The sequence below is a fragment of the Schistocerca americana genome, chromosome 11, assembly GCF_021461395.2.
Source record: "Schistocerca americana isolate TAMUIC-IGC-003095 chromosome 11, iqSchAmer2.1, whole genome shotgun sequence".
Classification (NCBI taxonomy): Eukaryota; Metazoa; Arthropoda; class Insecta; order Orthoptera; family Acrididae; genus Schistocerca; species Schistocerca americana.
The window spans coordinates 149,394,749-149,863,403 of NC_060129.1; the positions used below are offsets into that span (position 1 = coordinate 149,394,749).

The 468,655-nt window shown below is 42.1% G+C and overlaps 3 protein-coding genes across 5 annotated transcripts; 2 read left to right on the forward strand and 1 right to left on the reverse strand.

Annotated features, from left to right (window-relative positions):
- Positions 1 to 2,594: 2,594 nt before the first annotated feature.
- Positions 2,595 to 49,475, reverse strand: LOC124554074 (triosephosphate isomerase B). The gene is made up of 5 exons (XM_047128123.1): positions 49,206 to 49,475; positions 38,620 to 38,733; positions 18,363 to 18,457; positions 14,439 to 14,657; positions 2,595 to 3,008 (listed from the first exon to the last, which is right to left on the reverse strand). Exons 1-5 carry the CDS (start codon positions 49,312 to 49,314, stop codon positions 2,799 to 2,801), a joined length of 747 nt encoding a protein of 248 aa, XP_046984079.1. The 5' UTR covers positions 49,315 to 49,475; the 3' UTR covers positions 2,595 to 2,798.
- A 1,583-nt stretch (positions 49,476 to 51,058) lies between these two features.
- Positions 51,059 to 136,647, forward strand: LOC124553408. Its single transcript, XM_047127273.1, has 4 exons — positions 51,059 to 51,731; positions 79,486 to 79,896; positions 107,133 to 107,777; positions 136,125 to 136,647. The coding sequence occupies exons 2-4, from the start codon at positions 79,496 to 79,498 to the stop codon at positions 136,645 to 136,647; spliced, it is 1,569 nt and encodes a 522-aa protein (XP_046983229.1). The 5' UTR covers positions 51,059 to 51,731; positions 79,486 to 79,495.
- A 26,205-nt stretch (positions 136,648 to 162,852) lies between these two features.
- On the forward strand, positions 162,853 to 431,136 carry LOC124553665 (zinc finger protein 2 homolog). Of its 3 annotated transcripts, XM_047127547.1 has the most exons (7): positions 162,853 to 162,993; positions 241,412 to 241,477; positions 261,242 to 261,301; positions 379,892 to 379,936; positions 390,753 to 390,817; positions 411,472 to 412,069; positions 429,819 to 431,136. In XM_047127547.1, exons 1-7 carry the CDS (start codon positions 162,937 to 162,939, stop codon positions 431,079 to 431,081), a joined length of 2,154 nt encoding a protein of 717 aa, XP_046983503.1. In that variant the 5' UTR covers positions 162,853 to 162,936; the 3' UTR covers positions 431,082 to 431,136. The 3 variants fall into 3 exon arrangements, with proteins under 3 accessions (XP_046983503.1, XP_046983504.1, XP_046983505.1); XM_047127548.1 differs by lacking the exon at positions 379,892 to 379,936; XM_047127549.1 differs by lacking the exons at positions 162,853 to 162,993; positions 390,753 to 390,817 and having other exon boundaries at positions 241,416 to 241,477.
- Positions 431,137 to 468,655: the final 37,519 nt, after the last annotated feature.

A 468,655-nucleotide genomic window follows, 5' to 3' on the forward strand; every position in this document is an offset into this window, starting at 1 on the left:
ATTAGATTTAAAATTGCTTTGCTGCTTGTCTAACATTTTATGTTTTTGGCCAATGATCAAAAATGTTTGCTGTATATTCAACTCCTTTTGGACCCACTCAAAACTTTAATAATGGGTAATACTATTAAATGTCAGTTTTCTTTCAGTGTTTTAGGCACAGACATCATATGTAGATGAAGATGAAATGGGAGATATGATACTGTGAGAAGAGTTTGACAGAGCACTGAAAGACCTAAGTCGAAACAAGGCCCCCGGAGTAGACTACATTCCATTAGAACTGACAACCTTGGGAGAGCCAGTCCTGACAAAACTCTACCATTTGGTGAGCAAGATGTATGAGACAGGCGAAATACCCTCAGACTTCAAGAAGAATATAATAATTCCAATCCCATAGAAAGCAGGTGTTGACAGATGTGAAAATTACCGAACTATCAGTTTAATAAGTCACAGCTGCAAAATACTAACGCGAATTCTTTACAGACGAATGGAAAAACTGGTAGAAGCTGACCTTGAGGAAGATCAGTTTGGATTCCGTAGAAACGTTGGAACACGTGAGGCAATACTGACCCTACGACTTATCTTAGAAGAAAGATTAAGGAAAGTCAAACGTACGTTTCTTAGAGAAAGCTTTTGACAATGTTGATTGGAATACTCTCTTTCAAATTCTGAAGGTGGCAGGGGTCAAATACAGGGAGCGAAAGGCTATTTACAATTTGCACAGAAACCAGATGGCAGTTATAAGAGTCGAGGGGTATGAAACGGAAGCAGTGGTTGGGAAGGGAGTGAGACAGGGTTGTAGCCTCTCCCCGATGTTATTCGATCTGTATATTGAGCAAGCAGTAAAGGAAACAAAAGAAAAATTCGGAGTAGGTATTAAAATCCATGGATAAGAAATAAAAACGTTGAGGTTCGCCGATGACATTGTAATTCTGTCAGAGACAGCAAAGGACTTGGAAGAGCAGTTGAACGGAATGGACAGTGTCTTGAAGAAAGGAGGATATAAGATTAACATCAACAAAATCAAAACGAGGATAATGGAATGTAGTCGAATTAAGTCGGATGATGCTGAGGGAATTAGATTAGGAAATGAGACACTTAAAGTAGTAAAGGAGTTTTGCTATTTGGGGAGCAAAATAACTGATGATGGACGAAGTAGAGAGGATATAAAATGTAGACTGGCAATGGCAAGGAAAGCGTTTCTGAAGAAGAAACATTTGTTAACATCGAGTGTGGATTTAAATGTCAGGAAGTCGTTTCTGAAAGTATTTGTATGGAGTGTAGCCATGTATGGAAGTGAAATGTGGACAATAAATAGTTTAGAAAAGAGGAGAATAGAAGCTTTCGCAATGTGGTGCTACAGAAGAATGCTGAAGATTAGATGGATAGATCACATAGCTAATGAGGAGGTACTGAATAGGATTGGGGAGAAAAGGAGTTTGTGGCACAACTTGACCAGAAGAAGGGATCGGTTTGTAGTACATGTTCTGAGACATCGAGGGATCACCAATTTAGTATTGGAGGGCAGCGTGGAGGGTAAGAATCGTAGAGGGAGACCAAGAGATGAATACACTAAGCAGATTCAGAAGGATGTAGGCTGCAGTAGGTACTGGGAGAAGAAGCTTGCACAGGATAGAGTAGCATGGAGAGCTGCATCAAACCAGTCTCAGGACTGAAGACCACAACAACAACAACAACAACAACAACATCATATTCTTCTCAAAATTTGGTGGATTACTTAGGATGAATTTCATTCGTCAACCTATACATTCCGATGGTGCAGTTAAAAAGCTTAACTCCTTGAAGAGGTACCTACATATGATGACAATGGGTGAACACCACATTATTATTGCTTCTCATTTTTGGGCAATCAATACTTTTTTCTAAGTGGTGAGTTACTCCAGAAAATTATTCCATATGACATTGTGTGGAAATGTGAATATACGTCGGAAAGTTCATTCGTTTGTTCCCAAGACTAGCAATTATATAAAGAAAAAAGTAGATGAACTTAACTGTTTGAGCAGCTCAGTAATACAATTCTTCCAGTTCAAATGTCCAACAATATGTGCACCCAAAAATTTGGTCTATTCTACTCTGTCTAACCACTTTTATTCACGTGCTACATTGGTTGTTGGTATGACTATTTGTTGTACATAACTGAACATAGTGCATTTTCTCAAAAATTTGGGACAGTCAATTTTCAGCGAAAAGCTTGATTATTTGAAAAACATCACTAACAATCTCTTCTGTTGCTAATGGGATTTACTGTACTGCTGATCCCTTGTCCTTTGCTGATTCCAACAATTACAATGTCACTGCCAGGCTAAGATTTATTTATACTTCCATTTTATACTGCTCACTGTGTACAGAATGAGTAACATAGGTGACTGGTTAAAAATCTGTCTGCCTGTCTTCCTCTCATGTTGCTCAACTCAATTTCGGTATGGTTTCTGTACAATGGTAAGACAACCTTTTGCTCGCTGCATTTTCTGTCTGATAACTTCAAGATTCCAAAAAGAATCTAAGACTAGACACAACAAAACAGTGAATACACTACACCACTTGCTGTTGAACGAGAGGAAGAAAATAACCTCATATTTTGTCCGATAAATACTTTTTTTAATATTTCAGCAAGATTTATACATGCAAATGGCATAGCCACTGAATAACATTCTCTGATGGTATGCACAGGAAGTCAACTCAACAACGAAACCTTTGTGTGGGTACGAAGGTAACGTAAGAATGGGAAAGGAATAACAGGTTAACTGGCAGTAGTGTAGCACACCCGTCGATTCGGCCGATCAACAGACACGGGCATTGACGATGTTGACGAACTCCGGCTTGAGCGAGGCGCCACCCACCAGGAAGCCGTCGATGTCTGCTTCCTGCGCCAGCTCCTTGCAGTTGGCACCTGTGACGGAGCCACCGTACATTATGCGTGTCTGCTCCGCCACCTGCGGGGACACGTTCGTCGACAGCCACGACCGCAACTGCTGGTGCACCTCTTGAGCCTGCACATTACAGCAATTGCACTCAGTCTCCAGAAAAAACACAGACAAAAAAGAGTGACAAACTTTGAACAGTACTATAACAGGGTGTATACGTGGACAAGAAGAAAAAAATTCCCGGATTTCCCGGTTAAAATTACACTTTTTCCCAGGTGAAAATACACTTTTTCCGTGTTAAGTGACAGTATACTTTTCCTCGGAACTGTAAAACTTATCAATCCTTTGAATGGTTATGGTTTTATACACTGTCACAGAACTTCCCGAACCTTTAGAAAACCAAACTCACTAAATATTTTTAAAAAAGATCTTTGATGTGCAGCAACATTTACACTGCATATTTTGTATTACGTAAGTGTAAATTTAAATTCCACCAAACGCCACATGTTACTTTCTGAAGCATTGAAATCAAGATTGCAATGCGCTTTTGTAGCCAGTCATAGCTCGTCACGTGATCTTGCCAGCCGATGACAGTGGATCTCCTAGCATAGGATATGTGGTGTAGTCAGCCAATAGCAACATCACTGTTAAGTAGCGCGTACACACAAACAGGGAAAGTTAATGGTTTACATTAACATACACAGTGTTTAAGACTAATAAACTGCAAGAGAAGCTAAGTTTTCACATATAATGTTGATTTTTATATGCTTGTTACACTTTAAGGTACATCACACAAATGTGTCAGTAAAATTTTTAATAAAGATATAAATGTCTGATCTTGTGAGCTTGAAATTTTTCTAAAGGTACGTCCTCAGAGACGTGATTTTTAAATGAGAGTCAAACGCTCTGTGATTTATGAAATTCATCATACATTCTCGCAGATAATTCATCTTGCATTTACTTTGAAAGTAACGCTTTTCAAACAACCATTCGCAATATTTTCCCATGACCTGTTAGAAATAGGTTCGTTTCAGTAGTTGCCAAAGAGCGCCAGAAACCTGTGTCACCACGCTTGCGCAGCTATGATGATGCAGGAAGCCCGTATGTTCGTAGGTGTACAACATTAGATCTTGCACTATGCCATAAAAGAAACAAGACATCAGAGGATACTCCAAGAACATCGGAATTTTGTGAACCATATTAGAATGCATAATTCGGCTTAAAGTGTACATTTGTACGTCCAGATTATGTAAATTTTCTTGAGTACCAGTACTGTATTATCTGATCTTTGGTTCTTTATTATAGCATAATGCCATAGGTGCTAGAAGATGAAAACATGATCTTTTGAAATGCAGCGAACAGTTGAAACTAGCCCATAGTATGGAATTAAACACATTGTTTCAAATAAATTGACTGGTCCAGCGGAAAAGATTAATAAGAGCCAAATTTCTTTAGCAAACTGACAAAAATAACTTCATTGTTCTGCAAGGCGATTAATGCTTGACTGTCACAAAGGTGGAGATAAAACCTGAAACTAACAACATATTTTAGCCTTCCGTAATTATGCAAACTTATTTTAATTCATTTTATAGCTCATGGCCATAGATATCCGTTTTGTTTTCATTTAATGTGACAGCAACGAATGAAGTGGAAACAGCAAAATCACTACACGTAAACACGGGTCATGTGGGGACTCCCCACTACAACTCAAGACTGCTCTGTGGATCAGCCCCGGATCTCTGATATTTCCGAACTGGGGCAGTCTTAGATAATCGCACCCAACCACATGTCTGTAGCCAGAAGCGGGAGAAGGTACTTCTCATACGCAACTCAACTGCACATGCACAAAAGCCCGCACGCAACTGCTCAAACAAATCTAAAGTAAACAGTTGTGACGTCACACTCATCGGAGACAATCTGTTGTTAGGAAGCATTGTATAGTCTTCCCAAAGCCTTTTACACACTTTGCAGTTGGCAAGCGCTTTTATGAGCACTGTGTTTTATTGTTGTATATGATGTATTTACTTTGTGACTTAAGTTTTACTTTTTCTTTTTTTTTTCTCCTATTTCATGTTTTGTTGCTGCAGTATTATTCTACAGAAGCGGTATACGGTAATATCCTTTGTTAGGGTATTGGTTCTTACCCGTCAAAATCACAAAAATTTAACTGAAAACTAAAACAATGAAAAATTCCCGGATCTCCCAGTTGTCCCAGGTCATATACACCCTGTATAATGTGTAATATTTTTAAACTCTCAAGGCCAGAAAGATTAAAATTATTAGAATACCCCAGGATATTGTGATGTGATTTTTCAGGATCTGTTAGATAGCCCTATGTTTAATTCCTGTCCACAGACGAAACCTTCAGATGGAGTTGTGATTTGAATGTGAACTGTTGTGTGCACTGGACTGACCCTCCTGGAGAAGTTCTCTGCGGGTGGGTACGATACATTGAAGATATTTGATCTTTTAACAGACTGGCTGGGCCTCCCCCTCTCTGATGGATTTTGTTTTAAAAATATCCACAAGTGTATGCTACTTATGAATAAGCTACTCATTGTAGCTCTCAGTTAATGTTCCTAGAGGCTACTACTTGTTTCATCACATCACTTTGTTTGCCAGTTGATTGTTGATGATGAAAGAAAGTTCTGTGTCAAAGGGGGGCGTTACAACCTGGCCGTTTACATTAGCTCCTTCTGGTTTTCCCATTTTCTTGTTCTACAGGCTGTGTACAGTAAAGATTCTTAAAAAGGGCTTGTCAGCATCCACTAAGTAAGAAAGAAATTGAAAAATTCTCATTAAAAAAAATGGCAGTGATGATTCAAATGTGTAACCCAGTTTTGTTCCTGAAAGTGGTAAAGTCCAGTGAGTGACCAACAGCTCGACACTAAAAGTAATGTCGTCATTCCTCCCAGAAATGTGAGTACACTTACCAACACTAATTCAGATTCTCTATCTACTAGTGTGATTAGCTGCGATCCCTCTTCCAGTGAAGCACCACCTAACTATTTGTCAAGAGATGAACAAATAAAATGGCTGAAACACGTTCCCAAACAAAACGTTAGCACCAGGTCTCACAACACAGTTATGGGTTTGCCTTGTGCCAGTGGTGAAGCCAGAAATGCTAACACCATTGCCAAGGCCTCGAAACTATTTATCAACAATTTTGATATTCGAGTGCCTCAGGTAAAACCTATTTATAAGAAGTAGTCCAAACATTGCAAGAAACTTGAAAAAAAAAAAAAAGAGGAGTTTAAGGTTTTTTTTTTTTTTTTTTTTTTTTTTTTTTTTTTTTACATTCCCGGCTTTCTTTATGGAGGCAAAATGAATATGTGGCACAGGGACAGAAATCTTCCCTCCAAGCATGTCGCTGTGAATATTTTGCTTTCTTTTGAGATGTGTTATGTTAGATAATATTAACAAGAGAAAATGTAGGAAAAAAAAAGTGATAAGTTGGCCCCCATATATGAGAAGTGGGGGGAGTTTTGTTTTATGAGCAAATTCGAAGTTATTTTTTGCCAAATTGGGAGTTTTTGTCAGATTCATCATTTTTTTTATATTGTGCTACTTTCTGCCAAATTCTGTGGTTTTTGTGCCACATTCTGTGCCTTATATATTCTGCATAATTTTTGCCAAAATCTATAATATTTTTTCCCCCAAATTTGATATTAGTTTCTGCCAAATTTGATAACTTTTCTTGCATATTGCTCAATTTCCATTCTCAGATTTATAAGGTTTTTATACTGGTGTGGCAAAATTTTGTGATATGTTGTAGAAATTGCCGATTTCTTGTTATGCCACATTTTTTGTGTTACTGTTTTTGTGAATTTTTCCTGTTCCTATCTATGCACACTGATCAGCCACAACATTATGACCACGTACTCAATAGCCAGTAAGTCCACCTTTGGCTCAGAACGGTGGCAATGCATCGTGGCATGCAATGCTCAGTCACTGCGCCAGCGTCCAGTCCCGATGCGATGTCAGATCACCATTTCAGATTCTCACGAAACTTGGCAAAAAGGCAGCAAACGTATAGATTAAGAAAAATTTTATTAAAACCAGGCAATGTAAAATTATCAAAAAATTACACTACACCACCATAATTTCAAATAGCTGTAGCAACTCTTCTAGTTAAGCAAAAATGGTGGGAGAGGTGTCATTTTGCAGCATTTTCCATAAGCTTTCCTATGATGTACAACACAATTGGGTCCGAGATGATTCTTTTTTATATAAAGGAAAATTTTAAGTTCTCGATTTCTCGAAAAGTGCATCTTCAAAAATAATATGTATAATGCTTCACATTATTGTTAATTAATTCCCTAAGTATGAAAGTGAGACTGTCACAGGTTCACACCTTTATAAAATTTCAAAAATTCACATTTCATTAAAAATGACATTTTTGTAAAATTTATAGATTTAAGCAAAAATAACATAATTCAATCCTTAATATATCTATGAAACAATGGAAAATCCAGGATGGAATGTAACAATATTATGAAAAGGAAAGTTGCTACTCACCATGTAGTGGAGACTCAGCATCTCTGTTATATGGTGGGTAGCAAATTTCCTTTTCATAATATTGTTAATATATCTATGTGCACATTCAAATCTGATGCTGACACACACATTCCAAATGTCACGAGCAAAACCCGATTTAAACAGTGTGTTTTACGATTGAAATTCTTGTTAAATACTTCTTTTGTTTCTAATGTTTCATTCCCAGGAATCTGATATATTCTTCCTGTTGGTGTTACTAGGTTTACCTTACAAAGAACATCATTTATGGATAAACACAAAATATCTGAATTTATAGGATATGTGTAAGACAGTGATGGGCCACCTGGGCAAAGGAAGGTACCTTCAATTTCTTTTTTGCCTTAGACAGCAGCAACATATCCATGAATGTCTTTCAAATAAGTCTTTCTGGAGATTTTGTACCTGTTTCAACAGTAGATTCTGTTACGTCTGAACAAGTCTTTACCCACATATTAGATGTACTTGATGCATTCGGTATGGAAGCGTGTAAGTTTTATGTGCCTTTTACGGAAACAGATTGACTTTTTGCGCTCTTCTAGAAATCTCTCAGATGTAATGTTTTTAATTGCCCAATCAAAAAGTTGTTGGGGAGTAAGAATTTAGTTGTCACACGGCATCTTCAGAGTTGCTAATTGCTTCACAGTGCCACCAACACCATCACGAGGTCCTTTTCCACAAGCAGAGGCAAAAAAATGCCATTCTGTTTCTTTGGCAAAATCATCTTTGTAGAACCATAAGTTTACAAAATTCTTTTTATTTTTATGCTGGGTTGCACTGCCATCCGGAAAACTTCTGAACATCAATCTGAAATTTCATTTAAAAAAAAAAGCTAAGGTAGACAGCTTTGGTATTATGCTCTAGACAGTCTGAAATTATGACAACTCGTGAGCTCTTTTGTTTTCTGCTTTGTAATACACTGGTGCTTGATCAATGATAACCCTGGGCCTCATCTTGGATCAAAAAACTGTAATTCTCAGAGAGAAGTCACATAACACATTTGCCCTCATTGAAGTTTTCCCCAATTTTATTTAGAAAACAGCTTTGCTGCTTCACTAGAAAATCATGGAGTATTAATGTAGTCAGTTTTTCAGAAAATAATTGAATGAACCGATGAGGTCTTCTGCATTACTTCCAAAGTTCCATTTGTCTACTGAAACCGCCTGTCAAAAAGTGATATTCTCAATTACATTATCATCAAATGCACTTTGTAGTGTTCATTTTATTCGGTCACTTCGAAGCAAGAACTACAGTTTCCCAGAATGCAGTGGAACGATGCTGGATTGCACAGCACTTTTGCCAAACAGTGTTTATAAATAGACCAATTCTCCGCCAATTAAGATACTGAGCTTAGTGATTGCTATCATTAGTTTGACATTTTGATGTCTAGTGCAAAAACATACTGTGTGTGTTCCACTACAACCAGCTAGAAAGCAGTGTTTAGGGCGCAGGTCTGCTGATTTAGAAAACCTGATTTTAACGGGCAGAAATTTAGCTTTCAAACTTTTATATGCGTCTTTTAAATTGCACAAAATAAGTCTTTTAGATATTACTGTTCTATCTCCATCTCCCCCTTTCACAGCAAGCCGCACGAATTCTGGATGTGGTTTCACCACGTGTTGAGGACACTCACCATAGCACTATTCGAACAGCCGACAAGTTGTGCCGTTTCAAAAATGCTAATGCTGAGCCTCCGGACCATCCCAACTGTCCAACTTAGACAGATGGCATGCCTTCCCCATTCTACACACGGACAGCACACTCACCGATACTACATTCACAGCGCGTGTGTGATGAAATATAACCTGGATGAGTTTATATCGATAGGAGGTCAGTGGTCAAAACATTTTGAATGATCAGTGTGTGTTGTTATGGAGGTATTCCTGAAAAACTGGAGAAGACATTCCACAACAAGTTAATTCCTTACAGTGGATGAAATGTTACTACATTTGTGAGACGCATTGTGGCATCTGGCCTTTGTGCTGCATACCACACTCGCAGCTGATGCTGCAGACATGAGGACCTGTAGCCCTAGTTGGTCTTTGACCGAGTCAAATCTATTCTCGATTTTAACTGGCGAGTGGAAAATGGTTTTTATGTTGTGCTTCTCTGTTATTCTGGCAATCTTCGCTGTGAGCAGCCCTGCAGAGCCACATGGCTTCTTCAGGAGTTTTCTCTTTCTTCTTCTTCTTCTTGCTCAACTGGAGAGTACATCTTATTTGTGCTTATAACTAGCAGCACTTGCAAAAGGTTTCCTGCAGACACTGGAACTCATTAGGCAATTTCCTTGTTGCATACAGCCCTCTCATTTTTTTACCAGGCTGGTGAGCAAAGATTTGCATTACACTGGATGATAGCACACACTGGTGTTTGGGTAATGTCCCAGCATGCCATCAGGGTTCTTCTTTATCAAAATATCCTGGAAAAGCAGGCTTCTGTTTTCTTTCACCTCCATAGTAAAGCTGAAGTAACTGCATATGCTCTGAAGGTGGTGGTTTCTTTGCCATGCACCCAAACCACAAATGTTGTCATCCATATATCAGTAGAACACATCTGTTTTCAGATGTACAGTTTTGAGAGCTGTTTGCTCAAACTGTCCTGTGCATAGGTTAGCAATGCCTGGTGCTACACAGGAACTGATGAATACGTCTACCTGTTCATAGAGTTTTCCAGAATACTAATGATGGAGAACTAATGCTACAACAGTTTCATAAAGTTGCTCCTGTCCAAGTGTCTATAAGTATAACAGAATCTTCCAGTGATACTTGCATGAAGAGATATGTGATGTCTAAGATGTCTGGATCACCCTTGTCCAGACAAATTACTTTAAGCATTTTCACAAACTCTGTCAAGTTATCAACATGGTGTGGATAGTGATCCACAAGTGGTTTCAGTCGCTATGCCGTGTCTCTGGCTTTGCAACACATTTGCAAAATTTCTAGAGCTCGCTATTTGGATGTAGTGGAACTCTCTCTGAATATTTTTGGAAAGTCGTAAAGCCATTGTGGTACTGATGCTATGGGGCACTGCATTCAGACCATATCCTTGCCTCGTCCTGAGTTGTTGATCCGTACTACAGGTATGTAGGTGACACATTCCTTGAAACTTCCTGGCAGATTAAAACTATGTGCCCGACCGAGACTCGAACTCGGGACCTTTGCCTTTCGCGGGCAAGTGCTCTACCATCTGAGCTACCGAAGCACGACTCACGCCCGGTACTCACAGCTTTACTTCTGCCAGTATCTCGTCTCCTACCTACCTCTGACACATTCCTTGTTTGACCACATGGTAGAGATAACAGAAGGAATTCCTGTGCTGTCTTAACAGCATACACAGAATGTCAGACTCACCATGGAGGTTGAAGAGAACAGGCACCCACCATTCCTAGATGTTCTGACGAAGAATCCCAATGGCACGCAGGGAAAATCAATCTACAGGAAGAAAATGGTACCCAGAAACCAATAGCTGCCTTCATCGACCACAGCGTAAATCCAAGCTCACCATCCTGATACACAGAATATGAGCCCTATGCAACAACGAAAGTCTGCCTATCAAGTTACTGTATCTATACAAATCTTTGACAAGAATGGCTACTCAGAGACACAAATAAGATATGCTCTCCAGCCGAGCAAGAGGAAGAAAGGAAGAAAACAATACAGAAGACGAAAGAAACCACCTGGTGTCCCTCTTGTGTGAAAGGCCTCCAATAGCCAAGATTGCCAGAATAATGGAGAAGTGTAACATAAAAACCATTTTCCACTCAATGGTTAAAACTGATACAATAATGCACCTTTGAGCGCTGTTTGCTGCACATGAGGAAGCTGCAACTCTGCCAAATGGATGTCTGCAGTGACAGAGCAAAGCATCAATAAAAACACACATTTGTTTTTGAACAGACAAAGGTACTGCACCGCACCCACGGGTTCTGGGATTCAATCATAAAGAGGAAGTGGATTTACAAATACATGATTTTGTTAACTGTGATAGTGATTTCCATACGAGTTCCGCATGGGATGTGGAGTTAGCAAAAGTATGTCCGGAACAACATGACGTGGAAGCAGTGGAATGGACAGACAAAAGTAGGACTTGATACCCAGAACCTGTGGACCCCACCCTCCCCCCTCTACATGGATAATTATTGTAACAGTGTAGAACTTGCAGTGAAGTTACTTGAAAAGAAAATTTGAGTTTGTGGAATGATATGGCAAAATAGAGGATTTCTGGAAAAATTGAAGCACGCAAAAGTCGATGTGTTTGAAGCTTGTCATCAACAGAAAGGTGAAGTACTCACGCAGATACAGAGAACTCCAAAAACTAAAACAATACAAATGATATCTTCAATACATAATGCCATTTTGACCGACACTAAGAAAAAGTAGAAAAACCAATTAAACAATTAAAAAAAAAAAAAAAAAGAAAAAAGAAACTCGAAAGTGTATTAGACTATAACAAACACATGAAAGGAGTTGAACGGGCAGACTAATATTTAATTGTTATCCTATATAAAGAAAAACTATAAATGGGTCAAAAAAGGTTTGCATGTACCTTTTTAATTATACATTATTTAATGCATTCCATACATGGCAATATTTCAGTACAGAACACAATAATCTCCAATTTCACGATTTTTTATTGAAAGTGTTTGATTCGAGGATAAAAAGATCATGTAGCTGCTTCTGAGCAAAACTTGGGGGTTGCCACTACAGCGCGCATGTCTCATCATGATCCGGTTGACAGACTTTCTGGTCACATAAAGCAACACCAAATAATACATTTCCAAAACGAAGAAACTGCCATGTATGACAAAAAAAAAAAAAAAAAAAAAAATTGCAAGCCTTGTGGAGTTACGTTACATCTTGGAGACTTTTCTGTAGCATATCACATGAAAGAGAATTACTGAGTACCAACGACAATTTAAATAAACAAATATACAAAACAAACAAATTTTGTATTTATATAATATAGGGAAACATTCCATGTGGGAAAAATATATCTAAAAACAAAGATGATGTGACTTACCAAACGAAAGTGCTGGCAGGTTGATAGACACACAAACATACACACAAAATTCAAGCTTTCGCAACCAACAGTTGCTTCATCAGGAAAGAGGGAAGGAGAGGGAAAGACGAAAGGATGAGGGTTTTAAGGGAGAGGGTAAGGAGTCACTCCAATCCCGGGAGCGGAAGGACTTACCTTAGGGAGGAAAAGGGACAGGTATACACTCTCGCGCGCGACACACACACACACACACACACACACACACACACACACACACACACACACACACACACACACAAGCAGACATTTGTAAAGGCAAAGAGTTTGGGCAGAGATGTCAGTCGAGGCGGAAGTACAGAGGCAAAGATGATGTTGAAAGACAGGTGAGGTATGAGCGGCGGCAAATTGAAATTAGCAGAGGTTGAGGCCTGGTGGATAACGAGAAGAGAGGATATACTGAAGAGCAAGTTCCCATCTCCGGAGTTCTGACAGGTTGGTGTTAGTGGGAAGTATCCAGGTAGCCCGGACGGTGTAACACTGTGCCAAGATGTGCTGGCCGTGCACCGAGGCATGTTTAGCCACAGGGTGATCCTCATTACCAACAAACACTGTCTGCCTGTGTCCATTCATGCGAATGGACAGTTTGTTGCTGGTCATTCCCACATAGAAAGCTTCACAGTGTAGGCAGGTCAGTTGGTAAATCACGTGGGTGCTTTCACACGTGGCTCTGCCTTTGATCGTGTACACCTTCCGGGTTACAGGACTGGAGTAGGTGGTGGTGGGAGGGTGTGTGGGACAGGTTTACTCCAGTCCTGTAACCCGGAAGGTGTACACGATCAGAGGCAGAGCCACGTGTGAAAGCACCCACGTGATTTACCAACTGACCTGCCTACACTGTGAAGCTTTCTATGTGGGACTGACCAGCAGCAAACTGTCCATTCGCATGAATGGACACAGGCAGACAGTGTTTGTTGGAAATGAGGATCACCCTGTGGCTAAACATGCCTTGGTGCACGGCCAGCACATCTTGGCACAGTGTTACACCATCCGGGTTATCTGGATACTTCCCACTAACACCAACCTGTCAGAACTCCGGAGATGGGAAGTGCCCTTCAGTATATCCTCTCTTCTCGTTAACCGCCAGACCTCAACCTCCGCCAATTTCAAGTTGCCGCCGCTCATACCTCCCCTGTCTTTCAACAACATCTTTGCCTCTGTACTTCCGCCTCGACTGACATCTCTGCCCAAACTCTTTGCCTTTACAAATGTCTGCTTGTGTCTGTGTATGTGCGGATGGATGTGTGTGTGTGTGTGTGTGTGTGTGTGTGTGTGTGTGTGTGTGTGTGTGTGTGTGTGTGTGTGTGTCTATATATATATATATACACCTGTCCTTTTTCCCCCCTAAGGTAAGTCTTTCCGCTCCCGAGATTGGAATGACTCCTTATCCTCTCCCTTAAAACCCACATTCTTTCGTCTTTCCCTCTACTTCCCTCTTTCCTGATGAAGCAACCGTTGGTTGCGAAAGCTTGAATTTCGTGTGTATGTTTGTGTTTGTTTGTGTGTCTATCAACCTGCCAGCACTTTCGTTTGGTAAGTCAAATTTTGTATTTATTTACATATGTATATCTTCAAAATTTTATGAAAGTAAGGAACAGGGTTGTGAACTTATGAAAACTAACAGTGAGATTAGTAAAACTTAACGTTTTATAATCTCCCGATAATGCCAAGAAAGGCCAGCAACAAGCCAAGTGTCCGAATTAGCGCTGCCGGTGCCAAGCGAAGCAATTTGTACGAGTTGTGCGAACGGTATTAACGCAAAGTTCAGGGTACAAAATCAACAAGTGCTTGTTGTAGGAAAAAGAGCCTGTGCTAACTAGCTGGTGACAAATGAGGTGGGCAGACAAACCAAGGAAGCAGGATAGAATATTTTATGAACTTAACTACCTGTTTTAGTTGACACAGAAATTTAAACACACACACACACACACACACACACACACACACACACACACACACACAGTTTACCTGCTGAGGGGTTGCAGTCTTGCCAGTGCCGATTGCCCATACAGGTTCATATGCCAGCACGACGCGGCTCCAGTCGGTTATCTTATCAGCGATTGCCTTCGTCTGCGCAAACACGACATCCGTGGTACGTCCTGCTTCGCGTTCCTCCAGCTTCTCCCCTATGCACGCAATAATCGAAAGGCCCGACTCCAGAGCGTGCGCACATTTTTCTGCAATCAGCTGCAAACCACATAATTTAATTACTCATACGATAATGTAGGACCATGCAAGGCAGTGCTGATGTTAAGACATGTTAGAAGATAGTTTGAAGGAAGAAAAACTTACATCCATAACATTTATAAATATAGATAACCACTATGACTATGCTGACTGATACACACCCTTTGAAATTATCATGGACAAAAACAGAAAGCAAAAGGTAGTCCACAAGCTTTACAGTGACCAGACTGCAGTTATAAGACACTAAGAATATGGAAAGAAAGCAGTGCTTCAGAAGGGATTGAGATAGGTTGGAAACCTACCCCCATGTTATTCAGTCCATACACAGAGCAATCAGTAAAGGAACCCAAAGCAAGATTTGGGAAGTACATCAAAAATCATGGGCAAGAAATTAAAATTCTTCGAAATTTATTCACTGACTGAATTCCTTGACATCAGCTGTGTTAGGTACAGTTGCATATCCCAATGACACAGTACTAAACCCAGATTCCCCACTTGTCATGTGGTCCCCTAACTTCGGCTATCTGTGCATGTTCCCTGGACAAACCCAAACTTCCATATGCCACACTATCTACATCCTTATATTGTGGTCTACTATACCTAATACAACTGATGCACTGGAATTTGCAGTAAGCAAATACATTTTGTAAGTGTTTCATACAGTTGTGGATTGTCACTAGGGTCCGTTCTTTTACCCATGCACATAAGAAAGAAATTAAAAGTTCCAGGTTTTTCAATGACAGAGTAATTCTCACATACTCAGGACGACTTGGAACCACCGGTTGAATGCAATGTGTAATATCTTAAAAAGGGGTTACACGATTAACATCAAGGAAATGAGACACTGAAAGATGAAAACAAGTTCTGCTGCACGGACAGTAAAATAACTGACAATAGCCGAAGTAGAGAAAATATAAAATGCAGACTGCCAATAACAAGAAAAGTATTCTAGAAAATGAGAAAGCTGTTAACAATGAATATAAATTTAAGTGGTAGAAAGTATTTCCTGAATGTATTTGGTTGGAGCATAGCCATATACAGGGTGGTTCATTGATTGTGACCGGGCCAAATATCTCACGAAATAAATGTCAAATGAAAAAACTACAAAGAACAAAACTTGTCTCACTTGAAGGGGGAAACCAGATGGTGCTGTGGTTGGCCCGCTATGGCGCTGCCATAGGTCAAACAGATATCAACTGCGTGTTTTTTTTTTACATAGGAACCCCCATTTTTTATTACATATTTGTGTAGTACGTAAAGAAATATGAATGTTTTAGTTGGACCACTTTTTTTGCTTTGTTATAGATGGCGCTGTAATAGTCACAAACATATGGCTCACAATTTTAGACCAACATTTGGTAACCGGTAGGTTTTTTAAATTAAAATACAGAACATAGGTACGTTTGAACATTTCGGATGTTCCAATATGATACATGTACCTTTGTGAACTTATTTCTGAGAACGCATGCTTTTACAGCGTGATTACCTGTAAATACCACATTAATGCAATAAATGCTCAAAATGATGTCCATCAACCTCAATGCATTTGGCAATACGTGTAACGATATTCCTCTCAATAGTGAGTAGTTCGCCTTCCGTAATGTTCGCACATGCATTGACAATGTGCTGACGCATCTTGTCAGGCGTTGTCGGTGGATCACAATAGCAAATATCTTTCAACTTTCCCCACAGAAAGAGATCCGGGGACGTCAGATCCGGTGAACGTGTGGGCCATGGTATGGTACTTCGATGACCTATCCACCTGTCATGAAATATGACATTCAATACTGCTTCAACTGCACGCGAGCTATGTGCTGGACATCCATCATGTTAGAAGTACATCGCCATTCTGTCATGCAGTGAAACATCTTGTAGTAACATCGGCGCAACATTACATAGAAAATCAGCACACATTGCACCATTTAGATTGCCATCGATAAAATGGGGGCAAATTATCCTTCCTCCCCATAATGCCGCACCATACATTAACCCGCCAAGGTCGCTCATGTCCCACTTGTCACAGCCATTGTGGATTTTCCGTTGCCCAATAGTGCATACTATGCTGGTTTACGTTACCGCTGTTGGTGAATGACACTTCATTGCTGAATAGAACACGTGCAAAAAATCTGTCATTGTCTCGTAATTACTCTTGTTGCCAGTGGCAGAACTGTACACAATGTTCAAAGTTGTCACCATGCAATTCCTGGTGCATATAAATATGGTACATGTACAATCGATGTTGAGGTAGCATTCTCAACGCCGACGTTCTTGAGATTCCCGATTCTCATGCAATTTGTCTGCTACTGATTTTCAGATTAGCCACGACAGCAGCTAAAACCAACTACTTGGGCATCATGATTTGTTGCAGGTCGTGGTTGACGTTCCACATGTGGCTGAACACTTCATGTTTCCTTAAATAACGAAACTATCCGGCGAAAGGTCCGGACACTTAGATGATGATGTCCAGGATACCGAGCAGAATACATAGCATGTGCTCATTGGGCATTTTGATCACAATAGCCATACATAAACACGATATCGACCTTTTCCGCAATTGGTAAACAGTCCATTTTAACACGGGTTATGTATCAAGAAGCAAATACCGTTCGCACTGGCGGAATGTTATGTGATACCACGTACCTATACGTTTGTGACTATTACAGCGCCATCTATCACAAAGCGAAAAAAGTGGTCCAACTAAAACATTCATATTTCTTTACATACTACTCGAATATGTAAGAAAAAATGGGGTTCCTATTAAAAAACGCTGTTGATATTCGTTTGGCCTATGGTAGCGCCATCTAGAGGGCCAACCCATAGCGCCATCTGGTTTCCCCCTTCAAGCTAGATGAGTTTCGTTTTTTGTAGTTTTTTCGTTTGACGCTTATTTTGTGAGATATTTGGCCCGGTCACTATCCATGGACCACCCTGTATAATAGTGAAGCGTGTATGATACAAAGTTTAGACAAGGAATGAAAAGAAGCTTTCAAGATGTGGTTCTATAGAAGAATATGGGTAGATGAGAAACTAATGACTCATTACTGAATGAAATTGAGGGAAAAAATTGCTGGCACAACTTGATCAAAAGATGGGACCAGTCAATAGGACACGTCCTGAGGCATCAATGGTGGTCAATTTAGTAACAGAGAGAAATGTGAGGGGGAGAAAATTGTAGAGGCAGACCTACACATGAATACAGCAAAAAGGCTCAAATGGGTGTAAGTTGCAGTAGCCACACAGAGATGAAGACCACAGAACAGGTTAATGCCTCTTTATGCTTTATGCCGGTAAACTTTCTCACACTGTACTCACAACATGTGTGTGTTACAGTCTGCACCACGTTAAAGGTTGTACCCTGGTGAGGTTTATTGTCAACAGTCAATGACAGGTAAGAAAAATAATTTTACATAAATACAATATTCTGCTATGGGGCAGAAATCTGGCAGCCAGGGGAGCAAGTACGGAAGGTGGGCTCCAAATAGCACACTGCAATTAAGATGTTACATTCACAAGTGATCAACCAATTCTGTTAAAAAAAATTATTCTGGCTGCAGAACTATGTGCTGAAAAAAGAATTTGAAAATAATATAGTGAAAAAACATTAGTCTATGGGAGGGAGGGGGGAAGGGGGAGGGAAGGGGGAGGGAAGAGGGGGGGAGAGGGGGAGGAGAGAGGGGGAAGATACAAGTAATTAATAGTACTCACTTCATCTGTTTCACCAAAAACATTTCTTCGCTCAGAGTGGCCAATAATAACCCATTTAACGCCAATATCCAGGATCATTGCAGGGCTTATTTCACCTGAAACAATAAACAATAATCATTAGAGGACAATGAAACCTGCAATTTAAAGATCAAGGAAGTAGAAACCCAGAAGCACAAGTAAGCAGGATTCCAGGGACTGTGTGATCCTAGATAAAATCCTTCAGGGCAAAGCACAAAAACACTCTGCTGAAAATGTGTGTCCATGCCAATAGACGCAATCGTAGTTGGCTTGCTGAGATTTTCCAACTGGCACCACAGGCAGCGCTAAATTCACTGCCGACCACAACTGCAGCCCAATTGGCAATCTCTGCACTGCTGGCAATGAGATGGACTTCCGCGTTGTGATAAGCGGCACCACAGGCAGCAACAGACGATTCACATTCAGCTCTGGTGTACAACAATTTTAATACAGAGTTCCAGGGTTGCTGTTCGTAGTTACAGTTCACAGTGGAAGCCTGTGAGATAGTCTTCTGGTAGAGTCATCTATAGAAAGCCTTTGCATAGGGACAAATGTTTACTACAGTGATTGACAGTGTGGCTTCTGGAGAGACACAGTCTTGTTGACATTGTATTCAGTAACGCACACTTGACAGGCCACTGCTTAGTTGTATCTTTCCGCAAGCATATCCAACAAGTTGCTGCGCAACTTTAGTTAAGTATCACAGCACAAACAGCACAATAAAGTTTATATGTGTGTGTGTGTGTGTGTGTGTGTGTGTGTGTGTGTGTGTGTGTGTGTGTGTAAGCTGTTCTATCCATATGACCTGTACACATCAAAACAAGTAAAGAGCACACAGTTTGATAATATCCCAATGAATTCCCAGGCAGAGCCATCAAAGAAGACTGTCAAAATACCAGCTTTTATTTTACCTTGCAGTATCGTGAAAGTTACACTAACAGATCTTTTTACAGGTGCGTCTATACCGAAAGTCATGTTGACGACACCAAGGAAAGTAAGCACACACAAAGGGGTACAAAAACTAGGCAAGCAAAACTCACATTTATGGATTACAGGTTTCTTAGAAAACTTGCCTGAACAGTAACAAACAAGCGACTTGACAAACAGGTGAGTGTTTCAAAATCACGAGTGGTATTTGATATGCAATGCGACACATTTACTTTCTGAAGGCAGTTTGGTTTTCATTCATGGATCCAGTACACCACATTATTTCCCACTCTTTTGGCTACAAAACCCTATTTTCAACATAAACGCCATTGAATGCAACAGCCTTACAGCACTTTACTGGGAAGGTCTGTATGCTTGCATGGTACCATACTGCTGATCGACATCTGAGCCAACTTCTTCCTGCATAAATAACCTCTATCATCCATGTACCACTTCCCACAGACCACATTCTTCATTGGGCCATCCAGATGAAAGTCTGAAGGCGCGAGATTCGGGCTGTAGGATGGATGTGTGCAGACTTGTGTGAGGTTGGTTGGTTGGTTTTGGGGAAGGAGACCAGACAGCGTGGTCATCGGTCTCATCGGATTAGGGAAGGATGGGGAAGGAAGTTGGCCGTGCCCTTTCAGAGGAACCATCCCGGCATTTGCCTAGAGTGATTTAGGGAAATCACGGAAAACCTGAATCAGGATGGCCGGACGCGGGATTGAACCGTCGTCCTCCCGAATGCGAGTCCAGTGTCTTACCACTGCGCCACCTCGCTCGGTACTTGTGTGAGGCCTTGCATTATTACAGAGGAGAAGTTTGTTTGAATTTTTGTGGCGACGAATGCATTAAGTCATTTCTTTAATTTCCGGTGGGTAGCACACCTGTATGCAACCGGCCGGCACGGTGGAGATCGGACCGGTTTGCGAGACATTGTTGTGACAATGACCGATGAGTCATCAAACGACTCATCACGCTTTAGTTCACTACCAGGTCTCTGCGATGCTCTGATTTTCTGCCAAAAGAAACTCAATGGCAGTTTTCTACTCAGAACACATCTCCGTTACAGACACAATTTTGAAGGTTATGTATAGCGTCACCACCTACTGAAACTTCATGAAACTGTAGGGGCTGAAGCAAGAATGTTCGACAATGTCCCACAGCAAATTCTGTGTTTTTTAACTGAAATTGGCTGATTGAAAAAAAAGTGTGCACTACTTATTGAAAGCTCGTCCCATTTGAGGATGAGTATGGTCATTACAACTGGACTTTATGCAACAGATGCACGACACTGATGACAAAAGCAATTATGAGGGTCAGCCATTAAGTCCTTAGAAAGTACAAGAGATGGCAGTCTTAGCGTCAAAACAGTTTGCTAGTAGTAAGCACAATCTGTTGCTAGAGGGGAGGTTACATTATAGCTGTATCCATCACCTAGCTTCATTGTTCCAGTCGATTTAAGCAAGAAGCATACGATTATTTTAAAACATGGGAAAAAATGAGTCAAGTGGTGATTAAACACATCTATTTAAAAGGCTTAACAGTGAAACTGATCAGAAGTTGAGTTGGATGAAGTTCACGACATCTGCTCCTGTGTTGCAACTGTTTACAAATGGGTAAATCAATTTAAATGTGGCTGTACATCCACACGAGATGAATTCCATTTGGGACATCCAACAGACGTGACCACCACCAAAATAACTGACAAAATCAACAACATGATTTTGAGTGATTGACAGATGGAAGTGCGTAAAATAATTGAAGCCACATGCACCTCACAAGGTACAGTGTTTTCAACTTTGCATGAATAATTGGCTGTGAAAAAGATCACAGCAAGATTGGTGCCATGTTTGCTCACAGTGGAGAATAAACGCTTCTGTGCAGTCAACACTGAGACTATTTTGGAACTTTGCCATCACAATCCTGCCAGGTTTCTGTTTGAATACCTAACTGTGGAAAAAACATGGGTATACAACTATACTCCAGAGATTAAATAACAATCAAAATAGTGTGTTTTTTAAGATTAATGGACCCCAAAGATGGAAAAGAATGTGAAATTGGCTGGCAAGATGATGGCCATGGTCTTTGGGATGCATGCAGAATCATCCGCATTGACTACTTACAAAGGGACGAATAATAACTGGAGAGTATTATGCATCATTACTGGACCAGTTAAGTGAAGAATCAGGGAAAAAGTCCGTATCTGAAAAAGATCTTTTCCCATCATGAAAATGCAGAATTCTCCGATTGCGCACAGTATAGCAGCAGCTAGCGATAATTGGGGGGTATCTGTCTCTTACTGTGTATTAACATATTCCTTGGCAGAATGCACACTGAATGGAAATGTCATTTCAAGATTTTGTTAAAAACAGAAGCTAATATCACTTTCTTGAAGTACTTTCTTTCAATTTCTGGTAAAAATTTGAACTCCTGTCACTGTAACATTACTCTGGAATCCAAAAACGTTAATGTCACCACAGTGGTGATTAGGAATCCTGTGAATTTTTTGCTGCTCAATATGATGATACAGCATACACCAAGAGAAGCCATCAACATAAAATGCATGAAGATTGTGTTACGCAAAATGGTGGTTAAACTTACAAAAATATTTAACCCTTCGGTGGGCATAGTTTTTGTAAGAACTCAGCGAATTTTTTCTGTTTTTGTATCTTATTAGGATAATGATCAATTGAATATATTTAATTTCTGATCATTTTATTTTGGATATTTATTAAAACTACAGTGGGCAGTCCTTCAGTGTGCTGTTGGAGGATGCCATTACACAAACTTTGAATTGACACTAAACACATCTGGGGAAGACGACTTGATATGTACCAGATTAAAAAACCTGGCAACTTCTGCTTGAGCCCACCAGTGCGGGATACTGTAGAAACGAACCAATTGTGTTCCGAGTTCACAAGTGACAAAGGTAGTGATCTCTCAACAAAGAAAAACTCATTGCTATAGTCATTTTGACGCACCTGGTACAATGTATTACCAAAAGATGCCGGCCACATCTTGAATTAGTAAGACATATTCCCAAAAGCATAGTAACACAATAAAGTTGGTGGTAAGTATATCTCCTACAGTCCAAAAAGGGAAGTATTAGTTTTGTGGTAAGTATATTTCCCATGGCCCACAAAAGACATACGAGACGTTTCATGACAAATGCTGTATTTCACAACAAACAGAAACTACAGCTTGTGCTGAGGACTACCACTACTAGCCAGGAAGAGGGTAATGAAACACAGTTAGTGATAAGCGTACTGGCTGTGGCCTGCAAAATGGTTAAATAGTATAGACAGACAGTCAGAAACAACGAAATACTCTTTGTTATAGACCACAAACCCACTGGTGGCAAAAAAATAAATATAGTTATATTCCTGAAGAATCTTATCTCCAAAAGAAAAGCCAGAAGTTAAAACGCCTCAGTACACAAGATAATGCGGTGGTTACAGGATGAAGTAAAATGGTTGTTACAGATGCAAACAACAAAATCATTGGTTTCAGAGAATCTTGGATGTACACTGTAGATAAGTTCAACTTTGAAAATGGAATGCAATGTAAAAGAACGCTGTCTTTCAAAATTACAGCGGTGACCCTGGAGTCCCACTCCGCATCTACGCACTGATCCACAATACTGTCAATGATCATTCTGGATGGTTGGTTACTTTCAAGAACCCACCAAAAACTTTGCACCACAAGTGAAAATAGTAATGTTCTGCACAGAAAGTCGTCTGGTAGACACATCGCATTCTGGAAAATTGTGAAAAGAAAAGGCATCACAATTTTTCTTCATTGTGTGAAAACAAATCCTATCTCCTAGTTTCTTACTAAGGCCGTACACTTTTAATCATCATAAGCCACACTTCAAACTCTCACTGACAAAGATGTACTGCTATTTCAGATTCCTTCTGATCTGACAAACTTATGTCAACTGTTAGACTTAGTATTTTACAAAACATACCATAAGCATAGGAAACTACTATGGAGAGATTCCTGCAGTTTTCGGTCTACCACCGTGGCAATATTCTTACGCTGACATCAGTAGTACACTAATTTTTCCTCCCCTCTGTTTGCCCAATTAAATATGTACAGCAGGCCTCAAAATACAGTGATATTAAGCAGGCCTCATCCTAACTACGGCCGTTTTCTCTACAAACAAAGGCAGACAGCTACTTAATCTAATAACAAAGGCAGACAGCTACTTAATCTAATAACAAAGGCAGACTGCTACTTAATCTAATAACAAAGGCAGACTGCTACTTAATCTAATAACAAAGGCAGACTGCTACTTAATCTAATAACAAAGGCAGACTGCTACTTAATCTAATAACAAAGGCAGACTGCTACTTAATCTAATAACAAAGGCAGACTGCTACTTAGAGCTGTCAATAAATATATTTGATTTATGTTTGTGATACACAAAAACTGCATGTTTGGAATATTATACCAATATTTCATACAATATTTGCAAGAGTTAGAAGAAAGAAAATTAATGTAGAAGTGTTGGAAATTCTGAGTTATGTGCATATGCTCCACAAAATTTGGAACTGATGTTACAGGCAAAATATAGGTGATTTTCTCTATGAATATATAGTTAACTTTCAACTGCCTTCAACTGGCGATCCACCACTCTCATCAGAAAAACAATGGTGACAGTGACAAGTTATCAGTTATCGGTGTGTGAGATTGAGGGCTGTACATTAGGCAGTTGCAAGCACAGAAATCTTACGGAAAATGATATTTAATTACTCTGTGAAAACAGTAAATTAAAAATGACTAGCTTTTATGTGCAGTGACTATGTACATGTACAAAACTTCACATTGTGTGTGAGTCAGAATTGGAGAGTGTAATGTTCCCAACTTTTACACAAAATTTATCCAAGGTAATGTAACTATGCCAGACATCTCTGGATAATAAATTGATAACCATACAAAAATCATAGGGTGTAATTAGTATAAACAAGGGCACCACACTGTTTTCTCTTTTTTGCACTGCTCTTCTCTTTTTTCCACTGTGCTTGTGCTTGTCTGTCGGTTAGCTCGATTCACGTTACGCAATTAATTCTGTGGATTTGATGAAATAATCTTAGGAGATCATTCTTCGACTTTTACTTGATTATCTGCAACTGGAGCTGTTATTAGAAATCAGAAAAGCAAGTGTGTGCACTTGAATATTGCACATTTCATGTAGAGCATTTTTTGTTTTAAATGGTGGGCTGTGTGGAATTGTGTAAATTGACTTATTTCTATAAAATATACTGTTAAAGTTCATTTACAGCCCTGTCCTCCCTTTACAGATTCATAATTTTGTGTGTTTTCATAAATATAAAAGCATTTCTTTTGGTTATTATACAGGCCGTTTGAAAAAGAACTCCCTCATTTCAAGTATAAATTTAATGGGAAAATAAATGAAAAATTACATCAGTGAGTACATATCATGAAAAAGAATTCCGTCAAGTTTTGTTTAATGTTAGTAGACTTCAACTTGGGATCCATTTGTTGCCCTGCACATGGTGAGACGATATTCCACTTATTACCATGTATTCACCAATGTTTCAGCATTTCTTATGTGGCCCCAAGTCCAGTGGGGTTAAGTCTGGGCTTTGTGGTGGCCAAGGTATTGGGCCAGCCCTTTCTACCCACCTTCTTGGAAAGCGAGTCTCAAGAGCTGCACACACGTGGTTACTATAATGAGGTGGGGTGCCATCTTGTTGGAAAAACACAAGCCCCTTTTCTGCCTCAACATCATCCATTTAGGGAAAGACGTACTCTCAACATGCCACAGCAAATGTCCCTGTTTATTGTTTTTTCTACAAAAGTGAAAGGACCAATCACACGATCTTCCATCAAACTGCACCAGTTTATGCTGAATAATGTCATTTCGAGTGAAAATTTCATTTATTTCGACCTTGTCATTAAACCAGATTATAACAAGGAACCAGACGCTGAGAAGCAGCAGTAATATCACTGAGGAAAAACCCAGTTAGTCACTTTCCCAAGTCTGACTATTTCCTTATGACTAATGCAAAGCATATCATTAGGAAGTGACAAGAAGGGCAGAACATACAAACAGAATGAAATAACACATTTAACATCCGGCAGATAGTGTAAACTGAGTATGGGCCTGGCCACCTATCGAAATGGAAAGAGCTCTAGTACTGGCAGGCAGAGGGCACATGACATGGTATACAAATCCCAGCTGTTCTGCTCACAGCAAAAAGGAAGATTAGGGCTTAACCGTGACGGTCGATGACGCCGACGTCAGCTGATGTTCACTGGTGCTACCTGTCTCCACATCCGCTCTCCTATGCAACGCGAATTCTACGACAAGTGAGTGTGAAACAAAACCAGATTACTTTAGTATGAAGCGATAAAATATACTGTTGAGTGAACTTTTATTGTTTAATTATCATAATTAAAGTTAGTTTTAAATGCTTAAAAGAGCTAAGGCATATAGAAGTATGGAAAATATACAACAGTTTGGGGAAACTCAAATTACCAAAGAAGTGCCTGACCAGGCTGAGTTGATAAACTTAATCACAGCTCAGAAACTTAAGTTAAACTCATTAAGTTCTCAAATGCTAAGACTGCAACTAAGTAAAGAACTAGACTTAGTAAATTCTCAATTACATGCTCAGAGCTCTAAATATTCAAACGACAAATTTAGGTTTGTTAAATACCAAAGCAAAGAATTTAGTAATCTATGCTAAGGCATGGGTACTTTGAAGACCGAGTTGATGCAATAAGTCATAAAGTAGAGAATTTAAAAGTAGATTTAAAGAACAAGCTGACAAATTTTTTTGACCACTCATATAAATCATATGTTTACTGTCATTAGTCAGAAACAGAATGACACTTTTCAAGATTTATTGAAAAGGTTAGAATTTAACACTGAGAGCAAATGTAATAATGCAGAATACAAACTAATTGAAAAGTTTGGATCTTTTGAAAACATGTGCAATATTAAGTACAATGATTTAAGGCAGGGGTTGAATACTTTGAAAGAGAGTGTAGGTAAGCAGAATAAATGAATGCCAGTCATTCAATCGCAAATTACAGGTGTCAATAGACAGGTAGATAATGTAGAAAGAAATTTCAATCAGAAAATAGCCAACTCTGATATAAATTAATTAGTTTGGAGGAACAACTTGGAGAAATTATAGATCAAAAGGTTACTGAGAGAATAACAGCCGGAATTGCCTATTCCTTTTTCGGACTCAATGATACCAGGAAGGGTATGGACGACCTATGGAGAGAAATAAAGCTTATCCAAGATAAAGTAGAAAAAGGGGTAACTTCGCCTAATGTTGTATTAACTAGTGACGAGGTGATTGATTTGCAATGGGGAGCTAATTCAGGGTTATCTAGACAATTCCCTAAATTTATGCCAGATGGAGAGGTACATCCGATCCATTTCTTAAAAAGAATTACCCAAGCTTTACCAAAAAATTGAGAAGATTCCAAGAAGATTGAATTTGCTGTGGGGTATCTACTAGGGCAGGGATTCACAACATACGTGCTCGCGGAGCAAGCTGTGAGCAGCAAGGCGCGAGCACGGAGCAGCGCGAGCACGCTACCCCCACTATCGGACCAGAGCGGAGAGTGGGGAAAGTCACGTGGGGCACACAACAGCTGCCGCTGGTCAATGTAAATCTGCGGCCACCTGCAGGAATATCACTCACGAATTATTACTGCGACAAATGAAACAAATAAAGGAGAATGTGCACATGCCACATAATTTTATTAGCTTAGTGTATGCCTCTACATTCGCATTAATTTGTGAACTGTTACACAATAAAAGGTGTTACTGAAGTGTGGGATTCTCGGTTATCTTGTACATTTTGCCCTTTACAATTGCGTCTATGTTCGGAGTAATTGTTCTTGTGCATTTTAGGCGCAGCGTGCAGTTTAAATTTCGATCAGACAATGCGTTTCTCAGGCGCGTCTTGTTACATTTCATTGCAGAGAACAGTTGTTCTCAAACATACGTGGAACCGAACATTGATATTATTGTAGCCGCCAGTTTGTGCAAACGAGGAAATCTATCCTGAGGGAAGTGTCTGTAGAATTCAAAAATGTTTTTCTTGTTCTGAAATTTGTCTCTATTCTCTGTCACACTGCAGGTCAATAATTTCTTGCTGCAGCTTAGGACGAATCTCTTAAATATTCGCTGAATATGAAGAGAACAGATCAAAATCACTGTCTAGTGCTGTCAGATCTTGAAAGCGCTGATCAACTAAACTATGTGAATAACGTTCACAGTCTTTGTGAAAATCTTGCATGGATGATAATTTAGGAAAATGAGCTAGGTTTCCTGTTTCCAGCTGACTCACCCAAAGTGTCAATTTCATTTTAAAAGCTCATATTCGATCTATGAAATGAGTAATTAGCAGATCTTTACCTTGTAGTAAAATGTTCAAAGCATTCAGATGGCTAGTTAAATTTGCTAAGAACGCGGGATCACATTCAAACGCGCGCGCGCATTTCCCCTCCCTCCCTACTCCGCGACCTTGCACCTGCTCGCGAGCACGTGCCTGAGCAGACGCGAGTACTCGCGCTCAAAACTGGCCAGTTGTTAAGCCCTGTACTAGGGGAAGGCTCAGAATAGGGAACAGTAAATACTGAGAATTTTTCCTCTTGGGGAGACTTTCAAAAGAAATTTAAAGAGAAGTACTAGTCTGCCAGTGCTAAAGAAAAGTTAATATCAGATCCATGGGACCCAAAATGTTATATTAATACTTGGGGTACTGTGAGGAAATATTTCGATTGGTATTTAACACGAGCAAAGTATTTAGGTAAGCCAATGGAAGAAGAAGGGTTAGTACGTATTTTAATTAAAATGCTTGCCAATCTATGTGAGAAAAAGACATCTTGTGTAGTGGCTGGAAAATTTTAGAGGAGTTATTTCTTTTGTTGACACACTTTTAAGGACTGCAACGAAACTTTACACTAAAGTGAAAGTTTGAACTATAAAAGAAATAGTGGAAATAATTTTAAAAAGCACGAGGCAAACTTAGCAAAAATACACCAGTACAGTAAGAAAAGTTGTAATGACAATTATCAAAAGAAGCATTCACCTTCAAATTTAGATACGGTAGCTTCTCAAGAATTTGTACTGAGTAACCATAAAACACAGAATGGGAATGTAGTGTTTCATTTCGGTAACCAATCCCACAAAGGAATAGTTGCTGCTTGAAGAACCAAGCTAATAATAACACAAAACCTATAATAGCAGGGACAGTGGAAACTTCTGATGCTAACATACTTATAGATTCAGGGAGTGAGGTATCACTCATCTCAAATGCAATTTTTAAGTAGATACAGAATAAACAGCATTTACCATTATTGCCAGTGACTGGAGTATACATAATGGGGATAACGGGAACAAAAACTAAACTCGTAAAATATGAAACTCAAGTGAACAGCAGTATTGGAAATATCTTATTGCGTCAAACACTGTTAATAGTAGAGAATATTAATAGAGATGTAGTGTTTGGTTTAGATTGGTTGGAGTTTAAAGTCATCTTAAACTTTGATGAACATCATCTTTGTTTTTGTAGAGGGGACAGTAGATGCTGGACACCATTTGTGACAAACAGCCGCATTGAGGAACAAACAACTGAGTATCAGTGTCTACGATTAACAGCTACAGCACAATTATCACCAAAAATCGATGGATCAAGCAACACATTGAACTAATATACAAGACAAAGCTAATAAATCCCTATTATTAATTGACCAACAAAGACGAGATGTCTGTAAAACTTTAATGGATTATGAAATGGTGTTTTTCGGTTGTCCAGGTTAACATCAGTGATTATATCTGTAAGTTCAAAACGTAAGATGACACTCCATTCTTTCGCAAACCGTATCCAATACCAGTGTGTTTGAAGGAAGCAGTTCGGGACAAGAGTAACAAAATGATTGATGATAATATTATAGTACGAAGTTCCAGTGTAATGAATAATCTTCTGGTTGTAGTGAAGAAAGCTGCAAGAGGGGTACGATTAGTCTTAGACGGTCGTACATTGAATTGACGTACACAGACGGAGACAGATCGACTATTAATATCGATGAATTGTTATCCAAGTTTGAAAAGGCAAAATTCTTTAGCACAATGGACTTGACCTCAGGATATTGGCAGATAAAAATACATCCAGATTCAAAAAAATATAATCTTTTGGTTTGATGGAAAACCCTATCATTTCAATGTATTGCCATTTGGACTTAATATCTCTGTGTCTGTATTTATACGTGCATTAAATGAAGCAACAGGGAGGGACTTCTTGAAGGATTTGATAATATATGTAGACGATATCGTAATAATATCAGCTAATTGGGAGGAACATTGTCTAACTTTGTGAAAGACACTAAAAAATTTAAAGAAAAAGGTATTAAGGTGAAGCTGTCTAAATCATTTTTCGCATGCCAAGAACTTAAGTTCTTAGGTCATATTGTAGGGGTAAAGGGAATTAGACTGGACCCCGAACGCAAAAAAGCTATCAAAGAATGACTGCGCCTCAGACATGTAAGACAATTAAAAGGATTTACAAGTATGGCCGGATACTATTGACAGTATGTACAAGGGCAAGAGTTAAATGACCCGAGAATTTTACCTCCAATAATAAAGGGAGTACCATGGACTTGGGATCAAGGTGCAAATGGTGCATTTGAAAATGTTAAAAAGAGTGCCTGCTGAGTCACCCATATTACATCATCCAGTTATGGACCAACCGTTTAAATTTTCAACAAATGCATCTGATTATGGTGTTGCCTTCCACCCTTTCCAAGGAGAATGGGATCCAAGTAATTTAGAACACAGAACCATAGATTTGCTAGCTGTAGCCTAAGTAAGCATGAACTAAATTACACAGCTACTGAAAAGGAACTATTGGCGAATGTGTGGAGTATTCAAAAGTTTCAAACACTAGTATGGGTATCAGAAATCCATATTTATACAGATCATCAAAGCTTTATCCTCTCTAATGAGTAGTCGATTACTACACAGTATGCTGACACGATGGATGCTTTTTCTACAGGAATACAGTATTAAGATACAATAGGCCTACGGAAAATGTTCTGAAAATATTATACCTGATGCTTTATCAAGGCTACCCGTAGGAATGGAAGAATTGAAATGTACAGAAGGGCCCGGCATGGTTTTTGCCATTAATTTTATGTCAGCAGAATATCCGAACACCATGGTAAAGGAAATGGCTCAAAGAATAACAGGAAATGTCCATTACGATCATTATTTCACATTATTTTCTATGTGTATCCAGAACTCGTTACTTCCTGGTCAATTAGGAAAATTGAAAATTATAATCATAACTTGTCTTGGAGAGACAGCGTAACATCACAGCGATGGCTCTTACGTATACCGAAGGCAATGGAAGACAAACTTGTGTGGTATGTTCACACAGGATATGGACACTTCGGAATCAAAAAATGTATATCCTATATGAATAAATTTTATTATTTCAAGAAACTAGGTCATAAACTAGCATGTTTGATTAGAACCTGTGAAACTTGCCAGAAAGTAAAAGAGAATAATACTCACGTGAAATACAAAATGTATCCTACCATTTCCAAGTCATTACATGACCTCACAGCGGCAGATTTTTTTTGGATCAATTCCACAAAGAAAGGGGAGGAGTATCATATTTTGGTTATAATAGAATGCTAATCAAAATATGTTAAACTATATCCTATTAAACAGAGCAAATACACATATGGTTATACACTGTTTACAACAATACTTTCTAGAAGTAGGTAAACCAAAACAGTTTCTTATGGATAACGGACCACAATTTGTGAGTAATGAATTTAGAGAATTCCTAGTGTGGGAAAATATTCAACAAGTGTTAATATCCAATTATAACCTGTGATCAAATCTGTGTGAATGAGTGATCAAGGAAATTGGAAAATTATGTCATACATACTGCCATGAAAAATATACTTTGTGGGCAACAAAAATTAAGGACTTTGAACTTATCCTAAATGAATTACCCCATCTACCAAGCGGGTTGACACCTTCAGAAGTTATAGGCAAACCTTTCATAGGAGAACTCCTAATTAAGTGTTTTAATTGGCTCGAACAATCTAGTGTCAATTACGAAGTAAATCGTGAAATAGTTTCTAAGAATTTAATTGAAAAGGCGCTACAAAGAGTAAGTAAACATAACGAACAGGCTATGGAACCTCAGTACCAAGTCGACGACCTCGTTCTTATAAAACATCTTCACAGCTCTACTCTGAAGAAAGAGACTGATAAGCTTTTCCAAAAATACGAGGGACCGTACCGGCTACAAACCGTGGTCCGTCCCAAGACGTTATTTTTAGTAGATACCACAACTGGATTAAAGAAGGGGAAATACAATGTAAAGGATGTAAAATTGTATATCCCCCCCCCCCCCCCCCGGACATTAACAATCTGAGTTAATGGGCGGAGTAACGACCGACGGATCCCGAGTTGTTTTCGCTGTTTTTTCGAAAATAGTTTTCCTGCACTGAATTCCTTTAGAATCTAGAACTATTCTGTAATCTTATTGCTTAGAAAATCAGATATGATTATAAAATAGAGAACAACTTAACAGAATCACAGAAAAAGTGATATCTAGACGAAATAAACTGAATAGAGTATTATATTTGTGGAAAATATAATATGATGTGACTAGCTGAACAACTGTTATACCCTTAGTGTATAGATTTTCTATTTTGTATAGAGTATTTTATACCTTTTATGAGATGTGATATAGATGGGAGGGTTTGTATAAATTTTGAAAGGGGTGGGTACTGTAGCTAAAAGCATGATTTATAAGAACAGGTAAATGATGACTAACACAAAACACACATCACACCTTTCAAACAACCCTCACAAACAAGTGTGCCTGATTTTTCATCACTTTCCATTTCCATAGGGTTGCTAGGATTTCCTTTGGGGACCTCAAAGGGTGAAAGTGGGACAAGTACATTCTGTAGGGGATGATTTAATACCAGACCACCTCCGGTGTCTCAATTACCTGAGGGGTAGGGATCCTAGGAAAGGGAGGTTGGAAGGGTCTCCTGTCATTGGGGCTATCTTATTTTTCTTCTTCGATTGTAGCATCCACATCCATTTTTTCTTTTCTTACTTCTCATTTGAGGGCCTGTCTATTTTTTCCCCTTCTTTTCATATCCACGAACTTCTATTGCTGAAGTCCTTCCTTATTTCCGTGTTCCTTCCTTATTTCCGTGTTTACTAGAGACCTAAATCTTATCTTTAGATAAGAAGGCCGAAAAATCAGACTACACAAACACACATCCGCATATACACAAATATACATTTCTACATGAACATTAAATTGCATAAAACAAAGCCTGTCACGATGTGAGAACCACCAGGTGCTGTAGGGGAAAATGTGTACATATGGAGATATGCACCTATATATAGGAAGCTATGACGGTTCTACATTGAATGTACATTACAAGATGTACACAAAAACAAAGAACAGTAGCAGTTCTAAATTTTTATTACAATAGGCACAATGAACTCATGCGCAAGGAGAGAAAAAGCATATATAAAGTAGTAATGAGTAATGGATAAATAAGAAAGAGGCGTGAGCAAAGAAAGAAAACAAAAGTAAGGAAGGAATTAGTCATGTTGATCACTGAGAAACGACAGTGCAATAAGTACTATAATGAATTGAAGGATTGTGTGACGTAAATAGTATATGTAGACATAGTATCTTTTGAAAATATAGAAGTTGATAACTAGAGGAGGGCTCTTGGAAGTAAATAACACATTAAAGAATGAATGTGATGTTTAAGATATAAATCTGTCTTTACCAGAAGATAATTATGGTATACATAGAAATGTATACTAGGGTAATGAACTGTGAGGCCTACTCAAAGGATAAGGGGAGCGTACCCGGCATTCACTAAGTATAAAGGGCAGGCGTACCTACGTGGAGATAGGACGATCTGTGGCCTCAAAAATAGGGGTGTTTTGTAAGGGGCGTACCCTACCAGAATGGAGAGGAAGTGCTCTCGTAAGGTCAACCCACAAGCAAGGAATAGGTGCTGATCCTAGGAGAAGGAGACAGCATCGTGACAAAAGTCACAAATTTTATAGGAATTATTCTGGGAAGTGTGAATTCTATGAACGACTAGCATTATTAGGTTTAGTGGAAACAAATGTGTGTCAAAAGAACACTTTCATATTAAAAAAAATTAATCACAATTTCTAAATATTAGTAATGCTGACTAAAACCACGAGTAAATGCTCATGTCTTAATACCAAACTAAAATAAGAAAAAGAGTAGAAAAACAATAAGTGAAAGATTGTTCAAGAGAGGACAGAATTGTTATTGGAAGGAAAGATACGTATATAAACATATATAAGACGTGTGTACTGTTAAGATATGAAATGGTGTTATGAGTGATACTCTTTGCATAATGATTATGTATAAAATATCACATGTTCGAGAATTTCTGTGTACATTCTAGAACCACTAAGCCTTCTACCAACTCGAACACACGATATTCTGGATATGAGTGTGAGATGGTAGAATCCTACCTACTGCGCCTCACATGTCTGTGTGCAAGTTTAAAATCAGCCACGGGAAGAAAGTAGATGTGGCGGACGAACAGCACTGACAAGTACCTGTCGGGCAATCCATAGATGTTTTAGTGGGTGTGTAAGGAAGAACCGTGGAGTTTATATGCAGCTCTGAACTTTTCACATCATTGACTATTGTCATTAAAACAAAGACTGTTGAAATAGAACTCTTAAAAACTCTTAATGTAACCTTGCTAAAGGCAAGACTTATGTTCTGATTCATGTTAAGAAAAGTTATGGTATCTAAGCCAACTTTCTTTTAACTGTAACTCAATTTGTTTCTGACGTTCGGCTGTACGAGATACTTACAGGAAGTTACATATTTATCTGAAAGGTGAGAGTTTTATTGTGTATGGAGGTTAAATACATCATTAATTGACGAAAAGTAAAGTTTGTATGTCTACTTATTTCATAAGTAGAAAGAGTCTAAAAATTCCTGTACCTAGTGTTATTCTACGGAGAATAAGTCAAGAGGGTTTCCAGCAGCTGGCTATCCAGTAGAGAAGAGTGGCTGCAAATTCCAAGTAAGTCACCTTCTAAAGAAGTGGAAGGCGGTTTGGGGGAATAAACCGAAATAACCTAGATTCACACACACACACACACACACACAATGTGACACACAGTCAACATGAGTTTAGAAAACATCGTTCCTGTGAAACACAACTAGCTCTTTATTTTCATGAAATGCCGAGTGCTACTGACAAGGGATTTCAGATCGATTCCATATTCCTGGATTTCCGGAAGGCTTTTGACACTGTACCACACAATCAGCTCATAGTGAAATTGCGTGCTTATGGAATATCGTCTCGGTTATGTAACTGGATTTGCAATTTCCTGTCAGAGAGGTCACTGTTAGTAGTAACTGACGGAAAGTCATCGAGTGAAACAGAAGTGATTTCAGGCGTTCCCCAAGGTAGTGTTATAGGCCCTTTGCTGTTCCTTATCTATATAAACGATTTTGGAGACAATCTGGGCAGCCGTCTTCGGTTGTTTGCAGATGACACTGTTGTTTATTGACAAAGTCATCAGACTATCAAAACAAACTGCAAAACAATTTAGAAAAAATATCTGAATGATGCGAAAAATGGCAGTTGACCCTAAATAACGAAAGTGCGAGGTCATCCACATGAGTGCTAAAAGGAACTCAAACTTCGGTTGCACGATAATTCAGTCTAATCTAAAAGCCGTAAATTCAACTAAATACGAGGGCCGTTCAGAAAGTAACCTCCGGTTGATTTAAAAAAATACACCAAGTTAAATAAAAATATTTTAATATATACATCTTACAACTACATCTTTGCACTATTTTTCTACATAGTCTCCATAGCGATTGAGGCACTTATCGTATCTCTTCACAAGCTTTGAAATTCCTTCTGCATAAAAATCACCCACTTGTGCCTGGAGCCAGCCTGTGACCGCATCTTTGAGCTCTTCGTCGTCATCAAACCGCTGTGACCCGAGCCATTTCTTCAAATGCAGGAAGAGGTGATAATCACTTGGCGCCAGGTCTGGGCTGTAAGGTGGATGGTTGATAACGTCCCACTTGAAGGACTCAAGAAGGGCCGTCGTTCTGCGAGCAGAGTGAGGACGGGCGTTATCGTGCAAAAAAACGATACCGGAAATCAGCATACCACGGCGTTTGTTCTGTATTGCCCGTCGTAACTTTTTATTGTTTCACAGTACACGTTTTGATTAATGGTCGTACCATGTTCCATGAATTCAACCAACAACACCCCTTTGGCATCCCAAAACACCGTTGCCATCAGTTTTCTGGCAGAAAAATCTTGCGAGGCTTTTCTTGGTTTGGTAGGCGAATTTGAATGTGCCCACATCTTTAATTGTTCTTTTGTCTCAGGTTTCACGTACTTAATCCAGGTTTCGTCACCGGTCACGATTCTGTTTAACAATGGTTCTCCTTCGTCCTCATAACGTGACAGAAAGTCTAATGCAGACGCCATTCTTTGAGTTTTGTGGTGGTCGGTAAGAATTTCGGGCACCCATCGTGCACAGAACTTACGGTAACCCAATCTTGCTGTCACTATCTCGTACAAGAGAGTCTTAGAAAAACCAGTAGACAACTCCGACATTGAGAAACGTCGATTTTCACGAACTTTTGCATCAACTGTCTGAACGAGTTCGTCAGTCACCAATGATGGTCTACCACTCCTCTCTTCATCATGAACGTTTTCTTGTCCACTTTTAAATAAACGTACCCATTCACGGACAACTCCTTCACTCATAACTCTTGGTCCGTACACGGCACAAAGCTCACGATGAATAGCTGCTGCAGAATATCCTTTGGCTGTAAAAAAACCTTATGACAGCACGCACTTCACATTTGGCGGGGTTTTCTATTGCAGCACACATTTCAAACTGCCACAAAAACTAAACTAGCGCAGGTACGACGTTCACTCGACCACGGCTTGATGCCGACTGACCTGTTGAGTGCGTGAATGCACAGATGGCGTCGCTACTCCCCCCACAACCCGCACTGTGACCAATCAGAGGTTACTTTCTGAACCGCCCTCGTAGATAGGTATTACAATTACGAACAGCTTAAATTGGAATAAGCACACAGAAAATGTTGTGGGGAAGGCTAACCAAAGACTGCGTTTCATTGGCATGACACTTAGAAAATGTAACAAACCTAAGTAGACTGCCTACAATACGCCTGTCCGTCCTCTTTTAGAATACCGCTGTGTGGTGTGTTATCCTTACCAGATAGGACTGACGGAGTACATCGAAAAAGTTCAAAGAAAGGCAGCACGTTTTGTATTATCGCGAAATATGGGAGGGAGCGTCACAGAAATGATACAGGATTTTGGCTGGAAATCATTAAAAGAAAGGCGTTTTTCGTTGCGACGGATTCTTCTCACGAAATTCCAATCACTAACTTTCTCCTCCGAACGCGAAAATACTTTGTTGGCACCGACCTACATAGAACGGAACGATCACTACGATAACATAAGGGAAATCACAGCTCATACGGAAAGATATAGGCATTCATTCTTTCCGCGTGCTATACATGATTGGGATAATAGAGAATTGTGAAGGTGGTTCGATGAACCCTCTGCCAGGCACTTGAATGTAATTTGCAGGGAATCCGCGTATATGTAGATGTAGAATTAGAACGTTAGAATAGAGTGTCTTTACTTGCTATGGAGAAGTAGTCGCGCTTTGGGATGTTGTGGACTCCAGAGAAGGAGTCTGATGAAAGTGGTCAAACCCCAGAAAGAAGTTACGTCACGTGATCTCTTACTATCCGTCATTCGGCGCGTTATGTCTCGACGGCTACGACCGAGTTTTAAATGAGCAATATGTTCACTTGAGTTCATGAGAAATGTTAAGGAGCCACAGATAGGCACAACAAAAAGACTTTCACGAATTGTTGTGCCTATCTGCGACTCAGCATCTCCACTATTTGGCGAGTAGAAACTTTACTTTTCATAATTGTTACACAGAGAAGAGTTGTTTAAAGAGTGGTTATACGATTTCTTAACTAAGTGCTATAGAATATGAGCTTCCTTACTGCACTTGAGCCCCCACAGATGGAGACGAAGTTTCACAGTACAATTAGTGGCACTACATACCAGGACCACTGCATCGAAAATTGAAGAAAGGACGACTGTAAGAAGATATTCGAGATAACCGGTATTACGAAGAGCATCAAGGTGACAGGTCAGTTCATGAAGTAGGTACACTCAACATCGCAAATACAAACCTGAGCCTCAGCAACAACAACTTCAAGAGTTAGAAATCTTTGAACACGGTTTAAGTACGGAACCACAAACTATGGAATATTCGGCAACATTCCCGAAACAAGAATATCTAAGAATTGTGTTGTTAAGTGTCAAGTGTGAATGGATATGAATATTAGATGCACAAGTACTCTGAATGTGAATGAGGCCAAACAAGAACAGTGAAGTGGTACTCTCACCATTACAAACACAACACACACTAAGGACTACAAAGTGCCCCACAGGAAACTAATGTTTTTAGATTGCCCAGTACACCATTGTCAGTAGTGAGGACGAAGACATCATGTACACAGAGGCTATCTGCCACTTCAGTTGTTGCAGTGGACAACCGCATCATAGTGAATAATACATTAAACCTAATTGCCTTGTCAGTTGTTGCAATGTGACAGACATCGACATTATTTTAATTGTAAAGCTGTGAGTCACAATACTGTCCTACAACAGGGTACAGCTTTCAGAATAACAAGTAATATTTTAAGGAAAAAGTGGCCAGGTCCTAATAAATTTAAGACACCTGAAAACATGGCCACTGTGAGGGCAAACGCCATAAACATGAGACGATCCACACATCAATGTGCACACCGTCTACCAATGAGGCATTATTTGTCATTTCACATACGAAATGTGACATGGAGTCTTAAGTGACCACATAAATCCAATATAAGGTGTTATGTTGAATTTCGTTTATTTTACTCAGAGCTGTAATTTTCAGCAACTGTAGTATATACTTCAAAATCTTGGATTTTGTATAAATAGAAGTTTTCTCTTAAATATCAACATACTACTGAACATATGAAATGTGTGCGAATTCCACATGCCAGCCTGCACCGACATCTATACATAAGGCACAAGTCATTCGGACAAAACAAACAAAAAATTAAATGTCATACTAAAATGTGAACTACTAATAAATTAGTAACACAGCTGGCAATTTCATTCAGCCTACCTGTGAAAGCACCTTTTGGGACCTTGTAGCAATTCTGTGCCGCAGCCACGACATTTCCAGGCAGCTTCTGGTTCACGTAGTCCAGATATATAGCTGGCACGCCAACTATTATCTCTGCAACAGTAAATTAATGGGTGTCAGCAACACAGGATGGATGTGGTACTGAAGTATGTCAAATAGAATGACCTCATTCCAAAAAATCTATCGTGCGAAATCCAACTTGCATTTTTTCTCACATGACATTAAGAACGCCTCGGCTCAAGGCACCTTAAGGTAGATGAAGTATTCTTTTACTTCATAAAAGCATTTCACTGATTACCACACCTAAACATATTACTAAGTGTAAAATCATATGGGTATCAAGTGAAATTTGTGACAGGATTGAGGATTTCTTGGTAGTGGTTATGTTGCATGTTATCTCAGATAGAGGGTCACCAACTGATGGAGAAGTAACTTTAGGTGTGCCCCAGGGAAGTATGTTAGGGCACGTGCTGTTCATGTAGTACAATATTAATGGTAACTTCAGATTATTCATAAATGATGCAGTTACCTATAATGACGTACTGTCTGACAAATGCTACACAACAATATAGCCACATCTCGCTAAGATATCAAACTGGTTCAAGGATCGGAAATTTGCTTTAACTGCTGACTAATATAAAGTTTTGTAATTTACAAAACTGTGCATACAATATCAATGATTCACAATTGGTATCAGCCAACCGATTCAAATACCTGGGTGGTGTAAAAATCTGTAGGAATATGAAATGGAATTATCACTTAGGCTCGGACGTACGTATAGCAGGTGGCAGACTTTGGTTCATTGGTAGAATGCTGGGGAAATGCAATGAGTCTACAAATCAGATCGCTTCCAATACACTTGAGCGACTGATCCTACAACACTGACTGAGTGTGCTGGAACTTACACCGAATAACTAACAGGAGATATAAAATGTCTGCAGAGATGGGCAGCACAAATAGTCACAGGCTTGTCTGACCTGAGGGAGAGTGTCACAGAAATGCTGAAGAAACTTAACTGCTAGACAGGATGATAGACACAAAATCTGAAGAAAGCCTACTCACAAAAGTTTCATTTCAAGAAGCAACTTTGCACAATGACTCTAGAAATCCACTATGTATCATTCTTGTAGGGTACCCAACGAGAAGAGTAATTACAGTGTACACAGAAGCATTTAAACAGTCATTCCTCCCACACTCCATACATGAATGGAACGGAAAGAAGCTCTAATAACTGATAAAATGGGAAGTACCCTCTGCCAATCACCCCATAGTGGTTTTCCCAGTGTGAATGTAGATGCAGGTGTGAAGTCCCATGCACCATCAAGTGTACGTTTCCTACACTGAAGAATTTCCCACTGTTTACCACAATGTATGCAAATAATACTAATTTTTCATCATTACTTTGGAGTAACAGTGTATATTATCAACTTATGGAAAGTTCACCTAAATTTGTGTAGGGGAAGGAAAGATAGGTATCATACACTGGTCATGTACATAATTCTTAATAATCAAACAGACACACTGTACAAATAACTTCCCAACTTAATCTTCGTACAACTGAAAAGATGAATGAAATAAGTTTTAGTGTTGAAATAGGTAGTAATGTCAGTGGTGTTGAGAAACTGCTGAAACTGTTAAAACCAAACAAAGCTCCAAGGACCCAATGTAATCCTTGTCAGATTCTATATTGAATTAGCATTGAACTAGCCCCTTTTCTAACTGTAATCTCTCTAGATCTCTTGAACAAAAAATCGTGCTCAATTCTTGGAAAAAAGCACACGTCACACCCGTCTACAAGAAGGGTAGTAGAAGTTATCCACAAAACTACTATCCAATATCCTTGACATCGTTTCATTGTAACCTTAGAACATATTCTGAGCTCAAACACAATGATATATCTCAAACAGAATGAACTCCTAAAAGGCTTCCAACGTGGATTCTGAAAACACTGATCATGTGAAACCCAACTTGCAATTTTCAACACGACTTACTGAAAGCTTTGGATCAAGGCAACCAGTTGGATGCAGTATTTCTAGATTTCCTAATGGCATTTGACTTAGTACCACACCTATACTTACTGTCAAGTTTGATAAAAGGATGTATGAGACAGGTCTTGCATCTAGGTCTATTACAGGGATATGAGCCATTAGGTAAGGGGTTGGGAGCATGGGTTATATAGGGATGGATGAGTATATTGTGGAGGTTCGGTGGACGGCAGAATACCACTGCGGGAGGGGTTGGAAGGATAGTGGGTAGGACAATTCTCATTTCAGGGCACATTGGGCATGCGTGCAACACACGTACACACACGAGCACAGTCTCTGGCAGCTGAAGCCACACTACGAGCAGCAGCAGCAGCAGTGCATGATGGGACAGACAACTGGGTGGGGCTAAGGAGGAGGCTGTGTCAGGGAGGGGGAGGGATAGTAGGGTAGGGGTGGGGGATGATGAGTGCTACTGGGGAGTGTGCAGGGACAAGATGGGGAGAGGGTAGAACAGCTAGGTGCAGTCGGGAGCTTAGATGGAGAGTGGGGGAAGGCGAAAAAAGGAAAGAACTAAAAAGTGCATAGGTGGAATAGAGGGCTGTGTAGTGCTGGAATGGGAACAGGGATGAGGTTGATGGGTAAGGTTGAGGACAGGATGTTTATGGGAACATAGGATATATTGCAGGGAGAGTTCCCGCATGTGCAATTCAGAAAAGCTGGTGTTGGTGGGAAGGATCCATATGCAGGGTGTATACATGGACAAGGAAAAAAAATTTCTCGATTTTTCCCAGTTGAAAATACACTTTCTCCCGGGTGAAAATACATTTTTCACGTGTTAAGTGACAGTATACTTTTCCTTGGCACTGTAAAAGTTATCAATCCTTAGAATGTTTATGGTTTTCTACACAGACATAGAATTTGCTGACACTTTAGAAAACGAAACCCAGGGGGGAAAAAACATGTTTTGGAAAGATCTTTGATGTGCAGCAACATGTACGCTGCATTTTTTCGTGTTACGGAGGTATAAATTCAAATACCACCAAACACTGCATGTTACTTTCAGAAGCGATGAAATCGAGATCGCGACGCGCTTTTGTAAGCCAGTCGTAGCTCACGTCATGTGATCTCGCTAGCTGATGACAGCATAGGACACGTGATGTAGTCAACCAATAGCAAGAAAATTCTTAAGTAGTGCAAACATACAAAAAAGAAAAGTTAATGGTTTAGAATTAATATACATAGTGTTGCTACAAGAAAAACAAAGCTTTCACAAATAATATTGTGTCTCCAAGATTGATAAGTTGCAAGAGAAGCTAAGCTTCCACATATAATGCTGATCTTTTTGCGCGTGTTACACTTTAAGATATATCGTACAAATGTGCCAGTAAAATTTTGAATAACGACGTAAATGTCTGATCTTCTGGGCTGGAAATTCTTCTAGATGATCGTCCTAAAAGAGTTGATTTTTAAATGAGAGTTGAACACTCTGTGATTTAAGAAATTCATCGTACATTCTTGCAGATAATTCGTCTTGCGTAAAAGGAAATTTACTTTGAAAGTAACACTTTTCAAACCACCATTCGCAATATTTTCCCGTGACCTGTTAGAAATTGGTTCGTTTCAGCAGTTGCCAGAGAGCACAAGATAATAGGTATCACTGTGCCTGCACACCTACGATGACGCAGGAAGCCCACATGTTCGTACGTGTAAAACATTAAAAGATCTTGCATTATGTAATAAAAAGAAACAAGACATCAAAGGATACTTCAAGAGCATCGGAATTTCGTGAACCATACTAAAATGCATAAATCGGCTTAAAGTGCAGAATCGTATGTCCAGATTTGGATGTAAATTTTCTTGACTACTGGTACTGTATTATCTCACGTTTGGTTCTTTATGAATGGCGCAATGGCAATGGCACAATGCCATATAAGCTAGAAGATGGAAAACTTGCACTTGAAACGCAGCGAACAGTTGAAACTAACCAAAGTGTGAAATTAAACACTTCGTTTCAAATAAACTTACTGCCTCAGTGCAAAAGATTAATAAAAGCCAAATCTCTTTAGCAAACCGACAAAAATAGCTTCATTGTTCTGCAAGGCGATTAATGCTTGACTGTCAGAAAGATGGAAATAAAACCTGAAACTAACAACATATTTTAGCCTTCCTTAGTTATGCGAACGTATTTTAATTCATTTGGTAGCTCCCGGCCACAGAAATCCGTTTTGTTTTCATTTAATGTGAGAGCAATAAACGAAGAGGAAACTGCAAAATCACTAAACATTAACACAGGTCACATGGAGACTAACCACCTCCCCGCTACAACTCGGACTGCCCTGTGCATCAGCCCCAGATCTACGATATTTCTGTACCGGAGCAATTTAGATAGTGGCGCCCAGCCACACATCTGTAGGCAGAAGTGGAAGAAGGTACCACTCATACGCGACTCAACTGTGCATGCGCAAGAGCCCGTCCGCAACTGCTCAAATGAATCTAAAACAGCTGTCACATCACGCTCATCGGAGGCAATTTGTTGTTGGGAAGCACTGCATATTCTACCTAAAGCCTTTGGCACACTTTGGTTGGCAGACGCTTGCAGGAGCACTCTGTTTTGTTGTTGTATACGGCGCATTTCCTTGGCGACTTAAGTTTTGTTTTAGCGGTTTAAGTTTTATTTTAGCGGCTTAAGTTTTATTTTAGTATTTTTTTCTCTCGTGCATGTTTTGTTGCTGCAGTATTATTCTGTAGAAGCGGGATACAGTAATATCCTTCGTTAGAGTACCGATTCTTAACTGTCAAAATCGCAAAAATTTAACTGGTAACTAAAACAATGAAAAATTCCCGGAATTCTAAAAAATTCACGGGATTTTCCTGGTTTTCTCCCAGATGAAAAAATTTCCGGGTTTTTCCCGGATCTCCCAGGTCATACACACCCTGATATGGCACAGGCTATCAAGCAGTCATTGAAATGAAGAATGCCGTGTTTGGCGGCGTGCTCGGCAACAGGGTGGTCCAGTTGTCTCTTGGCCACAATTTGTCCATGGCCATTCATGCGGACAGGCAGCTTGTTGGTTGTCATGCCCACATAAAATGCACCACAGTGGTTGCAGCTTAGCTTGTACATCACATGACTGGTTTCACAGGTAGCCCTGCCTTTGATGTATGGGACAGGTCTTGCATCTACATCTATTACAGGGATATGAGCCATTAGGTAAGGGGTTGGGAGCATGGTTTGTATAGGGGTATAATCGCTATGGTTCCTGTAATATCCCTTAAAGCCATGGAGGGCAGGCGCATTGCTGGGAACCAGGTTTCCTGGAGGTCAATGCAGATAGCAGGTGTAAAGCTTAACAGTTGCCATAGTTCAGCCAGGCGGTGGAAAAAGCTGCCTCAATTCCACTGGACGATGACACAGACTGGGAAGGCATGGAACATTCAATGAGGTAGTTTACGCCTCAGAGTCACCTGCTGCCACCGATTTATTGCCTGAGCAGTCTATATCCATTGTGTCTGAGGGTCTGGCGAGATCTAAGTCCTCAGTGGACGCCAAAATCTCCACCCCATCCTCAGCCACAGAACTTGTAGGTAGCGGTGGTGTGGGTGCCACCGCAATTTCCTCGGTCTTAAGGGTTTTCTTTTCGGATCTCTCTCGCTGCTCCTTGGGTTTCCCTGGCTGGGAGGACTTGACTGGCTCAGTCTCCAGGACTGAGGATGAGAGAGAACCCCCACGACCACCTACTTTTGGGCTCTTCAGCGACTGGCGGGTGTCTTCTTTCCCACTAGAAGAAACCTGAGAAATGAGTGACCCAATGGAACATTCCTAGCGAGAGAAGCTGTAGAAAACTTGCGCTTCTCTGGCTTGGAAGTGGGGATGGATGTCCCCGATGGTTGGGGGGAAGGGGGGGTGTTGCTCCCGAAGTAGGTGGTGCAAGAGCTACAGGCAGGGAAATGCCCCCCACCGAGATGGCAGGTGGAGTCTTCCAGCTCTGAGAGGAGACCTGGGTTGGTGGAGCTGATGCTGCCAGAACTGTTGTAGTGGCGGCGTAAGACGATGTCAGACGCACAGGATGCAGGCGTTCGAATTTTCTCTTAGCCTCTGTGTAGGTCAGTCAGTCCAGGGTCTTGTACTCCATGGTTTTCCTTTCTTTCTGGAGAATCCTGCAGTCAGGCGAGCAAGGTGAATGATGCTCTCCACAGTTGACACAGATGGGAGGCGGGGTACATGCAGTATTGGGATGTGATGGGTGTCCGCAATCTCGGCATGTGACACTGGAAGTACAGTGTGAAGACGTATGGCCGAACTTCCAGCACTTAAAGCACTGCATTGGGGGAGGGATATAGGACTTTACATCACTCCAGTAGACCATCACCTCGACCTACTCGGGCAATTATCACCCTCAAAGGCCAAGATGAAGGCACCGGTGGCAACCTGATTATCCTTCAGACCCCAGTGGACACTAATGTAATTAACTGTCGGGGATAAAGTTTATCTCATGCGAAAAGTACGATGCCCACAGTAAAGAGTTAAGGTAATTTCATTATGTTGCCAGAAAATATGTTTAATTTATTTAATTATGAATATTTTCTTTTATGATAAATAATGGATTCGTTTGAGATGTTAAATGCTGTATATTTATATGTATTTATTTATATGGATCTTTGGAGTTAGTTAAGGTCAGTAGACCAAAGAATCTAGAATGCAGGAATGTCTGCAACTTCCGGGCACACGTTGGCTTGCCCGCCACTTCTTTGTCTGTATTGGAGGGAGGTGGACGTGTTTATGTGACAAGTGTGGTATAATGCATTTAGAGTATCAATGTTCATAGTGAAAATGGTGTAGTTACTAACAAAAAGTACAGCTAAACATAATTTTTAGCTGAAAGCATTTCACATCTGGTAGTGTTTATTTCAAACAGGAAGAAAACCCAGGCCACTCTTGTTGGAATGATTATCTTGCAGACAAAACTTCGAGAACCCCTAGACAAACGAGATCTGCAGTGTGTAATCTTTCAGCAACTACTAATAAAATAAGTCTTGCTGAAACTGTGCTGGAACTACTCGTATTATTCTCATTCAAAAAACACGTGGCGAGAGTGAGGTCCTACCACAATATACCACGTAAGATTCCACAATTTTTCAGTTATCTAAGAAACGAGATAGGTAACAACCAGTACAACACGCCGGACGAAATATACGTCTCGCCGCTCAAAATTGGCACGCAGCTCATCGTCGGACTGCAAAAGAAGGTCTCTGCAAAATATGATACCCTGGACCATATCTAAGCTCTTATGGGGCGTGATGGTTACAGAAACACCCCCCAGCTTATCACAAGCGAGTAACTCACGTGACTGGGCAGAAGATGGTGTTTTGATCAAGACAGACCCAGATCTCAATTTGGACAAGACCTCCACCTCCCCGAACTTGTCCTCTAAGTTATCAACAAAAAACTGAGGCTTCATCATCATGAAAGATTTCCCATCAGCTCTCTAAGCATACAAAGTACCGGGGCGAATAAGATCCGCTGCCATCCTTAGCCTGATGTTCCTCCCACGGTGTGGCCAGGGAGGGGAACAATCTGGGGTCGTACTTCTGTGCACTGAATTGAGCTTGTGATCGCTTAGAGACTACTGGTGTTTCACCACCAGCAAGAGATGATGGACTATGCATCATCGCGTGTCACCCGCCCTGATGCCACCCACTCCGGTCAGGGGCCCTCCCCACGGGCGCTACCCAGCCGCAGCAAAGGCCACCTGGCAGGATGGCCATTGCCGGGAGTCCCGATGCCCCAGGGGGATGGGCATCTACCTCTCAGCATATGTGTGGAGTTAATGGCGCAGGCTTAAGCAGAGCAATCCCTGTGTGGCCAGGGGGCTACAACCAACAGGGTACATGGCGGCCCCACCACAACGGACTGGCTGCCGTTTTGGATGCAGAAATCGACACTGCATGAGAATGGGCAGGACTGCAATGTGATGATGAGAAAGTGGGCTAAAGTATCAATGCACAATGGACACGATGCACCTTGTAAGACGCCCTTCTCTAATTGGCTCGCTCTTCGGGAAAATTTTGAAGAATGAAGGTCAAACCCTACAGGGTTCACACCGAAATGTGTGAAATTTTTTTAGTCTCCTCGTACGGCAGGCAGGAATACCTCGGGCCTATTCTAACCCCCGGACCCGCAAGGGGTCTGTTGAGGTTCTGGAGGAATGTGGATAGGATGTCCTCACCCCCAATCCAGATCGCAAAGATGTCATCAATGAATCAAAGCTGGAGACAGGTTGAGGATTCTGGGTGTTTAGGACGGATTCCTCTAGATGGCCCATCAATAGGTTGGCCATGGGTGGAATGATCACACAGTGAAGAATAAAGTGGGCATTACTCTCGTCAATGGTTATAACTGTGAATTAACAGAACAAGCCAATATTTAAGCAAGACACACAGGATACACCATTGACATCTGCATTGCCGTACAGATATTTTAGTCCAATACCGACACACAATTAATGGACAGTAGTGTTGGGTGTGTATTGCAGCTGTTAGTTGTGTATTATCTGTAAGCTGAGTGCAGTAAGAATGCAGAGCATTCTTAGTGGAAGAGGTTTTCTGTACAGAAGGAAATTCTATGGAGCATGTGAGGTGGCAATTTAGATTGAGTTTTCCTGCTTTCAGGGGTTCACAGTGTGACACTGTACATAATTTAATTCACAAATTCTAAGCAACAGGTTCAGTTTATGATTTAGCACAAACTGGTAGGCCCACAATTTTAACAGAAGCAAGGCGACGTTTTAGGCCTTGTGTCGTAGATGCCAACAAAATCGTGACGAGATTGTCGCAAGAGGCTATAGTCTCCCATACAGCAGCGCATAAGGCCATAACCAAATAACTGGAGATGTACCCATATAATATTACTGCTGTGCAACAGTTACATTGTACGGCTATCCAAGGTGAATAGCGTATTGTGAATGGTTTCAGCAATTTGTGAACTGAAAAGGACTTGCAATGTTTGAGATTAAACCTTTTTCACTAATGAGGCTTTGTTTCACCTATCTAGCTTCATAAAATACCCAAAATTCACGAATTTTGTCATCAGAAACTCCACATGCCTTAAGAGAAGCACTGTTGCATGCAGAGAAAATCAGTAAGTCCTCCATTCTGTCAGCCTCTCCCAAATGACATCCCCACCAGCTCCGACTACCGGGGATCGACACGCTTAGCCCTTTTATATGCCACCCCTCTCTACCGCATTCGTAGCTGGAGAACCAGCCGCTTCCTCTGAGCCACTAGCCATCCACCCCTAATCCCTCAACGTGCCTCCCGCATCTCTCTCCCTCTAATCCCCCTCACTCAATACCCCCACCATAAACCTAGGCAGTTACAGTTGCTAATTTATGATCCACTTAGTAAATACCAACTTGCAGAAGTACATGACAACTGTGAAGAAAGTTACAGCCAGCTAAGTTTGGAAATTGTGTTAAATTCACACACGTCCATCTTCACTTGAGTTCATTTAAATCACTGAAAAGCTGGTGTGTACAGCTTTACATTACTGTGCAACGGGTAGGTTTATAAGAATTTCCACATGCAATGTCGCTGGGTTTGACTTTGACCTTTAACACCTCCCAGAAAATGCCACCTTCCATTTTTAAAGAAATGCATTGCATTATTCCAGTATGTTACTATAAACTTTATAAACATCAAGATAGTATATCAAAGGCATTACGCCACACAATTTATTTTGTCTACATCACTAGATTATCAAAATACAGTAAGTAGCACATAAATATAAAACTCAGTCTGTCGCCACAATCTACATTTCAGCGTGTCCAACATCACACTCGAGCCCTTATTTGTGCAAAATTTGTCAAGTTATCACATGATCCCTGGATGAATGAATCGGTAAAATATTCAGATCAGCAGTAGTCTCAGTGGTATGGTACAAAACCATACTTGTTTTTGGTCTGAAAACAAATATTTTGGGTCATTGACCACAGAAATAACTGTAATGTAATATTATTTGCTGGCCTAGAGGGATTACGAGTAAGTGGTCATAACAGTAGGCCTACTTTTCGAAGAGTTTGTTAATAAGGCAACACCAAAATAATACATCAAACAAAACAAGTTGGCCAGTATCTGCCCCCCCTCTCCCCAATAACATGGCATTTTAATTCGGTTATTTGCGTTGGAAGGCTGATCTATTGCATGTCCACAGATGTAAACGTAGATGAAAAGCCACAAGCTCATTGTGATTTGACAAAGCCAACACCAAGTCACTAACAAAATCTAGTGCACATATTGAGGCTCTTCCCTGCTCACAGACTGTTGGTGTGTGTGACATAACGTAGTAGCAACTGACTCATATTACTACATTGCGTTTTGAAGATTATTGAAACTTTCTCCAATCAGTGGGTGTATAGGGTTCATAATGCCGAAAAGTGGGTTGAAAGGGGGTTGGTTTTATGGGTGGAATTTAGGAGAAAGCACCAAGGGAAAAATAAGATTTTCTTGTGTACCTTTTTACAAACATTTGTTATGGTGAAGATCTAAACAAAGAGGCTGAATGTAATTAAGTTATCAACTTACCGACACTTTCGTCCAACGGGCCCTGCCTCAGAAATCCCAGGATTTCTTCGATACTCTTCTTATCTCCATTCATCTTCCAATTTCCACCTACAATAAATCTTCGACCCATCTCGCCTGGAACGCCACCAACACACGGACAAGGACCCGACTGAGGGCGCCGTTTACAATCACAGCAAACTGTAAAGAATAACAGGCAAGCTCTCAAGCAACCCGCTGCTGCCCTTCGTGCACCTGCAAACTACAGGATCTGACCTTCGCAAGGACAGACACGTATCGATGGGATTACAAATCGACTTGTGCAACGTTATATCGATCTTCTCCATTTTATTTAATTTTGAATATAACAATTAATTAGTCTGACATAACTGATCAGTGGCAAATCGATATGGTTCAGAAAATGAAAAGTATAAACATTCTGGAACTCACTGTGAATTAATCTGACAGCAAACCAAAATATCAACATGCACACTGTGCACAGGGTAATGTCACGCTTGGTACCTAAACGAACCGTCTAAAGGTCAATGTCATTTCACTTCCAATTTTAGCCTACAACCAGCTATCAGTTTGAGACTTCTTGCTAACTTTCAGATCTTACCATTTCTCAGAATTAAGTTATTCCATTTCAGAGGACTGATAAATCTTCGGTTTATCGGTGCGTTGTACGTCCATTCTAACACTACGTATGAGACAGAACATCTCATTCGAAGATAACACGATTTGAGCATTTCACACAACATCCAACCCGAACACCGATGTCCTTGTTAGCTGGCACTGTACTGGTACTTGGCATTGTTGTTTGAAATAATCGCCCCTCTCTAATGGCTTTGTCGTCGACGGGATGTTAAGCACCAATCTCCTCCTCCGTGAAATATACGCTGTATGATTCGCGTTGGGTAAGTCCTAGAATGCACCTGATGGCTTTCATTTGTCATTTAAAAACATATTTTGAGCCAACATAATTACATCATAGTATTCCGTAACTCGGATCAGACTGCACCAAATTAACGTGCCTTGCGTATAAGAACTTTTTTTACGAAAATTATATTACTGTACTTTCTAAACTAGCCGCTCAACATGTATAAAACACTGGATATGTCCCATCATAAACATTTGCGAAATACCAAGAACGAACGGCAAAGCAAGACGAACTAATCACACTACAATGTTTATAACAATGGAAAATCTCTTACCAGCCATAGTGGTATATTAAAGATGCACGTTTCACAAAATTCTTAGTATTCAGATCTAGATTAAAACTAACAATTTTGAGCCAAACAGGTTTTCTTTTCTATCTTTTTATGGCCATGTGTAAATAAATGGTGCGCCTGCAGAGATATTAACATAACGTGCAGTTTTGTTTCCTCTGGTAAAACGAACTTTCACTGCAATACACTGAAATCAAACCAGCAAAAAGGTCAAATGCTGTTCGACAGAAGTTTTTGAAGCCTTAGGTCTGTTAAAACTAAGGGCTGGCCCAAGCAAGAGTACTATCAAGTACTTTGATTACGCACAGAAATAACGAAAATCCATTGCGTTAGCTGTTTTGTGAGCTGCTATTTTGAAGCTTTACTTTTTTAGATTGGCTGTAAATTGCTTTTCGTAAATACTTGATTTTTTTTGGGAAGTAAACTACATCATAAATCTGAAACCAGACAACATTTTTACAAAACACCAAATATTTTTACATCTCGGTAGTAGACAGTCTCGAAAATTACTTTAGCGATCATATTCGCAATAATTCGTGCCGCATTGTTTTGTCTTCATCTTAAGCTATATTAAAAATGGGTGCTACCCAGTCATAAAAGTCACGCCACCCATCTCTTTTATTTGCAACCTGACATAAGCTTCCGATTTCATGGCTAACATTTCATAAAATTTCCTTGGGTCACTTCTGTCCATCGTTTGAACGCCCGCTTTTAATTGAATTAGATGCTGTTCCAATGTTGGTATCATGGTAAATGCTGCTGATTTTGATTGCAAGTGAGAATAGGCTGTTTAAATTTCGTCTGCTGTTGATTCAGAGATTTGCGCCATCCGCCATGGATTTTCATGGCATGTACAATAAATTTAAGCGACTCGTGTGGTTTGATGCTTGCATTGTACGAAAGTAATGTATTCCAGACGCGGCGTTTCCAAATTGCGCAGTACTGTACCAGACATTTAATCTTGCGCAAAAATATTATACAAACGAATTAAATTTGTTATTTAGTGTTTACGTAACTTGCATACGTCAGTTGATTAAATTAAATGAACTATTTGGTTAGCAAAGTTTCACAACAGCAAGATGGAATACTAGATCAGGGCCTCTTATGCAAATTATTTAACGCTATTACCTGCAACATGTATGTGAGTTAAAAGTGGGAACGGGCGACTTAATTTACAGCGTTAATGTCATGTGAATTGAACATTTTATGATGATGGGTAATGTAAATTTTGCGCAAGACGTTCGTTAGGAGGAAAGTACAGTCTCTTCTCCAGCAGTATTGTGTCCTCAGCTAAATCCTTCATAACTGGATGTAGAACTGTGTAAGTATCGTATTACAGTTTAGTCCCATTCAATATTTGTATCAGTGATTTAGTATTGGTGCTAAAGCTCGAAAAGGTGCATAGCCTACATCTATGCATGGTATTAGGGCAAATGTTTAATCGCATACTTCTGTGCACACCGCTCAGGAGCGGCGTTTATTTTAGATAAAGGGCTGGAATTTTTTTTGTTTTTTTACATATTATTACTCGTCAGAATATGACAGCGATCTGAACTGTGTTTTCCCAAACTGGAAACATTCTTCAAAGCATGAATAAATTGTGTCCATCAGGCAGATGTACCACAGAATTACGGTATGTTTCTTCCATACTGATATCTCTCGGACCTGACTGAATGACAGATACTTATAAATTAATTATAAATTATCAGCAGCTCTCGTCTATAATGAAATAGGAGAGATGAAAGATGTCATTTCTAAGACTAGAAGGTTTTAAAGTTCAAATAATTTCGTATCATTGGATTATGCAGCTGTTATGAAGTCATATGTCAATCTTTTTTTTAAAAATGTCTCTTAGACAAATTATCTAAGAATTGAAAATTTCTGGTACCTACATAGCAAGTGGCAGTGTTCATTATATGCTGCATGCTAAAAAGTAAGGTATTGTAAATTGGACTCAGTTTTTACAGATATCAATACCAATGTAATCAAATAAGTACTAAGTGACCAACAGAAGATAAACAACAGATGTTCTGTATAACTCATGAAGTAGTGGGTTTACTATTTATTTATTATTGTACAAACTATGTTACTGATAGAAATATGTTTGTAATAACTCATTTTTGAATCCTCTTGCACTGTCATCACGGTAGAAGTAATCTTTTGAGAAGAGCTTGCTTTTACAGTCACGATCTGATGGGAATGGTGGTCAATGACAGTTTCAGAAGAAGTGAGTGTAAGGACTGAGGTTTATCTTGTAGTTGGTACTTTAGCTGCTGCTCAGGGTAGCAGAAAAGTATCTGCTTAAAATGTCTTGCTGTTTAGTCAGTTCTTGTTTAATATTTCTGTGAGTACATTGATGATCAGTTAACAAAACTTATGTGCAAGGCAGAAGAATGTGATCTGAGCTCCTCCTTCATTCACTATGGTCCAGGGATTTCATCATCCTTGAGAATGTTCAAGACTGTGGAATGAGCCAGTTTTACAGTAAGAAAGGAAAACCATCAAATTGCCATAATCACTACATGCTTTTTGTAGTTTTGGTTTTCAGTCTGTTTGATGCAGCTGCGTGCTATAGTCTGTCCTATGCAAGCCTGTTCATCTCTGCATAGTTACTGGAACCTACACTCATTTGAATCTACATACTGTATTCAAGCCTCTGTTTCCTCCTATGATTTTAAACCCATGCAGCAAAAATTACCTATTGGACCCCCCTTGCATATTTTCAATATAGTGCATATATAAGCATTAGGCTTTACTACCAGTCAATTTTTTACCACAACCAGATTTTTTTCTGCTTTCACATTCATTAACTTCGCCAACTCACAATCAAATTTTGACGTTTCAACCTAATATAGACCTCGGACTGTAGTACAGATCAGTTTGTCACTGCAACCAAGATGTCAGGGGAGACTAGTACACAATTTTACCCACCCACGCACTTCTTTCCATTACCAAACTGATAATTTCTTGATGTCTCTGAATGCGTCCTAGCTTCTGACCCCTTCTGTTCATCAAGTTGTACCATGAATTTCTTCTTCCACTGTTCAATTCAGTACACACTCATTAGTTATTTGATCTGCACATCTAATCTTCAACATTCTTCTGTAGCACTACATTTCAAAAGATAATATTATCTTCTTGTCTGAATTGTTTATTGAGCACATTTCATTTCCATGCAAAGGTACACTCCAGGCAAATACCTTTAAAAACGACATTGAAACGTTTAAATTATACACATTGTTCATGTGTAGATAATATTTTGAATGGGAACTCTTGTCTGGAAATGTACTTTTTCTGTGCTACAATCATTTGGAAACATGTTGGTAATATGACTACTTTTACAAGTAATTGATTAGGTGTTACCCAGTACATCACTTGTTTTACAGCTCCACTCATTAATGTCTAAAGAAATTGCTCATATACTCATTGACAGGTGTTCTTCAATGTGATGCAGTATGGCCTCTCTCAATTCAGATGTGCGGCATCTCCTTGGAGTGCGCCTGCTGATGGTGAAGCTACCCTTTCTCAAAGTTGATGCATAATTGTGGCAAAAAGGGTACATGATAGTCAGATGTTGTGGAGAACGGTTTTGACAGAGGCGATAATCTGCTCTTACATCACTGTGAGCTTCACCATTCAGAATGATCATGTCGGTGTATTCTGCAATGTGTACTCTAACACTCATAATCACATGACTGAGGCTTGAACCAGGTCACAGAGGTAGGATGGATGCCAAATGGCATTGGCTAACCCTACGCAGCTGTCCCCCACCATGACTACCCTGTTGCATACCTAGCTAGCAAAAGTGTTTTCAGACGGCTGTAGCACAGAAATGGTAAGTTTCGAAACCTAGGTTCCTGTTCAGAATGTCGTGTACTTACTTTCCTCTACAGGTCCTAGAAGTTGTGAATTTCCGAACACCCTTTGTATGTATGGTGTCCACCTAACTCTGCAATACAACATATTTGCAAAATGGAACAAAATGTGAAAAATGCAATTGGCGAGTGGTGCATGTATGTCAGGGGCTTGTTCGTTGGTACAGAAATGCACAGTCCATAAAAGTAGACAAATATCGGGTGTCTTTTTCTTCAGGTAACTGTCAGCAATATTATATGTTTCAGGAAATTCCTTACACTTGGTCACATTAGCATAGTTTATTAATTTGCTGCCAATTTTAGTCAACAACTATCATCTGACACAAAAAAATTGGTTACTTCGGGTCATTTTTCAATTGTATTATATCATACAATCCCATTAAGTGTCAGCTTCAGGAATAATAATACAGAAAATTTTCGCAAATCAGCAACCTTCTTCATTCACACTATTTCTACATGTACATCTGCACCCATACTCTGCAAACCACCGTGTGTGTGTATGACAAAGGTTGCTGATGTTTGAAAATTGTTGTTCTTTTGTATTATTACTCATGAAATTGACAATTAATGTGATTGTACAATGTGGTTCTAGATTATTGACATGTGACTTGGCAATAGCTAATTTTTTATGTCAGATGATGGTTGCTTATTGAAATTGGTAGCAAATTAATAAATTGTTCTAATGCAGCCAAGTTGTATGGTTCTACAGTATTGACATGTGACTTGCAGTAGTCAATTTTTCATGCCAGATGATGGCCGTTTACTGAAACTGGTAGCAAATTAATAAATTGTTCTAATGAAGTAAGAATCATAGAGTTTCGTAAACAAATATCACTTTCAACACAAAGTTACGTATATTTAAATGACACATATTTGGTTTTTTTTTACCCCTATCAAAATGAAAACAGGAGGTACAGTTAGTGATGGCAGACTCGGTTTCACTGTTGTATAATTCATTCCTACTGAAATACTTAACTGTAAAGGATGACAACAGCTCCACAATTTGTGCCATGATGCTGCAATGCAGGCTGCTTGCACTGTCCTGCCCATTGTGTGAGCCCATGAGATTCGTATATCCCTGGCCGATTGTATTTTTCACATTTTGTTTCATTTTGGAAATATGAAGTTGCGGTGTTAGGTGGGACACCCTGTGTGTGTGTGTGTGTGTGTGTGTGTGTGTGTGTGTGTGTGTGTGTGTGTGTTTGGAGGGGGAGATTAGTGTTTAACGTACCGTCGACAACGAGGTCATTAGAGACGGAGCGCAAGCTCGGTTGAGGGAAGGGTGGGGAAGGAAATCGGCCGTGCCCTTTCAAAGGAACCATCCCAGCATTTGCCTGAAGCGATTTAGGGAAATCACGGAAAACCTAAATCAGGATGGCCGGAGACGGGATTGAACAGTTGTCCTCCTGAATGCGAGTCCAGTGTGCTAACCGCCGCGCCACCTCGCTCGGTGTGTGTGTGTGTGTGTGTGTGTGTGTGTGTGTGTGTGTGTGAGAGAGAGAGAGAGAGAGAGAGAGAGAGAGAGAGAGAGAGAGAGAGAGAGAGAGAGAGAGAGAGAGAGAGTGAGAGTGAGAGAGAGTGAGAGTAAGTCAGTAAGTAAGTTTCTTATTTATTTATTTTATTTTTTTGTTTTGGCCATCGTTCATCCCTTGGTCTCCTCACCTACCGACACAATTTTGAATGTCATTTTTTCCACCTCTTCAGTGATGAATATGGGAGTTTTCATTTGCTTCCTGATTTCTTTATTTTGGATCTTGTCTCTCCTTGAAACTATGTAGCTTCATCTCAGAAAATCAACTTGCACAGCCTCAAATCTTCTCTTGAGTTTTTTTGTTGTTCCCCAGGAATCTGCTCCATATAAATAAATGCTTTCAAAAAACAATGGAAAATCCAGGAAGGAATGTAACAATATTAGAAAAGGAAAGTTGCCAGTCACCATATAGTGGAGATGCTGTGTCGTGATAGGCACAGCAAAAAGATTCACACAATTATAGCTTTCGGCCATTAAGGCCTTTGTCAGCAACAGACACAGATACACACACGCACGTGCAACTTGCACACACGCCTGCAGTCTCAGACAACTGAAACCACACTGGCCACAATGACAGTGTGGTTTCAGTTGTCTGAGACTGCAGGCGTGTGTGCAAGTTGCACGTGCGTGTGTGTATCTGTGTCTGTTGCTGACAAAGGCCTTAATGGCCGAAAGCTATAATTGTGTGGATCTTTTTGCTGTGCCTATCACGACTCAGCATCTCCACTATATGGTGAGTAAACAAATGCTTTGTATTACCGATTCATACAACTTTCTTTTTGTGTTGTTTTTTTGTTCTTAATTTTGTCTGACCAAATGATGAAATTCAGCTTATTGATTGCTTTGCCTTATTTCCTGTTTGCTAGAACCCTGACCTCAGATTGCAACTCATAGATATTTTTACTTTTTACTTTTCTCATTAGTATTTTATCTATGTAATGTCTTGTAGTTTACTTCTTATTGAGAGATATATTATGTTTAAATTTATATTTTATGTTAAAAATTTATATATTATTAACAAAGAATTTTTTTACTATTGCCGATCTCTGTTTTATATTCTCTCTACTTCAACCATTATCAGTAATTTTGCTACTCCAAAAACACAATACACTTGATTCCCTCAGCATCGCCTGATTTAACTCGACTATACCCCATTACCCCTGTTTTACTTGTGTTGATGTTCATCTCATAATCTCTTTTCAAGGCACTATCGTTTCCATTCAGCTGCTCTTTTAAGTCCCTTTGCCACCTCTGACAGAATTATGACGAACTCTCCTTCGTGGCTCGCTTGGTGTACAGATTGAATAACATCAGGAATAGGCTACAACCCTGTCCCTCTCTTTTTGTAACTACTGCTTTCCTGTCACATCCCTTGACACTTAGAACTTCAATCTGATTTCTGTATAATGTGGAGATAATCTTCTGCTCCAGGTATTTTGTCCATGCTGCCATCAGAATATTAAAGAAAGTATACCCATCGGCAGCTGTCTCTAAATTTACAAATGCTATTTTTGTTGGTATAGCTTTTTCCAACCTATATTCTGATTTGTAGGTTAGCTTATTGTTACTTAGTGTCTAAGTAACAGCATTATCTTTCATGCTATTTTGTCAAAAACTGACATTCTGAGCCATTCGTTGTGTACAAAATACAGGTTGGCTCTGACAGATTGCTGTTCTCTTCTCTGTAAGAGTCAGTCTGCATTATCTTTCATAATGACAATGGAGAATCCTGGATGGAATAATACGTAAAATAAATGGAAGGCAACTGCTCACCTGTAGCTGGCTAATGTGTGGCACATAGAAACGCGCAACAGACAACAGTATTTGCAGTAGCTTTTGAGCTCCTGCTCTTTCTTTAGAAAAAGTACACACATCAATACACACAACCACACAGACACCCAAATGCTCACACCTGAGGTTGCCTTTGCCTTATTTTATGTACTTTCTCATAATTCAAGAATTTCTCTACTGTCTAATAGCACCTTTGGACTAGCATGCAGTATAATTTTCACTTCAGCAAAGTACTGTCGATCGTATCTGTATTTTTGCCATTTGATGTTGTTGTTGTTTTCAGTCCAGAGACTGGTTTGATGCAGCTCTCCATGCTATTCTATTCTGTGCAAGCCTTTTCATCTCCGACTAACTACTGCAACCTACATCTTTCTGAATCTGCTTAGTGTATTCATCCCTTGGTCTCCCTCTATTATTTTTACCCTCCACACTTTCCTCCAGTACTAAATTGGCGATCCCTTGATGCCTCAGACAGTGTTCTACCAACCGATCCCTTCTTCTTGTCAAGTTGTGCCAAAAATTCCTTGTCTCCCCAATTCTGTTCAGTACCTCCTCATTAGTTATGTGATCTACCCATCTGATCTTCAAAATTCTTTGTAGCACCACATTTCGAAAGCTCTATTCTCTTCTTGTCTAAACTATTTATCGTCCATGTTTCACTTCCATACATGACTACACTCCATACAAATACTTTTCAAAAGGCTTCCTGACACTTAAATCTATGCTCGATGTTAACAGATTTCTCTTCTTCAGAAACACTTTGCTTGCCATTGCCAGTCTACATTTTATATCCTCTCTGCTTCGACTATCATCAGTTATTTTGCTCCCCAAATAGCAAAACTCATGTACTATTTTAAGTGTCTCATTTCCTGATCTAATTCCCTCAGCATCACCTGATTTAATATGATTACATTCCATATCATCTTTTTGATTGTGTTGATGTTCATCTTATATCCTCCTTTAAAGACACTGTCCATTCCGTTCAACTGCTCTTCCAGATCCTTTGCTGTCTCTGCCAGAATTACAATGTCATTGGCACACCTCAAAGTTTTTATTTCTTCTCCATGGATTTTAATTCCTACTCCAAATTTTTCTTTTGTTTCCTTTACTACGTGCTCAGTATACAGCTTGAATAACATTGGGGATAGGCTTCAACCCTGTCTCACTCCCTTCCAAACAACTGCTTCCCTTTTATGCCCCTCGACACTTACAAATGCCGTCTGGTAGCTGTACAAATTGTAAACAGCCTTTCGCTCCCTGTATTTGATCCCTGCTACCTTCAGAATTTGAAAGAGTATTCCAGTCAACATATACACACATTCTAGCAAACCTAGCAGTACTTTGCAGTTGCTCTTCCTCCTCTTCCTCCCTCTCTTTGTACATCGCTTCCTTCTCCTTCTCTCTGTCTATTCCCCCACTCCCCTCTTCTCCCCCTCCTATCTGTTCCCTCTTCCCCCCCCCCCCTCTCTCTCTGACTTTAAGTTTGTTTATTGTTGTTGCAAACAAAACCTTGATTAAAATGAGTGGGTAAATCATTGGGATCATTGGTGTACAGGATATGAGAAAGACCTCTCCGCCTGTTGGATCTGTGAGGATAGTAGTGTCAGTGACAGTATTTCTTTTAATTTTAATCTGTAAATGGGTAAGATTACAAAGTTTCAGATGATTCAGGTTCCATAATAGTATTCTTTTCAATGAGCCATAAATACAGAGTTCCTCTGTTTTGTTAAAACTAATGCCAAGGAAGAAAACAAAACAGCTCATTGCTGTGTATACAAGTTTTGTTTAAAATTGTATACAAGGAGAGAGAGAATATATATGAGAGAAACAGTTTGTGTAATTGTTTGAATGCCCCTCTGTCATAGTTAAAGCTGACTGCAAGAAAGAAAAACCACATTTTTACAGCAGCACATTTATTTTTTCTCTCTTGCAGTCTATTTGAACAGAAAACCTGTACATTATTATTTAAAAAATATACAGCCTGTGCCCATCTGAATGTTTATTAGTGTGCGGTGTAAAAATTTGAAGTAAATCAGGCAAGAGCTTTTCAAGGTTTCTGCTAATAACATGTCCCCTTAAAATGTATATAAGCTCCCTGGACAAAAAATTAGTCACCACTTGAGAAAGTATTACAAGCTTCATTTAATGAAGTATAATTCTTCCCGTGGGTTTGGTAATTCCCTGGGTTAGTTAGGAAGTAAGTTCACAAGTTTGTGCAGTTATGTCAATCCAGGTCAAGCCATTCGCTGAGGATTTGATCGTGCAATTCCAACAAATTGTGTAGATGCTGATGTTACTTGTTGTTCCAATGTGTCCCACAGATTTTCTATAGGGTTCAAGTCGGGTGATTTTGCAGGCCAGTGGGGGGGCAACAAAAACAGCGATGTAAGGTCTGGAGATTGGGCAGGCCAACTAAGTGACCCACCTACCAGGGTATTTATTTATGGTCTGGAATTCATCGTGCTCGTAAGGCGTTATGTGCAGGGCATCCATAATGCTGATAACACAGGAGCATCCTCTGATTTAAAGGTACATTGTGTAAGAGAACAGGAAGATTGTGTGTTAAATTGGGACTATTGTCGGTCATTTTGGTTGCCATTTACAAAGAAAGGCTGCAATAATTCTGCAGTAAACATTAACACAAATGTTAATGCTCTACCTTTCTGAGCCACTGTGTATTATGGAGGGACTAAAAATGCATATTCATCTTATTGACAATTGCTTTAATGGATAATGACACCTCATTGGTAAAAAGAATATCTGAAAAGAAATTAGGATAAGTCAGGTCTTGGTGCTGAGCTAACTGACAAAATTGAACCCTATTGTTGAAGTCATTTCCATGAAGTTCTTGGTTTAAATGAAGGGTGGAAATTATGATGTTGCAGAATTTTATCTATACTTGTTTTCGGGGCACCAACTTCTTGTTAAATTCCGTTGTGTGCTGACTTGGGGATTCACAGCTATGGCAGCAAGCACAGCGACCTCAGCAGCTTCTTCTCTTCTTGTTCTACAACAGTTTCTAGGTCTTGCATTTCAACTTACCGTTTCATGTAGGTGAGAAATGAGATGACCAAACATCCTGCGAGAATGTGGTGGCTTGTCAAGGGATCATCTGCTGTATAGTAGTTGTGCCTAAACACAATTTCGCCCACCTGCAGCAAATACCATACAGGTATTTACAGTAGAGTGCAAGATAGGCATAGTAAAATAATAATCATAAAAACATAACATAATAACTATAAAAATGCAAGTTACTAAATTATTTCTTGTCCACATACTTTCTCCATAGATGAGCAGTATTTCAACAACAACAAAAAATTGTATTCACAGTCTGCACTGCCACCATGCAGTTAGTAAGTTACTGTGATGCATGACTACACTAGGATGCAGTGTATTTGTATGCTAAAGCAACAACAGATGAGGTGCGCGGATGGTAGAGGAGTACGTATGTTATACCAGTTGGAAATCATAAACAAAAACTCAAGCCTTTACTACAGCTCCACATTGTGTACACAATGTGTACAAACAAGGCAGTAAACAGCCCAGTTTCTTGACAACCTGTGTACTCTGTACCATTTGAACATCTATGATTTGTTGACAAAAATGGTACATTGTGACACATTTTTGAATAGCTCTTGGAGATGGTAAGTGCGTTTCTGAATAAAGTGTATATGGTTCCACTTAGCAAGAACTACCCAATGATGTTAAAGAACACTAGCTGAAACAATTTTTCATATAACGCATCAGAAATAAGTTGTTTTGGGTGAGCAAGATAAATGGGTCACCATTTTGCCACAAAGTATCATATTGCGAAATGTTGTTGTTGTTGTGTGAGTCTGTCAAGGAATGAATTGTGTAACAAGTGTGTTTAAACAAAAATGTCTGTATAATCTGCTTTTGTGTGCTCTTGTTACTTCTGTCTCTTATTTATACCGCAGCTGCTGATCGGTACAAGACAAGTGCATATGTGGGTTGCCAGTACTGACAGAGAAACAAGTAAACATTCCCCCTCTCACAACTCTTCTAGATACATGGGCTTTGTTATTACTGAAAAAAAGACTACGTTCAGAATAGTATTGATTATTATACAAAATCCTTTAGAGATCTGCAAGAGAGGGAATTTTAACTTTCAATAGTACTTTATGGGATTAATATTTATTCCAGTGATCACTGATGAAATATAGAGGAGAAAGAGGCTGTCAGTAAGGAAATCTGGATGTTTAAAGAAACATTGACATAATGTGGGAGATCCCAGGAAATACGGGAGAGGTGGCCAACTTGCTGCATACCTAAGTTCCGGTGAATAGCGTTTCAACAACATACGAGGGTTGGAACTGTAATAGTGGCAACTATTTATTTACAGGTCGCACAAAATACGAGGGCAGTTCAATAAGTAATGCAACACTTTTTTTTCTGAAACAGGGGTTGTTTTATTCAGCATTGAAATACACCAGGTTATTCCCCAATCTTTTAGCTACACAACACTATTTTTCAACGTAATCTCCATTCAATGCTACGGCCTTACGCCACCTTGAAATGAGGGCCTGTATGCCTGCACGGTACCATTCCACTGGTCGATGTCGGAGCCAACGTCGTACTGCATCAATAACTTCTTCATCATCCGCGTAGTGCCTCCCACGGATTGCGTCCTTCATTGGGCCAAACATATGGAAATCCGACGGTGCGAGACCGGGGCTGTAGGGTGCATAAGGAAGAACAGTCCACTGAAGTTTTGTGAGCTCCTCTCGGCTGCGAAGACTTGTGTGAGGTCTTGCGTTGTCATGAAGAAGGAGGAGTTCGTTCAGATTTTTGTGCCTACGAACACGCTGAAGTCGTTTCTTCAATTTCTGAAGAGTAGCACAATACACTTCAGAATTGATCGTTTGACCATGGGGAAGGACATCGAACAGAATAACCCCTTCAGCGTCCCAGAAGACTGTAACCATGACTTTACCGGCTGAGGGTATGGCTTTAAACTTTTTCTCGGTAGGGGAGTGGGTGTGGCACCACTACATTGATTGCCGTTTTGTTTCAGGTTCGAAGTGATGAACCCATGTTTCATCGCCTGTAACAATCTTTGACAAGAAATTGTCACCCTCAGCCACATGACGAGCAAGCAATTCCGCACAGATGGTTCTCCTTTGCTCTTTATGGTGTTCGGTTAGACAACGAGGGACCCAGCGGGAACAAACCTTTGAATATCCCAACTGGTGAACAATTGTGACAGCACTACCAACAGAGATGTCAAGTTGAGCACTGAGTTGTTTGATGGTGATCCGTCGATCATCTCGAACGAGTGTGTTCGCACGCTCCGCCATTGCAGGAGTCACAGCTGTGCACAGCCGGCCCGCACGCGGGAGATCAGACAGTCTTGCTTGACCTTGCGGCGATGATGACACACGCTTTGCCCAACGACTCACCGTGCTTTTGTCCACTGCCAGATCACCGTAGACATTCTGCAAGCGCCTATGAATATCTGAGATGCCCTGGTTTTCCGCCAAAAGAAACTCGATCACTGCCCGTTGTTTGCAACGCCCATCCGTTACAGACGCCATTTTAACAGCTCTGTACAGCGCTGCCACCTGTCGGAAGTCAATGAAACTATAAGAGATGAAGCGGGAATGTTTGAAAATATTCCACAAGAAATTTCCGGTTTTTTCAACCAAAATTGGCCGAGAAAAAAAATGTGTTGCATTACTTATTAAACTGCCCTCGTAGATACGTGTTTCAAAGTTTTACTGACCTTCAGTGTAGTCACCAGCATTGTGTATAACCCGTTGCCAGTGATGTGGAAGTCGTAGGATACTCTTAGCAGTGCCAGTTGTGTTGACAGTTCAAGTGGTGCAGTCTATTACCTGATGAATTTGTAGGAGCTCTGAAGCGAATGCTGTGAAGTGTTTCCTTCAGTTTAGAAATCGAGTTGAACTCACAAAGGCTTAAGTCAGGGGAGTGCAGTAGGTGGTGTAGCACTTAGCAGCACCATCAATGAAACAAATCAGTAACAGCTTGCACTGTACATGCTTGAGCATTGTCCTGCAAAATGATGGTCAGGTCCTGCAAAAGGTGTCATCACTTCTGTCTCTATGCTGTTCATTTTTGGAACACAACCTACAACCAGCTTAGAGACAGAAGCGATGACACTTTCTGCAGGACCTGACCATCATTTTGCAGGAAAATGCTCAAGCACGTACAGTACTATCTGTTACTGATTTGTTTGACTGATGGGGCTGCTAAGTGCTATACCACATACTGCCCTCCCCTGACTTAAGCCCCCGTGAGTTCAACTCGATTTCTAAACTGAAGGAAACACTTCACAGCATTCGCTTCAGAGCTCCTACAAATTCATCAGGTAATAGACTGCACCACTTGAACTGTCAACACAACTGGCACTGCTAAGAGTATCCTACGACTTCCACATCACTGGCAATGGGTTGTACACAACACTGGTAACTACTTTGAAGGTCAGTAAAACTTTGAAACACGTATCTATTTTGTACGAGCTGTAAATAAATCGTTGCCACTATTAAAGCTCCAACACTCGTATTTATCTACTGTGGCTTGCCAATACTGTGGTCTCCCAGTGTGTGTGTGTGTGTGTGTGTGTGTGTGTGTGTGTGTGTGTGTGTGTGTATGTGTGTGTGTGAGAGAGATCCATTCTGCCTGAGATTTTGCCCACCACACCTAGAATAGCTTTTCAATGCTGTCCCGATCTCCACAATATCCTTCTCGGACCCTATGCTCCTTCTGCACCCATCTGCGTACCCTGTAGCTCCTACTACTGTGACCATACCCACTGCAATACTTGCCCTGCGCAATCTCCTGTCACTACCTATACTAGCCATGTAAGTGGGAAAACATATATTATCAAAAGTCGAGCCACATGTGAAACGACATGTCATATACCAGCTGTTATGTAAACAGTGTTCGGCCTTTTACATCGGCATGACTACCGCCAAGTTATCAGTCAGGATGAATGGGTGTAGGCTAAGACTGTATGCTAGCAACACAAACTATCCTGTTGCAGAGCATGCCCTACAACATGACAATCGTGACCACAGTGCCTGTTTCACCACACGTGCCATCTGGATTCTTCTCCCAGACACCAGTTTCTTGGAACACCACAGGTGCTACAACATGTTCTTCATTCTCACCACCTACCAGGCCTTAAATTAATTTCTTCAGTCCCAGCATTTCTTCACTATAACTGTTCCTTTATTACTCCCTTTTAGTTTTCTACATCTTTTGTTATCTGACTTGCCTTTCTTTCGCTGTCCCCCTCCCTCCACTGTCTCGTACAATGAACATAGTGTTTCACTCTTATTAACTTGCGCATGATGTTTTAGCAGTAATCTCTGTCTCACATATTACACTATCTTCCATCTTTAAGATCTTAGGTTTTTAAACCTCGTTCGGTGCAGCCCCAACAGTGCCTTTCCTTCTCATACCATCCAGTAAATCTCCTCTGACCCGGGGTTCTAGATGACTTTTCTGAACTCTGTCCCTTTGCTAAACCCCTCCATGTCTTTTCCTTCCCTATCAACCCTTCTGCCAGGAGGAAGAGCCTCTGGCTCCGAAAGCTTGCATACATAAAACCTTTTGTTATATGTATGGTCTCCTGCCACCGCTTCGTGAGAGTAGATTTCATATCTATCCAATTACATTAAGAATATAATAGAGAGAAACATTCCACATGGGAAAAATATATCTAAAAACACAGATGATGTGACTTACCGAACGAAAGTGCTGGCAGGTCGATAGACACACAAACACACACAAACATACACACGAAATTCAAGCTTTCGCAACAAACTGTTGCCTCATCAGGAAAGAGGGAAGGAGAGGGAAAGACAAAAGGATGTGGGTTTTAAGGAAGAGGATAAGGAGTCATTTCAATCCCGGGAGCGGAAAGACTTACCTTAGGGGGAAAAAAGGACAGGTATACACTCGCGCGCACACACACACACACACACACACACACACACACACACACACACACACACACACATATCCATCCGCACATACACAGACACAAGCAGACATATTTAAAGACAAAGAGTTTGGGCAGAGACGTCAGTCGAGGCGGAAGTGCAGAGGCAAAGATGTTGTTGAAAGACAGGTGAGGTATGAGCAGCGGCAAATTGAAATTAGCGGAGATTGAGGCCTGGCGGATAACGAGAAGAGAGGATATACTGAAGGGCAAGATCCCATCTCCGGAGTTCTGACAGGTTGGTGTTAGCGGGAAGTATCCAGATAATCCGGACGGTGTAACACTGTGCCAAGATGTGCTGGCCATGCACCAAGGCATGTTTAGCCACAGGGTGATCCTCATTACCAACAAACACTGTCTGCCTGTGTCCATTCATGTGAATGGACAGTTTGTTGCTGGTCATTTCCACATAGAAAGCTTCACAGTGTAGGCAGGTCAGTTGGTAAATCACGTGGGTGCTTTCACACATGGCTCTGCCTTTGATCGTGTACACCTTCCGGGTTACAGGACTGGAGTAGGTGGTGGTGGGAGGGTGCATGGGACAGGTTTTACATCGGGGGCGGTTACAAGGATAGGAGCCAGAGGGTAGGGAAGGTGGTTTGGGAATTTCATAGGGATGAACTAACAGGTTACGAAGGTTAGGTGGACGGCGGAAAGACACTCCTGGTGGAGTGGGGAGGATTTCATGAAGGATGGATCTCATTTCAGGGCAGGATTTGAGGAAGTCGTATCCCTGCTGGAGAGCCACATTCAGAGTCTGATCCAGTCCCGGAAAGTATCCTGTCACAAGTGGGGCACTTTTGGGGTTCTTCTGTGGGAGGTTCTGGGTTTGAGGAGATGAGGAAGTGGCTCTGGTTATTTGCTTCTGTACCAGGTCGGGAGGGTAGTTGCGGGATGCGAAAGCTGTTTTCAGGTTGTTGGTGTAATGGTTCAGGGATTCCGGACTGGAGCAGATTCGTTTCCCACGAAGACCTAGGCTGTAGGGAAGGGACCGTGCGTGCGAGTGTATACCTGTCCTTTTTCCCCCCTAAGGTAAGTCTTTCCGCTCCCGGGATTGGAATGACTACTTACCCTCTCCCTTAAAACCCACATCCTTTCGTCTTTCCCTCTCCTTCCCTCTTTCCTGATGAGGCAACAGTTTGTTGCGAAAGCTTGAATTTCGTGTGTGTTTGTGTTTGTTTGTGTGTCTATCGACCTGCCAGCACTTTCGTTCGGCATGTCACATCATCTGTGTTTTTAATATAATGGAAGGAAACATTCCACGTGGGAAAAATTATATATAAAAACAAAGATGAGGTGACTTACCGAACAAAAGCGCTGGCAGGTCGATAGACACACAAACAAACACGAACATACACACAAAATTCAAGCTTTCGCAACAAACTGTTGCCTCATCAGGAAAGAGGGAAGGAGAGGGGAAGACGAAAGGAAGTGGGTTTTAAGGGAGAGGGTAAGGAGTCATTCCAATCCCGGGAGCGGAAAGACTTACCTTAGGGGGAAAAAAGGACAGGTATACACTCGCACACACGCACATATCCATCCACACATACAGACAAAAGACAAGTTTTTAGATATACAATTACATTAAGAGGTGGAATCCAAAATTTTCGGGTCTGGTGCTGCCTCCTGGAAAGTAGAAGCAGTAGATCTTCGCACCATTAGATGGTGAGAGCTGCATATCTGATGAGTAGAGATGGATCGAACTCGTTCATTCCCGTGAACTACTTCATTCATATCACTCTTTGCCGTGAAGCGTTCAAATGAAGTAGTTCGTTGATGAAGTATGGAAGCCTGGTGAAGTTGCCCAGTTCGCCGCTCAGCCGCGGCTACGCTCGCTTCGCCTCGCTCGTACAATAAAGCTTCGTAATACTTCATAATTTTACCAACAGATGGCCGAACTATGCAGTAGCGTGCACACAACGTTTTACGCTCTTACAGCGTCTGAGTTAAATAGAGCATGGTCGAAGGGGACAAAGGAAAGATAAACAGAGAAGCCTGTCACATATAAAGAAGGTATTACATTTAATCTTGCTCGACATTTTCTCGTGAAGTGCCCAAAAAAGTCTCTATCTGCCAAATTAAACATTATTTGTTATATTCATGGACTGAAAACTAGGGCTACCAATGAAATGCAGTCCAATTTTATGCTCCTTTTAAAATTTAATCCAAAATAGAATGAGTATGTTTAGCACTGTTACAAAGTCTATATACCTACGTTAAGTAATTATTCAGAAGTTTTCTCATAGATTTTATTTTTGTTGAGAATAATAACCCTCCAGATTCAAAACGTAAACTGTCACCTGTAGTCATTGGTACGATTTCAAGTAAAATCCCTCTTTAAGTGTTATTAACAAACCTTTTATTTTCATGTTGGCTGTGCATCCTCACACAGCCAGCCTCTTCGTTTGTATCTTTAATATTCATTTGTTTGCAAGTGCTGCCAACTGTAGGCTACCCGAGACGCGAACTGCACAAGTAGTCATGGGTAATGATGTCAGCGCTGCCTTCCCCTCGCCTCCTCACTTCCCCAACCCCTCGTAAACCTATCGTTCCCCACAAACACCGCGCGATTCGTCGACAGGCAGTAGAGGGAGGGCTGAAGTGAAGGGAGAATGAGTTATGTAGCGCTGATGTAGTGGGAGAGGGAAAGAGAGTGAGTGAACTAGAAAAAAGTGTGGAGTGTGCTATCTGTGGAGAGTTTGAAGTACCAGTTCATTGAAATTGAGTGGTTAGTTCACACTTCACACTGGAGTGAAGCGTTCATTTGAACGACTCATTCACGAGCTCCCCATCACTACTGATGAGTTTGTGTGTGCAGTGTCATTCAGTTGGGAGGACGTGTTTCGTGTCCACAGTGTTTTCCGTAATACTGTGGTGTTTGGTGTGTGGCGATTTTACGATGAATCCCTGAACAGAACAGTGCGTGTGTATCAAATTCTGTGTGAATCTCGGAAAAAGTGCTACGAAGACCCTTACAATGATTCAGCAAGTGTTTGGGGGACAGAGCATGAGCCGTACGCGTGTGTTTGAGTGGCATGCTCGGTTCAGGACCGGCTGTACAGACATCGAAGATGATGCTTACACTGGAAGGGCCGTTAGCCACACAGTGCCAGACATTGTTGCCAAACTTCAACAATCGGTTTGTGTGGATTGACGTTGAACCATTCGATACCTTGTGGATGAAGTGGGTATTGGTTATGGGACATGTCACCGCAAAATTGGTGCCGAGGATCTTGACTGCACAATGTGTTGAAGCGTGCACGGACCTTTGTCTGACCGCATCTCATGATCCAATCTTCTTGTCACGGGTTATCACTGGCAAGGAGAGCTGGGTTTATGGTCGTTACAGAGACAAAGCAACAAACGTCATAGTGGAAGAGCACGGGATCTCCAAGACCCAAAAAAGCGAGACAGGTGAAGAGCAAAGTGAAGAGCATGATCATCGTTTTCTTTGCTATCAAGTGAATTCTGCACAAAGAATTTGGCCCACCCAACCAAACAGTGAATTGTGCGTACTACTGTGACTTTTGCGACAGCTCCGTGAAAACGTGCGGCAACAACGGCCCGAACTTTGGCATCGAGGGAACTGGCTACTGCACCGTGGCAACACGCCCTGTCACACGTCCTTGCTCACCGGGACCTTTTTGGCAAAAAACAGCATAGCGGTTGTACCCCACCCACCTTACTCACCAGATTTGGCACCTTCTGACTTCACGCTATTCCCAAAACTGAAACTCTAGTTGGAAAGGCCATAGGTTCGACGCTCTAGAGAGGATTCGAGAAGCATCGCTGGTGGTGATAAACACCCTCAAAGAACAGGACTTCCAGATAACGTTTGACCAGTGGCAGAAGTGCTGGGACCAGTGTGTATGTGCGGATGAGAACTACTTCGAGTGTGAAGTAAGGTTTTCAACAGTCCCAAAAATTTTGGACCTCATATATTCTCAAAAATTGATTATTTACGTGTCGTAATGCATTTGTCCTCAAATGTGTATCTACAGTTTGGTTCATGTGGGTGATGCATAACGCGACAGTCTCTGCTTCTCAGGTATTCCTTTTTTGAGATATGTGTTTTTCTTTGAAACAAATGGACCCATCAAACTTTGAACTGTTCCTGTCTCGCTTCTGGTGTAGAATAAGTCTAGGTTTAGTCTTCTCATCTATGCAATGGAAGTAAGTAAAAATCATTTGCCTCTGTCTTGTAATGCTTCTCTTTCAGACTAGCTAATCTGTTCCGAATTGGTTTGTTGCATCAGACTACCACTACTGCCAGTTTAGGCTGCACTCTAAAGCTTAAAGAGAAAGGCTTTTATCTTATGCAACCAACTATTGGTATATCTTATTCATTATTAATAACAGGTTGGCATTCCATGGCCATAGCATCTCTCTGGGCTGCAAGTTTTGAGGTTAGATGGCTCCCCCTTCAGTAAGTGGTGCCACCCCATTCGTCATTCTGCCCAGCTGATATGGTGCACCCATGAAATCCACGACATCTGCACATAACAGCATACCATTTCCCACACAGTGGGCTGTTCTTGCCTTACTTCTAAAATATAATGACAACTTTAACTTCATGATCACCTTTCCACATCTAGGATGATATAGATGTGACCTATCATTTTCCCTGAAATGATATCACACCTCAGTTCATTAAACTTTTAAAATCAGGAACTGAAATTATAGTGAAGTTAAAAGAAGGAACGCTTTCTTCTACATTTAGATCACATGGTATGTCATTTATGCCAGCTTTGTTCTAGTCTGTTTTGTCCAACACAATTTGTCTTTGTCCAGATGTATTGTCAAATATTAATAATAAACCAACACATATTATTAATTCATCCTCTCCACTGGTCATAGCATAGCATAGAATGTGAATACAGGGACAAGTCTTTCATGGTGGCATGGTTCAATAAAATCATTTCATTTTATAAGGTGTCTAACTTCGAATAAAACACTTGAGCTTTCGATTGCTGTCTGTTGCCATTGTCGTCAAGAGTTAAAATCACTAACTGCCCGTGCTGGCAAGGTGTTTCATTTATATTAGTGCAGTAGCAGCATCTTGAACGTTTCAGATAGAGCTGAAGTGATGAATGCACAGAAGGTAATTTGAACAGTTCTGGATTGCTGCAGGAATGAGTGACGTCACAAGATGTGAGTGGACGGCACCACATACGAAACTGCTGCTGCTGCCTTCCTACAAGTGTCAAGTGTAATGTAGCTATTTCTTGTTTTCACAGACAAAGTCCTGGACTTTAATAACTTTACATACGTCACCTGGAGCAGGTCGTATTTTAAAATAAATTATGATAAATACATTGTGTTATTTCTCCATTTATTGATAAACTTCATCGTGACCAACATTTCATTCTACAACAGACTAACTCATAATAGCCCATTAAATCAGTGACTGCATCTGACTCTTTGGCCAGCTCCATCCATTATATAAACGTTTCTTACAATTGATGATTCTTACTACACTGTTACATTTCTAATTTATCATGATTTACAATGAAAAAACATTTATTTAAAAAGTATTTGGTATAACAACATATTCTGCACAAGTGACTGACAAATTTGAAATGCATACTTCTGATTTAAGTGCAACAATTTACTGTACTGAATTTCATAAAATGTGAAATTTTAACAATTACTGTGAAGCTATGTAAATGTCATCAAAATAATTCAAGTAATTTACACTGATTAGCCAAAGTGTGTTGACCACCTGGTTAATAGCTTACCGTTCCACTTTTCAAACACAATACAACAGAGAGACTGCTCGGTACGGATTCCAGAAGTCCTCGACAGGATTGCAGAAGTATGTGGCACCAGATGTTTGTGCGCAAGTCAAGCAATTCCTGCAAATTATGGGATGGCGGTTTACGGGCACACAGCTAGTTCCCGAAATGTATTCCAAATTGGTACAGATGAGCCACATGGCCAAGACATCAATGCGTGTTCACTGTAATGCCCGACAGGTCACTGTGTCACGAATCTGACCTTGTGACACAGACAGGTATCCTGCTGGAAGATGTCATCGCCACAGGGGGGCAACTTCAAGCATGAAGCAATGCACATGATCTGCAATAATGTTCATGTAGTTAACTGCTGTTGTGATGCCTTCAATTACCACCACAGATCCCACAGAAGCCCAACTCAGTATACCCCATAGCATAATTCTGCCTTGACCAGTACGCACATGTGATGGCGTGTAAGGACCCAACCGTTGACGTGATGTAGCAAGAAATGTGACTCCATCGACAGGCGACACATTTCTGTCGATCCACAGTGAAAACTCAGTGATGCTGTGCCCATTCCAATCGTAACTGATGATGTTGTTGGGGCAACATAGGAACACACAGGGGTCACGTGATGTGGAGCTTCATGTTCAACAATGGCCGCTGAGCAGTGTGCCTCGAAACACTGCCCTGTCGTCAGATTTGCTGCAGATCACTGCCTATCCTGGATTACATAGTAGGGGATCCTCCGACTTATACGTTTTGTGATGAAACGTAGTCATCCTGAACCGTACGGCCAACTTGTTATTTCATCATCCTTCAACCACTTTTTACAGGTGCTCACAACAGTATTCTGCAAACAGGCAGTCAGCTTCCCTGTTTGAGAGATTATTTTTCCCACCTGTGGTGCCACAAAAATGTGTCCTTTGACAAAACCACTTATATGAGTGGATTTCCGAATTTGTGGCCCACACCTTTGCTATAATGATTGCCCATTTGTCTCTCTTCTGCTTACATTCGTTCCTTACTGCGTTACGTACCTGCGACACCACCAGAAGGCATTCAACCCTCGAGGTGTGGAGTGGCCATAATGTTTTGGCTCGTAAGTGTAGTTCTATTCAAGAACTTTCAACGTCGCAGCACGTCAGCAATCGTTGGTTAATATATTAAAAAACTAAAAACCCGTCTCGATTGCGAAAAAAGCACCTAGTGTCAAGTGTTAACCCAGGTTTCGGCGTAGATAACTACACCTTCTTCAGAACGACAATAAAACTCACAAGTGCCTAAGAAGACCTTAGTCAGTGATTAAAAGAACACCATAGCTATACATTTATAAATGAAAAAGAAAAGGAAAACACAAACAGTACATATGTACAAAGTCGAAACCACTACTTAACTTAATGGTGTACGCTCCACCTCGCACCGGCCTATGTTCGATGGGCCGTGACCCGCCATAAACTGCAAGTTTATCGAACATAGGCCGGTGTGAGGTGGAGCGTACACCATTAAGTTAAGTAGTGGTTTTGACCTTGTACATCTGTACTGTTTGTGTTTTCCTTTTCTTTTACTTTTGTAAATGTATAGCTATGGTGTTCTTTTATTCACTGACAAAGGTCTTCTTAGGCACTTGTGAGTTTTATTGTTGTTCTGAAGAAGGTGTAGTTATTTACGCCGAAACCTGGGTTAACACTTGACACTAGGTGCTTTTTTCGCAATCGGGGCGCGTTTTTAGTTTTTTGATAAAGTAGTTATATTCAACAGTAGCAATGTCAGTATTAAAATTATACTATTTTATACCAAGAACAGTGTTTTATAGTTGTCCGTCAAGTTGATAATATACTAAATGTTTTTGTTTTGAACATTTAACTATGTCTTTTATAGTACCAACTTGTAAATTCCACCAAGCTGTTCTATGTATTGTGTACAAAATTTGCATTTCATGGATAGTTATTTATCTTCCTGGATTTTAAAATTAGTCAGATGGTTGGTGCCCCAAATGCAGTTAAACAGTCATTAATATATGTTACCCATATATGACTAATACATCTGGCTGTGTTTTACAGTTGCTAAATACATATGGGAATTGGATATACATTCTAGTATCCTTCTCCATGCTGCTGCTGGCCACCACTTCTTTCGTCCTCAATCTGCCCATCTCCTCCTCCTCCTCCTCATCCTTCTTCTCCTTCTTTCTGTCCATTCCTCCTTTCCCCTCTCTATGCCAATTTCCTACCCCCCCCCCCCCTCCCCTACACACACACACCTACCCACCCACCCACCCCCACTCCTTTCTTGTCCATCTGCTCTTTCCCCCCTGGTTCTGACCTTGAGCCTATTTATGTTGCTGCACATGGAATCTTGATTTTTGAATTGAAGTCTCTTAAAATGAACGGATAAATACGAGGGCTATCCACAAAGTACATTACGTTTTGGAATTAAAAATAAATAAAGTATTGGAATTTTTTTTTATTATATACAGATGAAAGCCACACTTAAATACTACTTTTCTACATGGTTGCCATTTAAATTAAGGCACTTATCGTAGCGATGGATGAGCTCGGAAATTCCTCGTTGTAAAATTCAGCCGCCTGCGCCTTCAACCACGTGGTTACCTCTTCTTGAAGCCGTGCGTCGTCATCAAAACGCTGCATAGCCAACCACTTCTTCATTGCTGGGAATAAGTGGAAGTCGCTCGGTGCCAGGTCGGGACTGTACGGTGGATGAGGAAACAACTCCCACTTAAAAGATTCGAGAACTTCACGAGTGGCATTTGCCGTGTGGGCCCGGGCGTTGTCGTGAATCGGCAAGATCTTTGAGCCCAACTTTCCCCTGCGCTTGTTTTGTATTGCTCTTCTGAGGTTGTGCAGAGTTTGGCAATACCTTTGAGAGTTTATTGTAGTGCCTCTTTCCAGGAAATCCACAAAAATCACTCCTTTTCTGTCCCAAAAGAGGTAACCATGTAGTTGAAGGCGCAGGCAGCCGAATTTTATGACGAAGGAATTTGCGAGCTCGTCCATCGCTAAGATAAGTGCCTTAATTTAAATTGCAACTATGTAGAAAAGTAGTATTTAAGTGTGGCTTTCATCTGTATATAATAAAAGAAATTTCCAATGTTTTATTTATTTTTAATTCCAAAACGTAATGTACTTTGTGGATAGCCCTCATATGTTGGAATCATTGGTGTACAATGTACGAGAGACCTCTCCCGATGTTGGATCTGACTTTATTGAGTTGGCGCAGTGGTCATAACTACGGCTCAAATCCCTTTTCTTCCATCCAGATCTAGGTTTTACATAATTTCCCTAAATAGCTCCAGGCCAATGCTGGGATGATTTCTTTGAAACAGCGTGGCCGATTTTGTTGCCCATCCTTGATACATTCTAACCTTGTGCTCTGTCTCCAGTGCCCTCAACGCCGATGGTACAGTAAATGCTGATCTTGCTTGTCTGCTTCGATCTGTGAGAATGGTAGCTTCAATGTCAGTATTTTGCATAGTTTTAATCTGCAGACAGCTAGGATTACAAAATTTCAAAGGATTGAAGATTCTGTATTGGTGCTCTAATGAGAAGCCTATAAGCCATAAATACAACTTTCCTGGTTTCTGTTAAAACTGAATGTGAGGAAGAAAACAAATCAGCGCATAGTCATGTACACGAATTTTGTTTAAAACCGTGTATAAGGAGAAAGAATATGCTTGGAAGAAACAAGTTGTCTAATTGTTTAAATGTCCCGCCATCATAGTAAAAACCACCTGTGAGAATAAATATAAAATAGCTCATTTTCGCAGCACAGCATTTTCTCACAATCAATTTTAGCCTGTGTCCATTTGAATGTTTATTAGAACATTGCGTAAACATTTGAAATAAATCGGTCAGGAACTTTTCGAGATTTTTTCTAACAACCTTAAATGACGACTTGTCATTATATAGTAGTACAGATTACAAATACACAGCAATATCATAAAACAATGGAAAATCGAGGATAGAATAATGACAATATTATGGAAAGGATAGATTGATACTCACTCTGTAGCAGCGATGTTCTACATCCACATCTACATCCATACTCCGCTAGCCACCTGACGGTGTGTGGCAGAGGGTACCCTGAGTACCTCTATCGGTTCTCCCTTCTATTCCAGTCTCGTATTGCTCGTGGAAAGAAGGATTGTCTGTATGCTTCTGTGTGGGCTCTAATCTCTCTGATTTTATCCTCACGGTCTCTTTGCGAGATATGAGTAGGAGGGAGCAATATACTGCTTGACTCTTCGGTGAAGGTATGTTCTCGAAACTTTAACAAAAGCCCGTACCGAGCTACTGAGCGTCTCTCCTGCAGAGTCTTCCACTGGAGTTTATCTATCATCTCCGTAACGCTTTCGCGATTACTAAATGATCCTGTAACGAAGCGCGCTGCTCTCCGTTGGATCTTCTCTATCTCTTCTATCAACCCTATCTGGTACGGATCCCACACTGCTGAGTAGTATTCAAGCAGTGGGCGAACAAGCGTACTGTAACCTACTTCCTTTGTTTTCGGATTGCATTTCCTTAGGATTCTTCCAATGAATCTCAGTCTGGCATCTGGTTTACCGACGATCAACTTTATATGATCATTCCATTTTAAATCAATCCTAATGCGTACTCCCAGATAATTTATGGAATTAACTGCTTCCAGTTGCTGACCTGCTATTTTGTAGCTAAATGATAAGGGATCTATCTTTCTATGTATTCGCAGCACATTACACTTGTCTACATTGAGATTCAATTGCCATTCCCTGCACCATGCGTCAATTCGCTGCAGATCCTCCAGCATTTCAGTACAATTTTCCATTGTTACAACCTTTCGATACACCACAGCATCATCTGCAAAAAGCCTCAGTGAACTTCCGATGTCATCCAGCAAGTCATTTATGTATATTGTGAATAGCAATGGTCCTATGACACTCCCCTGCGGCACACCTGAAATCACTCTTACTTTGGAAGACCTCTCTCCATTGAGAATGACATGCTGCATTCTGTTATCTAGGAACTCCTCAATCCAATCGCACAATTGGTCTGATAGTCCATATGCTCTTACTTTGTTCATTAAACGACTGTGAGGAACTGTATCGAACGCCTTGCGGAAGTCAAGAAACACGGCGTCTACCTGGGAACCCGTGTCTATGGCCCTCTGAGTCTCGTGGACGAATAGCGCGAGCTGGGCTTCACACGATCGCCTTTTTCGAAACCCATGCTGATTTCTACAGAGTAGATTTCTAGTCTCCAAAAAAGTCATTATACTCGAACATAATACGTGTTCCAAAATTCTACAACTGATCGACGTTAGGGATATAGGTCTATAGTTCTGCACATCTGTTCGACGTCCCTTCTTGAGCCGCAAACGGGCACAACAAGAAGACTACAAAATATGTAAGCTTTTTGGACAGAAGGCCTTCTTCCAAAAAACACACACACACACACACACACACACACACACACACACACACACACACGACCATTCTGGCTGCCTAGGCCAGACTGGCAGGCAGAGGTGGTGCTCATACGTGCGCAAGTTGTGTTCACGTAAGTGTGTGTGTGTGTGTGTGTGTGTGTGTGTGTGTGTGTGTTTTGGAAGAAGGCCTTCTGTCCAAAAGCATACGTATTTGGTAGTCTTTTTGTTGTACCTGTCTTCAGCTGAAAATCTCTGCTATGACGAGTAGCATAATATTGTCAACAATGTAATAAAATGCTGAAATGAAATTAAATAATTTCTCGCTCAGCTGGGACTTGAACCCAGATTTCCTACTTATGAATGGTTGCCTTTCATGTCTCGGCTATGTGGACACTGTCCATTGTTCTCACTATTGCTGGTTTACACCAGAGTCATGCAAGAGTTCAGGAGGGGGGAGGAGGAGGGAGAGGGAGGGGGAGAGGGAGGGAGAGAGAGAGAGAGAGAGAGAAACATTCACATCACATTATCAAATACGTATGTAATTTGACAGCCTTATTATCTCTTCAGCGTGAGTACACTCTCTCTTATGAACTCTTGCAGTACTCCAGTGACTGCTGGTGAACTAAGAGTATGACGGACGTGGTGCTTCATCAGTAGCGTGCGAGAAGATGGGAATTTGGGCAGGATGGGAGTTGGGTCTGAATAACCACGGCAGTCCCGGCAACTGCTCGCGAATGTGGAAAATCGGGTTTCCAGTCCTGACCCGACACAAATTTTCACTTTTTACCATTGTAATTATATCGGTGCATAATTGCAACTGTCAGAACTTTTGATGTGTATGTATGGCTGCAGAATCAGGAACGGTGTCTGTTCTTCTGGACATGTATGAAAGAATAGACAGCTTACGTGTATAAAAATAACGAAAGTTATAATGTATCGACTCCTTCGCTACAAAGATGAATCACCTACTCCTATATGAGGATCTAGGTATGTTACATTACAAGCAATTTCTCACTAATGTGGACAGGGAGACAAATAACAAATGTCGTTGAAAATGTATTGTAGATTCCGTCAGAAACAAGGTTGCAAACGGAAATGTCACAAAGGAATTATAGAGATTGGCTGCAAGTGGTCATTGATTGAAATCAATGGGTAAAGTTGAAAATTTGTGCCGGACTGGGGTTCAAACGTGGGTCTCCTGCATACTAGGCAGCTGCTCCGATCACTGAGCCGTCCGGACACAGAAGTCATTGCAACTACACTACTGGCCATTAAAATTGCTACACCAAGAAGAAATGCAGAAGATAAACGGGTATTCATTGGACAAATATATTATACTAGAACTGACGTGATTACATTTTCAAGCAATTTGGGTGCATAGATCCTGAGAAATTACTACCCAGAACAACCACCTCTGGCCATAATAACGGCCTTGATATGCCTGGGCATGGAGTCAAACAGAGCTTGGAGGGCGTGTACAGGTACAGCTGCCCATGCAGCTTCAACAAAATACCACAGTTCAAGAGCAGTCACTGGCTTATTGTGACGAGCCAGTTGCTTGGCCACCATTGACCAGACGTTTTCAGTTGATGAGAGATCTGGAGAATGCGCTGGCCAGGGCAGCAGTCGAACATTTTCTGTATCCAGAAAGGCCCGTACAGGACCTACAACATGCGGTCGTGCATTATCCTGTTGAAATGTAGAGTTACGCAGGGATCGAATCAAGGGTCGAGCCACAGGTCGTAACACATCTGAAATGTAATGTCCACTGTTCAAAGTGCCGTCAATGTGAACAAGAGATGACCGAGATGTGTAACCAATGGCACCCCCATACCATCACGTCGGGTGATACGCCAGTATAGCGATGACGAATACACGCTTCCAATGTGCGTTCACCGGACACGGATGCGACCATCGTGATGCTGTAAACAGAAACTGGATTCTTCCGAAAAAATGACGTTTTGCCATTCGCGCACCCAAGTTCGTCGTTGAGTACACCAGCACTGTGATGCAGCGTCAAGGATAACCGCAGCCATGGTCTCCAAGCTGATAGTCCGTGCTGCTGCAAATGTCGTCGAACTGTTCGTGCAGATGGTTGTTGTCTAGCAAACATCCCCATCTATTGCCTCAGGGATTGAGACATGGCTGCACGATCCGTTACAGTGATGCGGATAAGATGCCTATCATCTCGACTGCTAGTGATACGACGCAGTTGGGATCCAGCACAGCGTTCTGTATTACCCTCCTGAACCCACCGATTCCATATTCTGCTAACAGTCATTAGATCTCGACCAACGCAAGCAGCAATGTCGCGATACGATAAACCGCAATCGCGATAGGCTACAATCTGACCTTTATCAGTCAGTACGTTGTAGGTGCTGCCACTGGCGCCAAGCTAGTGTGAATGCTCTGAAAAGCTAATCATTTGCATATCGCAGCATCTTCTCCCTGTCGGTTAAATTTCGCGTCTGTAGCACGTCATCTTCGTGGTGTAGCAATTTTAATGGCCAGTAGTGTACATTGATTTCAATTAATGCCTGCTTGCAGTCAGTGTCTGTAATTCCTTTGTGTCTTAATTCGTAATGGCTGTTGGGTCAAAATGTAGTCTGTTATTTTGGATGTCTGAAAGAACAGACTAAACAGAAATGTGTTTTTAGATCTGGTGTAAATGAGACTCTACCCAGCACCCGCAATTGAGAAAATGTCCTCACAGGCCGTTTGCCCACCCGCAGCATCCCCACGATGGGGGACACGGTTCTGGCCGACCTGCCGGACGAGGTCCTGCTCGAGGTGTTCTCGCGGCTGCCGCTCGCCGACGCGGTAACGTGCGCACTGCACGTGTGCGCGCACTGGCGCCGGCTGTTCCGGTTCCGGGCCCCGTGGCGGGGCCGCACCTACGAGGCGCCGGACGAGGCGCAGGCGGAAGAGGCGTACCTGGTGGCCCGCATGTTGTCGACCGGGCGCGACCTCACCCTCGAGGCGGGCAACCGCTTCTGCCTGCGGGCCACAGAGGACTCGGTGACGGTGCGCTGGGACATCTTCCAGCAGGAGAAGTTCGAGCTTCTCACCGCCGGGAGCCGCGTCCAGAGCCTCAGCATCCCGGGCGACTTCCTCGTCTGGTCCAACGTCACCAGCCTGGCCAGGTGAGAGGATTTCATTCTGTTTGCAAGTGGAAGGCAATAGCTGAGTGGCACCGGTGGCCCTGCAGCCACTTCTTTGCATCAGACAGTCACTGCTGGAAGGCATTTGGTACAGCTCATCGCTGCCACCTAATGAACAAAGTGAGAGTGTGTGGCATCAGGCTGACTGTGTAATTGGATTACAGAGTTTCTACCAAACGGAACGCAGTACGTTGTTCTCAACAGAGAGACATTTTCAGATGTAAAAGTAACAGACAGACTTGGTTGCAAAACTAATTTTTTTTTTTAATTTTATTAATCCTTCAGTGACACTTTTTGCCTTACACCATGCACCTTCAGATTGGGCTAAGAGAAAAATAATCTTTGATTTAAATGGTGTAACTCCAATTTAGCAAAATTAGGCTAGCAAGGAAAGAAAAAAAACAAATTGTGCGCACATAGGATGTACGAGGGTCTCTCCAAAAGAAATGAGCACTATTTTTTTTTAAATCCATCTTTTATTCTACATGTTTGGAAGTTTTACAGTGTGTAGATACATCCTTTAGGAACAGTGTTTCCATTTCTCCACATAATTTCCATCCCTCTCAACTGCCTTACGCCATCTTGGAACCGGCGCCTGTATACCCACACAGTAAAATTCGGGACCAACCTGTTGGAGCCACTGCTTGGCAGCGTGCACAAGGGAGTCGTCATCTTCATACCTTGTTCCACGAAGAGAGTCTTTCAATTTCCCAAAGAGATGATAGTCACATGGAGCCAGGTCAGGACTGTAAGGCAGGTGTTTCAGTGTTGTCCATCAAATTTTTGTTATCACTTCCACGATTTTTGACTGATATTTGGCCGTGCATTGTCGTGCAACAGCAAAACATTCTGCTTTTGTCAATGTGGTCGAACACGACTCAGTCGAGCTTGAAGTTTCTTCAGTTTTGTCACATATGTGTCAGAATTTATGGTGGTTCCACTTGGCATGATGTCCACAAGCAAGAGTCTTTCGGAATCGAAATACACCGTAGCCATAACTTTTCCAGCAGAAGGTGTAGTTTTCAATTTTTTTTTTCTTGGGTGAATTTGCATGATGCCACTCCATCGATTGCCTCTTCGTCTGTGGTGAAAAATGGTGGAGCCATGTTTCATCACCTATCACAATTCTTCCAAGAAATTCATCTCCATGATTCTCGTACTGCTCCAAAAGTTCGGTGCATACTGTTTGTCTTGTTTTTTTGTGAGCCACTGTCAACATCCTGGGAACCTACCAGGCACGAACCTTTTTTAACGCCAACACTTTCAGTATTCTGCAAACACTTCCTTCCCCTATCCCAACGTAGCGTGACAATCTGTTCACTGTGATGCGTCCGTCAGCAGTCACCAATTCGTTAATTCTCCACACATTGTCTGGAGTGTGTGCAGTATGAGGCCTGCCACTGCGAGGCAAACCTCAATATTGTGGTGCCTGCTTTCATCACGTAACCTGCTTGCCCACCAACTAACTGTACTGCGATCGACAGTAGCATCTCCGTACACCTTTTTCGACCTCTTGTGGATGTTTCCCCCTGTCTCGTTTTCACAGCACAGGAATTCTATGACAGCACGTTGCTTCTGACGAACGTCAAGTGTAGCAGCCATTTTGAAGACATGCTGTGATGGCACCACTCACGGGAACAGGTTGAACTAAGTTTGAAAAAAAAGCAGGAAGGATGTATCTACACACTGTAAAACTTTCATACATGCAGAATGAAAACTGTATTTTTACAAAAATAGTGTGCATTTATTTTTGAGTGACCCTCGTGTGAGATAAGAGGACAATATATCAGAAAAATCAATAAAATGTTAAAAAGCCAGTAAACAGTGTAATGCAGGAAAACATTTCAACAAAATTTTAAAAACATATAAGAAACATCGTATACACTGTCCAGTCACATTAATGTGACCAGCTGTCACAAGCCTGAATAACCACCTTTTGTACTGTAGATCGCTGTGAGGTGTGCAGGAAGAGTGTTGATTAGTTTCTGGGAGGTACCGACAGGGATGTGGAGGTCTACCGACTCCAGTACCGTGGCAAGCTGTCCTAAGTTTCTCAATTGAGGATCTGTGGCACAAACAGCCCAGTTGAGGTGGTCCCACAGGTACTAGATCAGTTTTAAATCTGGAGAGATTGGTGGCCAAGGATGTATCTTAAAATCATCTTTCTGCTCTTCAAATCATACACATACACAGTGAGTTGTCCGACATATCTCGTTGTCCTGCTGGGAGATGCCACCATGCTAAAGGAAAATAAACTACATGTATGCGTGGATATGATTCCCGAGGATAGATGCATTCTTGTTGACCCGTTGTGCCTTCCAGAATGACGAGATCACTCGAGGTATGCCTTTGGCCCGGCTACTTGTGACAATTATTGCAGGGTGTTTACTTTCAGATTTTCACATCACACACGGTAACAGCTGTGTGTCCCACGGAACATAAAATGTGACTCATCTGAAAAGGCCACCTTCTGACACTCGGTGGACATCTAGTTGTGCAAATTCCAGCCTTGTTTGTCAGTGAACAGCAGTCGCACGGGTGCACGAACTAGTCACCTGCTCGGGAGGCCCGTATGTAGCAATGTTCGCAGAATGGTCATTCAGGAAACTCTGTTAGTAGTCTGGGTGGTCAGTTGCTCAACAGTTGCATCTCCACAGCTGTCATTCACCCCTGTCATCCGTGCCCTGTGGTGCACCAAGCTACCTCAGTGCTGGATTTGGATTGCACCATTTTGTCATTCACAGTATAATTTAACCCTTTCGGGACGCGAGCCCCGTATACGTGGCCCAATGCGGCACTTGCATTGGGACACGAGGCCCGTATATGTGGCCCGATTGTCACGTCAGAAGCCATCAATTATTTGTGACTACATGGCAGATATGGGAGCCGTAGGCAGAGCTGATCACTACTGCGCATCATTCCATTTTGCCAGAAAATCCTTCAAATGGTGGAGGAAAATTTTCTTATGGTTATTCGAGGTACAATATTCACTTTTCTGATAGGCCTTGGCCTATGTAGTAAATTTTTATTTTGACAAAAGGGTAATTGTTCTGGCTAATTTCAGGTGGGGATCGTCAACACTTACTTGCTATACGTCATCGTAGCAAAGAAAAGACAAGAGACACCAAAGAGTCATTTGCAATTTCGGAAGAGTTTCGTCAAGGAGTTTGTGGGTGACGTCAGGGCTCAACCGACCCCATTGACCTACACAGGATGGATGGCCTGTGCCATGATACCGCAAGAATGGACACCGGAAAACGAGGTGACTGTGTCATTTGCAGTGATCGCTCCAAACCAGGACGAGGAGAACAGTCCGCCCCTTTTTTTTGCAAAACTTGTCCTTCCGACCCTTCTCATCATGTGCCCGAGTGCTTCAACAGGTATCACAAAGTAGCAAATTTTACCGAAAGGACTTGTAAAACATGGTTGCCTATCAAAAAATTGATATGCCAAAGTTGTGTAAATTTTGTTATAAGCAAATTTTATGAAATTTTGTAGTTTATTGACATAAATCAAATTTTTCACCCCTCAAAATGGACTTTTTATTTTTCTTCCCACGGACATCCCATAAGAGATAAAATTGTATTTTATATGTCGTTTTAAAGCTAAAAATGTAAAGAATAAAATACAAATAATTTTAATATGTCTAATTCAATGCATCACCTCTCAACTAAAAAAAGTAAAAAAAATCAAATTTATCATTTTCTTTTTTTTTCCCCCCCTATTTTAACACCACTGCCAAGTCAAAAAGTGTGCGATATGGAATAATGAAAATAATATGCCAGTAAAGAGCACGTTTTAAGCTTCATTTACAAAAAAAATTACACCGATAAGTCAAAAACTGTAGATTTTATAAGAGGCGAAAGAAACCTAAGGGATATGGAACCCGCACAGCGCCACCGAATTGCTCCGCTTTGGGGAAATGCACTGCGTCCCGAAAGAGTTAACCATGGTGGCATGCAAATAGTTTACAAATGTAGGCATTTCGAAAATGCTTCCACACTTGGCCCAAAAGCCATTTATCGTGCTGATTTTGGATGTCAGATAAATTGCTCCGTTTCTGCATTACGACAACAACTGCACTCTTTTCCGTGTCCCTCTCTGACACACTTTATGTACTCTCCACTGCTAGTGCTGCCACAGGTCATCTGTGAGTGGTGGTTATACGTTGACATCAAACATAGGTGGTGACCACGGTAATGTGACTGGACTGTGTATAAATGACCTGATGAGTTTTTTATTCTTATTCCAGACTCTTATTGGCACAAAGTCATCATTTGAAGCACAATTCATGGAATTGTCAGTTATTTCCTACTTCTTCTGCTGTTTCCACAGTTTCTAACAAAATGGTGACATTGTTCAAATAAATGTCCAAGATATTAACAAGCATATCAGGTGTTCAGGAGAAGAAAACACAATGAATACCAACAGTTAACACTTCCCATTGCTGTAAAAGCAACTGGAAATAATAATGTAAATCAATTGAGTTGCACACATTACTGAGTAGAAAGTGTAAGCAATTGTGTCAGGGAAACTATCAGTGAAAAAAATATCTGCTTTACAAATTACAATCATATTGTGTCGTGTTACTTTTTTATTGATGCACTGTCAACCAAGGATATACATCTGTTGTGTTGCATGTCCACAGTCTGCTACAGCGATGGTAGCAGTGTACCTTTCTTTAGACACCTGTTGGGCTATGAATTTGACAATTTTCTGCTTTTTTTAATAAGTGTTTGCAGTGCATCTTTGCAGCTAAAATCTAGAAAAAGTATTTCTTTCTGTGTATTCATTCTGCATAAAAACTTTCAGAGCAGGTTTGAATATGTGAAATTGATCCATTTGCTTGTGAAATTCATCGGAAGTACTATTAGGAAATGTAGTATACACATGAAGGAAGTTGTTTGCAAAACCCTTGTTCCACCAATACTTGACTGTTGCTTGTTTGTAGCAGATAGGAAGGATAGAGGAAGTAGACAAGATACAGAAGACCAGTGAGTTTCGTTACAGGTTCATTTAGTAAACATGAAAGTGTCACGAAGATACTGAGCTTACTTCAGCGACAGACACTGCAAGAGAGGCATTCTGCACAAATGTGTGATTTACTATCAAAATCTGTAGACTCTGTTGCATCCTGGCACAGTTTCTGTACACTTTTTTTTTTTTTTGTGTTAGCTATCATGTTTGTCAATCTTTATAGTGGAGACAAGAGGATGGAAATCTCCTTAGTCAGAATGGGTGTTCGGCTACAACAGGTTGGTCACATACATGGAATTGGCAGGATTGATCTGCTGAAGTAGCAAGTTATTACTTTGCCTGGGTTCGTGTATTGTTCTCGCAACACAGTTGTTTACTGAGGTGTCAAACCAGAACCCCTTAAAAGTATGTCAGATGCTTTTGATAATCATTAGTTAGACCATTCTCAGAGATGAGTGCTTTCGCTTCCATTCGGTCTGCTAACTACTGGCCACTTTGCCTAAATCATAAATTGTCAACACTTTGAAATAATGCTCTATGAATCAAGGGCCACTTCCCCTCTAGTACAAGAGACAAGCACCAGTCATTAACTTGTCCCTGCTATTCGCTGAAATTCCTCTTAGTTCTTTGATACAGAGATTGGCAGTCTCTCTTCAAAGCTATTCCCGTAAATACTGAAAATTGCTACTTAGCTTGAGGTCGCCGTATGTCCACCGTCTTCTCATAGATGAAGTGTCTGTTGCTCCATCAGATGTTGCTGTTTAGAATCATTTCACTCCAGCTGCTCGGGCTGCTCGACAAATCTCCTCTCGATCGATCCTGTGCACACACGCTCCTCTGCAATATCTGTTGAGAACATTATCTCAGAAGCTTTACTTGATATGTGAGGGACTTGATGTTTGACTGTCATTCTAAGTTGTTCATGTGGTTCCTCCGTTATGTGCATTGGGAAGTTCCCTATCGTTAACGTTGACTTTGACCTCGATACTGCTTGCGAGTTGTCAGTGTACTGCTTGCAGGTATGTGTGAACGACCTCAAAGGAGCAAATAGTGTGCAACTGCTCCGAGTTGCATTATCTGCCCCCGATAACCCGTACAACTTCCCTCTGTTACACACATGGGCCATCTTGTGTATGAAACCTGGCTCACTTCTTACGTTATGATCTGATATATGATTAAAACTATTAACATTTTCTGCGGCCGTGACACTTCCTAGACGAGTCAGCCAATATACGGTATTGCTTCATCCTACATTTATCTCACAAAAAGATTATGAAGGCAAAATTAGACAGATTCGAGCTCATGTGGAGGCTTACCAACAGTGATTCTTCCTGTAAACCATTCACAACTGCAACAGGAAATGGGGGAAGTGACAGTAGTACACAAAGCACCCAGTGCCACACACTGTGAAGTGGCTTGTGGAGTATAGACATACATGTAGATGAAACATCTCTTCCGTCTTTGCCCTGGAGCTCCCATGACATCAAGCAAAATTGAACTCGTGACTGCAGTGTAATGTATCCCGCCTCAAACAGTTGTGACATAACTCTTTCCATTTATTATTAATGTGTTACTAGCTGTTGATGTGGACTTGCTTCTTGATTAAAATTATCATACACAGCTATTATTGTGATAAACTTTTTACTTGCTGTGGTAGGTTTAAGGGGCTCCGGAACACTCTATACTTGCAATGTTAAAATAACACTTATAAATTACATCTTTCCTCACAAAGTATTTGAGTTAGCAAGTTGAACTTTTTACAGATTATGTATTGGAATATGGGCTACAACTTAACACAGGGATTTTACAAAATTTTAGTTCAGTTATTAAAGATGATTTTTTTTCAATTGTAATGAAAATTCACAACATCTTTTTGCAATTTTTTATTTATATATTCAAAAATATACAGTTTTTTGGAAAAAGGCTGTGTTAAATTATGCAGAAGGTACTGTGTAACATTTACTGAAAGTGTGAAACAAATATGTTTGGAAGATCCTTAGAAAACATGTAATTAGTATGAGAAAATAAAAGTTTTTGGAATGAGCGACAAAGATTGGATTAACTTTTTAGTGCATTCCAGGTCCATGGGATGGATTATCTTCATCCTCTGCAAACTCCTCCTCCAGCTTCCTCTTGTTCCTCCTCCTGTTTACTCTTGCTTGTATTTCTAGACTCTTTACAGCCCTGTCTGCAGCCCGAAGGTGTTCCTTGTCTAAAGCAAGCATCGCTCGTTGTTGTGTTCGTAGATTTTGCTACCATTTTCTTCAGTTGCAGTTACTGCAACACTGTTCCAAAAGGTGGTCATGTATGAACACTTATCACATTTCAGTTGTATTTCACTAGCAAGTCCTACGTGCTTTATTATGGAGAGTTCCAGACCAACTTCACTACAATGAATACATCTTACACAGTTTGAAAAAATTCCTTTGAGAACCGACATATCAAATATTTCATTCACATCCGATTCGCCCATAAAACATTCATAGTTTTCACTCATTGAACCAAGCTTCTTCTGTGAAGTATTTTCTTTCCCACTTTGACTGCTATGAGCAGGTGTACTTGAGAGGTTAGGTTCACTCACTTGGTTATCGTCTTTATTGTTTACAGTAATATCACATACCTTTGGCTTTCCAACATTTCTCCTTTTCTTAAAAGCCTTCAGAGGATTTCTAATAACTTTACTTTTACTCATTATTATACTTCAACAAAACAGAGACTCAAGAAACAGAATTAATTACGAATATTTTCGAGATAACGACAGAGTAAATAAACATGAAACAATCGACAATCACACCAGCGATATATATTGAACCATCACAGGTTAGCCACAACACATACTTTATCTCACATCACTAAAATGTACCTGATGAACACGGACGTTAATAATAACACCATTTGACAGCAGTTTAACAGCGCCACAGTGGGTCACGCCCATGTAGAACACATTTCAAAAAAAATTTAAAAATAGTTGTAGTCTTCGGAATTGAATAAATTATATATCTATTAAAAGGTAATAGTCTGCAGATTCAGAAAACGTAAAAGAGTAAAAATTGAACTTTTCATGATTTTGAGCCTTTCCGGAGCCCCTTAAAAGAACAAATTACTTTTGTTCAAATTATGGTATAACTTTCCTGTCGTTTATGCCAGCTAAGCTTGATGACTATCATTGATCGAAACTAGTAGCGAATTATGCAAAATAAATGGAAGCTGAAGATTTCACCATGAATTTTAACAATTATTGGGCAGCTGAATACCCCACCTGCAAACATACATAAATCTTTCTATTTAATTTTGTGGTTTTATGTAGCATTCTCATCTTTGTTTTTCTTGTCGGGTATCCTTTGCTATTAATTAGGTGCTCACTTGAGCAGTCTTATCCCTAATTTTTCAGTTGTCTTAAAATAAATCAAAAGTGCAGAGAAAGATGTAATTTGTCTTATCTTGATGGATGTTGAAATGAGCTGACACAAATACCGTTGTGCGTACATTTTTGTGACAAATGGCGAGTTTCAAAATTGTTTGATTTGTGCCATGGTAATTTACTGTTTTGGTATATTCCTAGTGGACAATCTAATTTACAGTTGATATACACATCCTAAAAGTTTTTTAAGGTACTGAGCATAGCGTATTTTGTAGTCGACATTCTCTTCTACAAGTCTGCATCGCTGTGCCGCCTGTTGACTGATGTTTGAACTTCTCACAATGCCAGAGTCATTAATTAAAAGTCCCTTTGCTATATACCTGCTCTTGGGAAACATTGCGATCTGATCACTGGACTTGAATGCATATGCCACTAACAGTTCTGACAGCACCTTAAAACAGGCCAGCTCTTGCACTAAGCACATTTTTTTAGGATATGAATTTCAAACTTGAGCACTTTATGGCTATAATAAAGCCCTTGCTAGAGTAGTGCTTTTACTTACTCACAGACTGGCCCATTTAAAAACACAAAAAAAGATACTGCTTGCTTTAAATAGCTGTCAAGGAATGATTTGGATCCTCAACACTTCTTGCACCAATGAAGATGTAAATTCAATTCTTTTTCATATTACTTCAAAATTTTATTACATCTTATATATTTTTGTAACATTCTATCAAAGCATTGGTCTCAAAACATAATCAGTCCAAAACTGAGACTTCAGTTACATGTGTGTGAACTTCTCATAATGTTCTTAATAACACCAGAGCATGCATCATTGTTAACTTTTCAAGTTAATTCGGAACTATTGATTTACAAAGCATTACAGACTTTTTCTGTTGCATCTGTGTTACTTAATTTCAGTCTTACTGTTTGAAAGTACAACTTTTTGTAAATATCCATCAATAAATAATAATGGAAAATTGCTACTTACCATATAGTGGAAATACTGAGTCGCAGATAGGTACAACAAAAAGACTCACAATATAAGCTTTCAGCCAACAAGGCCTTTGTCGAAAATACACCGCCCTAGGCTGTATGGAAACGACTTCTTGGTATGAATGTAGCCATCTTTGAGGTGGAGGTCAACATCTAGAAAGGTGGTTTGCTGGACAGAGTAGGTCCAGGTGAATCAAATGGGGAGAAGCTTTTGAGGTTCTGGAGGAATGTGGATAAGATGTTACATTCCATCCTGGATTTTCCATTGCTTCATAAATAAATAATGAATTACATAAAGGCTTGTAAATTTACCAGTACAGTTTTCTTGTTGATAATAATAATTTATATACAACCCAATTCAAATTCATTTGTAACATTTTACAGGGATTATACAATATTATTTACATGTGTGGATACATGATTTTCCCCCTTCTGTTTCTTATTGTTCCTAAAGGCTTAATTAAAAACTATTAAAATCGTATGTGTTTTCTATTTACAAGTGACTAATAACGATATGTAATATAATATAAAAACTGAAATTGACTCAAACTAAGTATGACATGTACGGAATACATTTAAGTACAACCCAGCATAGTGGAATAAAATGATGTAAGTATGAAAAAATGCCCCCAGTATCTGGTGGTTTACTAGCAGGGAATCTTAGTGTTCAGTCACTACTTTGTATTGGCTGTTAAGAGGGTAATTTAAAAAGTTCTCGCAACGGAACAGAAAAAATGTACTTACATCACTGAAACTTTTGTTTCATTTTTCAATATAGCCTCCTTGTAGATTAGTGCACTTGGTCCAACAATGTTCTAGTGCCTTGATCCCATCTCAAAAATGAGTTTCCTCCAGTCTTGCATAGTAGTTGTCAACTCCGGCTATCAATTCTTTGTTTTAAGTGAATCTTCGTCCACAAAGAAAAATTTTCTGTTTTGGGAAGAGATGGAAGTCTGATGGAACCATATCAGGTGAATGTGTGTGCGGGCGCACATTGTCTTGATGGAATATGATTTTCTTCCTTGCTAAACCTGGCCTTTTTTCGTGTATCTTTTGTTTCAATATGTCCAGGAAGTTAGCGTAGGATTCTCTGGTAATTGTTTGCCCAGTGGGGAGATAATCTACAAACAGAATCCCCTTTGCACCCCAGAACATTGATGCCATGATCTTCCCCACTGAAGGAATTGTCTTTGCTTTCTTTGGTGGCGGAGAATCAGCATGTTTCCACTGCTTAGACTGTTGTTTTGTCTTTCGAGTATAGTAGTGCATCCAAGTTTCATCTGTGGTCACAAACTGGCACAAGAAAATCTTGTTCATTTCTCCTAAAACAGGCCAAACATTGTTCCGATACGTCCATTCTCAGGCGTTTTTGGTCCACCGTCAAGTCGTGGCACTCATCTTGCAGATAATTTATTCATTTCTAATTCTTCAGTTAAAATTTAATATACCCTTTAATATGACATCTGGCGAGCATGAGCAATTTCACACACTTTCAATTGGCGATCGTCTGTGACCATTTTGTGCACTTTTGCAATGATTTCTGGAGTAGTGACACATCTCAGCCAACCACTGTGTGGCTAATCATCTAAGCTCTCCTGACCAAATTTAAATTCATTTGTCCACTTGGCAACAGTTGAATATGAAGGAGCAGAGTTCCCAGTGTATTCTGGAAATCGGCACGAAGGTCCTCTGCTTTCATAGCTTTCTTTACGAAGTAATTAATCACTGCTCGAATCTCTATTCCCCCCCCCCCCCCCCCCCCCCACATCTTCGCAAATCTCTACGTGGGAACAACAACACCACCACAGCTCTCTTCCAAGAGCATTGATGTGGCACGTGTTTACAGGCAATAGTCCAATGAATATCACGTGAACAACTCATTGCGCTAGTGCTGGCCTCTCGTGTTGATTCCAAGAACTTTTCAAACCACCCTCGTACATCACAGCCCCCAACTAGCTCCAAGCAATCTCTCCGTGATAGTTTCCATGGTAACAATACAGAAATACAGCTTAATGTCAGTAGGGAAAAAGACACATGCAAACACTAGACTCAAATTTGCACAGAAAGAAATGGCATGAGTAATGCTAGGTAAGCCCATCTACATCTACATCTGCATCTACATCCATACTCCGCAAGCTACCTGACGGTGTGTGGCGGAGGGTACTTTGAGTACCGCTATCGGTTCTCCCTTCTACTCCAGTCTCGGTATTGTTCGTGGAAAGAAAGATTATCGGTACGCCTCTGTGTGGGCTCTAATCTCTCTGATTTTATCCTCATGGTCTCTTCGCGATTTATACATAGGAGGGTGCAATATACTGCTTGACTCCTCAGTGAAGGTATGTTCTCGAAACTTCAACAAAAGCTTGTACCGAGCTACTGAGCATTTCTCCTGCAGAGTCTTCCACTGGAGTTTATATATCATCTCTGTAACACTTTCGCGATTACTAAATGATCATGTAATGAAGCGCGCTGCTCTCCGTTGGATCTTCTCTATCTCTTCTATCAACCCTATCTGGTACGGATCCCACACCGGTGAGCAGTATTCAAGCAGTGGGCGAACAAATGTACTGTAACCTACTTCCTGTGTTTTCAGATTGCATTTCCTTAGGATTCTTCCAATGAATCTCAGTCTGGCATCTGTCTTACCGATGATTAATTTTATATGGTTATTCCATTTTAAATCACTCCTAATGCCTACTCCCAGATAATTTATGGAATTAACTGCTTCCAGTTGCTAACCTGCTATATTGTAGCTAAATGATAAAGGATTTTTCTTTCTATGTATTAGCAGCACATTACACTTGTCTACACTGAGATTCAATTGCCATTCCCTGCACCATGCGTCAATTCGTTGCAGATCCTCCAGCATTTCAGTACAAGTTTCCACTGTTACAACCTCTCGATATACTACAGGTGTCGTCCGCAAAAAGCCTCAGTGAACTTCCGATGTCATCCACAAGGTCATTTATGTATATTGTGAATAGCAACGGTCCCACGACACTCCCCTGCTGCACACCTGAAATCACTCTTATTTCGGAAGACATCTCTCCATTGAGAATGACATGCTGCGTTCTGTTATCTAGGAACTCTTCAATCCAATCACACAATTGGTCTGATAGTCCATATGATCTTACTTTTTCATTAAACAACTGTGGGGGAACTGTATCGAACGTGTTGCGGAAGTCAAGAAACACGGCATCTACCTGGGAACCCATGTCTATGGCCCTCTGAGTCTCGTGGACGAATAGCACAAGCCGGGTTTCACACGATCGTGTTTTTTGAAACCCATGCTGATTCCTACAGAGTAGATTTCTAGTCTCCAGAAAAGTCATTATACTCGAACATAATACGTGTTCCAAAATTCTACAACAGATCGACGTTAGAGATATAGGTCTATAGTTCTGCACATCTGTTCGACGTCCCTTCTTCAAAACGGGGATGACCTGTGCCCTTTTCCAATCCTTTGGAATGCTACGCTCTTCTAGAGACTTACGGTACACCACTGCTGCAACATCATCTCCAGCCAGCTAATTACTCTGCGCTTTGCTCTGAGATCTCTTTATATCAAACCAGTCCGTGCCCACCAATTCGCGACATTCGATGAGAATATCCGCCAAGTGCCCAAGCAGAATTCCAGGGCCACACATGGGAACACACTTTTGAATACTCCGTAGGTTTTCTGTACCAAAACAGCAGCCTCGTGAACCGTGAAGGCATTCCAAAATCTACATCTATACCTATTTACCCTACAACCCACCATGTGATGCGTGGTGGAAGGTACCACATACTGGTACTAGTCATTTTTTCTGTTCCACTTGCAAACAGAGCAAGGGAAAAATGACTGTCTATAAGCCCTCATACAAGTCCTTAATTCTCTCATATTATCTTTGAGGTCTGCACGCGAAATGTACATCGGCAGCAGTAGGGCCATTCTACAGTCGGCCCCAATTGTCAGTGCTTAAAATTTTTTAATAGTGCTTCGAGAAAAGAATGTCGTCTTTCCTCCAACGATTCCCATTTGAGTTCACGAAGCATCTGTGTAATTCTTGCTGCTGATAAAACCTACCACTGACAAATCTAGCATCATGCGTCTGCATTGCTTCAGTATCTTTTGTTAATCGTACCTGATGAGGTTCTCAAACTCTTGAGTAATATTGAAGAGTGGATAGCACTAGTGTTCTATATGCTGTCTCCTTTATAAATAAGCTACACTTTCATGAAATTCTTCAATAAAATAAAGTGGACCATTCACCTTTCCTGTTAATAACCTGGGTTGCTCTTTCGATTTCATGTTAGAAAGTAACATTACACCTAGGTATTTATTTGATGTGGCTGTATCAAGCAGCAAACTACTATTGCTGCATTTAAATGTTGCAGTGTTGTTTTTCCTACTGATGCGCATTAACTTACATTTTTCTACTTTTACAGCAGGCTGCCATTCATCACACCTACTAGAAATTCTGCCTAAAGCATCCTATAGCCTCATACAGTCACTCAATGATGACTCTTTACTGCACACCATGGCATCATCAGCAAAGAGCTGTAAATTGCTGCTTGGCCTATCCATTAGGTCATTTATGCATATAAAATATCTCCAGACATCTGAAACGATAAATGCCTGACAACATAAACTCCAACCCAGTGGGTCCACAGCCCTCTATCTCAGTCCCATGAGGACTGCCGGCCAACACCCTCATTTTGTGGACTCGAAACTGCTCCACGAAGTTGTTTAACACTTAGGTCTTCCAGCCAATCATAAAGAGAAGCATAATCTAGGCATTTTATTATTGGTTGTACCCTGCTCCTACTTACAGCACTTCTGTAGGGTGCTGCTTCCTGTCATTTTCTCTGGAATGGACGTAGGGAAAAACAATCATCGTGGGAAAATCACTCACTTTGAAATCAGGCTAGGTGGCTCTGACCACCACCCATTCAGAAGGACTAAAGTAAGACCAGATGATCATCTTCAGGCCAGACGAACACCTGCTTTCTCCTTCAGCTGGAAACTGGTTGCGGTGACCACAGTATGAAACAGGACTAACATGCAGGCATATGCAGCAAATGATTTGTTACAACAGTACAAGAATAAGCTGCTCTCTCTTTCACTGACTGCTCTAAAGGACAACTGTAGTACTCCTATGGTCTCATCCTATTCTGAATGGTACTGTATTCAGTCATAATCACCCATTGCATCAAGCAGTTTTGATCATAAAACTGCTATAAAATGACTGAATTATTTACTGCTAGTCATTAAAATTGCAAACCTGTGAGGACAGCTGACAACAAAAGGCAAATTGGCAGGATGTGCACTACATTCTTGGATGTGCAAAAGACATGCATTTCTGCATAACCACTCCAAATACACTACTGGCCATTAAAATTGCTACACAAAGAAGAAATGCAGATGATAAACGGGTATTCATTGGACATATATATTATACTAGAACTGACATGTGATTACATTTTCACGCAATTCGGGTGCATAGATCCTGAGAAATCAGTACCCAGAACAACCATCTCTGGCCATAATAATGGCCTTGATACGCCTGGGCATTGAGTCAAACAGAGCTTGTATGGCGTGTACAGGTACAGCTGCCCATTCAGCTTCAACACAATACCACAGCTCATCAAGAGTAGTGACTGGCATATTGTGAGGAGCCAGTAGCTCGGCCATCATTGACGAGACGTTTTCAATTGGTGAGAGATCTCGAGAATGTGCTGGCCAGGGCAGCAGTCAAACATTTTCTGTATCCAGAAAGGCCCGTACAGGACCTGCAACATGTGGTCGTGCATTATCCTGCTGAAATGTAGGGTCTTGCAGGGATCGAATGAAGGGTAGAGCCATGGGTCGTAACACATCTGAAATGTAACGTCCACTGTTCAAAGTGCCGTCAATGCTAATAAGAGGTGACCGAGATGTGTAACCAATGGCACCCCACCATACCATCACGCCGGGTGATACACCAGTATGGGGATGACGAATACACGCTTTCAATGTGCGTTCACCGCGATGTTGCCAAACACGGATGCGACCATCACGATGCTGTAAACAGAACCTGGATTCATCCGAAAAAATGACGTTTTGCCATTTGTGCACCCAGGTTCGTCGTCGAGTACACCATTGCAGGCGCTCCTGTCTGTGATGCAGCGTCAAGGGTAACCCACAGCCACGGTCTCGGAGCTGATAGTCCGTGCCACTGCAAATGTCATCAAACTGTTTGTGCAGATGGTTATTGTCTCGCAAATGTCCCCATCTGTTGGCTCAGGGATCAAGACGTGGCTGCACGATCCGTTACAGCCATGCAGATAAGATGCCTGTCATCTCGACTGCTAGTGATACGGCATTCTGTATTACCCTCCTGAACCCACCGATTCCATATTCTGCTAACAGTCATGGGATCTCGACCAACGTGAGCAGCAATGTCACAATACGATAAACCGCAATCGCGATAGGCTACAATCCGACCTTTATCAAAGTCGGAAACGTGATGGTACGAATTTCTCCTCCTTTCATGAGGCATCACGACGACGTTTCACTAGGCAACACCGGTCAACTGCTGTTTGTGTATGAGAAATTGGTTGGAAACTTTCCTCATGTCAGCATGTTGTAGGTGTCGCCACCAGCGCCAACCTTGTGTGAATGCTCTGAAAAGCTAATCATTTGCATATCACAGCATCTTCTTCCTGTCGGTTAAATTTCGTGTCTGCAGCACATCATCTTCATGGTGTAGCAATTTTAGTGGCCAGTAGTGTAGATAGGAGCAGTGCTCGATTTGTGATAGTATGCACCAAGATGAGAAAAAAATCAGAACTGCAAATTTTGAGATTTGGTATGATATAACTTTATTTTTTACTAGTACAAATGGTATATTTGCACTTTTAAAATGCATAGAATAGTTAAAATAACAAATTTCAGCCCTCCCCCCTTCCCGTTGCCCCACCCCTCCCCTCTGCACTGCAGGAGGTCACACTACTGGGTATTTATCAAGCACTGGGTAGGAGAAACACAATGTGTTTACAAGGAAAGATTACACTGAAGTGACAAGTCATGCGTTAGTAATATGCACATATACAGGTGGCAGTAGTGTTGTGGGCACAAGGTATTAAAGTAGTGTTGTGGACACAAGGTATTAAAGGGCAGTGCATGGTAGAGCTGTCATCCTTACTCGTGTGATTCATGTGAAAAGGTTTCCGATGGGATTAAGGCCACACAATGGGAATTAACAGACTTTGATTGCGGTGTGGTAGTTGGAGCTAGACACTTGGGACATTTCATTTTGGAAATCATTAGGGAATTCAATATTTCAAGATCCACAGTGCCAAGAATACAAAATTTCTGGCATTTCCTTTCATCGTGGGAAATGCAGTGACCAGTGGCCTTCATTTACTGACAGAGCAGCAGCGTTTGCATAGAGTTGCCGGTGCTAACAGACAAGCGTGACTGCATGAAATAACCACAGAAATCAGTGTGGGGCATATGACGAATATATGTGTTGGGACAGTGTGGCAAAATTTGGCGTTAACAGGCTAGGGCAGCAGATGAGTGACGTTGGCTGCAGCATAATGTTGGCTGCAGCGCCTCTTATGGGCTCGTGACCATATTGGTTGAACCCTAGGTGACTGGAAAACCATGGCCTGGTTAGATGGATCCCAGTAATAGCTGATTGTATGGTTAGAGTGTGGTGCAGCCCCCATGAAGCTAAGAGTCCAAGATGTCGACAAGGCACTGTGAAAGCTGCTGGTGGTGCTGTAATAGCATAGGCTGTGTTTACACGGAATGGACTTGGTACTCCGAACTGATCATTGACTGGAAATGCTTATTTCTGGCTACTTGGAGACTATATGCATGCATGGATTTCATGGTGCCAAACAACAATGGAATTTTTATGAATGACAGTGTGCCCTGATACTGGACCACAGTTGCTCATAGTTGGTTAGGAGAGCATTCTGGACAGAGCGAATTATTTGGGCGCCCACTGAACATTTATGGGACGTAATAGAGAGATCAGTTTGAGCATAAAATCCTGCACCAGCAACACTTTTGCAGTTATGGAGGGCTGTAGAGGCAGGGGACTTCCAACGAGTTGTTGAGTCCATGTGATGCTGAATTGCTTTACTGTGCTGGGCAAAAGTATGTATTCCATGACTTTGGTCAACCCAGTGTATGCAGTGAGTTTCACATTCATAAATTGAGTATGAATTTATACAAGATCTGTTCTAAAAATTCCAGAACTTTGTCCACAAAATTTTTCTACGTGTACCTTTTACTTATAACAGTATTATGAAAAGGAAAGTTGCCACTTACCATGTAGTGGAGACGCTGGATGCTGAGTTGCAGATAGGCACAACAGAAAGATTGTCACAATTAAAGCTTTTGGCCCTAGACACACACACACACACACACACACACACACACACACACGCACACACTAATGGGGGACACACACACACAACTGCAGTCTCGAGCAACTATAGCCACTGTGTGTGTGTGTGTGTGTGTGTGTGTGTGTGTGTGTGTGTGTGTGTGTGTGTGTGTGTGTCTCTCTCTCTCTCTCTCTCTCTCTCTCTCTCTGTGTGTGTGTGTGTGTGTGTGTGTGTGTGTGTTTATGACGAAGGTCTCCGGAGCCAAAAGCTTTATTTGTGACAGTCTCTTTGTTGTGCCAACCAGTGACTCAGCATCTCTGCCATATGCTGAGTGGCAACTTTCCTTTTCATAATGTTGTTACATTCCATCCTGGATTTTCAGTTGTTTGATTTTTTATCTTTCACTTATTATATATGGTCTGCTTTGATATCCTCCACAATTGACACACTACTCCCAATGCTGTTTCCACTTTGGAAGCGGTCTTGGTACGTCTCTTGCTGGATTGCATGAAGTGTCATCTGCGAAGTTTCTTTTATCTCATCTGTCATTAATTCTTTGTCCTTTCAATGGGGTTCTTGCCCACGGTGCTCCATGCATAACTTCTGTTCAGCCATTTTTTAACTGTGCGAACCATTTGTAGCATCGAGTATGGCTTAATCACGCATCACCATCACCAGTTTTCAACTTTGAAAATATAAGAAAGTCCGCAAGGGCCAAGTCTGGAGACTACGGAGGATGACTGCAGAGGGGAATGGTGAGGTGACTGTCTTTCTGGTCTCGAGTCATGATCTGTGGGACCTTGGCAACTATACGTTGCATTCCGAGATGCTGTGTCTGGATTTCATGACATGACCCCACTGAAATGTTATATTGTTCTGCAATCTCTTAGACAGTCTGTCTTCGATTGGCAATCACAATTTTGTTGACGTTCCTGAAACGGGTGTCGGCAGTAGATATTGAAGAGAGTCCTGAACAAGAGTTGTCTTCTATATGCGGATATCAATAGCCCCGGAGGGCTGCCGACCGTGAGCCACGGCACTTTCCAAAAACGGCTCTTGCCCACGTTGTTCCATGCGTAACTTCCGTTCGGCCATTTTTAAATTGTGTGAACCATTTGTAACATCGAGTATGGCTTAATCACTCATCACCATAGGCCTCCTGCATCATTTGATGTGTCGCTGTAAAGGTTTTCTTGAGTTTTACACAAAATGTAATGCAGACACATTGCTCCTTTAACTCTGCCATCTCGAAATCTGCAAACTATATGACACTATGTTCTACTCAACATAGCAGTGAACAATAACTAATAGACATACAATAATGAAACTTCCGGCATTTGCACATTAAACACAGACGTGTGCAGGGATGCCAAATGCATTTCTCTCCAAGACACCATTGGCACGAAATTGTGGCTGGCCGGTGTGGCCAAGCGGTTCTAGGCGCTTCACTCCAGAGCCGCGTGACCGCTATGACCGCAGGTTCGAACCCTGCCTCGGGCATGGATGTGTGTGATGTCCTTAGGTTAGTTAGGTTTAATCTAAGTTCTAGGGGGCTGATGACCTCATATATGAAGTCCATAGAGCTCAGAGCCATTTGAGCACGAAATTATGAATGTTCCGGAACTTTTTGAACATACCTCGTACGTCTGTGACGACAAGGGGGAATCACTGATTGATGTGCCACTGGTAATGAAGAACAACAGTTTATTTAGTCAGTAAACATGAAGCCTTAGTAATAGGAAAATAAAATCACTTCTAGACAACTAGAAATAAAGTTCCATTGTATCCACCAGTACGAAGGTTCAGTCAGAGTCTCGGCTTAACCACCAAAGAGGGATTATCTCTTAGAAGTTGTAACTGCCAAGTCCGATGAGGCACGGGTCTGTGGTGTGCGACAGCAGTGCCCGGCGACAGTTGAGGCCGTGAGGCAGATAGTGTCCGGCAAGGTCGCGGTAGGCGGGTTAACGGAAGCTGCGCGGTGACGGCATAGTGGTTCGTGAAGTGTGAGGCACTGCGAATGGCGGTCCTGCCCCCTTGGCTGCTCATGGAAATGGCCGGTTTCAAAGCTCGCAGACTGACTCGTGTTACAATAGATGCTACTTCTTTGTATGTGAGGCATAAGACAATCTTCTCAGAAACAAAACACTGAAATGCAATTTCCGAATGAACAACCTGCTCTGTAATCTTTCTTTTTCATACAGAATGACGGTGTCCAGTAAATGAGTACCTCATTTCAAAATTAACTATCTCATAGACTTAGATTGGTAGACAACTGCCACAAATGGTATGTTTACTGTGAAAGCTATAAAAATTTTATAAAGAATTTGTACAGAAGTTGAGAGATAGTTTGGAAACCCCCTAACAGACGGCACTATGACTACAATACATAGTGCCTGTAAATTGTGTGCCGCAGTTCAGAGCAATCAGTTCCGTCATTGAAATCTGAAAGGAGGTTAGCGTACCAAAAGGAGGAGTTGAGATCCTGTATTCCATTTATCAACATGGTGCTTCTGAAATACCATAGGTTAGAACACAGTCTTAGAGTAACAAGGTGCAGTTCAAAAGAACCCAACACAAAAATTGTACACAAGCTCTTCGCCAAATTCCAATGGACGAGCAGTGCTGCTGATGATACATCTACATCTACATACATACTCTGCAAGCCACCTGACGGTATGTGGCGGAGGGTACTTTGAGTACCTCTATCGGTTCTCCCTTCTATTCCAGTCTCGTATTGTTCGTGGAAAGAAAGATTGCCAGTATGCCTCTGTGCGGGCTCTAATCTCTCTGATTTTACCCTCTTGGTCTCTTCGCGAGATATACGTAGGATGGAGCAATATACTGCTCGACTCCTCGGTGAAGGTATGTTCTCGAAACTTCAACAAAAGCCCGTACCGAGCCACTGAGCGTCTCTCCTGCAGAGTCTTCCACTGGAGTTTATCTGTCATCTCTGTAACGCTTTCGCAATTACTAAATGATCCTGTAATGAAGCGCGCTGCTCTCCGTTGGATCTTCTCTATCTCTTCTATCAACCCTATCTGGTAGGGATCCCACACTGGTGAGCAATATTCAAGCGGTGGGCGAAAAAGTGTACTGTAACCTACTTCCTTTGTTTTCGGATTGCATTTCCTTAGGATTCTAACAATGAGTCTCAGTCTGGCATCCACTTTACCAACGATCAACTTTATATGACCATTCCATTTTAAATAACTCCTAATACCTAGTCCCAGATAATTCACAGAATTAACTGCTTCCAGTTGCTGACCTGCTATATTGTAGATAAATGATAAAGGATCTTTCTTTCTATGTATTCGCAGCACATTACACTTGTCTACATTGAGATTCAATTGCCATTCCCTGCACCATTCGTCAATATGTTGCAGATCCTCCTGCATTTCAGCACAATTTTCCACTGTTACAACCTCTCGATATACTACAGCATCATCCGCAAAAAGCCTCAGTGAAATTCCGATGTTATCCACAAGGTCATTTATGTATATTGTGAATAGCGACGGTCCCACGACACTCTCCTGCTGCACACTTGAAATCACTCTTACTTCGGAAGACTTCTCTCCATTGAGAATGACATGCTGCGTTCTGTTATCTAGGAACTCTTCAATCCACACAATTGGTCTTATAGTCCACATGCTCTTACTTTGTTCATTAAACGACTGTGGGGAACTGTATTGAACGCCTTGAGGAAGTGAAGAAACACGGCGTCTACCTGGGAACCCATGTCTATGGCCCTCTGAGTCTCATGGACGAATAGCTCAAAATGTTCAAATGTGTGTGAAATCTTATGGGACTTAACTGCTATGGTCATCAGTCCCTAAGCTTACACACTACTTAACCTAAATTATCCTAAGGACAAACACACACCCATGCCCGAGGGAGGACTCGAACGCTACGCTCTTCTAGAGACCTACGGTACACCGCTGCAAGAAGGGGGGCAAGTTCCTTCGCTTACTCAGGGAATAATTCCACTTGAAAATGTCACTGAGGTTTCTGGAATTATACGGTGAAATCCGAGGAAATCCATCTGATGAATTGCAACACAGACTGGTTTGAAGTGTTTTAGAATGCAGAAAATACTCAGAACTTACATGTGTTTCCATTCAGAATGGAAAGCCCCCATTCTGTACCTGTATGAGCTGTGGGACAGAGGTCTGACTAAGAGAAACAGATTCTCACACTGATGGATAGTGGAGGATTTGATGCTGGCTGCATCTGGTTTGCAGATGAAGCACACTTCCACTTGAACCGAGTGGTGAATAAACAGAACTGGCGATTTTGAAGTTTTGTAAACCCCGTTTGTGTGAAAACAAACCATTGTATTCTCTCAAACTTAAAATTTGTGCTGCAGAAGCATTACTTACCCTTTTTCAATGTGAGAAATGATCACTAGTGAACATTACATTGCAATTTTGGCTAGCATTGGAGGATTGCCCAGGCACAGAGTTCTTCTTGCGAGATGAGACCGGACAAGTGTTTTGCTTTCTTGATGAATACGAGGCTTGTTTTTTTAACTGAGTACCATGTTGCCACACCGTAGCCGCAGCGCTGCACTCGGAATTCTGTGCATACACACTGGGTACCTACATCTGTTGTCTATGCACTGACGCCATTACAGTCTGATTCTTCCTTGTTTACGTTGTGTACTGAGTGTTTAAGATGCCTCTGATAATCGTGAGTCTTGCCGACTGTGAAGTACGGTCTGTTATAAGATTTCTTAGTGCTGAAGGCCTAAAAGCAATCAATATTCATCGTGAGATCTGTGCAGTTTACGGAGAAAACATTATGAGTGATGAGTGATGGAATGGTAAGAAAGCGGGTGAGAGTATTTAAAGATGGCTGCACAAATGTGCACGATGAACAACGGAGTGGATGTCCTTTGGTCATTAATGAAAGTTTGGTACAGGAAGTGTACAATAAGGTGAGAGAAACAGATGCTTTATGATTTCCTCCTTGCAGAATGACTTTCCTAATTTTCTCATAGTGTTTTGTATGGCATTGTGACCGAGCACTTGAATTACCGAAAATTGTGCGCACATTGGGTACCGAAAATGTTAACGGATGTGCACAAAACGAACATTTAGACAGTGCACTGACTTTCCTCGAGCGGTACCACGACGACGGTGATGATTTCTTAAGCCAGATTGTTACAGGTGATGAAACACGCGTGGCCTACGTCACACCAGAATCAAAGCAACAGTCCACGGAATGGCGGCATTCAGATTCACCCAGAAAAGTGAAGTTTAAGCAAATAATTTCTGCCCAGAAAATAACGTGCAGTTTTTTGGGACAGAAAAGGCGTATTGCTTGTGTAATTTCTGCCTCATAATGAGACAATCAATGCAGCAGATTACTGTAAGACATTGCATAATCTGCGCCGTTCAGTTCAGAACAAAAGACGTGGCAAGTTGAGAAAGGGCATCGTTTTGCTAAAAGACGATGCCCATCCGCATGTGGCGAATCAGACCAAAAATCTCATCATGTCTTTTCAGTGGAAACTCTAGATCATCCTCTGTACAGCCCCGATCTAGTGCCCAGTGCCTACCATCTGTTCCTGCACTTGAAGAAACACCTGGGCGGTCAGCGTCTTCAAGATGATGACGGAGTCAAAACAGTGGTGATGCAATGGTTAACAAGTCAGGCGGCAGACTTGTATGAGGAGGGTATTCAAAAACTGGTACAAAGTTATGAAAAGTGCCTCAATATTGATGGACATTATGCAGTAAAGTAGATTAAGTTATAGGCTTTGATGTAAAAATAAAATTATTGACATATCTTAGCACATCATTTTTAAATTTCAGAATGGTACTTACTTAAAAAACACACCTCATACTTCAGGAAGAAAGTCGTTACATTGCTCTCTTGCAAATTTATTGGTGCACTGATGAATTGGCCTCCTCATTTGCCTGATCTGACTCCTTTTGTGGGGCACATGGGAAGGCGCTGTCTGCCAGAATCGTCCCGTCACTGTGGGTGAACTTCAGTCCGGCTTTGTGGTTTCTGAATCTATTTGCATTGAGACATGCAGCACCATCTGTTAGTATCTGTTTCGAAACTTCTGTATAAAATTTATATAGCTTTCACAATAAACATATGTTAATTGCAGTTGTATGTCAGTCTTAGTTTTCAAGATATTCAATTTTTAAATCGGGGTCTTCTTCGTTGGATATCCTGTGGATGGCATTATTCTTACATAATATATGCAGTTGTGCTGGAATGCAAATAATAGCATGTTCAAGCATGTACTACATGGACTTCGTCAATTTGACATTCACTTGTAATGGCAAGCACTTCAGATATAATTCCTCCTGCTTCCAGTCACACCATGGTGCAGATTAACCAAAGTAATCGTATTATGTCCTTTACATTACAACAAGGGGAGTATGTTGAATTAAAGAAAAAAAAAACAGACTTATTCGAGGAAACTGGCCCAATGCTTTTTTTTTTAAGTGAGTTGATAATGTCGTATTTTAAAACTATGGAACAAAACACTGATTTTTTAGCTCACGTCGTCTTGTAATGTGCTGTCTTCAAACATGTATTCATACACATAATTTGAGACTGGTTAAATAACTTGTACATTTTTTTGTATCAATCTTTTACAACAACTGAGCAAACAACTCCAACCTGAACAACAGTAAAAAGAACTCATAGCACTCACTTGTCATTGCACTGGCCTTTATATGTAACAGCCCATTGAGAAGTTCATTGCTACTATTAATAGTTTTGCAAAATTATAGTGGGAAAATTATATATTCATGTAAACTTTAAGTGTAACATTAAGTTTTACAATAATGAGAAAAAGTAACTGAGTTTTCCATTGGTGCTTGCAGAACATGATGATGATGATGATGATGATGATGATGACTGAAAAGAAAACACTTCCTAATGTTCGGCAAAATTATATTTATTTGACTGCGAACCAGCTTTCGGTTTCTCAAGCCATCTTCAGGTGACAGCTGAATGTCGCAAAAGCAGACAAACATGATGTGCAACTTAGGCAGATTTTATTTGTTTGGAATAAACAAAAATGATAAGAGTGTTTACATAAGAGAACATTACACTGTGTTTGCTCACTTAAAAATAATTCCAATAATTAAAAAAGGGGGGTGTGAACAAAGTGAGATACATTTAACAACACATGAGAAATAGCTGAATTTACAGTTTGAATCTGTAAAACCCTTGGCATGGAGTGGTGTATATAAAATCTCTTGCAAGCAGTATATAATAGTGTCTATTGGTCAGTCAGGTGCAGCTGTGGCAATTAGGTTATGTGAACATTAGAGAAGCCGGAAACTGGGAAAGAATGATTCAACGTTTGTGATCATATTTTAGCTGTAAACCATGCATATGAGGCAGAATGTGAAGTTTTAAGTTCCTAAAAATAAAAAAAAAGAGAGAGCAAAGATGAGCCTACTAGAAATATTGAGAATCAGCAAACACATCACACAGACTACCAACCTAGTATTGAAGGTTCACACTCTGTTCCTGTTTTCCCCTTTGTTAAATTAAGTTTTCATTACAAATACTAGAGTCAAACTGTAAATTCAACTTGTTTCTCATCTGTTGTTAAATGTACCTCCACATAAAAACTTTGCTTCCTACCCATTCCTCCTTTTTAAGTTACTATAATTATTTCTGTATGCCAAAAAGTAATGTTTACCTATGTAAACACTCTGTCATTTTTGTACCTTCTATACAGATAATATCATGTTTATCTGTGTTTGTGACCTTCAGTTGTCACCTGAAGATGGCCTAAGAAGCGGGAAGCTGTTTTGTGACCAAATGGATATAATTTTGCAGAACATTACGAAGTGCTATCCTATGAATAATGAGGAAAATGTTTGACACCATTTGTTTTCTAATACAATTTCTTCCACAAAAGTTCTTAAGGTATGAATGTTAAACAATTGCTTTTGAAATGTGCAAGTATGGACCTATGAACAATTTTAATAATTGGTCTCAATTTCTTTCTAGAAATTTTATTTGACAGTTTTCCATTTTTCATGCAAAAGCTGGATTACATGACTGAATTATCATCTTTCTAGATTGCAGATTTTTATTTCAATGGAGTGTGTATACACAAAATCCAGATTATCGAGTTTTGTAATCCTGGAAATGAAATAATGTATCCAACTTCGATACACAGAGCACATTCAGTTTCCTCAAACATGGTACCAATTAAATAGCGCCCATCCCCAGATCTAAAGAAAGCGACATAAAAATTGCCTTTTATTTAATGTCAAAACCTCCTAAGAATATTTTCACAACATACATTTTTGTAGAAGTATTAAAACGTTAATAGTAACATGCCATGCTTAAGTTATAATTGCTATCAAACTATGGAGTTAACCACAGTTAGTGTTATAACCAAATAACATGTAAAATATGTTAAAGATTATTAAGTATGGACCTACTTACAATTTTAATAACTTGTCTCAATTAACCACACTAATCATAACTTGGCAATGGCCAGAGGCTGGTCAAAGCATGACCGTTAGCATAAAAAAACAAGTAGGAGATGAATCGCTACACACAGTTGCTCGCAACCACCGCAGTTTACTATTTATAACTGATAGGCAGGACAGGAAGGCACACAGCTACAATCTCGAAACACACGTATAAAAAAGACTAACATTATGATAACACTTAAAAAATATGGAGACAAGAACAAAAATATATAATTTTATTAGTATCATTAGTATTCCTGTAGTGTTTCAAAATTTGAACTGTGTGCCTTTGTGCACCACCTGTCAGTTATAATTACTAAATTGTGGTTGTCATGGGCAAGCACACACAGCAATTCTCACATACTCCTACATGAATCTGAGCTAGTTACTTGACATGTTGCAAAAATAAGTGTATCCTTCCAGAATTAGATTTTCACTCTGCAGTGGAGTGTGCACTGATATGAAACTTCCTGGCAGATTAAAACTGTGTGCCCGACCGAGACTCAAACTCAGGACCTTTGCCTTTCACGGGCAAGTGCTCTACCATCTGAGCTACTGAAGCACGACTCACGCCCGGTACTCACAGCTTTACTTCTGCCAGTATCTCGTCTCCTACCTTCCAAACTTTACAGAAGCTCTCCTGCGAACCTTGCAGAACTAGCACTCCTGAAAGAAGAATTAATCTGCCAGGAAGTTTCATATCAGCGCACACTTCGCTGCAGAGTGAAAATCTCATTCTGGAAACATCCCCCAGGCTGTGGCCAAGCCATGTCTCCGCTATATCCCTTCTTTCAGGAGTGCTAGTTCTGCAAGGTTCGCAGGAGAGCTTCTGTAAAGTTTGGAAGGTAGGAGACGAGATACTGGCAGAAGTAAAGCTGTGAGTACCGGGCGTGAGTCGTGCTTCGGTAGCTCAGATGGTAGAGCACTTGCCCGCGAAAGGCAAAGGTCCCGAGTTCGATTCTCGGTCAGGAACACAGTTTTAATCTGCCAGGAAGTTTCAAGTGTATCCTTGTAGTATCAAAGCTGGGCTGTAACGGTTCACCTTTAACGTCCGGAAGGTGTACGCCCCAGCTGAGGTCCCTGACTGTCGACAACGGCGTGACAGACTGGCCGTCCGCGGAACTGTCGGACGCCTTGGCGCGGCTGCTGGGTTCCGGACTGCTGGCGGAGCTGCGCTCGCTGACGGTGGAGGGCGCGAGCAGTCGGGGCGTCGAGATGGACGGTCCCCTGCTGGCGGCGTGCCGCGGCTGCCCGCACCTGGAGCGGCTGCACCTGCAGTGGACGGAGAGGCTGGGCGCGCGTGGCCTCGCGGGGCTGGTCGACCTGGGCGACCTCCGCCGCCTGCGCGTCAGCTCCGTCGCGACACTGCCCGCCGTCGACTTCCTCCCGGCCGGCCTCGAGGAGCTCGAGCTGTCCCGCTGTCACGGCGTGCGACTGGACGGCCTCGCCGCGGGACCCGCCCTGCGCAGGCTGGTGCTGGACGGCTGCGCCCTGGAGGGGGAGCGCCTGGCTGGGGCGGCGTGCCGGCTCGCCTCGCTGGAGGAAGCGAACCTCGCGGGCAATCGGCGCCTCCGCGACCTCTCCTTCCTCCGTCCCTGGGTGCGCCTCCGCACTCTCAATCTCGCGGACTGTGACAGCTTCGACGGGGATACCTTCGGCACCCTCGGGTTCCTCGGGCAGCTCCGGTCTCTGAATCTTTGCAGGTACCTCTTTCCACACCTCGTTTGTCTAAATTTTGGAAAAATCACAAAGTGTGTGTGTGTGGACATTAAGTGATTTATCAAGTGTGTTCACATACAGGGTTATTTGTAAGTACCCCCAGATTTCAGATGACGGCTGCGTGCAAAGTACGAGACGTACAGAAAACAGACATATATCATTAGATACATTATGCCTCCAAGTTTTTACCGCACATTACAGGTGTTCAAGATGGAACCATTTTGTGACATGGCAAATGTCACCTGCTGCTACCCTGGGAGTTGCAACAGCAGCAGCCCACTTTGGAAAGGTGTTCATTGAGTTGCCTGTCTGCAGGTGCAAAGTTATTTGGTGTGACCGTACAGAGCAGATGATTCGTGTACATGTTCTGACACACCTGCTCCCTAGTGGTGTGCTCTCCACAGTGTCCATTATGAATTGAAACTTGGAAAGAAGCTTTAGCTGCCAACGTCATTTTTCTGTATGCCTTGTACTGGGTGATTGAAAAGTTGTCCACATAAAAAGAAATAAAGTAATTTATGTATATTATTTCAGAACTTCACACAAATTTTTATTACATGTACTCGAAATTTGTTGCCCTGTTCAGTATCACATGCACAAACCCACTTTCCTGTGCTTGAAGCCTTTTTGCGCAGCACATTATTACTGATGTTGTTAATCTTCATTGCCATGTTGCTTTTTCAATTCTGCCAATATGTGCAGCTCTCTGTATAGACCAGGGATTCCCAACAAAATTTTCTCGAGGACCCCCTCATCGGGCACAATTGGTACCTTGTCATATCACAGTATCAAGTACCTAAAAAAGCCAAATTAAGAGTCTTTTTATACGTTTTCTATTTTTTGTACTTAGAAAAAAACATTGACATATTCGTTATTGAAAAAATATTGAACTTAAAACTTTTTCAATTTAGCCATCATAGTTATTGTTAAATTTTTGATTATTGCTCAAAATCTTTGTCTTCAAATCTGGGTGTTTAGTATAACAAACCCCTTGAAAAAATAAAAATTGAGTATGAACTGAAAATGACAGGAAAAAAATTAAAACTGAGTGTATTGGTGTTTCAAGTGTACTACACTTGAGATTGCATTGAGTAGACATGTGTGAAAAATAAGAAAACACTAATTTCATACAAGGTATTATTTATTTGAAAAAATGCAGTTACAACAGAGTACTCCATCAGTACACAGTTAGTTTTAATTTTCAGTTCTTAATGAGATGAGTTCAGTCTGACCTTTGAGTCCTTTGTTTCTGTGGGCCTTTCTCGTTTTTACGAGTCACTTTTTAACCAACGGTCCATTTTTAATTACGCGAACTATAGCTTCCGCGAAAAACAACACTTTACAAACACTACTGTTTTAATACAGAATATTAAATATGTAAACAACATGGTCTGTGAAAGCACTGGCAATAAATTAACAATGGCCGATTGTCATCTGAAATTGGAGTTTCTGTGTAAAGTGACTGTCAGTTGTCAGCTGCAAAAAGGCAGCGCACGCTGTCTAACGGCATACAGCAGAACTATTTGCCTCTATTAAATTCTAGTTTTGCACTAGAGTGTGTTAGTGTCAGTTGGCTCTAGGAAGATGCTAGACGCAGAAGATAGCATTCGCTAAAGCTCTGCACGTGCAGGAAGCGACCATAACAAAAAATCTGTTATCATATGAAATATATTTAATAATTTTTATTCTAATAGCATCTTGCAGACCCCTCTGGCATAGCTCACAGACCCCTGGGGGTCTGTGGACCACCTCTTGGGAACCACTGGTATAGACCCATCCTTTAAGGTAGCCTCCACAGGAAGAAGCTTTGAGGTGTTAAATCAGGAGAACGTGGGGTCCGTAATCCGTTGGAGATTATTCGATCACCAAAATTTTCACGTAACAAATGTGTTGTTTCATTAGAAAAGTGACAGCTGCCACTGCAGTGCAGTAACTGACAATCCTGTTCATCTGCCTTAAGAAACAAAGTGAACTGTTTAGTGATGTATTGATACACAACAACCATGCGCCATCAATTCATGTACACCATGAACATTCATGAAGTTTTAACTTCTTTTTGAGCATCAATATCTGAGACTGGGCAGATACTGTCTTCAACATTTTGAATGTGAATGCATCCTCCATCTCGGCCTATTTAGCATCTTTCAGAGTGGCTAGCCTTCCGGTTCTCTCCTCGTATGTAACTGATCTGCAGTCACAGAAATAGATGATTAATTTTGTAACTGTTGAATTGTCGGTCACTGTGGCATATGGGTATTTACCAGAAAACGTGTTTATGACAAAACTTGTTGTTCCTCTGAAAATGTCATCTATACTGAGCAGTGAACTGTGAAATACTGCTTACTCTACATCATTTGTATCCATTACAATGGCATCTTCATTTGTTGTTGGTAATGCTTGTAATACTGTGTTGTGGTAGCTGATGGAACTAATGGGGTGCATCTCCTCTTTACAGATTTGTTCATTTTCATGTGCATGACACACAGTAGTTTTTGTGCAGCTGTCTTCACAAATCCCAGAGATGTGTTGTTGTGGTCTTCAGTCCTGAGACTGGTTTGATGCAGCTCTCCATGCTACTCTATCCAGTGCAAGCTTCTTCATCTCCCAGTACCTACATCCTTCTGAATCTGCTTAGTGTATTCATCTCTTGGTCTCCCTCTACGATTGTTACCCTCCACGCTGCGCTCCAATAATAAATTGGTGATCCTTTGATGCCTTAGAACATGTCCTGCCAACTGATCCCTTCTTCTAGTCAAGTTGTGCCACAAATTTCTCTTCTCCCCAATTCTATTCAATACCTCCTCATTCGTTGTGTTATCTAGTCATTTAATCTTCAGCATTCTTCCGTAGCACCACATTTTGAAAGCTTCTGTTCTCTTCTTGTCCAAACTATTTATCGTCCACGTTTCACTTTCATACATGGCCACATTCCATACAAATACTTTCAGAAATGATATAAAATGTAGACTGGCAATGGCAAGGAAAGCGTTTCTGACGAAGAGAAATTTGTTAACATTGAGTATAGATTTAAGTGTCAGGAAGTCATTTCTGAAAGTATTTGTATGGAGTGTAGCCATGTATGGAAGTGAAACGTGGACGATAAATAGTTTGGACAAGAAGAGAATAGAAGCTTTCGAAATGTGGTGCTACAGAAGAAAGCTGAAGATTAGACGGGTAAATCACATAACTAATGAGGAAGTATTGAATAGGATTGGGGACAAGAGAAGTTTGTGGCACAACTTGACCAGAAGAAGGGATCAGTTGGTAGGACATGTTCTGAGGCATCAAGGGATCACCAATTTAGTATTGGAGGGCAGCATGGAGGGTAAAAATCGTAGAGGGAGACCAAGAGATGAATACACTAAGTAGATTCAGAAGGATGTAGGTTGCAGTAGGTACTGGGAGATGAAAAAGCTTGCACAGGATAGAGTAGCATGGAGAGCTGCATCAAACCAGTCTCAGGACTGAACACAACAACAACAACAACTTTCAGAAACGACTTCCTGACACTTAAATCTATACTCAATGTTAACAAATTTCTCTTCTTCAGAAACTCTTTCCTTGCCATTGCCAGTCTACATTTTAATCCTCTCTACTTCGACCATCGTCAGTTATTTTGCTCCCCAAACATCAAAACTCCTTTACTACTTTAAGTGTCTCATTTCCTAATGTAATTCCCCCAGCATCGCCCAATTTAATTCGACTACATTCCATTATCCTCGTTTTGCTTTTGTTGATGTTCATCTTATACCCTCCTTTCAAGACATTGTCCATTCCGTTCAACTGCTCTTCCAGGTCCTTTGCTGCCTCTGAGAGAATTACAATGTCATCGGCGAAACTCAAAGTTTTTATTTCTTCTCACTCCCTGCATTTTACCCCTGCCACCTTGAGTATTTGAAAGAGAGTATTCCAGTCAACATTGTCAAAAGCTTTCTCCAAGTCTACAAATGCTAGAAGCGTAGGTTTGCCTTTCCTTAATTTATCTTCTAAGATAAGTCGTAGGATCAGTATTGCCTCATGTGTTCCAACGTTTCTATGGATTCCAAACTGATCTTCCCCGAGGTCGGCTTCTACCAGTTTTTCCATTTGTCTGTAAAGAATTCGTGTTAGTATTTTGCAGCCGTGACTTATTAAACTAATAGTTCGGTAATTTTCACATCTTTCAACACCTGCTTTCTTTGGGATTGGAAATATTATATTCTTCTTGAAGTCTGAAGGTATTTCGCCTGTTTCATGCATCTTGCTCACCAGATGGTAGAGTTTTGTCAGGACTGGCTCTCCCAAGGCCATCAGTAGTTCTAATGGAATGTTGTCTACTTCCGGGGGCCTTGTTTCGACTCAGGTCTTTCAGTGCTCTGTCAAACTCTTCACGCAGTATCTTGTCTCCCATTTCATCTTCATCTACCTCCTCTTCCATTTCCATAATATTGTCCTCAAGTACATCGCCCTTGTATAGACCCTCTATGTACTCCTTCCACCTTTCTGCTTTCCCTTCTTTGCTTAGAACTGGGTTTCCATCAAAGCTCTTGATATTCATGCAAGTGGTTCTCCTTTCTCCAATGGTGTCTCTGATTTTCCTGTAGGCAGTATCTGTCTTATCCCTAGTGGTATGTGCCTCTACATCCTTACATTTGTCCTCTAGCCATCCCTGCTTAGCCATTTTGCACTTCCTGTCGATCTCATTTTTAAGACGTTTGTATTCCTTTCTGCCTGCTTCATTTACTGCATTTTTATATTTTCTCTTTCATCAACTAAATTCAGTATTTCTTCTGTTACCCAAGGGTTTCTACTAGCACTTGTCTTTTTACCTATTTGATCCTCTGCTGCCTTCACTATTTCATCCCTCAAAGCTACCTATTCTTCTTCTACTGTGTTTCTTTCTCCCATTCCTGTCAGTTGTTCCCTTATGCTCTCCCTGAAACTCTGTACAACCTCTGGTTCTTTCAGTTTATCCAGGTCCCATGTCCTTAAATTCTCACCTTTTTGCAGTTTCTTCGGTTTTAATCTACAGTTCATAACCAATAGATTGTGGTCAGAGTCCACATCTGCTCCTGGAAATGTCTTACAATTTAAAACCTGGTTCCTAAATCCCTGTCTTACCATTATATAATCTATCTGATACCTTTTAGTATCTCCAGGGTTCTTCCATGTATCATGTTAGTATAGTGCTATTTAATTTTTCATGAGATGCTTTATCCAGCTAAGCAGTAAGGAAACTTTGCCAGTAAAAACTTCATGCTACTTTTAGAATTTTCATTTTGCCACAAATGTGCTGTATGGAAAAGCCTTGGTTTTTTTCCCTTGTGCATTTTTGGCAATGTCAGTGAAGAGAGGAAAAAAATCAGTGCACTGTACGATGATAAGTCTTCACAGTAGTCTAACTTGTCATGAAATAATATTACTGCAAATAAAACTCAAAGTTAATTTCTACTCAGTTTGCAGACTCTGATAATATGCCAACAGTAACTACCTGGATTATTTTCTATTTAATAGAAAACAGCAGTGTTGAATAAATTTTTGTATTTTTTTAGTCAAGGTGCAAGAGTCACAAATTTCAGTACAGTTGACATACCATTCCTTTTTCTGTACAGAGAATGCCAGAGACAAAACAATACATTTGTATCTTTCATATTTAACACTAAATTACACTTTATACATTGACAAAATGGCCGAGCATCTCAAGTTACATTTTTTTTTTTTTTTTTTTCAAGTATAAAGTATTGTCTTTTCTATCTCACCAAAGAGAGATTATTCTTTTTAACACAGTTTATGCCTTTTAATGTCTGTTGGTATCACTGCCTGATGCTACCAGTCCACTAGTGCCATCTGTCGGCCAATGGCTCCATTCTGTCAATCCATCATACTCTTCCAGTTGTCATTGCTGCCCACATGAGGCACCACCACATCGTTGGTCCGGCATTAACTATGTATTGTCATGAAATACAAAATTATAAAATATGAATCAAATATGGTCTTGCAGGCAGGAAGAGAAAACCATAGCTTATTAGTATGAAAAAGAAGACGTAAAATAAAAATTTTGTGAGTGAACACTAATGTTCCTTCACAGTGTCTTTAGTCTAAACATGATCACTTGCTGGTTGAAACCATTTATGGCATTGCAAAATGCTCTTATGATAGAATAAGGAAAAATAAAAGAACTGGTTGTTTGAATTTGTCATTACTGACACTAAGTACAGTATCCATGATATATCATAACTAGAACCTGTATTCTTACAGATGGTAAAGTCTTAAAATGTGCTTGCATTCAAGCAGTATTTCATATTTAAGCATGCACATTGTAGCAGCAAAACAATAAAAATATTTGGTATGAAAATAACTTTCTTTATTTGTTTTTATTTTCTTCTAAAATAGGATACAACAGCCATTTCTCCAAATTTTTGCCGCGTAGTCTCTTGCATTTCTCAGACAGAACATTTTTGTACATGGAAAATGACCTTTCTATATCACAAGAACTGACAGATGTGTATTGAAATGAAGAAATTTTGGACAAGTCATATCATTTTCACTGTGGTAGGGTCTGCACCTGTGATGAATTTTTTGAAAAATTTCATGATGCCCTCAGCTGCGGTTCTTTTTATTTCAGATACAATGTGTCTTGAAAGGAGGATATAAGATGAACATCAACAAAAACAAAACGAGGATAATGGAATGTAGTCAAATTAAATCGGGGGATGCTGAGGGGATTAGATTAGGAAATGAGACACTTAAAGTAGTAAAGGAGTTTTGCTATTTAGGGAGTAAAATAACTGATGATGGTCGAAGTAGAGAGGATATAAAATGTAGACTGGCAATGGCAAGGAAATCGTTTCTGAAGAAGAGAAATTTGTTAACATCGAGTATAGATTTAAGTGTCAGGAAGTCGTTTCTGAAAGTATTTGTGTGGAGTGTAGCCATGTATGGAAGTGAAACATGGGCGATAACCAGTTTGGACAAGAAGAGAATAGAAGCTTTCGAAATGTGGTGCTACAGAAGAATGCTGAAGATTAGATGGGTAGATCACATAACTAATGAGGAGGTATTGAATAGGATTGGGGAGAAGAGAAGTTTGTGGCACAACTTGACTAGAAGAAGGGATTGGTTGGTAGGACATGTTTTGAGGCATCAAGGGATCACAAATTTAGCATTGGAGGGCAGCGTGGAGGGTAAAAATCGTAGAGGGAGACCAAGAGATCAATACACTAAGCAGATTCAGAAGGATGTAGGTTGCAGTAGGTACTGGGAGATGAAGAAGCTTGCACAGGATAGAGTAGCATGGAGAGCTGCATCAAACCAGTCTCAGGACTGAAGACCACAACAACAACAACAACAACAATTGTACACTTTCAGCTTTAGGCCATTTTCAAGTATTTTATGGACTATTTTTTATGTCGTGTATGTCATTGCTCGTATGACTCCATGTTATGCTCATAAAATAAATCCAAGATGTTTTACACTATTTTAGGAGCGCTTATATTTTTTTGTTAACTTCAAAAATTCAGAATCAGGATTTGATGTAATAACTTTTATTTTTTATGATTTGCTGCAACACTCACTTTTCCACGGAATGATTGCAAAGATTTTTCAACCTCTTCGATACTTGTCGGGATTCCACCAATTACCTGTGGCTTCCAACGTATTGCTGCTGACAAATGCACAAAATCTGATTTGATGTAAGTTGGGTCATTATTCAAACGTGTTTTCTTGAATGCCACTTCCACAAACTGCATTAGTAACTTTGAAAGTGCCTATGAGCCAAAAGTGGAAAAAACAATCAGCAGACATTAAGTTAATGTTTTTCAGTAGAATGAAGCAAACAGGTGTTAACTTCAATAAATTTGTGGGAATTTACGGTTTCTTACCAACTTATCTTCATCAAAATTATCATAGTAAAAGATGGTGGGATTCATTCAGGTACTCCATCTGGTTAAAATAGGATGCGGTGGCGCAGGTGCTTTCAAGGATACCTTCAGTAGGAAAAAAGTCAGCGTGTGACTTTAATTAATGCTGTCTGACTTATCAAACCTTTGTTTTTGTGGGTCTATTTACCTTGTTTGTCGAGGATATCAGCTTATTCACATTGTCATGTGTTAGAGTCAATGTGTCAGCTAAACAGTGTATCATGTGGGCTAAACATGTAATATGCTTTAGTGTATTAGGATAAAATAATTATGTTATTTACCGTAACAATATATGAGACAGCATCACTTAATTACAGTATGACCCTACTTTCATTTACATTTTTTGACACAAAATGTATTGTTTTCCATTGACATCCACCCAGCTGAACCTGGGGCGCTCAAGCTCATTACGAGTTAACAGACTGCAACAAAAATTTGTAGAATTACTGATGTTTCGCACTTTCAGCATAATTCATATAGCAAAAATGTTAATAATCTTGCTGTCATGCAAGTTATTGCAGTGTATGTTCTGAGGCCAGATAAATGATACTGTATGCAATATAACTGTCTAACTTTATGCAGGTGTGTCGCCAAAATTGTCAGAATATGCATTTACTCCCCAAATGGCAAAATTGTGCAAACGTGGCTGCATCACACATTTGCATGTAAATCTGGGCATTAATCACATCTGATAGTATAAACTGACTAGTGTGAAAGAAGCAAAATTGTCCCAGTAGATATGGGTCTACAAATGAGCTGTCTTCAGTATCAAATATTGTCCAAGCTGGTACAAATGTATTTCAGATGTAAGCTTTTCAATTTTGCTATAGAAATGTATCATCTATCAAACCTCTGAGAAGGCTTGGCAAAATTGATTTGACCCTTTCTGCAGTTTCCATCTGTTTGTCAGCAACACTGTCGGCATCTGAAGCCTTTCAAGATTGTAAGAGAGCAACAGATTTCACATGAACATCATTCTGGCAGAATGGACACAGTTATTGTGAGCTTTCTTCATTTGGATGCTTTTTCTTTATCAAGAGTTCATTCCTTTAACCTTTATCTGGAGGGTCTCCAAAACAATCAAAAACCTTTTCTAGTGCAAAAACATGTGGTTTGTATTGAAACAAAAATGATGTTGTTGCTGCAGTCTTCAGTCTGAAGACTGCTTTGATGAAACTCTCTATGGTAGTCTATCTTCTGCCAGCCTCTTCATCGCTGAATGAACCGTTGCAACATAACCCCATTTGTACCTACCTCCTGTAGTCCAGCCGAGGTCTCCCTTTACAGCTTTTATCCCCCCACCATTAACAAGCTGATGATGCCTCAAGATGTTTTGTGTCAACTGATCTCTTCTTTTAGTCAAATTGTGCCATAAATTTCTTTTCTCACTGATTCAGTTTAATACATCCTCACTAGCTATGCCATCTGCCCATGTAACCTTCAGCAGTCTTGTGTAGCACTGCACTTTGAAGGCTTCTGTTCTCTCCTTGTGTGAATTGCATATCGTCAACATTTTCCTTCCGTACAAAGCTACACTCCAGACAAATGCCTTCAGAAAAATTACTTCCTAATTCTTAAACATATATTCAGCATTCAGAACTTCATCTTTTTCAGGAACACTTTTCTTACTATTGCCAGTTTGCATTTTATATCCTCTCTATTTCAGCTAGCATTAGTTATTTTGCTGCCCAAAATGTCTTAACTCATCTACTAGTTTTAGTGTCTCATTTTCTCACTGCATGACCTGATTCAAAGTGACCATACATTCCACACCCTCATTTACTTTTCTTGCTGTTCATCTTATAATATCTTTTCAAGACACTAACCATTCCATGTAGATTAAAATTGAAGAAACTGCAAAAATGTGGGAATTTAAGGAGATGGGACCTGAATAAACTGACTAAACCAGAGGTTGCACAGGGTTTCAGGGAGAACATGAAGGAACAATTGACAGGAATGGGGGAAGGAAATACAGTAGAAGAAGAATGGGTAGCTTTGAGGGATGAAGTAGTGAAGGCAGCAGAGGATCAAGTAGGTAAAAAGACGAGGGCTAGTAGAAACCCTTGGGTAACAGACGAAATATTGAATTTAATTGATGAAAGGAGAAAATACAAAAATGCAGTAAATGAAGCAGGCAAAAAGGAATACAAACGTCTCAAAAATGAGATCGACAGGAAGTGCAAAATGGCTAAGCAGGGCTGGCTAGAGGACAAATGTAAGGATATAGAGGTTTATCTCACTAGGGGTAAGATACATACTGCCTACAGGAAAATTAAAGAGACCTTTGGAGAAAAGAGAACCACTTGCATGAATATCAAGAGCTGAGATGGAAACCCAGTTCTAAGCAAAGCAGGGAAAGCAGGAAGGTGGAAGGAGTATATAGGGGGTTTATACAAGGGCGATGTACTTGAGGGCAATGTTATAGAAAGGCAAGATAATGTAGATGAAGATGAAATGGGAGATCGATACTGCGTGAAGAGTTTGGCAGAGCACTGAAAGACCTGAGTCGAAACAAGGCCCCCAGAGTAGACAACATTCCATTAGAACTACTGGCGGACTTGGGAGAGCCAGTCCTAACAAAACTCTACCATCTGGTGAGCAAAATGTATGAGACAGGCGAAATACCCTCAGACTTCAAGAAGAAAATAACAATTCCAATCCCAAAGAAAGCAGGCGTTGACAGATGTCAAAATTACTGAACTATCAGTTTAATAAGTCACGGCTGCAAAATACTAATGCAAATTCTTTACAGACGAATGGAAAAACTGGTAGGAGCCGACCTTGGGGAAGATCAGTTTGGATTCTGTAGAAATATGGGAACACGTGAGGCAATACTGACCCTACGACTTATCTTAGAAGCTAGACTAAGTAAAGGCAAACCTACGTTTCTAGCATTTGTAGACGTGGAGAAAGCTTTTGACAATGTTGACTGGAATACTCTTTCAAATTCTGAAGGTGGCAGGGGTAAAATACAGGGAGCGAATGGCTAATTACAATTTGTACAGAAACCAGATGGCAGTTATAAGAGTCGAGGGACATGAAAGGGAAGCTGTGGTTGGGAAGGAAGTGAGACAGGGTCGTAGTCTCTCCCCGATGTTATTCAATCTGTATATTGAGCAAGCAGTAAAGGAAACAAAAGAAAAATTCGGAGTAGGTATTAAAATCCACGGAGAAGAAATAAAAACTTTGAGGTTCGCCGATGACTTTGTAATTCTGTCAGAGACAGCAAAGGACTTGGAAGAGCAGTTGAACGGAATGGACGGTGTCTTGAAAGGAGGGTATAAGATGAACATCAACAAAAGCAAAACGAGGATAATGGAATGTAGTCGAATTAAGTCGGGTGATGCTGAGGGAATTAGATTGGGAAATGAGACACTTAAAGTAGTAAAGGAGTTTTGCTATTTGGGTAGCAAAATAACTGTTTCCAGAATGAAATTTTCACTCTGCAGCGGAGTGTGTGCTGATATGAAACTTCCTGGCAGATTAAAACTGTGTGCCCGGCTGAGACTCGAACTCGGGACCTTTGCCTTTCACGGGCAAGTGCTCTACCAACTGAGCTACCAAAGCACGACTCACGTCCGGTACTCACAGCTTTACTTCTGCCAGTATCTCGTCTCCTACCTTCCAAACTTTACAGAAGCTCTCCTGCGAACCTTACAGAACTAGCACTCCTGAAAGAAAAGATATTGAAAGTTTCATATCAGCGCACACTCCACTGCAGAGTGAAAATTTCATTCTGAAAACATCCCCCAGGCTGTGGCTAAGCCATGTCTCCGCAATATCCTTTCTTTCAGGAGTGCTAGTTCTGTAAGGTTCGCAGGAGAGCTTCTGTAAATTTGGAAGGTAGAAGACGAGATACTGGCAGAAGTAAAGCTGTGTGTACCGGACATGAGTCGTGCTTCAGTAGCTCAGTTGGTACAGCACTTGCCCGCGAAAGGCAAAGGTCCCGAGTTCGAGTCTCGGTCGGGCACACAGTTTTAATCTGCCAGGAAGTTTCAAAATAACTGTTGATGGTCGAAGTAGGGAGGATATAAAATGTAGACTGGCAATAGCAAGGAAAGTGTTTCTGAAGAAGAGAAATTTGTTAACATCGAGTATAGATTTAAGTGTCAGGAAGTCGTTTCTGAAAGTATTTGTATGGAGTGTAGCCATGTACGGAAGTGAAACATGGACGATAAATAGTTTGGACAAGAAGAGAGTAGAAGCTTTCGAAATGTGGTGCTACAGAAGAATGCTGAAGATTAGATGGGTAGATCACATAACTAATGAGGAGGTATTGAATAGAACTGGGGAGAAGAGGAGTTTGTGGTACAACTTGACTAGAAGAAGGGATCGGTGGGTAGGACACATTCTGAGGCATCGAGGGATCACCAATTTACTATTTGAGGGCAGGGTGGAGGGTAAAAATCGTAGAGGGAGACCAAGAGATGAATACACTAATCAGATTCAGAAGGATGTAGGCTGCAGTAGGCACTGGGAGGTGAAGAAGCTTGCACAGAATAGAGTAGCATGGAGAGCTGCATCAAACCAGTCTCAGGAGTGAAGACAACAACAACAACAACAACAACAACAACAATCATTCCATTAATCCACTCTGCCGAGTCCTTTGATATCTGTGACACAATAACAGTGGCATCAGTTAGTCTCAAAGTTTTTTTTTTATTATCTTTTCTGCTGGAACTTTAATTCTCTCTTTATGTACATGGTTTCCAACAAGGAATTGTCAGTGTTCAGGGAGATGATAAGATGCTCGTTCAGAGCAAAAAAATGTAGTAAACATTGACTCTAAAGTGCATAAGTCAGGAGCTATGAGTACTTGTTCATCTTCATGATTGTGAAACAAATCCCTTGTACTGAACAAGTGCCCATGGCTACTAGCCTTTTTTGTTTCTAATCGCTATTCCTGTCAAACCCTGAATATTGACCATTCCGCCTGGGACACTCTGTATTTTGTTGGTTCCTTGACTCCTTGCCTAGTGTACCAGTTGAATAGCATTGGGGATAGGCTACAGCCCTGTCATACTCCCTTTTCAATCACTGCTGTCCTTAAATAGGACATGATAATATTTAACAATGTGACCTTACAGTATGTACAGATTTGCTGAAGAAAACCATGAGTACACATTAATATCTTCCAGAATACTTACAAGACTGTATCACTTTGGTAGAATTGATTACAAGTAAATTCTCTGCATAATTTCTAAAGGGCACTCATAAGTTGTTTGTCAAAAAATTACTAGTCATAAAATGGTTGAAAAATTGCCACAATTTATTTTTACCCTGTTTTCACCTCACATAGCACACACAGTCTTGAAATTTTAACATTGTGTGGAGCACAAAACATTGTGCATCTGATCCGTGTACCTTATTTGTGTTACTACTAGTTTAAATTTTAAGTCACTTTAAATTTGTCCCAATTGCGCTAGAGCTCACATAATATTTTAGAGCCATCCACAGAATGCCATGTGAAACCACAAGTTCTGTGTATCCTGAGGGAAAATTATGCAAAGTTCAATTTTATTGTATACAGAACATATGTGCAAAATTTCATCAGTTTGCAAATGGTTAGCTGTAGACCACTGACCCACTTGATGTGGAACAACTCTCTAACAAACAAATAATTTCACTTAATCTGAAATTGTGACATTGCAATTCTGGGGGCACTATATGATCAGAGACCATAGCCATGAGAGAGCACTGTAAAGTTACAGAATTGGAAAATACTTAGAAAAATATGAGGATCCTCACAAGGAAATGGAAGTTGGATGAAGAGAAGAACATCTGACTAGCGAATAGAGAAGCTAACTAACACTGTACAAAAGAGGTTCTGAAAATTCTATGACTACATTTATAGAATCGACAAAAATACATCTATCACAATAATATTCAACATTATTATCCCTAAGAAAGTGAAAATCAACTGGCGAGTTGAAACTAGGGGAGATTTGGAAGACAGGATCATCACAGTAAAAACAGTTATAAATCATCTAGCCTCTGGAGCACTTGATAATGAAAGACATATTTATGGAGAAGCTTTAAAATAAGAGTCAGAGGAATGGAATGAAAAAGTGTTATGAATTTATGAAGAGGTCTTGGGAGGGTAAGAAGGCAGAACCCATCAAGCCGAGTGCCAGATTAAAAGCACTCCTTAAGCAGACAAATGGAAGAAAGGGGAAGGCAGAGGGTACTTTGTGAGTCGGTGGAAGAGGTCAGGCCACCAGTATTTCTTCCTTACTGCAACACAACTACCAGCAAGGCACGATGTGTTCTGCAGAGGTATGGCTTCAAATGTTGTTTTGATGCTGTGTCATAGATCTGAGAGTTTTCAGTGAAGCTAGTCCTCTTTCATCATCATGAGTTGGTTAGTTTCAGTTAAAATCAAACAATGAAAAATTGAGGATGGAATGTAATAATATTGTTGGTTTCACTTAATTTTTACAAATGACCTACTTCAACAAATAGCAGACAAAATGAACAGGTATGCTACAGTAAAAGTAACAATAGTGACCCTGCTTCCACAGTGTTCAGTATGGTGGGACTGGAGAAATGTACTGCAGAAGAAATGAAATGCTTCCACGGTGTGCTACTGAATATGGCATTACAAAAGTGTAAAAACATGTAGGACAGTTTTTAACTGAAGAACCATTGAAACAGAATGTGTAACTCACAGGAATGATGCAGGCCAATAACAAGAATCTTCCAGCTATGATCAAGAAAGGAGTTGTACATATAAAGAAACATGAGATAAAATGCCTCTGTTATTACAAAATGATGACTCTGGCAAACTGTTGCCATGCTTTCTACAAAAGCAGATAACTCACTGTTCACTTATAGAAAGGGGAAAAGGAAGGAAAGGGGAGAACTAATTAAACCAAATGTGATTATTAATTTTACTTTGAAGATGGGTAGAGATGATTGATCTGACCATTCTTTTCCCAGTTATGATTTTGTAATGAGTGAGAAGTCTCCTGTGGTGGTGAAAACAGTATTTTTAGTTGTTGGAGGTAGGACCCACACAATAACCACTGTGGAAAGAGAAGTCTTGACAACACTGTCTCACAATGCAGTCTGTAAAAGTGTTGTAAGAGACTTGGTTGTTGAAGAAAGAGTGAAAAGAATACAAGGACAGAAATGAGGACATTGTTCAACCTCTGGTGACATGACGTGCTTAAACGTAAAGTTGTCTGCCTTTGGAATGAATGCATCACTGATTCTGCATGTCAGGGATCCGATAGTTTATTTGTGGAGGTATGTGGCATCAGATGTCTGCACACAGGTCATGTAATTCGTGTAAATAATGGGCCATTGATTTTCATACATGGTGATGGCCACCCAGATGGGTTCCGTAGGATTTACATTATATCTGAGCCAGTAAAACATTGCACTTGACAGTTCACATTATGTCAAGTTAGGTTGGCTATACTGCAATAGCGATGTTGCAACAGCAGCCTCTACATACATAGCAGATGATACGGATTACCGCTCTACCTCGTAAATGTACGCTACTGGGCAATAACAATTTGTTTTTGAGTTGCTACCACAAGACAGAAAATAAACAACTGCATTGTACTGTAGATACAAGTATAACATTGCACACGCCTTCGATAATGGAGCAAAGAAATACAGGAAATAAGCGTTTGATGATGACCGATATCCTGAAAACAGTATGGTACATAGTTTACAAAATAAATAATAACCGAGGTTGTAGCTTCTCACCCTACATTTTATTATGACATTGATGCAATAAATAACTAATGTTCATAGCTTTTCACTCATCAATTTATGGTGACAATGACACAATTGCATCCAGCTCCCCATCATCACTGTTGTTGGAATCAGAGGTGAAACCATCTTCATCGTTGTCATCACCAAGATAAATCATTAGCTGTTCACGGTCACCAGTGATACCTTCCAATGTCTGTGCTGCTCGAATAAGTTTTCAATGTGCTCGACCTTTTTTCTGCATCAGGCTGCATCCTCAGTCACAAGAGCTTCAAGCAACAGCCTTTCCACCTCTCATATTGTAAAGGACTTATTATTGTTTTTTATATATGTCTTCACATCACTCCATACTAACTCAGTGCGATTGAAATGGCAGTGATATTGTGGCATCCTTATTACAGTATGATGCTGCTCCTTGGCGATTTCGTCCACTATGTAAGTAGGCATCATTGGCTTATTTTCATTAACAAGCAAATATAACAAAAACTTCGTCATGCTGATATCTGCACCACTCTTTTGTGCCTGTAACCACTACACCATAACTTCTTTGTGGTCATTTGTTGTTGGGGCCTTGTTCAGTATCACTGAATGATATGGAGCATTGTCCATTACAATTGTCGTAGGAACTGAAAACTATTTTAAAAGGTGTTCCATAAAATTTCGAGCTTCTTCTAATATCCGACTGCATGCCTGAAATTTTATGGAACAGTCTTTGTGCCACAATAATAGGAAGATGTTTTAAAAGGTTCCTGAACCACTCAACAAATCATGTGTGACCCATGTCCTCATGGTAACTACCTGTCTTTTTCGACCAAAAAGCTAAAAGTGTGTCGGGAACAAAACCACTGGAAAAAACTGCATGGACCACAATTAATCTAGCTCCTCTTACCATTGTGTGATGACCACTACTGCTTGGAGTGTCATGCATCCATCATTTACTGACAGCTTCCCTGGCATTAACCCATGTTTTGTCTAACCATATTATGGAATTAATGTCCGTGCCCACAATTTTGTGCAAGAATATGCTTTGAACTGTTACAGTATGCATCTTTTCTAACAGGACTTTCCATCCATCTAGCACTTTGTAATGGAAACCCATACTTTTCAGCACAATTTTCAATGAAGTTTTCCCACCCCTGAAAAGTTCACTTTCTTTTAACGATAATTGCAACTTTGCTACGGTAGGCTACTCTTTCCTGCTGCAGTAAGCATAAAGATGACTGCAAATACCATCACTCTGAAAGGAATCCAAGTCCGTTGGGGGGGGGGGGGGGGGGGGGTGAGGCTGCCTTTTCTTCTTTCCAGGAGTTAGTAAAATTACATTATCCAATCCAGACGCCTCTGAATCATTACGGCCCGCATCTCCATCTCTCAACTTTTGCCCGCATCTCCATCTCTCAACTTTTGCAGTATCACCCCCTTACCTGTTACTGTTCTTCCAATAAGTCTAAGAGTTTTTCCTGTGTGTTTTACTACTTTATTGGCAGGAACCGATGGCCGTCCGTGAATACTTACGTATTCTCTCCCTGCTCATAAAACTCAATAGTTCTCTGTATAAACCACAGTGCCTGGCTGTTTAGCGGCACACCTTGACGCAACATATTGTACGAATGATCTCTTTTCTGTGACTTTTTTCTCATGTCAGAATTTCCTGAAGTATAGAACAATGCAATCACACAGGAGAAACCAACCACAATACATGTTGCTTATGTACACACAAAACAAAGCCAGCAACGCGGGAGCTTTGACGTCATGACAGGAAGTGATTACTGCACTGGGACTGATTCATGCCACACACCTGGCACCACATGCTTCTCAACCTTCACTCGGTAAACTGTTATCCTGCCAACCTGAAACACACACATCAAGGGCAAAGTTTCACCGGCCTCAGTACAGACAAATTTGGTCGCCGAGATATCAACCTGAGTTCACTATAATGCTCCTTAAATGACTGTACACGTTTCTGGCTCCAAGACATGGACAATCATACTGCTGGAAGATGACATCGCTGTTGGGGAAGACACTGAGCATGAAGGGAAGCAGGTGGTTTGCAGCTGTCAGCATGTCTCTGATTACTACCACAGGTCCCGAGCAAGCTCAGGAGAATATCTCCCACAGCATAACACTGCTCTCATCAGACTGCATCCGTGGCATGCTGCACGTTTCGAGCCGCAATTCGCCTCAGTGGTGGCATTTGTCGAGACGACCGTCAACCTAATGTAGCAAAACTGTGATTCACTCTGACATGTTTCCGTTGACCGATGGTCGAATCCTGATGGTCATGTACCCACTGCAATTCACTGCAGCTGTGATTGATGATGTCGTTAGGTCAACATGTGAACATGTAGGGGTGGTCTACTGCAGAGTTCCATGTTCAACAGTGTACGATGAACAGTGTGCTCCGAAACAATTGTGTGTGCATCACCATTGTGCTCTTTTGGCAGAGATGCCACAGATCACCAGCTATCCTACTTTACTGGCAGACAGGCCTTCGAAACCCACATTCTGTGAAGAGTTGTTGACATCCCACCATTTAGCACCTAGTGGTAGGTTCACTGTCCTCCTGCCTCTTTCCACAGGTGCTCATTACAGTAGCTCGTGAACATTCGACCAGTTTCACCATTTTTGAGATACTCTTTGGCAGTCTCTGCATAATGATAATAACCTGCCTTTTGTCAAAGACACTTATCTCAATGGATTTCCCTGTTTGTAGCCCGTATCTCCACTCGGCTGATTCTGCGTCCACATTTGCTCCACTTACATACCTTTCTTACCGCATTATGTTCCCGCAATGACACCAGGTCACATCCAACATCGTGGTGGGCAGTGGTTACAATGTTTTGAATGATCAGTGTACTCGCAGTATATATTTTATCGTAATAGGTGCTGGAAATGTCCTTCATGTCCTGGAACACACATCTCAACACGTTTCTTCATGTTAGCTGCTACTTTTTGGATGGTCACTACACTTATGCGGTATATTACACCTTTTCCATTGTGCTTCAGTTGGTCAGTTGTGTGAAAGCTGTTATTATAGACAGTATCCTTGACTTTTCCCCAAAGAAAAAAGGTTGTAGAGAGATAAATCTGGGGATCTAGGCAGCCACAGATCATGTAAAATAATGTCCCCCCCAAAGAACTTGCACAACATTATCGTGCTGCTATTCACCTTGTGCACTGTTGCAGTATTTAGCTGCAGCCAACAATATCATTCATTGTCCACTAACATAGCAGTAAACTGCATGATCATGTCATGGTAAAGTTCAGCTGCTATTATTTCCAGGAAAAAAGTTGGGCCTACAATTCTTTTGGATGAAATTGCACACCAAACTCCAACATTCTGTGAATGTAGTGGGGTATCTTGGAAAACATGAGGACTTCCTGAACTCCAATATCTGTCCTTGTGATGGATTACATAGCCACATAGATGAAACCATGCTTCATCAGAGTAGAAAACAGAATCCATCACCAAAACACTGTTGTGAGTAAAGTGCAAGAATCATTGACAGTTATGTAGACTTTCTCCGCTTATCAGGTTCTGGAAGTTCATGCAAAATGTGAAAGCGATAAGGCGGAGTTTCGGCTTCTTTGTGAGTTTCAGCTTCTTTGTCGCTTTGCGAACACTCCTGTAAGACATTCCAGTTTGCTGAAACAGTCTTCGTATTGACTTCCTTGGTGAAAGTAACAATGAAGCTCATTATTTTCCAATGAGGCATCTCTAAAGACTGAAGTCCGGCCAGAACATTCACATTCATACACACTTCCAATTGTCAGTCATTCTGAAACAAGCTACTGTGTGCGAAATCATTGATTTGTTAGGCAGCCTTGTTTTAGGAAAAGCTACACTAAAGTTTTCCTGACGTTTTGAGAAAGATTTTGATTTGAAGTAACTTTGAAGAATGAACACATGTTCAATGTGGGAAAAACTCGTGTTCATTTGCACACAGCTAACTCAGCACTGCGATCAAAAGGGCAGGAAATTACTTGGATATCATTTGTTGTGCATCTCCCATAAAGTCATCCGATGCCAACACAATCATTCCTGCCAGTAAGAAATTATATTTTCCACCACACTTCTTTTTTTTTTTTAATTTAGCCGTATGTAATTTCTGTATAATGAAACATTATTTTAAGTGAACAGGCCAATTGAATAAATAAAAAATTGCTGAAAATTTCACTAGTAGTTTTTAATGACAACACATTTCTTTGTTCTGCTAACAAGGTAATACAGATTAGATGTGTAGCATTATATATATTCTATATAATAGAGGGAAACATTCCACACGGGAAAAATATATTTAAAAACAAAGATGATGTGACTTACCATACGAAAGCGCTGGCAGGTCGATAGAAACACAAACAGACACATACATACACACAAAATTCAAGCTTTCGCAACAAACTGTTGCCTCATCAGGAAAGAGGGAAGGAGAGGGAAAGACGAAAGGAAGTGGGTTTTAAGGGAGAGGGTAAGGAGTCATTCCAATCCCGGGAGCGGAAAGACTTACCTTAGGGGGAAAAAAGGACGGGTATACACTCGCGCACACACACACATATCCATCCACACATATACAGACACAAGCAGACATATTTAAAGACAAAGAGTTTGGGCAGAGATGTCAGTCAAGGCGGAAGTGCAGAGGCAAAGATGATGTTGAATGACGGGTGAGGTGTGAGTGGCGGCAACTTGAAATTAGCGGAGATTGAGGCCTGGTGGATAACGGGAAGAGAGGATATATTGAAGAGCAAGTTCCCATCTCCGGAGTTCGGATAGGTTGGTGTTAGTGAGAAGTATCCAGATAACCCGGACGGTGTAACACTGTGCCAAGATGTGCCGACCGTGCACCAAGGCATGTTTAGCTACAGGGTGATCCTCATTACCAACAAACATTGTCTGCCTGTGTCCATTCATGCGAATGGACAGTTTGTTGCTGGTCATTCCCACATAGAATGCATCACAGTGTAGGCAGGTCAGTTGGTAAATCACGTGGGTGCTTTCACATGTGGCTCTGACTACCTCCGCTATAAAATCCACCATTTCTAGTTCACAAACAGTTCCTTTCACCTTTTAAACAACCATTTCGGCTAGTTCTAATAACTTTCGCTTTGTTTCCATTTCCGTTTTTCCCACATCACTGATAATTTTTAGCCGCTTCCCACAGGTTTTAACGTCATTATTTCTTCGTCAGACAATTGTTAGCCTCATTTTCATAATCTGCCACCACAAAACCACTCCCTTTAATAGACTACACGCAGTTTTTTCGAAATTTTCCTGAATTTCTCCGTCCTCTAACGTGTTTTGGCGGCAACACAACCACCTAACCTTTGTGCACATCGTTGTCTACCAATCCAAGTCCAACATAGCCCAGCTGTAACCAACACCTTTTCGCCTTTTTTCACACCAGATCTCCAGTTACTTTCCAGTCCACCTTTATCCCTCCCCATATATTTTTATTTTCATTTTCATTTCAGCCTCATGCTACACTTTCCACCTTCTAATACCATGTCACCCTCACAACACCCCCACAACGACCCCATTAAGTTTTATTTACATTCCCTCCGCAAACATGCCTTCGCCCTAGCCAGATTACGCTCCCATATTCTATTTTCTCAGGTTTGTCTGACATTTGGCATTACCCCCAAAGGCCTCACACTTAAAGTTCCCATCTCTGGCTGCAACCCTTCTTTCCATCAGTCCCTATACCAGTTCCAAACTGAACAATCCATTGTCCTCACCCACCTAATCCTTCACCTACACATCAACTCAGCCAATGAACACACCCGTCAACTCCTATCCTTAATAAAAGTCCTTAATCTTTCCTCTCCCACATCCACACCGGCTGTTCAGAGCATCCTCCTACAGGCCAACCGTAAATTAGAACAGCATGCCACCCTCCACCTCAAAAAACTATCCAATCTCCTGGTTTCCCAGCTCCAGAAAGGCAACTCACTCACCCTTCACAACCTTACCAGCAAACCTCAACCTCCTCTCATTGCACACAAACCCAGTCTCTCCCATCTACTCAATCTCCCACTTCCAGCTCCACTCCCTCCAAAACCTCAAAATTCCGATCAACACAATCTGGAACCACAACACCCTAATTCAGTAGTTAACCTTTCCTCCAAACCTCTCTCCCAGTCCGAAACCTCTGTCCTATCCAAAGGCCTCACCTTCAGCCCCACTCCCAGATTCAACCAAACAGCCCTCGTCTAAGATTTACTGTCCTACACTCGTTCTCTCGGCTGGAAATATCATTTTGCCATGAAGAAAAATGATCCTAATCCTACTCCTAATGATCCAACTCCCCAAGACACCATCCAAATTGAACCCTGCCTGGAACAGTTCCGTCCTCCATCGCAGCGGGACCCACCTCCTCTTCCTCAAAATCACCCTCTCCAAACCTTTCAGGAATTTCTGACTTCCAGCCTTGCTTCTCAATCCTTCTTAAAAAACCTTAATCCTACTCCCAACATCACAACTGCTGAAGCCCAGGCTATCCGTGATCTGAAGGCTGACCGATCCATCGTCATTCTTCCAGCGGACAAGGGTTCCACGACCGTGGTACTTGATTGTCGGGAGTATGTGGCTGAGGGACTGCGTCAGCTTTCAGACAACACCACATACAAAGTTTGCCAAGGTAACCCGATTCCCGATGTCCAGGCGGAGCTTCAAGGAATCCTCAGAACCTTAGGCCCCCTGCAAAACCTTTCACCTGACTCCATCAACCTCCTGACCCCACCGACACCCCGCACCCCTACCTTCTACCTTCTTCCTAAAAGCCACAAACCCAATCATTCCGGCCGCCCCATTGGAGCTGGTTACCAAGCCCCCACAGAACGTATCTCTGCCTACGTAGATCAACACCTTCAACCCATTAAATGCAGTCTCCCATCCTTCATCAAAGACACCAACCACTTTCTCGAACGCCTGGAATCCTTACCCAATGTGTTACCCCCGGAAACCATCCTTGTAACCATTGATGCCACTTCCTTATACACAAATATTCCGCACGTCCAGGGCCTCGCTGCGATGGAGCATTTCCTTTCACGCCGATCACCTGCCACCCTACCTAAAACCTCTTTCCTCATCACCTTAGCCAGCTTCATCCTCACCCACAACTTCTTCACTTTTGAAGGCCAGACATACCAACAATTAAAGGGAACAGCCATGGGTACCAGGATGGCCCCCTCGTACGCCAACCTATTCATGGGTCGCTTAGAGGAAGCCTTCGTGGTTACCCAGGCCTGCCAACCCAAAGTTTGGTACAGATTTATTGATGACATCTTCATGATCTGGACTCACAGTGAAGAAGAACTCCAGAATTTCCTCTCCAACCTCAACTCCTTTGGTTCCATCAGATTCACCTGGTCCTACTCCAAATCCCATGCCACTTTCCTTGACGTTGACCTCCACCTGTCCAATGGCCAACTTCACACGTCCGTCCACATCAAACCCACCAACAAGCAACAGTACCTCCATTACGACAGCTGCCACCCATTCCACATCAAACGGTCCCTTCCCTACAGCCTAGGTCTTCGTGGCAAACGAATCTGCTCCAGTCCGGAATCCCTGAATCATTACACCAACAACCTGACAACAGCTTTTGCATCCCGCAACTACCCTCCCGACCTGGTACAGAAGCAAATAACCAGAGCCACTTCCTCATCCCCTCAAACCCAGAATCCCCCACAGAAGAACCACAAAAGTGCCCCACTTGTGACAGGATACTTTCCGGGACTTGACCAGATTCTGAATGTGGCTCTCCAGCAGGGATACGACTTCCTCAAATCCTGCCCTGAAATGAGACCCATCCTTCATGAAATCCTCCCCACTCCGCCAAGAGTGTCTTTCTGCCGTCCACCTAACCTTCGTAACCTGTTAGTTCATCCCTATGAAATCCCCAAACCACCTTCCCTACCCTCTGGCTCCTATCCTTGTAATCACCCCCGGTGCAAAACCTGTCCCATGCACCCTCCCACCACCACCTACTCCAGTCCTGTAACCCGGAAGGTGTACACGATCAAAGGCAGAGCCACGTGTGAAAGCACCCACGTGATTTACCAACTGACCTGCCTACACTGCGAAGCTTTCTGTGTGGGAATGACCAGCAATAAACTGTCCATTCGCATGAATGGACACAGGCAGACAGTGTTTGTTGGTAATGAGGATCACCCTGTGGCTAAACATGCCTTGGTGCACGGCCAGCACATCTTGGCACAGTGTTACACCGTCCGGGTTATCTGGATACCTCCCACCAACACCAACCTATCCTAACTCCGGAGATGGGAACTTGCTCTTCAATATATCCTCTCTTCCCGTTATCCACCAGGCCTCAATCTCCCCTAATTTCAAGTTGCCGCCACTCACACCTCACCTGTCATTCAACATCATCTTTGCCTCTGCACTTCCGCCTTGACTGACATCTCTGCCCAAACTCTTTGTCTTTAAATATGTCTGCTTGTGTCTGTATATGTGTGGATGGATATGTGTGTGTGTGTGCGAGTGTATACCCGTCCTTTTTTCCCCCTAAGGTAAGTCTTTCCGTTCCCGGGATTGGAATGACTCCTTACCCTCTCCCTTAAAACCCACTTCCTTTCGTCTTTCCCTCTCCTTCCCTCTTTCCTGATGAGGCAACAGTTTGTTGCGAAAGCTTGAATTTTGTGTGTATGTATGTGTCTGTTTGTGTTTCTATCGACCTGCCAGCGCTTTCGTATGGTAAGTCACATCATCTTTGTTTTTAAATATATTATATATATTCTGTGATACATAGCAATTTTTGCATGTGCAGCAATTGCCTATGTAAATTGTGTATATTGCATACCTTACGCTGATTGCATACACATACACATACACATACACATACACATATTCCTCCTTCAGGAAAAGGCAGCAAGGGACAGAAAAGGACACCAGATGCACTTGGTGTGTATGGCTGGGGGGTCTCATTCAACATGTTGAAGAGGTTATTTCAGCAGCCACTGAGGGAACAGGGTGCATCCAGCTGCAGATTGTGCTGCAGGTTAGAACAAATGATACCTCTCGTCTGGGCTCCGAAGTCATTTTTGGGTCATTCCAGTGATTGGCAGAGATGGTTGAAAATACTAGCCCTGTGTGTGGAGTTGCAATGAAGCTCATAATTTGCAGCATTTTTCTTCCCAGGACTGATCGTGGCCCTTTGCTTCTGAGTCGAGCGGAAGGACTGAACCAGAGACTTCAAAAGTTCTGTAACAAGCTAGGCTACTACTTCCTGGACTTGCGCCATAGGGTTGAAAACTGCAGGCTCCCCCTAAATGGGTCAGTGTGCACTACACATCAAATCAGAGGCTGAGCATGCGAAACCTGCTTGCACTTTTCTCACTTTACATACTGAAAGCTTTGAATAAAGGCAGCCAGATAGATGCAGTATTTCTTGATTTCTGAAAAGCATTTCACTCAGTATCACTCCTATGCTTATTGTCAAAAGTATGATCATATGGGGTATCAAGCAGAATTTGTGACTGGAGTGAGGACTTTTTGGTAGGGAGGACACAGCATGTTATCTTGGAGTCATCATCAGACGTGTGCCCCAGGAAAGGGTGTTGGGACCCGTGCTCTTCATCTTATATATTAATGACACTGCGGAAAATAGTAAAATCAGGCTTTTTGCAGATGATGTACTTATCTATAATGAAAGAAGCTGCATAAATGTTCAGTCAGATCGTGATATGAGTTCAACATGGTGCAAAGACTGGCAACTTGCCCTAAATGTTCAGAAATGTAAAATCTTGCACTTCACAAAACGAGAAAAGATAGCATTCTATGACTAAACTAGCAGTGACTCACTGTTGGTATCAGCAAACTTATACAAATACCTGGGAGTAATACTTTGTAGGAATATGAAATGGAATGATCACATACATTCAGTTGTGGATAAAGCAGATGGTAGACTTCGGTTTACACTGGGGAAGTGTAATCATTCTACAAAAGAGACTGCTTACAAATCACTTGTGTGACCCATCCTAAAATACTGCTCAAGTGTGTGGGACCCATACCAGATAAAAGGGGATATTGAACATATACAGAGAAGGGCAGCACGAATAGTCACAGGTTTGTTTAGTCATGGTAGAGTGTTACAGAGATACTGAAGGAACTGAAATGGCAGACTCTTGAAGATGGAGGTAAACTATCCTGAGAAAGTCCATTAACAAAGTTTCAAGAACCAGCTTTAAATGGCTACTTGAGGGATATACTACAACCTCCTATGTATCGCTCGCACAGGAAATGTGAGGAAAGATTAGAATGATTACTGCATGCACAGAGGCATTCAAACAATCAGTCTTCCTCTGCTCCATATATGAATGGAACAGGAAGAAACCCAAATAACTGGTACAGTGGGATGTACCACCTCAAGGTGGTTTGCAGAGTATAGATGTAGATGTAGATTTAGATTGATCCTATAGTCATATTCTGCATGATTATTATGAAATATCTTCATTTGCATATGCTAAAAGGCATTATATGTAAGGCAGGTGGCAGTATAATGATATGAAATTCGCATATGCATAAACACCACAGCTAATGTCTGAAACTAGTCTGTAAAATAAACTACTACCAAGAGCAAAATTCTTAAGGCAAATACCAAGAAACAGCTTACATCAAACAATTATTTACTAATATGGCACATTTTCAATGAAAATTGTGGTTCACAAAAGTTCTTTCAGTTAACAAAGCTCACAGAAATCTGAGAGTTTGTTTACATCAAATTTTGTCAAAGATTAGCAACAAATAGTGCTTCAACAGTTTTCAGCCCCAGGCTGCGTCTCTTTGGAACATAAGCCTCGCCATCTAGTTCTGTTTTTCCACCATCTTTTTGTGTTCACTCTAGTCCAGTACTCACCTCTTTTTTGAGCACACTCCTCTACACCTTTCAGCCATCTGATATCTATTCCTTTTTCTTCCTCTTAGTCGTTTCCTTCACACCTCCATTTCATGTATCTTCTTCTTTCCATCTTCTTTAAGTGCCTGTACATACATACATGACATGGAAAGAAATAGAAATGGCACTGGACGAGATGAAAGGTGGAAAGGCACCAGATGCAGAAAAAACAAATGTCGAAATGTTGAAGGCAGCAGGGGAAGTTGCAAAACAGTGGTTGTATCATGCGGTTTGGTGGAATAAGAAGACTCCAGAAGGTTGGAAGAGGGCACTAACTGCCCCTGTGTTCAAGAAGGGAAATAGGAAGGATAGTAGAAATTACAGAGGAATCATTCTGATACCATAATGTGCCAAGGTATATGAGAAAATCCTGGAGAGCAAAATCCGAACAAGCATTGAGAACAAATTGATAGAGGAACAGCATGGCTTCAGACTTGGGAGGTCAACTATTGGCTTCACATTTGCAGTGAGGCAGCTCAAGGAGCACAACTATGAATTTGGGGAAGACCTCGTGATGGTCTTTTTCGTTAAGGCATTCGACAGAGTGTGTAGAAGAAATGTCTGGAAAGCACTACAAGAAAAAAAGGAGTGGAGAAAAGACAATAAGCAGAGTGGAGGAGATGTGCTGTGGAAGTCTGAGTTGTGCGAAAGTGGGAAATAAAAGGATGGATTGGTTTAGCAAACAAATTCTGTTAAACATTGCAGTGCATTGTCATGTCTCCTCTTCATTGCAGTCATGGATGAGATAATGGCTAAGGTGGCAAAAATAAATAAATAAAAAAACTGGCAAAGACAAGATGAAAGCAGTGGTGCTTGTGGATGACTTGATGATCTGGGGAAACAGGAAGGAGGAGATTAAAGAACAGCTGGATGCTTGAGAAGAAACTGTGAGAAAGTAAGGAATGAAATTTAATGTAAACAGTTGTGAGATCCTCCTGGTTACAACTAGAAAGAAACAGACTGACTAGCAGAATAAGAATTGCAGGTGAACAATTGAAATGGAGAGTATCAAGTACTTGTGAAGTGTGGTAGAAGAAGATGGAAGAAATGAGAGAGATCAGTGAATGTGGCAGACAGGCAGAAGCATTCCTGCGAAGTGTTTGGAGCCTATTTGGAACAAAGACATAGTACAAAAAACAAAGTAACACACACATACACACGACTGCAGTCTTGGGCAACTGAAACCACACACACAAAAAAGAAAGTAGAAGTTACTGCATCCCAATACTGATCTCTGCGTCTGAAACACGGGAAATAAAGAAAAGAGATGTAAGCATATTACAGATTACACGCATGTGAAATGAAGTTCCTTTGAAGTAGGATTGGAGTAACAAGAAGACGCAGGATGAGGAGTGAAAAGGGCAAGGGAAATAGTGAAAGAGGAACCCTTGCAGGGTGGGATGGAAACAGTTTTTAGTCTAATAGAATGATATTCGTACTTGCAAATTTGTTTTTGGGTTTTAGGACTCTTTACGTGTGTCATTTAAAGGAAATGCTTCAGGCTTTGATTCAACCTTTCCATTGTTCTCACAGTATGAGCAGTTTTTATGAGGTCTAACGTACTAGTTGACACACACACACACACACACACACACACACACACACACACACACAAACACACAAACACAAACACAAACACAAACACATGTGGCATGACACATCTTCGTGCGAACAGCCTGACTTAAAAGATAATGCACTATAAAGTTATTCCATGCTTTCAATGTTAACATTTTAACAGAAAATATTTTCAGTTATAACTCTTTTTTAATAAAACTAAATAATTGTTAATTACGAGGTGCGACCTGCGCAACGTCTCGCTGGACGCCGTGCTGGGGTCACTGCCGCAGTTGGAGGAGCTCGTCCTGTCGGGGACGTCGGTCGTGGGGGGCCAGTCGTGTGCCGCCAGCCTGCCGCCCGGCCTGGCCGAGCTGCACCTGTCATGGTGCGCGTGGGTGGACGCGGCAGTCGTGCGGGAGCTGCGGCACCTGGGGCGGCTGCGTGCCCTGCGCCTCTCACGTTGCGGCGGTGTAGTCGGCTGGCAGCAGCTGGCCGCGGACCTGCTGCCGCACCTCCTCGCTCTCGAGCGACTCGACGTGTCGGGCTTGGGCGGCAGTACGGGGGACGGGGGACGGCGTGCGCGACCTGTCGTTCCTGCGGCACTGCCCGCAGCTGCGCACCCTGGACGTGGGCGAGAATGCCGGCCTGCCGCCCGCCGCCTACTCCGACCTGCGGCACGCGTCCGGCCTCCGGCACCTCGACCTGCACGGGTCCAACTTGGAGGGTGTGCCGCTGCAGGAGACGGTGGGACGGCTGTCTGAACTCGAGACACTCACCGTTTACGGGTGCCGGGGTGTCGGACAGGAGGAACTGCAACGGCTCACCACATTCCTGCCGAAACTTATAATAAAGGGCAAGGTGCGGCCGTGATATGTGCCTTCGCGTCGAGTGTCGTGTGCACTCGCGTGGCCGAAGAAAATTTGCTCCTTTACATCCTGTATGCATTTGTGTCAAAATGTCACGTTATGTAATTGATGTAATATCACGGATGCAAAGGTATTGGGAACAATACTGAAATACTATTTATTCTTATCGTAAGGCGAATTTCAAAGCTATCTTCAGACTATACGCAGATAGCAAACATTTAAAGATATTACACAACAAATAAAAGCAAACAAACTAAACCCAACAGAATATTTGTTGCCCAGTAAGAAACTGATAAGAAAAGAAGTTCTTTTCCCTTTGTGAAAAAGTACCTTCTACATAATAAAAAGGAGGTATCTTCTGGTTGCTGTTGTGAAATGGAAATGCTTCATGTACTGTGACAGTTATTTACGAACTGTGAGTATAGCATGCAAAACTCTTTCAGAGTAGTTTAATTAGCACAGTAACACTGTTTAAAACATTTTGGAACAGCACGGTTATGATATGTCGTAAAATTTATTTGGAGTGCACTCACAGCACCTTGCTTCTGGTAAGCCAGAATTAAAATAAAGTCGCAGCTTACATCTTTGCCTTCATCAAATCTGCAGCAGTTCTACTCGGATGATTTAGTTTGTAAACCAGAAATAATAAAAAAAGGTTTTACTCAAGGTGATAAAGGATCGTGCTCCAGTGCTCTTCACCATCATTGCAATAATTTGTTTTGCTTCAATTTGCTTCTTAGTAAATCATCTAAATTGGTTTCATCTTCCAGTACAGCTATAAAAAAAGGACAGAATTATACTCATTTTGTTTAGCCAAACTGCTGGTTCACTAATTTCACTGCTTGAAAATACTTTCGCTAATCCCAAAATAATTACTGCTGCTCTTGCATCAAAAATGTATTATGTGAAAATGGTGAACACCCAGTAATAAACTTGTGACAAAAGATATTCAAAGCCAAATTTTTTATCATACTGAAAGAATAATTCCTTCACTGGGAGGGGAGAGAAATGATTTTGGGGAGCTTAAAAAGGCAGGACAAGTTGCTCAAACCCCAGGAAGATAGAAAGCCACCTGTAGTGAGGATGAGAGATGGAATGTATGAAGGGGGCCAGGGGGGTGAGGGCACAACAGAGAAAACAGGCAGTGAGCATAATTTGAGTTCAAAAGAAATGGGATATCATGAATGGAATGCTGACCACCATTGAATTTGAAAAGATTGATTTTGTGAAACCTGGCTTATGCTTTTCTCGACATAACATCCTGAAAGCCATTGATAAATTCGGAAGTAAAGTTCTATGTTCTGACTTGGCAGAAAATCCTAAGAAATTTTATCAAAACAAAATGTCCAGACACTCTGTGACCAAAATCGTACTTAACAGAGGATGACAGACTAAAGGCCGAAATACTAAATGTCTTTTTTTCAAAAGCTGTTTCACAGAGGAAGACTGCAATGTAGTTCCTTCTCTAGATTGCTGCACAGGTGACAGAATGGTAGATATCGAAGTAGATGACAGAGGGATAGAAAAACAATTAAAATCGCGTAGCGTTCCAAAAGATTGGAAAAGGGCACAGGTCATCCCCGTTTTCAAGAAGGGACATCGAACAGATGTGCAGAACTATAGACCTATATCTGTAACGTTGATCAGTTGTAGAATTTTGGAACACGTGTTGTGTTCGAGTATAATGACTTTTCTCCAGACTAGAAATTTACACTATAGGAATCAGAGCATGGGTTTCGAAAAAGATGATCGTGTGAAACCCAACTCACACTATTCGTCCACGAGACTCAGAGGGCCATAAACACGGGTTCCCAGGTAGATGCCGTGTTTCTCGACTTCCGCAAGGCATTTGATACAATTCCCCACTGTCGTTTAATGAACAAAGTAAGAGCATATGGACTATCAGACCAATTGTGTGATTGGATTGAAGGGTTCCTAGATAACAGAACGCAGCATGTCATTCTCATTGGAGAGAAGTCTCCCAAAAGTAAGAGTGATTTCAGGTGTGCCACAGGGGAGTGTCGTAGGACTATTGCTACTCACAATTTATATAAATTACCTTGTGGATGACATCGGAAGTTCACTGAGGCTTTTTGCGGATGATGCTGTAGTGTATAGAGAGGTTGTAACAATGGAAAATTGTACTGAAATGCAGGAGGATCTGCAACGTATTGGCATGGTGCAGGGAATGGCAATTGAATGTCAATGTAGACAAGTGTAATGTGCTGTGAATACATAGAAAGAAAGATCCTTTATCATTTAGCTACAATATAGCAGGTCAGCAACTGGAAGCAGTTAATTCCATAAATTACCTGGGAGTAGGCATTAGGAGTGATTTAAAATGGAATGACCATATAAAATTAATTGTCGGTAAAGCAGATGCCAGAATGAGATTCATTGGAAGAATCCTAAGGAAATGCAATCCGAAAACAAAGGAAGTAGGTCACAGTACACTTGTTCGCCCACTGCTTGAATATTGCTCACCGGTGTGGGATCCGTACCAGATAGGGTTGATAGAAGAGATAGAGAAGATCCAACGGTGAACAGCACTCTTCGTTACAGGATCATTTAATAATCGTGAAAGACACCGACAATCTTTCTTTCCACGAACAATACGAGACTGGAATAGAAGGGAGACCCGATAGATGTACTCAAAGTACCCTCCGCCACATACTGTCAGGTGGCTTGCGGAGAATGGATGTAGATGTAGATCAAGGGAGTCAGGTAGGTGCATAACTTCCAAAAGACATTTGACTCAGTACCATAGATGTGCTTATTAAAGACAGTACAATCATACGGGGATAGAATGAATTTTGTGACTGGGTTGATAATTTCATGGTGGAGAGTACACTGCATGTTATTTTTGATGGATAATTATCAACAAATGTGAAAGAAACTTTAGGTGTGCCCAAGGGAAGTGTATTGGGATCCTTTCTGTTTGTGTTGTTCAAGTTTTGTAGCTTAATAATGGCAACTATTTATGTACAACTTATACATAATAGATATATGTTTCAAAGTTTTACTGTCCTTCAATGTTGTCACTAGCATTGTGTATAATGCATTGCCAGTCATGTGAAAGTCATAGGATACACTTAGCAGTGCATGTTGTGTCGGTAATTTGAATGGAACCGTCTACCTCTGCTCGAAGTATCTCTGTGGCACTTCTACAGCAAATCCTGTGAAGTGCTTCCATCAGTTTAGGAATCGAGGTGAAGTTCTGAGGGCTGAAGTATCGGGAGTTTGGTGGATTGTACATCACTCCACAGCCCTATTGATCGAAAAAATCTGTCACATCTTGAGCCACATGTGACAGAGCACTGTCCTGCAAAATGATGGGTGGGTCCTGCAGAAACTGTCACCACTAATTCTTCTAAACTGTTCATTTTTCGAACACAGTCTGCAATCAGCTGAGAGAAAGAAGCATACATTATCTGAGTTCAGGAAAACTAGTATGGGGTGGGAAGATCAAAATACAGTGTGTGGTGTAACAGGCTCTGAAACACCTCGAGTCGAGCTGTAGAGCGTGCTCGACAATTGGGTACTCAGTGTCCCCAAGGCAGATAGTTGTTTTATGTCTGTTAATGTACTCAGCCAGTTTAATGGTGGTCACGACTATACAGGGTGATTTTTTTCCACCGTGTTCGAACTCTAGAAATTGATCCATGTGAGGATATGGAATAAAAATGGTCTAATGAACGTATGTCTGGAAATGCATGGTTTCAATGCCAGAGACTATTTATTTAATCATACTCTGTTCATGAGACTACAGCCTAATACGCACTGTACAAGGTTCATTCAAGTTCTAAGGCCTCTGATTTTTTTTCTAATTAACTACTCACCCGAAATCGATGAAACTGGCTTTACTTCTCGACGTATTCGCCCTGCAGACGTACACATTTTTCACAATGCTGACGCCATGATTCTATGGCAGTGGCGAAGGCTTCTTTAGAAGTCTGTTTTGACCACTGGAAAATCGCTGAGGCAATAGCAGCACGGCTGGTGAATGTGCGGCCACGGAGAGTGTCTTTCATTGCTGGAAAAAGCCAAAAATCACTAGGAGCCAAGTCAGGTGAGTAGGGAGCATGAGGAATCACTTCAAAGTTCTTATCACGAAGAAACTGTTGCGTAACGTTAGCTCGATGTGCGGTTGCGTTGTCTCGGTGAAACAGCACACGGGCAGCCCTTCCCGGACGTTTTTGTTGCAGTGCAGGAAGGAATTTGTTCTTCAAAACATTTTCATAGGATGCACCTGTTACCGTAGTGCCCTTTGGAACGCAATGGGTAAGGATTACGCCCTCGCTGTCCCAGAACATGGACACCATCATTTTTTCAGCACTGGCGGTTACCCGAAACTTTTTTGGTGGCGGTGAATCTGTGTGCTTCCATTGAGCTGACTGGCGCTTTGTTTCTGGATTGAAAAATGGCATCCACGTCTCGTCCATTGTCACAACTGACGAAAAGAAAGTCCCATTCATGCTGTCGTTGCGCGTCAACATTGCTCGGCAACATGCCACACGGGCAGCCGTGTGGTCATCCGTCAGCATTCGTGGCGCCCACCTGGATGACACTTTTCGCATTTTCAGGTCGTCATGCAGGATTGTGTGCACAGAACCCACAGAAATGCCAACTCTGGAGGCGATCTGTTCAACAGTCATTCGGCGATCCCCCAAAACAATTCTCTCCACTTTCTCGATCGTGTCGTCTGACCGGCTTGTGCGAGCCCGAGGTTGTTTCGGTTTGTCGTCACACGATGTTCTGCCTTCATTAAACTGTCGCACCCACGAACGCACTTTCGACACATCCATAACTCCATCACCACATGTCTCCTTCAACTGTCGATGAATTTCAATTGGTTTCACACCACGCAAATTCAGAAAACGAATGATTGCACACTGTTCAAGTAAGGAAAACGTCGCCATTTTAAGTATTTAAAACAGTTCTCATTCTCGCCACTGGCGGTAAAATTCCATCTGCCGTACGGTGCTGCCATCTTTGGGACGTATTGACAATGGACGCGGCCTCATTTTAAAACAATGCGCATGTTTCTATCTCTTTCCAGTCTGGAGAAAAAAAATCGGAGGCCTTAGAACTTGAATGCACCTCGTACCATGCAGCCATAGCCACAGTTACAGTATGCATGGTTTCCTCCTGGAGGGTGTTACTGTTTCACATATGTCATGCCCTAGTCCCTCTCTTGCCATAGTAATTGATAATTTTGTGTCCAGTTCACTTCTCTTGTTGACTCACCTTGTGGTGGATGTGATACAGCTTTGTATACAAAGGTTCCATATTCGAATTGAGAGCTTGAAAACATGGTGTTCACTTACAGAAAGGCAAATGGCAATGGGCAGCAGGCAGCAAGGTTGCGTCAGGAGACCTATCCTTGCCGATAACAATCACAGCATTCAGTATTTGTACCAGTGTTTCACCGTTTGTCTGAGACAGCGTCATTTGAGGAAGCAGGGAATCGTAAAGAACGTACCTGAAATGTTCAGACATGAGACTTGCGAGTAAAATGTGATTAACACTGTGCAAGGTGACCACTGTGTCAGTACCTGGCAGTCGGCCCACCTGTACAGGGTAAGCCAGACGACTGTGTGCAACATTCTCCTTGACAGTTGTTCCATCCTTATCACCTACAATATGTGCAGGGCTTACTAGTGACAGACTTCCCACAATGGGATCAGTTCTGTTTGTCGCTGGTTTCTTCGCCAGACAACCACAATTCCAGACTCTGTGTCGTCCGTCGTGTTCACAGACGACGCCAGCTTTACACGGAGTGGTATCTTGAAGTTTCATAACAGTCATCTGCGGGTTAATATGCAGAACCCCTATGGTACGGTGACAGTGAATCTTCAGCATCAGTGCAGCTGGAATGGGTGGGCCGGGACAACTGGCAACCGTATTTTGGGACCAGTCTTCCTTCCACATTGCCTAACAGCCTGGAACTGTAGGCATTTCTTGTGGATGACTTTGCCTCCCTTGCTGGAAGAAGTGCCTTTGATGATTCGTAGGTTATGTGGCTGCTTTGAGGGTCACTCCAAAAGAAATGCACACTATTTTTGTAAAAGTACAGTTTTCATTCTGCACGTGTGAAAGTTTTACAGTTTGTAGATACATCCTTCCCACTTGTTTTCAAACTTAGTTCAACCTGTCCCTGTGAGTGGAGCCATCAAGATGGCTGTTACACTTGATGTTCGCAGAAGCAACATGTTGTCATAGAATTCCTGTGCTGTGAAAACGAGACAGTGGGAAACATCCACAAGGGGTTGAAAAATGTGTACGGAGATGCTGCTGTCGATTGCAGTACAGTTAGTTGGTGGGCGAGCAGGTTATGTGATGAAAGCGGGCACGGCAATATTGAGGATTGTCCTCGCAGCGGCAGGCCACGTACTGCACACACTCTAGACAATGTGCAGAGAGTTAACGAATTGGTGGCTGCTGATGGATGCATCACAGCGAACGAATTGTCATGCTAAGTTGGGATAGGGGAAAAAAGTGTTTGCAGATTACTGAAAGTGTTGGCGTTAAAAAAGATTTGTGTCAGGTGGGTTCCCAGGATGTTGACAGTGGCTCACAAAGAAACAAGAAAAACGGTATGCAGTGAACTTTTGGAACAGTACGAGAATGGTGGAGATGAATTTCTTGGAAGAATTGTGACAGGTGATGAAACATGACTCCATCAATTTTCACCAGAGACGAAGAGGCAATCAATGGAGTGACATCATGCAAATTCACTCAAGAGAAAAAATTTCAAAACCACACCTTCTGCTGGAAAAGTTATGGCTACGGTGTTTTTCAGTTCCAAAGGGGACTTGCTTGCGGGCATCGTGCCAAGTGGAACCACCATAAATTCTGATGCATATGTGACGACACTGAAGAAACTTCGAGCTCGACTGAGTCGTGTTCGACCTCATCGGCAAAAGCAGGATGTTTTGCTGTTGCATGACACTGCACGGCTACATGTCAGTCAAAAAACCATGGAAGCGATCACAAAACTTGGATGGACAACACTGAAACACCCACCTTACAGTCCTGACCTGGCTCCATGTGACGATCATCTCTTTGGGAAACTGAAAGACTCTCTTCGTGGAACAAGGTTTGAAGATGACGACTCCCTTGTGCACGCTGCCAAACAGCGGCTCCAACAGGTCGGTCCAGAATTTTACCGTGCGGGTATACAGGCGCCGGTTCCAAGATGGCGTAAGGCAGTTGAGAGGGATGGAAATTATGTGGAGAAATGAAAATATTGTTCCTAAAGGATGTATCTACACACTGTAAAACTTTCAAACATGTAGAATAAAAGATGGATTTAAAAAAAAAATAGTGTGCATTTCTTTTGGAGTGACCCTCGTGTATGATCGTGCTCCGGCGCCCTTCACCATTAATGTCCCGATGCATCTCAATCGTGTCTTCCCTTGTCGATGGATTGGAGGAGGGGGTCCGGTTGCATGGCCTGATCATTCAACGGATCTCAACCCATTTGATTTCTGGTTTTGGGGCCATCCCTAAAGTATCATGTATGCGGAGCCAATTCCAGATGTGTAGACACTGGAGCAGCGTATTCATTCTGCCTTTCACACCATTCGGCTGCAGCCTGGCTGATGTGAGCGTGAGAGACAGAACACGCTGCAGTGCGTACACGCGTGTGTTGAGGCACGTGGAAACCATTTTTAACACGTACTGTAACTGTGGCTGCGTGGTACAGCACCTAGTAATCCACAGTCTCTGTAACAATGTATGATTGAATAAATGGTTCTAACATGGAAACCATGCATTTGTGAACATAAGTTCATTACATCTTTTTGTTCTCTATTGTCTCATTGATCAATCCCTGGAGTTTGTACACAGTGGAAAAAATCACCCTGTATAAAATACTGTGCAGAGGACACAAGTTAATCAGTATAACAACATGCGTTGTCTCGCAAGTTATTTTGCCATTGTACAATTTTTCCAGTAAAGATATTACTCTTGCATACCAGAGTAGAAGAAGTAGTTGTGTAAAGCAGAAAAAAGAGAACAACAAAGATATATCGGGGGGAGGATCTCATTTCAGGAATCGACTCGAGAAAGTTGTTGTCTTTGTGGAGTAAACTATAGAGGGACTCAGTGCTTGGGTAATAGTGTGTAACGATGGGTGTCCTTGTGAGATTTTGGAAATGGGAGCTGTACTAATCAGAAGGTGAGAGAGGGATTCTGTCTGAGAGATTTGTTTGTGAGTAACGTTTCTAGGGAAGTGACAAAAGGAGGAAAGCCTGGGGCAGATTGTAGGTGTTAAGGGGTTTGGTGCTGATACTGATATATTTGCCTCAGATGCATAGGCTTTTGGAAAGGGAGCATTTGATGAGAAAGTAGTGAATGCTATAACAATGTGGGTATTATTGTTTATTGGGAAGGGAGTGAGACAGGGTTGTAGCCTCTCCCAGATGTTATTCAATAAGTATATTGAGCAAGCAATAAAGGGAACAAAAGAAAAATTCGGAGTGGGTATTAAAATCCATGGAGAAGAAATAAAAACTTTGAGGTTAGCCGATGAGATTCTAATTCTGTCAGAGACAGCAAAGGACTTGGACAGTGTCTTGAAAGGAGGATATAAGATGATTTCAACAAAAGCAAAATGAGGATCATGGAATGTAGTCGAATTAAGTTGGGTGATGCCGGGGGAATTAGATTAGGAAATGAGACACTTAAAGTAGTAAATGAGTTTTGCTATTTGGGGAGCAAAATAACTGATGATGGTCGAAGTAGAGAGGATATAAAATGTAGACTGGCAATGGCAAGGAAAGTGTTTCTGAAGAAGAGAAATTTGTTAACATCGAGTATAGATTTAAGTGTCAGGAAGTCGTTTCTGAAAGTATTTGTATAGAGTGTAGCCATGTATGGAAGTGAAACATGGACGATAAATAGTTTGGACAAGAAGAGAATAGAAGCTTTTGAAATGTGGTGCTACAGAAGAATGCTGAAGATTAGATGGGTAGATCACATAACTAATGAGGAGGTATTGAATAGAATTGGGGAGAAGAGGAGTTTGTGGCACAACTTGACTAAAAGAAGGGATTGGTTGGTAGGACATGTTCTGAGGCATCGAGGGATCACCAATTTAGTATTGGAGGGCAGTGTGGAGGGTAAAAATCGTAGAGGGATGAGTACACTAAGCAGATTCAGAAGGATGTAGGCCGCAGTACGTACTGGGAGATGAAGGAGCTTGCACAGGGTAGAGTAGCATGGAGAGCAGTATCAAACCAGTCTCAGGACTGAAGACAACAACAACAACAACAACATCATTGTTTATTGGTTGGTTTTGTATGAACAGGATTTGAATGTGGGTTCCAGTGAGGTGAAGACGTACACTGTGGCACACACAAGGTGTCACCATTTTGATTCTAAATAAACATTTTACAGTTAAGACAAACTCTAAGGAATATATATATACTACCATGGAAAATGCTCTGTGGAGAATTGTTCTAACTTAGTACGCCCTCAATACATCCACCATTTTGATTCCTAACTCCCTTCACAGAAATACTGATGTTAGAGACAACCCTGCAACATGTCTGATGTGATTTCACTGCAAGTTTAAGAATAAGGTGTCTGGGCTCCATTAAATTATGTGGACATTTTGGGAAAATTATTTCCTTTAGATTCCCCCGAAGAAAGAAGAAAAGTGGGCTGAGATCTGGACTACTGCGGAGGCCAAAATTGGCTTTCATAGAAATGACATGAAAATCTGAGTGAAATGACCTTCGTGTTGAACACATTTTTCCAGTATGTGGCCTTGCTCCATTTTGCATAAATTGGTGTGTGTTGGAAAGCAACACAGTAGCAAGAAACTGTGGAATGAAGTTATTGTGGAGCTGCTCAAATAACACACACTTTTTCAGTTTCTTCAAAGAAAAAAGATCCAGTCAGTTTGTGACCGGAAATTGTGACCCACACTGTAATACTCAAGAGTGTGCTGATGTCGTTCATGAAGCACATCTGGACTTGCAGTAACCCGAAAGCGTACAGTTTGTTTGTTAACCACACCGTCCAAATGAAAATGCACCCCACCTGAAAACCAAATATTGTTGAAAGATGTACCCTGTCCTCCACCCAGCAAGCAAACAGTATGCTCTGTCACTCGTGTTCGGCAGTGAGCTTCTAAGCAGAGGTCATCTTGTATGGGTACCACCAGAGGTCACTTTAAAGAATAAGTTGAGTGGAGCATCTCATTATAACCAATTGCATGCTGCCTTTCTGGGCGATTTGCCGGTGCTTCTCTGTATAGCAACTCACTGCTTCAGTATTCTCTGGTGAACAAATGGAATTCACCCGAGGGTGCTTCACTTCCAATATTGATCCTTTCTGCACAAATTTATATTACAGCCTCTGAATGGTTCTATTGCAAGGGGCCCAGTGCATCCTAAACTGTTATCGAAACTGCCTCTGAATTGCAACAGAACTTTTTGTTTTGTAAAATATTGACACAGCTCTTGATCACTGCTACATTGTTAGTCATCCATTATTGGCCGTGTTGCAAACATTAGTGTCCTAGCAAATGTATCATGAGTTATGTGTCATGTCATAACTTTATAAGATTTACTGCTACTGCTGTTGAATCCTTAATGGGGTATCCAGTGTGACCCATAAATTGTGTGCCGGCCGCGGTGGTCTAGCGGTTCTAGGCGCTCAGTCCGGAACCGCGCAACTGCTAAGGTCGCAGGTTCGAATACTGCCTCAGGCATGGCTGTGTGTGATGTCCTTAGGTTAGTTAGGTTTAAGTAGTTCTAAGTTCTAGGCGACTGATGTCCTCAGAAGTTAAGTCGCATAGTGCTCAGAGCCATTTGAACCATAAATTGTGTACAAAAGAAGTGGTGGCACATTTCATGCATCACCCTGTACCTCAACAGAGGTGGCTGTAGATTTGGAAAAGGATCAGGTGAATTTGAGTTGGGAAAAGAAGTTACAATGATTCAGGAAGTGGAGTAGTTCTTCTTCACCATGAGTCGAGACAAGGCCTGTTCAGGAGGTGGCAAGGCAAGCACAAGCATTAGCAACTCACACTCACATTCACACTTGTCTACCGTGTCTTCCTTCGTTGTCAGTGTTGGCGTTGTTGCCGTTAGGCACCGTTATACCAAGTGGAAAGGCGCGTCGATCTTAGAGTATGAGATATGGTAACCGTAAGTCATTGACAACACACAATGGTCACGGTAGCACCTGACTCCAGAATAGCTGCAGTAGTTAGGATCTAAGAACTACCCCCTCTTGACCGGGTCCCCAAAACTTACCTCATAACGAGATCCCTTTGAAACAAATTGTCATAAAGATCGTCTATAAAGGCTTCGTACAACGATAAGAAATGTTACAGTTTATGGAATAATAACAGATACGACCAAACTCTCTTGTTTCTTCTGTTTTATTTAACGTAACTTTGTTTACAGTTTTATTTCGCACTCACCACTCATTCACAAACAGATGTGGAGTATATGCGAGTGTCTGAACCCTAACTCACAAGTTCCATCGAAACCCTTTGATGAACAGTTTTGGTTGCTCGACACCAAGTCAATGATAATGATACAGTATTTTTTAATTGACTCTTCTAGTTTAGTGACTGCCCTCCATGAATGTTTGTTAGGCGTAAGACAATTACACACTTTTCTTTCCGGTCGACTATTATTAAGAGTTCATGTAAAAGTTAACGTTTTTCTCCTTTTCATAAATTGGAGCCAGCTCTCTGTGATATAATAAAACAAAAAAAAAAAACGGTCTCAATACCGCGTCCCTCGTGAGATGCGTATAGATTTATCCCGGAATTGACTGCCCTGTAGGTGTACTCAATTTAATGACCACACTTCGCTATCCGTGATTGCATGTAACTAAATGTCCTTTTGTTACTCTGTTCGTATACCATAGTTATTTAAAACTCGCCCCTATATTTTTTTCACAACGCACAATTAGCACTTCTTTACTTGATTATTTCTAAGAGTAAGTGAAAAAATGACGCTGTATCATTGGCTTCATCGATATAAAGCAAAACACCTCACTGTGCCCAATTTTACCTCTTCTTATAGGATCGGCTACCTCACTCATTAATTTACTACATATTATTTCCAATAACACTAAACAGATATCGCCGTTATTTTAATTGTATTCAAAAACATGTTACTATTATTATGATCGACCAAATCATAACAAATCACGCGGCGTGCGTTTTTAATGATAGCTTTACAATCGCCCAGTCTTTATTCATGCAATATTATATATAAATATACAGACAGGACCGAAAGATCGATCTCTCTACCATAACCAATAGAGGCAAATACGCTATTCAAGTTCCGTTACATGTATCTTGACTCGTATTGTTACACTTGCACTCCCTCACCTCCTGGGAGGTGAGTGCCCAGATGTCAGTACGTAGCACAGGTGAAGTGCAAATGGTAGTGTTAGGAAATTCAAAACAAAACTCAGACACACGGACATCAATTTCCAACAAGTCAGCGCAGAATGCCTGGATATTTATGATACACAATGGTGGCATGAGGTGGTTAGAGTGCTTCAAACCTTTCAGTGTCTGAATAATTTTCCCCAACATTTCCACTGTGAAAATACGGAGTAACCATAAAAGAATGTCACAGCTATAAATTTTAATATATCAGTTGTGAGGATTGTAGAGTTCTGATTCAGGGTCACAATTACCAACTGGAACAGTTTTAGATAAGAGTATGTGTTAGTACTTCTTTGTTGTTTCCCTTAATGCAATGCCACATTTGCAATATGGCAACTCCCGAGTGTAAATCTTTTTGTGCTCTGCAGTTTAATAAGAGTTTCTGTTCAACATGTGTTTTGTTTAACGTTTAACTGTGATCCTCATGTGGCAAAAAACACTTGCCAATAATATGATCAGTTCAAAACTGAAAGGGAAAAGAGTGGGATGACCAAAAGTATCTGAAGAGGATGTCGATTGTGTTAGACCATGTTACCTTCGTAGTCTTAAGAAGTCTCTTTGGATAGCAACTCTTGCACTTCAGTTGACATAGATGACTGTGTGGAAGGTTTTAAGAAAATGTGTACACATGCATCCATAACGGTTACAATTGATACATGCAGCAAAACTAGATGACATTACAACTTTGCAAGTGAAGTGTTGCAGCAGGAAGCTGACTTTCTGTATCGAGGGCTGTTCAGTGATGAAGCATCTGACAAGTAACACTACCCAAGTGGCACTTTCCGATTTGGATACACTTCAAATACAATATGTTGTAGTCTAGGTCAAAATATGAGACATACATTTTTTTTATGTGCACCCATACGGTCACTGAAGTAGTGAAAACACTCCCAAACATAACGCAGTTGTTAGTTTTTGAGCACATATTGTTGAAACAGTAGGAGATACCACAAAAATGTTGAAACATGTAATAAACAAATACAATGAATTTTGTTGTTTGATGAATGGGAAACTCAAAAAGTTTTTTTTTCCTTCATATCTTTTCATAGGTGTTCAATGTGCCCCCCTTGAGATGGATGCATATGACGATGTGGTATTCAAATTGTTCCCACACTGCAGCGAGCATATCTTGAGTTGCAGCTTCCGCAGCTGCTGTTATGCAATGTCTCTGTTCATTCATTGTTATTGGTAACGGACACACATAAACAGTCTTTTACAAACCCCAACAAGAAATAACCACATACAAGCAGGTCTGGTGACCTTGAAGACCAGTAATGTAAGGCTGAATAATTTGGTCCAGTGCGACTAACCGATCATACAGTAATCCTCCGATTTAAAAATTGTCGCACTTCCAGATGTCAGTGCGGCAGTGCCCCATTATGTTGAGAGTCCCTCTCGTGTTGTACAACTTCATGTGATTGTTCTGTACCCCAGATTCTCACATTATGATGATTCACCTTTCCATTTAAGTGGAATATTGCCTTGTCACTAGACACTAAGCATGGAAGAAAACTGTCATCCTCCATCTTGCCCCAAGAATGAAATTACAGAACGCTACACATTGTTTGTCACCTTCACAAAGAACTTGCAGTAGCTGAACTTTGTATGGTTTAATGTGTAAATGTCAGTGCAAAACACACACCAGATGGACATAGGGGGCATGTTGAGCTGTCGAGCTGCACAACGAACGGATTTCTGCGGACTCCATGTGAAACTATGGTGGATGCGTTCAAAGTCTGTGTCAGGCACTTGGTAGCGGACCAGCGATATGCCTTTACATAAACAACCTGTTTCTCAGAATTGTTCATGCCATCGTCTAATGCTGTGTGCTGTAGGAGGATCCGCACCATACCTAGTCACGCTGAACAGTTACTACTGACCCGCACTGCGCAAAATGTAGAACAAAAAATGCTTTTCTGTTGTCCAGACACCATTTTTAATAGAACTGAAGTGGGTGCTCACTGCTGCTACCTAGTGGGAACCATGTAAAACTTGAGAGTTCACTCATCCAACAGTACATTGTACACACACACATATCTCAAATAAGATAATAGTTATGATTTCTTTAAATCAGATGATTCTTTTTGATACACAGTGTATTCTGAAATCCTCTCCTCACCTCATAGTTTTTGAAATGGTAAAATGTTTGTGTAGTAAATCTAATAGTATATTTAACAACAATTTCAACCACATATGATGAAAGTGCATCCCAGAGTCGCAGTAGTCAGATATAAGTGAGAAGTATACCTATATACCGCTATACGCGTGCTCTGTACGCAGTATGACACTTTTCATACACAGCGATGGTGTTGTTTGCAACCATAAAAGAAGGGCTCCTGGAGGATTGAATTGAAACAATAAGGTGTCACCCTCTGTGGATTATGATGATAACCATCGTGGGGATGGCGAGAGATATACCTGTTTTGTTTTTTCATGGTCTTTGTTTTGTTTTGTTTCTTTGGTTGGTTGGTTTTGGATATTACATTTGACATCTACTATTTTACAGTGTTTAGCTTGTATTGCATTACCTTTGATAGTCAGAGCAATAATGAGGGGAAATTATATTATTCATTGCAAAGAAGTGCTGCATACACGTATGCATTGCGCACCATGCACATCTGATTACTGCAATATTATTGCACAATTTAAAAGCGTGTATCATGATTTTTAAAACAATAATTAACAGGAGGTACACATTTATCAGGTTTTTCTGTGATGCATCCGCCCTTGAACCATGCATACCTAAACGTGTTCACAAATTGAGGGGATCAGAACTGATTATGAATCGAAGATTGAATTTTCAGGATATAATTCCTCAGGTGCAAATTTAGTAGGATTACATCAGAGAACTGCTTTAGAAAGTTCTTCTACAGTCTGTATGTGTAAACATCAAGAGACTGGACTATGCCAGTTGTTCCAGCAGGAACAGTCATATAGCCTTTATGTCCTTAATACCTTTGTCTATGTTGTTAAATTTATTTTTCATTTGTCCTATCCAGGAATCTCAACACAGGACAGATCATTCACTGACAGTAGGTAAAGAAACATTTGCAAACCATTCCATAGTGAGAATTGATGTTAATTTACCAGATGTTGAAGCAAATGCAACAATATTATCAGCTTTGTACATAGTTCGTTGGACAATGGGTCCAAACTGGCCCCCTGTTTCCTGCAGGACTATGAGCAAGTGTATTGTAGAACACCACTTGCAGATAGGGCTGGCTGTCTTGTGTAGCTATGGTTTAATGAATTCAATTTTTAGAGTTCCTTTAAAGGAAATTAAATCCAGATTGGTCCAAGTTGTAAATATTTTCATCTCCTAATGATGCAATATTAGATTTTACATTTGCCACAAATGCATTTTCTGGAAATAATTCTGTGCCTTACTTTAAAATGGTGAGCCCATTTTATAGATGTCGTGAATAGATGGCACAACGAATTACCTTCATCTCTCGCCCTCAGAGCCCATCGTTTCAGGTCCTAGTCATGAGTAGGTTAGTGATTTACTGCATGCCTTCTGGAATTGTTCCAATACATATTTAGAAATTTGTAGCTTTGTGTCCCTCCTTAGTGACTTGTGTTGTTCATCTATACAGTGATTTTGTATCCTTAGCCTTTCTGAACTTATGTTGGACTGTTTTTAAACTCTTATTCTTCTTCTTTCCGTGCCAAAATGTAACTGCCTTTTTTTATATTCCAATACTACCATTTGACTCTTCTTAATGTCTTCCACAACATCCTCGTACTCCTATTCGAACACCTCTTCCATTGTGACAGCCTCAGAAAATACATTTTCGTCATCATAGGTCAAAGTACTATAACTGCCTACAAATATGTTGATGTTGACGGACTAAATGTTATGTGAATGATGGTTTTTTATCAGTAATGATAGAGTCAATATCGAATTGCAGATGATCAAAGCTTTCATGTAATAGGTTTAATACATTCTTTGGATTCATCGTGCTGTATTTTGAATGACATATGCAGTCGAAATGCATGCATACATTAATGCATGTCTATCCTATTATCTGGCCATCCAACACAGCTTCATCATTGTGTTTCCCCCAAGCAATTCAATGTCCATACCAACCCTGCCGCATGACGTGTATTGGTATAAATATGAGGCGGCCATGTGCGCATGTGCGGTGGTTTTGGGTAGACCGTGGGCGTCGTGCTCTTGTTACTACCCCTCCCCCCCCCCCCCCCCCTTCCAGAGTACAGGGTCACAGTATATCGCAATATACATGTAGTCACTATAAGTCCATATTAATGACCGAGCGAGGTGGTGCAATGGTCAGCACACTGCACTCGGGGGGAACAACGGTTCATATCCATATCCAGTCATCCTGATTTAGGTTTTCCGTGATTTCCCTAAAATTGCTTCAGGCAAATGCCGGGATGGTTCCTTTGAAAGGGCATGGCTAACTTCCTTCCCCAGTCAATCTGTTGGGACCGATGACCTCGCTGTTTGGTCCCTTCCCCAAATCAACCTTATTAATGGTTCCTACATGCTCATAGTTACTGTAGCCATTGTAATAATTTATAGTGTAGATTAGTCTTTCTGTAATGCTTTCTTCTGGTGATCTATTGCAAATATGTCTAATAAGGAAACAAGAACATACAATGTATGATGATTTCTGCTGGAACAACCAGCATAATCCAGCCACTTGATGTTTACCCATACAGACTGTGGAACAATTTTCTAACACAGTTCTCTGATGTAATCCTACTATACAGCTCTGATGTAAATTTGCACCTGATGAATAATGTCCTGAAATTCAATCTATGATTCATAATCTCTTTCGATCCTCTCAATATGTGAAGAAGTTTAGGTATGCATGGTTCAAGAGCGGATACATGACCAAAAAACCTGATAAATGTTAACCTCCTATTAATTATTGTTTTAAAAACTGTGATACATGCTGTAAATTGTGCAATAATATTACAGTAATCAGATGTGGGTAGTGCACAATGTGTATGTGCATGCAACACTTCTTTGCAATGGATAATACAATGTCTCCTCATTATTGCACTGACTATCAAAGATAATGCAGCACAACCTAAATACTGTAAAGTAACAAAGTAGATGTCAAACTTAATATCCAACACCAAAGAAATGAAACAAAACAAATGAAACAAAGATCACGAAAAAACAAAACGGGAATAGCCTCTCGCCACCTCCACGTTGGTTATTCTCGTAATTGACAGAGAACCTTATTGTTTTAATAAATTCCTTCAGGAGCCCTTCTTTTCTGGTTGCACTGTGAAATTGCAAACAACACTATCGCCATGTATGACCAGCATCATATGCCACACAGTGTGCATATAGCAGTAGATAAGGGTACTCCCAACTTATATCTGACTACTGCGACTTTGGAGTGTACCTCTATCACAAATGGTTGAAATTGATGTTAAATATACTATTAGATTTACTACACGTAAACTTTCCACCATTACAAAAACTGTGAGGTGCGGAGAGGATTTCAGAATATATCAAAATGTTAAAATATGTGACTGCACAGTTGTAAAGTACAGTAGCAACCATGGAAATTATGTTTCAACAATTCGATGATATGTACTCAGAAAGATAACAACGCATTTTCTGTGGGCTGGTTTTCACCACTTCAATGGCCATTTGGACATGTATAAAAAGTACATGTGTCATATTTTGACCTAGACTACAACACATTTGAAGTGTTTCAGAATCAGCAAGTGGCACTTGGGTAGTGTCACTTGAAAGTAGGAAGGTAAATACCAGTAATGTTGGTATTGGGGGGTCAAAATATCCTGAAGCACTTTTATGTATCCAACAGATTCCCCAAAATTAAACATTTTCTTTGCTGTGTCCCAACACCAACATCAAGTGCACAATTCCCCCCCCACCCCACCCCCCCCCCCCACCCCTCTACTGAAGCTATCATATCAGCGGTGGCTTATGTGGATATGTTGCAAGAATGTCTCTTTCCCTAGTTAGAAAGTGAACCTAGAAACTATTTGGCAACAAGATGGAGACCTTGGCATCTCTTTGTATGAGAGTGGTTGAATATTGATGTTCCTGGCGGTTGGATTGGTTGCAATGGTTAATACGGCAGAGCTTTTTTTTTTTTTTTTTCTTCCCCCCCTCTACATTCACTTGACATCCCAGTGAGTTTTTTCCTTTGGGGCATTATGAAAGGTTGTGTTTACATTACACAACTACCTAATGACTTGCCAGAGTTAAGAGACAGAATTGAAGAAGCTATTGCATCCAATCCTCTGGATTTGTTAACCAAAGTGAGGGAAGAATTAAATTTTAGGTTGGGTGTGTACTGTAACATTTGTAAGAAAAAATAGTTTAGTTTTACCTTCAAATGATGTATGATTTGTTGTAAATTATCTAAATTAAACTGTTTATATTATACCATTGAAACTGGGGCATTCTTTTATGGGCACTTGTATATTTTTCCTGGAAAAACACTCAACAAATGCACTTGCAGGTCAAGCAAGTTATCATGTTGCTTTTCAAACTGCTAAAACATTGAAGCTGTACTAAAGGAAGATTTAAAAAGACATGTTTACAGCTGTATCTGCAGCTGAACATATAGCTTCTGACAGACCTAAGGATTTAGGGTCGCTAGTGCCTCTAGCTTTTAACTGTTTGTCACAGAATTTAAGAATATCCAGTACTGTTTCATATAATGTAACAGCTCTTGCAATAATAATAATAATAATAATAATAATAATAATAATAATAATATTGCTGCTGCAGTTCCCTTGGCACTGGATGAATGCACAGATGTTTCTGATGCTGCTCAGTTGGCAATCTACATTCCCATAGCACATAATAATTGAGAGAGAGAGAGGCAGGCAAGCAAGCATATTGACAATCTGGGTCTGCAGTGGAGTAATCTGTCTTTTGTGGCTACAGGTGGTGCAGTGGCCATAGTTGGCTGAAATGTTGGTTTCCTGCTACTTTTACAAGAGACACTACGATCTTTAACCATTTCAAATAAAATTTTTACATTACATTGCCTTCTTCAGCAAGAGAATTTGGTTGTAAATAGTGTGAATGTGAGAGAGGTGATAAGTGTGGTGACTTGTAGAACAAATTTCATCTGCTGTCTTGCTCTCAAACATCGTCAGATCAAAGCCTTCTTGGAAGATCTGAAAAGCAGGTATGGTGATGTGCCTTGCCAGTGATATATGCTGGCCAAGTCAACTTAGTCTTTGAGATATTTCTTGAACTTAGGAATGAAATAGATACACTGTCTGACAAAGAAAATGAAAACTGTGAAGAGTTGGGAGGCAGGGGGTGAAGGAGGAGGAGGAAATAAAACTTCACGGTATGAGAAGGTGTATGATATATCAGTGATTACAAAATCAAGAGATTTAAAAAAGTAGAAGTATGAATCTACTTATCAGCACAACGCTGCACCCCCACTGGACAATACAGCATGCAGTGTTTCAGTTGGAAAGGATGTTATGAAACTTTTGTACCTCCTACTGAGACAAGCTGGCCCACAACTGGTCCTTGACATCCTGGATACTGGCACAGGGATGGAGTTTTTGTCTGAGCTGGTCCCACACACATTCTATTGGGGACAAATCTGAAGTTCATAGACACACATACTTTGTCCAGGCATTCAAAGAGATACGTACCACATCTAATATTGTCCCGTCGAAATTCATAGGCACATGTGTCATGTATGAGCATTATCCTGTTGAAAAATGGCACTTACTGTAATGTACGAGACAACACATACGGACGCAGGACGTCCCTGACGTATGGTTGTGCCATCAGAGTTGTCTCAATCACTACCAGCTGTGACGTAAAGTCATAGCCGATGGTTACCCACACCGTGATGGCAGTAGTAACACTGCCATGCCGAAGAATGGGACCTCTTCCAAAGTTGCTGCCATACTTGTTGACAATGGTCATCTTTCATAATGCAGAACCGCAGTTCATCGCTGAACTTTGTGTTGGGATGTTGCCACGAGACAGTAATTCCCTGGTCTGGCTGGCGGTAGTCTATGACAAGGTGGAATGTCCTCAGATGGCAAGTGCAGATGTGGAAGGATGATAACACTGTCTCACACGAGTATGTGGTATCTCCATTTCCTTCACGAGTGTTTGTTCAATATCTGACCCTGTTCACACTCATTACATATGGTACCAGTGTGGTAACAACACTAAACACGAACAACGCTAATGCACTCTAGTGGCTGTTCTACTTGTGACAGAGAGTTATGCCTCTAAGATATACATACCCATTAACAGTCTGTACATATGTGAAGCATTGACATTCACCAATATCTTCTGGGTGCTTCACTATTTTTTTTTTTCAGGCATTGTATGTACAGGGTGTAAATGGTATAATCTGCCAAAATTATGCAGAAAGCACAGCCTGGTGTGCTTCACTAAACAGTCTAATGAAATGTTGTATCACATTCTTTATTTTTGTATTCCTAAAATACATATGTTTATAGTATTGATAGTGGGTACATATCTGTTTACATTGTCAACTGACAGTACACAACCTTGCTTGTGTATTACCAACATCAACGCAACGCTCTGAGAAACGGACGAACCAGAACAACATAAACATTGGATGTGTACGACGACATGGTGCGGCAGTCAGGTGCCACCAAAACAAGCAAAGTAAACAGTTACTGGGTTGTCAAGAAGTGTAATTCATTTTATGTAAACAATTAATTAAGTGCAACTAGAGGTTTTCTCTTTTACAACATTACCACAATGAAGGTCGTCCTAGTAAAGACTCCCGACCACGGTATCCTTAACTGCGACACCTATACAAACTTAACAAAGAAACAATATAAGTGATCAAAAATTTTTGTTTCAGCATTGTGCACCCTTTTCTGTGCTAAAGACAACCATAATGTGTAGTAATGAATAACATTTTTCTTTCTGGTGTTGTAATTATGTATACCACCGTTCCTTTTGAACTGAAGTGGAGTATTTACAACTAAGTTCATGAGCAGCTCGGGGAATAGTTGGTAGACTCTTTGGCTTGTTCCAGTTTTATCCCAGTAATTCTGCTATGTGCCCACTTTCCAGTTCAGTATTTGGAGCTTGGCTGTTACTCTTTAGTCTAAAATTTCACGGGCTTTCATTGAGTCCCCTTTATGTAACCAGTAGGAGGCTGCACCACATCGTACCATGATGTCTACTGAGTAGATTCTGAGGATCACCAGTAAAGCATCATTTGGCCTAGTGCTAAAGGCCCTGTGAGTCTGAGGAGCGCACTCCTCTAAGCACATCACAGTATTTGACTGTTCCACGTGCATCGAAACATTTGCTTCATAGCTTGTGACTGATGTGAAAACTGCATCACGACAGGTTATCACTGCTTGCAGGAGTAGCTTGTAATTTGCTGTTGAGGCATGGGCAATTTTTTGCATAATGTTCTTGCTTTGTTTATGACTGACTGAACCTGTTGTGTGAAGCTACACTTTGCGTCCAGTTGAAATCCAGGGTATTTCATGGCTGTCTGATCATAGAGATGCTTTCTAATTTAACTGTAGAATTTCTACATAATGAAACTTGATCTTTAAGGAGAATGTATATGGTTTTCTGTGGGGCTATTGCAAGTCTGTTGTTTACGCACCATCACTGCATCTGGGAGAGGACCCCATTAGCCACCTCCTCCAGCTGAGCTCTCACTTCTCACACCACAGCCAAGACGCCAGCAGCATATGCCACCACCCAATCCACTTGGTCATCTTCCACAAGAGTGGTTCAGTTACCAGGCCCCAAAATACTGGCCCACAAATTGAGCCCTGTGGGCACCCTTTGGTAGTCCTTTTTATTAGTTTGTGTCCTGGCTGACCAGTCCACAACTTTACCCCTGTAATAATCTATGAAGCTGTGATTTAGACACTGGAGAACCCATCCGGGCAAAAATAGCAGGCCATCATCAAGCATGAAATGCTCCTGCGATTTCAATTAATATTGCTACTGCATATTTTTTGTTACATGTGTCTATTATTTCGATTACTATATTACGTGGATCTTCAATCCATTTCCATTTTCTTAAACCAGATTGGCAATGATTAAGTCTGTCAAGCTCTCCACCTAGGGGTAATGTGTCACAGAGGAGCCTTTCCAGAACCTTTGCAAGTGTGTTAGTCAAACATATTGCTCTATAGCTTTTATGATTAGCCAGATTTTTAGCCTTGGACTTTTTTATTGTAACAGCTTTTGCTAATTTCCAGCTAGCAGGGACTTGATCCAGAGTTAAGGACTCATTTAGTGGTCTGGTCAGGAATGGAACAATTTGTACTTTTATTTGTTTCAGAACTTTGACATGATTATTATCTGGTCCTGGAGCTTTTCTGTTTTTCAATTTCATTATGGCTTGGGCTATTTCTTCTTCAGTTCAGCAAACTATATGGTTATTAAAGAATTATTGTATTTATTACTTAGTGCACATCTGTGTTGCCTGTTGATTTTGTTATCTTCTTGATTGTTAATTGGGAGGAGTTTGCCAAGCAGATATTCTGCTGACTGTCTCCGTCCATAGGTCATCGAGCCATTTTCATCTTTGATTTGGAAAATTGGTCTTCAGGTGGTTTCTCAGGTAGCTTTCGCATTGCATCTGTTTGTGTTGATTAAACAATTCTTGGTATTGGGTCTTATGATTTCTGTAATGTGCCAGTCAAGCTGCCTCAATGGCTGTGGAGAGGACCTCTGATAACTTCTTCCAGCTTGCCTCATACATTTTCTGCGAAAATTAGGTTTCGACCAGTGTTATTTATATTGTTTACTGTGAATGTAAGTAAGTTGTGATCACTGCTGATCAACCCAGACTGGACTGACCACTTGAAAATATTACTTACAACTTAATGTCTATGTTATAGCTGTGCCAGCTCTGTCACTGATGGTTCACGGCTAACAGATCAAGTTCTTGAATGATGTCTAAAACCTTATTGGCCTCTACCATCTATGTGTCTGCTAAACCAGAGCACTTATCAGATTTATATCTGCTGTTGTCAATAAGTTTTTACCATGAGTGTAGTTATCCACACCAATCAGAGAAACAAAATGTTAAAAATATTGTCTGCCTGAACGTTCTGTTCTAGGTCCAATCTTGTTCCTGCTATATTAATGATTTAGACACAGCAACCCCATTCAGGACATGTATAAAATTTACACATAACACCAACATACTGATGAGGACTTCTATACATGAACTTTTGTCCAATATTAATGTAGCGTGATTTACTGGACCAGATAAATAATAGTAATGAAACTTGTATTTCACCCATGGCTAAGTAAGGAACTTAAAGGGTACTAACTGAATAACACACTTCCGTGAAAGGCAATTAGCTCACTTCTCGACCAGCTAATGATAGTTACTCCTATCCCAGATGCAGTGATGGTGCATAAACTTCAAGCGTGGAAATGCCTTCACAAGTGTCGGCCAAGGGTGAGAATTGCGAAGGGGTTCATTTGAATTAGTAAACGCTTTCCCACGTATTCGCGATGATTGGGAATGGCACCACCTTGGAGAATTTTTGGTAAAACATTCGCGTTGTTCGGTTATTCATAACGAACTACAAGCTTACGGCAAGTTGCACATTGGATACTATATGTTTTGGATGAATTTAATATCAGTGCCATAGATCAAAACGTAACAATATTTCATTGAGACAGTAGCAATTCATTAAGATAAAGTGTATAACTCTTTGTTATTCCCAAGAACTTTTTCCGTGCTTCCGGTTAACCATTCATATGTAATACAGGGTGGTCCCGAATTCATGGTACAAACTTTAATGGTAGGTGCAGGACATTGTAACAAGGATATATTGTATAGGAATGTATAGTCCCAGGTGACGCGGTGAGGCGTAAACAGGGGAAATAACGGCCGAAAGGAAAACGAAAGATTTTATTGAAATCGTTGTTGACAAGCGTCATGTTTACAGTAAGTGTTCAAAATTGCGTCCACCATGAGCGATACATGCTTGACAGCGTCGGTGCAGCGATTGGCGTACACGTTCAAAGATGCCTGGTATTTCACGCACACCTGCAGCAGCTACAGATATGCGAGCAACGAGATCCTCATCTGAGTCAACTGGAATCTCATAAACAAGACTCTTAAGATGTCCCCATAAAAAGTAATCGAGGCAAGAGAAATCAGGAGATCGGGGTGGCCAAGGGACTGGTCCACCACGCCCAATCCATCTAGCACCAAACGTGGCATTCAGGTAATTCCGTACAGCAGTGCTGAAGTGTGCTGGCGCTCCATCGTGCTGAAACCACATGCGGTTACGAATGGCGAGCGGAACATCTTGCAGCAGTTCTGGTAACACTTCTTGCAGAAAAATAAGATAGCTTTCGCCACAGAGTCGCGTGGGTAGTAAGTATGGCCCAATCAAAAAGTCGTTCACAATACCAGCCCACACATTAATACCGAAACGTTGTTGATACGCATGTGGACGCGTTGCATGTGGATTATCTGTTGCCCACACATGGGAATTGTGCGCATTAAAGACACCCTCGCGTGAAAATGTCGCTTCATCTGTAAATAGCACATGACCTACGAAATCCGGCTGCAACGCACATTGCTGCAACAACCACTGGCAGAAGTTCACGCGAAGAGGATAATCTGCCGGATTCAATGCTTGTACTTTTTGAAAATGGACGGGGTGTAAGCGATTTTCATTTAACACTCTGCATACAGTCTGATGACTCACATGTACGTCACGCGCAACAGTTCTTGTGCTTGACTCGGGTCTATCAGCCACTATGTTCAAGATGCGTTCTTCCAGTCTTGGAGTGCGTACAGCTCTTAATCGACCAGCGTCATGTCTGTTGACGTCGAACGTACCTGTTTCACAAAGTTGACGATGTAACCGTTGAAAAATTCTATGATCCGGCATTCGTCGATTAGGATACTCCGCGCGATACATTCGTAACGCAGCTCTGGCGTTACCATTTGCACGGCCGTACATGTAATGCATGTCTGCTTTTTCTGCATACGTAAAGTCACCCATCGTCTACGGCAGCACAATTGTGAATGGCGCTTGTCGCTACTGCGATACATCATGTTCATCTACTGCCCTCTACCGGCAGTGACACCAACCGATCACTCCATTTCTCTTTCCCCTGTTTACGCCTCACCGCGTCACCTGCGACTATACATTCCTATACAATAAATCCTTGTTACAATGTCCTGTACCTACCATTAAAGTTTGTACCATGAATTCGGGACCACCCTGTATAATAACAGTGCCAGAGTCTTAAAGCTTAGTCTGCTCGCCTTTAGACATACATTTCTTCAGTACAAGTTTTTGTGATAGATCTATCTGCCTTAGATTAATGACCAGTCACATAACTGCCCTGTTGCTTTACTTAAAAAAAAAAAAAATCCTGTAACGCCAATGACATTGCCTGCTTTTTAACGTCATACAACTTAAATATCCACGGACACCTGCAATAGTTGAAGAAGGCCGTGGCATGAAAAAAGCCTATAATGTGCCTTTGAGGGAATGCATTCGTTGTACAAACTGAAATAAATTCACGGAACTGAAATTTATAGTCCTGTATCTGGAACTGGTTTCCACACACTTCAAATCTGATTCTGTTTGCGGTTACTTCAAGAATGGTTTACTTGTGTCACGTTGGCATTGGAAGACTCTGCATTCGTTTGTTTTTTATTTTTTGTAGTGTTTTGTACGTGGTGTGTCATCTGGACAGAGCGTTTAATCGGAAGATTTGTTGAAGTTAATACATTCGTTGAAAAGTTTTAAGACACATTATGACTTTCGACCCCGTTTACGTCAAGACAGAAATTTTGTCACCTAATGCTGAAGAGGTAAATCTTACTTTCATTTGCCCACAGTATGTGGGCGTAACTTTTAAATAGGCTTGTAAACAACCAAGCGTCAAATGAATTTTCGTGCTAACCTCATTTAGCCGTTGATTTACAGTACCTCTTTTCTGGCGGATTGGATGCATCAAATAAATTAGGTCAAGAATTCGATAGTTTGCAGTCGAAGTCGAATTGTTTTTTAGTATTTTCTACGTTAATTCCAGAGTTCCTTTGTCGCACCATAGTGGTACAGTGACTCAGACGCCTAGTAAATTATCTTAAACTAACTTATGTTTAAACATTTGTGCATCCAAAACTGCTAAGAAATAAGTTTGATTTCAGCCACGTCTTGCGATAAATCAGGATGATGAAAAAATGTCATTAAAATTTCAGATACTATTAGTCATTAGGAAAATGAATATCAAATAACGATTGGAAGTTGTGACGTTTGCTTGCATTTAGAATTTGTTGCACACTTAAGGTAGTGCAGGGGTCAGTAGCACACTGGATATTGGATTTAATGACATTGTGTGATTGAATGATTCCCCATTCAAATACTGGACATTCTGTATTTTGTATCAGCACTTAAATCTTTTAGTAACATTAAAAACAAAAAACACTGCTTATCAGGAACTTCATTTTATACATACAATGAGAGAAAGGGAATTCCATGAACTCGTGCTTAATACTGATTGAACAATTACTACCAGCAATGTGAATGCAATAGACTTTTTTTTCGAGTTGCACTTGAAGTTTTTGAGTTCTTGAAGCACAGTTGTTTAGGTCCTAAATGATTTTCTGAAAATCCACAAGCACAAATAGTTAGTAATTTCGACAAATCGTTACTAACTTTTCCCCATACGGGGATCGATGTTGGGTCAGTCCTTGGCCTTGTTATATGTAAATGATATTGTATCATATATCGAAGAAGCAGAAATAGTTCTGTTTGCTGATGATACGACCACTATAGTGAAATCTAATGGAGTAAGTTCCACACTTGAAAAATTAACAATATTTTTTGGAAATTAAACATTGGTTCTCTTCAACTGGACTGTCACTGAATTTGGAATAAAGACAATACATGCTCTTCAGTACTGCACAAGTCCTGATGACACCATTAGAAATAATGTATGAGGATCAATCAATAAATAAAACAGATGTTTATATTGATAAGAACCTGAACTGGGAATCACATGTTACTGGTCTTAAATGTCTAAGTTTCGCAGTTTTTGCATTATGGGTAATACTAGATTTTTGAACTGAAAAATGTCCAAAATTTGTTTTACTTTTTCTATTTTCATCCACCAACATTTATAGCATTATATTCTGGGGAAACTGATGGCTGAGGAAGAAAGAGTGGTGTTGCAGAGAAGTTTGTAGGCAGCTCTTTGACCACCTATCCTCCATCTTGTGTGTGTGTGTGTGTGTGTGTGTGTGTGTGTGACGTAAGTTTGGGTGTGCCCAGGAAAGTGTGTTGGGACCCTTGCTGTCCATTTTGTATGTCAGTGACCTTGCAGACAATATTAATAGTAATCTCAGACTGCAGGTTATGCAGTTATCTGTGAGGAAGTACTGTCTGAAAGAAGCTGTGTCAAAATTCAGTCCGATCTGGAAAAGATTTCAAAGTGGTGCTGTGACTGACAACCTGCTTTAAATGTTCAAAAATAAAAAAATAGAGTACTTCACTAAGCGAAAAAATATAGTATCATGTAACTATGATATCAGTAAGTCACAGTTGGAATCGGCCAACAATTACTTGGGTGCAACAGTTTGTAGGGATGTGAAATGGAAGAATGGTCACATAGGCAGAGTTGTGGGTAATGCAGGTGGTTGACTCTGCACTTCCCCAGTATTCTATCAATAAACCAATCTCTCTACAAAGGAGATTGCTTACAAATCACTCGTATGACTGATTTTAGACTATTGCTCAAGTGTGTGGGACCCACAACTGATAGGATTAACAGGGCATATTGAACATACACAGAGAAGGGCAGCATGAATGGCCACAGGTTTGTTTGCTTAGTGGGAGAGTGTCATAGAGATACTGAAGGAACTTAACTGGAAGACTCTTGAAGATAGACATAAACTATCCCGGGAAATTATATTAACAAAGTTTCAAGAACTGCCTTTAAATGTTTACTCTAGGGATATACTACAACCTCCTACATATCGTTCACACATCGATTGTGATGATAAGATTAGAATGATTACTGCACACACAGAGGCATTCAAACAATCATGCTTCCTGTGCTACATATATGGATGGAATAAGAAGAAACCCTAATAACTCTTCAGGCAAATGCCGGGATGGTTCCTTTGAAAGGGCACGGCCGATTTCCTTCCCCATCCTTCTCTAACCCGAGCTTGCTCTCCGTCTCTAGTGACCTCATTGTCGACGGGACGTTAAACACTAATCTCTTCCTCCTCCTCCTAATAATTGGTACAATGGGGTGTACCCTCTGCAATGCACTTCATGATGGTTTGCAGAGCACAGAGCATAGATTTGGGTGGTGGGTGATGGGAGAGAGGGAGGGGAGGGGGGGGGGGGGGGAGAGAGAGAGAGAGAGAGAGAGAGAGAGAGAGAGAGAGAGAGAGAGAGAGAACCTGAACTACACCTTTTGAGTATTTTGGTATAATAGTATAAGAGACCTGTGGCCTCTGGTAACTCATTACAGAGTAATTACAGTTTGTTTGATTTTTTACACCTTAAATACACGGTGTGTCTTGTTTGGAAACAGACTTGTTGCATTCACTTACAGTACTTGCTGTTGACAGAAGTAATAGCTACTTTAATTTTAGTTTTCGAGATTGCATTCAGTACTTCTCGGTTCTGTCTCGGGTTTGTTTTTGTGTCAGTGATACTTTTTGGTTAACACTGATACACAGTAGCATGGAAATGATTGATGAGGAGTTGACCTATATGCACCTTATGTACGGGTTCAGTAAATGCAATGGAAAAGGAGCATATCGATGCTATACTCAGCAGTTCTAGCAGTGACTGTAACCACCTCATAGTAGTTTTACATCTGTATCTAAGCTCCCATCAATAACTGGATTCCTTTGTCTTGTTACATTTTGGTGATTGTGTATTGCAAACTTTTTCACTGTTGCGAATAATATTTTCGGAAACTGAGATATTTCTGGTAAAGAAACTAAATAACCCATAATTATATTTATTGAAAAAAAATCAGCAACCATTTGTTCAAAATAAATTTGTTGAATTTCAGTGAAGTGAGATAACTGGACATTCACACACAGTGCTGCATACATGTCCATCAAGTACCGCAGCAACCACCAGTGTTCACATACAGTGGTAGTTGATGGGTGTGCATACAGTACTGCGGATGAATGTCAGTTATGTGGGAGTTACTTATGACCACAGCAGTTGAGTTCCATAGTGCTCAGAGCCATTTGAACCATTTATGTGGGAGTTGTTACTGGTATCCTTACGTCGGGTCCATTGCACTGTTCTTCGAGACATTTTCTGTGCGGCCTAGGAGTATATCAGCTGGATGTTCTGCTGACATGCTATGTACCAAAGAATCACTGTATGAATCCCTTGAAGATGGAACTGCTGTCCTGGAACCTGATTGTGCTCTCCATTTATCAGAAAATATGTAACTGTAGTGGCTGTTATCAGTCAAGATTACTTGACTGTGTATCTTTAAAAATTTCTGCAAGAAACTGTAGTGGCATTAAAAATTCTACAGTTTATTTTAATTTACTAATTTTGTGAGTTGATTAATTGAATTTTAACAGTGGAAGTTATGTTACATTATTCTGGTAATGTTTCCTTTCAGGATTTACAATTATTAACAAATTTCTTGAACTAAATGTTTCTAGAATATATGTTATGTTGTGGTCTTCAGTACAGAGACTGGTTTGATGCAGCTCTCCATGCTACTCTATCCTGTACAAGATTCTTCATCTCCCAGTACCTACTACAACCTACATCCTTCTGAATCTGTTTAGTGTATTCATCTTTTGGTCTCCCTCTATGATTTTTACCCTTCACGCTGCCCTCCAATAATAAATTGGTGATCCCTTGATGCCTCAGAACATGTCCTACCAACCGATCCCTTCTTCTAGTCAAGTTGTGCCACAAATTTCTCTTCTCTCCAATTCTATTCAATACCTCATCATTAGTTACGTGATCTACCCATCTAATCTTCAGCATTCTACTGTAGCACCACATTTCGAAATCTTCTATTCTCTTCTTGTCTAAACTATTTGTCATCCACATTTCACTTCGATACATGGCTACATTCCACACAAATACTTTCAGAAACGACTTCCTGACACGTAAATCTATACTCAATGTTAACAAATTTCTCTTCTTCAGAAATGCTTTCCTTGCCATTGCCAGTCTACATTTTATATCCTCTCTACTTTGACCATCATCAGTTATTTAGCTCCCCAAATAGCAAATACATTTACTACTTTAAGTGTCTCATTTTCTAATCTAATTCCTGTAGCATCACATGATTTAGTTCAACTACATTACATTATCCTCGTTTTGCTTTTGTTGATGTTCATCTTATACCCTCCTTTCAAGACATTGTCCATTCCGCTCAACTGCTCTTCCAAGTCCTTTGCTGTCTCTGACAGAATTACAATGTCATCAGCGAACCTCAAAGTTTTTATTTCTTCTCCATGGATTTTAATTCCTACTCTGAATTTTTCTTTTGTTTCCTTTACTGCTTGCTCAGTATACAGATTGCATAACATCGGGGATAGGCTACAGCCTTGTCTCACTTCCTTCCCAACCACTGCTTCCCTTTCATGCCCCTCGACTCTTATAACTGCCATTAGGTTTCTGTACAAATTGTAAATAGCTTTTCGCTCCCTGTATTTTACCCCTTACACCTTCAGAATTTGAAAGAGAGTATTCCAGTCAACATTGTCAAATCTTTCTCTAAGTCTACAAATGCTAGAAACGTAGGTTTACCTTTCCTTAATCTTTATTCTAAGATAAGTTGTAGGGTCAGTTTTGCCTCACGTGTTCCAACATTTCTACAGAATGCAAACTGATCTTCCCCAAGGTCGGCTTCTACTAGTTTTTCCATTCGTCTGTAGAGAATTTGCGTTAGTATTTTGCAGCTGTGGCTTATTAAACTGATTGTTTGGTAATTTTCACATCTGTCAACACGTGCTTTCTTTGGGATTGGAATTATTATATTCTTCTTGAAGTCTGAGGGTATTTCGCCTGTCTCATACATCGTGCTCACCATATGGTAGAGTTTTGTCATGACTGGCTCTCCCAAGGCCATCAGTAGTTCTAATGGAATGTTGTCTACTCCCGGGGCCTTGTTTCGACTCAGGTCTTTCAGTGCTCTGTCAAACTCTTCACGCAGTATCGTATCTCCCATTTCATCTTGATCTACATCCCCTTCCATTTCCATAATATTGTCCTCTAGTACATCGCCCTTGTATAGACCCTCTATATACTCCTTCCACCTTTCTGCTTTTCCTTCTTTGCTTGGAACTGGGTTTCCATCTGAGCTCTTGATATTCATACAAGTGGTTCTCTTTTCTCCAGAGGTCTCTGATCCGTAGAACGCCAGTTTTCTTTCGCCTGATAACAACGTCCTCCTGAGTAGTCCCCGCTCGGAGATCCGAATGAGGGGACTATTTTACCTCTGGAATATTTTACCCAAGAGGACGCCATCATCATTTAACCATACAGTAAAGCTGCATGCCCTGGGGAAAAATAACAGTTGTAGTTTCCCCTTGCTTTCAGCCGTTCGCTGTACCAGCACAGCAAGGCCATTTTGGTTAATGCTACAAGGCCAGATCAGTCAATCATCCAGACTGTTGCCCCTGCAACTACTGAAAAAACTGCTGCCTCTCTTCAGAAACCACACGTTTGTCTGGCCTCTCAACAGATACCCCTCCGTTATAGTTGCACCTACGGTACGGCTATCTGTATTGCTGAGGCACGCAAGCATCCCAACCAAAGGCAAGGTCCATGGTTCAAGGGGGGGGGGGGGGGGGTAGAATATATATTACTAATTAAATAAATGATATGAATATAATAGAGGGAAACATTCCACATGGGAAAAATGTATCTAAAAACAAAGACGATGTTACTTACCAAACGAAAGTGCTGGCATGTTGATAGACACACAAACAAACACAAACATACACACAAAATTCAAGCTTTCACAACCAACGGTTGCTTCATCAGGAAAGAGGGAAGGAGAGGGAAAGACGAAAGGATGTGGGTTTTAAGGGAGAGAGTAAGGAGTCATTCCAATCCCGGGAGTGGAAAGACTTACCTTAGGGGGAAAAAAGGACAGGTATACACCCGCGCGCGCGCCCACACACACACACACACACAGATATATATATATATATATATATATATATATATATATATATATATATATATATACATCCCGTTTCCATTTGTGTTTGTTTGTGTGTCTATCAACATGCTAGCGCTTTCATTTGGTAAGTCACATCATCTTTGTTTTTAAATATAATTAAATAAATGTGTAGATCGGTGGTATAAGACAGGGCATGTATTATTGAGGTAGAGCTAAGTATTTCTTTTACTGTCTGTTTTTCATCATATTATGTCATACACACACACACACACACACACACACACACACACAGAGAATATCTATATTTAAGTAATTTACAAGTGTCCAGTGACAATTGGTTGTTCTGTCTTGTCTAAATGGGACTTTACTTTCTGGTATTCCGGTTGTGAAGTGGTGAGTTCATCCTAAATTCAGTCTTACTGTTAACCAGAAATACCACCTGGGTGTGTATGCATTGAAATGAAAGTGCGAGAATCCCTAGGTCACTGAAGATGCTGTCACAAGATGTTCCATTTGCAAAATACTCTTATTGCACACTTCTATAGAATAAATAGTTTTTCACCTTAGATGCTATGCACAGAAGATTGTGCTGTAGGACAAGTCTTCTTCTTCGTTTTCCAGTGGTGTTCTGTTGTTTGTTCCAAATGCTTTTGTGGGAGTTTAAGGATGCCATTGTTTTTTACATTGATGGCTCTAAATCCGCCAGTCACATGGCATATGCTTTCACGCCTTCTGTTGGCATGGAGCACCATCTCTTTCCTGCCCTATGTTGAGTATTCACTGCAGAATTGTTGGCCATCTATTGGGCTCTCTACTTCATTATGTTATGTACAGACGCAGTGAATGGCCTTCAGTCAATCGCTTGGTGTTTTTCCCGCCACCCCTCGGTCTATGCCATCCGTGACCTTCTTTCTGATTTTGGAGATGCTGACTCTTTTGGTTGATTTCCTTTGAGCTCCCTACCATGCAGATATCCTGGCTAATGAACTTCGTGATCGTCTGGCTGGCGGGGGTGCAGGGGAGGGAGGGGGGCGGCTACCTATTCCCTGTTCTCTGTGACGCCTCTGGGCACAGATTTGCAGCTTTACATCAAATCCCTTTTCGCTCAATTGTGGGCCAACTCTTTGGAGGCTACCCCTCTGTCAAATGAACTTCACACCCAAGTGACATTCTTTCCTCATCCTCTCCCAGTGGGACTCTCCCGTCCTCTGCCATCTTCATAGTGGCCACACTAGACCCATGGTGTTTTACTATGCAGTGGGCTCCCCCCCCCCCCCCCCCACCCCTTTTGTAGTTGTGGGGCTCCCTTCACAGTGATCCATATTTGTTGGACTGCCCCCACCTTCTGGCCCTTGACATTAAATATGTGCTCCCACCTTCCTCGCCTTGTGTGTTAGTCGATGACCGTCACACGATTACGACTGTCCTCAGTTTTCTTCGTGAAAGTTGTTTGTCCTCTCAGGTTTAAGTCCTTTAATTTTACTCTGAAATTTGAGTTCCTCAGTTAGTGTAGGTGTCGGTTATGGAGACCTCGACTTTGTCTCCACACTGGCCAGGTTCCCTCTTCCTTTGCCCCTACATTTTGTTTGGTCTGTTGTGCAGTTTTGTTTCCCCTTTTCTTGTGTCTTCTTCTCCTGGTGGTGTTCGCATTCTATTGTGATAATGGTACGGTTTGGATGTCAGGACAGGTTGGATGAGGTGCTGGTACCACACTGCATGTAGTGTTTCTGGGGCACCGCAGCCCTCCCTGTTTCCAACCCCCCCCCCCCCCCCCCGCCCCCGCCCCTCTGTTCTTACCTCTTCCTGCTGCCCGTACATCCCTTTTCTCTCTTTGTTTGCCCATCATCCATTCGCCTTGGCTGAACTGTGCTGTTTGTGTTCATCCTCCCTTGATTTCTGCCATCTTAGATGATGGGACCTATGACCTCGCTGTTTGGTCCCCTCCTACCTACCTACCAACCAACCAACAAACCATCTTCTTCCTTTTCTTGTGCCTTTGTCCTGCATTGATGCAAGGTTGGAGTAGTTGATAACACCACACCCAGTCTTTTTATTTATTTATTTACTATTTTTTATTTATTTCTCTCCTCTTTTGCTACTTCCCCCCCCCCCCCCACCTCCCCCTCTCCCCACCTCTCCCCTGCCCTCTGCCTAACCTGCAGCACTTCACTGTCCATCATCCCCACCATACTATCCCTCCCCCTCCCCCTCCCCACCCCAGCCTCCTCCTTACCCCCCCCCCCCCCCCCCTCCCCTTGTCGCCGCTCCCATCATGCACTGGTACTGCTGCTCGCAGCGTGGTTTCAGATGCCTGAGATTGCAGTCGTGTGTGTGTGTGTGTGTGTGTGTGTGTGTGTGTGGTGTCTATTGTTGATGAAGGCCATCGGCCAAAAGCTTTAAGTGTGGAAGTCTTTTTGTTGTGCCTATCTGGGACTCACCATCTCCACTATATGGTGAGTAGCAACTTTCCTTCTCATAATATTGTTATAACAACAGATGTGCCACAGTTAATTTAACAAGGGGCCGGATGCCTTTTCTGTAGCCACCCTGTCACTTCTCCCATGCCCCACTCACCTCCCCTGGTTTGGGATGGAATAAGTGTACCCCAACTGTCTGCGTTTAGCATCTGTATGGATCATCTGAATGTGAGAAAAAGTTTTCTAAATGTTTGCAAATCATAAACTGAGTGAAGTGTGCTACAAGCACAGTATTCACCAAGTGGAGTGTGAGAAATTTCCCAAAAACCTCATCCAGGCTGGCTGGCAAACCATCTCTCATTGTGAATCTGCTAGGCGGATTTGTTTGGGGACGGTGCATCTCCCTGTCCTGGAAGCAGTCCTCCAACATGCACAGCTGTCTGAGTGGTTCGTTATGCCATAGGACGTAATTTAGTGAAAATATACAAAGTATGCTTGAAATTCTGCCTGTCAACGCAGCAAAAGAGATTTCAGAGTGCAAATGAGGTATTTTGGTTAACTTATCCACATGCTGGTATCGCCTCAGTCAGTTATTCGTCTGAATGCCCAGGGACTTCACTTACAGATCCTCATCCAGTGTGTGCCCATGGATCTCTTATTACTGATGCCTAAAAGTCATTCATCTACATCTACATCTATACTCCGCGAGCCACCTTACGGTGTGTGGCGGAGGGTACTTATTGTACCACTTTCTGATCCCCCCTTCCCTGTTCCATTCACGAATTGTGCGTGGGAAGAACGACTGCTTGTAAGTCTCCGTATTTGCTCTAATTTCTCGGATCTTTTCGTTGTGATCATTATGCGAGATATATGTGGGCGGTAGTAATATGTTGCCCATCTCTTCCCGGAATGTGCTCTCTCGTAATTTCGATAATAAACCTCTCCGTATTGCGTAACGCCTTTCTTGAAGTGTCCGCCACTGGAGCTTGTTCAGCATCTCCGTAACGCTCTCGCGCTGACTAAATGTCCCCATGACGAATCGCGCTGCTTTTCGCTGGATCATGTCTATCTCTTCTATTAATCCAACCTGGTAAGGGTCCCATACTGATGAGCAATACTCAAGAATCGGACGAACAAGCGTTTTGTAAGCTACTTCTTTCGTCGATGAGTCACATTTTCTTAGAATTCTTCTTATGAATCTCAACCTGGCGCCTGATTTTCCCACTATTTGTTTTATGTGATCATTCCACTTCAGATCGCTCCGGATAGTAACTCCTAAGTATTTTACGGTCGTTACCGCTTCCAATGATTTACCACCTATGGCATAATCGTACTGGAATGGATTTCTGCCCCTATGTATGCGCATTATATTACATTTATCTACGTTTAGGGAAAGCTGCCAGCTGTCGCACCATGCATTAATCCTCTGCAGGTCCTCCTGGAGTACGTACGAGTCTTCTGATGTTGCTACTTTCTTGTAGACAACCGTGTCATCTGCAAATAGCCTCACGGAGCTACCGATGTTGTCAACTAAGTCATTTATGTATATTGTAAACAATAAAGGTCCTATCACGCTTCCCTGCGGTACTCCCGAAATTACCTCTACATCTGCAGATTTTGAACCGTTAAGAATGACATGTTGTGTTCTTTCTTCTAGGAAATCCTGAATCCAATCACAAACCTGGTCCGATATTCCGTAAGCTCGTATTTTTTTCACTAAACGTAAGTGCGGAACCGTATCAAATGCCTTCCTGAAGTCCAGGAATACGGCATCAATCTGCTCGCCAGTGTCTACGGCACTGTGAATTTCTTGGGCAAATAGGGCGAGCTGAGTTTCACATGATCTCTGTTTGCGGAATCCATGTTGGTTATGATGAAGGAGATTTGTATTATCTAAGAACGTCATAATACGAGAACACAAAACATGTTCCATTATTCTACAACAGATTGACGTAAGCGAAATAGGCCTATAATTATTCGCATCTGATTTATGACCCTTCTTGAAAATGGGAACGACCTGCGCTTTCTTCCAGTCGCTAGGTACTTGACGTTCTTCCAGCGATCTACGATAAATTGCTGATAGAAAGGGGGCAAGTTCTTTAGCATAATCACTGTAGAATCTTAAGGGTATCTCGTCTGGTCCGGATGCTTTTCCGCTACTAAGTGATAGCAGTTGTTTTTCAATTCCGATATCGTTTATTTCAATATTTTCCATTTTGGCGTCCGTGCGACGGCTGAAGTCAGGGACCGTGTTACGATTTTCCGCAGTGAAACAGTTTCGGAACACTGAATTCAGTATTTCTGCCTTTCTTCGGTCGTCCTCTGTTTCGGTGCCATCGTGGTCAACGAGTGACTGAATAGGGGATTTAGATCCGCTTACCGATTTTACATATGACCAAAACTTTTTAGGGTTCTTGTTTAGATTGTTTGCCAATGTTTTATGTTCGAATTCGTTGAATGCTTCTCTCATTGCTCTCTTTACGCTCTTTTTCGCTTCGTTCAGCTTTTCCTTATCAGCTATGATTCGACTACTCTTAAACCTATGATGAAGCTTTCTTTGTTTCCGTAGTACCTTTCGTACATGATTGTTATACCACGGTGGATCTTTCCCCTCGCTTTGGACCTTAGTCGGTACGAACTTATCTAAGGCGTACTGGACGATGTTTCTGAATTTTTTCCATTTTTGTTCCACATCCTCTTCCTCAGAAATGAACGTTTGATGGTGGTCACTCAGATATTCTGCGATTTGTGCCCTATCACTCTTGTTAAGCAAATATATTTTCCTTCCTTTCTTGGCATTTCTTATTACACTTGTAGTCATTGATGCAACCACTGACTTATGATCACTGATACCCTCTTCTACATTCACGGAGTCGAAAAGTTCCAGTCTATTTGTTGCTATGAGGTCTAAAACGTTAGCTTCACGAGTTGGTTCTCTAACTATCTGCTCGAAGTAATTCTCGGACAAGGCAGTCAGGATAATGTCACAAGAGTCTCTGTCCCTGGCTCCAGTTCTGATTGTGTGACTATCCCATTCTATACCTGGTAGATTGAAGTCTCCTCCTATTACAATAGTATGATCACGAAACTTCTTCACGACGTTCTGCAGGTTCTCTCTGAGGCGCTCAACTACTACGGTTGCTGGTGCAGGTGGTCTATAGAAGCATCCGACTATCATATCTGACCCACCTTTGATACTTAACTTAACCCAGATTATTTCACATTCGCATTCGCTAATAACTTCACTGGATATTATTGAATTCTTTACTGCTATAAATACTCCTCCACCATTGGCGTCTATCCTATCCTTGCGGTATATATTCCATTCTGTGTCTAGGATTTCGTTACTGTTCACTTCTGGTTTTAACCAACTTTCCGTTCCTAATACTATATGCGCACTATTTCCTTCAATAAGAGATACTAATTCAGGAACCTTGCCCTGGATACTCCTGCAGTTTACCAATATTATGTTAACTTTTCCTGTTTTTGGTCTCTGAGGACGGACGTTCTTTATCAACGATGATAATGTCCTCTCTGGTAAGCCGTCAGGTATTTTATCGTTTCGCCCAAGGGGGGGTCCCTCTAACCTAAAAAACCCCCGTGTGCACGCCACACGTACTCTGCTACCCTAGTAGCTGCTTCCGGTTTTTGAAGAGTACTTCAGTGTCCTGGCTAAATCTTTTGTGTAAACCAAGAGCAGGAGGTGGGCAAATATTGTACTCTGCTAGTCTGCGTATTGAATGTTTCCCCCTTCTGTCCTTATATTTATTCCTCTCTTAATGTGGCCATCTGCATTCAAACATTGCCAAAGCAGTATGTTGTTGTTATTGTTATATTGAGTCCAAAGACTGGTTCAATGGAGCTTATCAAGCTAGTCTCTCCTTTGCAAGTTTCTTAATCTCCGAGTAACTATTCCAGCCTATATCAATTTGAAATTTCTTACTGCACTCAAGTCTTGGTTTTTCTCCTATGAGTTTTACTCTTCTACACTTTCTCTATTACCACACTTGTCATTCCTTAATTTCTGACATTATGTTCTGTCCACAGATCTCTTGGTGTAGTCAGGTTGTGTCTTAAATCTCTTATCTTACTAATTTGGTCTAGTACTTCTTCATTAGTTATTCAGTGTAGCCACCCAATCTTCAGTATTATTCTGTTGCACCATATTTCAGAAGCATGTATTCTTTCCTTTTGTTAACTGTTTCATTGTCCATGTTTCACTTCCGTATGAGGCTGCATTACAGACAAAAACCCCCAGAAAAGGCTTCCTGACACTTAGATTTACATCTGATGTTAACAAATTTATCTTTTTCAGAAGTGCTTTTCTGGTTATTGTCAGTCTGCATTTTATATCCTCTCTACTTTGGCCATCATAAGTGATTTTGCTGTACAAATGGCAAAAATTATTTACAATTTCTAATGTCTCATTTCCTAATATATTTGTCTTGGCATTGCCTGATTTAATCTGAGTACTTTCTGTTACCCTTGTACCAAGCAAGATTGCGCAGTGATTAGCACACTGGACTCTCATTCGGGAGGACAGTGGTTCAAACCTGTGTCCAGCCACCCAGTTCTAGGTTTTCTGTGTTTTCCTAAATCACTTGAGGAAAATGCTGGCATGGTTTCTTTGAAAGGTCACAGCCAGTTTCCTTCCCCATGATTGCCATAATCAGAGCTAGTGTTCAGTCTCTAATGACCTCAATGTCAACTGAATGTTAAACCCAGTCTTCGTTCCTTTGCTTCTATTACCCTTGTTTTACTTCTGTGGATGTTTAGGTTAACTGCTCTTCTAAGTACTTTGCCATCTCTTACAGAATTACATTATCATCAGGAAATCTCAAAAGTTTTTCTTTCTGCTCCTTGAACTGTAGTTGCCTTTCCAAATTTATGTCCTTTACAACTTGCTCAAAATGCGGATTGAACAACATTGGGGACAGGCCGCAACTTCGCCTCACTTCCTTCTCAACTACAGCTTCCATTTGATGCCCTTTGACATTTCTACCGATAGTTTGGTTTGCCTGCAAGTTGTAGATAACCTGTAGCTCCTTGTATTTTATCCCTGATACTTCAGAATTTCAAATAGTGTATTCAGTCAAAACTGTCAAAAGCTTTCTACAAATCTACAAATGCTGTAAATATAGGTTCATCTTGAAATATGTGTGTATTTACAGGCAAAGCACTAATTTTAGGCAAATTTAAAGCAGAGATTATCATTGATTCCTACAGAAAAGTCTTGAAACTTATTAAAAGAGTTACATCACGGAAAAACCATGATACCACAACATGCACATTTCAGTGCTGTCCGCACCCGGTAGCTGAGTGGTCAGCATGACAGAATGTCAATCCTCAGGGCTCGGGTTCGGTTCCCAGCTGGGTCAGAGAGTTTCTCCGCTCAGGGACTGGGTGTTGTGGTGTCCTAATCATCATAATTTCATCTCCATCAGTGCGCAAGTCGCCAAAGTGGCGTCAAATTGAAAGACCTGCACCCGTCAAACAGCGTACCCTACAGGAGGCCCTAGTCACACGACATTTACCTTTTCAGTACTAAAAGAAACATATGCTAACTTAATGGCAGGTTCATGCACCCATCTGCTGCACTAGTCAGCAGGATTCAGAGCTGTTTATCATTCTCAACTTGACTGTGTGACATATTTTTTCCTCCCACTTGCTATCTCCATGGAGAAGGATCCTTTTTCTCCCCACCATCTGGTGGAAATGCAGTTCTGGCACAAATCCATTTGGTGGATCAGGTCCAGTACCAACATCTCATTAGCAACAACCTTTGTTTGAAGTCTACAAAATAATAATGACTTGCATGTACCAGAAATAGAGATCAGCGTGTATACACTAATGAAACTTTGTTTGTGAACTTGTAAGGGTTACTGGCATATAACAGACTGAGGTGGCACCAGCACTTAGGTAGCTCAAAGCGGAAACCTCAGTTCTGTCTGCTTTGCACTCAGAAATCTCTCCTATCGGTACTGTGTTTGTTTATTTTTATTTATTGATTTATTTATCGTGGCAAGATTAGGGCAGTCAGGCTCTCTTTTAAATCTAACAAGGCATTGTGCATACACTATCCGATCAGATGTTTCCAAACACCTCTATGTAATGTGTAATTGGCCACTAGATATCATAAGAGATGAGCCCTCTCAGTAAAAAAGGAGGCGGGGAGTACTGTGCTGTCAAGTAAAAGCAGCACCAGCAGACTGGGTTGGTCAGGAGAGTTATCTATATTTTTCTTTATTGCGTATTTAAAGACACATTATCTGATATTTTAAAACAGCTCATACTTATTACATTTTTTGTTTGCCATCTTTTTTGTAATTTTTTGTTTTGTTTCTATCTGCAACATTTGACGTGGAATAAATACTTTTAAAAAATAATAAACAATTTGAGGTTGAAACATAAATAAATTTTTGTTACTTTAGGGAAAATGTAAAAAGACGATACGGCTGGCGGTGAATACGTAGGAATGATTCCTTCGAGCCATTGACTGCCAAGCACAGCAAAATTGTTTATAGTTAGGATTAGGTATGCCATTTATCTACTACTTTGTATTAACTTTAGATACTCATCCACGTACAACATTGGGTGCTTTCTTGGCTAGTATTCACTATCCTTAACTCTTATTTGACTGATATGTACAATTCTCCCCCCTCCATGATCCGTGGACTTGCATGTCTCAGTGATACAGATAGCTGTAGTGTAGGTACAACCGAAATGGACAGGTATCTGGTGAGAGGCCAGACAAACTTGTGGTTCCTGGGGAGGGGCAGCAGCCTTTTCAGTAGTTGTTGGAGCAACAGTCCGGATGATTGACTGATCTGGCCTTATGACATCAATCAAAACAGCCTTGCTATGCTGGTACTGTAAACGGCTGAAAGCAATGGGAAACTACAGCCGTAAATTTTCCTGAGAGCATGCAGCTCTACTGTATGGTTCAATGGTGATGGCGTCCTCTTGGGTAAAATACTTGGAGGTAAAATAGTGCCCTATTCAGATCTCCGTGCGGGGACTCCTCAGGAGGATCTCGTCATCAGGAGAAACAAATCTTGCATTCTACAAATTGGAGTGTGGAATCATGGATCCCTTAATCAGGCAGGTAGAAAATTTAAAAATGGAAATGGATGGGTTGAAGGTAGTGAAGGTCAGTGACAGCAGGAACAGGATGTCTGGTCAGCTGAATTCAGGGTTATAAATAAAAAATCAAGTAGAGGTAATGCAGGAGTAGGTTTAATAAGGGATAAGAAAATAGGAATGCGAGTAAGCTACTATGAAAAGATAGTGAATGTATTATCATAGCTAAGATAAACACAAAACTCACACCTACCACTGTAGTGCAAGTTCATATGCCAACTACCTTCACAGATGATGAAGAGAATGAAGAAATGCTGGTAAGATAAAAGAAATTGTTTAGGTAGTTAAGGGAGATGAAAATTTAATTGTGATGGGGGACGGGAATTTGAAACTAGGAAAATAAAGAAAAGGAAAAACAGTAGGTGAATATGGACTGGGGGAAGGGAATGAAACGGAAAGTCACCTGGTAGAATTTTACACAGAACATAATTTAATCATCGCTAACCCTTGGTTTAAGAATCATGAAAGAAGATTATATATGTGGAAGAGACACTGGAAGGCTTCAGATTGAATATACACACTTCAAAAAAAGTTTTGCATTACCTCAGTTCTGAGAATTCCGGAACCTGTACAGAAAATTGGAATAGAGATCAACCTAAACATCATTTCCGCCCCTTTTTATTGCTCATGAAAACCACACATTGCATGTTGTATCACCATACAGCGAGACCTTCAGAGCTGGTGATCGAGATTCCTGTACACACCGGTGCCTCTAATACCCAGAAGCACGTCCTCTTGGACTGGTTGTAATGTCTCTTGCAGCGGTCTCTCTGCGATATTTTCAGAAATTTTATAAATTATATAACTCAGTACATATCTCGAAATATCTCTTCTTATCTTACTGATTATCAGTGCAAAGTAGTTTCAAGCCCAATTATTCCTTGGAGCGTCCATTTACTCCATGGAATAGCTTCTCTGCTATCTATGCTTTCTCTTATGAAAAGAATGAATGAATTCTTGCCAATTAGTCGTGAAAGGAGGAGGATGTATATGTATGTATTGTTGAGCTAGTCGCCATCTTGATGAGATTCTGTATGAGAAGGACTTTAATACATGAACTAAACTAAAGTAAGTGTGTTTGCGTATTATTTAACTGATTATTGTTGACAGTGTCTGCTTACTACGCTGTGTTGCACGGGATCAGTGGGGAACGTCTGATCTACACTGGATGAACCTGCCGTTTTGTATGCTCAAGATATCCAGTTACTTCAAATAAATAGGCTAACACGGTCTTACCAGCAGATCTCCGGTCTTCCCCATGTGATCACCGAAAGTTAATAATTATTACAAATGTTTTCAGGAGATCGACTGACAATTTTCATCGCACCGGGACTTCGAAATTGCTTCACTGCCTTATGGAATTTAAGTTAAGCTCAATTTAATCAGGATAGAACAGTATTGAAATGTGTGAATGTGATAAGCCTGCTTTGTGAATGAAAATTCCCTTAACATACGCATGTTTTTACTATCCTGATCAGTGAAGCTAAATCAGGCCGGTGTGAGAGAGGTTTTTAAATTTTAGATTCCACAAAAAAAATATTAAATGGTGCATGCCTGTATTCGTCATAGCTTACTATCCGCAAGTTCGTCAAGGCACTGTCGGTCCAGATTGTCCCACTTTTCAATGATAATTTGGTGTGGATCCCTCAGAGTGGTTAGTGGGTCACATTGTCCATAAACAGCCCTTTTCGATCTATCCCAGGCATGTTCGATAGGGTTCATGTCTGGAGAACATGCCGGCCACTCTACTTGAGTGACGTCTTTATCTTGAAGGAAGTCATTCACAAGTTGCAGACGATGGGAATGCGAATTGTCATCCATGAAGATGAATGCCTCGCCAATATGCTGCCGATATGGTTGCACTATCGGTCGGAGGATGCCATTCACATATCGTACAGCCATTATGGTGTCTTCCTTGACCACCATCAGCGTACGTCAGCCCCACATTATGCCACCCCAAAACAGCAGGGAACCTCCATCTTGCTGCACTTGCTGGACAGTGTGTCTAAAGCATTCAGCCTGACCGGGTTGCCTCCAAACATCTCCGACGATTGTCTGTTTGACGGCATATACGACACTTATTGGTGAAGAGAGCGTGATGCCAATCCTTAGCGGTCCATTCAGCATGTTGTTGTGAATGTCATTTGGCTAGGCCCTCCCATCGAGTACACCACTCACCAGGTGCAAGTCTTTCGATTTGACACCACTTTGGCGGCTTGCGCATCAACGGGGATGAAATGATGATAATTAGGACAACACAACACCCAGTTCCTGAGCGGAGAAAATCTCCGACCCAGCCGGAAATCGAACCCGGGCTCTAAAGATTGACATTCTATCGCGCTGACCACTCAGCTACCGGGGGCGGACAGCATGTTGTTGGGCCCATTTGTACTGCACTGTATGGTGTTGGGGTCACAAAGATGGACCTCACCATGGGTGCCCAGAGTGAATTTGCGCATCATGCACAGTTTGAGTCATAACACGACGTCCTGTGGCTGCACGAAAAGCTTTATTCAACATGGTGGCATTGCTGTCAGTGTTCCTCTGAGCCATAATCTGTAGGTAGTAGTCATCCTTTGCAGTAGTAGCTCTTGGGCGGCCTGAGTGAGGCGTGTCATTGACAGTTCCTGTCCCTCTGTCTCTCCTCCATGTCCAGACAACATCGCTTTGGTTCTCTCCAAGACACCTGGATGCTTCCCTTGTTGAGAACCCTTCCTGGCACAAAGTAACAATGCGGGCACGATCAAACCGCAGTATTGACTGTCTAGGCATGGTTGAACTAAAGACAACAGGAGCCATGTACCTCCTTCCTGGTGGAATGAATGGAACTGATTGGCTGTCGGACCCCCTCCGTCTAATAGGCGCTGCTAGTGCATGGTTGTTTACATCTTTGGACGGGTTTAGTGACATCTCTGAACCGTCAAAGGGACTGTGTCTGTGATACAGTATCCACAGCCAACGTCTATCCTCAGGAGTTCTGGGTTTTTTGATGTGTGTGTAATGGTAAGGCAGAGATTTAGGAACCAGATTTTAAATCGTAAAATGTAGACTCTGACCACAATTTCTTTCATGAACTGTAGATTAATACTGAAGAAATTGCAAAAAGGTAGGAAATTAAGGAGACAGGACCTGGATAAGTTGAAAGAACCAGAGGTTGCTGAGAGATTTAGTGGGGACATTAGGCAATGGTTGACTAGAATGGCAGAAAGTATGAATGTGTAGCTTGAAGAGGTGAAATAGTGAAGGCAGGAGAGGATCAAATAGGTAAAAAGACAAAGCCTAGTAGTAATGCTTGAGTAACACAAGAAATATTGTTTTTAACGAATGAAAGGAGAAAATATTATAAAAGCACAGCAAATGTAGCAGGCAAAAGGAAATATAAACATTTAAAAAATGAGACTAATAGGGACTGCAAAATGGTTAAACAGGAGTGGCTAGAGGACAGAGGTAAGGATTTAAAAGCATATTTCATCAGAGGCAAAATAGATACCACCTACATGAAAATGAAAGAGGCCTTTGGTGAAAAGAGAAGTAGCTGTAAGAATGTCTAGATCTCAGATGGAAAACCAGTTCTAAGGAAAGAAGGAAAAGCTGAAAGATGGAAGGTCTGTATAAGGAAGATGAACTTTAAGGCAATATTATAGAAACGTGAGGTGAGAGACGAATGTGAGATGGAAGACGTTCTGTGGGAATAATGTGACAAAGCACAGAAAGACCTAAGTCGATAAAGCCCAGGGAGCAGACAACATTCCGTCAGACTTACAGATAGCTTGGGAGAGCCAGCCATGGCAAAACTGCAACTGGTGTGCAAGATACAAGGGGAAACACTCTCGGACTTCAAGAAGAGTGTAATAACTCCAATTTCAAAGAAAGTGGGGATAGTTCTGAAAATTACCGAACGATCAGTATATTAAGTCATGCTTGCAGAATTTTAAGATAAAAATTTTACAGAAGGGTGGAAAAAACTGGTAGAAACTGACCTTGGGGAAGAGCAGTTTGGGTTTCAGAGAAATGTAGGAACACACAAGGCAATACTGACCCTATGACCTATCTTAGAAGATAGGTTAAGGAAAGGTAAATCTACATTTATAGCATTTTCAGACATAGAGGTAGCTTTTGACAATGTCGACTGGAGAATTCTCTTTGAAATTCTGGAGGTAGCAGGAGTAAAATACAGTAAGCGGAAGGCTGTTTGCAATGTGTACAGAAATTAGATGACAGTTATATCTTTTTCTCATTTTGCTTGAATTTTGTTTAATTTATAAACCCTTTTTCCACTTGAATCTTAATCTGTGTTATTTTGTCCATAGTGCAAAAGCTATTTAGGTTATGTTTTATATGTTTGTATGAATGTTACTGTGCAAAAAAAAAAAATGTATATCTGGTAATGAATATACATTTTTCACATTATTGCACAGTCAGTATAAATTGATTATTTCATCTTTTATTTTTTAATTGAGTGATCAGAATTTTCAAGTAATTGAATATTACAGTAGATAAATATAATTAAATCCATATTCACAAAAATTCCAAGAAAAAATGAAACAAATGAAAAGTTAACATGGTGATTAAAATGATGTGACAAAGGAATAAAAATAAAAAACTATATTTTGGCAATAAATTTAGTAAAAAATGATGATCAAAGTAGTTTTGGTAAAGATTTATAAATAAAAAGCTTACTGTACGTGACAAGATTTGTACCCACTACCATCTGTGTGTAATGCTATTTTCACGTCAACTACGCCACGCAACCAGTCTACGTGAGATGACTTAGGGGGCTATCTAACGTTACTGAGCATCATGCAAAATTCAGAAATTTTTTTTGTTTATTATTCACAAACAAGGGCCCACCTAGGTGAATGGCTGCAGTACGCGATACCTCTGATCTTAACCTACATCACCATATATTTGGTTTAAAAAACTGGATATCACCACTGGGGATCTCTCCTTGTGAGATGGCACCAGCTTGTGGATAAGCTAACCAAAAGGTCACTGCTGTCATCTTTGCAATTGGAAATGTTTCTCAAGTGTGTCAACATCCAGAAACTCAACACAGTGTACTTTGCACACTTTTACTCACAAGGGAACCTCCCCATCACACCCCCCTCAGATTTATTTATAAGTTGGAACAGTGGATAGGCCTTGAAAAACTGAACACAGATCAATCGAGAAAACAGGAAGTTGTGTGGAACTACGAAAAAATAAGCAAAATGTACAGACTGAGTAGTCCTTGCGCAACATAGGCAACAACATGGACGACGGAAGTTCAGGAGCGCCGTGGTCCCGCGGTTAGTGTGAGCAGCTGCGGAACCAGAGGTCCTTGGTTCAAGTCCCCCCTCGAGTGAAAAATTTACTTCCTTTATTTTCGCAAAGTTATGATCTGTCCGTTTGTTCATTGACGTCTCTGTTCACTGTAATAAGTGTAGTGTCTGTGTTTTGCGACCGCACCGCAAAACCGTGCGATTAGTAGACGAAAGGACGTACCTCTCCAATCGGAACCGAAAACATTTGATCGCAAGGTCATAGGTCAACCGATTCCTCCACAGGAAAACACATCTGATATATTCTATACGACACTGGTGACGGCATGTGCATCACATGACAGGAATATGTTGTCGACCCACCTAACTTGTACGCTTGGCGAATGGGTAAAAAGATTCTTCTACCTTGCCCGATTTAGGTTTTCTTGTGGATGTGATTATCACTCCCAAAAAAGTGATCGCATCGGATGGACAGATGGACAGATATAATTGTCTGAAAACAAAAAATTAAAATTTTCACTCGAGAGAAGACTTGAACCAAGGCCCTCTCGATTCACAGCTGCTCACGCTAACCACGGGACCACGGCGCTCCTTCGCTCAGATTCTCCTTTATGTTGCTTATCTCACATGGACTACTCAGTTTGTGTATTTTGCTTATTTTTTTCATAGTTCCACATAACTTCTTCCTGTTTTCTCGATTGATCTGTGTTCAGTTTTTCAAGGCCTGTCCACTCTGCCAACTTATAACTAAATCTGAGGGGGGTGCGATGGGGAGGTTCCCTTGTCAGTGCTGTCCTATGGCTTAAGCTCTGTGGTGTTGCAGCTGAGATCAAAAAAGTGTTTATTTTATAGAAGTGTGCAAAACAATATTGTGTAGATTTATAATTGAACTTCTTGCAGAATGCACTTCAAGGACCAGGGGATTCTCACACTTTCATGCCAATACTTCATTGTCATCAACTTAATAATCTTCCTTTCGAGGATTAGGTTATTGCCTGTTGCAAACTTATGACCAAAATAGTTCCCATCTTTTCCAAGGCCTCCCAATATCTTGATTCTCATTTGGCTTTTAGTTCAGGATCTTCTGGGGAATTGTGTGATTTGGCATTCTTAAATTTTCACAGTACTTTTGAAATTAATATTACATTGACTTCATTCTTGTGCTTCTGTTCACGTACCAATACATATACTATTTAATGGTGTTTGTGGTTAATACTGAGAGTGACCTTATGATGAAATCAGCAATGCACAGCCACAATACCAGAAGTGGAAATAATTTCCATACAGACTGTGCATCACTGTTTACGATTCACAATACAGCTTCATATTTGGTCCAAAAGTTTGTAACAGACTGCATGTAGACATCAGGCAGAAAATTCAAAATATTCAGACCTTTAAAAGAAACACATGGTAAAAGAATACATCATTAGCCAGTCTCTCTTGCATTCATAAGAATAAATGGACTGAAGGATGTAAATTACAGTTAACAGTATTTCTAACCTTAAACAGGGCTTAACTTCAGCAGTACATAGTGTTATGTATAAAGCTACGTACAGTATACACTTAGTGCAATGTATTACATAAACACAGCATCTGATGAATGTAAGTTATTTGTTTGCGTATTCTGTGCCTCACAACTGCGACCTGTCACTATCGTATAGATGGAATCAGTTTTTCAACTATAGTACATCTTCACAGAAGACCCACTTGGCGTTAAAGCACCACTTCCGGGACTAAGAGGTGCACCACCCCTAGATTGAATCCACCCAGCAGATTAATGACGACGGTTGGCGTGCTGGCCAGACTGGATGTGGTTTTTAAGTCCTTTCTCACACCCGAATAGGTGAATACTTAGCTGGAAACTAAGTCGCACCTGAGCTACACGATTTGCAAACTTTCAGAAAACTCTCGCTCACTTTCATAGTAATAACACTGCACACAGATAGTTGGGATACACACATTCCGTCCCAGGGAGCGAGGGTGCCAACACCTGGGGACAAGTAGGGGCAGGTCCATCCTGCCATCCCCCCCCTCTCCCCACTTGGTCCCCTCTGCTAGCTATCAGGGGAAGGAAAAAATATAGTGTACTAAACTGTTTTTCTTTTAAGAAAATGAATTAAAGGTCAGTATTACGCAGATGTTTAACAGGGTTGGAACTGGAAGTTTTTTTATAGCTAACTATAAGTAGCCATTTGTCTGCCAGAATATTAAAAATACTCCGTACCCTCAGGTGTACACGCCCCCTACAAATTAGCGCGTGGTTGCCCTTGCCGTGGAGTAATGGGATGGTGATACAGAGGGCATCTGACCACCCCTTAAATTAACAATGCCAAATCCATTAATAACCATGCCAGCCCTGCACAGATGCAGGACAAAGGCACAAGAAAAATAAGAAAAAGACTGTCTTCACAGAGGAATATATGGCAGCATGCATGCTTACATCTATGTGATTTTTTAAAGTTATATCTGTTTCTGTCTCCCCCGTCCCCCTCCTCTCTCTCTCTCTCTCTCTCTCTCTCTCTCTCTCTCTCTCTCTCTGTATGTCTCTATATGTATGTATGTAGATTCTACTACAAGCTTAGAAATTGTGCTGTGTCAATCAGCTATGATTATATTTTGTGTTTGAAGTTAATTTTATTATCAATTAAATTCGTGACATATCTTGGTAGGTGCTCAGAGAGTTTTTAGGCTGAGTAGCTCTGTAGTGTTCCCTTTTGGTAGATTCAAGTACTTCTCATCACACGGTAGATGAGGGTTATATTTTGACTTCACTTTACGGCATGAATGACGGTGAGGCGAATGGCCGCACCACAAAAATGACATAAATTCTCATTTTTCTATCTTTCAAAAGTGTTACTTAAATATTTCGAGTTTTAAAATTATTTTGTTCCAGGTTCTTCAACTCTGATAAGATGAATACAGAAAGAATCTTCATAATTTATTGTCATAACTTGTATGACTTAAAAACCAAGTCACTTAGTAAATCTCAATGAACATAGGTATTTCACTGTCAGCAGATAATACGTCATTATACTGATTCCTAATATTGTGTCACGTTATTCATTTTAGTTTTCCTTGAAGATATTTCAATGCGTTTCCAATTTTTAGTGTTGAAAAATTTTTATCCTGTTGTAGATTAAAATGATTTATTGATAAAACAGGTACGAGCTGTGATAAAACAATAATGGGAATTTTTGTTTTTCTTAAAGAATCTTTGTTTGTTCATCATCGACATCAGCTTTGTCCCCTGCAGAGTAATCTCCTTAAGATATAATACACTTGTGCCAGCACTTTTTCCAACACTGAAAGCACTTCTGGAACTCACTTTTCGTTACAGTGTTCAGTTCCTTAACCAATTCTGTTCTTACCTCATCAGTGGTAGCAAGACGACAACTTTCCACAGTTCTCTTCAACCTAGGGAATAGAAAAAGGTTGCAAGGGGCCATGTCTAGTGAATACAGTGACTGAGGTGACATAAAGGTTTTGTTTTTTGCCAAAAAATCATGAACAAGCATTGAGGTGTGAATGAGAACATTATTGTGCTGCAATTTCCATGAGTGGTTTTGCCACAATTCCTGTCATTTTATTCGGACAGCTTCATCCAAATGGCATATAACTCGCAAGTAATATTCCTTATTGACTGTAGACCACATGGCAGGAACTCACTGTGCACTATCCCATTGCAACCAAAGAAAACAGTGAGAAGAACCTTCAAATGTGATCGAACTTGTCGATTTCTTTTTTTCGGTTTTGGCTCTTCAGGCAGTTTCCAGTGGAATGATTTGGCCTTGGTTTCGATGACATACCCATATACCCATGTTTTGTCACCTGATATAACCTTCTTTAGAAGTTCTCGATTGTTGTCAGCTTCATTTGGTAGTTCCTGAGCAATGTCTACGCGCATTGTTTTTGGACGAAATTCAACAATTTCAGAACAAACTTTGCTGCTACATGTTTAATGCTGAAAACGTCTGAAAAAACTGTTTGATGTGAGCCAAAGGATATGCCAGCATCATCAGCAAAGTCTCTGATTGTGATTCAGTGATTTTCCAGAAACAGTTTCCTCACTTCTTTCACATTGTCATCTGTAATTGATATGCTAAAGTGTCTAGAATGGGCATCATCTTCAACATCTTAAAGACCTTCTCTGAAACGAATCTTCCTGGCAGATTAAAACTGTGTGCCCGACCGAGACTCAAACTTGGGACCTTTGCCTTTCGCGGGCATGTGCTCTACCATCTGAGCTACCGAAGTACGACTCACGCTCGATCCTCACAGCTTTACTTCTGCCAGTATCTCGTCTCCTACCTTCCAAACTTTACAGAAGCTCTCCTGTGAACCTTGCAGAACTAGCACTCCTGAAAGAAAGGATACTGCGGAGACATGGCTTAGCCACTGCCTGGGGGCTGTTTCCAGTTTGGAAGGTAGGAGACGAGATACTGCCAGAAGTAAAGCTGTGAGGACCGGGCGTGAGTTGTGCTTCGGTAGCTCAGATGGCAAAGGTCCCGAGTTCGAGTCTCGGTCGGGCACACAGTTTTAATCTGCCAGGAAGTTTCATATCAGTGCACACTCCGCTGCAGAGTGGAATTCTCATTCTGGACCCATCCCCCAGGCTGTGGCTAAGCCATGTCTCCGCAGTGTCCTTTCTTTCAGGAGTGTTAGTTCTGCAAGGTTCACAGGAGAGCTTCCGTAAAGTTTGGAAGGTAGGAGATGAGATACTGGCAGAAGTAAAGCTGTGAGTACCGGGCGTGAGTCGTGCTTCGGCAGCTCAGTTGGTAGAGCACTTGCCCGCGAAAGGCAAAGGTCCCGAGTTCGAGTCTCGGTCGGGCACACAGTTTTAATCTGCCAGGAAGTTTCATATCAGCACACACTCCGCTGCAGAGTGAAAATCTCTTTCTCAACCTTCTCTGAAACGTTTATACCATTGGAAACTCTTGGCTTACTCATAGCAGATTTGCCAAAAGCCACAGTCAACATTTTGAATGCAGTGTCCCATTTTATTCCATTGTACAAGTAAAATTTAATGCAAATTCTTTGATCCATCTTTTTCAAAAGCAAAAATTTGCTGAGTGTATGTAAATGGATATAAAATTTTTGTGTAATAACAATAAACTGAATATTAAAAACAACTGAAAATTCTAACACACAACAGGAATGTGTGTAGGAACAAGATGAAAATTTTTTTTGAAACCGGTGTATAAAGCCTGTGAAATTAGAAAATTTCCATTACTTTAGATCACACTTTGCACTCCACTTGAATTAAATTCCAATAATTCTTCATACTGACATTGCTTTTATTGGAGCACATAACAGTCACACCAACACACAATATCATATTGTGTCTGCGATAGTTACACTCAGCAAGAACATTTTACTGCATAATTAAAACTCTTAAAGCATGTTTTGTTTCATATTTTCACACATATTCGTTGTAATAATGTGCAACAAGGCTCTTGACACTGTAGTCAGCATCCTCTCCCAGGTACCGGCCATCGGCAGAGGTGTAGTATCAACCTGTACTGTTGTGCCCACAAAAAGGTGCCAGCCTGCATTATGATGAACTCCTGCACTCAACTTGAAACAGAAAAACATACTGATTCTTTTAATATGAACATATATTTAATAAAAGAAATGAAAATGTCCTTTTAAATATTCACCTGATGTCACTCAGGCAGTAAGAAGTTGATGTTACAGGGAATATTGTGTAACACAATACCTCACTCTTTTCTATGCTACACTAAGGCTGTGTGATGGGTAGCATAAATGGTGGCCAAAGTAGAAAAGATACAGCAGTAGCTAAAAAAGCATTTCTGTAAAAGAGAAATTTATTAACATGTAATATAGATTCATCTGTTTGGAAGTCTTTTCTGATTCTGTGCTGGGAAGCTGCATGACATCAGTCTTTGGACTGAATATCACCACAACAGTAGCGAAAGTCAGTGACCTTTTTGAAATTTTCATCTCCAAAGTCTGATTTTACCTCTAATGTAAAAGTTGCAGAACATATGTGTTTAAGAAGATCTGTAGCGTATGACTTCTAGTTAAGATTCTTATGACTTGAATATTGTATTGCGAAGTCTGTGATTGGACTGAGGATTTTGTGGTATGGGTGACACAGCATGTTATCTCAGATAGTCAGTCATTGATACATGTAGAAATAAGTTCAAGTATGCCCCAGGGAAGTGTGTTGGAATCTTTGTTATTCATGTTGATTACTAAAAACCTTGCAGACAATATTAATAGTAACCTCAGACTTTTGCAGATGTTGCAGTTATCTATAATGTAACACTATATGAAAAAAAAAAAAATGCGCAAATGTTCAGTCAGATCGTGATAAGCTTTCAAACTGGTGCAGATATAAGCAACTTATTTTATTGTTCAGAAATGTAAAATTATGCACTTCAGAAAATGGAAAAAAAAGAAATGCTGTCCTATGACTAAAGTATTAATGAGTCACAAGTGGGATCAATAAATTCATATGTGTACCAGAGTATAACAATTTTTAGCGATATGAAATGGAACGATCACATAGGCTTAGCCATCGGTAAAGTGGTGCTAGATTTATGTTCATTGGTAGAATAGTAGGGAAATGCAATCAGCCTATAAAGGAGATGGCTTACAAATCACTTGTGTGACTGGTTCTAGAATATTACTCAAGTGGGTGGGTCCCGTACCAAGTAGGACTAATGGGCAATATTGAACTTGTACAGAGAACGGCAGTGTGAATGAACTGAACTGGCCTGTGCTTGACGATAGATGCAATCCATCCTATGAAAGCCTACTTACAAAGTTTTGGGGACCAGCTTTGAGTGAAAAATCCAGGGATATATTGGAACTGTCTGTTTATCGCTTCTGTTGGGATCACAAAGACAAGCTTAGACTAATTACAGAGTTCACAGAGACATTTAAGCAGTCATTCTTTTCAATCCCGTGTCCGGCCATCCTGATTTAGGTTTTCCGTGATTTCCCTAAATCGCTCCAGGCCCGGGATGGTTCCTTCGAAAGGGCACGGCCGACTTCCTTTCCTAATCGTTGAGATCGATGACCTCACTGTCTGGTCTCCTCCCCCCAAAACAACCCCAAGCAGTCATTCTCCCTGCTATCGATACTTGTGTGGAATGGGAACGAGAAGAATGCCTAGTAACTGGTAGAATGGAAAGTGCACTCTGCTGTGCACTCCACAATTGTTTACAGATTATGGATTTGGATGTAGAATATAAACACTTACAAATTTAGAATGTTACCTTTCTTTCAGTGCTACACCTTTGTGATATGTTTCTAATGGTGTCGTCGGGCCGTGTGAAATACTGAATCTCATGTATTGTGTTTTATCTAAATTCAGTGATAGTCCATTTGCAGAAAACCAGTTTTTGAACTGTTGCATTTTTCAGAGAGCACCCCACCCCCTTCCCCCAGCCTCCCCCCTCCACACACACACGCACACACACACACACACACACACACACACAAAACTAGCTATAGTAACCGATGAAAAACGATCCTGGACAGCTGCATCAGAATTAATTCGGTGACTCTACAATAGTTGGCCACATGAGTAGAAAGTGGATCAGTGAACCTTCCTTTTACCTCCTCCACCGTCTTCATTGTCTCATAATCTCCAGCACATCCAGACTTTTAGATTGCCTCAGCTTTGACAAAACCTTCCATGTTAGAAGTCTCTTCGAATAAAACACTCGAGCTTTCGATCAGCACTTAAAATCACCGGCTGTCCGGGTTGGCACAGTGTTCTGCTTATACAGACGAAATAGCAGCATCTGGAACCAATTGGGCCAAAATTAAGCATCTGTCAATGGCAAATCGGGCAGGTCGTAACAGCACCAGATGACGTGAGAGGCTGGCGCCACATTCAAACTGTCACTCCCACCTCCCTACAAGCGTCATGTCTCCGTCTTTGCTTTTGATTGATGACCAAAGCCACCACCACACCCTAATAAATGGGTACCTCTGATCTCTGTTGAAACTGTCACTGTTTACTTTAATTTCAGCTGCTTCTTTTATAGCATAATCTCAATTTGATGATGTTTGAGCCAAAACTCACAGCTTCCCAAATTGTATTTTATGTCCCTATTCTACACTGTATTCAGCTAGGGAGAAATTACAAAAGCTGTCAGGTGCTACCGACAAAAGACGCCTCGTAAATCAGTGGAAGAGGCCAAACTGCCTCTATTCCACAAAACTCACATCTTTCCAAATTGTATTTTATGTTCCTTTTCTAGACCTTATTCAGCTAGGGAGAAATTACGAAAGCTGTCAGGTGCCACCGACAAAAGACACCTCATAAATCAGCAGAACAGCCCAAACTGCCTCCATTCCTTCCATACTGTGGAACAACAGCTAGAAAGTAGAATGCATGTTGAAGAGACATGGGCTGAGAGCAGTGTTCTGACCTGCCTCCAAGATATGACATATGCTATGCCCTGTTAAAGACAACACTGATCTTTGAGTTCCTGGCGTGGATGGTGTCCCCTTTGAATGTGGTAGGCTTTATACAGAACAAGCAAGTTGTACGGTTGATAAGTATTTAGCAGAGCACTTGCGATATGTTAAACAAAGGGAACTTGAGAAGTCAGCCGTGCCTGAACATTGCCTAGAAAATGGTCATAAAATACATTTTGTAAGAGAGAGAGAGAGAGAGAGAGAGAGAGAGAGAGAGAGAGAGAGAGAGAGAGAGAATGTCTTGGCTCAAGCACTGGGAGTCCGTAATAAAAGAAGTGGCTGAAATTAGAACAAACAGCGACAAATCCAACCGAGACTGGGGGTAAACATTTAGTAAGGTTCAGTGGCGAGCTTTGGACATTGAGCGAAAGCAGAGATGTAGGATTGGTGCTTGTAGGGAGGCAGGAATGGCAGTGTCAAATGTAGTGCTGGCCTCTCATGCCACCCAATGTCACTCAGTTCCTCATCAGGTTGGGGCCTCTATGAGCTTCCCAACTTGCCTTCTGTGCCGCCTTCTGCTCAGTCCTGTCTGGAAGGTGTTAAAAGCTGCTATTGCACCTACACTACTGGCCATTAAAATTGCTGCACCACAAAGATGACGTGCTACAGACGCGAAATTTAACCGACAGGAAGAAGATGCTGTGATATGCAAATGATTAGCGTTTCAGAGCATAAACACAAGGTTGGCGCCGGTGGTGACACCCACAATGTGCTGACAGAGGAAAGTTTCCAACCGATTTCTCATACACAAACAGCAGTTCACCATTGTTGCCTGGTGAAATGTTGTTGTGATGTCTCGTGTAAGGAGGAGAAATGCGCACCATCACATTACCGACTTTGATAAAGGTCGGATTGTAGCCTATCGTGTGTCATATCGCAACATTACTGCTCGCATTGGTCGAGATCCAAATACTGTTAGCAGAATATGGAACCGGTGGGTTCAGGAGGGTAATACGAACGCCGTGCTGGATCCCGACGGCCTCGTATCACTAGCAGTCGAGATGACAGGCATCTTATCCTCATGGCTGTAATGGATCGTGCAGCCACGTCTTGATCCCTGAGTCAACAGATGGGGATGTTTGCAAGACAATAACCATCTGCACGAACAGTTCGACGACGTTTGCACCAGCACAGACTATCAGCTCGGAGACCGTGGCTGCGGTTACCCTTGACGCTGCATCACAGACAGGAGCACCTGCGATGGTGTACTCGACGACGAACCTGGATGCACGAACGGCAAAACGTCATTTTTTCGGATGAATCCAGGTTCTATTTACAACATCGCGTTGGTCGCATCCATGTTTGGCGACATCGCGGTGAATGCACATTGGAAGCATGTATTCGTCATTGCCATACTGGCGTATCACCGAGCGTGATGGTATGGGGTGCCATTGGTTACACGTTTCAGTCAACTCTTGTTCGCATTGACGGCACTTTGAACAGTGGATGTTACATTTCAGATGTGTTACAATCCGTGGCTCTACCCTTCATTCGATACCTACTAAACCCTACATTTCAGCAGGATAATGCACGACCGCATGTTGCAGGTCCTGTACGGGCCTGAGAAATATTAAGTTTGAAGAACTGGCTTTAAATGGTTACTGTAGGAATGTACTAGAACCCTGTGCATATCGCTCATGTAGAGATCGTGAAGATAAGATTAGAATAATTACTGCAAGCACAGTGGCATTCCGGCAGTCATTCTTCCTGCACTCTGTAGTTGAATGGAACAGGAAGAAACCTTGATAAATGGTACAGTGGACATGCACCTCACGATGGTTTGCAGACGGTAGATGTAGATGTAGAACAGCATTATGTGATACCTTAAGGTATCACATGATGCTATTGCAACATTTCTACAGATCGTATCTAATTCATTCATAGAACTAATGTATGATTATAGAAATTGTGCCATTGGGGTTCATTTGTTTCATTAAGATAGGGGAAGAAGGGGATGAAACAACTGAAAAATTGAATATATAATTTGGAGTGTATTTGAATGAGATGTCAGTTAAACAACAATGTAGGAAAAGGTAGATTGTTACTTATCGTAAAGATGACAAGTTGAGTTGCAGGGGAAGAAGGGGATGGAACAACTGAAAAATTAAATATATCATTTGGAATGTATTTAAATGAGATGTCAGTTAAACAACAATGTAGGAAAAGGTAGATTGTTACTTACAGTAAAGATGACAAGTTGAGTTGCAGACAGGCACAATCAAAAGACACTTACATATAATCTTTTGGCTACATTCTTTGTCAGAAAAAAAAGAGAAGCACACACCATTCATCCACACAAGCAAGCACACACACGGCATTCTGTTCTGAGCTGCTGGAGATGGCAGTCATGTTGCATGAGGTGTGTTTGCTTGTGCGATGAATGGTGCGTGTTTCTCTTTCATTTTATGAGAAATACTGTGACCTAAAGTTTATGTGTAAATGTCTATTGATTTTGCCTGTCTGCAACTTTACGGTAAGTAGCAATTTGTCCATTTCCTACATTGTTGATATTCTAGCCAGGAGGTTTCCTTGTTGGATGTCAATTAAATTCATATATGGATAGCTTTTTAATTTCATCTTTAATAACAAACGTACTATGAGTGTGATGATGAAGGAAAATTTCTTTTTGTCATGTACTTGAAGTTAAGACGTTAGGAGCTGTCTGACTCTATCTTGTGGTACTCTGCAACGGTAACACCAACCAACAAAATACATAAACTGGTAAGCCAAACCACTATGACCACTGCCCACAGTGATATTGGATACCACCTGGTGGTGTTGTGGGCACGTCACGTGATAGCAAAAGTATGTAAGCAGAGCAGACACGGACTGTAGATCACCCTAGCAAAGATATGTGCTGCAAGTGGGGAAATCCATAGATAGGCAACTTTGACAAAGGACAGATTATTATTACGCACGGCCTGTGAATGAGGAGAAGGAAGTGAAACAACCACTAGATGCTAAATGGTCGGACATCCACAACTCTTCACAGAATGTGGGCACCAGAGCCTCGTCTGCTCTGTAAGGCAGTATAGATGGTAATCTGTGCCGAAAGAGCACAGTGCTGGCGCATGTACAAGTGTTTTTGAACACACTGTTCTTCATACACTATTGAACATGGAGCTCTGTAGCAGACCACCTTTACATCTTCACACGTTGACCCGACAACATCGTCAATTACGATTGCAGTGGGCACGCGACTACGGGGATTCAACCGACGACCAATGGAAATGTTGTGGCTCTTCGGGTGAATCACATTTTTGCTACACTAGGGCGATTGTCATCTTCACAAATGCCGGCATCGAGGTGAACGGCAGCTTGAAACGTGCGTCACACCTGGGGAGAGCAGAATTATGCTACAGAAGAGATTCTCCTGTGCTTGCATGGGACCTGTGCTAGTAATCGGAGACATGCTGAGAGCTGTGGACCACCTGCATACCTTCACGCTTGATATCATCTCCGATGGCGGTGTCATCTTTCATCGGTATAACTGTCCGTGTCTCTGAGCCAGAACTGTGATACAGTGTTTTGAGGAGCATTATAGTGAACTCAAATTGATAGTCTCGGCAACGAAATTTGCCTGATGTAAATCCCGTGGAACCCATGTGGGTCGCTATTGGATGCCATCACTGTGTACACAAATCAGCAGCCTGTTATTTACACGAATGACATGACCTGTGCGTAGACATCTAATGCCACATACCTCCACATACCTAACAACAAGCTGTCAGACCCCTGATACGCACACTGGACTCACATTTGGGAGGACGACAGTTCAATCCCGCGTCCGGCCGTGCCGATTTAGGTTTTCCATGATTTCCCTAAATCACTCCAGGCAAATTCCGGGATGGTTCCTTTGAAAGGGCACGGCCGACTTCCTTCCGTGTCCTTCCCTCATCCCTGTCTGGTCACCTCCCCCAAACAACCCCAACCCCTGATATACAGAATCAGTGACGTATTTCATTCCAAAGATGGACAAACAAGCTATTAAGCAGATGGTTGTAATGTTTTGGCTCATCAACGTATGTTGTTGGCTTGTGGTTCATTGGTAAAGAGCGATAGTATGAATCTGAAGGTTTTGAGTTCAGTCCCTTGTTAGTCTTAGAATTTTTATCTGTAAGTTATGACTTCTATCACCTTGGAAACTATATACTGCTGGGGAAAAAAATTGGTACAGCTGGAAAGATAACATCGATTTTGATCCAATGAGAGCATGTGCCAGATGGGGGATAGTATATGTACTAATAATGGTCCGCCAACAGATAGCAAAATAGCGTATCTACCAGGACACCGTCTGTGTCTAGTGAATGCTCACAGCTAGAAGGCTGAGGTGTGGTGCAAATGTGCGAAGCAAGCAGGCAACAATGCCACAGAGATGCACTAGTGTTTCCTACAGCCAACTGAGGGGCCAAATTGTGGCCTTCTGAGTAGCAGGATGATCCTTTCAGTTGGAAGTGTTGCGTCAGCTGTGCAACGAAGCCGGTATCAGTAGTCACGTGAACATTCTCGTATGTGTAGACCAGGTTCTGGACATTCATGCAGCACAGACGCCTGCCAGGATCGTTGTATTGTAAAAGTAGAAGTGGCAGATTCTTCAGCTACCACAGCACAGATAAGAGGAATGAACTTGTTGTAGTTGGGATTCACAGACATAAAAAATTTTTTGAAGGACATCATCATTACACCAGTGACTGTTACTGCCATAAAGATGATGTCCTTCAAAAAACAGATAAGAGGGTTTGCAAACCCAGACCTGTCAACATGAACTGTTGTCTGTGGTCTCGAGTCACGAAAGCAGATTTGCACGTACGATGTAGACTCGGTGAATGCTGTCTTGTAGAGCACATTCATCCAGGCCTTGTGGTCTGAGGTGTGATAAGCTACAACTCTCGTTTGCCTTTGTTGTTTCTGGAGCAGACACTAACCAACACTCAGCATGTGCAGAATGTTGTTACACCAGTCTTTTTGCTGTTTGAAGCCGTTTTAACTATTTTTCAACCGTGACTGTCTCAAGAAATATGTAAAGGTTTTTACACACTTTTTGCTGCTGTTGCAACAGGAAAGGTGATGGGTCAGGATAATACTCGCCCACGCACTGCCCGTGAAACTCGGCGTGCTCCGCAAGACGTGCAGCAACTTCCCTGGCCAGTATGATCTCTGGACTTATCTTCAGTTGAGCATGTGTGGGACATGATGGGATGAGAAGTGACGTGTGCAACTCCTCAAACAACGATTACAGAACTACACGAACAGGTCGAGCAGATGTTGCGTAACATATCCCAGGACAGTATTTGCCATCTGTGCGATTGATTGTACGCCAGAGGCAGTGCCTGCATTGCCGCTTGTGGAGGCTACACAATGTACTATTGTGGGTGTTTCAGCTTGGTTCGATACCTGATACCTCAAAAGCACTTGAGCTATTGATCTGTAAATGTAATCCTTTCATGTACTCCATATGCACTATTGGAACAATAATTTGGAGTCAATTGGAAACCTTTAAAAGGGTGTACTAACATTTTTTTTTTTTTCTGGCAGTGTATGTTGCTGTTAAAAATACTGAGTTGCAGTGTGGTTTGGAGTCCATGTTAAACCGTTGGTCCCCCTATAACTGGCAGTGGAAGTCAGTCGAGAGGTGGTAGGGAGGCAACAGCGTACTACCTCTAGTAAGACCGTGTCTAGTCAAGCTCAGTGGAGCTGGTGAAAGCTTTACCTTAAATTTCTATAAGCCATGTTTAACTTTCTTAGATGTATTTTCCCATAATATGTAAGTATCACTTTCTATCTTTACCATGATGGAATTCATGCTTTCTTAAGGGCTTTCCACCTCTGATATTGCCAACATATTTCTGATCTGAGAATTGCTAACTCAACCTTTGGAGAGGAACATCCACTTGCAATAATGTACCAACTAATACGAATTCCAGAAACGTCAGTCATGTGAAACCAAACACACTTTTCTCACATTACATCTGGAAAGTCATGGATTGAGGCGTTGGGCAGATGCAGTATTTATTGACTTACAAAAAGCATTAGACTTGGTACCACACCATGGTTATTGGCAAAACTAAGATCATATGGGACAGCTGTTGTTGTTGTTGTTGTTGTTGTTGTTGTTGTTGTGGTTGTGGTGGTGGTGGTGGTGGTCGTCGTCGTCGTCGTCGTCTTCAGTCCCAAGGCTGGTTTGATGCAGCTAGTGTGTGGCTTGCAAGTCTCTTCATCTCCAAAAAACTACAAGGGGTGTTGAGTAAATAATGCAACATTTTTTCCTCACCCAATTTCAGTTTAAAAATGCGAAATTTGTAATGGGACATTGCAGAACATTCCCGCTTCAACTCCTATATTTTGATGAAGTTCCAGTAGGTGACAGCACTATACGTAACCTTCAAAATGGCGTCTGTGGTGGAGGTGCATTCAAGCACAGAGTCGTCATTGAGTTACATTCGGCTGAAAAACCAGAGCTTTGCAGATATTCATAGGTGCTTGGTGAATATCTGTGGAGTCATTGCCGTGAACAAAACGTCGCAGTGAACAAATGCACGGCGAGTCGTCGAGCGAGGTGTCTGTCACCGTTGCAACGAGGTCACGCAAGCCTGGCAGATTTCTCGTGTGCCGGTCGGCCACACACAGCTTTGACTCTTGTAGTGTTGGAAAGTGCAGCCACTTTCATTTGAGGTGACCAATGGATCACTATCAAACACCTCGCTGCTGAACTGGACCTCTCTGTTGGTAATGCTGACACACTCGGCCACCATTTGGGGTACTCAAAGGTGTGTGCCTTCTCGGTTCCTCATTGCCTAACAGAAGACTGTAAAGAGCAATTTCCATCTGTTTGGGCTAGTGAAGGATGCACTCTGTGGCAAGCAGTGCACTGATGATGGAGAGGTTATTGATGCAACAAAACGGTGGGTCTGACGCCGAGTAGTAGAGTGGTACCACGTGGGCATATAGAAAATGCCCCTCGTACCACATACCCACATCCATTTGAACCTGATTACTATATTTAAGTCTTGGTCTCCCCCTACAATTTTTACTCCCCACATTTTTGTCCCTTACCAAATTGGCAATTCATTGATGACCTAGGATGTGTCCTATCACCTAATCTCTTTCTTTTCTTAAGTTCTATCATCACAATCTTTTCTCTCCAGCTCATTTCAGTACCTCTTCGTTGAGTATCCTATTTACCCATCTTATCTTCAGCATCCTTCTAGTGAACCAGATTTAAGAAGCTTGTATTCTATTCTTGTCATTACTACTTGTCATCTGTGTTTCACTTCAATGTAGCATTACAGTCCAGAGTTTAGAAAAGTTGCCCTGACACTTAAATTTATATTCCATGTTAATCAGTTTCTCTTCTTCAGAAATGCTTTTCTTGCTATTGCCAATTTGCATTTTGTATCCTCTCTATTTCAGCCATCATCAGTTATTCTGTTGCCCAAATAGCAAAACTCATCTACAACTTGTAGTGTCTAATTTCCTAATCTAATTCCCTCTGCAACATCTCATTCAATTTGGCTACATTCCATCACCCTTGTTTTACTATCTCTGTTATTCACCTTATGACTTGTTTTCAAGATGCTGTCCATTCCATTCAACTAATTTCCAACCTCGCTTCCATATCAGCTATTGCTCCCCTTTCATGCACTTCAGCACTCGTATTTGCAGTTGGGTTTCTGAATATATAACATTTTGCTTGCTGTGTTTTATTGTTGCTGCCTTCAGAATTTGAGAGTGTTTATCCCAGTCAACATTGTCAAAAGCTTTCTCCAAGTCAACGAATCACATAAACGTAGATTTTATTTTCTAAGATAAGTCACAGGGTCAGTATTGCCTTGTGTGTTCCCACATTTCATTGGAGCCCAAACTGATCTTCCCCAAGATAGGCTTCTATCAGTTTTTCCATTCTGCTGTAAATAATTTGTGTCAGTATTTTGCAAACATGATTTATCAAACAGGTTGTACAGCAATATTCACTTCTGTTAACACTCAACTTAATTGGAATTATTTCGTTCCTCTTGATGTCTCAGGGTATTTTACCTGTCTCATGTATCTTGCATACCAAATGGAATAGTTTTGTCCTGGATAGCTCTCCAAAGGATCTCATTGATTCTGAGGGACTAGCACCTTTCTCCAGGTGCCTCATTTTATCTTACCATCGCTATTCTTCTTCTTCTTTTTCTTGTGTCTTTGCCCCACATCTGCGCAGGGTTTGCATGGTTAGTAATGGATTTGGCATAGTTAATTTAAGGGGTGGCCGGAAGGCCTTCCTGTTGCCATCCCCATTACCCCACCAGCACAGGATGCGTGTACTGCAATTGTCTGTATGTAGTGTTCATGTGAAAGTGTGGAAATTGTGTAACTGAAACGGGAAATGGAAATTAGCCCAGTATTCGCCTGTCAAGATGTGGGAAATTGCCTAATAGCCACATCCAGGTTGCCTGTCACAACACCCCTTGTCGTTAATCCACCGTGTGGATTCGGTTTGGGACTGATGCATGTCCCCATCCCGGAAGCAGCAAAAATGCATGGCTGTCTGGGTGTATTATTATTATTTCTTTCCTTTCTCAGACATTGTCTGGTTAAAAATGGAAAGTGACATTGACCTTGATCAAGCGTGACTTCCTTTTAACTGTACGGTATATGTTACATTGCATTTAGGAACTTTCGGGTAATTTAACATGTATCAATAATTACAGATTTCTGTAGTTGTATACATACGTTTGGATGTAGCTGTATTGCGTTGATATACTGGTGGATATTGTGTGGTATGACTCCTGTAGTTGATAGTATAATTGGTATAATGTCAACTTTATCCTGTTGCCACATGTATTTTTCAGTTTTTTCTCCTGTTTTCTTCTGTATATTTGTTGTATTGGGTATGGATATTTTGATTAGTTGTGTTAATTTCTTCTTTTTATTGGTGAGTATGATGTCAGGTTTGTTATGTGTTGTTGTTTTATCTGTTATAATGGTTCTGTTCCAGTATAATTTGTATTCATCATTCTCCAGTACATTTTGTGGTGCATACTTGTATGTGGAAACGTGTTGTTTTATTAGTTTATGTTGTACGGCAAGTTGTTGTTGTATTATTTTTGCTACATTGTCATGTCTTGTGGTGTATTCTGTATTTGCTAGTATTGTACATCTGCTTGTGATGTGATCTACTGTTTCTGTTTGTTGTTTTCAAAGTCTGCATTTATCTGTTGTGGTATTGGGATCTTTAATAATTTGCTTGCTGTAATATCTGGTGTTTGTTTGATCCTGTATTGCAATCATGAATCCTTCTGCCTCACTGTATATATTGCCTTTTCTTAGCCATGTGTTGGATGCGTCTTTATCGACGTGTGACTGTGTTAGATGATACGGGTGCTTGCCATGTAGTGTTTTCTTCTTCCAATTTTTATGTCGATAAATCCCCTTCCTCCTTCCTTTCTGCTTAATGTGAATCTTTCTGTTGCTGAATGTATGTGATGTATTCTATATTTGTGGCATTGTGATCGTGTAAGTGTATTGAGTGCTTCTAGGTCTGTGTTACTCCATTTCAGTACGCCAAATGAGTAGGTCAATATTGGTATAGCATAAGTATTTATAGCTTTTGTCTTGTTTCTTGCTGTCAATTCTGTTTTCAGTATTTTTGTTAGTCTTTGTTTATATTTTTCTTTTAGTTCTTCTTTAATATTCGTATCATCTATATTTATAGGCATCTGTTTTTTCCATCATTTCTATGCAGTCGATGTGGTTATCCAATAAGTAATCTTCATGTTTAGTGTGTTTTCCCTTGACTATGCTATTTTTCTTAAATTTGTCTGTTCCAAAAGCCATATTTATATCATTGCTGAATACTTCTGTTATCTTTAGTAATTGGTTGAGTTGTTGATTTGGTGCTGCCAGTAGTTTTAGATCATCCGTCTATAGCAAATGTGTGATTTTGTGTTGGTATGTTCCAGTAATATTATATCCATAATTTGTATTATTTAGCATGTTGGATTGTGGGTTCAGAGCAAGGCAGAACCAGAAAGGACTTAATGAGTCTCCTTGGTATATTCCACGCTTAATCTGTATTGGCTGTGATGTGATATTAATTGAATTTGTTAGGATATTAAGTGTGGTTTTCCAATTTTTCTTTACTATGTTTAGGAACTGTATCAATTTAGGATCTACTTTGTATATTTCCAGTCTCTGTAGTAACCATGAGTGGGGTACACAATCGAAAGCTTTTTGGTAATCAATGTATGCGTAGTGTAGCGACCTTTGTTTTGTTTTAGCTTGATGTCATCTCTGCATCTATTATCAGTTGCTCTTTACATCCTCCTGCTCCTTTGCAGCAGCCTTTTTGTTCTTCATTTATAATTCTGTTCTGTGTTGTATGTGTCATTAATTTCTGTGTAGTGACTGCAGTTAATATTTTGTACATTGTTGGTAGGCATGTTATGGGGCGATATTTAGCTGGGTTTGCTGTGTCTGCTTGATCTTTAGGTTTCAGATAAGTTATTCCTTGTGTAAGTGCTTCAGGAACTGTGTGTGGGTCTGCAATGTAACTGTTAAATAATTTAGTTAGATGTGGATGTGTTCAGGTGAACTTCTTTAGCCAGAAATTTGCTATTTTATCTTTTCCAGGGGCTTTCCGATTGTGCGTAGAATTAGGGGCTTTCCAATTGTGCGTAGAATTAATTGCTCGGGTGACTTCATGTTGCAAAATTATCACTTCACGCATTTGTGGTATCATCTTGTATGTGTGTGTTTCTGCTTGTATCCACCGTGTATGTCTGTTATGTTGTACCGGGTTTGACCATATGTTGCTCCAGAAGTGTTCCATATCTGTTATGTTTGGTGGATTGTCTATTTTAATGTGTGTGTTATCTATTGTCTGATAAAATTTCTTTTGGTTTGTGTTGAATGTTTGGTTTTGTTTCCTTCTATTTTCATTTTTTTTGTATCTTCTAAGTCGTTTGGCCAATGCTTGTAATTTCTGCTTCTTTTCATCTAATTGCCCTATTGCTTCTTGTTGTGAGATTTTACCTAACCTTTTTTGTTTTTTGTCTGATATTTCATTTCTTATAAATTGTGTTTGCTGCCCGATGTCTTTTCTCAGTTTTTCTATTCTGATCTGTAGCCTGTGTTGCCATGCTGGTTTTGTGGGTTTCTTCTGTGTGTTGGTTGGTTCTGATCTCTGCCTAGTATATTTAGTATAGTGAGTGCTTCTATATAAACCAGTAGTTGTAACTCTTCCATAGTTGTATTTTCATTTATTTTGTTGTGTATGATTGTGTTGATAGTTGTTATTGTTGTTTCGACTTGTGGGTTCTTTGGTGGTCTACGCAAGAATGGTCTAATGTCTGTATTTGTGTCTTTGTATTCTATATATGTCAGCTGAAATTTTTCGTCTATATCTAACATATGTGTCACTTCGTGTTCTATTTGTGCTTGTTCTGGTGGCTGCCTTAAGATTTCATTTTCCTCTGATTGTTTAATTGACGTGTGTTGTTCTTTGTTTGTTTGCTCTGGGATGTTTGAGTCCATTACTGTATTTTCTTGTTCTTCTTCTTCTGATTGCACATTAGTTTGTTCCAGTATTTGTTGTACTTGTTGTTTGATGTTTTCTAATTCTGACTGGGGTATCCTGTTATTTTTGATTATTACACGGATCTGATCAGCTAGTCATTGTTCTGTTAAAAATTTTAATCCTGGGTATCTGGTAATAAATGTTGTGTATACTTGTGATCTGTATCCAGTTGTGTTGGTTCCTAAGTTTGTTGCTTGGTAATAACAGAACATGAGGGGTCGGTTAACTTCATCTGACCATCTCATCCTCTGTCTTTGTTTTCCTTCTAGAGTGGTTGCAGGAAGCATATCCTTCAAAACACCTCTATTTGGATTTAAATCATTTTCCGTGTGGCTAGCAGTGTCATTACCATTGTGGACGGGCATAGGGTTCAAGCATCGTCCTCGACCATGACAGCGCTTGTCCGAGGCTTCATTAGTTCTGTACTGAACCAACTAATCACACTAAAAGGGGGGTTAGCCCTATTAGTGGTTTGTTCTTTTCGTCACCTTTTACGACTGGCAGAACATGTTGTTGTTGTTGTTGTTGTTGTGGTCTTCAGTCCTGAGACTGGTTTGATGCAGCTCTCCATGCTACTCTATCCTGTGCAAGCTTCTTCATCTCCCAGTACCTACCACAACCTACATCCTTCTGAATCTGCTTAGTGTATTCATCTCTTGGTCTCCCTCTACGATTTTTACCCCCCACGGTGCCCTCCAATGCTAAATTTGTGATCCCTTGATGCCTCAGAACATGTCCTACCAACCTATCCCTTCTTCTAGTCAAGTTGTGCCACAAACTTCTCTTCTCCCCAATCCTATTCAATACCTCCTCATAAGTTACGTGATCTACCTACCATATCTTCAGCATTCTTCTGTAGCACCACACTTCGAAAGCTTCTATTCTCTTCTTGTCCAAACTAGTTATCGTCCACGTTTCACTTCCATACATGGCTACACTCCATACAAACACTTTCAGAAACGACTTCCTGACACTTAAATCTATACTCGATGTTAACAAATTTCTCTTCTTCAGAAACGCTTTCCTTGCCATTGCCAGTCTACATTTTATATCCTCTCTACTTCGACCATCATCAGTTATTTTACTCCCTAAATAGCAAAACTCCTTTGCTACTTTAAGTGTCTCATTTCCTAATCTAATTCCCTCAGCATCACCCAACTTAATTTGACTACATTCTATTATCCTTGTTTTGCTTTTGTTGATGTTCATCTTATATCCTCCTTTCAAGACACTGTCCATTCCGTTCAACTGCTCTTCCAAGTCCTTTGCTGTCTCTGACAGAATTACAATGTCATCGGCGAACCTCAAAGTTTTTACTTCTTCTCCATGAATTTTAATACCTACTCCGAATTTTTCTTTTGTTTCCTTTACTGCTTGCTCAATATACAGATTTAATAACATCGGGGAGAGGCTACAACCCTGTCTCACTCCTTTACCAACCACTGCTTCCCTTTCATGCCCCTCGACTCTTATAACTGCCATCTGGTTTCTGCACAAATTGTAAATAGCCTTTCGCTCCCTGTATTTTACCTCTGCCACCTTCAGAATTTGAAAGAGAGTATTCCAGTTAACATTGTCAAAAGCTTTCTCTAAGTCTACAAATGCTAGAAACGTAGGTTTGCCTTTTCTTAATCTTTCTTCTAAGATAAGTCATAAGGTTAGTATTGCCTCACGTGTTCCAACATTTCTACGGAATCCAAACTGATCTTCCCCGAGGTCGGCTTCTACCAGTTTTTCCATTCGTCTGTAAAGAATTCACGTTAGTATTTTGCAGCTGTGACTTATTAAACTGATAGTTCGGTAATTTTCACATCTGTCAACACCTGCTTTCTTTGGGATTGGAATTATTATATTTTTCTTGAAGTCTGAGGGAATTTCGCCTGTCTCATACATCGTGCTCACCAGATGGCAGATTTTTGTCATGACTGGCTCTCCCGAGACCATCAGTAGTTCTAATGGAATGTTGTCTACTCCCGGGGCCTTGTTTCGACTCAGGTCTTTCAGTGCTCTGTCAAACTCTTCACGCAGTATAAACCCTCTATATACTCTTTCCACCTTTCTGCCTTCCCTTCTTTGCTTAGAACTGGGTTGCCATCTGAGCTCTTGATATTCATACAAGTGGTTCTCTTCTCTCCAAAGGTCTCTTTAATTTTCCTGTAGGCAGCATCTATCTTACCCCTAGTGAGACAAGCCTCTAAATCCTTACATTTGTCCTCTAGCCATCCCTGCTTAGCCATTTTGCACTTCCTGTCGATCTCATTTTTGAGACGTTTGTATTCCTTTTTGCCTGCTTCACTTACTGCATTTTTATATTTTCTCCTTTCATCAATTAAATTCAATATTTCTTTTGTTACCCAAGGATTTCTATTAGCCCTCGTCTTTTTACCTACTTGATCATCTGCTGCCTTCACTACTTCATCCCTCAGAGCTACCCATTCTTCTTCTACTGTACTTCTTTCCCCCACTGCTGTCAATTGTTCTCTTATGCTCTCCCTGAAACTCTGTACAACCTCTGGTTCTTTCAGTTTATCCAGGTCCCATCTCCTTAAATTCCCACCTTTTTGCAGTTTCTTCAGTTTCAATCTGCAGTTCATAACCAATAGATTGTGGTCAGAATCCACATCTGCCCCAGGAAATGTCTTACAATTTAAAACCTGGTTCCTAAATCTCTGTCTTACCATTATATAATCTATCTGATACCTTATAGTATCTCCAGGATTCTTCCAGGTATACAACCTTCTTTTATGATTCTTGAAGCAAGTGTTAGCTATGATTAAGTTATGCTCTGTGCAAAATTCTACAAGGTGGCTTCCTCTTTCATTCCTTCCCCCCAATCCATATTCACCTACTATGTTTCCTTCTCTCCCTTTTCCTACTGACGAATTCCAGTCACCCATGACTATTAAATTTTCGTCTCTCTTCACTACCTGAATAATAACAATAATAATAATAACATACCGGAGGCATATTCTTTCATTATTATTATTATTGTTATTATTTCTTTAGTTTCTCAGACGTTAAGTCTGGTTAAAAATGGAAAGTGATGACGCGGACCTTGATGAAGCGTCACTTCCTTTTAACTTATTATTATCATCATCATCATCATCATTATTGAATGGCTTACTCATTTTGCACTTTATTGATATGATAACAGTTTAAACAACCAGATGCACTAAATTAACTGTATTTTTTGCTAGGAACATTTACATCGGTGTTTAACTGTATTCGCTCACAGTGTTTTCTTTCACTATTGAGTCCAGCAAATTTTGGTGTTGTACATCTGTTTTGGAGGGCTGCAGTGATGTTTCTGTAGCATATGAATGATACAGTTGTTAGTTCTGTGAGAAAAAGCAAATGAGATGAGATGAAATAACTTAAGATTTGTTTCTTTTCACCTGTCCTCCTTTCCAGTAGCTTTTTGTAATTTCCTTATGTTGTTCTCTCCTTTATGCTATCCATATTGTGCCTGTCTTTATCTTTGTTTTCTTCTGGAAGCCCTGGAAACTTTTAACTTTTGTTCTGGACTTTTCTGTTTTTCATATTTTTTCATCTGTCATTTCCATTTCCGCCAGGTCTCCTTCAATGTCCTTGATCCATGTCTCTGAAGTTTTTGAGTTTCTTTAAAAAGTTAAAATTTCTTTTTGTTATTTTTTTCTCATTTAGCCAGTTTAGGTGCCCACAGAATACAACTATTCTCATCCTCATTGTGTCTGATATTCATTCTATACTTTCATAAACTTCTTTATTACTTCCTAATTTCCATTTCCTGTTGTCATATTTTGGTCCCAAAATTTTCCTGATTATATTCCTTTCCTTCATTTCTGTTTCACCTAATTATTTGGTTGTATTTAAAGGAGGTCATTCTGGAGCATAAAGGCATTCTGGTCTGATGACAGCGTTTTAGTGCCAGGGTTTTGCATTTATGGATAAAGATGCCTTGTTATACAAGTTTTCTGCTAGTTGGAAAGCTGCTTCTAATTTCTTTGCTGTTTGTCCAAAACACTCACTTGTATTATTTCACCCAGGTATTTAAATTAAGTAACCTTTTTTATTCTTGCCCAGTCATTTTCCATGTATTTTGGTGCCTCTTTTGCGTTGGTCATATACTCTGTTTTTTCAAAAGTTACTTACAGGCCTGTTTTCAAAGTTGTCTGTTGCAGGAGATTTATCTGTATTGTTGCCTCGTCCATAGATTCAGCTAAGATGGCAAGATCATCTGCAAAAGCCAAACAATCAGTTCTCAAATTATTCCTCCTCCTTCCCAATTATTATTTATTACATTCCTTTTTCTTGTGTCATATTTATTTTAATTTGTGTAAACGAATGAAATAAAAATGCAGGGGAGCTGCAATAAAATATTTTTTGTTTTGTTATTACTTTGTTGCATACATTCCATAAGATTTTGATTCTTTATTGGCATTGTGTGTGTCTCAAGTTACTCATCACATTACATCCAGTGTTATGTTTGGTATATATACATTTGAGTTTGAAACCATTCTCCGTTCAAAGATAATAAATTTCCTTGACATGAAAAAGCAACTGTACATAAGATTGTGCAAATTTAGAAAGCATCACTCGTGCAAAACTCAACTTACACTTTTCTCGCACAATATCCTGTGCCTTGTGGATGAAGGGCGGCATGCAGAATTCATGTTCCCAGATCTCCAGAAAGGGTTTGACTCAGTGGCACACTGCAAACTGAGAACAAAACTCTTAGCGTATGGAGTAGGTTATGAGATATTTGACTGGCTTGTTATGTAGAACCCAATATGTTGTCTTTGATCAAAAGTGTTCATCAGAGACAAGGGTATAGTCTGGAGTGCCCCAGGGAAGTGTTACAGGGCCACTCTTATTCTCTATATACAAGGGCAATTCAATAAGTAATGCAACACATTTTTTTTTCTGAAACAGGGGTTGTTTTATTCAGCATTGAAATACACCAGGTTATTCCCCAATCTTTTAGCTACACAACACTATTTTTCAACGTAATCTCCATTCAATGCTACGGCCTTACGCCAACTTGAAATGAGGGCCTGTATGCCTGCACGGTACCATTCCACTGGTCGATGTCGGAGCCAACGTCGTACTGCATCAATAACTTCTTCATCATCCGCGTAGTGCCTCCCACGGATTGCGTGCTTCATTGGGCCAAACATATGGAAATCTGACAGTGCGAGATCGGGGCTGTAGGGTGCATGAGGAAGAACAGTCCACTGAAGTTTTGTGAGCTCCTCTCGGGTGCGAAGACTTGTGTGAGGTCTTGCGTTGTCATGAAGAAGGAGAAATTCGTTCAGATTTTTGTGCCTACGAACACACTGAAGTCGTTTCTTCAATTTCTGAAGAGTAGCACAATACACTTCAGAGTTGATCGTTTGACCATGGGGAAGGACATCGAACAGAATAACCCCTTCAGCGTCCCAGAAGACTGTAACCATGACTTTACCGGCTGAGGGTATGGCTTTAAACTTTTTCTTGGTAGGGGAGTGGGTGTGGCGCCACTCCATTGATTGCCGTTTTGTTTCAGGTTCGAAGTGATGAACCCATGTTTCATCGCCTGTAACAATCTTTGACAAGAAATTGTCACCCTCAGCCACATGACGAGCAAGCAATTCCGCACAGATGGTTCTACTTTGCTCTTTATGGTGTTCGGTTAGACAACAAGGGACCCAGCGGGAACAAACCTTTGAATATCCCAACTGGTGAACAATTGTGACAGCACTACCAACAGAGATGTCAAGTTGAGCACTGAGTTGTTTGATGGTGATCCGTCGATCATCTCGAACGAGTGTGTTCACACGCTCCGCCATTGCAGGAGTCACAGCTGTGCACGGCCGGCCCGCACGTGGGAGATCAGACAGTCTTGCTTGACCTTGCGGCGATGATGACACACGCTTTGCCCAACGACTCACCGTGCTTTTGTCCACTGCCAGATCACCGTAGACATTCTGCAAGCGCCTATGAATATCTGAGATGCCCTGGTTTTCCGCCAAAAGAAACTCGATCACTGCCCGTTGTTTGCAACGCACATCCGTTACAGATGCCATTTTAACAGCTCCGTACAGTGCTGCCACCTGTCGGAAGTCAGTGAAACTATACGAGACGAAGCGGGAATGTTTGAAGATATTCCACAAGAAATTTCCGGTTTTTTTCAACCAAAATTGGCCGAGAAAAAAAATGTGTTGCATTACTTATTGAACTGCCCTCGTACATAAATCATCTGACGCTGTTGTGTACAGTAAGGTGCTGTTGAGTGATTGTAGGATACAATATTTCTAGTTCTAAATGTAGAAAAATGTAAGTTATTGCAGATGAGTAGGAAAAACAATCCCCTAACGTTCAAATTCAGCATTAGTAGCATGATGTTTGATCCAGTCAGATCAATTCAGATATGTGGGTGTAATGTTGCAAAATGATATGAAATGGAATGAGCACATAAGGATTGTCGCAGGGAAGGCAAATTGTTGACTTCAGTTTAGCAGGAGAATTTTGGCAAAATTTGGTTCATCTGTAAAGGAGATCGCATATAGGACACCAGTGCGACCCATTCTCGAGTACTGCTCAAGTGTTTGGGATCCAAACTAGGTCATACTGAAGGAAGATGTGGAAGCAATACAGAGATGGTGGGCTGCCAGCTTTATTACCAGTAGGTTCAAATGACATGCAAATATTACAGAGATGCTTTGTGGACTCAAATGGGAATTTCTTGAGAGAAGGTGATGTACTTTTCAAGGAACACTATTGACAAAATTCAGAGAACTAGCATTTGAAGCTGACTGCATAATGATTATACTGCCACCAATGTACATTTTGTGTAAGGACCACGAAGATGAGATACGAGAGATTAGAGCTCTTACAGAGGCATATAGACACTCATTTTTCCCTCGATATATTTGTGAGTGGAACAGAAAAGGAAATGACGAGTAGTGGTACAGGGTACTATCTGCCCCACACCATATTGTGGCTTGCTGATGTAGAAATAGGTGGTAGATAGATGGACATCCTATTAATACTGTGTAGCACCACTTGTAGCCTCAACACTGATACATTTGGGAGGATGATGGTTCGAACCCGTGTTCGGCTATCCTCATTTAGGTTTTCCGCGGTTTCCCTAAATCGCTTCAGGCAAATGCCTGGATGGTTCCTTTGAAGGGGCACAGGCAATTTCCTTTTGCATCCTTCCCTGATCCGAACTTGTGCTCCGAATCTTAATGATTTTGATGTTGATGGAATGTTAAAACACAATCACCTGCTGCTCCTTGACAATGGTCTCAGTTACGCGGTGCCCCACAGAAGCTACTGATTAATAATTAGATTGTATAGACCTTTCAAGTTTGACAGATCTATACGGAATGGTGATTTTTGCGTTTCACATGCTGTTACAAGTAGTGCAAACATTTTCTACAGGATTAAGATTGAGTTATTCGGGAGGCCATTTGTAGTGCAGTAGGGTGCCAAAGTGTCACTTAAATCGAGAACATGTTATAGTGTTGTGAATGTGGCTCTCATCATCATTGGTGACAGGAGGATGTACAATATACTCGTTGGGAAGAGGCAGAGAAAATTCAACACGTGATCACTGAGAATCGTCGAAAACAGGGATCGTCGATTCGTGTTCACGATAGCCTTGATGAATGTGCCTGAGTATTGGCATGGATAGCACTCCAAAAATATCACAGCACCGCGTGCTGCCTGGCTTAAATCCTCCACTCACATAAGATTAAAGGCCTCACTGGGCCATCAGTGCACTTGACACTTTGCATCATCCCAAAAAGAAGCAAAATCGTGACAGCTCTTACCACACCACATACCCCCTCCAGCTACTGACCAGTTTGTGTGTCGCTCAGACTTTGAAGATTTGCAGGTTCATGTTCCGCAGTGAGCAGTGCCTTTTGCAAGGCACCTGACTCCAAACGCTCATTGCTCACAGTTACCTGTGCAGTGGTTGCTCAGAAGCTGGTTTAGGTCCGAAGCTGATTTAGGTGGACCTAAACCAGCAGTAGCAATTTGTGCTAGGAGTGAAACTCATTGACATTGCAAGGGATGCCACTCATGTCTAGTTGTGGTCAGTTAGGATAACCTGACAACCACTGTTCTTGGTTGCAAATGGTACACCATTCCTTGTAGACTTTTTGGGCAGTCTGTTTCGATAAATCAACAATTGGGCAACACCGTTCATCTACATCTACATACATATTCCGCAAGCCACCGTATGGTGCCTTGAGGAGGGTACCCCGTCCCACTACTGGTCCTGTTCTGTTCCACTCAAAAATAGAATGAGGAAAAAAGGACTGTCTATATACCTCTATACGAACCCTAATCTCTCTAATCTTATCTTTATGGTCCTTATGTGAAATGTACTCTGGTGACAGTAGAATCAATGTGCATTCAGCCTCAAATGCCGGTTCTCTAAATTTTCTCAATAGTACTCCCCAAAAATAATGTTGTCTTTCTTCTGGTGATTCCCATTTGAGTTCCTGAGGCTTCCCTGTAACACTTGCATTTTGTTCAAACTTACTGGTAACAAGACGAGCAGCCTGCCTGTGAACTGCTTCAATGTCTTCCTTTAATCTGACCTGCTGCAAATCCCAAACACTGGAACAGTACTCGACAATGGGCTGCTCTACTGTCCTACATGCGATTTCCTTTACAGATGAACCACACTTCCCTAAAATTTTCCCAATAAAGCAAAGTCAACCATTTGCCTTCCCTACCTCAATCCTACCAATACTGTATTCAAACATTACAAGGTTATTTTTAATGCTCATCTGAGCTATCTTCAATTCATCACAACAACCAGAAACTTTTTCCAAGTCATCCTGTATCCTCCTACAGTTGCTCAACGACAACCCCTTTCCATACACCACAGCATCATCAGCTAACAGCCACAGACTGCTGCTTACCCTGTCTGCCAGATCATTTACATATATAGAAAGTAACAGCAGTCCTATCACACAGCGTCCATTCACAGAGTGGTCATGGGCACATCCAAACACAGATGCTTCTTTCTGCCATTCTGTCATGTGTTCACATTGAATCATGTTACTACACTGCTCGCATACAATCAACTGGGGAATACCACTTCACTGCTGACTTATATCACATTGCTCAGTACCAGTTTTATGCTGTCTACAGCTCTCGAAAGAGAGCAGCATGCCCTTTTAATAGTAGCCTAATATTTTGTCTGACAAGCTTCTGATTAAAAACCACAGGCCCCTAACAATGAACGTGACCAAAAGACGGGAGCACCTTCTTCCCCTACTGCGAACTTCGACTCGGGGATGTGTCCCTTTCTTGCAACTCCTGAAGCCACCAGTTGTGGTCCAAATCGTTTAAGGTGCAGGGAAATCACAAATGTGTATACTCAAAATTTGTTTGAGTGATGCAGTTTCTGGTCAATGCGATTTCCTTCCCACCTGAGAGCCTACAAGACTCATACTGAAACTATTGAGCAATAGTTTTTAAATCTTTAATATTAACTTTTTAGACACACCGAGTACAGGGTCTCTCAAAAGAAAGTTTATATTTAAAGTGTCAAAATAAAATAGAGGTTGAAGTCTATCAACAAAATCTTTCTTTATTGTTGAAATATACAATTTAGGAATTTACTTCTTAAAAAATGTCATTTAAATGCAATCCAGCATGCATACTGCACTTATTTAAGTGATGAACAAAGTTTTGCATGACAGTTCAGCATGCAGACACAGGGTGAGCTGTCACTTCGCTATGGATATTTTCTTTCAGTTGCTTCAGAGGCGTCAGATTATTGACAAATTCTTAAGATTTGATATAACTCTATAAGAAAAAATCCAGGGACTCAAATCTGGACTGTGTGAGGGCCAATTTGTGTCACCCCTCCTGGATATCAATTTACCAGGGAAAATTTCTTGAACTTGCAGTATAGGTGCATTGGAAGTGTGTGCTGTGGCTCTGTCATACTGAAACCATGTTTGATTATAACCACGGAAGTTTTGCAATTCAGTCGCCAAAAAATCATTTAACATTACCAGATAACATTCTGAATTCGCTGTAATAGCACGACCACTGTCATCCTCGTAAAAGTATGGGCTAATTATTCCTAGAGCCGACATGGCTGGCAGTATAGTAACTTTTGGCATATGAAACGGTTTCTCATCCTTCTGTTTAGGATTCATTGCGTGCCAATTTTGCTTTTTGATGTGAGCGTTCAGGTGAAAACGAGCCTTGTCAGAAAACAAGATGTTGTCCAATGAAGGGCAGTCAGTCACGTGATTAATGAACTGCAGCCTATGTCTGGTATCTTGGGGCTTTAATTCTTGCTCCAATTTGATTTTGTAAGGGTGCAGTTTAAGCTCTTTTTACAGAATTCAGTGCAGTGATGATCTATGCACATTTAAGGAACACACTTACAAAGGGAGGGGAAAGGATCATAACAAACAGACTAATCTATACTCTCCATGGCTTTGCCCATACTTGATGACCTCAGCCGGCAGGATTTCGGTTTGGACAGTTTTAGACTGGCCTCTTCAAATGGGTGACAGGAACACTTATAGCATCATTTACATTATGTGGTCCATCATGGCTATCATAATTTACATTGTACAATCCATGTTCACTTCAAAATTTACTGCATGGTACAGTCACCAAATGACCATTTTTATAAAATTCTCACACACAGAACATGCAGTCTGCTCCCTGCTGAATTCGCAAAGGACAAGCAAACAGTTAATGCAACCCCCTCCAATTTTTTGTGCATGGACGGAAAGATCTTCAAACATAAACTTTCTTTTGAGACACCCTGGACATAATTGCAATCTACAGAGTTTTCAACATACTCTCCATTCGTTTGCACCAGTTTTTCCCATTGTTCTGCAACTTGTAAAATACACTTGCAATCGAACTCCTCTCCATCTGCATGAAGACTCTGTCACACTGCTTTCTGAATATCCACCATCTCTTGCTGTTCATCACCTGTCACAATACTTGTCAAAAAGTCATCAGCTTCATTTTGCAATCTCTGAAGGAGGTTTTGGTTGATGGTTCTTCTTTGAAGTTTGTGGTCTTCGGTCAATAAATGTAGGACCCTACGGACACAAACTTTTTGATTACCTAAGCTTTGAATCATTTCTTGCACTGCACTTTGCCCTATTGTGAGCTTAGCTCCAATTTAATTCACTGTGACAAGCCAGTCTTCTCTGATGAGCTCACCAACTCTTTTGTTTTTGCATTCCATGGAGGCAGTTCGTGGGTTACTGCTATGAGGCGTGTCTTAGATACTTGTTTTCCCATCTTCAAAATGCTTCAGCCATCTCCTGATACTGTTAGCACCCATGCGGACATCTTCATAGCACTTTCAAGTCTGAGGTGAATTTCAGCAGCAGATTTTCTCTCTCTAATAAGGAATTCAATGATGGCACCTGTCGAAACGAAACATCGCTGTCTGCCATTTTGGAAGTTCTGCCTGTGGTCATGTGATACACTAATGATATCACAATGTGGCAACATATGGTAGGAGATCTGTAGATTACAATCCTGTAATTGTTTTAGTTAAATTGCTGGAATTTGAATTTTAACTATGGGTTGCTCACAACTTTCAGTATGGTCCTTGTAGTTTCAAATGTTGGCAATTAAATTTTCTGAAAAAGAAACAGACCATAACAAACTTTTTTTTTAAAAATTGGATCTCCTCAGAAATACTGATACTAAAGATAGTTAACCTATAATTGTAAATTATGATTGGAGAAAAATCATTCTCTGTAGAGACAAAAAGAATTTTTGTGAGTTTTAAAAGTATGTTGGACATCATTTTTAGTATGTTTTCAAATCTTTTAAGGGTGAGCCAATTCACAAATTAATAATTAATGGCAGTATTATGGAAGAATTTTTAATAATTTAATTTTTTAATAAAAAGCAATCCAGGCTGCAATAAACTTACCAGTTATGGCATAGAAGACTCCTCAGACCTAGATTCTTCAAGATGATGCGAGGAGACAGTACTGTGAGCTGGTGTGTAGTACCCATTGATATATGTCACAAACTGCCAACAGTACTGGGTAGCAGGCAGTACTACATAGCAACTGCTCACATCACCTGGAACCTTGGTCTGAGGACGGTCTTGTAGACCGAAACTGGTAACCACAATTAAAAATAAAAGTTTATTGCAGTCTGAATTGCTTGTTATTGAAAACTTTTTTGACTTTGTTAATCTATTGTCAGTATATAAATTTTCACCACTTTTGAACATGCTTCCTTTGAGACAACATAAGACACTAAACAAGCTTTTGAAAACATTAAAGTTTCCATTTTCAAAATAATGTTTTTAATTTAGAGGAAGTGTTTTCCTTCTGATTTCTGTATTGATGTGTTTTAGTATAATTAATCAACCATTTAAAATAAATGACATTGTTAAGGCAATGTTTTTAAGGTTTAAACATATCTTTTAACACAACTTCCCTGTACACCAACACTGACTGATCTCTTACAAAACAAAGATTAATAATAATAATAATAATAATAATAATATAGCTGAAATGCTGTTTTGATAGTGTCTTATTCTTCACCAGTGTATATTTCTAAACACAGCTTCATCATTGTCAGGGTTTTACTTGTTCATCAAAGGTTATTCACTGCAGTGTCAACACACCAGAAATCCTTACCACAATATTCCCAATTTCTGTCGTCAGGGCATCTACATCTGCATCTGTGCATGTATATTTACACTCTGCAAACCATCGTGAAGTGCATGGCAGAGTGTATGTCCCATTGTACCAGTTATTAGGGTTTCTTCCCATTCCATTCACGTATGCAGTGTGGCAAGAATGATTGTTTGAATGCCTCTGTGCTTAAAGTAATTATTCCAATTTTATGCTCGCAATCCTTATGTGAGCGATACATAGGGGATTGTAGTATGTTCCTAGAGTCATCATTCTTGAAACTTTGGTTTTCAGGGTAATGTACTTCTATCTTCAAGAGTCTTTTAGTTCAGTTCCTTCAGTATCTGTGACACTCTCCCACATATCAAACAAACCTGTGACTATTTGTGGTGCTCATCCCTGTATACATTCAATATCGCCTGTCAATCCTATTTGGTATGGGTCTCGCACACTTGGTTAGTACCGGTACTGTAGAATCGGGCATATGAATAATTTGTAAGCAATCTCCTTTGTAGACTGGTTGCAGTTCCCCAGTATTCTACCAGCTAACCTAAGTCTACCACCTGCTTTATCCACAACTAAACCTATATGATCATTCCATTTCATAACCCAGGTATTGGTATGAGTTGGCTGATTCCAACAGTGACTCTCTGATATTACAGTCATAGGATGCTACGATTTTTCGTTTTGTGACGTGCAAAATTTTACACACTTAACCCTTTGGTGGGTGCGACTTCTGATTTCACATGAGTGGACACACCACAGCATTTACACCGCAATTTTGTCTTCACATTGTTATTGTTTGTAGACAAACCATTGGGTAAAAAGTGAAATAAAACAGCATGTCATTGCATTAATTATTTATTTCACGTAAAAGTAAAAGAAAAAAAATCAGTGAACTCTATTAAAATAGGTTACATAAATAAACATCTTCAGTCAAAACGAATTTCCATCCGCTGGTCATTAGTGTCACAAGAGAAATGCATAATGTTCTGACAAGAATGCTTCTTGCAGGCATTGTTTCCACAATTGTTGCACGATGTCTTTGTCCTGACATTTTTCTGTCGTCCACATATGTGACATATTCCAGGTTTAGGTTTGTCATGAACTGGTCCTCCTTTTCCAAATTTTTCAAGAAATAGTTGTATATCTTTCATAAGGTATGCTAATTTCGCTCTTTGTTCTAGATGAGCGTTCATAAGGCTATACAAAAGGTTTTTTTTAGAAAAAGCCGTCGTCTGTCTTTATTGTCTGGGTTGTTGTGGCTAAAGATGATGATCAAATTTATTCGTCCAATATCAAGATGTCAATAGAATAATGACAGCGGCCATCTCCTGGTTATTCTGGCTGTTGTGTATGATGCACACATCTGATCCACAGTATCCACTCCTCCCTTGGTTCTGTTATAGTCCAAATTTGCTGCTGATTTCCCACTTTCGACATAAATTTCATTTGTATCATGCATCGTAGAGAGGAGGATCAACTTTATCCTTTTTTTAAAAGTTGCGGTTGAAGATGAGCAGAAATCGTACTGAAAACTGCTGAGTGTCACTTTGCTTTCCTTTGTGTTACTAGCCTGAAATTCAGGTGGAATTTCCCTCTAATTTTTTCTTTTCTTTTCTTTTTTTTCCCCAATGTGCTGATGGTAATCAACTTTTTATCTAGAAGATTCGTAGCTAGACTATAACTGGTGTAACAGTTATCAGTCATAACATTCCTGTTCATGCCGTCTGTGGGAGTTACCAGTCTTTCGACAACATCTTCAGGTTTATTTGATTTTAGATATGGCCCAGCGAACTGTTTGCCACAATACACTTGGAAATTGAGGGCATAAAATGTTTTTGCTTCACTAAGAGTGTATATTTTAATACCATACTTGGCAGGCTTATTTGGCATGTACTTTACAAACCCACAATGGCCTCTAAAAGCCTGCAGAATTTCATCAATTTTTACAAATTCACTGACATTATAATGAGCAATTCAGTTATTCACAAATTCTTGGTGAAACTCACAAAGAGGTGCCGGTTTATCTGTAGACCTGTGCTCAGTCCTTGTCTCTATATTGTCAAACGTAATTGCACTGAGAAGAAAATAGAAACATGCCCATAGTCCACTGCAGTTGGCATGATGTTCTTTCTTTATGCCAATTAAAAAAAGTTCACCAGAAAGAGCATGAATTTCTTCTGCTGAAGTGTCTTTGAAATTATGAGCTCTAGAATAGTTGGTATCTGTACGTTTTTTCCCAATCCATCTGTTGGTATGAGCTACAATGTCTTCTATCATGTTTTTTGTGATAAAAAGAGAAAATGCTTCTAAAGGTGCATTTTTGGCAGTCCCTTTTGGGTCTGATAAAGTTCTGATAATGTTTTTAGCACTTGTTTTCCATGCAGTTAGGGGCTGACTAATCCAAAAAGTTTCACTGTCTTTTCCAATATAAAACGTGTAGTTACCTTCCGTAACATCATGTGCTGCTGTTTCCTGACTGTCATCTTCTTTATGTGACTGTTTGGATTGACTACTGTGGTTGTCAGCTTCAATAATTTCCTCATCCATATCAAAATAGTCAACTCATCTTCCGAAATTTCCACTAGAATTCGTAGGATCTCTTCAGGACCCCTTACAATATCACTTTCCCTGGAAATAAATATAGTGTATCCATGAAACAACAAATTAACATTCTAAACAAGAATAAATGATGAAAACGTGTGTAACAAATCATAAGCATATAATGTTGAACAAATTCTTACATGACAAGGCGCCTGGTGGCAATCACACTGCAGAGGGAGAACTGAAGTTAACAATGCTGTTTCAACAGAACAGTGGCCAGGTTTGGTTTCAAATGAGGTTACACACACTCCCATCTGTGATGAAGGTTGCATACTAGATTCCATGGAAACCGACAACTAGCACCAGCCAGTGGACACTCAGAAAACTAAAATTTGTGGTGTATATGCTGCGGTGTGCCCACCGGAGGGTCAAAGCAAGTTGCCAATCTTTGCACCACTTGGAAACCTTATCAAGGCTGACTGAATATTTATGTAGCTTCTTTCTGACAGTACTTCAGTATAGCTAACAGCATCGTCTACAAAAAGTTTGTGGTTACTATTAATATCTCTCCTGGCAGATAAATCCGCATGTCTCTTGCATCTGCCACCGGATCAATGTGAATGTATTCCACAATACACCAACTGAATTATCAGGACATGTTTTGGTGAACATTAATATGGGGTGTGTCCACCCTGTGCCTTAACGACTGCTCGAGCTCTGCTGGGGAGACTTTCATGTAGGTGTGTGAATTGATTGCCCATTTTTCTTGAAAACATGAAACCAGAGAAGGTGGTGCTGTCAGATGCTACAGCCTGCGGCAAATTTGACATTCTGGCTCGTCCCAGAGGTGTTCCATTGGTTTCAGAGCAGGACTCTGGCAAGACAGTCCATTTCAGGAGTCTTTATTGTCCTCAAACCATTCCCTCACATGTGTTGCTTTACATTAGGGTGCATTGTAACTCTCATATAAATAATCCTGGTGTCTGAAATGTTCCTCTACTGTACACAGTACACAATGCTTTAAAATGTATGCATATCCTTCTGCATTTAACATTTGTTTAACTGCAGTAACAGGACCACACTGTACAAAAAAAAAAAAAAAAAAAAAACTCCTCATACTGTAACCCCACCTCCTCCATATTTTACTATTGACACTACACATGACATCCAATGTTCTCCAGGCATTCGCCAAACACATGGCCCTTGCAGTCATCCATGCTCCAGTAACATCAAGGACGCTGGGACAGCAGGAGCTCCGTGGTCTCGTGGTAACGTGAGCAGCTGTGGAACGAAAGGTCCTTGGTTCAAATCTTCAATCGAGTGAAAATTTTAATTTTTTATTTCCAGTTTATGTGACAAACTCTTATGTTTTCATCACTTTTTTGGGAGTAATTATCACATCCACAAGAAAACCTAAACCGGGCAAGGTAGAAGAGTCTTTTTACCCATTCGCCAAGTGTACAAGTTAGGTCGGTCGACAACATATTCCTGTTATGTGACGCACATGCCGTCACCAGTGTCGTATAGAATATATCAGATGTGTTTTCCTGTGGAGGAATCGGTTGACCTATGACCTTGCGATCAAATGTTTTCCGTTCCCATTGGAGAGGCACGTCCTTTCGTCTACTAATCGCACGGTTTTGCGATGCGGTCGCAAAACACAGACACTAAACTTATTACAGTGAACAGAGAAGTCAATGAACGAACGGACAGATAATAACTACGCAAAAATAAAGAAAGTAAAATTTTCACTTGTGGGAAGACTTGAACCAAGGACCTCTGACCTCTTCATCTGCAGCTGCTCACGCTACCACGAGACCACGGCGCTCCTGAACCCACGAACTCTGTAATGTTGCATATGTGACCCATGGACTACTCAGTTCGTATATTTTGCTTATTTTTTCACAGTTCCACACAACTTCTTCCTGTTTTCTCAATTGATCTGTGTTCGGTTTATCAAGGCCTATCCACTGTGCCAAGTTATAACTAAATCTGAGGGGGATGCGATGGGGAGGTTCCCTTGTTAGTATTGACTACAGAAACGTGTGGCTTATGAGGATCTGCTCAACTATTGTACCTCATTCCTTTTAACTGCCTACACACAGTCACAGTGGTAACCGGACAGCTGGTAACACTTATGAATTCTTAAGTGGTTGATTCTGCTGATTTTGTGCCATATTTTTACAACTACCCTCAACAGTTCTCTGTGCTCCCTGTCTGTCAATATATGAAAATTGCTGGAGCTCAGTTTAGCTTTAGTTGTTCCTTCACATTTCCACTTCCTAATCCTATCACCAGCAGTCAACTTGGGCAGATTTAGAAGCGTTGAAATGTCCCTGATGGAGTTGTTACTCAGGTGACATTCAATGACTAATGCATGTTAAAAGTCACTGACCTTTCCTGACCAACCCATTCCTCTGTTTCTGCTTCTCACTGACAACGCAGCACTCCCTCCCTTATTTTATAATGGTGGATCCACATCTTGTGACATCTAGCAGTTCCAAACTACACGGGGGTGTTTGGATACTTCTGATCAAATAGCGTATATCCTCAAGGCAGTTCCTGGGCAATGTCAGGCAGAGGCTGCCAGTACTGCCCGGGTCCCCACTGCGACAGTCTCGTTGCAAAGTCTTCGTTTGTAAGTCGTACACGTGCAATCGAGCTGCTTGCAGACAGATAACATTAGTGTGTTCATTGCCCCCTGATGGCAGCTGAGCTGAGCCCTCGGCATGCACCAAGTGTTGCTATGGTGAGGAGCCGAACCAGAATTCTTGTTAGAGGGCCCTCCGATGTGTTTTAGTGTAACTGCCATTGGAAATTCCTGTTTTTATTTGTATCTGATTCTGTATATTCCCTTTGTCAGGAAAGTTGCAGGACAGGTTTAGTTTAAAAAAATTAAAAAATATAGGAAATTCCACTTACCAAGCAATGATCCAAGCTCAAATTGAAGTAGCCCCTTGGCTCTCTATACACAGTTGCCAACATTTCTGATGGTCTTGTATGCAATTGGGAAAATTTTCGACTGCGATGCTTGTAAGCTCATTCATCACAGTCCGTTTGGCGTCTGTGACATCTCGATGATCTTTCCTTTCAGTCACTTCCCTTTCGTTTCAGTCACAGAAACAAGAAAAAATTGCAAGGTGAGAGGTTGGGTGAGTATGGCAAATGTGGTAGGCAATAATAGAATGTCTCGTAAGATACTTGGTAAAAAAGTTTAAACAGTACGGGGTCTTGCATTGTCGTGCAGTGAGAACAAGTCCTCAGAATGCCACAAATCAGGGGGAGCACATCAAGTTGCTTGTCACACACATTTCAGAACTTCAGTGCAAAGAATTTGGTTCACTGTTTGACCTGGAGGCACATACTCGTGGTGAACTAATTTTTTACTGTCAAAGAATATGATCAATGTTGTCTTTGTTCTCAAAGTTTGTTATTTGACTTTTTTCAAGGCTGGCGATCCAGGACTCCAAAATTTGGCACTTCGACACTTTGTGTGAGGGTCGTGTTGGTAGGACTAACTTCAACCCCCATGTCATGATTCAAATTAAGTTCTTTTGATATCACATGCACAGTTATGTGATGGTCTTCTTGCAATAATTGCCTTATTCACTCCACATTTGCGTTGATATGTGCTGTAGATGGGCCGACCAGGTCTGGAATATTCTTGCACTGAATCTGTGCCTTCTTGAAACCTTTTGTGCCACTCGAAAACACAAGTTCTTCACAATGTCTTGCCTGCATATGCTTACTTAATCATTGTCCACATTTCACTAGGGATATTCCTGAGCTTAATGCAGAACTTAATGTTCATTCCTTGCTCACAATCAGCATCCACTGTGTCACCATAACTAATGCGACAAGAACCCAAACAGTACGTTGCTAAACACAATCCTGCCGCCTAGTGAGTTTGCACAGAAACAGGTGATTTTAAGTTTGCACACATACCCAGTAACATAAAAGCAACATTTGTTCCTTTTTTAGTAGGGCATACTGAGAAATTAAAAAAAAAAGAAAAAGAAAAAAAACTCTCCTGGAACTTTCCTGATAAAGAAAGTGTAATTGCTGATTCCTGTTGTATGAGGGTGACCTGAAAGGAAGTGCCTCTGAATTTTTTATTCTGTTCTCAATTTTGGTTGAGGTATTACATGTCATGCATATTACTTGGTTGACTTTTCCACTTTACTGATGCAAATTGCAACTGTCTACCAGTAGAGGTGCCCAAATTATAGCTTGTAATATCGGTGGTAGGGGGGGGGGGGGGGGAGGGTGATGAAATTATGTTGGTACTTGAGAAACAATGTGCTGTAATCGAGTTTCTGATCACATAAAATGTGCCTTCCATTGAAATTGATAGAAGGATGAAAAATTGTGTATCGTGGTGATTGTGTGAGTATCAGTAATGCGCAGCAGGAGTTGGTCATGCTCGTAATGAAGGAAATGTTGGTGCTAACCCCATCACAGATGACAAAGCTCAGAGTGGATGACTGCGAAAGGCAACCAGCAGTGCTCATTGCAACTGGCTTACAACTTATGTACCACACGAGTGAAGTAAGTGTTATTGTCAGCAGTGTTGAGAAACAGCTGAAATCATTAAAACTGAACAAAGCTCCAGAACCCGATAGGATCCCTATCAGATTGTATACTGAATTTGCAGCTGAGTTAGCCCCTCTTCTAGCTATAATCTGTTGTATATCCCTCAAACAAAAAACTGAGCCCAGTCCTTGCAAAAAAGCACAGTTCACATCTGCCTAAAAGACGGGTAGTAAAAGTGATCCACAAAACTCTGTCCAATATCCTTGACATTGATGTCTTGTAGAACATATTCTGAGCTCAAACATAATGAGGTATATCAGAGCGAATGACCACCTCAGTGGCTATCAGCATGGATTCTGAAAACATCTATCATATGAACCCAACTTGCACTGCCGAGAATTCTTCCGGGTTGTATGGCCGTGGTCCATATCACCCTTCTATCCCTGACGTTTTGTCCAAAGCTACGTTGGACATTTTTGGAGGTGCTCCCGGTCGTTCTGAATCTTGACGAGTGACGAGTTGGACGTCGAAGAATGGCCTAAATACCGTGGAAAGTGGGCATGGTCTGGATTTCACGTGATAGCAGAGATAAACCTTGTCAATGATAAAATATAACTATCGATCGTAATACGTAAAAGATAAAAACTTCTCATCGATTCTGTAGCGCCACTGTCCATATATTGCTGAGCTTCGTGGCTTCTTTTTTTCTGTTAAAATTATCCCCACATTTATATATTTTGATGGCTTCTCTATATAGCCGTGGATAATAGTTTGTCATAGTACATAAAACTTCAGTTTCCAAAAATTTCACGACGTGATCACCCGACTGAAGAGAATGTTCTGCGACAGCTGACTTGTCTGTTTTCCCTAGTTGGCAAAGACTTTTATGTTCCTTCAACCGTGTATTCACACTTCTCTTTGTAGTTCCAATGTAGACCCTACCAAATGTACACAGAAACTTGTATACACCACTTTCAGATAGAGGGGGACGTTTATCCTTAACAGAACGAAGTGCTTGGCCTATTTTCTTAGTTGGTCTGAAAATCGGTCGAACGTTCTTTGACGCGCAACTCATCAGTCGGCAAGACTCAGTGCAGCCAGGAGCACCTCCGAAGATATCTGACGTAGCTTTGGACGAAACGTCAGGGATTGAAGAGTCCCATAGACTGCGGCCATTCAACACAGAAGAATTCTTTGCAGCTGGAACATCCTGTCGTGAAAGCCTTCATTGTATGATTAGCCAACTTACGCTTTTCTCACATGACATACTGAATGCTTTGGACCGAGGCAGACAAGTATGTGCAGTATTTCTTGATTTCTGGAAAGCATTTGACTCAGTATTGCACCTATGCTTATTGTGAAAAGTCCGATGATACAGGGTATTGAGTGAAATTTGTGATTGTATTAAGTACTTTTTGGTAGAGAGGATGCAGTGTGTTATTTTGGGTGGAGAGTCATGTCAGATGTAGAAGTAGCTTCAGGTGAGCTGCAGGGAAGTGTCTTGGGACCCTTACTGTTCATGTAGTGTATTAATGACCTTGCAGACTTTGTGCTGATGATGCAGTTACCTGTGTCCTATAATATCAATGAGGCACTGTTGAAATTGGCCAGCTCATACAAATGCTTGGGTATAACAGTTTATAGGGATATGAAATAGAATGATCACATAGACTTAGTCATGGGGAAAGCAGAATTGGTAGAATACTGGGGCAGTGCGATCAGTCTACAAAGGAGATAGCTTATGAATCACTCGTGCGATTGGTTCCAGAATATTGCTAAAGTGTGTGGAATCTGTACCAGATAAGACTAACAGGAGTTATTGAAGGTACACAGAGATACTAAAGGAACTGAACTGGAAGTCTCTTGAAGATAAGCGTAAACTATCCCGAGAAAGTCTATTAACACAGTCTCAAGAACCAGCTTTACATGATGACTCTGGGAAAATACTATAATGCCCTATGCATTGCTCATGTAGGGATTGTGAGGACAAGATTAGAATAATTACTGCATGCACCCACGGATATTGAGGAGATACAACTAACTGACATTGATAGCAGAGAACTACTCCAAATGGCAGATACAGAAATACGTATCCACTTTCTCACACTATTTAATTTGAGGAGTTTGTAAAATAAAGGGCGAAAAAGATATTCGGGCATGCTGAGACCCCTACTATGGGCATCCATCGCAATATGATATGCTTAATGTTGCTCTGAAATATTACCTAAGCGATGACAAAGATTGCAGCAGGCAAATTCCTAATCAGGCTGACATTATCTTGGTGAAAATGGTGAAAAAGTTAAAAAAGTAAAAAGCTGTATGACAAGACCAGTAAGACAATAAGAGAAGCACATCTCCTAATGAAAAAGAACAACCAAATTTAAAAATTGGTTTCACAAAATCCTACTCTTTACAACCAAAATGTGTAAAATACCAGCCAGTGAAGGAAGTATGCACATTTATTTACATCACAAAATTGAAACTTATTTGTTTCACCATAAGTAGTGTCACAGGGAAGAAGTACACAGAGGTGGACCTGATGCTTCTCTGTATGTGTCAAGAGCTGCAAGGTATATGTTGGATGCAGGAGTGGGCATTGTGTCCTGGTGCTGAAGGGATGGCTGTTGAAGCATTACAGCTACATCTACATCATACTCCGCAAGCCACCTAATGGCGTGTGGTGGAGGGTACATTCGGTACCTGATCCCTCCACCCCTGTTCCAGTCGCGAATAGTGTGTAGGAAGAATGATTGTCAGTAGGCCTATGTATTGGCACTAATTTCTCAAATTTTCTCCTCGTGGTCAATACACAAGATGTATGTGGGAGGAAGTAATATGTTGTCCAGTTCCTCCTGAATAGTGTTGTTTCGAAATTTCAATAGTAAATCTCTCCATGATGCACAACGCCACTCTTGTAACATCTGCCAGTGGAGTTCGTTTAGCATCTCCATAACGCTCTCTTACCAGTTAAACGATACCGTGACAGTGCACCACTCTTTGTTGGACCTTCTCTATCTCCTCTATCGGTCCTACCTGATAGGGATCCCAGATAGATGAACAGTGCTCAAGAATCGGGCAAACAAGTGCCTTATAAGCCACTTCTTTCATGGATGAGTTACATTTCCTAAGATTCTTCCGATGAATCTGAAGTCTGGTGTCTGCTTTTCCCACTATCTCTTTTATGTGGTCATTCCACTTCACGTCGCTCTGGATAGTTTTGCCTCGATATTTTATGGCAGATGCTGTCTACAGCTGTTTGTCGTCAATAGTGTAGCTGTACAGTAGTGGATTTCTTTTCCCATGTTTGCGCAATACGTTACATTTATTTACGTTCAGAGTCAACTGCCAGAGCCAGCACCATTCATCAATTCTCTGCAGGACTTTCTCCAAATTCTTACTATCATCTGGCACTGCTACTTTGGTATAGACAACTGCATCATCTGCGAATAGCCTGGAAGAGCATTCGACGCTTTCTACTAGATAATTTATATATATTGTAAATAGCAATGGTCCTATTGCACTTCCCTTTGGTACTCCAGATATGACCTTTACATCTGTCAATTTAGTTCCGTTAAGAGCGACGTGTTGAGTTGTGTCTGCAAGAAAGTCTTGAATCCAATCACAAATCTGCTCCGATACTCTGTAAGCTCATATTTTTTTCATTAAATGGCAATGCGGGACGGTGTCAAATGCCTTACTGAAGTCTAGGAACACGGTATCAACTGAGCGCCATTGTCCCCTACGCTGTGGATCTCATGGATGAACAGAGCAAGTTGAGTTTCGCAGAATCTCTGATGCGAAATCCATGTTGATTTTTATAGAGGATATGTTCATTTTCCTAAAACGTCATAATTCTTGAGAATAAAACATGTTTCCATAATTCTACAACAGATTGACGTCAATGATATAGGTCTATAATTGTGTGGATCTGTCTTATGGCCTTTCTTAAAAACTGGAACGACCTGCGCTTTTTTGAGTCGTTAGGTACCTTTCGTTGATCAAGTGATCTACGACAAATTACTGCTAGAAGGGGAGCAAGTTCTTTCGCATAATCTTTATAGAATATTATAGATATCTCATCTGGTCCTGACACCTTTCCAGTACTAAGTGATTGTAGCTGCTTTCCAATTCCACGATCAGTTATCTCAATATCTGCCATTTCAACATTCGTAAAACAATTGAAAGGAGGGACAGTGTTATGATCTCCTGCGGTGAAACAACTTCGGAAGACCAAATTCAGTATTTTGAACTTCTCTCTGTTATCTTTCGTTTCGGTGCTGGTGTGGTCACTGAGAGAATAAATAGATGATTTTGACCCACTTACTACTTTTACATATGACCAAAATCTCTTAGGGTTTTTACTCAGGTCGGTTGACCACATCTTACTTTCAAAATCATTGAATGCTTGTCTCATTGCTCTCCTTACGCTCATTTTCACTTCAGCTTTTGTTTGTCGGCTAGGTCATTACTTCCCTTGAATCTGAAATAAAGTGCTCTTTGTTTACATAGTGCTCTTCTAACACGGCTGTTAAACCATGGACAATCTTCCCCATCCCTTAAAACCTTACTCAGAACATACTTCCTAGTGGCATATTGAATGATGCCTTTGAATTTTTTTTTCATTTGTTCTCCACATCTTTGTCTCATCACCAAATATTTGATGCTGACTACTGAGATATTCTGAAATTTGTATCCTGTCTCCCTTGCTGAGCAAATATATCTTCCTACCTTTCTTAACGTGCCTTGTGCTCACTCATACCTTCCACTACGTTAACTGATTCTATAAGTTCAGGCCTTTTTATTGCCCTGAGGTCTAAGACATTACCCTCATGACTTGCTTCTCTAACTATCTGCTCAAGGTAATTTTTGGACAAGACATCCAGAACAATGCTACATGAATCCCTGTCTCTGGCACCAGTTTTGATGGCAAAATACTCCAAATCTATACCTGGCAAGCTGAAGTGGCCCCCTATTACAACAGCATGATCAGGAAAATTACCAATGATTTTCTGCAGGTTCTGTCTGTAAGGCTCTACAACTACAGATCCAGCAACAGGTGGTCTATAAAAACACCCAATCACCATTTTTGACCTTTCTTTCATACCCAGTTTCACCTAGATTAGTTCACATTTGGAATGTGTGATAACCACGCTTGATTTTGTCGAATTTTTTACTGCAATAAACACGCCGCCACCATTGGTGGCTAACCCATCCGTACGATAAACATTCCAATCTGAACTTAAGATTTCATTGTCATTGACGTCTGGTTTCAACCAGCTTTCTGTTCCCAATACTATCTCCGCATTATAACCTTCAGTAAGCAATGCTAATTCTGAGACCTTTCCTTGGATGCTCCTGCAGTTTACTAAAATCATATTAGTCTTTTCTATCTCTGATCTGCAAGGACAAAGTTTCTCTGAGGCCACTGTGGCTGATTTAACAGGCAAAATGTCTTTGATTCCAAGGGAGGGGTCCTTCAACCTAAAAATGCCCCTTGTGCATGCCACACGTACTCTGCTACCGTAGTAGCTGCTTTCTGCATGTAGTGCATGCCTGACCTATTAAGGGGAACCCTACAATTCTGCACGTGGTAGCGGAGATTGAGAAATTTGCATCCGATACTGCCGTAGAGTCATCGCCTCTGGTTTAGACCTTTCACTCTGCTCCAAACTAGAGGGTTGCGATCAATCCTGGGTACGATACTACAAATAGACACAGCTTAGCCTGCACCACAGATGCATTGCTATTTGCCTTCACCAAATCAGCCAGCTGCCGAAAATAGCCGAGGCATCATTCGTGCCGACATATGCCACTACATGTGCACTCACTAGCCGCCGGCAGGGCCTCCTCCATATCATAGATGAGACCTCCCGCCAAACATACCAAATTCACACTGGACTTCTTTCCTGCCTCGCCTGCTATCTCCCTGAGGGGCTCCATCACCCGCCTAACATTGGAGCTCCCAATAACTAGCATACCCACGCTCTGTACTTGTCTGTACTGGGCAGGAAAATCGACTGCTGGCCCAACAGTAGAGGCATCCTGTGCTGGCTCAGAGTTATCATCAACACTGGGTAGCACCTCGTACTTGTTGCTAAGACGTAAGGAGCCAGTCACATGGCGTGCTCCCTCTTTCACCTTCTGCCCAGTGACACGTGAACCCACCACTGTCTGTCACCCACTCTGGAGTGAGGACAGACCGGTCAGATGTTGTGTATCAGAAGCCGCAGAGGCGTCCGGTTCCCCAGGAGATTCCAGTGGCACCGAAGGTGTCACAGGTCTCATTACTGGCACCTCGACATCACCACAACTTTTAACATTAGTTAGAAGCTTTCAGCTCTTTACGGACAGTAGCCAACTCTCCTTGTGTCTGGTCACAACAAGCACAGTCCCTAGCAATATTGTACCGTGTATAAAATACACTCCTGGAAATTGAAATAAGAACACCGTGAATTCATTGTCCCAGGAAGGGGAAACTTTATTGACACATTCCTGGGGTCAGATACATCACATGATCACACTGACAGAACCACAGGCACATAGACACAGGCAACAGAGCATGCACAATGTCGCCACTAGTACAGTGTATATCCACCTTTCGCAGCAATGCAGGCTGCTATTCTCCCATGGAGACGATCGTAGAGATGCTGGATGTAGTCCTGTGGAACGGCTTGCCATGCCATTTCCACCTGGCGCCTCAGTTGGACCAGCGTTCGTGCTGGACGTGCAGACCGCGTGAGACGACGCTTCATCCAGTCCCAAACATGCTCAATGGGGGACAGATCCGGAGATCTTGCTGGCCAGGGTAGTTGACTTACACCTTCTAGAGCACGTTGGGTGGCACGGGATACATGCGGACGTGCATTGTCCTGTTGGAACAGCAAGTTCCCTTGCCAGTCTAGGAATGGTAGAACGATGGGTTCGATGACGGTTTGGATGTACCGTGCACTATTCAGTGTCCCCTCGACGATCACCAGTGGTGTACGGCCAGTGTAGGAGATCGCTCCCCACTCCATGATGCCGGGTGTTGGCCCTGTGTGCCTCGGTCGTATGCAGTCATGATTGTGGCGCTCACCTGCACGGCGCCAAACACGCATACGACCATCATTGGCACCAAGGCAGAAGCGACTCTCATCGCTGAAGACGACACGTCTCCATTCGTCCCTCCATTCACGCCTGTCACGACACCACTGGAGGCTGGCTGCACGATGTTGGGGCGTGAGCGGAAGACGGCCTAACGGTGTGCGGGACCGTGGCCCAGCTTCATGTGGAGGCGGTTGCGAATGGTCCTCGCCGATACCCCAGGAGCAACAGTGTCCCTAATTTGCTGGGAAGTGGCGGTGCGGTCCCCTACAGCACTGCGTAGGATCCTACGGTCTTGGCGTGCATCCGTGCGTCGCTGCGGTCCGGTCCCAGGTCGACGGGCACGTGCACCTTCCGCCGACCACTGGCGACAACATCGATGTACTGTGGAGACCTCACGCCCCACGTGTTGAGCAATTCGGCAGTACGTCCACCCGGCCTCCCGCATGCCCACTATACGCCCTCGCTCAAAGTCCGTCAACTGCACATACGGTTCACGTCCACGCTGTCGCGGCATGCTACCAGTGTTAAAGACTGCGGTGGAGCTCCGTATGCCACGGCAAACTGGCTGACACTGACGGCGGCGGTGCACAAATGCTGCGCAGCTAGCGCCATTCGACGGCCAACACCGCGGTTCCTGGTGTGTCCGCTGTGCCGTGCGTGTGATCATTGCTTGTACAGCCCTCTCGCAGTGTCCGGAGCAAGTATTGTGGGTCTGACACACCGGTGTCAATGTGTTCTTTTTTCCATTTCCAGGAGTGTAGATATAAGATGTCAAATGGCACTACTGAGTTTGAAATGTATACAAAATGTACCAAAGGAGAATAAAGTAACACTAAAAGTTTTTATGCAGATTTCTGACTGTACTCTGAGACCACAAGCTATTAAACAGAAATAAATTTCTCTACTGGCTCTGAGCTCTATGCGACTTAACATCTGAGATCATCAGTCCCCTAGAACTTGGAACTACTTAAACCTAACTAACATAAGGACATCACACACATCCATGCCCGAGGCAGGATTCGAACCTGCGACCGTAGCAGGTGCGCAGTTCCGGACTGAAGCGCCTAGAACTGCTCGGCCACACTGGCTGGCATTTCTCTATTGAAGTTGATGTATTTACAGAAACTGATTAGAAATCTTGTTTACCGAAAAGTTACTGGACAAGATAAATACTCAAACTATAATGCACTGATCTAAACTGTATGCTGTCTACTAGTACGCAATTAAAATTTAGTGGTGTCATGGACTTCTGGCGACGGGACAGTTTACACCAGAAAGCTGACCTACACAAGGATATTCACAAGACTTATGCAAAAACAAAACCTGTGATTAATTTTCTAGCCAATAGTCTACAGAGTAAAATACACACGTATAGTTCACCTTCAGGATATTGACAATTACTTGACATATGCATTGTGGGATGGAGGAGAGTTGGTGCAGAAGACAGTGGACTTAGGGAAGTTTGTTATGGAGGTGAGACTTTGGATCATGAAAGGAATAGCTCACCATATCCTCAGGATTCAGAGACAGACCACAGCAGGAGTAGAATCACCCACATACCAGAATACTGATACACTAATTCTTCATTTTGACTTCGCTGAGAACTGACCTGTTGCTTTGCAGTTTGAAGGTACCACCGGCACACATCACAAATGTCAATATTCGCATATGTTACTCTGTCTTGGAACATCACACTGTTTTGCTGTTGTCAGTGATGATCTCATTCATTATAGTGTACATGCATGCTATGCTGTCCATGACATAGCATCTAGAGGCCATACATCTCCTAAATGTGTGTGTAACTGATGCGCAGCATCTCATTTTACAAACCGCTTTCAGCTTTATGAGATTGGAAAACACTGTACAGGAATAAAGATAAAAAGTGGATATTTTCATCAACAGGTCACAGGAAAATGCATGCGAAGGGGTAGCAGGTCTCTGCAAGCATCTTGCAAGAAGATTTATCTCCAGTATAAAGCTGTTGATTCTATAAGAGATGCTATTGCATTTGTACGGACCATATCAAAATTACTACAAAACACCAAACTCTTACCTCTAAATGAAAGTACATGAGGGGAATTCCATTTAACAAGAGAGAAGAGTGATTTGCTATGAAGCTAGTGGTAGGAATTCAGTCAAGTGACTGCCAGGTTGTATCCTGGAGTGGCATATACATTGCAAGAACAGTTCTCCACAAAATGCCATCTGTTACTGTGTGTGAAATGTAGGGACCTCAGTGTATATTAGAAGACTTTGTTTTGAGCAACTTCATTTCTGGTGTAATAATGAAAGCAATCATATATCTAAAAACAAAGATGATGTGACTTACCAAACGAAAGCACTGGCAGGTTGATAGACACACAAACAAACACAAACATACACACAAAATTCAAGCTTTTGCAACCCAAGGTTGCTTCGTCAGGAAAGAGGGAAGGAGAGGGAAAGATGAAAGGATGTGGGTTTTAAGGGAGAGGGTAAGGAGTCATTCCAATCCCGGGAGCGGAAAGACTTACATTAGGGGGAAAAAAGGACAGGTACACACTCGCACACGCACACATATCCATCCGCACATACACAGACACAAGCAGACATTTGTAAAGGCAAAGAGTTTGGGCAGAGATGTCAGTCGGGGCAGAAGTACAGAGGCAAAGATGTTGTTGAATGACAGGTGAGGTATGAGCGGCAGCAACTTGAAATTAGCGGAGGTTGAGGCCTGGTGGATAATGAGAAAAGAGGATATACTGAAGGGCAAGTTCCCATCTCCGGAGTTCTGACAGGTCGGTGTTAGTGGGAAGTATCCAGATAACCCGGACGGTGTAACACTGTGCCAAGATGTGCTGGCCGTGCACCGAGGCATGTTTAGCCACAGGGTGATCCTCATTACCAACAAACACTGTCTGCCTGTGTCCATTCATGCGAATGGACAGTTTGTTGCTGGTCATTCCCACATAGAAAGCTTCACAGTATAGGCAGGTCAGTTGGTAAATCACGTGGGTGCTTACACACGTGGCTCTGCCTTTGATCGTGTACACCTTCCGGGTTACAGGACTGGAGTAGGTGGTGGTGGGAGGGTGCATGGGACAGATTTTACACCGGGGGCGGTTAGAAGGGTAGGAGCCAGAGGGTAGGGAAGGTGGTTTGAGGATTTCATAGTGATGAACTAAGAGGTTACGAAGGTTAGGTGGACGGCGGAAAGACACTCTTGGAGGAGTGGGGAGGATTTCATGAAGGATGGATCTCATTTCAGGGCAGGATTTGAGGAAGTCGTATCCCTGCTGGAGAGCCACATTCAGAGTCTGATCCAGTCCTGGAAAGTATCCTGTCACAAGTGGGGCACTTTTGGGGTTCTTCTGTGGGAGGTTCTGGGTTTGAGGGGATGAGGAAGTGGCTCTGGTTATTTGCTTCTGTACCAGGTCGGGAGGGTAGTTGCGGGATGCGAAAGCTGTTTTCAGGTTGTTGGTGTAATGGTTCAGGGATTCCGGACTGGAGCAGATTCGTTTGCCACGAAGACCTAGGCTGTAGGGAAGGGACCGTTTGATGTGGAATGTGTGGCAGCTGTCATAATGGAGGTACTGTTGCTTGTTGGTGAGTTTGATGTGGACGGACGTGTGAAGCTGGCCATTGGACAGATGGAGGTCAACGTCAAGGAAAGTGGCATGGGATTTGGAGTAGGACCAGGTGAATCTGATGGAACCAAAGGAGTTGAGGTTGGAGAGGAAATTCTGGAGTTCTTCTTCACTGTGAGTCCAGATCATGAAGATGTCATCAATAAATCTGTACCAAACTTTGGGTTGGCAGGCCTGGGTAACCAAGAAGGCTTCCTCTAAGCGACCCATAAATAGGTTGGCGTATGAGGGGGGCCATCCTGGTACGGCATGGCTGTTCCCTTTAATTGTTGGTATGTCTGGTCTTCGAAAGTGAAGAAGTTGTGGGTCAGGATGAAGCTGGCTAAGGTAATGAGGAAAGAGGTTTTAGGTAGGGTGGCAGGTGATCGGCGTGAAAGGAAGTGCTCCATCGCAGCGAGGCCCTGGACGTGTGGAATATTTGTGTATAAGGAAGTGGCATCAATGTTTACAAGGATGGTTTCCAGGGGTAACAGATTGGGTAAGGATTCCAGGCGTTCGAGAAAGTGGTTGGCGTCTTTGATGAAGGATGGGAGACTGGTTGAAGGTGTTGATCTACGTAGGCAGAGATATGTTCTGTGGGGGCTTGGTAACCAGCTACAATGGGGCAGCCGGGATGATTGGGTTTGTGAATTTTAGGAAGAAGGTAGCAGGTAGCAGGTAGGGGTGCGGGGTGTCGGTGGGGTCATGAGGTTGATGGAGTCAGGTGAAAGGTTTTGTAGGGGGCCTAAGATTCTGAGGATTCCTTGAAGCTCCACCTGGACATCTGGAATGGGATTACCTTGGCAAACTTTGTATGTGGTGTTGTCTGAAAGCTGACGCAGTCCCTCAGCCACATACTCCCGGCGATCAAGTACCACTGTCTTGGAACCCTTGTCCGCCGGAAGAATGATGATGGATCAGTCAGCCTTCAGATCACGGATAGCCTCGGCTTCAGCAGTGGTGATGTTGGGAGTAGGATTAAGGTTTTTTAAGAAGGATTGAGAGGCAAGGCTGGAAGTCAGAAATTCCTGGAAGGTTTGGAGAAGGTGATTTTGAGGAAGAGGAGGTGGGTCCCGCTGTGATGGAGGACGGAACTGTTCCAGGCAGGGTTCAATTTGGATAGTGTCTTGGATAGATAATATTGCCCACCACACCTAGAATAGCTTTCTGTTGCCCTCCTAACCTCCGCAATATTCTTGTCGAAGCCTATGCTCCTTCTGCACCCATCTCCCTACCTTATGCCTCCTACCCCTGTGACTGTCCCCACTGCAAGACTTGCCCAATGCACCCTCCTACCACCACCTGTAATAGCCCCATAACTGGCAAAACATATACTATCGAAGGGAGAGCCACCTGTGATACGACACGTCATATACCAGCTATTATGTAAACACTGTTCAGCCTTCTACATCGGCATGACTACTACCAAATTATCAATTAGGATGAATGGGCATAGGCGGAGGGTATATACTGGCAACTCGCAATATCCTGTTGCAGAGCATGCTCTACAACATGACATTCATGACCTCGGCACCTGTTTCACCACATGCGCCATCTGGATTCTTCCCCCAGATACCAGTTTCTCAGAACTCCGCAGGTGGGAACTAGCACTACATGTCCTTGGTTCCACCACCCACCTGGCCGTAATTTATTGTAATTTGTTCCACCCCAGCTATTCTTCACTGTAACTACCCTTTGCTTCACTCCATTTTAGTTTTCTACATCTTCCATTGTCTTTCCCATCTATTTGCACCTCCCCCCCCCCCCCCCCCCCCGGCCCACTTCCGTTATGTACAATGCACTCAGCTTACTCACTCTTATTAACTTGTGCATGATGTTTTAGTAGTAATCTCTGTCTCGCATATTACCCTGTCTTCCACCTTTAAGCTCTCAGGTTTTCAAATCTCGTCCGATGCAATCCCCAACAATCAGTCTTTCCTTCTCATTCCGTACGGTAAGTCTCCTCTGACCCGCGGTTCTGGGTGACTAGAATACCCATTTTCCTAGACCTCTCCAGTCCTTTTCCTTCACCCCTCTTGCTTCCCCTTCAACCCTTCTGCCTGAAGAAGGAGCCACTGGCTCCGAAAGTTTGCCAGTCACAACAGTCTTTTGTGTGTGTGTTCTGCTGCCACTTATCTATTCATTTCTTGTGTGTATGCCAGTGGTGGGTGGGACAAATAATTAATGTGTCTCAAGAGCTATTAGATGTGACCATATCCATTATGACACCTCATGGTATGGCAATTTTTTTCAAATGCCCATCATCAACATATCACTGTGCAGTTCCCATTTCCCAAATACTGCTGTTTTTGGATCATCATTAAAACAAAAAATAAATAAATAATTTTTAAAAAATTAAAAAATGAGCTCTTTTTCAAGAGTGCACTGTTGATTGTTACAGTGCAGGTAGTTTTAATTCGTGGAATGCCATAAAGAAGTAAAATCATGACAGAAAACAAGAAAAATTGTGAATAATATCAGAAACAGAAAAATTTGTTTATAAAGCTATTTTATATATATGTAATTTTTTATGCAATACTTGAACAAAGTGAACAATTGTTTTCCCACTCACTTATGAGGATATAAAGTAATTGCTCTGACTAAGATATAACAGTTTTGCAGAACATTTACTCAAAATCAGCAATCAGTTTAAATTTTTAACTGACAAGATTTTTTCTACCTTGAGAGTACCTAGGCGTAATATAAAATTTTGTCAAATCTTCCACCACAAAATATTGCCCACTCTGATCGCACATTCCATAAGTACAATGACCAATTAACAAACAGTTCAATTTTTAGAACATTCAGGACAGGGTTTTTTTTAGAGAAAATAGGCCCCTAAATCATAAAGAATGCAAAAATGTCAGATCCTCTCATCTTTATATAAAAATATTTTGACAGTTTAAGAATTTCAGGTATTAACGTCATATCTCAAGACAGTTAACATCCTGTGACTATTCATATTTTCAAAACATAATTTTTAAATTTGCAAAATTTTGTAGTTTATTTTTCCAAATTAAAGAAGAAAAGAAGTTCAGAAATGTCTATATATTAATCATGTCTGATAGTATTGTGAACAAGGTTTATATTAAAAATAATTTCAGATTTCTATCATGTGTAGTTTTTTATCACAATTATATTTATTTTCCCTTGCATTATGACCCCCCCCCCCCCCCCCCTATGAACCATGGACCTTGCCGTTGGTGGGGAGGCTTGCGTGCCTCAGCGATTCAGATGGCCGTACCGTAGGTGCAGCCACAACGGAGGGGTATCTGTTGAGAGGCCAGACAAACATGTGGTTCCTGAAGAGGGGCAGCAGCCTTTTCAGTAGTTGCAGGGGCAACAGTCTGGATGATTGACTGATCTGGCCTTGTAACATTAACCAAAACGGCCTTGCTGTGCTGGTACTGCGAACGGCTGAAAGCAAGGGGAAACTACAGCCGTAATTTTTCCCGAGGACATGCAGCTTTACTGTATGATTAAATGATGATGGCGTCCTCTTGGGTAAAATATTCCGGAGGTAAAATAGTCCCCCATTCAGATCTCCGGGCAGGGACTACTCAGGAGGACGTCGTTATCAGGAGAAAGAAAACTGGTGTTCTACGGATCGGAGCGTGGAATGTCAGATTCCTTAATCGGGCAGGTAGGTTAGAAAATTTAAAAAGGGAAATGGATAGGTTAAAGTTAGATATAGTGGGAATTAGTGAAGTTCGGTGGCAGGAGGAACAAGACTTTTGGTCAGGTGATTACAGGGTTATAAATACAAAATCAAATAGGGGTAATGCAGGAGTAGGTTTAATAATGAATAAAAAATTAGGAGTGCGGGTTAGCTACTACAAACAGCATAGTGAACGCATTATTGTGGCCAAGATAGACACAAAGCCCATGCCTACTACAGTAGTACAAGTTTATATGCCAACTAGCTCTGCAGATGATGAAGAAATAGATGAAATGTATGACGAGATAAAAGAAATTATTCAGGTAGTGAAGGGGGACGAAAATTTAATAGTCATGGGTGACTGGAATTCGTCAGTAGGAAAAGGGAGAGAAGGAAACATAGTAGGTGAATATGGATTGGGGGGAAGGAATGAAAGAGGAAGCCGCCTTGTAGAATTTTGCACAGAGCACAACTTAATCATAGCTAACACTTGGTTCAAGAATTATAAAAGAAGGTTGTATACCTGGAAGAATCCTGGAGATACTAAAAGGTATCAGATAGATTATATAATGGTAAGACAGAGATTTAGGAACCAGGTTTTAAATTGTAAGACATTTCCTGGGGCAGATGTGGATTCTGACCACAATCTATTGGTTATGAACTGCAGATTGAAACTGAAGAAACTGCAAAAAGGTAGGAATTTAAGGAGATGGGACCTGGATAAACTGAAAGAACCAGAGGTTGTAGAGAGTTTCAGGGAGAGCATAAGGGAACAATTGACAGGAATGGGGAAAAGAAATACTGTAGAAGAAGAATGGGTAGCTCTGAGGGATGAAGTGGTGAAGGCAGCAGACGATCAGATAGGTAAAAAGACGAGGGCTAATAGAAATCCTTGGGTAACAGAAGAAATATTGAATTTAATTGATGAAAGGAGAAAATATAAAAAATGCACTAAATGAAGTAGGCAAAAAGGAATACAAACGTCTCAAAAATGAGATTGACAGGAAGTGCAAAATGGCTAAGCAGGGATGGCTAGAGGACAAATGTAAGGATTTAGAGGCTTGTCTCACTAGGGGTAAGATAGATACTGCCTACAGGAAAATTAAAGAGACTTTTGGAGAGAAGAGAACCACTTTTATCAATATCAAGAGCTCAGATGGCAACCCAGTTCTAAGCAAAGAAGGGAAGGCAGAAAGGTGGAAGGAGTATATAGAGGGTTTATACAAGGGCGATGTACTTGAGGACAATATTATGGAAATGGAAGAGGAGGTAGATGAAGATGAAATGGGAGATAAGATACTGCGTGAAGAGTTTGACAGAGCACTGAAAGACCTGAGTCGAAACAAGGCCCCAGGAGTAGACAACATTCCATTAGAACTACTGATGGCCTCGGGAGAGCCAGTCATGACAAAACTCTACCATCTGGTGAGCAAGATGTATGAGACAGGCGAAATACCCTCAGACTTCAAGAAGAATATAATAATTCCAATCCCAAAGAAAGCAGGTGTTGACAGATGTGATAATTACCGAACTATCAGTTTAATAAGTCACAGCTGTAAAATACTAACGCGAATTCTTTACAGGCGAATGAAAAAACTGGTAGAAGCCGACCTCGGGGAAGATCAGTTTGGATTCCGTAGAAATGTTGGAACACGTGAGGCAATACTAACCTTAAGACTTATCTTAAAAGAAAGATTAAGAAAAGGCAAATCTATGTTTCTAGCATTTGTAGACTTAGAGAAAGCTTTTGACAATGTTAACTAGAATACTCTTTCAAATTCTGAAGGTGGCAGGGGTAAAATACAGGGAGCGAAAGGCTATTTACAATTTGTACAGAAACCAGATGGCAGTTATAAGAGTCGAGGGGCATGAAAGGGAAGCAGTGGTTGGGAAAGGAGTGAGACAGGGTTGTAGCCTCTCCCCGATGTTATTCAATCTGTATATTGAGCAAGCAGTAAAGGAAACAAAAGAAAAATTCGGAGTAGGTATTAAAATTCATGGAGAAGAAGTAAAAACTTTGAGGTTCGCCGATGACATTGTAATTCTGTCAGAGACAGCAAAGGACTTGGAAGAGCAGTTGAACGGAATGGACAGTGTCTTGAAAGGAGGATATAAGATGAACATCAACAAAAGCAAAACGAGGATAATGGAATGTAGTCTAATTAAGTCGGGTGATGCTGAGGGAATTAGATTAGGAAATGAGACACTTAAAGTAGTAAAGGAGTTTTGCTATTTGGGGAGCAAAATAACTGATGATGGTCAAAGTAGAGAGGATATAAAATGTAGACTGGTAATGGCAAGGAAAGTGTTTCTGAAGAAGAGAAATTTGTTAATGTCAAGTATAGATTTAAGTGTCAGGAAGTCGTTTCTGAAAATATTTGTATGGAGTGTAGCCATGTATGGAAGTGAAACATGGACGATAACTAGTTTGGACAAGAAGAGAATAGAAGCTTTCGAAGTGTGGTGCTAAAGAAGAATGCTGAAGATACAGTGGGTAGATCACGTAACTAATGAGGAGGTATTGAATAGGATTGGGGAGAAGAGAAGTTTGTGGCACAACTTGACTAGAAGAAGGGATCGGTTGGTAGGACATGTTTTGAGGCATCGAGGGATCACAAATTTAGCATTGGAGGGCAGCGTGGAGGGTAAAAATCGTAGAGGGAGACCAAGAGATGAATACACTAAGCAGATTCAGAAGGATGTAGGTTGCAGTAGGTATTGGGAGATAAAGAAGCTTGCACAGGATAGAGTAGCATGGAGAGCTGCATCAAACCAGTCTCAGGAATGAAGACCACAACAACAACAACATGACATTTTCACGAATAGTCTCGTTTAGAGAGGTCTAAAACATTTTAACAGAAAATCGAGATATTTTAGTGTTTGAAAGGTGCCTTGTTGAACTTCAGTACATATTATTTTCAGAAAACTTTGAAATAATGATGAGACACATTCGCTCTTGACCTGTATGATTTGAGATGAAATCGGTCAAAGATGGTGCATCAAAGATGTCAATATTTTCAGTATATCATTACAAAAACTGTTACACAGCTCATTTATTGACAAGTCGTTGTGTTGATACTACAGAAAATTTTCCGTCTCTAGACTGAGATGAGATAAAATGTCCGTTAAAAACAGTTTTGCAGAAGTTGTGGTGTCCAGTGAAGGCTGTGGAGTAACTATGTTTGTTTTGCTGTTGCAGATTTCTCCTGTGCCCAGCAGCAGCGGCAGTGCTGCTGATGACTCCGTCAGGGTCAAGCAGGAGATGGTGAGAATGCGTGCTCCTCACTTTTATGGACCTCATTTGAAACAATTTGCCTTCTTTCCAGCAATCATAAAAAGCATTATAAAAGTCTGTAAAGTTTGCTGATGCAAAAATTACCAGCTGCTAAAACTGTTTTACGGGACCCAGCAGTGGTATGAGGGAGAGTTTGAAAACAAATGAAATTTCATTGTATTCAACAGCTGCGCTCTAATGTTTTGTAAGTTGATTACTGGGTAGTTTCTTGGATTTACTCAATTTCTTTGTTAATTAACATCATCTAAAGATTTAATTTACGCCAAAATATGTGTTTGATTAGAGAACATTTCCGGGCTATGCTTTTGCACGATTAAAATCATCATTAATGCCTAAACTGTGTTAAGATCAGCTTAGAAATGCGCTCGTTGAAGAAGCAACTAATTATACGAAGGTAATCCCAAAAGTAAGGTCTCATATTTTTATAAGTGCATAGACCTGTTTATTTCTTCAATGGTTTTCATTAGTTTACAGCTTGAACATTTAGCTATTTTTCGAAATAATCACCATTTATGTCGATGCATTTTTGTAGATGCTGTGGCAGTTTTTGTATGTCCATGTCATACCAGCTTGCCGCCATGGTGTTCAGGAAGTTATGAACCTCTTTCTTCACCTCGTCATCGGAGCTGAATCACTGGGACCACAATTAACGCTGACAGGTACTGTGAGACTCTGAAAAAACTCAAACAGGCAATTCAGAACCGGAGAAGAGGAATGTTGAGCAAAGGCGTACACATTCTCCACGACAACGCTCGCCCACACATTGCTCGGCAAACCTTTGCTCTCCTGCAACAGTTCCAGTGGAACAAAATCACCCACCCACCCTATAGTCCTGACTTGGGGCCCAGTCACTGTCACCTGTTCCCTAGGTTAAAAGGACATTTGGCCGGAAAGCGATTCAGCTCCGACGACGAGGTGAAAGAAGAGGTTCATAACTTTCTGAACAGTATGGCGCAGAGCTGGTACGACATGGGCATACAAAAACTGCCACAGTGTCTACAAAAAAGTATCGACAGAAATGGTGATTATGTCAAAAAAATAGCTAAATGTTCAAGCTGTCAACTGATGTAAACCATTGTAGAAATAAACAGGCCTATGTACTTATAAAGAAATAGGAGATCTTACTTTTGGGATTATCCTCATAATTGGTGCTAGGAATTCAAGAGAAATCTGTTTTTTCTCTGAGGTGAATTTCATGATGGCTATCCTAGAACTGCTGTTACTAGTGAAAATATTGCCACTGTTTGAGCAGCGCTCGAAGAAGATTGACAGATGTCTTACATATGCATTTGAGTGACATTGGGCATTGGTATAATTCTAATCTAAAACATTTGACATCAAAGATGTTGTAGATGTCTTCCACATGGACTGACTCCTGATCATGGAACAACAGTGCATTGATTGCTGTAGAAAAATTCAGAGGTGGAACTTCTTGGTTGGAATACCATTACTGGTGATGGATCTTGGATTCTTCTTCTTCTTCTTCTTCTTCTTCTTCTACTTCATTAGGACCCTTTCGGATCACGTGTGGCTTGTTTTGCACATCTTCTTTCTTCCCAATACCTCTTCATTCTCTTGCTTTATCTGTTTCTTTCTTCTTCTGTCAAGACAACTTTGATTTTGGTGTCCGACCACCTGTGATGATCAACCAACCCTTTATATTTCTCCCTGTCCTGTACTACTGCCTGCAGATTTCTTTCTCTTATTCCTACAGCCTTCCAGTCATCACTGACTTCCTTCACCCAGTTGTTTCCCGTATGACATGCATTCCATATCTTCTTAGTCAACATCTCATCCATCCTCATGATATGCCCAATGAATTGTAACCTCCTGTTCCGTATCTTGCTCAACATGGGTTCAATATTTTCATACAGTTCCTGTCGTGTTTTGTGTATCCTGTATCCCCATGTTTTTTGGTGCCTCATATGTCTCTCAAAATTTTCCGCTCCTCCTCCTCCAACTGTATACAAGCTCTCTTGCCAAGTGTGACCATTTCTGATGCATACAGAGCAGCACTTCTTACAGTTGCTGTGTAATGTCGCAATCTGGCATTCCGTGCCAGATTTTTCTTGCCATATGTGCTTTTCACCGCATACCGAAGGTTCTGCAAAAGCTGTGCTCTGTCTACTGTGCTACCGTTGCTCTGTATGCCTCTAGTTATCTTCTCCCCCAAATAATGAAAACTGTTGACTTTCTCAACCACTTGGTCATCTATCTTCCAGTCAGACTCAGTGTTCAATGTCTTGGTCGTCTTATATGCAATCTTCAGCGTGACCTTTGCTGCTGTTTCGGCTAGATTTTTTTAGTGCCGTCTTCGCTTCTTGTTCTGTTTCATTTAAGAGTGCCATGTCATCTGCAAATGCCAGGCAGTCCACTGTTGCATTGTTTGACATTGTACCATATTTGGACACCTTTGATCTTCATATTACTAAATTACTGGCCATGCTACAGATGCAAAATTTAACTGACAGGAAGAAGATGCTGTGATATGCGAATGATTAGCTTTTCAGAGCATTCACACAAGGTTGGCGCTGGTGGTGACACAACGTGCTGACGTGAGGAAAGTTTCCAACCGATTTCTCATACACAAACAGCAGTTGACCGGCTTTGCTCGGTGAAATGTTGTTGTCATGCCTCGCGTAAGGAGGAGAAATGCGTACCATCACGTTTCCGACTTTGATAAAGGTCGGATTGTAGCCTATCGCGATTGCGGTTTATCGTATTGCGACATTGCTGCTCGCGTTGGTCGAGATCCAATGACTGTTAGCAGATTATGGAATCGGTGGGTTCAGGATGGTAATATGGAACGCTGTACTGGATCACAACGGCCTCGTATCACTAGCAGTCAAGGTGACAGCCATCTTAACCGCATGGCTGTAACAGATCATGCAGCCACATCTCGATCCCTGAGTCAACAGATGGGGACGTTTGCAAGACAACAACCATCTGCACAAACAGTTCGATAACGTTTTGCAGCAGCACAGACTATCGGGTCTGAGACCGTGGCTGCGGTTACCCTTGACGCTGCATCACAGACAGGAGTGCCTGCGATGGTGTACTCAACGACGAACCTGGGTGCATGAATGGCAAAACGTCATTTTTTCGGATGAATCCAGGTTCTGTTTACAGCATCATGATGGCCGCATCCGTGTTTGGCGACATCGTGGTGAACGCACATTGGAAGCATGTATTCGTCATCGCCATACTGGCGTATCACCCGACGTGATCGTATGGGGTGCCGTTGGTTACACGTCTCGGTCATCTCTTGTTCGCATTGACGGCACTTTGAACAGTGGACGTTACATTTCAGATGTGTTACAACCCATAGCTCTACTCCTCATTCGATCCCTGCGAAACCCTACATTTCAGCAGGATAATGCACGCCCGCATGTTGCAGGTCCTGTACGGGCCTTTCTGGACACAGAAAATGTTCGACTGCTGCCCTGGCCAGCACATTCTCTAGATCTCTCACCAATTGAAAACGTCTGGTCAATGGTGGCCAAGCAATTGGCTCGTCGCAATATGCCAGTCACTACTCTCGATGAACTGTGGTATTGTTGAAGCTGCATAGGCAGCTTTACCTGTACACGCCATCCAAGCTCTGTCTGACTCAATGCTCAGGCGTATCAAGGCCGTTATTACGGCCAGAGGTGGTTGTTCTGGGTGCTGATTTTTCAGGATCTATGCACCCAAATTGCGTGAAAATGTAATCACATGTCAGTTCTAGTATAATTTATTTGTCCAATGAATACCTGTTTATCATCTGCATTTCTTCTTGGTGTAGGAATTTTAATGGCCAGTAGTGTATTTAGTTTTCTCCACTGTCTCACTACTTCATCCTAAACCAGGTTAAATAAAATTGGTGACTGTTCATCCCCTTGCCAGACTCCTGTTTTTATTTCGAAGCTGTCTGACAGCGTACTGCGATGCCTAATCCTGGCAGTAGAGTCGCTTAATGTTTCCTTTACTATTGCATGTGTTGTAGCATCCAGTCCTCTATTTTCTAACACATCAAGCAGAGTACTTCTGTCAGCTGAATTGTAGGCCTTTTGGAAGTCCACAAATGTTGCTGTTGTCTTTTTTCCTTTCCTGTTTCTGTGTTCTATTATCCTTTTTATTCCAAAAATCTGTTCTGTACAGTTCCTCCCTTTTTTAAAGCCACACTGGTACTCTCCTATTGACGGCCAGAGTTGCTCTTCAACTCTGTTCAACAAGATTCTTCACAAAACCTTGTACCCTATGTTTAAGAGAGAGATGCTCCTGTAGTTATCCAGTACTTTCTTGTCCCCTTTCTTGTATAGTAGTATTGTAATGGCTTCTTTCCTGTCTGTGGGTATTTTTGTATTTCTCCGTTCTCTTGGATTCATTGTTATGATCATGAAAAGAAAAGTCAGTCGGTTCCACATAGGTCTTTCAAATACAATCTAAGACTACAGAATGGTTCAAGTGGCTCTGAGCACTATGGGACTTAACATCTATGGTCATCAGTCCCCTAGAACTTAGAACTACTTAAACCTAACTAACCTAAGGACGTCACATAACACCCAGTCATCACGAGGCAGAGAAAATCCCTGACCCCGCCGGGAATCGAACCCGGGAACCTGGGCGCAGGAAGCGAGAACGCCACCGCACGAATCTAAGACTACAACAGTCCAATGAATTTGCAGTGATTGTAACAAGTTAGTTGCAAGCTTTTTTTTCTAAAATGGGCAATACTGATAGTTACACAAATAACTGTTTACCACAGATTTTTGAAAAAGTCCATGAAAAAAAACTTCCATCATAACACATCATCATGAACTGCAAAGCTGATAACTTAGTATCTGGATGTCCTAAAGGTCTCCACCATACGGATCTGACCTAGTACCTTGTGATTTCTTTTCATCCCAAAAAATTAAAGATAAAATGCATGGAGCCACTTTTTTGTCATAAAATGAAGTAACAGAGTATTATAAAAACCTGGGTTGTCAAGTGCCTCAGAAAAAGTGGCATCATTGCTTTGAGGACTGGTTTCTTTGAATGCAAAAATGTATTGATATTGAAGGGGAATATTTCAAAAGCAATAAAATGATTTGACTTTTTTAAAGACAAATTGTTGTTTGATTTTCTGAGAATGTTGAGTGTTGCTCTCATATTGTTGGCCACTCTTTAGAAATTGTAATGTTTGCTAATGGCAGAAGTATGCTGATAAAGGGGCCAATCACATTCATAGCAGACACAGACACTACCACTAGAATAATGGAACAGGCTCAACCAGTTCATACTTGACATCTTAGTGCTTAATATTGCAAAAACTTGCATTATGGAATTTCAAAGAAATAAAAATGACTTACAGGTTCCAGAAATAAAGATCAGGGTACGCACACTGGATGGGGCTCCTTATGTGAAGTGCCATGATATTCAGATGGATAGTGAGGTGGCCCTAGGGCGAATTTAACTACGAGGCGCGACAATAGAGTAATGAGACTTATGTGAAAAAAAAAATGTTGCTTACAGTTTTATTCAAGTTTAGTGTTGTCTCCTTCAAAGAAGTTCCCTTCTGATTGCACACACTTTTTCCAGCGCTTCTGCCATTGATGGTAACATTTCTGGAACTCATCTTCTGTAATATCCTCCATGACCCTCGTCACAGCTTTTTGGACATCTTGTGCTGTTTGAAAATGGTGTCCCTTGACCGCCATTTTGACTCTTGGAAATAGGAAAAAGTTGCATGGAGCAATATCTGGTGAATAAGGTGGATGTGTTAGTACTGAAATTTGTTTTGAGGTTAAAAATTGCCATACTGACCGAGCAGTATGGGATGGCACATTATCGTGATGCAGAATCCAATTATCAGCAATTCTTTGCAGTAATGTTGGTTAACTGTTTGTCCAGAAGGCACTCACTCTTTATGAACAATGCCCTTGGAATCAAAGAAGCATACAAGCATGCATTTCACTTTTGGCTTTGATATGCGAGCGTTTTTTGGTCTGGGTGATCCCTTTGAGCACCACTGCGAACTTTGGTTTTTTGTCTCTGGATCGCACTGAAAAAACCAACTTTCATGGTTCAACAATTCTGGATTGATTTCTGTTTGCTCTAACAGATCGGCTGCCACATTTTTCTGTGTTTCTCGCTGTTGTGGTGTGAGATTTGTGGGGACCATTTTTGCTCAGATCTTTCTCATACCAAGATATTCAGTTATTATTAGGCAAACCATTTCTCGATTGTGTTCAGTTCTTCTGCAATCATTTTCACGGATAATCATATGAGGTCACGCACCCTGGCCAAGTTGACATCGGTCTGTGAGGTTGATGGTCATCCAATGCTGTCTTCATTTTCAACATTCGTTCTGACTTCACTAAACATGCCAACGAAAAACTGGAGCTCTTGATATAACCTCCTCTCCAAAAGCTTTTTGAAGCTTACCGTAAGTTGTCATCGCATTTTCACCCAATTTAAAAAGAAATGGCATACTGTTGCGCAATATTATGTGGTTCCATCTCCGTGACGAGAGACACAAACACATGTTAACTTATTACAGCACAGCTCACGACTGAGCAGTTTCATTGATGTGCCGCTTGGACTAGAAGCAGCTTATAGACCGAGGTCAAAGATGTTGTGCCTACACAAGCCTGCAGGGTTGACACATCTTGCAAAAAAAATCAGTCTCATTACTTTATTGTCGAACCTCGTATTTGCCATCCATAGGTAGAAATAAACTCGTCTGCCCCTCAATTCGACACCAGTATACCACCTAGTAACTCACACCTGTATCTAACTGAATACTGCATCTGTGCTGCTGCTGTTAATAAATAATAATAATAATAATATTACTAATAATAGTTATAATCATAATCATAAGTATGTGCATATTGAATTCATTCCATTAAAGAAAGGCAGAACTGTTGACAGCATGCTTGCTTTATAGAAATTCCATCGGTCAAATCTTTATAGTCTAGTGCGATGTAGCGTAGAATTCGTAGAGAGGATGACAAGACTGTTGACTCAGTCATGTGACATCGATGTCCACAATAATTGTTGAGTCTTTTGAAGAGTGAGAAAGAACGCTAGGCTGAGCAATTTGTTGCAGCGGTTGGCAAAAATATTTGTAGGGCAATCTCCAAATTAGGAAAAAATTCTGGTTTTTGTGCACCACTCTATACAAAGTACTTTGTGTTGTTGCAGTTTTCTAGCACACTTCAATAGTATAGTGTTGTCTTGCCCAGGAAAATTACTTGTGAATGAAAAATTGCTACAAAACTCTTCTAATGATTTTTTTCCTTCCTGCAGTAGGGTATTTGACTGTTTTCTGGAAATTGCCTTAATGATTAATTATGTCACTTTATGATCATAACATGATTTTTTCCTTTTGAATTTCAGTATTCTTTTATAAAAAATAATTAGTATTCTTTTATAAAAAAATTATTTGGGAGCCTGCTAAAATGTTCCATTCATCATGTGATGTCAGTGACTTCACTGCCTAGCTCACTGCTCCTATTGTCCTAATGCTAATTCACAGTGATGTCTTGTTTTGGAATTTACATTTCGGAAGATGGGTTACAGGTGGTGTATTGTACCATACTGTACAAATACAAGGGGGAATCAAATATAAACATGAGTTTATTTTTTATTTAAATTCATTTATTGAAAAACTCAAGGCAGTTATAATTTATTTTTTTACGTAGCCTCATGCTTTGGAAGTGCATTTGTCCCAGCCTGTGGGCAGCGTTTTGATGCCCTCATCATAGAAAGAACTGGGTCATGTCACCAGCCAGTTGCACACAAAGTCTTCCACACTCTCGTTGTCTTCAAATCGTCGCCCTCCTAGAGCTTTTTAAGCTGTCCGAATAAATGGAAATCACAGGGTGATAAGTCTGGGCTGTAAGGAGGGTGATCAAGTGTAGTCCAGTGCATTTTCTGTAGCTTGGAGGCAGTTAGAGCTGCAGCATGGGGTCGCGCATTGTCGTGGAGGAGGATGACCTGTCAAATCGATTGGTCTCATCTTTTGCGGCGATATGGAACTCTCACCTTGATCGACAGTTCGCAGTAGTAAGCAGCATTGATTGTGCGTCACTTGTGCAAAAAATCATTCAGCAAAATGCCTCGCTGATCGAAAAAATGGTTGAAAGAACCTTGCCAGCTGACAGTCGAGTCTTAGCTTTGACTGGTGCTGCCTCCCCTTTCCTCTGCCACTCCTTACTGGCTTGTTTGGATTCTGGAGTGTAGTGGTGAACCCATGTTTCAGCACAGGTGACGATCTGAAAACCTTGCTGTAAGCCCTGACAAACCTCCAAACGTCTCAACTTCAGATTTGCAGTCAAAGGTTTAGGGACCCATCTGGAACACACTTTACAGAACTGTAGGTCATTTGTGATGATTGCTTGACAGCTCCCATAACTGATTCCAACATTATGTGCAATTTCTGATACTCTCGCCCATCAATTGTCATCAATAATGTCTTTAACCGCACGAATGTTTTTGTCTGTAATGCTGGTCCTAGGACGATGATCGTGTTGCTGATTTTCCACCTGTTCCTGTCCTTTCTTGACCTTTTTATGCCAGGCAAACACACATGCCCTTGATAATGTTTTATCACTGAACTGTGCATTCAATTTTTGGCAAATTTCTGCCGCTGTAACTTCTTCACGAGCAAGAAATTTGATAATTATGCACTGCGCTATGGAAGGGTGCACCTGTTGCTCAGACAGTGTGTGCGTTACTGACAAAATAGCGGGAAATATCTAATATCACACTCTCCTCACTTCTAATGGTCCCACCTAAGCACAGCAGAAGTGCGGGGCCAGTCCTACCAACTGATGAGGTTCAGGAACAAAAATCCCACTTATATTTGATCTCCCTTCATACACCTATAAAAACTCCTGAAAAGTTGTTGTTGAGTGTTTCCCAGAATAAGGAAATGTGTAAAATGTGGTTGTGCTATATTGGCACATTGCCGCTTTGTTGACGCCCAAGTTCACTAATTTAATTATAAATGCATTGTACTGTGAAGTTAATGTTAACTTACCTCTGAGATATGCTCTCCCACTGTTACAATGAAGGAAAGTGTCGTTCAACAAAATGAAATACTTACTGAAAATTGTCTTTTTTCCCAACTTCATCTCAATTATTCAGTAGCTTATTTGTTAGAATGGTAGACCGTCAAATTTTATGTATATAATTATGTCTGTAGATCGGTGGTTCAAATCAAACCCGAAAGAACATTGTATCCTATTTGTAAAATGACTTGACAGTCATCTCATGTGAAAACCACAACCAAATCACAATTACAAAACAGAATACTACTGTGTTTTCTTTGCTGTTTATATGCACTTACATTTGCAGTCACTGTTAACGAAAGTCACAGTAAAAATATGTTGTCCAGTTAATGTGACCCCACACTTTTTACTTTATTAGAAAGAATGTTTTTATCTTTGTACTGTCCAGCTAGTATCCTTGTTGTTTAAACTTTTGCAGCTTCATCATCTTACATAAAGGAGAAGTAAGTCTGCCTCAGATGTTATCATTCTTTTACACTCAGAAACATCAAAACGTTTGTGTCACCTGCATGTTGTACATGCTTCATATCTCCCCGCATAACCTCATCGTCCTACACCTTTTTGTACTGTGGGTGTACGGTGATATCTTCACTGCTAGCAATGCTTTCCAAAACAGTGAATTGTTTGTTCACAGAGTAAATACACGTATCCTGTGCAGTCAGTTTCTCAGACTAAGACTAATGTGAAGCTATATTTGATACAGCCCATAATCAAAACAACTGCTACAGTTAGTTCTTGCTAATGCTATTTTCATATTTCATGTAAAACTTTAAAAATATGTGACCCTTACTGGCCACCAAACTCCCCAGACATGAACATTATTGAGCATATCTGGGATGCCTTCCAACGTGCTGTTCAGAAGAGATCTCCATCCTCTCGTACTCGTACAGATTTATGGACAGCCCTGCAGCATTCACTATGTCAGTTCCCTCCACCACTACGTCAGACATTAGTCGAGTCCATACCACGTCGTGTTGCGGCACTTCTGCATGCTCGTGGAAGCCCTACACGATATTAGACAGGTGTACTAGTTTCATTGGCTCTTCAGTATACTGTTGTAAGTTAAGGGAGCGAACAGTACATGAAATGTACACAGCAAGAGGGTTGATTTGCTTAATTCTATCTTGGAGCCTAGAGTAAGTACCAGTCATACTGCTTGAATTGTCAAATGACTGACCCCTTCATAACCAAATATCCAGATCATATTTACTTAATAAGCTTATTAGTGAACCAGTTAATTCTTCTGATCTTCACTCTGAATTTGCGACAAAACAGATAAATCGTTCAACAGGAAATCCATCTGTTCATAAATACCTTATAACAAAAGGCAGCTTACCCATATGTATAATATCAGGGGTGGAGTGTAATTTGGTTTTAAAATATTTAGATTCTTTCACTTCATGTACCATACACTCCACGACCTTTTCTGGCAGATCTGATACAAACTCTTGATGTCTGCAGGGAAATATCTGATGTTTTCCCTTTTCCTCTGTTTCCACAGAGTGCTAGAAAAGGATCAAAGCTTGCTATTAGCTGTAGTTTTCCGGATGTGTTCACCCAAACCCATAGTTGTGACACCTGTCTTGTATGGAAAGGTTTTTGGCTACAGCAACAATCTGTATTGACATTTCCCTCCAATATTTTGCTTTTATCTATTCTCCTTGTGATTTGTCCTCTAGCTTTTAAAGTTAACCAAAATTACCTATGTTCAGCTGAATTTTCATGGGAGTTAATCAGGATTGACCATTTTTCCAGTCATTAAATCCCTCACGAGGTTTTGCAAACTGTAATGTTCCATTAAACGATAAACATGGGACACAGAATACGCTGCTTTTTATTGTTTCTTGCCATTCTTGTTTCAAGACTTGTGAAAAAATGTAATGGCTCATGAGCCACCCCTTGAAATCCACTGGCCCTTAAAATCTGCTGCCTTAAGCAACCGCCTATTTTGCCTACTCTGCCTTCTTTATACTCGCCTGCAGTTGATCCTGGTCTGTGGCATAATCTTGTGGGTCATTGCGACTAAGATGGAATAAGTGTTCATTCTACAAAAGTGTGCATCAAGAATATTGCTTAAAGTTGACAACTAGAAATCTTGCAGAGCCCCCATCGGCGACCTAGGGATTCTTACATTTACATGCCAGTACATTTACTCCTTAGTGGTATTTGTGGTTAATAGCAAGCATGGATTTAGGATGAACTCAGCAATTCACAACCACAACACTAGAAGTAGAAATAATTTCCATACAGACTATGAGTCACTGTGTAAGCTTCATGGAGTCTTATATTCTGGGGTAAAAATTTATAACAGGCTGCCATTGGACATCAGGTGAGAAACTGAACATCCCCACGTATTCAGAAACAAAGTAAAAATGGTTCAAATCGCTCTAAGCACTATGGGACTCAACATCAGTCCCCTAGACTTATAACTACTTAAACCTAACTAAACTAAGGACATCACACACATCCATGCCCGAAGCAGGATTCGAACAAAGTAAAAGAGTACCTAGTTAGCAACTCCCACAATTTACAGAAAACTGAGACTAGGGAATGTTAATTCTGTGTATCTCTACTATTTATGTCAGATAGATCTTGACTTTCCCAATATACAGACACTGACTGGGGTATGTGTAAAGTTGAAGTGCTTTGTTCGAAGTGTTAGGTAATAACAGCAGCTGAGCAGCATAGGAGAAAGAGCAGTAGCCTTTTTCAAGGCAGCTGTTTTTCCCCTGACATGAAGCAATATATAAGTAATTAATATACTGGTAATCATCAGTTTGTGATACTCATAATTTGTTGTCAGTACAGTTTACAGATGTAGATAGCAGTCATTGGTTCTGGGTGTTAATGTACGAGGGGTGATCAAAAAGTTTTTGATCATTGCTATAGCGCATATCCAACACAGCACAACTTCAATGTGGGAGTATAAGCATTGACATAAAAGCAATGCTTTCGTGTGGCATTTATGTCTCCATGACGAGCTTGCAGTAGATGCGAAAACACGAACTGTAGTGACATTATTACCAAATGCGTCCAAGCAGGACCAATGTACTGTTATTCCTTTCTCAGTTGCCAAAGGACAGACACCCGTAAACATCCACCAGACAATAAAGAATCGGCGTGGGGCAGCACGTCTGTTGAAAAACACAGCAGTGGTATGGTCTGTGACAAGGGATGCTTCTGCTTCGTATTAATCCACTTCCCCATATCACAAATGTCGTAACGCAGAAGTTATGTCAACTGAGCCGGCCGGTGTGGCCGTGCGGTCTAGGCGCTTCAGTCCGGAACCGCGAGACTGCCACGGTCGCAGGTTGGAATCCTGCCTCGGGCATGTATGTGTGTGCTGTCCTTAGGTTAGTCAGGTTTAAGCAGTTCTAAGTTCTAGGGGACTGATGACCTCAGATGTTAAGTGCCATAGTGCTCAGAGCCATTTGAACCATTTTTGCCAACTGAAGTTGGAGACACTCGGGCACCCAGCCTATAGTTCTGATCTTTTCCCATGAGATCATAACAAGGTCGTTGGTTCGTGTCAGAAGAGGATGTGCAGCAGGCAGTTACAGACTTTTTTAGTCAGCAGGACTCAGTGTATTACCAAAGGGTATCTTCAGTCTGGTGCATCAGTGGTGTGATTGCCCTCAATGCGCGTGGCGATTTAACCTGATTGTCTTGCAGATTATGGGCTGTGCGACCTGTGAATTAGAACTTTTTAATTGTATCCAGAATGAGATTTTCACTCTGCAGCGGAGTGTGCCCGCGAAAGGCAAAGGTCCCGAGTTCGAGTCTCGGTCGGGCACACAGTTTTAATCTGCCAGGAAGTTTTTTAATTGTACTTTGTATAACTTGACTTGTCTCACACCTCTAAAGGTTCTCCTCCTACATCTACATCTACAAACATACTCCACAAGCCAATATACGGGGTGTGGCAGAGGGTATCCTGTGCTGCTGCTACTACTACTACTACTACTACTACTACAACTAGTTATTTTCTTTGCTGTTCTACTTGCAGATACTGTGAAGGAAAAACAACTGTCTATATGCCTCTGTATTAGCCCTAATTTCTCTTATCTTCATGGTCCTTATGGCCGGCTGCTGTGGCCTAGTGGTTATAGGCTCTTCAGTCCGGAACCACACAACTGCTACGGTCACAGGTTCGAATCCTGCCTCGGGCATGGATGAGTGTGATGTCCTTAGGTTAGATAGGTTTAAGTACTTCTAAGTTCTAGGGGAGTGATGACCTCAGATGTTAAGTCCCGTAGTGCTCAGAGCCATGGTCCTTATGCGAAATATACATTGGCGGCAGTAGGATTGTTCTGCAGTCAACTTCAAATGCTGGTTCTCTAAATTTTCTGAGTAGTGTTCCTCAAAAAGAACATCGCCTTCCCTCCAGGGATTCCGCTTTGGGTTCCTGGAGCACCTCCTTAATACTTGCATATTGTTTGAACCTATCGGTAACAAATCTAGCAGGCCGCCTGTGAATGGCTTCAATGGCTTCTTTTAACTCACCCTGTCGTGGATCCCAAACACTGGAACAGTGCTCAAGAATGGATCGTACTAGTGTTCTGTACTCTTGTCTCCTTCCATATGAACCACATGTTCCTAAAATCCTCCCAATAAACTAGAGCTATCCATTTGCTTTCCCTGCTAGAGTCCTTACATGCTCATTTTATTTCATATCACGTTGCAACATTATGCCTAGATACTGAATCGACATGATTGTGCGACACTCCTTATGCCGTATTTGAGCATTAAGCAATGTGATTCCTATTTATCTGCATTAGCAATCCTTTTTTTTTTCCCCATTGTAACAAGCTGACATTCATCACACCCTATAAAAATTCTAACCAAGTCATCTTATATTCTCCTGCTGTCATTCAGTGATGAACTGTCTGGTACACCTTTTGTCATCAGGAAACATTTCATTTATGTATGTAGAGATTAAGGACAGTCCTACTATCCTTCCCTGGAGCATTCCTGACAACACTCATGTGTCTGATGAACACTCGCTGTGAATTATCATACTGCGTCTGTTACTTCAGAAGTCTTTGAGCTATTCATTTATCTGACAAACCTATTCTGTGTCTTTGTACCTTCAATGACAGCCCGTACTGGGGCACTGTGTCAGGTTCTTTTCAGAAATCAAGAAGTATTGACTTATGTAACATGATGTGCATGTGAATGAATGAATAAATTACAAATGAATGTTTACTTATGAGTTTTCTGTCAATGGCCACACCCTCAATTTTAAAAAGACACAACATATTCAGTTCTGCACATCTAGGGTAACACATGTTGAGGAAGTAATAAATAGAGTGAAAATCTCAAAATTCTCAGGCATCCATATTAATGAGAATTTAAACTGGAGAAATCACATTTTGGAACTCCTAAAACACCTTAGTTTAGCCACATGAATCAGTGCAAATCTTCTTATTGTGCAAATGAACCATGGCCATGAAACAATCTAATTAACTGTGTGAAATTTCTTGATGTCTTTATTACACTGAAGAGCCAAAGAAACTGATACACCTGTCTAATATCCTGTAGGGCCCCCACGAGCAAACAGAAGTGCCGCAACATGACATGGCACGGACTTGACTAATGTCTGAAGTAATGTATCCTGCAGGGCTGTATGTAAATCCATAAGAGTGCAAGGGGATTGCGATCTCTTCTGAACAGCACATTGCAAGGCAACCCAGATACACTCAATAATGTTTATGTCTGGGGAGTTTGGTGACCAGTGTAAGTGTTTAAACTCAGACTAGAGTTTCTGGAGCCAGTCTGCAGCAATTCTGGACGTGTGGAATGTCGCATTGTCCTACTGGAATTGCCCAATTCCAATGGAATGCACAGTGGACATGAACAGATGCAGGAGGTCAGACGGAATGCTTATGTATGAGAGTGAGTCAAATGAAAACCTTAAATATTTTTTAAAATATTATTTACTGTGCATAAGTGGTACAAAGCTGTATCACTTTTCAACATAATCTCCCCCACGCTCAATGCAAGTCCTCCAGCGCTTACAAAGTGCATAAATTCGTTTGGAAAAAATTCTTTTGGTAGTCCACGTGACCACTCATGTACTGCGTGGCGTACCTCTTCATCAGAACGGAACTTCTTTCCTCCCATTGCGTCTTTGAGTGGTCCAAACATATGGAAATCACTTGCGGCAAGGTCTGGTGGGTGTGGTGGATGAAGAAGACACTCAAAATACAGGTCTGTGATTGTTGCAACTGTTGTATGGGCAGTGTGGGGCCTTGCATTTTCATATTGTAAAAGGACACCTGCTGACAGCAATCCACGTCGCTTTGATTTGATTGCAGGCCGTAGATGAATTTTTAGGACATCTGTGTATGATGCACTGGTGACAGTGGTCCCTCTAGGCATGTAATGCTCCAAAATGACGCCTTTTTCGTCCCAAAAGAGAGTCAGCATAACCTTCCCTGCTGATGATTCTGTTCGAAACTTCTTTGGTTTTGCTGTTGAGGAATGGAGCCATTCCTTGCTCGCTCTCTTCGTTTCCTGTTGATGGAAGTGAACCCAGGTTTCGTCCCCAGTAACGATTCTTGCGAGGAAGCCATCACCTTCTCGTTCAAAGCGCCGAAGAAGTTCTTCACAAGCATCAACACGTCGTTCTCTCATTTCAAGAGTCAGCTGCTGTGGCACCCATCTTGCAGACACTTTGTGAAGCTGGAGCACATCATGCACAATTTGGTGTGCTGACCCATGACTAATCTGTAAACATGCTGCAGTGTCATTCAGTGTCACTCGGCGGTTTTCCTTCGCCATGGCTTCAACTGCTGCAATGTTCTGTGGAGTCACAACTCGTTGTGCCTGACCTGGACGAGGAGCATCTTCCACTGAAGTCACACCATTTGCGAACTTCCTACTCCATTCGTAGACTTGCTGCCGTGAAAAACATGCCCCACCGTACTGAACCTTCATTCGTCGATGAATTTCAATAGGTTTTACACCTTCACTATGCAAAATCCGAATAACAGAACGCTGTTCTTCCGTGGTGCAAGTCGCAAGTGGGAGCGGCCATCTTTATACTGATACTGCGACGGTATGTGTGCGTCTGCACTATGCTGTCACCTACAGGCCATTCTGCACGCTGCTTGTAGCACAATTACCAACTTACAGAATGACAACGCGAAATTTCGATTTGTTATTACAAATTTAAGGTTTTAATTTGACTCACCCTCGTACATGTCACCAGTCAGAGTCGTGGCTAGACACATCACGGGTCCCATATCACTCCAACTGCACATGCCCCACACCATTACAGAGCCTCCACCAGCTTGAACAGTCTCCTGCTCACATTCTTGATCTACGGATTCATGACATTGTCTATGTAACTATGCAAATCCATCCGCTTGATACAATTTGAAATGAGATTCGTCCGACTAGGCAACATGTTTCCAGTCAGCAACTGTCCAATATCGGTGTTGACAGTACCAGGTGGCGCATAAAGCTTTGTGTCATGCAGTAATCGGAGATGTTTCGTTGAATGGTTCACATGCTGACACTTGTTGATGGCGCAGCATTGAAACCAGCAGCAATTTACGGAAGGGTTGCACTTCTGTCACGTTGAATGATTTTCTTCAGTCGTCGTTGGTCCCATTCCTGGAAGATCTTTTTCCGGCCGCAGCAGTGTCGGAGATTTGATGTTTTACCCGATTCCTAATATTCACGGTACACTGGTGTAATGGTTGTATATAAAAATCTCCACTTCATCGCTACTTTGGAGATGCTGTGTCCCATTGCTTATGCGCCGACTATAACACCACGTTCAAATTCACTTAAATCTTGATAATCTGCCGTTGTAGCAGCAGCCGATGTAACAACTGCGCCAGGCACTTGTGGTCTTACATAGGCGTTGCCGACCACAGTGCCGTATTCTGCCTGTTTACGTATTCCTGTATTTGAATACGCATGCCTATACCAGTTTCTTTGGCTGTTCAGTGTATTATGTAGCACCTCCGTTACCATCTAAATGTCACTTATCTTGTGATGGTTGTCTCGTTGTCTAAGGTGGTGGTTCCTGTTTATGCTTTCCAATTAATAAGTTCAAGTTTTTTTGTTCCAGTAAAAGCTGCTGGAATATTGTTGCCTTTTTAACGTATCAGTATCTGTTCATTCATTCTTGACAGTTTCTACACCACACCTTTTTAAATAAATGCATTGTGCAATATTTCAGCACAACACAAAGAACATGATAGTTACATTGACCAATCTTGACAATAACTGAAACTATTATGATGTGTTTGGTGCCTAAAATTTATATATGTATTATGTACCTAGCACTGAAAGACCTGAGTCGAAACAAGGCCCCGGGAGTAGACAACATTCCATTAGAACTACTGGCAGCCTTGGGAGAGCCGGTCCTAACAAAACTCTACCATCTAGTGAGCAAGATGTACGAGACAGCCGAAATACCCTCAGACTTCAAGAACAATATAATAATTCCAATCCCAAAGAAAGCTGGTGTTGTCATGTGAAAATTACCGAAGTATCAGTTTAATAAGCCACAGCTGCAAAATACTAACACGAATTATTTACAGACGAATGGAAATACTGATAGAAGCCGACCTCGGGGAAGATCAGTTTGGATTCCATAGAAATACTGGAACACGTGAGGCAATACTGACCTTACGACTTATCTTAGAAGAAAGATTAAGAAAAGGCAAACCTACGTTTCTAGCATTTGTAGACTCAGAGAAAGCTTTTAACGGTGTTGACTGGAATACTCTCTTTCAAATTCTGAAGGTGGCAGGGGTAAAATACAGGGAGCGAAAGGCTATTTACAATTTGTACAGAGACCAGATGGCAGTTATTAGAGTCGAGGGACATGAAAGGGAAGCAGTGGTTGGGAAGGGAGTGAGACAGGGTTGCAGCCTGTCCCAGATGTTATTTAATCTGTATATTGAGCAAGCAGTAAAGGAAAGAAAAGAAAAGTTCGGAGTAGGCATTAAAATCCATGGGGAAGAAATAAAAACTTTGAGGTTCGCCGATGACATTGTAATTCTGTCAGAGACAGCAAAGAACTTGGAAGAGCAGTTGAACGGAATGGACAGTGTCTTGAAAGGAGGATATAAGATGAACATCAGCAAAAACAAAACGAGGATAATGAAACGTAGTCGAATTAAGTCGGGTGACACTGAGGGAATTAGATTAGGAAATGAGACACGTAAAGTAGTAAAGGAGTTTTGCTATTTGGGGAGCAAAATAACTGATGATGGGCGAAGTAGAGAGGATATAAAATGTAGACTGGCAATGGCAAGGAAAGCGTTTCTGAAGAAGAGAAATTTGTTAACATCGAGTATAGATTTAAGTGTCAGGAAGTAGTTTCTGAAAGTATTTGTGTGGAGTGTAGCCATATGGAAGTGAAACATGGACGATAAATAGTTTAGACAACAAGAGAATAGAAGCTTTCGAAATGTGGTGCTACAGAAGAATGTTGAAGATTAGGTGGGTAGATCACATAAGTAAAGAGGAAGTATTGAATAGGATTGGGGAGAAGAGAAGTTTGTGGCACAACTTGACTAGAAGAAGGGATCGGTTGGTAGGACATGTTCTGAGGCATCGAGGGATCACCAATTTAGTATTGGAGGGCAGCGTGGAGGGTAAAAATCGTAGAGGGAGACCAAGAGGTGAGTACACTAAGCAGATTCAGAAGGATGTAGGTTGCAGTAGGTACTGGGAGATGAAGAAGCTTGCACAGGATAGAGTAGCATGGAGAGCTGCATCAAACCAGTCTCAGGACTGAAGACTACAACAATAACAACAAGAACATTATGTACTTAGCTGCTAGGTCCTTCCAGAACTGTATATAGTTCAAATGAGTTTCATTATGATTGTCTTAATTGGATTTACTTGTCAAGTATAATTTACATAATGTTTCTTAAAAATAATTATTTATACTGTATGAAGATTTATGTGCCTAATAATTAATAATGTAGGGTGCAAGTTCTGACAGTATAAAAACTTATGAGATTCCTGTCAGTGTACAGCTGTACCGTTATTTTTAGTATTTAAAACAGCTGTTACATGCACATGACAGATATGATGAACAAGAAGCAATCGTAAACAGTAGTCTGCTAATGTTTCGGCTCATTTAAATGGCGGCAGGCCCCGCCCACTGTGGCTTGAAAACGATGTACAGCATCAAGTCTGTAAGGCCATCTCCCTTCTCTTTTTACCGCCATGTTTGTAACGAGCCTCGTCACAGAGGTAACATTAGTTCCCCTCAGATCACTGAAGTTCAGCGCTGTCAGGCTTGGCTAGCACTTGGACGGGTCACCGTCCAGGTCTGCGAGTGCTGTTGGCAAACCGCCAGCCATTCTGAGCCCAGTTGAGGAGCTACCTGAGTGAGAAGTAGTGGCATCGGTCAGGAAAACTGACAACAGCCGGGAGAACAGTGTGCTGACCACATGCCCCTCTGCATCCACATCAGGTGAGAGTGACACAGCGGCCAGTCGGTACCATTGGGCCTCAAGCCCTGTTCGGGCGGTGTTTGTGTTTTATGGTCGTAACAAATGGTACTTAAGTTATTCAAATTCCCATTTTGGAATCTACCCACACCACTCGCAGCCTGTGGGTCATTTGGGTGGAAAGTGCAAAGCTCAACAATCGCCAACGCAGCGCTCATTAATAAGGATGTAAACAAAGAGCTAACTGGTGTTCTTTTCTGATTTTTCAGATTTTTCTCCCCGAGAGTGTGGGTATGAAAACAGAAGAAGAATCCCCCAAAGATGAGGAGGTAAGTACTGCATAGTCCGTCTCTCTAACTGTGTGTGAAAGTGTGGGTCAGTTGTGATTCTCCTTGCAACATTTATACAGTGATACAGCACTCTTCGTTAGTTTAACGTTTCCCTTTTTGCAAATAGCTGCAGTGGCTTCTCTGACTAACTGAGCCAGCTATAGACCTATATTGCCGATACAGTCTCTTGTAGAATTTCGGGACACATTTGATACTCACCTGTTGTGACGTGTCTGGAGACCAAAAATCTCCCCTACAGGAATGGACAGGTGTTCCACAAACAGCGATCGCTTAGAAGACCCAGAAAGCAGCAGCCACCAGCGCCCAGGTTGGTGCCACGGAAGGCATTCGATACACTTCTGCGTGGCCACCTAATGAACAGAAGACGAGCCTACAGAATATCAGACCAGATATGTGATTTGATTGAAGAGATCCTAGCAAACACATGACAGCATACCATTCTGAGTGAACAGAATCTTCAGATGTAAATGTAACTTCGGGCATGGACCAAGAGAATGTTATAGGAGAAGTACTACGTATCACAGTATATACATGGTAGATCACCTGAAACTTGCACCGCAAGTATGGCGGAAACGGAAAGTGCTGTAGGTGTGTGGTTTTCACAGAATGGACTGTTAGTCAGGGGCTCGTGTTGTAGCCAATCAACAGATTGTAATAATACTTAGAAAGTGTATTTTTTCGTGCAGAAGTACACTTTTTAAGTGGAACAATGTCTATTGATATTAACTGACCAACGTGGGGTAAATTAGAAAGTCATGGTGTTTGTTGCAGGGTTCTAGAGTGTCTCGTTTACGAGATATGATTTTTTTTTGAAAAGTTTCCACACCAACACTTGTTTGTGCCATTCATCCTGTGTAGTTGCTAGGTACGATGTTGGTATGTATAGAAGGGAGAACCGATAGAGGTACTCAAAGTACCCTCCGCCACACACCGTCAGGTGGCTTGCGGATTATGGATGTAGATGTTTGCATGCAGTGTGCATGTGTGTTCCGTGACTTGCTAGTCAGTTAGTGTGTGGTAGGCCAACTCTTGTTCAGTGATGAAGCCACATTTATCAATCTTGGCCAGGTAAACCGCCGAAACGTGCACTAATGGTCTATTGAAAATACCTGTTGATTTCGTCAGCGTCCATGAAGCGTAAATGTGTGGTGTGGGGTAGTGGACCATCAGCTCAAAAGATCAGTGTTTCATAGATGGAACACTGAAAGTACACAATTGTCGTGGCCTCCTAATGGATGCTGGAAGACAATCCTCTGCATACTACGAGGATCGTGTACTACCAACATGATGGCTGTCCAGCCCTTAGTGCACAAAGTATTGCAGCATTCTTCATTAATTGTTTCCAAATCATTGGACTGGACACAGAGGATGTGTACCATGGCCGGCCCGTTCCCTGCGTTTGACGCTTGCAGACTTTTTTCTGTGGGGAAGCTGAAAGACGCTCTCTGCAAGAGTATGATACGCAACGACGTGTTACTGAAGCCTGCTCGGACATTGTAGTGTAACGACGTATAGATTTGTTTAAATGATTTTCATTTGACATATGACCATGTGTAGACTTCGTCACCTACGTCAGTTACAACCCACTTCAAAATTATTTATATTCTTTCTAAATTGTCTCAGAATGGTTCTTGAACGAAACTGTAAAACATCATTTGAGTCGTATGCACAGAATTTCGTCACTCGGGCCAATTGGTTTGCGTAAACTTTTTTCAATTTTTAGATTTCGTTTGTTTCTCCTCAGAAATTATATTGATACACGTTATCTGATTTAATCGATATTAGGACCACATTGAATAAACTTTTTGAGATTCAAAGTCGCGATGAACGCTGTCAAAATTCAATAATCTTGTCAAATATGTTATTAATTCCTTCACATAATTCTTCATAAATAAATCCTCGGAACACGTATTTCAACTTTAATAGCATCCACTAGTTTATTATCTTCCTACATACAGACGTGAACCTGAGCCTTGACGAGACAAAACTAACATTTTCAATAAGATTAAACTTTCTATGATATCATCGTTGTACAAAACATTACAAATTCTCGATTATTTGGTTTTTAGAAGCACGACGCAACAACTCGGTTTCAGGATCTTCTGTTGCTCTTTGGCTGTCGACCCGCGACGTATAGTGGTCAGCAATTTTCTCTCTGGTCCCGGCAGCGAAGATGCTGTCTCCGTTCGTTGCGCCGCCCTCTCCGTACATGAAACATAAAAAATAAATACAAAACTTTAGACAATTCACAACCATTACAAATATTACAAAAATACATAAACAAAACCAAATTAAACTTATATTCACCTGCAAACTGGGCTGACACTGGTGGATGGGTGACGCTTCAATTTCGTCCCACTACAACATCTCCATTGAAATGCTAGCATATGTACAGAAGTCGTTTCATACCAGACTGGAAGCACGTATTGTCCCTGCCAGTGGATCAATTTGAACACAACCTGTGACGGACAGTTGTCTTGTTTCTGGTCAGAATCCACATAACTAGTGGATGCACTTGTGTTTTTTAGTGGTGGCTGGCACAGGTATTGTACAAGTCTTGTTGTGGAAAGTTTTCAAAATATAATATCTCATAAACAGGTAGCGCTAGAATCTTGCAACAAACACCACTGACATTCTAGGAGGGTAATCCCAAAAGTAAGGTCTCCTATTTTTTTTTGTATAAGTACATAGACCTGTTTATTTCTTCAATGGTTGACATCAGTATACAGCTTGAACATTTAGCTATTTTTCGACATAATCACCATTTCTGTCGATGCATTTTTGTAGACGCTGAGGCAGTTTTTGTATGCCCATGTCGTACCAGCTCTACGCCATACTGTTCAGAAAGTTATGAACCCCTTCTTTCACTTCGTCGTCGGAGCTGAATCGCTTTCCGGCCAAATGTTCTTTTAACCTAGGGAACAGGTGACAGTGACTGGGCCCCAAGTCAGGACTATAGGGTGGGTGGGTGATTGTGTTCCACTGGAACTGTTGCAGGAGAGCAAAGGTTTGCCGAGCGATGTGTGGGCGAGCGTTGTCGTGGAGAATGTGTACGCCCTTGCTCAACATTCTTCTTCTCCGGTTCTGAATTGCCCGTTTGAGTTTTTTCAGAGTCTCACAGTAACTGTCAGCGTTAATTGTGGTCCCAGTGGGCATAAAGTCGACCAACAATACCCCTTTCTGATCCCAAAAAACGGTTGCCATGGCTTTACCGGCAGATTGCGTTTGTTCGAATTTCCGCGGCTTTGGAAGAAGAATACCGCCACTGGCGTGATTGTTGCTTGGTCACAGGTGTAAAGTGGAATGCCCAGGGTTTCGTCACCCGCGACAACTGAGTCCTGAAAGTTGTCCTGTTCAGCTGCAAGGCGGTGAAGAAATGCGCGGGAAGCATCGACTCGTTGCCGCATGTGGTCCTCAGTCAGCATGCGTGGCACCCATCTTGCGCACGCCTTCCGCTAGTTCAATGGTTCCGTTAAAATTCTGAGCGGTGCTTCGGGAAACCTCAGGAACCAACGTGCAGAGACCATCCAGTGTGATCCGCCGATCTTCACGCATGCTGTGCTCAACCTTCAACACGGTCTCTTCAGAAATTGACGGTCTCCCGCTCCTTTGTTCGTCGTGAATTTCGGTCCGACCAGCTGCAAACTCTCTACACCACTTACGAACATTTTTAACATCTATGCACGACTCACCGTGCATGTCCGTCAATGGATTTCAGTCGGCGCAGTGCCCTTTGAGTTCAAAAACCGAATAACTGCGCGCAATTGGCACATGGCGTGTAACATCCAACAGGAACACCAATGTCAATGGCTGCCAAGCCAAGACTGAGCGCCTCAGCGCAGCGTGCGCATGTTTACACACAGCGCGTGAAGCACTCTTCATAACAGTGCGCCGCGTGGGATTAGCCGAGCGGTCTAAGGCGCTGCAGTCACGGACTGTGCGGCTGGTCCCGGCGGAGGTTCGAGTCCTCCCTCGGACATGGGGGGGTGTGTTTGTCCTTAGGATAATTTAGGTTAAGTAGTGTGTAAGCTTAGGGACTGATGACCTTAGCAGTTAAGTCCCATAAGATTTCACACACATTTTCATAACAGTGTGACCAACTGTCACACAAGCAGAGTTCTGTACTTATAAAAAAATAGGAGACGTTACTTTTGGGATTACCCTCGTAATTTACCTTACTTTTAGTTGTTAATGTCAATAGGCGTTATTAGATTAAAAAAGTGTATGTTTACACAAGAAATACACTTTCCAAGTATTATTACAATCCTTTGATTGACTAACAATATGACCCCCAGACTTCCAATCCATTGTGTGAAAAACCACACGTCAATAGCAATATTTGCGATGCAAATTTTACGTGATTTACCCTGTATAAATGAGGTAGTCGGTAATGGCAGAAATTCCTGGGGTTTGTCGCGGATGAAGCTGCTGTTTACAGAGAAGTCACCTTGCTAGAAAATTGTAGCAGAATACAGGCGGACCTGCAGAGGATCGACACTTAATGCAGGGAGTGGCCAGCGACGCACAACATAATCAAATGTAACATATTGTGCGGAAATAGTAATAAAGATCATTATTGTATGATTACACTATCAGTGGAAGTATTCATGTGTTTAAAATACCTATGAGTATACGTAGAGAGTGATTTAAAATTGGATGACAACTTAAAATTAAATGCAAATAGAGCAGAGGAAATCCTTGAGCATGAGGTTGCAAGTGCAATATTTGGTAAGACCCATTTGAAAGTGTTGTTTTACCAATTACGACAGCAAAAATGTCTCACCACGCGCATCTGGAGTGCGACAGAAAATGAGTGTCCGAGAGGTGCCACGATTAACCATCTATGGGATGTATGTGTTACACTTCACAAAATGGACATCGTCGACATTCGAGAAATGTTGAAAACAAACCATTTGACTTGCACCATGAATGCCGAATGAGAAATGGTGCGACACAGTGATTACAAAGATTCGCGCCTGCCGCGGTGACCGAGCGGTTCTAGGCGCTTCAGTCCGGAACCGCGCGACTGCTACGGTCGCAGGTTCGAATCCTGCCTCGGGCATGGATGTGTGTGATGTCCTTAGGTTAGTTAGGTTTAAGTAGTTCTAAGTTCTAGGGGACTGATGACCTCAGATGTTAACTCCCATAGTGCTCAGAGCGATTTGAACCATTTTTGAACAAAGATTGGCACCGCGAGGATCGAACATGAAATCCTTGCGAGTTACAAACAGTGCAGGACGTTCAGCTAGTTAACTACTCATAAAGAACTCATACAGAATAATATTGGTGTAATGGGATGGTGAGAACTGATGGAATGTGATGGCGTGCAGCCGAATGGGAAACAGTCTGTCATGGAGCTTAACATCCAGAGGCTGAGTTCGTCCAGTGGCTCCATAAGGGATGAATTGCAATGTGACGCACTTTTGAGGAGAGATACTTTGTTCTAAAGGAGTACAATTTTTATACACAGGCTAGGACTCAAGCAAAAGCAAGTTATTTTGACCAGCTGTTGGCCAAAAGCAGTGCCCATACCATTGTTGTAGTTCTCTTACGCACATATTCCCACTCTGTCTTGCGAGGACACAAATATTAGGTCTACAACTTTGCTTCCGCCGTTTTGCAATAGACGGCAGTAGCGGCAAGTGGGGTTCGGGTGGATGGCCATAGGTGTAATACAATAAGCTTACGCATCTGTAAAAATAATGCCATAAAAATATTAGTCGATTTGTGATTGCATCATAAGGTTATTCTCGATTAAGTACGTCAACTTAGGTACCCATTTCTCACCGTTCGTGGGAAGTTTTAATTTTCTGTTTTAACATGAAGAAATCTACGGCTGTGGCTCTTAAAATGCTGGGTAAGTCCAATGGCGAGGGAACTATTAGTGGAAGAACGTGCAGAGATTGTTTTCAACGCCTTAAGAACGGTGATTTTGATGTCGAAGACCGGCATAGCGGCGAAGACAGAGCGTTTTCGTAGCTACTGAAACAGACGAAGACAGTCACACATCATTATCGAAAGCTGTTGATGCGTTCGAGCCCACCACTGAAACACAAACGGCCAAAATAAAGCGATAGGCACGTAAAGGTAATTTTGCAGCAGGTCAGTGCTCGACCTCATGTCGCAAAACCCGTCAAAATATACATGGAAAAGTTGAAATCAGAAGTCCTATTCCTCCCGCCGCATTCTCCATACGTTTCTCTCTCTGACTACCACCTCCTTCGATCAGTGGCAAACAGTCTGGCTGACCGGCACTTCCGATCATATGAACAAGTGCAAAATTGAATCTGCTCGTGGATCCTCACAAAAGACGCCCAGTTCTTCCGCCACGGGATTCATATGCTATCCGAAAGTTGGGAGAATGTGGTGACCAGCGATGGGCAATACTATGAGTCGTAATTTTTTTGTAAGTTTTTCACAATAAAGCCCCGAACTTCGAGAAAAAACGACGGAAGCGAAGTTGTAGACCTAGTATTCCTTACTGCTCTTGCATGATCGCGCACACGAGGAAGATTCATAGGGGGCAGAGCACCTCCAACTTCCCGCAGTGCAATGAACAACTTTCTATTCAATTTACCATCCAGATTAACAGTCGGAATAACTGTATGTGAATGCGTTAAGGCATTGATGTTTGATGACCTTTATACAACTCTCTTGGTACCTCTAATTTCCAGGGTTCCCTTCATATGCATTTCATATGCAACGGAGATGAAAACCAATTCCTCATTGAATGAGGGGATAAGTTTGTTTACCCAGTCTATAAATTTTCGGACCGATTCCCCAGTTTGCTGTGGATCGTCAACTTGACACTTTGTTTGAAATTTCGTTGTCTTAGCAAAACAAACTGCAAAACGATTTAGAAAAGATATCTGAATCGTGTGAAAGTTGGCAGTTGACCCTAAATAATGAAAAGTGTGAAGTCATCCACACGAGTGCTAATAGGAATCTGTTAAACTTCGGTTACACGATAAATCAGTCTAATCTGAAAGGCGTAAATTCAACTAAATACCTAAGTATTACAATTACGAACAACTTAAATTGGAAGGAACACGGAGAAAATGTTGTTGCGAAGGCTAATGAAAGACTACGTTTCATTGGCAGGACACTTAGAACATGTAACAGACTTACTAAGTAGACTGCCTACACTACGTTTGTCCGTCCTCTTTTAGAATACTGCTGCGCGGTGTGTTATCCTCATCAGATAGGACTGACGGAGTACATTGAAAAAGTTCAGAGAAAGGCAGCACGTTTTGTATCATCGCGAAATATGGGAGAGAGTGTCACAGAAATGATACAGGATTTGGGCTGGACATCATTAAAAGAAGGGCGTTTTTCGTTGCGACGGAATCTTCTCACGAAATTCGAGTCACCAACTTTCTCCTCCGAATGCGAAAATATTTTGTTGACGCCGACCTACATAGGGAGGAATAATCACCACAATAAAATAAGGGAAATCAGAGCTCGTACGGACAGATATAGGTGTTCATCCTTTCCGCGCGCTATATGAGATTGGAATAATAGAGAATTGCGAAGGGGGTTCGATGAACCCTCTGCCAGGCACTTAAATATAATTTGCAGAGTGTCCATGTAGATGTAGACATGTAGATGTAAATGTTACGTCATTCAATTCTGTAGCACTCTTTGAAGGTATGCAGTCGTAATCGATGTCGGTAACAGTTTGATGCACATAAGGTAGTAAGGTCATTGTCACGCACATCCTTTAAAGTGTGTCGAGCATCATGGAAATATGCAAACACCAGTTTTTGTAACAAGTGTGTCTTCCCCACCGCTGAATATCGTTTCTCTTATGCACTACATGTTCATACTGCTGCGGACTTATTCGAAATCTGTTCATAATTATTTTTTTTACTAAGCTGCGGATGGTATCGCATGTACGTAATTACGTTTAGTACCCGTTCCCTGGACAATGATTGTCCCTTACTACAACTATGGGACTTAACATCTGAGGTCATCAGTCCTCTAGACTTAGAACTACGAGGTGCATTCAAGTTCTAAGGCCTCTGATTTTTTTTCTAATTAACTACTCACCCGAAATCGATGAAACTGGCGTTACTTCTCGACGTAATCACCCTGCAGACATACACATTTTTCACAACGCTGACGGCATGATTCCATGGCAGCGGCGAAGGCTTTTTTAGGAGTCTCTTTTGACCACTGTAAAATCGCTGAGGCAATAGCAGCACGGCTGGTGAATGTGCGGCCACGGAGAGTGTCTTTCATTGTTGGAAAAATCCAAAAGTCACTAGGAACCAGGTCAGGTGAGTAGGGAGCATGAGGAATCACTTCAAAGTTGAAACTTCCTGGCAGATTAAAACTGTGGGCCCGACCGAGACTCGAACTCGGGACCTTTGCCTTTCGCGGGCAAGTGCTTCGGTAGCTCAGATGGTAGAGCACTTGCCCGCGAAAGGCAAAGGTCCCGAGTTCGAGTCTCGGTCGGGCCCACAGTTTTAATCTGCCAGGAAGTTTCATATCAGCGCACACTCCTCTGCAGAGTGAAAATCTCATTCTGGGCACTTCAAAGTTGTTATCACGAAGAAACTGTTGCGTAACGTTAGCTCGATGTGCGGGTGCGTTGTCTTGGTGAAACAGCAGCACACGCGCAGCCCTTCCCGGACGTTTTTGTTGCAGTGCAGGAAGGAATTTGTTCTTCAAAACATTTTCGTAGGATGCACCTGTTACCATAGTGCCCTTTGGAACGCAATGGGTAAGGATTACGCCCTCGCTGTCCCAGAACATGGACACCATCATTTTTTCAGCACTGGCGGTTACCCGAAATTTTTTTGGTGGCGGTGAATCTGTGTGCTTCCATTGAGCTGACTGGCGCTTTGTTTCTGGATTGAAAAATGGCATCCACGTCTCATCCATTGTCACAAACGACGAAAAGAAAGTCCCATTCATGCTGTCGTTGCGCGTCAACATTGCTTGGCAACATGCCACACGGGCAGCCATGTGGTCATCCATCGGCATTCGTGGCACCCACCTGGATGACACTTTTCGCATTTTCAGATCGTCATACAGGATTGTGTGCACAGAACCCACAGAAATGCCAACTCTGGAGGCGATCTGTTCAACAGTCATTTGGCGATCCCCCAAAGCAATTCTCTCCACTTTCTCGATCATGTCGTCAGACCGGCTTGTGCGAGCCCGAGGTTGTTTCGGTTCGTTGTCACACGATGTTCTGCCTTCATTAAACTGTCGCACCCACAAACACACTTTCGACACATCCATAACTCCATCACCACATGTCTCCTTCAACTGTCGATGAATTTCAATTGGTTTCACACCACGCAAATTCAGAAAACGAATGATTGCACACTGTTCAAGTAAGGAAAACGTCGCCATTTTAAGTATTTAAAACAGTTCTCATTCTCGCCGCTGGCAGTAAAATTCCATCTGCCATACGGTGCTGCCATCTCTGGGACGTATTGACAATGAACGCGGCCTCATTTTAAAACAATGCGTATGTTTCTATCTCTTTCCAGTCCGGAGAAAAAAAAATCAGAGGCCTTAGAACCCGAATGCACCTCGTACTTAAACCTAACTGACCTAAGGACATCACACACACTCATGCCCGAGGCAGGATTTGAACCTGCAGATGGCGCTATGGTTGGCCCGCTAGATGGCGGTGCCATAGGTCAAACGGATATCAACTGCGTTTTTTAAAAAATAGGAGCCCCCATTTTTATTGCATATTCGTGTAGTACGTAAAGAAATATGAATGCTTTAGTTGGATCACTTTTTTTCGCTTTGTGATAGATGGTGCTGTAATAGTCACAAACGTATAAGTAAGTGGTATCACATAAAATTCCGCCAGTGCGTACGGTATTTGCTTTGTGAAACATTACCCGTGTTAAAATGGACCGTTTACCAATTGCGGAAAAGGTCGATATCGTGTTGATGTATGGCTGTTGTGATCAAAATGCCCAACGAGCGTGTGCTATGCCTGCTGCTAGGTATCTTGGACATCATCCAAGTGTCCGGACCGTTCGCTGGATAGTTACGTTATTTAAGGAAACGGGAAGTGTTCAGCCACATGTGAAACGTCATCCACGACCTGCAACAAATGATGATGCCCAAGTAGGTGTTTTAGCTGCTGTCGCAGCTAATCTGCACATCAGTAGCAGACAAACTGCGCGAGAATCGGGAATCTCAAAAGCGTCGGTGTTGAGAATGCTACATCAACATCGATTGCACCCGTACCATATTTCTATGCACCAGGAATTGCATGGCGACGACTTTGAACGTCGTGTACAGTTCTGCCACTGGTCACAAGAGAAATTACGGGACGATGACTGATTTTTTGCATGCATTCTATTTAGCGACGAAGCGTCATTCACCAACAGCGGTAACGTAAACCGGCATAATATGCACTATCGGGCAACGGTAAGTCCGCGATGGCTGTGACAAGTGGAACGTCAGCGACCTTGGCGGGTTAATGTTGGTGTGGCATTAAGGGAGGAAGGATAATTGGCCCCCATTTTATCGATGGCAATCTAAATGGTGCTCCATGTAGAAGGTGGTTAGTAACTAGTATGAAGTTTAGACCGGTAGTTCCAACCGGTGTAAACTTCATACTAGTTACTAACCACCTTCCACACGGAGCACGTCCGTATCTCACCACTGACTTCTAGTATCAGCCGCACGTAGTTGACGTCGACAAGAGTATGGGCTGGAAGATGACGTTGTTACAACGTTGAAACTAGTTGCGAAAATAAAGCAACACCTTAAATGCAGCTGGAGGAATTTCTTCATTTTTAATATAAAATTATAAATAGTAGTGGTGCTATCACACTTCCTTGTCTTAGTCCCGTAACATTCTTAAACCATTCATTCAGTTCTTCCAACTGGTGTCTGGACACAACTAGAGCTTTTTTCGTACATTGTCTGGATGACTTCCAAGTGTTGCTTTCCAACTCCCTTTCTCTTCAAGATTGTCCACACCTTTTCCCTGGGAACACTGTCATATGCCTTCACTAGGTCGAGAAATGTCATCACCAGATCCTTCCCATACTCGCAATATCTATCTATCAACTATCTCATACCATAGATTGGGTACACTGTTGATCCACCACGACGAAAGCCATACTGCTCCCCTTCTAACTGCCCTTCCACTTTTTCTCTCACTCTTCTTTCCACTATCCTCTCGATTATTTTTGCTACTTGGGATATGAGTGTGATCCCTTGTTAGTTGTCACATACTTTCCTGTCACCCTTCTTGAAAGGCAAGCCTCTGTATTAGCTCTGATTTCTCGAATTTTCTCGTTGTGGTCATTTCGAGAGACGTATGTAGGAGGAAGTGATATGTTAACCATCTTTCTGGGAAATTTCAATAGTAAACCTCACCGTAATGCACATCACCTCTCTTCTAGCGTCTGTCCCTGTAGTTCCCCTCCGCTGTAACACTCCCGCGTCGACTAAGCGATCCCGTAATGAAATTTGCTGCTCGTTGTTTGATGTTTTCAATCTTTTCTATCAGTCCTACCTGGTACGTGTCCCAGACTGATGAACAGTATTCAAGAATTTGTCAAAGAAGTGCCTTGTAAGCTAGTTCGTCATTTGGATAAGTTACATTTCCTTGAGAGTCTTTCTGTCAGCCTGACATTTGCTTTTGCTACTAATTTGTTTTATGTACTCATCCCATTTAAGGTCGCTCTTGATGGTTACTTCTGTAGTCGGGTTAAAATTGCTTCATAGTTGACATTTCATGCATTGTAGTTGGTTTTCTCCAATGAGAGCGCTCAACGGCCGAATCTTCCGCCTTTGCCAGACTGCCACAACAATTAGTTCGCTGACAGTTCTTTGTCTGGCTTTCTTTCTTGATGTATTTGGATACCAAATCCTGGGTCTGACCCTTTTATTTCGTATTTCATCAGACATGATAATCACAGCAAAAACACCTAGCGAGGTGGCGCATTGGTTAGCACACTGGACTCGCATTCGGGAGGACGACGGTTCAATCCCGCGTCCGGCCATCCTGATTTAGTTTTTCCGTGATTTCCCTAAATCGTTCCAGACAAATTCCAGGATGGTTCCTTTGAAAGGGTACGGCCGACTTCCTTCCACATCCTTCTCTGATCTGATGAGAGCGACGACCTTGCAGTTTGGTCTCCCCCAAACAACCCAACCCAACTCCAACAACAACAACAACAACACACACACACACACACACACACACACACACACACACACAACGACGCTAATGAAATACAGACGCTGCACTAACCAAACACTACTAAACCCTTCCGCACAAGATGCGATTCAGCGTCTTTATATAGTTATTAATTATAATCATGGAGATCGGTTTGCATTACATAAGCTTCGCACGAAATTGCGTGAACACGAATTTTTGAAGGCTGTCAATTAATCGTTGGAACTGGGACGCCAGAGTCATAAATAGAAGAGCCTTTTGCACTGTAATGGGATAGCGTATTGGCTAGCGTACAAATCTGACATGTAGAAGATCAAAGGTTCGAATATTGTCAAATACAGCGAAACTTTTCTAAACCTAATCAAAAGACCTTGATTATCATTTTTATTCAGTTAATTGGTTTAAATGTACTATTTTATTATATCTAATACTTTTCTCTGTCATTTTCATGACGTATTGACTTTTTTTTATTTGTGCTGTTATTTTTCTTCCTGTCATTCAGTTTTCGTTTGAAATCTGCTTGTGTCGCCAATAACCAGCAACCAACTGCGCATCGGTTGGTAATGCGACACACTATGTAGCCAATGTGAGGGTAGTTTCAGGTAACCAATGACAGCGAGAAATTACATTTTGCATTTACCGCTAAAACTGCAATTTTTCTGCAAAGGTGATTATGCAAACGAACACACAAAATTTTTCTGACTTGAGACTGCTCGTAGAAGTTAGCCTTTAACGCCGTGAACAAAGCGAGTGTGATTTTAGTTCCGCCGCGTACTATTCATCGCCATCTCCCAGATCCATAGCACATCACGAGGTTGCGGTTAGGTTACGGCATGCATTTTAAATTAAGGATGACAAAATGCATTGTCTGCTGCAATTCAGTGAGTGTTCACTTAAGCATCTCGCATTTCCGACATACGTCCACTCCCACCATTGCTCCGCGTAACACATTAACAGTATTTGTGAACTGATCCGCCATGGTTGTGGGTTGCCCGTAAGCGAGCGATAGCTGGCAGCGGATTTGGCAACGCTGTAGCAGTGTGACAGATATCAGCTGCCAAGTAATTTTAATCTGTCTATAGATATTTCATGGTGGTTACTGTTCCCAGAAATTTCTCAATATTTCAGTTGTATAGTAATGTATATCTTTTCGTATGTATGCACATAATGTACGAGGGTGGTTTGTAAAGTTCTCGGAATCACCACGAGATGTCAGCATTAGTACAACGAGTTGTTCACGTGATATTCACGTGATATTCATTGGACTGTTGCCTGTAAACACGTGCCACGTCAGTGCTCTTGGGAGAGAGCTGTGGCGGTGACGTGGCTCTGTTGTCGTTCCCGCGTAGTGATTTGCGAAGGTGGAAAAAAAATCGAGATTGAGCAGTGATTAAGTACTTTGTAAAGAAAGGCACGAAAGCAAAGGACATTAATGCCGATTTCCAGAATACACTGTTGAAATGAATTTAAATTCGGTCGGGAGAGTTTAGATCATGATCCGCACAGTGGTCGGCCAGTATATGTCACTACTCCAGAAATCATTGCAAAAGTGCACAAAATGGTCATGGAGGATCACCAGTTGAAAGTGCGTGAAATTGCTCACGCTTGCCAGACCTCATCTGAAAGGATGTATCACATTTTAACTGAAGAATTAGAAATGAAAAAATTATCTGCAAGATGGGTGCCGCGAGTGTCGATGATGGAGCAGAAACGCATGACAATGGACGTATCAAGAACAATGTTTCGCCCATTTTTGTAGAAACGAGCAAGATTTTTTACGCCGGTTTGTGAGCGCAGACGAAACTTGGTTGCACTGCTATACCCTAGAGACAAAACAACAGTCAAAGCAGTGGAAACATGCTGATTCTCCGCCACCAACGAAAGCAAAGACAATTCCTTCAGCGGGAAAGGTCATGGCATGAGTGTTCTTGGATGCGAAGGGTATTCTGTTTGTAGGTTATCTCCCCTCTGGGCAAACAATTACTGGAGAATACTATGCTAATCTCCTGGACAAATTGTAACAAAAGATACGTGAAGAGAGACGAGGTTTAGCAAGGAAGAAAGTCATCTTCCATGAAGACAGCGCGCGCCCGCCCACATGTGCGGCCACCGTATCAAAATTACATGAACTACGGAGTGAATTGTTGCCACACCAGCTATATTCATCTGATATGGCTGCGTCTAACTTCCATCTCTTCCCAAAGTTGAAAAATTTTTCCTGGTGGATGAAGATTCACTTCAAACGAATTGATAGCTGGAGTTGACAATTATTTTGCAGGCCTGAAGGAAACTCATTTTGGAGATGGGATCAAGGTACTGGAACATCGTTGGACCAAGTGCTATAATCTACAAGGAGACTACATTGAAAAATAAAAAAAAAGGTTTCAGTGATGTAAGTACTTTTTTACTATTCTGTTCCGAGAACTTTTCAAACCACCTTTGTAACATTATTTGCGATCAGTGTCAACTGCTACTCCCTGCACGATTCGTCAGTTCTCCGTAGGCGCTTCTGCAAATTTTTACTGGCTTCTAGACAATCGCATCAGCTGTAAACAGTCTTAAAGAGCTCCCAATGCATTCTACCAGATGATTAATGTATAATGTAAACAGTAAACATGATACCTTCTGGTACTGCTATAATTATCTCTACATCTGTTGATTTTGTTCCTTTAAGAGCATCATGTTGAGTTCTGTTTGCAAGGAAGTCTGGAATAGAGTCGCAAATCGAAGAAGCTGGGCGACAGTCAACACGGAAAGCTGTTATTGCGCACATACAGATTTCTTTTGTTTTTTAGAATTATGGCGTTCAAAAAACTTTCAGTCGGTGACGTACATTCTAAACATATACCGGATGATCAAAAAGTCAGTATAAATTTCAAAACTTAATAAACCACGGAGTAATGTAGATAGAGAGGTACAAATTGACACACATGCTTGGAGTGACATGGGGTTTTATTAGAACCAAAAAAATACAAACGTTCAAAAAATGTCCGACAGATGGCGCTTCATCTGATCAGAATAGCAATAATCAGCATAACAAAGTAAGACAAAGCAAAGATGATGTTTTTTTTACAGGAAATGCTCAATATGTCCACCATCATTCCTCAACAATAGCTGTAGTCGAGGAATAATGTTGTGAACAGCACTGTAAAGCATATCTGCAGTTATGGTGAGGCATTGGCGTCGGATGTTGTCTTTCAGCATCCCTAGAGATGTCGGTCGATCACGACACACTTGCGACTTCAGGTAACCCCAAAGCCAATAATCGCAGGGACTGAGGCCTGGGGGCGTGTGAGGCCAAGCGTGACAAAAGTGGCGGCTGAGCACACGATCATCACCAAACGCGCAAGAGATCTTTCACGCGTCTAGCAATACTTTTTTTTTGGTTCTAATAAAAACCCATGTCATTCCAAGCATGTGTGTCAATTTTTACCTCACTATCTACATTATTCCGTGATTTATTAAGTTTTCAAATTTATACTGATTTTTTGATCGCCCGGTATTTTCGAGCTGTTAATGTCCGAGGTCACGCACTTGCCTTGTGAGTGCGACAATTCCGATGCTGGAGAAGACGATCTGTGGATCTGCGTTATCGATTGTCGCGGTGCTGCGACACACTGCCTCCTGCAAGCAGGTCCGCGGCGCTACCCGTCACCACGGCGTGTCCACGAGGCGGCATCCAGAGCGGCGAGCATCAGAGGTAGGTGGACAGCAACTTCCTGCAGTCGCCTTATACGAGGGGGGACCCAAAAATAACCGGAATTTCTTTCTAGAACGCATATACTTTATTGTTTTCAGATACAACCTTAATCTCCTCTGAAGTACTCTCCATTAGCATTAATACACTTGTCCAAACGTTCATTCCAGTGTTCGAAGCACCTTTTAAATTCGTCCTCTTTGATACCTGCTAGTACTTTCATGACATTGCGTTTTACCTCTTCGACATCCGCAAAACGCTTTCCTCTCGTGTCTCTTTTCATCCTCGGGAATAGGAAGAAGTCCGAGGGTGCTAAATTCGGCGAATAGGGCGCGTGGGTCAAGGGAGTCGTCTTCGTCGAGGCCAAAAACAGGCGAACGCTGAGAACCGGGTCCGCGGGAGCGTTGTTGTGATGCAGGAACCACACGCCAGAATCCCACGAAGCCGGACGTTTTCGCGAAAAACTTCTGCGAAGCCGTTTCATAACCTCCAAATAGAATTGTTGGTTAGCTGTCTGATTTTCAGGGACCAATTCAGAGTGTACGATCCCTTTGATGTCAAAAAAACAGATCAACATCCTTTTCACATTCGATTTCACTTGTCGAGCTTTTTTTGGTCGAGATGAGACAGGTGACTTCCATTGTGATGACTGTTGTTTACTTTCTGGATTGTACCCATAGCACCATGACTCATCACGTGTAATGATTTTGTTGAAAAAATGTGGATCATCTTTGAACGCGTCCTTCATTTTGAGACAGGCTGGAACCCGACGATCCCTTTGATCTCCGGTAAAAAGCTTCGGCACGGATTTTGCTGCCACTCTTCGCATCCCGAAATCGGTGGTCAAGATGCGCTGAATTGAGCTCCAGGACAGCCCGGACAAGTTCTCGAGTCGGTCGATTGTCCTGCGTCGATCTTCACTGATGAGATCACGGATTTTGTCGATGTTGTCTTCGGTTCGAGCAGTTGAAGGTCGACCAGATTGGGGCTGATCTTCAACCACCATTTCTCCCTTTTTAAACCGAGAAAACCATTCGTACACTTGCGTTTTACTAAGAGCACGGTCTTCGTTCTTGCCAAGTAAGAAACAAAACTTCACTGCCCGACGTTGTTCGCAAGAACTAGCCATTTCCTTGTGTCACGTCTGCACTGTGCACACACTCAAAGAAGTGCCAAAGAAACCACACTTCTCACTGTTGGGTGACGCAGAATGACTCAGCAGAGCTCCTACTACAACCCTCTGGCGGCGCAACGTGGTACTACAAGTACATGATGTGCAGCATTAAGATTCCGGTTACTTTTGGGTCCCCCCTCATACACCTGTGCAGTCTCACTCTTGTAATACTTCATATACGTGTACACTATCTGATCAAAACTATCTGGACATCTCTTAGAGGACATTAATGTGCGGGTGTCCAATCTTCACCGTTCTGTTCTGATGGTTCGAACTCTGCTGTGGACACTTTCAGTGAGGTTTCTGAATGTCTGTGGAGGAATGTAAGCCTATTCTTGTTCAAGAACTGAAACCATTGAAAGCACTGATGTTGCATACTGGGGTCTGGAGTGAAGTCTGTGTTCTAGCTCATCCCAAAAATGTTCCATTGGTTCCAGCTTGGGATGCTGCACAAGACAGTACACTTCAGCAACGTCATTATCCATAAACCACTGTCCCAGATACGCTGCCTCTCCAGTGGCATCACTCTTTATGCCACCTCAAGCGTCACTTAGGAGGAGCTGGGCGACCTGTACTCCACTCTTTATAACTCCCTACACAAAGTCACTGAACTGGAATGCTGGTAGCGCTTTAGAACTGACGAGTCATTCCTTCTGCTGATTTAGTGTGATGATTTTACAACCATCGTGAGCAATGCTCGACTTTCCACGTCCGTCGGTACATGAGGTCTGACTGGTATCGGTTTAGCTGCAGTTCCTCCTACTCGTTTCAACTTTATAACATCCCTAACAATCGTGTTGGGGAGTTTTAGATAGGACGAAATGTCCCCAATCGTCTTGTTCCTCAGGTGACATCCAATGACTACTCCACATTCGAAGTGAATGAGCTCTGCTGACTGGCCCATTCTGTGGATACTGCTGTTCTACTCACAGTACAAGACCCCTCATCGCCATTTACACTGGCGGGCCTCCCTCTCGTGATACGAGGGTGAGTCAAATGAAAACCTTAAATATTTTTTAAAATATTATTTATTGTGCAGAAGTGGTACAAAGCTGTATCACTTTTCAACATAATCTCCCCCACGCTCAATGCAAGTCCTCCACCGCTTACAAAGTGCATAAATTCCTTTAAGAAAAAAAATCTTTTGGTAGTCCGCGCAACTACTCATCCACCGCGTGACGTAGCTCTTCATCAGAACGGAACATCTTTCCTCCCATTGCGTCTTTGAGTGGTCCAAACATATGGAGATCACTTGCGGCAAGGTCTGGTGGGTGTGGTGGATGAAGAAGACACTCAAAATACAGGTCTGTGATTGTTGCAACTGTTGTATGGGCAGTGTGGGGCCTTGCATTTTCATATTGCAAAAGGACACCTGCTGACAGCAATCCACGTCGCTTTGATTTGATTGCAGGCCGTAGATGAATTTTTAGGAGATCTGTGTATGATGCACTGGTGACAGTGGTCCCTCTGGGCATGTAATGCTCCAAAATGACGCCTTTTTCGTCCCAAAAGAGAGTCAGCATAACCTTCCCTGCTGATGATTCTGTTCGAAACTTCTTTGGTTTTGCTGTTGAGGAATGGAGCCATTCCTTGCTCGCTCTCTTCGTTTCCTGTTGATGGAAGTGAACCCAGGTTTCGTCCCCAGTAACGATTCTTGCAAGGAAGCCATCACCTTCTCGTTCAAAGCACCGAAGAAGTTCTTCACGAGCATCGACACGTCGTTCTCTCATTTCAGCTGCCGTGGCACCCATCTTGCAGACACTTTGTGAAGCTGGAGCACATCATGCACAATTTGGTGTGCTGACCCATGACTAATCTGTAAACATGCTGCAGTGTCACTCGGCGGTTTTCCTTCACCATGGCTTCAACTGCTGCAATGTTCTGTGGAGTCACAACTCGTTGTGCCTGACCTGGACGAGGAGCATCTTCCACTGAAGTCACACCATTTGCGAACTTCCTACTCCATTCGTAGACTTGCTGCTGTGACAAACATGCATCACCGTACTGAACCTTCATTCGTCGATGAATTTCAATAGGTTTCACACCTTCACTATGCAAAATCCGAATAACAGAACGCTGTTCTTCCCTGGTGCAAGTCGGAAGTGGGGCGGCCATCTTTATACTGATACTGCGACGGTGTGTGTGCATCCGCACTATACTGCCACCTACAGGCCATTCTGCACACTGTTTGTAGCACGCTTACCAACTTACAGGATAGCGGCGCGAAATTTCGATTTGTTATTACAAATTAAGGTTTTCATTTAACTCACCCTCGTATATTGTGGTCGATTCCGCATTACCTGGAAGGTGTCTGGATACTTTTGATTAGGTTGTGTATCATCTTGTTCTGCCTATCTTTCATTAGACTTAATGGGTTGTTCCGACATCACCAGCTTTTCCTCGGCCTTTCCACACACTTCCTCGGACCAGGATTGTGTTCCATTGCTTCTGTGAGATGACGTAGACGGCACATATTTTTTGCCATTCTGCTTTCATTGGATTAGTTTTACAGTGAATGACTGTATGACTGCTCCCGTAGATGTGTCGTCATTCCTTATTTTGTTTTCTCTTGTGCTATCTTTCACGGATCTGTTGTTGTTGTTGTTGTTGTTGTTGTTGTTGTTGTCTTCAGTCCTGAGACTGGTTTGATGCAGCTCTCCATGCTACTCTATCCTGTGCAAGCTTCTTCATCTCCCAGTACCTACTGCAACCTACATCCTTCTGAATCTGCTTAGTGTATTCATCTCTTGGTCTCCCTCTACGATTTTTACCCTCCACACTGCCCTCCAATACTAAATAGGTGATCCCTCGATGCCTCAGAACATGTCCTACCAACCGATCCCTTCTTCTAGTCAAGTTGTGCCACAAACTCCTCTTCTCCCCATTTCTATTGAATACCTCCTCATTAGTTATGTGATCTACCCATCTAATCTTCAGCATTCTTTTGTAGCACCACACTTCAAAAGCTTCTATTCTCTTCTCGTCCAAACTATTTATCGTCCACGTTTCACTTCCATACATGGCTACACTCCGTACAAATACTTTCAGAAACGACTTCCTGACACTTAAATCTATACTCGATGTTAACAAGTTTCTCTTCTTCAGAAACGCTTTCCTAGCCATTGCCAGTCTACATTTTATATCCTCTCTACTTCGACCATCATCAGTTATTTTGCTCCCCAAATAGCAAAACTCCTTTACTACTTTAAGTGTCTCATTTCCTAATCTAATTCCCTCAGCATCACCCGATTTAATTCACTACATTCCATTATCCTCGTTTTGCTTTTGTTGATGTTTATCTTATATCCTTCTTTCAAGACACTCTCCATTCCGTTCAACTGCTCTTCCAAGTCCTTTGGTGTCTCTGACAGAATTACAATGTCATCGGCGAACCTCAACATTTTTATTTCTTCTCCATGGATTTTAATACCTACTCCGAATTTTTCTTTTGTTTCCTTTACTGCTTGCTCAATATAAGGAAGTTCATTTCTGATGTTTGAGGGTGGCTTAGGTCTTTTTATCTGTATCTCCAACTTTCTGCTCCATGTAGTATCATCGGTAGTGGTGAAACAGCTAGCACAACAACGCAAGGAACAACACTGAGTGGGTGGAAATTTGAAAGAACGCTGTGAAATGGAAGCTGACCATTTTCTAATCAAGATTTTAATGCGTCATGAGACTCAAAGGGGGAGGCCACGACGGTTGGAACGCGATTTACTGCAAAATTCGTACACTCGTAGTACTCCATGAGGACAACAAAGTGTGTAAGCAGTAGCGCGTACTTCTCAAGCGTTACTGAGAAAATCGCAAGATAATTTGGGTCCCCGTGCTTGGCCATTTTAACCACGGAGCGGCTGCAGTCGAGTGCTGACGGCACGGTTACTCAGCGTGTTTGGTGAAGGGGGTTCGTTGCCCTCTGTAACTAAAAAAAATAAAAAAAAATAAAACTGAGTTAATGGATCAACGACGAACTGAAACGGGTGTCTTGCGACGTCCGCCCCGAGCAGATGCAACGAACGAAAACGAACAAAAATGAGATTTAAAAAAAAAGCGTGTTCAGTCAGAGCGTCAGTTTCCCTTTCTAATTAAAAAAAAACTGAGCGAACGGAGAAACGTACAAACTAAACGGGTGTCATCAGACGTCCGCCCTGAACAAATTCAGCGAACAATATAGAACAAAATGTTTTTTTAAAAGTGGATGGCGTTCAAGCCGCTGGATCGAGTTTCGTTCGTTAGTTTTTTATTTTATTTTCAACACAGTCAATTTCTTTACTATTTATATTACAATTGATATAATGAGAAAAAGTACGTGTAATCGGATCAACTTTTACTAAATTTACAATGTTATTTGGCAATCTACTAATTTTATTATCACAAATAATATCATATTGACTGGTAAACGACCAAACGCATAAAGTGATACTGAAAATGTATGCTTGTGCGTGTCTTCAAAATTGTTCGTATTTAACCGAAAGAGGACGAGAAATTGCTTCTCGGAAGGCGCTATTAAAATACACTGCATAACAATTATCAGCGCCGATTTTTAAGGAAATACTGCGTTTTACGAAAAATATCATCCTGCAACTTGTAATGTCGACAGCAACGATTAATTGTACACCTTTCGAAAGCCGTCTGTGCCGGTCAAAACTTGGAGGTAACAAGTCGCTACGGGCTCCTTCCAGGTATAAGGGGTTTCTCAGATCACAGACAAGCATACATTTTCAGCACCACTTTATGCGTTTGGTCGTTTACTAGTCGATAGTTAAGAATATTACATTATTTGTGATAATAAAAACTAATAGATTGCCAAATAACATTGTAAATTTAATAAACTTTCATCCGATTGCACGTATTTGCCCCATTATATCAACTGTAATATAAATAATAAAGAAAATGACTGTGTTGAAAATAAAAAAAAAAAAAAACAAAACTGACGAACTTCCAACTCGATCTAGCGGCTTGAACGCCAAACACCTTTTTTTAAGTCCGCAGCTCGTGGTCGTGCGGTTGCGTTCTCGCTTCCCACACCCGGGTTCCCGGGTTCGATTCCCGGCGGGGTCAGGGATTTTCTCTGCCTCGTGATGACTGGGTGTTATGTGCTGTCCTTAGGTTAGTTAGGTTTAAGTAGTTCTAAGTTCTAGGGGACTGATGACCATAGATGTTAAGTCCCATAGTGCTCAGAGCCATTTGAGCCATTTTTTTAAAGAAAAAACATTTTGTTCTATATTGTTCGTTGAATTTGGACAGGGCGGACGTCCGATGACACCTGTTCAGTTTGTTCGATGATCTGTTCGCTCAGTTTTTCTATTATGAAGAGTTACTAACGCTCTGACCGAACACGCTTTTTTTATTTTTTTTATTTTTCATTTTGTTCGCTTTAGTTCGTTTAATCTGCTCGGGTCGGACGTCGCAAGACATCCATTTAAGTTCGTTCTTGATCTGTTAACTCAGTTTTTTTTATTACAGAGGGCACATTACCCTCTGACCGAACACGCTGAGCTACCGTGTCGGCTCTTTTTAAATTTTTTTTAATGGTTCAAATGGCTCTGAGCACTATTTTTTTTAATCTCGTTTTGTTCGTATTAGTTCGTTGAATCTGCTCGGGGCGGAAGTCGCAAGACACCCGTCGTTGATCCACTAACTCAGTTTTTTTTATTATTATTTTTTTTATTACAGAGGGCTGCTAACCCTCTGACCGAACACGCTGAGCTACCGTGCCGGGAACGCTCGACCGCAGCCGCTTCTTGGTTAAAATAGCCACGCACACGTACATATTCCACGACCGAAATTATCTAGCGATTTTCTCAATAACGCTTGAGAAGTACGCGCAACTGCTTACACACTTTGTTGTCCTCATGGAGTACTACGAGTGTACGAAGTTTGCCGTAAATCCGCGTTCCAAACGTAGCGGCCTCCCCTTGTTAGTTTCACCGTTTTGAACCACAACCGAAAAGACAAAACATGTTATTGCAGAATATGTGATGATGTGGCTCAAACCATAGGAAAAAACTGCTATGCGTCAGATGTAAAAATAAATAAATAAATAAATTAGATCATCGTTGGGACAAGTGTAGTAATATTGGTCGGAATTACGTTGAAAAGTAGTAAAAGTCTCATTGTATGTAACACACAATTTGTTTCTACATCAGAGTCTCTCTCTAATTATTGAATGTCCTTCTTAGGTTCACATGTAGGTAAAGCACATGTCAGTGGCAAAATGTTCATTGTGAGGATACGGACAAAATGCAGACGGTCTAGAAAGAAGACTGCTTACAAAGAACTTGTTCATCCCTTTTTGTAACATTGTTCAAGTGTGTGGGATCCAAACCACACAGTACTAGCTGGGTATGTTGAATGTGTGCAAAGAAGAGCAGTACGGATGGTGATAGGTTTGTCTGATCCACGGGAGATGATCGAGCAGATGCTGCAAAACCTGAAAAGAGACCCATGAAACCTTGCTTAACCCTCGATGTACACTAATTGTAAGAAATATCAACAATGTTTCTTTAATACTTGTTGAACTGTTATTGAATTAATAGCAAATAATTTTATTACAAAATGATGCGAAGTCAGTAAAATGTTTAAATGTTCAGATGACTTTTAAGTGCTGACAGGATTATATAGGCGAAGTACATTAAGGGCTGAAAAGTCCCAAAAGAATCATAACAGCTTGGATTATTGCTTCTGATGATACGTATAAAAACCTTTTCTTTTCATTAACACACAAAAAAGTATTACGACGGGTAAACTTTGAATGGGGTCTAAATTCCACCTGTGTACATGAACGAAGATCACGTCTGCCTCTTGAACAGGCAGATGTTGACCAGTAAGTTTCTGTATTCAGGAAATATACGTCGTTTGGTACCGAAAGTACAGTCTTTCTTCTCCTTCAAGTCGAAAGAGAGAATTTGATCCTCACCTGGCCGTCCCCGTTTTTTTTTTTGGACATTTGCTTTCCAGTTGTGAGTAGACCAACTGTAGTCACACGTTCAATGGAACTGTGCTTTTACGTAACACTATGAATTATAGGAGTTCACATGGGTTATATCCATCATTGCGCAAAACAATCTTTATCCCTACTTTTTTTGCCGTTCAGTCTCTTTCATAAAGAGACCTCACAATGTCAGCTTTATCTATGCCAGACATGCCTTCAAAAAATGTTCAGATGTGTGTGAAACCTTATGGGACTTAACTGGTAATGTCATCAGTCCCTAAGCTTACACACTACTTAACCTAAATTATCCTAAGGACAAAACACACTCACCCATGCCCGAGGGAGGACTCGAACCTCCGTCAGGACCAGTCGCACAGTCCATGACTGTAGCGCCCCAGACCGCTCAGATAATCCCGTCTCTGAGCAATCCATTTGGTTGATAACGCGCCATCTGACCCCAGCACTGAGGAATTATGTGTTGGAGAAATTGTGGCGAAGTTTTTGCCGGCGAATGTTACACCACTTCTACAGCCGATGGACCAGGGCGTACTGCAAATATTAAAACTGATTTACAGAAAACAGTTTTTAAGAATGCTGATCGAAGATGATAGAATTACTTAATGGACAAAATAAAAAATACTAATGTGAAGGATATTAAACTTCCTGGCAGATTAAAACTGTGTGCCCGACCGAGACTCGAACTCGGGACCTTTGCCTTTCGCGGGCTGTGGCTAAGCCATGTCTCCGCTATATCCTTTCTTTCAGGAGTGCTAGTTCTGCAAGGTTCGCAGGAGAGCTTCTGTAAAGTTTGGAAGGTAGGAGGCGAGATACTGGCAGAAGTAAAGCTGTGAGTACCGGGCGTGAGTCGTGCTTCGGTAGCTCAGATGGTAGAGCACTTGCCCGCGAAAGGCAAAGGTCCCGAGTTCAAGCCTCGGTCGGGCACACAGTTTTAATCTGCCAGGAAGTTTCATATCAGCGCACACTCCGCTGCAGAGTGAAAATCTCATTCTGTGAAGGATATTGTTTATTTGGCCGCTGAGGCATGACAGAATGTTTCAGAAAATACTCTGAGGAAATCGTGGGGAAAACCGTGGACATCTCTTGAATTTCAGGACAACCTAATTGAAGGTGAAGAGGAAAATCTACTACAAATGATGCAGACAATCCATGGATGGGAAGAAGATAGTGAAGGAGACGTAGATGAGTGAATGGCGCCGGATGGGGCGTGTGTGGAGAACCGTACTGACGCTGATTTAGTTTCTGCTGTGACTCGAGACCAGCAAGAAGTGGACTGCTGTGACGGAAGTGACAATGAGCCTGAAAGCGACAAGGGAGAGCTGGTGCCCCACAGTGACGCAGCAGAAGTCCCTAACCTCGAGCAACACCCCACTGCTACACCTGCTGATTTGATGCTTGTGAGACGATGGCGCAACTATGCGTCATGTAACAAACTGTCTACGTTACGCCAAAAAACAATGAATGAGTTTTTGTCATCTAGCCGGCCAGAGTGGCCGTGCGGTTCTAGGCGCTACAGTCTGGAGCCGCGTGACCGCTACGGTCGCAGGTTCGAATCCTGCCTCGGGCATGGATGTGTGTGATGTCCTTAGGTTAGTTTGCTTTAAGTAGTTCTAAGTTCTAGGGGACTGATGACCACAGCAGTTAAGTCCTACAGTGCTCAGAGCCATTTGAAACATTTTTTGTCATCTAAAAAGTAGGGATAAAATGTCCGCTGTATTTTAGTAACTTTGACAGCTTTTCTTTCGTTGTTATACATTGTTTAAACGTAATGTTTTCTTTCCAATTTTTCTCACACATGTTTATTGTACTGTGTAAATTAAAATGGTGTGTATGTGTAGCAGTTTACCGCACAGTTTTCCATACTTAGACTAACATTTTTCATGTTCGGATTAACCGATCGTTCGGATTACCGGGATTCGGATTAGCGGGACTCTACTGTACTTTCAAATATCCGCAGTTTGGTCCTCAGTGTTATTTCCTTCGATCTCCAGATAGAGCGGGGAATTGTAAAAGCGCGTTTGGTTTTGTTGATGCGGCTTTTAATGTCCTCTGTTGCACCACTATTATGGTGTAATCATGCTTCCAAAATAGAAAAACTTACCTAACCTTTCGATTAGCTTAAGATTAGTGGTGTTATTATTTGCCCGCATGTCTTTTGTTTTTTGGGCATTAATTTTCAAACCGACTTTCTTCGCCGCAGATTTCAGATCTTCTAGTTTCTCTGTCATGTCATTGAGGCTGTGGGATAGAAGGCAAAGGTCATCTGCAAAATCTAGGTCTTCTAGATGTTTTCCATTGCTGCATTTTATTCCTCTCACTTTATCCGTTGCTTGCGCCATTACAAGATTCAGTTCTGCGTTAAATAGTACCGCTGAGAGCATGCAACCTTGCTTAACTCCTGTTTTCACTCTTATTGGATTTGAAAGCAGACCTTGATGTTGAACCTGGCACGTGTTTTCATACATGCACTTAACAAGATCAATAATTTTCTTGGGAATTCCAAAAGTTTGCCGTGAGCTCCTAATTTTTGTACCAGTTATACTGTCGAAGGCCTTTCCAAAGTCTACAACAGCATCTAAAGCGGCGATAAGTATTCGCGTGAATGTTCAGCTATTATTCTCAAGGTGTGTCAGCTGGTGAATGCACTCTGAACACTGCAATTACGATTGGAATGGCAAGGCTTTTAAAATGCTTTAAAATAATGTACACATACATTGCTTCCATACCGATGTAACTGAAAAATAGAAATCAAACTTTTACCACAAAAGCGTAATAAAATTGATTTAGAGCAAAATAGAAACTGTTACAACGGCTAACAGATGTGCACGTGACTGTCAATTGCATGTGACTCACGGTCTGATCCCTTGATGCCTCAGAACATGTCCTACCAACCGGTCCCTTCTTTTTGTCAAGTTGTGCCACAAACTCCTCTCTTCCCCAATTCCATTCAATACTTCATCATTAGTTATGTGATCTACCCATCTAATCTTCATCATTCTTCTGTAGCACCACATTTCGAAAGCTTCTATTCTCTTCTTGTCCAAACTAGTTATCGTCCATCTTTCACTTCCATACATGGCTACACTCCATACAAATACTTTCAGAAATGACTTCCTGACACCTAAAATCTATACTCGATGTTAACAAATTTCTCTTCTTCAGAAACGCTTTCCTTGCCATTGCCAGTCTACATTTTATATCCTCTCTACTTCGACCATCATCAGTTATTTTGCTCCCCAAATAGCAAAACTCCTTTACTACTTTAAGTGTCTCATTTCCTAATCTAATTCCCTCAGCATCACCCGACTTAATTCGACTACATTCCATTATCCTTGTTTTGCTTTTGTTGATGTTCATCTTATATCCTCCTTTCAAGACACTATCCATCCGTTCAACTGCTCTTCCAGGTCTTTTGCTGTCTATGACAGAATTACAATGTCATCGGCGAACCTCAAAGTTTTTATTTCTCCTCCCTGGATTTTAATACCTACTCCAAATTTTTCTTTTGTTTCCTTTACTGCTTGCTCAATATACAGATTGAATAACATCAGGGAGGGGCTACAACCCTGTCTCACTCCCTTCCCAACCACTGCTTCCCTTTCATGCCCCTCGACTCTGATAACTGCCATCTGGTTTCTGTACAAATTGTAAATAGCCTTTCGCTCCCTGTATTTTACCCCTGCCTCCTTCATAATTTGAAAGAGAGTATTCTAGTTAACATTGTCAAAAGCTTTCTCTAAGTCTATAAATGCTAGAAACTTAGGTTTGCCTTTTCTTAATCTTTCTTCTAAGATAAGTCGTAAGGTTAGTATTGCCTCACGTGTTCCAACATTTCTACGGAATCCAAACTGATCTTCCCCGAGGTCCGCTTTTACCAGTTTTTCCATTCGTCTGTAAAGAATTCGCGTTAGTATTTTGCAGCTGTGACTTATTAAACTGATAGTTTGGTAATTTTCACATCTGTCAACACCTGCTTTCTTTGGGATTGGAATTATCTCCCTAAGGGTGTCATTTTTTGCCATACCTTTGAATCGCTGATGATTAACATCCCCTTACTCTTTTCCACTCGCTGTCCCTGCCACGAGTCACATCAGACTTCGCAGCATGGGGCATTTGACACTTGCGCAGTGCCGTTTAGTGAAAAAGAAAAAAGAGCTTACCGAGTTTTGGACCAGATTTGCGACTGTATTCCAGACTTTCTTGCCGACAGAACTCAACACACAGCTCTTGGCAGAGCAAAATCGACAGATGTAAAGATATTCGGAGCACCACAATGTAGTGTGATAGTATAATTACTATTAACAATATCTACACTGCGGGAAAAAATTAGTACAGTATTTCACAGTTTTCCAATTCATTCAAGACTGACTTACTTTGCTATAACAGTGCATGCGGAGAATATCATGAAACACCCATGTTACATTACTGGCCATTAAAACTGCTACACCAAGAAGAAATGCAGATGATAATCGAGTATTAAATGGACAAATATATTATAATAGAACTGACACGTGATTACATTTTCACGCAATTTGGGTGCATAGGTCCTGAGAAATCAGTACCCAGAACTACCACCTCTGGCCGTAATAACGGCCTTGATACCCCTGGGCATTTAGTCAAACAGAGCTCGGATGGCATGTACAAGTACAGCTGCTTATGCAGCTTCAACACGATACCACAGTTCATCGAGAGTAGTGACTGGCGTATTATGACGAGCCAGTTGCTCGGCCACCATTGACCTGACGTTTTCAATTGGTGAGATATCTGGCGAATGTGCTGGCCAGGGCAGCAGTCGAACATTTTCTGTGTCCAGAAAGGCCCGTACAGGACCTGCAAATTGTGGTCGTGCATTATCCTGCCGAAATGTAGGCTTTCGCAGGGATCGAATGAAGGGTAGAGCCACGGGTCGTAACACATCTGAAATGTAACGTCCACTGTTCAAAGTGCAGTCAATGCGATTAAGGGATGACCGAGACGTGTAAGCGTTGGCACCCCATACCATCACGCCGGATGATACGCCAGTATGGCAATGACGAATACACGCTTCCAATGTGCGTTCACCGCGATGTCGCCAAACACGGATGCGACCATCATGATGCTGTAAACAGAACCTGGATTCATCCGAAAAAATGACGTTTTGCTATTCGTGCACCCAGGTTCGTCGTTGAGTACACCATCGCAGGCGCTCCTGTCTGTGATGCAGCGTCAAGGGTAACCGCAGCCGTGGTCTCCGAGCTGATAGTCCGTGCTGCTGCAAACGTCGTCGAACTGTTCGGGCAGATGGTTGTTGTCTTGGAAAGGTCCCCATCTGTTGACTCAGGGATCGAGACATGGCTGCACGATCCGGTACAACCATGCGGATAAGATGCCTGTCATCTCGACTGCTTGTGATACGAGGCCGTCGGGATCCAGCACGGCGTTCCGTATTACCCTCCTGAACCCACCGATTCCATATTCTGCTAACAGTCATTGGATCTCGACCAACACGAGCAGCAACGTCGCGATCGATAAACCGCAATCGCGATAGGCTACAATCCGGCCTTTATCAAAGTCGGAAACGGGATGATACGCATTTCTCCTCCTTACACGAGGCATCACAACAACGTTTCACCAGGCAACGCCGGTCAGCTGCTGTTTGCGTATGAGAAATCGGTTGGAAACTTTCCTCATGTCAGCACGTTGTAGGTGTCGCCACCGGCGCCAACCTTGTGTGAATGCTGTGAAAAGCTAATCATTCGCATGTCACAGCATCTTCCTGTCGGTTAAATTTCGCGTCTGTACCACGTCATCTTCGTGGTGTAGCAATTTTAATGGCCAGTAGTGTATTAAACTGAACTTCAAGGTAATGTAGTACTCACCTGAACAGGTTTGCGAATTATTTGCTTGTGGTAAACTCAGCTTTGGTTTCTTGCAGGTAACATGATCAGATACAAACGAATATTAAATTAATTTTTTTAATATGAGGCGACGTTGATATTTGGCCACATTGTACAAAAATTATTCTCTGGCACCTTATTGCCTTAGATAAAAATGTAGTTAAACTGTATCAGGAGTTATAGAAGAGGCGTTGGGTAGATGAGGGTAGCTGGTTGATTTAGCCTGTTTTGAGTTAATAAGTCTTCAAGTTCTGGAGGAAACATTTTTTTCTAAGTTGTGTTGGTTTTCCGTCATTTCCCTAAATCACTCCAGGAAAATGCCGGGATGGTTCCTCTGAAAGGGCACGGCCGACTTCCTTCCCCATCCTTCCCTAATCCGATGAGACCGATGACCACGCTGTCTGGTCTCCTTCCCCAAAACAACCAACCAAGCAATCATAGAATAATGGATGCCCTCCATCTTAACACTTTGAAGAAATCCAGCTTGGTCACACATCTTTCCCAAAACAGTCACTCTGCAAACAGCACAGAACGGAACCTCCAATTTCATCTTGCTAACACTGGCATAAATGCTGACTTTCTTGGAGAAATTGAAATATTTATCAACACAAATACGGCACCAGGCCGCATTCTCAATGACCGACACATCATCATCATCATCATTTAAGACTGATTATGTCTTTCACCGTTCAGTCTGGAGCATGGCCCCCCTTATACAGTTCCTCCATGATCCCCTATTCAGTGCTAACATTGGTGCCTCTTCTGATGTTAAACCTATTACTTCAAAATCACTCTTAACCGAATCCAGGTACCTTCTCCTCGGTCTGCCCCGACTCCTCCTATCCTCTACTGGGATTGGTTGGTTGGTTGTTTTGGGGAAGGAGACCAGACAGCGTGGTCATCGGTCTCATCGGATTAGGGAAGGAAGTCGGCCGTGCCCTTTCAAAGGAACCATCCCGGCATTTGCCTGGAGTGATTTAGGGAAATCACGGAAAACCTAAATCAGGATGGCCGGACGCGGGATTGAACCGTCGTCCTCCCGAATGCGAGTCCAGTGTCTAACCACTGCGCCACCTCGCTCGGTTGTTCTTTGACTTTTGATGTGAAATTCTGCCTGCTTATCCAGTTTAGAAGCTAGCATGTGAGTTGCAAATGAATTCGTGCAAATCTGACTTTTGAGATTGTACCATAGTGATATTGGTCTGAATGATTTTATTTTTTATTTTATTGTTGAGAAGAAGCTTTTACGTCTTAAAGAGGTTGTCATTTTGGTAGGAGAACTTTCCCCGGAAAGGTAGGCTTACAAGTGTGCTTTTCTTGTTAGTGAGCAATTATCCAGCAGTTGGTTGATTTAAGTTTTTGTACGGATTAGTTTATCTATTAGAGCAGAGTTGTATACAGACTGTATTTATTCCGGTGACTGTTTTGCGTTTATTTCTCAGTAAAGCTATTATTTGAGACTCACAAAGCTGATTGTTTGAATCCGTGCTACGCGTCCATCTAAACACAGACACTTTGATTACTCTGCTATTCACAATAAAGTGCCTGGCAGAGGGTTCAGTGAACCACCTTCAAGCTGTCTCTCTACCGTTTCACTCTTGAATGGTGCGCGGGAAAAACGAGCACTTGAATTATTATGTGCGAGCCCTGATTTCTCTTATTTTATCGTGGTCTAGGGGTAGCGTCTTTGATTCATAATCAAAACGTCTTCGGTCCCGGGTTTGATCCCCGCCACTGCCTAAATTTTGATAAATAATCAGCATTGGCGGCCGAAGACTTCCGGCATAAGAAGTCAGCCTCATTCTGCCAACGGCCTTGTGAAAGAGGGCGGAGGAGCGGATAGAGGTTCAGGGCACTCTCTTGTCCTAGGGGTGGGAAATTGCCCATAAAGGCGGAAGAATCAGCAATGATCAACGACATGAGGATGCAGAAGGCAATGCAAACCACTGCATTAAAGACACGTAACGTGTATCCACAGGACATGTCGCCTGTATTTGAAGAAGTGTCATGATGATCTCTCCATTGGCAAAAGATTCCGGAATAGTCCCCCATTTGGATCTCCGGGAGGGGACTGCCAAGGGAGAGGTTACCATGAGAAAAAGATTGAATAATCAACGAAAAGATAACGTTCTACGAGTCGGGGCGTGGAATGTCAGAAGCTTGAACTTGGTAGGGAAGCTAGAAAATCTGAAAAGGGAAATGAAAAGGCTCAATCTAGATATAGTAGGGGTCAGTGAAGTGAAGTGGAAGGAAGACAAGGATTTCTGGTCAGATGAGTAACGGGTAATATCAACAGCAGCAGAAAATGGTATAACAGGTGTAGGATTCGTTATGAATAGGAAGGTAGGGCAGAGGGTGTGTTACTGTGAACAGTTCAGTGACCGGGTTGTTCTAATCAGAATCGACAGCAGATCAACACCGACAACGATAGTTCAGGTATACATGCCGACGTCGCAAGCTGAAGATGAACAGATAGAGAAAGTGTATGAGGATATTGAAAGGGTAATGCAGTATGTAAAGGGGGACGAAAATCTAATAGTCAAGGGCGACTGGAATGCAGTTGTAGGGGAAGGAGTAGAAGAAAAGGTTACAGGAGAATATGGGCTTGGGATGAGGAATGAAAGAGGAGAAAGACTAATTGAGTTCTGTAACAAGTTTCAGCTAGTAATAGCGAATACCCTGTTCAAGAATCACAAGAGGAGGAGGTATACTTGGAAAAGGCCGGGAGATACGGGAAGATTTCAGTTAGATTACATCATGGTCAGACAGAGATTCCGAAATCAGATACTGAATTGTAAGGCGTACCCAGGAGCAGATATAGACTCAGATCACAATATAGTAGTGATGAAGAGTAGGCTGAAGTTCAAGATATTAGTCAGGAAGAATCAATACGCAAAGAAGTGGGATACGGAAGTACTAAGGGATGACGAGATACATTTGAAGTTCTCTAACGCTATAGATGCAGCAATAAGGAATAGCGCAGTACAGTTGAAGAGGAATGGACATCTCTAAAAAGGGCCATCACAGAAGTTGGGAAGGAAAACATAGGTACAAGGAAGGTAGCTGCGAAGAAACCATGGGTAACAGAAGAAATACTTCAGTTGATTGATGAAAGGAGGAAGTACAAACATGTTCCGGGAAAATCAGGAATACAGAAATACAAGTCGCTGAAGAATGAAATAAATAGGAAGTGCAGGGAAGCTAAGACGAAATGGCTGCAGGAAAAATGTGAAGACATTGAAAAAGATATGATTGTCGGAAGGACAGACTCAGCATACAGTAAAGTCAAAACAACCTTTGGTGACATTAAAAGCAACGGTGGTAACATTAAGAGTGCAACGGGAATTCCACTGTTAAATGCAGAGGAGAGAGCAGATAGGTGGAAAGAATACATTGAAAGCCTCTATGAGGGTGAAGATTTGTCTGATGTGATAGAAGAAGAAACAGGAGTCGATTTAGAAGAGATAGGGGATCCAGTATTAGAATCGGAATTTAAAAGAGCTTTGGAGGACTTACGGTCAAATAAGGCAGAAGGGATAGATAACATTCCATCAGAATTTCTAAAATCATTGGGGGAAGTGGCAACAAAACGACTATTCACGTTGGTGTGTAGAATATATGAGTCTGGCGACATACCATCTGACTTTCGGAAAAGCATCATCCACAATTCCGAAGACGGCAAGAGCTGACAAGTGCGAGAATTATCGCACAATCAGCTTAACAGCTCATGCATCGAAGCTGCTTACAAGAATAATATACAGGAGAATGGAAAAGAAAATTGAGAATGCGCTAGGTGACGATCAGTTTGACTTTAGGAAAAGTAAAGCGACGAGAGAGGCAATTCTGACGTTACGGCTAATAATGGGATCAAGGCTAAAGAAAAATCAAGACACGTTCATAGGATTTGTCGACCTGGAAAAAGTGTTCGACAATATAAAATGGTGCAAGCTGTTCGAGATTCTGAAAAAAGTAGGGGTAAGCTATAGGGAGAGACGGGTGATATACAATATGTACAACAACCAAGAGGGAATAATAAGACTGGACGATCAAGAACGAAGTGCTCGTATTAAGAAGGGTGTAAGACAAGGCTGTAGCCTTTCGCCCCTACTCTTCAATCTGTACATCGAGGAAGCAATGATGGAAATAAAAGAAAGGTTCAGGAGTGGAATTAAAATACAAGGTGAAAGGATATCAACGATACGATTCGCTGATGACATTGCTATCCTGAGTGAAAGTGAAGAAGAATTAAATGATCTGCTGAACGGAATGAACAGTCTAATGAGTACACAGTATGGTTTGAGAGTAAATCGGAGAAAGACGAAGGTAATGAGAAGTAGTAGAAATGAGAACAGCGAGAAACTTAACATCGGGATTGATGGTCACGAAGTCAATGAAGTTAAGGAATTCTGCTACCTAGGCAGTAAAATAACCAATGACGGACGGAGCAAGGAGGACATCAAAAGCAGACTCGCTATGGCAAAAAAGGCATTTCTGGCCAAGAGAAGTCTACTAATATCAAATACCGGCCTTAATTTGAGGAAGAAATTTCTGAGGATGTACGTCTGGAGTACAGCATTGTGTGGCAGTGAAACAAGGACTGTGGGAAAACCGGAACAGAAGAGAATCGAAGCATTTGAGATGTGGTGCTATAGACGAATGTTGAAAATTAGGTGGACTGATAAGGTAAGGAATGAGGAGGCTCTACGCAGAATCGGAGAGGAAAGGAATATGTGGAAAACACTGATAAGGAGAAGGGACAGGATGATAGGACATCTGCTAAGACATGAGGGAATGACTTCCATGGCACTAGAGGGAGCTGTAGAGGGCAAAAACCGTAGAGGAAGACAGAGATTGGAATACGTCAAGCAAATAATTGAGGATGTAGGTTGCAAGTGCTACTCTGAGATGAAGAGGTTAGCACAGGAAAGGAATTCGGGTCACATCAAACCAGTCAGTAGACTGATGACCAAAAGAAAAAAAAAAGATCATTTTTCCCTATGTAGGTGGGTGTCAACAGAATATTTTCGCAATGGGAGGAGTGAACTGGCGATTGAAATTTCATGAGATGATCCCGTGCCAACGAATGGCACTATCTCCCCTACTTCGCGACAATACAAAACGAGCTGCCCTTCGTTGTACTTTTTCGATGTCATCCGTCAGTCCCACCTGATGCGGATCCCATACCGCCCAGTACTATTCCAGAATAGGGTGGACAAGCGTGGTGTAAGCAGTCTCTTTACTAGCCCTGTTGCACCTTTTAAGTGTTCTGACAATGAATCGCAGTCTTTCGTTTGCTCTACTCACAACACCATCTATGTGATCGTTGCAATTTAGGTTATTTGCAACTGTAATCCCTAAGTATTTAGTTGAATTTATAGCCTTCAGATTTGTGTGACTTATCGCGTAATCGACATGTAGCTGATTTCTTTTAGTACTCATGTGAATAACTTCTAACTTTTCTTTATTCAAGGTCAATTGCCACTTTCTGCACCATACAGATATCTTATCTAAATCATTTTGCAAGTCGTTTATATCATCTGATGACTTTACAAGATAGTAAGTGACAGCATCATCTGCAAACAATCTAAGACGGCTACTCAGATTGACGTTAATATAGATCAGAAAAAATGAGGGCCTATAACACTTCCTTGGGGAACGCCGGATTTTGCATCTGTTTTACTGAATGACTTTCTGTCTATTACTACGAACTGTGACCTTTCTGACAGGAAATCACGAATCCAGTCGCACAACTGAGGCGATACTCCGTAGGCACGCAGTTTGGTTAGAAGACGCTTGTGAGGAACGGTGTCGAAAGCCTTCTGGAAATGTAAAAATATGGAATCAATTTGACATCCCCTGTCGATAGCACTCATTACTCCATGAGTATAAAGAGCTAGTTGTGTTTCACAAGAACGATATTTTCTGAATCCGTGTCAATAAATCGTTTTCTTCGAGGTAATTCATAATGTTCGAAGACAATGTATGTTCCGAAACCCTACTGCAAATCGACCTTAGTGATATGGGCCAGTAATTCAGCGGATTATTCCTATTTTCCTTTTTAGGTATTGGCGTGACTTGAGCAATTTTCCGGTCTTAGGTGCGGGTCTTCCTGTGAGCGATCGGTTGTATATAATACAGAGGGTGCAACACTTTTTGAAGAAGTTTATACTAAATGTTCAGTATTTTATGTACCTGGGAATTACATTTTCTTCTTCCTCCTTCATGGATTAGCTGGTTTCACCTGGTCAACGGAGTCTGGCCTTCTTTTCTGTGTTCCCCTTCTACGTTTGTATTTTGTTTTGGAAGCCTATTCTCATGCTTTGTGTGTAAATGTTTTTACAATCTGGTTCTGTTTGGATCGCCGGCCTGTGTTGCTGAACGGTTCTAGGCGCTTCAGTCCGGAACCGCGTTGCTGCTACGGTCGCAGGTTCGAATCCTGCCTCGGGCATGGATGTGTGTGATGTCCTTAGGTTTGTTCGGTTTAAGTAGTTCTAAGTTCTAGGGGACTGATGACCTCAGATGTTAAGTCCCATAGTGCTTAGAGCCATTTGAACCATTTTTTCTGTTTGGATCTGTTTTCTTGCGCATTGAATCAACTTGTAATTCATTTCTAAAGTATTCATTCCTGAAACGATCGTCTCTGGTGGACCCTTTATCTCTACAAAGAAATATAATTTCCGCAGACTGAATCCTGTCCATATCTTTCTGTTTCAGTCCCTGGGTGTGTGTCCCTTTTCACTTTCGTGGCTTTCTTTTGTAGCGTACTTCTTATTGTCACTTGTTAAATTTCGCGATGCTGTTAGGAAAATCATTATCGAAATGTAGTGTGAAAGCCGAGAGTATAGACGATCTTCCGTGAAAAGGCCTAACCTTTGTTTTTACTAGAGATGTTCGTGTTTAATTTACAAACCAAAAAACTAAGATGATAAACCGCTCTTTGACAGCTATCTTGATTTTCTTGAATCATTATCTGATCGTCAGCATGTAGTAGAGTACTGAAACATTTCTTTCTGTTGATCTTTATGCCGTAGATGATATTTTATTTGTGAACGCTGGTTAGGTAATTTATGTCAATGTTGAATAAAGTTGGAGACAGGTCACGTCCCTTTCTCAGTGTACTGTTGTTAATTTGTTTAGACAAATTATCTGATGTGTTGGCAAATGTGCCAACACCTTGTAGATAGCGGAGGCCGAAATGCACGCTATCTAACGCAGACGGGCGTGAATTCTGGAACAGGATAAGTATTGAATGCTAATAAGAAAAGTATGCAGCTCCTGGAATACTTAACTTTTATTTATCCTTGTTGTGAATACAGCATTCTTGATGAGACATTTCATACGATCACTATCAAACTATGTAAGGCTAATGGCGCCTTGCTAGGTCGTAGCCATGGACTTAGCTGAAGTCTATTCTAACTGTCTCTCGGCAAATGAGAGAAAGGCTTCGTCCGTGTAGTCGCTAGCAAAGTCGTCCGTACAACTGGGGCGAGTGCTATTCCGTATCTCGAGACCTGCCTTCTGGTGGCGCTCGGTCTGCGATCTCACAGTGGCGACACGCGGGTCCGACATGTACTAAATGGACCGCGGCCGATTTAAGCTACCACCTAGCAAGTGTGGTGTCTGGCGGTGACACCACATTATCAACTTCTTCGATTACAATTTTTGTTTGTTTGCAGGTAGCTTTTGCAGAGGTAATTATATGTGTTGGGAAACCCTTCTTTTTCCATCGTCTGCCACAGTAGGTATCTACAGACTTTGTGAAAAGCTTTTTCGTAATCTACAAGCGCTATGTGCGTCTGTAAGTTACATTCTATCCTTTTGTCTGCCAGTTCTTTCAGACTAAAAATACCGTCAGTGCAGGGCCGTACTTTTATGAAACGTATTGGTTCATTTAATAAAACTGTATCAGAGATAGGGAGCATCTATTATTTAGCATAGTGCTGAAATTTTTAGGAGGTGCGTTAACGAGTGTAATTCCTCTGTAATTATTTGAGTCTCTCCCATTGCCTTTCTTAAATTTGGAGAAAATTTAGCTACATTCCATTCCTCAGCTACATTACCGTCAGGCCGTCGTAGATTAATATGTAGCGTACGTTCCTTCAGTGAAAGGCGTCCGTATTTAAACTATTCGGCATATATTCCTTCTGTCTGATTTACCTTTCTGTTTTTCAATTTTTGCATTGCTAAATCTGATTCATTCATTTTGATGTTGTCTATGTTTCTGTTGACTGGGCAAGTTTTACTTACATTGCTGAATCGTCATCATCATCATCATCATCATCATCATTTAAGACTGATTATGCCTTTCAGCGTTCAGTCTGGAGCATAGCCCCCCTTATACAGTACCTCCATGATCCCCTATTCAGTGCTAACATTGGTGCCTCTTCTGATGTTAAACCTATTACTTCAAAATCATTCTTAACCGAATCCAGGTACCTTCTCCTTGGTCTGCCCCGACTCCTCCTACCCTCTACTGCTGAACCCATGAGTCTCTTGGGTAACCTTGCTTCTCCCATGCGTGTAACATGACCCCACCATCTAAGCCTGTTCGCCCTGACTGCTACATCTATAGAGTTCATTCCCAGTTTTTCTTTGATTTCCTCATTGTGGACACCCTCCTGCCATTGTTCCCATCTACTAGTACCTGCAATCATCCAAGCTACTTTCGTATCTGTGACCTCAACCTTGTTGATAAGGTAACCTGAATCCACCCAGCTTTCACTCCCATACAACAAAGTTGGTCGAAAGATTGAACGGTGCACAGATAACTTAGTCTCGGTACTGACTTCCTTCTTGCAGAAGAGAGTAGATCGTAGCTGAGCGCTCACTGCATTAGCTTTGCTACACCTCGCTTCCAGTTCTTTCACTATGTTGCCATCCTGTGAGAATATGCATCCTAAGTACTTGAAACCGTCCACCTGTTCTAACTTTGTTCCTCCTATTTGGCACTCAATCCGTTTATATTTCTTTCCCACTGACATTACTTTCGTTTTGGAGATGCTAATCTTCATACCATAGTCCTTACATTTCTGATCTAGCTCTGAAATATTACTCTGCAAACTTTCAATCGAATCTGCCATCACAACTAAGTCATCCGCATATGCAAGACTGCTTATTTTGTGTTCACATATCTTAATCTCACCCAGCCAGTCTATTGTTTTCAACATATGATCCATAAATAATATGAACAACAGTGGAGACAGGTTGCAGCCTTGTCTTACCCCTGAAACTACTCTGAACCATGAACTCAATTTACCGTCAACTCTAACTGCTGCCTGACTATCCATGTAAAGACCTTTAATTGCTTGCGAAAGTTTGCCTCCTATTCCATAATCTTGTAGAACAGACAATAACTTCCTCCTAGGAACCCGGTCATATGCCTTTTCGCTGAATCGTCAATATAGACATATTTTTAATGCTTTTCTTGTCGTTCTAAAGCTATTATGTATGCAAGGTGTGATCAAAAAGTAACGGGGATTTTTGTTTTGGTTCAAGTATCTTTATTTATTCATCAACATCAACCTTTTCCCCTCCAGTAATCCTCCTCAGATATAACGCCCTTGTGTCAGCGTTTTTTTTTTTCAATCTAGGAAGCACTTTTGTAACTATGGTATCCAGCTCCTTCAGCGATTCTGTTTTTATCTCATCAGTGGTGGCGAAACGACGTCATTTCTCAGTTCTCTTCAGTCTCGGGAATAGAAAGAAGTCACAGGGAGTCACTTCCGGCGAAAACGGTGGCTGAGGCAACAAACCGGTTTTGATTTTTGCCAAAAACTCATGAACAAGAATTGATGGTTCAAATGGCTCTGAGCACTATGGGACTTAACAGCTATGGTCATCAGTCCCCTAGAACTTAGAACTACTTAAACCTAACTAAGCTAAGGACAGCACACAACACCCAGCCATCACGAGGCAGAGAAAATCCCTGACCCCGCCGGGAATCGAACCCGGGAACGGGAAGCGAGAACGCTACCGCACGACCACGAGATGCGGGCGAACAAGAATTGAAGTATAAACGGAAGCATTATCGTGGTGCAAATTCCACGAGTGGTTATGCCACAATTATGATCGTTCCCTTTGGACTGCTTCACGCAAACGACGCTAACTTCCAGGTGGTACTCCATGTTGACCGTACGACTATAACGCAACAACTCGTGATGCACTTATAATTGCATCGGCTTCCGCAGTCAGAGTCATTTTTCTGGTGGTGGTACCGCGTCATATTGTATAAAACTACTGCTGGTGAAAACCAACGTTTCGGCCACGGTTGCAGTGGCCTTCTTCTGGGTGTACGTGTGCGTTCTAGCTATGCGGTGTCCCTTATGTTTTGTTATTACTGTTCGCTGCGCATCCCGTTACGTCATCATTTCAAAAAGATAGTTCATTTCATTGGTTAGTTACGGAAGAAAGAGAGGGAAATGGTTCAAATGGCTCTGAGCACTATGGGACTCAGCTGCTGTGGTCATTAGTCCCCTAGAACTTAGAACTACTTAAACCTAACTAACCTAAGGACATCACACACATCCATGCCCGAGGCAGGATTCGAACCCGCGACCGTAGCAGTCGCACGGTTCCGGACTGCGCGCCTAGAACCGCGAGACCACCGCGGCCGGCGAAAGAGAGGGAACTTTTATTTTAATAGGCTACTGCGGTGGAGGGAGAGCATAACATCTGTTGTCTATTGGCTCTTGTACGAGGGCCACTCCAAAAGAAATGCACACTATTTTTGTAAAAAATACAGTTTTCATTCTGCATGTGTGAAAGTTTTGCAGTGCGTAGATACATCCTTCCCGTTTGTTTTCACACTTACAAGGAGACGGCACGACCGTGGGGTCGGGGATTTGTCCGCAATTTTGTGTGGTGAAAGAGGACCCCTAACACCTCACGTGATTAAAATATTAGGACACACTACCCGAAAAATCCCGGAAAAAATCGATCCAAAGTTTCTTAGGTGCCTTATGAGCATAAAATATTAGTACACTGCCGAGCCGCTGTCTGGCTTAGGTGTTTAGGGCTCGGATTCTTACGCCAGAGGTCTCGTGTTCGATTCCTCCTCTGGCACATTTTTTCTGCTGTTTCATTTTCTTTGGTTATTCCACCAATTATTCAGAAAGTTTCCCAAACCTACATTATCTTCAGCAAATTAGTTTCATTATTGAATAAATTTTTTTTTTTGTTTTTTGTCCAAGAACACAATTCATGGCGGTGGGTTTTCCATTTTTCATTGTAAAGTATATGAGGAGAAACATTGCCTTTTTAATCAGAATAACAAAGTCGATTGGAAAACATTCAATTTTTATACATATAACAATTATAAACAAGAACCGCAGTGGTAATTATCGTAAAAACAAACAAAGCAATAATTTTTGCGACATCTTGCGCAACATATAGAAGCGGATTTTTTACAATCACAGGGCGTTTGCAATAAATCTGTACAAAAACATGCCCCATTAACATTTACGAAAATGTTTCGAGTTTCTGACAATTTTGAGGCAAACCAGGCATATTGAATCATGTCTGGGAATATTGGTGGCGACAATTGATGGTGAATTATAGAATGAATTTTTGTACAATCTTCCCGGGAATTAATTTCACGATTCTCCTGTAACAATGCGCTGCAATTTTGGAAGCAACAGAAGAAGAAGAAAAGTTCCGGAGGAGGAATCGAACCCGAGACCTCTGGCGCAAGGGTCCGAGCGCTAACCATGTAGGCCAGACGGCGGCTCGGCAGTGGATTAACGTTTTATACTCATAAGGCACCTAAGAAACTTTGGATCGATTTTTTCCGGGATTTTCCGAGTAGTGCGTCCTAATATTTTAACCACGTGAGGTGTTAGGGGTCCTCTTTCAGCACACAAAATTGCGGACAAATCCCTGACCCCACGGTCGTGCCGTCTCCTTGTTAGTTCAACCTGTTCCCGTGAGTGGCGCCGTCACAGCATTTCTTCAAAATGGCTGCTACACTTGACATTAGTCAGAAGCGACGTGCTGTCATAGAATTCCTGTGCTGTGAAAACGCAGCAGTGGGAAACGTCCACAAGAGGTTGAAAAAGGTGTATGGAGATGCTGCTGTGGATCGCAGTACAGTTAGTCGGTGGGCAAGCAGGTTTCGTGATGAAAGAGGGCACGGCAATATTGAGGATTGTCCTCGAAGCGGCAGGCCTCGTACTGCACACACTCCAGACAATGTGCAGAGAGTTAACGAATTGGTGACTGCTGACAGACGATCACAGTGAACGAATTGTCACGCTACGTTGGGATAGGGGAAAGGAAGTGTTTGCAGAATACTGAAAGTGTTGGCGTAAAAAACGGTTTGTGCCAGATGGGTTCCCAGGATGTTGACAGTGGCTCACAAAGAAACAAGAAAACGGTATGCAGAGACCTTTTGGAACAGTATGAGAATGGTGGAGATGAATTTCTTGGAAGAATTGTGCCAGGTGATGAAACATGGCTCCATCATTTTTCACCAGGGACAGAGGCAATCAGTGGAGTAGCATCATGCAAATTCACCCAAGAAAAAAAATTCAAAACCACACCTTCTGCTGGAAAAGTTATGGTTACAGTGTTTTTCGATTCTGAAGGACTCTTGCTTGTGGACATCGTGCCAAGTTCAAAATGGTTCAAATGGCTCTGAGCACTATGCGACTTAACTTCTGAGGTCATCAGTCGCCTAGAAGTTAGAGCTAATTAAACCTAACTAACCGAAGGACATCACACACATCCATGCCCGAGGCACGATTCGAACCTGCGACTGCAGCGCCTAGAACCGCACGGCCACTACGGCCGGCTCGTGCCAAGTGGAACCACCATAAATTCTGATGCACATGTGACGACACCGAAGAAACTTCGAGCTCGACTGGGTCGTGTTAGACCACATCGGCAAAAGCGGGATGTTTTGCTGTTGCACGACAATGCACGGCCACATGTCAGTCAAAAAACCGTGGAAGCGATCACAATACTCCGGTGAACAACACTGAAACACCCGCCTTACAGTCCTGATCTGGCTCCGTGTGACTATCCCCTCTTTGGGAAACTGAAAGACTCTCTTCGTGGAACAAGGTTGTAAGATGACAACTCCCTTGTGCACGCTGCCAAACAGTGGCTCCAACAGGTTGGTCCAGAATTTTACCGTGCGGGTATACAGGCGCCGGTTCCAAGATGGCGTAAGGCAGTTGAGACGGATGGAAATTATGTGGAGAAGTGAAAATATTGTTCCTAAAGCTTGTATCTACAGACTGTAAAATTTTCAATCATTTAGAATAAAAGATGGATTTTAAAAAAAATAGTGTGCAATTCTTTTGTAGTGACCCTCGTATTATGGACCTTGATTTGTGGTCACCGGCGAATGAGAAGTTGGCTGCTGATCACCAGATGCTGGACGTCGGCCGCGCGGTGGCCGTTACTCGCCGTTAGTGCTCGCACCTCGTGTTGACAGTGCGGTCTCTTGGGCTCAGATTGCTGATAAAGCGCATTCGTCTAGGGCAACACAACAAATCTGCAGTGGCAGAACATCAGCAAGATTGTGGAAAAGAAATTAAATCCGTGTGTTGGCCAAACAGCCAGTTGTGACGAAACGCAAAATTAGATTGGCCATCGAAATAATTAACCCTGTGGTACATGGAGTGTAGCCGTGTATGGAAGTGAAACATGGACGGTAAATAGTTTGGACAAGAAGAGAATAGAAGCTTTTGAAATGTGGTGCTACAGAAGAATGCTGAAGATTAGATGGGTAGATCACATAACTAATGAGGAAGTATTGAATAGGATTGGGGAGAAGAGAAGATTGTGGCACAACTTGACCAGAAGAAGGGATCGGTTGGTAGGACATGTTCTGAGGCATCAAGGGATCACCAATTTAGTATTGGAGGGCAGCGTGGAGGGTAAAAATCATAGGGGGAGGCCAAGAGATGAGTACACTAAGCAGATTCAGAAGGATGTAGGTTGCAGTAGGTACTGGGAGATGAAGAAGCTTGCACAGGATAGAGTACCATGGAGAGCTGCATCAAACCAGTCTCAGGACTGAAGACCACAACAACAACAACATGAATTTCACTGCAGTGGGCAACTTACAATGGTCAATTTTCTGGCGTTTTCAGTCTGTCGTGAGACTGCAAATGCATGCAGGACACAACACCAGTAGCTTAGGGAGTCCCACTGCAGTGAACTGTGTGCATTTGCAGCCTCAGGACTGATTGAAAACGCCAAAGAAGCGACCATTAACAGCTGCCCACTGTACTGGACGCTATGCGCCACAGGGCTAAACACCCTAAAAACATGAATTGCGATGATGGAGTCAGGCGTTCCCCATCTTGGCTCCAGTCGTAGTTTTATACAATATGATTTCAACTCCCCCGACAGTGACCCTTATTAGTTAGCCTCGAAGCTCCACCCTTCTCTTCTCTGATTGCGCTGGCACAAGCACGGTGCTGGTCTCTGATTCGGCACCCTCCAAGTGGTGCACATTGGGTTCCGCTAACGCCAACGGTATTTCCTTTCAGGTTCATCCCTACTGAAGAATTTCAAGGCCATTCTAAGTTCACGAAAATTACACCAGTGAACAGAGTTCAGAAGCCATACAAGATTTTCATTGAAATTTCTTCCGTATCTCGCTTCGTTCTCGAGATACCGGTAACCTGGGAAAGTTATAATGAAGTGCCCCTGACGAAAAAATGTTTCCTACAAACAATGCGTTTTTTTCACGTAGAATACGAATATGGAACAAGAAATAGGGGTTACCATTTTCTGCCCGAGCGGTTCTAGGCGCTTCAGTCCGGAACCGCGTGACTGCTACGGTTGCAGGTTCGAATCTTGCCTCGGGCATCGATGTGTGTGATGTCCTTAGATTAGTTAGGTTTTAGTAGTTCTACGTTCTAGGTTACTGATGACCTCAGATGTTAAGTCCCATACTGCTCAGAGCCATTTGAACCGTTACCATTTTAAACATGAACTTGACTTTGGTTTGAGCTTGAAAACAGGGTTCAAGGTCATTTCGAGTTGACCATTCCATGACCTTCAAACCTTACAACTTTTACTAGAGACTTTTTTTGCAGAATTGTGCCGCTCCAGAGATATCGGCCAGAGAACAGGGTGATAAAAAAGTAAGTATAAATTTGAAAACTTAATAAACCACGGAATAATGTAGATAGAGAGGTAAAAATTGACACACATGCTTGGAATGACATGGGGTTTTATTAGAACAAAAAAAAATTTCACAAAATGCCCGACAGATGGCGCTGGACAGCAAAACTGCTACCGTGACGGGTGAGAGGTACGCCGATATGTTACAGAATCGCATCATCCCTACCCTGGCTGATAAACACCTGCTGGAACGTACGATGTTTATGCAGGATGGCGCTCCACCCCATATTGCTAGACGCGTGAAAGATCTCTTGCGCACGTCGTTTGGCGATGATCGTGTGCTCAGCCGCCACTCTCGTCATGCTTGGCCTCCCAGGTCCCCAGATCTCAGTCCGTGCGATTATTGGCTATGGGGTTACCTGAAGTCGCGAGTGTATCGTGATCGACCGACATCTCTAGGGATGCTGAAAGACAACATCCGACGCCAATGCCTCACCATAACTCCGGACATGCTTTACAGTGCTGTTCACAACATTATTCCTCGACTACAGCTATTGTTGAGGAATGATGATGGACATATTGAGCATTTCCTGTAAAGAACATCATCTTTGCTTTGTCTTACTTTGTTATGCTGATTATTGCTATTCTGATCAGATGAAGCGCCATCTGTCGGACATTTTTTGAACGTTTGCATTTTTTTGGTTCTAATAAAACCCCATGTCATTCCAACCATGTGTGTCAATTTGTACCTCTCTATCTACATTATTCCGTGATTTATTCAGTTTTCAAATTTTTACGGTCTTTTTGATCACTCAGTAGATTAAAATGAGACTCCGTATATACTCTCCCTGCTTCAGTATGACTGAATTCCACCGTCACGGAAGCTCTGTTCTCCAATCCGAGACACCACTTCTCTCCATCTGTCAAATAGCACAGGTAACGGTGGTAGCAAGCTCTTGCAGAGAACGATAACGACGTCCACACACAGTGTTTTTCATCTTTGGGAACAAGTTGAGGTCTGGCGGACTCATCTCCGGGCTGTAGGAAAGATGCAACAACGCTTTGCATCCGTTTTCGCGCAGTTTTTGGGACAACGTTGCCGATATGCGGGCGAGCATTGTCGTCGAGAATGAGTGGTCAAGACCCCGAGCAATTGTGGTCGGGTTTTGTGCATTTTTATGCACATGGTAAGATAACACGCTGCTGTAATAACTGTGCCACATGGGACGCGATCTGTCATAATGATTCCTTGGTGTTCGTAAGCAGAAATTATTATTTTCTTGATTGAAATTGTTTTGTACGTGGAGAATCTGAAACTCTCGACTCATTCGACTGTGTTTTCAACTTCAGTTCAAAGTCTCTAATCCACGCTTCAACAATAGTGACAATTCGACACAAGAATCCTTGACCTTCACGATCGAGTCATTGTTTCAGCAAGGTTGCAACGTCCAGACGTTTCTGCGTCTCTTCACCAGTGTGGAACTCATCTCGCAGAAACTTTTCTCATCTTCAAATAATTTGTCTGAGTACGGAATGCCGATGTTGGGGGAATTCCCGTGGCTTCAAAGAGTTCCTCACAAGTTACACTCCGACCTTCTTTAACAGCATCTGGCACAAATTTCACGCTTCATCCATCTGTTGACGTCTTCGGGTCTTACAGGTCTGGGATTATCGTCTATGCTCATCCGACCACCACGAAAACGATTGACCCAACATGAAACTGTAAACTGAGCACAAACTTCATTTAACGCACTGGATTTCTGTCGTGTTTTTGCCGTGTAAAGTTTCCATCTCGATAAACGACCTCTCGTCTTCAACAATCTCAGTACCCGAGACCCCTGCAGGGTCCATTTCTACCTCTTGCCCTCGCCAGTTTTGTGTTTCAGTACACAGCGGAAAAAACACAAGCTTCTTACACAAGCTCCCAACTACATCTGATGTAGTTTCCATTCTTATTGCATTAAACAGTCCACAGTAATGCCAATTTATGAAATGTCCCTTGTACATCAGGAATATAGGTGCCAAGAATATAAAAAGGAAAGTTCTGAAAACTGGATGTATAAAGCCTGCAAAATTAAAAAAAATTACCATTATTTTTTGATCACACCTCGTATTGTAGCTGTATATCTTTCTTTTGCCTGAGATTTGAATGACATTAAAATAGAGTTATCTTTCCATCCACAGGACGTCTCGGACGAGTCAGAACTGAGTGGCTCTCTGCTCGGACCAGCTGACGACTCTGCGGACTCTCCTCAGGCAGCCACTTCCACTTCCTGCGAGGCCTGGCTCCAAGACGAGGGCCCAGCTGTGATGGCGCACCGACGGGGGCCAGGGGGGCAGCGAGGGGGGGCAGGGGGTGAGTGTGGGTGGCCAGGGGGGCACCGAGGGGGGGCAGGGGGTCAGCGAGGGGAGGCAGGGGGGCAGCGAGGTTGGACAGGGGGGCGCCGACAGCCGTCGCCGGGGCGAAGCGACGAGTTCGACGTCTTCGGCATGAGCGTGGCCGCCAGGCTGCGCGAGATGTCGCGGACGGACGACACGCAGCGCATCATCGCCGAGAAGCTCATCTCAGATGTCATCTTCCACGGCCAGCTGCAGTCCCTCACGCGCGACACTCTCATCAAAGTTCCCCGACACAATACAAGTGCGCGTGGACGGGGGACCGACGACGAACCTCCACGCATTTCGAAATGATTGCGTAAAAATGCTTTATAGACGAATTCCCAAACTATGTTCGTACGTAAATAAGTATCTGATTGTCTCATAAGTTGGTTCGTTTTGCTCGCACGTTCCATCTAGAGCGCCTGAAAACACTGCACTCATCACGACCCCAGGGTAACAGTTGCCTAACCGCCCCTACGACATACAGATCAACAACCTGGTGCGCATCGTACATGTCAGTGTGTGTTTGCACCTAATGTTGGATGCAACAGCGTGAACTTGTGTTAACAAGCTACGGAAAATATGAAAGAACATTTCTGACATGCTGTTTTAATATGGTAAGACAATAAATGCTGGCAGAAGATTAGTGCTGTATATGGGGACAGTGCAGTACAGCTCGAGCATGTCAGGAGTGGTTTAGTTGATTTCGAGCTGGGAATTTCGCCCTGACAGTGAAACTTCGATCTGGACCGCCAACAGTTACGGACGTGGAACTGCTTGATGAAATGATAGTCAACAATGCACAAATGACAACGCAGGTGTTGGCACTGGAACTCGTGCTACTGTAGCCAGGAACTTGAAGAAACTGGGTTGCATACATATTTGTGATATACGAGTCCGTCACGAACTGAGTGAGAGAATTTGATTCAGCGTGTGTCCATCTCTGACTTCTTATCGACATGCAGTCAGAATGCTTTTTTCCTGGACTGGCTGGTAACTGGAGATGAGAAGTGGATTGTGACAGTAACGCCTGGAAGAATAAATCATGGCACAAGACAGTGTAGCCACCAGTATCGGTTCCTAAACCAGGGCTACATCGTAGAAAAGTTCTGATATGCATCTGGTGTGATTGCAGAGATGCCCTACATTACGAACTTCTTCTGAATGAAACTTATCACTTTTTAGATATACTGTTCACAGTTGGATTTTCTCAAGGCAGCCATTGATTACCGGATTTGACACACAATGTTGTCTTTCGCCGTACCACCACCAGATCGCATACCGTCATCGTGACTCATAAGAAGCTGTGTTCTTTTGAGTGGGGTGTGCTACCCTGATCGCCATTTTTGCCAGACATTGCCCCTTCCCACTTTTATCTGTTCCGTTCACTGCAGAATTTCCTAAATGGCAAACGCCTTAGCTCCTTCGAGGATCGCAGACTACTCTCAAAGAGTTCATCAACCTGAAATCCCCCACATTTTGGAGTAATGGCATTTATAAGCTCCCAGACAAATGGCAATATATTTTCGACAAAATTGGTGTGTACCGCAGGAAATAAGTAGTTTGTTTACAAAACAGATCCGCTTTATTTAGTTACATTGTGCACAACCTTGTGTGTGAATTGTGTAAGCAGGCAGGCTGGCAACCCCACTGTTGTAGCTATGCCGTGAGGAGCTGCGTTTCCAGGCGTTCTTTGTCATTGCATGGTAACAAAAAGTGAATGAACTTATAAGACAACCAATATTCTACAAAATTCTATTTCAATAGACCCAAAATTATCCTCACTGCCTGGGATTACTTCAGGTCAGTGACTGTATTATGAGATTTATGAAATAGCACTTCATACGAAGGGTGTTCAAGAAGTAATACAATGTTTTTTTTTATTTCAGGAAGTAGGCCGGTTTTGTTAAGGATTCTTGTAAACCTATTACTCCTTACACCAATATTCTACAAAATTCTATTTCAATAGACCCAAAATTATCCTCACTGCCTGGAATTGCTTCAGGTCAGTGACTTTATTATGAGATTTATGAAATAGCACTTCATACGAAGGGTGTTCAAGAAGTAATACAATGTTTTTTTTTTCAGAAAGTAGGCTGGTTTTGTTAAGGATTCTTGTAAACCTATTACTCCTTACACTTTTGGCTACAAACCCCTATATTTCAACGTGATCTCCGCTCAGTGCGATGGCCTTTTGGCACCTTACTGGTAGGGCCTGTATGCGGAGCCAACGTCTTGCACTTCCCTGTCATCCATGTACTGCTTCAGATGGAGTGCACCTATCACTGGGCCAAACAGGTGGAAGTCGGAAGGTGTGAGATTCGGGCTCTTTAGAGGCCATTGAAGTTCTATGAGCTCCCCCCGGTTGTGCAGACTTGTGTGAGGCGTTGGATTGTCACAGAAAAGAACAAGTTCGTTTGTATTTCTGTGGCGATGGAAAAAGTGGTTCACCTGTAAAGTAGACCGCATACAGGACACGGTGCGAGTATTCTTGAGTGTTGCTCGAGCGTTTGCGACCAGTACCAGGTAAGATTCAACGAAGATATAGAAACAACTCAGAGGTGGGCTGCTAGATTCGTCACCGATGATTTGAATATCATGCAAGTGTTACGGAATTGCTTCTAGAACTCAAATGGAATCAGTGGAGGTAAGGCGGCGTTCCTTTCGAGGAGCACTATTGAGAAAATTTAGAGAATCGACATTTGAAGCTGACTAGGGAGCGATACTACTGTCCCCAACATGCACTGCGCGTAAGGACCACGGAGATAAGATACGAGAAATTAGGGCTCATACAGAGGCATACAGACAGTCGTGTTTCCCTTGCTCTGTTTGCGAATCAAACAGGAAAGGAAATGAGAAGTACTGGTGCAGGGTACCCTCCTCCACGCACCGTATGGTGACTTCTGGAGATGTAGATCTATGCTACTGGTCATTAAAATTGCTACAACAAGAAGAAATGCAGATGATAAACGGGTATTCATTGGACAAATATATCACACTAGGACTGACATGTGATTACATTTTCACGCAATTTAGGTGCATAGATCCTGAGAAATCAGGACCCAGAACAACCACCTCTGGCCGTAATAACGGCCTTGATACGCCTAGGCATTGAGTCAAACAGAGCTTGGATGGCGTGTACAGGTACAGCTGCCCATGCAGCTTCATCACGATACCACAGTTCATCAAGAGTAGTGACTGGCGTATTGTGACGAGCCACTTTCTCGGTCGCCATTGACCAGACGTTTTCAGTTGGTGAGAGATCTGGAGAATGTGCTGGCCAGGGCAGCAGTCGAACATTTTCTGTGTCCATAAAGGCCCGTACAGGTCCTGCAACATGCGGTCGTGCATTATCCTGCTGAAATGTAGGGTTTCGCACGGATCGAATGGAGGGTAGAGCCACGGGTCGCAACACATATGGAATGTAACGTCCACTGTTCAAAGTGCCGTCAGTGCGAACAAGAGGTGACCGAGACGTGTAACCGATGGCAACTCATACCGTCAAGCAGCGTGATACGCCAGTACGGCGATGACGAATACACGCTTCCAATGTGCGTTCACCCCGATGTCGCCAAACACGGATGCGACCATCTTGATGCTGTAAACAGAACCTGGATTCATAAAAAAAAATGTGTTTTGCCATTCGTGCACTCAGGTTCGTCGTCGAGTATACCATTGCAGGCGCTCTTGTCAGTGATGCAGCGTCAAGGGTAACCGCAGTCATGGTCTCTGAGCTGATAGTCCATGCTGCTGCAAACGTCGACGAACTGTTCGTGCAGATGGTTGTTGTCTTGCAAACGTCCCCATCTGTTGACTCAGGGATCGAGACGTGGTTGCACGATCCGGTACAGCCATGCGGATAAGATGCCTGTCATCTTGACTGCTTGTGATACGAGGCCGTTGGGATTCAGCACGGCGTTCCGTATTACCCTCCTGAACTCACCGATTCCATATTCTGCTAAAAGTCATTGGATCTCGACCGACGCAAGCAGCAATGTCGCGATACGATAAACCGCTGTCGCGATAGGCTACAATCCGACCTTTATCAAAGTCGGAAACGTGATGGTAAGCATTTCTCCTCCTTACGCGAGGCATCACAACAACGTTTCACCAGGCAACGCCGGTCAAATGCTGTTTGTGTATGGGAAATCGGTTGGAAACTTTCCTCACGTCAGCACGTTGTAGGTGTCGCCATCGACACCAACCTTGTGTGAATGCTCTGAAAAGCTAATCATTCGCATATCACAGCATCTTCTTCCTGTCGGTTAAATTTCGCGTCTGTAGCACGTCATCTTCGTGGTGTAGCAATTTTAATGGCTAGTAGTGTAGCTGTGGATGTACACTGAAGTCGTTTCTTCGATTTTCTAAGAGTAGCACAATACATTTCAGAGTTGATCGTTGCACTGTGACGGATGATATCAAACAGAATAACCGATTCAGTTTCCCAGAAGACCGTCGCCATTACCTTACTGGCTAACGGTGCGGTTTTGAACTTTTTCTTTGGAGGAGAAGTTGTGTGCTGCCACTCCAAGGATTTTCATTTTATTTCCAGTTCGAAGTGATGAACCCATCATCACATGTGACGATGTTCAACAAAAATTTGTCACGAATAGTCCCCTTACCGCGCAAGCAATTCTGAACAGATGTTCCTTCGTTCCTGTTTGTGGCCTTCTGTTAGGCGCTCAGGGACACAGTGGGCACACACTTTTGAGAACCCCAACTGGTGGACAGCTGTGTCAGCACTACCGACAGAGACGTCCAGTAGCGCAGCGAGGTGTTTGATTGCGATCCGTCAAAGGACATTCAATCGGAGCTCTCTGCTTGGACTACACCTGCGTTACACACGCCATTTTGAACCTATGTACAGTGGTGCCACCTATCAGAACTTCATGAATCTATAGGGGCTGAAGCGGGAATATTTCTCGATGTCCCACAACGAATTCTGCACTTTTTCAACTGAAACTGCCTTAGAAAAAATAGTGTTCTGTTACGTATTGAACGCCACTCGTATGTTACATAAAATGTACAAGGTACAGCAAATGGACTTGTATGAAGATTTTGAAATTTTGATCTTGTTGCTTTTGATCGAGTGGCAAGTGAATGACATTGTCGGTATCTTTAACATTTCAATTTATTAATTGTTTATACTTTGATCATGTCCGCCCCCGCTAGTTGAGTTGTTAGGGCGACAGAATGTCACTCCTAAGGGCCCGGGTTCGATTCCCGGCTGGGTCGGAGATGTCCTCCGCTCACGGACTGGGTGTTGCGTTGTCCTCATGATCATCATTTCATCCACATCGACGCGCAAGTCGCCGAAGTGGCGTCAAATCGAAAGACTTGCACCCGGCGAACGGTCTACCCGACGGGAGGCCCTGGTCACACTACATTTACCGGGTGATCAAAAAGTCAGTATAAATTTGAAAACTGAATAAATCACGGAATAATGTAGTTAGAGAGGTACAAATTGACACACATGCTTGGAATGACATTTTATTAGAGCCAAAAACATACAAAAGTTCAAAAAATGTGCGACAGATGGCGGGCGCTTCATCTGATCAGAATAGCAATAATTAGCATAACAAAGTAAGACAAAGCAAAGATGATGTTCTTTACAGGAAATGCTCAATATGTCCACCATCATTCCTCAACAATAGCTGTAGTCGAGGAATAATGTTGTGAACAGCACTGTAAAGCATGTCCGGAGTTACGGTGAGGCATTGGCGTCGGATGTTGTCTGTCAGCATCCCTAGAGATGTCGGTCGATCACGATACACTCGCGACTTCAGGTAACCCCATAGACAATAATCGCACGGACTGAGGTCTGGGGACCTGGGACGCCAAGCATGACGAGAGTGGCGGCTGAGCACACGATCATCACCAAACGACGCGCGCAAGAGATCTTTCACGCGTCTAGCAATATGGGGTGGATCGCTATCCTGCATAAACATCGTACGTTCCAGCAGGTGTTTATCAGCCAGGCTGGGGATGATGCGATTCTGTAACATATCGGCGTACCTCTCACCCGTCACGTCGCAGTTTTGCTGTCCAGCGCCATCTGTCGTACATTTTGTGAATTTTTTTTTTTGGTTCTAATAAAACCCCATGTCATTCCAAGCATGTGTGTCAATTTTTACCTCTCCATCTACATCATTCCGTGGTTTATTAAGTTTTCAAATTTATACAGACTTTTTGATCACCTGGTACTTTGATCATCATCAGTTGAATGGAAGTTTGACTATATCGTCTTCGTTGTTTTCTTTTTATAATTCGTTAAAACGAGAGTACAAAATTTATTTATGTATACGAATCTGTTTCCTTACACTTAAATCATTATTCGTTTCATTAAATTGCTGATGAAATGAAACGAGTACATATTTTCTACTTTTCATTATTTTTTATATCTGTGAGACAAGGTATAACAATGATAGATTAAGAAGTAACGATGTAAATTTCTTTAAAAGACTTCTCAATGTTGAATGCTTGTTCCATTAATAGTAAGCAGCCTTTGGAAATACATATGCAAGAACTAAAAGTAATTATTGACTGTCAGTTAAACAAGTAATTGTGCTGAATAAGTAAGTTAATACTGAAAATCACATTATATAACATGTGCCATGTTGTAAATAAGCTTGTACAAAACTGTCTCTTCTCTTCATGTATGTATTAACTTAGTACTTGAAATATATATCATCTGACCCCTTGAAGAATTCTTGGCATGCTGTATCCACTTCCCTGTAAACAATTAATTATATCACAAAGTTTCAAGTGATGTTCCTCTCTGTGTTGTTGCTCCATGTGCCGATTAATGATGTGTTGCCCCTACACGTGTGTAGAAATATATTTTATGTGATCTTTGAACACACAGTTTCACATATAACCTGATAAAATTTGTCTAGTTTGCAGCTCCGTCACACTGTTTAAATACCTGCAATCTTTTGGATGAGTGTTGCTCGGTCATTTCCAGGCGCGAAGTTCTTCATGCAATAAATGTATCATTTTGTGCTCCTCCACCCTCCCTCCCTCAAGCATTAGTTATCTGTCATTGAACTGTAGTAGGATCTTTAAAATAAATCTAAATCTAGTGAGTTTTCTTCTTTAAAATACGAGTCGTGTTTTTTAAGTAGGTACCGTTTTGAAATTAAAAAAAGACGCACTAAGATATCTCAATAATTTTATTTTTACATGAAAGCCCGTACCTTAATCTACTATTCTACATAATTTCCGTCAATATTGAGGCACCTATCATAACATTGTACCAGTTCTTGAATACCCTCCTCAGAGAAATCTGCCGCCTGACTTGTTAACCACTGCATCACCACTGTTTTGACTTCGTCGTCGTCTTGCAGGCGCTGACTGTCCAAGTGCAGGAACAGATGGCAGTCACTGGACGCAAGATCGGGGCTGTACGGAGGATGATCTAGAGTTTCCCATCGAAAAAATGTGATGAGATCTTTGGTCTGATTGGCCACACGCGGACGGGCATTGTCTTGCAGCAAAACGGCGCCCTTGCTCAACTTGCCACGTCTTTTGTTCTGAATTGAACGGCGCAGATTGTGCAATGTCTTACAGTAAGCTGCTGCATTGATTGTCTCATTACGAGGCAGAAATTCCACAAGCAATACTCCTTTTCTGTCCCAAAAAACTGGGCACATGATTTTCCGAGCAGAAATTCTTTGCATAAACTTCACTTTTCTGGGTGAATCTGAATGCCGCCATTCCATGTACTGTTGCTTTGATTCTGATGTGACGTAGGCCGCGCATGTTTCATCGCCCATAACAGTTTGGCTTAAGAAAATCGTCACCGTCGTTGTGGTGCCGCTCAAGGAAAGTCAATGCACTGTCTAAACGTTTGGTTTTGTGCACATCCGTCAACATTTCCGGTACCCAACGTGCGCACAACATTCGGTAATTCTAGTGCTCGGTCACAATGCCATACAAAACATTACACATAAATTTTCTCAGCATGTTATAGTCTTAGGTGGAGATTTCAATTTACCAGATATAGACTGGGACACTCAGATGTTTAGGACGGGTGGTAGGGACAGAGCATCGAGTGACATTATACTGAGTGCACTATCCGAAAATTACCTCGAGCAATTAAACAGAGAACCGACTCGTGGAGATAACATCTTGGACCTACTGATAACAAACAGACCCGAACTTTTCGACTCTGTATGTACAGAACAGGGAATCAGTGATCATAAGGCCGTTGCAGCATCCCTGAATATGGAAGTTAATAGGAATATAAAAAAAAGGGAGGAAGGTTTATCTGTTTAGCAGTAGTAATAGAAGGCAGATTTCAGACTACCTAACAGATCAAAACGAAAATTTCTGTTCCGACACTGACAATGTTGAGTGTTTATGGAAAAAGTTCAAGGCAATCGTAAAATGCGTTTTAGACAGGTACGTGCCGAGTAAAACTGTGAGGGACGGGAAAAACCCACCGTGGTACAACAACAATGTTAGGAAACTACTGCGAAAGCAAAGAGAGCTCCACTCCAAGTTTAAACGCAGCCAAAACCTCTCAGACAAACAGAAGCTAAACGATGTCAAAGTTAGCGTAAGGAGGGCTATGCGTGAAGCGTTCATTGAATTCGAAAGTAAAATTCTATGCACCGACTTGACAGAAAATCCTAGGAAGTTCTGGTCTTACGTTAAATCAGTAAGTGGCTCGAAACAGCATATCCAGACACTCGGGGTGATGATGGCATTGAAACAGAGGATGACACGCGTAAAGCTGAAATACTTAACACCTTTTTCCAAAGCTGTTTCACAGAGGAAGACCGCACTGCAGTTCCTTCTCTAAATCCTCGCACAAACGAAAAAATGGCTGACATCGAAATAAGTGTCCAAGGAATAGAAAAGCAACTGGAATCACTCAATAGAGGAAAGTCCACTGGACCTGATGGGATACCAATTCGATTCTACACAGAGTACGCGAAAGAACTTGCCCCCCTTCAAACAGCCGTGTACCGCAAGTCTCTAGAGGAACGGAAGGTTCCAAATGATTGGAAAAGAGCACAGATAGTCCCAGTCTTCAAGAAGGGTCGTCGAGCAGATGCGCAAAACTATAGACCTATATCTCTTACGTCGATCTCTTGTAGAATTTTAGAACATGTTTTTTTGCTCGCGTATCATGTCATTTCTGGAAACCCAGAATCTACTATGTAGGAATCAACATGGATTCCGGAAACAGCGATCGTGTGAGACCCAACTCGCTTTATTTGTTCATGAGACCCAGAAAATATTAGATACAGGCTCCCAGGTAGATGCTATTTTTCTTGACTTCCGGAAGGCGTTTGATACAGTTCCGCACTGTCGCCTGATAAACAAAGTAAGAGCCTACGGAATATCAGACCAGCTGTGTGGCTGGATTGAAGAGTTTTTAGCAAACAGAACACAGCATGTTGTTATCAATGGAGAGACGTCTACAGACGTTAAAGTAACCTCTGGCGTGCCACAGGGGAGTGTTATGGGACCATTGCTTTTCACAATATACATAAATGACCTAGTAGATAGTGTCGGAAGTTCCATGCGGCTTTTCGCGGATGATGCTGTAGTATACAGAGAAGTTGCAGCATTAGAAAATTGTAGCGAAATGCAGGAAGATCTGCAGCGGATAGGCACTTGGTGCAGGGAGTGGCAACTGACCCTTAACATAGACAAATGTAATGTATTGCGAATACATAGAAAGAAGGATCCTTTATTGTATGATTATATGATAGCGGAACAAACACTGGTAGCAGTTACTTCTGTAAAATATCTGGGAGTATGCGTGCGGAACGATTTGAAGTGGAATGATCATATAAAATTAATTGTTGGTAAGGCGGGTACCAGGTTGAGATTCATTGGGAGAGTGCTTAGAAAATGTAGTCCATCAACAAAGGAGGTGGCTTACAAAACACTCGTTCGACCTATACTTGAGTATTGCTCATCAGTGTGGGATCCGTACCAGATCGGTCTGGCGGAGGAGATAGAGAAGATCCAAAGCAGAGCGGCGCGTTTCGTCACAGGGTTATTCGGAAGCGTGACAGCGTTACGGAGATGTTTAGCAAACTCAAGTGGCAGACTCTGCAAGAGAGGCGCTCTGCATCGCGGTGTAGCTTGCTGTCCAGGTTTCGAGAGGGTGCGTTTCTGGATGAGGTATCGAATATATTGCTTCCCCCTACTTATACCTCCCGAGGAGATCACGAATGTAAAATTAGAGAGATTAGAGCGCGCACGGAGGCTTTCAGACAGTCGTTCTTCCCGCGAACCGTACGCGACTGGAATAGGAAAGGGAGGTAATGACAGTGGCACGTAAAGTGCCCTCCGCCACACACCGTTGGGTGGCTTGCGGAGTATCAATGTAGATGTAGATGTAGATTACGAGAAACATTAGGAAAGTCATCCCGCAAGGACGAAATCGTAAAGCGTCCGTTTTCTCTCTCCTCATTGTCCACTTCCTGCACCAAACTTTCATTAACGACCGAAGGACGCCCACTCCGTTGTTTATCGTGCACATTTGTGCGGCCATCTTTAAATGTTCTCACCCGCTTTCGTACCATTCCATCACTCTTAATGTTTTCTCCGAACACTGCACAGATCTCACGATGAATGTCGATCGGTTTTAGGGCTTTAGCATTAAGAAATCTTATAACAGTCCGTACTTCACAGTCGGCGGACTCAAGATTATCGGAGGCATCTTAAACACTCAGTACACAACGTAAACAAGGAAGAATCAGACTGCAATGGCGTCAGTGCGTAGATTAAGGTGCAGGCTGTCATGTAAAAATAAAATTATTGAGATATCTTAGCACGTCTTTTTTTAATTTCAGAACAGTACTTACTTAAAAAGCTCGCCTCGTACATTGCCGGGAGAAAATGTTGCACACTCAAGGACTGTGTTTAGTAGCACCATGGTATAATATGTGTATACCGAGGGGCTATATTGTTTATCGCCCATTTGTCGTGGTCATCGGCGATCAGATGGCGCCCAGGGGGCTAGTATGTGCACCCTCTGTTTTAACTCTGCAGGCAGTAACTTTGCAAAATTCGCTGTAGAGTACAGACATGCCCCATCGACGAATACGTTCTACTGTTGAACACCTTAAGCGATTTGTTCGGGGCCACAATATTGACCTGCAGGAAGTTGGATGGATGTATCGTCAGACTGCTGCACATTCGGGGCAGAATGTATCAGTGGTGTGCTGCTGCTTTAAACATTAGTTGCTGGAACTTTTCCACACCTGTAGCCCAAGTTCTAGATATCCCTGTAGTACAGTCTGTAACATTATGTGATTGCCTTATCATTTTAAATCATTCACTAACCGAGCAGTCGCTCGGCAACAGCTACAGTTAGCAAATAATGTTGCGAGAATGTAAAAGGTGAACGACCTGTGACGTAACTTGTTTATTGTCGAAGCGCCGTCAGAGATGCTGTGAGTTGTTGACTTTGAAAACCGCGGCGCGAAAAACGGACACAAGAAGAACACTTTTTTACACATTTTTTTTTGATGTACGAGATATTCTCGATGAACAGTTACTCATTCTTCTCTTGTCTCCTGTAACGTGTGTCGGACGCGCATGTCTTGCCGCCGTATTATTATTGTTAAAAATAATATTGTTTTAGTGTAAAGTAAATGTGTAATACTAAAAGTGCCTAGCAGTAGATTTATTGTGCGACGTGTATGCGAAAACGTCGAAGGAATTGTTTTCATTACGAGAAGTGCCAGTCAAAACGGCATCCATGTTAAATCCTTCATTGCAGTGTAAGTCCGTCTATTAATTGCCATAAATTCAGAATTAAATGGAACTGGTGTATGGACTATTTATTTAATATAGAATCTATGTCTCACTCCTTCATGAAGTTATTTAATTTTCTTTATGTTTCTGCCAAATAGAGAGTTCACAGTCACGAATTCTGTCGTCGAAATCGGACGGAAGTTGTATGCGGCGAAATATTTTCTCCGCTCCATATTCTACTGGTAAATGCATGATAAACTACGGTCCCTTAGGAAATTCATGTTGAGCTATCCAAAAATAATTATATTTTGAATAGGCATTTACTCTCTTCCGCAATGCAACTTCCGACTGATCAGACGATCCAACAAGAAACAGCCGCACACGGTCGGCGTTCGCAAATATGTTTCCACCGCTGATTATAGCTATATGTTACAGCACAAAAGTAAACATATTGTTATAATTAGCGGCTACGAACGGGGGCATTTATAACTATGTCTATGTATACACATTACGTAAACATATCGTTATAAGTCGCATGTCGAGATCGACGCATTGAGTGTACAGCAGTGGGCAATTGAACCTCATCCAGTGACGAAATCTGAGCACATGTCTCACCTGCTGCGTCATAGGGGCCCATTGGGAACTGCCAGCTTGGAACGGGATTAAGACCACGTGTGAATCTGGCCAGGGTATCAGTGACATCGTGACACTGCCAAGCGTACCTACTCTAGTGCCGCGAAATAGTTGACTGGAGACTGGAGTGACCTCTGCTGTCTTCAGTGATGAGAGGAGTTATGACTTGTGACGTCCCCTATCCGCCGCGTGCTGGCGTTGTCGATATGCCGTGGAGCTGTCACTGCTGCAGTTCGGTCGGTGGAGTCAAGACGCGATGCGCGATGATGGATGTCTCCGTGGGTTAACGAGAGACAAGATCTGAAAAAGCTCATAAGAAATCGTTCCTCGCGCAGTGATTAAAGTCTGATTGCGAGTCCGCACAGTTTCCTTATTAATGCGAACTGCGCACTCTGATTGTCTCTTATGGTTTGAAGTTAAATTATTACGTGCCCGGTTAACACTTTAGTGCAGTAATTGACGAATCTTCCCTCATGCGCATCGTCCACATCACCAAAAGCGAGGAAAAAGTTCAATTGCAGATCGTATTGGCCGTTGTTTGTTCGTTGCTAAGTTGAATTGTTCGCTCTATATGACGTGAGATCCACAGATACTCTTCAACAATGTCTTAATTATCTGGCGTCGTAATATTATGTATGTGCAAACCTTCCTTGTCACAACTAACAGTCCATGAATTTACTTCCAAGTTAAATAATCACTGTTCATTAACTTTTGATGAGCAATTACCAAATATTCATAGAATGATGGAGGTGACACATTGAATTTCCAGTTTTGATGAACACCTAGAACCGCAGAGGAAGGAAAACGGAGCAGCAACGCTACAGCAGGTCGCAGGGAATGGGCGCGGTCCACAGAGGAAGCGCCTGCAGCCGTTGGTGGAGAGGGAAGGCCATAGGCATAAATACTGGACCAGTTCCACTCGAGGAGCAGTCTCAAGTCGCACCTGATGAAGGTTACGAGCTACGTGACCGAAATATCGTGCAAGTACGACGCTGATATCCGGCAGAACACCCGACGACCCTAGATGTCATTAGATCGCCGGGAAAGCCTGAAGAGTTACAACAATTTTATTGTTCCTTTTCGCTAAATGCTTTATAAACATCACGCCACACGCACGCACGGTTAATTAGCACTGGCAGTTCTGCTAGTTTCAAGTATCGTGACAATTACGACAGCTTTAACCCTCGGCGTAATTGTATCTTCTTCATGTATTCGTGTCAGTGTCTCCTACTCGAGACCAAACGTGTATTATAGTCTTTTGAAACTTTGTCCATTCCTTTCTATAAGTTCTCTTACATGAATGTTGAGTCTAATATTGCCTACTTCCGTTAATAAAGTCCAACAACTCGGCATACACAGTCAGCATACTATCTCGGTTCAAGTCTCTAGTCTGAATATCAGTTCACAAAATCCGTGCGTCTACGTCACGCAACAACGACTCTTGAAAGTAAAACAATCTCGTCGCGCTCCGTTCCCTCACCTACGACAAGAGCTGCTCTCGTATGACTTGGCAGCACGACAGCTAGCAAGCGACTTAATTTTTCCGTGAATGAGTATTGAAGACGCATTCAATTTTTTCGTTGCGTTTACAACTCTCTTCCACGTAAAAGTTATCTCTGACCGACATTTCTTTCGACTTAACTTTCATGGTATTAATTTGCAATTATTACTTAGATGTTTGGCAAATAACTAAAGATGACCTTTCTTTCTTCTTCCTTTCTACCAAAACACACTCTGTAATGCTTAATGTTGGTGTTTATCAAGACTTTCCGGTGTTATATCATCGGCAAAGTTGTCCTACCTGTCAGGATAACTTTTCCCTACTTTGTATCATGATGGTCTTTCCTAGTTGGGTTTTGGGGTTCATTAGGGTGTTACAGTCTGTATGCGAATGATGAATGTACACGTAGCTGAGTGCATTCGTCTGCAAGACACAGTTAGGGGGCACTGATGACAAAAATAACAGTTTGCGTATTACATTCTTTTACTAGCGCTGCCATAGGTCAAGCAGATATCAACTGCGTTTATTTAAACAGGACCCCCAAATTTTTATTACATATTCGTGTAGTACGTAAAAAAATATGAATGTTTTACTTGGACCACTTTTTTCGCTTTGTGATAGATGGCGCTATAATAGTCACACACATATGGCTCACAGTTTTAGACGAACAGTTGCTAACAGGTAGGTTTTTCAAATTAAAATACACAACGTAGGTACGTTTGAACATTTTATTTCGGTTGTTCCGATGTGATACATGTACCTTTGTGAACTTATCTTTCCTGAGAACGCATGCTCTTACAGCGTAATTACCTGTAGATACCACATTAATGCAATAAATGTTCAAAATGATGTCCGTCAACCTCATTGCATTTGGCAATACGTGTAACGGCATTCCTTTCAACAGCGAGTAGTTCGCCTTCCGTTATGTTCCCACATGCATTGACAATGCGCTGACGCATGTTGTCAGGCGTTGTCGGTGGATCACGATAGCAAATGTCCTTCAACTTTCCCCACAAACAGAAATCCGGGAACGTCAGATCCGTTGAACGTGCGGGCCATGGTATGGTGCTTCGACGACCAATCCACCTGTCATGAAATATGCTATTCAATACCGCTTCAACCGCACGCGAGCTATGTGCCCGATATCCATCATGTTGGAAGTACATCGCCATTCCGTCATACAGTGAAACATCTTGTAGTAACATCGGTAGAACATTACGTAGGAAATCAGAATATATTGCACCATTTAGATTGCCATCGATAAAATGGGGGCCAATTATCCTTCCTCCCATAATGCCGCACCATACATTAACCCGCCAAGGTCGCTGATGTTCCTATTGTCGCAGCCATAGTAGATTTTCCGTTGCCCAGTAGTGCATATTATGCCGGTTTACGTTACCGCTGTTGGCGAATTATGCCTCGTCCTAAGTAGAACGCGTGCAAAAAATCTGTCATCATTCCGTAATTTCTCTTGTGCCTAGTGGCACAACTGTACACGACGTTCAAAGTAGTCGCCATTCAATTCCTGGTGCATAGAAATATGGTACGGGTGCAATCGATGTTGATGTAGCATTCTCAACACCGACGTTTTTGAGATTCCCGATTCTCGCACAATTTGTCTGCTACTGATATCCAGATTAGCCGCGACAGCATCTGAAACACCTACTTGGGCATCATCATTTGTTGCAGGTCGTGGTTGACGTTTCATATGTGGCTGAACACTTTCTGTTTCCTTAAATAACGTAACCATCCGGCGAACGGTCCGGACACTCGGATGATGGTTGGTTGTTTTTGGGGAAGGAGACCAGACAGCGTGGTCATCGGTCTCATCGGATTAGGGAAGGAAGTCGGCCGTGCCCTTTCAGAGGAACCATCCCGGCATTTGCCTGGAGTGATTTAGGGAAATCACGGAAAACCTAAATCAGGATGGTCGGACGCGGGATTGAACCGTCGTCCTCCCGAATGCGAGTCCAGTGTCTAACCACTGCGCCACCTCGCTCGGTCACTCGGATGATGTCGTCCAGGATACCTAGCAGCATACCTAGGACACGCCCGTTGGCCATTTTGAACACAATAGCCATACATCAACACGATATCGACCTTTTCCGCAATTGGTAAGAGGTCCACTTTAACACTGGTAATGTATCACGAAGCAAATACCGTCCGCACTGGCGGAATGTTACGTGATACCACTTACTTATACGTCTGTGACTATTACAGCGCCATCTATCACAAAACGAGAAAAGTGGTCCAACTTAAACATTCGTATTTCTTTACGTACTACACGAATATGTAATAAAAATGAGGGTTTCTATTTAAAAAAAAAAAAAAACAACGCTGTCGATATCCGTTTGACCTATGACAGCGCCATCTGGTTTCCGCCTTCAAGGTAGACGAGTTTCGTTCTTCGTAGTTTTTTTGTTTGATGCTTATTTCGTGAGATATTTGGACCGGTCACTATCAATGGACCACCCTGTATATCCTCTCCTTCGCTACAAGCAACATGAGACCAGCCCTTATATTGCCAACACTGAATCCACTTCTCCTTGGGACGACTATGGTGGTGAGGTTCGAGACATACATGGCAGTAGCTTATCTTCATCTTCAGGTTTTTTCTGCTGTTGCACTCTTGGCTTGCTGCTTTTTAAATTTAGCTTCTTCACTTTCTTGCATGGGAATAGGCTTTTAGCTCCTATTTTTTAGCTGGCTAGTTAGTCGTTAGCACAGTGGACTCGCATTCGAGAGAACGATGGTTCAAACCCGCTTTCGGCCATCCTGATTTAGGTTTTCCATGATTTCCCTAAATCGCTTGAGGCAAATGCTGGGATGGGTCCTTTGAATGGGCATGGCCGACTTCCTTCCCCATCCTTTCCTAATCTGATGGGAACAATGACTTCACTGTTTGGTCCCCTCTTCCCAAATGAATCAGTCAAACAATATTGTATAGCAGTTTCTCTGGAGTATCGGTCGGAATTCCAGATTCCCTCTTGCGTCCTTTCTTTTGTGTTTTGCGTTAGACCTGCTTTTGGGAACGAAAGAACAGCTTGAGATGAAAAGGGTTGGCGAACTGTAGAAGGTGACTGTAAACCACCACGTCCAATGTCATAGTTTGAGACAGCTGTGAGTAATTCCTCACATATTACTCCAGGATCTGCATTAGATCTCCTCAAAAGCTTCAGATGGTTCGCTGAAAATCACCAGTGGCTCTGCTAAGGGATAGTTTGCTTTTCATGATCGGAAGTTTGTGGTCCTGAGCGATCAATGATGACAGATGGAGGAAAATCGGTTTCATTGATTGGCACTTCCTGGATGATTCCTGATCCAACTTCGCCAAAAGCATTGACCATCTTTTTGAATGGGCCATAAACTGAACGATCTAGAGGCTAAAACCGGTGCATAAAGTGTGGTGGGAATGAAAGCTTAAAATTCCCTTGGTTTTGCAAAAATTCAGCCTTCTGGTGGATGGATGAGATTCTTGGTTGGGAAGAAACAGCGGACATTTGTGCTCAGGAGTTGGTTGAGCAAATTTTTCGGAATGGTGTAAGAACACCAAAAATACTTTTTCTCGCATGCAACCCCTCGCATTTCCTGTTCCAGTGCAACCATAAGACCACCTCGAATAAAGTGGTCATGATACCTTAAGCGAGGGAATATCAAGAGAGAGGCAGGACTGCGTCCATGGTCACTGATAGCAATAGCAATTGTGACAAGGGTGTCCCTTTCGGCCAAAGTTATAATTCATATCTGCTTTATTCCCCCGTAAGCGACAGTCCCATCTGGTTTCTGATCAGTAATAATACCTGCCTCATGTATATTCCAAACGTCCACGGGCTCAAACTTGTGTCTTTCCGCAACATAAACCAAGTTGTCAAAAAAGGCATTCACATTTGTTATACTAAAACTCTTTACTCGAGCGAGACTTGTGGGTTGAGGCGACCGAATAGACAACTCGGGACCCCTCTTCCTGAATGCTGAAAACCTATGTAGTTGGGTTATCTACCCAATTGGTATGTGGTTTATCGTTGCCAGTTCGTGAACTAGTTTGCTGATGTCCTTAGCACAAAGTCTGTAAAATATCATTGACGCATTTATGACATATTCAGCTATCATTTTTTCTTGTTCATCAGAGAACACTCGTTTTATGCTTCTATATTCTGCGTGAGGCATCGGTGTGCTGCTATCATTCAAACACTTCTCTTTCTTTGTGATATACTGATGCAATGTCACACGGCACATATTATGTTTCTTTGTGCCTGGTCTAACACTTAACTCATGGTTTGCAACATCATCTGCAGAAATTTGATGTATAGAGGTGTTAGTCCACTTGCAGTCATGCTAACTCATGTTCGTGGCATAATTAAGTGAATAACAGAGTTGTTGAGAAAGACTTTTCTTCTCCTAACAGTATTATATGAAATTTACTGATTGTTAGCGAGAAAGAAATAGGAGATGGTAGTCTAATACCATTTTCTCACAAGGGAACCTCCCCATCGCACCCCACTCAGATTTAGTTATAAGTTGGCACAGTGGACAGGCCTTGAAAAACTAAACACAGATCAATCGATAAAACAGGAAGAAGTTGTGTGGAACTATGAAAAAATAAGCAAAATATACAAACTGAGTAGTCTATGTGCAAGATAGGCAACATCAAGGAGAGTATGAGCTCAGGAGCGCCGTGGTCCCGTGGTTAGCGTGAGCAGCTGCGGAATGAGAGGTCCTTGGTTCAAGTCTTCCCTGGGGTGAAATGTTTATTTTCCTTATTTTTGCAAAGTTATGATCTGTCCGTTCGTTCATTGACGTCTCTGTTCACTGTAATAAGTTTAGTGTCTGCGTTTTGCGACCGCACCGCAAAACCGTGCGATTAGTAGACGAAAGGACGTGCCTCTCCAATGGGAACCGAAAACATTTGATCGCAAGGTCATAGGTCAACCAATTCCTCCACAGGAAAACACGTCTGATATATTCTATACAACACTGGTGACGGCATGTGCGTCACATGACAGGAACATGTTGTCGACCCACCTAACTTGTACACTTGGCGAAGGGGTAAAAATATTTCTTCTACCTTGCCCGATTTAGGTTTTCTTGTGGATGTGATAATCACTCCCAAAAAAGTGATGAAAACATAAGAGTTTGTCACATAAACTGAAAATAAAAAATTAAACTTTTCACTCGATGGAAGATTTGAACCAAGGACCTCTCGCTCCTCATCGGTTCACACTAACCACAGGACCACGGCACTCCTGAACTTGCTTATTCCCTGTTGTTGCCTATGTTACGCATGGACAACTCAGTTTGTATATTTTGCTTATTTTTTTCATAGTTCCACACAACTTCTTCCTGTTTTCTCGATTGATCTGCGTTCAGTTTTACAAGGCCTATCCACTGTGCCAACTTATAACTAAATCTGAGGGGGGTGCGATGGGGAGGTTCCCTTGTCAGTGATGGGGATGACAAGAAAAATGCTACTTTTGTCCCGGACTACACTCTGCTATTTAATAAGTATGTTGGCCAATCTATATAAGTAATAGGTACATTGATAACGGCAGCATATAACTGAGAGTCGTACATTGTTAAATCATTATAGTAGACTTACATTTACAGCATTCTGTTTCCCTCACTACGATTTAAGAGAAATGAGCAAACTAACTTTAGGCACTGAAAGACGCTTTACTGCATCACACTCAACAGTTCCTCTCCAATACTGTCTAGCGACAGTTAGGCAGTGGGGAACCTTCAAGAACATGCATTGTTTGAATCACGTGATGTTTGGAGCTACATGGGAAGAGGGGTATGAAAATTACTTTCATCCACTGTTACTTCTGTCCCTGCTCTCCCCTACTATTAAAGGCTTCATGATGTTCGGGCCATCAGTTAACAATACCCGGTTACATTTGATATTTCTGCAGGTAAACAACCAGCATTGCAGAGGCTGTTGTCCCTATGCTACTGCCATTTTTTTTTTTTTACTACAAAGTGATGTGCATTTCCAGTCGAGCAATGCACGTCTACATATGGTTACTGCAACACAACAGACTCTTTGTGGTGTACAACTATTGTCCTATCCACCAACGTCACCAGATCTGTTCACAATTGAATACTTACGGGAGATGATGAAGCGGCACCTTTGTCGTTCTCCACAGCCTTCTAGAATCACTGACGACTTATAACAAAAGGTACTAGATGTGACTTCATAAATATTTCCAGCGTAATAATTGGTTGTATTCATATCGGGTCTACAGCCGGAACATATCGTCATCTGGACACAATATTTCGACCAGGTGGACCACCGAAATATTGTGTCCAGATGACAATATGTTCCGGCTGGAGACCCGATATGAATACAACCAAAAGGTCCCATTTGGGACCTCAGTCATCGTTTCCCTACGAGTATACACGCCTGCGTTGTTGCCACAGGGGTACACTGCGTGTTGATGCGTCTCTTTGGGCATCCTTTACTGTGGTGTGGGCGTTTCATTTGGTCTGAAACTGTACAATGATGAACTATTATAAAGGCTCCTTTGAAAAAAAAAAATTTGTTTACTACTAGAACTAGGCTAATTACTGTTTAGCTCTACAGGACCTTTATACTGAAATGTTTCCCACACCACCTTGTATTGTCTTTCTATATGTGTGAGTAACTGTATGTTCACTGTTGTGAGTAAATACATACAGCGTACACAGGGCGATGTGTGAAACTGATAGCGATTACACGCTTCCGCTGTTGTAGAAATCTGCTCCAGATGCTGCAGATACCGTGTTGAGCTGAAAGTGGTAACCAAAGTACGGAGAAATATTCTTCGGGGCTCTGTTGCATAGCAGTCAGATTGCTTTCAGTTCTGAGAAATGTCCATGTACTACTGTGGATATGAATGATCCATGAAGTGACTTCTTTTCCGAAGAAAACATCGAACTATTTCACTATAACTGAACGCTCCCGTCGGAACTGTTCTCAAGCTGGTATTTATTATTAAATCACAATAGAAGTATACGCTGGGTGTAGAATACCACGTACCTTCTTGAAATGAACAATATTTTATTGTTCTATTAACTGATTTCCTTCCATATACGCATGTATTTTACAATGCGAATCAAAACTCGCAATGGCGTCGATTTTTAGATCACAAGAATGGCTCTCTTCTTGTAAAATTACTCTTAAGAAGAACAAAAGCTCTCTATCCTAAGATAATTATGTGAGCGCTGACCGCCACACAGTAATAAACAATATCTTTGTCTCTCTCTCTCGCACACTGTCACAGCAAGTTACGCTGCATGATACATCATACTATGTGTCACTTCACTCGTCCAGAAAATAGCCATCTCCTTCAGGCTGGTGCATTCTTTTCCAGCAGTGTAGTTGCTACATAGACGTTGCTCTGTAACAGAAATAAACTTGTGAGTCTTCTTCCAGTGTTAGTACAAAACAGATGAAACAATTGTCTTCTGGCTAAGGTAATTCCCAAAGCCTGTAAAAGCTTTTAGTGAAAGTGCAAAGAAATAGATGATACTATTGTTCTACCTTCAATAAAAATGTGCTACCTACAAGCATTAATTGAGCACTAAACTGAGTGGAAAGAATGAAAACAAAAAATTGTTTCTTTTAGTTTAATAAGGGAACTTTTTAATTTTACAATTTATTAGTACTCTCTGAGAAAAAAAGAGAGATACTTTTAAGGCATTGTCTGAAAGGGATGCAAATCATTAGATGTGCTGTATATGAACAGACAAACAAATGTTTACAATTTTAGTAAAATTAGATGATTTATTCAAGAGAAAGAGTTTCACAAATCGAGGAAGCCAGTAATCGGCTTGGCATTGATTGGCATTGATTGATAGTTGTTGAATGTCCTTCTGACGGATACCATGTCAAATTTTATCCAATTGGCGAGTTAGGTCGTCAAACTTCTGATGTAGTTGGAGGCCTGTGCCCATAATACTCCAAACTTTTTCAATTGGGGAGAGATATGGTGACCTTGCTAGCCAAGATATGATTTGGCAAGCAGGAAGGCTAGAAGTAGAATCTCTCGACATGTGTAGGTGGGCATTATCTTGATAAACTGTAAGCCCGAGATCGTTTGCCAGGAGAGTCAACAAAATGGGGTGTAGAATATCATCGGTGTACAGCTGTGCTGTAACGGCGGCATGGTGACAACCAGAGAAGTCCTGCTATGAAAACAAGTGCCACCCCAGACCATCACTCCTGGGTATCAGGCTGTGTGGCAGGTCACACTCATTTTTATATCCCGCCTCTGTTGGAGCAGGGTGTATACGACCCGGGACGACCGGGAGATCCGGGAAAAACTCGGGATTTTTTTCATCCGGAAGAAAACCGTGATAAACCCGGGAATTGTTTAGAAATCTGGGAATTTTTCATTGTTTTAGTTTTCAGTTAAATTTTTGTGATTTTGACGGGTAAGAACTAATATTCTTATAAAGGATATTACTGTGTCCGGCTACTGCAGAATAATACTGCAGCAACAAAACATGAACGAGAGAAAAAAAGAAAAAGAAAATAAAACTTAAGTCGCAAAGAAAATTCCCCCATATACAACAACAATAAAACACAGTGCCCATACAAGCGTTTGCCAACTGCAAAGTGTGTCGAAGACTTTGGGAATACTATGCAATGCTTCCTAACAACAAATTGCCTTCGATGAGCGTGACGTCACAACTGTTTACTTTAGATTCGTTTGAGCAGTTGCGGGCGGGCTCTTGGGTATGAGTTGCACCTTCTCCCGCTTCTGCTTACAGAGGTGTGGGTGGGCGCGCGCCACTATCTAATATTGCCCCGGTTCGGAAATATCGGAGATCCGGGGCTGATCCACAGAGCAGTCTGAGTTGCAGTGGGGAGTCTCCACGTGACCCGTGTTTACGTTCAGTGATTTTGCTGTTTCCTCTTCATTTATTACTCTCACATTAAATGAAAACAAAACGGATATCTATGGCCGGGAGCTATCAAATGAATTAAAATACGTTCGCATAATCACAGAAGGCTAAAATATGTTATTAACTTCAGACAATATTTCCACCGTTCTGACAGTCAGGCATTAATCGCCTTGCAGAACAATGAAGTCATTTTTGAGGGTTTGCTAAAGAAACTTGGCTGTTATTAATCTTTTGCGCTGAGGCAGGCAATTTATTTGAAACGAAGTGTTTAATTTCACACTATTGGCTAGTTTCAACTGTTCGCTGCATTTCAAGTGCACGTGTGGCATTATGCCATAATACAGAACCAAACATAAGATAATACAGTACCGGTACTCCAAGAAAATTTACATCCCAATCCTGACATACGAATGTGCACTTTTAAGCCAAATTACGCATTTTAGTATGGTTCACGAAATTCCGATGGTCTTGCAGTATCCTCTGTTGTCTTGTTTCTGTTATGACATAATGTAAGATCTTTTAATGTTTTACACGTACGAACACACGGCCTTCTTGCATCTATGTAGCTGCCCAAGCGCGGTGTCGCCTGTTATCTGGCGCTCTCTGGCGACTGCTGAAACGGACCTGTTTCTAACAGGTCGCGGGAAAATATTGCGGATGGTTGTTTGAAAAGCGTTACATTCAAAGTAAATTTCTTTTTACGTAAGATGAACTACGTGCGAGAATGCACGATGAATTTCGTAATGACAAAGCGTTTGACTGCCATTTAAAAATCAACTCTTTGAGGACGACCATTTAGAAGAATTTCGAACCCAGAAGATCAGATATTTACATAGTTTTAAAAATTTACTGGCACATTTGTGTGATGTATTTTAAAGTGTAACACGCGCAAAAAATATTAACATTATATGTGGAAGATTAGCTTCTCTTCCAGCTTATTAATAAGCTCCCAGCTCATTAATCTTCGAGACCAATATTATAAGTGAAAGCTATGTATATTAATTTAAACCATAAGCTTTTCTTAACTGTGTGGTCGCGCTACTTAACAGTGATCTTGCTATTGACTGACTACATCACGTGTTTTATGCTGTCATCAGCTGGCGAGATCACGTGATATGAGCTATGACGCTTACAAAAGCGCATCGCCGTCTCGATTTCAATGCTTCCGAAGGTAACATGCGGTGTTGTAGTAGAATCGAATTTATACCTTCGTAATACGAAAATATGAAGCGTAAACGTTGCTGCACATCAAAGGTCTTTCAAAACGTGTCTCCCCCCCCCCCCCCCCCCGAAAGTTTCTTTTTCTAAAGTGTCGGAAAATTGTACGTCGGTATATAAAAATATAAACATTCAAAGGATTGATGATTTTTACAGTGCCGAGGAACAGTATGGTGTCACTTAACATAAGAGAAAGTGTATTTTTAACCGGGAAAAATCCGGAAATTTTTTTCGTTGTCCACGTATTCACCCTGTGGAGGCATCTCCAGACAAGTCTTCACTTGTAATCAGACGTCAGTTTGAAGCAAGAGTCCTGAAGACAGTTCACTCAATGAGAGTCCAGGCTGAAGATGTGGTTAGAGACGCTCTGGCCAGTGGATGCAGAAAATGTTCGACTGCTGCCCTGGCCAGCACGTTCTCCAGATCTCTCACCAACTGAAAACGTCTGGGCAATGGTGGCCGAGCAACTGGCTCGTCACAATACGCCAGTCACTACTCTTGATGAACTGTGGTATCGTGTTGAAGCTGCATGGGCAGCTGAACCTGTACACGCCATCCGAGCTCTGTTTGACTCAATGCCTAGGCGTATCAAGGCCGTTATTACGGCCAGAGGTGTGTAATCATGTGTCAGTTCTAGTATAATATATTTGACCAATGATTATCCGTTTATCATCTGCATTTCTTCTTGTTGTAGCAATTGTAATGGCCAGTAGTGTATGACAACAAAACTTATCGCTGTTAGCTGAAGTAGTAGTGAAAGAATACGCTGAGATGACTTTTCATTGGATAGCTCCTAAAGCTCACGTGATGTAAGATGGTGCTTCCGCGTATGTAGGCGGAGAACTGGATGGATGAGAACTGCGCATGCGCGGAAGCAGAGAGCAAACAAGCAAAGTTCACGTTGCTGAACTGTGCTGCTGCAGATAACAGTCAGGCTCATCTCCCTAGGGTACATCGTATTATCTGTTCAAATCTGTGAGGGGAATAGTAAATATTAAAACCAATTTCGATCAGTCGTCATGAGAGAACTATTAATTCACGTCTTGACGACGTTGCGTCCTTTGCTCCACACATTTTACTCTGCGTGAAGTTGGGAGGCGAGAACAGCTGACACAGCTTTGTGAGGTCGTAAAGTACACTTTTTCTCAAAATGATAGTTGTCTAATGACAAAATCATTGACACTGCTTGCAATAATCATCATTTATTGCGATTTCAACTGTATTATAAGTAAAAAATTAATACACAACAAAATTAACTTAAAGCACAAACCGAAATCATTATATTTGCTTGATAACTGCTTCTACTCAATAGAATTTTTAAAAATGTGTATAAGGCGTGTGTGTGTGTGTGTGTGTGTGTGTGTGTGTGTGTGTGTGTGTGTGACTATAGTTAAGTGTAATCAATGCGCATAAAAAAGAATTAGTGGTAGAAAAGACTAATGAAGACTATCGTAAAAATACTCAGTAAGTTGTCATATTTGTCGCTGTCAATGGGCCTTGTGAGTGCAAACTAATTCGTTCGACATTACAGTGAGAGGCTACAATTATAATTCATTGACCAAGCAAACAATTGAGCATCATCTGCGAGTAACTCCAGGGAATGATGACCGATGACACTGAAAACCACCGATATCTCGACCAGTAGCAGTTACTGTTATTTTAGGGCCTTATCCAGTTCGTGCCTTGAAAATGGCAGAGGTTTGCATGTAGAAATTTCGGACTTCTGACGAATTTATCCAGCTGCATTATCGTGTTTTATTAGAGCTTACAACATGGTGGGTGAAGCTAAACTACTTCTTGGGCAATATGTTGAACACTACAGTCTGCATAATTCAAAGGCTACAACGTCCTAATCAAAAAAACTAGGAAGTGTTCAGTATTATGTATGCAACTTGTATGTTGACAAACACATTTTTTTAAACCACGAGTCTTTAAAACTAAGAAATATTACTACTTTGTTCCAAAGTCTACATCATAATACCACCGTCACTTCTATTTGAATCTGTTTCCGAACAATCTGTTTGTAAACTTACGCCCGCATCTCGTGGTCGTGCGGTAGCGTTCTCGCTTCCCACGCCCGGGTTCCCGGGTTCGATTCCCGGCGGGGTCAGGGATTTTCTCTGCCTCGTGATGGCTGGGTGTTGTGTGATGTCCTTAGGTTAGTTAGGTTTAAGTAGTTCTAAGTTCTAGGGGACTGATGACCATAGATGTTAAGTCCCATAGTGCTCAGAGCCATTTTTTTTTTTTTTTTTTTTTTTTTTTTTTTTTTTTTTTTTGTAAACTTACGATGATAGGTTCATCAATCCCCCGTCAAATTATTCTTTCTGAAGCTTTTCAGCATGCAGCACAGACTATGACCACGGTACCGGTGGGGTGTTTACTGCCTCATGCAGAAGCAATTCAGCGAATGTTATCTTGAATTTTTTTCCTCCCATTTAGCCTTACCGTTTGCCCAAATTAATTCCATTGGGCTACACTGACAGTGACATGTGGGTAAACGCACAACTATGTGACCCCATTCAAATGCAAGGAAGTGAAGTTTGTTCGTTCTGTCACGTCAGTTGTATAAATTAACGAGCTGCAGGTTTACACATTGCTTAATATTTTTATTTTTAAGCCGGGGAAAAATATCCACTTTTCTGGTGTTCATGCTTGGTATTTTCTCTGTAACAGTTTAATTATAACTGGCAGTGACTGACTTTGAAGTAAGTTATGACAAGAATTGTGAATCACGTCACGAAACTGACAGTCTTCATTTCCGAATGGTAGTCACTGCTGTTTTTCTTACACATAAATACAAGTTTACGCTCAGAAACAAAACCAGAAGAAGAGTGAGCATGCAGAATAATTATCTGGGAACCTATTCCTATGAAAACTTTAAAACCGTCGTGCCATCACTCATTTTCCAGCTGATCTTTCTGGAGTGATTCTAACTGACCCATGTTTCATCAAGGTAATATACTGCTGAACTACCTCCTTCTCTTGTATCGTGAATCTTTGTGTGGAAAGTAGTTCGTGCTACACGTATGTCACTTCTTTGAACAAAAACTCTCTTCTTAACATATCGGGAACCAACGTTTTTTAAAATTCTTTACATTGACGAAGCGCTTACCATTGAAGCTAATTTTCTCCTGCATAACTGTAACACGTTTTTGTGATTTCGGGCAATCATCATTCACATGGAGCAGTTTAAAACATAGTTGTTAAAACCATCCATTTGTGTTAGAGGTTCCTTGCGATTTCGATGCTTTCCAGGTGACATGAAACCAACTTTTTCTGTGGTTCCTACAGCTCTGACACTTTCGTTGACAATTCTCTTTACAGTTCTCTTGCCGACACCACATTGTTCTGGAGACCGTTTTCGTGCCTTCAAATGTCAACAGTAGGAGATATGATGTGCTGTTTCAGGCTTTCCCGGCGCTGCATCTACTTGATAGGTTCTCGGGAATTACGCCGGATAATACTGTAGAAACCGCACAATAGTTCAGCGAGACAACTGCCCACCATCTTCAGGTGCTACTGTTGCGTGGCTTTTTTTTTTTTTCCTTTATTGATTTTCAATTCCCCCCGAAGGGGGCGGGCTGACGGCAGCTTAGTACGCTGCTCTACAGCCTACAGATTTTTTTAAAAACGGAAGAAGAAAAGAAACAAGAAAACGGTGACTTAAAGTGTAAAATGGCGGAAAAATGCGGAAAGTTAAAACAGAAAGCAAAGGGGTTGGCAATGTTAATAAAATACACAGGAATCAGACAAGTAAAATAGTAGACACACAATTAAAAAAACATGGCGACAGTCTGGTTTCTGTTCGCAAGAGATAAAAAATCACACCCAGCGGCAGTATGATGGCCGTTCGCAACACTTCCCAAAAGACACAACACGGAACACTCACTGGAAAACACTCACTGTAAAACACTGCACGAAAATGGCGGCACAAAGATGACACTCCCGATCCAAAGGCAGATGGGGTGAGGGGACCTGGAGGAGGAGGAAAAACAAGGAGGGAGGAGAGAAAAAAACGAAAGGGGGGAACGAAGGAGGGAGAGGACTCATAAGGGGGGAGAGGAGCAGGGCAGATGCGAGAGGGAATGAGAAGAGGCAGAGGAGGGAAATGCAAAAGGACTCGGGGGGAGAAGGGGGCAGAGAGAGGGGAGGTGGGGAAAAAAGAGGATGGAAGGGGGGAGAGGGAGCCCGGGAAAAGGACAGAGGAAAGGAGAGGGGGTGAGGATCAGAGTTGATAGGAGGGATAAATGGAGGGAGAGAGGGCGTCATCCGGGAGGGGGAGTTGATGGAAGCCACCTTGGGAAAGGAGATGAAGGGCGTAGAGGTGGAGGGTAGGGGGGACACAACAGTGAAGGCGTGGCAGGGGGCGGGGCTCGCGTCGCTGAGAAGCTCGCCGATTTATATGTTGGCTTTCTAGAACAGCGCAGGCGCCAGCGGGGGCATAGCGTCATCCAAGACCAATAGTAGATGGCGTCGAATACCAGAGCCCTGTGCTGGAGAAACGGGTCGCGGTCTGCGGAAGCGCGCCGCGGCGCGGGTAAATTCGGCCGGGAGCATCTCCGCTGAGGCTTCCCATCTGCGTTGACTCGGTGCTGTTGCTAATCTGCGGCTGACGATTCCTTAGTGCCGCCAAGGCTGGCTCCTAGGCTTTGCTCAGGTGAAACCCCGTGTCTCTGTTTATTAGGTCACTGCTTATACGTATTTCGACCGGCTCTTTGATGATGCAGTCCCAGTATGTGGAAGCATGTGAGAGGATCTTGGTTTCTTCGTAGTTCATGCCGAGTCCCGGCAGTGTTCAGCAACCGCAGATTTCTCTGGCTGACCCAACCTGTTGTGACGCTTATGTTCGTCACGTCTGTCTTTAACCGTACGACACGTCTGGCCAATATAAGACTTCCCACAGTGGCACGGGATTTTATATATTCCTGGTCTCCTCAGGCCGAGGTTGTCTTTAACAGAGCCCAGCATTGATTGCATTCGTACCAGAAAACACATTTAATCCGGTATTTCTTGAAAATTCTGGCCATCTTAAAAGACACGCCACCGGCATACGGTAGAAAAACCAGCCCCGTGGTGTTCTCTGCTTCTTCGGGCTATTCTTGAGGTTTGGAGCGTGGTGGTCGAAATGCATTCCGGATATGCTTCTCGGAGTACCCGTTTCTCCAGCAGAGGGCTCTGGTATTCGACGCCATCTACGATTGCTCTTGGATGATGTTATGCCACCGCTGGAGCCTGCGCTGTTTTAGAAAGCCAACATATAAATTGGCGAGCTTCTCAGCGACGCGACAGTAGCACCTGAAGATGGCGGGCAGTTTTCTCGCTGAAATATTGTGCGGTTTTTACAATATTACCCGGCGTAATTCACTGGAACCTATCAAGCAGTAAGAGATCTGCTTGCAAATTCACGTTTGAAAAAGTTATGCGGTAAATAATCCCCCTCACCTGCTTGTAAAGCCTGGCTATTTTTTTTAATCCCACCTAAACATTTACAGACACACATTCACACCTATACTGCTACAAGAAAATTTTTTTTAAAAAAACTGACAGTTGACTGAATAATTCGGTTGTCACAAAGTATGGCAACAGTGCAGCAGGTACTTGCTGTCTAGCTGTAATTCACTGCTAGCCACTCAGAAAGAGAATGGATATTATTGGCTGCCAGTGGCTAATGGAGGTTGATGTGCAGAACGGCTGAAAACTGGGCTGCCTTGCAACTTGACGCGGGCTTTGATATCGTGTTGGACCTCCTTTTGCAAGGCGTAGTTCAGCATCTTGACAGGTCATTGGAAGTCCCGAGTGGAAACAGTTGCGGCCCGGTGATATGGTGCCTTGTCACCCATAAAAATTCCATTGTTTGGGAACATGAGGTCATTGAGTGGCTGCAAATGGTCTCCAAGTAGACAAACATAACTATTTCCAGTCAATGATTGGTTCAGTTGGACCAGAGTACCCAGTCAGTTTCATGTAAACGCAACCGACGCCTTTATGGAGCCACCGTCAGCTTGCACAGTGCCTCGTTGACACCTTGGGTCCATGGCTTCGTGGGATTTGTGCCCCACTCGAACTCTACATCAGCTCTTACCAACTGAAATTGGGACTGATGTGGCCAGGCCATGGTTTTCCAGCCTAGGTCCAATCAATATGGTCACAAGCCAGGCTTCCCTCCTGCCCTGGAGAGTTATTTGTCATAAGCAGTGACTCCCTGAGTGGATTGCAAGCACTCGACCAGTGTTTTTCTCGGGACCCGTTGGTGCGCGGTATTCGAGATGCTGTTTTTGCTCTCGCCGAGTGTGGTCATTCAGCGACGTTTGTGTGGACCCCGGGCCACATCGGCATTCCAGGAAACGAACGTGTCGATCGGTTGGCCAGGCAGGCTACCACTTCCCCACCCCTGGAGCTCGGTTTCGTGGAAAGAGACCTCCGGACAGCCCTACATCGCAAGGTCCGCGATGTCTGGAGCTCGGAATGGTCTGTCTTGAAGACGCCAAATAAGCTCCGCATGGTAAAGTCATCCACGGCCATATGGAACTCATCCTTGAGGAGCACGCGTAGGGAGTCAGTTGATCTCTGCCGTCTCCGAATTGGACATACGCGGTTGACCCACAGCTATCTCCTTCGCCGTGAGAACCCGCCCGAGTGTCGCTGTGATGCAGGGCTGACAGTGGTCCATCATCTGATGAACTGCCCCCTTTTAGCCCCTTTGCGGCAGTCCTTTAATTTTTCATCTGCATTTCCTTTAATTCTAGGTGACGATGCCTCTATAGCTGACTCAGTTTTACATTTTATGCGTGCAGCTGGGTTTTATCACTCGCTCTAGTGTGGCCGCTCTCGCATGATTTCTCAGGCTACTCCCACTCCAGCGACTTTTAATTGTGACGTGGATACCAAAATAGTGTCTTTTATGGTAACAAGTTGTGCTGGTACCTCTATGAACGCTTTCCAGCTGGAGGTTCTTCGTTTGTAGTTGAGTGGTTGACCTTTTACCTCATCCGTCAACCACGGTAGTCCGTTTTACTCTAGTCAACTATTTGCTCTGCTCCTTTTAAGTGTCCTCTATTTTGTGTTACTGCAGTGTTCATTTTAGCTCTGTACCCCTTGGTGTTCCCTCCCTCTGGATGCAGAGGTTATGCTTTTACTGTATACGCCTTTTACAAGTATGTCTGTTTGGAACAGGGGACTGATGACCTCGATGTTTAGCCCCCATCAAACCCCAGTACCAACCAGTACCAACCAACAAGCCACGCAGTGTTACGCTCCTAGCAAAGACACGTTGGTAGTTTGCTGCCATAGCCCATTGATGCCAAATTTTGCTGCACTGTGCAAATGGATACTTTCGTTATGCGTTCCACATTGAGTCCTGTAGTCATTTCAAACTCTCTTGCTTGTGTTAACTCTGACAACTCTATGACAACACTGCTGCTCTCGAAATGAAGACTGTCGGCAAACGCGTTATGCACGGTGAGAGGTAATGCCTGAAATTTGCTTCTCTCGGTGCACTCTTGATGCCGGATCTCGGAATATTGAATCCCCTAATGATTTCGGAAATGGAATGCCTCATTGGTCTAGCTCCAACTACCATTCCACATTCAAAGTCAGTCAGTTCCAGTCATGTGGCCATAATCACATTGGAAATCTTTTCGTATGAGTCACCTGAGCAGAAATGACAGGTCTGCCAATGCTCTTATCTTCTATACCGTGTGTACACGATACTACTGTACTCTGTATATGTGCACAGCGCTACCCTGTGACCTTGGTAACCTCAGTGCAGGTTATGTTGTTGCAGTTGTTAAACAACGATGAAGTGGGACAAGACAATGTCTCCTGTATTTCGTGCACTTTATACGTAGGTGCATCTGCTCAAGTGCTAAGACATGTGATAAAAGTAATCAAAAGATGATGACAACAAAGACTGTATACTAATTTATGCCAGATATCACTCATAGTTAAAGGCACTGGGGTGGAGTAGCCCCGAAAGCTATACTGAAATATATTTTTTTTCTTTAACGAACTGCAGATTATAAATTACTGGGAAGTGTTTTCAATATTTTCCAGCTAGATTTGAATGATAATAGTCAATGTTTCCAGAACTGCCGATATCGAATGATGTTCTTAAAATGAATAGTTGACTTCAGGCTGCGGCCCGAAATGCCAGTTCTGTGTAGCAGAGGTTTGGGGACTTGGCTTCTGTGGAGTGCAGCTCTCTATGGGCTTCCAGAAGGCTCAAAAACCATAGCCTGATAGTTGTACCAACCTCTTTCACATTCTGCTGCCTACAGGAAAAGGGAATCAGCTGAGTGGCTGAACCTTCATTATTGCTGAAACAGTGAAACCGCGCTTTTACACTTTTCAAAAGACTTTAAAAAATGATGTAGTGGAAAATGTTTTAAGCTGTAAAAGTTACGTATAGGATACCACCTCGAATTTTCGCACTTTGGTTGGTTGGTTGTTTTGGGGAAGGAGACCAGACAGCGTGGTCATCGGTCTCATCGGATTAGGGAAGGAAATCGGCCGTGCCCTTTCAGAGGAACCATCCCGGCATTTGCCTGGAGTGATTTAGGGAAATCACGGAAAACCTAAATCAGGATGGTCGGACGCGAGATTGAACCGTCGTCCTCCCGAATGCGAGTCCAGTGTCTAACCACTGCGCCACCTCGCTCGGTTTTTCGCACTTTATGCATGTACATAACAGCCATCAAAGGACTTGTCAGGGATTCTATATCTACAGCTACGTGATTACTCTGCTACTCACAATAAAGTGCCTGGCAGAGGGTCCAATGAACCACTGTCTCTCTACCGTTCCACTCTCGAACGGCACGCGGGAAAAACGAGCACTTAAATTTTTCCGTGCGAGCCATGATTTCTCTTATGTTATCGTGATGATCATTTCTCCCTATGTAGGTGGGTGCCAACAGAATGTTTTCGCAATCGGAGGAGAAAACTGATGAATGAAATTTCATGAGGGGATCCCGTCGCAACGAAAAACGCCTTTGTTTTAATGATTGCCATTCCACGTATCGTGTCTGTGGCACTATCTCCCCTATTTCGCGATAGTAAAAAACGAGCTACCCTTCTTTGTACTTTTTCGATGTCATCCGTCAGTCCCTCCTGATGCGCATCCCACACCGCACAGCAGTACTCCAGAATAGGGCGGACAAGCGTGGTGTAAGCAGAAAGCAGTAGACCTGTCACACCTTCTAAGTGTTCTGCCAATGAATCGCAGTCTTTCGTTTGCTCTACCCACAATGTTATCTATGTGATCGTTCCAATTTAGGTTATTTGTAATTGGAATCCGTAAGTATTTGGTTGAAATTACAGCCTTCAGATTTGTGTGACTTATCGCGTAATCGAAATTTAGCGGATTTCTTTTAGTACACATTGCGAATTACTTCGCACTTTTCTTTATTCAAGGTCAATTGCCACTTTTCGCACCATACAGATATCTTATCTAAATTATTTTGCAAGTCGTTTTCATCATCTGATGACTTTACAAGTCGGTAAATGACAGCATCATCAGCAAACAATCTAAGAGGGCTAGTCAGATTGTCTCCTATGTCGTTAATATAGATCACGAATAATAGAGGGCCTATAACACTTCCTTGGGGAACGCCGGATATTACTTCTGTTTTACTTGATGACTTTCCGTCTATTACTACGAACTGTGACCTTTCTGACAGGAAATCACGAATCCTGTCGCACAATTGAGGCGATACTCCGTAGGCATGCAGTTTGGTTAGAAGACGCTTGTGAGGAACGGTGTCGAAAGCCTTCTGGAAATCTAAAAATATGGAATCAATTTGGCATCCTCTGTCGATAGCACTCATTACTTCATGAATATAAAGAGTTAATTGTGTTTCACACGAACGATATTTTCTGAATCTGTGCTGACTATATGTCAATAAATCGTTTTCTTCGAGGTACTTCATAATGTTCGAATACAGTGTATGCTCCAAAACCCTACTGCAAATGGACGTTAGTGATATAGGCCTGTAATTCAGCGGATTACTCCTACTTCCCTTTTTGGGTATTGGTGTGACTTGAGCAATTTTCCAGTCTTTAGGTACGGAACTTTGTGTGAGCTTGTGGTTGTATAAAATTGCTAAATATGGAGCTATTTTATCAGCATACTCTGAGAGGAAACTGACTAGTTTACAGTTTGTTTACTATCTAATGAAGAGTGATTATCTAACAAAAAGCACTGATGTAACTGGAACCTGGTAACTGTCTGGGAAGTAGGAACGTTTAATCCGAGTTCATACGTCACAACCGATGCTTTTGGAAAGCCTGCAGCTGTCATTCAGTATTTAAATAGTGAAATACTGCACTAGGTACGTATTTCTTCATGCTTAGCGTGATGCATTTCGACAATTTTTTTCTCGTTGCCAAGTGGAAATATGTACATAAGTATTTTGTGTGGTGTTTAATATGTATTATTCTGCGTCTCTTGCTCTGTAGTCGTCTTCTTGAGGTTCTCAGGTACTGTGCCTCCTCAGTTATGTGGAAAATCACACGCAAACTGTCACTCACATTGTTTGTTTATGTAACATCACAAAAAGTACACATGTAAATATTGCACTTGACAACGAGAATAAATTCTCTAAACACGTTGTGCTCAGCATGATAAAAATACATAACTGGTGCTGTGTTTAAACTAAAAACATTCGAACAACGCAAAGTGAATGATGAACTAGCACTACAAGCGGCAAACGCCAAAGCACGTTAAATATGGTTCGAAAGAGGTGTCACGATTATCACAACAACCACGCAACTGCATTTGTGCAGTAGACAGTTTGGAAATGGTTGTAACTGGTCATGATATCTTTATTCGAATGAACATAGTTACTCTCATCAGCCACCACATAATGTAGAACTTGCCAGCGGCGGGAGATACGGCACGAATTGTTCCAACTTTTACACATTTACCTGTTCAAATCTGCTGAATAGAGTGCCCTTGTGTCCAGAAACTGAACCACGTAATGTTTGTAAACACTACTGGATGGCCAACATCATGTAGCCGTCTTTCCCCCCCCCAAATGAACATATATGTTGACGCAAAATCGGGTACAAATTAAAATTCCGGGCATAGGAAATTTGGTGAGAATGATAAAACAAAAGTCGTAAACGGCGGGAAAATGTTAATTCCGGGAACGTAAAAATGGGATTATACTCTATTTGCTTTATGGGCGTACGGCCATTGCCAGAGGCATAATTATCTGCATAACATTTCGCCTTCCAGTACCGGAGACATCAGAGGTTTTAATGACGCATCAGCTGCTAAAGACGCAATCAATCTCAACAAGCAAAAGTATTCACTTATGTCCGTGGAACGGTCAGTTCGTAATCATCAGACCACTGCCTAAGATCGAGGAATTGCGCTGACTTGTGCTATGGAGCTCATAGTGGGGGAAATGTTGGTGCTGTTTGTTTTATTTGACACAAAGCTCCACAACATTACGCTTGTGATCCCAGTGCCTATTTCACTGTGCATGCCATCTCAATTCTCCCTCCTGACAAGTTTTTCTCAAAACGTGCTCGTGCTAAAACATATGCTTGCTTCTCGGCACCCACCTGGTCTAAATTTGTTAATTTCTGTGGTCTTGGCATTTCTTCTCAGTAACTATTCCTGTCCTTCACTCCCTTTTCAGTATTCTGTTTTGCTTGTCATCCTGTCATCCGCCTTCTAAGTCATCAGGTTTCAAACCTCATCCAGTGCAGGCAGTCTTCCCTTTAACGTCGTAAAAGTCTCTCCTGACCCAGGGTTCTGGGTGACTTTCCTGTAACTCTCCTTGTTCCTTAAACCTCACCAGTCCTTTTCCTTAATCCCTCTTACTTTGCCTTCAACTCTTCTGACGGGAGGAACAGCCACTGGCTCCCAAAAGCTTGCGATTTACATATCTTTTGTTTTTTCTCCTGCTGCACTTGGTGAGGAGATTTTTTCTCTCTCCTACTATATTATACATTGAATTAAATTTTTTGCAGAGGAGAGTGACTTTAAAGCAATTATGCCCTGCAGTGGAGAGTGAAGTGATATGATGGCTGCCTGCAGACAGTACTTTTCATGACAAGGTTACAACTTTGAACTTTAAATGTGAGTAACTAATTCGAATCAGGATAGAGACCTTAGGTTACACTACATACGACTGTCAATACAACCTGCTCTCCCAAAAGTAATTGTTGTTGTTGTGGTCTTCAGACCTGAGACTGGTTTGATACAGCTCTCCATGCTACTCTATCCTGTGCAAGCTTCTTCATCTCCCAGTACCTACTGCAACCTACATCCTTCTGAATCTGCTTAGTGGATTGATCTCTTGGTCTCCCTCTACGATTTTTACCCTCCACGCTGCCCTCCAATGCTAAATTTGTGATCCCTTGATGCCTCAAAACATGTCCTACCAACCGATCCCTTCTTCTAGTCAAGTTGTGCCACAAACTTCTCTTCTCCCCAATCCTATTCAATACCTCCTCATTAGTTACGTGATCTACCCACCTTATCTTCAGCAATCTTCTGTAGCACCACATTTCGAATGCTTCTATTGTCTTCTTGTCCAAACTGGTTATCGTCCATGTTTCACTTCCATACGTGGCTACACTCCGTACAAATACTTTCAGAAACGACTTCCTGACACTTAAATCGATACTCGATGTTAACAAATTTCTCTTCTTCAGAAACGCTTTCCTTGCCATTGCCAATCTACATTTTATATCCCCTCTACTTCGACCATCATCAGTTATTTTACGCCCTAAATAGCAGAACTCCTTTACTACTTTAAGTGCCTCATTTCCTAATCTAATTCCCTCAGCATCACCCGACTTAATTAGACTACATTCCATTATCCTTGTTTTGCTTTTGTTGATGTTCATCTTATATCCTCCTTTTAAGACACTGTCCATTCCATTCAACTGCTCTTCCAAGTCCTTTGCTGTCTCTGACAGAATTACAATGTCATCGGCGAACCTCAAAGTTTTTACTTCTTCTCCATGAATTTTAATACCGACTCCGAATTTTTCTTTTGTTTCCTTTACTGCTTGCTCAATATACAGATTGAATAAGTAATATTAAATCAAAATAAATACTGTCCGTGTTCTGCTCTATCTGTTTGCCCACTGTTCCGTGACACAGCACGACATACATATGTACAGTATTGCCAATTTGTAGAAATTGCCCCATTCTAAATTTATTATTTATTGAAACATCATCAACAGGCATTTTGTCATAGGCTGTCCGTACCAATAGAGCTTAGGTTGGTTGTACTTTTGCTAATAATATTCTTTTTCACAATATTTTATTTTTCTGTTGAAAGTTTCGGAGGTGTAGTTTTCCTAAGTGCTGTATTAAATCATTTCAAGTATAAGTGCAAATGAAGCTTTTCACCAAAACATTTTTTTAGTCAAAAGTGGTGAACTGAAGTTGATACAACGAAAATGATTTGGACTTAAACGGAGAAATAAATTATTATGACTGAAGCTAATGTTGCTTGTAAAGACACTACCTGTGTGTATTGGCATTATTCATAGGAGACATGGTGAGATTTTGCATGCCATCTGTCACAGGTGAATCTAGAGAATTCTGGTTTTCTCAACGCTGCTTGTAGATACCATTTGCTGTAGTATATTATAACTATTTCTTCTTTTTGGGTGTGTACACCAGTAGTCAGTGTTTGGCTTAATTGCTTTCAGGTACTTTTGCTTATTTTGCATTTTGATTATATTTTGATATTTTAAATAGCTATTATCTTCGTCTTCTAGTTCCTCCTCCTTTTAGAGATGGCCAAATTCAGAAAATGGAAGAAAATGAACAAATCTGAAATATTTTTGTCAGTTTTTGACGATGATTAATCATTCATATGTTCCTTTGTGAGAATCAAGGTTTGGATGAGTGTGTGAATGTTATTATGGTTCTGAGGAGAATTTCAGTGACAGTAACATCATCATTTGAATATCACACGGCATCCCATATGGAGGACGTAGTAATAGGTGGCCCTGGTATAGAGAAGTAACCAGGTTCGGTTGGAATTTAATTCAATTTTACAAAGAGTACTCCTTACTTAGCTTGCATTTAATGCAAATCTGTCGCACAGTGCAAAGTCCCAAGAAACTTAAAAAAACCACAGGTGACTACCTTATATAGGGATGGTAAAAGAACTGGCCCACAAAATTAGACAAATATCCATGACATTGGTTTGGTCCAGAATTCTCGAACATATTCTCAGTTGGAATATAAGAAATTTCCTAGAAATGGAAAAGCTTTTATCCACAGATCAACATGGTTTTAGAACATATCGCTCATGCAAACTCAACTTTTTCTTTTGTCTCGTGATATCCTACAAATGTTGGATGAAGGGAGACAGGCAGATCCCATATTCCTGCATTTCCGAAATGGGTTACGCGGTACCGCGCTGCAGGGTGTTGACTAAGTTACAAGTATACAGGTTGTGAGATATGTTAGTGGCTCGAAGATATCGTAATGGAGCCCTGTACATTGTACTTGACAGTCCATGCTCATTAGCAGGGCCCCAAGGAAGTTAAGTCCGCTATTATGCTCTGTATACACAAGTGTTGTGATGGTGAACAGCAGTCTGTGGCTGTTGGCTGTCTGCTGGTGATGCTGTGGTGTATGGGAAAGTGTCGTTGAGTGACTGGGAGGATACAAGGTAGCAGACAGTATTCCCAGCTGATGTGATGACTAGCAGCTAGCTCCAGATGTTGAAAAATCTAAGTTACGCAAATCAGTAGGAAAAACAAAACTTTGATATTTGGATACAGTGTTGGTACTGTGTTGCTTATGACAGTCTACATCTACATCTACATCCATACTCCGCAAGCCACCTGACGGTGTGTGGCGAAGGGTACCTTGACTACCTCTATCGGTTCCCCCTTCTATTCCAGTCTCGTATTGTTCGCGGAAAGAAAGATTGTCGGTATGCCTCTGTGTGGGCTCTGATCTCTCTGATTTTATCATCATGGTCTCTCCGCGAGATACACGTAGGAGGGAGCAATATACTGCTCGACTCCTCGGTCAATGTATGTTCTCGAAACTTCAACAAAAGCCCGTACCGACCTACTGAGCGTCTCTCCTGCAGAGTCTTCCACTGGAGTTTATCATCTCCGTAACGCTTTCGCGATTACTAAATGATCCTGTAACGAAGCGCGCTGCTCTCCGTTGGATCTTCTCTATCTCTTCTATCAACCCTATCTGGTACGGATCCCACACTGCTGAGCAGTATTCAAGCAGTGGGCGAACAAGCGTACTGTAACCTACTTCCTTTGTTTTCGGATTGCATTTCCTTAGGATTCTTCCAATGAATCTCAGTCTGGCATCTGCTTTACCGACGATCAACTTCATATGATCATTCCATTTTAAATCACTCCTAATGCGTACTCCCAGATAATTTATGGAATTAACTGCTTCCAGTTGCTGACCTGCTATATTGTAGGTAAATGATAAAGGATCTTTCTTTCTATGTATTCGCAGCACATTACACTTGTTTACATTGAGATTCAATTGACACTCCCTGCACCATGCGTCAATTCGTTGCAGATCCTCCTGCATTTCAGTACAATTTTTCATTGTTACAACCTCTCGATACACCACAGCATCATCTGCAAAAAGCCTCAGTGAACTTCCGATGTCATCCACAAGGTCATTTATGTATACTGTGAATAGCAACGGTCCTACAACACTCCCCTGCGTCACACCTGAAATCACTTTTGTCAATTAAATAGGGACCACGCTGCTGCTGTTGTCGTAGGTTCGAATCCTGCCTCGGGCATGGATGTGTGTAATGTCCTTAGGTTAATTAGGCTTAAGTGATTCTAAGTCTAGGGGACTGATGACCTCAGTGCTTAGAGCCATTTGAACCATTTGTCAATTAAATAACTAGGCGTAACATTGCAAAGTCATCTTAAATGGAACAAGAATGTAAAGATTGCAGTGAGGAAGGCGAATGGTAGACTTCGATTTAATAGGGAGAATTTAAGGAAAGTATGGTTCTTTTGTAAGGGAGACTGTGTATAGAACACTGGTGTTGACCCATTCCCAAATACTGCTAGTGTGTCTGGGATCCGCACCTAGTCAGATTAAACGAAGACATCGAAACGGTTCAGAGGTGAGCACTAAATTTGTTACTGGTGGGTTCAGTCAGCTAAAGTGTTATGCAGATGCTTAGTGAAATCAAATCGGAATCCCTGGAGGGAATGCAACGTTCTTTTTGAGGAACGATATAGAGCAGGGCTTCCCAACCTTTTCAGCTGGCGGACCCCTTCTTCAGTCGAAAATCCATGGCGGATCCCTAGTCAGTCAAGGGCACAGTAACTTCAAATTTCAGAGCGAAACCCATGGGAACTGAAAGCTTCTTAATGCAGGTGCCATGTTTCCAATGACACCCCCCCCCCCCCCCCCCCCCCCGGAGTATCATTGGTTTAGAGATGAATGAAAACAACTTGAAATTAACGATCCAGTTTGAATTCCTACTGTATCCAGACTAGTGGATTTACTCCCTTTGTTCAAGACACTATAGCCTGATTAAAATTACTTGGTAATTGAAATCTCACACAATGGACGTGTCTTCCTCCAAGAGCAATCAACGTCACGTCCAAACTGTTCGCTGTTGACAAGCTGTCGCTTATGGTCTGTTCACTTCCACTATTTGGCAACTGTTATGTAAGGAGCATGCATATTTCATAACATTCGTGTGTGTGTGTGTGTGTGTGTGTGTGTGTGTGTGTGTGTGTGTGTGTGTGTGGTTTTTCGTGAAATCCGAAGAAAAATGTTCAAATGTATGTAAAGTCCTCCTTTGGTCGTCCTCCCTCCTCATTCATTTCAACTGGAAACTTCCCTTGTTGTGAAGGCGATGGAGAAACTGCAGCCTTCTTCAATGATCCTGACATCAGCCACCGATCCATGTTAGAAATAATAAACTGGTCAAAAATCGACCTATGAAATAGGTAGTGCACTGACAAGGCAAGTTTAACAATTAATGATGCCTGGGCCCGCTGTGATTAGTCGAAAAAGCTCGATTCGCGCATGCGTAAAGGATTTCAGCGCATCTAGCGCCGTGAGCTGGCGCACAAACGACCCCCGTATTGTTGCGAAACAGTCGATCAGAGAAACCGCATTCTCCGGCACTAAACTGTGTATGCGTTCTCACTTAGGAACCGCAAAGGCTACTTGGGAATACGACTTGAAGTAAAAGTAGACATGTGTTTCACACGAAAAAAAAAAAAAAGTGATGAATTTGATTTTCACATTTTTATTCAATAATTTTACACGATTTGGTGAAAGGTGGGCGCGGACCCCCTAGAAAGAGCCGGCGAACCCCTAAGGGGTCCGCGGACCACAGTTTGGGAAGCCCTGATATAGAGAAAACTTAGTGAACTGTCATTTGAAGCTGGCTGCAGAATGAGCCTACTGCCACCAACATACATTTCGCTTCACAAGCATAAGAAAAATCAGGGCTCGTGTAGAGGCATATAGCCAGTTGCTTTTCCCTCGTTCTATTGGCTAGAAGAACAGGAAGGGACACGACTAGGGGTCATGCAACATATCCTCCATCACACACTATACTTTCGTTTGCGAAGTATGTATGTAGATTAGACCTGTAAAGAAGAATTAGGTTGTTGTTGTGGTCTTCAGTCCTGAGACTGGTTTGATGCAGCTCTCCATGCTACTCTATCCTGTGCAAGCTTTTTCATCTCCCAGTACCTACTGCAGCCTACATCCTTCTGAATGTGCTTAGTGTATTCATCTCTTGGTCTCCCTCCACGATTTTTACCCTCCACGCTGCCCTCCAATACTAAATTGGTGATCCCTTGATGCCTCAGAACATGTCCTACCAACCGATCCCTTCTTCTGGTCAAGTTGTGCCACAAACTTCTCTTCTCCCCAATCCTATTCAATACTTCCTCATTAGTTATGTGATCTACCCACCTAATCTTCAGCATTCTTCTGTAGCACCACATTTCGAAAGCTTCTATTCTCTTCTTGTCCAAACTATTTATCGTCCATGTTTCACTTCCATACATGGCTACACTCCATACGAATACTTTCAGAAATGACTTCCTGACACTTAAATCAATACTGGATGTTAACAAATTTCTCTTCTTCAGAAACGCTTTCCTTGCCATTGCCAGTCTACATTTTATATCCTCTCTACTTCGCCCATCATCAGTTATTTTGCTCCGTAAATAGCAAAACTCCTTTACTACTTTAAGTGCCTCATTTCCTAATCTAATTCCCACAGCATCACCCGACTTAATTAGACTACATTCCATTATCCTTGTTTTGCTTTTGTTGATGTTCATCTTATATCCTCCTTTCAAGACACTGTCCATTCCATTCAACTGCTCTTCCAAGTCCTTTGCTGTCTCTGACAGAATTACAATGTCATCGACGAACCTCAAAGTTTTTATTTCTTCTCCATGAATTTTAATACCTACTCCGAATTTTTCTTTTGTTTCCTTTACTGCTTGCTCAATATACAGATTGAACAACATCGGGGAGAGGCTACAACCCTGTCTTACTCCCTTCCCAACAACGGCTTCCCTTTCATGCCCCTCGACTCTTATAACTGCCCTCTGGTTTCTGTACAAATTGTAAATAGCCTTTCGCTCCCTGTATTTTACCCCTGCCACCTTTAGAATTTGAAAGAGAGTATTCCAGTCAACATTGTCAAAAGCTTTCTCTAAGTCTACAAATGCTAGAAACGTAGGTTTGCCTTTCCTTAATCTTTCTTCTAAGATAAGTCGTAAGGTCAGTATTGCCTCACGTGTTCCAGTGTTTCTACGGAATCCAAACTGATCTTCCCCGAGGTTGGCTTCTACTAGTTTTTCCAGCCGTCTGTAAATAATTCGTGTTAGTATTTTGCAGCTGTGACTTATTAAACTGATAGTTCGGTAATTTTCACATCTGTCAACACCTGCTTTCTTTGGGATTGGAATTATTATATTCTTCTTGAAGTCTGAGGGTATTTCGCCTGTTTCATACATCTTGCTCACCAGATGGTAGAGTTTTGTCAGGACTGGCTCTCCCAAGGCCGTCAGTAGTTCCAATGGAATGTTGTCTACTCCGGGGGCCTTGTTTCGACTCAGGTCTTTCAGTGCTCTGTCAAACTCTTCACGCAGTATCATATCTCTCATTTCATCTTCATCTACATCCTCTTCCATTTCCATAATATTGTCCTCAAGTACATCGCCCTTGTATAGACCCTCTATATACTCCTTCCACCTTTCTGCTTTCCCTTCTTTGCTTAGAACTGGGTTTCCATCTGAGCTCTTGATGTTCATACAAGTCGTTCTCTTATCTCCAAAGGTCTCTTTAATTTTCCTGTAGGCAGTATCTATCTTACCCCTAGTGAGATAGGCCTCTACATCCTTACATTTGTCCTCTAGCCATCCCTGCTTAGCCATTTTGCACTTCCTGTCGATCTCATTTTTGAGACGTTTGTATTCCTTTTTGCCTGCTTCATTTACTGCATTTTTATATTTTCTCCTTTCATCAATTAAATTCAATATTTCATCTGTTACCCAAGGATTTCTACTAGCCCTCGTCTTTTTACCTACTTGATCCTCTGCTGCCTTCGCTACTTCATCCCTCAAAGCTACCCATTCTTCTTCTACTGTATTTCTTTCCCCCATTCCTCTCATTTGTTCCCTTATGCTCTCCCTGAAACTCTGTACAACTTCTGGTTTTGTCAGTTTATCCAGGTCCCATCTCCTTAAATTCCCACCTTTTTGCAGTTTCTTCAGTTTTAATCTACAGGTCATAACCAATAGATTGTGGTCAGAGTCCACATCTGCCCTTGGAAATGTCTTACAATTTAAAACCTGGTTCCTGAATCTCTGTCTTACCATTATATAATCTATCTGATACCTTTTAGTATCTCCAGGGTTCTTCCATGTATACAACCTTCTTTCATGATTCTTAAACCAAGTGTTAGTTATCATTATGTTGTGCTCTGTGCAAAATTCTACCAGGCGGCTTCCTCTTTCATTTCTTAGCCCCACTCCATATTCACCTACTATGTTTCCTTCTCTTCGTTTTCCTACACTCGAATTCCAGTCACCCATGACTATTAAATTTTCGTCTCCCTTCACAATCTGAATAATTTCTTTTATTTCATCATACATTTCTTCAATTTCTTCGTCATCTGCAGAGCCAGTTGGCATATAAACTTGTACTACTGTAGTAGGTGTGGGCTTCGTATCTATCTTGGCCACAATAATGCGTTCACTATGCTGTTTGTAGTAGCTTACCCGCATTCCTATTTTCCTATTCATTATTAAACCTACTCCTGCATTACCCCTATTTGATTTTGTGTTTATAACCCTGTAGTCACCTGACCAGAAGTCTTGTTCCTCCTGCCACCGAACTTCACTAATTCCCACTATATCTAACTTCAACCTATCCATTTCCCTTTTTAAATTTTCTAACCTACTTGCCCGATTAAGGGATCTGACATTCCACGCTCCGATCCGTAGAACGCCAGTCTTCTTTCTCCTGATAACGACATCCTCTTGAGTAGTCCCCGCCCGGAGATCCGAATGGGGGACTATTTTACCTCCGGAATATTTTACTCAAGAGGACGCCATCATCATGTAATCATACAGTGAAGCTGCATGCACTCGGGAAAAATTACGGCTGTAGTTTCCCCTTGCTTTCAGCCGTTCGCAGTACCAGCACAGCAAGGCCGTGTTTTGGTTATTGTTACAAGGCCAGATCAGTCAATCATCCAGACTGTTGCCCTTGCAACTACTGAAAAGGCTGCTGCCCCTCTTCAGGAACCACATGTTTGTCTGGCCTCTCAACAGATACCCCTCCGTTGTGGTTGCACCTACGGTACGGCTATCTGTATCGCTGAGGCACCCAAGCCTCCCCACCAACGGCAAGGTCCATGGTTCATGGGGGGGGAAGAATTAGGTAGTAGTTTCAAAGTGATTGCGATGATTATTATAATTGATTAATATGGTGATGATTCTGTTCTTGTGAATGATTCATTTTGTCATTATTTTAACCCTTTTGAAAACAGAATTTCCTTCAACATTTTCCGTAAAGAGATTCAAACTGATCAAATTTTTCCAGCTTCTTCTACGCATCCAGCCCCTCACAAAAATGCTTTCTTTTTCTCGGCTATTCACACAGCACTTTCCATTCCCCTCTCGAAAGGAAACTTTAATAATGAGATTAATCTTATCAAAACTGTGGCGGTCAACAATGGTTACGAAGCTCGGTCAGTAGATGATATCCTCAGAAAGAAGATTGGCAAGAAGGGTACTACACTTGGTTCTTTCATCAGCGTCCCAGAAGAAACGGAGAAAAAACTCTTCTCAATTCCATTTTTAGGTCCAGTGTCATACCAGATTCAAAGGTTGCTTCGGTTCAAAATTCAAATGAAACATTGCCTTTTCTACAAATAACAACTTGAGAAAAGATGTCATCCATAATTTAAAGCCAACTACTAGCCCTCTGCAGAATTCTGGTGTCTACAAGATTTCATGTGACACTTGCGGTGCCTATTATATTGCTCAAACAGGACGTGCCTTTTCAGTTCGCAGTAAAGAACATTTTCTGAGGAAAAACGGTTCGTGTGCCCCTAATTCTTCTTTTGCAGATCACCTGTTAATCACAGGGCACTCTCCTAAAGGGGTTGAGAAGTTGAAAATTTTGCATATTGAAAAAAAAGGGCGTAAACTTGATATTTTGAAGGAGCTGGAAATATTCAAGCATTTACTTTCGAATGACGGACTTTTTCTCAATGAGCAGGTGCAGTTGCGCGGAAGGAGTTATTTCAATGGTATAAAGCCGCTGCTTGGCGAGACGTAACACTTTGATGTACCAACTACTTCTTGCAGGTTCAGAGATACCTTTCCTTTCTGATTTTTACGGCTCATATACGTAAATTAAAAAAACTTTTTTGGTTTTTATAACGTATCTATTATAGCAAGCAGTAATGTCATTAAATGGATTATTTCGTATATGTCTTCTTTATGCATTTATTCTGGAATTTTTGTAATACAGCCAGTCATTCACTAGTTGTATTTTATATCATGCAGCATCTCGCTATTGTAATTACTTCATGTACGGCGTTCAGGTGTTTGTTTATTTCCCTCTCTGCAGTTACGAGAGATGTTTACAAAATAGCTTGTTTTAGCAATTAGCCACGGCGGTACTGTCTTGAAGTTGCTGTGGCGCACAAGTCACATGATGTTTCAGTTTTGTGTTGACTGTAGCAGAGGTCACATGGCAGCCCCTAGTGGCTTGCACCTCTGTTGCATTTTATTTTAATTCCGACTATCTGACGCTGTCAGGTATGACCGCAGCTTTCATATTTTTTTGGTACGGTATGCTGTAACATTTAGTTTTAATTTTGTGCCGCGCGGGATTAGCCGAGCGGTCGTGGGCGCTGCAGTCATGGACTGTGCGGCTGGTCCCGGCGGAGGTTCGAGTCCTCCCTCGGGCATGGGTGTGTGTGTTTGCCCTCAGGATAATTTAGGTTAAGTAGTGTGTAAGCTTAGGGACTGATGACCTTAGCAGTTAACTCCCATAAGATCTCACACACATTTGAACATTTTTTTTTATTTTTATTATGTCCGAAGAAGGTGTCCCTTGTGACACCGAAACCTAGGTTACAAATTAATTGTGTTCACGACTGAGGGCTGTGTTTTTCAAAATTTTGTTTTGCCATTTGAGACAGCTGGCATAGTCAGTGCCTGAGTGAGATTCTTGTGTAAAAAGCGTCGAATCAGCAGTGTCCGAGTGGGGCCATGTCTCAGATAGCCTCACTCTGTGAGTTCAGACCTCTTGCGTGGACAGCAACCTCCATCTTGTGAGAGCTGCCCGCCCTAGCACTGGGACGAGAGAAACTACACCGCCATTGTCGTAGAGCTGAGAGCACTCTTGAGTGCTGAGCGGCCATGTTGCATTCCAGATTTTTACCACATTTCAGTTTGTACACAGCAACATATAGGTAATATATTTTGCTGTACTCATTCACACATTAAATAAAAATACCCACAAAAGTGTGTGTTTTGAGCTGTAATATGTGGCCGTGGCGTGTTTGAGCGAAGAAATCAGACTTTGCCTACTAAACGGACAGCACGAGCAGTTAGCATATCTTGAAAGTTTTGACTTAAACAGTGCTATGCAGCAAATAACATCTAAAAACAACGTACACATGTTATATGGAATTAGCAAATGAAAATAAAAAAAGTGTGTGAAATCTTATGGGACTTAACTGCTAAGGTCATCAGTTTCCAAGCTTTCACACTACTTAACCTAAATTATCCTAAGGACAAACATACACACCCATGCCCGGTAGAGGACTCGAACCTCCGCCGGGACCAGCCGCACAGTCCATGACTGCAGCGCCCTAGACCGCTCGGCTAATACCGCGCGGCTCAGAATAAAAAAAATGGTCACTGGTGAGATTCCGTCCACTGTTAATATTGAAATATGAATGAAACACTCTTGTACTACTGTAACATCCCAAGAAACCAGAAAACCCAAACAAGAAAAATGGATCTGAGCACTATGGGACTCAACATCTGTGGTCGTAAGTCCCCTAGAACTTAGAACTACTTAAACCTAACTAACCTAAGGACATCACACACACATCCATGCCCGAGGCAGGATTCGAAGATGCGACCGTAGCAGTCGCGCGGTTCCTGACAGCGCCTAGAACCGCTAGACCACCGCGGCCGGCCCAAACAAGAACGTCATGATAATTTAAAGTAGGAAACAGTATTATCCTGACAGGTACGACAACTTTGACAATAACATAACACCTTAAAGTTTTGATGAACACCAATTTCAATAACTACTGAGTATGTCATGATATAAAGGTAGAAAGGAAGAAAGGTTATTTTTAATTAGCTATCAAACATCTTAGTAATAACTGCAAATCAATACGACGAAAGTTAAGTCCAAAGTAATATGTCAGTGAGAGGTAACATTTATTGTGAAATAGAGTTGTAAACGCGGCGAAAAGGAAATTCAATGCGTCTACAATGCTCGATCGTGGAAAAGTTGGTCGCTTGCTAGCTTGCTTGCTATCAAGTCGAGAGAGAGAGAGAGGGCACCGTTTGTTATAGTACTACAAACGGAACGCTACGAGATTGTTTCTTTAAAAAAGAAAAAAAAGGAATATTGCGTGATAGAAATGCGCGGACTTTGTTCTCAGTTATTCTGACTTGAGAACTTGAAGTGATATTCTGATAGTGTACGACGAGTTAATGAACTTTAATTATTGGAGATATTATTGTTGGACTCAACCTTCATCAAAGTAAACAGTTACAACGATGAACGGACGCAGTATCGAAGACTGCAATACCTGATTAGCCTGGAGTAGGAAACATCAATACGACCACACGAAGATAATACAAATACGCCGATTGTAAAAGTTGTCGTAATTGTCACGATCACCGAATTTAAAAGAATCGCAATTGGTCTGATCCATCGGTGTGCGTGTGGTGTGATGAATATAAACTAACTGCTGAGAAGGAACAATAAAATTGTTCGTCAGTAATGGAAATCTCATGTGTTGACTCCATCATTAGTTGAACTGTGTGATAGTTGATGATCAAAATTAATTAACTGTGAACATTTTAATAGAATGAGTCACTTGATGAACATTGAGCATTGAAAGGAGTGTTTTGCCGAAATAATATCACGACGCACGAAAGCAAGATAGCATTATAGATTATCTCTGGATTTGCGTCGTGCTGTAGTGAACAATTCTGCCTAGCAACGTAACAACTACTGATACTGAACCGCAAATGAATTTTTCCTCGCTTTAGTGGTGTGAAACGACGCCTGTGATGAATGATTCACTCAGTACTGCAATAACTAACTAACCGGGCATAGCAAATCGTCATAAAACCGTAAAAGACAATTAAAATCAGCAGTTCCAATCGCTGAGACGACTGTGCGGACTCGCAAACGGACTTTCGTACTTTACGCGAAGAACAAGTTTCTTTAGAGATTTTCGGATGCTGTTCCACGTTATCCGACGGGGACAACGGTCACTGCGCGTCGCGTCTCCATTCCACCGACCGAGCTGTAGCAGCAGCGGCTCAACATCAACAGCGACAGCAAAAAGGGGAGAGGGGGCGTCACACTACCCCTGCTTCATATTGACACTGCAGAGCGTCTTCCTACAAACGTGTACCGGCGTTGTGGTGATAGCTGAGACTACTCATGTGATAGGCACGTACTGTCAGTAAATGTGAGCCATGTGTTGGCAAAAAAAAAAAAAAAAAAAAAAAAAAAAAAAAAAAAAAAAAAAAAAAAAAAAGTAATGAAAGCTACCAGGAAGTGGTTTCGGGATGGCATTGTGAATCTAATTAGCCTGAACAAGAAAATGCCAGAGTTACGAAATTTGCTATTATTGGACAAAAGGAACTCAGATAAGAAACAGAGTTTGTTAACTGAAATGGCTGCAGTTTTTAACACCTCTGCAGAATAAATTTACCAGAATATACACAATTCGAGGAATCGGGCAAAGTATTTTTGTAACATAGAATAATTAATAGAGAGACGAAAATGTAGCTACGTTTTAAAGTAATCATTTTGGAACTCAGAAAATAGCCACTTACCTGTAAGTAAGACAGCTTCATCTATAATTTTATACGACATGGTATTTATCGATGGTATTATATTGGTTGTTCAAAAACAGATCTTCAGGAATTTGCTAGTGGTTCCTCAGGTTAATACAAGTAATAAGTTCAAATAAATGTATATCCAAAAACACTTTATTTATCAGCTATCTGCTCTCCTTGGGTTTTGAACATCTGTGTATAAAGATGAAAATGGTATGATGTTATTTCATCGTAATTATTACTTTGCCAAGTATTAAAGACAATAAATATAGCTGATGCTAGAAATATGTTGTGCAAGCAGTCTGTCTTTAACACTAATGGCTTTACGCATAATAGTATCTAGATTGGTGATTTTGAGTCCTGTTGTAGAGAGTAGCCAGCCGCTGTGGTCGAGCGGTTCTAGGCGGTTCAGTCCGGAACCACGCGACCGCTACGGTCGTAGGTTCGATTCGTGCCCCGGGCATGGATGTATGTGTCCTTAGGTTAGTTAGGTTTAAGTAGTTCTAGGTTCTAGGGGACTGATGACCACAGATGTTAAGTCCCATAGTGCTCAGAGCCATTTGAACCATTTTCGTAAAGAGTATTTCTTCTATCTACATGAGTCATTCTTGTAAAATGTTGATGTTGTTGTGGTTCTTCTATCACAAGCATTACAAAGAGATTCTTGCATGCTCCAGAATCATCAAAATTGTTCAAATGGCTCTGAGCACTATGGGACTTAAGATCAGTCCCCTAGAACTTAGAACTACTTAAACCTAACTAACCTAAGGACATCACACACACCCATGCCCGAGGCAGGATTCGAACCTGCAACCGTAGCGGTCGCTCGGTTCCAGACTGTAGCGCCTAGAACCGCTCGGCCACCCTGGCCGGATTCCAGAATCATCCTGCCACCTAATATACTCTCTTATCAAACATGAAGACAGTTCTTTCACTAGTTCGTGCATAGCGCTACGGGACCCCGAGCTATTGCAGCCAACTCTTCCTTCGCTGGCTGCATTTCTTTCAGCCTGCCCTCCCTCAGTATCCTCGCTCCTTCCCCATTGCCCCCCTCCTTCCCCCTCTCGGCCTGACTGTTCACCTGGTTTCCTGTATTGCTTGCATGATATTTTGTCATTTTTGGTGTTTAAGTACCTGCTTGAGGTTTTATCTCCAACATTTCCCGTTTTTAGTGTGAGCCGTTTGGGAAACAACTTCCTCCCTAGCATCTAAGGTGTGGATTCCTGTTCCCCCTTCCTTCCCCTCTCCCTTCCCCAGTGTAGTCCCTTTCCACTATGTTAAGTCACCAATGTGTGTAGCCAGTCCACGTTGTGGGGCAGTTATGTACCCAAACCGCTGAGCCCCCTGACAGCATAGGGACCACACTACTAATACATGAGCTGTTCCCTCCCCATGTATGCCAACAAGTGGTTGCTTGTCTTCTTCGAGCATCGGAATTCCCAGCAACGGCAGCCGTGGCAGACCACCCTTGCTGTGGCTGGGTGGTGCCCGTGGGGGGATTTATTATTTGTTTATTTCATTAACAGTACAGAGTAGGCCATCACCTTGAAATGTAAGATGGGTCGGATGCTTCTAAATCTAACAGCGAAGGCTTCTCATTATTACACTTTTATTGATATACAGTTGTTAATGCTTGCCGGCCGGAGTGGCCGTGCGGTTCTAGGCGCTACAGTCTGGAGCCGAGCGACCGCTCCGGTCGCAGGTTCGAATCCTGCCTCGGGCATGGATGTGTGTGACGTCCTTAGGTTAGTTAGGTTTAAGTAGTTCTGTTCTAGGGGACTGATGATCATAGATGTTAACACCCATAGTTCTCAGAAATAAAAAAAAAAAAAATGCGCTGACACATGTTGTCAGGCGTTGTCGGTGGATCACGATGGAATATATCCTTCAACTTTCCCCACAGAAAGAAATCCGGGGACGTCAAATCCGGTGAACTTGCGGGCCATGGTATGGTGCTTCGACGACCAATCCACCTATCATGAAATACGCTATTCAATACCGCTTCAACCGCACGTGAGCTATGTGCCAGACATCCATCATGTTGGAAGTACATCGCCATTCTGTTATGTAGTGAAAAATCTTGTAGTAACATCGGTAGAACATTACGTACGAAATGAGCATACATCGCACCATTTAGATTGCCATCGATAAAATGGGGGCCAATTATAATTCCTCCTATCATGCAACACCATACCTTAACCCGCCAAGGTCGCTGATGTTCCACTTGTCGCAGCCATCGTGGATTTTCCGTTGCCCAATAGTGCATATTATGTCGGTTTCGTTGTTGGTGAATGACGCTTCGTCGCTAAATAGAACCCGTGTAAAAAAATCTGTCATCATTCCGTAATTTCTCTTGTGCCCAGTGGCAGAACTGTACACAACGCTCAAAGTCGTCGCCATGCAATTCCTGGTGCATAGAAATATGGTACGGGTGCAATCGATGTTGGTATAGCATTCTCAACACCGACGTTTTTGAGTTTCCCAATTCTCACACTATTTGTCTGCTACTGATGTGCGGATTAGCCGCGACAGCAGCTAAAACACCTACTTGCGCATCGTCATTTGTTGCAGGTCGTGGTTGACGTTTCACATGTGGCTGAACACTTCCTGTTTCCTTAAATAAAGTAACTATTCGGCGAACGGTCCGGACACTTGGATGATGTCGTCCAGGATACCGAGCAGCATACATAGCACACGCCTGTTGGGCATTTTGATCACAATAGCCATACATCAACACGATATCGACCTTTTCCGAAATAGGTGAACGGTCCATTTTAACACGTGTAATGTATCACGAAGCAAATACCGTCCGCACTGGCGGGATGTTACGTGATCCCACGTACTTATACGTTTGTGACTATTACAGCGCCATCTGTCACAAAGCGAGAAAAGTGGTCCAACTAAAACATCCATATTTCTTTACGTAGTACACGAATATGTAATAAAAAATGGGGATTCCTATTTGGAAAAAGCCAGTTGAGATCCGTTTGACCTATGGCTGTGCCATCTAGCGGGCCAACCATAACGCCATCTGGTTTCCCCCTTCAAGCTACAAGAGTTTCGTTCTTCGTAGTTTTTTCGTTTGATGCTTATTTCGTGAGATATTTGGCCCGGCCAGTATCAATGGACTACCCTGTATAAAAATTTCTCTAAGGTTAAAAAAAATAAAAATTAAAATGTGTGTGAAATCTTATGGGACTTAAAAGCTAAGGTCATCAGTCCGTAAGCTTACACACTACTTAACCTAAATTATCCTAAGGACAAACACACACACCCATGCCCGAGGGAGGGCTCGAACCTCCGCCGGGACCAGCCGTCTAAGGTTACAGCAAATTGAATACTTAACAATTGTTTAAATGGTTCTATATAATTTGTTTCTGCCAGTTGATGACAATGTACTTTTTAGAATGCAAATGTCAAAAAAAAAGTAATTCAATCAGTGTGGTGAGAGGCCCTGGTTGGAGTGGGTGGTATCAGGATGTATGGTTGGCGCATGAAGGGTATCGAGCTGCAAAAACCTGGCCGTCTCTTCGAATGGTGTAGGATCATTGAATGCTGCTTCATATGACCCGGCAACTCTCCGTTCCCTGGCTGCACCATGGGAGGAGGGCCAGACTTTCCGTCCTTCGATGAAACGCTTTCCCTGTTACCTTGTCTGTACTAGGATGGATGGGGCACATTCACCGCCAAAAAGCCATTTTTTTTTTTTTTTTTTTTTTTGTGGAAAATATCGGAGACAAGTTTGGTGAAGTCTCTTAATAAGATGCGGTTGGGCTACCTGTTGATCAAAGCTTCTTCTGTCACCCAGTCCGCAGCTCCTAGTGCCTATGATCGTCTTGGCAATGTCCCAGTGTCTATTACTCCTCACCAGTCTCTGAATATGGTCCTGGGAGTGATTTTTCATAGGGAACTCATCCTGCAAATTGACGAGGAACTTGTAATCTTATCCTCCCACACACCACTATTAAAATTCTCCTTCTTTTCATAAATTTTGAAAGCTTCGAGAGGCGTAAGATATACAAAAGAGTAACTTTTCAGTTCTATGGGTGCATTCTTGCAGCTGAAATTTCGATTTTCTATGTTCTTGATGATTGAATAACTGATGAAGATTATCCTGTATTATTATTGAATTTTATTCTTTGTCACTTGTTTCAACATCATACCATTTTTATATTTTCCACGTTAAAAAAACAATAATTACATTGTTGGTGATAAACTTACAAAACCTACTCCTGTCAGAGGCATGCCCACCACTACTTAGTTTCTGCGGTACTCACATTATTCCAGAGTTTACAAATCAAGGGAGTTTACAAACTTTCTTCACCAAAGAAGAATCTTCGCTAAAATATATCATTACTTTTTAAATCAATCTAGAATTAAATGTAATAATTAGGATTAGATTGTACAATTAATAATATGAATTTTAAGTATGCCACAAATTTTGTAATTTCAATTCTTTTTAAAAGAAGAGTAATTTTAACTGTTAATACATATGGAGTATAACACATTAATTTCTTTTTTATACTTTTTAGCCTGAAATACAAGGCGAGTCAAAAGTCCTTGGAAACCTACATAAGTTGGAAGACTAAAGGGAAAATTGAAATGTGATGATGGGAACATAGGTTCGATGTGGGGCCGCAGCTTTTGGAGTGAATGTCATGCATGGCCGCCATCTTGAAATCCGCCATCTTGAAATCCGCCATTATGGATTCAAGTGATTTTCTTTTTAATGGGAAGGGGGGTGTATGACACACCAAATAACACTCGCTTGAGCTCTGGAATTGAGTGATTTAATTTGTTTTTATCTATCTTGTACAGTTTAGACGTTATTAATGTTCAAAGTTGGGAAATTACCTTCATACCGACTGCTACAGCACGTTCTACATGTTGTCCATCCCGTGCAATGCAAAACTGTAGTCCCCCCAACCACTCTGACAGCACACGGAGGAGAGTGTCTGCTGCAATTTGGTCACTGGCGTGTTGTATTCGTTCCTCCAGGTGTCTCAAATCACGGATGCTGTCAGCATACACTATCTGCTTAAGATGTCCCCGTAGATAAAAATCAACGGGCGCTAAGTCAAGGTATCTGGGCGGCCACTCCACGGGACCACGCCGACCAATTCACTTCCCTGGCAGTTGTTCCTCCAACCATTCACGGACACCAATGCCATGGTGTGGAGGGGCTCCATCGTGCTGAAAATAAGATGGGAAAATGCCGTCAGCGTTCAGTGTGGAAGGAACACAAGGTCTTGCAGCAGCATCAGATACTGTGGTGCAGTCAAGGTGTTGTAAATGAAAAATGGCCCAATGACGCGGGTGTCCATACGCCACACCACACCGTCACCTATGCTGGGCTATGATCTCGAATTGAGGCAACTCAGTGCGGATTTGCGTCACTCCAGTATCCACAATTATGTCGAGTAACCTGCCCGTTCAAAGTGAAATACGCCTCGTCGCTGAACAGTATGCCTCTTGGCAAACGAAGGACCCAGTTCGTGTTGTTCAGTAGCCCACAGGCAGAGCTCCAACCGGCGATCAGGGTCATTCTCGTTAAGTCGATGCTGCATCTGCAGCTTGTAAGGATGCCAGTTATTGGTGTGCAATATCCGGACAACGCAGGTTTGCGTTATTCCACACACTGGACTCGCATTCGGGAGGACGACGGTTCAATCCCGTCTCCGGCCATCCTGATTTAGGTTTTCCGTGATTTCCCTAAATCGTTTCAGGCAAATGCCGGGATGGTTCCTTTGAAAGGGCACTGCCGATTTCCTTCCCTATCCTTCCCTAACCCGAGCCTGCGCTCCGTCTCTAAAGACCTCGTTGTCGACGGGAGGTTAAACACTAACCATCACCACCACCTTATTCCACATGCTAAGGCCACACGGCGGGTACGTCGTTTAGGACTTTTCAGAAACGACGCAACAACCGCAGTTGCATTTTCCTCATTGCTGGCAGTCCTTGGTCGCCCACTACGTGCCCTATCGTGAACAGAGCCCGTCTCCCGGAATTTGGTGGTCACGTGAGCCACCGTGCTGTGGGATACCGGTTCTCTGTCTGGGTGCCGTCTGTTGTAGCCAGGCTATTGTTCGGTAGCTGCGTTCCCCTGATATAAGGATGATTTCGATCTTCTGTTCACGTGTCAGACCTACTTTAGATCACCTGAAACAAAGAGAGACATGAGTCGGTATCGACGTAACTTTGAACATTAATAACTTCTAAATTGTACAAGATAGACAAAAACAAATTACACCACTCAATTCCAGAGCTCAAGCGAGTGTTATTTGATGTATCATACAACCCCCCCCCCCTTTCACATAAAAAAAAAGACTTGAATCCAAAATGGCGGATTTCAAGATGGCGGCCATGAATGACATTCATTCCTAAAGTTGCGGCCCCATATCAAACCTATGTTCCCATCATCATATTTCAATTTTCCCTTTAAGCTTCCAACTTATGATTGTGTCCAACGACATTTGACTCGCCCTCTATAAACACATCGTATACAAAATCATACGCATTATTTTAATGAAGCAACTGAGATAATGTTAATCTATGCAAGAATCAATAGTATACATGATGTCGGTTATCTGTATAAAAAATGTAATGTTAGAGGAGGGTGATTCAGTATGCAGCCATCTGTGCTGAGCACACAGCTTTGAAGGTCGACTGTGAGAAATGCATGCTTGAAAATAAATGCAAATGGCAGCCTAGCTCCTTGGTGCATGTGACCGCGAACGGCACCTGTGCAGTGCCCTCAGTACGTTGCGAGTCTCAGTCATGGTCAGAACAGCGTTCTGTGTAGTGGTGAGTGCACTATGTAGGAGCAAAGTGAATTCGAACGCGGGCAAATCGTCCGTGCTCGTATGCTGGCTGCTTGCATAACCAAGGTGGCCGAAGTGTTTGGTGTTTTGAGAGACACCACATCACAAATCTGTAATGTGTACAAGCAAAGCGCAAAAACATCACCCGCTCAGACACAATTTGGACGGAAGTCTGTGTTCAGTGATCGTGCCAGACGGTGATTGACGAAAAGTAATGGGACAAAAGCTGCAAAAGTCACTGCAGAGCTCAATGTAGCTCATGAAAATCGTGTCAGTGCCTAAACAACACGACGGCAACCACAGAAGCGGATAATTTTCGGTCGAACTGGAACTCCTAAATCATTCATCAGTGATGTACACACATCAAAAAAGTTGCATCACCTCAGTTCCGAGAGTTCCGGAAGCTGTACAGAAAACTGGAACAGAGATCAACATAAACATCATTTCCGCCCTTTTTATTGCTCATGAAAAATAACCCATCGGATGTTGTACCACCATACAGCGAGACCTTTAGAAGTGGTGGTCTACATTGCTGTACACCCTGGTACCTCTAATACCCCCTAGCACGTCCTCTTGCATTGATGCATACCTGTATTTGTCAAGGCGTACTATCCTCATCAAGGCACTGGTGGTCCAGATTGGCGATTTGGCGTAGATCTCTCAGAGTGGTTGGTGGGTCACATTGTCCATAAACAGCCCTTTTCAATCTATCCCAGGCATGTTTGATAGGATTCAGGTCTGGAGAACATGCTGGCCGCTCTAGCCAAACGAGGACATTATCCTGAAGGAAGCCATTCACAAGATGTGCACGATGGGGGCGCGAATTGTCGTCCATGAAGAAGAATGCCTCCCCAATATGCTGCCGATATGGTTGCACTGTCGATCGGAGGGTGGGATTCACGTATCGTACAGCCATTACAGCGCCTTCCATGACCACCAGCGGCGTACGTCGGCCCCACATAACGCCACCCCAAAACAGCAGGGAACGTCCACCTTGCTGCATTCGCTGGACAGTGTGTCTAAGGCGTTCTGCCTGACTGGGTTGCCCCAAATATGTCTCTAACGATTGTATGGTTAAAGGCATATGCGACACTTATTTGTGAAGAGAACGTGATGCCAATCCTGAACGGTCCATTCGGCATGTTGTTAGGCCCATCTGTACTGCGTTGCGTGGTGTCATAGTCGCAAAGATGGACCTCGCCATGGACTTTGAGAGTGAAGTTGCTCTGTACACAGCCATTTGCGCATAGTTTGAGTCGTAACACGACGTCCTGTGGCTACACGAAAAGCATTATTCAACATGGTGGAGTTGCTGTCAGGGTTCCTCTGAGCCATAATCCGTAGGTAGCGGTCATCCACTGCAGTAGTAGCCCTCGGCCGGCCTGAGCGAGGCATGTCATCGACAATTCCTGTCTCTCTGTATCTCCTCCATGTCCGAACAACATCGCTTTGGTTCATTCCCTGATTCCTGGACACTTTCCTTGTTGAGAGCCCTTCGTGGCACAAAGTAACAATGTGGACGAGATCGAATCGCGGTATTGACCGTCTAGGCATGGTTGAACTACAGACAACACGAGCCGTGTACCTCCTTCCTGGTGGAATGACTGGAACTGACCGTCTGCCGGACCCCCTCCGTCTAATAGGCGCTGCTCATGCATGGTTGTTTACATCTTTGGAGAGGTTTACTGACATCTCTGAACAGTCAAAGGGACTGTGTCTGTGATACAATATCCACAGTCAACGTCTATCTTCAGGAGTTCTGGGAATTGGGGTGAAGCAGAACTTTTTTTGATGTGTGTATCTACCAGCAGCAGGAAAACATGTTGCTGAAACTATAAAATTTGCATTGTAGAGGGATAGAAGAATGTGATTTCACGGGATGAGTCTTGTTTCACGCTGTTTCAACTCCTGGCCGAGTTTATGCCCCAAGAGAGAAGATTGGCGAGGGTTCGGTGACGATTTGGGCAGCCTTATCAGGGTATTCCGTGGGCCTCAAGGTCACTCTACAAGGTCGCATTACTGCGAAGCATTACACTATGTGATCAAAAGTATCCGAATACCCCCAAAAACATACGTTTTTCATATTGGGTGCATTGTGCTGCCACCTACTGCCAGGTGCCCCATATCAGCGACCTGAGCAGTCATTAGACATCGTGAGAGAGCAGAAACGGGTGTTCCGCGGAACTCAAGGACTTTGAACGTGGTCAGGTGATTGGGTATCATTTGTGCCATACGTCTGTACGCGAGATTTCCACATTCCTAAACATCCCTAGGTCCACAGTTTCCGATGTGATAGTGAAGTGGAAATGCGAAGGGACACGTACAGTACAAAAGTGTACAGGCCGACCTCGTCTGTTGACTGACAGAGACTGCCGACAGTCGAAGAGTGTCGTAATGTGTAATAGGTAGACATCTATCCAGACCATCACACAGGAATTCCAAACTCCATCAGGATCCACTGCAAGCACTATGAAAGTTAGGTGGGAGGTGAGAAAATTTGGATTTCATGCTCAAGCGGCTGCTCATAAGCCACATATCACACCGGTAAATGCCAAAGGACGCCTCGCTTGGTGTAAGGAGCGTAACATTAGACGACTGAACAGTGCAAAAACGTTGTGTAGAGTGACGAATCACGGCACACAATGTAGCGATCCGATGGCAGCGTGTGGGTAAGGCGAATCCCAGGGAACGTCATCTGGCAGCGTGTGTACTGCCAAGAGTAAAATTCGGAGGCGGTGGTGTTATGGTGTGGTCGTGTCTTTCATGGAGGGGGCTTGCACCCAGCGTTGTTTTTCGTGGCACTATCACAGCACAGGCGTACATTGATGTTTCAAACACCTTCTTGCTTCCCACTGTTGAGGAGCAATTCGAGGATGGCAATTGCATCATTCAACACAATCGAGCACCTGTTCATAATGCACGGCCTGTGGCAGATTGCTTACACCACAATAACATCCCTGTAATGGACTGGCCTGCACACAGTCCTGACCTGAATCCTATACAACACCTTTGGGATGTTTCCGAACACCGACTTCATGCCAGGCATCACCGATTGACATCGATACCTCTCCTCAGTGCAGCACTCCGTGAAGAACGGGCTGCCATTTCCCAAGAAACCTTCCAGCACCTGACAGAACGTGTGCCTGCGAGAGTGGAAGCTGTCATCAGGGTAAGGATGGGCGAACACCACCATACTGAATTCCAACACTACCAATGGAGGGCGCTGCGAGCTTGTTAGTCATTTTCAATCAGGTGTCCGGATACATTTGATCACATAGTGTATGTGACCATTTTGGCTGATATGGTGCATCTGGTTGTACGATGTTTGTTTGCCAGTGGTGCTGCTGTGTTCAGAGACGGCAGGATCCCTGTTCACGCAGCTCGCATCGCCCAGGGCTGGTTCTGTGAACATAAACATGAACTTTCTCAGCTCCTGCGGCCACCACACTCACCAGATACCACTGTTATTGAACACTTGTGGTCTAGTTTGGAGAGAAGTCGCTATCCAGCTCTGTTATCGTTACCGGAACTTGAGGCTACTTTGACGAAGAGTGGTTTAAGATCCCCATGAAAACCTTGTAGGATCTGTATTTATCCATTCTGGGACTACTGGATGCTGTTTTGAATACCAACGATTTTCCGCATTGCATGACTCATGGCAATGTGTGGTATTTTTCATGTTTCCGTTTTTTTTCCATCCTGTGAATATTCAAATGTGTTACTGCTGCTCAGGTTTAAAAATGGTTCAAATGGCTGTAAGCACTATGGGACTCCCCAGGTCATCAGTCCCCTAGAACATAGAACTACTTAAACCTAACTAACCTAAGGACGTCACACACATCCATGCCCGAGGCAGGATTCGAATGTGCGACCCTAGCAGCAGCTCAGTTCCGGACTGAAGCGCCTAGAACCGCTCGGCCACAACGGCCGGCTTACTCAGGTTCACACAAATCAATAATTACGAGGGTGAGTCAAATGAAAACCTTAAATTTGTGAAACAAATCGAAATTTCGCGCCTTTATCCTGTAAGTTGGTGAGCGTGCTACAAACAGCGTGCATAATGGCCTGTAGGTGGCAGCATAGTGCAGATGCACACATACCGTCGCAGTATCAGTATAAAGATGGCCGCCCCCACTTGCGACTTGCACCAGGGAAGAACAGCGTTCTGTTTTCGGTTTTTGCGTAGTGAAGGTGTGAAACCTATTGAAATTCATCGACGAATGAAGGTTCAGTACGTTGTTGCATGTTTGTCACAGCAGCAAGTCTACGAATGGAGTAGGAAGTTCGCAAATGGGGTGACTTCAGTGGAAGGTGCTCCTCGTCCAGGTCAGGCACAACGAGTTGTGACTCCACAGAACATTGCAGTAGTTGAAGGCATAGTGAAAGAAAACCGCCGAATGACACTGCAGCATGTTTACAAATTAGTCATGGGTCAGCACACTACATTGCGCATGATGCGCTCCAGTTTCACAAAGTGTCTGCAAGATGGGTGCCACGGCAGCTGACTCCTGAAATGACAGAACGACGTGTTGATGCTCGTGAAGAACTACTTCGGCGCTTTGAACGAGAAGGTGATGGCTTCCTTGCAAGAATCGTTACTGGGGACGAAACGTGGGTCCACTTCCACCAACCGGAAACGAGGAAAGCGAGCAAGGAATGGCGCCATTCCTCATCACCAAAACCAAAGAAGTTTCGAACAGGACCATCAGCAGGGAAGGTTATGCTGACTCTCTTTTGGGACGAAAAAGGTGTCATTTTGGAGCATTAGATACCTACAGGGACCACTGTCACCAGTGCATCATACACAGATCTCCTAAAAATAATCTACAGCCTGCAATCAAATCAAAGCGACGTGGATTGCTGTCAGCAGGTGTCCTTTTGCAACACGACAATGCAAGGCCCCACACTGTCCGTACAACAGTTGCAACCATTACACACCCGCATTTTGAGTGTCTTCTTCATCCACCATACTCACCAGACCTTGCCCCAAGTGATTTCCATATGTTTGGCCCACTCAGTGACGCAGTGGGAGGAAAGAAGTTCCGTTCTGATGAAGAGGTACGCCACGCGGTGCATGAATGGTTGCGCGGACTACGATAAGAATTTTTTTGTAAAGGAATTCGTGCACTTTGTAAGCGCTGGAGGACTTGCACTGAGCGTGGGGGAGATTATGTTGGAAAGTGATACAGCTTTGTACCACTTCTGCACAATAAATAATATTTAAAAAAATATTTAAGGTTTTCATTTGACTCTCCCTCGTATTTACGACGCTCTTTATAAACACGTAGGAAAAATTCAGTTTATACTGTTGTAGGTCAAATTCTCTAAATATTTCAGTCAGATCGCGTTACTGGTTAAATTCTTGGTTCTAAACCATGTATAGGGGATGGTCTTTCAGTTCACGATGTGTTCTGAACTTTTAAAGCTAATCCGATTTGAGAACTACAGTGGAAGCTTAGAAACTATACACACTCCTCCATTCACATAATATTCAAATAGCTCTGACAATTACGAAAGACACTCGCCACACTTTGAGACAGCAACTGAAGCCTTGACAGTTAAACACGACTGGAATATCGGGTGAGAGGGGGACTGTAAAATCAGGACGTACCGCTCAACAGAGGGGGGCTGATTTCGTGTCAGACGTAACTGTATGATGGGAGGAACAGCTCCATCTTGCTTCTGCCTGCCAAGGAGAGTCTAACCATGGCGGTGAGCTGTAGTGACGAAATATTGTGCCAGAAAGACGAAGAACTGCGAGCATATGTAAGAGGACATCGCGACCCCCTGCAGAGTGTTAACGAAAGCACGAACATATGGAATGGGTTGTCAGAAATATGAGTGGCTCGAAGACTTCTTTTAGGCAATAGAACCGAGTGCTCTGTCCTGGACTGCGATGGTTTATAAGAGACAAGGGTATCGTCAGGAGATTCGCAGAATAGTGTGATAACGGTACTTTTGTTCTCTATTTACAGAAACAATATGACCGATGTGGTGAGGAGCAATATGACCGATGTGGTGAGGAGCAATATGCGGCTGTTTGCAGATGATATAGTTTACCGGAAAGTGTCGTCATTGACTGACTGTAGATGATAGAGGACATCTTAGACAGAGTTTCTGTATGGTGAAGTGAATGGCAGCTGGCACTAGCTGTAGAAAAAAGTAATTAATGGAGATGAATAGGAAAAACAATCCTGTAATGTTCGAATATAGTATTATTGCTGTGGTGCTTGACACATTTACGTCTATTAAGTATAGTGGTCTATTCTACATCTACATAGGTACTCTGCAATTCACACTTAAGTGCCTGGCAGAGGGTTCATCGAACCATTTTCATATTACTTCTCTGCCATTCCACTCTCGAATGGCACATGGGAAAAAGGAACATCTAAATCTTTCCGTCCGAGCTCTGATTTCTCTTATTTTATTATTATGATCATTTCTCCCTACGTAGGTGGGTGTCAACAAAATATTTTCGCATGCGGAAGAGAAAGTTGGTGATTGAAATTTCGTAAATAGATATCGCCGTAAAGAAAACCGCCTTTGCTTCAGTGACTGCCACCCCAACTCGCGTATCATATCAGTGACACACTCACCCCTATTGCGCGATAACACGAAACGAGCTGCCCTTCTTTGCACTTTTTCGATGTCCTCCGTCAATCCTGCCTGGTATGGATCCCACATCGCGCAGAAATATTGCAGCAGAGGACGCACAAGTGTAATGTAGGCTGTCTCTTTAGTGGGTTTGTCGCATCTTCTAACTGTTCCGCCAACAAAGCGCAGTCTTTCTTTCGTCTTCCCCACAACATTATCTGTGTGGTCTTTCCAATTTAAATTGCTCGTAATTGTAATTCCTAGGTATTTAGTCGAACTGACAGCCCTTAGATTTGTGCGCTTTATCGTATACCCAAAATTTATCGGATTTCTTTTAGTACCCATATGGATTGTAAAGAAACTGGTTCTCTACTTCTAGAAAAAACCTTTAATTAAAAAACATGACCTATACAAGGAATCTGACTACACTTGTTAGTCGTGGGCGAAAAAGAAAAAAAAATATATTAGTTAATTCAGTACAATTATTATATGGAAGCGATAAATCACTTTAAGGGGGTGCCAAATGAACAATTAAAGTCAATATAATTCCAGTAAACCTGCAAAAGTAAAAACAAATTATTGTAGGGGCCTACATAGACATCGCGCATCTGCTAGATGCCCACGAAATACGTAATTTTGTTTTGAAGCTGACAGCCAATGATAAAATAGGTGCAGGTGTCAAGCAGTAATGGCGGACAGCATCAGCTGGTAATTTTATGGTAGCTAATTTTACTACACGAAAAATAAAATATGTACTCCCTCCAAAAGAAGTTACAAAAAAAACATTAAAATAAAATTATGATGAGCAGCAAACTGTGTGAGAAGAATTTTGAAAGAAAATTATTAATTGAACTTTTATTTGGCGGTTTTTAAACACTGTCAACAAGACTTAATAATGGAAAGAATATTTATTGGAACTAAACAAAATTGAAATATTGTGACAGTACAACAATTGTCTTTAATTTTGAGATGAGAGAGAGCTTAATACTTTTCTTTTAATGTCTTAACTGTTCCTGTAGGCAGTGCGATGACGTCAGAGCGGTGGTCCGCGCGGACTTGTGTGAAGTAGATCCTGGTTCGTGGCGTGAAGATAATGCTGTTTCATTAATATTCCAGTTACGGCGGTGGTCCACGTCTCCGTTGTAGCCGAATCAGCTGGCAGCACTGGCGCGATAATAATAGTTCCAGTATGCGCGTTGTCGTTATTAACCACGCGGTGCGGGTAGGTGGGAATTATGCAACGTCTTTAGCATTTAAGATATATATCCGGTTAATGCCAATACTTCGTACAGTTCTTTCACCGTGTTGCCACAGGAAAACAGTCACATGTGTTTTTCTCTATAACAGTATGTTAAACATAAGTTCAATTACGTTGTCGTCTTTACAACAGTTTGGACGGTATAATAAATGTTTCTTGATCAAATCACAGCACTGTTCTTTTACTTAACGTTTTGGTTTGGTCCACTTTCACGCATTCTAACAGTTAGTGTCTCCACACGACAATGGTGTCTGATTCATGGCTAATTGTCACAAGTTCACACAGTTTGTAAAATCGTCACCGCAAGCACTCGATATACTTTTAGGTTTTACTCTTCACTTAATGAAGCACAATCTCCTATTAACACAGCGGACGCAGTTAATTGTTCCTCCGCGAGTCACCGTCTTTCACGCCAAAATTTGCGACGTTTTTCACCCGCGATACCACAACAACCCGCACGTTCTCTATCGATAGTCGTTCGCTCTCTCTCTGACAAAATACTTCTCCGAGCCTAGCCAAAGATTTACAAAGCATATAGAACCAGAACATTCATATTCGTACAATATAAAACAGTAGCAAAATGAATGAAGAAACAATGTGACGTATTAACAAATAAAGAATAGTTGAAATAAATGATACATACGTACTATGACAACGTAATGCACAAAAGAAAAAAAAATTTATCGACTTTCGGGGAAAGCAATGTCTTTACAGTGTGACCTCGCACTTTTCTTTGTTTACTGCCAGTTGCCACTTTTCGCACCATACAGAAATTCTCTCTAGATCATTTTGTAATTGGAATTGACCGTCTGATGATTTTACTAAACAGTAAATTACAGTGTCATCTGCAAACAATCTAAGGGGGCTGCTAAGATTATCACCTAGATCATTTATGTAAATCAGGAACGGCAGAGGGCCTATGACACTACCTTGCGGAACGCCGGATATCACGTCTGTTCTACTCGATGATTTACCGTCTATCACTACGAACTGTGACCTCTCTGAGAGGAAATCACGAGTACAATCACACAACTCAGACGATACACCATATGCACGCAATTTGATTAATAGTCGCTTGTGAGGAACGTCACTAAGTGGTATGAAATAGGACGAGCAGCTAAAATTGGTAGTAGAGAAGGCGAATGGTCGACTTCGTTTTCTTTGAGAGACTTTTAGGAACGTACAGCTTACACTGTATAGGAGACCACGTGAAGGACACTGGTGCAACCCATTCTTGAGTACTGCTCGAGTGTTTGCGACCGACACTAGCTGGGATTAAAGGAAGGCTGCTAGATTCGTTATTGGTAGGTTCGATCAACATGCGAGTATTATGCAACGGCTCTTTGAAGCGAAATGGGAATCTCTGGATGGAAGAAGATGTTCTTTTCGTGAAACAGTATTCAAAAAAATATAGAGAGCAGGCTTATTGCGGCTGGCTGCAGACCGATTCTACTGCCACCAAAGTGCATCTTGTGTGAGGACCGCGAAGTCAAGATAAAAGAACTCATGATAGTATGGAGGCATATAGACAGTCGTTTTGTCCTCGCTCTGTTTGCGAGTGAAATTCGAGACTACCAACAGTGTTTCAGGCTACCCTCCGCCATCCATCTCATGTGGTGGCTTGCAGAGTGTGTGTGTGTGTACAAGTAGATACACAGGGTGACAGGAATAAAACCAACAAACTGCAGCCACGGATTCCTGACTGGAATTGGAGCAAAGAAGGTCCTGTGAACATGTGTCCAGAAGTGTATCGTTGTCAAGGTAGATGGCGCTGACTAATGACAGTTCTTCTAATGGCAAGGAAAGCGTTTCTGAAGAAGAGAAATTTGTTATCATCGAGTATAGATTTAAGGGTCAGGAAGTCATTTCTGAAAGTATTTGTATGGAACATAGCCATGTATGGAAGTGAAACATGGATGATAACTAGTTTGGACAAGAAGAGAATAGAAGCTTTCGAAATGTGGTGCTACAGAAGAATGCTGAAGATTAGATGAGTAGATCACATAACTAATGAGGAGGTATTGTATAGGATTGGGGAGAAGAGAAGTTCGAGACACAACTTGACTAGAAGAAGGGATCGGTTGGTAGGACATGTCCTGAGGCATCAAGGGATCACCAGTTTAGTATTGGAGGGCAGCGTGGAAGGTAAAAATCGTAGAGGGAGACCAAGAGATGAATACACTATACAGATTCAGAAGGATGTAGGTTGCAGTAGGTACTGGGAGATGAAGAAGCTTGCACAGGATAGAGTAGCATGGAGAGCTGCATCAAACCAGTCTAAGGACTGAAGATCACAACAACAACAACAACTGATGACATGTATACATCTACATTTATCTCCGCAAGCCACGCAACGGTGTGTGGCGGAGGGCACTTTACGTGCCACTGTCATTGCCTCTCTTTCCCGTACCAGTCGCCTATGGTTCGCGGGAAGAACGACTGTCTGAAAGCCTCCGTGCGCGCTCGAATCTCTCTAATTTTACATTCGTGATCTGCTCGGGAGGTATAACTAGGGGGAAGCAATATATTCGATACCTCATCCAGAAACGCACCCTCTCGAAACCTGGACAGCAAGCTACACCGCGATGCAGAGCGCCTCTCTTGCAGAGTCTGCCATTCGAGTTTGCTAAACATCTCCGTAACGCTGTCACGCCTACCAAATAACCCTGTGACGAATCTCGCCGCTCTTCTTTGGATCTTCTCTATCTTCTTCGTCAACCCGACCTGGTACGGATTCCACACTGATGAGCAATACTCGTGTATAGGTCGAACGAGTGTTTTATGAGCCACCTCCTTTGTTGATGTACTACATTTTCTAAGGACTCTCCCAATGAATCTCAACGTGGTACCCGCCTTATCAACAATTGATTTTATATGATCATTCCACTTCAAATAGTTCCGTACACATTACTCCCAGATATTTTACAGAAGTAACTGCTACCAGGCTTTGTTTTGCTATCATATAATCATACAATAAATGATCCTTCTTTCTATGTATTTGCAATATATTACATTTGTCTATGTTAAGGGTCAGTTGCCACTCCCTGCACCAAGCGCCTATCCGCTGCAGATCTTCCCGCATTTCACTGCAATTTTCTAATGCTGCAACTTCTCTGCATACTACAGCATCATCCGCGAAAAGCCGCATGGAACTTCCGATACTATCTACTAGGTCATTTATACACTCCTGGAAATTGAAATAAGAATACCGTGCATTCATTGTCCCAGGAAGGGGAAACTTTATTGACACATTCCTGGGGTCAGATACATCACATGATCACACTGACAGAACCACAGGCACATAGACACAGGCAACAGAGCATGCACAATGTCGGCACTAGTACAGTGTATATCCACCTTTCGCAGCAATGCAGGCTGCTATTCTCCCATGGAGACGATCGTAGAGATGCTGGATGTAGTCCTGTGGAACGGCTTGCCATGCCATTTCCACCTGGCGCCTCAGTTGGACCAGCGTTCGTGCTGGACGTGCAGACCGCGTGAGACGACGCTTCATCCAGTCCCAAACATGCTCAATGGGGGACAGATCCGGAGATCTTGCTGGCCAGGGTAGTTGACTTACACCTTCTAGAGCACGTTGGGTGGCACGGGATACATGCGGACGTGCATTGTCCTGTTGGAACAGCAAGTTCCCTTGCCGGTCTAGGAATGGTAGAACGATGGGTTCGATGACGGTTTGGATGTACCGTGCACTATTCAGTGTCCCCTCGACGATCACCAGTGGTGTACGGCCAGTGTAGGAGATCGCTCCCCACACCATGATGCCGGGTGTTGGCCCTGTGTGCCTCGGTCGTACGCAGTCCTGATTGTGGCGCTCACCTGCACGGCGCCAAACACGCATACGACCATCATTGGCACCGAGGCAGAAGCGACTCTCATCGCTGAAGACGACACGTCTCCATTCGTCCCTCCATTCACGCCTGTCGCGACACCACTGGAGGCGGGCTGCACGATGTTGGGGCGTGAGTGGAAGACGGCCTAACGGTGTGCGGGACCGTAGCCCAGCTTCATGGAGACGGTTGCGAATGGTCCTCGCCCATACCCCAGGAGCAACAGTGTCCCTAATTTGCTGGGAAGTGGCGGTGCGGTCCCCTACGGCACTGCGTAGGATCCTACGGTCTTGGCGTGCATCCGTGCGTCGCTGCGGTCCGGTCCCAGGTCGACGGGCACGTGCACCTTCCGCCGACCACTGGCGACAACATCGATGTACTGTGGAGACCTCACGCCCCACGTGTTGAGCAATTCGGCGGTACGTACACCCGGCCTCCCGCATGCCCACTATACGCCCTGGCTCAAAGTCCGTCAACTGCACATACGGTTCACGTCCACGCTGTCGCGGCATGCTACCAGTGTTAAACACTGCGATGGAGCTCCGTATGCCACGGCAAACTGGCTGACACTGACGGCGGCGGTGCACAAATGCTGCGCAGCTAGCGCCATTCGACGGCCAACACCGCGGTTCCTGGTGTGTCCGCTGTGCCGTGCGTGTGATCATTGCTTGTACAGCCCTCTCGCAGTGTCCGGAGCAAGTATGGTGGGTCTGACACACCGCTGTCAATGTGTTCTTTTTTCCATTTCCAGGAGTGTATGTTTTGTGAAAAGCAATGGCCCCATAACACTCCTCTGTGGCACGCCAGAGGTTACTTTAACGTCTGTAGACGTCTCTCCATTGATAACAACATGCTGTGTTCTGTTTGCTAGAAACTCTTCAATCCAGCCACACAGCTGGTCTGATATTCCGTAAGCTCTTACTTTGTTTATCAGGCGACAGTGCGGAACTGTCACGTGTTCCTTGTGTATTGGAGGCTGCGTTATTAACGCAGCGTACTGTAAGCAGCAGAGTGGTCCAGTGTTCATGTCGGGAACAAGCGGAGGTGGTGTTTTTGCACGAGCGAGCAGATGGAAATGGTCGATGGGGAGCACGGCTATACCAAAAAAAGTGCCAACACACACGCCATATCAAGCCCTTTTCGGACGTATGTGTGATCATGGACCTATTTAGACAGACGAATGTCGAGGGATGTGCCGGACTGTGCTCACACCAGATTTGGAGGACTACACTACTGGCCATTAAAATTGCTAGACTAAGAAGAAATGCAGATGATAAACGGGTATTCATTGGACAAATATATTATACTAGAATTGACATCTGATTACATTTTCACGCAATTTGGGTGCATAGGTCCTGAGGAATCAGTACCCAGAACAACCACCTCGGGCTGTAATAACGGCCTTGATACGGCTGGGCATTGAGTCAAACAGAGCTCGAATGGCGTATACAGGTACAGCTGCCCATGCAGCTTCAACACGATACCACACTTCATCAAGAGTAGTGACTGGTGTATTGTGACGAGCCAGTTGCTCGGCCACCATTGCCCAGACGTTTTCAGTTGGTGAGAGATCTGGAGAATGTGCTGGCCAGGGCAGCAGTCGAACATTTTCTGCATCCACAAAGGCCCGTACAGGACCTGCAACATGCGGTCGTGCATTATCCTGCTGAAATGTAGGGTTTCGGAGGGATCGAATGAAGGGTAGAGCCACAGGTCGTAACACATATGAAATGTAACGTCCACTCTTCAAACTGCCGTCAATGCAAACAAGAGGTGACCGAGACGTGTAACCAATAGCACCCCATACCATCACGCCGGGTGATACGCCAGTTGGCGATGCCGAATACACGCTTGCAATGTGCGTTCACGACGATGTCGCCAAACACGGATGCGACCATCCTGATGCTGGATTCATCCGAAAAAATGACGTTTTGCCATTCATGCACCTAGGTTCGTCGTCGAGTACACCATCGTAGGCGCTCCTGTCTGTGATGCAGCGTCAAGGGTAACCGCAGCCACGGTCTCCGAGCTGATAGTCCATTCTGCTGAAAACGTAGTCGAACTGTTCGGGCAGATGGTTGTTGTCTTGCAAACGTCCCCATCAGTTGACTCAGGGATCGAGACGTGGCTGCACGATCCGTTACAGTCGTGTGAATAAGATGCCTGTCATCTCGACTGCTAGTGATAGGAGGCCGTTGGGATCCAGCACGGCGTTCCGTATTACCCTCCTGAACCCACCGATTCCATATTCTGCTAACAGTCATTGGATCTCGACCAATGGGAGCAGCAATGTCGCAATACGATAAACCGCAATCGCGATAGGCTACAATCCGACCTTTATCAAAGTCGGAAACTTGATGGTACGCATTTCTCCTGCTTACACGAGGCATGACAACAACGTTTCACCAGGCAACGACGGTCAACTGCTGTTTGTGTATGAGAAATCGGTTTGAAACTTTCTTCATGTCAGCACGTTGTAGGTGTCGCCACTGGCGCCAACCTTGTGTGAATGCTCTGAAAAGCTAATCATTTGCATAACACAGCATCTTCTTCCTGTCGGTTAAATTTCGCGTCTGTAGCACGTCATCTTCGAGGTGTAGTAATTTTAATGACCCGTAGTGTAGATTCTACAAGACAGTGAGACGAACCATAGTAAAAGCTCCAGGCAAGTATCTCGCCAACATGGTGTAAGTCAAAATACGATTATGTGTAACCTGCATGACAACCGCTACTATCCTAATCAGGTACAATCCCATGGTGGGCACTGTGAACATCTGTTTTGGCGTGGATGCGATGCAGCTCTGTACTGTGTTCCAGGATGATTTGTTGTCGTTGCACGCACACTGTCCATCCAGACACATCTCATACGGACTTTCTTCATCGATTTCCATCAGCATTCTGCCAGTTTTATCAATGCTCACCCTCTAGATTTGGAAAATCTTTGCAGTTTGACTTGCCGTACAGTGTTTTGACCTTATCGTCACTCTCCACCTTATAACTGTCGTTGAAGCGAAATGTCGTCCAACTGGTCATTACGTAACTGACGACAAATAAACTGTTTTACACACACACACACACACACACACACACACACACACACAACATGCATCCATACATGCATGCACTCCGTGCCACTAGCTTCTGCAATCCATGGCGTCTCCTTTTCTGTTGCAGGTATTGCCAGGTGGTGGGCAGCTGGCGACCGGCTCTGACCCACTGGTGAGTGTGACGTTCTCTGTACGTGTTCCTTATACAACTGACTTTTTTCTGTAAATAATGCAAGGTGTGTCTGCAAAGTCGGTGAATGGTCTACGGAAATGCGGGTAACTCTTGTTTCCTTTATTTTTCTGATAAGGATGTAGATGAAGATGAAATGGGAGATATGATACTGCGTGAAGAGTCTGACAGAGGACTGAATGACCTACATCGAAACAAGGCCCCGGGAGTAGACAACATTCCATTAGAACTACTGACGGCCTTGGGAGAGCCACCCCTGACAAAACTCTACCATCTGGTGAGCAAGATGTATGAGACAGGCGAAATACCCTCAGACTTCAAGGAGAATATAATAATTCCAATCCCAAAGAAAGCAGGTGTTCACAGACGTGAAAATTACCGAACTATCAGTTTAATACGACACGGCTGCAAAATACTAACACGAATTCTTTACTGACGGATGGAAAAACTGGTAGAAGACGACCTCGGGGAAGATCTGTTTGGATTCCGTAGAAATGTTTGAGCACATGAGGCAATACTGACACTACGACTTGTCTTAGAATAGATTAAGGAAAGGCAGACCTACGTTTCTAGCAGTTGTGGACTCAGAGAAAACTTTTGACAATGTTGACTCGAATACTCTCTTTCAAATTCTAAGGGTGGCAGTGGTCAAATACAGGGAGCGAAATGATATTTACAATTTGTACAGAAACCAGATGGCAGTTATAAGAATCGAGGGGCATGACAGGGAAGCAGTGGTTGGGAAGGGAGTGAGACAGGGTTGTAGCCTCTCCCCGATGTTATTCAATCTGTATAATGAGCAAGCAGTAAAGGAAGCAAAAGAAAAATTCGGAGTAGGTATTAAAATCCATGGAGAAGAAGTAAAAACTCTGAGGTTCGCCGATGACATTGTAATTCTGTCAGAGACAGCCAAGGACTTGGAAGAGCAGTTGAACGAAATGGATAGTGTCGTGATAAGATGAATATCAACAAAAGCAAAACGAGGATAATGAAACGTAGTCGAATTAAGTCTGGTGACACTGAGGGAATTAGATTGGGAAATGAGACACGTAAAGTAGTAAAGGAGTTTTGCTATTTGGGGAGCAAAATAACTGGTGATGATCGAAGTAGAGAGGATATAAAATCTAGACTTGCAATGGCAAGGAAAGCGTTTCTACAGAAGAGAAATTTGTTATCATCGAGTATAGATTTAAGTGTCAGGAAGTCGTTTCTGAAAGTATTTGTATAGAGTATGGCCATGTACGGAAGTGAAACGTGGATGATAAATAGTTTGGACAAGAAGAGAATAGAAACTTTCGAAATGTGGTGCTACAGAAGAATGCTGAAGATTAGATGGGTAGATCACATAACTAATGAGGAGGTATTGAATAGGAGTGGGGAGAAGAGAAGTTTGAGACACAACTTGACTAGAAGAAGGGATCGGTTGGTAGGACATGTCCTGAGGCATCGAGGGATCACCAGCTTAGTATTGGACGGCAGCGTGGAAGGTAAAAATCGTAGAGCAAGACCAAGAGATGAATACACTTAGCAGATTCAGAAGGATGTAGGTTGCAGTAGGTACTGGGAGATGAAGAAGCTTGCACCGGATAGAGTAGCATGGAGAGCTGCATCACACCAGTCTCTGGACTGAAGACCGCAACAACAACAAGGAGCTCCGCAAGTGCGAGGTCGCAAAAAGCCAGTAATGTTTATGGCATCCAATTCTGAGCATAGTATGAAGATACAGATCGTAGGTGAACTGCTTAGTCGACGAGTAACTCACAACAGTGCTAGTTGTGTTGGTACAAAGCAGAGCAATTGCAGCAACAAACATAGCAAACTTCCCATCATATCTACAACAGTGTCTGAATTGAAATTTTGTCAGAAAGGAACCCAAGGAATTTTTCAGAGTGAGAAAGAAGTGGCAGATGAAATATGAGCGTTTCTGCAAGATGAGTCAGTGGAATGTGTGGTATTCGTATACAATTATTCCGACGGTTAATCTGGTTGGTAAATTGTCTGTAGATTACGTATTGTACTGCGAGAGATTGGAGGGCACCTAGTTGAACGACCTGCATGGTTTGTAACACCGAAGCAGTTCGCCACCGATCTTGATGGTGCGAAACTGTGTGATCACTGAGGCGCGCCTTTTTTCATCCAGTGTTTATGGTGCACCTTAGTGACTTGTTTTGAACATTTCTTGAATTTCAACTATGTCCGTTTTGTGCAGTGTAATACACTACTGGCCATTAAAATTGCTACACCAATTAGATGACATGATACAGACGCGAAATTTAACCGACAGGTAGAAGATGCTGTGATATGCAAATGATTAGCTTTTCAGAGCATTCACACAAGGTTGGCGCCAGTGGCGATATCTATAACGTGGTGACATGAGGAAAGTTTCCAACCGACTTCTCATACACAAACAGCAGTTGACCGGCGTTGCCTGGTGAAACGTTGTTGTGATGCCTCGTGTAAGGAGGAGAAATGCTTACCGTCACGTTTCCGACTTTCATAAAGGTCGGATTGTAGCCTATCGCGATTGTGGTTTATCGTATTGCGACATTGCTGCTCGCGTTGGTCAAGATCCGATGACTGTTAGTAGAATATGGAATAGGAGGGTTCAGGATGGTACTACGGAACCCTGTGCCAGATCCCAACGGCCTCGTATCACTAGCAGTCGAGATGACAGGCATCTTATTCGCATGGCTGTAACGGATCGTGCAGTCACGCCTCGATCCCTGAGTCAACAGATGGGGACGTTTGCAAGAAAACAACCATCTCCACGAACAGTTCGACGACGTTTGCAGCAGAATGGACTATCAGCTCGAAGACCGTGGCTGCGGTTACCCTTGGCGCTGTATCACAGACAGGAGTGCCTGCGATGGTGTACTCGGCGACGAGTCTGGGTGCACGAATGGCAAAACATCATTTTTTCGGATGAATCCAGGTTCTACTTACAGCATCACGACGGTCGCATCCGTGTCTGGCGACATCGCGGTGAACGCACATTGGAAGCATGTATTCGCCATCGCCATACTGGCGTATCACACTGCGTGATGGTATGGGGTGCCATTGGCTACACGTCTCGGTCACCTCTTGTTCGTATTGACGGCACTTTGAACAGTGGACGTTACATTACATATGTGTTACGACCCGTGGCTCTACCCTTCATTCGATCCCTGCGAAACCCTACATTTCAGCAGGATAATGCACGACCGCATGATGCAGGTCCTGTACGGGCCTTTCTGGATGCAGAAAATGTTCAACTGCTGCCCTGGCCAGCACATTCTCTAGATCTCTCACCAACTAAAAACGTCTGGTCAATGGTGGCCGAGCAACTGGCTCGTCACAATAAGCCAGTCACTACTCTTGATGAACTGTAGTATCGTGTTGAAGCTGCATGGGCAGCTGTACCTGTACATGCCATCCAAGCTCTGTTTGACTCAATGCCCAGGCATATGAAGGCCGTTATTGCGGCCGGCGGTGGTAGTTCTGGGTACTGATTTCTCAGGATCTATGCACCCAAATTGCGTGAAAATGTAATCACATGTCAGTTCTAGTATAATATATTTCTCCAATGAACACCCGTATATCATCTGCAATTCTTCTTGGTGTAGCCACTTTAATGGCCAGTAGTGTACATACATCCCACAGAAGGTTGATCTCTGCACCTCTCGGACATTCATTTTCTGTCACCTACCTGATGCACATGGTGAGTCATTAGCAGCTAATATTTTTGCCGTCATAATTGTTAACACAGCACTTGCAAATGAACCTCATTAAAGGTCGAACTTGTGACCTTGCACTCACGGGGCTCCTTACGAGACTGTTCACCGAACTTTGCAGATGCACCACGTTCACTGCTACCACAAGTTCATCTGGCTTCTTATGTCGAGGAAAAGACAGTAAGTTATGACACTTGTTTGACAGCTGCCTTTTCCGCCCTTAGCTGCCTGACATAGTTCATTCGTGTCGTAGGCATTAATTCGTGACCTGTAGTAGTTGACCATCAATCGAACAAGTAACAGAGTTACTATGCAGATACACTTGTTGACCACATTCTTAAACAACACCAATATGAACAAAACATTGTTTTATGATGCGTGTCCCTTTCTTCATTAATATACTGTAACTAACTTCAGACGCATTTATTTATGTGAACTTGTAACCGAGGCACAAGAAATAGCTTTGGGGACATCTTATATTCCCTTCTCTGACATATTTGAAGAACTTCGTAGATGTAACAAACTTACTCAACTATGTGACAAATATGCTCCCCAAAAGACCGGAAAAGTAAGAATGAAACCTGCATATGGCTAACTGAAGAACAAAAACAGCTCATGAATCTCATACCCATCAGGCACACAAATTGTGCCTTGTGCCTGAAAATCGTATTGCTTAGAAGCAAAAGCGGAACAGAGGCAATCAAGCTGTGAGCAATGCAAAACTCAGACATGCCCATATATTAAACGACAGCCGGAACAGATAAGCTACACTATAGAAAAACCTAAATGGTCTTGGTATAGGCAGAGTAAAAGCTGCAGGTATTCCCATTGTCCCAGCTGAAGAACTGAGCCGGTACTTCACATTACCTGCAACCTTAATTAAACCACATACGAAGCTGATAATCGTTGATCACTTTATAGGGGTAAATGACTTAAGCCACGAAGAATACTCTCTAAAGCATGTTACTTGCAGTACCGTCAAAAAAGGAGGAGGAGGAGGAGGAGGAGATTAGTGTTTAACGTCCCGTCGACAGCGAGGTCATTAGAGACGGAGCGCAAGCTCGGGTGAGGGAAGGATGGGGAAGGAAATCGGCTGTGCCCTTTCAAAGGAACCATCCCGGCATTTGCCTGAAGCGATTTAGGGAAATCACGGAAAACCTAAATCAGGATGGCCGGAGACGGGATTGAACCGTTGTCCTCCCGAATGCGAGTCCAGTGTGCTAACCACTGCACCACCTCGCTTGGTCCCTCAATAAAGCTAACGTACACATCAGATCAGTATCTACTGGACGTGATGGCATCACAGTCCAAATGATGAAGCATATTATTAATCAACTACTGCCCATTATAATAGATATCTTCAACCACTCATTAACCGCATTTTCCCTAAGATCTGAAAACAGAAACTAGTTAAACCACTTGCGAGGTGCCAGGGCAAGCAGTGTATTTAACACTAAATTCTTCTAGAACCTACATATGTAAATGATGCTCTAAGCCCCCCCCCCCCCCCTCTATTCTAACTCCGACTTTTGCTGTTGCACATAGATTCAAAAACATACGCGAACTGGCTGTAATCAACCCTGCAAGTGGAGTAGAAAAGAGTTTGGCACCTGCAATAATTTAATTTGATAAATAAGTTAAATAAAGGAAGGTTTCATTAACGTAGTGAGAAATGATGGGTTGCTCTACCGATTAACAGAATGAAAGTTCTGTCCAAAATAACAATATGATTTATTAAGACTAAACACAAAATAATAAACAAAAACACATGAAACATTTATAATACATCAAATTGGCTCAAATTGGATACTCAAACAAACGCTGTGAAGGTGAAGTTGTCCCTAAACTAGATTGTGAGGTTTATGACGAAGTGGTATGTGGAGCCAATTACTTGCCACTCAAATCTTAAGAGAGACACACAGCTAACCCATCATTAATTGCTGCAACTCAAGACAGAACAAAGTTAGAAAAGGACGAACAGGCGCGCTCTGCTGAGCTCTTGATTATCACCTAGGAAAATCCCTGTCTGCTGGTGCTCCGGACATACATTACCAAACCGTCTTCTTAACTGCCAGGACACGATCTGGCGTACCGGAGGCGATGGCTGGTTGCTTCGACGTCCTCGACCGAAAGGCGAGAGCCGACTACCTAGAGCACCCGTACAGGCCGAACACACAACATTCCCTCCTCTGCGACAGTGGCCGTGGTTAAACGTTCCAATCAGCAACTCGAAAACCGGCGGAAAATTCCACTCCATTGCCGGAGCACTACCATTCCACCAATGGAGATTCTTGGTGCCAATTTCTGCGCTGATTTTGCAACGTCACGGAGCTATGCCCTGAGCAAGCCAATCACAGTTACTATTTTGCAGAAAGCGCGGGAATTTTCCCGCCACAACTGCCTGGGTACACAAGTCATTCCCACGCCTCACTGGTAGCCCGCCAGAAAGTGTTTTCGCTAAGTTTCTGCGAAGTAACGGAACCTCTAGCCCAGCCGCTACTTCAGGCCCCTCCGGGCATGTCTTTTGACAATGTCGGCGTCTGGAAAGCATTCACTCAACTTCCTCACACTCGTCGGCTTAACCCTCTCGAGATCCGCAGAGCCCGCCTGTCACCGGACCACCTGGGTGACGAGAGACGTTGCGTGTGAAGTCCGCGTGTGAAGGAATAGCAACTTTTCACCGCATGCAATTAGAGACGAAAATCGTAAGATAGAAATATGAGAGGGGGCTCATGCCACCTCTCATAGCCCCTACGCCATTTTAGATTGTAATTGGTGAGCGGTTGGCTCACTTAGGAGCAAGGTAGTGAGTAAATCGTCCAAGAACAATCTTACAAACTGACTCCACATGCCGCACTCTATTAAAAAATCATTGCAACTGAAAAATGCAGCTCATAGAGGGAGGATTATTTATGATGTAGCCAACTTCACCTTCTTAATATGGAACACTAACACTCACATCACACATCCATACCCAGGGAGCCCCTTCCAAACACCGATTCACACAGACATTCACGCTCTAAATATGGCCCGGGCATGTGAGCCAAATATGGAGCAGTTTATTCTTTACAATCAGAGTTGGAGTGCTCCGCAATTAAATACCCAAGATCTTACAACAATTTGAATCATGAAACTAACCTGAACTCACTCACACATGATACTATTTAAGTTAACAATCTCTTTGTGAGCTTTCAGAATGTAGTTACAACCTCCGATTCATTCTGTCTCCCTGCACCAAGAATAACCTTTACAAAATGTTCCCTGAACTGATGGTCCATTCACAATGACAGTGGTGGTATCTGCTTCAGTTTATGTGGACTTCAGGCACACTGTTTGCATACACACAACAATAAATAACAATACAAAAAAAACATGGTGTGGAGAACAATACAGTAATTGGTGTGGAGAACAATACAGTAATTTGTAATAAGAATTACAGTGTAAAACACAAACACATACAAGGTATAACATACATTACAAAAACAACACTAGAGAAAGAAATTTAAGAAAAAAAACAAGGTTCATGGGGCATCAAGTTGTGCGTGCACATTGCACAATGTTCACGACTATGCTGAGAATGAGGCACTAAATCACATTATTAGAAATATTCGAAGCACTTCACAAATTCCACAGTACTGACATCACATAGGGCTAAACGTCGGGTGTTGTTGCTACGTTGTTGCAACGGCAATAGGGTATGCTGGAGCATCTGCAGTACTCTGTTGAGATTGCACCAAGACCCACGCATATGATCATGGCAGTACGGTAGGAAGACACAGTGATAGGCTCTCCTCACGTCGATTAATTGTCTCTGAGGTCTACTTGTTGGGATACATCACTAGTCTAGGTCTCTTCTCTCGCTGGACTGTACTTTACGTTTCCCAATATTGCAGTCCGATGAGGGATGATGGCACGTGGAGTGACTCCACAAGTGTGTGAGGTCATCCATACAGGATCGAACTAGGAGCGACGATTGCTACAACTGCTCTCTAATATGGAGGAGAAGTTAGAAATGAGACCATTCATTTGTTAGTGTGGCACGATACTGCTTTGTGTATGCAGATCGGCCAATGCTAGTGAGCTGTAAAAACCCAAACAGGTGAGTATAGAGCGTCCCTTTCTGTCCTGAGGCACATGAGGCGCAGGTTCTGACACGATATGTGATCTTCTTCGTGTACTCACGGCAACGTGGTCTGCCGCAGGGAATCCCTCCAAACGGCTGCCGCGTCCGGAGAGCTAGCAGGCTGTCGCGTGTGGGTCGCGTGTCAGTGTCAACGGCCAGCCTCACTTTCGCTTGTGGCCCGGCGAGGGCTGTCTGCCGCCTAATCCCTCAGGTATACGGCCCGGTGACTGTCAGCTTGTAGGACTGGATGCTCTCGCGCCCTTCACGTCAGGTGGCACGCTGACGCTCTCTTCTTGCAGGTAGCCGATGACCTCTTGTTTTTTCTCTGGCTGGCCTCTGCATTGCCACGATCCCCGTCATCTGCACAATTCTTACAAAAATCTTATGCCTAACTTTTCCCCATGACCTTCTATGTTATAATAAATTTACATAACGATACATTGATGGTCTGTCATTTCAGGCACTCTAATTTTAATTTTATAGTTATTTATCTGTAGCTATCATTATAACAAAATCTCAGTGTGATATTTGTGTAGCGACCGATCTCACTACTGTACATGGTGTGTGACGCTATACTGGATGGACAACTAAATGTGCGGGCCCGCACTAATATTACTATTAATTATATAGATCGACAGTAGACATGCTCAAGAATTAACTACCATTTGCCAACGATCTACATTCTATGTCTTAATTAAATTATGTTGTTATGCAGGTCTAAGTTTTACTGTGCTATAAAGAACATGCAACTTTGCTACTTTCGCTCGCCCGTCGTCCCTCCATCTCGGGTCTGTGGTTTGGTGACCTGAAAAATAGCATCTCAACAGGCGCGCGCCAAACACTTGTGGTAGAAAACCGCCACAATATTAAGGATCTAGTTATTCTAAAATCCTAAAGTTTAATTTATCCTAGTATATGGTACTCTCTCTATTATTATTATTATATATTTTTTTACCTTATACAACACTCTTACATAATTCCTGTTACGCTGAGATGTCTCGCTGCTCGCCGCAATTGACGACAGTGATGTGTGCGCCGTACGACATGGCCTCTGAGTTCTCACTACGGCTCACTGAAACTCCAGAGACTGGGTTAGCCATGGCTCTACAAGACAATAAATTTATAGACTCCCCAACAATTGCTCATAGCTCCTCATGTATGCATTCTCGAGTCTATGTTTACTGTACATTTTTTGTTGTTTTGATCGACATAATGGCTTTTCTAGACTAAGAAGCTCACCTGCAGAAACCAGCACGGCTTTAGGAAACAGCGGTCATGCGAGACACAGCTGGCCCTCTTTGTGCATGTCATACAACAGGCTCTACATACCGGCTCCCAGGTTGATGCCATATTTCTCGACTTTCGAAAGGCGTTCGACTCAGTTCCGCACTGTCGCTTGCTACAAAAAGTGCGCGCTTACGGTCTATCCGATCACATATGCGGTTCGAAAGAAAGTTTTCTAACAGACAGGGGACAGTATGTTCCATCATCTTTCGGGCGTGCACTCGGGACAGCGACAATGATGGAACATTATGTCCACCGGGAAAACTTCAAGAATCACAGGGAGCAGTATGTCGTCCTGAACGGGGTAACTTAACAGAAACAAGCGTAACTTCAGGTGCGCCCCAGGGCAGCGTAATAGGTCCTCTGCTTTTTACGATTTATGTAAACGATCTGGTTGATGGTATTGACAGCGGCCTGAGACTGTTTGCCGATGATGCTGTAGTCTACAGGAAAATAGTACCACACGAAAGTTGTGAACAAATCAATGAGGATTTGCAGAAAATAAATGCGTGGTGTAATGACTGTCAGTTATCTGTAAATATTAGTAAGTGCAACCTACTGCTTGCAACAAGGCGAAAATCCCCATTTATGTACGACTACAAAATAAATGCGCAGTCTTTGGAAGTGGTAACGTCCGTCAAGTATCTGGGTGTGACTATTCGAGATGATCTCAAATGGAATCATCAGATTACACAAGTAACGGGAAAGGTGAACTCTAGATTGCGGTTTATTGGTAGAATCCTGAAGCGATGCAGTCCTTCAACAAAGGAAGTAGCTTACAATACGTTAGTTCGTCCAGTCTTGGAGTATTGTTCGTCTGGGTGGGACCCTTACCAGTTGGGTCTGATTCGAGAGATTGAGAAGGTCCAAAGAAGAGCGGCAAGATTCGTGACTGGTACATTTAGCCATCGCGAGAGCGTTACAAATCTCATTGAAAGTTTGAAGTGTGACACACTTGCAGATAGACGGCGCGCTAAACAGAAGGGGCTGCTCTCTAAATTCCGAAATCCAATCTTCACCGACGATGTAGAGCATATATTATTACCATCAACTTTCAAATCGCGTAATGATCACCAGTCAAAGACAAGGGAAATAAGAGCTCGTACTGAGGCGTTCAGACAGTCGTTTTCCCCTCGCGCGATCCGCGAGTGGAACAGAGGGTGGGAAATATGACTTTGGCGTGGATTGTGCCCTCCGCCACACACCGCTTGGTGGCTAGCGGAGTATATATGTAGATGTAGACACTGTCATCTCTGAAGTTGCCTGCCGTACAATCTTAGCAACAGCAGCACCGGTACGTGTATTCCACTGTCAGAGGTATCAGAACCGTTTTCGTTATAACTTTCAGTTCGTTCAATTCCGCCAAAGCGACCCTTACCTCAAATTGATACATTTATCCAACATCCTTCAGAATTTGTAACATCATCACGAAATCACCACGTATGTGCAAACATTTATAGGCACCGGTGCGTGTAACTTTGACGCTGTGTAGCGTCATTGGATGACGTTTCCGGATGTGGGTCTCTGCGTAAAACTTGATCTAGTAAGTCCCCTCTACAACCTCCGGAAGTGTGTAACATGAATTGTTCTCAGCCATGTCGCAGACTCCTGCTGACTTTGCACGTGCAGCAGCCTGTTGAATTTTCCTACAAACATTGACTCCTTTTCTTTTTCCTTTCAGGATAAGAAACACGTCAGTCTCGGAGCTCGCCAGTATGAGAATGCTTCTTCACCGAGTTCTTGGAGGTTAGTCTGAACAACTTTTAATACGCCTGTCCTGGTATAACGTATCTAAAAAGCGAGATAACGATCCATTTGCAAATGGTAACCGTATTCTTTTGCACTCAAAATTTATACTGTGTCTCGCGCACACTGATCTCTGGCACGTTATACCCGTACATTGACGGAAATGGAGAGTGTTACACCACAGAGCACCAGTCTGAAAATTATCAAATTTGTTGGAGACGTTCATTTTATGTTGTTGTTCTTATTTTTGTTGTCTTCAGCCCAAAGACTGATCTGATTAAGCTCTCCACACTAGACTACGCAAGAGTCATCATCTCCGAGTGACTACTGCAACATACATTCATTTCAACCTCCTCACTGTATTCATCTCTTTGTCTCCCACTACAATTGTTACCTTCCCATCCCCCTCCCCCACCCACCACAGCGCTTCCCTCCATCACCAAATTGACGGTTACTTGATGCCTAAGGTTGTCTCCTATCAATTGATCCCATCATTGTCCGCCCCTGGCAACTGAGTGGTCAGCGCGAAAGAATGTCATACCTAACGGCCCGGGTTCGATTCCCGACTGGGTCGGAGATTTCCTCCGCTCTGGGACTCGGTGTTGTGTTGTCATTATCATCATCATTTCATCCCCATCGACACGGAAGTCGTCGAAGTTGCGTCAACTCGAAAGACTTGCACCAGGCGAACGGTCTACCCGACGGGAAGCCCTAGCCATACGGCATTTCCATTTTACCCTTTCATTTAGTCAAGGTCTGCCACATATTTCTTTTCGTCCGAATTCCATTCAGAACTAGCTCATTAATTACGTGATCTGCACATACGACACCACATTTTAAAAGTTTCTTTTCTCTTCTTGTTTGAATTGCTTATCAATCACGTTTCAGTTTGTAGATGACTACACCGCAAACAAATATCTCCAGAAATGATTTAATATAAATGTTATACTTTTGACGTCGTTGACATTCTGAATTTTATATACAGGGTGCACATAAAGACCGGGACCACTTTCAATTATTTATTGCACAAGAACCAAACATTGTACACATATCACGTTGTTGTTGTTGTGGCCTTCAGTCTAGAGACTGATTTGATGCAGCTCTCCATGCTACTCTATCCTGTGCACCTTCTTCATCTCCCAGTACCTACTGCAACCTACATCCTTCTGAATCTGCTTAGTGTATTCATCTCTTGGTCTCCCTCTACGATTTTTACCCTCGACGCTGCCCTACAATACGAAACTGGTGATTCCTTGATGCCTCAGAACATGTCTTACCAACCAATCCCTTCTCCTAGTCAATTTGTGCCACAAACTCCTCCCCAATTCTATTCAATACCTCCCCATTAGTTACGTGAGTAGACCCGTCTAATCTTCAGCATTATTCTGTAGCACCACATTTCGAGAGCTTCTATACTCTTCTTGTCCAAACTATTTATCGTCCATGTTTCACTTCCATACATGGCTACACTCCATACAAATACCTTCAGAAACGATTTCCTGACCCTTAAATCTGTACTCGATGTTAACAAAATTCTCTTCTTCAGAAACGCTTTCCTTGCCATTGCCAGCCTATGTTTTATATCCTCTCTACTTCGATCATCATCAGTTATTTTGCTCCCCAAGTAGCAAAAATCATCTCTTTTCCTAATCTAATTCCCTCAGCAACCCCCGACGTAATTCGACTACATTTCATTATCCTCGTTTTGCTTTTGTTGGTGTTCATCTTATATCCTCCTTTCAAGACACTGTCCATTCCATTCAACTGCTCTTCCAAGTCCCTTACTGTCTCTGACAGAATTACAAAGTCATCGGCGAACCTCATAGTTTTAATTTATTGTCCGTGGATTTTAATACCTACTCCGAATTTTTCTTTTGTTTCCTTTACTGCTTGCTCAATATACAGATTGAATAACATCAAGTATACACATATCACACATAGGTCATTTTGCAGAGAAACCCGGGAAGTTTTTTTTTTTTCATGTCTACCGTCAGAGCATAGTTTGGTAATTTGCCGTTAGTCAGCGCTAGTCGCAAACATGGCGAGTTCAGGTGCGGAGCGAGCTTTCTGTGTGTTGGAGTTTGAGAAAAACAAGTGTGCTACGGCTGTTCAGCGGATGTTTAGAACCAAGTACGGTTAGAAGCCACCAACAAGGAAGGCCATTTACCACTGGCACAACAAATCCGTTACGACAGGTTGCTTGTGCCCGGCAAAGAGAAGCGGATGTCCCAGTGTGAGTGAAGTGAATGTGGAGCGCGTAAGAGAGAGTCCAAAGAAATCGGTGCGTCGTGCATCCCGTGAACTCGAAATGGCTCCAATGACAAGCGCGGAAAGTCCTGCGACAGAAGCTGTCTGTGAAACCTTTCAAATTGGAGCTACTGCAGAAGCTCAATGGCGACGACAAAGACAAGCGTTTTGAGTTTTGTTTGCAGTCGCAACAATTGAATTAGGATGGGGATGACATTGTTGATCGCTTAATTTTTAGCGTCAAAGCCACTTTTGAAACTAATGGGAAAGGGAACAAGCATAATTGTCGAATCTGGGGTAAAAAGCATCCATATGAATGCATTGAATTTGAGCGTGATTCTCCAAAAGGTAAATGTTTTTTGTGCCTTGTCACGTCAAAAACTGTACGGGCCATTCTTCTTCGCCGAGAGCACTGTCACTGGATATTCCTACTTGGACATGTTGCAGCAGTGGCTGATGTCTCAAATGCAATCGGGCTCTCCGTTCGTCTTTCAGCAGGATGGGGCTCCGCGCCATTTTCATCGTGAAGTTCGTGGGTACCTGAACACGGAGCTGCCGCACCGATGGATCGTCCGTTCTACAGAAGGGGGACAGCTGTTTCACGAAATGGCCTCCTCGATCACTAGATCTCACTCCGTTTGACTTTTTTCTGTGGGGACACATTAAAGATCTGAAACTTCCTGGCAGATTAAAACTGTGTGCCGAACCGAGACCCGAAATCGGGACCTTTACCTTTCGCAGGCAAGTGCTCTACCAACTGAGCTACCCAAGCACGACTAACACCCCATCCTCACAGCCTTACCTCCGCCAATATCTCGTCTCCTACATTCCAAACTTCACAGAAGGACTTCTGCGAACCTTGCAGGACTAGCACTCCTGAAAGAAAGGAAAGCTTCTGTGAAGTTTGGAAGGTAGGAGACGAGGTACTGGCGGAATTGAAACTGTGAGGACGGGGCGTGAGTCGTGCTTGGGTAGCTCAGTTGGTAGAGGAGTTGACCGCGAAAGGCAAAGGTCCCTACTTCGAGTCTCGGTCCGGCAGGCAGTTTTAATCTGCCAGGATGTTTTATATCAGCGCACACTCCGCTGCATAGTGAAAATCTCATTCTACATTAAAGATCTGGTGTATGTACCGCCTCTGCCACGTGATGTAGCAGATCTCCGGGAGAGAATACGGGAAGCGACTGCCGCAGTCGACGATGCCATGCTGGGACGGGTATGGCAAGAATTCCATTACCGTATTGACGTCTGCTGGGTCACTCGTCATTCGCATATCGAATGTTTGTAAAAAAGGTAAAAAAAAATTTCAGAGTTTCTCTTCAAAATGCAATATTTATGACATCTGTGCAATGTTTGGCTCTTGTGCAATAAATAATTGAAAGTGTTCCCAGACTTTATGTACAGCCTGTACACTCTACTTTGGCACTCATTAGTTATTTTCCTGCTCAAAAAGCAATACTCATATACTGACTTTATTGTCTCAGTTGCTGACGAGTCTTCCGAGCAGTATGCACGTTTTCGAAGATACAGCCGTGGTTGGAGAAACTTTTCGGTTCCTGACGTATCGTCCAGAGCTGCACTGGACGTCGGAGTTGCTTCCAGCGACGCTGAATCTGAGTCGGACGTCGGACAGCGACATGTGAAGTGGGCGAGGTCGAGTTTATACATGATCAGCCGCATTCAGACATAAAAACCTGTAAAGGATCTATCGATTCTGCAGACCACTGACCATATATCATTGAATTTCAGGGCTTCTTCTTTACTGTTAAAATAATCAATATGCTTCTATATTTCGATGGTTTCTCGTGGATAATAGTTTGTCATAGTAGATAAAATTTTGATTCCGAAATGTTTCATTTCGTGGTTTCCTGACTGAAGAGCGTGTTCTGTTACAGCTGATTTTTCTGTTTCCCCCAGTCGGCAACTACTTTTGTTCTTTCAGTCTTGTATTAAAGATTCTCTTGGTAGTCCCAATGCAGACCTTTCCACAAGTACACTGAATCTTATACAGGGTGGTCCATTGATCGTGACCGGACCAAATATCTCACGAAATAAGCGTCAAACGCAAAAAACTACAAAGAACGAAATTTGTCTAGCTTTAAGGGGGAAACCTGATGGCGCTATGGTTGGCCCGCTAGATGGCGCTGCCATAGGTCAAACGGACATGAACTGCCTTTTTTTAAAAATAGGAACCTCCATTTTTTATTACATATTCGTGTAGTACGTAAAGAAATATGAATGTTTTAGTTGGACCACTTTTTCCGCTTTGTGATAGATGGCGCTGTAATAGTCACAAACATATGGCTCACAATTTTAGACGAATAGTTGGTATCAGGTAGGTTTCTTTAATTAAAATACAGAACGTAGGTACGTTTGAACATTTTATTTAGGTTGTTCCATTCTGATACATGTACCTTTGTGAACTTATCATTTCTGAGAACGCATGCTGTTACAGAGTGATTACCTGTAAATACCACATTATTGCAATAAATGCTCAAGATGATGTCCATCAACATCAATACATTTGGCAATACGTGTAACGACATTCCTCTCAAGAGCGAGTAGTTCGCCTTCCGTAATGTTCGCACATGCATTGACAATGCATGGCGTCGACAAAAGATTCCACAGTGACAGTCTCAACAAACTGGTCTCTCGTTAGAAGAAATGTGTTCCTTGTTGGCATGACTATGTTGACAAATAAATATGTAGACATGGGTAATAAAGATGTACATAGTTGATGAAGTTTGTTTTATTTAAAAAGGTTTGAGCTTTCACATAAAAAATTTGGGGGCATTACTTTTCAGCACGCCCTCGTAGCAGTTATACGAAGGGCGAAAGTTACTTACATGGAGAGGTCCCCAGCGGTGAGATCGACTTTTGGAAACTGTCTACACAGTGACGTAGTTTAACATCCCAGGTATCACTCACTGCAACCATTCACCTTGGTGCGCCAATATTTGCGAGTAATTGACGAAAGAAAAATTCGGAATTTTGTGCGAAAATTGGTACCATTTGGTCTGATAGGGTGGTGTAATGAATAGGATAACAGCTTCATGTGCAGGAAATTGGCGGTTCAAATCTCGTGAGGTGCGCAAAATGTTTTTTTATTTTTAAATCTTTACCGAAATTTCTTAGATTATTATTTTTAGCCAATAAATAGTTTAAATGTAATTTTTATTCTATTCCTTTCTCACATAATTTTAATCATAATATCAACTTCTTGGTTTGCTATCCATTTTCTTCCTATCATTCTTTCTCCACTAGAAATCTTTGTTCATGTGCTTTTAATTAATTTTATGTATTAATTTCGATGTAATTTGTTTTGTTTTATCAACCTGTTTTTCGTTTACATCATTGCGTTCATTATATCTATTTCTCATTTTGCTTGAATTTAATTTTACTTATAAACCCGTCTTTCATTTAAATTTTCATCTGCATAATTTTGTCCATAGTGCAATAGGTATTTAGGATATGTTTTAAAGGTTTTACGACGAGTACTATGTAAAAATTGAATATCTTGTAACAAAAATACATTTCTCACACCATTACACAAATATAAACAGAGTATTTCGTCTTTTATTAATAACTGATAGATTGGAATTTTCAAATAATTGAGTATTACAATAAATAAATATAATGAAATTCATATTCACAAAAATTTATACTGGAGAGAGAATGATATAAAGAGAAAATGAAAGAAAGGAAAAAGTTCGTACAGTGATTAAAAAGGTGTGACAAGGGAATAGAAATAAAAAATTACATTTAAACCAATTAATTGAATAAAAATAATGATCAAAATCATTTCGAAAAATATTTAAAAATTAAAAAGTTCTGCACATGAAGCTGTTATGGATCCATTACACCACACAACCTCACAATGTAGCATTTTTGTAATCCTATGGAATGTCACACAAAATACCTTATTTTTCTTTCGTCAGTTAACTCTCAAACGAGGACCCACCAGGGTGAATGGTTGAAGTGTGTGATACCTGGGATCTTAAGGGGACTACACTCTGCCTATCTAACCCATGTTAACTTAGGCAAGTATTTGACCCTTTTCTGAAAAAACTATTTGATGCAGCATCTTAATATTTTTACTGTATCTTACATGATGCTAATAGAGTCAACTTTACTAAAATCTACTTTATCCATTTTATAGTTTTTAAGAAATATTTTTGTGAACTTCCTAATGGAGGAATATTAATGAATGCAGTGGCAGAGGTGGCTCTTTATGTTATGCAGAGTCTCTGAAATTTTCATTCATTTATGATAGTTTCTGACATAATGAGGCATATGTACTGAAAATTTTAGTTTGTGGGGAATTGACTTTAAAGAAAAAACTTTTGAAATTTGTTACTTACAGTTAATTAAAACTGTCCTGCTGCATATGATGGCCCTTCTTTGGCCTCTAGCAGGTCTTCCAGCTTTTTTTCACCTTCATGGATGTTTCTCTTGTTTTCTTGGCCATATTAGATGCAGAACTGTCTGCATCGGATATCCTCATTCTATCGCAATGTTGCAGCCCAGTGATCATACTTTCACCAGGATTAATTCCCAGCTTTGCAGTACCCAACACTTTCCAATATTACCACAATTGAATGTAATAACAGCATCATGAACTTCTAGTTTCATTGTATGCATGTCTACAAATACAGTTTTAGGAAGGCGGTTCCAAGTTATGCTGTTGAAAAATTCATTTGGGTTCAGTGTCTGCCCATGCACACATTTCCTTAGAAGGTCAGGATGAGCCAAGTCTCTGGAAATAGGTTTAATTGTTATAATAACAGCAGCAGGAAGAGAATGCTGGTGAGATTCTCCAGTTGCCTGAGCCCTATTGGATTTGCACCACGAATTTTCTCCTGATGAACACAATCCATGACATGGCTTGTCAGCAGTAGAGGACTTATGGAAGAATATGGCCCAAACATCTCTCTTCATTGCCTCCAGATTTTCTTTATTTCTCCTAATTGCCTGCCCATAATTTTCTGTAACAAATACTCGCAGTCACACTTGAACAAAACTAACCGTATGTTTGAAAGTGTGTGGTTTACGAACAGCAGAAACAAAAGAATACCGACCGTTGCATTCCAAGGATAACCAACACGCTCGGGAATTTAAAAAAAATCCATAACGTGCAACGTAGGGGGTATAAATATCTAAAATATATGCAGAAAAATGGGTGACAAAAAAGTGGGTGTGGCACTTAAACACACGTGGTAGGAAAATGCTCGAAAAAAAAAAATTTTTTTCAACAAAATCGTTTTCAGAGTACTTAAATAAACCTTTAATCTATCGAATTATGATGAAAACCAGAAACCGATTTTTTTCGACCTAAACCACTGTGTGGTCCCCTTAATCTACATCATATAGATAGTTTCAAGAAGTCGATCGCACTGCTGGGGACCTCTCCTTGTTAGCTGTTTGAGCAGCTCATAAATATGTCTCCACCATTTCGAGTTCTCATCGGTATACATACTGGACAAAAGAACGTGGCAAGAAGGTACGGGTAACGAAGGGCGCGTCAGGCCCAGTCACGTGTTCCAAATAAGCGTAAGCGCAGCGCGCGCTGATGCTGATGCGGAAGTACTGGCACGAAGACACTGCAGCCAACAGCGTGCCAAAGTCTGCCGGCTATGCTGAGTGGGCGAGATACGGGTGCTGTCCGACTGAGCTGCTGCTGTTATTTCTGTGGCAGTGTCAGCCATGTAGCTGTTTTAGAGGCAGGACCATTTTCTGTATGGAGTGTGATTTGAGAAATACACTCCTGGAAATGGAAAAAAGAACACATTGACACCGGTGTGTCAGACCCACCATACTTGCTCCGGACACTGCGAGAGGGCTGTACAGGCAATGATCACACGCACGGCACAGCGGACACACCAGGAACCGCGGTGTTGGCCGTCGAATGGCGCTAGCTGCGCAGCATTTGTGCACCGCCGCCGTCAGTGTCAGCCAGTTTGCCGTGGCATACGGAGCTCCATCGCAGTCTTTAACACTGGTAGCATGCCGCGACAGCGTGGACGTGAACCGTATGTGCAGTTGACGGACTTTGAGCGAGGGCGTACAGTGGGCATGCGGGAGGCCGGGTGGACGTACCGCCGAATTGCTCAACACGTGGGGCGTGAGGTCTCCACAGTACATCGATGTTGTCGCCAGTGGTCGGCGGAAGGTGCACGTGCCCGTCGACCTGGGACCGGACCGCAGCGACGCACGGATGCACGCCAAGACCGTAGGATCCTACGCAGTGCCGTAGGGGACCTCACCGCCACTTCCCAGCAAATTAGGGACACTGTTGCGCCTGGGGTATCGGCGAGGACCATTCGCAACCGTCTCCATGAAGCTGGGCTACGGTCCCGCACACCGTTAGGCCGTCTTCCGCTCACGCCCCAACATCGTGCAGCCCGCCTCCAGTGGTGTCGCGACAGGCGTGAATGGAGGGACGAATGGAGACGTGTCGTCTTCAGCGATGAGAGTCGCTTCTGCCTTGGTGCCAATGATGGTCGTATGCGTGTTTGGCGCCGTGCAGGTGAGCGCCACAATCAGGACTGCATACGACCGAGGCACACAGGGCCAACACCCGGCATCATGGTGTGGGGAGCGATCTCCTACACTGGCCGTACACCACTGGTGATCGTCGAGGGGACACTGAATAGTGCACGGTACATCCAAACCGTCATCGAACCCATCGTTCTACCATTCCTAGACCGGCAACGGGAACTTGCTGTTCCAACAGGACAATGCACGTCCGCATGTATCCCGTGCCACCCAACGTGCTCTAAAAGGTGTAAGTCAACTACCCTGGCCAGCAAGATCTCCGGATCTGTCCCCCATTGAGCATGTTTGGGACTGGATGAAGCGTCGTCTCACGCGGTCTGCACGTCCAGCACGAACGCTGGTCCAACTGAGGCGCCAGGTGGAAATGGCATGGCAAGCCGTTCCACAGGACTACATCCAGCATCTCTACGATCGTCTCCATGGGAGAATAGCAGCCTGCATTGCTGCGAAAGGTGGATATACACTGTACTAGTGCCGACATTGTGCATGCTCTGTTGCCTGTGTCTATGTGCCTGTGGTTCTGTCAGTGTGATCATGTGATGTATCTGACCCCAGGAATGTGTCAATAAAGTTTCCCCTTCCTGGGACAATGAATTCACGGTGTTCTTATTTCAGTTTCCAGGAGTGTAGAAAACAACATTGATTAAAGTACAATTTATCACTTCTCTTTCACCATTCTCGTAGTTTGCACTTGCTGGTATCTGTGTTTGTTAGAATATAATTTTGTTTATACTGCCCACACACTAGCAAAAATTAAAACATGTGACCGTTAGATTTAATGCCTAATAGCATTGCTCCTTACACTGTGACATGTTGGCTATCTCAGTACAGTGTGGGTTCATGAAGTTTAGCTTATTTCCTTAATAACTTCAGGGCAGTACGCTACATTCAGTGTAGTGACTTAATAGTAAATCTTTACCCAGCAGCCGGCCGCAGTGGCCGTGCGGTTCTAGGCGCTACAGTCTGGGACCGAGCGACTGCTACGGTCCCAGGTTCGAATCCTGCCTCGGGCATGAATGTGTGTGATGTCCTTACGTTAGTTAGGTTTAATTAGTTCTAAGTTCTAGGCGACTGATGACCTCAGAAGTTAAGTCGCATAGTGCTCAGAGCCATTTGAACCATTTTACCCAGCAAAAAAACAGAAACCTCGTGTGTAACGTAAATAGTCATCAATAGGAATTTAAATGAAAACTTTTGAAACATTTCCTTTAGGAATGGTCGGTTTCCTGAACGAATAAAGAACGCAATAGTGAAACTGCTTTACAAAAAAGCAGAAACCGGTAATATAGCCAATTTTAGATCTATTTCTGTGTCATCAGTGTTTAGTAAAGTTATTGAACTAAAAGTTCCCCACTGTATTTTCTCTGTGAGACAGTGGACGGATCAAACAAAAAGTCCTGAACACTAGGCATCTCCTATCGTTTAACTAATGCTTTTTATTGTGCAGAACTTGCACCATTATGCAATAACAGTAACAGATGGTTCCTCTATTTTAAGAACAGACAGCAAAGGTCATTCTTCGGAGTAATGAGAATGGCTATGAAGTGCTGACTGGTTGGTACACGGGGTAAATGAGGTGTGCCTAAGGTGTCAGTGTTGGATCACTTTTTATATATACATAGGTCGCCTTCATGAACCACCCTCGAAATTTCAATATTCTTCCACTCTGTACGCGCAAACTGTTAATAAAAAAAAATGCAGTTATAAATTTGTACTAGGGTGTGTTATCGCTAGTCACCGTAGTTTTCGAATTATTCAAGATAAGTGTAAAAAAGAGATCTTCAAACGCACGCCCATACTCAGTCCGCAAAGATCAGGATTTGTAGTATATTGCTCATGGCAGTTCCCCCTACCGATGTACAAATATTTGCGTTTGCACGGATTATTTTCCACGTTCTACTTTTTTTTGGTCTTCATTGAACGTCCTTATTGCGCCACTGGCTTACATGAGAGCACTTGCACATTGTAAAATTGACTTTTGTATAAATTTTAGCTAACAGTTTTGTGAGTTTTGACAGCATGAAATAAATAACAACATCGTTGTATTCGTTAGGCCTCCTGACTGCAAAACTACTGTGGTTCGAATTGTTAGCGTATTATTTTTAGCGTAACGTTCACAAAAGTCGTTTTTCGTTCATTTCTTTCACAGGCACGTTTAAATTAATCATGCTTACGAAGTAGTCGACTATGCTGGTGGCGTAATAGCCCGATCAATAGAGACCAAAAAAGGCCGAATATTGGAAATAATTCGTTTAGTCGGAAATTTTTGTACAGTGGTAGGCGGTCTTGCCATGAACAACATATGACAAAACCTGTCTGGTGAGGGATGAGCCTGGGGGTGGAGAGGCATTTAAGCTCACTTTTGTACGTCTTTCTTGAATAACTCGAAAGCTATGACTCCAGCGGAAATATATCCCAGTACAAAATTTGACAACATTACATTTGCTACAAAAAGGCCGTGTTCATTTTTCTGTAACACTGATAGTTTGCACGCAGAGAACAAGAAAATGTGAAAAATATCATGCATACTTTATAAACGCCACCTATAACGTTTGGATGTTGAATAGAACGACAGAGCTAGGGGTAGCTGCGTCACCCTATATACACTACTGGCCATTGAAACTGCTACACCACCAAGATGACGTGCTACAGACGCGAAATTAAACCTACAGGAAGAAGATACTGTGATATGCAAATGATTAACTTTTCAGAGCATTTACACAAGGTTGGCGCCGCTGGCGACACCTACAACGTGCTGACATGAGGAAAGTTTTCAACCGATTTCTCGTACACAAGCAGCAGTTGACTGGCGTTGCGTGGTGAAACGTTGTTCTGATGCCTCGTGTAGGGAGGAGACATCGTACCGTCACGTTTCCGACTTTGATTATGGTCGGATTGTAGCCTATCGCGATTGCGGTTTATCGTGTCGCGACATTGCTGCTCGCGTTGGTCGAGATCCAATAACTGTTAGCAGAATATGGAATCGGTGGGTTCAGGAGGGTAATACGGAACGCCGTGCTGGATCCCAGCGGCCTCGTATCACTAGCAGTCGAGATGACAGGCATCTTATCCGCACGGCTGTACCGGATCGTGCAGCCACGTCTCGATCCCTGATTCAACAGATGGGGACGTTTGCAAGACAACAACTATCTGCACGAACAGTTGGACGACGTTTGCAGCAGCAGGGACTATCAGCTCGGAGACTACGGCTGCGGTTACCCTTGACGCTGCATCACAGACAGGAGCGCCTGCGATGGTGTACTCGACGACGAACCTGGGTGCACGAATGGCAAAACGCTATTTTTTCGGATGAATACAGGTTCTGTTTATAGCATCGTGATGGCTGCATCCGTGTTTGGCGACATCGCGGTGAACGCACATTGGAAGCGTGTATTCGTTATCGCCATACTGGCGTATCACCCGGCGTGATGGTATGGGATGCCATTGTTTACACGTCTCGGTCACCTCTTGTTCGCACTGACGACACTTTGAACAGTGGACGTTACATTTCAGATGTGTTACGACCCGTGGCTCTACCCTTCATTCGATCCCTGCGAAACCCTACATTTCAGCAGGATAATGCACGACCGCATGTTGCAGGTCCTGTACGGGCCTTTCTGGATACAGAAAATGTTCGACTGCTGCCCTGGCCAGCACATTCTCCAGATCTCTCACCAATTGAAAACGCCTAGTCAAGGGTGGCCGAGCAACTGGCTCGTCACGACACGCCAGTCACTACTCTTGATGAACTGTCGTATCTTATTGAAGCTGCATGGGCAGCTGTACTTGTACATGCCATCCGAGCTCTGTTTCACTCAATGCCCAGGCGTATCAAGGCCATTATTACGGCCAGATGTGGTTGTTCTGGGTACTGATTTCTCAGGATTTATGCATCCAAACTGCATGTAAATGTAATCACATATCAATTGTAGTATAATATATTTGTCCAATGAATACCCATTTATCATCTGCATTTCTTCTCGGTTTAACAATTTTAATGGCCAGTAGTGTATATGCCTTCTAACGCCTCAAATGGCCAACGTAATTGAGAGCCAAATGGCCCCCAAAATAACGAATCAACCTCTGTGAAGTGCCAACAGCCTCTTTGGGCATGGAGGATAGGATAGTGGCAAGACCCCCTTCCCCCCTCCCCTCCTCTTGGAATGGGAAACTATCCCTGAAGGCGGATGAGCCACCAAGATCGACGTCATGGAAATGCAGAAAGCATCCCATCTAATAATGTATGTATCCTTACTGATCCAGAGTTTTGGAGCCTGATTCCTGACAGGAGAAGCGGTGAGGCTTCTCAATCGTTGGGGAAGGAGCAGGAAGCCCAGAAAAAGATGGAAAATATGGATATAAAATTGGCACTTGGAATGGGTGAAAGCCATTAAATGTTCGAAAACGGGAGTAAGTAAAGAGGCTATCACAAAGTGTCTACCGAATATTCTACGACTGTGTTAGACAGGATCAGCTGGAAATGGTGACTTTAGTTCAGACATGTCAGAAGAACCAACAGTCGGGACTCTGTTGAAAAGTTAATGGAAATGATAAAAATGAAAGAAAATATTGTTCTCATGGGAGATTTTAATTTGTCAGTAGGCATACAAGATAACTACAAATGTGCTGGTAAGTTTGGAATTGGTAAGAATGAACAAAGAGGTGATAAATTATATTTGCGAACCACATGAGATGGTAATAACAGTCACATTTTATGGAGCTCCAAAGAGAAAATATTACGTGTGGAAAGCACCTGGTGACGAGGGATGGTGTATGATTGATTATGTAGTAGTTCACCCAGGTGCTAAGATACAGGATGACCTAGAGTTAACGGTTAGTATGCAGGGTATTGACAGGAACTCTCACTTGAAGAAAAAAATGTATATGCCCTATTCTGAATGGTTGCCGAGATAGAACACATCTAATATACATTTGCTTTTGTTGTAGTGGCGTGACTGTATGTGGCTTACCATAATCTCTGGATTGGTTGTGGTAGTACAGTGAACTAGCTACCAACATCGGCAGACCTTAAGCCATTAAATTTTTATGCATGAGGTTGGATGAAGTCTGATATGTACAAACAAAAGATGAATATGTGAGATGAACTGGTTATTCATAGCATGGGCTCTTGAGCAGGGAACGTCCAGAGCCACCTCGGCAAGCAAATTGTGTTCTTCCAAGAGTGCACAAATGCACTGAAATTGGTGGTGCGATATTCCAGCATTTGTTGTAAACTCTAGAACAGGCGTAATGTGATTGTATGATAATGCTTGGAGTGTGAAAAATACGTATTTTTCAATGAATACTTTATAAAACGCATGTTGCGATGCTTACTAATAGTTGCACATGTGTGCAGACCTGACAATGCATTGAAAAATACAGAAAACAAATAACATTATGCATTAAATGAATTCTGTCTCAGAAATCGCTCAGAATAGAGGATACGATCATACCAGGTTTTTGCTGCGAGTGATCATTGGTGTCATATCCCTGAATATTGACACCCTGTAGATAGTGGCCACACACTTGTAGCAAAGTTCAGTATCTGTTGTAAGAAACAGCAAGTGAAATATCCAAATAAATGTGTATAAATTGAAGGCTGCAAAGGTTGTGTAGGAATTCAAGCATGCAATAATGGAACCAGAAAGGGAAGAAAGCTGTTCGGATGTTTTGAAGTCAGATATTACAAATGCAGCCACAGACTTATTAGGCAAAAGGAAGTTACAACCTAGGAAGTCTTGATGGCCCCAAAAATTAGAACTGATTAACAAAAGGAAGAGACTAAAAAAGTCTTCATCAGTTTAAAGCAATAAAAAAAAGAAGATAACAACAATGTGCCATCTAAAGATAAAAAAGCGGCTAGTTCTAAAGAAATGAAAGATGATTTTAAGTATGGAAAACAGACTGAAACTTACTCCAAGATTAAATGCAGACAGAGAACCAAGAGTAAAATAGTGAGAGATAGAAATGCAAATCCGCTATGTGACATTGAAACTGTAAGTGGCAGTTGGAAAGTGTCTACTAAAGACCTGCAAAGTGGTGCTGAAATTCGAAGTTTAGATAAGTATACTTAAGATGAAAAACTAATTGGTACAAACAATAAGGTACCACCAAGAACGAAAGAAGACCTCTTCCCTCCACTAAATAGCTTAAAATAAATTAAAGCAGTGGGTATAGATGACTACCTTGCAGATCTCCTACAGAAAAGTAACATCAAAAGCAAATTGTTTATTGTGGCATGCAAATGTTATGAAGAGGGCTTGATGCAACCTGACTTCTTATAAAGGGACAAGTATTGCATTATGCAATTGGCCAAATGGAAAAAATTGTACTAGCCCTCCTGTCAAATGCATTTAAAACATTAGTCAGTAGTTAGAGAGGATTAACAAGAAAATAGATTGGAACTTAGCCAACAATCAGTTTGACTTTAGAACAGGGAAAGGGATGAGAGAACCAATATTGTCACCACATCAAATTTTCGAAAGAAAATAGAAATAAACACGAAAACATATATAGCAGTTCCTAACTCAAAAAAGCATTGATATGGTTGATTGGAAGTTATTATTTAAAGTAATGCGAAAGTAGAAGTTGACTGGAAGGTGAAGCGTTTAATTTTGAGTATGTACAAAAGTTAAAGTACTGAACTGTATGATAATGGTAACAAGAAATAAGTAAAAATCAGAAGGGGGATAACACAGGGGTGCTTTTTATTGCCTCACTTATTTAATATGTTCCGCTAGGATTCAGTAAAAACAGTGCAGGACAAGACACCTGAAATCAAAATTAATGATATTGATGTTCACAGCATCAGATTTGCTGATGACATTGCAAAAGTGGCAAACTCAGGAAAATAAGGAAATAAAATGCTTAAGGTCCTAAATCAAGAGATGACAAAAGTAAAACATAAAATTAATACCAAGAAGAGGAATGTGTTGGTACAAGTAAAACTGATATAAAAATAGGCAGTGAGAAGCTAGAGAAATTAACAGAATTTAATCATCTTTGTAGCATTGTAGAGAATGTGAATGTCTTAAGGAAATGTAGAGAAGAATAGCACTGATGACGAGCGTCTTCCGAAATAAGAAGAAACTTCTAGTAAAATATAACATCAGCTTCCACTCTTAAGATAATATTTGTAAAGACCTTTGCGTGTAGTGTCCTGATATGGAGATATTAAACGAGGACATTAGCGAAGCAGGAGAAAGGTCCTCTCAAAGCTGTGGAAGGGAGGTTCTAAGCCACAATTCAAGTAAAACTAAAACTGCCATTTTTTTTACACAGAATGGGTGTGTGATTGGTGAGTCTGAGGTGTCCAAATTCCACAGTCTTGAGATAGATCAGTGGTAGTCAACCTGGTCCCTGCTGCCCTCTAGTGGGCAAACCAGCTTGCACAGTGAGCAGTAGATGGCAGGTGTTTTAAAAACTCTTTCATTCTGTTTTCATAAAATTTTGACATAATGTATTTGGTAAGTAATTATTACTATATGCTTTAACTTGTCGTAACTGTACTTTTTAAATTTTATACGTTAAAGCTACATCCCTATTTTCTAATTCACCATTACTGTAGAAATGGTGGGTGGTTACAAAATTTTACTACTAATGCAGATACAAAAGTAAAAATGTTGACTACCCCTGAGACAGATGGTAAGCTGCCTTGGAAAGCCAATGTTTTGGAGCTTCTTCGAGAACTGAATGGGACTGTGCGGCTGATGCTGGCGGAGGTTCAAGTCCTCCCTCAGGCATGGATGTGTGCGTTTGCCCTTAGGATGATTTAGGTTAAGTAGTGTGTAAGCTTAGGGACTGATGACCTTAGCAGTTAAGTCCCATAAGATTTCACCCACATTTGGACAATTTTTTGAGAACTGAATGCTACTACATTTTCCTTTAGAACAGTATATGCAATAAGTGATATTCCAATATGACAGTCTATTTTTCTTATGACATATGTTATTATAGTATGGGACAACTCATACCATTTACAAAAGGTACTTTTAGCTCAAAATGAGCCATTTGAGCAAACCTCCTGTTGAGCTCTGTTCAGGAATGTGGGAATTCTGAACTTTGTTTCTCAATATTTATTTTCTTTAATATCGATTGTTCTTAATAATATGAGCGTATTCCCAAGAATTATTAGCTTTCATTTAGTTACTGGTAAGCAGAAATCCAATCTGCATTTGGATTGCACCTATTTGACTCTCATGCATAATGGCGTGCAGTATCTGCATCCAGTTTCGATAAGCTACCTCAAGAATTAAAACAATTCTGTACTACTCACACTTTCATGTCCAATCTTAAAGGGTTTGCTCATGGATTATTGCTCCTACTCTGGTGGGGAATTGCTCAATGGTGTGGCTGGTCCCGGCGGAGGTTCGTGTCCTCCCTTGGGCATGGGTGTGTGCGTTTGTCCTTAGGATAATTAAGTAGTGTGTAAGGCTAGGGACTGATGACCTTAGAAGTTTATTCCCATAAGATTTCACACACATTTCAACATTTTTAGTTGCTAAATAAAATTAAGCCAATCACTGTGTCACAGTGTTGATTATGCTAGTGTATTTGCATCAGCTTGTTGCCTGCATAAGATTCGTTTTAACTTTATTTTATCTATTATTAACTTTTATTATATTAATTTGACGTGCTTACTCGTTCCATGACCATGGACATTTGCTCCTCAGGCTGGTTCTGCAGCATTAGGTATGTAAAATGAAATAAAAAAGGTTTTTAAAGTCTTGACAACCCAATTGAAACTATTGGCTACAGCTTATCTAATTAGTAAGTGTAGTCTTTAACATGACAGATTATCAGCTGGTGCAAATAATTTTAAATACGATGGGGAGGGTCGAAAAGTTTCTAGCCTAACAAATAAAGAATGACAGAAATTTCACAATACCAATTTATTTTTCAACATAATACCCGTGTACACTAATGCACTTGTGGGTACGCTCAGATATCTTCTGCAAACCATTCAAATGAAAGGTCTTCGATTTCAAGTCCAACTGAGCGTTCACAGCATCAATCACTGCACCATCATTGTCAAATATTCGTCCTTCGAGATCTTTTTGTAGGTTTGGTGGAGGGAAATCTGGAGAATATGGCGGATGACGTAATAATTCGAACCAACAGTTACGCTGTTTCCAGTGTTGCCAGGGCTTTGTACGCCGGTGCGTTGTCCTAAAGCAAAAGAACTTCAAAAATGGTTCAAATGGCTCTGAGCACTATGGGACTTAACATCTATGGTCATCAGTCCCCTAGAACTTAGAACTACTTAAACGTAATTAACCTAAGGACATCACACAACACCCAGTCATCACGAAGCAGAGAAAAACCCTGACCCCGCCGGGAATCGAACTCGGGAACCCGGGCGCGGGAAGCGAGAACGCTACCGCTCGACCACGAGCTGCGGACATGCAAAAGAAATCCGCGCGCCAATTTTCCGCGTCTTCTTTTTCTTTATCTCTTCCCTCAAATGGCGTAGGAGGGGGCAATAGTATGATGCATTGATAGTTACGCCCTTTTGCAAGTAAGCTTACCGGTTGATTTTTCACCTGGAATTTTTTCGGGGGGGAGATGAAGGTTGTTTCCATCGTTACGACTGCTGTTTTGCCTCAGATGTTTCGTCTATTGTCACATACCTAGCAAGAAAGCCATCTTCATCAGCTACAACTTGGCGGACTGTTTCTTCACAACACTGCACACTCTCCCATCTCTGGTCTACATTCAAGTCTTTCGGGACCCACCAATTAAACTATCGCCATTCTCAAAATATCAACAACAATGTCATGAGCACGCGCATGGGAGATTCCAAATGTGGTTTCAATGTGCTGCAACATTGTTCGACGGCCCTGCAAAGTCATATCGTGAACTGCAGTCACTGTTTCATCTGTGACAACGGTGACAGGCCTTCCGCTCCTTTGCGCATCTTCCACACTCATTCTTCCACGTATGAAGTCGGACACCCAGTTTTTCACTGCTGCATAATACGGACCGCTGTCCTTAAGTGTGTTCCGCATCACCTCCGCAATTTCCTTGACCGTTATCCCCTTCAAATGAAGATATTCAATCACAGCACGGTTCTTGATTCTCTGGATATTTGCCAGTTTGCTACAAAAGACATGCGCACCATTTTTGTAAAAGTACAGTTTTCATTCTGCATGTGTGAAAGTTTTACAGTGTGTAGATACATCCTTCCCGCTTGTTTTCAAACTTAGTTCAACCTGTTCCAGTGAGTGGCGCCGTCACAGCATGTCTTCAAGATGGCTGCTACCCTTGACATTCGTCAGAAGCAACGTGCTGTCATAGAGTTCCTGTGCTGTGAAAACGCAGCAGTGGGAAACGTCCACAAGAGGTTGAAAAAGGTGTACGGAGATGCTGCTGTCGATCGCAGTACAGTTAGTCGGTGGGGAAGCAGGTTACGTGATGAAAGCGGGCAGGGCAATGTTGAGGATTGTCCTCGCAGCGGCAGGCCTCATACTGCACGCACTCCAGACAATATGCAGAGTGTTAACGAATTGGTGACTGCTGACAGACGCATCACAGTGAACGAATTGTCGCTCTACGTTGGGATAGGTGAAGGAAGTGTTTGCAGAATACTGAAAGTGTTGGCGTTAAAAAGGGTTTGTGCCAGGTGGGTTCCCAGGATCTCGACAGTGGCTCACAAAGAAACAAGAAAAACGGTATGCAGCGAACTTTTGGAACAGTATGAGAATGATGGAGATGAATTTCTTGGAAGAATTGTGACAGAAGATGAAACATGGCTCCTACATTTTTCACCATAGTCGAAGAGGCAATCAGTGGAGTGACATCATGCAAATTCACCTGAGGGGAAAAAAAAAAAATCAAAACCACACCTTCTGCTGGAAAAGTTATGGGTTTCGATTCCAATGGGCTCTTGCTTGTGGACATCGTGCCAAGTGGAACCACCATAAATTCTGATGCATAGGTGATGACACTGAAGAAACTTGAAGCTCACCTGAGTCGTGTTTGACTACATGGGCAAAAGCAGGGTGTTTTACTGTTACGCGACAATGCACGGCCACATGTCAGTCGAAAAACTGTGGAAGCGATCACAAAACTCGGATGGACAACACTGAAACATCCACCTTACAGTCCTGACCTGGCTCCGTGTGACTGTCATCTCTTTGGGAAACTGAAATACTCTCTTCGTGGAACAAGGTTTGAAGATGACGACTCCCTTGTGCAAGCTGCCAAACAGTGGTTCCAACAGGTTGCGGCTGAATTTTATGGTATGGGTATACAGGCGCTGGTTCCAAGATGGCGTAAGGCAGTTGAGAGGGATGGAAATTACTGGGAGAAATGAAAATATTGTTCCTAAAGGATGTATCTGCACATGGTAAAACTTTCAAGCATGTAGAATAAAAGATGGATTTAAAAAAAAAATAGTGTGCATTTGTTTTGGAGTGGCCCTCGTAAGTGGTGCTTTTTGTGCGAATTATTATGGTAACTATCTCAGGCTAGAAACCTTTGCACTACCGGCCAGGGTGGCCGAGCGGTTCTTGGCGCTATAGTCTGGTACGGCGCAACCGGTATGCTCGCAGGGGCGCATCCTGCACCGGGCATGGATTTGTGTGATATCCTTAGACTAGTTAGGTTTAAGTAGTTCCAAGTTCTAGGGGACTGATGACCTCAGAAGTTAAGTCACATAGTGCTCAGAGCCATTTGAACCATGTTTGCTCATCGTTTATTTGGAAAATTTTGCTCGCTACAGTGTCCTGTGCCCTACTCAATTACTGTGAGGGTGTCTCTCTCCACTCTGTGTTTGATTTTTTGGCTCTACACCTCACTGTGTGCCTTGTTTCTCGAGTACATGTTTACTTACAAAGTGTGTACTCTTCTGGCAGTTTCAGGTTACTAGAAGTGAACCACGAGACAGACTGCACTGACCGGACAACATCCAGTCTCCATCCAGACGTAATCTACCCAGAGCAGTGCGGGACACCGGGATCATCGAGGCGAGACTGCGACGAAAGTGATCCGTTTGTGACAGAATGTGCGAGTGATCCTCTCGGAAATGACGTCCCTCGCGGAAATGAGACGAGGGTCGTCGAAAGGTTCAGCTGTGCACACTGCGAGAAGACTTTCTTCTCGAAGTACTGCATCACGAAGCACGTGTTCAGCCACGAGACCGGTGTCCCGGCCCCGGCGTCCATCTGCGAGCTGTGTGGCGACGTGTTTCCAGACGCGGTTGGCCTGAGCCGGCACGTGGCCGACCGCGGCTGCGAGGATCGTGGTGGGGGTGAGGGCGGGGCCGAGGGCGTGGCCGGGGAGGCGGGGCCCCGGCGGGCGGAGCTGCCGCCCATCAGCCAGATCCGGCCATTCACCTGCCGGGCGTGCGGCGCCACCTTCGCCAGGCTGGGCCACCTCAAGGTCCACCTCACCATCCACGCCGATGACCGCCCACATGCCTGCGATGTGTGTGGAAAGCGCTTCCGCCAGTCGGTACGTAAACACGGCACACCCCCTAAAATGCTGCGACCATAGCTTCATAACGCCAATGGATTGGTTGATTTGATTTGATTTTAACAGGAGAGCTCAAACAGCTTAGGTCTAACCCGCCACTGCCCGCACCGAAACTAGGTTTATTGTGCGGTATCGCTCCCTGTATATCTAGTAAAGCCAACCAGTGCCCTTAAATAGTGCAAGGAGTCCCTCTACCAGTTTTTTGTTACACACAATTTCTTCAGGTCTAGCTGTCCCAAAGATTCTGTATCTTTTACTCTCCAGTGCCAAGCATTCGAAGATTAGGTGTGATGCAGTTTCTTCACCCTCATCACAGATCCTACATTTAGGGTCCTCTTCCATTATACCCATTGTGTGTAGGTGTTTTTTGAAGTTCCCATGGCCGGTCATCAGCCCAGTCATGAGTTTGATCTCTTTCCTGTTCAGTCCCAAGATTACAGAGCTTCTTTTAAAACATGGCTTGGGCATCATTAAGTTACCATGTTTTTGTTTATGGACCTCGGTCCAATATCCTACTTGCTGTTTCCTAAGCCAGTTCCGTAGTTATAATTTCATCATACCCTTTGTGATTGTCAAGACAGGTTCCAGTCCAATAAATGGAGTTCTTGGCCCCATCCTAGCCAACCTATCGGCTTGTTCATTGCCACAGATCCCTGAGTGGCCAGTGACCCACACTAGGTACACCCTTTTGCTTCTCTCAGCTCCACCAGAGCCTTGCGGCAATCTGCAACAATCTTAGATCTCGCATAAAAAGTTCTCGGTTTACTTGCCGCATCAAATTTGGATAAAATCCCAAGCTTTCGATGACTACCTCTGTCATCTTCGTCAGGGGTAAAACTGACTGTCGTGGACCAGTGAGGCTTCCGCTTTTATAAGCAGTGGACGGCTTCTCATTGGCTGGATGACGTCACGGTGAAAACGGCGCGTACCGAGGTGGCGGCCTCTATATCCATAGATTTTGTTTGCGCGCTTTATCCAGCGTTGCTTGCAGCGCCATCCATCGGAACAGGTGGAGAACTGCGAGGAATGTAAGAATTGTCCCTCTGCGCTCCTTCTTTATCAATTGCGCGCTTCCATGCATTGCTGAGTGCATAACCGGAGTCTGTGTTGAAATTATTTTCACAAATCTCAACTGCTTCCCTGATGACAGAGTCCCAGTAGTTTGAAGCGTGAGCAAGTAGTCTCGTCTCATCGAATAATGTTTATTTAACAAACTGTGCTCAGCCACCGCTGATTTTTCTAGATGCCTGTTCTTCAGGTGACGCTGATGTTCCACACAGCGATCGGCGACAGTTCTTATAGACTGGCCCACATAACTTTTGCCACACTCGCAAGGAATGCTGTAAATTCCCAGTACTCTCAGGCCAAGATTATCTTTCACAGGTCGCAGCATTTCTTTAATCTCCCTGGGTGGCCTGAAGACTGGTCTGATTCTCTGCCGGCTCAGGCCACGCGATGTGTTGGTCCTCTTGATCTGTTTGAACAGCGTCCTTCCTAGGTTTCTTCACCAGAGTACATCTGATATCACGATCGGAATATCCATTTTTTATGAATACCATCGTCAGATGGTTAATCTCGGAGCCGAGGTGATCCTTGTCCGAAATAGTCCTTGCTCTGTGTACCAAGGTATTCAGCATAGCTCTCTTCTGAACTGGTTGGTGAAAACTACACACGTTTAAATATAAATCTGTATGCGTCGGTTTTCTGTACGCAGAATGTCCGAGACATCCATCTGATTTTCGCTCCACCAGCTCATCTAAGAAGGGTAACTTTCCATCCTTCTCCACCTCCACAGTAAATCTTATGTTCTGATGTATACCATTCAAATGATCTCGTCGCAGGAGCTGCCAATGATTTCAGGGCTGCCTGGCTGTCTGAATAGATGTAGATGCTGCAGTCCTTGTAGCACCTAAGCATACTGTCCTCCACACATGCCCTGATTGCAGTAATTTCGGCTTGGAATACAGAGACCAGTTTCCCTAGAGAGATGCTGCTCTCGAGTCTTGGCAAAACCCCATACAACCCTGCCCCAATGCCTTGGTCTGTTTTCGACCAATCGGTAAACCAAACGATGTTCCCCGTACGGTGTCGAACTGTTTTCTCCCAGCCAGCCGGCATGGCCGTGCGGTGCTGGGTGCTACAGTCTGGAACTGAGCGACCGCTACGGTCGCAGGTTCGAATCCTGACTCGGACATAGATGTGTGTGATGCCGTTAGGTTGAATTAGTTCTAAGTTCTAGGCGACTGATGACCACAGAAGTTAAGTCGCATAGTGCTCAGAGCCATTTGAACCCATTTTTTTTTTCTCCCACTGCTCCCTACTTCCAATTATTATGTTGTAAGGCTTTTCGAAGCAGTTAGTAGTTATTATATAGTCAGTGGGCATTTCCCCAGACCTACCTATATTTACCTCAGTCACTATATTAGTGTGTGATTCTGGATATCCAAATGAGACCCAGTTTTGGCCAGTTCTAAGTCTGTATGCCCCAGCTGCTGCCTCCATCTTAACCCAAAGGTAAAGTGGAGGCATGTCCAACATGGCTTCCATTCCAGCGGTTGGTGTGCTGCTAATTCCGCTCGTTATGGCTAAGTAGGCCAATCTCTGCACCTTAGCAAGCTCTTTAGCAGCAACCCGCTGTTCTACCTTCTTCCACCACACTACCGCCCTATAGGAAATCCTAGGTCTAACCACGCCAATGGATACTAGCCAATCTGTTCCAACTTCCACCCAAAACGAGAGACGGAAATGTGAACATACGCACTGTCACTGAAAAACACCTTTGTATTTATGTAACAAACAGTGGCCTAAATAGCTCAGGCGTGCACTACACGCAGGAAGCGGCTACCAGGGTATCAGAGTTCGTGTGGAGTGCACATGTGGGTTTTTTAGGTTAGAGAATTCCCACCCTAGGCCCGACAAGACGCCTCCTGAGCCGCGGCAAGGTAGTAGTAGGCAAAACGCGACAGGGAATGACGATATTAATGTGGTAATAGTAAACTGCAGGAGCGTCTATAGAAAAGTCCCAGAACTGCTATCATTAATAAACGGCCACAATGCCCACATAGTACTAGGGACGGAAAGTTGGCTGAAACCAGATGTAAACAGTAATTAATTCTAAACTCAGATTGGAATGTATACCGCAGAGACAGGCTGGATAGTGAAGGGGTAGGCGTGTTTATAGCGATAAAAAGTGCAATAGTATCGAAGGAAATTGACGGAGATCCGAAATAAGAAATAATTTGGGTGAAGGTCACGGTTAAAGCAGGCTCAAACATTGTAATTCGATGTCTCTATAGGCCCCCTGGCTCAGCAGCTGTTGTGGCAGAGCACCTGAAGGAAAATTTGGAAAATATTTCGAGTTGATTTCCCCACCATATTATAGTTCTGGGTGAAGATTTTAATTTACCAGATATAGGCTGGGAGACTCAGATGTTTATAACGGGTGGCAGGGACAAAGAACCCAGTGAAATTTTTTTAAGTGCTTTATCTGAAAACTACCTTGAGCAGTTAAACAGAGAACGACTCGTGGCGATATTATATTAGACCTTCTGGTGACAAACAGATCCGAACTATTTGAAACAGTTAACGCAGAACATGGAATCAGCGATCATAAAACGGTTACTGCATCGATAATTTCAGCCGTAAATAGAAATATTAAGAAAGGTAGGAAGATTTTTCTGTTTAGCAAAAGTGACAAAAAGCAGATTTCAGAGTACCTGACGGCTCAACACAAAAGTTTTGTCTCAAGTACAGATAGTGTTGAGGATCAGTGAACAAAGTTCAAAACCATCGTACAATATGCGTTAGATGAGTATGTGCCAAGCAAGATCGTAAGAGATGGAAAAGAGCCACCGTGGTACAACAACCGAGTTAGAAAACTGCTGCGGAAGCAAAGGGAACTTCACAGCAAACATAAACATATCCAAAGCCTTGCAGACAAAAAAAAAAAAAAAAAATTACGCGAAGCGAAATGTAGTGTGTGGAGGGCTATGCGAGAGGCGTTCAATGAATTCGAAAGTAAAGCTCTATGTACTGACTTGGCAGAAAATCCTAAGAAATTCTGGTCTTATGTCAAAGCAGTAGATGGATCAAAACAAAATGTTCAGCCACTCTGTGAGCAAAATGGTACTGAAACAGAGGATGACAGACTAAAGGCCGAAATACTAAATGTCTTTTTCCAAAGCTGTTTCACAGAGGAAGACTGCTCTGTATAGTTCCTTCTCTAGATTGTCGCACAGATGACAAAATGGTAGATATCGAAATAGACGACAGAGGGATAGAGAATCAATTAAAATCGCTCAAAAGAGGAAAGGCCGCTGGACCTGATGGGATACCAGTTCGATTTTACCCAGAGTACGCGAAGGAACTTGTCCCCCTTCTTGCAGCGGTGTACCGTACGTCTCTAGAAGAGCGTATTGTTCCAAATGATTGGAAAAGGGCACAGGTCATCCCCGTTTTCAAGAAGGGACGTCGAACAGATGTGCAGAACTATAGAACTATATCTCGAACGTCGATCAGTTGTAGAATTTTGTAACACGTATTATGTTTGAGTATATTGACTTTTCCGGAGACTAGAAATCTACTCTGTTGGAATCGGCACGGGTTTCGAAAAAGACGGTCGTGTGAAACCCAGCTCGCGCTATTCGTCCACGAGACTCAGAGGGCCATAGACACGGGTTCCCAGGTAGATGCCGTGTTTCTTGACTTCCGCAAGGTATTTGTTCATTAAACGACTGTGGGGGACTGTATCAAAGTAAGAGCATATGGACTATCAGACCAAGTGTGTGATTGGATTGAAGAGTTCCTAGATAACAGAGCGCAGCATGTCATTCTCAATGGAGAGAAGTCTTCCGAAGTAAGAGTGATTTCAGGTGTGCCGCAGAGGAGTGTCGTAGGACCGTTGCTATTCAAAATATACGTAAAGGACCTTGTGGATGACATCGGAAGTTCACTGAGGCTTTTTGCGGGTGATGCTGTGGTGTATCGAGAGGTTGTAACAATGGAAAATTGTACTGAAATGCAGGAGGATCTGAAGCGAATTGATGCATGGTGCAGGGAATGGCAATCGAATCTCAATGTAGGCAAGTGTAATGTGCTGCGAATACATAGAAAGAAAGATCCTTTATCATTTAGCTACAATATAGCAGGTCAGCAACTGGAAGCAGTTAATTCCATAAATTATCTGAGAGTAGGCATTAGGAGTGATTTAAAATGGAATGACCATATAAAACTAATTGTCGGTAAAGCAGATGCCAGACTGAGATTCATTGGAAGAATCCTAAGGAAATGCAGTCCGAAAACAAAGGAAGTAGGTCACAGTACACTTGTTCGCCCACTGCTTGAAAACTGCTCACCGGTGTGGGATCCTTACCAGATAGGGTTGATAGAAGAGATAGAGAAGATCCAACGGAGAGCAGCACGCTTCGTTAGAGGATCATTTAGTAATCGCGAAAGCGTTTCGGAGATGATAGATAAACTCTAGTGGAAGACTCTGCAAGAGAGACGCTCAGTAGCTCAGTACGGGCTTTTGTTGAAGTTTCGAGAACATTCCTTCACCGAGGAGTCAAGCTGTATATTGCTCCATCCTACGTATATCTCACGATGAGACCATGACGATAAATTCAGAGTGATTAGAGCCCACACAGAGGCATACCGACAATCTTTCTTTCGACCAACAATACGACAACCGATAGAGGTACTCAAAGTACCCTCCGCCACACACCTTCAGGTGGCTTGCGGAGTATGGATGTAGATACTGTATGCACTCTCAGCTTTGCACTGATCTGCAAAAAGTGGAACCTGGCCTGCAAGCCACTTCTTGCACTGAGAGTAACAAATGGGATTTCAGCAGTGAACGTTGCTTCACAACCTAAGCGTGAAACTATATTAAAAAAACGTGTGTACTTAAGGTGGATAGGACGGCAAATGGGCCGACTTGAAGCAGGAACCATAGGACATTTTAATTTCCACTGTCTATACTTTTACAAATAAATTGATAAATTTTTGTCAGCATGACCAGGAAGGATTCAGGATTCACAGTCATAGTAGTGGAAGCTCAAAAACATAAGAAAATAATTTTTTTTACATGTGAAATTTCATCATTTTTTTCGCTCTCTATTGGCTGCATTTGTTGTTGTAAGTACACTTTCCTTCATAAGTAAGAGAGATCCTTCGATGAATTGTGCACAGCATACAAATCACACTTACAGGTGTATGTAACCCCAGGATTTTCCACATGTATTAAAAACTGCAGTAAAAATTGAGATAATCACCAATAAAATTTGAGTTCTTTGTAAACATGAAGTTTAAAATGTAACAGCTCATTCATTATTTCATTAATTACATAAATTCTAGAGTGTCATGCAGCTGTAAGTATGGTTTGTTTGCAGTGCAAAACTCATCCAAGAATCTCTCTTACTTATGAAGAAAAGTGTACGTATAGCAACAAATCCAACCAATAGTAAGAGAAAAAATGATGAAATTTCACATGTAAAGAAAATTTATTTTGGTATGTTTTTGAACTTCCACTGCTATGAGTGTGAATCCTGAATCCTTTCTGGTCATACTGACAAGATTTTATGAATTTATTTGTAAAAATATAGACAGCAGAAATTAAAATGTCCTGTGATGCCTCTCCTGCTCCAAGTTGGTTAGTTAGTTAGGTAGGTAGTTTCGTGTTCCATTGAGGAATAGCACGGAAAAACCGGTATGATGTGGAACGTGTCAAATGCACAAAAAATACGCACAGGAAACAATTTTTTTTTATATTATAGTGTTACGCCTAAATATTTCTATTATCTATCCCATTCCCTTAAATGGCACAAAATGCATGTATTATACCTAGAGATTTATTTACTCATATTCAAGAATTCACCTATGGTATAGAAGGAGTTGTCAAGGAGGTATGATTTCAATTTGTTTTTGAAACTATTACTGCTGTCTGTCAGATATTTTATTTCATCTGGTAATTTTTATAGCAGCATATTTTACCCCTTTCTTTGCGAAAGATAGGTTAAACAAAGGATAGTGTAGGTCTTTCATCTTTCTGGTATTGTAATCATGAATGTCGCTGTTGGTTTTAAACTGATCCATGCTGTTGAGAAAAAAATTCGTTACTGAGTAAATGAACTGTGAAGCAGTTGTAAGAATTCCTAACCTTTTGAGCAGTGAATACCTTTTGCCTAAGTGTTGAGTTTCCCCAGTATATTATTCTGTATGACATCAGAGAGTGGAAGTATGCAAAGTATGTTATCTTACTAATTTATATATCCTCAAAATTGGCAATTATTCTGATTGCAAAAGTTGCTGAACGTAGTCGCTTTAGGAGATCAAAAATATGAATTTTCCCATTATGATTCTCATGTATATGTACACCCAACGACTTAGTATGCTCTACCCTGGCTACTGACTTCTTTTGATGTGTTATGTTTATTGAAGGAATTATACTTTTTGCAGCAGAAAATTGGATGTACTGTGTTTTTTTTTCAAAGTTCAGAGCAAGCCCATTCGCAGAAAACCAATTAATAACTTTTCCAAAGACATTATTTGTATCATTTTCTATCGGACTTCCTTTTACTGGATTAATCATCAGCAAACAGTGCCAGTTCAGCATCTTGTTTCACATAAGAAGGGAGGTCATTCACATATATCAAGAACAGGAGGGGACCCATGATCGAACCTTGTGGAACACTTAATGTAATTTCACCCCAGTTTGATGAAGTGGCAAACTCCTTTGAATCACTTGAAGCATATAGAGAGGCTTTTTGCTTCCTGTTCTGTAGATATGACTTAAACGACTCATATGCTGTTCCATTTATACCGTAGAATTGTAATTTATCTAACATAAGTCGGCCCGTTTGACGTCCTACCCCCCTGAGGACAATGTATGAAAACGTACTTATGCCCTCAGTATGTACAATGTGACACCCGAAATGTGTCGCCATTTTGTTTCTGAATAAACACTTTCCCATCATGACAAACTCAAAGTAGCATATACTAGGGCTATTCAGAAAGTAGGAGACGTTTCCGTCTGACGCCGCAAGGCGCGCGCAGCTCGCGTATATTTTGGTACATGCGTGCGCGGCTGCTCAGTCGGCAGCCATCCGTGACAGCGGGAACGTCTCTGCGCGTCTGGTTTTTTTCGATATTCGAATTTGAAATGTGCGCTCCAATCGAAAATCCCGCCAGTTGTGAGGTGCGGTCTGTGATACGGTTTTTGTTGGAAAAATACCTAAAACCTATAGATATTTACCGTCAACTGTGCGAAGTGTACGGAACAACTTAATGAGTGAATGTTCCATCGGGAAATGGTGCATTCGGATTAAGAATGGCCGAACCAACGTTCATGTTGAAGAGAAGAGTGGACACCCGAGCATTGTGACTGACGATGTTGTTGCTAAAGTTGATGAAACGATTCGTGAAAACCGTCGCTTCAGAATAACGGAGCTTTCGCTTTCTTTCCACAAGTTTCGCGGACTTTTGTTGTTTTGAAATTGTCACTCAAAAGCTAGGCTACCACAAATTTTGTGCACGATGGGTGCCCAAAATGCTTACTGACCACCATAAAGAACAGAGAATGGGGGGCAGCGTTGACATTTCTGGAAGCCTACCACAAACATGGTGATTCATTACCAGATCGAATCGTAACCGGTGGCGAGACTTGGGTGAAACACGTCAATTGCGAGACAAAATTACAGTCCATGGAGTGGCGGCACACAAAGTCTCCCCAGAAACCAAGAACATATTTGCAAACCTTGTCAGCAAGGAAGGTGATGGCGACAGTGTTTTGGGGCAGGCAAGGTGTGCCTCTTATTGATTTTCTCGAACGTGGAGCAACCGTAAATTCTGCCCGGTACTGTTAAACTTTGCACAGCCTTAGAAGAGCAGTTCAAAACAAACGCCGAGGAAATATGACGTCCAAAATTTTGTTTTTGCTCGACAGTGCCCGGCCTCACACGGCAAACCGCACTAAAGAACTCCTTAATGTATTAAAAACTAAAAACCCTTTCGCGCCTTTACTTTGTTCTTCATACTTGTAAATCTGATGATCTGGGGATTATCACACGCGCGCGCTGATTGGCGAGCGCGGTTGGTCAAGCTGCTCATCTTCTTTCTTTTTATCCTCATTTTCCTTTTACGATGAAGGTGATTTTAGCCCGTTGAACATCTCACGTTTTATCCCTATATCTTTATTACCACGATGTCTTTAGACTACGTCCACCAGCCCCCCCCCCCCCCCCTACCCTCCCCAAGCTAACTACTGGCTTTAGGTATAGTTTTAAAAACTCCTGTTGTCATAGGTAGCTTCACATATAAATTTCTTTACTAGCATAACCAACCGTGTGCGGTTATTTTTAGGTTTCATCTCCTATTTAGCTCGTCTCTTGTTCTACCCATTTCATTTTTTGATATACGTTGATCCCCGACCCATGTATAAACTTTCTCGTATTCGTATGCGCATGTGCATAGATAGAGGGTCAGGCTTGTATGAGCGACCATTTGTAGCTGCAGTTTATGGCGGGTCATGGCCCATCGAACATAGGCCGGTGTGAGGTGAAGCGTACACCATTAAGTTATGTAGTGGTTTTGACTTTGTACATATGTACTGTTTGTGTTTTCCTTTTCTTTTACTTTTATAAATGTATAGCTATGGTGTTCTTTTAATCATTGACAAAGGTCTTCTTAGGCACTTGTTGGTTTTGTTGTTGTTTTGAAGAAGGGTTAGTGCTTGGGTGCTTTTTTCGCAATCGAGGCAGGTTTTTAGTTTTAATGTATTAACCAATGATTGCTGACGCGCTGCGATGTTGAAGGTTCTTAAACTCCTTAATTCATTCAAATGGGAAATTTTCCCTGATCTGCCCTACAGCCCCGATCTTGCACCAAGCGACTTCCAGTCGTTTCCCCAGATGGAGAACTGGCTCGCAACGCAGCGCTTTGATCACGACGCGGAATTCCAGGCGGGCCTGACTCACTGGCTGAAGTCTGAGGCGGCAGAATTTTACGACGAAGGTCTTTGAAAGCCTGTCCACCGCTTTGATAAGTGCCTCAATGTGTTTGGTGACTACGTGGAAAAGTAGTATGTCAGTCGCTCTTTCAGATCTATACAATAAAATCTATTTCTTGTACTTAGTTTTTTTTTATGCCAAAACGTTCCCTACGTTCTGAATAGCCCTCGTACTACCATGGAAAACGCTCTGTGCAGAATTGTTCTAGTTCAGCACGTGTTCAGTATGCCCACCAGTTTGATTCGTATGTTCCATCACACAAACACTGATGTTAGAGATGGCACATGTCTCCCGTGATTGGGGAGCCATAATTGTCCGTCATTGAGACGACCTGGAAATCTGAGTGAAATGACCCGCGTGCATGAACCACTGTGTGCTGAAGCTGTGGAGCGAAGTTATTGCGGACCACGCCCAAATAACGTACGCTGTTCACAATTTCTTCAAAGAAGAAAGGTCCAGTAAGTCCACGACTAGAAATTGCGACGTACTTTGTAATCCTAGGAGCTTGATGATTTTCGTTCACACTTGCGGATTTTCAGTACCGCGGAAGCGTACATTTTCTCTGTGAACCACATCGTCCAAATGAAAATGCGCCTTGCCTGAAAACCAGACGTTTAGAGCAACTTGTACCGCTTCAGTATTATCTGGCGAACAGACATGCTTCGGCCGACGGTCGCTTCACTTCCAGTATTGATACTTACCGTCCAAGATGATCTCACAGCCTGTGAATGTTTTCTTGCAAGTGGCCAATCGTGTTGACGAAACCGCTTCTGAGTCCGCAAAACTTTTCGTTTCGTGAAAAAGTAACACAGCTGGTGATCACTGTTGCATTATCGTCCATTGTTGATCATGTTGCAAACAATGGTCTTCTAGCGAAGGTAGAGAAAAATTGTTTCTACCCTCATTAAAACATAGATGTACCACAAGGTAACTTACGTCTGTACATAACTGAATACTATAACTACTGCTGCCGCTGAAAATAATAATAAATACATGCATACTAAGCTCACCATACTCAAGTCAAAGCTGTTCACAGCGTACTTTCTTTGTAGGAAATTTGTCGACCACGTCTTCGTAGTCTAGTTGCTATGTTATGTTAAAATTTGTGGAGAGGACGGCAAGATTGTTACTCGCTCCTGCGACATGGCCGACCGCAAATAATTCTTGAGTCTTGTAAGGAATGAGGAAGAGCACTCGGCCGAATAATTATTGGTTTCAGCTGTTGACAAAAATGTGCGTAGTTCAGTCTCCAAATTGGAAACGTGGTTTTCAAGCAACGCCCTATACAAAGTATTTAGGGGGGGGGGGGGGAGGAGCTTTTTGTCTTTGCTCGACACGTATGCTTAAAACTGAATTACTCCATCATTCAAAACTTTTTGCAAGTCGTCTTCTCTAACACATTTCAATAGTTCACGCTTGCCTCGTTCAGAAAAATTATTTATGAACTCAAAATTGCTTCAAAACTCCTCCAACGATTTTTTGGTTTCTCCTATTCAAATATCAAGCTGTCTATAATAGCCAGGAACGCATTCACCCGCCGGACGCTGGTGGCCGAGCGGTTCTAGGCGCTTCAGTGTGGAACCGCGCGACCGCTACGGTCGCAGGTTCGAATCCTGCCTCGGCAACGGTTGTGTGTGATGTCCTTAGGATAGTTAGGTTTAAGTAGTTCTAAGTTCTAGGGGACTCAGGTGTTAAGTCCCATAGTGCTCACAGCCATTTCTCCCAGAACTGACATAAGCTCTACGCATATGATGTGCTCCGTTTTCAACTAAAAGTTCTATGTGTTTAGGTAGAAAGGGATCGAATCCTGCTATCTCGAAATTTCCATAGTGTCTTCACACAAATCCATAGTTGTGACCTCTGAGCATTAGGACTTGTGTGGAATAGTCCTTGACCACAGCAACAGCCATTTTTAACACGTCCCGCTAATATTTTATCTCTGTATGAAGCTGAGATGTTAATTTCTTATCTATTAACCCCGTGATTTGTCCTGTATCTTTTAAACTTACCTGGCATTTTCTGTGTTCCGCTGAATTTTCATGGGCAGTTAATCGGGATTGACCGATTTTCTAGTCATTAAATCCCTGATCAGGTTTTGCAAACTATGATGTTCCATTAAATAATACACACGAGACAGAAAATGCACTACTCTTGTTTTGAGAGTACGGTATACTAAAAATAGCCTGTTGTTTCTCACCATTCTTCATGGTTCTCAGAAACCAGTCTATATTCAAGTACCTCGAAAAGCCAGTATACTGCCTGCTTGATTTACTCAAATTACAACCCATATTCTGTGCCACATGAACTTGTTTAGAAATATGATCTGGAAGCAATTTATTGTTTATCCAATGTGCAGGATCGTCATAAACTGAACCACTATCATTATTCACTTTGTGAGCGTCCATTAGGTTTGCGGAAATAACTGTTCCTGCGTCATGGTTATTGTTTGTAATATAGGGAACGCCTGATTCAGGTAAACTACAAGCCGCTCTATTGTGACCACATTATTACACTGATGTTCCTAGACTCGAACTCGAGTTGGGACTAGCTGGCAGTGTTCGATTTTTAAACAACACGTCGACTTTCGCACTCTTTCTCACAATTTGCTCTTTCTTTATCACCTTAACTTTCCAGAGTTTTCGGTACTGAGAGTTGGTTACTTTTCTGCAAATGTTACTCATTTAAATTAGTACTAAAATACAAATCACAACCTAAACACTAAACAAGTACAGTTTCAAATGTTACAATGTGACCAGCTGTTAGAATGAGTGGCGGCATTTTCTCAGAATTTGAAGTTTGAGTGGGCATTGTTGCGTGGCGACGCAACCTACTCATATGACAGTGTTAACGGCGTGTCCCACCACAAAGCTTAATTGCGAGCAACGAGATTTGCCTTCCTTACCTATATATCTCACGAGAAGGTACGACGCTATATAAAGTGAATAATGGCCATAATGTCACGACATACTGTCATTACTGAAACAAAAGCCTGACCTTTTCCCGTTGCCTGAAATACCAATCATTAAATTTAATCCTAGAACGGTCCGGCTGGGTCTGTGAGACCCACTGGTTTTTGTTTCACTGAATTTATATTCTTATAGTTGCTGATTTGACTCGAGCGCCCTGATACCTTCCTGAAACAGCCGAGAGAAAGCATTATTGTCGTGAATAAGGTTTTTCTTTGTTTAGTCATTGTTTGAAAGTCTTTCAAAAAGCGAGCAGGTCTGTCAGACCCAGCCCGACCGGTTACGTAACTACTTTCTGCCGGTGCAACCCCATTTTTATTTTTGTGTATCATTGAGTAACTAGTTCTTTTGTGCACTATATGTGGTGTCCCCGGTAGCTGAGTGGTCAGCGCGACAGACTGTCAATCCTAAGGGCCCGGGTTCGATTCCCGGCTGGGTCGGAGATTTTCTCCGCTCAGGGAGACAAGGCTACAAACGAAGATGTCCTCAGAAGAGTGAAAGAAAACAGATCTCTTTGGCGAAATATACAGAAAAGAAGAATAACCTTCATAGGTCACATTTTACGGCATAACAATTTCATTAAGAGAATATTAGAAGGAATCATTGAAGGAAGAACTCGCCGAGGACGACCTAGATTAAGCTACATTCAACAAGTAATAAATGACATCGGGTGCCAGACCTATGCAGATATGAAGAAGAAAGTTGACAAAAGAACGGAATGGCGTGCTGCTGCCAACCAACCTGTGGGTTGATAACCGAAGAAGAAGAGAAGAGGGACTGGGTGTTGTGTTGTCCTAATCATCATCATTTCATCCCCATCGACGCGCAAGTCGCCGAAGTGGCGTCACATCGAAAGACTTGCACCAGGCGAGCAGTCTACCCGACGGGAGGCCGTAGCCACATGACATTTCATTTCAACACCGAATTGTCATTATCAGTAGTCTGCATGGCAAGAGAAAGTCTTTCTTACAGTGAAATTTGCAAAATTTTGTATGATGATCAGACTGAAGCAGACGATTCTGATGCGGACCCAGACTTCGAAATAAACAGTTATCATGACAGCAATAGTAAAATAAGTGCTGATGAAGAGGAAGATGTTCAGTCATCTGCCGACACCGATGCACCTGCTATTGCTGATTCAAGTAAAGCTCCTCTAACTGTCTCAGGTACGTCACCTATACGCTATTACAAAGGAAGGAATGAAGCAACTAAATGGCGAAAAACGTGTTTCGCATAAAGCGTTCGAACAAGACGTCACAACATAATTACAATGCATTTGCATGGAAGTATTCGATCTGCGATGGATGTACATTCACCGCTAGAATCATGGCAGTTATTTCTTAGCAATGCATTGATTGATACAGTTCTTGAATCAACCAATATCTATATTGATTCAGTTCAAAACAATTATGCAAGTGACCTGGACATGACTAGGCCTACCAGTTTTGATGAACTGAAGGCATATTTTGGTCCACTTTACTTAGCTGGGACATTGCATCGCGGTAAAATGAATATTGAAGACTTTTGGAATGCAGATGGGACAGGAATAGAAATCTTTCGTGCCAGTATGTCGATGAAGAGGTTCAGATTTTTGACTCGTCATATCAGGTGTGACAACATCAATACAAGGGAAGAAAGAAAGCACAAGATAACCTTGCTGCCATAAGAACCATTCTTAATATGTTTGTCTCCAACTGCAAAGCATATTTTGCTCCGTCAGAAAACGTTACTTTGGACGAAATGCTCGTTCCATACAGAGGCAGGTGCAGGTTCAGGATGTATATCCCAAATAAACCTACCAAGTATGGGATCAAGGTCTTCATCCTGGCTTGTTCTAAAACGTACTACTTAAAACATTTGGAAGTTTATGCAGGTGCACAACTCCAAGGACCGTACAAAGTCAGTAATAAGGCAGATGACCCGAGTAAAAGGGTCTGGAAGAAATCTGACGATAGTTTATTGGTTTACTTCTTACTCAATCGTCAAAAAACTATTGCAATAAAAGAATATTACTGTTGTTAGTCCGTTAAAAAAAATAAGCCGGAACTACCGTTTGACTTTTTACCCAAAAAGTCTAAGGAAGAGTACTCAAGCATGTTTGGATTTCAGGAAGATGTCACATTACTTCCATATGTAACAAAACGGAACAAATCAGTACTCCTTTTGTCGTCAATGCACCATGACGATGAAATTGCCAGTGACAGTGGTGGAAAGAAAAAACCAAGTATAATAACGTACTACAACAAAACCAAGAGCGGCGTAGACGCCGTTGATGCTATGTGTGGTGAATATACTGTTGCTGGAGGGACAAGACGGTGGCCTCTGCATCTCTTTTTTCAGTTGTTGAACACTGCAGCTCTCAATGGCTACATTGTGTTCAAAACAAAACAAAAAATGTATCAGTTAGACGAGAATACCTCAGAACACTAGGAAAGTCTCTCATAACACTATACTTGACAATGCGCGCAACCCAACCCACCATCCCGCCGCCCGATATTCGCAGGCTTGCCTCTAACCTCTCCACTACCGAAGAAGAAAGAATAGTCGAAGACCCACAATCAGGGAAAAGGGGAAGATGCTACAAATGCAAGGACAGCAAAACTAAATACTTTTGCAAAGTTTGGAAATTGTGATTATGCTTGACGCATGCAGAAATGGTTTGCGGCGACTGTTTTGAAAAGTGATAACTGTAGAGGAAGATATTTCACGAACTATTCTTCAAATTCGTGATTTCCAATTATACAACGAAAGTTCATCATTTTTGCTTCTTACTCCTACAAGTTACTCTCATTTATATACTTATTTCAGTCAAATTTACTTGTATTTTCAGTTTACTGACATTTAGTACTACAAAAATGTATATGTTTCAGTTCAGAAAGCTGAACTAATGTCACTGTAGCATTTACTAGTACGTAATCAAAATAAAAATTCGACATTTGATCTAAACATACTATTTGTCATTTGTTACAAGTGATTTATTTGTTGGGTCCAACAGACCCAGCCCGACCATTCTTGACATTAGTTTTCGCCCGGCCGTTCTAGGGTTAAACTGTTTGTTGCCGATGCTATACCCATTTCATTGTGGTTTAAGTCCGCACTCCTTTACAAGATGGTGAATGAAATGTTAAAAAAAAAAAAAAAAAAAACAGTAACAGCGTATAAAATCCGCCGCCATAGGCAGCTGCCTAGACTGCATTGGCCTAAATACCGTCATTACTGAAACAAAACATGACCTTTTTCCTTTGCCTGACTACACCATTCATGAAATTTAAGCTGTTTGTTGCCGATTGTATACCCATGTCATTGTGTCAGTGCGTCTGGTCCCCGAAGTGTGCAGACTTTTTGTCTCCGTGCCAAGTTGCAATTTTGCCCGTACATCACGTAGGAGGTGTACAAGCCATGTGTTTAATACTTCTTCCAATACGTCTTAAACAATAGAGGAGCCAGTCGACAAAACAGTCGAAGTCTATCACAGATTTGGAGTTATTCAGGTATCACCTTGCCCACTTTCACTAATTCGTGCATCCACAATACAGGGTGTTACAAAAAGGTACGGCCAAACTTTCAGGAAACATTCCTCACACACAAATAAAGAAAAGATGTTATGTGGACATGTGTTCGGAAACGCTTAATTTCCGTGTTAGAGCTCATTTTAGTTTTGTCAGTATGTACTGTACTTCCTCGATTCTGATGATCAAATTGTAAATCAACATGTGTGGGCTGACGAGAATCCGCACACAATTGTGCAATCACGTCATCAACACGGATTTTTTGTGAACGTTTGGGCAGGCATTGTTGGTGATGTCTCGATTGGGCCCCATGTTCTTCCACCTACGCTCAATGGAGCACGTTATCATGATTTCATACGGGATACTCTACCTGTGCTGCTAGAACATGTGCCTTTACGACACAACATGTGGTTCATGCACGATGGAGCTCCTGCACATTTCAGACACAGTATTCCTACGCTTCTCAAGAACAGATTTGGTGACCGATGGATTGGTAGAGGCGGACCAATTCCGTGGCCTCCACGCTCTCCTGACCCCAACCCTCTTGACTTTCATTTATGGGGGCATTTGAAAGCTCTCGTCTACGCAACCCCGGTACGAAATGTAGAGACTCTTCGTGCTCGTATTGTGGACGGCTGTGATACAATACGCCATTCTCCAGGGCTGCATCAGCGCATCAGGGATTCCGTGCGACGGAGGGTGGATGCATGTATCCTCGCTAACGGAGGACATTTTGAAAAAGTCACGCTGGTACGTTCTGTTGCTGTGTGTTTCCATTCCATGATTAATGTGATTTGAAGAGAAGTAATAAAATGAGCTCTAACATGGAAAGTAAGCGTTTCCGGACACATGTCCACATAACATATTTTCTTTCTTTGTGTTTGAGGAATGTTTCCTGAAAATTTGGCCGTACCTTTTTGTAACACCCTGTGTAAGGGTCTAATGAATGTGAGATATTAAGACATCATTTTTCCTAATGCGTATACACAGCTTGATTAAGACACGTGTGTCACCCAGCTAGGTAAGTCTACTTATGTTAAATCAACTGTTTGGCCCCTCAGTACATTTTTCTGTTACATGTGTAAGTATGAAAATATCGTCTAGACAACACGTTTTGATGTTAAGATTGTGTACAGTTTTGCTCCATCCTGTTTTCTGACACTCGTCAATAGAGCCTAGCGATACACAGTTATACTGGTACTGTAAAATTTTTAACAAAGGAACTAGCAGTTGTCTCGGTTCGTTGCAGGTGCACCTGACGATCCACAAGCGGCTGCACTCGGACGAGCGGCCGTACGGCTGCGAGGTGTGCGGCAAGGCGTTCCGGCAGTCGGTGCACCTGCAGATCCACCTGCGCCAGCACACCGGCTACCGGCCCTTCAGCTGCGACGTGTGCGGCCGGACCTTCACGGACCGCACCGGCCTCAACAGGCACAAGGCGGTGCACTCGAGGGACCACCCGTTCGCCTGCGACACCTGCGGCAGGTCCTTCCGCGACGAGGACGGCCTGCGCGAGCACCGCACCCACAACACCTGCGCCGCCGGCCCCTTCTCGTGCGACAAGTGCGGCAGGTCGTTCGCGGACCCGTTCGCGCTCAAGCGGCACCTGCGGGTGCACGAGAGCAAGAAGCGGAAGCCGTGCGACGTGTGCGGCGACGGCGGCGCCGGGGGCCGGGCGTGCCGGCACGACAAGCCCTACGTGTGCAAGGTGTGCGGCAGGGACTTCGCGCGCGCGTCCTCGCTCAAGCGGCACGTGTCCGTCCACACGGTGGCCAGGACTTTCGAGTGCGCGAGCTGCCACAGGAGGTTCAAGTGGGAGAGCAGCCTCTGCGCGCACAAGTGCGGGCTCGACACCACCCCGAAGCAGTTCTCCTGCGACGTCTGCGGCAAGCGGTTCCGCTTCCGGCACAACGCCGAAGCCCACCGCAAGGTCCACACGGGCGAGAGCACCCACTCGTGCGAGGTGTGCGGGAAGCTGTGCAACTCTGCGGCCAACTTGAGGAGCCACTACACCGTCCACAGCGAAGAGCGGCCGTACACCTGCGAGACCTGCGGCAAGGGCTTCCGGCGCAGTGGGAACCTGGTGGCTCACCGGAAGACGCACCTCACTGCTGGCCGCGACTACGGACTCAGTCCCGTGACTTTCGACACCGTCAGCAACGTCCGGGAGCACGCCAGTTCGTCGCTGGCTGCTCCGCCGTTGCCCGACGACAACAGTGCCTTTAGTAGTGCATTGTTTTACGAGTGTACCATCTGTCGGAGTTCTTTTACTGACGCTATTAGTTACTGGAGGCACGTAGGTGAACACTCTGGTAATCCTAAGGTGGGCATCGCTGGTGGCCACAGTGAAGCGATGTACACTGCACCGCCTGGTGAAGCGACGTACACTGCACCGCCTGGTGTTAGCTTGGAAGCTGCCCTCGACCGTGACACGCAGCCTGTTAACAGTGCCTTTACTTGTGAACCAGAAATGGTAATACCTGTAGGTCCAGAAATTGTACATATGTATTGATTACAGTCTAAATGTGCTATTGTACTTGGTAAAGAATATAGCGGAAATAACAATACCACACAGCTCAAAATTTTTGATGACTGCTCTTTTTGTGGATACGTGCCGATATATCACCTACATCAACACACTGCAAGCCAGCTTTCAGTCTGTAGCGAATGGTACCATCTGTCGGAGCTCTTTTACTGACGCCATTAGTTACTGGAGGCACGTAGGTGAACACTCTGGTAATCATAAGGTGGGCGTGACCGGTGGCCACAGTGAAGCGACATACACTGCACCGCCTGGTGTTAGCTTGGAAGCTGCCCTCGACCGTGACACGCAGCCTGTTGACAGTGCCTTTACTTGTGAACCAGAAATGGTAGTACCTGTAGGTCCAGAAATTGTAAATATGTATTGATCACAGTCTAAATGCAATATGTCACACTTGTGATATTGTTCTCAGTAAAGAATATAGTGGAAATGACCAGACCACTCAGCTCAAAATTTTTGACCACTGCTCTTTTTGTGGATACGTGCCGATATATCACCTATATCAACACACTGCAAGCCAGCTTTCAGTCTGTAGCGAATGATACTTCTGGTAGCATTAGCTTTATCCCTCTTCAAATGGTTCAAATGGCTCTGAGCACTATGGGACTTAACTTCTGAGGCCATCAGTCCCCTAGAACTTAGAACTACTTAAACCTAACTACCCTAAAGACATCACACACATCCATGCCCGAGGCAGGATTCGAACCTGCGACCGTAGCAGTCACTCAGTTCCAGACTGTAGCGCCTAGAACCGCACAGCCACTCCGGCCTGCTTTATCCCTCTTCCCTCGTTCCATTTACGAATGATGCATAGCAGTAACGACTGTCGGTAAGCCACTTTATCGCCTCTTATTTATCTGATTGTCTTGCAGTGCGCATTTCACAAGGTGTTAGTCAGCACTTTTTTTCTAAAAAAAAAAGTTTGAGGGTACTCCAACATTGTATATAATGCAGCGAAAATGACATAACTGAAGCATGAGATAGCACCCGTCTGATTTTAGCCATGACCTCATCAACACGTTGAACTACCAAAATACACAAATAGAAAGAAAATCATGGTATCGGACTCTTCAGTTGACTTTAAACCTCAAATGAAGCAGGCGATACCGAGAAACACCCAAACATACAAGAGAATGTGGTATCGAACACTTCAGTTTACATCACCTCAAATGAAGCATGCGATTCCCATCAACCCCTGAACAACAACAGAAAATCGTATCTTACACTAACACCGGCCGGAGTGGCCGAGCGGTTCTAGGTGCTACAGTCTGGAGCTGCGCGGCCGCTACGGTCGCAGGTTCGAACCCTGCCTCAGGCATGGATGTGTGTGATGTCCTTAGGTTAGTTAGGTTTAAGTAGTTCTAAGTTCTAGGGGACTGATGACCTCAGAAGTTAAGTCCCATAGTGCTCAGAGCCATTTGAACCATTTATCGTACACTTCAATTGACCTATAATACACCTCAAATGAAACAGGTGAGTCCAATCAACCCTCCGAAATACAAAACAATACAAGGAAATATTACCGAACACATATTTTAACCTACAAAACACCACTAAAAGACACAATACAACAAAAACCATTCACACCTATCATCAACAACAATAGAGTGAACATTACAAAAATCTTTTGTAACCTTGTTTGGCTCCCAAAATGACATAGATGATGGGTGGTATCCCGTGCTTCAACTGACCCAATTTTTAATACAGCTGAAAATTTATTTAATTATAAAACTTACATTAATACAGTAGTATTACAACAGTTTCCAAACTGACTTTAGTTCATGGCTGCTGTAGTCTTCACGCCTTCTTAGTTTACTCTTGCTATCAGTAGCAAGATGCCTGCTTGGCGTTTGAGCGTACGTATATCCGTTTAGCACTACCATCGCCCACTATTAGCGGGCGAGGGTACTACATGTTTGTTGAACTGGTTGCCAGCAGTTCAGTTACCGAGAACGATTGCTGCAGCTTCAAAGTGCTTGAAACAGTCAATGACATCGCTTTTCCCACCAAAAACTACACTGGTATCGTTCGTATTACAATTAGCAACACGAAAAAATGAAATAAAAAATTTACGTCCGTGAAATAAATCTTTGGCTATCTTCCAAGTTCTCAACATCATAAAAAAATTACTTTGTCGACGAAAAAGTTTAGGGGTACGCATCCCCCAGCGTTCCCCCAGAAAAACAGCACTGTTGTTAGTAGGAAAAGTATTGTGTTGCCCTTTTCTTCCTCAAAACGTACTCTTCGCATTTCAGCAGCTCAGGATTGTTAACTACAAGTGCCTCTGTTGTAGTTAATGCAGCATTACCTTAATTGTTTTTTGCTTACTGAACTGTCCCATGATGACACTCACTGCTCTTCCATGGATCTCTCTACCTTTCTATGAATCGAACTTATTGTGGATTCCAGACTGATGGACAGAACTTAAGAATCGGTTGCATGGGTGTTTTATAAGCCACTTACTTCGTGAATTAATTAAATTTAATTAAGGTTCTCCCATTGAATCTCAGTATGGCATATACTGTTCTCAGTTTGTTTTTTGTGGCCATTCCACTTAAGGTCGTCACTCAGGATTGTTACTCTTATGTCTGTTATGGTAGTTATTACTTCCAGTGATGTACTATATCCCAAATAACTTAACAAACAGTAATGGATCTCCTGCACAGTATGCTACAGGGTGTTTCAAAAATGACCGGTATATTTGAAACGGCAATAAAAACTAAACGAGCAGCGATAGAAATACACCGTTTGTTGCAATATGCTTGGGACAACAGTACATTTTCAGGCGGACAAACTTTCAAAATTACAGTAGTTACAATTTTCAACAACAGATGGCGCTGCATGTGATGTGAAAGATATAGAAGACAACGCAGTCTGTGGGTGCGCCATTCTGTATGTCGTCTTTCTGCTGTAAGCGTGTGCTTTTCACAACGTGCAAGTGTGCTGTAGACAACATGGTTTATTCCTTAGAACAGAGGATTTTTCTGGTGTTGGAATTCCACCGCCTAGAACACAGTGTTGTTGCAACAAGACGAAGTTTTCAACGGAGGTTTAATGTAACCAAAGGACCGAAAAGCGATACAATAAAGGATCTGTTTGAAAAATTTCAACGGACTGGGAACGTGACGGATGAACATGCTGGAAAGGTAGAGCGACCGCGTACGGCAACCACAGAGGGCAACGCGCAGCTAGTGCAGCAGGTGATCCAACAGCGGCCTCAGGTTTCTGTTCGCCGTGTTGCAGCTGCGGTCCAAATGACGCCAACGTCCACGTATCGTCTCATGCACCAGAGTTTACACCTCTATCCATACAAAATTCAAACGCGGCAACCCCTCAGCGCCGCTACCATTGCTGCACGAGAGACATTCGCTAACGATATAGTGCACAGGATTGATGATGGCGATATGCATGTGGGCAGCATTTGGTTTACTGACGAAGCTTATTTTTACCTGGACGGCTTCGTCAATAAACAGAACTGGCGCATATGGGGAACCGAAAAGCCCCATGTTGCAGTCCCATCGTCCCTGCACCCTCAAAAAGTACTGGTCTGGGCCGCCATTTCTTCCAAAGGAATCATTGGCCCATTTTTCAGATCCGAAACGATTACTGCATCACGCTATCTGGACATTCTTCGTGAATTTGTGGCGGTACAAACTGCCTTAGACGACACTGCGAACACCTCGTGGTTTATGCAAGATGGTGCCCGGCCACATCACACGGCCGACGTCTTTAATTTCCTGAATGAATATTTCGATGATCGTGTGATTGTTTTGGGCTATCCGAAACATACAGGAGGTGGCGTGGATTGGCCTCCCTATTCGCCAGACATGAACCCCTGTGACTTCTTTCTGTGGGGACACTTGAAAGACCAGGTGTACCGCCAGAATCCAGAAACAATTGAACAGCTGAAGCAGTACATCTCATCTGCATGTGAAGCCATTCCGCCAGACACGTTGTCAAAGGTTTCGGGTAATTTCATTCAGAGACTACGCCATATTATTGCTACACATGGTGGATATGTGGAAAATATCGTACTATAGAGTTTCCCAGACCGCAGCGCCATCTGTTGTTGAAAATTGTAACTACTGTAATTTCGAAAGTTTGTCCGCCTGAAAATGTACTGTTGTCCCAAGCATATTGCAACAAACGGTGTATTTCTATCGCTGCTCGTTTAGTTTTTATTGCCGTTTCAAATATACCGGTCATTTTTGAAACACCTTGTATATTGTTTACGTTCAGAGTCAACAGCTACTGTGTTCACCAGTTGCTCACCCTCTACAAGTCTTCCTGCACTTCACTACAGTTCTGTGGCGTTGCTTTCTTCCTATAGACAACAATATCATCCGTGAACAGCCTCATGGATCCTTCAGTGCTACACAGACTGTAAGCAGTAATGGCTCCCAATACGTGCATGTTTAGTTTTACCTGCTTGGAATAAAGTCATGAATCTCGACTGGTATCTGATAAGCTCGTATTTTGTTCAGTACATTAAGGTCCAGAACTGTATAAAATTCTTTGTGCATGGCACCATCAGCGCCAGTGTCAGTGGCACTCTGGATCTCAAGGGCTAGTATTTCAGTAGTATATTTGATATCGAGGACATCTGAAGTTTTAAAATAGATAAGGAAAATGTGTGTGTTCATCTTGTGTAAAGAAAGTGAATACATCACACAGTTACAGATTCTGTAAGACTCTTGCATTCTAATCCTATATCCAGTCCATTGTACTGTGATAGAAATTTCCTGTGTCTGTTGCAAATGAGAGATGTGTTGTAGTGGTGACTTTCAAATATTTTTTATAGTATTTTATTGTTCAAGGTTTTATAGCCATATAATTAAGGTTGGTTTGTGGTTTTGAAGGGACCAGACTACAGGGGCCATCAATCCCATATAATTAAGAATGACACAAAAATTAATGAATTTCAAATATTGATCAAGATTTAATGTTTTCACTAATGTTTCATGGAAGTTATGAAATTATATGAATTGTACAGAGACGATGATTGCTGTATGATTAACCTGTCAATCAAATATTGATGGCACATGGGCGAATTGCTCAGTTGAGCCTCTGTGATGAGATCTGTGTGTTTGTGAGGGGAAATTGTGAAAGGAAATCTCATGACAAACTGCTTCATTTTGTTATGTTACTGAAAGGGAAGAACAGACTTCAGTGGAAATTTTGGATCCATCCTGCTAGGGAAAATATGGACTATTTTCACCATTTTTATGACTATTACAATTTTTTAAGTATTTTAGAGCATCAGTGTCCTCTTTTGATGATTTTAACAAATGAAATAAGTAATTTAGCAACAGTGGAAAGACTCATGGAAACACTGAGGTAAACAAAGGATTATTTGTATATGCTTTTGATTAGTACACTGCGTCCAGAATTCCAAATAGCAGCGTACCAATCTATATCAGTAATCGAAAGTTCTATAGCAAAAATAATTTAGATGCACAAAAGACCATACCTCAGAGAACCACATACAAAGAAGCATTTGATCAACAATGAAATGTACAAAGAGAACAAATGCAGAACTGCATAGCAAATCAGCACCTTGATTTAGCCACAGCGCTGAAATGCCCAGTATGTAAGGTCAAAAGCAGCTGAACTGCCATAGTCACTGTTAGGTTACTTAGATGTACATTCACAAATGCATTATAGGGATCATGTGGAACTTGGCATTATTCTTGTCGACGAAGTCCTAGTGGGTTGCTATTGCCTTCTTCCTACAGCTGTATAACTGAGGTGCCTTGAAGCCAGTTGAGGTAAGTCAGGCTCAAGGTGCGTGGGGTTGAATGCCCTATGTGGAGGGGACAAGAAAGGAAAAGTGTGAGTCCAGCAGGTGCTGAATGAGATGGAGCAGACGTAATTAATTGTAGGTCTGATTTCAGAGAATGCTGGAAATGCACTTTGAAAGTTGAAAACCTGTTAGGAGACAAGATTTCGAACGTAATTGTTTGGAAAATAACAGAAGAACTGGATCAGTAATGAGAATTAAAAGCTTGAATAATCTTTATGGAAGCTCCCAAGAAATAATTACTTGTGTACTGGAGTTCCTGTGTTAAAATGGAGATGATGATATTTTGTAAAAAGGTTGATGGTGATATGATCTTCTTCTTGTCATGCCTTTATCACTTGTTTTCATAGAGTTGGTCTGTCGTTTTGGATTTGACAATGCTAATGGCGGAGAGTGGCACCTTCCCTTCCTGTTGCTATCCTTTGCCTCCACAGATGAAATTTGTGCAGCCCATCTGTCTTCTAGTTTTATCTCATGTGGAAGTGTGAGAAAGTTTTCTAAATATTTATAAATCATGTTACTGAGGTGGGATGTGGGTACCAATCCAGTATTCATGTAGTGAAATGTGGAAAACCGCCCAAAACCTACATCCAGGCTGGCCAGCCCACCAGCCCTCATAGTTAATCTGCGGGATGGATTTGATCTGGGGTGGTGTGCCCCTAATAACTATCCAAGTGGTTTGCTGATGCTGATGTGATGTACAGGGTGTCTCATGCAAAATGCCCGGGAGGGGTTCACGGGTTGCGCAGCACAGCTATCGGCCACTGCCACCGCATCCACTGGCTACAGACTCTTGGATAGTAATCTGCTGATTGGCAGGTGTGCACATGCTTTCCCTGAGTTAAGCATCAACATTGTAGGCATCTGATTTAATTTAAGCTTACATTTATTTGCAGTAGGTGTTCAGAATGCTGTCCCTCTGTGCTAAGAGCAGCCTGACATCTCTGGAACATATTAGCAAACACTTAGACGAATTTTGGCTGCCGAAATTGGGGAAACGACTAGCCAAACCCTGTCCTCCAAGTCTTCGAGCGTGTGGGGATTAGTGGCATACACCTTGTCTTTTTTATATTCACCAGATATAAAAATCATACTGATTTAGATTAGCAGAACTAGAGGGCCAGTCAATATCCTATCATCAAAACCACTTTGTATTGCTGTTAGAGAAGCATAAGCGATGTGTGGTCTTGCGTTGTCCTGCATGAAATAACTGCATGAAATCTTTTCGTTAGGTGTTGGTTCTCGAAAGAATGGGTGTTCAAAAAATGTTCAAATGTGTGTGAAATCTTATGGTACTTAACTGCTAAGGTCATCAGTCCTTAAGCTTACACACTACTTAACCTTAATTATCCTAAGGACACACACACACATCCATGCCCGAGGGAGGATTCGAACCTCCGCCGGGACCAGCCGCACAGTCCATGACTGCAGCACCTTAGACCGCACGGCAAGAATGGGTGTGGTATGTTGTTCACATACCTGTCAGAATGTATTGTTTTGTGGAAAAAGATTGGTCCAATAATTCTTCTTGCACTAATTACACACCACACTCCTGTTTTCATATCCTGCAGAGGTTTTTGATGTAGTTGATGATTTTCGGAGCTCCAACGTCGATTGATCTGAGAATTTATGTACCCTGACAAATGCAGCCATGTGTCAGAAAAAAAAGAACCATCTCAGGAGGAACTTCCCCATCGTGCACAGACTGTAATGGCTAGTTGCAATAACGACGTTGAGCAACAGTATCTGAGTTCCTCAGTTGATGCACCACCGTTACTGTGTATGGTTTCAATTTCAGTTCGCGCACAGCTCTGTGAGCAGATACTCTTGACACACCAGCCTGAAGTGCCAAACGGCAGACAGATTTTCTCGGAGTTCTTTCCAAGGTCTCTCCTATCTCCCATAATGTTTTTTTGGTTAATACACTATGTTCTCTAGGCCTTCATTTGTGTATCACACCTCCAGTTTCTTCAATTTTTTTCATTAGTATGTGTATTGTCGAATCATTAGGAACATGCACACTGGGAAATTTTCGTATGAATTCAAGTCGACATTCCACTTATGGTTCTGTTTTTGCAATTTCAGCAGAAGAAACACTCGTTGATCCTTCGTGTATGCCATACTGAATGGAAACTTAACAGAAAACTCGAAACAAAACACCGAGAACACTCAGTCGCGTAGTATAGAAGACACACTCATGGTGTTTTCGTCTGGGGACCAGGCCCAGTGATACAGGGGCAGGGAGAGCCAAGCACTTGGGGCAGTTGCTGTAATGACGTCTAGTAACAGTATTTAATGCGATTGAAGTGGATAAAAAACTCAAAAGAAAACACCAGTACACTCAATCGCACAGTGTAGGGGCACGGGCAAACTACTGGTGTTCGAGAACTACGCATAGCAATGACCAGCAAATGCAGCAGCAACAGCCAGCTGGCAAGCATGATGTGTGACCTGCGGACCCCTCCTAGATGTTTTTTGCGAGACACCGTGTGTACTCTAAACCATAATGAGGATGATATAGTGCAGCTGCCACAAACTATAATTGGGTATTTGGATGTGGGAGGCACTGAGGAGAATGTTTAATGGAAAATGATTTATTTATAGGAAGGAACTGATAATTGGGATGCAGCATTAGGATGGGAGTGGGGTGCCTGCTGGATGAGGAAAGTGTGGGCTGCATCCTTCATTTGGGATGGGATTGAAGGGATACGCTATGATTGGAAGAAGTGGTAGATCTCGGGGGATGCATTCGCAGTCAGTTTAGATTAGATTAGATTTACTTTCATTCCAATTGACCCGTAGTGAGGAGGTCCTCCAGGATGTAGAACATGTCAGAAATACAACAATACATGACAAATATTTACAATTAAAACAAATAAGCTAATGTACTATTCCACAGGTCCCAAGTGGAATGATCGTCATTTTTTAATGAACACTATATGAAAGAGTCATTTTACAAATACTAATGCACTGAATATAAAATAAAAAAGTTTTTTATTTATTTATAAGGTAATAAACATGTAATACAACTACTATAATACTTATTTACAATGAACACATTACTGTACTGAAATGGCGCAGAAGTTAGATTGTACTTCACACACACACACACACACACACACATACATATTTACAATGAACACATTACCGCACTGAAATTTTGCACACACAAATCAGTTGGTTTTACTGAGAAATTCATCAATGGAGTAGAAGGAGTTGGCGACCAATAAATCCTTTAGGCTTCTCTTAAACTGTATTTCATTGGTTGTTAAGCTTTTTATGGTTGCTGGTAAGTTATCGAAAATGTGTGTTCCTGAATAATGTACACCTTTTGGTACCAGACTAAGTGACTTTAAATCCTTGAGAAGATTATTCTTATTTCTAGTATTGATTACGTGGTTTGAAATAGTGATATATTTTTAATGACAATTTTAATTAAGGAATAAATATATTGGGAAGCAGTAGTTAGTATCCCTAGTTCCCTAAACAGGCTTCTGGAGGATGTTCTTGAGTTCACACGACATGCATGTTTTTGTGCCCGGAAAACTTTAGCTTGGCTTGATGAATTACCCCAAAAAATGATCCCATATGACATTATGGAATGAAAGTGAGCATAGTATGCCAGCTTTCTCATTTTTATATCCCCTATGTGTGACACAATTCGCATTACAAATAGCGATTTGTTAAGATGCTTCAGCAGTTCTATGGTGTGCTCCTCCCAGTTGAAAGAGACTGAAATTCCATTGAGAAATGGTTGAAGAGATGTGGTAGTTTGAGAACTGATGAAGAGTGGAGAAGTGTAGATGGTTATAGCAGGCAAGGAGGAATAATTAAGGTGGGTTGCTGCTCAATGCAACATTGACACAGGTGAGGGTGGGACACATGAATGTATTGTTGACATGGATAATGGAAGGCTGCTTTAATCACTATGTTCAACCTGTTGTTTTAGCCTGTTGTGGGCTCTCTGTTGGACATTAGTAGGTGAAGATTCCATCTTAGTTATTTTAGGTGTTTAGTTACTGTGTTTGGGCAGTTGTTGGTCTAGAGCTAAAGGTCTCAGGGACTGAAAGCTCGAGTTGTAATTCGTGTGATTATTGCTTGTTATTGTGAGATGTTGGAGAGGTATCACTAGTTACAATAGTTTAAATAAGTATCTGCCACAAACAGGTGGGAAAAAGAAGCCATCGTCAAACATAAAACCAATGTCAGCAAGCAGAATGCAATGGAGGCCAGACGTGCCTTCATGTGGCTTTTCAGACAGGCCAAGTGAGAAGAGCAGATGCTTCAGGGACGTAATGTTGGTGTTTTTTGCACTAATATTGTCAGAATACAAAAGATTGCTGTACTACCTATTTTGCAACTGTCCTATTGTGAAGTCAAAGGTGATAAATGCTGCGGAATATTAAGTCTGCTAGATACACAGGCAAAATAGGACATATGCAGTGGACTTACTCCTTTGAAATTTGTAATGAGTGTGTAGGTAACAGAATAAGATTTTCACTCTGCAGCGGAGTGTGCGCTGATATGAAACTTCCTGGCAGATTAAAACTGTGTGCCGGACCGAGACTCGAACTCGGGACCTTTGCCTTTCGCAGGCAAGTGCTCTACCATCTGAGCTACCCAAGCACGACTCACGCCCCGTCCTCTCCTACCTTCCAAACTTAACAGAAACTCTCCTGAGAATCTTGCAGAACTAGCACTCTTGAAAGAAAGGATACTGTGGAGACATGGCTTAGCCACAGCCTAGGGGATGTTTCCAGAATGAGATTTTCACTCTGCAGCGGAGTGCGCGCTGATATGAAACTTCCTGGCAGATTAAAACTGTGTGCCGGACCGAGACTCGAACTTGGGACCAGTGTCTCGGTCCGGCACGCAGTTTTAATCTGCCAGGAAGTTTCAGTGTGTAGGTAAAGTGGAAACCGCAAACCACATTATTTAAATGCAGCTAGAGAGAATTCCATTCTTTGATCTCTACATTTTACTTTTTTATTTTTTTAAAACGAGGTGAAGTCCCTTATCTTCTGGGGTTTCTAAGCTCAGTAATCGTATTTCTTGTCCATTTTTTTGGACAAAATTTTTCCATTTTGACTTTCTGGTGGTGAATATAATCATAATCTTCTTTTATCCTTGGGAAACTAAAATATTTATTGCACCCACTAACTAGTCACATCATAATTACTACTACTGCAGTTTCCTACTAATACTACTTTGAAATGAGCACAACGTTATGGAGATCTCTGTATTACAGACACCGTGACTAGGAGTGTCATATACAGAGTGTCCCAGGAGGAACGGTCAGTATTCAGGAATATGACAGGAACGACCATTCAAACCAAAAAAAAAGTCTATTAAACATGACCCCTAAAGTGCATACCTTAAGAGTTATGACCACTAGTTCTGCTCCACTACTGTGAAACACATCTCTTCTACTGAACAAGTGCTCATAGATGTTAAGATAATGCATTTTAAAGCACATATTTACTAGACAATTTTTTCTTGTTTTGCTCCATACTCTCTGCCAAACTATCGAAAGTATAGATTGTTCCTGATACATCCCTGAATTCTGACCATTCCTCCTAGGACACTCTGCATACATATTATCAGCATATGAAAATGGCGCGAAATGTGTGTGTCTTCTACAAATTGATATGGCAGACATCTCTGGCATTACCAAATTTACATAGCTCTTGGGTCGGAAATACAGAGCCATGGAATGAAATACATTACTTGTCAAATAGCAAATACGTCAATGCACGCTGTCAGTGCACGAAGTGCATCTTACCAGTGTGATGAGTGTAAGTGGATGTTTGTGGTACTCACCTAGGAGAAATTACTTTCCCTCTTTTGGCATATTTCGGTTTGCATCCATGGCAGCAACAATTTTTCAACACTGCTGTTACCAATGAATAAATGTGTAAAAACAAGACAAATAAGGGTAATACTACGGGTTCAGTCTCAGTATAAAATGTAAGCAAACCATTAAAATGGAGTCAAGTGACAATTTCTGTTTGGTGCTGGCAATGTGTTTAGTACACTGTTCTCACTGTGTAGGTAATTTTGCACTGTGAAAACATGATTATTTTAATCTTACTCCAAATATTTTGTGGCCAAGTGTTTTGTTTTTGATCTGTTTAGTATCTATGTCTTACCAGATAACCCATTTCCAAATAGTTGCGAGCGAGTCTGCTTCATCGTACAGAAATTTATCCTGAGGATAATGTCCAGTGTATGTCATCAAACCCCATGTCGGCAAGTTTTTACAGAACTGTACTCTGTTCATTGTAAAGCAGCCTGTAGATAGCCAACATTGTTGCTGAATATCTGCGGATTTGCAGTGATACTGTAAGTGTGTGGATTAGGCTGAGAGGTTGTGCAATAGTTGTGAGCACATCAAGAACTTTTGAAATACGTTGCGCTACCTGAGAAACATTGTGCCGTCCGTGGAAAGTACTGACAGGCAGGGGCGGTTCTAGAAGTCGGTCAAGGGGGGGGGGGGCTGTGGGAGTGGAAAATCGCTTAAAAAAAGGAGCGTTGGGGTCCTCCGCCGACAAATTGGTAAAATTTGGTGTTACTTAACGTAGTTTTTTGTAACTGTTTTGGAGTTCAGCGTAAAAGAAACTTATTTTCACATGGGAGATTTTATAAATTACATAAACCATGAAAAAGGTCAACTTACAACAAATAAGTTTTCATTAATTTTCTGGATACTGAAGGTGACATGAATGTAAAAACTTGAACTTGACATGAATATAAGAAAAAAATTCTGTAACAAAATTCACTGCATATTTCCGTCTTCTGTCCAATTTGTCATGCTCATTCGCCTCTGTTTCTTTTTACTGAATATGTCAATGATATTTTCAATGTCCACATCTCTTTCTTCATGTGCAAGAGCCAATCCATTTAGTCTCACCTGCCCCATTGTGTTACGCAAATAAGTCTTTATTCGTCTCAAAGTAGAGAAGCTTCGTTCAGGAGTGCTTGTGGTGACAGGAATAGTCCCAAATATTTGAACATATACATTTTGGAAAAACTGCTTGCCACCGTTCTTTAATGCTTAAGTTACTGTTTCAGGTCTTTTACTTTCTTCAACCGACCTTTTCTTCCATAGTTTCAGTTCTCCTTTCATTAAAAGCTAAGAACTCCCCAAAAACTGTTCATATTTCTCGGATGCCTGGATCACTGTATTTTAAACATTATGCAGGAATAAGACCTTTAAGTGGTTAATATGGTGCGAAAATCTTGGGGAAATCTTTTTTCTAGCTCGTCAATAAAACGGTCCACAACAAGTAAAAATAGTATTCCTCGGCGCTTGAAGTAGGAACGTTGTCTCTTTTGGTTTGTGTTGAAATAGTTCTTGGCATTGCTAATACACTTCCAATACCTTCTGTCGGATTAACAGCGTCTTCAAAAATACTTAAGAATTCTATTTCCGAATCCGCCCTCATATTGTTGAACACCTCAAGCACATCGTTGACATGATTTAAGGCAGTTGTTAAATCCATTTTAGGACTTTGGAGGTGTTCGCTTAGTCGTAGAGTTAAAGAGAAGCAATATGCTGCAGTTTCTAATGCTACTACGAAGTCACCTCTTCGGGCAGCAGAACTAAACAAACAAGCCTTACTAGCCGTTTCTGTGTTGGTTTCACGACTACTTGAAGGTTCACCAAGCAAGGTCACGACTGGGACAAATAACTCCTTGAAAGTAATAAGGGTATCGTGTCTTTCCACCCATCTTGTTGGACACATTGCCTTCAACTTTGTTTTCTTTGACTCTGTGAACGGTAGTCGCGATATTACTTCCTCTAGGGAACTTTTTCTTTTTGCAGAGGCAGACGAGAATGCTGAAACTGATCCTACAATTCCCATCATATTTCTAACTATTGGAGTATCACAAGACTTAGAAATGCATAAGTTCAAAAAGTGGCTAAAACAGTGGGTATAAATAGCCAACGGTTGTTTACTTAAAATAAGATATTGAACTCCTTTAAGTCTGCCAGCCATGTTTGAGCCGCCATCATAGCCCTGTCCACAAAGATATTGATAGCTCAGCCCTAGTGTCTTGAGTTCATCATCGATGGCTTCTGCAATCGAAGTGCCAGTAGTTGATTTAAGCTCAGTAAAACCCAGAAAGTCTTATTTGGTAACGAAGGTCTCTATGTCAATGTACCTAATACAAATGTCATCTGTTCGTTAGTGGTGACATCATTTGTTTCATCACATATAACCCTGAAAAATTTTGCCTTTTTCACATCCTTCGATACTGAGGACCGAATACTGTCACCAATGCAATGTATAACTTCGTTTTGGACTGTTACTTATCATAGAACTGTTTCGGCCACATGTAGGCCTACTGAAATATTTTAAATATTCATCTCCAGCATCCACACGAAAAGCCAAAAGACTCTGAAACACTTTTCCTCTAGAAGATCATCAGTTTTTTCTTCTTTTAGCTGAGGAATTAAACCATGTTCACGATGTCCTCGTAAAGGTAGGTTATTTCTAGCACACAGGACTATAGTCTTTATAATAGGCCTCAAGCGTTTCCGGTTTTCTTCAATAACTGAAGATTTCTTGTTATCGAGGATAACGGCAATACTTCTTTTGCTTGATTCCATAGACTTGGTGAACTGTACAGCCTTCTCCACGGAAAATTTGTGATATTTTGTGTTTTCGTGATGACGAAGATCTTCTGTAGCCTTTTTGTATTTGACCAATGGTTCTTTTGCCAGTGTTTTCAACGAATATAAAAATAAATTAATGTCTTTGGTAAAGAATTAAGTAAAGAAAAAATAGTGCAAACACAAAACCTTGTAAGCACTCGAAATGTTAGCATCATAGAAATTTTTGCTGAACAGCCAAGCCTGAAAACTATTTGAATAATTATGTTTTTGTATCTGGAGTGTTTCCGATTAAAAACGACACCTGCAAGTCATTTATGTTTTTTACCAAGCCAGTTAAAGGTTTCAATTATTGAGAATAATGGAAAGCTGTAATAATTACCTGGGAGCCGATTCCGGCACCTGGAGGAGAAAACAGAACACATGCAGTACAAAATCCACCATGTAACATTTTACTGTATGAGATCCAGTTGTACTGGCTCATCCATTCATGCTTAAATCTTTGGTTTTGCTTCCCTTGCAATTGAGTAGGAATAGAAAAGTTTGCAGGAGGCTTCCGAGTAGTCTTTCAAAACTTAAGCTTCTCATCATCACGTAAGGCGCCTTTAACAGCTCTTCCTATGTCATATGGGTCATAACATGTTTCAGTTCTTTCTGATATTTCTTCCCGTGAATTAAATATGCTTTAAATGTCAGTATTATGTACAAGTGGCTAAACACAAAAGTATATAGCGTTATTTACACATATAAATCATTTTAATTTATTATGACCACTAAAAAGTCACCATTTGTCTTCCAACCCCATATCCCTCGGTCTTGCTCCCTCCCCCTACAAACATTCGTATGGGCGCCCTCGGTAAACAGTATTGAAATGGTCTTGTGTATTGACATGCTTACTGAAGGTACTAACTGTAGCAATTCCGTACAGTAATGACAAGGTAAAAAGACTAAGAACAGTGAAGCAATAAAGAGTAAGAAAGTAGACAGTGTTTCAGCTACCTAATGTTACCAGCAGCCCGGAACAAATGACTGCCATCACCTGACTTCTACCAATTCAGGACTGTCAAGATACAGTTTGCACACTGTAACTCTTTTATTTGCTTGTGAAACTGGTCCGTGAACGGTATTTATGAGTCCAAAGATAAATAAAATCCAAGTTTCTCTTAATTTAGTGGCCTTTGCCTGGAAGTTTTGTTTGAAAATGTTCCTACAGAAAGATTTCAAAATTTAACACAACATTAGCGACCTATGTCAGTCAAAGTCGTTGGTTAGTTCCGCCCTGTGCCATCAGTCGGTCGCAGTCAGATTAATAACAGCAAAAGCAGGAAAGATTCCGCATCGCATTATTTACTGCATGCCTATAAGCTTTCTTCTAGTAGTCTGAAAAGCTTTTAGAAACTTCTGAAATGCTGTATAGACTATTACTGAAAGTTGGTGGATATTGTTGAGAAAGAAAGCTTTGAATAATTTGTGAGGTGACAGAATAAATGACGGTCAATTTTGCACCTTACATAAGAGCTTTATGTATCGTAATGGGAAGGTGAATATGACACCTAACTTAATTCGGCACTAATGAGCAAATTTGACTGAAAGTATGTAACGCAAAAGGGATGGCAATCGACGGTATTAACACACCAATCATATAATGCATGTCTATGAGTAGAACGTGAGACAAGCAGCAAGAGGAAACGTTTTGGTTTGGAAGCATTTGTGAGGAGAGGCAAAGGCCACACCACATGGGATACTATGGAAAGCACTTAGGGCGCATCCCAAGGCGGGAGTTAACGGCTGACCGACCAGGTGACTCAGATCCCATTGAGAAAAGCTATAACACAGAGAATGAAAGAACCCAGGTGGGAGACAGTTCAGCTACAAGAAAGACTCTTCTCTGAACAGGCGTGAAGTGCAGAATGGGGCGCATAATGCTCTGTACGATGCAGAGGAGGAATGTGTGAGAACACTACATTCACAGCGGCTGACATCCAGCTAGAAATTAGCTGTAGCGTCGTTTAGCTCCGACAGTGGAGAAACGAACCATCCAGTTAGGTAATTGTTCTTGAGAGAACTGAGAGGGCATTATAATACGCACGCTGCTCAAGCCATGTGCGTGTATATCGCCATATTCCAAGACTAGGGATGAGTACTTGTTTTCTCACATAACGAGAAACATAGGGAGAGTTTCTGCTGGAAAATTCAGCAAAGGCTTAATAAGTTTTTATAGGAATTTCAGAGGCAGAGAGCGGCCATGCATATGATAGCTCACCACAGCAAAGGTAAATACCGCGTGCAGAGGCGTAAACTTGTTGGTTCACCAGCTTGTGCCCACTGTAAACTCGAGCGACCTTGGGTAATCTTTTGCTCAACTTGTCACAAAACTAACCATCCTCCGTAGACTTGATTGTCATCCTAAATAGTACCGAACTTTGAGCCGGAATCGTATGATTTATCGTAGTACTAATCAACCTCATAACGAAATTGTAAGAATAATTTTGTAAAGAAACTTATAGTTAAAATTTAATATTGTTGTGTTTAGGATTCGTTAAACTTCAGAGGACAAGATGCGTCATTTTCACAACTGTCTTAACATTGTCACATTGTAAACTGTATAAAAGTGTGCATATCTGTGAAAAGTTTGCAACATTAAACAAATGTCATTACAGCATACACAGTTGTGTCCTCAGTCATAGCCGGCCGGAGTGGCCGAGCGGTTCTAGGCGCTACAGTCTGGAACCGCGCGACCGCTACGGTCGGAGGTTCGAATCCTGCATCGGGCATGGATGTGTGTGGTCTCCATAGGTTGGTTAGGTTTAAGTAGTTCTAAGTCTAGCGGACTGATGACCTCAGATGTTAAGTCCCATAGTGCTTAGAGCCATTTGAACCATTTTTGATTGTCTAACATTTCAAGCCAGACTGAATAAGGCACAATAATGTACCATGGTTTTATTGATCAGTCTAAGGAAACATTCAGTAGTACTGTGCAATATTATTGTACAGTAATATTTACTGTCTAGCTGCCACTCAAGCTTAATATGGAAGTAAATTATGTAACACATTTTCTTCAACATGTGTTATTAAGTTGTAGGAGTCCCCTCCCTATGAAATTTGGACTACATGTCATTGAGGACTGTCACGCACAATAATCAGGGTCTATTTAACACTGCCACATTTAACCCGCAGCCGCAATGCACTCTGCTGAGATTTTCTCTAGGCGAAAGTTGGGCTGAGAACGAATCCTGACAGACTGACAATTAAACGTCTAATGCCCTGCATATGTGATTTGCATAAATGATGAACAGCGGCAAAACCATAAAACTTAAAATGTCATTTGGTAATATTTCTGGTTCAGATGGCTCTGAGCACTATGGGACTTAAACATCTGAGGTCATCAGTCCCCTAGAAGTTAGAACTACTTAAACCTAACTAACCTAAGGACATGACACACATCTATGCCCGAGGCAGGATTCGAACCTGCGACCGTAGCGGCCGCGCGGTTTCAGACTGAAGCGCCTAGAACGCAATGGGCAATAATCGACAACAACGAACATATTCTATGTGATCAAAAGTATCCGGACCCCTAGCTGAAAATGACTCACAAGTTCGTGTCGACCTCCATCGGCAATGCTAAAATTCAGTATCGGGTTGGCCCAGCCTTGATGACAGCTTTCACTCTCGCAGGCATACGTTCAATCAGGTGCTGGATGGTTTCTTGGGGAATGGCAGCCCATTCTTCACGGAATGCTGCACTGAGGAGGGGTATCAGTATCGGTCGGTGAGGCCTACTGCGAAGTCGACGTTCCAAAACATCCCAGAGGTGTTCTATAGGAGTCAGGTCATGACTCTGTGCAGGCTAGACCATTACAGGGATGTTATTGTCGTGTAACCACTCCACTACAGACCGTGCATTATGAACAGATGCTTGTTCATGTTGAAAGAGGCAGTTGCTATCCCCGAATTGCTCTTCAACAGTGGGAATCAAAAAGGTGCCTGAAACATCAATGTAGGTCTGTGCTGTGATAGCGCCGCACAAAACAAGGGGTGCGAGCTCCCTCCATGAAAAACACCACCACACCATAACACCACCGCCTCCGAATTTTACACACGCTGGCAGATGACGTTCGCTGGGCATTCGCCGTACCCTCACCCTGCCATCGGACCGCCACATCGTTTACCGTGATTCGTCAGTCCACTCAACGTTTTTCGACTGTTCAATCGTCCAAGCTTACCCCAAGCGAGGCTTCGTTTGACATTTACCGGCGTGATGTGTGGCTTTTGAGCATCTGCTGTATAATGAAATCCAAGTTTTCTCACCTCCTGCCGCGCGGGATTAGCCGAGTGGTCTAGGGCGCTGCAGTCATGGACTGTGCGGCTGGTCCCGGCGGAGGTTCGAGTCCTCCCTCGGGCATGGGCGTGTGTGTTTGTCCTTAGCATAATTTAGTTTAAGTAGTGTGTAAGCTTAGGGTCTGAAGACTTTAGTTGTTAAGTCCCATAAGATTTCACACACATTTGAACATTTGATCCTGATGCAGTTTGGAATTCTTGTGTGATCATGTGGATAGATGTCTGCCTATTACACATAACGGCCCTCTTCAACTGTCAGTGGTCTCTGTCAGTCAACAGACGAGGTCGGCCTGTACGCTTTTGTGCTTTAGGTGTCCGCGTTTCCAATTCACTATCACATCGGAAACAGTGGACCTAGGGATGTTTTGGAGTGTGGAAATGTCGCGTACAGACATATGACACAAGTGACATCCAGTCACCTGACCATGTTCGAAGTCCGTGAGTTCTTCGGAGCGCCCCATTCTGCTCTCTCACGCTGTCTAATGACTACTGAGGTCGATGATATGGAGTACCTGGCAATAGGTGGCAGCACAATGCACGTAATACTAAAAACCTATGTTTTTGGGGGTGTCTGAAAACTTTTCATCGCATAGTTTACATGCTAAATCAACATAGACTATGTATTCCTCACATGAAACTGATCGTAAATCATGTATAGCTTCTTACAAGCAGTACATCAGCTGGAGGAATTAGTGTTATACAGACACTACATCGAGGCAGTTTTAGGCAGGGAATGTTTTTGACTGTGGTTACGGAAGATACCGGTAGAGATCGGGCCTGAACTATCGCTGCCAACCGCAACGAACAATTGTGCTGTAACCACTACCAAATGCTTTGATACTGCAATTTGCCATGCGTTGCAGATCGCTTTTTTTTATTTTGAAATAAAGTGAAGAGACTATTCTTGCTGCATGAAGGGGTTCGAATGCGACTCTCACCACAACAAAAGAAATCAGCGATCCCTATGACCGTTATAGCAGTTGTGCTTTAGTGGAACCACAGAACGCGGACGTAGGTTGGTAGCCCTTCGAGAGGGAGGCGGGGCTTGTTTTCCCTGACCGCCCCTCTCCTATCGGGCAGTCTAAGTTCTCGTTTGTTTACCGTCGCCGCTGACTGCCACGATATAATGTCCGCATAATACTGGGAACAAGAACTATAAACACAAATATTTAAAGGCACTTACTTTGGCCCAGAAAGGGCTAGCACTCAGGTATACCCATTATCAATAACTTTTCAGCAATCATAAAGTGTTTAGCTACTACTACATTACAGTCTAAGAGCTCACCGAAGGATTAATTATAAGCCAGTTTAGGAGGACACTAATTTAATCAGTAATAAGGAAACATAGTAAATTATTCTCATTTGATGATGCTTGGCTGTCTTACCCTATAATTATTTCAGGTGCTTCTGTATGTTTATACACTCCTGGAAATTGAAATAAGAACACCGTGAATTCATTGTCCCAGGAAGGGGAAACTTTATTGACACATTCCTGGGGTCAGATACATCACATGATCGCACTGACAGAACCACAGGCACATAGACACAGGCAACAGAGCATGCACAATGTCGGCACTAGTACAGTGTATATCCACCTTTCGCAGCAATGCAGGCTGCTATTCTCCCATGGAGACGATCGTAGAGATGCTGGATGTAGTCCTGTGGAAGGGCTTGCCATGCCATTTCCACCTGGCGCCTCAGTTGGACCAGCGTTCGTGCTGGACGTGCAGACCGCGTGAGACGACGCTTCATCTAGTCCCAAACATGCTCAATGGGGGACAGATCCGGAGATCTTGCTGGCCAGGGTAGTTGACTTACACCTTCTAGAGCACGTTGGGTGGCACGGGATACATGCGGACGTGCATTGTCCTGTTGGAACAGCAGGTTCCCTTGCCGGTCTAGGAATGGTAGAACGATGGGTTCGATGACGGTTTGGATGTACCGTGCACTATTCAGTGTCCCCTCGACGATCACCAGTGGTGTACGGTCAGTGTAGGAGATCGCTCCCCACACCATGATGCCGGGTGTTGGCCCTGTGTGCCTCGGTCGTATGCAGTCCTGATTGTGGCGCTCACCTGCACGGCGCCAAACACGCATACGACCATCATTGGCACCAAGGGAGAAGCGACTCTCATCGCTGAAGACGACACGTCTCCATTCGTCCCTCCATCCACGCCTGTCGCGACACCACTGGAGGCGGGCTGCACGATGTTGGGGCGTGAGCGGAAGACGGCCTAACGGTGTGCGGGACCGTAGCCCAGCTTCATGGAGACGGTTGCGAATGGTCCTCGCCGATACCCCAGGAGCAACAGTGTCCCTAATTTGCTGGGAAGTGGCGGTGCGGTCCCCTACGGCACTGCGTAGGATCCTACGGTCTTGGCGTGCATCCGTGCGTCGCTGCGGTCCGGTCCCAGGTCGACGGGCACGTGCACCTTCCGCCGACCACTGGCGACAACATCGATGTACTGTGGAGACCTCACGCCCCACGTGTTGAGCAATTCGGCGGTACGTCCACCCGGCCTCCAGCATGCCCACTATACGCCCTCGCTCAAAGTCCGTCAACTGCACATACGGTTCACGTCCACGCTGTCGCGGCATGCCACCGGTGTTAAAGACTGCGATGGAGCTCCGTATGCCACGGCAAACTGGCTGACACTGACGGCGGCGGTGCACAAATGCTGCGCAGCTAGCGCCATTCGACGGCCAACACCGCGGTTCCTGGTGTGTCCGCTGTGCCGTGCGTGTGATCATTGCTTGTACAGCCCTCTCGCAGTGTCCGGAGCAAGTATGGCGGGTCTGACACACCGGTGTCAATGTGTTCTTTTTTCCATTTCCAGGAGTGTATTAACATAACAGTGACAAGCCGTATATTAATTTGTAAACAGAAATGAGTTTTAATTTTTTTTCCTTGTTCTGCATCTATTATCCATAGGCATACTGATTAGTGTAAAATATGTGTTACATGTGTGAAAGTTCCTACCACAGCAAATTATGAAACAAAGCTTCGAACCTGGGACCTAGCTTTGCACAGACGATACTCCTACCGGTTGAGTTACCCAGGTACAGCCCACAAGATGTCCTCACAGCTCTGTTTCTGGCAGTTCTTAAACAGTTAAAAGTTGTCCGAAATCTATTCATTTGTTGATCTGTTAGATTGTTAATGCAACGGAATTTTTATGCTGCATATTCAGAGTTGTGATACAACCTGTTCTTCTTGACGTAGAATTCGTCCTATCCATGTTCACAGAGAGTGAGAGTCAGTGAAATATTTATATGCAAACATATTCTCTTTGCGGTAAACGACATTTTTCTTTTACCCCACGCCAGCCGCTGTGGCCGAGCGGTTCTAGGCGCTTCAGCCCGGTCGCTGCTACGGTCGCAGGTTCGAATCCTGCCTCGTGCATGCATGTGTGTGATGTCCTTAGGTTAGTTAGATTTAAGTAGGCGAAGAGTTCTCGGGCTTCCAGCCGGGTGGCGGTGTCTTCAAACAGCGACGTTTCGACGAGTGACATACTCATCATCTTCTGGCGAAGTGCCGAGACTTTGCGGATGCCGGTCCCTTTATACCTGCGGTGTGCCCCCCACCACCTGGCCGCGGGAGGCTGGGTCCAGAGGAGCCGGCGGGCGAGGTGGAGGGGGAAGCGGGTGCGCCGTTCGTGTCTCCGTCAGAGCATTCTGATTGCGTCTCGTGAGCTGGACGGTTCTTGTTGCGTTCCTGGCGTATTGCGGCTAATGCTGGATTCCAGGCCGCGCTCAGTTGATAGCCTTCGTCCCTGTTCACAAGGTTCTCGTGGACCCGTATTTCTATTGATTCTTTAATGACGCTATCCCAATAGCTCCCGGCTCGGCATAGCACCCTGGTGTTTTCGAAGTCAAAGGTGTGGTTTTCTTTGATGCTATGTTCAGCTATAGCAGATTTCTCTATCTGTCCAAGTCGAACATGCCTGATGTGTTCCTCGCACCTTTTTGAGATGCAGCGCTGCGTTTGACCAATGTACTGCACACCACATTCGCAGGCAATGTTGTATATACCAGGTGTATTTAGTTTGAGTGGGTCTTTAGCTGCTGGGCTCAGCTAAAGACCCACTCAAACTAAATACACCTGGTATATACAACATTGCCTGCGAATGTGGTGTGCAGTACATTGGTCAAACGCAGCGCTGCATCTCAAAAAGGTGCGAGGAACACATCAGGCATGTTCGACTTGGACAGATAGAGAAATCTGCTATAGCTGAACATAGCATCAAAGAAAACCACACCTTTGACTTCGAAAACACCAGGGTGCTATGCCGAGCCGGGAGCTATTGGGATAGCGTCATTAAAGAATCAATAGAAATACGGGTCCACGAGAACCTTGTGAACAGGGACGAAGGCTATCAACTGAGCGCGGCCTGGAATCCAGCATTAGCCGCAATACGCCAGGAACGCAACAAGAACCGTCCAGCTCACGAGACGCAATCAGAATGCTCTGACGGAGACACGAACGGCGCACCCGCTTCCCCCTCCACCTCGCCCGCCGGCTCCTCTGGACCCAGCCTCCCGCGGCCAGGTGGTGGGGGGCACACCGCAGGTATAAAGGGACCGGCATCCGCAAAGTCTCGGCACTTCGCCAGAAGATGATGAGTATGTCACTCGTCGAAACGTCGCTGTTTGAAGACACCGCCACCCGGCTGGAAGCCCGAGAACTCTTCGCCAGCTGTATACGCCGGGAAAGCATACACTCACATTTAGATTTAAGTAGTTCTAAGTCTAGGGCACTGATGACCTCCGATGTTGTCCCATAGTGCTTAGAGCCATTTGAACCATTTTTATCCCATACGGCTTGTTATAAACATCTAATAATTTATAATAATGTGGGATGCTACTTGAATAATTAATGAAAACCTGTTTACAATAAGAAATAGTAAAAAATACATAATATTTCACAGTAAATCATTAACAGGAATTTGACTTTCACAAAAAAAACAGAACTAAGGTGCGAACATTGGAACAATACAGCAAAGAAACTGAGGAGCTAAGACCTAATGAAGCAGTTGAACAGTGCACATTAGAAAATGTCACATCTAGCTTTAAAGTTTCATTATACATGCGCTGTTCTGCAATTTACAACGATTTTATGCCCTGTCTTTACAGGTAACAGCACACTGTATGCCAGAATAACATGTAAGGTTTTTATTGACTCTTGTAACAAATACTGATAAAAATGTTTTGCAAACAAGCACTGCTGACTGTAGACACTGCTTAAAATTTAAGAACAAACGCGCAGCTCCTTTATTGTTTTATGACGTGTTTTTTGGTGAACTGAGACAGAAAACTGTGTGCAAAATTAAATGACAGAAGCCATATTCTGTCTGACATGAGCTTATTCTATCAGCCGCTATATTTTTGCAGAACACCTTCATTATCTTGAGGACTGACTGTTGTCATTCTATTGGAAATTCGAATCTTTCTGCGTCCTAGTATGGGATGTTTGAATATAATTTGTTCATGTTCTTTACCCTTCGGTCATTTTTGTATACCACCCACATTGTTGCTCTATAGAATAATATATTTGAAAGTGAAATGAAATTACTGTGCCCATTACGTTTGGTGCTGTATTAATAGATGCAAGAGCTTATTGTATTATTATGCTGTGAACTGACATTTAAAACGAATTTTGTCATGTTACAGAACAATGTCTTTTTTTAATAAACAGCATCTACACAGTGACTGCTTCTGTTCTTTTTCCTTGTTATTTTCTGGTCGCAACAGTGAGGACTGAGAAAGAGCAATTTTCAGATCCCATCTGCCCACTACATTTTACATTTTGTAGTATTCCTGTCTGATTTCGTTTGAATGTTTCCCTATGAGCCCTGTAAGCAATTCCTTACTTCTAATGCTGCTTCTGTATTGAATTCAAAGCCAGCAATTAAATTCCTTACACCTCTTACTAGCACGTAGAAAATCCAACACTGAAGGTAACAATCAGCCATTTTAGAATTAAACTGAGATAATCAACTGGGAAACAGATAACGATCCTAACATGTCAGACAACTTTACAAAAAACATAAACTGAATAACATTAAGGTCAGCCTGAAATCTCAGCACATATCCTTGAACACTGAAATAAATATGAGTTTCCAAATAATTTTTGCTCCGAATCCGTAGAATACGAAGAAGAAAGGAGAACAAGAGCAGACATATGGTAAACTGAAACTTCCTGGCAGATTAAAACTGTGTGCCGGACCGAGATTCGAACTCGGGACCTTTGCCTTTCGCTGGCAAGGCAGGAGACGAGGTACTGGCAGAAGTAAAAGCTGTGAGTACCGGGCGTGAGTCGTGCTTGGGTGGCTCAGTTGGTAGAGCACTTGCCCGCGAAAGGTAAAGGTCCCGAGTAAGCCACGTTTTCGGCGTTTTTACAAAAGTAAGTGCTCAGATAGCATTACAGGAGCGGCCTCAAGCAAACAGAATCTAACATAAAAGAGCATACTTTAATGCTATGTTCAACAAAGCCCTGAGACTACCACTCAGGGTGGACGAGTTGCTAATGGATGTAGGGAACCAGATTTTGTGTGTGTTTACCAAACTCAAAAATAGATTTACGGGTGTAAATGATAAGAATAAGAGATCAAAGTTAAGAAGAAGTTTTTCACTTCAACACGCAGAGGGCGTGTGTCAGACATAACTGCCAAACTCCTTCCAAAAAACGCTAATGTGACACTCAGGAGTTAAGGGAAATGACGCATAGGTGAATGTGTAGACCAGCGACTACAAAGTAAAACAAATGCAATAACTCCAGGGTAAACATTCCAAACAATTAGAGGAATAAGATGTATTATATGTCCTTGCGGCCACGAACGCTTTATTTCCATGTTAGAGCTCATTTTCTGCTTCTCTTCATAATCCCAGAAACAGAGACTACTTGTAGTTGGAATGTACAGTAAATTGTAGTTCTTAGATTCACCGCCACTGGTTATTCTTCCAGTTGAACGTGGGTAATGTTGACATGTGACTTGCTTCATTGCCTTACTAGCATCAAACACAAAGCATCAACTGTTTGGTATTCATCTCAGATTGCGCAACCACGTAGTGTCAAATGGTCCCCAGTACAATTTATTCAAACACATAGATGGTAGAGGTTCATTTGCCGCACATATTAACAGGCGGTAAAGACCATGACACTCAACCTACGTATGGGGGGAGATTCCCAGAACAACAGTGCTCTGACGATAGGACATTTGAAGCAACTGAGATTTAAGTGAATTTCAGCGTGGTGTTACAGTCGGCGCACGAGCGATGGGTCACAGCATCTGCGAGGTAGCGATGAAGTGGGGATCTCCTTTACGACCATTTGTCACGAGTGTATCGTGAATATCAGGAATCAGGTAAAACATCAATGCTTCGACATCGCTGCCGTCGGAAAAAGATCCTCCAAGAACGGGACCAACGACGACTGAAGATAATCGTTCAACGTGACAGGAATGCAACCCTTCCGAAAACTGCAGCAGATTTCAGTGCTGGGCCATCAACAAGTGTCAGCAAGCGAACCATTCAACAAAACATCATCGATATGGGCTTTCGGAGCCGACGCTCCACTCGTGTACCCTTCTTTGCTGACTGCATGACACAAAGCTTTACACCTCGCCTGAACCTGTCAACACTGACAATGGTCTGTTGATGACTGGAAACATGTTTCATGTTTCCTGGTCGGACGAGTCTCGATTCAAATTGTATTGAACGGATGAACGTGTGTGGGTATGGAGACAGCCTCATGAATCCATGGACCCTGCATGTCAGCAGGGGACTGTTCGAGTTGGCAGAGGCTCTCTAATGGTGTGGGGCGTGTGCAGTTGGACTGATGTGGGACTCCTGATATGTCTAGATACAACTCTGACAGGTGACACGTGTGTAAGCATCCTGTCTGATCACCTGCATTCATTCATGTCCATTGCGAATTGCGATGGACCTGAGCAATTCCAGCAGGACAATGGGACATCCCACTCATCCAGAATTGCCACAGAGTGGCTCCAGGAACACTCTTTTGAGTTTAAACACTTCTGCTGGCCGCCAAACTCCCCAGGCATGAAGATTATTGAGCATATCTGGGATGCCTCGCAATGTGCTGTTCAGAAGAGATCTCCACCCCTTCATATTCTTTCTCATTGATGGACAGCCTTGCAGGATTGATGGTGTCAGCCTCCAGCACTGCTTCACACATTAGTCGAGTCCATGCCATCTCGTGTTGCGGTGCGGCACTTCTGCGTGCTTGCAGAGGCTCTACACGATATTAGGAAGGTGTGCCAGTTTTTTGTATATATATATATATATACATATATATATATATATATATATATATATATATATATATGGCTATTACAAATGATTGAAGCGATTTCATAAATTCACTGTAGCTCCATTCATTGACATACGGTCACGACACATTACAGATACATAGAAAAACTCATAAAGTTTTGTTCGGCTGAGGCCGCACTTCAGGTTTCTGCCGCCAGAGTGCTCGAGAGCGCAGTGAGACAAAATGGCGACAGGAGCCGAGAAAGCGTATGTCGTGCTTGAAATGCACTCACATCAGTCAGTCATAACAGTGCAACAACACTTCAGGACGAAGTTCAACAAAGATCCACCAACTGCTAACTCCATTCGGCGATGGTATGCGCAGTTTAAGGCTTCTGGATGCCTCTGTAAGGGCAAATCAACGGGTCGGCCTGCAGTGAGCGAAGAAACGGTTGAACGCGTGCGGGCAAGTTTCACGCGTAGCCCGCGGAAGTCAACGAATAAAGCAAGCAGGGAGCTAAACGTACCACAGTCGACGGTTTGGAAAATCTTACGGAAAAGGCTAAAGCAGAAGCCTTACTGTTTACAATTGCTACAAGCTCTGACACCCGATGACAAAGTCAAACGCTTTGAATTCTCGGCGCGGTTGCAACAGCTCATGGAAGAGGATGCGTTCAGTACGAAACTTGTCTTCAGTGATGAAGCAACATTTTTTCTTAATGGTGAAGTGAACAGACACAATGTGCGAATCTGGGCGGTAGAGAATCCTCGCGCATTCATGCAGCAAATTCAAAATTCACCAAAAGTTAATGTGTTTTGTGCAATCTCAAGGTTAAACGTTCACGGCCCCTTTTTCTTCTGCAAAAAAAACGTTACAGGACACGTGTATCTGGACATGCTGGAAAATTGACTCATGCCACAACTGGAGACCGACAGCGCCGACTTCATCTTTCAACAGGATGGTGTTCCACCGCACTTCCACCATGATGTTCAGCATTTCTTAAACAGGAGATTGGAAAATCGATGGATCGGTCGTGGTGGAGATCATGATCAGCAATTCATGTCATGGCCTCCACGCTCTCCCGACTTAACCCCATGTGATTTCTTTCTGTGGGGTTATGCGAAAGATTCAGTGTTTAAAATTCCTCTACCAAGAAACGTGCCAGAACTGCGAGCTCGCATCAATGATGCTTTCGAACTCAATGATGGGGACATGCTGCGCCGAATGTGGGAGGAACTTGATTATCGGCTTGATGTCTGCCAAATCACTAAAGGGGCACATATCGAACATTTGTGAATGCCTAAAAAAACTTTTTGAGTTTTTGTATGTGTGTCCAAAGCATTGTGAAAATATCTCAAATAATAAAGTTATTGTAGAGCTGTGAAATCGCTTCAATCATTTGTAATAACCCTGTATATATATATACAGGGTGTTACAAAAAGGTACGGCCAAACTTTCAGGAAACATTTCTCACACACAAAGAAAGAAAATATGTAAATATGTTATGTGGACATGTGTCCGGAAACGCTTACTTTCCATGTTAGAGCTCATTTTATTAATTCTCTTCAAATCACATTAACCATGGAATGGAAACACACAGCAACAGAACGTACCAGCGTGACTTCAAACACTTTGTTACAGGAAATATTCAAAATGTTCTCCGTTAGCGAGGACACATGCATCCACCCTCTGCCGCATGGAATTCCTGATGCGCTGATGCAGCCCTGGAGAATGGCGTATTGTATCACAGACGTCCACAATACGAGCACGAAGAGTCTCTACATTTGGTACCGGGGTTGCCTAGACAAGAGCTTTCAAATGCCCCCATAAATGAAAGTCAAGAGGGATGAGGTCAGGAGAGCGTGGAGACCACGAAATTGGTTCGCCTCTACCAATCCATCGGTCACCCAATCTGTTGTTGAGAAGCATACGAACACTTCGACTGCACGAGCTCCATCGTGCATGAACCACATGTTGTGTCGTACTTGTAAAGGCACATGTTCTAGCAGCACAGGTAGAGTATTCCGTATGAAATCATGATAACGTGCTCCATTGAGCGTAGGTGGAAGAACGTGGGGCCCAATCGAGACATCGCCAACAACGCCTGCCCAAACGTTCATAGAAAATCTGTGTTGATGACGCGATTGCACAATTGCATGCGGTTTCTCGTCAGCCCACACATGTTGATTGTGAAAATTTACAATTTGATCACTTTGGAATGATGCCTCATCCATAAAGAGAACATTTGCACTGAAATGAGGATTGACACATTGTTGGATGAACCATTCGCAGAAGTGTACCCGTGGAGGCCATTCAGCTGCTGATAGTGCCTGCACACGCTGTACATGATACGGAAACAACTAGTTCTCCCGTAGCACTCTCCATACAGTGACGTGGTCAACGTTACCTTGTACAGCAGCAACTTCTCTGACGCTGACATTAGGGCTATCGTCAACTGCACGAAGAATTGCCTCGTCCATTGCAGGTGTCTTCGTCGTTCTAGGTCTTCCCCAGTTGCGAGTCATAGGCTGGAATTTTCCGTGCTCCCTAAGACGCCGATCAATTGCTTCGAACGTCTTCCTGTCGGGACACCTTCGTTCTGGAAATCTGTCTCGATACAAACCTACCGTGCCACGGCTATTGCACCGTGCTAATCCATACATCAAATGGGCATCTGCCAACTCCGCATTTGTAAACATTGCACTGACTGCAAAACCACGTTCGTGATGAACACTAACCTGTTGATGCTACATACTGATGTGCTTGATGCTAGTACTGTAGAGTAATGAGTCACATGTCAACACTAGCACCGAAGTCAACATTACCTTCCTCGAATTGGGCCAACTGGTGGTGAATCGAGGATGTACAGTACATACCGACGAAACTAAAATGAGTTCTAACATGGAAATTAAGCGTTCCCTGACACATGTCCACATAACATCTTTTCTTTATTTGCGTGTGAGGAATGTTTCCTGAAAGTTTGGCCGTACCTTTTTGTAACACCCTGTATACTGCGAATTTTGGGTGTCTGACAAGTCTGTTTTCAAATATGCAAACAAAAAAACCCAGTATTGTGGCCTGTAGTGTGGTATGCAGTCACAATCGTGAACAGCCTTCTGGCTACCTTACGATCGCCCGATAAAATGTATACAGCATGTTTGACGTTTTTCGCAAGTATGTAAGCAAAATTTGAATCCGAATGACCAAAATACCACCATATCCATTCCGCTCGTGACAACATAGAGTATAATCACCAATTGGGAAGCTACGATGCTTGGGTTAGGTAACTGATCTGCACAGATGTGGAAGAGAGAACCACGATGGATGTTACCTCACAATCAGTTTTAGCGTCCCAACTCGTTTCGAATCGACGTAAATTATGTTTACACAAACTTCCAACTTGGTGTGGAATAATGCGAATTATTTTCAGACTACGGCCCGTATCAGAATTTCTTGGTAAAACCTTGTATTAGTTCTTTTCTTATTTTTTATTGTTTTTCTATTCCTCCCTCCTCCCCCCCCCCAGGCAGGGAGGGCTGGCAGCAGCGTAATATGCCGCTCTGCACCCTACAGACAATGTCAAAAACATATTGAGGAGACATAACAAAAAAAAGAGGTGATAAAGCGCTGACTGTTTAAAACTGGTACATGGCGAAAAAGTTCTGAAGAAAAGATAAAAAAGAAAGAGGTCATTGATGCTGATTAAAAACACGTAGGAAATAGACAGGCACAATTAAAAAACACGGCGGCAGTCTCATTTCTGTTCGCAGCACTTTAAAATGGGGGTGTAGAACACTGAACACTCACGGAAAACACTGCACTATGGAGTACGAAGGCTTATGGTATGGGGGGGGGGGGGGGGGGAGGACCCGGCCAGATGAGAAGGGGCAGAAAAGAGAGGAGCCAATGGAGGGAGAGGGCACAGAAAAAAGGGGAGAGAAGAGCAGACGCGAGAAAGGAGTAGGGAAGACAGTGGAGGGGAAAGAAAAAAAAGAGACTCAGGGTGGGGGAGAATGGAGTGGATAGGTGGAAAAAGTACAGGATGGAAGGGGGGGAGAGGGAGCCCAGGGCTAAATGAAGGGAGAGAGGGCATCATCCGAGAGGGGGAGTTGATGGAAACCACCTCAGGAAAGGAGATGAAGGGTGTAGAGGTGGAGGGTTGGGGGGACACAACTGTGAAGGTGCGGCAGCGGGCAGGGATTGGAGAGCAGAGGAGTAACCAGGGGGATCAAGTCGCTGGGAGTTGTAGAGGACATGGACATGTTCGAGGAAAAGGAGCAGATGGGGGAAAGGAATCAGGTAATAGAGGATCTGCACGGGGGATGGGAGGTGTGTATGGAAAGTGAGGCAGACTGCACGGTGCTCAAGCATCTGGAGAGGCTTATGGAATTTGGGAAGGGGGTGGATATCCAGGTGGGACTGGCATAACGCAGGATGGGACGGATTAAGGATTTGTAGGTGTAGATGGCAGAGGGTCAAACCTCTATGTTCGGCCAGAGAGAAGTTTGAGGAGACGGAGGCAGTTGTGGGCTTTGGATTGGATAGAGCAGAGATGAGGGATCCATGTGAGGTGACAGTCAATGGTGAGTCCAAGGTAGGTGAGGGTGGGGGACAAGTGGACAGGACGAGCGCAGACGGTAAGAGAAGAATCAAGGAGGCGGAAGGAGCAAGTGGTACGACCTACGTTAATTGCCTGGGTGTTGGAAGGATTGATTTTGAGTTACACCATGTGGCAGAAAGGTCAAGGTGGTTCTCGAGAAGGCGCTGGGACCGCTGAAGGGGTGTTGATACGTTGTTGCTGTTATGTGTGTTATGGATGTGTGTGATGTCCTTAGGTTAGTTAGGTTTAAGTGGTTCTAAGTTCTAGGGGACCGATGACCTCAGAAGTTAAGTCCCATAGTGTTCAAAGCCATTTGAACCATATGAACCGTTGTTAATAACTTGGCGTAGCAACGGCATACCAACGTAATAGTAGACAGCAAAATTTCATCCTCGCTATGTATGATGTGAAAAACGACCGTAATGATGAAATCAAGAACCACGATTTTGTTTCATCACGGAACGGTCATAAAAAAAAAAAAAAAGAAAACCGATTGCAGTTTACCAGTTTGCGCAAGCTGAGAAGACTGTTGCGAACAGATAACAGAATATTTCTAAACCACGCGAGGAGTTGTGTTCTTACGAGAGTTACAGGTGCTGTTCCACGTCACACGGACGGGGATCAACATCGTTACGAGTCGCGTCTAGTCCCGGCGAGTGAAGAGGGATGTAAGGGACGTCACAGCGCAGACAAATTCTGCACATCACCTCTTTAAGCGAGGCTCAGTGTAGATGGAAAGCATCGCATTTTTTTCCATTACAAACAAAATGATTTGCAAGGAGACTTTGAAACGTCCCCTTTCAACAACTATACACGACTGTGCTTAAACTGACACACAATATTTTTAGCGCAACGCAATCTGACTTTCAAAAATCCCTACAAAAATATGGCCCTGACTAACATTAAACTATACCTTTCACAAATCACTTACCTCACAAAAATCTTCGCTGCTCAAGCTACTGCAATACAGCAAGCGCCACTACTGCCAGCTAAATAAAAGATTCAAACTATGGAAGGCACTAACTACTGATAGGGATAGTTAGCAAATGAAAGATATTAATAGAGAACAAACAATGTATTTACCTTGATATCATCATATATAAATATAGCAGTTCATGACAAATTTCAAAACTCCGCCATCTCTCTCCCCACATCCACCACTGCTGGCGGCTCACCTCCAACTGCGCAATGCTACGCGCTGTTAACATCCAGCTGCCCCTCTACAATGGCAGACAACAATGCAAACTAGCCACAGACTGCACACAGCACAGGCAGTGATTTCATTTTCATACAGAGAGCGCTACGTGGCAGCGGCATTACCAATATAAGAACCTAAACATCCTACTTACATAAAGAAAACATAAACAGCCTACTTACATAGCCCCCATGCTCCCCACAAAAAATTTTTACAAATGGTGTTGGGCACTGGCCAATACAGATTTGACAAAAATTTTTCACAATTACAATAACAAAGAAATCAAATGCACACACTTATTGATACAATGTTGGTCAAAAGCAAAAATTTTCTCACAGTCCATAAAGACAGTCCTCATCATTTGTCACAGTAAAATTGCAGTGTTTTTCTCAAAGTCTGAGCAGTAAAGGAAAATGCACACAGACGTAGTGGATTTCCATGCAGTCTTGAAGAAGTAGTGTTGTCCTTCCAACGGAAAGACAGTGCTGACTCGCCATGCAGACAGGTAATGGGCCACAACAGAGTAAACCCACAGCAGAGTCAGTCGACGTTTTGAAGAATATTGGTAGTTAGGTCATCACAGAGCAGACCCACTGTAGTCCTGGTAGAAATTACGGTATTGGTGGGCCACCAGAGGTGCAGACCAACTGCAGTCCTTGTAGCAATTGGTGGGCCATCAAAGATGCAGACCCACTGTAGTCCTGGTAGAGACGGCCAGCAGCCATCTGTTGCAAATGTGCAGGTGCACAATCACCATTGAAGAGTCTTGCGGACAATATAGCAAGTCCATAAACCACCACTTGTGCACTCACAAAGTTTTTGGAATTGTCCTTAGAACCAGCAATGCTGTTATCCAGTCCCTTGCTGAATTATTAACACACGTGCAAACACTAACAGTCCCTACTTCTCACATATTGTCCATATACTATGACCAACAGAAACGTGTGCAGTGAAATGTAACTTACAAGTTAATAATAAGATGAACTGGTGTCAATTACAATTTTATAAATTTACAACATGAAAATACAATTACAAAGGTACAAAATACATCATTAAAGAACATAATAATACAGATAACATTTGTAGTACAGGCTTTACAAAAGAATAGAAATAGACATATACATCAGTGTTACAGGAATTATGACATAAGTAAATACATAAAGATCACAAGAACTTTTGAAACATCACCTTCACATGTGAGCAACAAACCAGAATAAATAATGTCTAAACATCTTTACAAAGTAAATAACATAGTATTAGAAAAATTCTACAACATAACAACATCAGCTAAACACATAAAGACAGGAAAAACACAAATATACAAGAGTACACAAACACATAGTGGGATAACACAAAAGGAAAGGACAGGGTTTGTTTTCAGTGTAACATTTGGTACTGCAGTCCAACCCAAAACTTCGTTCTGTAGATCTTTCCCCTTATTTCATCCTTTGAATCCACCAAAAAAATTCTATCTAAGCATGCTTTCTGTATTTGTATGTTCACACATTTCTTACCTCAACATTTATTTCCAAGAAAATCCTACCTAAACCTGTTTTCTGTACTTTTTTTCGTATAACTTCTGAATGCATTTCTTCCAAGTCATCGCAACTCATTCTCTTAGAGGCTACCCCCTCTTAAGCTAACTTAAATCTACTGAGCTCAGATGCTAAACTAAGGGACAAGGCAATGCAGCAGCACAAAACAATTAACACAAACATCAATGACAACGATACAAATGCCAAAGCAATTGCAATATTACAACTAATATAGGGCACTGTGCAGCAAACAAAAAAATAAATCTGGTTTAGCAGAGTAACACAAATTAAAGTTCAGTAGCACTATGCCTGGCAAACAGCAGCTTATATCGAAACATGACATAGCTCAAGCAGAAAAAATAGTACACTAAAGATAACAATGCAGATAAGGGAAATGTATAATCACATCTTAATGTCTAAGTAATTAAAGTGGTGCACCACAACAACTGATTGTAAAAGGAAATATTACCATGTACTTGAAAAGAAAATTATGTGTTACTGTTACTAGTTCCTTCTTATTGTTCTTTCCTTTCCAAGTGCTCCTTTTTTAAAGAATGTGGATCATAAAATAATTATTTAACAGATCTGTTGACAGAAAGTGTTCACATTAGCAAATGCATTTCATTTTATAAAAGCAATGCTGCAACACAGCTGGAAACCAGATATCAAATGAAATAAGCAACTATGAAAAGCAAAGCATAAAAATATCATTCAGTAGTCATGTGGCATTTCATAAGTTAGTAGAAATTCTCTCAACTCTCGTAGAAAGACGCTTGTCGTAATCAGGTGTGCAGATGTAAAAATATTTCTCGTCATTTCATTAGGCATTTCAGTAAATATCATAAATTACGAGCTCCACAGTATGCTTTCAACAAGGAAATGTCAATAGCGAGGTTAATGGAAGTAATGAGGGTGTCGCATTTGCAATATTTTCCCTAAAGGAATGTCAATGGCGAGGATAAAGGCCTGCCTTTTTTCTTTTTTTTTTCTACCTGTGCTTCCGGAAAGGCACACCCTAATGGCTTGTTCTCCAGGTGTTTGACACAGCTGCGTGCCCACGACGCATTACGTGCAGGTGGTCACTTAACTTTCTTACGGAAATATTTACGACAGCAGTTTCCGCTACAGTGACAGTCTCACATAAAAATATTTCACAGGTCAAGAATTAGCGTTGCAAATCTGTAGAAAGAAAATCCTATAAATATAAGTGTCCAAAAAAATTTTCGCCGGCATTGTGATACATTCACGCATTTACACACATTTCATAACTCTTAAAGTACGATTCTTGGTTTTCAACATCCTTTTTCACAAGTCAAGAGTCCCTACCCACTATTCATTACTCCTTACCTTATTACACATATACGTATCCATCGACACTCGTCAATATTTCGTCATTATAAATATGAAGCATAATCAAATAACTCATATAGCCTCAGCCTATTAATCGTAAACATACCTCAGCAGCATAATACACATCGTCGTCGTAAAAATAACATCATAACACCTCAGTCAAATCTCAAAATCGTCGTAGCTTCCTCCAATAATTAAAAAAATTCTCTGCTCATGTCAAAAGTGTCATCTGCCTCAAACGTACTTTAAAAATCATGAATCCATACCAAATACATCATTCAAAGCTCTCATAGTATCACAATGGTTCCGAAAAAATATGAAGAGTTCACACAGTACAGACAAAATACAATTTCGTAAGTGTGAAGTTATCCAACGGTGTAATTACGTAAACATGTGTCACTGACGTAGTAAAAAACATGTTTATCTCTCAGTTAAATGATCAGATAGCTGTGTAATTTGTGTGTTAGAGAAATATGGTACAGATGTGTAAAGTTGTATAAGCAAATACCATATTAGCTAGGGTTCCTTGTGGTTGCCACACACATGGTACACAAAGTAAGCATGTACCCCCCTGAGGATTATTGTAATTATACCCTCAGGTGTTACAGATTACAGCAATGGAATGAAATGTATCACGGAAAACTTTCTTTGTAATTCAAAAATCTTTAAAAATAAATGTTTTAAGTACAAAATTAATCACTCAAATACGTGTCCTGTAGAGCTAAATATGCGTCTTGCTGTAAGATAATCTCTGTGGAAGTGTCGTAGTTATCGTCCTCCGAAAGCTAAGTTCTGCAGAAGACAATGTACTTACCTCATGATAAACGAAAGTGAAATGCTTTGCGTATAGATATCTTAGTTATTACGCTTATTGTTGTGGTAAAGAACGTACTGTGCTGTAATGTATTGTTGTGCTACGGAAAACCCTGTCTCATTGTAGCTATACTACAAAAGTTACTACTAAAACATGTTTTACTTTCCAGAATAAAACAGAAAACCTGTGCAGATATAAAACAGAAACACCGCAAAAGCAACATTGTATATTGTCACTCATTAGTAGCGTCGTGATAAAATCGTGTAGCTGTCACATAAACTAACCACTGTGTCATCTGGTATCTCACAGAAAGTACTTTAAATCCAGAATATATTTTCAAGTAAACCAAAATGTTGCATTAAAATCTCATTAGCAGTACCAGTATATGTTTTAAGTATGTGAGCCTTATGGTCGTTACGTAATTGTGCCACTAACAAACAAGAATGTACACACACAATAACGATGTGTCGTCAGTTCACTATAACAATGCATTCTTAATTTCTGTTTAAATAAGTTCTCTTGGTTCTTGACTGGATATTTAACTTCAAACATTGTTGCATATTAACAGATTCTAAGTCTGACAAAGCATACTAGTAATGTAAAGTGAAAAGTTATATGGCAAAGACAAAGTTAAAAGGCAGATTATCTTTCAATAAACGGTTTTACATGTGAAATGTGGTGTAAACCTTTACTCTTCCTAGTGCACAGGGTTTCAACTTCAAAGCAATTATCATGTTGTATACATCGGTAAAGAATGCTAAAATTTTTCTCAAGGCTAGAGTCTTATGTTATTTTTCTCGGAGCCAGCGGGCGCACGCAGCTACCTGTGGTGCGAGTCATTGTCTGTTCCTTTGTTGGCGCGCATCGTTATCGGGATTAGGAGACCTAACTTCTACAAATTCGCCTTGCCGAGAGGGCCCAGCTCTGTTAGAATCCCGGCAGCTCTGATGAAATTCACGTCTGTCGTTTTGTCGGTAGTTTACATAGTTTCTTGTTTGTCGGTCATGTGGTGGAGAATTTCTC

What these genes read in the sequence shown, in the direction of transcription:
- LOC124554074 (XM_047128123.1), bottom strand. Translation starts at nt 49,314, where the DNA reads ATGGGTCGAAGATTTATTGTAGGTGGAAATTGGAAGATGAATGGAGAT. An exon ending in CCCGTTGGACGAAAGTGTCG is followed by an intron (nt 38,734 to 49,205) that starts GTAAGTTGATAA and finishes TTACTGTTGCAG; the next exon opens with AGATAATAGTTGGCGTGCCA. An exon ending in AGACTGCAACCCCTCAGCAG is followed by an intron (nt 3,009 to 14,438) that starts GTAAACTGTGTG and finishes TGTAATGTGCAG; the next exon opens with GCTCAAGAGGTGCACCAGCA.
- LOC124553408 (XM_047127273.1), top strand. Translation starts at nt 79,496, where the DNA reads ATGGGGGACACGGTTCTGGCCGACCTGCCGGACGAGGTCCTGCTCGAG. An exon ending in AACGTCACCAGCCTGGCCAG is followed by an intron (nt 79,897 to 107,132) that starts GTGAGAGGATTT and finishes AACGTCCGGAAG; the next exon opens with GTGTACGCCCCAGCTGAGGT. An exon ending in CGGTCTCTGAATCTTTGCAG is followed by an intron (nt 107,778 to 136,124) that starts GTACCTCTTTCC and finishes GTTAATTACGAG; the next exon opens with GTGCGACCTGCGCAACGTCT.
- LOC124553665 (XM_047127547.1), top strand. Translation starts at nt 162,937, where the DNA reads ATGACTTTCGACCCCGTTTACGTCAAGACAGAAATTTTGTCACCTAAT. An exon ending in AATCCCCCAAAGATGAGGAG is followed by an intron (nt 261,302 to 379,891) that starts GTAAGTACTGCA and finishes TTTCTGTTGCAG; the next exon opens with GTATTGCCAGGTGGTGGGCA. An exon ending in GAAAGCGCTTCCGCCAGTCG is followed by an intron (nt 412,070 to 429,818) that starts GTACGTAAACAC and finishes GGTTCGTTGCAG; the next exon opens with GTGCACCTGACGATCCACAA.